The 560,672-nt window shown below is 34.1% G+C and overlaps 1 protein-coding gene, 1 long non-coding RNA gene and 1 pseudogene across 4 annotated transcripts; 2 read left to right on the forward strand and 1 right to left on the reverse strand.

Annotated features, from left to right (window-relative positions):
- Positions 1–35,425: 35,425 nt before the first annotated feature.
- Grm5 (glutamate metabotropic receptor 5) lies at positions 35,426–449,248 on the reverse strand. 3 transcript variants are annotated; one of them, XM_077797673.1, is made up of 9 exons: positions 448,588–449,248; positions 295,780–296,029; positions 153,857–154,092; positions 122,154–122,400; positions 115,288–115,456; positions 109,693–109,819; positions 82,272–83,211; positions 36,133–36,332; positions 35,426–36,024 (listed from the first exon to the last, which is right to left on the reverse strand). In XM_077797673.1, the coding sequence occupies exons 1-9, from the start codon at positions 449,246–449,248 to the stop codon at positions 35,426–35,428; spliced, it is 3,429 nt and encodes a 1,142-aa protein (XP_077653799.1). The 3 variants fall into 3 exon arrangements, with proteins under 3 accessions (XP_077653799.1, XP_077653797.1, XP_077653798.1); XM_077797671.1 differs by adding an exon at positions 50,641–50,736 and having other exon boundaries at positions 35,426–36,332; XM_077797672.1 differs by having other exon boundaries at positions 35,426–36,332.
- On the forward strand, positions 35,690–40,885 carry LOC144254473 (uncharacterized). Its single transcript, XR_013343493.1, has 3 exons — positions 35,690–35,773; positions 38,153–38,259; positions 40,665–40,885. It is a non-coding gene; the product is annotated as an uncharacterized LOC144254473 (long non-coding RNA).
- Positions 449,249–493,684: 44,436 nt separating the features above from the next.
- LOC113191692 (transmembrane protein 14A pseudogene) lies at positions 493,685–494,001 on the forward strand (annotated as a pseudogene).
- Positions 494,002–560,672: the final 66,671 nt, after the last annotated feature.

Raw genomic sequence — 560,672 nt, forward strand, 5'->3', positions numbered from 1 at the left:
TTTTAATTTGGGAAGCATCTGCTATTTCACATTGCTAAGACACTGCTGTGTGGTGCCAAGAGCATGGGCCTGGAGCCAGACAGACCTGGGCTTGTGCCTTAGTCCTCTTATTGCCAAGCAACTTTACATAGTATGTGAAACTTCCTTGACCCTCTGTTTCCTCATGTGCCCTTCAATTTCCTCAGTTCTAAAACCTGGTCCTTGTGAGGAATTATGAAGTCAACAGATGTATTTGCACAATGCTGAGCAGTGACTGGCATATTGCAAGTTCTTTACAATGTGAAGCTATAAAAGATCTCATTTAAACCCTCCACCTTTTTCTCTTAAGAGATGCCACAGTGCTCTTCCTCTGTGAAAATCATGGTTTTATTTTACAAAGTACTGCTTGAATATACCAAGTTATCACAAGAATTCTATGAGGTAATGTATACCTTATTTGACAAATGAGAACAAGAAGGTTCAAAATGTCAAGCTTCAAATTTTACTAAGTAGGACGAGGGAAGGTTAGAATTAGAACCCAGGTGTTCAGAAGTGAAAACACATTCTCTGTATTACACATCCATGATGCCTCCGTGCTTTTGAATTTCAGTTTACAGTGACAGTTACCAGTCTTGCTTGAGGTTAGCTAACAGGCGCAACTACCTACTCATATTTAGAATATAAATAAACTCAAGTCCCTACTCTATGTCAAAAATGCTGCTGGGAATTTTCTACAAATGCCATATCATGTAATATGGGTGTCTTCTCTCTGGAGTAGGTATCATATCCATTGTATGGATATGGTCAGTTGACTTGCCTGTGGTCACACAACTGACAAGGATTAGATGAAAAAGTGAAAACTATTGGATAAAATGGTCCAGAAACACTAATCAGTTCTGAATGTTTAGGCTTCTTCTCTCTGAAGACATTGCTTATGTGGGAGTTTTCTAACTTTAGAAGTGAAGCATTTTCATAATTTCTGAGAGTTGAAAACTAAGCAAATCAAGAGAATGCAAAACTATACAACAAGAAGACTGATCTACAAGTGCTCCAGCAATATGGATAGGTTTTCCAAACAATATTGAGTGACAGAAAGATGCAGTACCAATCTAGGATGTTACAAGTAGGAAGTGGCTTAGTTCTGGGGGAGGCAGAGAGTGAAAGGAAGATTTACGGGACTCTTCTAGGGTGCTGGTTGTCCCAATGTTCTCCCTACATGTATGCACTCTTTTCTGTGTGAATTATACTTAATAAAAAATTTCTAGAAACTCATATGCTTGACACTTCACAAAGCTACTACCAATTGCTTATTTTTGCATTTGATTTCTTCTTTAGTGGTTCTTCTTGGTTACATATAACAACAGGATTCATTTTGACATAGTTGTAAAAGTATGGAATATAATTTATTCTAATTCATTTCCAAGTACTTCTCCCTTCCCTCCCCTTCCCCATTCTCTTCCCTCTACTTGACTGATGTTAGCTTTTGTTGCCTTTCTTGGTTTGGTCTCTGAAACAGCACAAAACCAGGAAGCAGTAAGGACATCCTAATTTGGGTGCCTGGGGATACTGGTAAGAAAGAAAGGGCTCTGAAATACACATGCGGGACACAAGGAGCAAGGATCTTCTTAGGGAGTCTCTGTGATCACAGAGTTGGTACAGGAGGAGGGATAGTGGTGCAGAGGAAAGTGAGAGTGCAATCAGCAACCTCCAGAGAGCTGCTTCTACTGATTGCACATACAGGCTGATTAAAGCCAAATAAGCAGCATCACAGAGAATGAGTTCAAGCTTTGGATAAACTTGCATTGAATCTTAGCTTTGATGTGAGAAAAAGTTCCTTTAACTCATGAGCCTCCTTCACCTCTTTTCTCAAGCAGGGATAGTCATATCAGTGTTGTGATACTGGGAAGATTAAATGGGGTCATTTTACCAAATGCATAGCATAGTGCTTAGAGGTTGTACATGCTTATTCTTCCCATCACCTCATCTCTACTCTTTGAATTAATGATTGAATGTAAATATTTAACATCAGGAAGCAAAGACTTTCACAGCAGCAAGAACATACTGAAGTGTCAGGAAGTGGTGAGACACAGTCCATGCGAAGAAGACAGTCGAGTTAAGACTTAGGTTGGTTAGGTTGTGGAATGTCTCAAATGTCAAATCTTGGGTTTTGTGCTTTAGTCTTTGGTCAAGTGGCAGGCAAGGTGCAATCAATGGGGGGCACTAAGGATAGATTATGATTATTCAACTCCTAAGAAAGAAAATAACATCATGGAGGCTCTTGTCTCTTTCCAACAATGAGGTAAACCTCAGTGAGTATTTGAGGTAAAATAAAAAAATGTAATCGTTCCCCAAGGTACTTTAACTTGAGAGGAATTATCCAGAAACTTGACATCAACATGAATCAATTTTCCATCTTTCAGCCAGATTTATTGTGTAACAACTGCATCTTTGATGTCATGGTTTCCCAGTTCTTCTTAAATTAAAATTATTCAATTCAAAAGGCAAAACTAAACAAAATCAAAAAGCCTGAGAATGTCCTTATGGTAAGTTTCTTGTTTTCCTCATACATTGCTTTGGGGCAATGGTTTTTTTTTTCTTTTTTTCTTTTTTTTTTTTGTGTGTGTTTGTTTTGTTTTGTTTCATTGTTTGGTTTTCTTCTTTATCTTCCTTTTTTTGGGGGGTCAGGTTCTCTGTGAATACACTCATCTTTTTCTGTTGGAAGATAAGTTTTGAAAGAGGGTATTGCAGTTTTCTATTCTGACCAACAAAGAGACCTAAGAAGCAGAACATTGCTTGAAAAAGAAATGTAGTATTTATGTAAAAAAAAATTTAAGTATAATCTGCTATAATTTGAATATAGGCTCTGATGTTCTATTATCAGAACACACTTTACCCTTCAGTGAATGAAGAAACAAACAGTTATTTCCCTGGGGGTGGAGTGAAATGAGACTGGCATTCAAGGTAGGTAACTGGTTATTATTCCCCATTCCTCTCACCTGCTCAGCCAGGGTCATTAGCTCAGTGAGGCAGCCTGTGTTGAAAGGAGTCCCGTAAGGAGAGCAAAGTGCCAATAAGAGAATCACATATTCCAGGGAAAGCTGCCAATGTTACATGCCACACAGTAATGCTTTTCAATTTCAAAATAAGCATCCTATTTTGACAATAACTTCCAACTACAGACCTGTTACCCACTAAAGATATGAGGACACCTACTATTAGACCAATTCTCTGCTGCCTCTCAAAATAAGGTGCCATAAATGAGTCAGCCAGGAAAAAAAATCTTAAAAGGACATGAAAAAAGTGCCCTGACCATATTATCAAGAGTTGCCATCGGATTTTTAAGTGTATACTGCTTGCTGTCAGATCACATTTTGTGTCCCAGTCTCTCATCTGTTTATCACCTCGCCATGACATGAAGATCAGAAGCATCACCAATTCATCCACCTTCACAACATTATTGCAATGTATTCTGAATGTGTCCTCTCAAAATTAATATTTTGAAACCTGATTCCTAATGCAATGATGTTAAGGAGGCAAGGAGTGGAGGACTGATTAGGTCATGAGGTGGAGCCCTCATGGAAGAGATTAGTGCCCTGAATTAGGTACAAGGAAGCTTGTTTGCCACTCCACCATGTAAGAATACCATAAGAAACTGCTGTTAAGCAGAAAGCAAGCCCTCATCAGAAACTGAATCTACTGGTGGCTTGCTCTTGAATTTCCTAGCCTCTTAAATCTGTAAGAAATAAATTTCTGTTACTTATAAACTACACAATCTAAAGTATTTTGTTATAGCAGTCAAAGCAGACTAAGATAATCATTCATGTCAGTCTGTTGCTCTTGAATCAGGTCCTCAATAACTTATGCCTAGTGGGTGACCATATTCTTCTGACTAGTTTCTCTGCTTCCAAGTTGTACATCTCATCTCCAGTTATCTTCCTTAAATGGCAATTTTATCATAACATTTCTTAATTTAAGTGACTGTAATAGTTATCTATTTCCTGAAAGCCCATCACCTGGCTTTCAAATCCCTCCATAAAATGATCCCATCTCAATTTTCTATCTTCCACTGTTCTCTATCAAATTCTTCCTATTTATGCACATACTTCATCCATCATTCATCAAGAACTTATGGAGCACATCCAACCACAGGATCTGCCACATAAAAGAGATTCATTTACTACTCAGTGCATCAATTAATCTATGAATATAGGAAACCTTCACGTTCCACCCTTTTGACATGTACTTATCCTACTCAGACTCAGAAATCCTTCTAGGCTCAAGGCTAGCCCAAATTCCCCTGGAAGTCTTCTCTAACTACTTGTCATTTATTTTTATTTTTCTCTGAGTCTTTATAGCACTGTTACCGCTATTACCACAAAATGTGTAGGTAGGCACTGAATTTTAGTTCTTAATATTTGTTTGTTTGAATAGTCTTATATTTCAAAGGCAAGCTCAAGTCTTATGAAGAAAAACGGCCTGCCTTAGGATGTTTTGCAACCCTATCATAAATCGACAATTGGTCAGGGATAATGCCTGGCATAGGATAGTCTGTGTGTCTACATAAGCCACACTCTCTTCTCATAAAGTTGATTTTTGCCCATAGTTTTGGCTGAGTAAACACTGTGGACACTGAATCTCTCCTTGAAAATGAACTTTTTATATCAGTGTAAACAACTAAATCAAATTTTGGCCATTCAAATTAGTGCAAAAAAATAAGCTGCAAGTTAAATTTGTTTCACATACATTGATAAAATGAATTAATTGGAAGCAGAAATGGAGGGGAGTTGTTTGTATATACCATCACTGAGTCACATTAAGAGTGGGGGCCTCCTGGCAAAGATCCTGTCCTTTTCTAAGATCACTAGCCTCAGCTCTAGGAATGCCCTGCTACAAGACACATCCTATCTTGCATTCTTTGAGATCCCACTTATTCTAACAATACATTTCTTCATTTTCTCTGAGGTAATTTGGAAGCATTCCTGTAAATAAAGATTTATTAAAGTCTGTTCCTGGAGAACTTGCTTTTTTGAGAAGTGACCAAAATTTTTCTCCCCTCCCGGAGCCTCTGAGTCTTTTGGCTCATTGTTTTTTGACCCAGCTATGCTCATCATCTTTTCTCACACTTTTTTTTCTCCCCCTGTAGGACCTTACTCTGGAACCAGAAGTGAGTAAAAGAGGTCCTGAAACATCAGTAAATTACACAAATTTTGTGAGTCACAAAAGTAAATGAACCCTCCAAGAGTACTAGTTTTGACAGAGATATCAACACATTTCTCACAAAAGCCAAAGCAAATGTTTACCAAAAGACTCCCCTGGGATAAACTTAAGCCAGAATTGAATATCTGTCTTTCTTAAAACTACTTAAATAGAGTCTTAAAATCTGGCCTATACAAAGATCCAAATATTGAGTCATTTTCGTTGGATTTCACCATCCAATTCCTTGTGTTAAATGCAGTGGTTAACAGTAATATCAACCTCTTCATACTTGATTGTGCTTTGTAGATTACTAAAAGTTTTCACATCTGTTTGGAGTGGTTAAAATGATGGACTTGAGAGTTGTGTTTCATGGCCTGTTGCTTACAGCCATGTGAGCTTGGGCAAGTTTTATTATCTTCCCTATTTCTCAGTTTCTCCACTTGTGAAATGAGAATGAATTAGAACTTATATTATGTGGTCAATGAGACAATGAATGTCAACAATAAGTCAATAATTTACAAAAAAACTTAAAATAGGGCTAATACATGATAAACACTTTATTAATCTGATCTGTGTGGAAGTTGTAATTCCATTGTCCCTTGCAACCACTTTGTGAGCGAAGTAAGGTTAGTAAAGATAATTGTGGATATTTTATTTTTGAAGAGAATAAAACCCACAGTGAACAAATGACTTGTTAATGTAGTTGTGTAATACAAACATAAATTTGGACCTCTCAACTTTTAAGTACAAAGATTTGTGTTAATAGAAAAATGGGATTGTCTATGCAATTACAGTGATTGACAAGGAATAACTTCCTCTTATATCAGAGAGGGTCCCATAAGCAGCTGTGTTAGTGAACCTCTTGGCCCACAGTGACTGGACTGAGTGGGCATGTAATCATAATTCAGTCAGATTTTTTTTTTGCTAGAAATTTGGCATTGGAAGGAGAGTATGATTGTAAATAAGAATAAAACTGAGAGAGAGGACATGTGATAGGCCATTTGGGCTCAACCATGCAGGCTCAGGAACTGAGAGGCAGTGTTCTCCTGGAATCACAGTAGTCTACCAGATGGTTAATGAGGCAGAGCTCAAAGATGAAAGCCATTTCCTGCTTTATTTTTCAATGGTTTTCTTAATTTATTTTTATTTTTTATAAGGGCTGCTATGTTGCTTTCTGTGACATAAATCTTAACCATGGTGAGGCAATAATGACTAGTGATTATGACTACTCTGGACTGGGCTATTTTGATTAAAATCTTAACTTTTACCTCTTACTAGCTATGTGACCCATGAGAGTGTTAAACATTCTGGTGTCAAATTATTTATCTGAAAATACTATTAGACATATTACGAAATGGCAAATGAGATAATGGTTGTAATGCTGTTAGAACAGTGCCTGACACTGCAAGTGCCCAGTAATTGTTAGCTGTTACTCTGTTTATAATAAATCCCCCCATTTAGGTGTATATCAAAATGGTTAGGGTGTTATTATTTTTCAATCCAGTTTTAAAAAATCATTGTTATTAGGCTTCTTTAATTACCCAAATCTAGCATTGGGATCCTCCTGCCCCTGCTATGCTCTTTGAATCCACATTTCATCACATATGGCCCACTGGTTGGCCAACATGTCTGTCCTTTACACTGGTCCAAGAGTAAATGATTCTAGGCTCAGAACCACATTGCAGAATGGAGCTGATCGGCTCTATCTGTCTATGTCCATTTTAGGTAGGATACATGCTTTCCTGTTTCCCACAATCTCCACTTAGTTAAAAATGTTCAATTTTGTTAATCCAGGTTTGAAAGTCCTCATGATACAGCACCTAAATAGGACTCAGTTCTCATTTCCAAATTTGAACCTGATATCATTTGTACTCTACCTCCACTGAACTGATTATTTACATTTTTTCCATCTACCTAGTCCTTCTATATCTTGATAACTGTATTCCCTCTTGAATTCCTGCCTACTACAATTCTACTCATTTCACAAGTCTGAATCAAGGACTTTGTCTTGCAAGAAGCCTTGCAGAATGTCCCAGTTAATTGAGGACGTCACAAAGGTGTTCCTGGCACATTCCTCTTATTTTCAGGGCTTTGCGTGCTCAGTGACAGGTAAAAAGAAAATTTTGAAGACTTTGAGTAGAAGGTAGAGTTCATGACTCAGGTAATATGAAGTGACATGTTTTTAGAAGGTTACAACTCAGGGAATTTAATTTTTTTAATCCTAAAATAATCACAAAAGAAAGTTATGAACAGGTAAAATTTTAGCTACTTTCTACTGATTTAAAAGGAGTAGGATTTATTTATGTGTCATTTTCAACTCATTGGCTAGTTCTTTGGGAAAAAATTCACAATCAAGACAAGTTGAACAATATGGTGATGTGAGGTGAAAATGTTTTCCCACAAGGCCTTAAGTGTGTCGGGTGTGAACTATGATCCATGTCCACTCCTAGGGTGTGGGTCTCCATTATTTATGAGGAACAGACAGTCAGGAAACTGGTCTTGTGTGTGCCTTGGGGAGAAACTGTTTCACGTATGTCCTGATTTTGTGCCATGCCAGCATTTCCCTGTATTACCACAAGCATCACAACAGCCCTGTAAGGAAGGCATCAGCACCATCTCCATTCTGTAGCTGAGGAAGATGAGTCTTCAGGAAGTCAAATAACTTGTTTAAGTAGCTTTCTAACTCATGGTACTACTAGTGGGTGGAAGAGGAGGGGTTTCAGAATACGTTTTGTCTTGCTCCAAAGTCTATCCCTGGCAAAGATGCCCCAAATCTTATTATTATTATTATTATTTTTCCTTTTATTGTCTTCTGGTATTTAATATTTAGGCATATGTAGGTAGATCTCATAATGGGCTAGCCAAACTGGGATACTTTTAAGAGTAAAAGTGAATGCTATGAAAAATATGCTGTTTATTTCCCAAGATACGGAAATAACCCAAAGGTTATTGACACACGAATGAACAAAGAAATTGTGACACACACGCACACACACACACACACACACACACATACACACAAACACAAGTCAGTTTTAAAAGGAAATACTGCCACTTGAAACAACATAGGTAAAACTAGAGGACATCATGCACAATAAAATTAGTATACACGGAAAGAAAAATATCATATGGTCACGCTTATATGCCAAATCTATAAATAAGTCAAATAAATAGAAATAGAATAGACTGTTGGTTACCAGTGCCAGAGGGAGAGGAAACAGGAAGAAGATGGTTGGAGGGTACAAATTTGAAGTTACATCAGTTGCATAAGTCTAAAAGTGTAATTCACGAAGAATATAGTTAATATTTTAAATAAGGATTTTGAGAGTAGAGTTTAGATGCTTTTTCCACACACACATAGTTTCAAAGGTAACTATGAAACATGGTGACTCTGTTAATTTTATTGACTATAGTAATAATTCTTCTATGTATAAATATATCAAAACAATATGTTATATATCTTAAACATGTATAATAAGAATAAAATTTCAAAATTATGCTAGGGTAACAGGTATGACTTAGAGTGTTCCAGGAAAATCATTATATGCTACTCCAGTTATATGTTTTCTTGAATAAAGAACATAGACCAAGGAACCACATCTCTAAGATTGGGATTATAATCAAGTCCTTAAATGGGACACTGGTAGATCATGCAGAGTCATTGGAACTCAATAGTTAAATAATATTAAACTGTTTCTGTCATTTCCTTTCCCCTCATATGTAGTTTTGTCAATATTTTTTGTATAAGTATCCACATCACTGTTTAAATATTCCAAGGACAAGGTACATATCTTATAAAATCAGATTAAGCATTCCCAGTATCTACAGTATTCTGCACTGGCACTCAAATGTATACTTGATGGTTTGACTATTGGAAAAATAAATTGCATGCAGTTTAATAATAACTATCTTTCTGTTTTTAAAAAATGAAGTATAGCAAGCAAGCTTTTTTTGTGAATGAAGATTCTATTTATTCCTTATGTATTTCTGAATGTTCACATACAGGAACTTTTCTATTTTGTTATATAATCAGTGCCATATTTTATATTATCTCATCAATTTTCTCAGTATCAAGTTTATTTTTCTAGGGTCTAGCTCAGTGGTACCTACCTAGCATGTACAAGGCTCTGGTTTCAATCCCTAGGACATGTGCACGCACACACACACACAAAAAAAAAAAAAGGAAGATGAGAAATATGTAGCCTTCTTTAGCTCATCTAAACTAATCATCTTAGCAGTTCAATCAATACAGAAGTAGATGTGAGGAATCTACTATGTGGCAGGTACTAGGTACAGACAAAACGGCTATAAATAAATCAATTCCTGATTTTATGGCAATTAAAGGTAGTGGGTTCTTTAATGCCTTCATTTCCACATATATCAGTCTCAGGAGAAATACTGATCATAATACAAACCCCTGTGATTCATAAGGGATGAGTTCAGAGATTTTTCACAAATTTTCAAAGTTTTGGAGAAAAAACAGCAAAACCAAGGTGAGTAGGGTTCATTCATTAGCCATGTATCAGAGGCCTTCATATTTACCCTAGAATAGTTAAAATCAAGACCATCTAATTTCTAAGTATGAAGTTTCTACTTTGCTCACAATTAAAGTTTTCCACGTCTCTCTCCTATCTTATGTACTATGATGGCCATCTAACTTTAACTAAGGCATACATCTCTACATCTCTATGGTTGCAATTTTCCTATTTAATTGTTTAATTAATTTTTTTATCTTTGTCAATAGATCAAATGGCATAAGAAGGTGACAATTGCATTGATTTCTACATCTTTAGTGTCTAACACAGTCCTTCACACCTAGTAGACAATCAAAAAGGATTTATTGAATCAGTGAGTGAATGAATGAATTAATGAAATACTTGTCATAGCCATTAGATGAGAACCTTCACATTCTAAAAACACTTTAAATTATTTTTAGGTAGTCTCCTTGAGTAATTTTATTTTTATTCTGATAATTCTAATAGTACTGAATCATTTCTGAATGTTTATAAAGCATGCCAGGTAGTTTGTTAAATGAATATTTTCAATGGAAGTTAATCCTTATAATTTAATAGTAGCTTTTATTCCAAGAAAATTAGATTATACTTCATAAGTAATAATACTATCAAATTTTTATACATAAATTTTGGTGTGAATTTTTAGGTAAATAGTCACTGCCAAAATTCTTTCTAGAGAAACTGTATATAATTCTCCCCCAATCATCAGTGTTTGAAGATATCTGTTTAATCATCTTTTGCTCAACATTGAGTCTTATCAGTTAAACTTATTTGTTAATTTCTTGGAAATTATTATCCTTATAATATGTAGTTCATTTATTTCTCATGAAGTTGAGCTTTTTCCTATATATCACTTGTATTTCTTCTAATTTTTATTATCAAATCTATTCTTTTTCTTCTTCTGTTATCTATTATTTGCTTCTGTTTAGAACATTGTTTTTATCCTGACATTAAATAATGCAATAATTCCAAAATGTTTCATATTTTTCTAGTTTTCATTTATTAATACCCAACACTTTAATTGTACTCAAAGAGTGCTACACTCTGTTTTCAGAATTCATTAACTTCAGTTTTTATTTGCTCTGTGTGTGTGCATGAACCCATGTTTCTTTTTTATTCATCCATGCAAAATGAAGTTGCTGATTTGGAAAATGGATCCTCCTTATTTTCCCATTTCTCTCCTCTGGAAGGAGAACTATTTACTTGTTTTCTTTTGTCCTGCTTCTAATAGATCTTAAGGTTTTATTTTAATACTACTTCTAGGGTGTGTGAACAACTGAATGGAAAGCAGAAGACAAGATCAAATTTGGTTTTCATTTGCTTGAATCTGTGGAGTTCTTTCTTTTTTAAACTTGTTCTTTTTAGATATACATAACAGTAGAGTATATTTTGACGTATTATATATACATGGAGTATAACTTACTCTAGTTAAGATCCCATTCTTGTGGTTGTACAAGATGTGGAGATTGTTTTGATAAGAGATGAAGAGATCATTTCCTCTGCTGAAGCTGGCTTGTCTTGGAGAGAAGACCTTAGTCAACCTTAATAACAGATTGACACATATTCCCTGTAAGATTAAAGGAACACTTTTGATTTGTTGTTTTGTGTTTGAAGATATTAATAAATGATGTATCAATAGCACTTAATTTGTAAATGCAAGGAAACCTGAGCTTAAAGTATTAAGAAGGCAATACATGCAAGAATACCAAGCACAATACCTGGCACATAAAAAGCACACCAGCAGGTATAATCTTGCCTCTTCTGCATCAAACATGAAAGCAAATATCTTTTTTGAAGGTCATAAAACATGATAGTTTAAAGAACTGTCCTTGGAATCAAATTACCAAGACAAATATTTCTGCTCAGTATTTACTGCCTGTGTGATCTCAAATAGTTACATAGTCCCTCTACCCTTTGTTTCTTCAATCTAAAATGAGAATCCAGTTCTATAGCAGTTTGGATTTTCTGTCATCATATAAAGAAAGCTCCAAATAACAGTGCTTTATTTCTTTTTCATGTAAAAGAATTTCAGAGACCATAAAGTCAGGGAAGGTATAGTGGCTTCTAATATTACCAAGAATCTAGGTTATTTCTATTTTCTCCATATTTATTTTATTAGTGCATTATAATTATGCATAATGGCGGGATTCAGTGTTACATATTCATACATGCATACAATATAACAATATAATTTGGTTAATATCATTCTCCAGTATTTCCCCTTTCCCTCACTTCCTCCCTCCCCCTGGTCCCTTCTTGCCTCTATTGATATCCCTTCAATATTCATGAGATCCATCCCAAGCCCCACCTTTTTCTTATTCCTCTCTAGCTTCCACATGAGTGAAAATACATAACCCTTAATTTTCTGAGTTGGACCTATTTCGTTTAACGTAAATGTTATGGTTTGGATGTGAGGTGTTCCCCCAAAACTCACCTGTGAAACAATGCAAGAGCGATCAGAGGGGAAGTGATTGGGTTTTGAGAGCCTTAACCCAGTCAGTGAATTATTCTCCTAATGGGATGAACTGAATGGTAACTGGAGGCAAGTGGAGTGTTGCTGGAGGAAGTGGGGCATTGGGGTGTGGCTTTGGGGCATATATTTGTATATTAGTAAGTGAATATCTTTCTCTCTGTTTCCTGATCATTATGTGAGCTGCTTGCCTCTGCCACACTATTCTGCCATGAGGTCCTGCCTCACCTTGAGCCCCAAGAAATGGAGCCAGCTCTCAATGGACTGAGACCCAAATAAAATTTTCTTCATGTACGAGTGTTCCTGTCAGAACATTTTGTCACAGAAGCAAACGAGCTGACTAAAACAATAATATTATCAAGTTCTATCTATTTCCTTACAAATGATGTCATTTGATTTTTCTTTGTGGCTCAGTAAAACTCCATTGTGTGTGTGTATATTACATTTTGTTTATCCATTCATCAATTGATGGACACCTCGATTGTTTCTATAGTTTGACTATTGTGAATCGTGCTGCTATAAACATGGGTGTGCATGTATCACTATAGTATGACTTTAATTCTTTAGGATAAATATTGAGGAGTAGTATACTAGGATGGTTCCATTCCCAGGTTTTTCTTTTTTCCACATTTTTAAACTGGTGCATTACAGTTGTACATAGTGATTGGAATTTGTTGTTACATATTCACACATGTACACAATATAATTTGCTAATATCACTCCCAAGCACTTAACCCCTCTTTCCTCACTTTTCATCCCTTGGTCCCTTTCCTCTACTGATCTCCCATTGATCTCCACAAAATGTGCCCCCAACTTTCTTTTCCTTTTTCTTCTCTAGCTTCCTCATGAGAGAAACATACAACCCTGGACCTTTTGAGCTTGATTTATTGTGCTTACCATATGGTCTCTATTTCCAACCATTTCCCTGCAAATATCATAATTTCATTTTTATTTATGACTGAATAAAACTCCATTGTGTATATACACCACATTTTCTTTACCCATTCTCTATTGATGGACACCTAGACTGCTTATTCTTTAAAAGACTAAGCATGGAACCATCATATGGCCAGCTTTACCACTCCTTGGAATTTATCCTAAAGAATTAAAGTCATCATACTACAGAGATATATTCATACCCATGTTTATAACAGCACAAATTCACAATAACAAATCCTATTCTTTTGAAAAATTTCTTCAATGATTTCCATAATGGTTATACCAATTTACAATCCCACCAACAGTGTAAAAGTGTTCCTTTTTCTCCACATCCTTTCTAGTATTTATTATTGTTTGTATTTTTAATGAATAAAAATATAGGTTATTTCTATTTCACATATTTATCAAGCAAATATCATCCTTAAAATCACCCTAGAGCTTAAGACAGCAGCAAAGGGCTACAGTTATTTTGTGTACATTCTATGCATCAAGAACTTCTAATCAAATTGGAGTTCTCTTTCTAAGTGTGAAGGAGAGAATTCCTAATGTACCGAAATCTAGAAATATCTGCCACAATGTATTTGTCAACTTGTTGCCTCTGTGATTAAAAAAAAAAACAACTTTGAAAATCAATGCAAGGGAGAAAAGATTTATTTTGTCTCGTGATTTCAGTCCATGCTCAGTGGCTCCAGAATATGTTGGAACAGCATGGCAGAGGAAGGTTGTGTATCTCATTGCAGCCAGGAAATATGGCAGAGAGGAAGGGGCCAGAGGGAATATATACTCCCCAAGAGCATACACACAAGCACCTACTCCTTCAGTAGATTCCATCTCCTGCAGTTTCTACCACATTCCATTAATCTATTCAGATTATGAATTCATCTGAGGATTAAGCCACTAATGTCTTTAATGCACTTGTGATTCAATCATTTCTCAGAACATTGCTGGCACTGGGACAAAACCTTCAACATATGAACCTTTGGGGGACATTGCAGATGACACAAACATAACTTCCCTTTTGTAGTTTTGGTGGGATAATTAAACAGGATCATGAACGTATGGTGTCAAAATACAATGCCTGGGGCTGGGGATGTGGCTCAAGCGGTAGCGCGCTCGCCTGGCATGCGTGCGGCCCAGGTTCTATCCTCAGCACCACATACAAACAGTGCGGCCCAGGTTCGATCCTCAGCACCACATACAAACAAAGATGTTGTGTCTGCCGAGAACTAAAAAATAAATATTAAAAAAAAAATTCTCTCTCTCTCTCTCTCTCTCTCTCTCTCTCTCTCTCTCTCCTCTCTCACTCTCTCTTTAAAAAAAAATACAATGCCTGGGACATATGAATAAAACATAAATACTACCTACTGTGTGTGTGTGTTTAGGTGTGTATTTTATTTTTTTTTGGTTGCTGATGGACCTTTATTTTATTTATTTATATGCGATGCTGAGAATCAAACCCAGTTCCTCACACATTCGAGGAGAGCGCTTTACTACTGAGCCACAACACTAGCCCTCTACCTACTATTGATCAATATTAACCTGCAAGTCAGTCAAAGTCAAGTCTTAAATCATGATCTCCAGACCTCCCTTATTGTTTTTCATTAATAAGTTAATAAGTAAAAGGTTGTGGAATGCTTACCAGAACTTATACTAATGTATGATTTTTTTTAAGTGGGAAAAACCACTCAAGATCTGGAGGCTCACAGGTTCAGAAACCTGGTTTTATTGATATAATAGTAGAACCAACTCACACAAAATAAACAAGCACACAGAGACTAATGTATAGTTACGAAACTGTTAATGTATTAATTTATATTGTGAAATACAATTTTTAAAGGAGAGAACACCATAATCTTTAGTCCACATATTCATTCCCTGAGAGTAACTTAAGCTTAAATCAAATTTCAAGAGTTATTAGTGAATATAATGGCAGAACAAAGAAGAAAGCATGATGAAAATTATGTAAATTGGAAAACTGCATTCTCTACAAAGATCACTTTCTATCTTGTGCTATGCTGGGATAAGACTTTTTACATCTCCTTTTATTTTTTTTCCTTTATTATTTGAACTCTAATCTTCTCTTGAAATCAATAAAAATTAACCTCTAAGCTAGTTATTACAAAATTTGCTGATCACTTGATGCTACATTTTATGTCCAAGTACTTTGATGAGTATAGAATCTAAGTTGTTTCTTTCCCACATAACTTAGCAAGTGACTTTCATCCTTCAAATCAACCTAGAGTTTAAAACAGCAGCTAAGACTCTACTTATTTTGTGTACATTTTATGCATCAAGAACTTTTAATCACTTGGAGCTCTCTTTCTAAGGGTAAAGGAGAGAAATCGTAATGTACAGGAATCTAGAAATATCTGCCAAAATGTATCCATGAATTTCTAGAGTTTTCCAGAGACAAAACTTAATAATTCATGTATTTAAACTTCCCCCAGATGATTCTTCTGTAGTTATTGCCCTCGACCTCTGGTTTAGTCTATGATCCTGATGCTGTCAGCATATTGAAGTGAGAAGCAGGACAAGGGAGGTGGGGAAGGGGGAGAGACCAGATCTCTCTGAAAATATATTTTACCATGCATGGAATGCTGCTTTCTTCCTTTTCCTTTTATTCCCTAAAATTCTGAAGCACCTACTTTTTACTTGCTGGGAGACAATGTTATATTGAGCAACTGTTATTGTGTCTTAAGAAAGTGATAATCTATGAATACTAAACAGACACAGGCAAGGAGTTTAGGTAAGAAAAAAGAAAAGATAAGGATAAGAAGATAACTAATAAGAAATTTCTAATAAGAAAAAGAAACAACCTCTGTTGATTGGATGAACTTTAGTTAAGGATTCAGGAAGCTGGAGGCATCTAACTTTACCTTTAAATAGTATATGGGTTGTTGAGAAGTGACAAAAAATAAATGGCAATCCTGGCAAGACCTAAGATAGGAAAATAGTCTTTTTCAGTCTTAGACCAGAGGTCAAGTCTGACTCTCCATTGACTTTACTGTGAAATTCCTGTTTTGGAAAATTGCACCCCGGTGTCAATGCTGCATATGTTGGAAGGTTGTTTGTTAAAGCTTTGAGAACATGGTCCAAAGCCACATTCCATAAAGAAGAAAATGCAATAAAAATGGAGAACTGGTTGGGATTGGTTCACAACCTGGGGATGGACAAAGGTGGGGGTGAATGGTTTCATTGTTTCTTAGGTCATCTTCAGAGACTAAGGAGTTGTGTTGAAATTTATGTTCTCATTCATTAGCAAGATAGCCTTAAAGAAATAAAAAGATCTTGAAAGAAATGGTAAGAATTTTGGCATTTATTGTCACTAGAATCCTCAATGCTTTTGAGCAAAGAGGAGCATGATTTGATTCATATTTCAAAGGAATCATCCTGGAAATTGTGTTGAAAATATACTTGGTCAGGGTGAGCATAACTAAAGTTAGAAGCAAAGAGTCCTTTTAAATAGATATTGCTGAAATCCATGGAGGAGACAAAGCATCTTGAACCAGGTCATGGTAGTTTGGTCTGAAGCATTCTGATTTTGGATATATGTTGCATGCATTTTGAAGGTAGATTGAGAATTATAAAGATATGAAAAGGGAAAGAAGGACAAAGAGTAGCCAAGGGTTTAGTTTAACAGAGCAACTAGAGAAATGTGGTGGGTAGGAGACCAAATAGAAATGTTTTAGTATTTTAGTGGCTAAAATTGCAGCCAGTTGATAGTATATTTTATAGTTCTTCATAATTAAAACAGTGTTTATACATATTATTACATTATTTTGTCCTCTAAGCAACCCTGATATAGGCTGTGTGTAATTGTCATCTCTGTTTTACAGAAAATGGAACTATGGCTCAGGGAAATTAAATTATTTGGCTTAAGAAACCACAGTTAGTTGGTGATGGGATGTGAATTTTAACCCAAGTCTGTTGGACTCCAATCTAGGTCACGGTCTGTTTGCCTTTTCATTTGCTATTGATACAATATTTACTCAGACTTAAAGTACATCTGCTACCACACTATTTTCTCATGCTCCAACCTATGTAAGTGAAGCAGTTGTTCTTTAATCCTGCTCTGTGGACATATAGACACAAGGGTAAGGGCAAGAATCCGATTTAACTTGATGACTGTTTCTCTAAGAAAACGACACACTTACCCATGCACACTTGTGACCTGACAGTGGCAGCTTTTAATGCAAATACTTTGTTTTAAAAGGGAGAAGAAACTGTGTATCATGGATGTAGGACTTGCATTGGAACCAGAAGTTAAGAAGATGTAGTTCAAGTTGTAGCATTTCTACCATCTTTTTTTTAATTTTTAAAATTTTATTTATTCTAATTTGTTATATATGACAGCAGAATGTGACTCAATTCATATTACACATATAAAGCACAGTTTTTCATGTCTCTGGTTGTACACAAAAGTCACTCCATTCGTATCTTCATACATGTACTTAGGGTAATGATGTCAATCTCATTCCTTTCCTTACCCCCATGGTCCCACCCTCCACTTCCCTCCCTTTTGCCCTATCTAAAGTTCTTTTATTCCTCCCATGTTCCCCTCCCCCATCCTCACTATGAATCAGCATCCTTATTAGAGAAAACATAAAACATTTGCTTTTGGGGTTTGGCTAACTTCACTTAGCATTATATTCTCCAACTCCATCCATTTACCTGCAAATATTATGAATTTATTCTCTTTTAATGCTGAGTAATATTCCATTGTGTATATATACCACCTTTTCTTTATCCATTCATCTTCTGAAGGGCATCTAGGTTGGTTCCACAATTTGGCTATTGTGAATTGTGCTGCTATAAACATTGATGTGGCTGTGTCCCTGTAGTATGTATTTTTAAATACTTTGGGTATAAGCCAAGGAGTGTGATAGCTAGGTCAAAGGGTGGTTCCAGTCCCAGTTTTCCACAGATTCTCTATAGTGCTTTCCATATTGGTTGTACCAATTTGCAGTCCCACCAGCAATGCATGAGTGTACCTTTTTCCCTACATGCTTGTCAACACTTATTGTTGTTTGTATTCTTAATAGCTGCCATTCTGACTGGAGTGAGATGAAATCTTAGAATGGTTTTGATTGTGTTTCTCTAATCTCTACAGATGTTGAAAATTTTTTATATAGTTGTTGACTGATTGTATATCATCTTCTGAGAAGTGTCTGTTCAGTTCCCTGGCCCACTTTTTGATTGTGTTATTTGTTTTTTTGGTGTTAAGATTTTTGAGTTCTTTATGTACCCTAGAGATTAGTGCTCTATCTGATATGAGAATAGTAAAAATTTGCAGTAAAAATATAGGCTCTCTATTCACCTCAGTGATTGTTTATTTTTATGAGAAGAAGCTTTTTAGTTTGAATAAGTCCCATTTATTGGTTCTTGGTTTTAATTCTTGTGATATAGGAGTCATATTAAGGAAGTTGGGGGCCTAATTCAACATGATGGAGATTTGGACCTACTTTTTCTTCTAATAGGTGCAGTGTCTCTGGTTTACTTCCTAGGTCCTTGATACACTTTGAGTTGAGTTTTGTGCATGGTGAGAGACAGGAGTTTAATTTCATTTTGTTGCATATGGATTTCCAGTTTTCTCACCACCATTTGTTGAAAAGACTATGTTTTCTCCAATATATGTTTTTGGCAACTTTGTCTAATATAAGTCAACTGTAATTATGTGGGTTTGTCTCTGTGGCCTCTATTCTGAACCATTACTCTACAAGTCTGTTTTGGTGCCAATAGCATGCTGTTTTTGTTACTAGAGCTCTGTAGTATAGTTTAAGGTTTCATATAGTGATGCCACCTGCTTTACTCTTCTTGCTAAGGATTGCTTTGGTATTCTGGGTCTCTTATTTTTCCAGATGAATTTCATGACTGTTTTTCCTATTTCTATGAGGAATGTCATTGGGATTTTGATAGGAATTGCATTAAATCTATATAGTGATTTTGGTAGAATGGTCATTTTAACAATATTAATTCTGCCTATCCAAGAACAAGGGAGATCTTTCCATCATCTAAGGTCTTCTTTAATATCTTTAGTGTTCTGTACTTTTCATTGTAAAGGTCTTTCACCTCTTTCATTAAGTATTTTACTATTATTTTTCGAGGCTACTGTAAGTGGGGTCATTTTCCTCTTTTCTCTTTTAGAGAATTTATCACTGATATACAGAAATGCATTTGATTTATGGGTGTTGATTTTATATCCTGCTACTTTGCTAAATTCATTTATTAGTTCTATAAGTTTTCTGGTGAATTTTTTTAAAGAGAGAGAGAGAGAGAGAGAGAGAGAGAGAGAGAGAGAGAGAGAGAGAGAGAGAATTCTTTAATATTTATTTTTTAGTTTTTGGCAGACACAACATCTTTGTTTGTATGTGGTGCTAAGTATCGAACCCGGGCCGCACGCATGCCAGGCGAGCACGATACCGCTTGAGCCACATCCCCAGCCCTCTCGTGAAATTTTTTGATCTTCTATGTATAGAATCATATCATCAGCAAATAGTGCTAATTTGAGTTCTTCTTTTCCTATCCTTAACCCTTTAATTTATTTTGCCTGTCTAATTGCTCTGGCTAGAGTTTAAAGAACTATGTTAAATAGAAGGGGTGAAAGAGGGCATCCGTGTATTGTTCCAGTTTTTAGAGAGAATGCTTTCAATTTTTCTTCATTTAGAATGATGTTGGTGCAGGACTTAGCATAGATAGCTTTTGCAATGTTGAGATATTTTCCTGTTATCCCTAGTTTTTCTAGTGTTTTGATATTTCCAACATCTTAACTGCCCTGATCATATTAGTGTCAAACAGCTCATATAAATATAATTTAGAATGAAACTTATTATTGTTAAAATTAACAATAATAATGAACTTGCACAAGGCATGGATCATAAACATCATTTTGCTTCAGCATTAATAATCCTGCAAAGGAGAACTGCTAACTGATGAGCATTCTCAGATTGTTAGAAATGGGGATATGTTAAGAAGTCATCCTTTGGAAAACTCATGCAAACCTTCTATTTCATTCATTTGTCAATAATTTTGGTTAACATTCATGAACCCTTGTTCTAACTGAAATAATAACAAGTTAGCTAAAATCTTCCTAAGCCTCTTTCTTTTCCTCTTCTCTCTCACTGTGCATTTTCTGGCCAGCTACAATTGCTATCTCAAAGTTAGACACATGATAAGGAATATATACTGTTTTGTTTGTCTGGTTCAGATAGGTGCATGTTTCTTTGGATGTTTTATATGTCCTTTCTGAGCAGCAGAATAATGTAATGGTAAAATTGAGTTAAAATAAATTAATCAACATAGCCCTAGGTAGGACAAGATGGTTATAATCTTGAATCTGTTTTCCTCTAGGCACTATACCATGCAGCCTTGCCAATCCTTTGATAGAATGGATTTTTAGCATATTGTCCACACATATGGATGATGTTAGCAGTGGATGCATTCCCTGGGACAGGGCTTCTGAGCCAGAAGTGTGTCAGACTCATTTCTGAAGAATGCTGGGAGAAATGGTGATATATACCATGTCTCACTCCTTTGCTGAAAGCATTTCCAAGTTGGCTTTTGCATAAGTAGCATATGATATTCTTTTTTTTTTTTTAAGCGAGAAGTCATTTGGGACCATTCTGAATTACTTTGTCCAGGAAAGAGTTGGGATGGAGAGAGAGAAAACCATTTCTGATCTAATCTTCTAAACCATTTGGATGTTGATATCATCGTGACTTTGACCAGAGCAGTTGCTCTGTTCTACCTCTCTAGAATTTCATCTATTTATGATTTTTAAGCCACCTGTCCACATGGTGAGCAGAGGCTATAGCAAAAGAGTAAATTAGATCTGAATGTATCTGTGGTTTTCTCTGCCATTGGAAACTAATGCAATTATATATTGAGCAAGCAAAGGATTCAAACAAGAGAGAAGCAGCATGCTGGAGCAAAAAGCTGGCCTTATTTGTTTTCTATGTCCAATTGCAAGCACATAGCATATACTCAACTCTTCCTTTTCATAGTCCTGACGTGTTCATGAACTAACTGTGGCACTGGACTGATCAATGAGACTCTCTGAAATTTCATCTTTAGAGGGAGAGAAAGAGAGAGAGAGAGAGAGAGAGAGAGAGAGAGAGAGAGAGAGAGAGAGAATGTGTGCTAAGAATGAAGCTAACATATGTGGACACTATATTGCCAAGCCTTGGACAGGCTTCCTCAGTTCACCATTTCTTCACCATCTTCACAGCTCTCACTCTCATTATTTCTCAAGGGGATTACCATTTGTCTTGGCCTGATATCTCCTCCCCTTTTCCACTGTTTTCACTTCAATCATATATTTTAGGAACAAATATCTGTTTATGCCAATCTATTCTATATAACTCCTCACTGACTCCTTTTCTAAACATCTTAGCATAGCATAGAAGCCTTTTCCCCCTCTCTTTTTTACTTCTTAGCCATTTTCCTGACACTTCCTCATGTAAGAATCTTACACTTCAGTTCTACCAAACCCCTTGATGACTGAACATCACACTTTTACTTTTATACATGCTACTTCCTCTGCCAATAATGTCTTATGGATAGTGCTCCTTCAATTCCTAATCTCCAGTATTACCTTCTCTAGGAATATTTCCCTGACAATCCCACTACCAGTTTGGGCAACTCTTAAGTGTTCCAGTGGCCCCCTATTCTTCAAGTGATGGCTTATCCCAGGGCAGATGATCTGTTTTGTGTTGGATGAAATACTACCACTTTGTCCTACTGGATGCCAAGTCAACATCCAAACTCATGCTTGCATTCTCTTCCAAGTGTTCTCTTTTGTCTAGGCATGGAAAGAGGCATGAAATTGAAGTGTGGGATGATCCAAAAGGAAGCATCTTGTCAAGCACCATGAGATAAGATATGTTGAAATAACTGATGGAGAGTTTTGAATATCAGGTCTTCTGCCAACTAGCTGTATTGCTTCTGAGGCAGAAAAGTCCAGAGTGTAGTTATACCAATGAATTTGTTGCTTACTAGCAATGTTGACCTTCAAGTGCCAGAGGGTATCTTGCAGCAAGAGTATTAGTGAAATTGAGTAGAGACTTTGCCTTTGAGCCAGAGTAAGGACTAAGGTTTTTGTTTGTTTGTTTGTTTTGTAGTTTTTTGTTTGGTGTTTGAGATGGAGTCTCAATATGTTTGTTGCCTAGGATGAGCCTGAACTCCCAGCCTTCTGAGTAGCTGGGCTATACAGGTACATGTCACTTTCTTCAGCCAGGACTGAGAGACTTATTACTCAGGTTTATCTCATTTACCACACAAACGTCCCTTTCACTTTTAAAACATTTGCTTAGGTGTACCCTTATCATAAACTTTAGCGATTTTAAGCTAAAAGTAATTTTAAGCTAAAAGTAATGCAGAGAAGTATTTTTCAATCTTTGATTAGTGAACCCCTTTCATATTATATAATCTCACAACAATCCCTTAGGTTTGAACAAATCATAATTTTAAGAGGTATTGGTTAAGAAGTAATTTTGAGTTAAAATAAATTGATTGATTGATTGATTGATTGATGGGGTATTGGGGATTGAACTCAGGGGCACTTGACCACTGAGCCACATCCCCAGACCTATTTTGTATTTTATTTAGAGATAGGGATTCACTGAGTTGCTTAGTGCCTTGGTTTTGCTGAGGCTGGCTTTGAACTCTTGATCCTCCTGCCTCAGCCTCCTGAGCCACTGGAATTACAGGCATGTGCCACTGTTCCTGGCAAAAATTATCTTTGATTGATATATACTATGTAATAATTATACATGTACAATAAGATATTCTCTTACATTATTTTTCATAATCAACATGTTTTATAGTTATATTCACCCTAATATGATATCCACCCTAATAGAAATCTTGAATCTAACATGTCCTGATCCCTGTAAGATGTGATCCAACTGCAGTCTTTCACAATTCAGTTAAGGGCAACTCTGCCCAGGCCAATACCCCTGGAATCATTCTCAGCTCTCCTTTCTTTAACACTCACATCCAACCCATTAACAAATCATGATAACTTTATTACACACACACACACACACACACACACACACACACACACTCGTGTATAAAATGACTGCTTCTCAATGTCTCCAATACAACCGCCAGCCTTCCTGCTTTTAATTTTGCTTCCTAACAATTTTAGGGCTTTTAGACTAATTGTATCAAAATAAATCAGATAATGTATGCTTCTGCCCAAAACTCTCAGAGTAAAAGGCATCTTCCTTATAATAGCTCACAGGCTGTCCATGAGTTGAGTCTGGGCTTTCTCTCTGATGTCAGCCCTGGCACTTTACCCTAGATTCAGTCTCTTTAGTCCCATGAGATTTCTTGTTATTCATGACATTTCTAGACTCACTCCTTCCTCAGGATCTTTACTCTTCCTGTTTCCTCTATTTGAAATATCTTTCTTCTCCTTCTCTTTCTTCTTCTTTTTTAACACAGGATGTCATGCTTCTCTGTAACTGGAATTTCCTTTCCCCAGATATTTTCATGACTTGCTTTTGTACCTCCCTCAAGTTATTGCTTCATGTCATCTAAATGTAAAAATATTTCCTGATGAGCCTATCTAAAATTACTCCCCTTTTCTGAGTTTATATCTCCTTTACTGATAACTTTTTGATAGCATGTATTTTCTGATATATACTATGCTTTGCTTTTCAATTTCTGTTTCTCGAATTTTCCACCAACACGCTGTATTTATTATGTATTTATATACATAATTAAAAAATATGGTCCTTGAGGATAATAATTTTTATTTCTTTTGCTTATTGCTGGACAACAGGTCCTAGAAAACAGCCCTGGAAAATAGCAGATATTCATTAAGTTTTTATGATTTGAATGAATTATATATAAAGGCAAATTACTATTCTTTTCTATTTACCAAAAAGCTTTATAAAATTTACTCTAATTATATTTGAAAGAAAACTGAGTTCAAATGACAAATAAAATCATACTTGAGACTATTTCATATTTAGATACTGAGTGTAATTTAAGTGTAATTGAAATGACACTACATAGTATGCAAGAACCGCTTGCGTCCATGATCTGATATTAGGGAGTATATCTGAAATGCAAAAATCAAGTTGATTATTTTATTTTATAGTATTCATAATTTATTTCCAAATTAAGCAATATGTTGTTATTTTAGATATGAGGTGTTCCCTCATAAGCTCATGTGTGAGACAATGCAAGAATGTTCATGGATGAAATGATCAGATAGTGAGTTGTAACCTAATCAGTGGATTAATGCACTGATATGGATTAACTGAGTGATAACTAGAGGCAGGTGATAACTAGTAGCTGGAGGAGGTGGGTCACTGGTGTTCTGGCTTGGGGTTGATATTCAGTCCTGGTGAGCAGAACTCTCTCTACTTCCTTGTTGCCTTGTCCTGAGCTGCTTTCTTCTACCAATGCCGTTTTGTCATGATGTTCTGCTATCCTCTGAAAGTGAAAGGCAAATAAACTTCCTCCTCTAATTGTTCTTGTCAAGCCTTTTGGTCACAGTGGCAAAATAGCTCAGTAAAACATGTTTATGTTAATACGTTGAAAGTTAGTCAAAAACAATTCAATGCTGGGAGCAATGGTGCATGTGGCTTGGGAGGCTAAGGTAGGAAGACCACAGGATTGAGGCCAGCCAGGCGAACTTAGAAAGACTCCATCTCAAATGTAACTCAGTGATTGAACACCCCTGGGTTCAAGGGTTTAATTCCCAGCACCAAAAGAAAGGAGAAAAGAAAGAAAGAATGGACATATGGAAGGAAGGAAGGATGGAAGGAAGGAAAGAGGAAAAGAAAGAAACAAAGCAATCCAATGCCTAATAGTATTTAGCAGACTGAATGAAATATTATGAACCCACCATTTTCATGCCATTGTACTGCTTACTTTATATTTTCTCAAAGGGTCTTAGGAAGCATGCATTTAACAAAAACGATATTTTTTTCTTTTAATTATTCCCATACTAGTTAAGATAAGGAAGCAACCTAAATGTCCATTGATGGATGAATAGTAAAAAAGGAGTATATACATATAATAGAATATTGATATTATTGATTTATTATTATAATTGGATAAGACAACTAAAAAGAAGGAAATGTGTCATATGTGACAGTATGGATGAAGTTTGAGGGTATCATGCTAAGTGAAATAAACTAGTCACAGGAGGACAAATGCTGCAATGAGTGTACTTACATGAAGTATCTAAAATGGTCAAACTTGTAAAAGCAGAGTGGAATGATGGTTTTTAAGACAAAAGCTAGGGGGAAATGAGGAACTGCTATTCAGTGGGTGTCCAGTTTCAGTTTTCCAGATGAACAAGTTCTAGAGGTCTGCTGTACATCACTGTGTTCTAGTTAACAAAACTGATAACAATAAACTCATGGTACTTTTCTGAGCACTCCATATACTTTCATATGCCCATGCCTGTGCTGTTCCTGTGTTCCCCTCATGTGATCTAGCTAGTCAGCTCCTAAGAATCCCTTAACATTTTGTTTTTCAGAAATCACTTTGGGAAGCATTCTAAAATGTTGTCCTCACCAACACTTTTTCCCTGTACTAAGATTTTTATCAAGGTGATAGTTTGTTTCATAATTTAAAAATTATTGCGTTTATGTCTTTAACTGTCCCTACTGGTTCAGCAGGTCTTAAACTCCTAGCACTGACAAGAAATTACTTGCCCAGAGTCATGTGGCTCATAACTAGTGATTTCCTTTCTTTGTTTTTTCATGTCTTTGAATTTAACATTTTATTTCTAGATTGCCCTAGATTTTACAGGTAGCTGAATCTTTAGGTGGATTTGTCTTTTTAAACATTTTATCTGCTTTATTTTATCTGTGAAGTCAAATATCATATGTGGTAGCAGGTTGATTAAGTGGGCTCATGCTGGAGTTTGCTCAGAAAAGTTTAGGTATGAACAGTTGTCCCAAGTAAAGCCATTGATCTAGTATCACTAACACTTTTTATTTACCTCTCAGAAATGCCCCACGTAGGGCAAAAATTTCATTATTGCTTCAGAAATTGTGCACATAATGCATACTTCCTGCACTGCTGACTCAATGGGAATTCTTCTAATAATTTGTTATTAGTGTCATATTTGCTATAGATTACCAATAGCTTTTTCTATCTGAAGACACTTCCCTTTTATTTTTAGCTGATGATTTGCTTTATGTTAATTAGGAGTTGGTGGTGTTAATTATTTTTAAGTGTGCTCTTATCCTATTCTTTCACAGATGACATTTTTCTCCTTAATACACTCATGGTGTGAACTCTACCACTCAATTTTCTAATATTGAGTACTCATAATCCTACTGTAATAATACTTGTTCATGAAGTATTATTAGTTTATTGAGTTTCACAATTCAATATTTAAGTACTTTATTAGGAATTATTTAAAAAATCTTTGTTTTTAATGTTAGCCTATCATTTTCTTTCACTTCCTTCTTGTTTGATTTCTCTACCAAAATTACCGTGTCAGAAAAATGCTATCAATATTTCCATGTTTTTCCATGTTTATTTCTCATGGTAAAGTTTATCATTAAAATATTTTGGATTATGCTTTTTAAAATAAGATAATTTTAAGTGACATTTTACCACCAAAGTCCAAGTTTTCTATTTACTTTTATTTCATTTAGTTAATGTATATTTTCCCAGAATAATTTTCAGTTTATCTGTATTTTCAAATTTATTGATGTAAAATTTATCTTGTAGTTTTATATAGCTTTTTTTTAATATTTATTTTTTAGTTCTCGGCGGACACAACATCTTTGTTTGTATGTGGTCCTGAGGATCGAACCCGGGCCGCACGCATGCCAGGCAAGCGCGCTACCGCTTGAGCCACATCCCCAGCCCCAGTTTTATATAGCTTTATCTGTGTATCTCCTTTCTCATTACTAATTGCTGTTTATTCCCTTTTCCTTGATTAGATTTGATGGATGTTTGTCTATATATTGTTCTCCTCAAACGAAAAGCCTCCAGTGAATTTTTTTAATCATTGAATAATTACTTTTTTTTTTTTTGGCTCTTAATTTTTTTTTTACATTTTTGCTTTTCTAAATTAATTTTGAGTTAATCAACATTAATTGTATTGTTTTTATGGATTATTTTTCAACATCTTCAATTGAATGTTTAATTTTATTTTTAATAAATCAAAACATTTCGGATAAAACATTTTTGAGTACTCATTGGCTCTTCTACAAATTTTAATACACATAGTTCTCTATAACATTCATTTTTTAGTAGATTGTGACTTAGTTAAGATTTTCTTCTAGTTACAGAAGCTATCTTAGAAGATAAATCCCAAGTGAATGTATTTCGTTTGGATGTTTTTTTTTTCTTTTAAGATTTCATATATTTTTGTTAATGAATGTAGACTGTATGATTTTTTGCTTTATGGAATTTGTTAACATTCTCTCTGTGTCCTGATCTAGGTTGTATATTTACAAATGTTAAAAGGTTGATGAAAAGAATGTTTGTTTGTGTTAACTCTAAGTAGATTTGCTTGACTCTTCTTGCCACTTATGTTACTTGATTTTTGTAAATTTTATTTCATTTTATTTTTTTGGCTTCTTGCTCTTTGTGTTAGTAAAATATAATAAAGATTATAATTGTAGAATTTTTAATTCTGTTTTTGTTTTATAAAACTTTGAAGCCATATTTTTTTTATAAATATTGAAGCACATATCAGTTTATTGCTGTTTTAACTTCTAAGTATTTTATCACTTTAAGCTATCTCTTTTGAGCCTTTCAGTGAGTTTCATTTTTAATGATTTCTTGCCAGATGTTCACTTTCCTGTACTTGCCTTTGTATATTTATCATTTGCCCTTCCCCTGGGGCTTTGCATGATCAGGCCTGGGTTGACAGTCATGCGGGTATAGTGAATAGCACCACTTGATGAGACAATTCATTACTCTTTCTTTTGTGCTTCCTGTTTGTTGGTCTTGTTATCATCAGTCACATTTTTCTTGGACTCCTGATCCCTGCTTTGTCAATGAGGAATAGGGTTTTATCTCAGCCCCCTCATATTTCTTACAAATTCAATTTGGTGCTCTTCAATTTCCACACAACAAAGTATTCCTACTCTCTTCTTTGATTTTGCCTAGATAGAACTAGTCAGTATATTCCCATAATGCTGTTGTTGATTTTTTCCTATTTTATTCAAGTGAGTAGTTGTCTTCCCAGAGTAAGAACTTTTTCTCTCTGTATACATTTAGATTTTTTTCATGCCTCATTGGAGACCAGGGTAAAGGCACCTGAGCTAGTTATGTGATTTAAGCTCTTCAGAGAGATTAAGTATGTGACTAAGTGCCACAACACGTATGCAAGTAAATGGCAGGGCTGAAACACATCTTGAATACGCAGGAATAGAAATGCAGTGATATGGAATATGCTATCCATGTGTGTATGTAATTTTGCTCATCTAAGGACATTAGTAAAAATCTGAAAACAGTTACCATAATTCCTTTCTGTTCTAATAGCCTGCTGCTGCCCTTGGAAGACACTCCCTTGCTAGTCAACATCTACTAATGCTGTCTCTCATATGTTCCTTCCTCTGAGACTATGACAGTTAAGGGAACCATTTAATACTTCTAATAAAAAATGATTACATAAAATAAAAAGTAAAAGAAAACTCTCAGCTTGAACCAAGAAAATAAAAAAGTACTAGTACAAGTCTGAGAAATCATAAAATGAGAGGAAAATGAATAATAAAAATGAGTAAGATTTCCCATAGTTCAGTAAAGCAGCTCCTGAAGATGATGCTAACCTGTTTGAATCCACATTTTCTGCTTGAAAAGTCTTATGAGAACCTCATGGAAATGACAATATATTTTGAAGTCTGAATAAAAATGTCTACACATTATAAATTTTATATGATAGCATTTCCAAAATGTGTTCCATGAAATTCCTCAGAAGATACAGCTTTATGGAAAAAAAAGAGCAAGGAAGAAAATATTAGTATATTGAAATATTGAAGAAATAAGTTCTAAGGGGAAGAAAGTAATTTATTTGAAATTATTATGCTTTTCAAATTTTTAAAACTCTACAACTTTTGCTAGTTGTGATGGCACATGCCTATAATTCCAGTGACTGTGGAAATTGAGGCAGCAGGATCACAAGTTCAAGGCCAGCCTAGTCAATTTAGCGATATCCTGTCTCAAAATTTAAAAAAAAAAAAACAAATAAAAAGACCTGGGGATGTATCTCAGGGGTAAAGTGGCCCTTTGTTCAACACCCAGTACCAATAATAAATAATATTTTTTTCTGCATTGTCAATTGCTCTTTAACAGATCAGAAGAGCAAATTTAATATGTTATTTAAATTTTCATGGATATGTGATTCATTTAATTTGTAATACTTATTCAATTATTGGAATATGATAGTATGTAAAGTTTATTTTTTAAAGTGAGTGAGTAGGAATGTAAGATACTTATAAATAAGCCAAGTGTGTTTGAAATGTATATCACATAGCTAGACTGTCTATAGGTTATATATAACTGAAAAAGACATCTGTCCTGGCAAAAATAAATGCCCTTGCCCTGAAATAAAAGCTATTTTAAAATATTCTTGTGAAAGTTAAGTTTTTCTGTAATACTTTTGGACTAGAATACTAAGAATGGCCTTTGAAGCTAAGTTTAAACATTTTCTTTGTAGAGTTTATTCAATACATTAACAACTAAAAAATAATAACCAGTGTAAAATGTAGTAATTGGTCCTGAATTTCAAAGGATCTTGTGATAAACAAAATATAGATTTATAAATATAATTCTTTCTATATTCCCACTTAACTACCTAGTTAGCTACCATAAAAAGTTAATGAGAACTGTTCATTTTCTAGTATTTTTCATCCATGGACAGCATAATTAAAACACTGGCCACAGCATTCAGCAGAGATTTTAACATAAGAAAAATATTCTTTCAGTGGTATTCAATATCAATTTACTAAGATGTCCTAAATAGACACTTCCAAGGTTGCATATGAGTTCAAATCTCAATAGCTTTCCTCTTGAAATATGCTTAGGTTTGGACAAACTTTGTTCTATCTCCACAAGTATTATTGAACATGATATATTTTATGTACCTGCTGAATATCAACTGTATATACTACATGCTATAGTGCCATTAATTTTGCCTTCTTTGTATTAAACACTTATAATGTATCAGGAATGTTGGAAATGAAAGAGACCAGAGGTTTTTTTTTCTTACCTCTGCATTTAAAGAAAGAGGAATTGAGCTGTGGAGATATCAAGGTAATTTACCTGAGGTTAGGTGGTTAGTATTAGATCCTTGCTTTTAATTTAATGTTATTTTTATTGGTTCAGCTGGATTTGAATGACCTTTCATTTTTCTATTCTTACAAGATTGTTGATATTTAGAAGAAAATTTTCTATATGGTTTTTTATAGATCTCTCTCCTTTAGCTCAATTTTATATGAACATCTGCCCATTGAAATTATCTCAGATTACTCTGAAGGGCAGAGTGTCAAGAAGCAGAGAAAATAGTTTTGTTTTTAAAGATTGAACATAATTTGTTCAATAATATATGTAGATATGTGTGTATACATCATGTGTGAGTATAAATAATACAATGTTTAGAAGCATAGAGATGATTTATTTTAAAATCCATATTGTCTTTCTTTTTTATACATAAATTATCTACTCTATATTCTGCATTTAGGTCTTCTGATTTGTGTTCAGATATGTAAATTTATGTTAGAATCAAAGTACTATGTAATTTAACAATAATTTTTTCTGGGTAAATTATATAGATATGCACATACACACAAACACACATTTACAAACAAGCACATACGTAGATGAACCCAAAATTAAAATCTCTCTTTTCATATATGTGTGTGTATATATACATATATTATATATAATATATGTATATATAATCGTATATATATATATGATTGTTTATAATATACATAGACACATAGACATACACACAATAATCTATTTTATCCTTGTGATGTTACCTCTATCCACTTGGAAAATTATGGAACTATTTCTATAACTTGTATACCTAGACAAAAAAGAATTATTTGCCCCACATTTCTTTAAAAAATGTATTTTTAAATTCACATCTTAAAAGGTGTTTGTAGATGTCTTTGGGGACAGCATATCTGGTTGATTTGTATTTTAATTTTAATATATTGTCCACTGCTTACTTCATAAACCCTCTAATTCAAAATGTGTATATCAATCAAAATTTTAAATTAATAGTGTGGCTCTTTTCATCTTAGAAAATACTATTAGGTTAATATTCTAAACATTTTAGGGGAATAATCTTAAGTCATACCATAGTTTCTTTTTTAATATTTTTCAAAACATAACTGACTTCACAAACACCAACTATAACATGATTTAGACAACTGAGAAACAGGCAAGTATATTTTAAAATGCTAAAATAAAACACATTTATACAAGTACAAAGCAAAACTGCTGATAAAAATGTTAAACTTTATGAAAAAAATCATTTGCAATTCACATCAAAATAATTTAACATTCTCTACCATTTTAATAGTATAAGCTGCAACAACAGAAAAAACAGATACGCGCACACAATTTTAAAACCAAATCAGTTATAAGTGCAGAAAAAGTAGGTACAAGCACTTGTAGCCCACACAAATTTTTTAGGATTGGCACCATCTCTCTAAAACATCTATATTCTATATAGATTTCTAATTACAACACCACCAGCAGCTGCCATTGAATTCTAGAAATACACACAATATACATAGTATATTTGTTCACATTGGGAAGATCAGTGAAATTCAACCAACTATTTTATACATGCCTCATTTTTCAATAGACAATAGAGAATCTTCCAGGCCTCAAACTTTTTCAAAGCAAATTCTAATTTATCTTTACACATTCACTGATCTGTATATTTTTTCACAGTATAAAATTGTAAATGGTAACTATAGAGATTCTGACAGCTTGAGGGTTATTAATAAGCTGTTGCTAAATGTGAACTCATATAATACCTTTGAAGTCTCCAAAACATGTACATTTTGCTGGGAGACTAGTATAGGAAAAGTTTTTTTTTCTTTTTTTCTTTTTTCTTCTTTTTTTGTTTGTTTGTTTGTTTTTATTAAAAAAATTGTTTAATTCCTGGTTTGGAAGTCACAGAACTGCAAAAAAGCCATTATACAATTCAGTTACAGTCAGAAATAACTCCTAGTCTTCCTGATCACTTGCTGGTAATATCAATAGTTTGGAAAAGACAATTACTTTCAAGGATTAGCACATTTGGGGATTTGCTTTTTTCTCTTGCTTCAAATTTCTGATGATTTTCCTTTCCATACTCCCTTTCTGTTTTCCACTCCTAGCCTAAAAATAACTTTCCCCCCCAATCCAGATATGTTCTTCTCAGGCTGCCCCCACTCTTCTCCCACAGAAGACGAGGGGATTGCTTAATCAGTACAACTTGATCAACCCAGGTCTTCTCTTTTTCTTTCCAGGACCAGACTCTCCTGTTGTGTCACTTTGCTGATCCTTAGTATTTTCCTGTACTTTCCCTTTCCTTTTAGACATACAGATCCCTACTGAATTATATTGGGCACCAGTAACAGATTGTTTCCAAGGAAATAAAAATAGGTACCCCGTATCTAGCCCTGGAGTACATGTCAGTTCTCTCTGTATTGTAGAGTTATTACTTGGAACCTGGTATTAGAATTGGCAAAGAGACAATTAGCATCATTCCAAAATAAAACATCTCAAGAATGTATCACTAATAATTTTATGTCCAATATACAATGTATTTAATGATGTGTCAAAGGTCATAGAAATATAGAGAAAAATACATCTTGTTCTCTATTTTTTTATTATTATAGTTGATAATGACATGTGAAATAATCAGGTGAAAATTTATTTGCATTAAATTTTAATTTCTAATGAAGTTTTCCAAGGTGATGTACTTTTTAAGGAAATGTTACTGACAAATAAAAACAAAGAATTTAGTCATGGAGAAAGTTTTTAAAATGTTTTTTTTTTTTTTTTTTTTGGTCAGTAGAGTGAAACTTATTGTACTTGAGAATAAAATAGAAATCAATGTAAGGATTTAATGACACAAATTGTAAAACTTAGAGAATAGAGCATATTTAGAAATATACCTAGGAAATCAAGACAGTAATCCCCAGATGAGTATCACCTTTCTGATGGGGATCCAGGAGTGTTAATATTTCCAAATATTTACATTAGTTTTTCAGGTGGAGGCAGACATTTTCTTTCAATGAAATCAGGAGAATTAGCTTCATGAATGAAATAGGATTTCATTTCTGTTTCAAGAGTCTCACTCATATTTGGGATCAGGGTGCTCTGATGATGTTATTTTCAAATCTGGCATAGGAGGTTTGATTACTGTTAAGAATATTTTAGAAAATTAACATTAGCTTTAAATGTTTTATATTGGGAGAACTGACTTCAAATTTCAAGTAAGAACATATCAGAAAAGGAAAATCCACAAGCAGTATATTCATTGTAACTTTTTAAAGAGAAGATGGTAAGTTATGCCGATGAATAGTCTTCAATTTCTCATTTTTTTAAGTAGATGAGAGATTTAAAATAAGGATATTTAGCTAAAAGGAAAAATTCTATTTATTTTTCTCTCTGCCAAAAATAGACTTCTGCCTCACAGCAAATCTTTTTCATAAGGCTATCTTTAGTATAAGGCTGGGTCAACTGAACTTTAAATTTATAGGACACCTCCTCCTTTTATTACTATCTTTATTTAGAAATCAAAAACATTTGGTACCTGAGGATAGCTGCAATGGGATGAATAAAGAGATGACAGTGAATTCAGGTCTTGAGCTATGATTTTTACCTTATATGATCCTATCAAAGCACATATTTTTATTATAACTCTAAATCTCTTTTCTGCAGTATTTAAAAAGTGACAGTATGAAGTGCACAAAATCATATTAATACTTATTTTTAAAACGAAAATATTAATAGTTGCTTTGCCTTTTTTTCTTTTTCTTTTTGGAATGGCTAAGAAAGACTTGTTAATATTCATTAAGGTTCCTCTGTTTCAGTATTCTGTATTGCTTTGAAAAATCTACGCTTGTCATAGTTCATAGCTGCCCTGTGTAAGCAGCCAGGAAAAGATAAAATCACTGCTCATGGGCACAGCAAAATCTTTGCTAAGCCTACTTGACACAGTTTAAAATTTTCAGTGTATTAATATTGTATTAATTTTTTCAACAATAGTCCCTCCAATAGTGACAACGTCTTCGTTAGGTCTACGGACCACTCTTCCAGTGGTGGGACTCAAAAAGAACAGAGGAGCTCTTGTGCATCAGGTTCTCAAAAGAAAGGAATGAAGAAGCCCAAATGCATATTTTAATATTTTAGCTGGCAACACTAACGGAACAGCATTCATAAGGAGTGGCTGTGTATCATGAAACAGATCGCCAGGCTGGAGCTCAAGAATTATTATTATAAAGAGAAATTCCAGCTACACAATGCACCCCAATGAGGGAATTACAAAATGGTATTCCAGAAAATATTATTATTATTTTTTTGCTACTCCAGTATTGATTGGCAACATGGTGAAATAGTCAAGAAATCTTCCACTGGTTTTTCTTGGTTAATGGAGGTGAATCTGAAATAACTAGGTGGAATTCCAGATGCAGGCTTTTGGAAGAGTATTTCACAACCAAATTGGAGAGGAAAGTCTCAGGTAGAAGCTCTAGGTGCATTAGCACAGCACTCACTATCCAGTTGTGTGTTATGCATGGGACATACTCACAACAACTCCCACCTCTAAGTACTGGGCCCAAGGTACTGCTTTCCAAGGTCTTTAAAGGAAGGAAAAAAATAAATAAATAAAAAAGTAACCAGAAAGGTTGACGTTTTGGTCCCAGATGTAAGAGTTTGTTAGAAAATGTACATTCATGTTTGGTGAATCAAAGACTCTTCTGGGAAAAGAATTAAAGTAAACAAATAAAACTTTTTACAGTTGCTTATTAACTACTCTTTCACCTTCCATTATGCTTTTTCACTCTCTCTGCTTTCCCTAGAGCAAAGCACTTGGTATGTAACTGTTTTAACAGACTCCTTGTCAGCCCTCAAAAATATAAGCAATGTTTCTTAAAAGCCCATGTTTTCTAAGGCCACTAGAAGAAAATCTGCCAAAAAATTTGTAGTTGATGTCTTCGTCGGTTGTTGTGAAATAGCACTATAATCTCGTGTTTCCATCAAGGCTGAAATTGGCATCTTCTACCTCAGGTCCTAACAAGATGAGAACGCGTGTCACTGCGTCCCTCCATGTGAACACGGAGATCTCTGCTCTGCATGCGGATCCCAGCATGGTTTCCAGTGACGTTCACAACGACGAGGAACTCTGAGTGTAATCTCTTATGATAAGAGTGTCATATTTGGGAGACGATGGTATACAGAGGGCTGATTCAGACACTGGCGAGTTGGGGGTCGTACTCCCCGAGTCCACTGAGTCTCTGAAAGGGGACGGCGGGGTGAGAGCCACCAGCTCCTCCAGGTCTGGCTTGCCGGCCGCCGCCTCGGGACCTGCCGCTGGGGTCTCCGGAGTAGCGCCCCCTGCCGGTGAGGCTCCCCCTGCGGGCTGCGTGCCACCAGTGACCTCTATAGCGGGCAGAGGCTGGATTTCGGCGAACGTGGTCATGGTCGTGGGCAGTTGGATCTCTTTGGGGATCAGGTAGGACGAGCAGAGAGGAGCGCCCACTCCGGGGCCAGGAGCAGCGGTGGACAGCATCATGGAATTGAGCTCACTGATATTGGCGGTGAAGCGAGTCACCACGCTGCTGATCTGCTCCATGAGCGAGCCCTGCGAGGAGCTGCTGCGCGCTGCGGGCTCCGAATGCAGCGAGGGCACGTCGTCTTCCGTGCGGCTGGCCGAGCCCGCGCGGTGGCTCAGCGTGCTGATGGGCGACGGCGAGCGCGGCCGCGCTGGCGCAGGGAACTGCTCTTCCGCCTCCGCCACGTCGTACAGCGCCTTGGCACCCGCGTCTGGGGGCTCAGCCCCTGCAGGGCTAGCGCTAGCACAGCTCGAGCCACCCACGCCCCCAGACGCCCCTGGGCCCGCGCTGCCCGCGCCGGTGCCCAGCCCGCGGCTCTCCGTGCTCTTGGGGAAGGGCTTGATGACGGCCGTTTGGTTGGGGTTCTCTTTCTTGTTGATGTGGACCGACAGCCGCTGCCATAGGTGCTGTCCCCTACTCTTCTCGTTCTGGGCCCATGTGACAGATTTTCCATTAGAGCTGTTGAGAGAAAGAGAAGAGAGATGACTCAGCGAGGTCTGAAGGGGTCTTCCAGGTGGCTTCCCCAATGGTGGGTGATTGTGGGGACTGAGAAGGAAGGGCTTTTCCTATTCTTTCAAGAAATGACACATCAAAGGACATCATGGAAAGAGGCCTTTGAAAGTGTCCTTGGTTTTCTTCTGGGTTAAAGGCTGCTTTATTTTATCTGGCCTTTAGCTGTATCACTATCATGAACATGTGTCAGATGGGATAGAAAGCTGCAGGAGCATTTTTCAGGATTCTCTGCCCACCCTTGAATACAACAGTTGTTTATGCTGCAAATCCAGAAACCAGGGTTTGTAGTATTGTAGTTGTGTGCAGGAGTGCCTGTTACAGGGTAAGGTTTCCCTAGAGTTAGATGGAGGGGACATTATAACTACAATCTAAACTCACAGTCTCAAGAGGGGAGAAGGGTAGTGAGAGAATCAGGGTTTACCAGGAAGTAGTATGGTTCAAATTCAAATTTTATAGTGCAGTTTTATATTTATAACAAGGTATTTCTATCTGAACTTAAGATTTTGAACTTGGTTTTATTTAGGTTGGCTTATTTGCTGGAAAATAATTAATTAGAAATTCTCTACTTCACATAAATTCTCACATTCTTTTTAAGCTTAAAACTTGAATTCCACGTGGAAGAGTGAAATGCATCGCTATGGCACCTATGATAGAGATTTCCAGTTTTGACCTTGATGAGTGTCATCTGACAAGGCCTTTCTCCCTGTATTCTTTCCCAAATAGTCCTTTTTGTTCTCCAACCTTGGCTGTGAAAGTTACTCTGATGAAGGTGTAGTTGGTTCCCATTCTCAAAGTCTGCACCCTTACCACCCCAACCTGACACAACCACCTCAAAAACTGTTCTTCATCAGGAATATCATGTCCCTGACCTGCAGGGACATCACATGGAAAAAGCTTGATGTGAATCCATGTCATGAATTACATGCAAGATTTCTGTGACTAGGGGATCTGTTACCTTTAATGCAGACATCTATATTTTAGGAGTTGTGACCAAGAGATAGCCTGGGGCAGTTTGAGAAGAATGGTGAAAAATGTAGTTTTATTGTATTAATTATACATAAGACTCACCTAGGGTGTTTTTCAAAATTGCCAGATCAGCCATGCCCCTGCCAAGAGATTCTGATTGTCTGAATTGGGTTTTAAGCATCTATGCTTTTTATCAGAACTCTTGTTCTGTGCCCCCTTCCCCAAGGTGACTGATGCTGGTGTTTCCCTGAGGAACTCTGACAGAAAGCTATCCTTTGTTCTAGGCTGTCATCTCTCCATTGCCAAGCAGGGGTCTAAACCCTGTTTGGAGCCCACTTGCTTTGAGGTTGCCTGATTGCACCTGCCAGATCCACTCTGCCTGAGACACTTGCTCCTTTTGATACAGACCACTGTCTCTATAGCCCTTTTAACAACATTCTTCTTGACTTTCCTATACTGCTTGCTTCTTCATCTGTCCCTTTTTACTTTGTGGTATTCCTTTTTCTACTACTTCCTGTGAAATCTCATTTCATTTAATTTGCTCTATATATTACAACCTAATGTCCTTCAGAATTCTGGAATGTGAGATGTTTCTCACCACCCCCACTCACTTTTCTGGAAAGGATGAATGAAATCATTTCCAGGTTTGGAGGTTGCTATGCATCTATAGTAGCCGAAAGGGTACTGCCAAATGCTTGACTTTCCTTTCTAGCACTGTCTCAGGATTTGTTTTTTCCATTTTGTATTAACCTGACCTGCTACCTTTTAAGTTTTCAATTCATTACTTTTCTTTTTCCCAGGTGACCACTAACTTCTGCATCATGGCACAGAAGAAATGGGCCAAATTATTCATGGGATTTGATTGAGAGGATGGTTGCCAACTACTCACTTTCTCTGCTACCTGCAGGTAAGAAACAGCCATTTTGGGAAGAGCAATTAGTCTTTCAGGTCACTGAGGCCTCTTTTAATACAAAGCATAGGCTAGAAACCAGAAGCATAACTGGATTTATTCAAGCAAGCTTTACCCTAGAGATGCTTTTGCTTTCAGCAGAGCAGTTTTGTAACATTTACTTTTAAAAGTCTTTCTCTTTCATTCTCTCTTGAATGCTTTTAGATTACTATGATGGAACATAACTTTGGATGTTAACAGTGACAGTCTTTGGACTCACACATAGTCATGCCTCAAACTATAACAGTATACAGAAAAACTTTTTGGTGAATAAGTGAAAAGAGAACCATCCTCACAAGTTTTGAACAAAATAGTTACATCTAATTTTCTGGTTGTGCCTCTGCACACAGTGCCCATGGCCTTGAGGGAGAAAGAGCACAAGAGCATCTGAATAGACATAGAAGACATCAGAGAAATGGACTCCAAATCAGAGCACTTCATTTCATTCTGTAGAACATTATAGATTTTTTCCCCAAAGCAAACAAGAATTCATAAGAAAAAGAAAAACCTACTCATGATGTTAGTTAGCTCTTTATTAGTGAAATGTAGGTTTTATGAAGTCAGTTCTTATCTTATTCAATGACAACAAAATCTTACTAAGACTTTTATAGATGAGTAGGATTTTTCAGCTAACAGGGCCATGTGTGGTGCTGTGGAAAGTGTAATGGACAAGAGATACTGGATTCTAATTCTGGATCTGCCATCCTGGGTGTTTGAAAAGAATAATCTCTAAGCTTCAGCAAGGAGCAGACAATGATTCAATTGGCAAAAGTTATTTTAAGGATTCAGTGAAACAACTCAGGGATATAGTAAGGAGAATGTGTCTAAGAATGTTCAGTTTTTGTGTTCAATGTGAATACAACATGTCAGTAAATAAAAGCAATATACTCAATGCCATTTTGAGCCCCAGTAAAAGAGAAAGAATTAATGGAAAAATAAAATACATGGTAAAGCTATAAAATCTTTCCAGTTGTTTCTCCTTACTTAACCAATTTTAACAAATATTTGAATCCCTGGTCTTTCATCCTCTTTTTCTTACGTTTCTGATTGGTTCCATCTGTTCCCACTAAATTCCATGTTATTCTCTTCTTGAAATGCTTTTTCATTGTGCTCCCTTTTCTCTTCTACTTTCTTTTTTGCTTAGACACAGAATATTTATTTACTTTCACATTTCACTTTAATTTTCTTGAAGAAAGCTCTCCTTAACTGAGACCTTGATTAGGCTGACTTCCATTTCTATAGCCATTTAGGCATTTGATAACTCTGGGTCATATGTGTGTCGCATCTGCCAGATGGGCATCACAAAGGCACAGGTTTGTTATGTCCATAAAACCCAATGTGTGTGTTGCCTAGAACACTGCACACACTCAAAACTATATTGGGGCCAATAATTGAATGGATAAATGCATTTCATTTTTAAAATTTCATATTTTTTCTGTTAGAAATGAAGTTTCAAAGATGATTTAATATTAATTTTGTTTTATGGGTTTATTTACTTTGTATATCACTTTCTTTAAATCAGTAGTACTCAGTGTATCCAGATAAAAGATATTTCATCAATTAAATATGGTCTTGATATCTACAATGAAAATCATGAATACTTTTTTCATTCATCGCTGTGTGTGTGTGTGTGTGCGCGCACACACGTGAGTGAAATTTCTCAGTGATGAAGCTTAATGAAGCAATATGGATAGTAAAAGGGAAATACAACCTAAATGGTGGGTCTAAGAGCAGACCCTGATTAATGCTGGGCAAATCATTTAGCACTTTTGAGATTCCTTATGGCTAAAAGTGGAAGAAATGAATATCCATTGCCCAACTCACATGATTTTTTGGAGGCTCTACTAGATACATACATAAGAGGGTTCTCAATAAAGTATAGCAGTTCTGCAAGCTCAAGAAATTATTCATTATTGTGAAATCTTCCACTCAGTGGAGATGAGATATTGAGTTTATTATTTAGGCTGAGGATTTTTTTTTTTTTCAGCAGCAGGATTACATGTTTATTCTAGTGGCTTCAGGAAAACAAAAGAAAGGAAATTTTTCTTTACCTCTCCATAGATTTTACCTTTCTCCACTGCATATATTGGTTGTTAGAAAATCAGTGGAGGAAAGAGGAGTGGAAGAGAGAAGGACAAGACAAAATGGTTTGCTACATATAGGAAGAAACCCCAAAATGCTTCCACTATTTTCCAGGTACCATTAACCCTTTCTCAGACATAATAATACTGTGCAATGTGATGTCTTCTCTTTTGTGATAATTTGCTCCTTACTTTTGAATAAAAAAATAAGCAGTGTATCAATAATGTTGAGTGTTTATCAACTTTTTTGTTTTCTTGGTTTTTTTTTTGTTTACATTTCAGGTCTGCAAAAATGACAACTTCTACCTTGAGAAGTTTCCACTTCTTCTTTCCTTCAGTATAGGCACTTAAATAATTTATTAATTTCCAGCAGGCTCTAAATGTCAGCTTAATGGTTTCTCTACTTATTGCCCCAATATGAAGAAATTAGAGCATTTTGCCACAACATGACATCATTAGAGGCAAACATTAATAGAGAGAGAAGTTGACCGTCAAAAAACTTTGTGGAATTTATAATTATTTTATTCAAATGATTATTGAATAAACTGTGTAGTGTTTATTCTTCAGAACATGTTTAGGGTTGTATGAACAGTATATAAGCAATTAAAATTCTTCTATGTTACTGAATTTTATAAAAAGATAAAGCTAAACAACACTTTTTTTATTTTTTGTTGCATGGTCTAAGTTATGAAGTTCCTTCATAACTTAAATAGTTGCAGGGCATCAGAAAACTCTGAGTAATCAAACATGCCCTCCAAAAGTTAATAAGTATTTTTTATTAAAAATGGTCTTCATTACTGAGCCTCTCTTGTTTGGGTATTTTGATTTGAAGGGTAGCCAGGAGGGAGATGTATGATTATGAGTTTTCTAAGATTAAAATATTTGATAAATAAAAAAACTTGAAATGTTGTTAGAACATAGCAACTGCTGCCTGCAAAATGACATAGGAAAAAATTAAGTGAATGAAAGAACTTCATAATTTAAGAATATTATAAACTGAAATTTTTCAGTGGTGATTCCATTTTTTTGGTTAGTTTTCTTAGAGTTTTGTATACATATATTTTACTTTATAATTTGACTTGAATTACAAAGTATGGTGATACATTTTTTAAAGAACACTAAAGAATTTGATAGCGTTTATTTTCAGACATTTTAAAGTAGGTGAACAAATTTCTTTGTAACCTTTGCCCAAAACCTGACATCTAGGGGCTGGGGTTGTGTGGCTCAATGGTACAGCGCTTGCCTAGCACGGGTGAGGCAATGGGTTTGAACTTCAGCACCACATAAAAATAAATAAAATAAAACCTGATATCTTGATTTTGAAAATTATACTGAGAAACACACTATAACATGTAAGAAAGTAGCAGAATTATCTATATAAATTTCCTCAGTTACACTATATAAAGAGCTGTCTGTTGACAGAAACAAGTTAAATGGCCATGGCGATGTATGCATTAGAAATGTTTGCATAGAGAAAAACACTTAGGTGAAAGGAAATGAAATCAAGGACTAATTACCTAATACAGATAGAGGAATCCAAGCAATCCACCTTGTGTTTACACAGTGCTTTATAAAGTGTGTTTGGGAATGCTCTGATTGTAAAAGATAGGTAGGAACAACATCTTTATCAACCTTTTTAAGGATGAGAAAACCAAAGCACAGTGAGATTGGGCAATTTGCCCGAAACAGTTACAGAGTTAACAAATGGCAAAGTGAGACTAATGCCATCTCCTGATTTAAAATTACAATTTACACTGTCCATACTTTCTTTTTGAAGTTAGACCTCCTTAATCCACAGAAGAAAAACCTCAGATGATATCTGGAGATGATATGTGTTTAAACTAGGTAAGCCAGTCATTTTATTTATAGTTCTCTTGCCCGATGTTTCTGGACTTCTTAATCATACGCTTACTCATATGCTTAAGAAAGCACTCTACATCTTTTTGTGGCCATTAAATCAAATAGCACAAGTTCATTAGGTAACAGTGTTTGTCAGAGATAATGATTGGATGTCTCAATGATGGAGGCACTTGAAGCCTACAACCATATAAATTAATATTATTTGACAGTTCTCAGCCTTTTTTTCTCTTTCATGCTGTAATACAATAAAAAACACTTTTTCCCCTGGATGGTTCTAATTCTCTCATTTTGTCTCTGATTCATTTTAGAATTCCAATAATATGTTTTTTGGATAACTTTATATCTGTACTATTTTGAAAATTTTGTCATTTAAACTAATGTTAACAACAAATAATATGTGATAGCTTTGCAAACGATTTTTATTCATCAATGCTTTTTAATACTGTGAATGAAAATTACTGATGTATGAGACAGCTCTCAAGGAGGGTAAGATGAAGTTAAAGAGAGAAGACAGGTGCGGAAGGCTAACATTATTAGGTGTTCACAGTATTTTGACGGAGAGGTTGTTTCTCCTTTCCTTATGACATTGAAAGGAGGAAGCAGATGGACAGGTGGAAGAATGATAAAAACAGGGAAATTGAAGGATGGCAGTGAAGCATGCAAACAAGGAATCAGTTCATTGGGCTCTAACAGGGGACAGATCAGGAGGGAGTCAAAATTTCATAAGAGGGGAAAACCATTTCTAGCAGGAGTGGTCAGAGAAAGGTACCTTCCAACAGGGGACAGCATGCATCCAGGCTTTGAATAATTGATAGATGATGGTGATGTACAAAAAGAGTGATAGACATCGCCCTCCATGAAGGATAGCAATGACAGTGACAAAAATCCACAAGGAATGTTCAAGAGAGAAAACCCACTAGGTTCAAGAAGATAACCATGGGCCTGGTTTGATTATGGGTATATAGTAGATGCTAAAGTATTGGAAGGTACAGGATAGACTATGTTGTCTTCTATAAAAATTCTTGCTATTACACTACTCCCAATCTATAAAGATCTACTTTTCCCTTGTCTCTTTCTCTATTTGAATAATCCCTTAATAATAACCCTGTGTTTCTCCTCAGTGTCTGGAATGCATACATGGTTGAATATATTAGACCACAAAAGTAGGCTGATTATTAGATATGAATAAAACCTACATTCTTGATAAATAAATGAAGAAATAACCATGTCTTCTTTTTGTTATTCCTCAGCCATTGAAATTCTGTTATTTAATGTTTATATTTTTGATCATTAGCTCAGCAGACAATTAGGATGCAGGCACAATGCCATCATCTTTGTAAACATTCAACTAGCTTCATCCATGGATGCTATTTCCCATCTAACTCTAGTCCTGATCCTCCTTCAGGAAAATGTTAAGGCCAAATTTATATATATATATTTAAGTTAATTAGTTCTTTGGAGATTGAGGAATAGGGAAAATTATCTTAGGCAAAATAGTGCAATCTAGGGAAGATTAAAGAGGTTGTTCTGATAATATAGGGATACAATGTTAAGATGCTAATGAGTGTGCCAAAAATGAGGATGGAAAGAATGAACCAATAGGAAAACTACTGTGAAAGAAAAGACATTTGTTTTTGACCATTGGGTTTTTATTGTTGATATTAGAGGAATCCAGAGAAACTTGCCACTGGGGAAAGAAGTTTCAAGGAAAGATTTCCAAATAAAGTGGGGCTTAATGAGGTGTATATACTGGGGATGTTAAAATAATACAGAATAACAAAATTCATTTAATTTATTATGCATTGAAAATATGACAAAGTCATTAATTCTGTATGCCAAATCCCATGAAGCCCTTCCCTCAGCCCTATGAGATGGATTTTCATCTTTGTCTTAGTAGCAGTGGCTGCACACTTTTAAAATTGCCCCAGAAAATAATTCTTACCAGACCTTTAATCACCAATAAAATGATTGTGCAAGGAGGATCACTCACCCCTGTGGTAACTCATTTTTGGTTTAAAAGCCTTTTGGAAATGTTACATGTCCATCCTGGGTGGGTTATTAAAGTGCCTAATGGCACGAGTACTGGGCTACCTCCTCCAAGAGTGCTCATAAAGAGAACTCATTTTAACAAAGAAGAATGTGACATAGGAGCAGGTGTTAAGCTTGGGCATTTTGTTGAGTCATTGCAGCATTTTCTTTCCTAAATTAAGCTCTTTCCTTTAATTCATAATTCAGTTATCTGAACTCAAAGCTTAAAACTAAGCTACCCCTTATCCTAAATTTTGAGTTCTAGTCTTTAGTATAAGTGTTCCAATTAAGACTAGAAGGAGTTTTAGTTTATTTGTGTTTTTCCCAAAACAGAAATGATCGTTTTCCAGCCATCGTTATAAAGTCTCAGATTACAATTTACTGAGAAAGAACAAGATACAGATGTTTTATATCTGTGGGCCTGTGCAGCCAGGAAAACTATGTGGAGGAATTCAGCTCCATTTAAACCTTGCATAAAAGATGGAAATGAATTGGTGGCAAAGAAGGGTCCCAAAAGAATAATAGCTCCCATTTGAATAAAACTTTGTTGCTCATAAGGTGTATTTACCTATATTATCATATTTGACATTTACAACAGCTTTCTGATATGGCACTTTTCAAATTGAATTATGTATTTAAAAATCAACTCTGCACCATATCTGGAGCACCCTAAAGATGGCAGCTTTGAGTATCTTCTGTACTCAGTGTGGGGCCAGGTGCAGAGCAGTTGGGCAGGGAGTTTCAGTGAATGAAGTTAATTCTACCATCTTGAATGTTTGGTATAGACAGGCATTAACTGATAGGTCATAGACAAATGTGAGTGGTGGGAACATGAAGTTTAGGGAATAATCCTATGGCAAAGGCCCACTGTGCTTACCCTCATGTTTTCACTTTTAAAAAGCAATTTACCTGCAGCACTGCCTGGCTTAAGTCCACAGGATATGTTACATTGCTCTGCAAACAACCTATTATCTGTAGGAGAACTGAAGGTCTGAAATGCTGATAAGAACAAAAGTTACCCTGAAGTGGGGAGGGGGGGGACTTTTGTGACACAGATAAGCGATCCCAGAACTCAGGGAAATAAGGATAATTGCCCCGAACTACAAAATTCCTAAGAACAGGTACAAATTAGAACCAGTCAGCATGAGTCAAAGTGATCTAGAGTTGTGATGGCAGTGGGGATTTGAAAGTCTGATGTTATCCTGATGTTGGTCAAAAGTTAAGAGATGGATCTGGGCAACTCAGGAAACTTCCCAGGGACTCTCAATAAAACTGCATGGCAGGAGAGCCACACTATTCCTCTCTTTTCTAAGAAAACCTACTCTCTTCCTTGAGCGTGTCCTCTTTCTCCCTTTCCTATCCCTTCTCATCAACTCATGCCTGTTATTCTGAACAACATGTATGAAATCTTCCCAGTGTGATAGCAAGAATCAGAGGTTGGCGGGGTTCATTACTACCTCAGTATCATGGAAGCCACAGCCCTATAAAACTAACCTGCATTATAGATGTGAAAACTTAGGTTATGGAACTAAACCAAGTTACCCAAGTCAAAATAAATGACAGAGCAGTGCTCCAAAATGAATCCAAGGAATATGAAGTACAACAGTAAAAAAAAAAGGTTAGGTATAGAAAGCCTATTTCATCTCTCCTTGAATTTCCAGTATGAGACACACTGACTTAGGCATAAGTGATGAATAAATGTTTTAAAAATAAATAAACTTGAGTTGAATCAGTTCAAAATGACTCATGACACATGGAAGTAGATGAAATGATCAATTTAAATTTTTAGAGCACTCCGTTTTGTTACATTGACTTTTGCCTATATTTTAGATTACGCACCTAATATGAATACAACAATGGGAATAAGTGGACCCAACTGCAAGATATTATCTATATCTTGAGGTGAGACTAAAAGTAGAAAGCATCCTTCAAAATTCACACATTCTTCTCTTAATGCAGACAAGTTTGAACTTGCTGATTATTTGGCAGGCTGCTTGCTCCCTTTTTGGCTTGGCACTTGTTATATCAGAAATTATTTTGATTTTCTTCTTCCTCTTCACAGGAAATCAGAAGCTATAATCTATTGTGTCAAATAAAGTATATTTTCTCTTTTTTAAAACAGGAAATCATAAGATATAAATTTGTTGTTTCAAATAAAGCAAAAGTATATTTTCTCTTTTTTAAAACAGGAAATCATAAGATATTAATCTGTTGTTTCAAATAAAGCAAATACAAATATACAAATAGTCATATATATATATATATATATGACTACTGAGTTATTTACAAAAACTCTGTGTGTGTATGCACATGTGTTTGTGTGTGTGAAATATTTGCCAAATACATATTTGACAGTGGAGGGAAGCAGCCTCAAGAAGGTTTTGATCAGCTCTTCTGTTTCTCAATTTAAAGGGTGCTAGGCAAGAAGATGCTTGAACAGAGATTGAGACAGAGGGTCATTTGCTTTTCATAGGCTGAAGAGATGATTGCCAAATTTAATAACACATGAATGCAATATACTCTCAGTAATTAGTGATTCTTTTAGAAAAATAAGCAAAGGGAATTAGGGACTTGGTTTATGTTTGTGACACTTGGTAAAGTCAATGATTTCTAACTTCAGCTAGACTGAGATTTTGCCATCTTGTGAAAGATTTCTTTGGGAAATTGCTTTAATATTTCAAGGATTTATTATAAGATATATATATATATATATATATATATACATATATATATATGTATATATATATATATATATATATATATGAATGACAACAGATGACTTGAATAAATGGCTACAGGATCAATTAGGTTAAACAAAATAAAATTAATTTCTCAAGACTTATTATGTAAGAATTCACTGAGAGTCTCTTAAGGGCAGATAGCATGTGGTGTGGGCTCTGCTATTGTCATCCCTACTGGCTTCCCTGCTTCCCACCCACCCTGCACCTTGTCTAGTGTTCCTTAGAATAGTTTGTGAAATTTTCTTCTTGGAATTCTTGAAATGTGATCTTGTAACTGTGTGTCATGTTACTTCTCCTTTTCTCTCCTCTCCAAATCTAGCCTATATTATCCAGATCACAGATTGAATATCTCAATGTAACCATTTCTCCTACAGTCTCTATTAGACTTTTTTTTCTTTATTAAGAAAATAAGTATCTTTAGGATGGAGATTATCATTATCGTGTCCTTCTCTGAATATACCATGGTCCTTAAAACATTGCTGCCTACCTACAGAAAGGTTCTTGTTCTTTTATTGACTGGTTGATTGACTGAAAGAATGGACCCAGAGCAGTTTTGAATTCAGAAAACATAAGTGAACAAGATTAATTTTTTTTTTTGCCTGAAAAATCTCAAGGTTAGTGAGAAGATACAGGCAACTACACAGTATGAGACAAAAATACAAAATACTTCATAATTATGAAACCGGACAGAGATAAGATACAGTATAAGACTTCTAGGAAGGTTTTACTAGTACTAGCCAACTTGACTCTGGGACAGTTACACCACACCTGAATTCACAGAGTCCTGTTTGTTCCACAGTTTCATCATAGTAAACTTAAGGCCCATGAGATACAGAGCAACATTCCAGGTGTACTGTGATTACTTGAGGTTCACTTTGTCCCTCCCTGGAACTGGATGTTCAGGGAAGGCAATTAGCAAAGGTGTGGGGACGTATAAGAAAGAAAGAATTGTCACATAATACTAAAAGCATCTATAAACATCTCATATGCATACAGTTATCCTTGTTCCCTCTCTTCAATTCCAGAGTAAGTAAATTAGGATTAACTTCTGCAACTCTGTAATACACTTTTTTTTTTCATAAAAGTTGTCTCCTTCACATATATTCTTTTAATCTTTAATTTAAACTTATTTCTCTTGTTTAAATGTCATTGTGTGTATATATGTGAACAAATTCATGTGTATTATATGAATAAATATGAAGCTAGAAAAAGTAAAAATGCAAAGGTCTTGTGAATTTTGGTCTATTTGTATGTCTCCAGGCCTTCTCTCTTCTTTAAGGGGAAAGTTGATTTAGAGTACTGAATGACTTCTCTTCCTCTCTCTCTCTCTCTCTCTCTCTCTCTCTCTCTGTGTGGGGGGGTATGTGTATGTGGTTTTATTGATTGCTAAGGACATGAGAAATTAGAAAGAAAGGATCATCTGTTCCCAATTAGCTTTGCTTATTCGTGGGATTGAAGTCATTACTTCAACAAAATGTTTTTAATTACAGCACACACCATTCCCTTCTTTCCTACCAGGATATATCAATGTAGTAAGTCTTGCCTTTACCTTTGCTTTATCCCCAAAATGTGAGGAAACAAAAGTTAAATGATGTCTTGCTATTAGAAAAGAAATTGGACCATTTCTGGAGTAGATATATTGAATTGGCTACCTTTGTAGATCTGAACCTGAGTCAAAGAAGCTTGGTCTGTTTGATCTGGGGTTCCTTTCACTTTGTATACCACTCTCTCTGTACCCCTACCCCCATTCTCAGTTAAGACAACCTTGAGCAAATCCAATCTCTGGAAGTTCAGATGTGAGCATTCTAAGCATTAACTAAACACTCCTAAGAACATTGCATGGTATAATCAAGACCTAATGCTTGCCACAAACAGCCCATGTTGTTTCCCAGATAAATGGATTGTTTTTAAATATCAGTTTATTGCTCTGACTAAATTGAAATGATCTAGGAAACTTGTTGAGGACAGATGCCTAGCTTACATCACTCATGATTTTTTCCTAGTATGTTTGATTGGCAGCCAGGTGTGCTAGGTTCAGAAACTCTAGTTTTAATCTTCAAATCAGAAGTTACTCTGCACAGAGCCCTGGAACTCTCACTTGATGCAATCTCTTTCACTTTGTCCACTTTACATCAATGCTGTCTGCCTGATTTTTCTGTCAGTTTTTCATACTTAAATTAACAGGAGTCCTTGCTAAGTTAGTCCCACAAACTGGTCCATTGAGGCCCATCTTCCAGATATTTTGACATCCTAAGACAGCTGTATAAAGGGACTGTTGCAGAAGGCCAATAGTATCCCAATGTGCACACATATGTGCTTGCAAGGGTACACACTCTCTCAGTGCTTTGTCTCTTCAAGCCATGAACAAAGTTGGCTAAATTTAGCCAGGGCTGTGATGAATGATCATTCAAATTATGTACGTTGCACTGTTCTGAGAACCATTTTCACAAGACTGTCTTGTGAATAGTTCCACAGCAGCTGTGCAATGCAGAGTTTCTTGGAAAAAATGAGTCATTATTTTGAAAAAAGGAAGGAGCCCACCACTGAGGAAGCAAACACATGTTTGGGGGTAAAATTTGAACAGGATTCAAATATTTTCTTGTTTTGCGGCTTGATGCTCTCAGCACATGCAAACAGCACATGTACACACTCTCTCCTGGCCTTCCTCTTTTCTCTAATCCAGGTTAATTTGCAACATTTTCCCTTCATACCTCTGTACCACAGCTGGATTGGGAAATACCACAACAAATTAGAAGTGGAGGCTTGATTTCTGGTGAGTGACTTCTCAATTTAAGTCTCCTTTAGCATTCTGGAACTGTTTGTTTAATGACAACCTTGATGGCCTTTGTCTTCAGAGCCCTTTCCTTGAAACCCAGTCCCATGCAAAAAAAGCACGTTCACTTCATGCAACACAGCTCAGTTGATGCTTACAGTTCCAAATACCCCACTTCACTGGGAACAACACAGTTGGAAGTGCCTGGTATGAAAGAACATGCACAGCACAGCAACAGGGAGTGTTTACCACCAACACAAAGAAGTCAAGGAGCAGCAAAGCTACAGTAGTTAGAGGAGGATTAGCTTTCCTGATTTCATTTCAATAAAACTCTCTTGCCCCTACAGTCCACTGGTTTGGCATGGTATTTGCCCTTGGCTCTGAGATGTTGTTATATTCAACATAGATTAATTTCCAGGCTTGTTTAGGATCAGGGGCTGGCATGGTCCTTTAATTGCAGTCCTTCCCTCACAACCAGTTCTAAACTTTTTCATTTGTTTTCTTAAGTGGTATAGTCCTGGAATGTAAATTTCCTCCAATTTCTTCCACTTTGCAAACTCCAGAACCATTTGACCAATAAGTTAAAGCCCAAGAGAGAACTGACTGTTAGCTAAGGCTTCAGACATGCAAAGCGCACAGCCCTGAGAAACAGCAGCACCTGGGACAAGAGGCTCCCATTCCTTTACATTAGGATGGCCTGGGTTTTGCCAATCAAACAACACAGAAACCCAATGGCGGCCCAGTTTGGACACACATTATGGGATGTTCAGCAAGACACAGTCCAGGGAGCCACTTGTTCCTCTAGCTTGCATACATTTATTTCACACCACCTCAGGCCACTCACAATTTTGCTTACCTGCTCATTGTTGCTCTCCCACCATTCCCCATACTCCCTTTGGGGGTGAAACACTCTATTTCCGACTTGTGCTGGGCCAGTCTCCTGTCTTTGTACCTGGTGAGCATGAACAAGGACAGGAGCAAACAGAAAGACGTGATTTTGTGCTTAACTACTAGGCTGAGGAAGAGCCATGACCACAAAGAGGGGCACCCCATGCCAAAGCAGGGAATCCTGCTTCTCAGTGCAATGGCTGAACTGCAATCCTTATTACGTTACTATGAAGGGAGATGGAAAACATTGGAGATGATTTTGTTACTTCTTGGTTAAACCATATGCAATCCACCCTTTAGCATTGCATATTAATCAGTGAATTCATCACATCTAATAGTCAATAGTGAAAGGAATGCAGTTCCTAGCATCTGAAAAAAGATGACTACCAATCAATAAATCAGAATTTATTTATTGCATACATGTATCAGCCACTGTACTAGAACTTTACTTAAATTTAATCTGATGAATAGCTCTATGGCAGAGTCTCTATTAAATATTTTCATTTCCATGTTACTAATGAAGAAACCTAAAATTATAAAATTAAGTAAACTGATCAAGACAGTTAAATAGTTGGGGTGGGTTTTGAAAAAAGAGTGTAAAAGTTTAGAACCCACACTTTAGCCATTATAATGTGCTGATTCTATTGTCATTTTTTTTTTAAATTAAATCTTGTCACTAGCCCACCTTCACAGAGTGATACTATATCTGAATATTTATTAGACACTGGCAAACCAAAAGAAAGAAGCTATGTTCCTTTTGTAAGAGAGTCTTCCATAATCATTAAACTGAAGTTTGAGAGTCAGTGTTGAATTGAGTATGTCTTGGAATATGGCTCAAAAGGCCTTGGTATCAGAATTGACACTTCCCGGAGCATATTAGATATTTCATGTAAATTAGTAATGAGATTCTCAACATCTGTCTGCTACAAAGTGCCTCAAGACGAATCCTTATACTTCCATGAGTTTTTGAGACAAAATGCTTTTGCAGAAATACTCTTTACTTTTCATGTTTAATCTGTGGAGTAGGTTAAGAAGTCTTGCTATTTCCATTTGCCAAATGAGGAACTTACTTAACTGACTTCACCAAAGTTACAAAACTGCTTGTAGAGTTTTCAGGAACCTAAGACCTGATGTTTTCTCTTATAAAACTGGACCCTGAGATGATTCTACTTCTTCCATGTTCTTAGTATTTGACAGGCAATGATAAAATGAGCTACTGTCATAAGACTTGCTAACACCAATATATTCACATTCTTTTTAGTTTCTTTTCCTGCTGTTTCAAAAGTTATATAAAACAAAATATGATAAAATCAAAATAATTATGAATCCCAAAATGTTAAAATACTTGCTAAAATAGACAGTGTTGTCCTTCTTTCACTTATTCTTTATCCCATTTAAATAAAGATGGTTCATTACATTAGGGCCAATGAACATAATGGGTTAGCTTGTACAGTGGACATTAGTTGAGCATCTAATAAATTCTAGGCAATGGACTTTGTACTTCAGCTATAGACATTACATAATCTGCAGGTCCTTCCTTGTAGAGCTCATAGAATATTGGGAGAAAGCAGAAAAAAAAAAAGGCATGTGCCCAGGTGACTTTAGATATAGGTTATAAAGAGAGGAAAAGAACATTTAAGTCTTTGTTAAAGAAGCTAAAGCATCAGACAAAGCCAGACTGAGAAGTCTTTATTTTACCAAAGAAAAATTCCTCAGAAGAGAATCCTTCTGAAGTATCCGTCATTGAATGACACTCCACAGGTCAATGCAAAATATTTTGTGCTTGTTTGTGAACTGAATTGCATAACCAAAATACTGCTGTGCAGCTTAAATTAAAATAGTATTAATAGAATAATAAATTATTGATGATTATTCAGTTGCTTACAAAAGGATCCTTGACATATTTTTAAAGGTCTTCTGTTAGCCTGATTGCCAATTCATCATTTAAATCCTTCATAAAACTGACTTAAAATAGCTATATTTTTCATGTTCATAAGCTTTTATCCCTAACCCTCTTTTGCATGCCCCTCTAAATACTGCCTAATAACCTCCATTTATTAAAAATAAAACAAACCTCTTTTGGTAAGAGCTTTTACACACGCAAATGCACAAAACAAAAACAAAAGAAACAACAATAAAATTCATTCCAATAATGCAAGAGATGCCTTAGAATTTTTGTAGTTTTCAGGTAGTTTTGTATTTAGCATGGAGTAAAAATGGCATTAACACAGCTTGGGAAGCTCATTTTTGCTTTTGGAGGTGACCCTTCTTAACTACCTGTAACTGTAATTACAGCTTTATTATGTTTACTACATGCTAAAATAGACAATGTTGTCCTTCTTTCACTTATTCATTATCCCATTCACCAATAATGTGTTGCTCAAAGTAACTAATAATGTTTCAATAGTCTTCACTGAAGATTTATAATTCTTTCCAGTTGAGTTTATTTCAGATATGTAGAACTGCTATGCTAAACATAATTTAAGACTTAGAGTTTATGGCCTATAAAATTTCTTCAAGAAACTCACAGGGTAATTATTATCCCCATTTTTAAATAAGGCACCCATGACTCAAAAAGTTTTCTATGCTGGTCAAAGCCCCATAGGTAGTAAGTCACAGAAGTGGAACTTGAAATCAGCTGTTTTATTTCCAAATCCCGTGCTCTTTATTAACATCTTACTCCCTGCCCCTCATTTTATGCTTAAAAAAAAAACCCTCTTTATTTAAATAGTCTGATATCACATTGGAGAGACCAAAAAGGTCATATATGAAGGTAATAGTGTGTACTTAGTGGAGCTAGGTTTTGAGCACAATGTAAACTTATTTTTTAAAAGGTCAAATTTCACTACATAATGGCCAAGTAGAATAAATCACTCTCCAGGCTCCCTGCTAACATGCAAACAGAATGCCATTCCACTGCCTGGAATTTACCTAGACAGGAATACACCAGCAAGCAGAGGGCTGGGAAAGGGATCTTGCTGAGATGAGCTCACCACCAGTGTGATACATGAGATGTGGTGTAAATCAGATGATGGACAGGCAGTAGACTTCAAGAGCTGAGATGTGTCACCAAAAGAGGTGAAAGACAGCCCAAGTCAACCCTCTAGTAAAACTGATCAAAACACTCCAGATGAAGGCAGAAGAAAAGTCATTATGGATCTTCAGTTTACAAAGAAAGAATAAAACCAAATTTTAAAACTTCACTATTATAATGTGATATTGCCAAGTAATACCCTACTTCAGTCCCATTACTCAAGCTTCTATTCATAAGTAAATAAATTGTAATGGTTTACTAAATATGCCAACAGATCTTGTAGCATCCATACACACACTGAAACACATCCTTTGCCCAGACTTGAAATGCCACATTGATTCATTTAAAGGTTTCAGATTAAAAACAAAATTGAGCATGATTAATAGTCCCATAAAACAATGTCAGAAGTGAACATAAGTTTGAAACTATTTGAGAAGCTGCCAAGAAACATATTAAGCTGTGCTCTATAAAAACAAAAGGAAGGCAGAAATTGACAGGTGGGGAAGCAATGCAAATAAGCAATTAAAATGTAAAGAATCAGCTATATTGACCCAGTAATTCTATTCATAGGAATTCATTCTAAGAAAATAATTCAACAGAAGCTCGAAGGTTTTTGCACAAAGATTTTCCCTTCAGTATTATAGAGAATGTCAGAAGCAAAACAAGAACAAACAAACCACTGGAGAATAGTTTAATAAATTAGAGTGTAGAATATAATGAAATGTGTTAAATTTTGTATTGAATAAAGCCTTTCATTTAGCTTCCAGAGAATTCCCAAAGGATGAATCTTAATCCCGCTTATGAGGAGAGTTGTTTTCAGAGATGAATCATCTTAAGTCATTGCCTTTTTGCTGTGTACTTTCCCTCAACATTTCTACTTGTTTCACAATCAATAGAAACCCAGGAAGATACAGATTTTGAAAGCAGTCCTAAGGTGCTTTACAAGCTTACACAACATTCTTAAAGGAAAAGATTTTTCAGGGAGGAACTAAAGGTCAACTAGAGGGAAGGTCTCCATAGGAGAATAGTACCGGCCTCAAAAATCATTTGAGAAAGCATTAACTAAAAGTTGCTGGCATCTTAGGACTTATTTCAGAAATGAGGAATTTTCAGGCAAATCATTTATTCTAAGATAAACGAGCTGTTTTCCAACAGAGATATCTCCTTACATTTTTTTTGTACCTGAACAACTGTATTAACGTCTTTGCAGACAGAAGAAACTGCATAATAATAACAGAAAGAGCTGTTATTTCCTGAACCCTGGGAATATATCAGACACCATTTAAGTGAATTTCCTCATTTAATCATTGCCATAGTCTGATTAACTAGATACTGTTATCATCCCTATTTTATACACCAAGAAGAAATAGAGCACAGGAAAATTAAGTAACTTGCCCAAGGTCACCAGTTTGCTTAATGATGATGTGTATTACATCTCATTAAAATGCCAGATACAGTAGCATTGCTATTTGTTGGGCTTGGTTTTGTCTTTAAATGGCAACTGTGCTATTTTTTCAAACCTTTCATTCTTTTTGATTTTTACCACAATCTCCATGGCTTCAGCCCCTGCCTCTGCTCTTTCCCGAGCCTTTTCTGCCCTTTTAGAGAGGAAACCTGATTCCTCCTGGGTGCAAACCTTGGTTACAATTTGCACTAGCAACTTGATTTTCTTAGTCTGGGGACAGATGGAGCTCAAACTTCAGAATTCCTCAAAGGAAGCAGATTTTTTTCCTGAAGCTGGTGGATTACCATAACCTCTCGCAACAGACCCTTGCAAGATTCCATTTCTATTTTTGTGTATATATTTTGAGATCATTTTATTTTTAAATAAAGTTCACCAAATCATATGAATGTTAGGTCATACAGGCTGATATACAATAGATTATTATTCAGCCATAAAAAAAGAATGTAATTGCTAGGCATGGTGGCACAAGACTGCAATCCTAGCCACTTGGGAGGCTGAGGCAAGAGGATTACAAATTCAAGGCCAGCAGGTAAATTTAGCAAGGTCTGTTACAAAATGAAATAGTAGAAAGGTTGGGGATACACTCTATAGTGGAGCACTTGCCTAGTGTGCATAGGGCTTGGGGTTCAATCTAAAGTCTCTCTCTCTCTCTCTCTCTCTCTCTCTCTCTCTCTATCACACACACACACACACACACACACACACACACACATACACACAGAATAAAATCCTATTGTTTGATACAACATGGATGAGCCTTGAGGACATTATGTTGTGACATAAGCTATGTATAGAAAGACAGGTACTATATGTTCCCATTCTCTTATTTGTAGAAGCTTTAAGTGCATCTTATACAAATTAAGAGTAGAAAAGTGACTACTAGAGCCTGGCAAAGGTATGGTGGAGGGAGAGATGGGCCTGGTTAATAGCAGCAATTCTACAGATGTGTTTTGCATTGCTGCAACTGAGAACGTGGTAAAAACAAGATTGATCACAGGCCAGTCCTACTACTTACCCAAATCTAACTCCATCTAATCTGGTCCCTTCTTTGGTGCACAGAAGTTCACTGTCTGGTTCTCCTATCTCATCAAGGTTCTTCTGTTTGACACCCTCCTTCCCCGTCACCTTCAACTTCCTGTCCTAATGCAACACATAAAGCCACTTTTCTTCCTTTTTTAAAAATTTCCTCTGTCTCTGACTGCTTACAAACAAATAAAATGTGTTTAAAAATTTTGCAAAGAAGGTTAGTTCTCATTTTCTCAGATTTTAAAATCACTGGATTTTGACAAAAACAAGGTGAGGGAGGGGTTGGGGGAGGAAGTTTGGGTGTCCTGTCAACATGTGTGAGGAGTGAAGAGCAAAGGAGAGGAGGCATGCTTAGTGGTAAGGTGGCCAAGCCTGGGAACGATGCCTGTCAGAGAGAGGCCATCTGGCAAGTCCTGGCCCACCAGGCTGTGTGCTTCCACTGGATCCAAAAGACTCATCTCTACTTCACTGGACTAGAAGGAGGGGGCTAAAATCACAACTCTATGATGAGAGACTCCTTACCACTTCATTATATTCTTGAACTCATTGTTTCAAGAGTACCGTTATAATAAAGGGGATTATATTTTTTCCTGGCTTTAGGATAATGTTTTATGCTGTCATCACACATAGTTACAACAGATGGATTTACTAATTTTGTTACTTCTAAGCAAACATCTGTCACAATAAATGACACATTCATCACAGTAAATGGGAGTGAGATGATTTTAAGTTCAAAATGGGAGATTCCTAAAGCAACCTCTAATAATGTTTCTTAAGTACTTATGTGCCATGCACTGAACTAGGATTTGAAATGTGATCTACAGGAGTTCATCATGGATGAGTGTGAGAGGCCAATATATGTATGTGGTCATACCTTGGTATTTGCAAGAGAATGTTTCCAAGATCCCTTGTAGAAAACAGAATCATAAGGTGCTTAAGTTTCTCATATAAAAGGATGTGGTATTTGCAAATAAACTATGTATATTCTTCCATATACTTCAAATCTGTAGATGACTTATAATACCTGATAAAATTTAAATTCTGTGTAATTGTTTTGCTATATTGTTTATGGAATGATTATAAGAAAAAGACGTCCATATATATTTGCAATAGATAGTTTTCATTCAAATATTTTCAAACTATAGTTGGTTATAGATGCAGTACCTATAAATATGGAGGGTTCTCTCTGTATCACTCACATCCACACACACACACAACAACAACAACACTTGTATCTCCATATAATTATACACAAATGCACACATATAGATACATATACAATAACTCCAAATTTTTCTAAATTGAGTGGATTTTAATTCACTCAAGTTAGGCAATGATATATCATGGAAAAATGTTCTGACTTTGGAGTTAATTAAAATGGATTTGATTCCCAGCAATACCCCTTATTAGTTGCATGATTTTGAGCAACTAATAAAACTTTCCTAAAATCCAATTGGACAATGGAAACAATAGCACTTATCTCATACAGTTGGTGTTTTATACAGATTTTCACTTGTAATCTCACAAGTATATTGTGATATAGTTGCTATTATCATCCCAATGTTTCAGATAAAGAAACTGAGGCAAAGATTGGTTAGTTAGCTTGCTCAAAGTCAGATGGTTAAATGGAGCAAAGATAGTACACATATTTGAATTGTGGAAGTCTAATTAAGGTTTGTATTCTAAAATACTAGATTAAAGAAAATAACCAAAATTACCAAATGGATGACTATTAGGAAAATAAAACTCAATTAAACAAATAAAATGGAAGTTGGGAATGTAGCTCAGTGGTTAAGTGCTTGCTCAGCATGTTCCAGATCCTGGGTTCAATTTCCAGTACTGAAAAATAAATAAAATAAAATCCAATAAATCAAGTAGAAGGCAATGAATAAAGAAGAGAAGGAAGAAGAGCAAGCATACATTATAGGTGCTACACTTGGAGCTTCTGTTACATTGTATCAACTATCCTTGGAAACCTGAGATTATCATTATGACCTTATTTAAAGGAGAACTATAATTGACATAGTTGATGAGTATTGGTGTGGGAATTCAAAATGAAGTGCTTATGACAATAAGGAATATACTTAGATACACATTGTGCTCCTTCTAGACACCTGGCATAGAGAATATTCTTCACAACCTCACAATACAAGAAGTTCAGAATCTAATTAAGATGGCAAGCATGACCACCACAGTCAGTTACACAGCACTGAATCAATCCACTGTGAAGGTAACAACACTTACATGTAGCTAGAAAGAAAAAATCAGACTAGGACTAAAATGGAAAAGGTCATGGTAGAACTAGAACTTACCCTGGTCTAATAATATGCCATGCACAATTATTATGTGCTAAATGCGTAAGTGGTATGAACAGCTAACTGAAAAAATAATGTGTTCTTTTTCTGTTATCTTTCTTTCTAGGGCCTAAGAGAAGTGAAAGTCTTAGCTTTCTCCTTCATGCCTAGAAAGAAGGCAGGGTTACTCTTGACAATACCTAAAGTATGAGAAATCAGCCTACATGCATATATTGGAGTTTTACTTTGCCATAGTGAAGAATGGCAGTTGCTGGTAAATGGATGGAAATAAAGAACATCAAGCTACGTGAATTATGCCAGAATCAGGAAATCAAAGGTGGAGTGTTTTCTCTCATATGTGGAAACTTAAGCAAAACCAAAGAAAAAAGGTGGGAGGATCAGATATCATAAAGGCATAAGTTTTAGAATATAAAACAAACAAAAATAAAACCACTTGTAATTTTATCAAATACTTTATTTCGATATCTATTTGTAAAAAATAGAATTATTGTATAATATGATTTGGAAATTTGCCTTGTGTCACGCAAATTTGGTATAAATCATTTTCTATAAAATTTAACCCTTGAAACAACAAAAGAAGATGTAGGGAAGATTATTAGAGTAGAAGAAGGATAGCAGGAGAGGAGAGACAGAAAAGAGGAAGAAATGAGGAATTAATTTTGAAAAATCACACTATGTGCACATATGGATATACCACAGGGAATTTCACCTTTAAGCATAAGTAGAAAGAAACAAACAAAAATAAACAAACAGAATGGGTAAAAGGAAGATCAGTAGAATAAAGAAGGAGAATAGGAGAAGGGTGAAGGAGAGAGAAAAGGAAGAATAATATAGTGAAATTGAATTCTATGTACATATGATTTGGGGGGGATGAACTCAACTACCATGTATAATTATAATGCTCTAAAAATAATGAAACAGGGTCAGGAGATGATGAGAAAACAGGAGCGTATAGGAGAAGGGAGGGTGGACATGATCAAAACTAGATTATACATGTATGGAAACGCCACAGTGAAATCCATTAATTTGTAAAATTGATATGTATGTATAATTATAAAAATTTACAAAGAAAGAAAGAAGACAGATGTAGAAAGAGGAGATGGAGGAAAACACTGGAGAAAACTCACTGCCTTGTTCAATGTTATGTTCATCAAAAATAAAATACAGGATTGTAGCTTCCTGAAGTCACAGACCTCATAGGTATCCTAGTGCACAAAACAGCAACTGGATTTGTTAAAAATATGTTCTTGCCCAGTGTGGTTGTGCATGCCTGTAATACCAGTGTCTCAGAAGGCCCAGGCAGGAGGATTGCAAGTTCAAAGCCAGCCTCAGCAACTTAGTGAGGCCCTAAGCAATTCAGCAAGACCCTGTCTCTGAATAAAAATATAAGACGAAAGGGCTGGGAATATGGTTCAGTAGTCAAGTACCCCCTGAGTTCAAACCCAGGTACCAGGAAAAAAAGGGGAGGGGGTGTGAACATTCTCAGTGAAAGAATGAATTAATCAGAAGGAATAAAAAAGATGGATTATTTCAGGGAAGAACTATAGAAAACAGGGGGAGAGAGGAAACACCACAATCAGGATCCATATCATCTGGTTTTCTTTCTTTGAGGCTTTTGTTATCCCTTCTCAACAATGAGAGTGCTGTAATTGACCAATGAATGCTGATTTCCATATAATTACTTCTTTTTTTTTGTGTGTGTGTACCTCTAGTGTCCCCTCCATAGACTTAAATACTTACAACTCTTTACTGACATTTGTTTATATCTCTACTATGAGAAGAGGAGTTATGTGTGGGAAGGACAGTATTTTATTTATTTTTATATATCCCTTTCTTAAAATGTCATCAAGCCATGATAGACAATGTGGGAAATAATGGTCCTCAACAGATGCTACCTGTTCATTATTGCTGGGGTAATAACCATCACTGAGCAGGGAATCCTGCTTTCTTTGACATCTGGCCAACTATTCTCCTTCCAGCCCACATGGTTTTGATGCCTGGTGCACAATATAGGCCTTTCTACTCCTAATAATGTTGACTACCTTTAACTCACTAAGTTTAACTTCTGTTTCATTCTCCATGAATGTGTGCATTGCCCCCTTGTGTTTCCTTTTGTCAAGCTCCTCAAGAGCCCCTGCTCTGGCATTTCTCCCCCTCCTGTGAGGCTCTGCTGCCCTCTAGGGGGCCTTGTATCATATACATCTCAGGACCCAGGGGACCTGCACTTGAGAGCACAGCCCTGGTAGCAGTGTCACGCCCCAGCAGTGCAGCCAAATGCTAGGAATCTTTAACCTACTCCTACATGCCCTAGTTTAGAAACCTGTGGCTGTATAGCCTATTCAGTTCAGGAACACAGACCAAGCATAAGCAAGTAAGTGGGGTGCCAAGAACTGCCCATCACAAATAAAGCCTTGTTGGAGGCTTGCATGGGGTTTCAGTGCTCTTAGTACCAACAGCGTGCCTAGCTATGAGTGTCCCACCTGCATCTGGTATCTTGAATATGATAACAAAGTTTATGCAATGGAATCCAGCAGCCAATAATGAGAGTGCTATAAATGACCAATGAATGCTGATTTCCATCCTTGCTTGGTCTAGGGAGACAAAGAACTTCCTCAAAGAGATGGAGCCTGCCAAGCACAGTGCATATACCTGTAATCTCTGTAGCTCAGGAGGCTGAGGTAGGAGGACTTCAAGTTCAAAGTCAGCCTCAGCAATGGTGAAGCACTAAGTAACTTAGTGAGACCCTATCTCTAAATAAAATACAAAATAGGGCTGGGGATATGGCTCAGTGGTCAACTGCCCCTAAGTTCAATCCCTAGTAGTCCCCCAAAAGAAAAGAGATGGAACCTGTGAGCACTTTTCATTAATTCCCAGCAAAAATTGGTTGCTTGTCTGATGTTGACTCCTTGGCATCTCTGTAACTATTGGCCACTCCTTCATTTTTGAAGTATTCTTTTTTTACTTTCATGGGACCATTGATCATCTGGGTCTCAGATGATTCAGGTGATACTAACCAAAAAATTCTTTGTCCAGCTCTCAGATTTTATTTACCTCGTCTCTGGGCTCTTTCCTCTATTCTCCCAAATTGTGCTTCAAATCCCAAACTCTAATTCTTCACAGGTTTCCAAGAAGCTTCTTGGATTTCTCCACTTAAATGACTCTCAGAAGTCTGAAATTTAACAATTGCCAAACCAAATACATCTTTCTTCAAACCTGTTCTCTTTTATTCTTACCACCCCATCTCAATTTTTTTCTCATTGAATCATATCATCATCAAATACAGATGCTCCCCTAATTCTACTCTTTACATTTTAGACTTCAGTCAGGACTTCTCCAAGCTCATAGGACAAATTATTTCAAACTTAATTCTTAGACATATATATTCAAATTTAATTATTGATTATCCCCTTAAAATATCTCCTCCCCAAGACTGAATTGCACTGGTTCAAATACTATTAAATAGAAAAAAAAACTATCAATCATCTTTAATTTTTTAAATTTACTTTATACATAACATCAAATCAATCATTAAGACACATCATTGTAATTTCTAGTTGAAGTCATCAGCCTCTTAAATCAGATGATTTTCTCACTTCTCTTCTCCTTGTTCTGCCTTCTATTCTATCTATAGAAACCAGAAGTCTCTCTTTCACATACTAGTCTTATCATGTAATTTCTCTTCTCAAACATTCTGACATTTCCTGTCACGCTCAGAACAAAACAAAATCTGTACCTCACCTGGTCTGATCCCCGAAGACCACTCTACATTTTCCTCCTTCCATCATTTCCTTTTCTAGCGATATTCCAACCACAAGGACTTTTCTGCTCACCCTCTAAAATGCCAGTTTGGTTCCTGCCTTAAGGTCTTTTCCTTTGCTCTTCTCTCTCCTTCTACCACCCAGATCTCTGTGTTCTTATTTCACTCTTCTCTATCTTCAGTGTATTCAGAGGGGCTGCTTGGGATACTATTTCTTTTTAAAATTTACCCTTTTTAGTTATATACAACACAAGGTTACACCCTGACATTATCACAAAAGCATGGAACACAACCTGCTCCAATTAAGTCCCAGCACTACCCCACCACCCTCACACCACTGCTAGCTCCCTCTATTTCAGGATACCATTTCTAAAAATATATGAAATCACTCCCAATTCACCTCACTCTAGTATCTGATCTTGCTTCATTTTTCTTTACAGCAATTAACATTATGCATCTGTTTATAGTTTATTGTCATTGTCTCTATTGTTGAAGTTCCGTGAGGGTTGAGATTTTGTTTTGTTCACCACTTTATTTTTAAAACTTAAAACATTTCCTGGTAAACAGCACATTATCAGGAATAATTGCCAGTGTACTAGTGAATAAAATCAGTATTATGGTTCGGATGAAGAGTCCCCCCAAAGCTCCTGTTTAATGTAGGAATAGTCATCTTTTAGATGATTAGCTTATGAGAGCTGAAACTAATAAGTTCATCCTACTTTGAAGGGACTGACTGACTGGTGGTAATTGCAGGCAGGTGAAGCATAGCTGGAAGAGGTAGATAACTAAGTGCTTTCCCAGGAAGCATGCATCTTCCCTGTGACCCCTTCTCACTCCTGCTACTTCCTGACTTCACTGATCTGAGTACAGGGCCCTTCCCCCATGATGTGTTCCCTTACCTTGGGCCCAGAGCAAGAGAGCCAGCCGTCTATGGACTGAGACCTTTGAAACTGTGAGCCCAATAAACTTTTCCTTCTCTAAGTTGTTGTTGGGTATTTTGGCCAAAGCAATAGGACAGTTGACTAAAACAAGATATTAAAATATAGTGCAAATTCTTTAGAATTTTCCTATGATCTGTTTCTAAGACATTTGCTTTATCTTCAATAAGATGAATGTGTGTGTGTGTGTGTTAATAGTAATAGCTATTTAAGTGAATGATCATCTTTAATATGTTTAGTATTTCTGTGGACTACCTAGTGAATGGTATAAGCTGGAATGGGTAAGATGAATGAGAATGAGTTTCATGTACAATTAATACTCTGTAGAAACAGCAATGTACAAGCACTGATTTAGGTCCATGTGTGCAGCAGCTTGAATTTTGAAGAAAATTTAGGCTTAAAAGAAACATAAGATAAAGCTGAAAAGGTAAGAAAGGTGATTCCATAAAGACCCTTGAGTTGCCAGACATATATTTTTTAACAGAAGAGAAGAGAGACTAGAGAGTTTGGAGTTGGTCAGATGTTTGGATTTTTCACTCTTGTGTTAGTTCAGACATGTAGAGATAAGCTATTCTAATTTGTACAGCAGTTGTGGGAATAAAAATGAACATAAAAAGCAAACCATTTAAAAATAACCTGCTATAGCACCTTTGTTTTTTTTTAAAAATATTTTTAGTTGTCAATGGATCCATCCATTTATTTATTTATTTATTTATTTATTTATTTATTTATTTATATGCAGTACTGAGGACCAAACCTAGGGACTCATACATGCTAGGCAAATGCTCTACCACTGAGCCACAACTCCAGTCCCTCACTGTAGCATCTTTTTATCTTTTATTTTTTTAGTCGTTGATAGGCTTTTTAATTTTATTTATTTAAATGTAGTGCTGAGAATCAAACCCAGTGCCTCACACATGCCAGGCAAGTGTGCTACCACTGAGCCAAAGCCCCAGCCCCACCATAACATCTGATACATGATTAAATATTAGTTAATTTAAAGACAAGGAAAAATAAGCATGGCTACTTTTTGAAAGTGGGAGGTAGGAGAGTTTGATACATTTAACAAAAACATGGAAAGAAGAAATCATTGAAGAAGAATTTACTGATATAAAAGAGGATGTTATACTGTAGTTATGAAATAAAGCAATGAAATCATGCCTATTGCATATGTTTTGTTGTCTTTGGAAGGGGCCTGATTACTAATCAAGGAAAATAAATGCAGATTTAGGACCAATAAAAAAGAAAATAAAAGAGAATGTTAGTCAACTTTGCATCACTGTGACCATTACACCCAACAAGAACAATTTAGAGGAGGAATATTTTCAGTTTTATAGGTTCAGTCCATGGTGAGCTGACTCCATTGTTCTGTGCTTGAGGTGAAGCAGAAAATCATGGCATAAGGACATGGCAGAGGAAAGTTTCTCTGCTCAAGCAACTGGGGAATAGAGAGAGCTTCAGTGCCAAGAGCAAGGGATAATATAATCCATAAAGGCAAACCCCTAGTGACTTACTTCCTCCAGCCATGCCCTACCTGCTTACAGTCACCACCCATTAATCCATTAAAATTGTTAATCCATCAGGTGGATTAATCCACTGATTAGGTTATAGTTCTCACAATCAAATCACTTCATGTCTGAATATTCCTACACATGAGCTTTTGGGAAACACCTCATATCCAAACCATAACAATGAGTTTGGGGTGTATTGAGGTTGAGGTTATCATAGGTATGAAAACACAACTGCCCCCTTGTCATTTTCAGATGCACAACTAGGGCTCCAGGAAGGACAATACATGAGAACTGAGAATGTAATGATGGTTGTGTGTTCCAAAAGGAAGTGAAGTAAAAAGTAGCCAAGGACCATGGATTGGCTGCAGGTAATACCTACAGTTAGGAGACAGGGGGCAGCCTCACAGGGCTTCAAATTCTATTTTGGTAACCCCTGTTACCTCTTCCTGAAATGCTTATGTGCTCAGCTTAAATACTTTGACTTAGCCTTCTTTTCCATGCTAGGTCCTCTGCGAGTTTCTTTAATATATCACTGAGAGTTGAACTCTATACCTGATTCCCTCTTTTGAGATCAACAGGAACATACATTCAGTTAAGGAGTAATGATGGATACAAGGAGGTGCAGTGGGAAGAGCACAAGGAGTAGGCTGTCAGTCATAAGCTCAAACTGGCTTAATTACAATCCAAGTGTACAATCTTAGAACACATGTTCCTTCTCTCTCAGTTTCAGTTTTTGCAGCTATAAGTAACAGTAGAGAGCTTATTTTAGCCCAACAGCTAGAGAAAATGATAGCCTTATTTTCCTTGTTTATTTCTTCCATCTTCTATACCTAAGGAATGGAGCTTGAGGGAAGATTCATTAACTCACAGAATTATGCCTCAGGCATACTTTTCTCTGATATGAAATTTTATGTTCTGAAAGAGATATGACTTGCATGCCCCAGATATGTTGCAGCTAGACCACTTCCAAGCAGGGCTAATTCAAAGAAAGGAAATATTTCTTAAAATGGTATTTCAAACACTTGCTGGTTTACCTCACTACCTAATTTTTATCAGTTAATCAAAAATATTTTAATGAGATTCAAGTAGTAACAAATGTGACCACTAGTATCACATACAAATTAAAATTCACTGTAATCACAGCATTCCAGAATACCAATTCATTATACAGAGGGAGAGTTTTATATGCAATTCATCATAATCATCCAGACATAGTCTTTTATAGCTCCACAAAGATATTTCAATTATTGCAGAGCCAAACCATTTAATTAATCATTTGAAAGCATTTCTTTCTCCAAAGTAAAATATCTTAAATATATCATCCATAGCATTGTAACCCACCCACAACCCTGGTATATCACCAGGCAGTGGTATGGGAGACTGGAACAGTTGACTTATCTCCTTGGAAAATGAACTATTGAGTACAGATTCGTCATGAGGGGTTAAATATTCTCTAGAGAGCCTAGAAAAGTAAATTTTTGTTGTTCACTGAATACAAATTTCTTAGAGAATTTTCTAAAAAAAAGACACTGTTAGTTGCTAGTGAGCTAGAAGACAATGCTAGGAATTAGTTGCTAGGAGATAGAAGGCAATGCTTACAAGAAGCTTACAACTTGGGCAGGGGAAAGGGTTAGAATGGGCAGGCAGGAAACTTGGGATCCTTTGAGGACAGTTCTGGTTTGCAAGGCTAAGAAATTATAGACACAAACCAGGCCGCAAAAAGATCAGGCTGACTCCTGTGTAAGCAGAAAAAACAGATAGTTGAGATATCTACTTTCTGGCACCCAGACCCGTCTCTAAAAAGGGGCCAAAGTAACCTGATTGTACCAAAAAGCATGTTACGCACTGTGGACATGATTACCTTATCCAGAATTGAGTCAGGAGCTAGCTTCTTTAACCCTGCAAATCTATATAAACCCCTAGTCACTTTCCAGTATCCATCCATCTTTTGGGACCCCCACTCCCCTTTGAGAACTCTATTACTCTAATAAATCCTTTTACGTTGCTCTCACCCTTGTGTCCATGAATTTCATTCTTTATATATGTGAGACAAAGAACACAACCCCATGTTCTGTGCTAAAAAATGCAGAAAAACACAAACCAATATTAATTATCCCAATTTTATCATGACACATTGTATACATGTATTAATTTGTCCTACTGTACCAACAATTATGTACAGTATTATATCAATTTTTTTTTTCTCTGAGATGGGGATCCCACTATATTGTCCAGGCTGGTCTCAAACTCTTTAACTCAACTGATTCTTCTGCTTAGCCACCTATGTAACTGGTATGACAGGTATTGAACACTATGCTTGGCCATCATAAAATAAAAGGAAACACAATATGTACAACCTGATGAGTTCTAGGAAATTCAGAAAGTCCAATAAATATAGTTTATAAAAGAGTTGTTATATTTGGGTTACGAAATAGAAGGTTATACGGTGTTTTCTAGGTAAAAGAAATAAATAAATACAGGCATTAAAAGAGGCAGGAAGTACACTATTTACATAGGCTGGAAGCACACTGTGTACCTAGGCCTACCAACTAATGAAATGGCGGAGGCATGATGCACAGGGGAGACTGTTGCAGCTTGGCTCTGTAGAACTGTGTTTTCAGGCTATTAGAGGAAGACTGGTGGGACATTAAGGGTTTGGTGAGGCAGGTTAGCAGCTCTATCCAAGGTTTTTCAGGTCAAATCATGAAGGAACCAGGTCATCAAAGTTTTGAGCCTTGGGAAGAAATTTTAGATTTTACAAAGGAATCTATACACACTGAAATCAATTTGTAGATTGAGTAATTTGTTCTTTTAGGAAGATCACTCTGGCAGCTATGAAGACAGGGTGGCATAATATTTGGGACATCATGTCAATAATTCATAGATTAGGCAATGAGGACCTAACACATAGTGGTATTGGTGAGAATGCAAAAGATAATATAAAACATGTTCAGGAAATGACTGCTAAGGTGTGAAAGGTCAGGAAAAGTAAAATAATTGCAACTTTTTTTTCCCCCAAAGAGAACATATAAGAAGAAACTTCAATGATAAGGTGTGGAGAAGTGACAATGAAGTAATTTAATTTCCAGGTCAAAATAGTATTTTCTTTTGATGACCTGTCTTATATACACAAAATATCTTATTATGAAATAAAGTTGGTTCTGATAATGGACTTAAATATTTGCATGAAATAGGTGCTTAAGAAATATCTGTTGACTTGAACTGTACCTGATCAATTATAAAAATATATCTCTCAGTATCACACACCTTTTTAAAGAGAACAATGTAGAAATAGTGTTTATTTGTCAAAAGGAAATGAAAATATGTCATAAGTGATAACAATGAAACCATATACTTAATTTGTGTCTGTTCTTAGGATATGTGTCCCATTCTACCAATTTTGTTAGAATCAGTGCTGTCTGCATTACTCACACATTTCAGCAAGAAATTAAAATATTCTTCATGTATATACTTGCTTTCATGACCAAGCCTATTCTGTGGGACTTAGCTGAGTCATAATGCAAAAGAGTTCTCTAGACAGGCTTTAAGTTAACCTGGAAGGAGAACGTGGTAAGGAAAGGGGCTAGCAGAAGAAAACCGGTCAGTGAGCGATCCTTTACTTTTACAAGGAGTTAACAGAAAGATGCCTGGCCAAAATCAAATTACAGCAATGACAGTTTCTCAAACATATGTATCAAGTCTCACCTCTCATTGATTCCTATGAAGGATTTACTACCCTCTTAAATACAATGTTAGTGTTTATTTAATGTTAATGTTAAGGTAGTTGAAATCATGAATTCTAGAGCCAAACTACTTACTTGGGATATAATGCTTTTTACCTGTAGGTATCTGGGCAATTTGCTTAAATTCACTATCTTTCAATTTCCTTATTTATAAAATGGCCATATTTATGTTATCTACCTCCTGGAGTTGTTTTAATAATTCAAAAGTATCAGATCCTAAACACTGACAATATTACTGGACACATCACAAATGTTCAGTAAAAGCTAGCTTTCAGAGTCAACATCCTCCTCCTCACCGTCCCCATTCTACGTCCTGCTGCCCTCCACCTTTCCTCCTACAGGTTCTATCTATTTAAACTTTGGCTGGTGTGCCTAGGAGTCTTATTTTAAAATCAGGAACTGCTTGATTCCATTCCCATTATCCTTTCTCCCTTCATTCCCATTAGCAGACCCCCAACATCTTCTAGTGCATCAAGATCTTAGGGATGAAGAGTTGTACACTAACTCATTAAAATTCATGGATTGCAAAAAGTTAATTGCTCTTTTACCATGTTTTGTTCCCCTCCAGAAATGGAGTGACAAAACATGTGACAGGAGCTTTCCCTTTTGAAGGCCAAACTTCAGAAAGAGCCATGAATTCTAGAGCTAAAGATCTTAACCTCATCAGCTGAGTTCAAAACCTGGTTTAGCCCTTCAACACCTCAGTTCTTCGTCTCTTTCATCTGTGGTGTACTCATCATGACAAGGGGCATAACACACCTTCCTTGCAAAGTTGTTGTAAGATATGAATTATATTAAGAATATGGTATACATAGGCACATGGTACAGTGACAATTAATAGAAGATCTTAGTAGTAGTAGTAAGTTTGACTCTGAAGAAGCAGCACTGGAAGTGAGAGGCATTTCTGGTTTCAAAACTGAAAGGTAGGAGAATATTTAGGCAAGATTCCTTTATGGTGTGTGAAACAAATATATATGTTTTCAGAATCTGATATCAACATTCTAGAATATGATATTGATTTTTTCCAACTGCTATATGCCACATCATTTTTACAGGTATGGAAATGTGGTATCTGTGTTGATGAGAAAGCCAACTGATAAAATTGGGAAGTTTGTGTTAGGAACCTTCTTCAGCTGGTACAACTTGGAATACACACATCTACTATTAGCACTGCTCCTGCAAAGGTGTGTCTCTGGGTCCTCACATGAAGCTCTCAGTACAAGCTTACAGGGGCAGTCCTCGACCACTGCTACACAAGCATAGATGCTCTTTCTCACTGGATCTGCCCAGATAACCTGTCTGCCACCTAGTGGACAGGAAAGGGACATGGTCTGCAGACCGCTAGGGGCTGAGGTGAGGGTGGTTGGGGGAAGGAAACAAGGACAGTAGGAGAAAGTCTGTAAACATTTGACACATAAGGTCTGGCTCTTCACTAGCACCGCTAAGGATGGTCAGAAATGCCCTGGAGTTTAAAGGCTGTCTGCTCCTTTCAGCCTAGAGCTCGCCGTCTGTCTGGCACTATTCTCCCTGGAGATGCAGTCACAAAGCAGTGTCTGCACAGTGAATACAATTAAATGAAAGGCTCTGGAAATGTCCAAGGGGAAATTAGATAACATGTGCTTTGATGCAGGGATTTGGAGTTTGAAGGTGAAAAAGAAAGGCAAGACATCAGAAGGCTGCATCTGCTTAGCTCCAGTTCAGCACATTAGCATTCTGCTAATGGGCCTGTAAATTCTTTGCTGAAGTCAATTTGCTCAGTTTTTTCGCAAGTACCATCAGAAAATTTCAAACATCCTTTAGATTAAAACAAGTCCTAAAGTTAGAATTCTGTTGTTACTGAATGTTGAAATCATATATTTTATTGTATTTTCATTAGTAAATCAACCAAAGTGGAAAGTGTTTACTAGTCCATTTGGGATAAAGCATTTGGTTCTAATTTTGCTGTCCTGGAAGGCATGACTAGCTCTGTGCATGAAGGACAAAAACTGACTTTTGCCCTAGTCCATTCTCAGCAACAGGCTGCACACCCAATGGCTGGTGGTTCCTAAGAGACTTGTCCACAGTTCACTCTGAATTCAAGTTTCTTTCATTTCTGTGCATTTTTGTGTAATGTCATAATGCTTTTGCCTGGATCAGAGCATACCTGATTCTCACCAACAGGTCAACTGTGACCCTGTTCTTTTCAGCTTCTGACCAAGACATTGGTGGGCTCCAAAGTGAAGAGGACAGGACACAGCATAGGAGAGAGTTAATGTGGATAGTTTACTACAATGCAGATTTGTTTCCCCTTGAGGAACATGAGGAGGAGTATTCAGGAGAACTTGGCCTCCTTTGAACCTCCTGACTTACTACAACAGCATCTACTCAGAGCCAACTCAGAGATCAGTTAGGAGAATGTTCTTTCCCTCAGTGGCCTCTGATAGAGTAATTGTGTTGAAGCTGTGACATGAAGACAGCGACCTTTGTGATACACACTCAGAAATTTTGGGTGAGGAAGACAAAATATTCTCTCCCTTTACCTGATCCAGTAGTCTGTTTTTAGTGAGTTTTATAGTCAAGATAGAATCATTCACGTGGGATCCAGGTTTTACAAACATATACCAGTTGCTTATTGTTTTTGTAACAAGTGACCACAAACTTAGAGTCATAAAATATTATCTTATAGTTCTGGAGATCAGGAATATGAAGTGGCTTTCATGAGCTACAGTCATAACGACAGTGGGGCTGTGTTCCTCCTGGAAGCTCCAGGGACAACTCATTTCCTTGTGTTTTCCAGCTTCTAGAGGCTGCCTGCATTCCTTGGCTTCTAGACTCTTCCTTCATTTTCAAAGCCAGGAAAGGAATATTTTCAAATCTCTGACTCTAATACTCCTTCTTATAAGGGCTTCTTATAAGGGAGAATTTGGATGAATGTTTTAGAGACATCTTTGAGTCTGCTGTAGAATTTACTTGGTGAATTGAGTGGAAAGTATACTTAATAACTCAACCAGCAAAAAGCCTCTTTTGATAGCAATGTTATTATTTACCCTCAGGTAGCCAGGCAATACCTAGAGTTTAATGAGTTTGCAAAGCAAAAAGCATAATATCAAGCAAACAAGAATGAGGGAACAATTACCCACTTGATATATTCTCTTGAAAGCTTATCAGTCCTGCTATTATAGAAAGAATATGGCAGTTAGATTCGGACAATCTTGGGTTTGAATCTTATTTGTGCCCCTTACCAGGAATGTAATCTTGGACAGATCACTTAACCATCTTAGCTTTGACTTTCTCACTTTTAAAACAGACATACTAATAATAGCTGATTCATGTGGTTGTTGTGAGCTTAGTATATATGAGACCATGGTTTTCAAAGGAAACCTATAGTGTGATTCCTATACCAGCAACATCGGTCTTACTTGGGAGTTTGTTAAACATGCAAACTCTCTGGTCCCACCCTAGATACATTGAACTAGAAACTGTGGTTCGAGGAGCTTGAGTCCATAAAAATAATGATATGCCAAACACATGGAGTAATGTTCCACCCATGATTTGGACTCTCTTAACAAATACCGGCTGTAATTATTTTTTTCACTGGGTGCTTTGTTATAATTATTCACCACACATTGCTTTTCAGTTATTGCTTGTTTTGGAAGAGTAAGGTCAGTGACTGATTGATGTTTGATGTTTGTTCACCAAGTCATGGTCTCCTTTTTTTTTTCTCAAACTAAAAATGTCACATAAATAAATAGGGAAGATGCCTTATTTGTTTGAATTTTTGGCTATGCCATTTTAACTCAGCAGAGGGGAAGCCATGCTCTCTCTGGTAGCTTTAACTATCTGGAGTATGCTGTCATGATATCAGAAAGCAAGACCAAGAAGCAAGTTTGTGCATATGAGAGGTGTTGTGAATATTTTATTCAATTAAAAAAAAACTAAGTGAACAATAAATGCACAAACTTGCCACACCAAAGACAATTGCATATTATGTAATGCATAAAATTTACCACAGTGCTTCATCATTTAATTTCTGCATAATTAAGATGAAGCCACATGTTCTGGACCAAGTTAAAAATTATGTTTTTTTAAATAAAAAATATCAATCCATGGAAAAAACCACAATATGAATAAAAAAAAAACAGCAAAATCCCCCAAGTCACTTTTAAACTCTGAAGAAAGCATTACTGGGAGAAAAAAATAAAGCACTTACACAGAACTTTATAAAAACCTACCACCTAAGAATATAATGAAAAATTTGAGGGTCATGTCCCTGTAGGATATAGCAATGATTCACTAGTAATTCTAGCAAATTTACAAAGTCAAATATTTCCGTTTCAGTAACTTTCTTAAAGAATGAAGTCATGGAACCTATTCTTCCATTATGTCACCAGAGTTGTGTAGTTGGTGGAATTGAACTGAGATGACCCCATGATTAGGAGAAAGGAAATGGACATCTCCTAGATCTGGACTGTGAGATATACTCTGTATCATGCTCCCAGAGACCCCATGAGATGAATATTATTATCCCTGTTTAGAGGCTCAGAGAGTTCAAGTGCTTTGTCTGGGGTCTGGCTTATAAGTGGCAGAGCCAAGAATGGAATTCGTGTCTCTTAGGCAAGGCTGAATTCCCTGTACACACTACTTTCATGATGCCATCTTGCCAAAGCTGCATCTTGTTTACCAAATAAGAAAAGTTTTTGGTATAGATACCAAAACAGGTCACCCGTAGGACCCTTTCTCTGGGATTAATATCAGTATCAAAATATGGCAGAAATACAGTTTTGATGACCTTATTTAACAACAGCAGCAGCAAAATGGGGTATGTAGTTGAGAAAATGGGTTCATCAGAAAGGCAATATCTGAATGGCAAAGAGCTTTGAAGACCTGGGGGTTTGAATCCAAAATTTTAGTTACATCATTCATCAGTTCACCAACTAAAGCTGCTTTGTCTCTAATGTGCCTGCTATTATTTTTTCTTATTTGTATACAAAGGACAGTACTTTCTATTGTCAAATATTATACAAAATTGTATGTATCGATTAAGAATAAATTTTAAAATAACATTATATGAAGAGCCAATGGGATCCAATATTTAGCATAGAGCTTTTCCTAAAATAGTTGCCTAATAAATGTTTACTGAATATAGGATGATGCAAGCCATTGACAATCGTGATGATAAAACAGGGGAGGACGCATATGTTTTCATTGGGAACGAAGCAGGAAGGCATAGTTGGTATTGGAAAAGTGGTTGTGAGTATGAGGGATCTGGATTTCTAAAGTGGGTGAGTGCTAAATGAAAGAGGCTATCAAGAGGAAATAAGGAAGGTTGGAATGTAGCTAGCTGGCTCCTGAGGCTAAAGCAATTAGGGACACAGTAGATAAGCCTCCTTTGCTCCTTTCAGGCAGCCTCTTCTCCTGTTACCTGCTGGCATATATTTTATATGCTTTTAATGCCCTACATGCATTATCATGTTCCATTTGCTGGGCTGGTGTTCATGATTTTCCCTAGTGAGTCCATCCATTCCATCGTTTTCACTTGAATCATTTAATCATTCTTTAAGATCCAACTCAGGTGACATCCTCCCAGGAACTTTGGAATTGGACTCAGTTCTCTCCTCAGTGACTTTTCACTTCCCTGTGCATCTATCTCCCTCATCACTTATACACTACAATATAATGTGTATGGGGCGGTCTCCCCACTATTCTGTGAGCTTCTTCAAAGGGCAAGACTTTTATCTTATGTAATACATAAAATTTACCACAGTGCTTCATCATTTAATTTCTGCATAATTAAGATGAAGCCACATGTACCCAGGACATAATTATTGCCCTGAAAGCACAGGTTGAGTTAAAGTGAACTAAACCAACCTGTAAACTAAACCTGGCCTATTTTATGAGATTTCAATTGAGATTAAGCATTCCACCCTTCAAAAAGAATTATACAAAAAAGCAGTATAAATTCTTATAATTCATGTGAATAAATAGTAAATACTGATGAGATTTTATTCTTATAAACAAAAGTTGTATAGGTATTTCAAAGTCACCATTAAATTTCTAGATGCCAGCAGCTTTACATTTTCAGATTTTATCTCAGAGACTTTTATATACTTTATAGAAGACACCAACACAAATCAAATCAGGTTGAGTTGAAGGTATGACTAAGTCAGAAAAGGACAAACAAATAAAGATCCAGGGAGTAGTTTTCCAGCATACTCCTTGAGGAAGAGTTACAATTTTCACTCATTCAATCCCTGTTTTCCTGAGTTCAGGCTACCAAATATTAAGGGATGAAGTGGGAAACAATTTAAGGGTCACTTCATGGGCTTGGAAGCCAGCCTTCTCTTATTCTAATTCTGCCTCATCTATTTATTCTCTGAATGCACCGAGAAAATAAATTAGCCTCTGTTCATGTCAGTTTCCTCAACTTTAAAATAGAAAGACTCATAATGCATGCTCTATAGGTTGTTTGGGAACAAGTTTCAATACTTTTAGAGCACTACCTGCCTCATGGCAAGTACTCACCAAATATTGTTTCCTATCTTCAGCCTTTTTCACTGGCAAAAATCAATGCAGCTCAGACATCATTATTCATCCATCCATCTATCATCCATCCATCCACTTAACAAACATCACTGAGTATTGACTATGTGCTGCATGGCCAATGACACAGAAAATGAGTAAGACATGCTCTTCGTTCTTAGTGAGTTCATGATAGAGTGTGTGAGTATTTGCATGTGTGTGTATGCATATGGGCATATGTCCAGGAGTCTTATAACATTGGGTAAAGCATACTCTATAACAAGAAGCACCTGTTTCATCTCAATCATAAGATGGGGAACCTAAAGCAGTCACAGAGGTCAGGACGGGTTTTTCAACAGAAGTGTTATTTAAGATGAGGATGAGTTGATCAAGTTTGAGTTGGAATAAGGAAGGGAAGAGCGAATTTCATATCAATGTGGTTTTCCTGCCAGAGGCCATATAATTTATATCTGAAGCATCCCCAGAGGTTCATGTTTTGGTCCCCTAGGCAACAACATCCAGAAGTTTGGCTACTGGGCAATGATTGTATCATGAGGCAGATTATCAGTGGATTAATCCATTCATGGCTGAATGGATTACAGAGAGGTGGTGGAGACTGTGGGAGGCAGAGCCTTGTTGAAGGACTGGGTCCTTGAGAGCACGTGTTGGGGAATTTCTTGTCCCTGGCCCCTTCTTCTTCCTCTCTCTTTGCCATGAGCTGAGCAGATTTCTTGTGCCATAACCTTTTGCCATGATGTTCCGCCTTGGACCCAGAGATAGCCAATCATGGACTGAGACCTATGAAACCATGAGCCCAAATAAGTCTTTCTCTAAGCTATTTTCCTCAGGTATTTGTGCCAGTGATGAAAAGCTAACACAAGGCCTGAAAACAAAACTGAGGGCGGGAGTCAATGGAAAGTCATGCAGGAAGTGGTCAGAAGCAAGGCTGGTTGGTGGTAAATCAGATCATAAGGGTGTTTCTTAAGAGGGAGTAGAGTTAGGCTTTGCTCTATCCTATTCAGTGGAGAGGCTGATAGGGAATCAAATGTTTAGAGAGTTTTTCTTGTTTGAACTGAATCTTTTATAGCTTATTTTTAATTCCTGACAGAATTTACTACTTCTACATTTGGGTCCCTCTATTTCCCCCATAGACTCCTGTCATAGAACAATATCACTTTATTTAACTTACCTGTTTCCAATTCAGTTTTCTTTGAGAGGCTGAAAGTGCCTCAAAAGCTGTTGTTCATTTATCTTTGTCCCCAGGATGGGAAAAGTGATTGACATAGAGCAGACACTCAATGGAAGCTTGATTTAAAAAGTCTGGAGTTAGGCAAAAAGAATCTTATATTTTTATAACAAAGTATTATCAGATAAAATATGGCCAATCAAATCAACAAAGTTATTCTTCATTGTGATGGTTGTGTGAATCTTGTGAGCTGTGGCTCAATAGATTTGAAAGCTATATGTCCTACTATATGTGCTATCATTGAGCACTGGTGTTAGGCAAATAAGGGAGACATAAACACATTTACAACAGCATTAGACAGTTGTAAAAATACTATATATATATATATATATATATGTATATGTGTGTATATATATATATATATATATATATATATATATGTAAAATTTTGAAACAATACCTACATCTCTAAGGCCTAGAAGAGTGCCCAGAAATGCTCATCTCTCAGCAAATTTCTATGAATAAATAATATATAAAGAAGATACAAGGAATGTGTGCTGAATGTATACCATACCCAATAAATGCTCTTAGAGGCTGGATGAGTTAAACACTGCAAAATTAATTAATCTGATTGGGTTTCATTGAGGACTCTTGGCTTTGGAAGATAAATAGGATCTAGAAAAACAGAAGGAAGAGGCCAAGGATTCTGGAGAAAGAAACAGCACAAATATCACTTTATGAAGACTAATAACCTTTTAATGAAATCTAAGAGATTGAAATCATTAAAGCTCTGATAATGGTTGAGGCATACTGAAATTCACACACGAGACCCAATTTCCCAGGCATATTGTAATTTGGTCACTGGATATGGAAAGGCTAGCAGTTGCTTCAGTAGACAGCCTAAGTGAGCCCTCATGACAATGTTAATTAAAGCAAAGTTAATTACTTAATTAAAACAAAAGTGGCAAATGATAGTTTCTAAAATTAAGTTAAAGTGGAGGCAACAACACTAATGATTCTTACACCTGACTAGAATTCCAAGAGAGGGTTTCACCTTTTGAGAAAATTTGTTATTTAGAGCTTTAGGCCTCTGTCATTAATTTAGTCATAAAAGGCCCACTATATTTTAAAGCTCCAGCCCCATGTCGCTGGAAATTCTGCATCTTGTAGAACCAGAACTTTGGACTCATCAGATTAAATGCTTTGTTTAGGTCAGAAAAGGCTTTGTGTTCATTTGTCAATTTGCCTCTGAAGTGAATGCCTTAAACAGAAGCCTGGCATTATCTGCTTGACAATGATTTGATGCTGCTCCATGTCATGCTGGAAATTAGTGACTAGAACCAGAATGTTAATCACAGGGACCTCTATACATTGATGGCATAAATAGCATGCTTGTGTATAAAAAATCTATAGTGACTCATTCCTATTTAAATAAAAATCTCTCTTTGCTATTTCAGTGAACCAAATGACTGACTCTGGGCACTTTTCTGTGTGCTCTAGGGTGAGCCCATTTAACCTCACAAAAACTGCTAGATCTGTTAGAATTAGCTCTGTTATTTCCTTAGGCTCTCAGAGATCTCAAAGTGATTCTGTCCCCATGACCAGAGATAGATATTGGTTCCTCCAGCTACTGACTCAGTAAATATGAACTACTCTTCAAGGCACCATAAACATGTCATCTTCTTAGGTGTGATGATGTTTTTCAAACAGAGCCCCTAGGAGCATCAATTCTTCATAATAACATTATGAAAAACATGGTCCTATGTACAATAAGTGTAGAAAATGATTGGAGATTGTTAATAAATTAGTGGTTTCTGATCTGTAAAACTCTTCAGTCTTCCTATCTAATAAAATAATTGTGTTTTTTATCCAGATGATTTCACAAACTATTCTGTTTCATGGAGTAATCTGTGAGATATTTTCTAAAGAATATATTGTGGGAAATGTTCAACTTTAGTGACCATATGCTAAGACTTGAGTTAAAAACTGCTCCATCACCTACCAATCATGAGATGACAGGCAGGTTGATCTATGCTGGACCTCAAATTCCTCATCTGAAAAATGAGAAGGATGATGCTTCCTCTTGAAATAGTTTGTGATAATTATAAATGTTAGGGTAATAAATATTTTTCAAGGTGGCAGAATATGGTCAGTGGATAATAAACTACTTTGGGAGACTATTCTAATTTTTACTTTTTCTTAATAGTCTTTGTGTTACTTCTTTACTTCCTTTTCTTTCCTGTATTCCTGACTTTTATTACTATGGCCACTATTACTAGTAGGTACTACCAGTTTCTGTGGCAGACATAATTCATTGGCTTCTCCAGTGAGTAATGTCATCCCTTTTCCCATGTGGTTTCCATTGAAGAGGCTGACAAGGCTAAGTGCACACTTTCCTGTGGTCCTATTGCAGCTCTTTAACACACTCTCAAACAATGAGATACAAGGGCAATTCTTATAAGACTTGAAAAGATATGCACTCCTCCTAATAAAAAGGATGCATTTCATAGTCATGACAGCTATATTGCAGCCGTCGGCCAAGAGAATGGCAGAGGTGCTGGCACTGACATCTCTAAGCCAACATCACATGCTGGGCCTCCATGCTTCTTGTACCATAAAGAATATGAAACTCAAACAAATAATATCTTAAAATAGGTTTTCTTAAAATAGATTCAATAGCCTCTTAAAATAGGTTTTCTCTTCCTCACAGTCAAATCTGATTTTAAAGGTTTAGCTATAATATATTAAGTAATTTTTATGTGGTGGTACTAAGCACTTAGTGCATACTACCTCTTTTAATGCTCAAAACAGGAATGATGTGCAGTTATTACTAACACTCACATTCATTTATTCCCCATTATTTAAGCTCCAGTGCGACAGATAATGTGATACACACAGACCTATGTGCAATTGCAAATTTGAAGGGGAGGTAAAATTCTAGCATAACTAGTGGTATCCTACAATGTGATAAATGCTAGATTAGCACTTTGAACATACTGATTTTGTGTCATAGAAAAGAAATATTAGATTAGGGGCTGATGGAAACCATAGAGGAAAGGATGTTTAGTTTCATCTCTCTCTGAGGACTGCAGCTTAAGAGAGTAACAGGAATGTATGTGATGCAAGAGGATGATCTCTTTCTCTGCCCTATCTCTTCTCCATATCAATAGCAGGTTCCAGCCTACATATCTTAATTAATGGCCAAAAAAAATCTCTACATAATTAGATTGTAATGTCTCTCAGTTATAATCATGTAGATGGGCTGAGGTTTATTCAAGATCATAAAAAAGAAAACCCATAAACTATCAAAAGTCCCTCCTTGCCCTTTTTGAGATTTTAATACCCAAATGTACTGATTACAATATCTGATCATCAGGAACTACAGGGCAAGGTGAAACATTGTCACAAAATCCTCAAAAATTTTGTTTCTATTAGCACTATCAGTAAAATCTCTTGTTTTTTGTTTGTGCTTTTGTTTACCAACATAGAAACAAAATAGTTGAAAATATTGATCAAGTGTTACTAGGGGAATATGATATCTAACATGATCAGTGACCCAATTCTTGAGCAGAGACTAATGACTACAAAAACATGAGGGATATTGCAATACAGTACAGTGCAGACTTAACCTAATAAAAGTTAATAGAATCACTGAGGAGTAGTATGCACACTTAGAGACAAGCAAAATAAAAAATACCTATTATATAACCCTTTCTGAAATTCATTCATTCATCAAACATACCAACGAATCATTATTGAGTATCTTCTATGTATGATGCACCCTTCTAGGTATAGGTAGGCATTGAGGACACAGTGATGAGTACTGTGGACAAGATCCCACTTCCAAGGAGCTAACACTGCTTAAGCTGAAACACAAGTGTGCTAGGCATTTTGGCAAGGAATAGACCTTGCAAAGATGGAGATGCCGTGAGAAATTCAGACTGAATAGGCAAAGCCTCTACAGATATGTATTGCCTTTATGAGGGTCTTTTAATTATTAATATCATCTTGCTTACATTTCTGACACCGTGACTTTCAGGTATGAAGGAATGCTGACAACTGTCAACTGTCAAGTTAAAATAACATACTTAAGAATTACTATGTGGCAGATATTACATGTTTTAGTTTTAGTCCTCACAAACACTCTACAAAGTATGTATTTCATGATCCTCCTTTAACAGAGGTGAGGATTGAAACAGAGAGAGAGGTTATGTGAAGTTGCCTAAGATAACACTGATGGTAGTTGAGTTTGCCAGGATACAAGTCCAGTGCTTTCTAGCATAGCATTCTGCTACCTTGAGTAAAGTTATCTATTAGTGTCAAATCTTTACAGACATTTATCTCCTTCATTCTTTATAGTCCTCTGAAGTCAGTGATCCCAATTTATCAGATGAAAAAATTAAGGTGCAGAGAGAGGAAATGCCATTGCCAGTGTTCAAACTAAGGACAACACGTTACACAACCAGTGTTGTTTGCCATTACTTCAGGCTGTCTCTCTAAGGAGCCTTCCCTGATGAGTTCTTGGGAGTGCTGAGAAAGAGACTCACAATTCCTCCCTATGCCAAATTGTCTGTTTTCGATATCTCCTAGACTTCTCTGGAAGATTTTGTTTGAATAAAGGGTGATAAAATAAAAGTTTTGTAAAAAATTTTCTTGGCCAAAAATGAAAAGCTGATCCTGCAGAAGTTTAGGAAAAGAATGTTTCATAGAGGAGTCAGGAAGATGGATAGAAAATGTGCTGGAAGGTGAGGTATATGGAAGGTCTTCTGTGTACAAACCACAGCATTGCTGGGATTTATTGAAGAAAGGAAAGATACAATTTATGATTTGATGGATATCTTGCACAATGTGCAAGGAAAGAGATGAGAAGCAGAAAGAGGAAGGAATGGAATGAGGTATGGGTAAAAGTTTATAATACAAATAACTGGGCCTCATGGATAAACTTCTTCAAGTATCCTGTGAATCGTTTCCAAAACTTGATGGAGGCAGTATCTTTACCATCACATAATTCATGCTTTGAAAAAGTAGGGCAACTGAAAAGTAGGATTTTCATGCAGGAAAAATGATGGTATAGGAGACTAGTTCAAGCAATATTGTTTAGAGATCTATCTTCCATTCAAAAGATATTTATCTTCTGTTATATTTATCCAGCTTTTAGAAATACTGTTAAATCCCTAGTAGATTTTTTGGGACTGATGCCCTGACTAGCTTTTTTGATGTGGTGCTTCTTAAATAGAGGAAATCTTTATTCCCAATCTATGGATCTGTGGAATAAGAAGTTCCTTGTCAACAATCTATGTAGCCTTTTTAATACCTTGAAATTTTTCTCAAGCCACTGATAATATGATCTCAATGTTATTTAAAGTGTCGGGTCAGTTATAACATAAGAAAGACCCTAACAGTGTGGAAATTATTTATTGGCTATTGCATCTAGATTGCTTTCAGACAGAAATCACCTAATAGCTGCTGTTCATGATAGTGAACTTAGGGTGTGATGGGACAACAGGTAAAAGAGAATTGGGAAATTGATGAGTTAAAAGAGTTACATGCAAAGTTATTTGGTTATTTTTGCTATTTTCAGCTATTCAGACATTTTTCAAAGAGTGCAACTTACCTATTATAAACTAAAATGTAATTACATCTTCAAGTCTTTATGTGATGAGCAGTTGAGAGCTCCTCTCAGTTTCAATAAAGGTTCAGGCACATTCAAGTGCTGTCAGATGCATAAGACTCTTGGCACTTTGCTCTTAGGATAATATTTATTCACAATAATCTTCTCTAGTCTTGTGAGCTAAAATTTAGTTCTTAATATATCTTTGTGCCCTCAGGACCTGGAGATCTTTGTCTTGGCCCAGTGATTTTACTCCGCTTTCCCTGAACTCACTCTGCTTTGGCTATACCTTTTTGCTTTATCTGCAATCTCAACTTCCATATGTTTTATCTTTGGCCCAAATAAGTGGACTTGCATTTTATTAACCTCACAAAAAACATTCAAAGAATAGGTCCCAAGCCTTAAGGCACTCTTCCCCCCATTGCTTCATTCACTCGGGTGTCTCCATATTAAGATGGCAAATGCCCCTGCTTCTGGTGTAGCAGCGCACCCCACTATGCCCCCACACATTTTACCTTAGGGTTTCCCCAGAGGAGCCCCTCCTCTTCCACAGGTTGACTAGGCTGCTGGATCTGCTGGCTGCGGAGGACGACTTGCCATCCCCTACGTGCATGCGCACCACGGTAGACGTGGTGAAGGCGCTGCGCACGTTTCTCTCCGGTTTGGCCAGAATGATATACACCTTCGGCACAAACATGCAGCCTAGAGCCACTGTGGCACTGAGGCTAACTGAGAAACACATGGTGATGATTTTGTAGTTGCTGCCAAAGTAGATTGGCACAAAGGCCAGCCATATAATGCAGGTGGTGTACATTGTGAAGGCGATATACTTGGCCTCGTTGAAGTTAGCCGGAACATTCCTGGTCTTGAATGCATAGAAGGTACAGCTCAGAATCAACAATCCATTGTATCCAAGAGGAGTGACAACTCCCAGGTTGGTGGTGTTACAAATCAGATAGACTTCTCGAATGCTTGGATAGTCATGCATTATATCAGGAGGCTCCATTATAAAAAGGGCCACAATAATGCCCAACTGGATACATATGAGAATGAAAGCAATCACCAGCTGGGCACAGGCACTCATGAATCTGGGCTTTTTGGTACAGATCTTCTTCTTGCTGCCAGCCAGGATCCTCGCGATGCGGTTGGTCTTGGTTACTAGGGCTGAGTAGCTCATGGCTGGAGACAGACCAATGCCAATTCTCTGAAGATAGCAATAAATCTGTTTGGGCTTCGCAATGAGGCAGAAGGTACATAAATAGCCCAGGCAGATACCAGCAAGAATAATGTAGCAGAGTTCCCTGCTGGAGGACTTGACTACTGGAGTATCACGATAAATGATGAAGACTACAGTAACAAACAGGGTGGCCAGCAGGCCGAGGCAGGCAAACACCACAGCTGCAATGGGCTCAGGGTCACCCCACCGAAGATACTGTACTGGGATCAAATCACAACCTGCAGAGACACAGACACATGTTGAAAAAAGGGAGAGAATTTTACTTGGTTTGCAAATCCTTAAGGTAAAAGCAGCTGCTAATGAATATTTCAGTGTATCTCTCATCTACCTTTCTAACTTCAGTGTTTTTAAATTCATTTAAAAATTCAATCAGAAAATCTTTCTATTATTGACTACATACTGGGTGTTAAGAACTGTTCTAGGTTGTGAAACAAAATAATGATAAACATATTCCTTGCCCTCATACAAATATTCGAGACCCTTTTAGCAGTGTCCAACAGAGAGTAGGTACCTGAATAGTATTTTTTTGAATGAACAGATGAATATTTCGACCTCTTTTTTTTCTCACTTGCAACATCCTTGCTGAGAATAATATGACCCGAGGGAGGGTTGCATTGATACAGAATGACTTAGTTTATCAGTTTAGAGACTGACAATTGACTCTCCAGAACAGAAAACTCTAGAACAGAAAGGTAAACAACTCACAACCATGAGAATTGTCTCCACTCACAAACCTTTTTGTGTACTCAAGGCATGCAGTTTTTTTATATTACTTCATTATGTAGAAGAAAAATATGATAGAATATGGCATCATTTGGGTTATCTGTCATCTTTTAAAATTTCTTTAGGACAGTGGTTCTCAAACCTGGATGCATTCAGGAATCACCTAGAGATTTAAAAAAAAAAATACTGAGGTCTGTTTCATTGCTGAAGTTTCTGACTTAATTGGGTTGGGAATTGCCTGGGCATTGTAATTTTTGAAATACACTCCAAGAGCTGTTAGTGTGCATCACTAACCCTATTTTTATGTCAGTTGAGAACCATTGCTCTAGGACAATTATTACCATAATATAAAGGTTTTTTTTTTTAATTGAATTGAGATAATAGCTTCATTGAGTAGAAAAGGAGGCAAGAAACCAGGACCATGAACATTGAGGGAATATGGCAGAGATTACTAATTGACTGTAAGGATCCATTTTTCCCTTTTCCCACAGCAACAGATACACAATTTTATTTTGGATGATAAAAGATGCAACTCAAATACAATGTTTTCCAGCAACCATTGCTGTCAAATGTGGCAGATGTATAGGTTTTAGCAAATAAGTTGTAAAGAGAGGATTCCTTAAAGGAAAATGATTCATCTTGGAGAGGACACACTTCACATTTTCTTGTTTCTTTCATCTTCTTCCTAGAACATAAAGGCTATGTCTGGACCTCCAGCAATTACCTTACTCTTTGAAGTAATGTTAAGGATAAAAAAATATTTTCTGGGTTTGAAAGAGAAACTCCGGGGGGGGGGCAAATTCCTGATAACCATGAAACCGGTTATTAGCTCTGGATTATGTATGTGCATATCTCCTTTGCCTAAAGCTACTTCACTTATTTTGTGATATATATGCAGCCAAACAAAATATTAATTGATATAAAGTAGGGTTTTCCTATCACCTTGCCATTTCCCCTGATTGGGGTATTGCCATGTCTTCGAATATCAATGTAACTGGGAGTTAGGGAAGACAACACCACCTACTGATGATCAAGAAGAATGTGATTCTTCCAAAATATGCCCGTGGGCAGCTCTGTTGCAGAAAGGAAATAAAGGAAATGTTTTTTTCTTCTTCCTATTATTTCCGTCCCTTTGGTCTCCTACCTCAAGACCTCATGTTCCAGATAATAGCATTGGTATTATAGTTAAGTATTATGGTTAAATTCATTAAGGATTCAATAAGAGTTGTGAGTTAGCTTGAGCTCCTCAACACATTTTGAAAAATTGGTCCTAAAGAAAAATGTATTCTTATTCTAATTAAGTGTGCATTTAGTATTGAAACAAAGTTCTCTTAGCTTTTAAAATTTTGAGGATATCCCAGACAAAACACAAGAAAATTATTAAGTATAACATAATTAATTATAAATAAATGCATATGTTACTGCTAATGAATATATCAGTATCTGTATTTTAAGATATCCATGTCCATATGTGATGCTTATATGCTAAAATACAGTCTCTGATGCCTTAGTAGGCTATAGAGCTTAGTTTTATATTTAAAAATTTGTTCCTTATAGAAAATATTTTATAAAGAGAAAAATTAATCATTCTTTATTCTTGTACAAAAGATTATTTATAGCATTATTTGACAATCAAATTTATTATCTACTGCAGTTAATTATGTAGAGACTTGTTTCCACTGGTAAGTCATAAACTACTAATATCCACAAGAATTTACTGGTATAGGAAACATCATGGGTAGAAGTGGTGTGAGGCAGGAATACTTTCATTAGCTAAAATAATCTACTAAAAAACATCAATATTTACTTTAAGGACTTTACTTTTTCCCCTTTGTTCTGCTAAATTTTAATTGCTTACATCTAAATACAATTAGCATCTCAATTTCTAAATGTTTTGTACAGGATATTTTTATGTCAGATATATTCTTGAACTCTTCACGTGCAACCAATTAACATTACGTGTGAAACTAAAGAAAGCTCATTAGATGTATGTGTTGGGAAAAATATGCATGAGACATGCTTCTAATGTGATGCTATTATTTTCACAAGTTTACCAGAATTTATTCATTCAAATGAATTTTTTTCATTTAATGCAAAACACTGAGAAAGATTTATGTTTGGTTTTCACAAAGCTAAACTGCTATTGCACAAAATACTTTTTATAATTATTCCCTGTGAATAGCAAATTAGACTCTTACTAGTATGCTATAATCACTGAATCTTATAATTGAATGATATCTTAGAGTTTCCAAAAAATAGATATGTATCACATACACTTGCAGGAGATCACAAAAATAAAATTCTGGGGTCTAAACTCAGGAGATTCTGAGTCAGTATTTTGTGGTGGGGCAAAGGAATCGTCTTTTGAATAAGCAACCTCAGTGTCAGTAGAGGTAGTCCTGAGTCCTTGATTGGCAACTCAATCTTAGAGATTATTAAATTGACCTCATTCAGTATGTGAATGTATTATGGGCTACCTTTGAGAGGTGGTAAACCTGGCCTCACTTAAGGCTTTTCATGAGTTAAGACTAATAGCAGTGATGGAAATACAGGAGTCCACAGTGGCAGCAAGAGACTGAAGAAAGCCTATTCTGAAAGCTATCACAACAAGGCAGTCAAAGATGATTAAGATGGAAACTTAGTCACTGTTCTGGGGAAATTAACTGTAAAGAAATTTCAGAAGCAGGATTGAAAGAAATTATAAAGTACACAGGAGATTCAAGGAGAATGGTTTCAAACTGAGTTGATGGTAATGTTATTAATTAAGATGAGGACCACAGAAAGAAAATTGCTCTGGTTTGGATTTGTTATGTTTGAAGTGTCTATGACCAAGTGAGCATATGGAAACAGAGGCTTAGGTAAGACATTAGGGTAGAAGTTATAGCTTTAGGAACCATCTGTTTAAACATAGAAATAGAAGACATGGCCAGGCTTGGTGGCACATGCCGATAATCCCAGAGGCTCAGAAGGTCGAGGCAGGAAGATCACAAGTTCAAAGCCAACCTCTGCAATTTAGTGAGACCCGGAGCAAGTTAACAAGCAAGACCCTGTTTCAAAACCATAAATAAATAAATAAATAAGTTGGGGATGTGACTCAGTGGTTAAGTATCCATGTTTAATCCTTAGTACCAAAAACAAATAAACAAACAAACAAAAACAGATCGTTTAATAGGTTAACTTTAACAATGAAGTTTCAGTTTTTCTTTTCTTTATCCTCACCCAAATATCATGTATGAAGCATCAATTGTTAGCTTTACCAATATCTTCCCAAGGAGTATATCATTATGTTTTCCTCTCAACTCTGATATCTATTTGTTTTGAATGAGGAGTAGTGTTTCTCCTAAGTTGGAACATGTTGTACCAAAGCTCAGAATCTTGAGATAATGATGATTTATTATGATACAAATTTAAATGCCATTTATATCCCACTTTCTATAGCACTGGTCAGCAAACATCTGAATACCTAGTTATTCTTTTTCAGTTTCTTCTTTATTTTCTTCTAATTACTGGACATTTTTCATTAATAGTTTTTTTTAATCCCTTGCTTTATTCTTGGTATAATGGTAAATTTCTAGAAGTATATTTAGAGGCTAGGAATCTTAATTGTATACATTTTATAGTTTTCTTATGTATTTAATTAATATAGCATATGTTATTGTAGTTTATGCTAAATAATCTTGAACATGGTAATGAAGTTTCATCTAACAAATATTTTGTGATCATCAGAAGATATGCATTGACATTCTTTTCTAGAAATGTATTTGAACCACAGACTAGAAAGCCAAATCCTTCATTCTGATAGCATTCATTTAAGTAGATGTTCATATCTCACTTTCTCTCCCTTTCATGCTTGATTCATAATTTTATGGTTCTTTAGAATTATCCATCATTTCATAGTGTGATGTGAGTGACATCACATATATAAATGCTTATTTTATATTTGGGGGAACGTGGGCTGCCAAAACTACTGTCCGTATTCATCACATGATTCCACCAATCTGTTCCCCATACCTCTAATAACAGAATAGACAACTCACTGATTTTCTGAACCCCTGAAAACAATGTGACTGCTCACTTACAGCTGGTACTCATGCTTAGTGTTTTGGTATTAGTCCTACACAATGAATATTTCTCTAGTCAATAGTTCTGAGATGCTGCATTTTCAAATCCTGTTCTAAGTGTCTGTTCAGGCAGAGGGAATGAAGGACAGATGCCTGACATTCTACAAGTCAGGCTGAGCAGGAACTCTTTTACAAGCTCTGTAACATCTATGTATTTTGGGGTAAAGGAAGTTGCTGCTGAGAATCTCTGAGAATAAGATGTATGTGTTCTCAGATGCTGATCAGACCATTTCAGGGGTACAACTGATAAGGGACTATGGAGACTACCCCAATACACGAGCAGTGGAACTGCCCAAAGCACAGGACTGGTGACTTAGAAACAGCATGCTTGCTTTCAAACTGCTCTACCAGTAACCATTTGTCTGCCTTTCCTCCTTTCTTTACCTCTCTGGATCTGGATCTCTAGGATGTTGTGCTTGGATTTCAGGAATGTGCAGACTTAATTCTTTCTGAATTAAACACATCCCCAATCTTTTCATATTTTCTATTTATTGAGCTTCAGCTATAATTTTTCATCATTTCCACAGTTGAGAGGTATTGGAAGTGGCATGTGTGTATGTGAGAGATGATAGATAGATGATAGATAGATAGATAGATAGATAGATAGATAGATAGATATTTGTGGGCTTTATTCTTTACTGCAGCACTCACTATAATCTATTTTGTGTATGTGTAGGGAGGTCTGCTTGGTTACACTGGTAAGGTCTGTCTTCCTTACTTAGCCACAGTTTTTCTCTATGGTTCCTCAGTAATGAGAATCACTTATATGATTGGTACAGCAATTCACAAATTAATATATTTCCTATATAATCAAGTATATAATTCTCATTCTGGTGAACAAACTCAAGTCATTTGCAACAATTTTTTTTGCTTCTTTTAAGAAGCCTCAAGTTATAAACTATTATGTATCGCTACAGACAGAATTCTAAACTCAGCACACCATATTTGAATTTCAGAGTCAAGATTCTGGTACCAAGAAAGGGCAAAACTAGGCAAGCAGTTCAAAGGCTTACTTCTATGTAGAGTTGTGATATGTTTAACATTAAAGATTCCTTATACTGAGTAATCATTTAATAGATGCTTCATGATTGATTAATCTCATTTTGAGTAATTCATTCTATATGGGTAATTCATTTCTTCTGTGAGGAAAGAGAGAGACAATAAAGAGAAATCACTTTTTAGCAAGTGCTATTTAATTATAAAATTCAGATTAATTTCTTCTAAGAAAGCTGTTAATTTCAACATTCTTTTTTTTTTTTTTTGGTATTGGGGGTTAAACCCAGGGATTGAACTCAGGGGCACTTGACCACTGAGCCACATCCCCAGCCCTATTTTATATTTTACTTAGAGACAGGGTCTCACTGAGTTGCTTAGTGCCTCACTTTTGCTGAGGATGGCTTTGAATTTGGGATCCTACTCCCTCAGCCTCCCCATCCCCAGCTGTTTTTATTTTCATTTTTAGACAGGGTCTCACTACATTGCTGAGGTTGCTTTGAACTTGCAATCTTCCTGCCTCAGCCTCCTGAGCCCTTGGGAATACAGCCATGCACCATCATGCCCAGTTTGTATTTTACTGTTTACAACAACAAACTCCCTAAGTCCTCTGCATAAAAAGAACATTCTAGAGTGAAGTGATTTTTACTGTTACCTTAGCTTGAAATAAAACATGCCATGATCATTCCATGAAATTAAAATTCAGCCTCTTTCCAAAATGTTAGACAAGATTCATCAGTAACTCATTTAGACACTGCTTTTGTACCATTAATGTTAGTGTGAACAAAAGGAAAAAAACTAACATTTCCTGAGTGCCTCCTACATGCCAGGTGATGCACCAGAAACTTTATGTCTTCTTCATAGTAAATAAATAAGTGCAATTATTTTTATTTTGCAGAGAGGAACAATATGAGCTTTAATAAGATGCATTTACTTGCTGGGACTAAGATTGAAACCTCAAGGTTATTTATTTACTTATTTATGCTTTTTTGCTACTCCATGGAGGAATTATCATCAACTGGTCCTCTGAAAGGGGTTCTCAGGCTACTTAGTAGGAAATAGAATCCCGATTGATTAGTCACGTCTACCATGGGCATGGCTAATGATGGCAAATGCATTTGATAGTTGTTATTCTAACATAAATCCAAGCTTTCTTCTAAGAAATTCCATTGTTTTCAGCTTTGCTGCAAGCTTCTCAGTCTAGTCTATGTGTCCTGGAAATCTCTGGCCAAAGACATATAATGGTGTTGCTGCTCTTATGTCCTTAAAGTTATCTAGCATAGACCATTTTCTGTGTTTCCAATAGGCACAGAGAAGCACAGCACAAGGGAACAAAGAATTAATTGTGAACAATCCCCATTTTGCTGGAGTGGACTCATAACTCTCCAGTCATCCTTGGACCCAGTCTATTATATACCCTTCATGGTTTATTACATATTTTTTGGTTTAGATTCCCTTAATAAAATCCCTCAAAGAGCTGGAAATTCAGAAGTATATTTTTATTTAGTTTTTTTATTTTTGTTCTTCTTTATTGGTTATATTTTATTGGAGGATCTGAAATTGTATGCCAAGATTTATTTCATAATTAAGACATAAAGAATGATTTAATAGTACTACGGAGTGCTAAAGGGAAGGATTATCACAGATGCACATTTGTAGGAACAGCTTTGAAAAATATGACTTCTGGTCATACTGCAGATGAATAAGAGTGGAAAAACACAGCATATGGATTTCAATAATAAAATGTGCTGACTGAAATGCTTGCCTCTTGTCTACTTTCCCTCTATCTCTCATCACTAGCTAACTTCTCATTATTCTTCTATTTTGTAGATCCTCTTTGAGGATGATTATTCCAATTCCCTGAGTCTGAATGACAGGTTCCTCCCATTTAGTCAAAGGGCTCTCTGGCTTGTGTCTATGTTTGCTTGTCTGTTTCATGTGGTAGACTGAGCAATATGAGAGCAGGAAACTGTTTCTTTGTTTATTGCTGTATTTCTAGTGCCAAGAACAGTGCCTGGCACACAGTCAGCAGTTAAGTAGGTTGCATGAATGGATGATTACGTTAATGAAGAGGACAAGTGGGGAATAAGAAGACATACACTTCCTTTTCAGCTTGCAAATGCACACTTCCTGGGGATATGAGCCTTTTATTCTATTGATGTGTGTCTCAGTGTTTCCATAACATAGAGATAATACAGAATTCCCTTACCTATAATAACAGTTCTAATTTTAAGAAATCCTTGTAGAAGAATTCACAGATAAGAAATTAAACACCAATGACCGGAAAAAGGTCAATAAAGAAATTGCTTGTGACTGCAGATGTAAAATGCTTCAAACTAATTTTTGTATTTTAGTAAAATCAAGCATTGAAGTCATCACTTTAAAATCAACACACTCTCAGTGGAGTTTCACATATTTAATAATAATAACTGTATTAATAGTTTACTATTACATTCTATTTGCCTAGTTTGCTGGATTCTTTGTTATTGTTGCTTGTTTGCTTATTTTTTCAAATAAGTTATATAAAGAAAAGCATTTTTTACTCCTGGTTTTTTGTTCAGATATTCAAAGGGTTTCTGATTTTTATGACTCAATTTTTGCAACCTCTTTCTAAATCCTTCTGTATTTCCATAAATCCTTGATTTTCTTCTTTTTTGAGATAGGCCAGGATGGTTGTAAGGCTTGGGCTTATATTACCTTTCCTATGGCTTTTTGCAAAACTATATTCATATTCTGATATAAATTTTACTTTCTGTTTCTTTCCCCAAGCCTGTAAGATTCTAAAACTTAAGTGACACAATATTATAAATATTTTCCCAACTGAGCTACTGGTATATACTTGATGAATTTAAAATGCTTGTTTCTATTCTAGAGAGAAAATAAGAGAACAAAACCTACATGTAGAAGAAAGGTACATAAGAAGAAAAATTAATGCATTAACCTACCCATTAAAAAGATAGAAAATTATTCACATAGCACAACTAGAGCACATTGCTCAGTTCTTAGTTGCGTATAGGTTGTTGAGCATCTTATTGTATTTATGGTGCTGGGTCAGCACCATGGTGACAGAAAGGCAGTCTCCGTTCCTTTAAAATAGAGTACTGTCCCAACACTCAGGGTCTGTGACTACACCACTGGCACTGTGCCAAGCACTTTATGCTTAAAACCTTCTTTAATGCCTCAACATTCTGATGAGGTAAGGACTGCTGTTTCATCTCTTTTTGGTTAAGGAAGTATAGAGGTAGGGTTGGAACTAAAAAGTATTTGAAAGGAATCATAGAAGAAGAAATAAAGACATGGGAAAAGAGAAGAATGTAAAGGAAACAACCCCAATACAGGTCAAATATGCAAAAGGATAACTCTGCAACATAGCAATATAGTGTCATAAGAAAATTAGAAAGTTCCAGGGAATTACTGCTGAGAGTTCAGATGGGAAACCAGTAAAAACTTCAGGAGGAAAGATGAAAATACCTGCCTGCCTGCCTGTTAAAGATTAGTACAAGGACCATATAAGAAAGTCTGTAACTTGAAAAGTGGCATAATAATTATGAAGTAAGGAAAAGGAGAAAAATAGAAGCATATATGTAAAACAGAAGTGACTCAACATCTGCTAAATTGCCTGTGCGTTTTAATAGATTGTTTCCAATGTTCTTCAGGGGAATAACCAGACTGTTTTATTTTTCTAGCCTCTTCGTAGATAAACAGCCCTGAGTAAATGGTATTATATTGTCAGAAATTGTCTGTAAGTAGAAGGCAGAGTGCAATGCTCTATGAATTTTTCACTCGTCTAATGCAGTATTTAACAGGTGTCAGGACAGTAGACATTTATCTGTTTCATATTGCTCATGTAATATACCAATGCTTAACGAATCATTTTCCAAGTAGGGTAGATATTATAGTGGTAAACACTACATTAAAATGTTTTATGTTCTTGGGGAGAAATGTGCTCATTTATTTTGGGTAAGCTATATCTATCAAAAACGGAAATCAATGAAACCACATACTTTTCTGTAGTCTGGGCATGCCAGTGCGGTTTTGACCATGCTTATATTGTTTTGGCCAGACCACAAACTTATCACTGTGAGGAAGAGCACAGTGCACATTTTTCATTGCATGGTTTCTGGCAGGATAAATACTGGTTTTTGTTTTCTTTCAGGACTTGTTTTGAGAGGTTCCATTGAGATGGGTTTTCAGCACTTTTTTTATTTTTTTGGTCCTGGAGTAAGTGGTGTTTACATCTATAAATACACCATACAATTTATATATCTGATAGGAAAGCACATTTATATGTTGATAAGAATTTATAAATTGGAAAAGAAAAAAGGCTTTTTACAATTGATCAGTGTATGACCCATGGCATATTATTTTTTTAAAAAAAATCATTACTTATTTCAGTATTAATCAAAACATCTTCTTCGAGCTCATTATTTGAAAAGAATCAATGAATAGATTTTTTTTCACTACAATTAGAGATCCTTTAACAAAGAATGCAGAGAGTCACAGGAAAAATGACAGATTTTATATGAAGACAGGACAGGGCTTCAGCCCTGATTTCTGCTTACTGTGTTGTCAAGCAAAGCTATTTTCTGTTTTTAATCCATTTCCTGTAAAATAAGGATCATGATTCTAACCTTTTTGAGATTTCAAGTGGATTAGCAGGCAGAATACAAAGTTCCTATTAAGATAGGTAACAGGCACTTAATATATGGGGATTTGTGTCTTGGCTTCCATTGCCAAATTCAGGGTCTACTATAGCTAGGAGCTTAGTAATCCAAGTTAACAAAAAATACATAAAAAATTTCCCAGCCTTTTAGTTTATTTTCCAACTGGGAAGACTGACAAAAATAAATTAATACATAAACTATATAAAATATTAAATACACAAACTATATAAAATATTGAAGCATATGAAACAGATAAGAAAAGGTAGAACTGGGTAAGAAGTGGATAATTTTCAGTATTTAGTTGGTTGCTTTTGATAGACATTTGAGCAAGGACTTGGGAGAAAGGATATTAAACATGTGTGGATCATTTCCCTAGCTGTTTCCTTTGCTTGGGAATTTTTCATTCACCAAACTTAAAAAGTAAAGAAACTTCAGATGTAATGGAGGAACAAAAGGACCTATGTGTTGGGATGGGGGACCAGTTGAGGTGAAGCATAAACAGGAAGATATGTAACAAAGGGCTAGGTCATACAGAAGTAGAATTTGTAAGGAGTTTGATTTTTGAATGAGATAGCTACCAACTAAATACTGAAAACTATCCCTTTCTCACCCAGTTCTACCTTTTCTTCTCTGTTTCATGTGCTTTCTTTTAATATTTTATATAGTTTGTGTATTTAATATTTTATATAGTTTGTGTATTAATTTTTTTCAGTCTTTCCAGTTGGAAAATTCTTACATTTTTGCATGTCTGTGCTTGAGTATTGGAAAGAGGCTATAAATAGGGTCAAGGGTCCAATAAGGGAGACTAGCCCAGAAATTATTGCATCAGTAAACATGATTAATGATAATTGCTAGTCCATATAATGGGACCTATAGTGGAGGTAGTGGGAAGTGGTAGAACTATGGAAGTGAAGAAGGAGTCACTGGGATTTCCTGACTGATAAAAGGTATGAGAAAAGTCTAAAGGTAATTCCAAAGTTACTGTCCTAAGCTACTGAAAGAATAGACTTAATATCAAGTGAAATATAGAAAATTAAGGATGGAGCAGCCTGGGGATTCAAAGAAGGCAAAGACCTGGACTTTGAGCTTTGTAATATACAATGTGAGATACCTATTGGTCAAATAAATATGTCAAGTAGGGAGTTGAATATTAATGTCTGTAGATTAGATTAGAGGTCTGGGCTAAAACATTAAATTCAGAAATATTCAGTGTATAGATGATGTTTAATAACAAAAGCCTTGGTGTGATCACCAGTCACTGTTGTAAAAAGAAAAGCAGATCAAGACTGAGATCTGGAGACCCTAAAACTGTGTTCTTAGTTTGACTTGAAACTTATAGTTGTGTATAAATGGAAAAATATTGAGGGGACTAGATCCATTTTGGTAAGGTTAAAATATGTAAGTATGTATGCATGCATATATATATATATGTATATATATATATATATATATATATATATATATATATATATATATACTACATTTGTCATATATATATATATATGTCTTGCCAGTGAGGAAAATATCAGCAGTCTGTAATGAAGTCATCAATGAAGCTATAAATCTTTTAATAAGGGACAGTGATAAAATTTTTAAAAATATGTCATGGTTCAAGGCTATGTTACCAGACTTGGGGTCACCATTAAACTGGAATAATTTATTCACTTTGAATTATAAACCCTAAGAAGATAGCCTGAGTGAAGTTAGAATAGATGTCTATGATAGTAAGCTTAGTTTAACAAATACAAAACCATTGCCTACTGTGCCATCCATTTAACTGGATAGTCATTGACTTAAAATACTTTTCTTCTAAATGTAAAAGATATTTAACAGAGTCATGTTAAAACTTTTCCCAAATTTTCTCACTTTTTCCATTTCTAAATAAGTCCATTTGCCTGTATTCATTAAGCTATTAAAACTTTAGTAACAAAGGTGATAATAGTTAAGATATTTGAACATTTAATGTGTTCTAAACTGTTTGTATGCTATTTAAAGTCCTCAACAATCCTAAGAAATAGTTGCTGCAATTATTTCCGTTTCATGGAAAGAAAGCTGAAGCTCAGAGAAGGAAATTTATTTGCTTGATGTCATGCAATGAGTCATTGGTGGAACACAGGTTTGAACATGACTATGCCTGACTCTAAAGCCTTTTGATCTAAACCCCATGCTATCGGGAGATAATAAAAATAAGTTGTTGCAGACACATCTTTAAATCCTCAGCTATATTTTTGGGTACTACATTTGTCAAAAATTCAACTTCCTTAAATTGTATTGATGAGTGTGCAGCAAACTTAAAAGGAGAAATCTAGAAGGTGGTAAGGGAACAGAAATCCTATTGTTAAATAAAGCAGTCACTTTCTTTCATAGCTGATCATCATTATGATGTTTGCTGTTTAGAAAAGGCTGACTCCCATAATACAGGCTTCGATGGAAAAAGGTAAATGAGAAATAGTGATGTATTTGCTCCTGAAGAGATTTGCTATGTTGGAAAAACTATTTTTCAGACGTATACACATTTCTTATATAAGACATGTATCATTCTTTTTAGTTCTTTCTGTCTGAAAATTTCTCAATGATGTACTTAACTTTTGATTCTCACATGCAGTGATTTCCTTTCTGCCTGGAAATTACCTCTAAATTTTCAAGATCTCATTAATTTTCTCTCATCAAAGTTCTTGTATTAATCAATGCTTCCTCTCATAGTAGCATTTTGTTTTTCCCCTCATTCCTTTCTTTACTTCTTCCTCCCTTTTTTATGTTTTCATTAGACAAACATTAACTTGTTCCTACTTAATCCCAGACATACTTAACATACAGAAGTTGCATTCATCTCTGGCTAGGCTCTGGGATACTCAAGAGTAGGAATTGTGGCTCCATCATGACTGCATACCCCGTAACAAATGCTAGTTTACCATCTAGCTGGAACTCACTAAATATTTACAAATAAATTATTCTATCTTTTGTACCACCATTGCATCTGGTAATGGTTCCATTATTGTATGTTTCACATCTCTACTCTAAATGCAATTACATAAATCAGCCTTCTTCCACTGTGGACATGTGATTCCATATAAATAGAAGGTCAGGCACTTTCCATTTCAATCTGTATTGATAGACCTTAGCATTCTGTTGAAAACACTTGAAACTTGATCACATAATCTTTTGCTGGTTGAATGAATGAATGAATGATAGGATAACCATCTGTACAGCATATGTCCCATTCAGATTATTGCCTACTCTAGAAGCCAAAAAGCTAGATAGCACTGTTCTGAAAACCTGTTCCATTTTTTTTATTTCAACAGAAAAAGTATTATAATTTTAGCAATAAAAATAAACATATTTCAGAATGGGGTTATGGCTCAGAGGTTAGAGTGCTCTCCTAGCATGCATGAGGCACTGGGTTCGATCCTCAGCACCACATGAAAATAAAATAAAGGTATTGTGTCCACCTACAACTAAAAAATAAATATTTTAAAAAATAAATAAATAAACATATTTCTCATCTAAAATTTTAACAAATAGCCCCCAAAGAATCAGAAATACACAATATATAATAAATGGCAAGGATTCCTCCATTTCCTAAGTCCAACTGTTATAATCAAAAAGCCAGAATATTTTCAACATATTTAGAATGAAAAATATGAGAAAAGTCTGAGATAATTAATATTTGACAAGTTTGAAGCTGAAATTTTTCTTTCTATAATTTCCTGAAAATACATGACTCTGAAATGTGATTGTAGAGAAAGGAGGTGGTATAGCATAAACCCACAGGCTTGATTTTTCCATTAGTTTTGTGATCTTGAGCAATTCACAGAGTCTGACTGAGTTACTTTCATTGTAAAATAATAACATCTGCCTCACGGAATTCAAAAGGGCCATGCTTAAAATAGTTATAATTATTGGTAATGAAAAGAATTCCCCCCATGTTTTTGTTTAATGTGCTGACTTATTAAAAGGCAAATAGAAAAAGTTCTGCGGAAGTAGGACAAGCTAAGAAACATAAATGAAATTGATATTTGTAAGAATGGAGCTCGAAAGCTGGGGTTATAAGGCCTGTCAATGCTTCCACCCTCTTGGAGCTCTTCCTCTATTCCCTCACTTTCCCATCCACTCCTTTGTGTTTGACTGTGTTCACTTCCCCCCCTTAAGTGAAGATACAAAGGTTTCAATCTCCAAAGCAATTAGGTAACTCAGGGAACCAAAGGAGCTTCCTAGAGAATGTCCCAGTTGGCATTAAAATGCCGATATGTACTGCCTTCCTTCCATTTCACAGCTTTGCACTTAATAAATAAAGATATATTTCCTTATGAGTAAAAAAGCAGGAAATCATTCTAACTCCCATCATAACGCTTCCCACGGAGTTATTTCTGGAAAGTCACGTTGTTTTTATCCTTGGATTTGGGTTTATTGGAAGGTTGCCGGAGGCTGGCAAACCCACCTGGAAGTGCTTCTGTGGTTTTGGATGAGGGAGCTAAAGATCTCTGAGCTGTTGCTACTTATATTCCCATTCTGAAATTCTTTGACAGAAAACAAATTAAAGATTTTATTCTAGGACAGTTTTTGCAGATACATGGCAGGGAATGGTGTGCAATGAAATGTAGCCTGGCTGAGGCTTTTAGAGAATTCTGAGTGCCTTGCCCAAATTGCTGCCTTTGGCCACTTTTTTCCTTCCTCTCTCAAACCAGACCATACTGTAGTTAACTTCTTCTCAGAGAATCAATTACCTAGTAATATTGATTTTAATTTCTAATCAATCTCTTCATTGCTTTTTATTCCCACTACATTATCCTTGTCCAAACTACCATTAGATTCACATTGATTTTTGCTGAATTTCTTTACTGTGTTTTTCTCTTACTCTCCTTTTGGAATCTCCAATTTTGTAACATTTAAGTAGTTCTAATAGTATGAAATATTTTAAATCATAAACATTTTAAATATTCAAGAAATATAGTACAAATTTTTAAAAATTCAGATTTAACGAATGTTAACATTGTCATATTTGTTTCAAAGTCACACGCACAGACACAAATACACATTACTGATATAATTGTAACCCCTTCTGTTATTTCCATCTGACTGCTTCCTCTCCCTCTTTGAAAATGATGTCTCTTCTGAAGCCAGTATCCTTCTATTTCATGATTTAAAACAATATTCACTGTCTGCAACATGACCATGTAAATAATATTTATAAAGTTGGCCACCAGAATTGCTTTTCTTTTCTCATTCACTTTTTGGATATGCCCCGAGATAATTGCCATGTTGAAAATTATTTTCTCTGCTAGAATGTAAACATCATAGGGGAAGAAAATTTTATCTGTTTTGTTCATAAAAATATTTTCAGCACTTAGAATATTGCCTGTGATAGGGTTCATGATATGCTATCCCCGAACATGGCACATTGGCATTCTGAATATTTTAATGGAATGATGGAATTTAGGGAGCAACATGTATAGGAAGTACTTCCTAACCTTAACTCACCCTTCTTCCCTGAGAAGGTCATAAGACCATTAGGTGAGAGGTACCCTCCCTGTACTTGAGGAAGGTAGCATTTTATACCATCATCCTTATCACCAAAGATAAAGCGACACAGGTAGGAAACTAAATGAACAGGCCTTGGTAATTTTTCTCACTTCACCTGTATCATTTTCCTAACACAGTTCTCTACAGCTCTTAATTTTCCATCCAGACTTGCATACAAACACCCAGGTTTAACTGCTTTGTCAAGTCCTCACTTTCTTATGAGAATTCTCATGTTACCAAGACACTTAAATTAGCTGAGTGTAGTGATGCATATATGTAGTCCTAGCTTACTCAGGATACTGAGGCAGGAGGATCACTTGAGCCCAGGTATTTGAGAACAGCCTGGGAAACATAGAAAGCTCTCCCTCAAAAACAAATAAGCACTTCACAGATCTTGAGAGCAAATCTTTACCCTCACACATCAGAGAGAGCACTAATCTCTAGGGTATATAAAGAACTCAAAAAGCTAAGCACCAAAAAAACCCAAATAACCCAATCAATAAATGGGCCAAGGATCTGAAAAGACACTTCTCAGAAGAGGATATACAATCAATCAACAAATATGTGAAAAAAATGTTCATTATCTCTAGCAATTAGAGAAATGCAAATCAAAACTACTCTAAGATTTCATCTCACTCAGTCAGAATGGCAGCTATTACAAGTACAAACACCAATAAGTGTTGACAAAGATGTTGGGAAAGGGCTGGGGTTATAGCTCAGTGGTATAGCACCTGCCTCATATATGTGAGGCACTGGGTTCAATCCTCAGCATCACATATAAATAAATAAATAAAAATATTTTTAAAAAAAATGTTGGGAAAAAGGTACACTCATACACTGCTGCTGGGACTGCAAATTGGTGCAGCCAATATGGAAAGCAGTATGGAGATTGCTTGGAAAACTGGGAATGGAACCACCATTTGACCCAGCTATCCCTCTCCTCAGTCTATACCCAAAGGACTTAAAAACAGCATACTACAAGGACACAGCCCCATCACTGTTTATAGCAGCACAATTCACAATAGCTAAACTGTGGAACCAGCCTACATGCCCTTCAATAGATGAATGGATAAAGAAAAATGTGGCATATAAATACAAAGAAATATACTCAGCATTTGCAGGTAAATGGATGGAATTAGAGAAGATGATGCTAAGTGAAGTTAGCCAATCCCAAACAACCAAATGCCAAATGTTTTCTTTGATATAAGGAGGCTCTTCATAGTGGGATATGAAGAGGGAGCATGGGAGGAATAGACAAACTCTAGATAGGGCACAGGGGTTGGACGGGAAGGGAGCGGGGCATGGGGTTAGAAATGATGGTGGAATGTGATGATCATTATTATCCACAGTACATGTATGAAGACACAAATTGGTGTGAATATACTTTGTATATAACCAGAGATATGAAGCATTGTGCTCTGTATATGCAATAAGAATTGTAATGCATTCTGCTGTCATACATAAGTAAAAAATTAATTAAAAAACAAGCAAACAAGACCCTAACAACAAACAAGAACCTTATAGTAAACAAATGCATATATTTTTCTTATTAATATGTCTTTTACTATAGAGGCTTCAGCCAATGAACGCAGGGTGGGCAGAGGAGAAGAGATTTTTTTCTTTCATATACCTGAAGCAGAAAAGACACTAGATATATGTTTATTGAATGAATGGCTAGGTGGCTAAGTGAATAAATACTTGGTTTTAAATTTCCCTTTGGATAAACTTTAAAGTATTTATAATGGCTTACAAAGTCTTCCAATGGTTGGTCTTTGTCTAGATTTCCTGTCTCATTTTTCCCTTACACTCTGTTTCTCCTCAGTTATAGATTCTGTGTCTGAAACACTTTCAATGTAGTTGGCCAGCTACTATGTTCACTTGAATTTTTCTATGTATACAAGTCATTGAAAAGGCAATTTTATTTATTTATTTGTTTTCCTTTCCACAATAATGATGGGATTTGTTCTTACATATTTATACATGCACACAATACAACAATAATCTTTGGCCAGTATCACTCCCCAGTTAAAGAGGCAATTTTTTCCATTTTATCTAAATTAACTACCACAGATAAAGACTCCTACCTCTCTCTGGTCTTTGTTTTTAATACTCAATGTCTTATTACTATTTGTAATGTTTAGTAAGCTTCTCTCTTTCAGAGAAGAGGTCCTGTTTATCCTACTCACTGCTATCACAGGTACTTGATGACAATAAATGACTGTTAGATTGTTTACTGTTCTCAAAGAAAGGAAGTTGAATTGGCAACATTGTCTATAGTCTGCTCTCAACTTTCACTTTTAATCTTATTTCTTTCTTGTCTTCCTAGTTTTCATACCTGACTCTCTTTCTCACTCATTTTAATTCCTAGATACTGGTTCCTGACAATTTATGATTGCTACTGAGAATATGCCTAGCTTCATGACAAAAATATATTTTCATAATATAATCCAATAATATATACATTTGTTCATAGACACATACAAATGCATTTATGGGTACAAAAAGTAATACATTTGTTCATAGACACATACAAATGCATTTATGGGTACAAAAAGTAATCCATACTCCTACCACTCATAAAAATCTTTTCTTAATATAATAACTTTTATTTCAGTTTTTTATCTATGTAAAATAAATGCACACACTCCCAAATGTAAGGGTAAATATATACATAAATATTAGTATTGATTGATTGAAATTTCTAGTTATTCTGAACAATTATTTAACTCTGGGTAAACTCATATCTCTTAGTCATGTTTGTGGGAGGCCATCCTTGCAGTGATTTTGAGTCACCTCCACGGTGGGGTGAGAGGCGCTTAGACACATTTTTGTGTTCAGAGCTTTCCCCATCCTTCTAGGGTCCAAGGGCTTGTTCTGTGGAGGCGGGACTGACCACAACCCCTGAAGACCCAATTGTCTCACCTGACCTTGGGACACTGCCTCCCTTAATCTTCATTGGGTGTGATTTTCTCCAGAATTTTTTGTTCCGCAATAGAAGTCCACTCCTTTGTGTGTTCTCTCATTCTCTCTAGTCTCTTCAGTAAACCTCACTACTCTAATAGGTAGCTTGAGGCTGGAGGTACGAGAAGCCATCCTGGAGGTGGTTTAAAGGTAATTAGAGTCTATCTCTTTAATTTAAACTCCCTTTGGATTTCTCAAGTAGCACAACCTTTACCTATGAAGCTTGTGCTGGCCACAGGCTAAAATGTTAATGATTTTACAGGGTTAGATCTGGATTAAATGAAATGACATTTCAAACAGTGTCTGGCATATAGGAACCATATAAGTTTTAGTTCTTCTTGTCATGATGACAGCATTTACCCAAAGTTGACCTGAGCTGTCATGTTATAGACTGAAGTGGGGCAACTGAAGCCAAGTGGGAAGAATAAAGGCTAATAATGTTCCCTAAAGCTAACTCCAGGCCTCTGTGACAGACTTTGGCATAGCTGAAATGGTCAGAATGATCTTCCAGGGAGAAGTTCCAAGTGAGCTGTTACTTTGAATCAGTCAGTGATCTAGGCCTGCAAATAGCTATAGGCTCTTTAGAAAAGTCCTGTAGATTCCAACAAAAGATTGAACATGTGGAGAACTTTCTAGGTTTGGCATTTATCAATCCTGTAAAATGTGCATACGCACACACACACACACACACAGAGAGACACACATATACATCTGTGCAGGTATCCAAAGTCCAATTATTTCATTTTTAAAAAAAAATCTCCATTGGTCCCACTGTGTCTAGAGGATAGACTACAAACTCCTTAGTTAAGGGCTGTCTTCTTAGGCTGGCCTTAAAATTTATTTTGCTTTTCATCTACCACTCTCCATGCCATTTTACTGCAGGTTGACTTATATTTGCTGAGCGACTACTTTATGTTGGGCATTGTATGAAGTATTGGGATTACAAATATAGAAAGAAGACAGTTGTGTCCTTAAGAAAACATCAATTCAGTAAGAGACATGGTGGATAAGTATATAGGTAATTAAAATCTAGGTTGAAAACAAATGGTGCAAAGAGGGAAGCAACATTTCCTTATAAATACAGAAAAAACTGAGCAGGTTGAACATGTTAAGGAGGGTTTTGTGGAGAAGGTGACACCCATGCAGGGTAGGGAAGGTAGAGGGGGAGTTACTTCAATTAGAAAGAGGGGTAAACACATTCTGGGCAGACAGACAATAAATGTCCAGACATGGAGGAATAAAAGAACATGGTGTGTAGATAAGGATTGTAAGCAGTGTTTGACACTAGAATAAAATGAGAGGTAAAAAGCTATGACTACTGAACCTAGAATGACTATAGAAGGGTGGAGGAGAGAGGAAGTTTTGTGTGCCACATTGAAAACCTGGAGTATATCCTCAGAGATACAAAACCACTGTTAAGTGTTGAGTGATGGATTCAGGATACACTATCTGAAAATATGTCACTTTAGCATATAAATATTAGCAGAAGCAGAAAGCTCACCCTCAGCTTCTTTATGGCCTTTTCCCCAAAAGCATGCCATTAAACCCTCATTTTTCAGAAAACTTTTTCATACCCAGAGGAAAGGAAGATCTTTATCTCTAGAAACAGGATCACTGAGAGTGACTGACTTTCCTCTAGTTTATAATAATTAGGTTCCATGTTTTTCTTAAAAAATGTAATCATATTTCTATCTGATGGGTCACTTCTCCATTAAACCTAGCATATAAAATATAGAGGTTTACCCTACTTTTAGGGTCTTTATTTCTTTATAAAACATACCACATCATGTAAAATTTATCTTAAAAAATTGCATGGTTTTCTTTTGTTAAAATGGCCTCAACCATAGATTTTAGGTAGGAAAAAAAAAGATATTTATTTCCCTCTACAGGAGCAATTAAATGGAAGGAAGAGAACTATATTTTGAATGTATTCTCTGGAAGCAAGATGAAAAGTAGACTTTGAGGCATGAAGCATAAAATATGCAAAAAGGGAAATGAGCAATTTGCAATTATCAAATGTGAAAAGTTATACAAATGGAGAAGAGAGGAAGTTAAGAATATTTAGCAATTCAAATAATCAGGCCTGATAATCAGGCTTGGATATGGGTGGCCAAAAGGAGAGAAGAGTCTGAGATAACCCATTTCTTCTTGGTTGGAACAATTAAGGTAATGATGGTGTCATTGACTGAGATAGGAGACATAATGGGAAAAGCAAGTGTATCATGGTGAAATGATGAGGTATAGACATCTTGGACTAAAATATCTGTGGACTAAACAAATGGACACATTCAGCAAGTAGTAAGATTTGTGTGCTTGAAACTCAGGATAAAAATGCAGGCTAAGCTGGACTGTTGGAAGTCATGTAGGGAAGATTTAAACTATCAGAATAGATAAATTCATGTGGAGAGACTGTGCAGAAGAAAAAAACACAATGAACTAATGATGGAGCCAGCAATACATCAAATTCGAATGATACAGATGAAGTGGAATGAAAAACAATAAATCCCAGGGAGAAAACCCCCAGAAATAGTGTTTAGATAGGTCAGAGAAAGTTGTTTTGTGATATGGCTGGCAGAGACAGAGAGCATGCAGCATCAAAGTTATAAGCTGAGCAGAAATATTTGTAAAATAATGACTTTGTTCAAGTTTGTGGTAAACTTAAGTTACCATAAGGTCTGGCAATGCAGGAGTCCCCAATATTATTTGTCAGGTTGGTAAACCAATTGCTTTGATGAACTCAATGTGAGGAAACTCTGTACAAAAGTCTGTACAAGAGTCAATTCAAAGTGGATCAAATCCTACCAATTAGACCAAAACTTTGCAACTGCCACAAGAAAGCATAGTCTCAACACTCCAACATATTGGTGCAGGTATCCACTTCTTAAATAAGTTTCCTAAAGCTCAAGAAATAAAAACAATAATCAATATGGGAGTCATGTAGGGAAGAATTAAAACTATCAGAATAGATGGAGAGACTGCACAGAAGAAAAAAACACAATGAACTAATGAAATAAAGTAGGACAGGATCAAATTTAAAGGCTTCTGCACAGCAAAGGAAAAAAGAGCATGAAGAGAAAGCTTACAGAATGGGAGAAAAATCTTTGCCAGTTATTCTTCTAACAGAGGATTAATACACAGAATACATAATGAATTCAAAATAATATCAAAAAACTTCAACTCAGTCAACAAATAAGCAAAAAAATTAAATAGATATTTCTCAAAAGAATAAATAAAAATGACCAATAAATATGGAAAAAATTTTCATCATCCTTAACAATTAGAGAAATGCAAATCAAAATGACATTGGGATTTCATCTCACTCCAGTTAGAAGGATAATCATCCAGAATACAAATAATAATACATGCAGGTGCGGATGTGGAAAAAATGTATACTCATAGATTTTTGGTGAAACTGATAATTAGTACAACCACTTTGAAAAGCTGAATGGAGATTCTTCTAAACACTAGGAATAGGACCACCATATGACCTGGTTGTTGCATTCCTTGGTGTTTATCCAAAAGATCTAAAATTAGAATAATATGGTGATATAGACACAGGAAAGAGCAACAGGAGTGCAATTCATAATAGCCAAGTTATGGAACAATCCAGGTGCCTATCAACAGATAAATGGATAAAGAAAATGTAGTATATAAACATAATGGGGTATTGCTTAGTCATAGAGAAGAATGAAGTTATGGCATTTGCTGGTAAATGGACGGAACTGGAAAATGTCATGCTAAGTGAAATGAGCCAGACTCAGAAAATCCACGGTCAAATGTTTTCTCTCATATGCAAAAACTAGATTTAACAAAATGTAAAAAAAAAAGGGGATGAAAATAGAAGAGAGATCAGTGGAGCAGAGGAAGAAAATTGAGGGGGAAAGAAAGTGGGATTGGAAAATGGAGGAACTGCAGAGTGAATTGATCAAATTTTTCTATGTACTTCTATGACTATACCACAGTGAATGCCACCTTTATGTATATCTATAATGCACCAGATAAAAATAACAAATAAATGGAAGGAAGACCATTAGAATAGAGGAAGGTGAAGACGGGGAGAGAGAAAGGAAGGGAAAGAAGAAGCATTGAGGACTGAAATGGAGCAAACTATATTCCCAGGAATGTATGATTATATCAAAATGAGACCCACTATTATGTATAACTATAATGCACTAATAAAAAAACACTAACCAAAAGAATATTTGTTAGAAAGATGATTAGAAAGGGGGATAAAATAGAATTAGTGGGAAGAATAGTCTTTACAGAAAGTCTCTTAGATAACAGACAACAAATAAAACGTGCACACATATTATACTGAGGAAAAAAAGAAAGAAAAAAAAAACAACAGCCCTTCCTTGATCTTTAGATTATGGTGTTAATTATTCTGAAAGAGCAGCTTTGTCATATATTCATGGTCACTTTGTTAAAGTGAGCTTCCACTTATGCCTTAAGAGTAAAGCTTCCCAAATTCTGCAAAGTTTACAATGCTGTCTTCAATACCCATTTCTTGCTCACCTCTAGTGCTAACTTCACTGTGATGTTATATGTTTACATGCTTTTCTCCCACTAGACTCTGAGTTTTTTAAAAACTTAGAGCATATCTATGTAATTCCAGAAACTGTTATATTTTTTGGCACAAACTAATGACTGAATTTATTAAATGAATTAATTCCCATTTAATAATCTCAAAAGCACCTCAAACCTATCTGATAAAAATTTAAACTCTTAGTTTTTATGAAAGGATGTATCTCTTTCTCCAATCTTTAAGACATTAAGCTTGACATCTTTTTAAATAACTTATCAATTCTATACCAAAGTATGTCTCATATACTTCCAAATCACTCTTGTGTTCAGGAGACTGAGAACTCAGTAGTGACAACCATCCAATTTGTCTACCCGTTCCTACCTTCCACCTCTACCCATTTTTTTCTCCTTCACAGCAATCAGAATGCTATTTTTAAAAGTATACCTTGAGTAGTAATGTTTTTGCATCCATTGAGACCTTATAATGGGTTTTCATTACAGTTAAATCATGTAAACCCTGAGCATGTTCTTAGGCTGTACAAGATTTTGCCCCTGTTATTCTTCTTTATCTCTTCTGATATCATTCTCCAAACTGCTTTTCCATAAACAGACCTGTATGAATGCTGTTTTCTTGGTACAAAATGCCCTTCTCCCCATCACATGTTAGTTATTTCTATTATTATATTGGTATCAGCTAATTTTCACTTCTCCAGAGAAACCTTTTCTGACTACAATGTATTCTCTAATATTTTCATTTTTAATTCCTTTTCTTTTACTTCATACTTAACACAATTTGTCAATGTGTGCACATGTGTGTCTGCTCCCCCAATATGGTAAGATATATAAGGACACTACTTGGGGACCAAGAGATGTAGGAACCATGAATGGTTTTCAATTCAGTTTCTCTATTACCCATTACTGTAATGAAAATAGTAATAATAAGAAACATACTTATTAAATTAATAAAATAACAGGTTATGCTCAATTTCATTTTCAGCAGCAAAGTCTCATATAGGACAAAATATACATTTATATATAGTCTGATGCTTTATTCATGGGTACTATATTTGTGGACTCAACCAAATGCATGTGGATCAAGGTATTTGAAAAAAAACCTGCATGTGTACTAAACAAGTATAGACTTTTTTTTACTTGTCATTATTTCCTAAAAAATCCTTTTTAACAGCTATTTACATAGCCTTTTACATTTTTTTGGTCTTACAAATTATCCAGAAAAGACTTTAAGTATACAGATGATGTGCCTGTTATATGCAAATAGTACACGATTTTATGTATTGGACTTGAGCATCAGGAGATTGTTGTATATGTGGGAGGTCCTGAAATAAATCCCCCACAGACTCCAAGGAACAACTGTATTTGCCCACAAGTTTCTTCCCTATGAAAGATAGTTGAACATGCAAAAAATTTTAAAATTTAGCAATAATTCAGGTTGAAATTAGAAAAAATATAAAAAAAATCTAAAGGAAGTGTCACCAATATTGTTCCTTGTTTCACTTCCAAGAAATCCAATCATAATACCTTTTTCCCCAGCATTTAAATTTTGTGAACATATGTGTATACATGTAAATGTTCATGCATGCATACACACATACACAGTAGTTCATCTGTTTCATAAAATTTCTTAAAGGCTTTAAATTCAACATTGAGTCAAGCTCTGGGTATACCAAGATGAATAAGAACATCAGAAAACTTGCCTGTCAGAAAAAATAGGACTCAAGTGTTATCACAAAGTACTTGGATGTTTTCTTAAATCAAATTTTAATGGAAGGAGGAAGGGAAAGAATAAGTACTAGGGGCTGAAGGGGAGCAAATTATGTTCCATGCAGATATGATTTTACCTAAATGAATCCCACTACTTTGTGTAATGATAATGCACTAATGAAAACATAAAAAATTATTCAGTATGAATACCAATTGCTAAAAAACTGTAATGTAAGCAAGTTTCAAAAGGTCCAGGATCACAGGATTTGTATACCCAGGATTTTGAAGTAAGCTAATAAAACTAGCATGAACAATCTCTCATCCTGTGAGGGATGGAGTCTAACACTGATGACCTTATGATCTTCCAGCATTAAAATCCATCTCAATACTGAAGGTTAAGCTGGCCACTAGATGGCCTGACATACCACATGGTGAGCCCTCTGCCTAGAGTGCTCCTTTGTACCCCATGGGTGCCCTCCCCATTCTCTCCTGCACAGAAGTCTATGCCCACATTATATTGTAATAAATTTTACTTTTTACCATTCCACATTAAAACTGTGAGTTTCTTAAAGGTAAGTACAGTATTTTAATTTCTATATCTTTACTTCATTAGTAGGCAAAAAGGACACTATGAGTATATTGATGAAAAGTTGGAAGCAAGGTTGGGAGGAGACATATCAGCTTTGGTATTGTGAAAATGTGAAGTGGCTTTAAAATATAGAATGAAAAAACAAGGATATAGACAATCATTCTTTGGACTGAAAACAAAAAAGCCAATCCAGAACAAAAAAAAAAAAAGCAAAAAATAAACAAGCATTGGAAAGTTTTGACCTGAGACAACATTAATTTAAAAGCTCTTATTAGTAAGAGGCTCCTGATTTCAATTAAGGAAAAGCATTAAGAACAGCAAATAATTTTAGGAGCTAGGGTTGTAGTTCAGTGGTAGAGAGCTTGCCTAGCGTGTGTGAGGCACTGGGTTCATCCTCAGCACCACATTAAAATAAATATATAAAATAAAGGTATCGTGGCCATTTACAACTAAAATAAAAAAGAGTAGCAAATAATTTTTGTCAAATTTCTACACAATTTGGCTCTACTATTTGCTCTTGAATATGTTGTAATATATTTCAGTCTTTTCTTAGGTAATACGTTCCCCTGTGCTCCTTATATGACATACTTAACTGAATCCCTGCTTATGAATCTCTAGGAACGTCTTGAGGATGGGTTGACAATCTAGGAATTTTGATCTAATTTGGGATGAGGAGAGAGGTATAGATGGATCCTCCCCAATATCTATAGATTGTCATGATTAGCTCAGCCTTTGGGAAGGCTTGTGTTCTTTAGGGAATTATTTGTCCCATAAATAAGACCACCTAACATGAGAAATACTTGAAGATGTCATCCTTTTCTACTGTGTTTGGCTGTTTTCAGTTGATTTTAGAGGAAGGGGATGAGATTGTGATACATGTACCTGTCAGGTCATCAGTGGGCCAGGAACCCAGCTGGCATGCTTTGCAGGTATACTCATCAAAGACGTACTCATTCTCCTTACAAGGCGTGCAGGTCCAACAACAGCTGACTTCTCCCTTCCGGATCACCTGAGGAAAACATTTAAATTTTGGTTAATATTTTGTATAGATAAAAATCCAACAATCATTTCTTCAAATGTACTGCTTTTCAAAGCAAAAAGGGTCTTCACATACATTCTTTCAAACATCATCAATTTGAATGAGAATCAATATTCTCATTTTATAATTAAATAAATTAAGGATGAGTTTGAACAATGATTCTAACATCCCAGGTTGGTTGTTAACGGAGTTGAGAATTAAATAATATGTAAGTCTTTGGATAATTATCTTTGGATACTTGTATTTAACTTAAATTCCTGTGTTTGTGCTCATGTATACACACAGAAACATGCAAACAATTGAATATTTCTCTTTTCCTATAAATTAAGACCTTTTGCTCTCGGAATTTATCTTGCCTTTCCTTCAATAGCTGAGTAATTGTGAGAAAAAAAAAACATTGCATGTTTCCCAATACTAAAAATCTATCTATATTGATAATTAGTAATTTATATTTGACAGAAACAGAGGCAGAAGACAAAGGATTTCTGGATGTGATCTCTTGGTCTTTTTCTACTAAAAATCTGATTTAAATTTCAGCCCACTCTTTCCTCTTTAATAAATTTACTTTTGTCAGGATGGTTGTAAAAAAAAAGGTCATTTAGATTATAATATGCTGCTTAATCTATTTGATTTTTAAGGTAATATAAAATAATTGAAATAATTTAACAGTTGAAAGAGTCCCAGACGTTATTCTTCAGAAATGGATGTGTCTTTTATTTTTTCCTGCCATCACATGCATGAATACCTTCTGTGGAATAGAGGCAGAATTCATTCAACATTCTTATAAATAATAGAAACACTTTTGCTTTTGCTTTATATTCCTTGTCTTAGATGGTAATTTTATTAATGAGCTTTGATAATACTATTTAAAACATCTATAGCCAAATATAATTGTTAAGTGGCACTTCTATTTTACATTTTGCATTGTCCCTGGTGCTGATTCTTGATACTGCAGCAATACATTGTAAGTAGGGAATGATGTAAAATGGTCCTGAAGCATCCTTTCCCTAAACTCTTCTAGATAAGGCAAAATTGCTAATTAGATCTGCTTAATCCAGCCACAAAACTCTTTACCATAATATTGACTATTTACAGACTATTTAGTGCATGCCACGTGTTCTGTTACCATTAAAACATTAGAACAGCTTGGAATGAGGTAACTGGTTTTATTTTACTCATTTTTAGAGGAGAATACTGAAGTATAGTCAGCTTATATCTTATGTTATGGTGAATGAGATATCAAATAACATTTGTTAGACATGAAGACTCATACTTACAAATATTGGGACTTATTAGAAGAAAGCTTCATGATATTATGAAAAATTTAAGAGAAAGAGGATTGGTTCTGGAATCAAGAGGTCCAGGTTCTAGTCTTGCTTAGTGTCGCTGAGCAGTTATGTGCCTTCATTATTTCTCCAGCTAATGCCAAGATGCCTCAAACAGAGCCTATGCATTGATTATAATAATTCTTACTCTGTAGGAATTCCTGAGGGTTAACACCACAAAAATGTGTAGAACTCCCTAAAATATTACTTATTCTTCACTAACAATAAGCATACAAATACTCATATAGAGGAAGGAAAATGTTATTTATAAAGAAATTTCAACTGTACTTGGTAAAGAGGAAGGAAGAATGTTATTTATAGAGTAATTTCAACTATACTTGGTAAAACTACTATTGGAAAATTTGTAGATTACATAATATAGATAGGTGTATTTAAAATTATGAAAGATTCTCTTTATAGACCTTAGTAAGGATTGGTGAATAAAAGCTGCTTTTTCCTCCCAAGAAATACACTGAATTCCTATGGTTTATTTTTTGTTGGTTGTAAATTTCAGTATCTTGCCAAAATAAGTTTATGTACCTTTCCTAGAATAATCCCACTGTTGCAATGTCTTCAAATCAATCATGGCAACTGAGTATGTCTTCTTATCATTCAAAACCATTTTTTTTTGTTCTGTTTTACATTTGGTTTGAATAAAAGACATAGTGAAAATTCTCTTTCCCAGCACTGAAAGTAGTGGCACTTTATTTATAACTAACAATTTGTAACTCATTCAAATTTTTTCTAGACTAAATGCTTTCATGGAAACTAAGTTACAAATCTCTGAACAACCCCATGAGGTGCTACCATTAATAAATTTGCTCAGTAATAACTTTAAACTATATTAAAAGAATATTGTCAACTGTATACTTAATGGAATGAAAATGAGATATGACTAGAAAGTCAGAGAAAAAATTATCTTCTAAAACTTTATTAGAAGATAATCAGCATTAAAAATATGATAATAGGGAATCAAATTCTTCCAATGTGTAAAGTTCTTTATGAATATTTTCTTTTTTGCAGTGCTAGGGATTGAACCTAGGACCTTGCACATATTAAGTAAGTGATTACTACTAAGTTACCTTTCAGTTCCTGTTGTATAATTGGGTAGAAAAAATATGTGAAGAAGTCTCTCAACAAAGACATTCAGCATTTTGAAGTTACAGGCTCAAAATGTATTGCTGCAAAGAGTCAAAAAATCAACATTCTCTATGTTTATTTACAATGTGTAAGTGTTTTTCAGGAAGTAGTGGAGAGCATGAATAATTGATATCTTGGTTGGGTCTATACTGGATTTCACATGAAGAGCTTAGTTGTAAGATGGGCCAAAGTTCAGAACTCTTTTATCACTGTATATAAACATTTAGTAAATGTTTTTTTGAAAAGGATCAAAAGGAAGAAAGGGGCTGGGGCCTGTAGGGAAAAATGGTGGAAGGAAAGAAGGAACACAGGAAGATAGCTTGGCTGTAGTTTTATAAAAGTTTATATTCAAAGGCAGGTAGCAGATCAGATTTAGCCTCTAGGCTTTGGTTCACAATTCTTCCTATGTAACATAATAAGATATCCAAAAATTTTTATGTTTTGTAAGCCAGTGAGTAATTTAGCCACTATTAAGAAATTTGTTTTCTATTTTCTTTGACTTTGGCTTTCTTCTTTCAAGTCTTATGCTTTTCGAATCTTCAGAACTACCTATTGAGGAACTTTTAATTATAAATCCCATAGTAAAACATTTCATTTAAAAAAAAATTGCTACTAAGGATAAACCAAGAGGTTCTTTACCACTGAGCCACTTCCCCAGTACTTTCTAAGTTTTATCTTATATTTTTAATTTTTTATTTGTTATTATTAGTTATATATGACACTAGAATGCATTTTGACATATTATACTTATATGGTATGTAACATCTCATTCTGTGGTTGAGTATGAAGTAGAATTACACTGGTCGTATAATCATAAATACATATAGGAAAGGAATGTCTGATTCATTCTACTATCTTTCCTCTTCCATTTTCCCTCCCTTCCCTTCATTCTCCTTTGTCTAATCCAAAGTACAAATGTTCTTCCCAACCTCCCAACTCCCTGCTCCCATAGTGATTTAGCATCTGCATATCAAAGAGAATAGGCCTTTGGTTTTTTAGGAATGGCTTATTTCACTTAGCATGATAGTCTCCAGCTCTGAACATGGCAATCAGGAAACAGAGAGAGAAAGAGGGAGCACCACTCACCAGAGTCAAAATATAAATCCCAAAGGTAGGTTTCTGGTGGTCTACTTCTTCCAGCTACACCCTTCCTGTCTATAGTTACCATATCAGTAGATTAATCCACCTATTAAGTTTCAGCTCTCATAATGTAATCATTTCACCTTGGAACATTCTTGCATTGTCTTACACATGAGTGTTTGGGGGAACAACTCATATTTAACCAAAACACAACAATAACTAACTTATTTCTGCTTTTTAATTATATATCCATATTCTTCTTCATTGGCTTTTTATTTCCTATCAGCTAGGACATACCAGTGTAAAAGCACCTTTCCTGTACCCTGAAATTACCAAACTGCTACCTATTTTTCACCATATACTTTTGGATGCTCAGTTACCATTATATGTTGCTCCATCTGGAAAACTTCTATCTCTAGAGGAACAATCTCATCTTCCACTGAAAACTGTCTTATCTAACAGCAAATTCTGATGGAGCTCTCTGAATCTGAACTTTCTCAGCCTCTATTTCTTCTTCTTCCTTTAAACTTCAAAAGAAGACATTCTTCAAGACTCTTCTAGATCTGTATTATTTTTTATAGAAACTTCTAGGTTGAGCAATTTTATCTACTTAACAACTTCAACTTGAACTCCATTTAATAAATGTCTAAATCTGAATCATTAGTCTTATTTCTCACTGTTCTGGACCAATCATCACAGGGTGGCTATCTCTAAACCAACAAACTACCCCAAAACTCATCACCTTTTCTCTAAAAGCATTCTCATTTGTTATTCCTGACGATGGCACTTTTTAGTTACTAAGACTTGTAATTACAGGTGATTGTCTTGTACTCCTTTTTCTTCTCCAACCTTGTATCTAATCAGTAATCAGGATTGATTGAGTCTCTTTGTAAGGTTTCTCCCAATGTACACCCTGTCCACTTTATCATTCTCACTGTTTCTTCCTCAATTCAAACCTTTGTCACCATGATCACAGTGTCCATTTACTTATTTCTTCCATCTTTTTTCATGATTCATAAGTCTGCTCATCAATCTTCACCTATGATAGTTCAATTTATGCCAACACCTCAAAGTTTTTCTTTGTCTCCTGTTTAATAAGAAGTAGCTTCAATTTATTTAGTATAACATTGAAAGCTTTCCACAAATCTGGACACAACCTATCATAACTTTTTCTTTTATAATAACCATTTAGAGCAACCATTTACATAATCAAGATTATTCACTACTATTGAGAAACTATGTATCCCCTTGATCACTTCTGCATCTTTCCAGTGACTGTTCCCTCTACACTAATGATGTCTCCCTGGAGTCACACTCATTTTTATGGTCCAATGTTTTACATTTTATTCAGAAAAAAGTTCTCTTTCACCCTCCCCACCAAGAACTTATGTAGTCTATTTTTTCTTTCTTGAGGAAGTCATCACATTTTCATGATACTGCTGTCTCATGATCTATATAGTTTTCTCATCTATATGAAATCCAATAATAAAGGATGTCTCACTCATTTCCCCCCACGGATATTGACTACTACTATTACATTAAGAGGCATTTGATAAATACTTGTTACATTAATGAGAATTAGCATGTTTTCCAATTCTAAGTCATTCACTTACAGGAATCAGTCTTTAAAGTCTTGGATAAGCAGAAAGTGTGGGGTAGAACATAATGCCTCAATTAGTTTTATCCTCTCAGACCAACTACTAAGACTATTGTTGGTTGCATTAGACATAAAGAATTAACAAGAGTAAAGAAGAAAAATAACCCTCACAGTTTCTAATGCTAAAAGCCTACAATGTAAAAATGAAAGAAAATCTCAATTTAGAAAAATAGCCAATGGTAGCCAACATTGTTGAATTTACAACAAAAATGAATGAAGTGTGTCCTCTACTTTACCTTTATCTGGCCTTTCTCACATGGCTCACTGCACACAGATCTGATGATGTTATTTTTCTTGGTCCATACTTCATCATCATCCATTTTTAGTTCTCCATTGTCCCAACTTCCAACATTGATATAATCAAAGTAATCTTTTCCCATTTCCTTGAAATTCATTATTTCATACCTGAGAAATAAGAAAATAATTATTAAGCTACAAATATAAATAATCCTCTATAAAAAGGAAAATGACTTCATTCCCTTAAATATAACTCCTATCAGGTAAGTAGTGCTGGAATTTCACAAGACAGAATCCTTAGATAACCAAAACCTATCTGCCATTTCATTTTCTCTTCAGAGATCATTATTCTGTTTTAATTATTCATGTATTTATTTATTTACATTTAAATTTATACCTGAAATAGAAAATAATCCCATGTGAGAAACTGACTTAACCTCAAAAGGATGGAGCAGTTTTTAAATAACTTCAAGAAATTTAAGCAAGGACTACTGTTGGGCTTGTGAAAAAAAAAAAAAAAGAGTTTTGTCTCCATTCAACTATGATCAAATTTTCCTTTACTAGCCCCATGAGAATTTGGTAAATCTTTGATCTTGTTTTCAGTGTTAGGGTGTGTGGGAGTAAGTTGGATAAGGCCTGATTTTGCCTTTATTATTTTACCCTTTGTCAACTGTTAAGTTCATTGTATAAAGACAATTTCCAGAATGTTTTTTTTTAAGCCTGAACATAGTTACTAAAGAATCTTATGCAAAGTAAAAATACTGGAAGAGAGGAGTACTTGGTGAGTTCTCAGGCTTTATTTGTTGTTACTCTTATTTTGAGTAAGGGATAAACATGTAAATAGGGAAAACCAACATGCTTATTTAAAAGCCTTTTCTTATATGTGAGAACATTTCCAGAGAAACACTTTTGAAATAATTTTCTCATCTGAGGACATCAGATTAGCAACAACACCACTGCATTGGTTCCTACAGGAATGTAGAACCTACAGGTTCACAATGTCTTCACATGTGTTTTTTTTTTTTTTTTTTTTTTTTTTGTTGTTGTTGTTATTGTTGTTGTTTTTAAGATTTTTTTTTTTTAGTTGTAGATGGGCATGATATCAGTATTTTATTTATTTATTTTTATGTGGTGCTGAGGATTGAACCCAGTGCCAGGTAACCACTCTACCACCAAGCTACAACCCCAGGGCCCTTCATATGCTTTTTAACACTACACACACTGTACAGGCAGGAGGACTCCTAACTCATAAAAAGCTTCTTCAGTATGTTCAGCAATCTGGAAATGGATATGGATAAAACACATTTTAGCTTTTGGGTTCCAGTAACCATATACCATAGTCACACCAATATTCTGCACAGAAATAAAAAGAACAAAACTAACCTCAGTCCTTGAATCTCCTTTGTAAGATGATGCCATGCTGTTTTTATTGCCAATCACAATTTTTTACTGTAGTAGGTTTTTTTTTTCAGAATAACAATCCATTCTTATATTTTGTTGGTTGTTAAGTAGCTTCAGGATTATCCTGTAGTGTTTTATTTGAAGTAGGTAACAAGTTGGGATAACTACCTAAATTCCATTTCTAAATAAAAATTCATAGCTCATTTTCCTTTCCACACTGTCACAGTTATCCTATGGCCACAGAGCATTCCATAAATCAAGATTTTAGAACACAAAGCACTAAAGTAAAAAGACCTCATGTGTTATGTCATGGGCTCCTTCAAATACACACGCTGCTAAGTCTTAAAAGGTGAATTTCTGTGAGCAAATAACCTTTGAACATTGTAGTCTTGGAGAAAGAAATAAATGTCAATGTCAGGAGGCTTCTTTTGCTGCTGATTTGAGAAGATATGAGGGTATCTTTGCTCACTCAAAAACAAGACATCAACCCCATTTCTACTGATTCTTAAGTCTGACAAAGTCTGACCAAGATGTTTATTTCACAGCTAATAGAACTGGAGCCACCTGAGGTCAATCTGTATGACCAACTTGCAGAGAAAGTGTCAGAGCCAGGACCTAAACTAAACCTTAATACTTTAAGTCAGCTCTCATTTTTTCTCCATTAGATTACTCCCAATCTATTGCTATAGCTAAGAGATCAATTTTCTGTTGTTTAAATAATGTAAAAATGTAACCACTTTACATTATAAGGTTTTAACTTTACACCCATGGCTGCTACTTGTATGTATGAGAATTTTTAAAAAGTAAATGGATTCAGTTTTTGAAAAATAATTAGGAAACCCTATAGAATAAAAAATGTCATATTTGATAGGAAAATTATTTAAAGAAAAGTTAAATCATTATTTTAGCTTAACCTATCACACTTGTATAACTATACTGGAGACAATAAATCTTCCTTTCAGAATTAATCTTCTTTTTTTCCTGGTAATTGTTTCTTACCTACCAGACACAGAGAAAGATATTATCAATAATAACTAAAGCTGTGAATATATCCCATTCCTTTAAAAACCTTCAGTAGCAGTATACTGAGAAAGAACTTCATAAGGATACTTCTCCATAACAAAGATTTTCTCCTTTTTTTGAGTTGATATGAGATATTTTTATTTTTTTATTTTTCAGAGAAAGGATACAGAATTTATTATCCATCAAAAGTGAAAAGAATGAGTGATTCAAAAAAGAACAAATAAAAAATGCTCAAAAGACTAAGGTAAATTCTCATTTGATAATTGTAACGGAGAACTGCATATTATCCTTCCACTGTTACTAGTTAGTTGGCTGTGCAAACTTGGATGTGTCTCTTTCTTTCTCTGAGACTCAGATTTCTCTCCAGGAAAAGTAGGACATTGACACAGATCATCTGTTTCTCTATGGTCCTTTTAGGAGCACAGTGGTGTATTCAGAATCTATGTGTGGGCTGGGGTCATGGCTCAGTGGTAGAACACTCATCTGACATGTATAAGACACTGGGTTCAATCCTCAGCACCCCATTAAAAAATAAATAAAATAAAGGTATTGTATCCATCTAGAACTAAAAAAAAATAAAATAAAAAAATCTAAAGAAAAAAAAAGAATCCATGTGCATTCAAGGCCAGGATCTGAAATTTCTACTATTCAGGCTTCATATTTTCTATGTGCCCCATTGGTTTTTGCCCTTCCATTCCTCTTTTTCTGCAATATTTTCAAGTTAATCTTTTTTCCTTAATCCCTTTACTGGTCTTCCTTTTTTCTGATATGAAAATTTTAGAGGTTGCTTAAGGGATTACAAATATGAGTTCTTACTCTACTAAGAATTAAGAATTCAAATATGAATTCTTACTTACTGTCAAGTTACCTAATGTAAAATGTAAGAATCTTTCCTTGTATAATTTCATTTCCCTTTCCCTTATACCATTCTTTTCAAATATTTTACAACTCTACACTTATCCACTCTACAATACAGTATCTTAATTTTTGCTTTAAATGGGCAGTTGTATTGAGTTTGACATTTTCTCTCCATGTTCCTTCTGCCTAATTAAGGTTATTCCTGGGCAGCAGCTAGACCACTTAAAACTTAGGTCCTGAAGGAGTCTCTAAACTAGGGCTTAGCAAACTTTCACTGTTAAAGCACAGATAATAAGTATTTTTGACTTGTGGATGGTCTCTAACTACTCGGCTCCACTATTATAGTACAAAAGCAGCCACAGTGCCTAACTAAATGACTGTCACTGTGCTCTAAAAATCCTTCTTTACAGCAAACTCAATTTGGCTTGCAGACCCTAGTTTGCTGACATATGATCTACATCACTGGTGGTAAATACCATAGGTCCATATTTCACATCTGTAATTATGAAACACTTAGAGCTCTGAAAACTGTTTTTTCACAACTCTACTGGCAGCAAAACATGAATCTATCTGCAGTTACCAGTGAAAAAACCTGACCTGAACCTGAGGCTATTTATAGTCTCTATATAACACCTAGTATGAATATTCATGTTTTATGTCAGAAATATCCATTTATTGATTAAGGAGTGCTGTTCCACAGCATGTTGGGGCATTATATTAGTGTGTAAACATTTTTAAATTCAAAAGTTCTGGATTCTGTAACACACATGGCACCATGGTTTTAATTACAAAATTATGGGGTGATAGTACCCTACTCAGAGGTGAGGTTTAAAAACAATGATCCAAATATGCTTGAGAACAATCTGCAAATGCATGTAAAAGAAACGGTTTCTATCTCTCCCGGCTCCCTTTGTTCAGGATCTTCCTCTTATACATCTGGCAATTTAGGAGAATCCCTCATACGCCTTGCTCCTCTAGTTCCTTGTCCATTTGAGAATCTCTTTGATCCAACCCAACAGTTACTTTTACTACACAAAAATAACAATTCATTTTCCTCAAATAAGTTTCTAAAAATGTTTTTATAATTTGATTGTGTTTGATTATAAGACAAGCAGCTAAAGTCTAAAAGACAGAGTTACAATCAACTCGTATCACTTAAGAGACTGTCTTTGGATGAGTACTTTAACCTTTGTAGGCCTCAGTTTCTTCAGCTGAAAAAAAAAGAATAATAATATTACTTACCTCATATGATTAAAAAGTAGAGCACTCAGCTTGGTGTTTGGATAATAGCATACAATAAATATTAGCTATAATTTTCTTTTGAAACAGATTCTCACTGTTGTGAAGGCTTGTTGTGAACAGTTGTAATTTTCTTTAAAAATATAAGTAAATTAGTTGGAAAAACAAAAGGTTGCAAACAAACCTTTCTTTGATCTGGTTCATGCCCTCAGAGGCCAACTCTGATAATTTATTAATGCATTAATGTAATATTAAAATTTTGGGGGGGCACCAGGGATTGAACTCAGGGACACTTGACCACTGAGCCACATCCCCAGCCCTATTTTTATTTAGATATAGGGTCTCACTGAATTGCTTAGGCTGGCTTTGAACTCAGGATCCTCCTGCCTTAGCCTCCAGAGCCACTGGGATAACATGTGTGCAGCACCATGCTCAGCTTGTAATATTCAAACTTAGTAGAGCATGGATAGACTCAAACCAGCATGCACTCCCAGATATTGTTTGCAAAATGTTATGTATATTGTTCCTGAAAGAACATCTAGAATTTTACCAGAGTCCGGAAGGGATTAAAATTCCAAAAAAGGTTAAGAACCAGTGTCCTAAAAGTACCCTATTATAGTGTATGTGGAGTATGAGTGAGAAAGTAATGTTCTGCCTAATCTATTAAAGTTTCCCACTGGAACAGAACTGAACCATCTGAAACATTTCCTCAATGTCTCATTTGTGAAACTGTTTTGGGGACATGATATCAAAACTCTTGAACTGAGATAGCTATATTCATTAGTCTGTTAGCAGGTCCCAAGCTAATGTCACTGCTCCAGAGATGCACAAAGGAACAATAAATCCATGCATAGATATCAGAGAACCTAAAGACTGAGCTAATGGGTCAACCTGTCCTAAAAGGAATTATAACACACATGAAGTAACTTTTGGCCCAGTGGATATAGCAAACAGAGAAAAAAAGTAGAAAACAATATTGTGTAAAGTCAGTTTATCTTGGCAAACAGTCTTGGAGCAATAATCTTCAAACTTCTGGAATAGAAAAACTATATTTTTTTAGTCTGGCTATGTGACCTGGCAATGTCACTTAGCAGTTCAGCATGTGAGATGGCAACAGCTACATCCAGGACAATCTCCAGCTTATCTTACAATATGGAAATGTGCTAAACCAAGATTGTTGGCAGAAAGTATGGGCACATGGGATGTGAGCTGTGGAGGATCTCATGAGATCTTCTCTTGGCAGGGTCAACTGCAAATAGAGTGCACTGACACTTCTTCAGGAACAGCTGCTAAGCACAAGGTGCTATTGGAAGAGCATTTGGAATTTTGCAATAGGAGACCAAAGGGTCCTGATTGTTCTGATGCAAAGCATAGGCTATTACAACTCAGAATATAATTTCAATGACACCATCCCTCATGGATTAAATCCCTCATGGATTAAAAACATACTGTGTAGAGTTAAGAATCCGGGTATAAAATACATGTGAATTCTGGTAAATTTTGGATACCTAGTGATTGTTGACCTATAATTATAAGTAATTATAATTATATTTCTCAGGCACTTCCCTAGAAATAATAAAGGTGAAATATCAGAGAAAAGGGCAATTCAATCCTCAAAAAGGGAGAAAGTGCTCCAACTGGAGAATAACAAAGTAAAATATGACATAAATCACTGTACCTCAACCCTATTTCTGGATTGCCAGAAATTGAATAATTCCTATTTCAGAATAGTTCCATGACCCAAGAGGATAACAGAGTGATGCAGCAGGAATGGGAGCCATTTATTGTAGGAAAACAGAGGTATTTATACATTTTGCACAGCTTATCTTAATTAGCATAAACTAGATACATCAATCAACCAATAAGGAATCTCCACACTTAATGGCTCACTTTTGTTACTTCTCAAACCACTCCCTCTGAGATTTTGCCAGGCACCATCCAGACTTGTCCACGAACTCCAACATCTCTCTGGCAAAATACCAGGTGTTATTTTTGACTTATTTACAGACCTTAACAACAGAGTATAGGGAATAACATGACATAACATGCACTGAGAAACCATTGAGATGGCTTTGGTTACCTATGTTAAAGTGAGGCTCCTGCTCTAACTTTAGGTCTCTGAAATGTGATGATTTCAAAAGCACATTGTGGACATGGGCATCATTTTTTTTCTTTGGCCACAGGGTATAAAGTTTTGTCTCTATTTTGCTCACTTTGGGATATTGGGGCTTGACAAACATGGCCAGGCAGCCTAAATATCCACAAGGGAGGGAGACAAGCATCTCAGCATCTACAATTGGCTCTTGTTTAGGCTCTGTTGTTTAGAGGAGAAATCTAACAATACCTTCCTGGAGAGTCTCCATTTTCATCAAATAGGATCATATCTCCAGAAACCCCAGTAAAATTGGTTTTCATCAGGGAGTCCAAAAGTTTTCGCCCGTCAATTGGCTTCATTGCATCACAGAGTCCTGCGTAGCCTGGGCAGAGGGACATCTGCATGTTGTGTAGTCCATAGGCCATGGAATAGATGGCATTGATCACAAATCCCATTTTGGAATCTTGAACATGATGTGTTCTCAGGGTCAGAGAACCTATTGAGAAACAAATTAAGAGTTAATTTTGGAATTTAATTCTATCATACGTGAATGTACGGATCCCAAATAATTGGAATGCCCAGGAGCAACTTGTCAGAATTTGAACTGGGGGCAATGCTAGAAACAGATGCCAACATACTGTCCCAAACTTTGTCTTCTCTATTTGGGCTTTTTTTCCAAAACCTTGAAGACAGATCTCAGCTCCCAACAACAGAAAGATTCACTTCCTCCAGTAACTGAACTCTGAGGATAGGGGAAGGATAGCATTGCATTGCTGTATACAAAACTTATCTTAAGGACAGATTAATTTCCCTTGTGTCAGCTGTGATAATGTACCTCTTAGTTTAGAAATCCACAACAAATCTCCAGCCTCCAAACTATTTAGTCTTCTTAATTGAGAAAATAAGATCCTCTACCATCTGGCCTCAACTTACCTAGTTGATGATTTATCACCTACCACCTCCAGTCTCAAAGCATATTCTCTAATAAATGAGCCTATTTTAAAATTATAAAACATAGCAATTAAATGCCATTAAGTCACTAATCAATTCAATATGTGTAAAATCAGAGTATATATAAAGCATGTGATTGGTGATCTAGGGGAAAAATAAAAATGATGAATTAGACATGGATTCTACACTAAAGAAATCTGTCCAATAACAGTCCTTTCTGATGATTTGTTTTATTTCTTTACTTGAAAGACTAATGCATGGTGAATAAGGAGAAGAGAACTAAAATGAGAGGTAAGAGAGAGAAACAGGACTAGTGGAGCGTAGGTCTTTGGAATGTTTTCCAAGTTTCATTAAAAATTATTTTGCTGTATGGAAAATGGAAAGAAATTGGTAAAAGAGGAGGGGAAAACATTTGGGATACTGTGGTAGAATGCTGAGAGATGATGGTGGTTTAGTCCAGGATAAGATTCTGAGTCTATTTTGAAAAAGGAAACAACAGGAAGTGCTAATGGATTGGATATGGTCTATTAGGGAAACAGAAGAATCAAAGGATGAATCCAGGTTTTTAGTTTGAGCAATGATGGATTAAAGTGCCATTAACTGAGAAGTGAGAGACAGATTGGTGGGGATGGGGAATCCGAGGTGCTGTTTAGATTGTAAAGAAGGGAGATAAGTTGTTTGGCCAGTGTTATAGACCCAGGCAACAGATATTTGTGGGTTTTTGTTTTGTTTTACATGGTGATAGCACTAGAGAAGTTGGGGGGTGTTCACATTTAGGAAACATTGGAAAATAGAACAAACATGATTGATTGATTGTATCTATCTCAGATATCAGACTCCTGTTGAATTCTTTATCATGCCTTTAAAGTTTTATTGTTCTCTATAGTTCTACATTTTGTCATCTTCTAATTCTATACTCTTTCCATGTTTTCAATGCTAGGTAAGTGAGGATTGCCTATAGGGAATGTTTTTAGTGCTACACAAACATTCACTCAATTCTTATAACAACCCAATGGAATATGTAGTATTTTTATGAGAGAATTGGCATAGAATGGTGAACTAACCCAATGCCACATGGTTATTCTGAGAAGAAGCAGGATTTAGAACAATACAGTTTAGCTCTAGAGTGCATGGCTCTTACTTAGATACCCAACAGCTTCTTTTAAATCTAAATCCAACTGAACTCCCAGACAGTCCCTAAGGCACATCAAGCTTAACATTTGATTAAAAAAAAAAAGTTGGATTCATTCTATATCTCAACTAATTTTGCACACACTTCTATATTCCCTGTATCCATTTCTTTTCTTCCAGACCCATCCATTCCTAACACCTTTATTTGCGTTTTCAGAACTTCCTAATTATATGTGTACTTGTGTATTAATATTTCTAGATTCAATATCAAGGTCAAACATGAAAATGTTATAAAATAAAAATGTTCTCTTTGATCTGCCTTTAGCCACTCATTATTTATCACTAAGGGTAAACATTCTTAGGAGGGATATTCAATATCCTAACTTTATTATTCCTTCAAGACATTATTATTTTCATTGATAAATATTTACACAAGCCTGAAGATGTCATTTCATAATGGAAGTATGCACACATGCTCTTCTATATCTGGGTTTCTATGCATTACCCTCTCAATACCTAAAACACACATTCCCTCAGATTTTCTACTTAAATTTTCAATTCATGTGAGTTCACTTGCACTCAGAAATTTTTTAAAACCCTCCCCACTCCAGAATTAAGTCCCTGCTTTTTTTCTTACAGTATGAGAGCGGGTTTTCATTATGATGATGAACAACCATATTGGCACATATTCTCCCTGGTTGTCCATATTACTTCAGTATATTCATGGGAATTTCATGGGCTCTTTTGTGTTTTATATGTGGTGTCCTGTTTGCATATTATATACTTCACTGTAATCCAGTTGCTGTTAAGAATGATTTACTTTAATAGGAAAAGAAAAAAACTGCACCCCAGGCCCATTCCTGAGTGTCCATACAATGAATTGCTAACCATTTTGGAAACAGCACTAAGTATGTAATGGGCATGATATGTGTGGAACTGTGGGTCTGTGATATAAATGCACATTTAATCATTGTGTGGGGTGACTCTTGATTGCTTCTAAATATGTAGCATTATGGTGGATTAATTTGTGCAATTCTACTAACTTTGAGACTGTAACAGTTGTGAAGGAAACAATGGTTTTCAAATGAAGGGGCTTACAGAATGGTACAATGTTACTAATATAGTTTGGCCTTTGTTATACAAATTGTTAACACCAGCTATTAAAATATAATAGAAAAAAGAAAAAAGAAATTCCCTGCGTGTAGTTTTGCCTTTAGCCTGGATTTAAGATTTAAGGTCCTGCTCTCTCCTCTTCATAGCTCTGGTGGTGATCTCTCACTGGCTTCCAGTACACTGTGAACTATCTGAGGTTGTCACAGATGTAGTCCTTGTACTAGCACAGCATATGACATATGACTGGCATCACTAAAATATTCTGTGTGCATGAATAAGGCCATATGGGTGAGAGACAGCCTCCAAGAGTGTCACCAATTAACAGGTCTGGACCTCAGATTGTGAAATCAGTTAATCAGAGAAATTATTTCTTTGTAGAATAGTACTTGTTTAAACAAAACTAAATATCAACACCAATTTGCAATAGGATCTGTCAGGCAGACCAGTTGATCTCTTTTAGCTATCTCATGGATTTTCACCATCTAATACAAATACATGGAAATAGCAATAAGAACTAATTATTTGAAAAAAAATACATGGTGAAAATTCTGGTCCCATTAAAATGAAATAAGCACACTCTATTTTTTCTTACACTGAACACAACTAAACACTCTGGGCAGAATGATTAGAATTAGATGAGCTAAAAAAATATATATGGAAAGAAGTAGATTGACAAAACTCAAAATGTCAGTGAAGTAGGCATGAATTTCTTAGTTTTTCCTCTAATATCTTTAAATGTGAAGTTGAAAGCAGCTTAAGACATGGATCTTGTGCACCAGGTGCAATCAGAAAGAACTATAAGACAAGTCCTCTATTTCTAGACTAAGAAGCAGAAAGGGGATACCTACAGGTTGGAAGGAATTAAAGAATTTGTATTTCTGGGCTGGGGATGTGGCTCAGCGGTAGCGCGCTCGCCTGGCATGCGTGCGGCCCAGGTTCGATCCTCAGCACCATATACCAACAAAGATGTTGTGTCTGCCGAGAACTAAAAAATAAATATTGAAAATTCTCTCTCTCTCTCTCTCTCCTCTCTCACTCTCTCTTAAAAAAAAAAAAAAGAATTTGTATTTCTGTGTGTTTGATTTTTGCTATCTTACCCCCTAGGTGTTCTTGCTAAGGAGATGGTGGTAGGTAGTAATGGTGGAGCCCATAGTCCTAGGAAGGTACTTATAACCCTGAGGGTGGGACCCCTTCTTTTTTAACCAAAGGAACCATGCCCCAAGCATGTGAGAAAATCCTTTGCTACATTTCCCTTTCTTTAGCTTCATCTTACTTGTGTCCCATGGTAATTCAGTAGCAGGAACAGAAAGAATGAGGAAGAGGTAAAAACTAAAGTCTTAGCCAAAGGATCAGGAAATAGGTCAAAGAGGCTAGAAGATGGAAAGGTCAAGAAGATAATGGACAGTGGAGAGATCCTATATCATTGAATAGACTACTGGGATACTTCTGAGTTGTACAGACATGGATTTGACCTTAGCATACCAAATTCTGAGAACTGAACTATATGACAGAATGCTGCATAGGTCCAAGACTAGCCACTTGATGAGGCACTGTGTGACAAACCCTGATAGCACTGAAAAGCTTTGGAAACTGAACTGAGAATGGCACAGCAGCCCAAAGAAGGCAGATACAAACTTACAGATAGAAGTTAACCAAGTTTTTTGCTTGTATTTTTCTTTTTCTTTTCAAAACTCAATATTCTCCATAAGATTGAAACAGCATGAAAAATAATATAACATTGTATTTTAAATTTCCAGAACCGAGAGATGATATTGAGAGTAAGAGAAGTGTGCATGATCAGGTGGCAATAATGTTAGATGCCAACCAACTTTCGCTGATATTCTGTTTACATTTCTAAATTCCCTGCTCTTGTTTGGCTGACATACTATTTGTTTACTGCCTAAATAAAACTCAGAGAGTTATATTCATTTCCTTTGTTCTTGTTGCTTTGGCCTCAGAGAGAAAAACTGGCTCATTGGTTAATTTATTCAGTGACTCATTCAAAGATTAAGTTATTGATTAAAAGATATTTATTGAGTCCCTACTGTATGTCAGACTCTGCTGGATGCTGGTGGTATAAACCTAAGCAAGATCGAATCTCAGTCCTCAATACAAAATCAACTCAGCGAATCACCATCGCTAGCAGTCAGAGAAATGCAAATCAAAACTACCCTAAGATACCATCTCACTCCAGTAAGACTGGCAGCCATTAGGAAGTCAAACAACAATAAGTGCTGGAGAGGATGCGGGGAAAAGGGCACTCTTGTTCATTGCTGGTGGGACTGCAAATTGGTGCAGCCAATTTGGAAAGCAGTATGGAGATTTCTCGGAAAGCTGGGAATGGAACCACCATTTGACCCAGCTATTCCCCTTCTGGGTCTATTCCCTAAAGCCCTAACAAGAGCATGCTACAGGGACACTGCTACATCGATGTTCATAGCAGCTCAATTCACGATAGCAAGACTGTGGAACCAGCCTAGATGCCCTTCAATAGATGAATGGATAAAAAAAATGTGGCATTTATACACTATGGAGTATTACTCTGCATTAAAAAATGACAAAATTATAGAATTTGGAGGGAAATGGATGGCATTAGAGCAGATTATGCTAAGTGAAGCTAGTCAATCTTTAAAAAACAAATACCAAATGACTCCTTTGATATAAGGGGTGTAAACAAGGACAGGGTAGGGACGAAGAGCTTGAGAAGAATATTTACAGTAAACAGGGATGAGAGGTGGGAGGGAAAGGGAGTGAGAAGGGAAATTGCATGGAAATGGAAGGCGATTCTCAGGGTTATACAAAATGTCATATAAGAGGTAAGGAGGGGTAAGTCAAGAGAATACAAATGGAAGACATGATTTACAGTAGAAGGGGTAGAGAGAGAAAAGGGGAGGGGAGGGGAGGGGAGGGGAGGGGGGATAGTAGACAATAGGACAGACAGCAGAATACATCAGACACTAGAAAGGCAATATGTCAATCAATGGAAGGGTAACTGATGTGATACAGCAATTTGTATACGGGGTAAAAGCGGGAGTTCATAATCCACTTGAATCAAACCGTGTAATATGATGTATTAAGAACTATGTAATGTTATGAACGACCAATAAAAAAAAAAAAAGAAATAAAAAAAAAAAAAATATTTGAACAACCCAGAAAAAAAAAAAAAAAAAAAAAAAAAACAAAATCAACTCAGCATGTAAGTTTAAGGTTTAGTGATAGAAGCTCATTAGGGTCCAAGGAACTTTATCTTGTCAGGTAAATTTTAAAGGCCTGAATGTGTATCATAAGATGATTCATTTTATTTAGGCTTCTAATCTGCTAAGCTATAGGAAAGATCAGATGTTAACTACTTCATGCTTCTAAGAATGAATGTTTCCTTCAGGAACATTAACTTTGCTCAAAGATGATTTTTTAAAGTCTTCCTGTACCAGACCCAACCTAACCATGACATTCTGTGCCAACCCAAATTTGCCAGCTGTTTCAGCTGTTTAAAGCAGTTTGCAGAGCAGAGAGGAAAGCAATGAAGCTGCTCTTCCTTCTTCTTTTTTTTCCTTTTGTTCGAATTGGGATACTTGATTTACAGCATTTAATATTCAGGCCTGATTTTAGTATTGTTTAATCAAATCAGAAACCTCCAAAAGGATTATCAGAAACTGAAACCCTCCAATCTGTGATTACAATTTAATTTTGTAGTCTGCAAAACATGTTCTTTGATTTATCTGGGGAACTAAAACTTTGAAGCTTAGTAGATGTTAAACAAAGGGAAATAATGCTGTTAGCAAATCAGAGTCAAAGAATGTCTGTGATACAAAGGATTTTAGAAGGTATTTAGTGTAGAGGCTGAAAAAAGAAAGCCCTTAGGCTTAACTCGGTCCTTGGATATTATTATTATTATTTTTGCTTAAATGCTATTTTATTGAAATTTCATATAACCAGCTTTGTAGATTCTTGAAAAATCAGAAGATGTAACAACACTGGCACCACAGTCTCACATGGCAAATACTGACTTTCTTCTCTTTTATATCACCTCTCTGACCACTGTACTCATCTGAAATTGTGACCTAGTTTGGTTCAATAAAGCAATTTTACAAATGAGGAAAATAAGGCCAAGAGGGACAAAGAACTTCTCTAAAATCATACTTTTATCTAGTGGCAGCTGCCTAGACCCCTTGTCTCCTAACTCCTTATGTAGTGCTATTTGTATTATGAAAGGGAAATTAATCATGATTTTAAAATGTTTTCAGCAAATTAACTCATTATTGTGGAATGAAATAGGCAACAGATTATTTAAGGAAAAAAAAAGAACCAAGTTAATTCTTTGTTTATCCCTGGTATTAGGCACTAAAACATTTTCAGGTTGTCTTCAGTACATCCTGTGTACCCATTAATAAGGAAAAAAACATTAATAAATGAAGGAAGTAAAGGGGAAGAGATTCCAGCATTTTCTAAGAAAGTGATTACAAATCTGGAAGATGCTGTTCAATAATGAACTGTAATATTTCAATAAAAACTTCAGTGAAACAAATTCTCCCTACCCTCATTTATTTTATGAATCCACTCATTCTTTATGCATATGGCAAATGGATTCCAGTTGCACACAGTAGATGACACAATAATTTGTTTCCTGCTGTGACAAAAGGGCAGAACATCCCCTCAAACCAGAATTAATCTTTTGCCATTATGTGCCCCACAGAAATGTGCTTATACCTCTATTACATCAAGCAATACTTTCTGCCAAACACTACAATTATCTGCATGCCTGACTGCGCACCCTACAGAGTACGAACTTCATATAGGCTAAAGCCATCATGCTCACCTGATATCCTCCATATTTCATAATACTGAGCCTCAGAGTGGATAATCCATTCCTTCATTTAATATTTACTAAGTACTTTTTTTAAAAAAGCTTCTACATATATAATGATGTCCAGAGATTAGTTTAGAATAGACAATCAGTTTCTGTGGATGGGGTACACATTGATCTTGTTTGTCATTTTGTTTCCAGCACCTAGAACAGTGCTCAACATTATCTATTGTACATCAGGGATCCTTTGGATGATGGGTGAATACATGAATGTGAAGTAGACTTGCTGTATAGAACATACCATAAAATGGGACAGACAGAGGAATGAATCTTATAAAAAATGTAGGTAGTGCCTTAGGAGAATAGATTCAGATTAGTGAAATAAAAGATTGGTTTTGTGATACAGGGCTTGGACAGAGTTAGTGATGTAAAGAATCATCTATGAAAAGGCTGGGGTAACTGCTGACATCTCGTAGGTCTTTTGTCCCCTTGTCTAACACTGAAGTGTCAGGTGGCTTGGAAACACTGGGAATTAGAGCTGTACCCAAATGCCTGTAGAGACACCAGTTTCTAATGTCCACAGTGTCTTTAATTTATAACTGTGCCTGAAATGCAGGCAGTTGCCTCTAAATGCTCATACTGAAATGCAAATGAACACAGCAACTGCAGAAAGAAAAGTTTCCCTCAGGGAACTTCGAAAACTCTCCAGGGAATACTATGTTTCTATATACAGAACACCAAATTTTAAATTTAAATGGTGAGCACCATGAAAAGGGCAGTTTTCTGGTGGATATGTTATTTTAGATAGCATAGTTTTTTCATTCACATCACAGTATTTTTTTTTTTTTTTGGAGGGGGTACTGGGGATTAAACCCAGGAGCACTCAACTACTAAGCCACATCCTCAGCTCTTTTTATATTTTATTTAGAGACAGGGTCTTGCTAAGTTGCTTAAGGCCTTGCTAAATTGCTGAGGCTGGCTTTGAACTTGTGATTCTCCTGCCTCAACATCTCTAGCCACTGGGATTATAGGTATGTACCATTGTGCCCAGTCACGTTACAATATTTTGAGGAACTTCCATATGGAGTGTAAATGAAGGAAGAATTCCACAGGGATGTGAAAGCTAGTGGTTATGATATTAATTGAAAGAATGTATAGCAAAAGTCATGGCCTTACAATGTTTTTACTGTCCCAAGACCCAACTCCTGGACCAGACCTTCCCACTTGACCTTCTCCATTCATGTCACTGCAACCATTCTTTCCCAAAAGTTTTATTTTAACTGTATTTCATGCTATTTTCCAAATAAATGACTTTCCCATCTCCATGTGATTATTTTCTTATCATACTTTAAAATATAGTCTAATGGTCACTTTACTGTGATACTTTAACAGTTTTCCAGGTAGAATTGAATATTTTTTTCAACACTACCTCATTTTGAAAACAAGAAAAGTAATACTTTTTGTAAAGTTATGAGAATTGGGGATAATACAGACAGAAGTTATAGACTTGAAATAGGTAATAAATAACTGAAAGCTTGCTATTGTTATTGTACATTTAGCACAATTTGCATACAAGATTGCTAGATTAATCTGAGATATTCAAACTCCTTGCTTTTGAAAGTTTGAGAATTACTGTACTTGTCAATTCATGAAATATTTTGAACTTTAGATTTCTTACAATAAGGGATGAAAAATAATTAGGTGCCATTAAGATTTTTACTTCTAATTAAAAGTAACAAGCATGCTAAATGAGAACTCCATCTTTTATAATAAGCAGTATAATGGCAATCAGGTAGAAAATTGCAAAAAATGAATTACATTGCCATATATGAACCTACTGCAAAGGCTTTAACCACAAAATGCAGAGTCCACAAATTGTACACATGAAAGACCATCTTCTCTGTTACAAGGGATTTGGTTAGCGTATAAAGTAGATTCATGGAAGAAGACAGGTATTAGATCATTTCCATCAAAAAGTACTTACTGAGTGTGATACTTACTGTATCAAGAACACTAAATTCTTTATTGTACATATTACTTTCAAATCAGTACAGTGTTATTTTCAGCCATGACAATGATCATTTTCTATAAGCCATTTTATTCTGAAATATTTCAAAGGCAATCATTACAGGAAGAGATGGGAGAATATACCCCAGAGATGCAAAATACTAGGTGCTTTACATTCATTACCTATTTATCCCTCACAAACTTGCCATTATTTACTACCCAGGTTTAGCTGAGGAAATTTAGTTAGAATGTGATATTCAATTTTAGAAAGTTACTAAAGTAGAATTTCAAACCTAGTTTAATCTAACTCCACAGATTAAACTTTCTGAAGCATACTAGCACATCTTCTAATTCATATAAACATAACTAGGTCACTCTTGTAAATGTCATTTTCCTCCACCTGAAAATGGGAATAATCATCTAGACTAACTTTTGAGAGGAGCATTCAGGAACAAATTTTTTATGTGGAAAATATTTTGACTAATGGTAATGGGTAATATTTATTGAGAAAGCATTGTTTTTCAGAGTTAACTATAGAAAATCCCTATAGGCAGATACTATCACTAGCCTCATTTTTTTAGTATAAGAAAGCTGAGGTTCATATATGTAGAGCAACTTTTCAAAGGACAAACAGATTGAAAACACCCAATTTTAAAGCATTGCTAACACAGAGAATCATGGAGGTATGTAATCTAAGAAACTGTGCTCTGACACATTAACTCCTAGGCTTGGCTCCAGCTCCACTCCAATCCAACATTTATGTCATTAGTGTTCTTAACGCTGCACCCTTTTCAATGCATTGGCATTTATTAATGTGTGTTGAAGTCAAGATCCAGTAACATGTAAACCAGAAAACTAAATCTCCTAGAGGTTAGTCAGTGAGAAAATGATTTTTAGTTCTGCAAAACTCCAAATTGGGGTCAGTGGCAGGCATTTTCTCAACCTAATGTTTTGCATTTATAGCAGACAGCACAACATAATAAAGACATGATTTTAGAGGCTTGGATTCAAATTATAATTCTTTATTTGCCAGTTGTATATTCTTGGTTGGCAAGGCAATGCATTTGTTTCAGCTTTAGTTTGTAAAATAACAACCACAATAATATTTCAGGATGTAGAGAGAACAAGTGAATTAAAAAGCAAGAGGAAGCATGAACCATTTTATAATAGACTAATATTGATTTGTAATCTATAAATTGGCTACAGTGAGATATTCAATGGCATAAAGGTAGTAAAGAGTCTACTAGTTCTCCAAAGAACAGTTCTCCAAAGAACTGAGCTAGTTCATTCTAGCCCAATATCGATCTATGATTAAGCAATTCAGAATTGAGCCATTATTGTCTTTGGAAAGAATTACTGCATTTTAGCCTTCAGGTTATTGTGGGAGGTCAAGGTAGGATCCAGCTGTTAGGTATATTAACTCTGGTCACTCTCCACATGTTTCTATTCTATGTCTGAAATACTTCTCTTCCCAGATTAGTTTCTAGGATTATTCCAGTTTAAAAAAAAATCAGAGTGGAAATTTGTGGAGTCAAAGAAAATAAATGATTCAAAGACTTTTCACCTATAAATAATCTTATCCAAAATTATAAAATATTTTCATGTTTGAGAACAAGTAACAAAAATAAGCTGTCATTTAAATCTAATATCCACTTTATCACTCTGAATACACTGATTTCATTATAAGCCAGAGCTCAGCACAAGGCTTAGATAGAGGGGAGGACACCTGCCTCTTGACAACTTGTCTTTAAAATAAAAATGTGGTATATATTCATTTACTAGTTCTTTAAGTATTTATTGAATATCAACTTTATACCAAAGCAATTCTGCACAGTAGTTTTCAGTAAGTGTATGTTAAGCAGGTAGTATATTCTAAAATCAATAAAAGTATCTAAGAGTGGCAGAGAGATCAATCCATGTATATGCACAAGGTTTAGATTCTTTAGAATCAGATAGCCTAAGGTTTGAGATTGCTTTGCAAACATACTAGCTTTGTAATCTTGAGCAAGTCATTTACACTCTCTAAGCATTATTTCTTCTATTTTTAATAAAAAGGACATTAATAGTAACTATCTCATAAGACTTATAGAGAATAAAATATGATAGGGTAAGGGAAAGTAACCAGCCTAGCAAGCAAGTAATTGCTTATTAAGAGTTTATTATGATGATGATGGTAATGAGACCACTTACTTACATTGTAGCAAAGTGTTAAATTAAGCTTAAGTAATCTCTGTAACCTGGGTGCATATAATGCAAATTCCCACTTGAATTTTGATTAACTCTTTGTTTTACCTAGATTATGGAAGGCTGTATAATTCTATGATTAGAGAAGTTGAAGTAGCCTTATCCTCCTGTGTTCTCCATTTTTCCTTACTGTCAAACAATGGAAATGTAACTCAGGCTAAGTAAATTGGAAGCTCCTTTCCAGTCATCCAGAGAAAGAGGAGTAAAGCAAAAGAATGGCCAGTATTTATTTGCAATGAAATTTGAGATGGGGTCCAAAATGCACTTACATACTTGCAGATTGCTAACAGCCGAGTTTCCTGTTTCCTGGAAGTCTGGGGAGCTGGTCCAGGTTCCCAAACATGGTTCTTTAGCTACCAGTGTATACTGGGAAGTCTTGACATTCTTCCAAATAGTAATATTTATTTATATTTATTTAGTTTATTTAATGAAATCAAGATGAATTTGGTTTCCAGTGATTGCAACTGAAATCCATGACAATAGTCAAACTGTCAGCAATGTTATCAGCTGAATAAACTATTTACTAATTATCTAAGTTCCAACTCAACTATTAATTTTTTAATAGTTTTTGGCTCTATTTAGTGTTCTGCAGGTTTGTATACATGGCTGTAGTCCAACAGAGGCAAATTAATTAATTTTATATTAAAGTAGAGCCATGGACCAAAAGATTTCCTTTGCCAAACCATATGAGAAATAAAATAAAGTTGTCAAATTTAATTCAGTGCTGTTGCAGTTCCTCATATGGGATAGCAGGTACCTTGTAACTTGCAGGCTGATTTCACAGGGGAAAACACTCTCCAATTACCTGTGACTATTTGAATTTGGTAATTCAGTTGAGAGGAAGAACCTCCAGATGAATATCCTTTTCTCTCTTGTCTGCTGAATGAATTTAATTAAATATTGCCTGGGAGCAAAAAAGGAAGCCCTAGTCCAGGTCTGCTTCTATACCTCCTTTGAGGGGACTGAGAAACACAGGAGGAAGGAAGAATGGCAACAGGGTAACCACAATAAGACACTGAAAATTTCAGGCATCAAGGGAGCCCTTACTGCAGAAAACTTGCTGCATGCACCTGAAATCATTAATTAAATTAGCAGTTTTGTTTTCTTTCCACATGATGTCTAATAATTGCTAGTTTCCTAGGATTTTAAAATGTCCCCCTTTTCCATTTCCCTTTAGAGACAGAGGTGAGGTCTTGTGATAAGCAAGTGGTATTATTGCTAGAGGATCTAAGAATATAGAATCCTAGAAATCTTGAGCCACTCCTCTGCATGAGGTTCACCAATAAGACACGGTCTTGTTAAACTTATCATACTTATTCAAATCATTCCAATGATTTTGGCATAAGGCAAACTTAAATTCAATCAAAGGGACTGATTTCCCCAACCTAGATTCCTTCCTATATCAGTAAGACTTAGCATCTCTACCAGGGACAGATTAAAGGTTTCCATCCAGAGAGCCAGGCTTTTTAATATGCAGGCCATTTGGTTTATTATTCTGAATTCACTTAAATAAAAGCAATAAAATGGTCAGACCTGCTCTCAGATGAGAATGTGCCCCACTTTAGTTTACTTTTATAGGAAGAATGCAAAGGGGAAAAAAGAAAAGGCTGCACCTGTGTCCCTGATGCTTTAATCCACAGTGACTCTGTATTCTATCCAAAGCGGCACAGTCATTATCCTGGAAACTAGCCCCATTATTATCTTTTTCCTTAGAAAATGAGTTATGGGGTGTATACCTGTCTCTGGGGGCCACACTTTGATATTAATGTTTAAAATTACTAAGCACTAGCAATGTGCTAACATTAAACTATAGAATTGTCGGCATAAACTGGCTATGCTCTTAACTCCTGCGGTGCTAAAATCTGGAGGGAAGTTGAGTTGGTGTTATTAAAAACATCAAATGAGCAAAGAAAAAAAATCCAGAAAAGAAGAGATAATTTTTAACTCAGAACAAAGAAAGCTGTAATTACTACTCCAGTGCCACAGTCTAGGCAAAATACAAAAATGCCAGGTGGAACTCACAGGAAACAGGAAGCAATTAGAGAACCAAGACAGGTCACAAAAACAGAGCCGTGTTAAGTAGCTGCTCCTTTTCAATTTCTTGGCTGATAGTTCTAACAATTCTGTGTCCCGAAAGCAGTTTTTATAGGTTGAACTAGATGTAGAGATACTCACTGATTTTCCCAAGATTAAAGAGAAAGAAAATTACAAGAAGCAATGCTGTAAACAAAGCTTTTACTATGTCACAGGCTACTCAGCATAGATAAGTTTTTCTAGATTACGTGACAATCTTGAATGTTGTTTTTATATTTTGCTGATATTTCTCAGATGCAACATATGCCGATTAAAGTAGTATTTGCAAGACATTCTAACCTGAAGACTTTGTGGTGATTAAGAGTTTGGAAATAATCTACTCACCCCCAAAATTATTGTATCTCTTTCTACCATGACTAATAGAGATTTGGGTATAAGTTTCATTTCTTCATAAAATGTAATTTTTAATCAAATTATTTTTTAGAATTACATTTTTTATTCTGAAGTTGTGGGAGCTCAGTAAAATTGATAGAGAAAATATTATGTTAAAAAATATTTCTAACAATGACATGATTTATTGAATTTTACTAAATGTTAGAAACTATGTGGTATGAACTGAATTGTGTTCTCCCTTCAAATTCATATAGTGAAGCCCCAATCTCAATTTGATTGGATTTGGAGATGAAGCTTTCAGAAGATGGTTAGGTTTGAATAAGATCATGAGGGCAGGTCCTCAGGACAGGATTAACACTCATATAAGAAGAGACACCAGTCTCTGTATTCTACAAACCAGAAAATGGAAAAGAGCCCTTGCCAGAAACTAATCAAGCTGGTACAGTGATCTTGAACTTCTACCCTCCAGAACTTGAGAATTGTAATAAATTTCAGTTGTTTAAGCTCCATAGTTTATGGTACTTTGCAGCTTGAGCTGACTGAGGCAATGTTAAGAGATTCAAAAATATTATTCCATGATCTCATAAGATCCTTATCAGGCATATATTTCATATAATCCTGAATTTACTGCTGAATGAAGAAGAAAGAGAGTTTAAGCAATTTGTCCCTTGTCACAGAGCTATTAAGTTGCACAGCTACGAAATAAATCTAGCCTGTCAAATGCCAAAGCCTATCCAAAACCCTTCAGCATGTGGCCTTCAATGTATCTTAACTTTTCATTTCTACAAACCCACCACTCATGAATCAGTTTAATTACATTGGTCGCATTAATTAATATGAGTTTACCTTATATTTCTTTGAGAAACTTTTTTTTTAGGTCTCATGGACTTTCAAAAGATGCACAGTAGGGACAGTTTTCATTAATTTCTAGCTTTGAGCTCTTCATGCTTCCATCCAGGCTTCTAGTCTACTTCCTGGGAGTAATTTTGCACCAGGGACTCTACCTCACCATTGCATGTCACAAGATGCCTGTCACATTTTTCCTAAGTGTCTATTCTATTAAGTAGAATTTATCTTCCCTATGAATATTTATCCTAATTAGCTCATTTCTTTACTTTCAGTCTTTCTCTATTAACATATATTGTTTTCAATCACCTGAGGAAGAAACATTGAAGTTACTCTTGCCTTCTCCCTTTCCTTCAACCCTGCAGAGGATCTCTAACTTTACACTACTCTTCAGTCTTACAACAGAAGCTTCAGTGACACTCTCAAACTCCTGGAAGCTTACACACCATAAGATTATTTCTTTCTCCTATCCAGTGCTAATTTCTCACTCATGCAATAAACTGTAATATTGTCAAGTGAAATTCTTAAAATATGTTTTTTCATTATATCATTTTCTTTCTCAAAAATATTCAACAATTACTTGCTTTACAGAAGAAAATTTACCAAATCACAGTCTAATATGATAATCTTTAAAAAGCCTTTCTCTACCTTTATTCCCAGTCATTTCTGTTATTACATGTACACTTTTACACTGGTTGGGCTTATTTACCCCCATCATCTGACCAGACCTTGTGTTTTCTCAGTGTCATTCTTCAGTGTGGCTAGTCTTTTAAGCTTAGAATACTCTGCCACCAGCTCTTCCTCTAACTGTCCAACCAAAATAAGCACTCAGCTTAAATGCTAACTAAATCTTTAAGTCCTGATCTCCCCATCAACAGAATTTTCTATCTTCTCTAATGCTTAGAGCCTCTAGGTCACATTTCAATCTCCTTCTGCTTATCAGGTATAACCTTGTATTAAAAGATGTTTCAGGATAAATGGTAAAATGCCTGAAGGCAGAGATTAACTACTAAGTAATCTATGCATCTTGTTTTATGTTCCTCAAACGCAGCTCAAAATTTTGCTTAATGATGTTTTAAAGGGTGATAATTTGATAAAGAAGAAATAATAGAAATTTAATAAATGTCCTAAGTTTGTATCAGTACATCACTTTTTGAAACAATATCACATACCATTTATTTAGTATCTTCTCTGATAATCATGAATCCTCAAGCTAAATCAGTAAAATGTTTTGAAAGAAACAGCTCAAATATCCTAGATACATTCCGAAAGAAATAGAAGAGGGTCAGTGGGAATCACCATGGTAACAGATAGATCCTGCAATTCTTGCAGTCACTTTGGTGTAGACTGGCGTTTACACATCATGACAAAAGTCTGAGAATTGCTGTCCATCAGGAACAGTAGGAAGATATTGCAAATCAGGGTAATTAACAGTAGCTGCTATGACAACCCTCAAATATCCAGTCGTTTAACATAATAGAGGTTAATTTCTTACTCACATAAAGTCTGAGGTAGATGATGAAGCTCTCCTGAGTCTTCTAAGTGATTCAGGGAACCCAGCTCTTTCTATCACATTACTTTTCCATCCCTGAATATTTGTTTCTGGTTGCATGGATGTAGGAAGGAGAGTGAGCCTAGAATCTTCTATGATTGTTACACAGCAGGCCTATTTGTGGCACACGGTATTTCACCTCATGTTCTGCTGGCCAATACTAGTCCAATACTGTAAGGTAGATTTGCAAATGATGGTTTCCCATGCTCAGGAAAAGTGTGTGAATTTGCTGAGCATATAACATATCTTGGCCACAACAAACTCAAGCATTTAAACAAATTTGGATCTGAGGGCTGTTCTTAAGGACAATTATAAGAGAGGGTGTGGATGTGATGTGGGAAAATGGGAAGGAGAGGCTAAGAAAAGAACATAGCTTGAGTGAATAGGAAAGTAGAGTTGAAATTGAAGAGTCAATTATGAATAGGTCTTCTATTTGTCCATGGTCAGTAATGATGGCCTTTTAAGTTATTCCTTTTAAGGAATAACTCTGAAAAGGCATTTGTACTGGAGCTATTGGTAGTGGCAAAATTGCTATGAGATTTCTCCCAATGATGATCAGACCTTCTTTAGTAGTATTCCATAGCAGGTTCCTGATTAATGACACCCACCAACTTCATACTGCTATTCATTCTCAAACTCAAATATTTCATCTGTGTATTAACCTAATCTATACCTGGCTGCACTTCATGTCTTGCAGCTTTATTACTTTCCAGTGCCTTTCCTCCTTATTTTATTCAGTCCCATCCATTCAGGTCTATGAACATGCCAGACAGGTTTCAAGCTCCATCAGAGGTTGGGTGGCTTTCAACTTAAAAGGCCATCATTACTGACCATGGACAAATAGAAGACCTATTCATAATTGACTCTTCAATTTCAACTCTACTTTCCTATTCACTCAAGCTATGTTCTTTTCTTAGCCTCTCATTCCCATTTTCCCACATTACATCCACACCCTCTCTTACAATTGTCCTTAGATACTCTGACATTCACTGATTTTTCTTGTTTGTAGACTTCTGTGACTCTGACTTCTAGAGTCACACTTCTAGCAATGCTTTGTAACCCAACTGATTCCGTAGTGGAGTGATGTGACAGCCAAAGTGATCTCAAAACAATAAGAAGCCAAGCCAAACCATGACAAAGCAAAATGCCAATTTAAGCCTGTTTGCCCAAATATGCTAACTGCTTCTTACTCCATTGTAGTGAAAACCCAACTCAATACAATGGCCAACAACACTGCACAATCTCAACTTCTTGCTGTTATCTACTATTACTCCCTCAACCCCCAATTTGCTCTGCTCCTCACACTGGTTTACCAACTGTTGTCAAAATGAGATGCTGCTATACTTCTTTAGACTTTAAACCTGTGACTTCCTGCTTCTGGAATCATCTCTCCCCACATCCACCTGTGCCACATCCCCTTCTTTTTCTGGACTTCATACAAAGCCACTTTCTCAAGAAGGTTATCCCTGACCATCATTTTAAAACTGTATCTTTTCAACATTCTAAATCTCCCTTCTTTATTTTTCTCATAGTAATGATGATTATCTAATATATAAATTTTTATTTTTATTTTGTTTTGATCCATCTCCTCCTAACAATAATGTATGCTCTGCAAAGGTTTATTTTGTTTATTGCTATAGCTCCAGCATCTTGAAAAAAATAGCAGTAAGCATTAGATATTAGATATTCAATTCATGTTTGCTGAAGGGATAAATCTTTTTTATTTCAGCTTTAATAGCATATATTTTGCTCTTGTGCAGAATGTAGAACCCTGAAGTCAGGTATCAGATCATAATTTCCCCTGTATCCCACCTCTGCATTGAACCAATATTGCAACGGATTAGTAACAATTTATTATTACAAATAATCTTTTAAATCAAGTTCCTTTACAATATTTTCTCAGTGACCCTAGTTTTGGTAGCAACCTGTCTTGTTACTTCAGTGCCACATCACAGCTGTGGGGGGCAACAGCGTCTTTATTTAGTAGTCATCTGGCCTGGATGTGTTATTTCTCTACCATTTTTAAAGGTTGTGACACTGGTAATTATGGAAATGTCAAAACACTAGGCCAACCATGAGGGCTGTGGCAACAACCATCCCACAGTGTTGCCATGGAAATGTGGGTAAACTCATATATAGCATCTGGTACCAGCCAGAAATTGAAATTAAAAGTAGCTCTCTCTATTGGCTTGGGGAATGGCACCTGTTATGAAACAGGTATATTGTACCAAAACACTAATATGAAGACTAAAGTAGAGGGCACAGGAAAATTCTTTTTGAGTTTTTCTACTGTCATATTCTAATCCTATGCTTTTTAACAATCATTTCTAGCCTGGTGATTATTGGGAAATATATTCACTAATATCACATTTGCATATTTTTACATTTATTTAGTATAATGAATATATAAATCATATTTATGAATTATACATATTTATGAGATATCATATTGTTTTGTATCCATTGCATAATGCATATGTCTATTGCATAATGTTCAAATCATGGGTAAACATATCTATCTCTCTATGTCTTTTGCTTTTCTTTTTCATGATAATGTAAATACAAATATCTTCTAGAGCACAATTTCTTGTGGTAACTTTGTAAGTGTGAAGTTTTAATATAATATTTCTAGAGATCCTTTGATAAGAGTTTTACATATATCATGCTACTTTATCCTCAGAATGTAAGTATTGCCCCAGTTGTATAAATGAAGAAGACAAGACTAAGTAACTAGGCCAAGGCTGCTGAGAGGTGAGTGGTGGAGCTGAATTTAACACAGGCTGTCACAGTAAAGCTCTTCCTGCTGCTCACTACATGGTAGAGCTTAGCTAAGCCATATGAGAGACCAGCAGAGGAGGCTGTCTGGGACAGCTCAAAAGGATGAGCACAGGGATTAAATTAAAGCATGAGGGAAAAAATCCTTCCATAAAATATATTTCTATTTGGTTAAAACACAAGAGATATAAGAGATCAGGGATTTGGTTATGTGTATGAGTTCTTTGAAGCATAAGAAAAAGTCTGTAATTAGAGGATTGTTTTAGATGTTTGTGTATGTGTGTAAGTGTATGTGTATGTATATATATTATGTATGTCTAAATATGTGTACATATCACATATGTGTGTGTAAGAGCATATTGTGTGTGTATGTGTGTGTATACATACATATGTATCTCCCCACCACTCACCCTTTTGCAGCCATGGCCTAGTTATTTAGTCTTATCTTTTTTGTTTATACAATTGGGGCAATACTTATATTTTAGGGTCATTTTGTGTGTATGTATATAATATATATGTATTATATATATAATTTTAATTTAAATGTATATAAATATATATATTTATATATGTTCTTTTTACTTTAAAAAAGCTGTTCAGAAATGTTTAAGGAAGAAGTATATACATATATTATATATATATAGATTTTTATATTTAAGGAAGAAGAATATATATATATATATATATATATATATATATATATATATACAGCTTTTTTAAAGTAAAAAGTATAACTGACATTCAATAAACTGCACAAATTGCTTTTACATATGTATGTTCCTATGGAATAATCATAACAATCAAAATAACAATAACAATCAAAATAACATATTCATTACCTCTACATGTTTCCTGCTACACATTGGATCCTTTACTCCCCTGTTCCCATTCCTGGGAAACTACTGATCTGACTTCTGTCACCATAGATTATTTTACATTTTCTAAAGTTTCATAGAAATCAAATCACACAATATGTGTATGCCTTCTTTCCTTGATTACTTGACATTGCATAATTATTTTGACTTTTGCCATGTTGTTAGGTATATTAATTTGTCAATCCTTCTTCTTCAATAACCTTTCATAGTCTGCATGCTCTTTCCCCAGTTGATGGATATTTAGGTTGTTTTTAATTTCAGGCTATTTTGAGTGACATCACTATGACCATTCTTGACCCAATACTTAGCAGTGCAACGGATATACCACAGGGTAGAAATATGTTTATTTTTTTTTTAAGAAACAACTAAGCTGCCTTCCCAAATGGTTGGATTATTTCACATTTCCAGCAGCAGTGTATGAGAATATTTGTTCTTTCACATTCTAGCCAACACTTGCTATTGCTGGGCTTTATAATTTAGTCATTCTAATAAGTGTATGATGGCATCTTACAGTCACACAAATCTTCATTTCTGTTATGAATAATGATGTTGACATCTTCTCATATCTTCCATCCTTGAATCTTCATTGATAAAATGACTCTTTAAATAAATATCATGTTCATTTCTTTGAACTATATAAAAAATATATGTTCTAGAAACAGGTCTCCCAGTGTATGTGTTTTATTTTTATTCTCTCTGTGGAGTCCTTTGAAAAGTTAATTGTTATGGCTTAGGTATGAGGTATCCCCCAAAAGCTCATGTGTGAGACAATGCAAGAAGAACTTCCCCTATGATATTCTGCCTCATCTTGAGCCCTGAGGAATGGAGCCAGCCATTTATGGACTGAGACCTCTGAAACCACGAGACCCAAATAAACTTTCCTCCTCTAATTGTTCTAGTCAGGCTTTTTGGTCACATCAATAAAAAAGTTGAATAAAACAGCAGCATGTTTTTTTTAATTTTGAATAAGTCCTGAGCCTTTTATTTTCTGTTGATTGTGTTTTTGGTATCACATCTAAGAAATCTTTCCTAACATAAGATCCCAAAAGATTTTTCATACAGGCTTATAGATGTTTTATAGGGCTAAAGTTTACATTTAGAGCTAAAATTGATTTCAAGTTAATTTTCATGTGTGATGTATGGTATAGATTGAGATTTTTTAGAGAGTAGGTTCTTATGAATATAGAAATCTTCCTGTACCATTTGTTAAAAACACTCTTGTTTCTCCATTGAATCACTTGTGCCTTTTTTTAAATATCAAATCCAGCATTTCAAGCAAATGTTGGTTTGTTTCAGAGCTAACTACTCTGGTCTATTGATCTGTTTATCTCTATGTTGATATTATATTGTTTTGATTTTTGCACCTTAAACTGAATTTTGACATTGGGTAATTTTAATCCTTTAACTTTATTTTTTTTTTCAAAGTTTTTTTTTTTTTTTTTTTTTTTTTTTTTTGTACTGTGGATTGAACTCAGGGGCACTCAACCACTGAGCCATATCCCCAGCCCTATTTTGTATTTTATTTAGAGACAGGGTCTCACTGAGTTGCTTAGCACCTCGCTTTTGCTGAGGCTGGTTTTGAACTCATCATCCTCCTGTCTCAGCCTCTCAAGCTGTTGGAATTACAGGAGTGAGCCACCATGCCAGGCTCAAAGTAGTTTTGAGTTTTCTAGCTCCTTTGCATTTCCAGACACATTTTTAATCATCTTGTTAATTCTATTAAAAAAAATGAGACCACTGTATTTACATTACTAGTTCACATATGGTAAGAAAAAGAAGACTCCTAAGATTTTAATTGATATTCTTTGCATTTATAGATCAATTCTGGCCAAATTGCTATCTCAAGATTGAGTCTTCCTAATTATATATACAGTTTATCTCTCCACTTAACTTAAATCTTTAATTTTCTGAACAAAGTAGTTTTTAAGGCACAAGTCCACAAATCTTGTCAGATTTACTCTCAGTATTTAATATTTTAAGTATTATAAATGGAATTAATTTTCTCTAGACTTCCTTGTACTTGACAAATAAAAATTGTTTAAAGTAGGCAAAATGATGTTTTGATATAATATACAAAGTTTTATGATTACCACAATGAAGCCAGTTTAATCTATGTATTACCTTACACAGTGTAGCAAGAATAATTTAGAGTAATTCTCTCAGCAAATTTCAAGTATATAATATTATTTTAAATTATAGTAACCACTTAGTCTTTGGAATTTATTCGTTCCTCAAAATTGATCAGTTGTACCCTTTTACCAATATCTCTCCATTTATCCCATTGCCCAGCCCTTGCAATCACCCATCCATCCTCTGCTTTTATGAAGTCAAGATTTTAAGAGTCTACCTGTAAGGGAGAGCAGGTAGTATTTGTCTTCCTAGACATGTTTACTTTGCTTAACATAATGGATTCCAGGTTTATCCACACTGGCAGCATTTACTTTCATTTTAAATGCTAACATTGCTTTATGCATATATTCATATATCCATATGTATGATACACATGTATCATGTTGTCTTTTTCCATTTATCTGTTCACCAGACACTTAATTTGTTTCCGTATCTTGGCTAGTATGAAATAAGCAAATGAACATTGGGATGCAGATATCATTCAGATACTGATTTCATTTTCTTCACATATATACCCAGAACTAGATTTGCTGTATCATAAAATAGTTCTATTTTTAATTTTTAAAGAAATGTCCATAACTATTTTATGTAATGCCTATACTAATTTACATTTCCTCCAATAGTATACAGAGTTCCATTTTCTGTGCATCCTTGCCAATAATCACCTTTTGTCTTTTTCATAGTACCATTCTAACAGGTATGAGGTGACATTTTGTTTTTGATTTACATTTTCTTGATGATTAGTGGTAGTGAGTGGTATTTTGTATACCCATTGGACACCTTCTCTTCTTCTCTTGAGAAACATCTATTCAGGTCTTTAGATAATTTTTAAATCAGGTTATTTACTTATTTTGCTATGTTCAAGAATCTTATATATTTCAGAAATTGACTCTATGTCCAAATATAAATATATGGTTGCAAATATCTTCTTCCATTCTATGAATTGCCTTTTTATTCTACAAATTATTTGCTATGCAGAAACTTTTAGTGATGCAATTCCATTTGTTTTTGCTTGATAGCCTGTGATTTTGGTGTCATATAAAAAAAATCATTGCCTAGAACAATGTCCAGAAACTTTTTCTTTATATTCTTTTCTGATAGTTTTGTGTTTTTAGGTCTTTCATGAAGGTCTTTTGACTTATTTTGAGTTGTTTCTCATATGTAATGTAAGATGAGTCCAATTTCACTCTTCTGCATATGAGTACCAGTGAATGGTACTAATTTTGTTCTATATGTCTATTATATAGAAATACAAATGATTTTTGTAAATATGCGAACACACTAGAAAAATTTTTTGAGGTTCCATTGAATTTTCTAGCTCAGTAATCATGCTGTCTATTAGTAAAGACAGTTCTACTTCATCCTTTTAAATTAAGAATCTGGAATGATTACAGATTTTTTATTTTTATTTTTTGTAAGTTTCCTGTATCTAAGTCCAATCCTTTTAACAATGTGCCTACTTCCCTCAGGCAATGGATTCAACCAGATTCGAAGCAATCTCTTTAGTTGACTTTAAATATATTTAATACATCTTAGGTTTAACTTCCAGTCCTTAGGTATTTGGGAGAAAACACTAATTCTAAATCAATGCCTTTCTTCTGGGATTTCTTTGAGAATTTTTGATGATGGATAGTCACCATAGAAAATTCCATGTATCAACCTCTAGGATGGATGGATAATCTCCCCCTTTTCTTAGACTCTGGAATTCAAATGAGAAATGCATCTGATTTTTTTTTTGAACTTTTTATCTAGGACATTGATCTGTCTCTATATTCCATTTTCTTAAAACAGATTCCAAGATGGAGAATCATATTTTTTTTTCTGGCAATGAGAAGTATCAAGATATAAGTAACCTAATGCTATCACATAAAATTCTGATTATCTTAATCCTTTCATTGACATAGACTTTTGCTCCAGAGACTTTACCACATGCACTAAGACAATGTGATCAGATTTCTTCTTCAATATGTGTTACTGGTGGTGTTCTAGCACAGACTTTCCTACATTATGGCTCTAATCAATGTTGTATAAGAAGATGAATTCAGGGTAAAACAGAAAAAGGTGATGCTGGCTTAAAGAAAGTTATTTATATTTTTTTCACAGTGGAATTTGTTATTTTCCAACACGATGAACTACATCAAGTTTCTAAAACATGGTTAAGGAATAATCCCCAACAAATTTAACTACAGAATCCTTTTCATACTGATTAATTTTCTTTCTCTATGCAATCTTGGAAATGTTTATGTAATGCAAGGATGAGGAAGCTCTCACCTGGCATTATCTGTGGCATTTGACTTTTTAAATTTGGTCCTTACAATACCATTCCTGTATCCCAGCAACTCTCACCTAAGCCAATATTTTCTCTCAGTGATTTGTTTTTGATTTTTCCACTTACATTTTCAGTTTGAGAGCTGCTCATATTTTCTGAACAATGGCTAAGCATCTAATGCACATTTTAAAGGGCAAAAAATGGTGACAGAACATAAATTTCTGATGGACAAATAGCGGAATATCCTCTAACTAACCCATCTCAAATCCTACTGAGACATGTTCACCAGAGAAAATGTGAACAACTCTAGATGGAAACATTATAACAGAAAGGGAAACACTTCCAAGCTAGCAGATTCAATTTTTGGAATACAGGAAATTATTTAAATGTCAAGAAGTCTTCATATGCTGTACAATTACTATTTGTACTTTTAGTGCTTTTGACTTAGAAAATACATAACAACATTAAACTACTGTGATTCCAGTTCTTCACATTAGAACTTCACATTGACCACACAGCTTATGCATATTCACTAGAATATACAAAGCATAGCTCAGTCAACCAATAATTCCATAAGGTTTGTAGACCCAGGCTGGAAATCAACAGTGACCCAGTGGGTCACTACAGCCCTCAGATTGGGAACTGTCCTCAGTTCTCTAACCATTGTAACATCACCTGGGTCTGAGAAATAAAGGCATATTTATCTAATAACATTTATCAAATGTTTACTACAGATTCTACAGATTGAAAGCATTATAGTAGAAAATTGGAAAACAGAGATAAGTAAGGCTGGTCCTCTTATGACAAAATATATAATTTAATGAGGAAAGAGAACTATAAAATGTTTTTATACTGGTGTAGTGATATGAAAAGTCCTATTTCTATGTTGTTGCCATACTGTGGGAAAAAATTGTATTAACTCTGGCTGTTTCAGATTCTGAAGGGACAGGGTCATTTTTGTTGTTGTTGTTGTTTGTTTGTTTTGGCTCAGTGGTAGAGTGCTCACCTAGCATGGGCGGGACCCGGGTTCGATCCTCAGCACCACATAAAAATAAAATAAAGATGTTGTGTCCACCGAAAACTAAAAAATAAATATTAAAAAATTCTCTCTCTCTCTCTTTAAAAAAAATAAAGACATTGTGATGTATCCATCTACAAAAAAAGATTCATTCTCTCTCTCTCGAAGAAAAAGAATAAATTACTTTGTGTGAAGCAAAGTAACTATATTAGCAGCTTTAGGTTCAAAGGACGAATGCTCTGTCTTAAGAATAGAGAAAACAAAATAGTTAAAAAGCTCTGCAAATGAAATGAAGAGTTATTTATTTTTGTAGGTGCACGAAATTCTGAGAAGAGAAGAAGTAAATGTTAAAAAGAAGAAAAGGGGGAGAAATAAAAACAACACAGTGTCAAGAAGTTGTGAGTGGGAGTATGTGGGGCAGAGTACTATAGAGAAATGTTAGAGCAGGAGAGACTGTTTTTGCATATCATGGCCAAAGGACACAAAGGACATGGTTATTTTCGTAAGTTCTTACTAAAGTAAAATGTCAACAAAGAGAAGTTAAAAAATCAGACCTGTAGGTGATTTTTTTTCTCTCAAACCACCACTGGATCAAAAAAAATATAATATTATAAAATCCCCATAAAAGTTCTCCTGGTTAAAGTACTATTTTGTTGTTCTATTATTTCATGCTTGTTTTATTGAGAATAGTTTGGAACACCTACAAATGCATGTATCAGTAATTACATTAAGCATTACAAAAAGGGGGGCAAATCTGTGTTCAATTTCTGGATTGGTATATAATAAAAAGAAGACAAAGAATAAAGGAAGAGTAACACGAAGGAAGTAGAGTTTCAGTGACAACAGGAAAGATATGTACATTCCATGTATGTATTATATGTCAAAATACATTCTTCTGTCATGTATGAATAAAAAAATTAAAATTAAAATAAAAGAACATGAGAACATAAGCTCTCTGGAATGGAAATATCCTGAGGTGGGTTTTTCCTGAAGTAAAACTCAGTAACATGAAAAAGCACAGGCACTTAAATAGGCATGCCACTTTACATGGGAGGTCACAATCTGTGAAGTGGATGGAGCACAGGCTCCATGGATTTAGGGAATACAAGATGAGACTTGAAGGCTGGGTTTGTGGCTCAGCAGTAGACCTCTTGTCTGACATGTGTGAGGTACTGGGTTCAAGCCTCAGCTGCACATATAAATAAAATAAAGGTACGGTGTCCATCTACAACTTTATATATATATATATAATGAGACCTGAAAAACATAATTAACTATTTGGAAATGTTTTGACTAGAGCAAAAGAGTTCTGGGATATTTTTGTAGATATCAGAAAACCAAGATCTTATAGAATGGGAGGGTCATGGTGAGATATTTTTTCCTTCCATGAACATCCTTGGGACTAATTTTCAGCATTAGCACAGGAAAAAGAAGCTGGTATGGATATGGTTAGGTAGGGAGATTCTAATACTTGAAGTGAGGGAGAATGATGGATATTTAGACCATGGTGGGATTCACATTATTAGGTCACCACTCAGCTCCAAGGGTAGAGTAGGTGAGTATTACTCACTCATGTGTCTTGGGAGACAGGGAGGGGGATGAGTATGTCATTGACTTCAGCTGTGAAAACAAAAAGGAGAAACTGAAAGTTTGGAGTGGTTAATATGGAAGTTATAATGAGGTTAATTTTAGATATATAAGTTTGAGCAGCCCTTAGGACATCTAGGTGAAAATATCTGTGTGTTAATGTCATAAATGACACTTCTGGAAACTATTGGAGGCAAAGGGGAGAAATCATAGATAGGAGATGGCAAATGAATATCAGCAGTTGACAGAGAATGAATATAAAGGTAATGGTCCTTGAACCAGCTGAAATGGGATATGCTTATTAGAAAACAGTCTTGATTTAATTCTCTAAACTTTGCTACTAGGTTAAATACACAATAAGAGAAGAGAAATTATATTATCGGTATGTTAAATTTACTGTCATCATTAATTTACTTTATAATTTAAATCTTCCATAATGGTGCAATTTAAATAAAACTTACTAAAACCATCAAGTTGGTCAATACTGTTTAGGGAAACCATCATATTGAAGCCCTAGAGTATATATTTATATAAAAGTAAAATATGTGTTAATAACAAAACAAAGTGCTGGGTATAGAGTTAAAAATTTATAAGATTTTTAAATGGAAATAAGAACCAACTTTAAAATAGTGTATATTAAATTGAGGAGTCATTTGGTAACTTCTATCTAAAAACTCTAAAGGACTTATTCTAACAAATGAAACAAATGTCTCAAGAGAAGTAAGATAATAGAATAATTAAAATCATTGATTGATATAAAAGAAGGCAGGAAAGAATAGAAGATTAAGAATTAAAAAGTGAATTGGCCAGGCTGGGGCTGTAGCTCAGTGGTAGAGCACTTGCCTCACATGTGTGAAGCACTGGGTTCAATACTCAGCATCACATAAAAATAAATAAATAAAATACAGATATTGTATTCATCTACAACCAAAAAATATTTAAAAATGAATTGGCCAAATATAAAACAAATGATTAATGAGAGGAATAGAAGATTAAAAAAATAAGCCTCTGATTAAACAATTCATCAGTACATTTATCTGACAAAGGACTCAGATCCATAGTATATGAGGGATTTTTAAAAGAAATATTAAAAAGATAATAAACTCAAAATCATGTTTGAAAGAATACTTTACAAAAGAGAAGGCCTATTTTTCAATAAGCGTATGAAATGCTTAATAGTATAATACATCATAGAACTGCCAAATGCCACAGAATAATAGAACCACACACTCAGAGAATGTCTCAAATTCAAGAAATAAAATCAGGTTCAACAGGAGCATAGAACAACTTAAATTCCCTTAGGTGATAAAGATGAGATGCCAAAATGACATTTGAGTAGATAAGGAACTAGGGTCAAAACTAGGTGGTAATGAATGTTTGGCTTTGTATAGTTACCTTCTATAGCTATACATAAATCATTTAAAAATATATATTTTGAGGCAAGTTTTCACTGTGTTGCCCAGGTTGGACCTATACTTGGATCAAGTGATCCTACTGCTTAGCCTCCTAGCAGCAGGAACTACAGGTATGTGCCACTACTTCTGGTTCAAGAATTATTTTCCTTATATTTGTTTGATACATATTGACTATCATATAATGCAATGGGCTGAGGGGCAACCAGGAATGAACCCAGGGGCACTTAGCCACTAAGCCACATCCCAGCCCTATTCTGTATTTTATTTAGATACAGGGTCTCACTGAGTTGCTTAGTGCCTTGCTTTTGCTAAGAATAGCTTTGAACTCTGGATCCTCCTGCCTGAGCCTTCAGACCGCTGGGATTACAGGCATGGCTTAATGCAAATTTGATGATTATGATTTTTAATCTATTCTATTCTGTTTCTATAGTAAATTTCACTAGTTAAACTCTAGACAAATCTGAGTTTAATTCTAAGTTCAAGCACTTAATGGACATATGACTTTGAGGAAGTACTTTTGTCTCCCTAAATCATGTTTACTTTTGATCATTAAGATGAAGACAATAATCTTCCCAGGATGAGAAGAAAAACAGAGGTATTACTTATTGAATGTCCAAGTTTATGCACCAAACATTGGTTGTCAATTAAGATTCCAATGGTGGGGCTGGGGATATAGCTCAATTAGTAGAGTGCTTACCTTGTATGCACAAGGCCCTGGGTTTGAACCTCAGCATTGCAAAAAAAAAAAAAAAAAAAAAAAATAGAATAAAAAAAATCCAATGGGGGCCTAGGAGAGTACCTTTCATTAGGACAGTGAGGAGCAGATTCTGAGCAGTAAGATCACATCTCACTGTGCCCAAAGGCTCAGTGCCAAAGGGAAGATTTTACCAAACTTCTTTCAAGAATATATCTAAATATGGCCTCCAACAAAGGGAGAGAGAAAAAAGTAACTATTTGTAAGAGGTAGCATTTCAGACAAAAAGGAGTCTGAAAAGAACATTAAGAAGGTACATTCCAACTGAAACAATTCCCTTCGACACACTGGTGGGGAGTTGTCATCAACTCCTGAGTACTGAAGAACAGGAGATGAGAACAGAGCTATTGCTTATTATTGATAATGTCTCCAGAATAGCTATGTACAGTAATCTGTGCAGAAACATAGAGTAGGAACATGAGAGAAGTATATGCTCCCCAAATTTCAAAAGAGGAAATAAGTGTGTTCTTCCAAAATTGGATAGAAATGTGACAACTACAAAATTAGCTACAAAATTGAAATTGTGAAATTTAAGTGAGAATGCTATTTATTCTCACACATTTTAAAAAGAAAATAAAAAAAAAATAAAAAGGAAACAAATAAGTATTGAAAATTTGGAGAGGAGTTAGCAGGAAATCAAGTAGAAGAAAGGCAGACATACTCATACCATACTTCTGTGGTTTCTGGATTTCACTGACCAGTAAGGCAATTTTGGGGGGTGGGGTGAGGCACATATCTCCCTTTCTAGACACTAAACCTTTGAAGGAAGAAACTAAATCTCCTAAAATCCCCCTTTCCAACATTCCTCCTCTCCATACTACCTAAACAGGAACTGACACAGTTTTGCCAAGTTCTTATTTTACCAAATAATGGCATTTAGAAACAATCACAAATTGCCACTTACAATCTCCATCATTTCATAAAAAAATGAATTGATACCAATGCATAGAACAGACATGAGCTTAGAGAGAGAATGCGTTAAGAGTTCCTGATTTTCCTTATTTTGATGCCAACATCAATAAACTCTCCATGAATATAATTGGTACTATAAATAGGATTACAAACCCTCTACATCAAATTGTTCTAGGGTTCCATCAACATGGGTGCAAGTAATTATTCTAACAACTAGAATATTTCACACCTTGGAAAATGCATGGGGGTTCTTATTACACAGTATGGGATAAATCAGTCTCAACAAATCCCTTGTCAATTTTAACAAGCCTTAACCTTTTCAGAAATTGCCATATATGTCAATATTGGCTCTACCTGGTGATTAGAGCCAAGACTTAGGATGTGCAACAAATGATCCTAACCAAATACTTTGTTTATTCCTCATTGCAATACTTGCAACACAGAACAGCAATTTTTTTGGGGGGAAGGGGGCACATATCTTCCATTCTAGACACTAAACCTTTGAAGGAAGAAACTAATTTCTCCTATCATAGTACCCCTATTAAGGCAATATTTGACATATTGTGGATCTCTATAAGCATTTACCAAATGTTTGAATATCTTAAGAGTGTTTATTGAAACAACATAATTGTACATAGCAAAATCTCAGTGATTATTTTATGTTTCATTAATGGAAGTAAGAATTGGATTTGTGGTCAATATTCACTCATTAACTCTTCAGATCTATATAAAACCCTTAATATGTGCTTCTACTGTACTGAGATAATAAAAATGGTCCTCCATCTGCTCAGTATCATAGAAATGAGCAGAATGCAGTCCTTGCCTTCAAGGGTGTCAAGAATAGGTGCATTCTAGAGCCCATATGATCTTTTAGTACTGTGTCTCACAAAAACATGTCCAATTATTTGAATGATATAAATATAAATAATTTAATCATTTTAAATCTCAATAGAGATTTACACTTGCTGAGCTATGTTTTTCTTAGCAAGAATAAAACCTGTTTATCACAATTAAGTGGTAATACCTACTCTATTTGAGAGTCCTCCTTGCTAACAAATTACAGCCACTATCCTCATGACATAGTTCACTTAGATTGGAGTCTTAGCCTTGTTCACTTTAAATGATACAATAAATCTGCTTACTATTGCAAGTCTTGTTGTATTTGCTGTTCTCCTGTGCAAATCCTTCCAGTCGGCACTGAAAACGATGCTGCCAAAATTCTTGAAACCAAGGGTTTCGGAGGTTTGTTTCTGGCCGGAGCTTCAGATAGTAATCATCAAACCACTTGACATCAGGAGATTGGAGCTTGATTGTGATTCCACCAACAGCTTCTCGCTGATATCCATCTGTCACATCATACCTATCAGCCCAGCCATCACTGTGGGAACACACACACAAACACACACAGACCAAAAAAAAAAAAAAAAAACAGAACAGAAATCTTCTGAGTAAATGATTTCTTTTTATTATTATTTTTTGGTTTACTATGTCAATCATGAAATGGTACCTCAGGCCACAGGATAGTCATGCATTATACCTAGGTGATTGTTAAGATAACAGTTTGTTAAAATAAAAAAAATTTGCAGTAACACCAAGAAAACTTTAGGTTTCAGAATGCTAACCTCTCTTATCTTGAGTTGCAAAAAATTACCTAATACTTTTGGCAGAATTTTACTTCTTGTAAAATTCAATATATGCATTTACATTGCATAACAGAACAGAACCATTCACACCTTTTTTTCCTCTTTCTCAGTGATACTGATGATTGAACCTGGGGGATGGGCACTCCTCTTTTGATCTATATCCTCAGCCCTCTTTATTTTTTTATTTTGAACCAGGCTTTCACTAAGCTGCTGAGGCAGGCCATGAACGTGTAATCCTCCTGCCTCAACCTTCTGAGTCACTGGGATTATAGTTGTGCACCACAGTGTCAGTGTACCATTTATTGATACTGGATATGTCAAGTTAACTTTCAATATACTCATTTCTTTTACTTTATGATAAACATTAAAATAATCATAAGAATAAAAATATTTCCAGTACATGCCTAACATTAATTTAACCACCCTATAACGTGATATTAATTTTTGTTAACATTATACAAGTGAATTATAGAGAATAAAAAAAAAACTTTCTAATTATACTCATTCTATTATTTCAGTCTCAAACTTAAATCTTGGTAGTCCATCACCCATATACTCTTTGCTATCCTAGAGAACTTTTCAATTATATTTAAAATATGTATTTAAAATCATGTTTTAAAGTGATTGAAAGAACTTCTTAACAATGGGCCATCAAGGTTCAGGACAGGGATCACACTCCTCAACCTACTATTATTATATATACTAATCACTCAAATTAGTAACCTAGGAATTTTAAAATAAAAGAGGTTGGAATCAGAGAGTCCATGTTATAAAGCTACAAGACAGTATAACAATAACAAAAGAGTATTCTAAGCTTATTTGGAAAATACATGGGACACAACACTGGAAACAAAACACAAGAAAAAATGTTTAAATCAAACTTGGATACTCCCAGGGGGCCCAGGGAGAAGGCACCTTTGACTCCTCCTCCCTCTCTCTCAATGGAACACACACAGCTAGGGCTGCATGTTGGCTGGGACATGGTGCTTCTGCCTTTCTCCTGTAGAGGTTCTAACTGCTCTTTAAGCAAATAAAAAGGAAAAGGAAAATCTGACAGTTTAAAAAAGCAACACCAAAAATGTAAGGGAAGAGATATAGAGGAAGTAGAGAGGAAGAATAGAGAAGAGCCCCCGGAATGGAAAGCAGGAGGTGTTTGAACCTGTGCTCCAGGAAGAAGGCAGTGGGCACTGGGGGAGGATAAGGGAAGGGACTTCTATTATCAAGTACTGTTTACCTCAGTGATCCCATTTTCTTTTGAATGCATTTTTGTTCTTAGATTTTTTTTTTCTTTGAGACAAAGAACATGATCCAATGAGTGGCACAGAAAACCAATATGTAGGTATGCAAGTTAATAAATAAAATAACACAAAAAGAATGCACTTTTTTTCATTATGATCTATTATACCAAGTCTGATTAAAAAATTAATAATTAAGAGTTGCTCCAGAAGTCACATTGGTGTTATGGGAATTTGCAATGACTTGAGGTATTTCCTATAGCATCAATAAGTAGAAGAAGAGAAAATAAATAAATAAACAAAAGGAACCATTTCTTTCTCTAAGTCTCCTTGACAAGAAGATATCTCATTAAAAGTTATCTATGGTAAAATCTGAAAAACTTTTGTGGCAGATTAGGGAAAAAAAAAGTGTAATGCAATATGTTTTGTCCCAGTGTTGAATTTGGTTACTTCACACATTGTCTTTCCTCAAGTTTCTCATTTTCAGCTCCAGAAGATTTTATTTAAAGCTGACAAGTTGAAATGAAGTGGGCTTGTTTGCCTCACTTTCTCTCTGTGTTGTGGAGGGTTGATTATATCACTGATATGGGAGTGTGGGTCTCATTGCCACTCCAGGAGCTGCATGGGCGTGCTGCAAGTGGGACAGGAAGCTCTGTTTGTCAAGCAGAGTCCCATTCTCCAAGGAAGTGGCAATTTAAATTGTTCCTTTTGTTAACATTAGCTCACTCTTATGTAACACTATGATTATGAATATTACATAAGAAATGTAAGATTATAATGGGTCCAATTTACCCTTCACAATTCATTCATTGAATTTAATGGGAATTGTAAAAAAGCTTGTCTTGAAAAAGTTACTTGCAGGCAATGTTTTCATAAAGGAAAACCGTCAGGACCAAAGATTGTTAATTTACTTATCTCTCATCATGTTCATTTCTCTTTGTTTTTTTTTTTTTTCAGATAGAAACCTCTAAGCTTAAGCTTGTTAAAAAAAAAAAAAGATGATGCTTTACTATTAGCCTTAAAGGTTCAGTTGTTTAGTTTAAAATGATTTTTGTTCCAGATATTTCTAATCAAGAGCAAAATAAAAATCATAAAGAGGATAGTGCAGAAAAAGAAAATCCTAACACCGGTGTGCAAAACAGGGTCATTCTATTCAAACTGAATGAGAATATGTGCTGGGTAAGTCACAAGAAAAGACATTTGATGATGTGAAATTAAAGGATGCTTTAGATTATAAAATGTTAACATCTTTCTTAACAAGTGCTTTTGAGATTTAAGATGTAATAAATCCCAAAATAAAATGAAATGCTAAGAAATCCTGAACATACCTTTCTACCACCTAATGCTTTCTATTACTTCCACAGAGTAGTCCTTCAAAATGTTGGCATCAATTTAATGCTTTGGGTGGCATGTTTTTCCCCAAAGCAAGGGGAAAAGGTCAAGAACTAACATTTATTGAAAAGCAACTCTATGTAAAGCATTGATTTAGCTTTACTTTTTTACCTATCTGCGATCCATCCATTCATCTAATTTCTCTTTCATCTCACTAGTGGACATGCTACCTATCTCCTTATCATCTATTTCATTCCTTCCTTTCTAATTTTTTTATATAAAGTATTTTCAATATTTATAAATTCTATATTTGCAAATTTAGAGCTGGAGTTATAGCTCAGTTCTAAAGCACTTGCCTAGCCCAGACAAGGCCCTGGTTTCAATTCCCAGAACAGCAAAAATATGTATTTGAAAATTCACTTACTTCCAAAAATTTATTTGCAACAACCAAATCAATACTGGTGGTATTTTTGCAGTTGTTCACAGGTATGCATGCAGAAACAAAAAGCCAGCATGCATATTCCCAAATGAGGTTGAAAAGGATGCCCCTAGGCCTTTACATCAGTTCTCATACAATAAAAATGTGTGTTTTTCATATTCTATTTGGTGCCAGGTCTTTCATAGTTTTGTGTTTTGTGCTGGTGATTTTGCTGGCTCACATGGCACCCAGCCTTAGTGAGGCTATGTTGTTCAGTGTAAGCACAAGAAAGCTGAATATAAAACTATTCATAAAGAATGGATAAAACAGTGTTTGCTTCAAGTTCAATGTTAATGAATTAATACTATTAAGTAAGTGAGAATATCTTCAAAAAGGAACACATAAAATAAAGTTGCATATGACTAGCAAGTGAAAATATTGTGACTAGAGACTCACAGAACCTAAGTGTGTATTTCCTTTAGGAGCAACTGACAGTATTCACTAATTTAATGTTTATTTCATGTTTGTACAATCATGGAGTGAATGGAGCATTGACTGTATACATAGGTTTAATCAGGATGTTGTTTTAGTCAGTCTTGTAGTTTTTATTTGGCTGCACAAACAGAGTAATATGGACATTTGAAATAGGAATAAGTGTTCTTAACTTAGAACTTGGCTCAAGTCAAGGAAGAATCTCCGTACCTCTTAACCTGTTCTCAAAACCACTCCCAGCAGAAACTTAGAGCCCTTTAAATTTTCCCTGAAGATGTCTTTAAAGACATGCTCATATAGCAAGGATTTACCTTCATTTTCTTCCTAGAATTACATTATCAAAAATATACTCCTTTCTACAATTTACCTTTCCCCTTCCAACTCAATTTCCCATTATTTCTCAAAATTAGTAACTCAAGAAAGGGTAATTTTTTTTCTTTTCAATAGGTTATGTTTAAAACAAAATTGCCTCCACCTAAAAACTTATTTCTATATCTTAATAACCTTTCTTCTTTACTTCAATATTTATTGCGTATCATGTCTTAGACTAAATTATTTGTTTGCAATGATAGTTCCAATATCTCAATGGCATAGAACAAAGGCTTGTTTGTTCCTCAGCCTTTACATTCACTGTGAGTGGGCTGTGACTTTGCTCTATTTTGTTGAAGGGAAATATAGTATAAGGGAACCATATGATGGTTCTTAAAGATTCTGCTTAGAAATGGCATACATTATTTCTACCATTGACCACAAGGAGTCATATGACTAAACATAACCTGATGGGCCAGGCAGCTACAATTTCTTCCAGAAAGGAGTAGTCACTATTCTAAAGAAAATGCAATTTATTATATATTGAAATTGTATTGGAACTGGAAAAAAGATCAGTTGAATAGGTTTTAGACATATTTCAAAAGCTCAGTCTAGCCTACAGAGCTATATAAATCACCTATGAATGAATATCATTATAGGTATGAATTAAATGCAATGGGAGATTATATCAGTAAATAATTGATTAACTATCCATAGGATAATAAGATATAAATTGCATTTGAAAAATGTGGATAATATTATTTTGAAATATTATTTTCTATATAGTGAGAGAATATTTGTGAGTCAAGGAACAGTCTTAATTGAGCATTGCAGCTAGGTGTTCATCACCATTTTATTGCTGTGACCAAAACCCCTTCAGGACCAACTTAGAGGAGGAAAAGTTTATTTTGGGCTCATGGTTTCAAAGTTTCAGTCTACTGATGGCTGAATTCATTATTCTGGGCCTGAGGTGAGGCAGAATATTATGGAAGAGTGTGGTAGATGTACCTTCTTAGCTCTTGACAGCCCAGAAACAGAGCACAAGGAGCCAGGGACAAGTCTTATAAACCCCAAGGGCATGCACCCAATAACTTACTTCCTACAGCAATACCTACCTGCCTATAGGTACTACCAGGTAATCTGTTCAAATTGCTAATCCATCAAATGGATTAACCCACTGATTGGGTTACAGCTGTCGTAGTCTAATCATTTCACCTCTGAACATTTCTGCTTTTTGGGGTGACACCTTACATCCAAACCATAACAAGCTATATAGGATGCACAAGGTAGTGAGTTAATGAAAAGTGAGCTGAGAGGACAATTGTAAATTCTTCTTCTTCTTTTATTTTTTATTTATTTATTCATTTTTTGGCAAACCCTAATGCTTTTTTGAAAGTACTGGGGAGCCAGTGGTGGCTTTTAAGGGGGAAATGATATGAAGAGATGCTGAGAACTAGATGAATTCTGAAAGCTGTGTGGGTGACAGTTCAGAGCAGTTGGATTTGAATGTTAGAGGATCAAGTTCGAAAATGTGTTGCAATGGCCAAGAAAACAGAGTTGAATTAAAGAGCAACAGTAATAAAGAGCAATGAATTGTGTTTGCAAGGAAACCTGATTTAGAATCCCTAGTATATGTGTAAAAAATATAGGGTAAAGAATTTTTTGTGGTTTGCAGAAAAAGAATAACAATATTGTACTTCCATACCCTTGTTTGGAAAATATAGGAAGAGAACAGGTTTGTTATGAAAAAGGAATAACTAAGTATATGAGTTGGGGTCCCTGATTGTCATATTTTTCTTCATATGCTGTGTAATATTTCTTTTACTTTGATTTTTATGCATTGTCTATATATACAATTGGTTTAAATGTTAAAAAGAAATGCTAACAATTTTCTTATTTGTGGTCCAATATCTTATCAATCTATTCTTTTCTATTATGTATATGTTTTTGTAGAAGTATAATAATTGTTGGAGCTTAAATACATAGTGAGGGATAATGCTAAATAGAGAAAGATAAAAATTTGGTATTTCATTATTTCCTTATAAAATAAATATTTTAACTTTATAGTTATTTTTATCATATATTGTATTAAATCAATTATTATCATAGGGTGGCCAGCACCTTACCAGGGAACTCTTGCCTGCTAAGAAGGATAAGCCTTATAAGAATTTAAAATCAGAAATAACAGAAGAACAAAAGACTAAGTTAGAATTAATTTTAAAGGATGGGGCCTCTGATGATAGGTGCAGTCCACATAGGATCTGGAGCTAGACAATTAGAAAATGGCTCCCATGGTTTATTTAAGGGGGTTCATCAAGAGCAGGGATAGGTTTCAGTGGTGGAGTTTTGCTTCATGGTGTCATGCAGTCAGCAGGTTGATTTGCATCTTGGCAGGTCACATCCATCTCTGAGAGGCTGTGTGGCCACAATAGATCACCCCATCTCTGGTGCTGTGTGGGACCAGGCAGAGCTTAATAGGACTCACGATGTGTCTGGGTAGTCAGCCAGAGGATATATCCACTGGAAGTTCCCACACATCAGATTCTCTTATTCATTAGGCTGTGATGCCAGTATAGTCCACACACAGCCCATGGATGGCTCTTGACAAATGATATATAAAACAAGCCAATAGTTGTAAAATAATCACTGCAGTATTTACCACCAATGACATGAATGCATTTTTTAAAATTTTGCTAGATGTAGAGATGCCTCTGATATATACATGCTAACAAAAATAAGCAAAAATAATACTTATGAAAATTATGAAAAAAACCCAAAATTAACAATTATCTAATGCTGACTGGAGAAGCTAAATAATTTTAAAATGTGTCTCTTTTATAAAAGCATAAATCTATAAAGGCAGAATATATAATTTTCCTTCCTTTCTAATTTATAAAATCAATAATTGTTTTGAGTGATTGTTATGCAAAAATACATGTACTATTGAAAAATGTATTGGATCATTCTTCAGTGACAGTGTCAATGTTGTATTCACTCTAGTACATTAATTTGGTAAGGATTTTGGATGCTTCTTCTGTACAAGAAAGTAGTGGGGTGAGTCTACACCCTCAATGGGTCAACAGTCTGTTAGGCATGACCTGCCTAAACAAGCATTGCCAACTTCCATCCCCCTGAGTATTTCTCATTCATCCTTCATACTGGGTATCCTTCCACTGTATCTTTCAGTCAGTCTTTTCAGAATCAGCATAGCTCACTGGATTTCCGGTCACTGGATTATCATTAACTGAAAAATCACATTCCTGTCCTGCTTTCCTAAGACTATTACACAATCACTTCAATTAATATTCTGGATGTTTCCAAACTCCTAGTTCTTACATTTACAATCTCTTCATTTATTTACCTGGAAGGCTAATCACATACAATAATTTTAAAATGTTCAGTTGTTGAACTCTCAAATGACAGCATGATTATTTACTATAACTCAATAGAATTCTTGAAAAGGCATCTGCTATCTGTCATGGGCAAATAACATAAATGAGAGTCTTTCTAAAAGGTACAATGCCAGACTAAAAAATGTATATATCTAAATGACTATTTCTAGAAGTTACAGTTGTTAAAACTGGGTCTTGGAGATGCGAGTTTGGTAGGTGGCAATGGAGAAGTGCTGGCATATGCAGTTATTCTTGCTTACCAAAAGCTTTAGTTCTGCCTATTGCCAAGATACAGAAACTTCTAAGACTAACCACACACATGCTGTCTATTGGAGACACAGCACATTGATTCTTGTTTCTCAACTATGCTACACTTTCACGCATTCCCCCTGCATAGAATGCCATCTCTTCAACTCCTCATGTTCCCCAAGTTGATCAATCTAGTCATCCATCAACTAGATAGGTTTAACTTGAATGCAACTGAGCAAAATCTTTCCAGAGCTCCTGTGGGCTTATTGGTTTCCTCCTCTTTGCTTCTAAAGTACCATGCCATTCATTTATTTACTGAACAAGTGTTTTGTAACTAATATCCCAAATGTGCAAATACAGTGGTAAACAAGAAAGACAAGATTTCTGCTCTCCTAGGAGTCACATGATGAAGTTTTTAGTTTTGAAATCGTCATGGCATTAAATTTAGCTACATTTATTTCTGTCCCTCAAGTTGACTATATATTTTGTGCTCTGGAAATGTTTGTATTCTAATGTTTATTGCAATGGTTGGCACATACTAAGCATTCAAGAAGTGATATTAGAAAATTAGACTTTAAATGATGAAATTCAAATTATACAGAATTCTTTTCAGATACAACATCCAGTCATTTTTAATTAAGAAAACAACACGACTTGAACGTACCTTATAAAATAACTGAAAGCTGAGTGAATTCCTCCTCCAAAATGGTCCTCTCCATTATCTACCTGATGCTATTAAGGTTAATGAGTATATTCATTAGGCCTCAACCCAGCATTTTTTTTCAAAATCTGTTCACAACCCACATAATTATTATGGAAACTGCTGTTCTACCCACATGTAATCATCATCCTGCCAAATCTCTTACCAATAGCATTTTAAAAGATATTCTGAGATTTTAAAAATTCTAATAGTGGGAGTTTACTGGCTTTTTGGCTACTTTCATATAATCCTGTCTTCACCCTGGGGGAGTGGGACATTTCAGATTCTCTAAATAATAGTGAAAAGCAGGCAAGGATATTGAGACTTTAAATAAAATTTCTTATGTATACTAAACATTAATGAATTACTTAATTATAAATGAAGCAAAATGTATACTTGCTGAGAAAAAAGGTGTGGTTATGGACTGAAAGTCCATTTTCCGAGATTTATAAAGGATGAGTGGAGGTGGATTGGATGAGCTATATCAGAACATTCAACAGAAGGGAGGAAAGTCAGGGACATGAAATTTGCTATATGTCTAACATAAGGTGCTTTCCATTGTATGACTGCCTATTGCTCTGCAGGATTTGTAGGTAATTCTTAGTAACCTTAAATTTTTATAGCTGAAGAAATGAGGCTTTTAGGCATTAATTAGTGTACTCCAAATTCTACAAAGCTCTAGCTCTTTCCATACATACGTAATGACACACGTAATGACACACTACTTGGCGACAGTACGAAGAGGTGTTTCTTAATGGACGTATTTGAGAGCACATATTGGAGAACAAAAAGCAGAATGCTGGTCTGAGAGCATGCATGCTGAGTCCTAGAACAGCTTCCAGGACTCCTAATCATTGGTTCATACATACCTCTTCTGGTTATTCAAACACTAAACTAGAAAGGCACTGCTTAGAAGGGATTTTCAAGATGTACTTAAGGTCCTAAATAAATCAATCTAAAATAGGAAAATTATTTTAGGTGACTGATCTAATCAGGCGAATCCTGAAAAGGAGATGGCTCTTCCTAGCCAACGAGTTTCAAACACAAAAGGGATTTGACCTTAGAGAGGCAGAGAACATCTCTGTGGTTGCCTTTGAAGACAGAGAGAGCCACATGGAAAGGAATGCAGTGGCCTGTAGGAACTGAGAATGATCCCTACCTACAACCAGAAAAGAAATGAGGACTCAGGCCTACATTCAAAAAAACTGAATTCAGTAAAAAAAATCTTGAATGTGCTTGGAGGTAGATATTAAGGTCTGTAAACAAGTCAGGATGGCGCCTGGCATTTTGCCAGAGAAATGTTAAGAGTCTGTAAACAAGTCTGGATGGTGCCTGGCAAAATGCCAGAGGGAGTGGTTTGTGAAGTAACGCCAGTGAGCCATTAAGTGTGGAGATTCCTTATTGGTTGACAGATGTATCTATTTTATGTTAATTAGATAAGCTTTGTGGAATGTATAAATACCTCTGTTGTCCTACAATAAACGGCTCCCACTCCTGCTGTATCAATCTACACAAGTTGCTCATCACCCCCCCCCCCCCCCCCGGGTTATTTTGCCCAGCCAGCCAGGCTGCGGCAGGTAGATTCTTCCACAAAGCCTTGCCTAGGACCATTACCTGAGCCTGTTTGGTCCTGAGCAGAGAACCTAATTTTCCATAATCCCTCCAGCAATTATCAGGTAATAAATGCATATTTCTTTATGCTTCTAAATTTACGGTAATTTTTTACACAATAATAGAAATTTCTTCTTCACTGCCTCCCTCTTTTCTATACTTCCTCTGTTGGAAGACTGATACCATTAATATTGGAAATATTAATACAGTAAATCAAAACAATTAAAATCTCTAGAGCATGCATCCTGCCTTGATTTTGGCTCTAGGGCACCAGGCATTCTCCTCTGATTTAACATTTCATCCTTCCAAGGGTGCTTCCTCACTATGCACATTCTTTATAGAGAAGATGAGAAATATCTTTGTAAATAGATTGATTACTTTGTGTATTTCATAATCTGTTTCTTTTGTCATATTGTAGCCATTTGGAGAAGTGCAAAAATTGAGGGTATTGTATAAAATGTGCAACAATTTAGTAAGCAGAATGATTCAGTGAAATAGAGGAAACACTTTGAGTAAGTAATTGTATCTGCAGCTTTATATAACCATTTCTATGTTTTCCTATCAATTTTCCTTTTTTAGGATAACCTTCTTATTTTCAGTCTACATTTTTTTCCCACCAAATCGACTAACTTCTTCAGATAAACTGGTAAACTCTCATCATTGAACTAATGCTTGGATTTATCTGTTAACATGTCTGTGCTAGGACAATAATAACATTTCAACAAATATATTTTTCTCTTTGTTTTTTCTTCTTCTGTGAAGGCCAAGCAGACTCTCAGAGACTGATCTGGTATATTTAATGCTATAAAACACAACATTCATGCAATTAATCAATAATTGTTTATCAAATGCCTATTAAATTCTAAACAATAAGGTGGACTTGCTAAGTATATTGATGAATAGAATCTCCAACCTCCAACTTATTTTCTTCCCTTATCTCTCATTTCATAATTTCAGACCTAATATATTTTCATGATACTTTTTTTACATATTTCTGCAGAATTTAGTATCATTCTTTCATCTAATAAACTCTAATGAGTTACAGTGTGCCTACCCCAGTTTTCTACAGAGTGCTAAAAATATGGAATACAGAGAAGTAAATTATCATTCTCTACCAACTCTTCCACATTAGAGTCAGGCAAATGAAAACTTACTAGAAAGATAACAGCATCCATGTGTTTGTTCTCTGTTTATCTATCTATCTATCTATCCATCCATCCATCCTTCCATCCATCCATCCATCCATCTATCCATCCATCCATACTTCCAGGTTTCATATCAGTTGTACAAGCCTGAGTCTGTGAAGTAGTAATTTTTATATCTTCAAATTTCATGTGAGGAGGAAACTGCAGCTGAAAAAGTAGTAAATTGCATAAGGTTATATATGATTTAAACTCAGTCACTTAAATATAGAGACTAAAACTGAAAGAGTAAAACTTCTTAAAGGTGATACTTGATCCAATTTGTGTGCAAAATGAATGCATGAAACTGTAGAGAGAAGAGTTAATTTCTATCAAGACACACACACTTTCAAAATGTTGTTTTTCCTTTTCTGAGACATAATTATCTTAAACTATTGCATATTCTCACAGCGAGCCAGCTGTATACCATTAGAATACACTGGCATAGTTATTTAGAATCTCTCTAATCAGAGGGAAAAGAGCAATTATATGATGCTCAAGACACTTTGAATTCTGTTCATAAACACAGAATGGACTCTTTTTTTTCAATTTAAATTTCACTGGTAGGCTATATATTTCTTTCTTGATAAAGTATAACCATGACACCTACTGAAACCAAGTCTATTGTTAATGTCTCACATCTATTTGATATGTTTTACAAACAAACACATCTGTAGAAGACTAACAAATAATCAAAACCTGTACTGAGTTTGAGACAAAGTTTCAGAAATAGCCATTATACAAAAAGGAAGAAAAACTACATATCTAATAGTATGAAAAGTTTAGATGTCATATGCCCAATAATTAATCCAAGTAGAATGAAAATGTTAAGACACATATTAGAAACTGAACAACTACTTTCATTTAGAGCCATGATAAATTTGATAAAGCTTCCTCAAAAGACAATTAGAAAGGCTAAGTTTTTAAAAAAATTTATTTAAAATTTCAGAAAGTATCGATTCAGCCAGAACTACAGGGACAAAGATTAGAGAGAGAGAAAGAAAATGTGCTGGGTACAAATGTCCCTTTGGGGTATGTTATAATTCATTGACATTGAATTTGTTAAAGAGAAGCTAAGATGTGGGAGACAAAAGCACTAAGTGAGTTTCAATAGTTGTTGTTACTTTATGTTCCAGGCTAACATTATATGCAAAATATGATCAGCAAATATCTGGAAAGCAAGACAAGCACATATATTTGAAGCAGATGTTTGAGGCTATTTTACTCCTTGAACTAATTTCTAGGTCATAGTTATAGAGTTCAGAAAATGAGCATTAAACAGTGACTAAGAGGCTGAAAAGACAAATGGAGTGTTAGGTTATCATACTAAATTAAGGAAAAAGAACTGATTTTCTCCAAGGAAAAAACGATGCCTGTGAACACTTTTGGTTTTCTTTTTTAAAGTTTGTTTTATTGATACATTATAATTATACATAATGGTGGTCTTCATTGTTACATATTCCTACATGTGCATAATGTAACTATAATTTGGCCAATATCATTCCTCAGCATTTCCCCTTTTCCTCATCTTCTCCCTCTCCTCATCTCTTTTCTCCACTCTACTGATGTCCCTTCCATTTTGTTCCTTCTCTTCCATATCCCTTTGTGGGATGGGTAGGAAAGGTATCAGGGATTGAACTCAGGGGCACTCAACTACTGAGCCACATCCCTACCCTATTTTGTGTTTTATTTAGAGACAGGGTTTCACTGAGTTGCTTAGCATCTCACTTTTGCTGAGGCTGGCTTTGAACTTCTGATCCTCCTGCCTCAGCCTCCCAAGCCCCTGGGATTATGGGTGTACATCACCTCATCTGGCTCCATTTTCACAAGATCCATCTTCATCTCCACCTTTTTCTTTTTCTACTCTAGCTTCCACAAATGAAAGAAAATATATGACCCTTAACTTTCTGAGTTTGGCTTATTTTGCTGAACATAGCACTCTCAAGTTCAACCATTTTTCCTGCAAATGATGAAATTTCATTCATCTTTATAACGGAATAAAACTCCACTATATATATATATATATATATATATATATATATATATATATATATATATCTCACATTTTCTTTATCTATTCATCCACTGATAGACACCTAGGGATAGACACCTAGGCTGGTTCCATAGTTTGGTTATTGTAAATTTTGTTGCTATGAACATGGGTATGCATATATTAATCTATCATGCTGACTTCAATTCTTTAGGATAAGTACCAAGGAGTGATACAGTTGGATAACGTGGTAGTTCCATGCCTTGTCTTGAGGAAACTCCATACTGATTTCCACAGTGGCTGAGCTAATTTAAGTTCCCACCTACAGTGTAAAATGTTACTTTTTCTTCACATCCTCTCCAGTATTTATTATCATATTATTGTATTGTTATTGTGTTATTGATGGCTGCCTTTCTAACTGTAAATGAAATCTAAGTGTAGTTTTGATTTGCATATCCCTAATTGCTAAAGATGTACAACTTTTTTCATATGCTTTTTGGCCATTTGTATTTCGTTTTTTTTTTTTTTTTTTTTTTTTTTTTTTTTTACTTTTTGGAGAAATGTCTGTTTAGTTCATTTTCCCTTTTATTAATTGGGTTATTTTATTTTTGGTGTTAAGCTTTTATTGTTTTTATATATTCCCTATATTAATCCTTGTCAAAAAATGGATAGCAAAATTTTTCTTCCATTCTGTAAGTTCTCTATTCACATTCTTAATAGTTTTCTTTTTTTGTATAGAATCTTTTAAATTTAATACCACCCCATTTATTAAATCTTGGCATTATTTCCTGAGCTTTAGGGGTCTTATGCCTATACACTAGAGTGTTGACCCTACATTTTTTTTCTTGGAGTTATATAATTTCCGATCTAATTCCTAGGACTTTGATTTGTTTTTGAGTGGATTTTTAAACAGGGTGAGATAAGGGTTTTGTTTTATTTTTCTATGTATGCATAACCAGTTTACCCAGCACCATTTAAAAAAAATTCTATCTTTTCTCCACTGTATGTTTTTGGCACCTTTGTTAGAATCAGATGACTGCAGATGTGTGGGTTTGTCTCTGTGTCTTCTTTCTGTACCATTGTCTATGTGTCTGTTTTTATTCCAGTACCATGCAGTTTTGTTTTGTTTTATTTTTATTTGTCAATGGACCTTTATTTTATTTATTTATATGTGGTGTTAAGAATCAAACCCAGTGCTTCACATATGCTAGGCAAGCACTCTACCACTGAGCTACAACCCCAGCTCCAATGCAGTCCTTGGTACTGTAGATCTGCAGTATGATTTGAAGTCAGGTATTGTGATTCTAATTTTGCTTTTTTTGGCTTAGAATAGCTTTAGCTATTATGGGTATTTTATTCTTCAAAATGAATTGAAGGACAATTTGTGTAGTTCTCAAAATGAAGAGTGTCATTGATATTTTGATGAGGATTTCATTAGATCTGTATAACACTTTTGGTAATATGGCCATTTTGACAACATTAATTCTGCCTAATAAACAATGAACATGGAAGATCTTTCCACATTTTTGTATCTTATTCAATCTATTTGTTCATTGTTCTATAATTTTAATTGTAGAGGACTTTCCACTTGTATTAGTCAGGGTTCTCTAGAGGAACAAAATCAATAGGAAGTATGTTTATAAAAAAGGGATTTATGAGGTTGGCTTACTCAACCAGAAGCTAGAGAGTCCACCATGGCTGTCTGCAGGCTAAAGAGCTGGAAGAACAAGTAGCAGTGCAGTTCAAGAGGCTGAAACCTCAGAATAAGAGGTGCTACTTCTAATCTGAGATTGAAAGCTTCTGGAAGCTCCCTGAAGAATCACTGGCAGAGTCCCCTTTGGAAGAGTGAAGAAGCAAGAGTCTGATAGCCTCAAGAAGAATCCAGCTTGCATCTGCTGCTGCTGCTGCTTTGTTCCTTACATCTTTTATTCCATCCAACCCACCCTATTGGATGGTGCTGCTCCCACTTAGGGAGGGTCTCCACTTCAGTTACTCTATCCCACATGCCAATTATTCCTAGACACACCCAGAAGCCTATTAATCTAATTAAGTTGACAATTCAAATTATCTGTCACACACCTCTTTGGTTAGATTTATTCCTAAGTTTTCTTTTTTCTTTTTTGAGGCCATAGCGAATGGAATCATTGTCATAATTTCTTTCTAGGCACAGTTATTATGATGTAAAGGAAAGCTACTGATTTTCATATAATCATTTTGTAACCCACTTGTTTGCTGAATTTATTAGATCTAGAACTCTTTGTTTTGTTTTTTTTTTTTAATTTTCTAAGTATGGGATCATATCATCCACAAACACTAATATTTTGACTTTTTTCTTTCCTATTTTTATTCCTTGTATTTCCTTGTCTTGTGCTGGCTGGAATTTCTAGTATTATATTGAAGTAGAGTGGTAAAAGTGGACATCTTTGTCTTGTTATGGATTTTAAATAAGATGCTTTCAGTTTTTTCCCATTTACTATGATGGTGACTTTGAGTTTGTTATATATGCCTTTTATGATGTTGAGGTAATTCCCTTCTATTTCTCATTTCTTCAGTTTTTAATCATGAATGGGTGCTGAATTTTATTGAAGGTTTCCTCTGCATATATTGAGATGATTCTGTGATTTTACTCTTAATTTTATTTATGTGATGAATTATATTTATTGATTTATATATGTTTGAACCATCCTTACAATCCTGGAATAAAACCATCTTGGTTATGATGTACAATCTACTTAATATTTCTTGAAAATTTTTGCATCTAAGTTCATTGAAGATTTTGCATCTAAGTTTATCTAAGTTCATCTATAATTTTCTTTCCTTAATGCGTCCTTATCTGGTTTTGGAAGGACCATGATACTGGTTTCACAGAATGAATTTGGAAGCATTTCATCCATCTGTTTCATGGAATAATTTGAAGAGTATTGTCATTAGTTCTTCTTTAAAAGTCTGTTAGAATTTCAGTTGAGAATCCATCTGATTCTAGGCATTTCTTATTTGGAAGACTTTTTATTACTCCTGATATCTCATTGCTTGATATTGGTCTGTTTAGGTTTTCTATATCCTCTTGATTCACTTTTGGCAAGTCATATGTGTCCAGAATTGCATCCATTTCTTCTAGGTTTTCTAATTTATTGGAGTATAAATTTTCAAAATATTCACTAATGATTCTATGGATTTCAGAAATGCCTATGGTGATATATCCTATTTCATTTCTAATTTTGTTCAGTTGGGTATTCTCTCTTTTGGTTAGTTTGGCTAAAGGTTTATCAATCTTGTTTATATTTTCAAAGAAACAATTCCTTATTTTATTGATCTTTACTATATTTCTATTCCATATTTCATTAATTTTAACTCTGATATTAATTATGTCCTTATTTCTACTGGTTTTGGAATCAGTTTGTTATTTTCTTCAAAGATCCTTCAGGTATATTATTGGGATGTTTATTTCAGACCTTTCTGATTTTCTCATGTAAATGCTAAATTATAGATGTTCCTCTTAGAACCGCCTTAGAGCTGTCCCATAGGTTCTAGTATATTGCATCACTGTTCTTGTTTGATTCTAAGAATTTAAAAAAAAATTTCCCTGATATTTCTCTTTCACCCACTCATCATTCAAAAGTGTTTTGTTGGGGTTGGGGTTGTGACTCGGTGTTAGAGAGCTCACCTAGCACATAGGAGGGGCTGGGTTCCATCCTCAGCACCACATTAAAATAAATAAATGAAATAAAGATATTGTGTCAAACTACAACCAAAAAAATTATAAAAAGTGTAGTGTTCCATTTACATGTATTTATGTGTTTTTTGTGTTGATTTCTAATTGCATTCCATTATGATCAGAGAAAGTGTAAAAAAATTCTATCAATTTTTTGATTGGTTAAGAGTTGCTTTGTGGTCTAAAATATGATGCAGTTTGGAGATGGTGTTCTGAGTAGCTGAGAAGAAAGTGAATTTGGCTGCTGTTGGATGAAATATTCTGTAGATGTTAATTAAGTCCATTTGACTCATATTTTTCAGGTCTAAAGAGTCTTTACTGAGTTTATATCTCAAAGAATTATCTATTGGTAAGAAAGAAATTCAATAAAATGGCCTCCTCTCATTTAACTGCTTGAAAGCCACAGCATATTTTCTCTGGAGGAATACAACTTCACACATAGTCTCAGATTACACTAAAATTGTTCATATCCATTGTCCATTATTCAATAATAGTAAACGGAGAGGTATAAAAAAAAGAACTAAATGATTAAAAAACAAGGAAATAAGGCAATGAAATTAATCTCATCACACACATTAAAATTATTAGAAAGAGAATTCAAAAATAGCTGTGATTAATATGTTCAAGATTAGAAGATGAGTCAGAATTTAGGTGGCAGCAGTAATTTATGAAAAAGAAAAGAGAAATAAAGAAAACTAAATATTTTAGGATCAAAATAAAAAAAACTCAGGAAATGTGTTAGTTTATTTTAGCAATATAAAGGAAACCAAATTTAAGTTTAGAAAACTTGAACATAGAATAGTAGAAACTAACCATAATAAAACAAGGAGAAATACAATTTTGAAGACAGAAAAAGGTAAAACCTATGAAAAATATTCTGAAAACGTTTATTGTATATACTTGATTTCCCAGGGCAAAAACAAAATAGTGGGGAAGAAACAGAAAATAATGGCAGAGAAAATTCCAGTCAAAACAGTAAGCCATAGATAAATAAGTCTGTTGAATTCAAATAAAATTATTAATTTATATCAAGGGATATTGCAGTAAATTGTTCAAAATGAAAGGAAATTACAGGAAGCTAGAAAAAAAATAACAAAACAAGAAAAAAATTTCAAAAGAATAAAGATATGTAAAGAATGAATGCAAAATCTATACAGTAGAAAATTTAAGTCAAAGTTGCTTTTTGAAAAGACTAATAAAACTGATGAACCACAGAAATCAAGAAAAATGCTGGGTATGGTGGTACACATATGTAATCCCAGTGATTCAGGAGACCGAGGCAGAAGGATTGCAGATTCAAAGCTAGCCTTAGCAACTTAACAAGAACCTGTCTCAAAATTTAAAATAAATAATAGGGCCTAGCTATGTGGCACAGTGGTTGAACATCCTTGGGTTCAATCCTCAGTATTTAAAACTTCCCCAGACATGCACACATATACACACAGGCACACACACAAATATACCCCTAGTTTACCAACTTTATTGACAAATCATTCCCTACCTTCAGAAGAGAAACAATACCAGTACTCTGCAAGTTTTTCAGAGCAAAGCAAAGTGTTTACTTCCTGATTCAGAAAAACTGTGATACTAAAATATGAAAAGGATTTTATGAAAAAATAAAATAAAGTGTAATATCTCACAAATATCAATATAAGAGCCTAAATAAAATGTAAGTAAACCGTATACAGCAATATATAAAAATGTGAATATATCATAACCAATTTGAGTTTATCCCATGAATGTAAAGTTAGTTATCATTATTATTGTGGTGAAAAAAAGAAAACATGAGAGCCTACCTTCCTAACAAAATATTTCAGTTTTTAATAAAATTATGTTGACTATACACACAATGCTATACAGCATTCTTAGAATTCATTAGTCTTGGATAACTGAAACTTTATACCCATTGAACAGCAGCTCCCCACGTCCTTCAGTCCTCTCCAGACTCAGGCTACTACCATTTTATTTTTGCCTCTGTGAGTTTGACTTCTTTGCATACCTCATGTAAGTCCAACTATGTAGCCTTTCTCCTTCTAGGATTGGCTTACTTCACTTAGCATAATGTATTTAAGTTTCATCCACATGTCAATATGATACAACCATCACAGAAAACATTATATAGTTTCTCCAAAAGATAAAAATGTAATTACCATATGATCTGGCAATCCAATTTTTGGATATTTATCCAAAGTAAATGGAACCAGGTTCATAATAACTAAAATCAGGATGAATGCATTCCCACATTCACTGTAGCATCATTTACAAGAGCTGAGATTTGGAAACAACCTAAGTGCCTATCGGTGAACGGAGAGAAAAAGGTGATATACACACATACAGCTGACTGAATATTCTAAAATCAGCTAGTTTTGGTACCACATTTAAAATGATGGAGAATCAAAAAACTAAAGAAAATGTGACAAATTCAACAACATTCTGATAAAAAATGTCCTTAGCAACTCCACTGACAGCACTTCCTTTATATGTGCCAAGGTCTTCAAAGTAAAGATCACACACATTCCTCGAAATGAACCCCTATCTTAACTTCTAATATTATAGGTTAATTTTGTATATTTTAAATTTTTCATATAATTGGGATAATATAATTATATTTGCTCTTTATTCTATGTATCTTTCTTTTATTTGCACTCCTAGGTTTTGAATCCTGGGACACTTTACCACTAAGCTACATCCCTAGTCTTTTTATTTTTTTATTTTTAGACAAGATCTTGCTAAGTTACTGGGGGTTTCCCTACATCATGGTTGACACTGAACTTGTAATCCTTCTTCCTCAGCCTCCAAAATTGCTAGAATTACAGGCTTATACCATTATGCCTCGCTTATTCAGTATATATTTCACAGAATCATATTTATAACATTTATTTTACTTCATGTGGCGGTAATGTGTTTATTTTAATTACTGCCTAGTATTGTAGGATGTGAACAAATGACAATTTATTTTCTAATGGTCATCAGCATTTTAGTTATTTATAATATGGAGCTAATGCACTAGTGGCATTATTGTGAACATTCTCTGTGTGACTTTGCTGTGAATGCGATAGCATTTTTATTAGAGACATTATTGCAGGTAGAATTGCTGGGTCAGAGCATATGCTTTTATTCAGTTAGAGTAGACACTGCCAAGTAGTTTTTCAAAGTAGCTTTAGCAACCTATGCTTCCACCATAATGACTGAGAATTATAGTTGCTCCACATTTTATCTTGAACTATGTCAATCTTTTTTTTTAATCTTAGCCATTCTGATTGGTGTATACTAATATTCATAGTGAATTTTATTTGTATTACCCTATTTATTGGGCAGTTTTAGACATTTATTGATCATTTAAAATCTTATTTTGTGAAATGAGTGGTATTCAAGTTTCTTAACACTCATCTCACAAACTGAGATTTTCTATTTTTACAATAATACATAGAAATTCTTTATATATTTTGAATATCAGTCCTTTTCAGACTGTCACCTTTGTATCTGCTATCTGTGCATACTTATGACAAGATACATTATAAAATTGACTTGAAAGATCTGTGCCCTATTTGAGAAATATGTTTTATCCTAAGATGTTAACTATATAAATATATCCTTCTGTTATCATCTAGAAGCTTTGTTGTGTCATCATTCATAATTAGATTTATAACCTATTGGGAATTGATTTTCATGAATGGTGTGGCTTAATTATTAAGATTCCCCCATATTATATGCAATTTACCCATAATCATTCTTTTAAATGAATATTTTTCCCTACTTCTTTGCAGTGTTGAATTTGTCAGTTGTCAGGAACTAAGATTTTCTGTGCATGTGAGATTCTTTCATTGATTGATTTATCTATCTCTAAAATTATATATAATTATAACTTTATGATAAATTTTAATATCTAATAGTGCACTTCTCTTAGTTTCTTTAATTTTTTTTTACATATTTATTTTTATATCATGGTTTGAACCCTGTGGTGCTTAACCACGGACACACATCCCCAGCTATTTTAATTAATTTATTTATCTTTATTTTGATACAGGGTCTAGCTACATAGCTTAGGGCCTCAAAATTTGCCAAGGCTGGCCTTGAACTTGCATACTCTTGCATCAGCCTCCCAAGTCACCGGGATTATAGGCATGCACCACTGTGCTTGGATCCAGTTTCCTTATTCTTTTTCAAGATAATGATCTTGGCTATTCTTGGCCTTTTTCATTTTTATGTTTACTTCAGAATTTGTTTATAAATATCTTCCATGTCTCACCCTTACCCAAGAAAAGCCCACTGGAAATTTTGTCCATGATGAGATATAAAAAAAGTGGATCTGTATCTGAGGAAAATGTATTTTTAATAGATTGACCTCTGGTCTTAAAAATGAAGTGACGAAGAGCTGATAATTGGAAAACTGTCTAAGAAAGCAAATAATTTGAAAACAAAACAAAACTCTCCTAGGCATGTAGCACAAAAACGCTTACTTAAATGCAATAGAAGCCAAAGCGTCAGACAAAGCTTTTTTGTTGTTGTTGTTTTTAGGCAAAAAGCATATTAAAAATAAAATATATAAAATATAGGTTGTATTTGTGTAATATATGAACATATATATTTGTGTAATACACGAACTACTGTTTTAAAAAGAAGAAATTGTCCATAACCTGAAAAACTGAGAGTTGCTAAAAAGTAAAATGCACATGGCTTTATTAGAATAAATTAGCTAACAAGTACATATTTGCATGTGAAACAATAAAGTAGATACAAAACAAGAAGAGAAATCACTGTATTGTGCCTTTCAGCAGAATCTGTCATGCTGAAGAGTGGGGATGACATTTGAATCACTGCAAATACCACAGATAAGGGCCCACAGGTGAGAATTCACATGATTTATGCAGGAGAAAAACCCCAGAAGTTTAGTTTTCATGGTAACTTAAAACATGAATCTTATACAGTTCAATTTAGATTTTTAATAGATAATCTTTTCTACAAGTGGATTTAAAGCACTTCCTTCTTCAGATATTTATTAGGTTACATCAAGAAGTCAGGTGAAGAATGATGGAACTTGAAACAGGAAAGCAATTGTAGTATGTGAAGTGAGGGATCAAAGTAAGTAGCACTATACTTATGAGGTCAAAGACACATAATTTTGTGATTAATATTTTATGGATAGTAAGGAAGAAGAATGAGCACATAGAACTCCAACTTTTCTGATTTGAGTGATCAGTACCATCTACTAAAGAGAAAATATATTTGTTGGGAAAATTTAGTTGTAAATATGTCAACTCTGAAAGCCTCAGGAGACATTCAAGTCAATGTGTCAAGAATGCAGCTATGCATGTAATCGGAAACTTAGAGGAGTTTGGTCTGTGATATTTAATTCAGATGCTATCAATAGATCATTATTTGGTAGAATTCTTGGAGTGCAATAACACAGTGAAAGTATTTTGACTATTATAAGCAATAAAAATAGGTAGGAAGTCAGATAACACTGATAGTTAAAGAATATGTGAAAGATAAATTATTCTGTTAGGAGTTTGATAGGAAAAATGTAGAGAAAAGAGGTAAATAATGGGAGTGGTAATGGAGGGATGGGATATGAATACAAAGGTTGAATATTTTCTCAGATATGTGGAAGCTAGCCCACAATAAGAGAAAGGGATAGATGTTCAGTAGTTTAGACAATGGAGAATGGAGATAAGGGAGGGCGGTAGGTAAGGGAAAGACAATGGAATGAATCTGATATAATTTTCCTATGTACATATATGAAAACATCACAGTGAATCCTACCATCATGTGCCTCCACAAGAATTGGGTCCTAACTTGAATAAGATATATTTCATGCTTGTTTAATTATATCAAAGTGGATTCTGCTGTTATACATATCTGAAGGAAAGGGTAAATTTAAAAAGAGAAAGATAAGAAGCTGCATAAGGAAAAATAGAGCCAATAGTGTCAGATACTACAGAGAACAGAGGACTTAAAACTGTTGCTGGATCAGGCAACCTGATTCGGGTATAGTGGTTAGATTTCAGTGGGGTTAAGATTAAAGAGGAAAGAAAGGATTGAGATGATGAGGCTTATGATAGAATTGAATATAAGTTATTTTTCCAGTAATTCTCAACAGTTTAGGAATAGGGCTGCAGAAAGTGGATTATAGAGTATATTTTGCTAAATGCAGAAATTAACAGGTTTGCAAAAGATTACAGTGTTTAGATTAAAAAGAAGTTAGGATAATCAACTATGGCATAGCATGGTTACGAAAGCCAGGCTGGCATGGGAGGAGCTGGGATATTGGGGGAGGAGAATGGACATGTCTTAAAACAAGGCCACTCCACCAGGGCAGGTCAGGATACCCAAAAGGGGAATAAAATTAAGAGAAAGTGAAGAGTGCTCATGCAGAGAGTGAGATAGTGAGATAGATCTCTAGGTGTTAGAAAAACTAAGGATGTGGCACTAGACATGTGCTGACACAGATTGGACATTTAGTTTTCTTATTCATCACACAATACTGTTCTTTTCAATTGTATTTCACTTTAACAAACTGTTTTAAGGCCCCATATCATGTTAAATTACAATGCAGAAATTTTGCAACATTTTAACAACAAGGGGGTTGCTCTCTTTGTTCCTGTAATTTGTGGGTTTTTTTAACTCAATAATTTGATGTTCATCTGCTAAACAGAATGTTCTTATCCAACTGGGTACTTAATCCTCTGGCTGTTTCCACTAATGAGGAAAGTACTGATTATTTTATCCTCCTGAGCAGTTAGGGTTTTATACACAGTCATGGATATGCACAGATTACACATGAACAAGAATCTGCTATTTTCTGTGTAAGCCTCACTTCATCTAAGCCAATTTTCTTTGTGTGATATTTTGGACTTTTTGTTTTTTTATAGGGTGCTCTTGAAACAATTATTTGTATTATGTCCTGGTTTCCTTTTTTTAGAAATTTTATTTTAAAATATTTAATTGGCAAAGAATGTATATGTGCATGATACACAATGGGAAGATTTGATATGTTATATTTGTAGTGGTTGCCACCATCAAATTATTTCACATAGTTATCACCACTATGATAGAGCCACTGAATTTGTTTACCTTATAAATTCAAGTTTCATATCCTTTGACCAACGTCTCCCCACTTCCCAGGCAATCATCATTCTACTCCGTGAATCTTTGAATTTGAAGTATTTTAGATTCCACCTACTGTAAAATCATCCAGTATTTGGCTTTCTGTGTTTGTCTTATTTCACTTAGCACAATGAAAGGGATGAGCAGAACGCATTTATTCATAAGAATGAAGACACTCTGGAGAGCTACAGTTGTGAAATCATCAGTAATGGGGAACACAGGATTTAAGTCACAATTCAATGCAGAGGAACCAAAAAATAAACCCAAAGAACACTGTGAATTGAGGATTTTAGCCATTCTGATATGAATCCATTTCTAATTATTGAAGTTAGCTCAGAGAAGGAGCCTGGTGAATTAAGAATAATTTATTTCTAAGAAGTAGACTCATTTGTTCTGCATTTTATCAAATTCATTTTATCATAGTTTTTAATTTTGTTTGGAAAAAAATCCCTTTTGTCATTTCCTAACTGGTTTAAAGTATTGGCTATTCATGTCTAAATATCCAGTTGGAGCAAAAGCCATGTTTCAGTGGCAGAAAGGTAAAATAAGGATTAGGGAAATGTATTTTATACTTAGCAGAAAACACAAACCTGACTTTGAGAGGAGAATAGAGAAGAAGGGTAGTGGCTAATGAATGGCTCAATATTAACCAGAGATTTCAGACCATAGGATGCCACATTCTTTGGGGGAAAATAATAGAGCATAATTATCAGATACTTATTTGCTTCAGGTTATGGAACTGTATTTGGAACCAGCAGATGTGAGACTAAGAGATGGACCCCTGGATAGGAGCACAAAGAGTGTTCAAAGAAATATGAGGGAAGAATCAGCACATCTTATTAATGTGCTGGATTGAAGAAATCCCAAGATAAAGTGGGGAAACACTCAGTTATATTTGGCTGTGGGAGAAGTGTTGACATCATTGACTTCTGTGGAATGTTAGATGTTTGAACACTGAAAACTCTCCTGTGATGGCTTCTAAGCAAACAGTGTTAGTTATAACATAAACCTGAAGAGACGTTGAACAGTAGCGGTGTTATAATCTTCCTGGGACTTCTTTCACAACCCTGACTACTCTTCTCCAGCAGTGAAACTTTCTTCCTCCCATGGGCTGTGGATGTGAGACTTGAGTTTGATATATTTTCCTGCACTTTTAAACAGCATCCCATTTGGACTTTATCCTATGACTTTGATTGCCCTCTTTAAGTGATTCTTAGATAAAAACTCCCCTCAACCTTGTCATTCTTCTAGAGCTCTAGATCAGAATATTCAACATCTACTTAAAAGCCTGACATAGGGGTATCACCAAAAGAAGAGTACTTCACAGTTCCTCAACAGAAACTATTACCCTGTCTGCTATACATCTCTAGATGCATGCTATTGTTATTCCTCCCATTGTTCAAGCCAGGATTGTGGGGCTAGGGCAGTGTCACTCTTTTCCAACAAGTAATTCCATTAACCTTTCATCTTGGGAAACCAATCCTTCTTCAGTGACCACCCCAATGGTGACTTTATTTAGAATTTCATCTCTCACTTGGACTAGGTGCTACGAGTTTCCCTTTGGTGTTATCAGTGAGATTTCTAAACACAAAAAGTTTCTCTGCTGAAACTTTTTCTTTGCCTATTTTGGCCTCTAAAAATGTACAGACTCCTTCATAAGGCACACAGCATCCTCCATGACATTGTACTTGTTCAATATACTCCCTTTTCATGGCTGCATTTTTTTTCTTAGTGTGCTTAGAAAATACCTTGTTTTCTTAACTCTTTCTAATCAACTCTTTCTAATTAACTCTTTTAAATCAATGTTTCTTGCTTGCTTAGTCACACCCTTCTTCTCTTCATTTTATTCTCATCTATCCATTCTTCTGAACTCATTTCAGATGTCTTCTCTTCTGTTTTCGGTAATCCTACCAGTTTGAAAGAGATATGCATTTTGGCACCTTAAATACCACGTATTTTATTCCACCTTGGCATTCACCAAATTACATTTCAATTGTGTATATGTTTCTCTTTTCCATGAAGCTGGTTTCATACCATGGTCTCAACACTATTTACCAATAAAACAGATATTACTTATTATTGCACAAATTGGAGGATTATGATAACTGTTAAGAAAGAGAACTGTCATGAGGATGAAAAGAGAGATGCTGGCAATGTAAGTAGATAAGCATATTTGGAGGATGTGCTAAAATATGCTTGTGGGGAATTTAAGGTGGGAAACAATATTTTCTATTTTCAAGAAGATTAAAGTAATTTGTATTGGCAAATTTTGGGTACATGAGAATTTAGCATAACCTAAAGCTGTACAGGAGCAAATACCAAGGATTATAATGCACAGTGAAGAGAATTTCAGCATCAAGGATTTTATGGGAATAAAGATAGCCTGAACAAACTTAAAAGAAGAACTTATTCTGAGTTTTGATGTCTCTATATGGATTTTATAGACTCATAAAAATGATATTTTTCATATAAAATGATCATCAGGCCCAAGAATGTTGATTTTCATGGCATATGTTAGTGGCAGTAAGAATTCTGTCTTGCTGACATAATGATGCTCACCTATAACCCCAGCTACTCTGAAAGCTGAAACAGGAGGATCACAAATTTGAGCCTGTAAAACTTAGAGATGCCTTGTCTCAAAAAAAAAAAAAATTAGAAAGTAACAGAAATGTAGCTCAATGTTGGAGCACTTGCCTACCATGCCCAAGGCCCTGGATTTAATCCCTAGTACTGAAAAAAAAAATTATCTTAATCATTGCCTCTAGGAAGATCCAATCTTTCCAAAGATTCTGTCACACAATTACAACTCTTTGCCTGAAAGTTCTGTCTGGGTGTCCTGCACTCATCTGAAACTCAATACTTAAAATCAAACACCATCTTCTTTCCCAAACCTCAGTCAGTTGCCTTATCTGGGCTTTTATCAAGTCATCCAGACTTGAATGCTAGGATTCTTTCTCCTACATTTATACCATATAGAACCAGTTAAAGGTCTTGACATATAATAAGCATTTTACAGATGTTTGTTCAATCAACAAAAAGGAAGAATTAGGAGTCCAATATTGCCACATAAAAGGTTAAACAGGGATGGAGGTACTGAGTGTGGAAATAAAGAAAAAATAGATCGCCATAATTGAGGGTTAGGTCAGTCTCACATGTAAGAAAATCAAACACAATATTTGGAGAGTTAGAAACACTAGATGCTGGCAACTGTAGCTCTGATTTCATAAACTCTTGGATGAAATCCCTGAGGTTAATTATAACAAAGAACTCAGCAATAAGGATCATTAGGAAAGTCAAAGTATTTAATCCTTGAAGAAGTTACCAGCATTGCACAACAATTAATTTAATGTCTTGGTTTTTATTATAGCCCTCCCATAAAATTCAGTCAATCTAATTCAGTTTTTATTTCCCCAATTGATTGATTTTATAACCAGGATTGACTGGTGCCCCACTCCCAACCTTTCCAGAGCACTGAACAAGCTGTAAAATTCTCTAAAGCACAGTATTAATTGAGTCTACAAAGCATTATTTAGATATATGCAATTTTTAGGCCTATGCTTTACTCTAAGATACAAAATTAAGACATTCTTTTTTAGTGATTTTCTTTAACTTAGAGCATTATAGTTCTACATACAAGTAGAATTCATACTGAACTACGCACATAGCATAGTTCAGTCAATTTCATTCTGCTGTTTCAACCCTTTCACATCTCTCCTCCTTCCTCCTGTTTCCCTTCCTTAACTCAACTTCTCCGTTCCTCCCTTTATTTTCATGAGATCCTTCCTCCATTTTTAATTCATTATTTCTCTCTAGGTTTCACATATAAGAGAAACATTTGACTTCTGACTTTCTGAGTCTGGGTTTTTTCACTCAACATGATGGTTTTCAATTCCATCCTTTTACTGGCAAGTGGCATAATTTCATTCTTCTTTATGACTGAGTAAAACTCCTTTATGGATATACCACATTTTCTTTCTTTATTCATCTGTTGGTGGACAACTATGCCAGTTCCATAACTTGGATATTGTGAATTATGCTTCTATAAACATTGCTATGCATGTGTCACTTTAGTATGCTGATTTTACTTCTTTTGGATAAATAACAAGGAATATTATAGCTGAGTCCATTCCTAGGCTTTTGAAGAAACTCCATGCTTCTGTCAAAAGTGCAGTCCCACACCAACAACATATAAATGGACTTTCCCCCCATATCCTCACCAGCATTTATTACTGTTTTTATTTTTGATAATTATTGTTCTAACTAAAGTGAGATAAAATTGTAAAAAAGGAGACATTTTATTGAACACTAGAAATTGGCAAGATTTTGGCTTAAAGTTGTATAATATTATAGTACATGAAATGTTGTTACTATTTCCCTGTAACCAATTACCACTAATCATGCTCTATACATTTCAAAATGTTGGAATTGATAGTATTGATAATATATTTGTTGTTCTTTTTTATTTTATTATTTTTAAAATTTATATATAACAGTGGAATGCATTACAATTCTTATTACATATATAGAGCACATTTTTTTCATATCTCTGGTTGTATACCAAGTATATTCACACCAATTTGTGTCTTCATAGATGTACTTTGGATAATAATGATCATCATATTCAACCATCATTAATTACCCCATGTGTTGTTCTTTACAAGCTAAACATTATAATATACAACATATTGTGACCCTAAGCTTACAAACATGGTGAATCTCCATTGGTCTAGCCCATCCTGAGCTTTTTTACTTATTCCTTTTCTGAACCACACCATCCAAATGGTTGCTTCTTTAGTTTACTGACCATCATTATGCATTTTCAGTTTTTCAGCATAGCTCAATAATTGGCCCGTTCATTTTCCTCTATAAATTTCTCACTTATTTATTCATTCATTTAGTGAACAGACATGTACCCAGTACTTTCTTAAAGCCAAATATTAAACGTAGGGACAAAACATCAAAAAGACCAAAAAATATGCATATTTAATGATATAAAACTTAAGAAAAATATTAATGTCAAGATTGTATAATGATTCTTAATTACAAATTGATTACATCAAGGAGAATAATTATAACAATGATGAACTATAAGAAGTTAATATAACTAGTTTAGGGCAAGGAAGAATTCCATCTGAGCTCTAAGGATGAGTGCTAACTGATCAGGTAAAGAAGTATGTTAGTAAAAATTAAGCAGAAAAATCATTGTTCCAGGAAGAAATGTCCTACTTGAAGCTCCTAAGATAAGAAGTTCAAACAGGACAGGGAGAATAGTCCCCCAAGCCAAAGCTCAGATCCTGAACTTCACAGGCCACTTTAAAAATTTTAGTTTTTGTCCTGAGAACAATGAAAGTCATTGAAGACTTAAATACCCAATGACAGGATCAGATTTTTAGAATGGAGAAATTTGAGAAATGCTGAGGAAGGGTACTATGGGATTTTCAGACATGTGATCTGAAGAAAAAGCCATTGGGGAAGATACAGAGAATAACCAGTTTGGGAGAAAAGTTTTTGAGTTCTATTTTTGGTAAGGTGATGTACTAATATTCAAGTAGAGATTATAAACATACTAGTTTGGAATTACAAAGGTCTTGCATTGTAGACATGAATCTGAGTATGATAAATTAGGCATTTTATCACAAATACCAAAAAAAAAAAAACAGACTAGTTTTGTGTGTGTGTATCCATCCATCCAGACTTCATTGCCTTATATTATTGGGAAGTCAGCCACAGAGTTGTATTTATATATCACAATATCATGGAGCTCAACAATTTCATTAGCCACTTTAATTTAGAAGTTGAGAGGATGCTATATGAAGTTAGTTTGGAAACTGTGGATGGTGTATAAGTTGAACAGCATGTGTTTATCTCTGACGATGGAACTTAGTTAACCACACTTAACTTGTACTAACTAAATTCAGAATAAAGTGAATTAATATTAAGGGACTGTTTCACTTAGGAGATAAAGAATGTGAGACTCACTCCCTACAATATATGCTTTTGATAGCTTCCTCACTCTTCATTTTTCTCATCTGTTGTACCAACATGAGTGTTGGTACAACTTTGTTAACTCGATAATTTTCTTACACTGAACCCAGTGTAGTACTCTTTTCCTGACACTGTGCTGGTTTCTGGTTTTCTGTGAATAGAAACTTCAGTGCTACTACCAACATTAGACCTAAGGATCACATCTTGATCTTTCATCATGTTCATATCTCATCTTTCATGTCACCTTTACCCCTTTCCTTTGAGGGTCTTCCTGATGATTGGAAAAGCACTGAGAGAGAACTACATAAAAGAAGATTACAACAGAGAAATGATGATATGGGATATCTGGGGTACTGCATGATAAAAATATATAAATTTCCCATTTGACTCTTAGGGGATTTTTGAGGTGATTACTTCTTATATACATATTCCACATATATGTACATATATATTTATATACATACACACATATGTGTATAGAAGAGAGAAAATTACAAGAGCTATTCAACACTCTGGTTTGTATTTATTTATTTATTTTATTTATGTTTGATGCTGAGGATTTATCCCAGTGTCACTTTATGACCAAGCAACATCCCTAGCCTTTGAATTAATTAATTAATTTTTTATTTTGAGACAAGTTCTCACTAATTTGCTTAGGGTTTTGTTACCTTGCTGAGGCTGGCCTCAAACTTTTGATCCTCCTACTTCAGCCTCCCATTTCATGGAGATTGTAGGCATGCATCACTTTGCCCAGTTAGCCTGTGGCTTTATATAATATTCCCATGACTGATCCTATTTGTAGAGTCAATGTTATTTATTATCTTAGACCACAGATTCTCCTTTTTGGTTCACTTGAGTGGAATTGCTCTCAAAAGCTTCCTTCATTCCTTCCTCTCTTTTTTTTTTTTTTTGCGGGTTTTTTTTGGGGGGGGGCGGGGGGTTGAACTCAGGGGCACTCAACCACTGAATAATATTATTTAGAGCCACCAACTCTATATTACATATTTACCTATGAAAAATGTAGTGTTCACATAGATCAGCAAAATTGTCAAGGATTGTTATTTTACAACTTAAAATATCTATGATAACTATTTGATTTGCTCTTTGATTTCAACCCAATAAGCTGACTTCATTAATCTGAGAGTCAGGGCATAGAAAACTTACTTCCCCGTATGTCTATACGTGTGTATGGGGCTACTAGGAAACTGCTGAAGTAAGAGGTAGAGCTAGAGGTGTCAACTGTATCATGCAGCTTTCTTATAACATTAAAATTCAGTGACAACAATCTATCCTTTGACACTGATTTAAATGAAATACTAAACCTATGCTTCAAATTTTAAAAAGTGAAATTGTCTATAATTGGGTATATTGATGAATATAAGCATATGTGTTAGCAATACACAGGACAATGAGCTGTCTAGGTACTTAGGTTTATGGTGGTCATTACTAGAATATTAGCAACTCAATAAATGAAACATGAACTAAAGAATTGTGGATTTGCCTTCCTTCCTTGGCTGCTTCTTCCTTTCTCTCTCACGCTCTTCCTTTAATATTCTTTTATTCTTTGTGTTTTCCGTAATGCCTGTCTCATGATAGCTGCTTTATAGTTCGATGGCGTTAAACTGAATAGGTTTTTAATCTACTGACACTTTAGGCAACCATTTGATATTGAATGTTTTCAATGATGTCAATTTCATTACTACCTTAAATGGTTAATTTTGTAACTCATAAAGAAATACAATATACTTTCTCCCCAGCACATATCAGCCTTGTGTTATTAATAAAGATTCTACTCTAATTTCAAGGCACTTTTCCTTCTAACAATTGCTGACAATGAGTCATAGTTACAATGCCACCACAGGCGGGTCTCAGGGGATCATTGTCCCCACAAGGCACTGCATTAATTTTGCAACTGTGGTTCATTAAGGGTATTGCCAATGCCCCAGTGAGGTATGGATGTTTATGAATCCCTGATGTTTTCTGATTATTGGCTTGTACTCTATTCCCCCACTAAGAAGTCATTCCCACTATGCTGTCACTAGGGAAAGCAGTGCTTGATGGCACATCGTGTAAACTATGCATGCAGCCAATTTCTAGTACTTTTGCACCTTTATTTATTTACTTACTTACTTTTCTTTCACTAGGTTAAAGTGTGTTAATGATTTCCTGGGTATTATGGAATAAACTGTGCTCAGATTTATCAGATGAGTCTGTCGGTATTGTCCTCAAATTCACTAATACTCAAACTACCTTAAAAAGTTTAATTTGGAAAATAATTTATTCTATAAGTTAATTTATAGTTAGTAGTAAAAAAAAATAACTCTAGCTGAATAACATAGTATACCGCTATGTTAGATTCGACCTCTACTTTGGAGAAATTAAAATGGATTATACAGTGCAAAATCATTCAGCAGCTAAAACTTTACTTAATAACCACTACTAAGAACCAAATTCTTGTCCATATATTGGTGGTACAGTGGTTAAAGGAGATAAATGGGTGTTGATTCTTCTGGGGCTTTATTCAAAGGGTTGGTAGAAAAAACAAATTCACATGTACACACGGACATGACAAATGTAGATAGCAATATATTGGAATAAGACAGAAAATTTTAAGGGTTTGATGATGCTGTAGCTGTAGTGCAGTGTTAAGCAAAGAACATTCAGAGTTGGTGGCATTTGAATTGACACCTGAAAAATGAGAAAGAAGCAGTAATACAGAGGTCTTAAAGAAGACTATTTTAGGCAGAGGAAACAGCAAATGCAAGGGCTCTGATAAAGAAGTAATCTTTGATGTTATATAAAATGGAAAGATAAACAATGGGGCTGAAATTTAATGAACTAAATAGAGAGTGATAAGAAATGATTTTGAAGAGGTGGAAAGGGGCCAGATCATATTTGATGTATAAGCCATTTTATTCAAAATGTGATAGGAAACCATTCCAATATTTTAGGTGAGTTATACAATTGATTTATATTAAAGGTTATTCCAGCTACTATGGAAAATGTACTATAGAGGAGCATGAGTAAAATTAAAGGATCAATTGGGAACCTAATATAATAATCCATGTGAGAAATAATGATGCTTGGGATTGAGAGGCAAATGGTGGTGAAACTAATTAGCTGCACTAGAGATATATGTTGAAGGTAAACACAATATACTTTGTTATTGGTTGGATGTGAGGAGTTATAAATAGAGATGAATATATGGTAAGCCCAGAGTTTTTGCCTTGAATAATGAGTGGTAGGAACATAAATGGGGTGGGGGTACCTCATTGTAAAACAAGGTTTAAAGGTACAGATTAATTTATGTAAAACAATATGTTAAATTCAAATACTTATTAGACCTCCAATTTGAGATCGTAAAGAGGTACCGAATAGATAATTCTGAATCTCTAGGAGAGGTCTGAAGTTCAGAATACATTTGAGAATCAACATCAATAGAGATGAGCTTCAGATTCAAATATAGATACAAAGCAAAGAGCGTAGGAGTACAATGCTTCACATAAAGCCTCCCTCCTCTTTCCTACACCCTTTCTTCTCCTCCTCCCCTCTCCCCAAGTATTTCCAATTATCCCTTCCTGCCTGTTTGGCTGGAAGAGGTCTTTCTCTAAATTCCCCTCAAATTGTCCCATGGCACTCTCACAATACTGGTTAGATTTTGTCTTCTCTTACAATTTTTCATTAAGCTTTATTTTCTCTACTAGACATTCACACAAGAGTCCTAAGAGTTTCTATGCTTTCTATGAAGCTGACTAGAAATGCTGTTTCTTTTGTGAGCTTGTGCCACACCGCCAGCATTTAATCTGGCCTTGTTTATTTATTTTGAGGAACAGTTCCTTACTGAGGTCTTCCTGTTCCATACTCCCAATCCCCGATCTATGTTAGGTTCTGGGACTGGGGATGTAGTCCAGTGGCAGAGATTTCCTACCATGCTCCAGGGCCTGGGTTCAAACTCAGCACCACCAAACAAATAAATAAATAAATAAATAAGGCTTTGGTATATCTTTAACATCAAGATTTCCAATATGTGTTCTTCACCTGTCTACATTTAATGGTATAAAATGAATTATGCATGTTATGCATCTAAATGTATTTCTATATAGCTTCATTTGGAAAAATAGTAGTTTTGTATTTAACATACATACATACCAACATCTACATGGAGCTTTAAATTCACAAAAGCTCCTTGACCAACATTATTTTATTACCTCATCAGAGTTCTGCTAGTTAACTATTAGTATTACTGTATTCTATGTGAAAAAATAAGGGTCAAGATTGTTTAAAAATTTATCCAAGTTTTAAAATAATGATAGTACTGAGAGTGAAATTCAAAATTTTGCCAAAAATATAATCTTTTACTCTAACACTGCTTTTTCAGAAATTCTAAATATTTCATTTTAGCTTTGGTTTAATTATTAATATTTTCTTCCCTTCATTACTTCTATTCACATGTATACACTAATAGACTTTTACACACACATATATATACACACAGACCCACTCTCTCGCTCTCATTCACATTAGGAGATCTAATAGCATAGATGAGTTGGAAAGATCTTGTATGAACAGACAAGAGTAATGTGGCAAGTATGATTATAGACCTATATAATTAAACTCTTATAATTAGATTCTTGCATATGTAAATAAATGTCCTGAAAGTTCTAAATACTGTTATATGTTAATATCCAGTTTTTATGTCAACTCTTTTAATTTAACTTTGTTTTAAATTATTTTTTCCCTCAATACTGGTATATATTAATAAGTACAACTGTGGAGCAAATGGAAATGAGTAACTTATTTTCTGATTCTCGTATGCTAGGAGGCCCAGACAAAAACTCAGAAAATATTCTGCAGATTTCAGTGAAACACTGAAAATCTATTTAATTTTATAATTAAATATAGCCCAATGAAAAATAATTATTAAGGAACATAGAGAAATTCAGCTAGAAAACTTTTCAGTCATATTGACCAGTTCCAAAGTAAGCAAAATTATTCATATGTTTCATTCACTATTATCAAAGTCAACAAAGAGAAACACAAGCTTTTGTATTTCATTTATTAACCAAGTGAGAAAACTGTATTAATTTAAGCTAAATATTCCTGGAGACACAGTAGAAAAAGAAGACAGATCTGGGTTTGATCCCTGCTCTTCACTTCATTTGAAGACTAGTGCTTCTGCAGGTAGTTAATTCCTGAGATAGTTCATTATCTATAAAATGTTAGACCAAAGCACTATGTGCAGTTACTATTAAAATCAATGTTAAAGTGTAAAAATCACTCATCAAAAAACAAACAAACAAAAAATCACTGAATGACATGGTCATTAGAAAGATGGGGTAGAGAGAGAAGATGGGAGGGGCGGGGAGGGGGGATAGTAGAGGATAGGAAAGGTAGCAGAATACAACAGTCACTAGTATGGCAATATGTAAAAACATGGATGTGTACCTGATGTGATTCTGCAATCTGTATACGGGGTAAAAATGGGAGTTCATAACCCACTTGAATCAAATGTATGAAATATGATATGTCAAGAGCTTTGTAATGTTTTGAACAACCAATAATAAAAAAAGGAAGAAAAGAAAAAAACTCCTGCAGAGCTCCTAGCACAGAGCCTAATACTTCAGAGGCAATTGAGGAATTTTCTTTGATTAAATAAATACTCAAAAGGACTGTGACAAGGAAAAGACCACTCAGCATCCCAATAGTTCTCTCGTATGTAAAATGAAAACTTTCATCTTTTTTCATTAAACAAATATATATATATATTTTTTTTTTTTTCAAATTCTAGCCTGTGTTAGATACTGTGTTAGCTTCTGGATGTGAGGAATAAATGTTTGTTTCAAACAAGTTAATAAAACAGACCCCTGGATAGGGTGGCACCATATATTATGATGGGGGACATGGCAGCACAAAGAACAATATCTATTTTTACCATAAAGGGACCCAACCTGGTTTTGAGGAATTCAAGATTTCTCTGAGTTACTGGGATGCATGAGCTCTACCAAATGGCCAGAGAACTTGATGTGGGGAAGCAGGGTAGAGCATGGGAAAAATGGAGGAACTTTAGATAGGGCAAAGGAAAGGGAGGGAAAGGGAGGGAGCATGGGGTAGGAAAGACAGTGGGATGAGATAGGTATCATTGCCCTAAGTACAGGAGAACAGACACCAATTGTGCGAAAGTACTTTGTGTACAACCAGAGACTTGAGAAATCATGCTCTATATGTGTAATATGAAATGAATTGCATTCTGCTGCCATATATAACACATTATAATAAATAATTTAATTAAAAATAGTCAGCGAACTGAGTTGATACATGCATGTGGAGGAACAGTATAAAGACTAAAGAAAGCATGCTTCATTAAGACTACAGTGTAAGGAACTTGTGCACTGCAGATATGCTTATTAATTTCTTATCTATCACTCACTGTCCTCTCTTGGTGCTGAACTTGGTCCTTTGGGCACCACTGTTTTCACTTTCATCTGAGTTCAGGTTTAGCCAGTCACCTTCTGGTCCCCAGCTTTGTTTTTTTTCTGCCGGCCCAGCTTTGAGGTCTTGCCTAAGCCTCCTAGTGTCTGACAGATTTATGTCCTTCCCTGGCTTACTTCCTGTGCACTTATCTTGGCACTAAGACAGAAGCTTGACTGTGGAGCACAAAGATACAAATAACCAACAGACACATCTAAGACTAAGCCAGGCAGGTATTAGCTCATTTTAAAGTAACACATTTCTTGTTTTTTTTTTTTGTTGTTTTGTTTTGCCCTTTAATAAGGATACACTTTAAAAGTTTATTTTTTATGCCAGATATCATCGTATGTACTGGGGAATCAAAATAAACTGTCCTTCAGGAGCTCATTATCCAACTGGATAAATAACACAAAAACAAATGCCTAACACAGCTAGAGAGATGCTGATAAAAATCTGCACAAAAGTCTAGTAACAGAGATGATTCTTATCTCTGAGTCAATTTATTAGTGCAAATATATATTTGTATGTATAGAATGCAACTGAGCATATAGAGCACAAATATATGTATATATGGTGTCATTATTGTTATCATAATTTTATGCTGTGTTTATTATTAAATCAACCCATTTATATGATGGAAATAGTTTTATAATATGAGAAGCTTTCTTGACCCTGAATTTTAGATCTATATCTCAGAATATTTGATTCTAACTTAACTGTCCATATTTCATTTTTAAACAGAACTCAATCTGTTTTTTAGAAGAAAAACTTCATCATTAGGGGAAGACATAATATAAACCTTGAACAGAGACAGTGATTTAATGCAATAGATTAATTCATAAAAATAGGATATGTACAACTCTTCAGTGACATTTTATAATGATGCTTTATGTTTTTAAAAAGATGAAATTTTTGAATAAATTGCTATACGTTTAAAAGGAATAGTTCTGAATTCATAAAAATTGCCATGGCTTGGCTTTGATAGAAAAATAATTGAATTCAGAAAACTTTTGAGAGTACCTGTTTTCAATTTGATGCCAACTAAGTGCTGAGTGACTTAAATGATGTTATACTGGGTACTGAGGCAATTTAAGTGAATGACATGGTACCTGCCCTCAAGGGGCTGTCACTCTAGTCAGAGGTAAGTGTTGTTCTAATGTTCTCTGGTGAAGTGCTGCTGTATATCAGTCTGGAGTTGGAGGTAAGGGGATAATAGATGATTTCCAGGTCAGGTGTACAATCTGAACTGAACCTTGAAAGCAAAATTTTACTATCAATGAATCCAAATTTTGTTTCGATCTCAGGTCTCCATTAATCTCTCTGCTGTGGTTTGGGTTAGCTTTATAGACAGAATCTAAACAAGTAGAGTTTGGAAGATAATCAATTTAAAGCCGGCCTGCAGATAGTTTCCTTGATATGTGAAGGTCATAGAGCACAAAGAATGCTTCTCCCTTTTGGTGCCTCTTTTGATAACTTGCCAGTGACATTGAAGAGAGGGTAAAAACTGCTGTGCCCTCCTTCAGTGTAGGGGGAAGCAGGCCGAAGGGAGGAGGTCGGAGCAGCTCAAAAGAGCGAAGGAGTGGACAGTGTGTTTCTATTAAAGAAAAATAGAGCCCTGTGTCAAATGCACTTTCCACCATAACCCTGGTTTAATTTTTCTCTATTACCGTAAAACAGATTACTTTCTAACATGTTTTAATTATTGTACTTATTCATGTCATTCTTTTTCCATATTCTTGAAAGTAATGTGTAGATGTATTATAAATCTAGTTTTTTCAAAAAATACTTTGCTTAGCCATGAAGGAAGAAAATCTGAAATGACCTTATTAGAAGAAGAAAACAAAGAACTAATAGAATTATCTTTCTGCTAGACCAATTTCAAATAGTTGCATATATAAAAGTTTTCATAGTTTGAACCAATATTTCTACCTTGATTAGTGCCATATATGTCTTGACCATGTCCCTTATTTGCTTTCCACAGTGTCCACTTACCCCGACTCCAATTTGGATATTCCATAGACACTTTAATCTCAACCTCTGACTCTGTCATTAATTTACCAATATTTATTAAATAATCTTGCATTTTTAATACAGTAATAGATATTATCATCCATCTAGGTGTTTATACTGGAAATTTAGCAAGTACCCCGAGTTTCCTTATTTGTCTTGTATATTCTTTTCCCTATGACCTTATACACACCCCACCACAAAGACATTTTATTAAGACCATGTCCTGTCATCATTCTATCATCAATGCCTATCCCAGAAATCTCTTCTTTTCCATTGACCCTTATTAGACCAGGTATGCTACAACAGATTGCCATCAATTCCTTATTCCCAGAATGAAACTATAATATAAACTTTATGACTCCATCTTTCTGCTTGAGATATTTACTTATGAGAGGCAGGATAAATCCCAACTTAACTATTTCATGGAGTATGGGGATCTTCACAACCTGGCCCCAGCTCTTACTCAGTTCTACTTGTCTGCTGTAACTATCTTCAGAGAAATACCCTGCTCTGGAAATACTGAAATCTCTATACCATGTTCTTTTGCCCCTGGAGAACTTATGCTGAAGTCTTAATGTTTAGCTCACTCCTGATCTCCTTTAGGAAATATCGTATTTCAAGGTGGTTAGAATCACTCATTCTGACCTCAGAGCTTTTATCACAGGGTTCTCAAATAATTTGTTTTCTGATCTGCCATTCCCTATGAGCTCCTTAAGGGCAGGAATAATTTGTTGATCTAGGTCTCTGGCAGCTTCTGTAGAGTTTTGCCTGACTTTAAGTGCTCAATGTGAGCATTTTGATACGTGAAGGCATGGAGGCATGAAGGGATCAATGAGTGAGTATATGAATAATCTGGATTATTATTAGCTGTAGAATAAGCTTCAAATAAAGAAAAATTCTTAATGAACAGCACCCGACCTTCACACAGGCCCTTAAGACATCAAACAGCCCTGTCAAGGATTTTTTCTGTCACCTATAATGAGTCATTTAGTTTTTCATCTCTAAAGCTTACTTAGTGCTTCAGTAATAAGTGCAAGCTCTTAACATGCTAGGTGTTAAATTCATTGCTTCAAAAACACTGTCACATTCGTATTAGTTTGGAATAAAACTGTAAGACATGGAACAATACTCCATTTTCAATTTAAAAAAAAATGCTCGTTTCCCTCTTGCCTAAAATAAACTATTGGCAGCAAATTCTCAGTTCTTCCAAAGATGCTTCAGCTTCAAACAGGGAGTTTTACCACATCTGTAATTTGAAATTCCTTCTCTCACTCCAGGGCAACCCTGCATGATGTCTCCATCATGGGGTCTAGCTCAGGGTGAATAATCAAAGTAAATGAGAGGAGAAACTAACGGGGGGGGGGGGGATTCTCCTAATGGACCAGTTAACTGGCTTTCTGTCAGTTAGAAGGCAGCAACATCGTAGCTTCTCCACTGGGCCTTAATCCCTGCAATGAGAGGTCTGCTGCAGAGAAAAGAGAATGGAGTTTGTACCTCTTACAGCTTTCAACCAACTGCAGAATTGAGGGAAAATGTTTAGATTACACATGTTAGATTCAATGGGGAGTATTCTGATAAATGGGTGAGAAATAGTTCTGAGCTTCTGCAGTGCCACATAGGTTATAGTAGGATTTTCTGCTATTGCAAATAAACTTATTATAAAGACTGGCATGGAAATAAAAATATTGAGGAGGTAGGCAAAAGAAAAGTGATTTCTGACTTGGGGTTTTGAAAAATTTATCAGAGGAAGTAGAATTTGAGGGTTTGAGTGGGCTCTGAACCGGCATCTTTCACCCCTGTTTGATTCTAAAATGGTTAAAAATAAAAAGTAAAGGCAGAGGGCCCAAATATCACTGTAAATACTGATAACAGTAGGCTAGTAGTCTGAATATCTGAAAATGATCCCTGGAGTGAGGCAGGCTTTCCCACTGAGATAAACTCAAAGACACCCCTCGCCATGTGAACAGCTGTCCAGGTTAGACTCAGGAACCTAGACCAGCTCATGCTCTAAAAGAAGGATCATTTTACCAAGAAGATAGTCCTTTTAGATAGTCCTCTAAAAGACCCACCGAGTAGAGAAGTTACTGTATCTCCTCAGAGAAAAGCTCAGAGCCACATTCATTGACCTCATTCTGAGGAAGAAAGCAATAAGAGTGAAGTAAAACATACCCCACCATAGGAGAGCATCCAAGTGGTGACAGAGAGGGAAAGACAGGCAGGAGAAGAGCTGAATAGGAAACTGTGCAAGCAAACACTTAGCAGTGGAATGTCATCATGAAAAACATTCTCTTTGGAGCATAACAGATATAAGTTTACTAACTCTTGATTTGAACAAGTCACCTGAATTGTCTGACCCTTGGTTTACTTATCTGCAAGCTGTGTATAATAATACCCATCTCATAGAACTGAATAAAATAGATACCATGATGTCTATTTCCAGAGTGAGTGGACAAGGGGTTATGCCGTATAATCAGACAACATCCTTCATAAAGTGACTGTGAAATTATGAGTTTTATTAAGTGGTCTATTTTTTCTAATAATCACCATTGTGAAATAAAGTTCATGTTTTGGGGCTTGTGTACTGTACATGTCATATATAGTTAAGTCCACCATATTTCTGTAGTCATTCGGTATAGGGCAATTGGATTTGATTGTGCCATTTGATGTTTGATAATGAAGGCCTGCTGGGAAAAGCATAGACCTTTTGTGAATGTCAGTTTATTTTTTTAGAAAATGTATTTATAATGGCCTTTATCTCTTAGAAGGATTATAAAGATTAAAGCAGACAATATGCATCAAGTACAGTATTTTGTGTGCAGTGAACACTCAGCATGTGTTTGGAGTTATTGTTACTTTTGAAAAGAGAAATAGAAGAAATCTTTAAAACTAACCAAACTAGTCACTAAACTCCTAAAGTGACTGCAGTTAAATTTTGTATCAAATGATTGTGTAATGTAAAATGAATTTTTGGAGAAGGTGACATTGTATCTCCTTGTATGTGCTTTTCTTTTAAAACATTTTTTCCTCCTAAGTTGGTCAGCTGCCATTTAAGCACATATCTCTTTTCATTGTATCTGGATTCTCACAGGAGCTGATTTGGCATATAATTTATGTCTCATGTATATACAGTGTGTAGTCTATATAATTTCTATATATAGGATTTTTATAAAATGTTCATTGTAGAATCAGATCCTAAGTCAGCAATTCTCTTTCAAATGCAGCTGCATCCCAATGACTGTTTCCCTGAGGAAGGAAATATTTTATTTCCCCCTAAGGCCACATGAAGCCATAAGTGTGAAGAGCAGCTGGCAGAAGGCAGTTTTGCTCTGAGGGACAGCCACTTTTTCCTGACAGTATTGCCACAGACACCCTTGTGTTGGGTTCTGTCATTAAGGATTGATGTGCTTGTCCCAGAGGAACAGTGCATCTTGTGATTCCCTGTGAGGATTAAAATGGTACTTTGCCCACCTAATACTCATTTGCTACCTAGCAGTAACATACAATACATGAATAACTGTAGCAGCTCTGTGAAGTCTTCTTCCCTGTTTTCCAGTGTAGTGCAGTGCAGATGCAAGTGACACAACAGAGAACACATTAGAGAATAGACATTTTCTTAGCCTCAGAATCAGGGATTTCATAAATGCTGTATTATGTAAAATTTACTCGGATGAAGTTGGACCATAAAATACATGCAAAATTTTGAGTGAGAAAGTCCTTTGGTCAGGATAGAACTTTTATAAGTTTCACCAGTTTCTTAAAGGATTCACAAAAACAAAGGATCATATTTCTGATGTAAGCTCTAAAATAATAAAATAAATATTTAATAAAATTTTGCCTGGTACTGTTTATGTATATATATTTTGGCACTAGTTCTATTTGATTGTGCTGACCAAAAACCTACAAAGTCACCCTGAACATCTTCTGTTTCATATGTAATCCAGCATCAAGTGCTGTCGTTTCTTTGACTAAACACTGTTCAAATCCATCCACTTTCCTCCAGCTCTGTGAGCCTAGTCTAATCCATGGTGTCATCATCTTTCATCAAGACAACTGCAACAAACTTGTGACTCCATATGTCATACAGTCTTATTCCCTATCAAGCCCTTCTGCAGAGGACAGTAAGGAAGCTTTTAAAAATGCAAATCTGAGTATAACTCCCCCCCTCAAAAAAAGCATTTCCCTTCCTAAATATGACCCTGCATAGTCTTGTCCTTGCATATCTCTGCAGCTCCTCCATGTCCCATGCCCCTGTTGGCTCTCTCCACTCCAGCAAGAATAATGTTATTTTAACCCTTCATGTGTATTATACTTCTCTCCCTGAGCAAGTCAGCATGTGTTATTCCCTCTGACTTGACTACTCCTTTTTATATTAGAAAAATCTTCCATTTCCTCCATGATTAAGTTTTCTCCACTGTAATATACATTCCTAGAACATACACATTTCCTCCACATCCCCATTTAAGAGCATTTGTTACAATTTTGTTTTTATTTACTTCATGATTATTTGATGGATGTGAATATCTCAATTAGACTACAGGCTCTATGAAAGTAAATTCTTTTAACTATTGAATTTAGAGGGCTCTAGATTGTGCTTGCTACAGAGTGGGCATGGATAAATATTTACTGAATTATAAGGTTTGTAGAAGTTGAACTTATGGACATATGGTGGGCTGATCAAAGTGAAGAACTTATAGCCATCTGCCCCAGGATCCAATGCCCTTTCTACCCACCTCCTACATAGCTGTATCATCTTGGGTTTTACAAGTGGTTCCAACCTGTGAGTAGGAACAATTGTTACTTCAAATTTATAGGTGCAGAAAATGTAGGCTTAGCAATCACAAATAGATAGGCTATTCCTATCCTTCTGAAAATGAAAGAGTTGAATAAATTATTGCCTATTGGTCATTCTTGCTTATGACATCCAAATATTTTGGGATGACAGTTTGTGCAGTTGGACACATTCTGTATTTACATTCATCATGTCAACTGTGAGAGAGACTTAGACATGTAGACAGAGATGGAGGCTGCGAGCCAGACTTTTAAATGCAGCATTCTTTTTCCTGTGTATAAATAAAATGCTCATGGAATCAGAGTCGAAGCAGGGTTAAAAATTACCAAACTTTCTCCACTCTTTAGGCTTTTTTTTCCTATATTCATCTAACAGATGCAGTGGAAGCTGAGAGGTACCATAAAGAGAACTCTTCAGGACCAAGACATTCTTTCTCTCAGTTGCCAGGAGTGTTGACTGTTGATCACTAATAAGAATCCCTCTCCAGGAATCTCCCTCATCCAAAAGCCAGGAAGCTGCCTCAGTCTACAGGTTCCTCATTCACAGGGGAAGTCTCTTCCCAAGGCAAGTGAGTGCTTTTACTATATTGCATGAGCGGACAGCCCAGATCTGATATCATGTATCACTGTTAAGTTAGTAATATTTTTAGTGCTAATATGTATGCTGCATGAGGAATCTCTTATGACCCAATAACAAAGGAGAAAAAAAATTACATGCAATTAATTTATCAGCCAGTTCAGTGTATGGGTACACACTCAAAAAATAGGATACATAGTAGAATATATATAAATTATTGAGCAATGAGGAATGGCTTTTCTGATTTATCAGGAAGGGGTCTGCAAAGAAAAAAATGAAACTAAAGAAATCATGAGCACCAAGAAAGTTTTGGGGAAAGCCATGTGTCTGACCTACAGGAGTGGCAAAAATGTGAAGGTTTTTCTATTGAGTGTAAAAGTCCATCAGAGAGCATGCACAACATAGGAAACATCTGATCTGATTAAACCATTCTCTGTTTTCAGTCACTCAATTGCTAGCATGATAGACTCAAGAACAGAATAGCTATTGGATATGCATAGTTCTAAAAGCCTGAGATCTCATTCTCCAAGTTTCATTTGGCTGCTTTCACTGTCAAAGATTCAACTAGAAATAGCAGAGACCATGGCTTAGTCCCCCATATGGCACTATCACTCAAGGAGACTAAGCATTTGGTGGAATGTTGTCTGATTTTTACTACTTCTACTTTGCAAGAAGAAAATTTTAATTTTGACTGAAATCAACACATATTCCATTCACTATTCCTGGCTGCAGTACTTTAGCCAGCATCACCATGGCTGCTCATAGTTATCCAGCAACATGACATCTGGAATAATGTTGCTATAGGCCAGGAGACCCACTGAACAGCTAAGGAGGTGTAGTAGTGGTTACACATACTCGGGACTCACTGATCCTATCACATGTTGCACTTCCCAGAAGCTGTCAGATATATATAGCAATGGAAAAGTCTCTTGAAGAGACAACTGAAAATATTGATTTGGGTACAATGGCCTGCAAGTATGGAGTACATTCTCTAAGTGCTATAGGTGACTTTAATCAATGAAATGGTACTATGTCCTTACTGGGTAGAATATATTAGTCCAACAATAGGCAATAAAAGTATGTGGTCCCACTGATCATCATGTCCTTCATGTCCTTCTTGGGGTACTTGTGTTTCCTATCCCCACAAATCTCAGTTTCATGGCTGTATAGGATTGGTTCCCAAGGGGAATGCTTCCAGCAGGAGACACACTGAATGTCCCAATAAATTGCTATCTTCAGCTGCTACAGTCATTTTAAGCTTCTTGAGTGAAGAAGTCAGCAAGGAAGAATGATAGGGGACCATTCTGGTAGAGAGATAAGTTGGGTTGCCAATATACACTTCAGTGAATCACTAAAGATTTTTTTTTTGGTACTGCCTTACTTAATGTATCTTAATGAAAAATAGACACATGTAGTAGCCATGACCTAAGAAGGACATGGTGAGAGGCGCTCAGATCCTTTAGGTTTGCAATTCGGGATCATAACCAGTAGGCAACTCATCAATGAAAGCATATTCAAAAGTGCCCCCTATGGGTGAGGGAGCCCCAGAATGTATTGGGAGGGTGACAGTAATATTAATAAGGACTCAAGATAACTTCAAAGACGGGACCTATCATTTGTTCCACATTTCATCTTTGTTTTTCCTGAAAAACAGATCAATCAGAATCTTCAGGCAGCTATTTCTAGTAGAGTACACTCATTATATGAAGGAATTAGGTGTAACCAGAGACTGTGGCCAATGCAAGGAATTTACCTTGTCTAAGCTCTTCTCCTCTCCATCCATAGGAACAATCTTCTATGGCAGAGGGACACCAGTGGATAAGCAACTTGCCTTAAATAGGGATGACTCTGAAAGGCTATATAGCTCAAAACCCCTAAAGGATCAGTGAGAAATCTTTGCTGCAAATGCCTGACAGTTCAGCTTCTCATTCTATCTGATCCCAATTGCTCATCCTTCACAGGCATTATTATCAATCATATTCTAAAGTAAAGTTCCTGTATGGAAATATCACACTCTAAAAGTGTCTATTTCTTGGAAGCCCAGCCTATGACACGTGTGTTATGATCTCAAAAGAAAATTCACCTCTCCCCCCCCCTTTTTTTCCTCTCTTTTTGGTGGTATTGGGGATTAAACCCAGGGTTTCATGCATGACAGGCTATATTCCAAGTCTTTTTTCTGTTGTTTTATTTTGAAATAGGGTCTTGTTAAGTTGCCTAGGATGACCTAAAATTTGTGATCCTCCTGTCTCAATCTCCTGAGTAGCTGAGGTTACAGGTTTGTACTACCATTCCTGGTCAGCTCCTCTTAAATGTTTGATGTTTACTTGACTTTATGGGGAGGTAATATGGACTTGATGGTAATTGACAGTAATGAACAAAGATGTTTTAGAATCATTTCTTAGGGTTATAATCATACAATTTATTGTATTAAGACTTATTGACAAAGTATTATAGGCTGAATGGTGTCACTTCACATTTATTTGTCGAAGTCTTAACACACTGTATCACAGAATGTAATCATATTTGGAGATGAGGTCTTTAAAAGAGGTGATTGAGTCAAAAGTAGGCTATTTGAGTTTGCACCCTAAGCCACTATAACTAGGGTCCTTACAAGAAGAAGACAGACAAGCAGCTTCACGCTGAAGTACATGCATATAAAGAGTCAGCAACAAGGTGACCATCTGTAAGACAAGGATAGAGGCCTCGGAGGAAACCAGCCTTGAACTTGTATTTTCAGCCTTCAGAATTGAGGGAAAATTAATTTCTGTTGTTCAAGTACCCACTGATATCTAAGGATGTTTTAAATAGGAGGGTATCCTCTTATTTAGTTACCAAGTATTCTCTCTTTTCTCAAAATGGCCATTCCAAAATGGAGATTTCATTCTAAAATCTTGCTTTATGTAAACTCCAAATTAGTAGTGGATGTCTGTAAGCAGGAAAAAGATTGGGGTCCTGACCTGTGTTATAATCCCATATGGAATAACTGAAATATCCAAGGCAAATGTTAAGAGAAAAAAATACTTCTTTCAGTAACAATGATCTCTATTTATTTTATTATACACTAAATACTAAGAACTTCAATATTTTTTCAAGAAACTTGTCACTTTGAGATAAATCTGGACTCTGAAGAGATGAAATAGGATGCCTCCTATAATCTGCAACTGCCTAATCCTCAATCTGTGATCACAGTGGGACTCTAAGCCATGTCAAATCAATCCCAGTTAGGAATTTTAGTTAAAAATAAATGGTTGGGCAAAGAACAAGTAAAGTCAAATCTACCTTTTCTAGCTTCTTATAATTCTGTGATTTCTTATATCCTACTTCTTTGCTCTCAGCAGTGAAAAGTGGGGTGGGTTAAATTATAAAAAGAATGATACAATAATTATAACACAAGAATACAACATCTAACATTTATGAGCACAGATCGTGTGCTGACTAAGGTTCTAAGAACTTTACATATATTACCTTATCAACTATTTAAACATCTGAAATATACTTGTCAGTATGTTTGGTCTGCTATTACAAATATAGCATGGGAGGATTAAGCAACCAACACATATTTCTACAGTTTGGGTGGCTGGAAGCCACTTATTTTAATTAGGATCCTATTCTTTTGTTTGTACATGATATGGAGTTATGTATTCTTACATGATCATAGGCAAGTTATGTCTAATTCATTCTATTGTCTTTCCTATTCTCATCTCCCTCCCTTCCCTTCATTCCCCTTTGTCTAATCCAATAAATTTCTCTTCGTCCTTTCCCCTAACCCTTCTTATTGTATGTTAGTATCCGCATATCAGAGAGAATATCTAGCCTTTGGTTTTTGGGAATTGGCTTATTTAACTTAGCATGATAGTCTCCAGTTCTATCCATTTACTGCCAAATGCCATAATTTCATTCTTCCTTATGGCTGAGTGATATTCTATTGTGTATATGTACCACATTTTCTTTATCCATTCATCTGCTGACTGGCACCTAGGTTGGTTTCCTAGGTTATCTATTGTGAATTGAGCCTCTATAAACATTGGCATAGCTACATCAATATAGTGTGCTGATTTTAAGTCTTTGGGTACATGCTAAGGAATGGGATAAGTTAATAAAATAGTGGTTCCATTCCAAGTTTTCTGAGGATTGGTTGCATCAATTTGCAATCCCACCAGCAATGTATGAGTGAACTTTTCCCTCACATCCTCTCCAACAATTATTGTTAGTTGTATTCTTGATAATTGCCATTCTAACTAGAGTAAGATGGAATCTTAGTATAGTTTTAATTTGTATTTCTCTAATTTCTAGAAGTGTTGAACATATTTTTATATATTTTTTTGCCATTCAAATTTTTTTCCTTCTTTAAAGTGCCTGATCAGTACTTTCGTCCATTTATTGATAGGGTTACTTTTTTCTTTTGGTGTCAATTTTTTTTAGTTCTTTGTACATCCTGGAGATTAATGCTTTATATGAGGTGCAGGTGGCAAAGATTTTCTCTCATTTTGTAGGCTCTCTCTTCATATTCTTGATTGTTTCCTTGACTGTGAAAAAGTTTTTTAGTTTGATGTCATCCTATTTATTGATTCTTGATTTTATTTCTTATGCTTTAGGAGTCTTGTTGAGGAATTTGGTTCCTAAGCCATCATGATGGAGAGTTGGGCCTACATTTTCTTCTAGCAGGTACAGGGGCCCTAGTCTAATGCCTAGGTCCTTGATACACATTTGGTTCAAAATGACCAATCATATTTCCTCTGTGAAGTACCTGTTCAGCTCCTTTGCCTATTTATTGATTGAAACCTGTGCTTCTTGGCCATTATATTCTACCTACCTCAAATGTTGTCCTTGTGTTTTGAGTGTTCATTTTCTAACCGATCTTCAAATGCTTGAGAAACATCTGGAGTTTTAAGATTCAGAAGTGCTGCCTCTGTAGGAAGTCCTAAGCCTTTGCCCTTCCTCATGCTAGATTTAGGGCTTCTTGGCCACTAGGCAGGCTCAATGTTTTAACATTTCTATTCAGGCATTTAATGCATCATATTGTCGTTTTCTTTTTATATTGCTCCTTCAAAATGAAGTGGGATCCAATCTGTAAAATCCTTGAGGCAGGGATGTGTCTTTCATCTTTATGACTGTGCTCTGTGACAATGCAGAGCCAAGTACTTGCCATGGAATGCTCTTTTATTAGGGTTGCCATGTAATTTATCACTCAGAAACTTTCTGTGAGTAAAGTGGGATGCTTCCAAATATTACACTGATATAATAGGCATAAATCTAGATGCATGATTATCTTTAAAAAAAATGCTTCCTCAGGTGATTTTCCACAAGTCACAATAACCAAGTTCTTTCAGGATAAATACTGGTCTGCCTTCATGTAAATTACTTTATTTTGTAAGTCAAATTGTACAAATTCTCCAAGAAATGACTGCTTACAATTCCATAATATCTATACCATTTCTTGTAGCTTAGTTCAAGAATTGCTAGTTGTGTGTAGAATTGGCATCTCATTAAAGGAGATGGCATTTATTTAATAACTATAAATCACCATTTTAATGTAGAGTTAGGTAGTGTGCTTGAATGTCTCCTGCTTAGAACACGAGGCTCACAAAGTTAGAGATCATATTTTAAGTTCTATTGCTAATTTGCATATGATACAGACTGCAGTGCTCATGGATCATTGAGATAGAGCCTTCTCTTTCTCTTAGTCCTGCCAGGTGTGGTCCAAGGAATGACTCTGCATCTCTATGCACATTTTCTTCCTGAGTTCCTCCAGGGCAATACCAATTCATGATCGGATTCATCCTGGTTTAGTAAGTAGGAGTGTGGTCTCTGGTGCTTGTATGATTGGGGTTTCCTCCCATTAGCTATATGATCTTGGGAAAGATTTTTAACTATGCTTTAGTTTCCTAATCTGTAAAGACTTAAATACCTACCTCATAAAATTATTGTGTAGACTAAGTTAATACTTAACAATAACTAGATCTGTGCCTGGGATTTGTTGGGGTCTATGGGAGTACCTGCTAGTTAAATAGTGGACTGTTTCACTGTGAATGCAAAGGTATTCTTTCCTTCTCTGTCACATGAAGAGCAAAAGAGAGTCTCCTCACCTAGTGCTAGTCTGCTTCTCCCAGGTGTGACAACTGACCACATGCTTACTCTTTGTATATAACAAGTGTGTTACTCATTTCTTCAAGTTTCCCTATTATGGAGCCTACAGCAAGGATGACCATTCTGAGGTTTTTATTAAAGCTGAGGAAGAAGACAGTTTTAAATCTTGAGCTTCTGTCATATACCAATGATGATATGGGAAGTTACTGAACTATTATAAAATGCTATTTTCATCTTTGTGTGAACGTTCTATGTGATTTTTTTTTTTTGGAAAGGAAGAATATTTGGCAGTGTGGGATTTGAACCTTCTTTGTGCCTTTAAGCAGCCTCCTAATGTATTATTAAAATCAACTCTCCTTTATTGAGCTGATAAGATAGGCCAGAGAGCATCAAGCAATGGTAGATTACTGTTAGAGAAAGTAGCCTCCAAACACAATCACTCTTTTGCCATCACAGTAAATCATTCATGATTTTCCAAATTTTAGACTTGTTTCATAACCTTCAGGCTTTTGCCTTATTTGAGAATCACATACACTAAGATTTATCTCATAGTTTTCTTCCTATTTAGTCTATATTTTAAAACTCAAATATTTCAATTAGAAAGAAAATTCTATGCTATTATTTTAAATGTAAAAAGCAAAACTGCCTTTTAGCTTACCATTAATAGAAGATAGTTTAATAACTCTCCTTGTGGTATGTTTATTTTTAGACTAAGTGGAGAGACTTGCTTGCCAACATGTGGAGCCCCAGGCTCACCTTCCCACTGGTGCAAAAGCAGCTTAGTAGGCTTAAGTAAATACACATTAGCACCAGAGGGAGAGTGTCTCCTCAATTTGATCTAAAAAGTCTACAAGAAAGTGAAAACTTCGTCGGCTTGAGATTCAGTAGTATTTAGTGCTTTTGATTTCTACCAATCTCTTTTAGACATCTCATTTTGGGAGAAACAGTGGAAGGAAGAGGGAAGAGGCAATGAAACATAAAGACTAAAGTCTTTAAGATGAATACTGGGTTTGAAACCTGGCTCTGCCACTTAACATGAAGTTTGTCCTTACTCCACTACCACACAAAGGATTCAGTGATGATCACATTAGACAACGTATGAGAAAGCATAGCATCCCACATTGAAAATGTTCAGGTTTAGAAATTTTGTCTAAAGGTTTTTAAAAAATTTATGGGAAATTTATCTATGTTTAACTCCCAAACTTTAGAAGTGATAATGATTGGCTTTCCTAGCTTCATTGTAAATTGTTCTTGGAGTCTCTGGAGGCATCGCCTCGCTTGCCACCCATAAAATCTGTTTTCCTTATTGGAATAAAAGTTGCTAAGATTTTAATATGAAATAGACACATGGAGAGAGTTGAGCTTCAGAGGGAAGTATAGAATATTTCTCAACATAAGGTCAAACAAGACAGGAAAGTAAACAAAGTCCATATTTTATCACTTCTAGCATGCACAATTTTTAAAATTTTCACATTTCTGTAAAATATTTTTTTATGTTTGATGTCATCTTATACATTACAAAAATAGTGAGTTCTCTTTTGGAAAGAAGTATAAATGCTCTGAAGAGGACAGCAGAGATAAGGCTTCAAAGAGTTTCTCAAAGGAAAAGATGCTCAGTGACTTGGAGGGGCCAGCAAGTGGACCAAGGCAGGAGGACAGTGACAAGGAAGCAAGTGTCCTGTACAAAAACATAGTCATACAAGTGACATGTTTGGAGCTCATTAATTATTCTGTGCAGCAGCAGGTTGAGGATAAAATAAAGTGGGGAAGGACCAGGAGACTGAAAGTTTAGTTAGGAGTCTGGTTATGTAGAGCATGTTATATAGTTGGACTTTGAAGAACAGTAAAAAATCCTTCAAGCAGGGGTCTGGCATGACTGAATTTGCAATGTTGATAGATTCACTGGATCACTGCCATGGAAGAAACCACTGGTAATGACAGTAAAGAGCAGAATGAGAAAGGAACTTCTTGGAAACAGAGCCCAAACCCGCCTGTCTGTAGTGAAGTAGCCAAACCAATGCTCTGGAGAGGAGAGAACTTCAGCAAGCTCTGAGCATGAGTTCATGGCCCTGGGTGACTGGGCCGTTTGCCTAAACTCACCCTAAGTCAACCCAGTCTGTATTGCCATTACCATTTCCAGGCGTTTGTGTTCCTGGCATCTTCCCCGTGTGCCCTGGGGGCAAATTTAACTGGGTTTTGAATGTGTGAATGCCCCATTATATCTGAGTGTCTGAAAATCTCTATCTTCACAAACATGCACTGAACAAGCAGAATCTGTTCTCAAAAGAAAACAACTGTGCCGCTGGAGTTGGCAGGCGAAGTTGGAAAGAAAGCAAGTTACAGCTCTGCTGCCTACCAAGATGCCTCTTCCAGTTTTCTGTTAAAGGCCCCTTTGGTTCTTTCTCCCCCACAAACCAAAGGAAAATGCTAGGTATTTGCATTCATGATTCCAATTGTTTCAAATTAAATTTCCCCAGGAGCCGAATTACCTTAGCGAATGTTTCTCCATATTGTGCCACTCTGCAATCTAAGAGGTTTCAAATAAGATTCCCCAAAGGCAGGCATTGTTCCTTCATCTGTTCAAAAATCAGGCATTTGCAAAGCTGCAATCCCGTTCACCATGGAAAGTGTTGCTTTCTTTGGTTTCATAAAAATGGTGGGTGGGAGCAACATATTGGCAACAAAATAGAAAAGAAAAAGGTCTAGATAAAAGTAGTTCATAGCATATCACTAAGAAAGTTTTATCAAGCTCTTTGCATTTTTAGGACCTGACAGGTGGCCATTGTTGAGTGGCATGTGGAACTGGTGACCATGTTGCCAGGGGCTGGCTTGCTGGAGAAGCAGTAGTAGCAGGGCATGAATTCCAGGGGCCCTGGGATTAACTCATGTTTCTATCACACACTACTTGTGGCATTTTAGACAAGCTAATTAAGTTCCTGAGAACTCAGTTTCACCTCAAACCCCAGAAAAAAATGTTAAGGATATATAATGTGTCATTATAATTGGATATATAAAATATGACTCTAAAGAAACCAAAATATATGACGAAAAATTTAAAGAATCAGTCAATCTCTGGCTCCTATTTCCATTAATTATTTCAAAAAATCACTGAAACCCATTAAAATGACAGATATATTTGCTGAGTGTGTGTGTGTGTGTGTGTGTGTGTGTGTGTGTGTTGAAGTGAGGTGGAGATATTCCAGGTAGATTGAACAGATATTTTTGAGGATTTGAAAAGGGTTATATGGTGGGAGCACTGAAAATAAAATAGGAGAATTAGACTATTGAGGCTCAGTTGGAATCAGAAATGATTATCATGCAGTACCTTATAAGCTTAGTATATTGTCTGAGTCCCTGGAAGGACACTTACATTAGGATAATTAGGAAAATCTGAAGAAGAGGAATAAAGGGACTACTTATAAAGGTGCAGGAACTATACACTATTCAAATCCCAGTAATATTGGGATCTGGTTATGAACCCTACAACAGAGGAACAAGGAGAAGGAGCAGTGACCTTATACAGATCCAGGGACAGAGAAGATTAATGAAGACGGAATGAAACAGAAGACCTTGGGAAAGGAAGGTGGGCCACAATATCCAGCAGGAAGAAAGGCCACCAAAGGAACAAGTAGTCTGCCCTCATTCTCCTTCATCCTTTCAGCCTCTTGCTGATGCTTCCCTCTGAATCTGCTTGAAAGCAATGGCAACATACCTATTTGATGCAAGATTCTATGTGTGCCTTTTTCCAGGGCACCAGTCAAGGCAGAGTGGAGGGTGGAATGGACCTGGAGTGGCAAACGCAAGGGGCTTTCTCTGTAAAGGAAGGACCCTTTTACTCTAATGCCAAAGAAATCTCTGACCATTGGGACCCTTTGCTTTCCAGCACCAATAGTTCTCATGCTGATATGCACTACTCCAGTTCACAGACTTAGAGTTCTGATTGCTTGGTTTCAGCTGGTCCTGCCACTTGTTAGCAAAATGACCATGAGGAAATTATTTCATCTCTCAATTTCCTTAGCTACAAAATGGGAATAATTATATAACTTTTAGTTAGGACTATTGATAGGATTACAAATTGATAGGATTACATATGCTGAAAGCACATTGCATCTTGTCTGTCAAATAGTAGGCACTAAGCAAATGCTTACTCTCCTTATTACTGACATTTCAAAGTGTAAGGAGTTGAAGTTGAGAGATTTTTGTTGGAACTGAGTGGGGGAGAAATTCCACTATGCTCAGCAACTTTAATAATGACAATGTACACTTCCTCTGACTGCCCTCTGAGATTGGGAATTCCTTCAAGGCAAGGATTATGTTGTTTTTGTTACACATCTCAAGAATATATCATGACACAAATTGTTGCTCAACAAATTTTTGATGAATGAGTATATAAAGCATAGTGACAGAAGGTATAGATGTAATTACTATAGAACAGAGACATCCCTTGCAAGCCTCAAATCCTTCTCTCTGGTTCTGTACACATAATTATATAAATAACAAAATATTGACTTCAACAAGATACTGAAATTCAAGAATAAATCATAAACAGATGTCATACTCTATGACTGCTCTGAGGTTCACCACATTGGTTTGAATGTTTGAGTCACCATTTCTAACATTCCCTCCCACCTAATCCCATGTACCTATTGGAAGCAAAGATGCTATATGACTTGTAGGAACTCATTACAACCCATATTCTCTAAAGTCTAGTGTTGTGTTATTGTTTGGTAGAGGAATGATGTATTATTCAATATATGCTGTTAATGGTCTTTTTGGAGGTTTATGTCTTTTATCTTGCATTCAAAGTCTGAGGACAGCTTAGGGCTTCTCTGGGCAAATTGAGGCTGTAAGTTTATAACCAGAATTGTAATCTTACAGTGGTAACTCGCATAAAAGTAAGTAGGAATCTTAAATGACAACAGAGATAAACTCAGCCAACTTCAAGTTAGAGTAATCTTAGAATGAATAAAGTTGATAGTTTGATGGCAATAAATCCATAAGGAAAACTATACCAGGAGTCAGAAGACCTTGGCCATATCATTGACAGTTGAACAAGGCACTTTTGTTAGTTGTGAAATAAAAATAATAATTCTTTTGCCACCATCTTTAATGCCATTAAAATTCATGCAAGAATATGGTCTCAGTGACAAAGGAGGCTGAGGCAGGATGGTTGCAGCTTGAAGTTTAGCCTCAGTAATTTACTGAGTCCCTAAACAACTAAGCAAGAGCTGATCTCAAAATTTTTAAAAAGGGGGCATGCTGGAGATGTAGCTCAGCGTTAACCCCTATGTTCAGGTTCAATCCCCAGTACCATAAATAAATAAGTAAATTAATTAAAAAGAATCAGATAAAATTTTATCTGTGCAAAAGTCCTGACCCATATAAAGACTAATGTAAATTCCAAAGCTTTCCTCGTCTCTTTACATATCTCGGACATTCATACATTGTTTTTCCTCTTTGGCACATTTGGTATTTATTGAGGTTTGTTTTTTTTTCATTTGGTTAAGGTTTGTGTCCTGTCCATAACCATACTGTTCTAGGGCAGTGGGGTACATTTAAAGGATACCAAAGAAAACACCTTTGGGCAGTGTATGAGACACAGTGTTTATTTAAACTTACTGACTTACTAACTGGGAGAGTCTAGTGGAGGCTGGTTGGAAGGTAACACTCTGTAGCTTGTTCCTACAGGGGAAAGTTTCATAGCTTAAGCTACATAAGCATTGACTTTATTTGTTTCCTTTGCTTCTCTGTATGATCAGTATTCCCAGGAACATCTGCCTTTAGTGTAGGTGAAGGAGAGAACACTTCTTACAGGTACCTCTAATTATATAGTTCCGAGTAGACATGTGAAGGAGTCAGAGCTCCTTCTGACAATACTCATCCAGATGTTCCAGACTGGGCTAGCTTTCATTATCCCCCTAACTTGACTAGAACCTTGGGAAATTAAAGGGGCATCTCAGGGACAGGGCATTTGATATCCCTCTTTCTTTTACAAGGAATATATGGCCTAAATATAAAAGACCATGGTATAGAAAGAAGAATGTCTGCCTTCCATTGCTTTCTAGATGTGGGAAGATCTTAGCAGATTATAGCAAAAGTTGAGAACATTTACAGCTTTCCATTGGATTTCATAAGGTATAGTGTAATATCATACTTCTTATTTACTTTTTTGAAAGATTTAGTTGAAATAGCAAACATTTGTTAAGTATTAAGTGAAAAGTGCTATACTATACAAGAGGTCTCTAAATAATTATTTGTAAAAATGCCCTCTTTCCCCAAGAAGTTCATGGGTTTATTACAGTGCCGAACAGCAACTGAATAATAACTTTGGGAAAATAATTGAATCATTCTCTCCAATCCTCCTTTTCTGTCATGTATACAATAGAGATAATAGTTATATCTGTCATTTAAAGTTAGTATGAAGATGAAACAGGTTGATAATTATAAAGCTTTTAGCACTATGTCCATCACATAATAAATGTTCAATTAATGATGGATATTTTTATTATGATTGGGAAAGACATACACTAATACAGATCGCACTGTGACACATGCTACACAGGACAAAGAGATAGTATGGTTATACAAGGAATTCTAATTATCTTTTTTTTTTTACCTTTTTGAACTATAAACACATTTTGCTATATACCCAAAGACTAGAATATTAGACATGGATATGTTACAGACAAGCTATGGGAAGAAGAACCATAATATTTTCCTCCAGTGGAAAATTTGCATGTTTCTATTGGTCCCTGCAGGCATGGTTAGTTTGGTATAGGCATTCTCTAATGAAGGGACATTTTAGGAGAGTTATGTTCATTTTAGGGCCTCAATGCTATAGGTAAAAAAAACAACAAAAACAAAGAAACAAACACAACAGCCAGGTGCAGTGGCACATGCCTGTAATCTCAGCAGTGACAGAGGCTGAGGCAGAAGGATCACAAATTCAAAGTCAGCTGCCACAACTTAGCAAGGCTCAAAGACCCTGTCTCGAAATAAAATACAAAAAAAGGTTTGGAGATGTGGTTCGATATTAAAGCACCTGTGGGTTCAATCCCTGGTATAAAAAAAAACTAAAAAATAAAAAACCCAGTAATTTCCAGTTATCTCTAGAAATCTCAAACATTTTTGATATTTCTCCATGAAGCTTAAAAAATAGTACTTTCCCCCCCCATTCTTTTGAAAGCACAATGTTTTTCAAAGACAATACAGGAACAAGATTGACACTCTGTGAAAGTTTAGAATTTATAAATCTTATGGGCTATAATTAACTTATCAAAGATTTTTTTTAAGATTTCAAATAGGTAGATACTTTGTGCAAAAGAATGGATTTTAGTTTTCATGTCTTTCAATCATGATTCATAATTTGATACATACTCAAGAGTTTTGGAGATTTAGTTAACTATTGATCGAATGGCACAGGATAGAAATTTTGGAGAAACTTAGAGGTGAAGAACCAACCCATGGTGGGTGACAGGAGGCTATAGAAGTCTTTCTAATGAATGCAGGCAACGACCTAGGTTTTAAAGACCTATTAAAAGAGTGGAGGAGCATAAAGGTATCTCAAAGTGCAGGAAAGCCATCCCAACATTAGAAATACATGGAAGGGGGGTTTACCAGCAAGCAGGTCACCTACAAAATATGGCATCAACAGTTCATTCAGGGTAAAAATGGGGAGGCAGAAATTATTGTGATGGAGACATTCTGGGAAATACTGACGGAAATCTAGGACATATAGTTCACGGGGTCTGACTACAGAGCATTAATTATCTAGGCAGTTATATAAATCACTGTGCTCCCTTCTTTGGGATATGGTGGCAGTATGATCATTGCATAGATGGTAATAAATCTGTTTCTGCTGCTTGGAAGCACATCTAGTCAATTCATAAATCCCTTAAATAAACTTCTGAAATGGAGCTTCATGCTCATCAAAATGAGTCTGGACTTGTATTTCCTGTTGTGCACATTAAATTTATCTATAGTACAGCTGCATCCAGAGCTTCTGTAACGATGAAGATTGCTTGCTCTTGCTCAGAAACAGTCAAGGTGAAAACTCCAAATGAAACTAAATTCCATTTTTTTTTTTTTTTGCTTGAAAAGAAAAGGAGGGGCTTAAATTCAGGTCAAGGGATTATTTTGGACCTTAGTCTTTGCTTTATTTTTCTTCAGACTTATAAACTTAAAAAAAAAAAAAGATTATTGAAAGAATTCTTTTTTTTTTTTTGCAGGTGGTATTGTCTTTTTAATCTCCCTAGTGTATTTGTTAAGTTTATTTATAAGCAGATCACTTCACTATTTACAGTACATGAGCATAGAGATTCTATAGTTTTTGTGATGTAAACAATAACTCCACCTTTTGAGCCTGAGAAAAGAAGCCAGTTCTGAAGTATTTACAGATGTTAAAATAGAACTTCATACTAACAGAATAATAATACATAGAGCAATTTGGTTAAATTATGTATGAAACTATATAATCTAACAATGTACAAATACAGGAAAACATTTTCTCATTTAGGAGGTAAGACAGATAGATCATACCAGAAATAAAATAGGGACGATGACAACTACAGTAATTAAAAGGAAAGGTTTCTTCCTTGATTCTTTTTTTTTTTTGAGAGAGAGAGAGAGAGAGAGAGAGAGAGAGAGAGAGAGAGAGAGAGAAGAGAAGAGAGAATTTTTAATATTTATTTTTTAGTTTTCGGCAGACACACATCTTTGTTTTGTATGTGGTGCTGAGGATAGAACCCGGGTCGCACACATGCCAGGCGAGTGCGCTACAGCTTGAGCCGCATCCCCAGCCCAATCTTCCTTGATTCTTACAGATAAAGTATTTATATAAATAAGGACACAACCCAACAAAATGGAAAAAGTATATAAAAATCCTCTACCAATTAAAAAAAAATAGCAAAACTAAAAACTCGATTCTCAATCATTAGCAGTGTGCTTTAAGAAAATTAAAATTTAGCTTTCTGCTATAAATAACAAAGCAGATGTGTCCCTCTGTGTAGGTGAAATAATTTCATCTTTCTCAAGAAATGCATCAATGCAATTTCCACACACACACAGGCACAGATGTGTGTCCATGTGCCTATGCAAGCACACATGCGCGCACACACACTTCAGAAACACAGCCTTATACTCACACACTCCAGACTTTAGTTACTTTTGTTGAGCTTCCTAATAAATAATGCCCCCTACAGTAGTACCCCTGGGGATGATAAAACCTCACAAGTTTAACCACTCCCTGGTTTGACCCTGTGGCAGAGCCAGGGAAAGCCCTGGCTCCCTATTGCTCAGAATTCTCTAGGCTGCATTGTCACACCAAGAGAAGAAGATTTTGGTCCAAGATTTGGAAATTCTGGAAGGGACCATAGGGAACACCTTGCCTCATTGATTAAGGTTAGCTACAGACAATTTCTCTAGACACCTTGGGGTGGGGAGAGGGAGCTTGTGTTGATTTCAACTTTAGCAGCTGCCTCTGGAAGAAGCAGACTTGCCAAACCAAAGTTTTTTTGGGGTATGTATAATACTTGAAGAGAATCAAAGTTTGAGGAAGGCACTAATATTTAATTAATGCTTCAAATATTCAAGACTTTTAGGTACATTCCTTTTACCTTAAAATCATCCTATAAAATAGGCATAATTATGACTCAGAATGAAAATATCATGGGGGGAGTTATTCTTGTCTGTTTTGCACCACATATTAAATGCTTAAGAAGTGTTTGTGAAATTCAAATTAATTGGATTAAATCTTTAGTAGGTATAACAGCAGTAAAGAACATCTAGGTGTATTTTTCAGGGACTGCAGCAATACTGTTAACTGGGCATGAAGAATATTAGAAGTGACAGAACTTAGATTTGAATGCAGGTTTAGGTTTATCTGACTAGAAAACATATGATTTTTAAAGTACATCAAATGCCTCCCTACGATGGTAATTTTCATGAGAAAAAACAAAAAGCTATACAACTCCCAGTAAGGCAGATATTTCTGATTTACAATTAAAATTTATCTAGGAAGCAGACAGAGTTGTTGATCCCTATTGAATTATTCTACAATCAAATTCTTTCCTGATCAGTGCCATGGGGAGAGATTTTATATGTATCTTTTTATGCTGCCTTGGGTCCTTTTTGGGAACAAGAATAAGTAACACACTCAAAAACACAACTAAGTGATGCTGAGAATGTACTGTGATTTCATTTTCATTTCAACAGGAATTTACTGTGTGTCAAGTCTGTTTTTCTGGTGTTTGTATGCAGTATTAGAGACTAGGGATATAATGGAGCAAAGAACTATTCCTGCCTGAATTAGCTCACAGTTTTATTTTAGGCAGTAAGAAGAATCAAATCAGTGATTTCTAAACCTGGTTGTATATAAGAATAACCTATGATATTTGCTAAAAATGCAGAATGAAGCTATCTAGGGATCATTCTGAGAATATCCATTTTTATCAAAAGCCCAGATCATTCTGATGCATAGCCATAGTCAGGGAACACGGACTTGGATGCATGTTAGAATTCCTTCCAGCTTTTGAATTGGATGATGTTATATCATTCTAAAACGTTTTCACAAATACAGTAAGAAAAAAGAATTGTAGGTTTCTGCCGGAAGAACACAACTTTGAGAGAGAACACTAAGGCAAAAAGGGTGGCAGTGGTAGAGAGAAGAATTTAGTCTAGAAGGCCATGGGCAGCCTAGGCTAAAACCAGCCCAAATCCAGAGAGGCTTAGGCCACATATGGATTTCCTATGTTGGTTGACAGCAAATAGCAAGAATATTCCTGGAGAACTGGTGAAGAGCATAAAAGAGTGGGTTACAAAAGTTTAAACATGGGCATTGATCAGTGTCTTGCACATAGTGAACTCTGAGCATTGGCTTAAAACATAATTATTATTGGTATGGTGGTTGTTGGTGGGTGATTACACTGAAGACTAAGAATGGAAAGCACCACATTTCACCAGTGTCACTAAAAGTGATGGACTTGACATCAATGAGGACTCTCCAAAGGAGGATTTTTCAATAAGACAAATGAAGCTGCTTTCTCTTGACATCCTGTGCAATGAGTGAACGAATTTTGTTGACTGTTTACTATATTTAGAGTTCTGACCAGCTACTTTAAAGTACAAATATAATAAAGAAATTCATAAGAGAGCTAGTATTTCTCAAGTACCTATACTGTACCAAGAGGTTTGCCTATTAAACTTAATATTCAGATTTATTCACTAAGCTAGGTGACATCAGCCACATTTTTCAGGTAGAGGAAATGATTATTATTACATGGAAGTCATGGTACAATCTCCAAACTGAGTTGAAACCTACTTACTAGATTTTTTACTGCCACTCTTAGAAAAACTGCCCTAATGGTTCTTATTCTGCCTCTGCTTTAGTGGCCATACATTCATCATTTGATTACGGCCCACATAGCCCATTGTTTTGGTTTGGTTTGCTTTACTTTGCTTTGGGATCCCAGTTTGGCTAACTTGGATTGACTTAGATTACAAAAAATAAGATAGCCCAGTTGCTTTTATTTCCAATGTCTTTCTTATTTATAAAAATAGTAAGTCAACATGTATGTCTGTACCTTATGAGTAAAGCTACAGAATACTCTAAAGTTTCCTTTCTTTAGAGGAAAGGTACTCAGTATACTTTTTATAAAATATATACTTAGTATATATTTTATACTATAAAATAGCCTTCTATAGACCAACCTTCCTATAAAGGGCTTTATTCTCTTCATTAGAAAACTAGTACAGTGGCTTTTGAGGGTTATATAGTGATAAAAGCCACCTCTTAGTCTGTGTTAGTATTATTTTATAAACCCTGAAAAGTTAGGAAAACAATTGGTAATATTTTATTACATAATAATTTCGTTTTTAATGTTATTAACTATTACAGTGACTTATTTATAATGACTAATATTTATTGAATGTTTAATGTGTCCAGGTATTATGCCTTCACCACTGTCTTCACAAAAAGAATAAGTTAGGTCCCTTTTTCATCTTCAATTTACTGATGAAGAAATTGAGCTCCATAGAGACTCTCCTTAGGATATCCAGCTCATATGTTTAGTGGAAGGATTAGAATCTAATTCTATTTGAATCTTCAGTCCATCTTTTAAAACACAGCACTAAACTAGCTCCAAGTAAATAAATTTTTTGTCTCCTCAAAACATTATCTAGTCACTAACTTATCTTTTGTAGAATATTTAAAGGCATGGGGAAGATTCAATGGTCTAATAATAAGTCTCCACAACATATATAAAGGAAATATATATATATATGCTTTGGAAAATGCTTGGAGGAAATACAGCAAATGTTAATGTTTTTCTTTGGGTGGTTAAATTACATGTGCATTCTTGTGTTCTTTCCAAAGCTTTTCTGTTTTCTATATTTTCTGTAATAATCATTTATAGTTATAATATTTACATGCTATTAATTAAAATAGACTCTATTAATGTATTAGAAAGATTATAAGGAAATACAGCAAAACTGAAGAGGTTTTTACTTAGACAGCAGAGCTATAAAGATGCAATAATATTCTTTTGCTGATAATTTCTAAGTACTTTTCATAGAAAATGTAAAAAAGATACAAATGCTTCAGTTAACATACAAGATATTCTAGTTAATCTAGTTCCTCTCTACTCTTTTCAGGCTTAATTCTTCAAACTCTGCAAAATGTATTCAACTGATTGGTTTTACCAAACCACTTGAAGGTGCTGAATTCTTTCGGGAGTCAATAGCTATACATCTGGTTCCATTTGTCTGAAATCACTGGATTGTAAGATTTTTGAGGTCAAGGTTCTTATTACCATAGTTCTGGTATTCAGTTTACCTGATACAATGATTACACCATAAATCAAAATACATATTTGTGTAGTAAATGAATGGCCATTTTTTAACTTAAATCACTCTCCATTTTCAGCATGGCAACATGGTTATATATTCAGGCTTTAGAGCTAGTAGAAATGAAGATTAGTGTAGAACTTTCACATTTACTTTCTCTTTGACAGTTTAACAGTGAAAATGCATTCATATACCACTTATGTAATTTGAATAGAAAAAGTAGAAGACATGTTTTATTAAATTTTTCTCTGAGAGAAAGGAAAAGGTTAGCTATCATTATTAGCTATTATTATCTTTTAAATCTCTGCTCAAATATCACATTCTTTTCCAAAGACATCCTTTATTCCTCCTATGTTCAATTAATTTTTCTATCTTGCTAGTTCCCATTTCTCTTTTTAAAACTCTGTAGCTGAATTCATTGCATTGTGATTGTTTATTTATGAATGTTTCCCTTACTGGGATGTAAGCAAGAACACAAGTTCTAATTTGTTTTTGTATACCAATGGCATGGCCCATAGTCCATATTGGATAAAAATAAAACATGAATGTTGACTTTTTTCTCAAATAAGTCACAGAATGGTAAAATATTTCAATGAGGTGACATTTGTGGAAATGCTCCATCTGCTTCTGATTGCTATTCCAATGTCTGCATCTCAGCAAAGCATGCTTGACCAACCTCTCTAAAATTGCCCCATTTGTCCATCACTATTCCTCTTCCTTGTTACATCTTTATCATTAGTATTTATAGTCATCATCTACCATAGTACACGTTTTACACATTTTTTTTATTACTTGCGTCCCCTCACTATAGTAAGACCTTTATAAAGATTGAAAGTTTTCCCCTCTGTTATCTCCCCAAGCCTCTTGCACACCTTGACATATAAGAGATATCCAATTGACATTTTTTGAATAGAGGAATGTGATGTACAAAATGTAGTAATATATAAAAAAGGAAAATTCAGTTCAGTGGCTCTATCATATACCATCTAAGCTCTGTTACCGAATATCTTTTTGAAAAGTGGGTGTCACTGAACTCAAGGCAATACTCAGAAAAGAACTTTGAGTTGAAATCTTTTTACCATACAAATAATAGTTGTATATATTTATGGGATACAAAGTGAAGTTATTTTTATGATAATGTAGAATGATTAAATCAAACTAATCAACACACCTATTACCGTAAATATAGAACCTGTTTTATGATGAAAACATTTTAACCCGAGTTTTTTTCTCTTTTTATTTTTTTGTCTTGGTAGGTCCATCTAAAATTTGAGGATTTTATTTATATTTCCATAAACATGTTTAGTTTTGTCTTTTGTATTGTTTGTCTAGCATCTCTCTCATTTATTTTCAACTTATTGAAAATTTATTCATTCCTGCTCACATCTATTTCCTTTGACTGTAATGTTGAGTTATTCACTTGCAACATTCTTCTGTTTTGAAACAGGTGTTTATTGCTATGAACTCTTAGCTTACTTCTACATCGTGTGAGTTTAGTATACTCTGCTTCCATTTTGAAGTCTTTTACATTTATTTCTGAGTACAGATACTTTTCCCTCCTAGAAAATTAAGTGAAGGTGAGGGTGAGTGTGCTTTCATTAAGTTTAAATAATCCATAAAGGTCACTGTCACCTCTGCATCATGCTAAACTGAAGGAGCATCTGTCTGCAAGTCTGTCATTTACTTTAAAAATCTCTTTAGTATCCCGCCTCTCTCAAACTTAACTGGATGAATAGAGCCATAAACTTCTCTACAAATCATGGTCAAATAATTTAATTATGAAAGTATTTTGTAAAGGAAAACCAAATGCTCTTTTGGACAAAATGCAATCTGAATAAATTCCATTTAGATCACCATGCCTCTTCCCTGTTATCCACGTGGACAGACTGAAGAGAATCAACTGAAGAAAATCACTGATAACTTGAGGAAAAAAATGAAAGCAAAACATTAATTTTGTGATAACAAAAAAATTGTTTCAGATCATACAATTTCCTCCTTTTCCTTTAGTAATTTTAAAGTAAGTACCCTGACCTATCGTTTGCTCAGATTCTCTCTATATTTAGTGAAATGGACAAGACTGTTTCCAATAAAAGACCTTTTTTTTCTCTTTATAATAAAGAGACATATCCAACTTACTCAAAATGAAGTCAATACATACATTTTGTAAAATAAAAAAATAATGTTGCAGAACACCCCTCTGATTAATTCCTATAAAAATAATTGTAGGAATGTCAAAAATCATTTCTGTGGACTCTTGTATACAAATTCTATAGGACCATTATTACCAGATGTGTTTGTGTGTGAATCATGTAAAATTATTATGCTTGACTCAGAGCCAGTCCCTATGGAATGCAAAACAATGTTCACCAGTGTTGAGAAAACCTCAGATCAATTTTTCAGAGTGGTAAAAACAACAATACAATGTTTACTCTGGATTAATTAGAATGTAACAAATTTGATATATGGGTTCAAAGTCTGGTTCTGCCACCTTCCCATTGGTGTGACTGTTAAACATTATTGAGCTTTCTGAAACTTATTGTCCTAAGCTATAAATTTTGGTACAATAGAACTTTAATATGGGATTTGGGGGATATTAAATGAGAGATTATGAGAGCATAATATAAACATTTAGCACCATGCCTAAACACATTTAGTGACAGCAATAACTGAATATTTTCATCATGGAAAGAAAAGCTACTTTTTTTCTAGGAACTCAGTATATTTTTTTTTTGGTGTGAATACAGAATTTTAAGAAAAGTCCATGGAAGATGTAGCATCTGGTTGGAAAGGCATTGTTTTCAAGATTGTATAAACTGAAGAATATAGAAGTAGGAATTGTTAAAAATAAGGCCTAATGTGGACAAATATGCTTAGTACATGTTTAGAAACAACAAAAAATTTTAAATTTGTTTATGACTTTTTTATCATAAGCATGGTCTTATATCATTAATTATGCATGCACATACTGTTAATTTAAATATTATCAATTATTCCTAACAAGAAAATACACCTCACAACTTGATCTTGTGCCACCAAAGTTATTCTCCACATAGTCACTGACAAAATTGTTTTCATTTATTTCCTACAAGCTATCCATGAACTCTCTTCCATAGTGAAGTTTCTATACTTCCATGATGAATATAGATGAGAATGTCCTATTGTACCAAGAAAAGAATTTAACAAAGGAAAAGATAGCCTTTTTTTCTCAATAATACTGGACACAAATTTGAAAGACTGTTCACTTTTATGAAGATACACTTCATTATTTCTGAATTTCTTCCCAGAAGAATAGACTGAGTATGTAAGGTGTGACTGAATGACTAGTGATATCTAATTATCACCCACTGAACACATGGCCCATAAGTGGGTCTTTGGTCAATTCACATTTCTAAATTAATTAGCAAAGCAGTGAGAAGGAAACATCTAATGACTGACTATTCTCTTGGTCCACATTTAGTCAAGATTTCATTACCTGGCAGAGAATCACTAACAATTAACACCTGCACATTTAGCCTCCAACCATATTTGGTATTACATTTCTACCTTTCTCTGGTTTTAGTCTTTCCTTGTGGGGAGGAAGTATGGGATTACAGAATTAATTCTGATAAACAGCTCCTCAGTTATTTTGAAAATTTGAGCTGGTATCACTGTACAGATGCCTTGATGACCTGATGTGCCATCTGCTTCCAAGCATTTGTGGCTTCTTGGGGAATCTGCTGCATTTTTTTTTTTTTGACACTGCTCCATGTAGCTCCAGAGCCCTTGCTGTGATCGTATTTTGGACACATTTCTAAGTGTTGAGCACAGGGGAAAGTCAGAGGTGAAAGGAATTACTTCATGGTAGCTTTTGTATTTTGCAGTATGCAGAATTCTCAGTGCAGATGCTTCTACTTACTAAATCTCTTCATTTTTTTTCCCCCTGAGGTACTAGCACAATAAATTTATCTATGCTAAGACAAGGGAAACCCCTGGGCAAAAAGCCAGAAATATCCCATTGTTTACTGTATAACAAATTAGCCTGTTAGTTTGGGTTTTCTAGCAATTCTTGGGTAGGCTGTGATTTATTTATTTATTAAATGAGTAGACTTTAATTCTTTTTTTTTAAATATGTTTTTAGTTGTCAATGGACCTTTATTTTATTTATTGATATGTGGTACTCACAATCGAACCCAGTGCCTCATACATGCTAGGCAAGTGCTCTGCCACTGAGCCACCCTAGCCCTAGACTTTAATTCTTATAAGTTTACAGAAAACTTTGTCAGAAAGTACATGGTTACCATATGCCACCCAACCTCCACTCTTTGTTTTTCCTCATATTAATATTACAGCTGATGAACCAATGTTGACATATCATTGACTAATGCCCATAGATTATGTTAGTGCTCATTTTTGGTGTTGTATATACTGTGGCTTTTGACAAATGTATAATGACATGCAGCCACTGTTAAATTATCATAGAGAATAGTTGTGTTGCCCTAAATATCCCCTGTGCTTTTCCTAGTCATTTTCTCTCTCTCCTCTTTGAAATCCCTGACAATGAACCACTAATATTTTTACTACTTTCATACTTTTGCCTTTTTTCAAAATGTCACATAGTTAGTATCACACAGTAATAGAGCTTTCTCAGATTGTTTTTTTTGTCTTAGCAATGTACTTTTAAAGTTCCTCCTTATTTTGTTTTTAGATAGCTCATTTTACTCTATCACTGAAAAATATTGAATAATATTCTGTTTTATGAAGGTAACACTTTGTTTATCTATTTACCCATAGAAAGACACCTCAGGTACATCCAGGTTTTGGCACTTAGAAATAAAGTTGCCATAAGCATTCATGCACAGGTTTTTGTGTGGACCTATGTTATTAGCCCATAGGTATAGATGTTTGATCTTATGGTAAGTGCAGCAGGCTGTCTTTCAAAATGGCTTTACCATTTCTCATTTCCACCATCAATGGATGAGAGTTTCTATTGTTCCTTGCTGTTTTCTCTTTTGTCTTTTCAATCAAATGGTTATTAATATTAATACTTAATGTTACACATTAAGATAAAAGGGTTATAAAACAGATTGAACAATCAAGCAACTAAACATCAAACAACCTTTTTGTTTTTTCAGTAGATCATCCCTTTCCCATCTCTTTGAAGTTTTGAACTGCAGAGATAATCTTTTGCAGTCACTCTGAAAGCTCTCTGTAGCTCCTCCCATGACCCCCATTTTAGCTTGCAACAGGAAATCTTACCCTATCTTTGTGCCTGCTCTTCTAGCTCCTATTAAAACTTTTCTCTTAGCAGGCAGCATGAACGTTTTAAAGATGGAAATTCCAACCCTAAACACTCTTATGAGAGGACTGAAAACCTTAATATAATCTATGAGATATTGCATGAGCTGTTAACTACCTGTCCCTCCAGAACTATCTCTGGCCATTTACTTTCCTGCTTAGTTGTTCTCATTTCTATTGGATTCCTTCCACTTCCATGTGCATGTCAAGCTCCTACTCTGCTAGAGAGCCTAAAAACATACCATTCCTTCCAGGAGAAATTGTCTTCTCTCCTATCTCCTATGCTGAAATCGTATTCATTTTACAGCCTCTTTTGAGCTTTCAAGACTTCAGGAGGCCTGCCCTGACATGCTTCTCACCTTAAACCTAAAAATTAACTGTCTTACCAATACTTCATATTTATTCTTCAATTTCCTTCATGATTGTTATTGCATAGTTATCCAATATCACTATATCTGATAGTCATCTTTTTCTCCAGACAGCATGCTTTATGAAGGTAAAGCTACATCTATTTTAGCCTGCTTTATTCTCAGAACTCATAATAATGATGGCAGTGTATTAATATTTAGCAAGTGAGTTAATAATACCAAATATGTATGTATTAAAAGTGTAGACAGTAATTGCTATGAATTAAGAAAATCAATGCACTATTGAAAATAGAAACTTATATTATTCAGAAAAATTGCAGTTTCTTTTAATGGCTAACAAAGCTGATAAAGTCCTTTATCACGCACACAGAGCCATAAGTAAAAAATCCTTCATGATTTCACTCTGCCTGCTTCTCCTTTCTAGTTACCTACCACTTCTCCCTTATTCATTATATTCTAGAGACATTGAGCTGCTACTGCTCTTCACAGGCTTTGCTATTTTATCACCTGTGGCATTGCTCAGTCTTCCTCCATTGGTGGGAAGATCCATTCTTGCTTCCTAATAAGCAACCACTGAATCTTCTTGATATAGCTTCCATGTGACCTCCTCCAGGAACACCTCACTAAACTGCAGCCCAAGACAAATGTATCTCTGAGCTTCCTCATCACTCTGTAGTCTTACACCATGGTGCACATGTTTAAGAAATATTTAATTAATGAAATTGAGTGTCATTTACCAAGATTAGATCAAAATTATTATTGAATATTAGTGAATATTTCCATTCATGCACATCTATCTCCCTTGAGACTAAGGGTAAAATCTTAATGGGACTGTTTGTCTTTTTTTGCTGCAATATCCCTGGTGTCCCTGGTGACTAATGATGCCTGAGAAGAGTCACCTGACCTGTGTTTGCCAAAATTAACTGTATGATCAATACCAAACAGTATTAAGCTGGGACAGATTTGCTCAAGAGTAGGTTACTAAAATAATCAAATCATATTTTTTTGTTTATATTAGATACCTTAATAGTTTATAAAAAACACGAATTCTCTGACTTTCTAAATAGATGTCAGAATCTATTTCTTCTATACTATAAAAAGAATCATTGTGTCTTGCTGCAGTCTAAGCTGACCCAAGATCAGAGAATTAAGGCTCTTATTTTTAGAGATGTCTTGCAAAAATGAGTCCAAATCAAGATTTTTCCAGGATCTTTTGGATCACATTCTAGTTTCTCTATCACTCACTGAGATGATAATTATCCATCCATTTCCTCATTGAATCTTTGCTCATTGAGTACCCTGTCAAGTCTTCCTATCATATCAATTACCAATCTCTATTAAAACGTGTTGTTGATATGTGTGTCTCCTCTGTTTGAAATCTTGCTGAAGGCAGAACTAATGCTTCATTAATTTCTACATTCAAAAAATCGAATCCAGTGACTATCCCATAGGTGCATCAGAAAGCAATGATCTATATACAATAGGAAACGTAGAGAATAGAATAACTCAGAGATGTGAAAAATATACAAAAATACAAGAAATCTGATATTTGAAATACAAAGCACAATCTCCAACATTGGCTCTGTGGAGGAAACTGACACTACCTAGGATGTGCCAAACACTGTGCTGGGTTCTGGGTATTTTGTCAGTGTTGTTTTGTTTCAATTTCACACCAACTAAAGTTCCGTATCCTGCTATTCATACACTATCATTTAAAGAGAACAATATTCAGGTTGTAGAAAATACATGGAGAAAGAAGCTGAAGGGATTTCTGGTTAAGGGAGTGAAACAGTGGAGTAAGAAAATAATCCATCTCATGCAAACCTTTGTTGGCTCAGAGCACAAGGTCTCCTTCATGGCCTCATCTATCTTAGACCTACCCCCTGTGTCTAAGTGTATAGAATGTACTCTTCCCCATGCCTTATGGACAAACGATCATTTTCTAGGACTGGGTGGCTTCAGAAGATGCCTAAAGTAAGATCCTTGCCAAAGCATCATTTTGAAGCTATGTTTGCTTTAGTGCATCTTCCATTCCCCCCCCCCGAATTTCTTTAGTGCTTTTATTAAAGTAAACTTTATTGATCATACTAAATGCACTTACATAGAGGTAGCCTATAAAAACTAAAAAAAGCTGAAAAATTTTGACTTTCTGTAGGGTTGAGTAATACCTTGTATTATAGTATATAGTTTGTCAGTATTTATACACTGCCTTCCCCATTAGCTTGTCAGTGCTACATAGGATCTACACTCAGCTGGGTATCCCCAGCATCTAGGATAATATCTTAAATGTTCTAGAAAATCTGAAAATAATATACACTTTGAGATGATAAATAATTTCCCTCATCATATATATTTATAATATGAGACACAGTGAAAGCAAATACTTTTCTTAGACCATGCATTGTGAGGGATGGGACCCAGATTCTCTAACTCTGAAACATCTCTTCACAATTTAAGTATCTTAGAGGTTAGGGGTTGTCTTGACACAGCATGGCTTGAAACCCCAGCGAGTTTCCAACCATGAGGTTTTATAATTAGGGAAATTACATGCTATCATTTATGCTATGATAGGTTTAGAGATATTAACAAGTAAAAAATGAGATGCTAGAAATAGCAGTGTTTGTGGTTACATGTTAAGATATTTGGAAGTTGACTCCCAGGACTATTCTCTGCTTGTCTGTGTTACATAATGGCAGGAAACCTTCTCAGTAACCTGAGAAAACTTTGTTCTTGCAATCATTTTTTCATCCTGGGGTGGCTCAAGAGAATTAATAAGCTTTAGAAAAGGCAATCTGTTTCCACAGAACAAAATGCAATAGTGAAATAGTGGAGAAAAAAAAACAACAGGGCTTCTGACCAATCCATCCTTACCTTAAAAAATTCCTGCACATTCTGAAAGCAGTCTCCTGTTGCCTGCTTGTTATGCATTTCTAAGACCATAAACAGTATTTATCAAAATGTAGCATGAGCATATCTGGGAATTCAGATAATTTTAAATATTTACTGATTATTATTTTTATTTTCGTAATCATCTGTGTATTATGGTTAACTTACATTTATTAAATTACTCCATTTTTCTACTTAGAGAGGGACTTAACAAACCAATAGCAAAAAATAAAATAGCCTGAGTAAAAAAAATGGGCAAATAAACATTTTTGCCAGAGAAGGTACTCAAAATTGCCAATAAAAATATGAAAATATGCTCAACATCATAAGTTCAGAGAAATGCAAATCAAAACTTCAATGACATACTTTACAACTATTAAGATGTTTACTATCAGAGAAACCAAAGACATATAAGTATTGGTAAAAAAAAATTGAGAAATTACAGCACTTTTGGACGCTATTGATAGTATAGTAAAATGCTAAAATATGTATGGGAAACAGTATGAAGGTTCTTCAAAAGAAGAAAAAATAGATTTATAATAATTTTGCAGCAACCCCACTTTTGAGTATATATCCCCAAACATTGAAATCTGGGTCTCAAAGAGATACTTGTACCTATATATACCTATATAAAGCAGGATATTTTGAATTTTTTAAAATATATTTTGTCCCAGATGCTAGTTACTTTAAAAATTATGTGTATTATTTTTCTACCAAGCATAATTAGCATAGTAAGTGCTAATTAAAGACAAGTAGTTATGTACTTATTAAGACTTTATTACTGGGAAAAATGGAGGAACTTTGATTGGGCAAAGGGGAGGGTTGGGAGAGGAAGGGAGATGGTGGAAGGAGAAATGGTGGAATAAGTTGGACATCATTACCCTAGAAACATGTATGACTGCACATATGGTAGGATGCTACATCATGTACTACAGAGAAATGAAAAGTTGTGCTGCAATTGTGTACAATGAATCAAAATGCATTCTGCTGTCATATATACCTAATTAAACTTTAAAAAGAAAAAGAATCTATAACTGACAATGATCATGAAAAATGGGAAATAAAAGCCAGAGATGGAATCATTGACGTTTGGAATCAGGTGGTTGTCTAGTTGACCGTTGAGAGACAGCATAGATAGAGTCTCCATTTGCTTAATTAACAATTTGATAGATAACAATACATTAAAATACATGATAGAGTCTATTCATAAATGCATATCATAAGAGTCCACATTTGATGTGTACATTAAAAATACTGTAAACCTAATTCTAACTCTGCTTTTGTTAAGTTATTCATTCTTAATGAAATCATCTTATTATATAACCCTAAGAAATACATTAAATTTAGCTTTGTTTTTGAAAATGTTGATGTTCACCACATTCTCACTATTGTCTCAGGAGATTTTCCTTCATTTGCCCAAAGATAACTGTTACTTTAACAGTAAAGTGAAATCTCTCAGCTTTCCCAGCACTCTATGGTCAGTAAGCTGTCTAAAAATATAGCTTTCCCAGGATTCATTTTGCTAGAAAATGAAACAAAATAAGTTCTCAGGATACACATTTTCTGTGCCCATTACCTTGTTCAGTTTCACACTGGCAAAACTTTCAGTTGGTTCCTGTTGCTATCGTCTCTGTCAACCTGCCATGCACACAGCATTCTAAAATAATAATGTGTCTAGGGAGGGGTTAGCCTATTTCCCCAGTCCCTGAGCTCAGGAGTACCTGGGGGCAGATCCCATTCTTCCTTTCCTCTCACTAGTAAACAGATTCTAAAGTGGGTCTGCTGCATCCTTATCCAATATCCTGGGCATGTAGGAAGACTCTGGTGTCCCAGAGAACAGTGAACTACAGCTGCACATTTGCATGGACACTCATTTGTGTGTTCTGTCTTTCCAGTATTTCTTAGCTGGAAAAAAAAATCACCTTTTCATCATGTTCTTCAATCTAGGAAGGCATAATGTGGAAAGGTCAGACTCTTCAGAAGTCATCAGGTGGGGGTGACACTGTTCTCCACAAGACCATACATGGCATGCATCTCTAGCTGCAGGCTCTTTTCCAAAGCCAGAAGGCTGTACTTGTGAAATTGTTTGATACCCAAATTCAAAAGGCACAATTATGAATCATTTTGTCTAGAGTGACCATATGGGCCAGTTTTCTTGTGCTCATTCCCTTTATGCTTGTTTTCTCAGAGTGACAACACTCCTGAGAACTCTCAGATTTGTCTGGCTTAGACAATCAATTGTGGTAATCCTAGTTGTGTCCTTAGGAAAACTTGTTCACCTCTTTAGTGTCAGTTTAGAGGACCATACACTACAATTTCTATAGATTCTTCTAATACTAACATTCTATGAAAAATACCTCCCACATCAAGTACACAGTATATCTAAGTAGATCTAAGTAGACATCTCTCAAAAGAAGACATATAAATGACCAACAGGTACATGAAAAATGAAAAAAAAATGTTCAATCTTGAAATACAAACCAAAACAAAAATGAGATATCACCTCACTGCAGTAAGAGTGGTTATTATCAACAAAACTGAAGATAACAAGCACCAGTAAAGATGTGGGAAAAAGGGACCCTTACTTAATAACTGTTGGTTGGAATGAAAATTAATACAGCCACTATGAAAAACAGTATGGTGATTCCTCAAAAAATTAAAGATAGATCTAGCACATGACCCAACAATCTTGCTATATATCCAAAGGAAATGAAATCAGTAAATTGAAGAGAAATCTGCAAATATCTGCCTCCTATGTTCACTGTTCACATTAGCACTATTCACATTAGCCAATAAATGGAAAGAGTCTAAGTGTTCATCAGTTGATTAATGAATAATGAAAATGTGGTACATGTGTGCAATGGAATACTATTCAGCTACAAAAAGAATAAAATTTGGTCATTGTGGCTACATGGATGAAGCTAGGAGATCAGTATATTAAATGAAATAAAACAGGCACAGAAAGACAATTACTGCATGACCTTTCTCATATGTGGAATCTAAAATGTTGAAAATAAGATAGTAGTTACTAGAGGTCAGGAAAGGATATTGTGGGGAGGGATGAGGAAAGTTGATCAGTGGGTCCTATGTTACAGAGGAACAGTGGTTCTGTTGTGCTGTGGCAGAGTAGGATAATTGTAGATAATGACATTGTACCATGCATCTCAAAAAGCTAAAAAAAAAGCATTTGGGTAGTTTTTACTATAAAGCAACAAAAAATGTTTAAGAAGGTAACTTTTAAATATTGTTTAAATTTTAATGTACATATACTGGAAATTGCAGGGTCCCCCAGGATTCTGTATGCTTTTTATGTCCTTAGGTTTCAATTAAAAATAAATTCATAAGAAATAATCATTATTAGGTGTTACTCTAGTATGTTCTCCTTGTGGAACTCACCACCATAAACATGGAAGCTCCTATCCATTTTTCCCTTTAGACTAAAATCTACTTGAGGGTAAGAACTAAGATCTATTCACCTTAGTATCCAAGACACCACAGTGGTGAGTTGGTCCATGGGAGGAGACACTCAACAAATGTTTTGAAAGAAAGAGTATATAAAACTTGGGAACTCTAGTTGATTTTTGTATTTTTATATGAACTTTATATAGACACATTTTTGGAAACAATAAATATGAAAATTATATAACTCTAAAAATATGTTAAATTAATAAAAATTGGGAAATAAAATTCATGATTATCATACTTTTGAAGGATCCATATGAAAATGAGTAAATATGGATGAAGAAAGTTGGGATATTTTTCCAAATGAAAATAAATTTTAAACTGAGTTATTCAATGAGCATTTTTGAAGGAACACATTTTGAATCTTGCTCATATATTTAAAAGCATAGGGAGCTTCTGAGATATTTAAATTTGTGTTTCTCCATTTTTATATTGTTATCATTTTATTGATATTTGTACCTTCAAATAATTATGAAGGCTTTTTTAAACATAGAACATGGCAGAACAGAGTGTCAAAAATATTTATAATGTCAAGCTGGTAACCCAAGAATTGTGTTGCAACATTTGGGTAATAAAGAGATATATCAGAAACATTATGGAGAAATCACTGGTTAGAACTTCTGTGAAATGTCCTCAGGTTCCTGAGTTGCACTTGACCTGCTGCATTATCTGAATTCGTATTATAATAAAATATTCATCCATGTATAAGCCTTTATTTAAAACCACCCAATCTATTGTTCAGAACATCTGGGTAGCAAATGTATTAAGAAGATGTTTTTCAATTCCACCATCTGCCTCTGCAACTGTGAAGATCTATGAGTTCATGATTCTCATTTAGTTCACTTAAACATCAACAACTACTTCACAACAATGCACAGACCTGCAGACTACATTTCTTTCTCTTAATGATGAATGTTTAAAAAACAGAGTAGTCTGTGGTTTGTGCCTTGATTTTCACTTTCTACTATTTCTATACAGTCATCCTTGCACAACTCTGTATTTACTAACCTTGATATGATCTTGTCCAAAAAGCTTTCATGGTTCCTTATTGATTACTGGATGAAATCATGACATTTTGTCACCACTTTCACAACCCTCTACAGAGGGTTAATGAAGTCTCAATACACATGTCCAACTAACTTTCTACAAATTCCCCATACTCAGACTGCACCTCTAAATTGAAATTTAGTGCTCTTGAATCTTTTGCAATACCTTTTGTACACCTAGACTTCCCTTCTCCCCCTAACTCTACATGCTCCAACTCCAGATACCATTCAAGGTGCAGGAAAAATACTACCATGTTCATAGAGTATATTTTATATTTTCCATGCAAAAGGATTTTCCCATTTCCAACATAGTATTAAAGCTAAATATTTCATAGCACTCAGCTCTTTTTACTTTGTCATTGTATGTCCTTTACTAGATAGTAAGCTCTTGGAATATCAACTCTGTTTGTTTTCCATAGTATTCTTAGAACTAGAATTATTACTCTTAGGCATCAGGTACTTTCAGACTTCAAAAATTCTCACTAAAAGTACCAAGAATGCTGACATTTTCACTGAGTGTCCTAGTCTACTTTTCTAGTGACAGAGTCGGGTTTAGAACCCCAGCAATCTGACTCCAGAGTCCTGCTTTAACCAAAATAATACATTTTAACTTAATAAGGCTTGTGAGAATCCGGGGTAGTTTTTCTCTTTTTTTTATTCAAATGTCAACAACCAAGATTAATAAATACCCAAGGAACGCTTGGATCTCATCATCATTGGACCAATAGATGACAAAGGAAGCTGGAATTAAGCAAAATCTGCTTACAAGAGTAAAGAACTTGGCACATTGTAGGAGGGCAATCAAAGTAGATAATTTTCTCCATGAAAAGTTCTCTTTACCCTCCCACCAGGGATGGGGGCGGGGATGATACAGTTACTGAAGATTTATGAGAGAATAGTTTCAATATATCCAAAATAAAGCAATTGGTAGTATTTTTCTTCTGTGTCATCTTCATGTTCATTGTTGTAGCTGACCTGGAATATATGCCATGGGTACAAGACAGGAGAATGGCTATCCCCATGGCAGTTAGTTAGTCAAATCTAGATGGCAGAATAAGAGTTTGGAAATGCTACAGCAACCACTGCTTAAGAGGAATTTAGTGCTAGGTAATTAAGTGATATTTATGATGAAAAGAACCAACATCATTATGGTTAATGAGACCTGGGTGACATGATTGGCCTGGAATACCAGAGAAATAATCAGTCAAGCTATAGAGCAGAAACTTGAAGCAAATTTCAATTTTGCAACTGGATCAAAATAAGAGGGAAAAGAGAAATATGGTGTCTTGAAAACCATACAAACTTCAAAGCATCTGGCCAGTGTAGCAGCCCAGTTATCTCCTTTCTAGGGTTAGACATACCATGGTTAGGCTTCCCACTAAATTTTCTTTGGTGGTTCCAAGACTTCTGATATTCTTATAGGCTATGCCAAGAAACAGTTCAAGAACTGAAAATTCTCGAGCCTACAGATGGGGCTCTTTTGTTCATATCTCCATAACTTCTGGCATTCGCTCCTTATAAAGTACCTTCAGGGTGCCACACATATATGCAGGAGACAGACCATGATCAGTGCAATGTTGTGAGCCTTGAGCAATATCTGTTCTAGTGAAGTAGTTCTCTAATAAGAATGACACATAGAAAAATACAGCAGCTCATATTTGCAATGGTGGTGGACTGTTCTGGTGAGTGTGGAGGATTAAGAGAAGGTTTTATGGTGGAAATGATCCAGCTGTGAGGATAATGGAGGCAGGGAGAATGTGATAAGGGCCAACAGGAACAAATACCTCTTCTAAATGAAAACACATTTAAAACAATACAGAGTGGCCAGACAAGCAAGATGACTGTTCCAGTAAAAGAACATTGTCAAATCCACACCCACTGCCATTTCTGATTAGCATGTTCATTTATTGTGCAGCACAGGAAGGTCAGGCTGTGCCACAGATATTTATAGACTCTTAAGCAGCTGTAAAAGCATGACATTGAATGACAGTTGGGTGACCTTTCTCCTAATAATAGGGATCAGAACTGTATAAGATCCAGGCACTCGTAGAATTCAATTTCTGATTAGTTCTAATTCTAGAAAGGTATAATAATCATTATTTGTATTTGCACAATACTTAAAAAGCTCTTTCATAATCATTATTGTGTTTGAGCCTCACAATATTTTTCTGAGATAAATGGGAACAACATTATTAAAATCTTCATTTCTTATTTTCCAAAAGAAACTAAAGAAGCTAGAGAATTTAAGTTACTAGCTGGAGGAGACTAAGCTAGGAAGTATATACAGATGAGGAATCCAGGTTTCTGATTTCAAATCCAGTGTTCTGTCCTCAAGAGAGAACAACTGACAGTTACTCAAGGGGTTGCTCATAATTTGAAATAAAAGTTTGATATCCTCTTTTTGAGACTCCCTATCTGTCATTTTTTTTTCTATAAAGAAGATAGTTCATAACCCACTTGAATCAAATGTGTGAAATATGATATGTCAAGAACTATGTAATGTTTTGAACAACCAATAATAAAATTTTAAAAAAGAATAACATAGAGGGAGAAGGAAAAATAATGTTAAGTAGAGAAAGTCATCCAAAGTATGACCCTCCCACACCAGACTTCTGTCTTATTCTTTCTTTGGAAGTGTGCGGAAATGGCATTATAATTGAGTTTATGGTACAAGATTCTGATTGGGAAAGGGGAATGATGAGCACATATTATTGAGATAATCTGAAAGTGTTGGAACTTTACCCACACCTCCTTCCTAAACATCTGGGATCTATACTTTACCTCCCCATACCAAACAGTTTGCCTTTCCATGCTGGATGATTGTACATGACAGAGCCTGGGCCTTTTCCCAAACCACCCCCAGTGTTGACTTAGAGGGCACATCTCTTTTATTTTTTGGACTCCCACTGGCTGAGTTGGCTTGTAGGATTCAGTTCCAGTGAAAGTGAAATGACTACAAAGCCTCAGGACAGAACCTTGGGCCATTTTACTAGGATACAAATTATCAGTGAACTAAACAGCCTGTCAGAATGAGAACTGAAGCAAATAAAATCACATTGTATCATATCAGAAACCTAACAACACTTAACCATAATTAAGCACTAACCAAAAATGGCAGATTGTAGCCCCAGAAGCAGCAGATACTTCTAATTAGTTCTAGATGATTAATCACACACATAGCTTTGACTGTACAAGCTAGAAGGAATTGTAGTTACTTGCCAATAGTAATGAAGCCTATTTTGACAAAGTAGAGTCAAACTTCAAAAGCACAAATCAAAGCTGTTTCAAGAAAATATTGAAATGATACTAAAAGTTGTTGAACAAGATAGTCATTCATGTCAGTCAAATGAATATTAATATATGAAATATGATAACAAGTTTTTTGTCTATAGCATCATTTTGAAAAGAGATTAAAACATACCTCTTATTTTCTAATGTCTGAATTTATAAATCTAGAACCACAGTTAAAGAAATCTGTACCTTATGTCAGTCGAAACTCAAATGAGAGTAACTTGGTTTGCATTTTACAGTTAAAGAAATTTGTACCTTATGTCAGCAGAAACTCAAATGAGAGTAACTTGGTTTGCATTTTACATTTTTGAGTGAACTATAGTAATAAAAAATCAGAGGAAAAAATTCAGGATGAGAAAAAAATGACACAGACGTTTAACAACAATGCATTATGGAGAAAGGGACATTAATAGCCAGACATTCTGTTCAGCAAACCATTATTTATGACAAGGTCACCTTTGCTATAAGTAGATATTGAGCAATAATTGAGTTATAGGCTGGTGAGGATTTTAGAAATCACAAAATCCATCTCCTTCATTTAAAGCTTTTGCAACTGAATCCCAGGAATGGAGAATGGAAGAGAAGCAAATAAACTAATGATTATTAAACCCTTATGTTAAAAAATACATATTTTTATATTTTTACAAACCCTACACAGTCATTTCTTATATGAATATTAAAAGTCAGGTGTCCCTGGTTTCAGGACATGCTTGAGGAAACTGAGAAGAATAGCTTGTCACCATGCTGCCTTTCTGGAAAGGAGCCATTGCTAGCTGATTTGGAAATCCAACACTGCTCTGGGACAGGGCACCTATTTTTAGAGTTTATCCTTGATTCAGGAATTAATTCCTAACAATTCTACTAGATAAAATTTCTAGAATATAAAAAAATATTTGGGAAGCATTCAGAAAATGAAAATATTTGGCAAGCATTCAGTTTAAAGGTAAGGGCAGTCCTCGTTACTTTAGAATGTGAATCTGCGTATCTACTTCGGGAAAAAAAGTCTAATAGAATATGTTGATTAATAATGATGACTACCATCTATTAAAAATTGACTATATGCCTAGCTTTATACTAGATCACTTATTTTTGTTATTAAGCTTTATACTAGATCACTTATTTTTGTTAATACTGATAATGTAATTGTTCTACCTTACCAATAAAAAGTTCACACAGTATAGAATGGCCAAGCAACTTCTACAAGTTTACATAAGCAAGGAGTAGCAAAACTAGATTTTTAAAACTAGCTTTGTGGGCCCCCAAATACCTTCTTTTACTTACTATCAGCTTTTCTGATATTTTCTAATTCTCTCCTGAGTTCCTTATCTTCAAGTTGAAGTTCATTTCAACTTTGTTGTCTTTGCAAACCTTGTATTTCTCACATCTATGGTTCTTTTATGTGCCAGGTTTGGATCTTCATTAAGGTACTTCTTCATACCCTTCAAATCTACTAACTCAACACGTCCTAATAGCAGTGTCTGGTAAAGGAGCTCAGCTCTGGGGAGAGGGAACCCAGCAGCCACTCCTTACCTCAGAATTTTTATTTAGTCAGTTTCAGTCTAAGATGAGTAATCCCTTAGGCATTTAAGGAGTAGGCATTCCCAAAAGGCACCAATTATTGTCTGTGTAACATTGGCCACATTATTTAATCACTCTGCTTCTCAGTTTTCTCATGTGTGAAAAGAACATAAGACCACATAGTTCAAATAGTTGTGTGAAAACTGTAAGCAATAATTACATGCTAATTCCCTTGCATATAGTAACTGATCTTTGAATGTTGATCATTATGGTCCTCTTTGGATCCAGCTTGTGCTAGTAACATTTGGATGGACATTCCCTGGATTCCCTCTGCTCCTCCTTGACCTCTTTAGCATGGCCCAACATACTACCTTAACTCATGTATCTCCTCTTTGGAGATACACATCCTCATTACTCTTTTTCACTTTCCTTGTTGTTTTCCCATTTTCTTTTGTTCTCCCTGTTAAATATGTATGGACTTCCATAATTACTTCTATAACATGATACGGTAAGTTTTTTCTTTCTTTTTCACTACCAATGTTTTATACTGCTTACCAATTATGATCCTTAGTAAATAGCTAGGACTGTTTTCATAATAATCTTGATGATAGAATGTTTACTTCCATCATTAAATATGTTTCTAAAACAGATATGTCACAAAATTCCCCAAAGTAGAAAATATGATAACTTCTTATTGCCCTCCTTACACTAAAAAGGGATATCCTGGTTTAATTTCATGGTATTTTACTGGATTCTCTGATTCTTAATCTAATGCTCTAGTACATGATGAATCACAGGGTCAATGGCCTAGATTAAAAACTTAGTTTCCTCACTTGCTAGCTACATAAAGTTGGACAAGTTATTTAACCTCACTGAGCTTCATTTTAAATATCAGTAAATGGGGCAAGAACATTATCAGAGTATTATGGAATTCATTGAGACAGTAGTACATGATAAGGATACAATGTAATAAAACATTTCAGAGAAAGAATTTTGAAAGCAGAAAGAAAAATGTACTCTTTACATACAAGGGATGCTTAATGGGAACATGGGCATTTTTTTCCATCACAAATTTTAGAGGTCAGATAGCAATGGATACATATATTCAAAGTGCTAAATAAAAAAAAGAAAAGAAAAGAAAGAAAGGGAAAAAAGTCAAATAAAAATTCTATATCCAGCAAAACAGTTCACCAAAGGCTGTGGAGCCAAAATAGTTGCCCTTCATCAGATGAATGGATAAAGGAAATGGGTTATATGAGCACAATGGAGTATTACTCAGTCATAAATAAGAATGATTTTATGCCATTTGATTGTAAATGAGTGGACCTGGAGACTATCATGCTAAGTAAAAGTAGCCACTCTCCAAAAGTCAAAGTTGAATGTTTTCTCTGATATGAGGAAGCTAATCCAAAATAAGTGTTGGGGGAGAATAGATGTAAGAGCAGTGAACAAAGGGAGATGAAGGAAAGTGGGGAAGGATGGAATAAGGAAAAATAGTGGAATGGATCTGACATAAAATTTCTGTGTAGACATATGAATATAGCCTAGTGAAGCTCACCATTGTTGACATCCCCCAAGAAACAATTATAAAATAATGATGGGTAAATGGCAGAAAGATTGGGAGAGTAGAGGGAAAGGACCAGTGGGCAGAAGAAAAGGAGGGGAAAGAAAGGTACTGGGAACTTAATTAGCACAAGATAAAATCTATGCTTTTATAATTATGTCAAAATGGGCTCTACTATCATATATCAAGTGAAAAGAACCAATTAAAAAAACTAGAGGGAGAGAGAAAAAAAAGTGATGGAGACACTAAGACATTCCCAAATAAACAAGAGAAATCAAGGCATTCTCAGATAAACAAAACCTGAAGGAATTTATTACTATTGGAGCTACCCTACAAAAATTGCTTAAATGCATCCTATAGGGTTAAAAAATAGAACATGAGATGGTAAATGGAAGCCATAAGAAATAAACATCTCAGTAGAAGTAAATACATGGGAATTTATAAAAGCTACTATTATTGTAACATCAACTTACTCATGAGAGAAATATCAGGAAAGTCTCATTTGGGGAGCATTCTATAAATTATCTGACTTGTATTTACAAAAACTTTCAGGACAATGAAAAAAAATTACAAGAAAGTTTCACTAAATGTAATATGTGATGTGATATCCTGAATTGTATCCCCAAATAGAAAAGAAACATTATGTAAAAACTGAGAACATCCAAATAAACTATGGATTGTATTTAATAGTTATACACAATATTGTTTTATTATTTTTAAACCAATGTGCTATACTCATGTAAGATGTTAACATATGATAAAGTATATGTTCAGAGCAAATGTATAATATGGAAACTGTTTTATAAACTCAATTGTTCACTAAATGTAAAACCATTCTAAAAACTAAAGTCTATTTATATAAAATAAATTGAGAAAATGTTGCTTCTAATTTGATGTAAGAAAAGAGTTTTGGTTTTAATTTTATGGGAAACAGATACTGTATTGGCTGAATTATATGTTTATCTTATTGTTTTGTGATTGATGCTATATGTCATTAAAGCTGAACAAAATTTTATTACATGAAAGAAGTAATGGTAATATGCTTTCGGCAAAGAATGTATTCTTGACAGAAACTGATATGGGTTATAATTGGGGGCATCTAATGATTTGAATCTTTTATGGCACACATATTAGTAGAATTTGTTAGAATGTTAATTTAAATGTAATCATGTGATAATGTATTCAGTTTTGGAAAGAATAACAAAGGGACATTTGTCACTTATCCTCAGAATGGATTTCCAAACAGATATGACCATATTGTCACTCAGCAGTAGCCAAACAATTTAAATGCCTTTTCTACTTTTTAATTCAGTTTCAAATTAGAAACCCATCCCTCACTGCATGGTAAACCCATTTGCTGATGAAAAATGACATTCAGTAAAACCAGAAAAAATGAATGGCTTAATATGCAGTTAATATGAAAGTTAGACATGGAAAATTTTTTAGGGATCATACAGTTCCAGACCATCCAATATGGCAGCCAAAAGTCATTTGACACATGGATAGTATGAATTAAAACATGTTGTAAGTTTAAAATATACTCCTGACTTTGTAGACCTAACAAAAAAGACAAAGTAAAGTAGCTCAATTTTTGTTGTTGGTTTTACATTGAAGTGGTAATATTTTAAATTTGTTAGAAAAAATTAATAGTGGATATTTCATCTGTTGGTTTTCAGTTTTATAATGTTATACTTAAACTCATACATGTGGTTCACAATCTTTCTCTCACCTTACATTTCTATTAGATAATATTGGTATAGTCCAATTTGTTTTCTATATAAAGAAACATATTATGGCCCCAAACAATGAAAGGTCCCGTTTTTAGTTGACTTTTAAAATAGAATATTTCTCTATCAAACTGGAGAGAGGGGTTATTTCTATTTTTGTATCACTAAGGTTTAAACATATTTTACATAATACTCTCATTTGGCTCTACTGAAGCAAGGCCTTGGCCTGCTGCTCTTCTGGGTTTAGGAAAATAAACTACCATTTATTTAGTGCTTACTCTATACCAATATTTCACTGTGTATATAACTTATACAGTAGTCTCACAGAACTCTTATAGATGAAGAATCTTATAATGAAACAGCAATTTGCTAAGGTCAGCTGACTAGTCAGAAAGTAATAGATATGGAATTCACAAGCCTGTGCTCTATCCAATATTCCCAATTTCTTCCAGAGTGTATCAAGAATGGTTTATCTAAGATGCTGAAGCTGTAAATAGGAATCCTATTATTATTAATAATCCTAGGATTATTCAGCCTTTCACATTTATTGGGGTTTAGCTGCACATTGAAATCCCTTCAATTCTTCATGTGGTGGAACATGGCCATAGTAGTGCCTGCTCTAAAGAAAACATGTGTCTATCACATTTTGTTCTCTGATGCTTGAAAGGCACCAGGCTCTGTTGAGTACAGGATAACAGTGCAACAGGGGCTAATGCAAAAGAATACAATTTTTACTCTGGATAAGTGATCAGTTTCCCTGCTATTTAGCAAACCCTTAATTATCTAAAGATTTCAGTAATAAGATTTTATTCTGTACTCTTTCAGCAGGAAGAGGAAATGACATCAGAGGTTTCTAATTTCAGAATTAAAGAAATTACTATCTTCACCCATCCACCCTCACACCCACCCACTCATAGGGCTCTAGAAAAGATTCTTCTCCCTTGAAATTTATCTTCTTCTATTTTTCAGTTATTTTTTTCTTATTTGGGTTCCTTGTCACTGAAAAGCAAATACCACAAATAATTTATTTCAAACAATTTTTTTTTAACTTGCACAGCAACATCGTTGCTAAGGTGCATAAATTCCAAATCCATGGTGTCTTCGGCATCCTCCCTCTGTTCTTTCTCATGGCAACCGCCCTCTTCATGGACACCATCCGCTCCTGTACCACTGCTATATTTCCCTTTTGCACTCCATGTTCCAGTCACTGGTGTTCTTTCATCTCCTTGGAAATGTGGTGTTGTGCTGTGTGCCCGGAAATGCCTTCCTTTTTCTTAGCCAAGTCTCATTCTGTTTTTTTTTTTTTTTGGGGGGGGTGGGTAGGGGAGGGCTGTGGGGAGGATTGAACCCAGAGTTGTTTAATTCCCAGGCTGCATTCCTAGTACTTTTTATTTTTTCTTTTGAGACAGGGTCTCCCTAAGTTGCTGAGGGTCTTGCTAATTTAGTCAGAATTTATGCTTCTCCAGAACCCTTATGGGACTTCTACAGATGAGGAGGTTTTCTTTCAGTAACTGCTTATGGCACCTGTTTTCCTGTAGCACTTACAATGACAACAATTAATTGTTTTCTTAATACCCATTTTCCCTGCTGAGATGCTCTTAAATATGCTAGGCTGTTTTCCACTACTAGATGTTGCTTTTTCTAATCAAGGTTTTCCTCTTGTATTTCCAATGGGCCATTGAAAATTTACAAAATGCAAATAAAAGAAACAAGTCTTTGTTAATTTTTAACTCCAATTGCCAGTGGTGTAGAGCATAGTTGGTTTAGAATCTTTTTTTTATCCTCTCTATATAAGGTTGATCAATACGCTTTACAGTTTTATGGTATTGGGGAAGTACCTTAAATTCTCAATGAATCTGTTTTCTTATCTGAAATATAGGGATGATAATCTCTCTGAATCTCTTTGAGTATTATGATATGAATTAATTTAGGTAATAGGTTTTATTTCAGGTAATTATATTGAAGGTTATATATGTGAATATATGACATTTGTTTTAATATATATTTCAGGTATGAGGTATATACATAATACACATGAATGCTGACAACTAATAATTTCATTTTAGAAATATCTACATATTTTGTAAACAGAGAAAGTGTTCAAAACAAATTTTCTGAAACAAACTCCCATTGCCAAAGGGAGCAGTTCTCAAGAGTGAGACAAATTTGCATCCTCCTTTGATGTGCTCACACATTTCATTTTGGTAGTCATTAAACATTTTTTCTTCAACTAGGAAATCTTGCAACTTATTGAAAATAACTTCAGGTTAGTCCAAATCTTTCTGAATAGCTGTATATATAGTATTCTGGGTAGGTACACAAATAATTAGAACAGTAAAAAGACAAACAAGCTCCTGTTATATATTTTCTTTTGATGCATCTTTTGCACAGAGATTTATTTTAAAGTCCACATGGGTATGGAAGGACCATAAAGTTCAACATTTATAAGATACATGTCTCTGATTATCAGCATAGGTGGTGTCTAACTGCAAAGAGTACCAGAATATGCTCTGAGCATCAGCAACACAGAAATGAAAATACTCTATAAACAAATATGCAAGAATCTATATTATATAGATTATATGTATTATATATTATACATACCTCGCATAATGTTCATAGATATATGCAAAACCCAAACTACTCTTGTCAGATTTATAAGCCTGTATAATATCTAAATATACAGTTAAGTGAAGGAAAGGCATTGTGTCCTTTGTTTAGAATTTCCAAGCAAGCTGGAATTTCCTGGCTGTAATTTCAGCCATCATGGCGGTATTTGACTCTCACAAGTTCCCTACTTCCTTCCAAACAGGTTCATTTGTCAGGAAAGTAGAGAGCATGTATTGTTGCTCTGGGACTTTCAGAGGGGCTGGTAGGTAGGTTCCTGCTAAGCATGAGCAAAGAAAAGAACCTTTAAGGTTCTGGCCACCCAACTCCTCAGGCATGGTGTTCTGAGATCACAGGAAAACTAGCATCCTGAATTTAATCCTTTCTTAGCTAAGTGATATCTGTTGAAATTGACAAGCCAACAAATCTGAAAACCCATGCTGAGCAGAAGAATTAGGGACATTTGAGGCTGCTAATATCTCTGCTGCACAGTAGGAAACTGAGAATCATGTTATGGTATTGTATTTAAGCACAAGATTTTCAAACCTTCCTCATACACTAGACTTCTTTGATAAAATTTTGCTTTTATATATTGAAAAACATTGTGATACAAAAATTTATAATTTTTTATTAATTTAATTTTTGTTTTACAGATCTTTTATGTCAAAGTTGTTTTTTTTCTTTTGAAATCTGTATTACTGGGTCCTATTTAAATTTTTTAAATTGAATGTCTAATAATGGATTGACTACCAAAGTGACAATTCTTCCTGTAGTAGTAGTAATAATAATAACAATAATAACAATGATGGCTTACTTTTACTACTTACATGTTTTTTTTTGGTAGATGTTTCCATATAACTTTATGTATACAGTGAATCTTTAAGATTGTCCCTATTGTAAATGGTGTGGTTTTACTCCATGATTTGAAAACTGGAAAGCTTTCAGTTTTTGCTTTAGGTTATAGAGGACAAATTATCTTCATTAGCATAATGGTCAAATAATTAAAATGCCAATTCCTATGTCCAGTAGAGACCAGCTGTTTCCAGCAGTATTCAGAGGAAATATCAATAGAAACAATGGCTGAACTCCTTCTTGGTTTATTTACTGTCTATGACAAACAAAACTTTTTCATCTATAAAAGTTTTTTTGTTTTTATCTTCTAACATACTTATTAGTTTTAAAAAATTAGTATTGTTTCCACTTGCCAGATGATAGCTGAGGTTTGGAGATTAAATCATTTTCCCAGGATCATTTACTAGCCTGGCAAAGATAAGGCTGAAACTACAATTGGCCTGACTCCAAAGTCTGGGCTGTAAATTACAACACTAACTGGTGATATCCAAATTATTTTTAAATATTATGTTTGTTTTCACACTTTGAAAATGAATTGAAAACATGTTTACATAAGTAAGAGATGTGGATATCATGTTAGATTTAGTGGTTTAACATTCTTTCTTTAAGTAATTTATGGACATTTGCAAATTAAACACAACATAATGGATTTATGTTCAAGTGATTAGTTCATTAGGGTCAGCCTTGAGTTTTTAGAATCCTGTCAACAATCCAGCATTAAATTTTTGTTGTTTACATCATTGTTCATGTATATTATGACTGTGCAGCCATGAAGTGGTATTTTGTCACCTTAGAAGTTCTTTATTTTTTACATAACAGTTCACAATTAAAATTTTGCAGATTCTAGAACACGACTTCATTAGGGGAAAAGCAATTCTGATGGGTAGGTAAGTTTGAGAAGAGACTGGGATAAATGCAAAGGGAAGGAGAAAGTGAGGTAGTGACAATAGCTTGAGCAGCATGTGTATCTTGTGGTTAGGTTCAGTAGACAATAACATTCCAGAAGCCTGATTTCTAATTCTACTCTTTTCTTCTCTTTCCCTTTTAGCATTCTGTATGCTAAAACATCTATGTGATTGAGGCTGCAGATGGCATATGACCAAATCTAAGAAGTACTTCTAATTCTTCCCCCTTATAATATATCCTGACATTAGTTCTTCTTTTTCTTCTTTAAATCACTAAAACAGATAAAAATATCCACCTTTAAAAGTCTTAAGAGGATGTTGTATATTAGTCCTTGCAAAGCAACTTACACTCAGGCACATAGGAAATACTAGTGATTATTTTTACATTCCAACTTTTGATCCCATAAATCTGGTAGCAGTGAGTTTTAGACACAGAAGAAAAAATAATTCCCCATTATCACAGGAGTGCTGGTGACAGCCTCATGGCAGCTTACAGGAATCAATTATGCACATTTCTTCCTAACTTCTCATAATGGTACAAATCAAGATCCTCCTTGTCCTTATTTTCTCCCTGAGATTTAATTGTTATAATTCAACAGTATACCATCATGGACATAATATACCTTCCATAGTCTTCCTTCTAATAAATTTGTAGCATCAGGCAGAGTGGAAAGCAACTACAGAAAGCAAACAAGCACATCTCTTCTTAGTATAGCAGCAACTTTTTGCTCTGCTCAGGTGTCAAAAATAATGTGATGTCACCTAATCATATGCTGATCCATTAGGTGGGATGCAGAATTTTTTAGTGTAAAATTGTCAGTTCAGAACTGTCAGTAGGAGGTACACTTTTTATATTCTCTACTTTCATGCTCCCTGTAGGACTATCCAAGTTATCAGCCACATATTTTAGGTGCCACATGTTTTACTAAATGCTTTAAATACAAATAATTTAATCATGGATATGGTTCTGTATGGTATACATTATCTGCCAAATAATATAGAGGAAGAAAATGAGGCTCAGAGAGACTAAGTGAATAACCTAACCCAGTATCACAGAGCTGTTAAAACTTGTTTGGCTGGAACGTAGTCAGACTGCTCAGCCTGTGCACTTGAGCACTGTGTTCTCTCACCTCCCATTCTGTTGAAGAAAAACTGCTGCTGTGGGCAGAAGTTACACATTTTATGCGTGAAGTAACTGAAGCATTGGGAAATGAAAACATTTTTAAAAATGATTCCATAAATGCAGAATTTCATTTCTCCATACAGAATTATCCAAAATAAAAGGCAAGTGCATAAAACCGATTAGCAGATAAAGGGCTGTCCATCTTTGGGAATGTTAATCTCTGGTCACATGTAGCAAACATTTAACTGTTATCTCCATCACATAATCTCTTCTGGCAAATTTATCTTGAAATATGTGTACAGTTCTCTCTATGACCTATAATTCAGAGAAGAAGACCTAATCTAAGGCAATATTTTTAAATCATTCTCAATATCTTGCAATATAAAATTCTACATTCAGTTGAGAACACAGTTAAAACTAACACTAAAAAAGCAGGACATTTAGATTACTAGAATTAAATAGAGCTCTTAAAAGATTCCAAATGTATTCTGCAGAGGATTGTCAGTGGAGGTGGAGTATACAGGATTATCTTTCTATTTCAACTGAAATGATTCTATGGTAAACATTTGGTTACTTAGTAACATTAAAATTGCAATTAAGTTCCCTTATAATTAACAACCTTCAAATAAACAGTTTTGTGAACAAATTACATACTTCACCAGAATTTTATTCCTTCTATCTTGGTAATTATTTCACTCAACTTCTAAATGTAGAGAGCATGATCTTACTTCTCTAAATGCTTTCCTGCATTCTAAGGAAGAAAGCTAGCTAACACTGAAACTTGATTTGGAGGTAAAAAGAGAAAAAGGAAATCCACTTAAGTTTTTAGAAATGAATTGAGAAGGATGGAATGAAGAGTTTTTTTGTTGTGTTCCTTGTGACCCTAAACATCTTCAGTTAAAGTAAAATAATAAAGCAAAAGTCATGAATAGTCACATCTAGAAATGTTTGTGTAGCTGTATTGTTAAGAACATTGTGGCAAGTGATATATTATTCTTAGATATACAGCATTATGTAGTCAAAGCATTAGGTTGCTTAGCCCAATTAGTCATTTTTACTATCAGTTGCTTCACCCAATTACTCTTGGTATTTGAAAATAATAAGATTTTAGGAAAGGTTGCTATGATGAATGGAGTGAAATCTCAAAATTTTATTGCAAATTCTATATTAAAGAAATTCATAAGAAAAAAAATGATATCCACCTTTTGTCATTTTTGACATGCTAACAACAATGAAAGTGGTCAGGAGCCATTTAGTTTTGGTAGGATGAAGAGAAACTATGGGAAAGAAAACAAGGTGGTATTATGCTTGTGTCAGCAGCATTCTCATGCTTTGCTCTAGTGCCAAAGATAATGCCATGCCTTCCAATCATATGTTAAGACATTAGCTCAGATAATCACTTAATTTAAGAAGCTGCTGGTTGAGAACCACAAGCAAGGAATCACACATTTTCTGTTGTCTGCATTTATGCCCATTTATCCAATAGATATTAAATGCTTTTTATACATTTTGTCAGGTTCATGAATATTACATAGTGCCTGGCAGTAGGAAGGCTGTGATCTAAGAAACAGATGGTAAACATACAGCGTAATGAAACGGGAGTATGCATAAGATGCTGTGGCAGCATGGCAGAAGTGACACTAGAGATAGATAGGTTCTTTTGATAAGAAAACAAGAATCCTCCTGGCTCAATTTCTCAAAGAAGTCTTTGCTAACATTGCCCCCCAACCCCCGTACCACCTACAGTGACTTTAAGGTGGTACCTTTGAGCACACACAATACTCAGTGCATCACACTGTCATGATTGGATATAAGTAGTTAACACCCACAAATTCTCTAATGACTTTCAATCTTGTAAAAGTTAAAAGCAGAGGGCTTTTAGCTCTACATTGTTCAGCACACTCTCTTTGGCTTTTGGATTTCATCTCCTTCAATTCCCCTTCTCACTTACAGTATGTTAACCACACTAGACTTTGCCCCTCCTGAGGGATATTGCCCCACATTCTACTCGCCTTTGTCGTTGCTATGCTTTCATCCTGCAAAGGTCTTCCCACTAATGCCAACTTGTTTTGCTCCCTCCTTAAGTTCTCTCAAATATGACCTTCTTCTTAGGTCACTCCTGACCACCTTCTTTGAAAATAGCACCCCTACAATCTTCTAAAGTCCCTTTCCAGCTTTCTTTTTCTTACATCACATAGTTTTCTTTTTATGTGTAGTTTCCTTCCCTCTCCTGCTGGAACATAAGTTCCATAAAAGAAGGGATTTTTTTATTATTTCGTGCAATGTTGTATTATATGGACCAAGAAGAATTCTTTCCATAAAGGAAGTAATCTACAAATGTTTATAGGGTAAATTAAAATTGGAAAAATTTACAGATTGTAACTAACACAAAGAAATAGATTTTTACTTAAAAATTGGTGTGTGTCTATGCACATGTTGTTTGTGTGTGGGGAAGTGTGTGTGTGTGTGTGTGTGTGTGTGTGTGTGTGTGTGCATGTCTTTTAAATCAGGACACTCAGGAAAGATTTCTCATAGAAGATATTTTAGTATAGACATGATGTCTAAGAAGCACAAATTTGTTAAGATGTTGAGCAGGGTTATTAGTCCTCAAATCAGGGAGTAACTCAAGTATTACACTTTTCCTACCTGTCCAGGGCAGGAAAGAACTGGATATAATATATGGATTTAGGAGTCATGATAAGACAGTTGGTCATTTTTGAAGAGTTTTCAGATAGTCCCAAATGGTTTCAGTGAGGGAAATGGCATGATCTCTTATTGATTTTGAAGTATCTTTTGGATCCTGTGTGGTAAAAGAATGGGACTGTGGCCAGAATGGAGTGGAATATAGTTAAAAGGTGTCACTGATAGTCTGGATCTGATCCAGAACCTTGAGCTAGAAAAAAAAAAACAGAAATGATGGAGGGAAGTGAATATATATAAGATCTGCTTTTAGGATAGATCAAAAAGCATTTTAATAAACCGAACCTGGAAGTTGAAGAAAAGAAAGTGATAAATACTCTTCATTTGCCAACTTTGGCAATCATTTACTGAAGCAAGAGATGAAAGGAAATTACTTGGTTAAGGGGAAAAGGTTCTCTCTAGACATTTCAAGTTTGAGAAGCCTGTGATTTCCATGTGGAGAAGTCAAGAGGCATGTGGCCACATCAGCTGGATCTGTACCTGCGCTCACCAACACACTATGAATTTTTCAAGGGAGAATATTTTACTTTACTCATCTCCATGTTAATAGTTGGCAAAGTAGGGGTTTTTTAAAAGTTTCTACAGAAGACTGCTCTTTTGTGTCCTGCTAATGTACTATCTAGGCCTGCTAAGCCCTGTCTGTGGGTTGGGAAAAAAAAAATTACTCCTTAGGTCAAAATAGGGCATTATGTATAAATGGTTTGCTTTGGAATATCTTTTAAAATTTGTTTTTCTCTGCTTTGTAAAATAACCCTTTTTGTATGATACAATAAACCTGATAGTATGTTGTTAGAAGAAACAAAGCAGATCAAACATAATGGCAGCATTGTTTTTATAAGGAAATATGCATTTTAGAATGGGTGATCTCAAGAGGCATGGAGAAAGAATGACAATGGAGTGGGGATAAGCCAGGGGCACAAGGAGGTGGCAAAGCACATGGAAAACACTATTTGGTCAGTTGCTAGGGAAACTGCAGAGGGAGATATAAAATTATATGGAGGAAGCTATATTGCAAAATACATCAAGTGAAAGATATAAGCAGCTAGATATAACTTTTCTCTGACAAAAAAAATGTGAGAAAACCTAAGAGAAGGATGACAGCCTTTGCAATTGATATTTTGAAAGAGATTTGGTGCTTTCTTTACTAAAATTGATCGTTATTTTTGTGGGCATCTATCTTCTTCCTGGCTTCTACGGGACTGAACTGGTAAGAAGTGTGAGTGAATGTGGAAAAAAAGTCAAGATTTACTTGGATCAATAACACAATTAAAGCTTACTTGGCTAAGAATTAAGAAAGTCAGATTCCCAACAAGGTACAGATATGAAATTAGGAAAGTTACCTTCCCTTCTTGGTTTTTAGTTCCAAAATCTGGAGAATAAGGGACATGAAAATAATATCTGTTAAAGTTCCTTCTGACTATAACAATCTATTCTATGAGTGACAGATGAATGGGAACCCTAGAAGTGGAAAAGAATAGTACCTTTAATAAGAAGGAAATTATGGGTAGTGTGATATACTGTCAAGGTCGGGAGGCCAAGTTCAATCTAAGTAGCATAGAAAAGCATATATCTATATATATGTTTATATATGTGTATCTCTCTCTCTCTCTCTCTCTCTCTCTCTATATATATATATATATATATATATATATATATATATATATTTAAATATAAATATTTATGGAGTGAAATATAGTTAAAAGGTGCCACTGGTAGTCTGGATCTGAAATATTATATATATATATATATATATATATATATATATATATGAGAAAAGAATATATTATTTAGGTTAAAATTATCTATGAATTAAGATCCATGCCAGTACATAATGTTTCAATTTCTCGTCATAAATTTAAACACTTTTTTGGTTCAATTTCATCATGTTTTCATTTAAATTCATTTTTAAGACACAAAGGACATTGTAAGCATTTCTAAAATCTTGTTATGAATCTTACTGTTTGAAATGAGAAAAAATTTCTCACTCTGTTGTGATAACATATGAAAAATGCAAGAGAAAATTTCTAACTCTTCAAATCACAAAGCAGAGACAATCCACAGCGTACAGAATAGCTATTGAAGTATAAAGTTAACCAGTTCCTATGACTCTTCCACTCCTTACCCCTATAGTAAATTCTATGCTGAAGCAAAATAAAAGTATTTGCTACTTCTCAAATGTACAATGTTCTTTTGTACTTTCATGTTACATACATGTTTACATTACATACTATCCTCTTGACCTACAATGTATTTCCTTTCATTGCATTTCCCCCCAGATTTTACATATCCTTTTAAAATTTAGCTAGTGCCACGTATTGAATAAAGTTTTTCTTTAATCTATTAAAATCAGTAGCTAATATTTAAAATTGATTTTCAACAAAAATTTATTGACCATTTACTACGTGCCAGGTATCTTCCATGTATTTTTCCAGATTGTCTGGGCTGTTTTGTACTATATCCATTTTTTCCACTAATTGACTTAAAATATACAATTCATGTTTCTTATAAACATAAAATACCACATCACACTGAATTTATCAATATTTCTGGACATTTGTCTTATCAAACTCAGAATTATTTGAGTAAATAGGATTTATTCATATTAATTGAATAAGTACATCTGTGGGCTGGGGTTGTGGCTCAGTGGTAGAGCACTTTCCTAGCATGTGTGAGGCACTGGGTTCAATTCTCAGTACCACATGTAAATAAATAAATAAAATAAAGTTCCATAAACAACTAATATAATTTTTTTTTTAAAAAATACCACCTGTCAGCAATGTGGATAATGAATTGCAAGGGTGGGAGTGAGAATGTAGAAGGAACATAAGAAACAATGACAATGGTAAGGGCTGACAAGTATCCAAAAGAAGCATCTGTGTTAATGCACAGGAACAAACAAAAGCAAAAGAAAGTAATCCTCTAGCATCAACAGGATTTCATCATCAGCTGGATTTGAGGGTTGGGTTTTTAGGGAAAGCTCTTATAATGGCTTTCATTCTGCAAGCCTGAAACCAGGTCAGGAGGACAGAAGGGCGTTTCCATGTTAAGATAACCTCACTTCATTCTGGATGAGCCTGAGGTACCTATTAAAAATTCATATAAGTATCTGAATCTGTGGGTGAAGAAATTAAACCCAAAAGAATTTGGGTTTTCAGGCACAAATTTGGGGAACTGTAATACAATAGTTGAGGAAAATAACTTTGTCTTATTGACTCTTTGTTCTCAGTTCTATACATGAAGTCTGGGTCCTCAACAAAAGCTGATATCATCATGAGCCTCCAAGGTTCTTTCATTAGAGAACTAATAATGTAGCAAGGGCTCAATGAATAGAAATTCCATGGATGACTTGGATAGATACAGTGTTTTTGTTTTTTGGTTTTGGTATATGTCTGAGAATTATAAAATATTAAGACATAATAAATAACTAAGATTACATTATACACTGAAGTATATGGGGTACAGAACTAATAAATAAAGGAGATTTAAATAATTTTAATATTTTAGAAGCTTACCATTTTGTGGAATAATCAGAATTGAAAGGAAACCTATGATAATTCCTATTTGCCTTCTACCAGAAGTTTGTATTCCTTTGTCTAATCAGTGTTTTTCTTGTGATCTGTGAATTCATTTGTCTTTCTCTGGATATTTATATCAACTATTTCCTATTGAATTATTTGTAGCCTACTATTATAGCTTAGTTTAAAGAAGAACATAATGGCAATAGTAGTATTGATCAGTGTATGACCTAGCCCCCTAAGAAAGATGGACAGTAGTATCTTTGTTTGCAGTTTGTTTGTGATTTTTGAAAATCTCTTATTGATTTTATCTTTTTAATACACAAAAGCAGTGGAATGCTTTACAATTCTTATTACACATATAGAGCACAATTTTTCATATATCTGTAGATAAAGTATGTTCATACCAATTTATGCCTTTTTACATGTGCTTTGTTTTTTGCATTATGATTCTTAATACACATATACCACAGTTTTTCATATCTCTGTTTGTGTATAAAGTATGTTGACATCCAATTCAAGTCTTCATACATGTACTTTGTATAATGATGTCCATCACATTCCACCATCCTTCCTAATCCCCTGCCCCCTCCTTTTCCCTCCCATCCCTCTTCCCTATCTAGAATTCATCTAATCCTCCCAGGTTCTCCCTCCCTACCCCACTATGAGTCACCCTCCTTATATCAGAGAAAACATTTGGCATTTTTTTCGAGGGATTGGCTAACTTCACTTAGCATTATCTTCTCCAATGCCATCCATTTATCTGCAAATGCCATGATTTTATTCTTTTTTAATGCTGAGTAAAATTCCATTGTGTATATATGCCATATTTTTTTATCCATTCATCCACTGAAGGTTGGCTCCACAGTTTGGCTATTGTGAATTGTGCAGCTATAAAAATTGATGTGGCTGTGTCCCTGTAGTATGCTGTTTTTCAGTCCTTTGGGTATAGTCTGAGGAGAAGAATAGGTGGGTCAAATGGTGGTTCCAGTCCCAGATTTCCAAGGAATTCCATACTGCTTTCCAAATTGACTGCACCAATTTGCAGTCCCACCAGCAATATATGAGTGTATCTTTTCCCCCACATCCTTGCCAACACTTATTGTTGTTTGACCTCATAATAGCTGCCATTCTGACTGGAGTGAGATGATATCTTAGAGTAGTTTTGATTTGCATTTCTCTGATTGCTAGAGATGATGAACATTTTTTCATATATTTGTTGACTGATTGTATATCATCTTCTGAGAAGTGTCTGTTCAGGTCCTTGTCCCATTTGTTGATTTGGGTTATTTGTTTTTTCAATGTTTAACAAAACTTAACTCAAAATGGATAAAGGACCTAGGAATTAAACCAGAGACTCTGCATCTAATAGAAGAAAAAGTAGGCCCTAATCTTCATCATGTGGGATTAGGCCCAACTTCCTTAATAAGACTCCTATAGCGCAAGAATTAAAATCAAGAATCAATAAATAGGATGGAATCAAACTAAAAAGTTTCTTCTCAGAGAAAGAAACAATCTGTGAGGTAAACAGAGAGCCTACATCCTGGGAGCAAATTTTTACCCTTCACACATCAGATAGACCACTAAACTCTACAGAGTAGTTGGTTGGAAACAAAAGCAAGTTGGTTGATACACTGGGCTAAGTGAGGATCAGCAGGAATAAGATTTTCAGTGTATTGGATTTTTAAAATATTCTTGTGGAGGCTTTAGAAGATTGAGCCTCACCAAAACCAACATCACTGTTTCCTTAGCAGGATTCTGACAAATTCTCAGGTATTTTTGCTCTAAAAAAATACAGTCCATTCATAGTTACATCTACATGTATGAATCTTACTGGGCAAAGTCAATCATGGGAAACCTGAGGTATTTATTTTGTTACTCTTTGTATGTGGTGCTGAGGATCGAACCTGGGCTGCACACATGTCAGGCGGGCGCGCTACCACTTGAGCCACATCCCCAGCCCCTATTTTGTTACTCTTATTTGGCCTATTTATGGTTCCGAATTAGCACAATTGATGCCAAATCTTCAAATGGAGAGGTACTAAACACACATGCTAATGTTGTGGCCAAAGAAACTACTCTTTATAGGTTTCCCTTAATGAACTGTGTTCATAAAACAAACATATACAGCAGGATTTCCATGCTTTCTGGCACCGAGCCAATGAAAGTAACATTGCCAATAGAGAAGAATTTCTAGAAATACGACTGATAAGACTCCAATTTACTCTCAATATAAAGGAGGGAATTTAAGGAAGAGAATTCCATCAATATTTAATCTGATTCGGTACATACTGTATGTCCATACCAATAGTGGTATTTCTCAAACAGGTAAGAAAATTACAAGACATAATTTTGCTTATAAAATTGTCACTGGAATTGTCTTTCTTTTAAAAAAAAACCAATGGTCTTATTGGAAATCTACCATATTCATTTTATTGTCATACACTTAAAAATATGTGTATATATTTGTAAATAGTCAAAAGTAGCAGAGGCAGTGGTGCAGGCTGGTAATCCCAGTGACTCTGAAAGCTGAGGCAAGAGAACCACAAGCTCGAGGCTAGCCTCAGCAAATTAGTGAGAACCTGTCTCAAAATTGAAATATGATATGTCAAAGAGCTCTGTAATGTTTTGAACAACCAATAAAAAAATTTTAAAAAATAAAAATAAAATTAAAAAAAAGTAAAAACAGGACTGAAGGACTGAGGATATACCTTAGCATTAAATTTCCCCTGTGTTCGATCCTCAGTAGAAAGAAAAGAAATAAAGAAAGAAAAGAGTAGAGAGAAAGGGAGGGAGGAAGGAAGGAGGAATGAAGAGCTTTAACAATTATAAAGTTATCAGTCATGTAAAACAGCCTCAAACATTTCTGTCATAATCTTTCTTTTTCTTTTTTAACAATTTTTATTAGTATATTTATTTATACATGATTGTAAGTTTCATTTTGACATAGTTTTACTAATATGGAAATCAAAGTTAGAATATGTTTCTGAGTAAGGCCTAGGATCTCTGTTATGCAATTGTTTTCTAATTTTTCAGAATTAGGGCAAGGAGGGGTGACAATTTGCTCACACTGGAGTAAGGATAAACTCACTAAGTATGGTAAGAAGGAAGAAACCGAAGGTAGCAGAGACAGATTGGAAAACAATATGACTGGCAAACACTCATTTTTATGTAATTCCTTCTACTCTCCCTTAGGGCACCAGTATCTGTCACCTGTGTTAATGTAACAACTTTTTGAATGGCCAACCTGCCTCCAGTCTTATCTCACATTCAAGCAATTCTTTGCTATGAAGATAACATTTCTAATAACATAAGTTATTTTATGTTCCTATATATATAAAAAAACACTTTTTGTGGGCCCATTTTTCTCTTATCAAGTTGAATTATTTACTATAGCTTAAAATTCCCTGACAGATTTGGAAAAGAGTAGTGAGCCTGAAATTGAGTTGGGATCAGATAACAGACTTTTGAATGAACATTTTAAGAGGAACATTCTGTCAGATCTTTAGAGGATCCCCAGTAGAGAAGCATGGGAATGTGTTGAAAGGGATCAAGATCCCCATCTCTAAAATTTCACAAGAGAGACTATGACATATTAAAACAGAAAGGGCCATTATTTCACAAGAGAAAAAGTAGAGTCCCAATGAGAAGCAAGTGACCTGGCCAAGTTGCACAGCTGGTTATAGATTCTGATCCAATTTCAGGATCAAAGCCTTGTGTTCTCCATACTACATAACAGTGGCTCACCAAGTACAGCAGCGTGTGACTCCCTCTGGAACACACAGGGACTAGGGAAGTTGACCATGAGAACAGACAGGCTATTAGAATATATAGGGAAAGACAAGACAAGTGAAGGGATGCTTCTCACTGAAGACAGCTATGAAATAATTAAGAATAGCTAATTATTGTTAACCAAACAATAACAAACACAGTATCAAATAGTGAGTTTGTACAAAGTTCCATGACAGGTGTGCAATCTGGATATTATTATATTTTTACAACAACTCTGTTAATTAGATATTCTGATTTCCCTCCACCTTACACATGAGAAAGGAAAGGATTTTAAGGAGTTTATGCAAGTTATCTACAGTTATCTCTCTAGTAAATGGATGAACCAGGTCTTGGAATTTAGCCATGTTCTTTATCATTTTTCTCTCTTGAAAATGTGGTTACTATAGTGGGTCCATTAGCCCAAGGAAATAAAAAAATTTAGTAGTTACACATGTCCTTACTGCATAGAAGAGCCTAGGGAGACATTTCAGAAGCCTTCTTGGTGAAAACAAAAACAATTAGCTAATCTTCTGGATTGTTACTTATTTAATGAAATGTATTAGTAATTTGAAATGGACTACAATGAATTACTCAGAGAAAATGGGTTCAACTAATTGGTCCAGAAAATCATCTCAAGGATATAATTAAATTGCCTAGTGTACTATTACTGCAAGCATAAACACTATTAGTGATCTTCTGGACTGCTTGCATTTAGAGCATAATTAAAAATAAGTGGTGGGGAAGACAAGTTCCACGAACACAGTGTGGTTCAAGGAATCAGTCATGTGGTTTGCTAATGAAAGTGAAGTAAGGTCAGCATTTGAATTGTTTCCAGCCATTGTGTTTCTGTTATTTTTTGTTGTTTGTTTTTAATCCATTTAAAATAACCAGTGAATGTATATTTTAGGGAAATTACAATCTCTTTGAAGAGCAACTTCTGGATACTAATTGCTTAGCACAAAAGAAACTTAATAAATATATTTTAAGCAAATTAATTCAGATTTTGTAAAACTAGCATTTTCCCCCCATATTTTGTTGAAGAAGCAATTAAACACACACATTACACTCACTATCTTAGTGAAGTTAAGTTATATCATACATGTGACAGAGGATTGGACCACAACACCATGTCTAGCTTCAATTATGCTACTTCTGTAGAAATTTATGATAATAGAAAAAGTGATGAACAAATACTAAGGAATGGAATTGTTTTTGAAGTACAAGGATATTTCTATCACTGATACCTACTATGCATGAAAAATCACAAAGGAGGGATCAATCACTCTACAATGGGATTATTTTTGCCTTATTCATAGTCTAAACATAAAAACAATTTGAACTTGATCAATGGGTAGTACTGTTGTTGAGATTGTTAAGGTTTTCATGTGTTTGTCATTTTCCACAAGTTACTTTCTGTGAGGGCCAAAGAGTCATTGTGCTTCCCACGTAAAATGCAAAATAAATAGATGCCTGTATTTCTTTTCATGGTGACAAAAGTGGAGAAAGAGATAGGACCTGGATAGTTTTCTTGGTATACAATAGGAACCAAGAGATGATTGCTATTGAACTAATGTTGTCCAATTACTTTCAAGGATCACGCAGACATGAACATTATCCTTGCAAATTTTAGGTGTTCAATATGAGAACATGAACGCTTTAAATTCAGGTTTTTTTTTTTTGTCAAAAAGAAATCCTGAGAAAATGTCAAATAAAATAGTCATATTTTAAATGACATTAGCTTAAAGCATCTTGTTAAATTTTTCCAAAGTTTTCTTGAGACCATAACAAAGACTCTGTGAGTGGTTGAAACTATAGTAGAGGTAGTCTAGCAATACTAATTTCACAGTGTGATAATGGCCTCCATCTTTTGTTTTTAAAAGTAGGTTCTATTACTGGATTTTTATTGGATTTTCTTACATGTCACAATATAAAAGCCTACAATTGAGATAGGTTTTTTGTAAATCTATATGTCTATCTTGATTTTAAAAATATAATTCAGCATATGAACTTACAGCACTTTCATGAATCGCTGCTACCACAAACAATCATTTAGGATCTCCTCTCTCTCTCTCTCTCTCTCTCTCTCTCTCTCTCTCTCTCCCCTCACCTCACCTTTAATTTAATTGCACAGCCAAGAATAAGAATTGGAAAAAATAGCTCTTAATACATAATGACATAACTGTGAACTTAGTCAACATAATGATATTACCGTGAACTTAGTCAATCATGTTATTGAATATGACAGCATTATGTTATAATTTTTTTCTCCTTTCTTCTTCATTTGTCTGAAAAATTCCTTGAGGGTTCACATTTTATTTTATTAATCTTTCATCTACTCAATTCAATAACTTTTATTGAACATTTATTATGTGCAAGGCATTTTACTCATAGCAATGAATTCTTAACACTAAATTCAAAAATTGCTTTGTGGAATGAATGAGTGGGAACGTACAACAATCCAAGGAAATTTTATAAGGCAATTCTTTATAAAGAAAGCTCTAAAATGGAAATTTAATTATTGTGTAGTGGTGTTCCAGTCAGGGAAGAGAACAAATCTTCACCTCACATCACTAAATTTATAATTCTCTGCTTAATGTTACTTTAATTCTCTAAATATTAGGTCTTTCCTATCACTTTAACCACATTGGCATGGAAAATAAAGAGAAGATAAACATGGAAGATTTCAAGAAGCAGGTTTTGCTTTTAAAGTGTTTTAAAATATTATTATTGTCTTAACTGTTTTATATAAAGAGATGTTTGGGAGAAATTTGGGTTCCAAAATATTGACTTTTGGTCAGAGTCATGAATACTTCTGTGTTTTTTAATTATCTTATGAAAGCATAAAAAAGTGTGCACTGGGGGAAACTATTTTTCATGACAAGCCAGAGGAGACTCAGAAAGGTCATCCGTACATTGGCATTTGAACTGATAGCTCTGTGTGTGCATTAAATAAGAAAGTACAATGTTAAACAAAGCTTCTGTTTTCCTAAAATTAATCTCTTGTTTATTTGGAAAGATATAAAAAAACAGGACTCATCCTTTTTTGAAGTAAAATTGATAATATGCCTAAAGAGTTCTGAAAAGTGCATGACCTTTCACTGACAAAGTTTACTTTTATAAATTGCTTTTTAAAGTTATTAAGAAAGTGTTCACATCTTTTCAAATAAAAATTTTATTGCACTGTTGCCCAACACAGTAAAAATTAGATTCAACCAGAACTTTTATTATTTATTTTCTAAATAACTTATGTGAAGATTAAAAAATCACAATAAAATATTAAAAGCTAACTATTTAATATGAAATATATTAATAATAATTAAGTTAGGGAATATAAAATATTGTCTAGTGTTATTTTGTTTTTTATAAAAGTCTATATTAATGTGTATTTCAAGATTCATACATATATATATGAAATACTATGATCTACAATTGTATATGTATAGAAATTTTTGAAGAATATGCATAATAATGTTAATCCTACTTTATTTTGAGTGTAGTGAGGTTACAGATAATATGAAAATAAATAATATAAGGAAGTACAATTGCATACAGCAAAGCTAATACAAACCTAAAACTCCAAGCTCATCACTTATAATGAAAAGCAGATATGATTCAGTCCTGGTTTGTATGTTTCTGTATGGTTTTTGCAGAGCAATATTAGCTTTGTTAATATTGTGTATGTACAATCACAGATAATAAAGATAATAAGATAATAAAGGCTGAAATATATCTCCATTTTCTTATCCAGGACTTATAGAAACAAGAATGGCAGCTCAAACTAAATGCTGTATAACTCATCAAAGCACATAATCCCAATTGAAAGGGTGTGGGCTTTGCAACTTCCTTAATAAGGCTCCTATAACACAAGAATTAAAATCAAGAATTAATATTAATAAATGGGGCAGATTCAAACTTCTTCTCAGCAAATGAAAAAAATCAGTGAGGTGAATAGAGAACCTACATTCCTACATTTTGGGAGCACATTTTTACCACTTGCACATCAGAGCACTAATCTCCAGGAGATATGTATATATATATATATATATATATATATATATATAGAGAGAGAGAGAGAGAGAGAGAGAGAGAGAGAGAGAGAGAGAGAAGAAGAAGAAGAAGAAGAAGAAGAAGAAGAAGAAGAAGAAGAAGAAGAAGAAGAAGAAGAGAAGAGAAAGGGAAAGAGAGAGAACTCAAAAAGATAAACAATAAAAGAACAAATAGCCCGATCAATAAATGGGCCAAGGAACTGAACAGACATCTCTCAGAAGATGATATACAATCAATCAACAAATATATGAAAAAAAATGTTGAACATCTCTAGCAATTAGAGAAATGTGAATGAAAATTACGCTAAGATTTCATCTTATTCTAGTCAGAATGGCAGCTATTAAGAACACAAACAACAATAAGTGTTGGTGAGGATGTGGGGTAAAAGGTACACTTTATACATTGCTGGTGGGACTGCAAATTGGTGCAACCAATCTGGAAAGCAGTATAAAGATTCCTTGGAAAATTGGAAATGGAACCACCATTTGACCCAGCTATTCCACTCTTTGGTCTATACCCAAAGGACTTAAAAACAGCATACAACAGGGACATAGCCACATCAATGTTTATAGCAGCACAATTCTCAATAACTAAATTGTGGACCCAACCTAGATGCTCTTCAGTAGATGAATGGATAAAGAAACTGTGGTATATATACACAAGGAAATATTATTCAGCATTAATAGAGAATAAAATCATGGGATTTGCAGGTAAATGGATGGAGTTGGAGAATATAATGCCAAGTGAAGAAACCAATCACAAAAAAACAAATTCTGATTTGTTTTCTCTGATGTAAGGATGATGATTCATAATGGGAATGGTGGGAGCATGGGATAAATAGATGAACTCTAGATAAGGCAAAGAGGAGGGAGGGGAAGGGAGGGAGCATGGGGATAAAAAATGATGGTGGAATGAGATGTATGTTATTACTGTAAGTACATGTATGAAGACACAAATAGTGAATATACTTTATAAACAACTAGTGAAATGAAAAATTATGCTCTACATATATCATATGAATTGTAATTCATTCTGCTGCCATATATAACCAAATAGAATTTAAGAAAGAAAGAAAGAAAAAGAAAGAAAGAAAGAAAGAAAGAAAGAAAGAAAGAAAGAAAGAAAGAAAGAAAGAAAGAAAGAAAGAAAGAAATTATCTGGGCTTTGGTCTTAGTCTTGCTGGCAAACAATAGACTCTAGGCTGATGGACAATAGCAAATAGAACCAACTTCCTAGTAGGGATGGGGGAAATTGACATCACAAATTAGTTCCTAACTCGAAGAAAATCTAAGAAGCATTTTCCGAAATAGCACCACAGGGATTTTATGCACATCTGTGAGAAAGTCAAAAGGTAAACAAATAAAACCTTAGAATTGGGAGGGAATTTAGCTATCATTTAGAGTTATGCTTTTACTTCAAAGATGAAGGAATCGATGGTCCACAGGGGAGCAAATTACTGAGGTAACTCTGAAAACTAGTTATGTAAAAGGAAGTTTCCTGATTTCCACCCTGGTGCAGTTCTCAGCTAGCATTCCTAATCAAAGAACACTACTGTTTTTGTAGGTTATATATTTTTCTGTACAAAAGAAGATTATATCATATGAAATGTTTTTCTGATCATCACAGGCAGAGTTATACAATGCTTTTGTGGCTCTACAACACTCTTTATAAAACCTCTGTTATATTACTTGTAAAACAATATCAAAATTTTTGCTTATTTATTTACTATAGAAAATTACATGTTCCTGAAGAACAAGAATCAGATTTTGGTTATTTTGAATCTCCAATGCCAATTGCATTACCCAGGATACATCAGAAACTCAGCAAATATTTCAAAAATGAATGAACTAGTGCATTTATTTTCTATTGTAAATAGTGACCAAAGGCAAGCCTTATGAACTAGACTGAGGACATCATGTACAGTGAAAAGAGCCAGATCTGGCAGGCAAATGAGCTGGAATTCATTCCTATGTCTCTATTGGTTTTTAGTTGCAAGGGAAGGACCTTTAAATTCCCTGAGCAACAGATTCCTTATCCATAAATCAGAAGAATACCTGCTAGCCTACCTCCCATTGTGATCATGAGGATCCTGTGTGATATGTGTGAAAGTTAAAAAATTTAATTATTAGCAAAATTGTTATATGGAAGAAAGGAACCTCTAAGCAGGGCTTTTAATCACAGTCTATTAAAACAGACCACAGCATTCATATTGAATGTCCACTATAATAAAAGAAAGTCCATAGAGCTATTTTTACTGGTATATGTCATGTGCTTCAGGTATGTTATGATGAGAAACAGAGGCTTGATAGGTATATAGTAATGAGAGAATAAAATTTTAGGGGCATATCAGTAGATCTTTGACATTTAAGAATGATACATCCACAGATTTGGAGATTCCAAGACTTCTGAAGACTTTAAATTCTAAATTCTTCTCCTAGAATGTACAAATAATCGCAAGTGGAGGAATAAAAGCTATGTTACTATGAAGTCATCAGGTAATTGGCCAAAGGATTTATTCCTATTTATCTCTTGAAGTGAGATTCCTGTTTGTTCTCAATAATTCAGTAAATTACTATATGGGGCAGGCTGCTTGCTGGGTTCCCTTTTGCATACGACACGACACAATGTAACTGTTAAATTCAAGAATGGCAACAGTCTGCTGTACCTGCACAGGACAATGTAGTTCTTCAAGACAAATAAATCTATTTGTAAATAATCATCCATCCAAGTCCTATTAGAACTACATTTTGGGGAAAAAAATCTTGATTTTCTTAAAAATTCTGTAAGCTGATCTCTAAAGCTTCATTGGCTCTCTTTTTTTAAGTTTTTCTACTAACTTATAAGCTCTTTGTCTTTTTTAAAAAAATGTTCTAATTACTTATACATGACAGTAGACTGCAGTTTGACACATCATACATAAATGGACTATAACTTCTTATTCTTCTGGTTATACATGATGTTAAATCTCACCAGTCGTGTAGTCATATAGGCACATAGGGTAAAAATGCTCGATTCATTCTACTATCCTACTATCCCTATACCCCCTCCTCTCTGTCTAATTCAAAGTATCCTTAGCATCTCCCTCCCACCTGCAACACACACACACACACACACACACACACACACACACACACACACTGTCCTGGCACTGTGAATAGCATCTGCATTGGTTCTTTTCTTAAGCAGTAAATGAATATTACAAGAAGATTAGGTGGTAAAGTTGGGAAAATAGGCAAGAAACCCATATGAAGGAGAATTAGATTTCTCATATACAAACAGTAAGTGCAATAGAATAGAAGATGCAGTTTCTTTGAATGAAAACATTCTTTCACTTAAGTGTGGAATTAAATAGTAGTCAAAATATTTATTATATCTACATTCTCAAATTTTATGAGCTCTATGAGGAAGAAAGCTTATTTAGGGTATCGTGCCATGAGCCAGAGAAATGAATATGGTGAGCAGAGGTTAAACATTTCCTGGTTACATTAGGTTGCATTAGGATGATGCAATAAGAAGCTTCAGGAAACCCTTTCTCTTGTCCGCACAGGGTCAAGTGTGGGGAAAGGAGATGTGGAGGCATGCCTTAAGGCCAATCTTCCTGGTTTCAGGGAGACAGATTCTTCTTCTGGTTTTTTTTTTTCTTTTTTTTTTTTTCTGTGTTTCCTTGATTTTATGCTCACTTTTTACTTTTACAATGACAGCAATAAAACTCATGGATCAAAATTTAAGAGTAGAGATATAAAGAAAAATAACCAGCTGGGCACGGTACACACGCCTATAACCCCTGCCCCAGCCACTTGAGAGGCTGAGGCATAAAAATGGTGAGTTCATAGCCAGCCTTAGCAACATAGGCCCTAAGCAACTCAACAAGGCCCTGTCTCTAAATAAAATATTTTAAAACAAAAAAAAATACAACCAAAAAATAATATTTTGTCTGCATATGATCTAGATATTAAGGTTCTTGAGGGTCTAGCTTATCTCATAAAAATCAGGAAATATAAATAAAAGTTTGATGCTGAAAACTTAGTTGTAATAAATCCAGTGACTTTTGTCCTGACTCTTCCCTGTAAATGCATGACTTAGAGACCTAATGGAGATTGTCCTATCTTATGAATCTTAAATAGCTAGAGCTAGGATTCTGCTTCATGAGTGCTGGTATCCCACACCTTCCACGTGCTTTACATCATGAATGCTAGTATTTATGTGTAAAATTATTAATAATAGAAAATGATTCTCAATAAACTCAGTGTTGGTTTCTAGAAAAATTAACAGGTTAGCTATCTGAATAGTTTACTACTAAAGAAGTGAGAAACTTCAAGACAAATAAAGTATTAGTGATCTATGAATCTTTGTTATTCTAGTCAAATACCCTTCTCAAAAATTCTAAATACAAGAGAGTAAAATTTATGGTTCATCTTTCATCTTCTTTCTCTTGTTCTTTTTGATTAGTAGATAAAGTTCTCAATCATGTTTTTATCCCTGAGAGAATCTATGCCATCAATATCATAAAAATATATTTCTCTTCTTTTTCCTAGTTGAAGATTATTTAATCTTTTGGGAATAATCTTTTTATTCATTTTCGTCCTTCATTGATGCTGTCATTTTCATTTCTAATTGGGGCTTCTCTTCTGCAACTAACTTTGACTTGCTTCTCTGCCTCAGCTCTGCAGAGGTCAGGCCCTTGGGGGCAGCTGTCAAGTATCACCAGAAGCAATGAAAAGGAAGATCATTCAAATCCCAGCTCTGTCATTTACTAGCTATAGGGCCTTGAGCATGGTACTTAATCTCTCTGGATCTCAATTTTTTCATCCATGCAATGCAATGAAAGAAGTTTAACTATGGTTCTTAAACAGGAATGCACATCAAAGTCATCTGTGGAACTCCACTAAACATACCCAAGCCAAAATTTATTCACAGAAAATGTGATGTAGTAGGTCTGGGGGAGGAAAAAAGGCTATAAACATCTACATTTCTAAGATGATCAATATGGTTTATTCATTATTTGAAGTTTCAGAACTTTCAGAATTCTTAATCATCTATTCAACAAGAACTATTTAAACAGATATACTGCATTCTTTAGTATCCTAAATGTACTAGAGGAAAGATATTTTGTATTTCAACATTAACCTAACCATTAATTTTAATTATGCCATTAATCATCAAGTTTAATGATCAAGTTAATTATTAAAATTGAGCTCTAACTCCTTTGATTTCTGCCTACAGAAGTGATAGGTAAAATTGCTCTCCATTCCAGAGAGCTGATCTCCACTGTGGACTGTAACCCGCTCCCAGGGATTGTGGTCACTTCAGATGGGGCTCAATTTATACAATTTATACCAAGTTGTGGAGATAGCCAAGCTCAGCAACTCTGGTGCCCTATATTTCCATGAATGCCTGCATCCTGCAATTTACTCATAAATACAATATCTTAGGATGCTTTCCTCCTGTCCTATGAAGCTTTCCCTATCCTCTCATGCCTGTGTTGATTTATGTGTTATGTTTCTAATGCATTTATGGATTCCCAGCTAGTACCATTACCTCTTCATTCTTCATTTCTTTAACTCAATATCCAAATTATCAGACATTGCTTAAATTTTTAAAAGGACAAGAAAATAATTGTCTTTTCTTACCTTCTCTCTCTCTTTCTCTCCCCCCCCTCCCCACGGTTGAAGAGGGTGCTGAGGATTGAACCCAAAGGCCTTTACCACTGAACTACATTCCTAGCCATGTTTATTCTTTATTTTGTGTTAAGTTTTCTCTAAGTTGCTGAGGGTCTCACTAGGTTGCTGAGGCTCGTCTCAAACATGTGATCCTTCTGTCCTCAGCCTCCTGGGTACTGGGACTGCAGACATGCACCACAGTTCCTGGCATCATTGTCTATCTTTTTTTTTATTTATATATAACAGTGGAATACATTATAATTTTTATTACATATATAGAGCACAGTTTTTCATATCTCTGGTTGTATACATAGTATATTCACATCGATTATTGTCTTCATACATGTACTTTGGATAATAATGATCATCATATTCAACCATCATTAATTACCCCATGCCCCCTCCCTTCCCCTCCCACCTCTGTGCCCTATCTAGAGTTAGTCTAATGCTAAGTGAAGTTGGCCAATCCCCCCAAACCAAATGCCGAATGTTTTCTTTGATATAAGGAGGCTGATTCATAGTTGGATAGGGAGAGGGAGCATTGAAGGAATAGACAAAATCATTGTCTTTCTTTAAGACTTCGTTCCAATCTCACTTCTTTGGTGAAGTCTCCTCTGATTTGATCAGAAAAGCCAAGGTTCCACCCTTCCTGGGTGTCTTCTAGACTTTATATGTTGCACAAATCCTTGTTACAAGTTTCTCTGGACTATAAGTCTCTTGATAGTGAGGACATGGACTTTTCATCTCAGTGTCTGTAATGCCTGTCATCATTCCTGACATATATAGTGTTCAAAAAAAATTAGTTGAACAAGTGAATGAATGGAAAATGTAAAAATTTTGTCTTAAAACTTCAAGCATTTTTTAAATTTTTAATTATTTAACTTTGAAAAAGATCCTAATTGGTACTTAATAATTACATATAATTATGAGGTGCACTGCAATAGATCAGTACATGTATGTAATATGCAATGATCAGAGTAAATGGCATATTCGTCACCTCAAACATTTATTATTTCTTTCAAGTTGGAACATTCAAAATCCTCTCTACTAGCTCTTTTCATATATACAATTGTTGTCAACCATAGTTATCCATCCTCTTAGGCTATGGAAATTTAGAAGTTATTTCTTCTACCCAACTACATCCCTGTGCCATTTAACTACCCTCTCTCTGTCACTCCTTCCTCCACCCTTCACAGGCTCTGGAAACTATCATTCCACTTCTTCAAAGAGATTACATATTTTTAGCTTCCACATGTAACTATGAACATTATGAATATGTGGTACTTGTCTTTCTGTGCTAGGTTTATTTCACTTTTTATAATGTCCTCCAGGTTCACCTAAGTTGTCAAAAAAAAAAAAAAGAGTTGTATTTCTAGTGACTGAATAGTTTTTCTTTCTTTCTATATAATATATTTTCTTTATTCATTCATCAGTCATCAATGGACAGGTTAATTGATTTCATATCTCAAATATTGTGAATCAGAGCTGCCATAAACATGAAAGTGTAAACATATTTTTGACCTACTGGTTTCTTTTCAGGAACCGTTGAAAATAATTTTTTACAACCCCCTTAAAACTAAGCATATTGTTGAATTTGTGCTCTGGCCTTTCTAAAAAAAATGTGTTGTGAAATGATTATACTGCTTAGCAAATGATGTTGCATTTGTGGATTTATTTATGTATTTATGTATTTACGTGTATTTATGTATTTATTTACTCAGGCAGGTTATGGCTGCAATCCCATTCAAAATAGGCACTAGGAGAGGTAGAGATGAAACTGAAATGGAACTGCCTTCAGGAAATTTTCAGTCTAGTATAAATTTTAAACCACATAAATGAATACTTACAATAAAATGCTATAAATCAGATACAAAGAAAGTCTTATAAAAATTTGGAGAACATGAGCAAAGAATGAGTTATAGGAATAGTACATTTTGAATTGGATTTGAAAAAATATAATACCTGAATATGCAGAGAATTTGAAATGTTATTCCAACACAGAGGATACATATGCAAGGCAATGGCATAAGGAAAACATGTATGAGGTGCATAAATATTTCAGCTGGTTGAGACAAAATTTGAAAAAAGTGTGTAGGATACAGGAGATCATAGATGTCTTCAAGTATGTGCAACTGATAAATCTGTCCTGTGCACCAGTGGGATTTTTCATCAGGGGAAATAAATATTCTCAGAAAGATAAAGTCCTCTCACATAAGACAAATCTAAGTTTAGATATCAATTGTGCCAATTATATCACCTATGCACATTACTTAAACACTTTACCACCTGGTTCATAATCTGCTTTTCTAGTTGTTTTACAATTACCAACAGCAATCCCTTGAAAAGCACTGAACTTTGTTTCTAATCCATAATATTCACTCAATAAAATATTGTCAGTGTATTTTATTTCAGAGTGCTTATGCTATATTTAGTGAGAATGCTACTTTTGAATATGAATAAAGGGGAAACCAGCAGTGGAGTGTGTTCAAATGAGAGACATCTGAATATAGGCTAGTGTGGTGGAAAGACAAGAAGGGACCTGCATTTCACAGCTACTAAGTATATAATAAAATAATTATGATACCGCTCTTTTATGTTTATGAGAAGCAACTCCTTGCTCAGCTAATAGCCAATGTGGCATTTACCATTGATCATATTTACAACTATACATACCAGCACTCCTAACCACTCATTGGTGGCCCTTAGTGTCAGGAGTGATTGATGGTCTGTCATCATTTTTAGTAAAGTACAACTACAAATCATCATCTGCCATCAGATTTTAAGTACTTCTGTCACCAAAGCAGAGAGCTGATAAGCAAATTGTGTTTAGAGTTTCACAAAATAAGTAGCAAAGATTCTATTTATATATACTTATTTTTTCAGCATCAGAAATTCAGACAATGCAAATTTCCAATAAAACATTTTACACCATTTTTTAACACACAGTGCTAAGAAGAAATTGAGTTGTACCTACAATTCAATTAACAAACCATTTCTCACTTGCCACAAATTTTTATAGCACTTTAGAACATTTGTTTCTCAATGTGTTATCATTTATAAAATGCAAATTTTATCCAAAAATAGGCATGTTGGACAATTTTTGGTGTATGCTTTGTTGAAATGTTCTATTAAAATATCTAAATTTGGTTAGTCTCTAATATGATATATAAATAATACTGTATAATATATATTATTTAATCCTAGTGTATGTGGTGGTACATATGCAATGTACTGGCAATTTATAGCACAGCCATATTTTACATAATGTATGTATGGAATTCATGAACATGTATGTTGAAGTCTTGCTACCTAATATCATATCGGTGAATTTTGTACTAGAACATAAATTTTAAAATGAGTTTGTTTTATAATTTCTAAGTGTCAAACATTAAATGATATATAAAATATCTGATATTTCTTAAACACTGTCACAGAATTTTAGACAGGGTGTATTCTTCATGCAAATTGCATATCTGAAAAAAATCTGCTGGCAGACAAAAATAGAAATAATACTAAATTTGTGTGTTGGGTTTAGATTATTATTTTTTAATTTCTCCCCTCTAAAGAAGAAATAAAAGCAGAGAATGGCATGGATATTTATAGTTAAGAATCACAGTTTTATGAAAAACAGTTTTTGTGAAGAATAAGTTTCCATAGACATAATTAAGAGGAGGTCAATTTTCAAAAATGGATTTCAACATAGTGCCGATGCCTTCTGATATTCCTAGGCATTAACTTGGTATACTGGAATATAAAATGTCACTGCAAAAGAGAGCACAGTAACAGCACTAAATGAGTGGCATTAAGAGCGGCTCTTTTTCAGTCTCACAGTCTTCCTACATGGCCTGCTGCTTTGGCAGAAATCTCCAAATTCTGCTCATTCCATGTTCATGAATACTAATCGTGTACCTTAAAATATGATTCCTGAACATGAATTTATTTTGCTCCCCAGGACATATTTTTATTTTTCACATCTCACAAGGATTTATGAAAGACAGTTCTCTGGCATTTATTGGCATCTTTGTTTTACTAATTAACATTCTTGCACATCCATGGAGGAAAAGAGACATAGTCTTACAATCAACTTCCTTTATCTTTGAATAGTGTGTCTTTTCTAGTGTGGAGACTGTTAATTAGTTTAACCCTAGACACTTAAAAAACATTTTATTTTTTTAAAATTCCAAGTCACTGAGAAAAACACAGAGCAATTGATTCAAGTTAACAACAAGGCATATCTCATCTATTTCTTGAAATCAGTGAAAACAGTGTCACCATGGAGATGGAATGTCCAAGTGAAGGGAAAGGAAGGCTGAGCAAATCTCTTTTCTTAACTTTCATGTCAAACTTCCTTCCTCTCTAAAGGAATATTAGAAAAGGTGTTTTTTTTTGTTTGTTTGTCTATTTGTTTGCTTTATTTTGGTACCAGTGATTGAGCCTAGGGGAACTTAGCCACTGAGCTACATCCCCAGGATTTTTGTGATTTTATGTTGAGACAGGGTCTTGCTAAATTGTCTATGGCCTTGCTAATTTGTTGAGGCTGTCTGAACCGCAGTCCTCTTGCCTCAGCCTCCTAAGTTGCTGGGGTTACAGGAGAGAGGACACTGCACCACTACACTCAGCTAGAATGTTATTTAACTGTAGCCATTCCTGGCTGATTCACTATAATCTTTCCTATGTCATTGAGGATAGTGGCAGAGAAGCACAGTTTTGTAAGTTCACTGAGCTATTTGCTTTTGTTTGTGATCCGCTGTATATTTTGCTTTGTGTTGTTCATCCTATTTAATCTCTACAAGGATTACATTTGCCATTCAATAAAAACAATGTGATTATGTTGAAAACTGAAACCCAGAGATGTTAATCAAAACAAGCCAATAACTGGTAAAGATAATAACAATATATTTGGGAAATTTTGAGAAAGAAATAAGATAATAAATATGCTTTGCAACAAATACAGTGTTACACTCATGTAAGACAAGCAAACATACAGGGATACTAATCAAGACTGATTGAGACCAGGTATCAAAAAAAAAAAAAATAGAAAGATTTCTCAGGGATTTGGATGCAAGATTAATAAATTAATATATAATGACACTTTAAATCTGATTCTATAAAGATAATAATTTTCTTTGTATATTTTCCATGTAATATTTGAAATAGCTTATATTGAACGAATGTATTATAATTATATATTCAAACTTAAGTGACTTGTATTTTATCTGACCAACTTACTCAGAATTTTTTCTACTAGAAATTAAAACAAAATAGGTCTTTATTACTTAGGATTAAAACTGGGAGAGATGGCACAAGAGAACTTTTCTAAAAAAATCTATACTAATTTGTTATATATGACAGCAGAATGCATTTCAATTCATAGTACACATATAGAGCACAATTTTTCATGTCTCTGGTTGTACACAAAGTAGAGTCACACCATTCATGTCTTCATCCATGTACTTCGGGTAATAATGTATATGTTACATTATGTATACGTTACATTATGTATATGGTAGAATGCCACCATCTTTCCTACGCCCCTATCCCTCCCTACACCTCCCTCCCCTTTGCCCTATCTAAAGTTCCTCCATTTCTCCCATGCTCCCCTCATCCCCATTGTGTATCAGCATCTTCATAAAAAAAAAAAAAAAAAAAAAAAAAAAAAAAAACATTTGGCACTTGGTTTTGGGGGGATTGACTTACTTCACTTAGCATTATATTTTCCAAATGCATCCATTTACTTGCACATGTCATAATTTTATTATCTTTTAATGCTGAGTAATATTCCATTGTGTATATATACCATAGTTTCTTTATCCATTCATCTACTGAAGAGCATTTAGTTTGGTTCCACAATTTAGCTTTTGTGAATTATGCTGCTACAAACATTGATGTGGCTGTGTCCCTGTAGTATGCTGTTTTTAAGTCCTTTGGGTATTAACTGAGGAGTGGGAAACCTGAGTCAAATGGTGGTTCCATTCCCTGTTCTTCAGTGAATCTCCATACTGCTTTCCAGATTGGTTGCACCAATTTTCAGTCCCACCAGCAATATATAGTTATGCTTTTCTTCTGCATCCTCACCAATACTTATTGTTTGTATTCTGAATAGCTGCCATTCTGAATGGAGTAAGAAGAAATCTTAGAGTAGTTTTGATTTGCATTTCTCTAATTGCTAGAGATGTTCAACATTTTTTTCATATATTTGTTGATTTATTCTATTTCATCTTCTGAGAAGTGTCTGTTCGGTTCCTTGCCCATTTATTGGTTGGGTTATTTGCTTTTTGGGTGTTAAGATTTTTGCATTCCTTATATATCTTAAAGATTAGTGCTCTATCTGATGTGCGAATGGTGAAAATTTGCTCCCAAAATGTAGGCTCTCTATTCATCTCACTGATTTTTTTTTTTCTGAGAAGAACCTTTTTAGTTTGAATCCATCTCATTTATCGATTTTAATTATTGTGCTATAGGAGTCTTATTAAGGAAGTCAGGTCTTAATCTGACATGATAAATATTTGGGCCTACTTTTTCTTCTATTAGGCATGGGGTCTCTGATTTGATTCCTAGGTCTTTAATCCACTTTGAGTTGAATTTTCTGCATGGTGAGAGATGGGAGTTTAATTTAATTTTGTTGCAGATGAATTCCAGTTTCCACAGCACCATTTGTTAAAGAGGCTATATTTTCTCCAGTAGATGTTTTTGGAACCTTTATTATAAATACAATTATATGAGATAACTGTATTCATGTGGGCTTGTCTCTGTGTTCTCTATTCTGTACCATTGGTCTACAAGTGTATTTTGGTATCAATACCATTTAATTTTTGTTACTATTGCCCTGTAGTATAGTTTAAGCTCTGGTACAGTGATGCCACCTGCTTCACTCTTCTTGCTAAGGATTGCTTTAGTTATTCTGGGTCTCTTATTTTTACACATGAATTTCATGACTGCTTTTTCTATTTCTAGGAGGAATGTTATTGGGATTTTGATTGAAACAATAGAACTTTTATCCTTTCATTAAACATCTGCTATGATGACCATCTTGAGATGGAAACCCCAAGTATTAAAAAGATTGTAGAGAAAATAGTTGGTAAAAACCTGAAATCCAGATCAGCAGGCTTGAAGAAGACTACATGTGGCAGTTGTATGGAGATCCAGGAAAGCCAATAACTATTAGGCTAGGATAGTTTAGTAAAGCTTTGATGAAAATAACTTGGGCAGGCTCTTGAAAGGTGAGACTTGATAATATAAATATTAAATGATAAGTAGTCTCACTATTGTGAATTAAGAGAGGGTAAGGGTAAGTACTGGAAACTCAATTGGGGCAAATTATACTCCATGCATTTATAATTATGTCAGAATAAATCCCAATGTTATGTATAACTATTATGAACCAATAATTTTTTAAAAAAAAATAAGTAAATACACAAAAGGTTAATTTCTCTTTAGAAACATTAGTAAAAATAAAAACAGAAGAATGGATGTTTATCAAATATCAATTCTGCGTCAATATCCACATCTACATGAACATTATATAAAGAATCAGATAAGATAAAAATAGATGCCCATGAATAAGATAAGCATGGAAGCATGCTGCACAAGTCATCATTTGTCAGAAAAATCTTTCCCAGTGCTCAAACAAAGAGAAAGAACAAGGAGGAACAACTTTCATTGAGAACTTATACTTTTGTCAGTCATTGCTATACTATTGAATTAAATCCTCACACTTAAATTCATTATGAAGTATAAAAATAATTTTCAATATAGAGACAGTCAATGTCAATCAGAATCATTGAGTGTGGGAAAAATCATGAAGAATAAATTATATAAGGTTTGGTCAAAAATGATCTCAGCTGTAATATTCTAGGGTGCCTGGGTTAGAAAATCCATTGGTCTAGTAACAATTGTGTTGTCTTTTTCATTCTCAAGAGGCTGTGACTTCACTATAGATTGGAGGTAGATCATTTGGAAGGATAGCAATTAAATTATGCATATGTGGGCCTACAGGAGAACATGGAACAACTAGTGTAATTGAGCACAAATAATAAAAGATCCTTTGTGAAAAACATTCTTAATACATTTAATAGATTTTGTTGCAGACTGTAGAAAGGGGATGTAGCATAATAATGTAATAAGGGAGCGGGGGACAGGAATAGGAAAGACAGTGAAATTAACCTGACATAACTTTCCTGTGTATATATATGAATACCTCACAGTGAATCTCAACATCATGTACATCCTCAAGACTGGGATCCTAATTAGAATAAGATCTATTCCATACTCAAATAAATATATCAAAAATAGATTTTATTGTCATGTCTAACTAGAAAGAACAAATAATTTAAAAAAAATTAAAAATCTAATACATAATAAAAGGACTTTGGAAAACTAAGTATGAAATCATAAACTCAGTTTGAATGCTGTGTAATATAAAGACCTTTGGTGGAATCTACAGTATTTTCTAGTGTCCTATACATTAAAAAACATTCTGACTTTTGGCACTTTTGACACAGAGGGAAGAAAGTTTCAAGAAACCTCTCACAGAATTGAATAGGAATATGGTTCTATTTGATCCTAGCCCTAGTGCATTTTTTCCAGATTAAATGGGCTTATTCTGCATTTACTCGTGAACATAGTACAATTTTGCAGAATTAGAGAACTGCCTGTCTAGAGGACAAACTATATGTTTGAAGAGATGGGATATAATAATATAAAATGGGTGTATTAAATGTGCTTTTAGATCTAAAGCATATCACAGGCACACAACAAATGGTGGTTTCCTTCCTTCTTCTTGCTTTCTCTGTCCTAGCAGACCCAATCCCTGTCCCTTTTGTGGTACAATGTGCTAAAATACCCAATTCCCATTTGTACAAATTTAGCATGTATTAGGGATAATGACCAGGAATGACATGACCCTTTCCCTGAAGAAAGTCTTTTGTTAAGAGTGTGGAGCAAAGAATTAGGTCAGTTACATAAGCCAAACAGTAAATGAGTACACTTGGGGCCACTTTATTGATACTGTTCCTGCTACTGCCTTCAAGTGGTAACAAGAGAAAGGAGAAGTTAATTTCCCTTGTTTCAAAAGTTACATGTTTTATATGTCTGAAGGGTGCAATATTGTAATGATAGCCTACATACACTATTAACCATTTCCTGCCAAAAAACACTATATTTCAACAGTCCATAAATATCCAAAAGAGATTGTCCCATTATATGTATATGATATATACAGTATAGAGATTGCCTCAGTGTGTATGTGTGTATGTCTTGCAGCTGGCAAAGCAGGCAAAGCCATTTCAGTGATGAGGTGCTGCAGAGACTCAACAAACTTAGATAATTACATGTGTTACATTAACAACCAAAACCTGTTCATGAGTGCTGCTCAATTAGGTGTGAATAAGAATCTTAGAATTATACAGCATTTCAGGTTTAGAGGATGTTTTCTAATATATTCAGTGCACACACAAGGGAACTGAGACTTGGAAATGTTAAATTGTTCACTTACATACTTATAGTGGACCAGTAAATGAAAGAGATAGTCTTCAAACAGTTTTTTCCCCTATTTTTTTTCTCCTCCTCCTCCCCCCCTCCTCCTCCCTCTTCCTCTTCTTCTTTCTCTCCTTTCTCTTTTCTCCTTCTCCTTTTCATACTGGGGATTGAAACCAGGGACACTCTACCACTGGGCTACACCTCCAGCCCTTTTCATTATTTATTTTGAGACAAGGTCTTGCTAAATTGTCCAGGCTGATCTCAGACTTGGGATTCTCCTGCCTCAGCCTCCTAAGTCACTGGAATTTGTAGGTGTGCACCACTGCACCCAGATGAAACAGGTTTTTTGATCTGTCCAACTGAAAAACTCCTATTTTTGGTACAAATACAACTGACACTGTGTCTCTGCTTTTGAAAGTCCTTGTAAGGCAATGCAAAAACCTGGGAAAACCTTTGAGTAATGAAAGAAAAAGTTCCAATGTTATTTCTAAATCCTAGGCTTTTAATACATTAAAAATAAATTGAGCTTCAAGAATCAGAATACTCCTTTTGAACTAGAATAGAATAATTAATATTTAAATTACATTTGGAAAATTAAAACATTAATATTTTCATATTTTACATGTTTTATGATAACAAAAATGTGACTTGAGACTTGTGAATTTCTGTGCTATTTCTATTCATTTTTTAAATCCATTCTTACCTAAAGCTGGCAAAGCCTGACCTTCCTGCTTTACCTTGCCTCACTATAGTTCCATGTGCTTATATTTGATCTTTTGTTTTAACTCTGGGCTACAGCTTTGTTTTTATCTCATTTTAATATTCTTTTGTTGTTGTTGTTGTTATTGTTTTAATATATTGCTTTAGTATACTAGTGTCTTCCAGTACTCTGAATTTATTGTCCAAGTAATTGGTGATTTTTATCAGATTTGCATCACAAATAAATCTGTTATAAGTCATCTTTCAGTCTCCTAACAAGTTGCTGACATTTTATTCATGTTTATATCTTTGTAACTTGCAGGTAGGGGAAACTGTCTGCTAAAGGCATGAATGATTAATGGGACAGTGCCAAAGACAGCGCCCCAAGCTGGGCATTTCTTAGTTCTCTCACCAGGCTTCCCAAGATGTTTTAAATAGTAGATGTCAGGTACCATTTAGAGCTTTCTCAATTTCAACCTATCATTTCAATATACAATGGTTCATTAAAAATTTCAATGAAATAACAATATTTTGAGACTTATATGGATAGTATGTCTTTTGGTTTCCTCATCACTTTCCAGTATTATTTTTCTGAATCTGTTTTTGAATATCTTATGTATCACAATTAGTTCACAAGAAGTAAAATAGACTAAAAACCTTTTGAATTAAGCCATGGTATCCTTAAAATTTAGCCATGTACAAGTACAGATTTGTGCATACATGCTTCTACATACAACCCATAAGGACTCATGTAAAACCTAGGTTACTTAATTCTAGGTGTGGGCAGAGCTATTTAGTGTTGAATACAGTAGCTAATTTTTTTTTTTTAGGAAAGAAATATGCAATCTTATTCTACCTCAATTTTCCTCACCTGTACATTTTATAGTGAATTTCTACAATAGCATTCACTTTCTCATTTAGCTATTAATACAAAAAATTAAGAAAATCATAACTTTTTTTTCTAAATTCCAGTTGGTTCTAGGATGGTATAGTAGTTTCATCTGCTATACGATTCAGAAATTAGTTTCATTGGACTCTGGATTTAGATCAAAATGTTTTAACAAAAATTTGAAAAACCATCCCATTACATACAAACAAACAAACAAAACTCAACAAAATATATCAAGCAATAGTTTTCAAGAAATCCCATACTAAACAATGAAGGAACATGATCTCTGAGAAATGGGAGAAGAGGAATATGAACCCTATAATATCCCAGCTTACTTCCTTTAGTAAATCTTCAGGCCATTGTACAAGGAGTCTGGGGATACAAAATTACTATTATTTAAAAACAGAGAATTGGAGAAGAGGATCTGGGAGATCTATAAACAGCCTCTCCCTTGTGTATTTAGCATTGAATTGGTCAGTGTTTGCATGTGAGTTAATTATTAGAGGTGTAGAATGTATTTCTTAAAGTATTGCATCGAACCCAGTGCACAGAGCCTGGATCAGTACCTGTTTCCATAAGACAAAGTGGAAAATCTTATTCACAGATATTCAATGAAACTGAATACAGCACTCAGAAGGCTGTTCCTCCGTATTAGAGAATATTTATATTTTTACTACCGTAATTGTATCCTTAACTACCATATTTTTTTGAGAGAGAGAGAGAGAGAGAGAATTTTTTAATATTTATTTTTTACTTTTCGGTGGACACACATCTTTATTTAATTTTTATGTGGTGCTGAGGATCAAACCTAGCGCCCCACGCATACCAGGTGAGCGCTACCGCTTGAGCCACATTCCCAGCCCCACTACCAATTTTTTTTTTTTATTGGTTGTTCAAAACATTACAAAGCTCATGACATAACATCTTTCATACTTTTGACTCAAGTGGGTTATGAACCCCATTTTTACCCCAAATACAAATTGCAGAATCACATCGGTTACACATTCACATTTTTACATAATGGCATATTAGTGACTGTTGTATTCTGCTACCCCCACTACCAAATTTTAAAGTAGGATCACTAAGGAACAAGTTGCTGCCAACTAACTGAATGACATTCCAGAACAAAGCTGAGGGTATTTATATAAATACACAGCAACCCCCAAACCACAATATCTAGATTCTAATGCAGATGTTACCAGATAAGCAGAATAGGAAGGAAACACAACACATAGTAAAAATAATCAATTGAAACAGACCTAGGATTTAAAAAAAAAATGTTATTATAGGTCAAAGTGTCAATTCATCAAGTCGTAAACATAAAAACACCTACTAATAGCTTCAAAATACATGAAGCAAAAGAGATAGAGCTGCCAAAAATATAAAAGAATTAAAAATCATAGTCAAAATTTCAATTCCCCTCTCTTAATAATAAATAAAACATATCGTTTGAAAGGTAATAAAGATGTAGAAGACATGAGCAACCAAGTCAATGGATGTGAACTCATTGCAATTAATAGATATTCCACCAAGTGATGGTGACATACACATTATTGGAAAGAATACACAGATAATTTACCAAGATGGATTATATTACAGGCTATAAAACAAATCTCACTAAATTAAAATAATTTAAGCCATGCATGCCAGGTATATTTTTTATTACAAAAGAATTAAATTATAAATGAGTACCAGAAAAACAAATCTCCCATAACCCATATGTCAAAGAAGAATTAAGAAGCAAAATTTAAATAATTTTGAAATAAATAAAGAGGAAACAAAACATATCAAAATCTATAAGATGTCAATAGATCACTAGTTAGAGAGGACTTTAGGGCACTATATGTTTGTATTAGAAAATAAGAAAGGTCACAAATCAAAGGGCCTATTTTTACCTGAAGAAATTAGAAATAGAAGAACAAATGAAATTAAAAATAAAAAGGAAAAAGAAAATACAGATTAAGTAAAAAAATCAATGAGAGACAGAATATAAAAAAACAAGGAAGTCAATGAACAAAAGCTGTCATTTAAGAGGACCAATGAAACCCATCTCTATCCAGACTGCTGATCAAAAAGAGAGAAAATATGCAAATTACCTCTATGAGTTATAAAATCAGTGACAGTACTATGAATTATACAGTATTAAAAGGATCATAGAGGAGTACTGTAAATAATCTTATGCCTGTAATTTTGACATCGTGGATGAAATAGAAATGTTTCCACAACTCATTCAGAAAGAAATGGATATCTCAAATATAATATTTATTTTAAAAGTGGATTTATAATTAAGTACCTTTCTATCAAACAGACAAATGAACAAACATAAAGGGCTAATGAATTATTGTTTGCCTTATTTCAATAGTTTGGTACAAAAAACAATCAACTTGTTACTCTATTTTACCACAAAGGAAAAGAAAAACAATATGAATATTTAAATAGACCAAAAAAGCATTTGATGAAATCCAGCATTCATTTCTCATTAAAACTCTCAGTAAGCTTGGAATAGAAGTTATCCTAACCTGAAGATGGGCATCTGTAAGAAAGACAGACCTAGTATACACTTGGTGGTGAGAGAAAGAATATTTGCCCTCCAGGATCAGAAAGTAAAACAATGTTTACTCTCAGCGTAGTAATTCAACAACGTGGTAGAAATAAAATAAAACCAAATAAATAAATAAATAAATAAAACAAACATTAATTAAAAGCATTTTAGAATGAAGGAAATATTCATTTGCAGATGTAATTATGTGCCGTTAATTATATTTCAACTATATCCAAGTAAAATTGTCAACACAATATTAACAGGAAGTATTCACATATACATATACAAACACACATACAAAAAAACTAATGCTATTAACTATATCAATAACCAAATTGCCACTCCTTTAAGAGGACAAATTTTGGCTGTAAATTCCTGTAGTTGTGGCTCTCACAATTATTGGTCCATTGTCTTTGAACTGGGTGAGAAGTCTGTAGTAGGAATATATAGGATGCTTTTTTAAAATAAATTTTGTATGTTTGTTTGTTTTTGTCATGTGAACAGTATATAAAATGCCCCTTAGGCAGAATTAATATTATCAGAATGTTCATACTACCAAAAGCATTATTTAGATTCTACAGAATCTTTATCAAAATATCAATGAAATTCTTCACAGAAGTAGGAAAAGCAGTTATAAAATTCATTTGGAAATATAAGAGACTGAGAATAGCCAAGGCAGTCTGACCAGGAAGAGTGATTCTGGAGGCAATGCAATACAGGACCTCAATTTATACTGGAGAGCAATTGTACAAAAACAGTGGATTATTGGCACCAAAACAGACCTGAATACCAGTGGAATAGAATAGAAGAAACAGAGACAAACCGACATACAGTTATCTGTTACTAGACAAAGGTGCCAAAAACACATAGAAGGAAAAGATAAGCTTTTAAACAAATGGTCTTATAAAAACTGAATATCCATGTGTAGAAGAATAAAATATAACCCCTATCTTTCACCCTATACAAAAGCCAACTCAAAGTGGATTGAAGATCTAAGAATTAGACCACAAACTCTGAAAGTGCTAGAAGAAAATGTAGGCTCAGCATTCCAACATTTTAGACAGAATCTACTTCCTTAACAAGTCTCCTGAAGCACAGAAATAAAATGAAAAAAAAAAATCAATGGGTGGGGTAGTATCAAAAGGCTTCTGAACAGCAAAGGAAACGAGAGCATGAAAGAAGAGCCTACAGAGTGGAGAAGATATTTGCTGCCTGTTCTTCAAGGAATTAATATCCAGAATATATGAAGAACTAAAAAGAAAAATTAAAAACCCAACAAACAAAAAGAAATAACCCAACTAATAGTAATAGATAGGAAAAATAACTAAACTGCTTTCAAAAGCCACCAAATACAAGAAAAAAAAAGTTCAACATCTCTAAAAATTAGTTAGATGAAATTTCATCACACTCCAGTCAGAAAGGCAATAATCAAGAAAATAAATAATAACAAGTATTGGTGAGGATTTGGGAGCAAAAGTACACTCACACATTGCTGGTGGGACTGAAAATTAGTGCACCTACTATGGATAGCTTTATGAGATTCCTCATAAATCTAGGATTGGAACCACTATATGACTCAGCCATCCTACTCCTTGGTATATATCCAAAAGATCTAAAATCAGTATACTACAATGACACAGCCACATCAATATTTATAGCAGCACAATTCACAATAGCTAAGCTATGGAATCAACCTAGGTTCTCTTCCATAAATTAATGGTAAAGAAAATGTGGCCTACATTCACCATGGCTTATTATCCAGTCATCAAAAAGAATGAAACTATGATATTTTCCAGTAAACTGATGGAATTGGAGATTATCATGCTCAGTGAAATAAGCCAGACCCAGAGAGTCAAATGTCAAAAGTTGTCTTTGATATGTGGAAGTTAGTACAAAATAAGGGGAAAAGAAAAGTGTGGGGGGATTCCATCAAAACAGAAGAAAGTTTAGTGGAGTAGAGGAAGGGGACTGATATGAAAGGAGGAGGGACAAGAAAAGGACATAACAGTAGAATGACTCTGACCTAACTTTCCTATGTACATATGTAAATATACTATAGAGAATCTCACCATCATGTACATCCACAAGGCACTAATTAAAAAAAAAAAAAACTATAAGTAAATAACAGAAAAATCAGTAGAGGGAAGGAAAGAGGGGGAGTGAAGAAGCAAGGAAATAGGAAGTACTGGAGAGTAAATTAGAACAAATTATGTTTCATACTTTTATAATTATGTACAAATGAATCCTAATGTATGTATAACTAAAAAGAATTTAAAATCTAAAATAATAGAATTCCCCTTAAAAGTGAATAAGAGACACTACTAAACTTAATTTTTTTCCTACTTTTGTCATACTTTTTCTGCAAGAATTTTTTACTTTGTGACCTTAACTTGTGACCTGCCTAATTTTTAGGTGTATTTGAAAAAATTCCAAACCCCAAACAGTGAATTTTTAGTTTATTGTCATCATGTGATATCAACTCAAAAAACTACTAAACTTTTATCAAATTTCAATTTCTACATTGAGTTCTAATTTCTTTGACTAATGTTTTTAAAAATAACATGAGTTAATTAAAGGTATTTTCATTATCCACAAATCAACCAAGCAAGCAAACAAGCAACTACCACCACCACCAACAACAACAACAACAAAAATCACTTTGTGATAAAATGTATTAGGAAACAAATTGCAAGCTCCTTGAGGGAGAGACAATAATACTGAAATATTTATCAAGTTATTGAGTGCCTACTTTGTGATGTCTATTTAAGTCTTTATATTTTGTCTCTATTCCTCCCATGAGACATTAGTTGATAACCATTATTATGTGCAAGTAAAATGATGTTCAAATAAGTAACTTTCCTGAGATCGAAAACCCATAATCCAAGTGCTAAGAACCAAACTCAGCTGTGTTGGACTCTGAAGTCTCTCCTTTACCAACCAGCCATATTGATTTCTTAAGTCTGCTTGTTTGACTCCTATAGTCATGGTCATTCACAAGTTAGTGAGAACTCACAGAACACTTATAAGATACTGAGAAAGTTGTTGGCTGGCATTTCAGTTACCTAAACTAACCCAAATCTCACTTTCTTTCTAGTTTGAAAAGTAAGATAATTTTGAAATAAAAACATAACCAATAACAAAGCAATCTATCTGCATTATAAAAATGATCACTGGCCTTATTCAGCAGTAGGTTGTATCAAGATTAGGACAGAAAAGTTATGAGCTTCTGAACATTCTGCAAATGCTTCAGGTATGTGTATACAGCTAACATATATTTAGAAAGTTTATAAATGATATACTCTCTGTTAGCTCAGTGTAAATAATGAGTTATTGGGCCATCTTGGAGAAATAGAATGATGCATGCTTCTTTCAAATGTTAATAAGGCATGCCCTTTCTGGTGGTAAGACTAGACTTATAAATGTAGGGCTACTTGATATTTGTGTACTTTTCTCTTGTTGTTTAACATCTATTACAATGGCATTATTGTTCTGCAAGGTATAGAACAATATACCTATACAGTATGTATATAGTAGACATTATTCAAACCTAAATTATTCTATTTTCAGTTTCTGTGATGAAATACTTGAGACTGGATAACAATAAAGGAAAGAGGTTTATTTAGTTAATTCACAGATCTGGAGATTCCAAGGGCATGGTGGCAGCTTCAGCCTGGTTCTGGTGCAGCTCTTGTTGTGATTGGCATCACGGTGGAGTGAGTGCATGTGAGAACAAGCAACCATCAGGGACAGATAGGAAGCCAGAGAGAAGGGGCTGCTAATAAAAAACTACCATTCTCAAGAACTGACTCAGGGTTCCATGAAAAGTACCTCAGTTGCTTCACGGGCAGCACCCCAATGCCTAGGCCACCTCCAATTAGGCCCCACTTCTTTCATGTCCCTCTACCTCCCAAACCTGTCACATTAGGAAGTAAGTTTCCACTACAAGGACCCTTGTGAAACACACTTAAAAACACAGCTAGCTCATTAGAGCAAAACCTAAGTCACTCTTCATCAAGCTGATTATTCTCAAAAGTGTTCTAATAAATCAGTTCACTTGAAGAATAAAGCTGATTCATAATCATGTTACATGTCTCTCAATCAAGGTTTCTTATATATAGATTCAATAAAATCAGCACAAAATTTCAAAGGTAAATGTAGTTTCATGTTTACACAAAGGGAAAGGAAATTTTAAAATGACATGCATTATTTTGAAAACTTGAAAGCATCTTACAGTTAGAAAGAAAGTCCAAAGTCATTGAATGTATTGATTAGGCCTATTCATGTGATTTATATCTATCTCAACCAAATTGCAACTTTCTACTTATGCTTAACTTTTTAGTCAAGTCATTATTTTTGTTTCTTTTAAATTTTGATTCTGTTATATGAGTCACGGAGTGAAACTTCTGGCTCTGTGTGAAGGACAAATTTGAAAATTAACACTTCCATGATTTCCTACAAATCACTGAATAAATGTTTCCAAGGACAGATAGACAGTCCTGGTAGAGTGGAAAGAGCATAGATCTCAGAATCAAAATAACAAGTTTTGCGGCTTGATGCCTCCATTTCTGAGCTCATGACCTTGGATAAATCTCTTAACAACATGAGCCCTAGTTTTCTCCTCTGGAGCACAGATAATGCATCAAAATTTGACAAACTACTTTGTCAACTGCAAATGACTACATAAGTTTACAGATGCACCAGATTGTGCTGTAGATATGCCTCTGAAAACATCTTTTAAAATTTATATTCATGTTTACACATTATTTAAGTATAGAATTGATCTAAATTCACATTAAGCTGTCAATTCATCTAAACTCACATTTTTATGTCACCCTAAAAGAAAATTGCAGAGATTTTTGCCATAATTTTGCTAAATTTGGTATCTCAATAGTCATTTTTTTAAAGAAAGAATGAAGGAATTCATTTTGATAATGGAATTTTATGATTTGCCATTCATTCTGATTAAAATAGAAAGAAGTTTATTTTATGTAAGTCATTCTTAGTGAATCCATTGAATTCTTGTAAATGACATAATTCCTTCCTAATACCCCCAAACAATTTTTTTAAAGAGAGAGAGAGAGAGAGAGAGAGAGAATTTTTTAATATTTATTTTTCAGTTTTCGGTGGACACAACATCTTTATTTTTATGTGGTGCTGAGGATCGAACCCAGCACTCTGCACATGCCAGGTGAGCACATTAACGCTTGAGCCACATCCCCAGCCCCCAAACAAATTTTTTAAAATAAGATAATATAACCAGCAAAACTTATTTTTCTATTATTTTTATCCTTGCCTCTCCATAACCTTGCCCTTTGAAAATTAGGCATTCACTGGTCAATAGATTCCTTTGCATGGAAATATTAGGGAAAAAAAAAAAAAACTTTGGGGTTTGAAAAACTGTCATTTTTAAACTTGCTCTTACCTTGAAATATTGGACAAATAACCTGGCCTTCTGAGTATTGACTTGTTCATTCATAAAAGTGTAGAAAATAAACTTTAATTTTCTATTTGTTAAGGAAAGTTAAAGGAAATAACATGCGCATGTTTGAACCGTAACAAATTCTATTCCCACTACATACTGTTCCCTCACTATCTGACTCTCCTTGCTGAACAGAATGAAGCTTTTCCATATATATTCTTTGGAGGCATGTATTCCTAAGGATTTACTCTTACTAGAAAATACAGTAAACCCTAAGAAAATTACTTTTCTGCAATATGAAGAAGCCAAAAGACACAAAATTGGTCCTATCGTCTTTTTTCCTTTAAACCCTAGAATATTTAGATTTGTAAGGAAGGAAAAGGTATCTTTAATTCAGACATGTAAGATCTCATTTTGAGAAAAAATATACTGCCTGCAAACATGCAGCACAAAAGTCAGGAAGTTTGTCAGTAAAAGTAATGATCCGATGACTTCAGCTGAGCTTCCAAAAGGTCACTACATCAGTGTTAAAGTGGCCAGAAGTAATGAGATAATTAAGCATCTGTCTCTAGAATCCATCTGTAAATAGGTGCTCTAAGTTTCTGAAAGCAAGTCATCAAATAGAAGCGAAAGCATAGAATTTGGGCTTCTTTTATCTATCCACTGACCTCCTGTTTCTTATTTAAAAGTGGTTCATAACTTCTCTTGAGTTCTTTGCATCTTTTGTTATTACACATACAGAACACAGTTTTTCTTATCTCTGTATAAAAAGTATGTTCACACCAATTCATGTCTTCATACATGTACTTGGATATGATGTCCATCACATTCCACCATCATTGCTACCCCCCAGACCCCTCCCTTCCCCTCCTCTTGTAGTTAATTAAGGTATTTGAGTTCAAAACTAAGAATATTTCAGAACCACACTAAGCTTAGTTACACCCAATTATTAAGTTTAGTGTTAACAGCTAATGAAATATCATGGATAGATATGGTCCACAAATAATCCTAAAACTTGTCTTTATCTGTTATTTAAACCTGTTTCTTTATCAGAAGCTACATTCTAGAAGAAAAAGGGACTAATTTTACTTTTCATTTTATCTCACTATGTCATCCCACTTTAACTAACTCATATTAATTACCCTTTATTCCAATCAGTCTCAGGTTTTCGTTTGCCTTATGTTTTACTTCCAGTAAAATATCACAGTCCTCTATGCAAGCATGAGATACATTTGATATATATCTTATTCTGTATTGTCTAGTAATTTACAAAGTTCTGTACAGGGTAGATGCGTAGGAACCATTTGTTTAGCTGTATACCTTCTCATGAGTGTAACTACATTTTTAAAAAAATAAATGACAGAAGAAAGCATTGCTTTTTATTTTTATTACCTGCCTGTTGGCTATTAAATTTACCTTCAGGGTCATCAGAGTTGTTTCAGTTAACAAGATAAAGATCAAGTAAGATGAGTCTTGAATCCTTTGCTTAAGATTTCTTCTTATTTATTGCTGAGTGTTCCTCCTTGCATGTCTGCCAGTTGATAACAAGGTAAACACCACCCAAATAAGGCTGAAAAAAATTTGCTGTTTTCACCCATATTATCAGTTACTTTCCTATTTTTTTTTCCTCCAGAGGCACTGTATTCTTACTAGCACAGTTCATTCAGGAAGACCAGAAGCAGTCTTGTTTCCCTGTTTATACTCTGTCATCTTAATTATATTAATTGAGAAATGAATGTTGCCTTAAATTAGCAAGTCAACATTTTCTATGACATTTATCAAGATGAAGGAATGGATATCATTCAAAATACAGTTGTGGGTCTCTCTCATAATATTCTAATGATGTTGGCAAATGAAATTGACAATATGAATCACAAGTTGGTACAATTACAATGAATACTGGACACATACAAAAGCTGCCTTGTGCTTTAAGTATGAGTAAGTCACTCAAAATACGAAAGAGGAGAGACAAGTTGGTTTCAAAAAATTACAGGTTTTGGAATTAAGATAAATTTAGGCAAATACTGGCTCTCCTCATAAAAAGGATTACCACTGTATATTTCTGAAGGAATATTGAGAGAATATAAGATGACTTGGATTGTAGTACAAATGACCCTGTTTTCTTTGAAATTTTCTGTCATTCTTATTTTATTTCACCTGCTAACACACTGCATGCTTAAGCACTAATGTAATACTTTAACAAAACTGTACATTTTTATTTACAAATAAAATACATTGTATCTGTTGAACAGTTACTTTGCTCTGTAGGAAGATGTTATTACTTTCATGTAGAGGAGAAAGAGGAGTCTCACTGTAGGTGTTAAGCTGGTCTTCAAATTCATCACTTCTCCCTTTGAAATAGCATCCTTAAAAGTATACATACAAATAAGGGAAGGCTTGCATGGTGGATCACTAAAACTATTACAGTTACAAAGTAATTTTAAGGCCAACAGAGCACTGGTGATTCAATTTCTTATTCTGCCCATTTTATTGTATTTTTTTAACAAAGCAAGTCACCATAAATTGCTATCATTTAATATCAGAAAGTATTTTACCTTCAAAAAATAGCTTCTTCATTATACTTATTTATCAAGCTTTAGAACTAAATATTTGACACCTATTTATCATTTTATTTAGACCTTACTAAATTAGTGTTTTTTACCATATTGTATTCAGTGTAAAGGGCCTGCAACAGAGTAACCAAATTGATACTTGTTAAAGGAATAAATAAATGAGAAAATCCTTATCTAAATAAACCCATTCAACAACTACTACAAACACATAGACTCATAAGTATTGTAAATAATTACTTATACAAATAATTGTATGGCTTGTTTATTTATTTTTACTTCTTTCATTAACCCTTCCAAGGGCCTACAGACCTGCATTTGGTAGCCACTAGTCTAACTATTTGGATGGCTAATGTCCATTTCAGCCATCTGGACTGTCATGCATTTGCTGGTCAAGGAGGATTAAATACCATAATGCCCATAAAAGCATTCTATAATCTTTAAAGCACTAACTAGATATAATATACTAGTACTGTTATAGTTGTGACATTGATTCAGAATGCACAGAAATAAATCCTAAAGTAAACTTTAAAAACACAAACAATAAAATAACCTTGTCTACTTGGAAATAATAAGATTCTACTTAGTTTTAAAAGTAAAATTTTTTCCCAGAAGAGTGTTAACCATTGACCTTTTGGTTATTTGGCTACATCATTCAGCCTACTATAAAAACTGTAAATAATGTAAAAATGAAATTGTCAGGCTATCACAATCTCTTAGGACTACTGTGTTAAATGCAAATACATTTAAAATTTCTTTTTGATGTATCATTAGAGCTAAGATTCTATTGTAGGGAGTAAAAGTCTATTTGTAATGGATTTAAAAAAATAACAATCTCTCCTCAGGCTGAATGAAAGACTTGTAGAAATAACAAATGTTTATTTGTTTGTTTGTTTAAAGAGTGAGGACATATGACCATTAAAAACACAGAAACTCCTATGTACCTTCAAATTCAATGTCTGTTGTGGCATTGTCCTCTGTTTTACTGGATCCCCCTCCCTGGCCAACTCCTGGTTTCTCACTTGGCACTCCTCCAGTCAGTCTTCATTTTCATAGTCTGAACCTCATTTATGTCTCAAATAACTCACGTTACATGGTGCTCATGTTTCATAGAAGTCTCTAGAACTTTCACCTTTTAATTTTCTTCAAATCTATTATATCTGTCTTCCTATGCAAGGCTTTGTTTTGGGACAATGAAGAATCAGCTACTCAAAGTGGATGAGATGAGATTGAACCCATGGACTTGTTGTTAAGTGTTTTAAATATTTCACCTCTAAGTTTAACAGGAAATTATTGGCAGATTCAAGCCATATGTTAAAGGACACTGAATGACAAATTATGGAGTTGAATACAACAGCAAAGAAAGTCAGCTAAAATTATTTTTCAGAAGGACAATACAATTAAATATGTGTTTTAGAAAAAATGTCTCTCATGAAAACAGGGGAGATGGATAGAGGAGAAAAAACATGAAGTATTTTTAATCCATGTCATCAGTCCACTTTAACAAATGAGAGGAATAAAAATAACTTTATTAGAAAGACTAATATATATACCCAAAGAGTACATTCCTTATTATACTTAGCACATTCTTTTATTTTAGATAAAATTAAATCACTTGGGGATGAATAAGGAGATATTTCAAAATGCATCTTCTCTCCCAATTGCTTTGAACATTATGTTCCAGGATGATGAATTAAAAAAAAAAAAAGTCCTCCTTTGTTCTTCATTTCTTCTGCACTGACAAACTCAGCATTCAAACCTGTACTCCTCATTCCCAACCAACTCTCCTCTCACTGAGCCTGTGATGCTCACGAGCCCCTAAACTTCAAGAATTAAAACTAGAGTTTATGTACAAACCACCACTAATTCTGCATAAATGTTGAAATCCTAAGTCTTAACATAGCTGTATAAGCAGGCAGAGCCATATTCAGAGATGAAAGACATCTGGATCAGTAGTAAGTAAAGTTTTTAGTAAAGTCAGATTAAATATCTTAGTCTTCAGAGGATATATGGTCTCTGTTACAGATATTCAATATGGCCATTGTAGTCCCAAAGCAGCCAAGGACATTATGTAAATGAGCGTGACTGTGCCCAGTAAAACTTTATCACATTTTCTATGAATGCCACCAGAGAACTTATCAATTCTTTGCAAAACAAGGGAAGAGCTGGCTGTGACCTGCTTTAGTAAAGAATAACATTCTGTATTTGCCCTTGGTTATCCCTGGGTATTTTCAACTTCAAGCTTTTTAATTTATTAAACCTAAATTGTATTGTGATTATTTCATGCAAAAACAGTAATATCTTTTGAACACTTCATATATTCTCACTAAATTTTTGGTTTATAGAAAGTTAGATTGTTCCATATTGCTTATTTAAAAATAAAAAATAAAATAACCCTCTCTTTTCAGAATAACCTTGAATTATTAAATATCTCTTTGTTAAAGAATATCTACTTGAACAACAGTAAAAAAAAATATTTTAATATTTTATACTGTAAGAGTCAAATTTATTTCTGAATTTAAGGATGGCCAATAATTCACAGATGGTTTACCATAGTGGTTCAGAGTACAAGCTACTAGCCAGTATCCTCTCTGGTACCTACTGTCTGTGGGATCTTGAGCACATTAGTTGTCTCTTGATTGTCATTAGTTGCCGAGTTTCCTCAGCCAGAAAATGAAGTGAATAATAATTTCCAAATATGATTGCTATAAAAAAAATCAGTAAAAATGTAAAGAAAAATCACATAGAACAATGTTTGCTAAACAAAGAACACTCTACAAATAACTATTATCATCCAATTATTTAAACAGGTCATCTACCCTAAGCTACCAGAACTTTTTGAGATGCAGAAGTCTTCAAAGTGATACAGGTCTGAGGTCTTCCAGGAAAATTGGGCAGCATGAAGACTCCCTTTAATCCCAGATTTTTTTCCAACAAATCAGAAAGATTTCAGACACATCACTCAGAATAACAGGCATGAGTTTATTAGAAGGGATGGAAAAACGGGAAAGAGAATACTCTCAAGGGAGAGATTGGGTCTCCTCACAGAGGAGAGGTACAACATGGCTCTCCTGTCCTCCAGTTTTATTTGGGTTCCAAGGAAATTTCCAAAGAGTCCTGTCCATGTTCATATCTTAAATTTTGACCAACAGTAGGATGATCTCAGAGTTTGAAGTCCATACTGCTATGACAACTCTAGTTTACTTTGGCCCATACTGGCCAGTTCTAGCCAGAACTTGTTCCTACAGATTTGCTTAGGGGAAATTACCCTTATCTCCTGGAGTTCTGGGATCTGTTTTCTCTGAGGGTCATGGAAATCTCCTCTTTTAGGGAAACTTGTGTTCTTGTTAGCATTTGGGGGCCTGCAGATAACAGGTAGTTTCCTGACAAATGTAACATATCCATGGATTTTAAACAGGCAGAACTTCAAGTAAAATGTTTTTTTGTTTGTTTGTTTGTTTGTTTGTTTTCTTGTGGTGCTGGGGATTGAACCCAGGGCCTTGTGCATGTGAGGCAAGCACAACTGAGCTATATCCCCAGCCTAGTAAATTGCTTTTTAATAGTGAAAGCATGTGGAGGTCCGCATATAGGGCCCATTTTATAGAATTATTTCCTTAACCTGATGTTCCCATCACTCATGTCTGTCTGTCCCTTATCGAAAGCACCAGTGTTAGGTACAAAAGGTTAGTACAATATCATAGGTTGTTCACATCTTACACATAGAAATCCTTCTGGGTCTGATAACATCAGAACCTCTGTTCTCTTATTCTCCTTTTAGACATTTATGTTTGTTTGTTTGTTTTCTTTTTGGAGTAATAGCACCTTCCAAGGTAAACAGTATCATTTAAGATTCAGCTGCACAACTAGAGATCTTGGTAGCCTTTGATAAAATAAGTAATGTCTCTGAGTTTCAGTTCTTCATCTCTACATTCAAGTTAATTTTTGCTTTGAGATATGAAAGAAATATATCTTACTCTTCAAACTTCAATAGGAGTGTTTTCAATTTCCAGGAGTGGAAAAACATGGAATGAAAGCTCATAGCTTCTCTCTACCACCTCTTTCTTTCTTACCTTGAGACAGACTGGCTGACATGGTGAGACTAGGGAAGAGGTTAAGCAAGCGTGATTTGCCTCTTCTTTTGGAGGAATGATCTGTTTCCTCTACTTAAGAGTTCTGTTGTTTTTCTGTGAACCATCTGTCTAATCCAGGAAACTACTCCAAGGCTTTTGGCCCTGCACACCCATGGCTTGGGATTTAGAGACAGCATTAAGAAGTCCATTTGGTTACAAATCAGATAATTGGTTTCTAATTAGTTAATATACATAAATTTTCATGACTCATTCTTTATTTTTTAAGTTTTTAATTTGAAGCCTGTACTTCTGTTTCATCAATGTTTAAACCCCTAATTGTGATAATTTTTTTCAGCACTTAATGGGTTAGTATGTGCACAGTTGTTAAATTTGATTTTTTTGAGAATATTTTTAATATAGTGTAGTCAAGTCTTTCTCTCCTCATTGTTTATAACACATGAAGTGATATTTAAAATGTAATACAGAAAAGCATTTATTAGCAGCATTAGTCTTCTTGTTTTCTCATCTCCACTGATAACTTCTCATCCCAGGGTCAACACCTGCACACACTAATATTGACTGCTACTTTTCATTAACTTAATCCTTTATCTTACCTGCATCCCAAAATTCAATGACCACTTAAGTAAACAAACCTCCCTTGCTGTGAATGAAGTATACAAATGTACAATTCCAGTGAATTACTGAAAAAGACATCCAAAAAGTAGAGTATGGTATTTCTCAAATCACCATAAGCAAGATCAAAATTAAATGAAAAGAGAAAGAACATGTTAAAGATATGTCAATGGATGAGTTTCTTTAATTTATAATGAGCTTTTTAATAAATTAATCAGGAAAATAAACAGAAAAAGTGGACTAAGTATATGAGTAATGAATGCATAGATTTTAGGAAAAATATATATGCATTAATTATTACATTGAAAAAGATTATAATGTCACCCACTTATAAAACTGTTAAAATATTATGTTGATATTTTACTTATAAGATTATCAAATCATTTAATAATATGCTGTGTTGATAAAGATACAGAAATATAATGGCTATTCAGTGAGTAATTTGGTTCACCATTTAAATTATTTTTCATGATCATAAATTACATATTTGGAAATAAATAAAATACAATTAAAATACTTTTCTCTTGGCTAGGCATGGTGGTACATGCTTATAATCCTAGAAGCTTGGGAGACTAATGCAAGTGCAAAGAGAACCTCAGCAAGTAGAGGCCCTAAGCAATTTGGCAAGACTGTCTGTCAATAAAATATAAAAAAGAGTTGGGGATGTGGCTTAGTGGTTAAGCACCCCTGGGTCAATCCCTGGTTAACCACCCCCTCCACAGTACTTTTATCTTGACAGCATTTTTCCTTCAAGATATAGTTCATAATTTTCCATTCCTTATTGGTTAAACTTTCCAAAACCCTTATGTATATGCCATGGGTTCATTTTCTCACTTCCTACTTCTCAGCCATTTCATTCTTAATCTGTTATTTCTGCATTCAGTCATGTCTTACTAAATCACCAACTTTCTCTACCTCAATAAATCTAAAAGGCTGTCTCACTATCATTTACTGTTGATCTTCCAAAGTCAGCTGACCGCTGCTTTCTCTCTTCCATTGGCTCAGTTGACACAACACTCTTGGTTCTCCTCCTACATCTCTGGATTTGCCTTTTCACAGTTCATCTATTTTCCACAATCAATAAATGCCAAGGACCCCCAAAGTAAGTTCTTAAACTTCCTTTCTTTTAATTTTATGTAACCATGTCTTTAGTTAATAAAAAAGATATTCTGTTCATTTACTCAGTTCTATTCATTGATTACTTCTGTCTTTGAGCTCCAGATTCATGTATAGTTACTTCCTGATTATCATTTTTTTTTGTTTGAAAAGCACAACTTGGGACACTGATACAAGTGCAAAACTTATCTGAAACTCAACTCATTTTCTGCCCTCCAGTTTTTACTTGATTCTTTTTCAATGACCTTCTTCTCCATAAAATAGCTATCATTCGCATTTTACATAACACAAAACCATAGGCATCATTCTGGACATACTTTCCACACTCTCTCACAATATCCAACGCATTGTCAGCTCCCATGTATTTTCTACTCAGTAAATAAGTCTTAGATTTCCACCTTTTCACCATCCTTAGTCTACAGGAGTTCCATTTATGTTGGCACACTGGTTCCCCTGCATCCACCTTACCTCTTCTAGTTCATATTTTATGTTCTACCATTATATTTTGGAAAATTGTATTTATCATATTCACATTCCTACAAAAAGTCTTTGCTAACAAAATAATAAATATCAAAATACCAATATGGTGTCCCACTCTCTTCTTTAAACTTCTTTTACACAAACTCCTCATATTCTCTGGACTCAACTTCATTGTTTAGAGAGCTTTGCATGTGGTCTGAGGCAGATGCTTCTAAAAGTAACCAGCTACTCAGACACTGAACATTATATGATTAATACATTCTCCTTACCATAAATGTAGATGAGCAGATAAACAAAATCTACTCCAATTGGGATATAGTTGGCTTTTTGTATTATAAAATTATCATGAACATATCCAAAATTATCAAAGCATTTTACTAGTGTCTTTAATTTAAAAGGATAATGAAATAACCCAAAAATGAAACTGAGCTGATCATAGTATTGAAATGTTTATGCAGCTAAAAGGCTTCTTGGTGATTGTTTAAATGGGTGAGTGCAATATTAATCTTATCTACTCACTTAATCTCTTTGTATCTCTGTTTCCTCCCCTATGAAATAGGGCATTTAAGTTTGACATGTCCAACACTTCAAAGCATTAAATGAGACATTGTCTGTCTCTGTCATTCCCTTCTGACCGCCTTCTCCATCACCCCACTTGAAACTTAATGAAAATAATTTTTCCCACCCTGCATTTTCATGACACTGAATAGTCTAGCAGACTATTTTGTTTTCAACTATACTTGTTTTCAAATGGTTTAATTTAGAATAGATAGATATTCTAGTGGTTCAAGGATAAATAATAATATCTACTTCTGGACAATAACTTCCATGACAGTTTTAACAGAACAATTATTTCTAACTCCATAGGTAAAATATCTATTAGTGTAAACTCTTAATTTTTCCTATTTTGAAAAATATTGAGATTTTACTCTAAATTCCAGAAAACTTTTGAAATTTAAGTACATTTCCTTTTGTGGCTTGGTAATAATCTTATTGACAACAGAGACTCTTAATTCAGACTTATATTGTAGTTAACCATAGACAAACAAACCTACCTTTTAATGGTTAAATTAATAAGTTCCAAGTTCATGCTTGGAAACAAGCATAAATTATAAACAATGTATCTCACATGATATTTTCCCATGTCTAGAATGACGGCAGTGTATTCTTTCAGATTATTGATCTCATCCTGCTTTAAGGGCCAAATTGTTTAACAAGACCATTCAGGGACCTGAATAAGGCATTTTTATTGGTAATGAGACGACAGAATACCCAGACCTTAAATGGGAAGACCCAGTGTCCAGGTCCACATCACTCTAATGTTCTATTGATGTGGAGCACAGATGGTTGGATGTGATGATGGATGAAGTTGTCTTAGCAGCAGAGTTGTCTTAGTCCTGCCAAATACTTTAGCTGAATGACTTATTAAACATGGCTGATCCAAGGCAGCTGGAGAAATTTATAAGTAACTACATCAATAGAATATGGAAACTTCTAGAGAAGTCTGAAGTGGCCTTTTTTATTATACCATTGATTCAGAATTCAAATGGTTCATCAGAACCATTCATACAAGAGTTGGGAGAGAAAAGGGGTAACAAGAGATACTGGGAGAATATATGTAAACAAAATGACCTTAAAGAACTAAGAGGAGTTACAGAGTAAAATGACAATTTTTTGAAGGGAAGTTTGATATTAAAATACTTACTTAAATTAAAGTTATCTAGGATTGCTACTTCAAAGACCCAGGGGCTAATATGGAACCAGGAATTTGCTATCAAATTATAACTCCTGACATGTTCTATTCTACAGGAGACCAGTAGTAAAGAAAATCACAGGGGCATACTTTATATACAAACAGAGATGCAAAAATTGTGGTATATATGTGTATTAAGAATTGTAATGCAAAAAAAAAACCCACAAAGTACATGTATAAAAGCAAATAAAATAAAATAAAATTCACATGTCAAAAAAAAAGAAAATCACTTGGTTATGAGGCATGGAATTTAAATTATGTGACTAGGTATGCCATCCGAATTTTGAGGGTTTAAGTCTTCTCATTTGTACAGTGAAAGAGGGTAGATGTTCTAACTTTTTTCTTACGACTATTAAATTTTGCTTTTCTGTTCCATAGCACTATTATTTAATATTTATTGAGATTTAGAATCTTTTTCTATAAAATGAAACATCATGCAGATTTTTCTTGGATGTATTTTTTCATAGCATTTGTTACCTCCTACCTGCAAGCTCCATAAAAGTAATAATTATTGTCTGTTTCATTCATTGATTACATAAGCAGTGTAACACATGGGAGACACTCAATACTTTTCAAATGAATGATTAAATGAGATGATGCATGTAAAGTGCTCAACATAGTAATTGGCACAAAACATTTGATAAGTAGTCCTATTTGATAAGTGGTTATGAAAAATATTTTCATTAACAACCATGATACCATCTCTCTAAGATGGTTGTAGTAAGTAGGAATGTTTGAGAAAGAAGTTGAATGGAACTTAGAACCATACTCTGGTTTCCAGATATCTGAAAGAGTAAAACATGCTACTTTTAAAGAAAAGAACATGAGCCAAGAGTTGAAAATAGCAGTGACATATCTTTAAAATTCAGAGTAAAGAAGACTTTTCTAACAAAAATATTCAAAAATGAAATGAACTAGTGCACATGCAAATGTAAACTATGATGTAACCAATCAATGAAGGGAATGAAAAATATAACTAAAAGTTATATTTTTTATTTTATCATTGCAGGAATTAAATAATTTGGAGATAATTTCCCATTATTAGTATATTAAGAATAAATTTTAAAATATGTTAAATATATAATTTTAAATTTATGGTATAGCCAGCAATAAAATCATAGATGGAAAATTGAAAATATAGTAAAGACCAATTTTTTTTGGTAAATACTATCAATTTTGTCATTTAATACTGACAGTAGCAGTAGATTGGAGCTGCAGAATTCTTGCTATCATAAAATACTTAAAACCAGTATCTTTCCTATTGTTTAAACCCTAGTGGTAACACTGGATTTGGAAATGAGAATATTGTCACTGAGTATATCCTTGGGGTGTATGAAACTAACTGGTGCTTCACCTGCCAGCTAGGGAAAATTTTAGACAAAATGTATAATATCGATGAAAAAGAAACCTCACTCAATACCATTTTTATGAAGGATGTATGACCTCATACCAAAATATCCTCATCAATCATATCAGACAGAAAAGAATTAGTTACAAAAAATGACTGTCAGAAAATGTCTCAAGCAGGAGCTGAGTTTGACCACAGAAGGTCAGTTAAACATTTGGAAAATAAAGAATGTTCTCTTTAACAAGACATCAAAAGTCAACAGCAAATAAGATGTGCTTTTACTGTGGACAGAAATATTAAGAAAGGCAGTGGTTTCTAAGGCTTTTGCTATTCATTAAAGTGGCTGCTTCTTAATACATGATATGATACGTGGTAACCTCTTAAAACAGTGTGGAATCCTAGAAACTTACACATTGTTGACAAACCATGATGTTGCATCTCAAGGGTGAATGTTTCATTCACACATTCAGACTATAGATTCCACTTAAGTATTATAACAGTTAGTTTTGTGCAGCAATTGGGCCACAGGTGCTCAGATATTTGGCCAAATATTATCATCCCTGTGTTTGTGAAAGTGTTTTGGTTAAAACCATTTGAATCAGTAGATTGAGAATATACTTTTTCATGTGGATGTGCTTCATCTGAGCAACTGGAAACCTCAACAGAAGGAAGGGGTTGGGTAAGAGGAAACCGTTTTTGTGTAACTGCATCAGCTGGGACATTGGTCCTTCCCAGGCTTTGGATTTGGGGTCAAACTTTGGTTCTTCTGGAGTCTGGAGGTTGGTGGCTTTCAGACTGGAACTTAACACTGCCAGCTCTTGGAGTCCTCAACCTGTACTCAGACTTGAACTACATGTCAACTTTCCCAGATTTCTAGATTGCCAATTGCAGTTCTTATGAACTCACAGCCTCCTTAAACACATGACCTAATTCCTTACAAAAAAACCCTTATACGTATATTATAAAGTGTGTATACATTCACTTTTGATTGTTTCTCTGGAGAACTTGATTAATACACTGATTCAGCAATATTAGCAGGTAAGGGTCTGACCTGTGCCAATCAAGTAAACTTTCTGGATATTAATATCAATCCTTGTAAAAGTTAATGTTTTAGAACACTGTCCTAGTAACAATGCAGACAAGGCAATCTAAAAAGGTAAAAACATGTTTGGAATATGGAAATTTTGAGCTAATTTACCAATGTTTTAAAAATTAGTTCTAAATAATTTCTTATTTTTAACCCCAAATCCTATTATTCTATTTTATATATTAAACCTATATAGTCCTCACAATCAACCTCAAAAGGAACAGAAACAAGTTTGATATGTGTTTATTTCTCAAGATATTAACCCAGGCACTTAAGACTCCATCTCATTTAGTTATATTTTTGAGGAGGTAACAACTCATCTCTCTGTGTTCATTCCTCTTATCTTTATTAATCTGTACAAGGCCTATCTATTTATTTACCATGATTTTCTTCAGTACTGGTACTTTATGATATTTAAGCTCTACTTCCACTGAACAGCTTAAAATTCTAAAGCATCTGTCCTCATGCATCAAAAGATACCTTTGAATGCTGCCAAAGCCATGGCACTAACTGTATGTGGATTTTCTCATTGTTACTCACCTGCCCAGAAGCAGAAATTCTCCTGCAAGACCCAGGCGTCTCATAGCCATCAGCAGACCTCTCACTGTCATGCCCTCACAGAAGCAGGCCACCACCCGTGCCTTGGGCAAGTGACTTCTGAGCTTTTTCAGCAACTTGTCGAAGCTCTGCTCCCCTGCGTTGCTGTAGATTTTGTAAGAGTGGGCAATGCAAATCCCTTCCTTGGCTGACATATCTTTGAAAGCCTCCATTCCACTTTCACCATAGTTGCCTGGGTGAAAACATAGATAAGCAAAGGGAAAATGAAATGAGAGAATCACATTAATTGGATACATTTAGGATGCAAAAGAGTTAAGAGTGTGCAGGTCTCTTGATGTTGGACTTGGAACTTGAGAATCTGAATTTGAGGTTTTATTCTTTAACTGACTTATTTGTGTTAGACAAGTTAAAAATCAAATTACATTACAAATACATTCATTGATCTTTTATATTTTTACTGAGACAAAGAATATTATAAAAGTACAAGCAATTAAGCTTCCCTTTTGATTCAAAATAGTTCATTTTAAAAATAATAATCAAGTATTATTAATTTGTTTGCCATTTTTAAATTGAATTTACTTAGCAAATAGATAAAAAGCAATATTATGCATACTAATGGGTAACATGGGTAACATGTAATGCTTTGATACATCCATACATTGCTTAATGCTTAGATCAGGTTAAACATATCTACCTCCTCAAATTTTTATGATTTATTTATGAAAAAATTTTAAAAAATTCTTCTAGCTTTTGAACTGTATAATCATTATTGCTTTCCTTGGTGACTCTGCTGTATAATAGTAGAAAACAACTTTTTACTCCTAATTGTAACTTATCATGCATTGTTTGGTCTTTTCCAAACATTACATACATTTCATGCATGATCTATATCTATATCTATATCTATATCTATATCTATATCTATATATATCTATAAATAATGGAATATATGCAATATATCTTTATATACTGCATTTTCCTTATTCATCAGTTTATGGACACTTGTGTTCTTTCCAATTCTTAGTTATTGTGAATAGTAGTATGATCAACATAGGTGAGCAGATGTCTCATCAACATACTGATTTGATTTCCCATAGATTCATTCTTGTATTCAACTGCAAGATCATGTATGGTTTATCGCTACATTTTTGTCTCCATTGTATTGAACTTCTCATTGCTTTTCTCTTTATGATAATTTTACCCCACTGCTTTTGTTTGGATATGCTTTATAACCCAAAGATTCATATGCTAGAAGTTTGGTCCCAGAGTGACAATGTGGAGGTGGTAGAACCTTTAAGAGGAGGGGCTTGGTAATAAGGTTGGTGGGGAGGTATACACTCTTGAGTTCATTAATCCTGTCTTCTGGAAATAGTAATGTCTGGTAGGAGTAGATTTTTCTCACTGGTTGTTATGAAAGGCTCTTACCCAGTCTCTTGCTACCTTGCTGACATACATGCTTTTCCTGTTATAGTGCATTCCCTTTTTGTTTCCCCATCACGTTGTATTATAACTGGACCCAGAAATATGATGTATGGACTTTCTAGTCACCATTATCATGAACTAAATAAGCCTTTTTCCTTTATACATTATCTAGCATCAGTTATTCTGTTATGGAAACACACATTCATTAATATTTTTGTGTTAAAAGACACAGTGTATACATGTAATACTTATACTTTATATTGTATAAATGTTGTCATACAAATATTTTTATAGAGTATTACATTGTATAAAATATTACATCTACTAAATTATGTTAATAGCCATTAGAATTTATAGTTTTCTCTTAACTAAAAATCCCAGATGGTTTATTTAGATTAAGTTTTATCATAAATAATTGTATAAGCTCATGAAAAACATTTTCAGTTTTATGCTATGTAACCATAGCCAAGTTGGTGGTAAATACATTCAAAGTCCTTTCCAAAATCCAGGCGTTAATGAATAATGGCTCTCTTTTAAATTTAATGAAAAACAGAAATTAATATTTACAATCAACTCTACAGAAAGCACATCAGGACCTTTATAGATGTGATCCCATTTGACTCCTGCAATAATATTTTGAGGTAAGTAATTCAACCCTCATTCCATAGATAAAGCTGATAAGTTAGGTCTACATTGACCCTGTATTTTATATGCATGAGCAGCAAATGAAGGCTGAACTTCACCCGGAGAGCTGAGAGTACAGGTTCTGCTCCCTCCACTCTTCTGAGGCTCTCAGAAGTCTCAAAAGTTCAAATGGTATCTGCTTTCTCTTTCCTACATGAATATGCTTTCAATTTTAGATACATTTTGAGCATGTTTAAAGCTTTATAAATCACATTAGGCTCATTTTCTGCATTTTTGAAAGATTAGTTGGGCAAGGGAGTTTGATTTGAAGTATGCAGGAGCATATTACAAGTCAGTCAAGCTATAGAATTTAAAAATAGGTAACTGGTCTAAAAATCAACTAGACCTAGGAACTAGAACTTCATCAGAAGAAGTAGACATCAAATGAACAAGGAGCAATGGGCACTGGGCATTCAGTTGCACAGGTTCCCATGACTGGAAGAGAGATGATTTATTTATAAATAACTACATGGTATAACAGTTTAATTTGGAAAAGTCAGTTCAGTTCATATATATTAGCTCAGTGCTCCTTACAAAAACTGTGTAAAGGTAAATATCATGTTCTTCTCATAGCTGATGAAATTAAAATCCAGTCGTAGCAAATAGGTGTCTGAGTGTTGCCTTGAACATGTATCTTCTGATTCCTGCAACTGTGTGTGCTCCACCATGACATAGGTGCCTTGCTGCAAATGTGACCTTCAGACACAGACGGTTGTTTTTCTTTTTGTGTGTGTGTCGGGGGAACATTTACCAGAGAATGAACTCAGGGGAACTTGGCCATTAGGCCATGTCCCCAGCCCTATTTTGCATTTAATTTATAGAGAGGGTCTCACTGAGTTGCTTAGTGCCTTGCTGTTGCCTTGAATTCATGGTCCTCCTCTGGAACTGCTGGGATAACAAGCATGTGCCATGGTGCCTGGCTGAGGGTAGATTTTTGCATATTTCTGTCTTCATGGACAAATTGCAAAAGGGCAAAGCAGAGTAGGCCTGCTTGAGTCCCAGCCAAACTCAGTGGTGGACCAGCTGCAACTTTTTTCCTTTTCCAGAATTGAAAGCAACAAGAAGCCTCTGTGATGATGGCAGGTGGGCAATCCAGTTATTTTGCAATTAGTAATGTTTAAAGGGTGCTTTCTGAAACGTGCCAAGGGGCCTAAATTACTGGTTTTACACTAATCTGACTAATCTATTATTCTTTGATTTATTTTTAGCCATCTCCATTTTTCAACTACCTTCCACTCAGTGCTTTGATTTAATGCTGAGGCAATTACATAAATAATTTGAAGTGAGGTATAGTGATTATGATGAAAATAATAAAATTTTCAAAATATTCATAAACAAGAAAAACATTGAGAAATTCATAGTCTTTAGCATCTCTCCAAAAACCTTTGTTTTAACATTGTTTTTATTTATACAACATGCTGTATAAAAGCAGCTTAGAACAGCTCATGTATTGGGGAAAATTATCACAAGACTCAAAATTAGACTAATTAGAATCATAATAAAAGACACAAATAAGTTTTATTTCTCTGATACATTTTCTTTGTTCCATTTACTCCTACATCCTCCACAGAAGGCAAATAAAAATCTTGAAATGATATGTATATTTGTTCAAATAAGATCATCAAGTAGACACTAAATGAATATGGAGTACTCTTTCAGAAATCCTTCATTATAGGAAACAGTCCCTTTAAAGAAAGTATTGGGCTCCATCTTCCAAATTAGGACTTTTAGTCTTAGTTGGTCCAAGTTATCATTCACCAAAAAGGTGAAATTAAAATTCCCATATAAGTGATTACTTAAAAATACATTCTAGAAGGCATTTAATGATAATCCCTTGTTGCTGCTATGGCCGTGCTGCATCTTACTGACATCAGTTAGTAAAGAAAATCAAAGCTTTTTCTCATGGGAGTTGCTAAAAAATGTCCTTCCCTAAAAAATACTCATGAGCAGCTTCAATCGGTCACTAAATTCTGCCCTTTGACAGGGTCAGATGTTCATCAAGCAATATTACCCCAAACTAACATATTGCGGGGACTATGGCTTAAACTAGTGGGTAACTAAAATAGACAGGAATGAGGAATGTGAGGAATGCCTGAGAGTGAAACATCTTCTCATTTTATTGATCTCTTTTATAAACATGATATTCCTTTATTTTTAAAAATATATACCTTTTCACCCATAAAGGCCACATGTGCAATGAGTATAGCATTTTTAAGGCTATAATGCAATCATGTTTATCTTCCCATATTATACAAGTTCTTCAAGGCAGATGTTTCTATCCTCACAACAAATTAATGTGTATATATTGAATGGAAGGAGAAAAAGAAGTTAAATGGTACAAGAAATATTTTAAAATCAGATCAAATAACTAAGACTTAGGTGGTTTCCATTCATATCCTGAGATATGAATGGAAATTTTTTGTAAAGACTTTTTTGAAAGTCAGCATCAACTACCATGTATTGTCATCAAGGTTCCATGACTTATAATAATTTTATGGCTTAGAAAACCCTTTCTAGCAAATTTCCATGTTTTCATCAATGGCCCAATTAGTTCAAACCCTCTGCTGTAGTTTCTCTAAAACATGACCCATAAGATACAGTATTCCACATGAAGCTGGGCATTATTGGCTCACATCCAGGATTTTTTTAATTGGAGTTATTATTATTGGTACTAGAACGATCCCATTTAGCAAATTCACTTTAGGTAGTTCTTTAAGAATGTATTATGTCAGCAACATTTCATTAATACTCCCATAATGAACTCAGCAGAAAAAAATATTTGTGAAGAACTATATTATATGCTATAAATGTGTATAACTACAACTATGGGTTTTTAACCACACAAATATAAAATATTATTTATGAAAATACAAACCAGGGCTATTGATTTTTGTCATAAAAGTATATGACAAGTAGTTTGCTAAGTGATATGGGGTATAAGGATACCAGGTATGAGTCTAGAAAAAGAAGTTTAATTTGAAGAACAAGGGTAAAAATTGACCATACAAAGTCATATTGGCAGAGGACAGGACACTCATTCAATGAAAGAATACCTGACAGTTATAACTGCAACACATCAGGATAATAAGTTTAAATGCCATTTTGGTATGGGTTGTAGGACCAGGAATCAAAAGTGTTACTATTCCCTCCAGTAACTCTAGTTTATATAATTGGGTTGAATGAACTGAGAGAAACAAATCAGAAAAGAATTAGATGTGGAGACAATTCAAGTTTTGGAAATGTTTAAGCTTCTGTGAAATATCCAAGTAGAGATGTCAGGTAGGAAATGAATCAGGACATTCTGGCTCAGAGAACAGAATTTTTTATTTGAGGATCCTCAGAATATGGATAACAACAGTAATAGATGAAAGTAAAGGGTGTGAGAGGAAGATAGTTCTGAATTATACACTAAGATACTCAAATATTCACACATTAATTGAGAAGGAAACATTCACAAAGGCAACATATTCACAAAGGTTAAAAACATATGGTTTATCCCTAACTGATCCAACCCATTCCATTTCTGAGAACACCAGAAAACAAGGAAATGTATTTTCTTATGGAAACCAAGAGACAATGATGATTTTATTTTCTCCTTTCTACTAACTAGGTTGAATACTAAATGTACAGTGAAAATATCTGCTGATTTGGGCAACATTCTAGAAGTCACACAGAATAGTTTAGTCCTGTGTGCTGGGCACAATGGTACATATCTGTAATTCCAGTCACACAGGAGGCTGAGACAGGAGAATTGCAAGTTTGAGACTAGTGGCAGCAACATACTGAGTGAGGCCTCAGCAATTATGAGAGACCCTGTGTCAAAATAAAATGGACAGGGGTGCAACTCAGTGGGAAACATATCCCTGGATTCAACACCGAGTATCAGAAAACAAACAAACAAACAAACAAAAAGAAATAATAGGCTTTGGCTTGTGTTAATGAGAATATAAAATGAAGACCATTGAATTGTTTGACTTCTTTGAAACACTTGGGGTTGAAGAAGAGTAAGAAGTATGGTGGTGGGCTTGGGTTGTGGCTCAGTAGTAGAGCACTTGTCTAGCACATGTGAGACATTGAGTTCAATTCTCAGCACCAGATAAAAATAAATAAAATAAAGGCACATTGACAACTAAGTATTTTTTTAAAAAAAAAGTTAATAGATCAGAATATGAAAATCAAAATAAAGGGTTTTTTTGTTCATTTTTTAGATAGGGGAAACTTAAGTACTAAGTGCTTATCGCAGGACATGGTTCAGAGTAAGAACTCAATAGATTGTGGATTTTATTTTCTTCATCATTATCATCATCATCATCATCGTCATCATTATCATGTGTATCCTGAACAATATTTACCTAGTACTTGCCAAATTATTTGGTAAGAAGTTAATGATAAATACCAAGAACTGCACTAGTCACTTCAAATATATTGTATTATTAAAATGAACTAAACATCTGAGGTAGATATTATTTCTCACATTTGTAAATAAGTTGGGAATGCTGAAAGAATTTGCCAAAGTATTTACAGAGAGGCAATGGAAAGGATGGAATTTCAAACACTATTCATCAAATTTCAAAGCCCATGCTATCTTCCTACAGTATATTGCTACTCTTAAGCCAGTATGGAAAGGATTGCTCAGCTTAGCTCAGTGGTTTATCCAAAGACACTTCTTCTACCCACCACTGCTTTCTTTGAAACTAATTTCAGATACTATTGAATTGAACACATCTCAGCAAACTATGCATTATTTAACAAGTTTTTTGCCCCCTCCAAACTTCTAGATAGGTTAAAAACATATGGTTTATCCCTAACTGATCCAACCCATTCCATTTCTGAGAATTGGTGTTTGAATATCAGGGTTTTCTTTAAAATATGTTATGCTTAATTATGGTGTTTCTTTAGATAAAGGCCTATAAAATAAGAAGGGGCTCTTGGAAAGAGACATACCACCAATCTTGTATTATTTTCATAACAGCATCATTGCTGGGGACGAGGAATCTCAGAGGAGAACAGGGAAAAGACAAAGAAATTGATTCTGATATAAAAAATTCTGTAGGATTTTAAATTTTTTTATTATTTGGTAATATAGCTTAAATTGAGATTTGCAAAATTAAAAAAGAAAACTTTCTCATTTTCATAAAAATACTGCAGTCTTTGACTCATTTCTTTCTCTGGCTATTCTTCCCAGAAGAAAATAAAAGTTGAGACAGAAGCTATGACCCAGATTCCCACTCTAACTCTCAAGAATTCTACTTCTTTCTGCTTTCTCCCTAAGTTGTCAGCTTCACAGCTGACGCCTGCAGTGCCCATCTCATTAACAGTGATTCCATTTGCAGAGAAAGGACAGCATCTATATGGAACTGTGTGTCAATGGGCCGAGTGGGCTGGCAAGTTATTCATTTGCCTCTGTTTTAGCTCGCTGGTCACCTCTGATCCTTGATTCTAACAGGATCTAATGACAATGCAGAAATTCTCCCATACCACTGAAAGCAGAAAATCCTCTGCAGCGCAGCCAAAGTTGTTCATGCTTGACAGCCTTTGCTGAAATGAAGTAGCTTCTTTGACAGCAACTCCCTGGCCTGCCACCCTGTTCTCTAGTTTAAATTTGCACTATCTGGGTCCTGTGCTTGCCAGATTCCCTCTGAAAGAATACAATACTGAGAGGAAGGACTCAGTGTGGATTCAAAAAGAGTAGTAAGAGTTGAAATGAAGTGCAAAGTCTATGCTCCTGTTGCTATCAAATTCTGAGATTCATTTAAGATGAGTAACCATGCTAGATTCTTGCATTATGGTCTTGGTATTTCTCATCTAGAGTTTTGATCTGTCCTGTCTAACATGGTAGCTTCTGGCTACATGCGGCTCTAAGTATCTGTCATTTGGCTAGTTTTTAAGTTATTATGTGAGTGTAAAACACAAAATTGATTTTAAAGACTTAGCATTTTCTTAGTAGAAAAATACAAGGTATTTCACTAATATTTTATCATGTGGACTACATGTTTAAATGATACAATTTTGGATATACTGTTAAAAATATAATCTTTAAATTAATCCCACCTGTTTATTTTCAACTTTCTTGAACTGTACATAGGACTAGCATTAGATTTTTACCAATGTACTGTTTTATACGAAGTGGGGGTTTACATCCTGTTCTCTCAGGGTGAAAACTAAACTCCCTGACGAGTTTATAGAATGTAGGGCTTCTTATGCTCCAGTGCCTAAACTTTTTCCTCCTGTCTTACTGCTGCCTTTTCCTTATGACAGTCATCTTCCACCCCTGCCAGATAGTGCACAGATCAACAAATACACCATGCTTTTGTACATCTCTAAATTTTGCACAATCTCTTTATTCTAAGATAATCTTCTATTCAGTGAATCCCTATGCATCCTTTAAGATTCAGCTGAAGGGGATATAATTCTACAGTTTTTCATTTTTAAACAGGTATCTTCTACTATTTTATCATGCCCACCCCACTCTAATATTCTAGGATTTTCATGTTATATTGTAATTATCGATTTGACTCCCTTAGAGACTGTGAGCTAATTATAAAAGGGGTTACCTCTTAATTACTAGTTTATCTCAAGAGTCTAGAAAGCCTAAGCATATTTTGAGTAAATTAATTTTTAGAAAATGAACATCAAATTTTCATTAGCAAATTACTATTAAGCATCTACTATAGATAGCTCTGTATAGCAGTTCTGGTATTGAACCTACTCAGGATTAATTGTGATTAAAAGGACTGAGCTAGGCTAAGATAAAATATGCTATGATGAAGAGCAAAACTCAGTCACAAGCACTTGGATAGAGTGAGTTGACAGTGCTTTAAATGAGTCCTTTTGACTTATTATTTACATGGACTTTGAGAAATCATTTAGGATTTTTTGTGAATTTGTCTTCTCAAATATGAATGATATGTATTCTAAAAATTCTTAGAATGAGATCTTATATTTTTCTCCTAGGTCCTTTTATTATATTGTAATACTGACAAAGAATATTTTAGCCTGATTTATTCTCATTTCTTCTACATGTTCTTGCTTCAAATTCTAGTTTCCATTTCTCAACACCTTCTGAACGTAGTGAATAATTCCTAAGCTAAGTTTATCTTGTATTTAGGGAATCAGATATTCTACTTAGTACAGACTTTATTGGAAGGATATCTAATAATGTGGCTATGGTAACATGAAAAAGATTCTCCAATGAAGGGCACTACCTTGCGATTTATCTCACTACTCATTGTTTATTCATCTGCTCCACCAGGATTTGCCAGAGTTTATGTCAAGCATTATTTGTTCTTTTGAGTTATTTCAGCCTTTTCAAGAACTGCTTAGTTTATGTTATTTGTAATGTACTCATGCCAATTTGAATAAAGATCTCAACAATAGCAATCAAGTGATATATTTTTTTCCATATGTATAAAGTCAAGGGAGAACAAAACTCACTAAATAAATATCAAAATGATTTAAAAGTGTTTGCTGATAATCACTGGAAACCCTGTGCATTTGGAAACATGTACAACTCCAGTGTTTATCTTTTTTTTTTTTTTAATTAACAAAAAATTGCCCAGGAGAATCTGTTCTAAAGCAAAGGAAATAGACCCTGGCCTGGGACCAAAAGAATTGTGATTTTAGCTTTCCTCTGGAAGGAGTCCCAATGATAAGCATTGGTGTCTTGACTACAAGTTTCATATACTCATAAATGCCACTAAAATTCTCACTTAATGTGAGAAAAAGAAGTGAGTGGGTGGAGAAAGTCTGACGCAGATCACACGTTTCTTAATCTTGGGTAGTTTCCATGGATTCCAGATTCAGTACCTTTAAGTACATCACAACCAATGTACAGACATTCATCAAAATTAATTTTAAAAAATACAAAAACGTAAAGACAGGGGAGTAGACAACAATCTATAAGCCAAGGAAAGTGGTCCTCAGGAGGAGCAAACACCACTGATATCTTGATTTTGGGCTTTCATGTACTAGAAATGTGAGGAAAAAATTTCTATCATTTAAGTCAACTGTTTGTGGTTCTTTGTTGTGGCTGCTCAACCCAACAACTATGATCCTCTGTGGGTGACCAAAGCTTCTAGTCACAAAAGATTCTCAAATCCTTAGGCAATATGAAACTCTCATAATTTTGTAGTTAGAAGGATGATAATTTTTGGAAAGGGCATTGGCATTTGTGATATATATATATATATATATATATATATATATATATATATATAGTGAATTTGATACTTGCATCTCCAATTATCAAATGTTGATAAGGTGAATATAAGGATCAATTTGATTTTGAATGGGAAATGCTTAGAATAGAGCCTGACACATTAGGAAAAGGGCTCAACAAGGGTTACTGTTCTTACACACATAAGTTTATTTTTCTATAAAATTCTTAGATGTTGGTGTTCACTGTGACTATCTATGACCCATTCCTCTTAATAGAAACCTTCTTTATGCTGTTGTGTCTATCAAGGCTCCAGCTAACACCTATGGCTCCCAATTCATATCTGCAGTTAGATACCTGGCAAATGTTTATTCCACTGCTGCCAGCCTTCTTCCCAGAATTTTAAACTAACACTGCTCATTAGATAAGGTGGTGAACTGAGTATCCAGTTGAGCTGCTGCACAGTAACACCATTTCAGTGTTTATTAAAAACATGATCCCTACCCCTGTTGCCCATGTAGGCACTGCACAAAGCAAATTAAAACAGGCATATCCTCTGTCATCAGGGATCTTAATGGCTAAATCTTGATTGGATTCACCCAGTGTTTTAATAAAATCACTCATGGTCCAATTCTCTTGCCTCGTTTTGCTACTGATAAAATCCCAGGACAGTACCAACATGTTGGCTTTTCACTCTGTTGCACTAACGCATGCTGTTTCTCCACTCTGTAATTCATTAATATTACCTTTGGGATGCTGGAATGTAGTAAACCATTTGGGATTACCTAATACACAGGATAGCAAGTTATTCTCTGAAGCGTACAGTGGCTGCCAAGGTGGTTTACTTTCTCACTTTAACTCCAGATATCTTTGATACCAAGCCTCCAGGGGGCACTTGTGAGAAATTTCTAAACAGTCCTATCTGTTCTTAACTTTGAACTGAGAAGGGCGATTCAGCTTTAGGAAGATTCCATGGATTTGGGACCATGTTGGATCATGAGCTCATGGAACTGTAGGTCAGCTATGAAGAAAGGAAATGACCATGATTATGCTTTAAGTTTAATAAAAACTCATTCTTTCTAGGCATGATGGCACACATCTGTAATCTCAGCTGTGCTGAGGGCTAAGGCCCGGGGATAAGAGGATTGCAAGTTTGAGGCTGGCCTCAGAAATGTAACAATATGCTATCTCAAAAGAAAAAGATTCATAGTGGGGTAGGGAGGGGGAGCATGGGAGGAATAGACCAACTCTATCTAGGGCAGAGGGGTGGGAGGGTAAGGGAGGGAGCATGGGGTTAGAAATGATGGTGAAATGTGATGGTCATCATCATCCAAAGTACATCTATCAAGACACAAAATTTGTGTGAATATAAGTTGTATACAACCAGAGATATAAATAAATTGTGTTCTATATATGTAATATGAATTGTAAAGCATTCCACTGTCATAAATTTAAAAAAAATTAATTATAAAAAACACTTAGGAATCCCATAAAAATAAATAAATAAAAAGGGCTGGTGATGTAGAGCACCTATAAGATCAGTACCCAAAGGTTAAAAAACAAGGAACTCATTCATCCTTATTGATGCAAACATAGTACCTATCTAGTTTCTGCGAAACCCATCTGTGGGGTTTGTGTATAACTCCGTTCTCTGGCAATACACATCTCTCTGTTTATTTATTTGTTGAGTACACTTAACAAATTGTAAAATGTTGATATTTTAAAAGTGTAATACACAATGATTTATACTTAATGAGGTGTAAATTTATATACTTAGAGTTCTTCACCCCCTGGCCTCAGTGGTTGACTTTAAAGGAAGAGATGTTACTTAAGCTGCTCATCAGTTTTTTTGCTTGGGTTTTCAAATTCAAAGAAATGTGGAGAATTATTTTGTTCTCTGGAATTTCTATTTATTCTCTGTAAAAATGTGAGCCAAGCACGGCCATCCGCCGTGGTTCTAGACTCCTGCTGAAATGACGAGAGAAATGGTGTCGCCTGAGAAGGAGAAGTGTGAGGTGAAGGCACTGGATCTGTCACTCTGGAACAGGGCTGCATTTTTATCTGTACACCCTGCATGCTAGCATTCATGAGTAAAGAAATTTCCCTTTGTTTTTGATTTTGGTTTCTATCATTTACAATGACAGTGTCCTGTTACTCTGTGGATGAACCAAGATAGGAAATATTTCCATAAGGAAGTTAGAACAAGTTAGGCCACAAAACACAGAAAAGAAGAAATGCTTTAGTAGGTAAGTTTTGGTACAGAAATTTTACATAGGTGGAGGGAATGGAAAATGAATATGAACTACAGTTGTGGTTACTTTTAGTTTTTGAAATCATAGGACCATGTGGTGAGCAGTGGGGGAAAGCACTAAAATGTAGAGAGCTTTCAAACACAGGCAGTGAAAGCTAGTGATAAGGCAGGCCAAAAAAAAAAAAAAAAAAAAAAAACAGTAACAAGTAAACTACAGAGTACCAATAGTACTTAATTTGAAAAATAGTATTCTAGGTCTGGCGATATAGCTTAGTGGTAGAGAACTTGCTAGCATGCACAAGGTCCTGGGTTTGACTTCTAGCGCTACAAAAAACAAGCAAACAAACAAACACAAAATCAAAAAGAAACTATTTCTGGCAGATATTTGTAAGGATGAATGGAAGAAAGAATGGAGAGACAGATATCCCATGAGAAGCTACTGAGAAAAATAATTTGTGAGATGACAAGAACTTTTTTTCCCCTTTCTTTCTTTTTGCAGTGCTAGGGTTGTTGGGCAATCACTTTATCACTGAGTTATACCCCTAGTATCCAAGATCTTTAAATAGGACACAGATGGCAGAAATACAGAAGAGTTTCTAAGAAGGAAACATGACTTTCATCATCCTATGTTATCTAGGGTTAGGTAATATACCAAAAGAGCGAGGGAAGGATGATTCCATGGTTTCCAGTTTGACAGACCAACTAACAGATGGGATAGTTGGGCAATGGAACTGGTGTTTGGCAGGGAAGATGATGTGTTTCACTGTGGACACATGGTTAGCAAAAGGAATCCATATAAAGATGTTTTCCATTCAAATGTAAATCTAATGTTGGAGTTTTCATGAGAGGTCTGGGCCAGAGGGAATGATATGGTTATTATATGGAGATAAGAAGTAAATTCTTGAAACTGGAGAAAAAGAAGAGTAGAGAGCTTATGTCAGAGTTTTGCTCAGAGAGAAACAAATTATTAAAGGGCATAAAGGTTTATTACAAATGATAATTAGTGTAGAATAATATTTCCAGTAAACATATTGATAATATCTAACATTATTGAAAATTAGACACTAGTCATTTTTATACACATAGTCTCAATGAATGCTAGAAAAAACCTAGTGATGTAGCTATCAATTTTTCCCATTTCCCAGATAAGAAAACTGAAGCAGAAATTAAACACCTTTCTCAATTCTACTACCAAAGCTTAAGTGGTTATCTATGAGCCTGTGATGCCTACTGAATGAGAAAGCATCATCACTAGATTTCAGAGACCCACAAATGGTCTTTGACATGAATCTATAAAAGGAAAAAACTTCAGGTTGAATGGTGTGTCTGGCATTAAATGCCTCATGAAAAGAAAGATGGCTCAGGACCAAGGTGGTAACTGACTTGAAGCAGAATCTTCTCAATGGAGCAGTGGTGCTTAGATCCAACTGCAGAGTGCCAAGGTAAGGGGAAGAATAGGTCAAGAGAATTCATGAGTGTAAATTCCAATCCAAATCAAGCAAATCTACACTAGTAAGGGAGGTATTATCATACTGGAGCAGCTTTTATCTATGTGATATTTTCACCCTCCAAGGATATACAAAATGCTGTTTACTAAAAACAAACTTATGGATGCTAAACTAATGGCTCTAATTTTGAATTAAATAACTTCAATGGCATTTTAATTAACTGTTAAATTATGTTGTATTTAAGATAATAACCATAAAGGAACATGTTACAGAAGAATATACCCTACATAAAAATGAAGAAAATGAAGTTCAGAAGACTTTAGTAACTTGTTAATTATCATCAAAGCAATAAAAGTTAGGAAAAGAAATGTTGTCAGTTCTCAAGCAGTCATTCCATTATATCACACAGAAACTTATAAATCCAACTATTATTTTTCTACTAAGAAAATCTATATTTCTTTTAGAAGAAAAAATGAGAGATGCAGAAAAAAAGAGATTATTTAGGATTGTCAAGGTATTCCTGGAAATCTTTGTAAGACTAATGAGAGCTACATGTTCTGGAAGATATCATATTATCATATATGCAAAAAGTAACGAGAAATTAAATTAATAGCCAAAGAAGAAAAGTGTCTTAAGATACCAGAAACATGCACTAACAGAAATTGATGATGTAAATCCAATAATTAAAATAGAGGGGAGTAATGAAAATCATAGATGATTTAAAATTTATATTTTATTAGTGAATCTTCTAATTATAAATGCATAATAATATGAGGCAAAATGGAAATTTTTTCTCCTTTAAGACTTTTACATTTTAAATGAGGAATCTTTAAGAATAGGTCAAAATAATTTCATATATTAATTACATTATAAATATTAATGAAAATAAAATGGATACTGTAAAGTATTTTAAGCAAATCAATCCTATCTTTATAGGAAAAGAATGCTATTACACAGATTTAATACTAAAGACTGCATTAAAGATGATCTCTTACTCTAATATGTAAAAGGCTTAATGGAGGACAGAGAGATTCTTTAGAACATTAAAATAGGGAAGGAGAATGGAATAATTCACTTTACATTTCATAGGAGTTCTCAATCATTTTTGTCATGGATTCATTTGGCGGTTTGATAAAACTTAAAAATTTTGGAATAATTTTATTTTAAAAGTATGAAATCAAATACACGTAACTATATCTATATATAATTATACTTATATATTTTATTTATATAATATATTGAGATATAATAATTAAAATAATTTTAAAACAAATTCTAGATATATTACTGCATGCATTCTTCATTAAGCCCCTAAATATGAAGAGATAGTAACAGGCTTACTAAATGCTCATGTGTTTGATAGTAATAAAAACAATATTTCAAGATATCTGCAGTAGTTATAATATCATATGATAATATCTTTGAATTCTTTTTGTGAAAAAGTCAAAATTTCTGTTATTATTTGTGATTTTTTGATTGTATTAATAATTGGAGGAACTGCTACATTTACTTCAGAATTCAGTGAATGTAAAAATGAAAGTCATAAATTCCATCCATAGGAATTTTAAGGCCATGAAGATTCAAAAAACCCTGCAAATAAAAATCTCTCTTCCTTCTAAATGATCACTATGAAAATAAATGGCAGGTGGCTCAGAGGGGATAGGATCTTGAGATAATTAGTTTTAGGTCAATTACTCAACACATACTCAACCTGACAGTATAACTTGCCTTGGAGATGTGTTTTCAGCTCAGTGTACTGTCATAGCATGGGATTATTTTACTCCAGATCAAGATAGATTAGACACCATTAACATAAATAAAACAATGACCTTATTCTCTTTCATCTCTCTGTCTTCTTCCATTCACTTGAAATACCTTTCAAGTATTTCAAGAATTTAGGAGATACATATTTCAGAATGAAAATGAAATAAAAGTATCATCAGATAAATTAAAATTAGGAGAATTAATTGCAAATAGCCCTGTGGCCAGAAGAAATGCTAAAGAAAGTTCTCAGGTTAATGGGAAATCTGTAAGGGAATTTTGGAACTTCAGGAATGAATAAAAATCAAGAAGAATGCTAAATATCTGACTAAATGTAACACTAGTTTGTCTTTTTTCTCTCTTCAAGGGTGAAGTAGGCACATGTGTGGATGGATAGGTAAAATATATGTTATTATCTGATGGAGTTTTCAATATAAGTAAATTTAGTATGCATTAAAACTGAAACATGCAAGCAGGAGAGTAAGGAAAAACATATGGATATAAGGGTCTACATTTTACTTAAAATGATGCATTATTATTATAAATACACTACAAACGATATACATAGGATTAACTTCTAAAATAATATAAAATAACAATACAATTCAACACATATGTTGAAACTGAATACTAAAAAATCATAATGCAGAAAAACATCTAGAAAGGGGGAACATAGGGATAATGATAACAACAACATCTGGGAATGAAGAGAAAGACAATAACATAATGATATGTGTAAAATGATCACTTCATTAACTACATATTAATTACATTAAATGGGCAAATACACCATTTAAAAGATAAGAGATTTCAAGATTGCATTGAAAAAATAATCTCTACAATAAGGATCCCACTGTGAAATAACATAAATAGAACACAAGTAAAAAGAGGGAAAAGATGTAAATACTAATCAAAATAAAGCTATAGTGACTGCATTAATATCAAAGTATGTATATTCCAATTAAAAAAATTATCAGTCTTCATCATAAGAGAATTCATTAAAAATACCAATTCTACCTGAGTATATCCCTAAGACAGATTCAAAACACGAAGGGAAAGCTCATAGAACTGCATGAAAGAAAAGAAAAATTTGCCATCATAACAGGAGATTTTTAATAATCATCTCCCATCAATAGAATGAGTAGACAGGGAATCAGCCAGGGTATACAGTACTTGAGAAAAACTTTCAACCAATTTGACGTCATTGACAATTTAAATAATGCCATTCAACCAGAGCAGAATACACCTGCTTTTCATCATCACTTAAATCATTCACAAGATGGATGATAATACATAACACAAACTTTAGCATATTTGGAAGAATATAAATCATGTAAAATATGTTCTGTGAAATAATTGAGTTTAAGTATACATCAACCAAATGACATATGAAAAAATCTCCAAACATTTGGATATTAAAAAACACTTTTCTAAGTAAACTATGGAGATTGTTAGTGGAAATTAGAAAATAGTTTGTATAAAAGGAAAATTAAATGGAAAACATAAAATTATGGTATGCAGTAGCCAGGGCTTGGAAATGAATTGATAATGTTGAAAGCTTAAATTTGAAAAGAGGGGTCTTAAATAAACAGTCTTAGCTTTAATCTTAAAAAAATAAGAAAGACAATGAAACACAAAAGCAAGCAGAAGGGAGAAAATAATATACAAAACAGAAAACCAATTAAGAACAATATTTACATCAAAAGCTGGACCACTGGCCAGACTGATTAAGATATAAAGGCAGGTATTATCAATGTCATGAGGGAAAGAGGACCATCACTATACTACCTTAATACACCATGAAAAAACATTTTAAGGAAATATTGCAAATAATTATGACCACACCCTTGAAAGCAGATGAAATGGACACATTCACTAAGCACCATGTGAAAGATAGTGTATTCCTTCTAAGTTAGGCACAAAGAAAATTGTGTCCTCTCTTGTCACTCTGATTCAACATTACATTGGAAAGTTCTAACCTGTGTAATCAATAGGAAAAAGAAGCAAGATAAAACCTGATTGGAAATTAAAAATAATATAGTCCCTTTCCATGGGCAATTTAATTAGTAAAATATCCCAAGGAATCTACAAAAAAATAAGTGTGTTTACTGAGATCCCCCTACCAGCATCATTACACAAAAGCATTCTTACACTTAAGAATTAGAATTGTATAAATAGATTTCAAAGGTTAAATAACAGTAGCACTTATAATAACATCAAATAAATGATTGTATAAAATATAACCTAACAAAATAATGCTGGGTTTGTATACTAAAAATTATAGAACATGGTTGAAATAATTCAGTAAAATCTAAGTGAGTGTATAGATTATATACTATTCATAGATAAGAAAATTCAATATGGTTAATATTTAATTTTCCCCAAATTTTAGATTCTTCACAATTTCAATCAAAATCCCAGGAAAAGTTTTAGGGATAGTGACAAATTGACTCTAAAATTTATATGGAAAGGCAGAGGAACCACAATAATCAAAACCATAAAAGAGGAAGAATAAGACTATGGAGAGCTCATGTGGCCTGATTTCGAGGTTTGTTAAACATTTACATTAATCAAAAGAGCACTGGTGAAACCTCAGACACATAAGCCAAGAGAAGAGAAAATTTAGCCAAGAAGTAGATACATAGAGAAATAGTAAATAGATGTTTTACATAGGTACAATGGCAACTTAAATAAGAGATGATTGAAATTTAACAAATTTTGCTGAAACAAGTGGGCATCCAATAGGCAAACAAATGGGCCTCTACCCCAAACTCATCAGTTAATAAGAATTGTCATAGATGTAAGTATAATACCTAAAATTGTAAATCTTACAATTTTCTGACCATTGGCAGAAAAATAATTATTTGATGTCATATCAAGGCATGATTCATAAAATGAAAACAACAATAATTTATAGGACTTCATCAAAGTTAACACTTTTGTTTTGTGAAAGATATTTTCAGAATTTGAAGGCAAGTAGCAGATCAGAAAAAAGTTATTTTTTAGTTTTAAATTTGCCATAGGACTTGAACTGGAATATGGATTTTACAGTCAAGATTCAACAATAAGAAAAATAATAAATTGATCTTTAAAAAATAGGCAAAACAATTTAATCAATGTTTTACCAAAGCAGATATAAGAATTGTAAACCATGACACCAAAAGATGTTCAACATCATTTCTAAAAATGTCATTTTTCTAATCTACTCCAAATCTATATCTATCTATATATCTATATCTATATCTATATCTATCTATCTATATATCACCTTGGTTTCTTCAAGTATGGTTATCAACAAGAGATGTGTTTGTTTAATGAATGTAATATCTGAACGAAGTTACCTGGCAGAAGACAAATGTTTTCAACATACATAGCAATCTATCAAAGAAGTTGGAAATTTAAAGCCCAAAGTGAATTGGTTTGGGTTATATTGAATAGCAAGCCAGCAAGCATAGTGAATTCTCCCCCACTTGGAAAAGCAGAAATTCTCCAGACACAAAAATTTAGTTGTTGCTGGGAGACTTCAGTATCAAAGAATGGAAGCCTGTGTGATCCTGTCCTTTTGGATTTTTTTCCGATTCTCATGTAAATACTTTTAACTTGCTTTGCTCTCATAAGTTTTAGCTTTATAAGAGTTTCTAATAGACCTTCCAGGATTTATGAAATACAAAACAGAAAAAAAAATAAGAATACTTACTGTTCTGTGAAAGCTACAAAGTATTTTTTTTATTTTAAATTCACATCCTATCCTACTCAAGAATGAATCAAATGTCATAAAAATTATTAACATAAAACTTTGCTTAGAGCTATTTGGACTAGTTCTTAGAAATTCATCATAACTATTTAAAAAATCAGAATTGATGAAGTGAACTCTGCCTTTTATCTAACTTCTAATATCCATGTAAAATAAAAATGTAGTTTATTCATTATATTTTTAAATACAGGAAATGTGGATTTCTAAGGATTTAAAAAATACAGTTGCCATTGAATTTGTGATGAAATACTTGGCATTGTGTTTATTACACACATACTTCATTTTATCACACTTCACTGCACTTAGACTAAGATACTGTGGGTTTTTTTTTTTTTCAAATTGAATGTTTATGGCAACATCATATTGAGCAAGTCTATGAGGAGCATTTTCCAATAGCATGTGCTTACTTTGTATATCCACATTTTGGTGGTTCTCACAATGTCAATGTTTTCATTTATTTTATGTTTATAGTGACTTGTGATCAGTGATCTTTGCTATTTTCATAATCATTTGCAGGTCCCATAAACCATGCCCAAATAACACAGAAAACTCGATTGTTAAATGTTGTCTGTGCTCTAATTGCTCCACCACCCAGCTGTTCAATCCTGTTTTTCTCCCTCTTCTTGGGTTTCCCTATTGCTTGAGAAACAGTAATAGTGAAATTAGGCTCATTAACAACTATGCGGTGGCCTCACAGTAGTCAAGTGAAAGGAAAAGTTGTGTGTCTCTCATTTTAAATAAAAAACTGGACATGATTAATTTAGTGAAGAAGGTATTTTGAAAGCTGAGATAAGCTATAAGCTAGGCCTTTACAGAGCTAACCAAGATGTCAATACAAAGGAAAACCCTTTAAAGTATTAAAATTGCTACACCAGTGAACACATAAATGGTTAGAAAGCAAAACAATCTTATTGCTGAGGCAGAAAAAAGGTTAGTGTTGTGGATAGAAGATCAAACCAGCCACAACATTTCATTCAGCCAATACCTAATCTAGAGCAAAACTTTAGTATTTTAACTCTAAAGGACTAAAAGAGATAAGGAAGCTGCTGAAGAAAATGTTGAACCTGACAGAGGTGTTGGTTCAAGAGATTTAAGGGAAGACTCCATCTCCATTAGATAAAGGTGCAGGTGAAGCAATAAGTGTTGATGTGGAAGCTGCAGTAGTTATCCAGAAGATCTAACTAAGATGAGTTATGAAAGTGGCTACAGTAAACAATAGATTTTCAATGTAGATGAAATGGCTTTATATTATAAGAAGAAGTAGGATATCTAGGACTTTCACAGCTAGAGAGAAGTCAATTTCTGGCGTCCAAGCTTCAAAGTATAGGCTTAGTCTCTTGTGAGGGACTACTGCGGTTGGTGACTTTGATATCAATGCTCACTTTACCATTCCAAAAGTCCTAAGTATTATACTAAATTGACTCTTCCTGTTCTTTATACATGAAATAGCATAACCTGGATGACAGTCCCTCTGTTCAACACATGGTTTACTGACTAAAGTTCACTGTTGCAATATCCTATTCAGAAAGTAAACTACTTTTCAAAGTACTCCTACTTATTAACATTGTGCCTGATCCCTCAAGAGCTCTGATGAGGAGGTACAACAAGATTAATGTGTTTATACAAGTGCAACATCCAATCTACTGCCCACAGATTAAGGAGCAATTTCAACCTTAAAATCTTACCTTTATCAAACAACATTCTGAAATTATACCTTCCATTCCTCTGATAGACCTAAGCAAAGTAAACTGAAAACTTCTGGAAATGATTCACCATCCTAGATGCTGTTAAATCATTTTGATTCACAGGAACAGGTAAAAATATCAACATTAACAGGATTTGGAAGAAGCTGAATTCAGCCCTCATGGACAATTTTGAGGAATTCAAGATTTCAGTGGGAAATGTATATGGCAATAGCTAGAGGACTGGAAGTGGAGCCGAAAATGTGATGGAACTGCTGCAATCTCACAAAAAAGTTAATGGATGAACGAGAAAGTGCTTCTTCCATATGAGTAAAGAAAGGGGTTTCTTGAGATGAAATCTATTCCAGGGGAAGATGCTAGCAATATTGGTGAACTTATAATATTACATAAACAAAATTGATAAAGCAACAACCATTTGAGAAGCTTTTCTTTAATTTTCAAGTTCTACTGTGGGTAAATAACATTGTTTCCTATAGAGAAATCTTTTGTAAGAGGGAGAGTCAATCTATGTTGCAAACTTTATTATTGTTTTGTTTTGAATTCCCACAGCCATATCAAGCTTCAGCAATCATCACCCTGATCAGTTAGGAGACATCAACATCAAGGCAAGATCCTCCATCAGCAAAATACTATGATTCACTGAAAGCTTAAATGGTCATTAGCATTTTTAGTGACAAAGCATTTTCTAGTTAAACCATATGCATGGCTTTTTAATTATACTTGTTTTTGTCAGTTTTTTTTTTCTGCTGTGACTAAAAGATCTGACCAGAACAACTGTAGAGGGGGAAAAGTTTATTGGGGGGCTCATGGCTTCAGAGGTCTCAATCCACAGACAGGGATTCCTCAGAGCTCCAATCCTCGTGGCTCAAGGTCAGTCAGGATATTATGGCAGAAGAGTGTGGTGGAAGGATGGCGCTCATATGATGATCAGAAAGCAGAAAGAGAACAACTCCACATACAAAATGTATACCTCATGTCCCCACCCCCCAGAAACCTCTCCTGGAGCCACACCCCACCTGCCTCCACTTACCACTCGCTAATCCCATCAGGGTTTAATTTGATGATTATGTTAAGGATATAACCCAATCGTTTCTCCTCCAAATCTTATTTCATTATTTCACATGTGAGATTTTGGGGAACACCACATCTAACCATAACAATATTGATATTACACACTTAGTAGGCTTGAGTGTAGAGTAAGTGTACCAAAAACTTTGCTTTTTGTGATATTCACTTAATTGCAGTGGTCTGGTACTGAACCGTCTATATCTCCAACATATTCATGCATTACTATTAAGAATTCTCTAGTTTCATTTTGGTGTTTAAACTTTTAAATGTCCACATTTTAAAATTTCCATACTAATTCTTTATTTGACTTAAATCAGTTATTCCTATGACATGCAAAGAATCTACCTTTAGAATATTATTTTATTTCTATAATTTTTTTATGTTTTGAGAATTCCTTTTTTTGTCCTGTGCCTGTCTATCTGTATCCAAATTTCTCCCATTTGTAAGAGCATCTGTCATATTGAATTAGGGACCAAACTAATAGTCTACTTTTAACATAATGCTTCTGTAAATATCTTATATCCAAATAAGATTACTTTCTGAGGAACTGGGAATGAAGGCTTCAGGGGACACAATTCAGCTCAAACACTGATTGAATTATTTTTCCTAAGTTTCAGTTTCCTCAACTGTAAAATGCAAATGATATTGTCTGCAATGTTATTGAGATTAAAAGAAACTATAAAAAATCAATTATCATAGCAGCTGATATACCACAGGTGTTCAAAGTATATATATGATTTTCCTTTCACATTTATATTTTTGAAGTATATTTATCTCTGTGTACACATAAATCATGATCATTTTACATTCTACTTATTACATTCTATTTGAACTATATACCCATTTGTCTATCTGGCTTGCTAATGTTTTGAGATCAGAAACTGCTGCAGTGATTTTTAGGTGCCCAATATATAACTTAGTTTATTCATTATGGATTCTTGGTTAAATGGAATGATGAGTGGACAAATGAATGGATAGATGTAAATTGCCCAGCCTTTGCCAAAAATATGCCCATCAAATATCAATTTCTCTTAATGGTTGAGAGTTTAGATAGTATCTGAAACAATATACAGAATATATATATATGTTTTACACTTCTTATTTGTTTGTGTTTATTCTTATTCTCGTTACTTAACAGTTTCCTAGTTACTTTTGTGATCTTTAAATTTTTTCAACCACTTAGCCAACTTGGATTTTTCAAAATCCTAATGGTATCTACTACAGTCTCTCAGCAGATTCCTTTTTGAAAATCTGCCCAAATAACTCACTGCTCTCTCAAGTTATTTCTTCTTCACAGACATCCAAATTTTTCCAGGGAGGAGAATGAGAGAAATCTCATCATTAAGGATGCTGGATATAATTCAGACAACCTTCAATCATAGTTAAATTTTATCTCACTCTTCTAGAAATGGCAAAGATATAGAACAGATTTACATTTTGCAGTAAAAATTATTTCTTGCTCATTTACTGTCATTGGGAGGAAAATTGAGTGCATTCACTATTTATGAGGAAAAGAACGAAGAGCAGTATTCTAATGAAATTTTAAAACACACTCATATTCTTAAATACTTCAACTCTCAATAGATTACAGAGGAAGTCAACTGATTTATAACCAAAGCTTACTTTACAATAATGACCTGTGGTATGAAATCCATGCTCAATTTAGGAACCTGAGCTAATTATTCAGAATGCTGAAATGACCTGAAATAATCTTTTATAATTTTGAATATGAATCTGAAGTTAAGGGAGAATAAGACTCCACCTCTTTATGTGGATAAAACAATCTCAGCCATATGTTTTCCAGCACAATCTAAATAAGTGCTTTAATTCTATTCTATCTGAATAAATAAAGCAAAGGGTTTATCAGCTAATTAAATTTATATAAACTTTTAGCAATATCATGTTTTCCTAATTTTAAAATGTGGTTTGCATCAAGTTCACTGAACTTTGAATTAGATCCACTCATATTTAATAAAAACAATTTTTTTGAAACTTTATGTTAAGAAGAAAAGTGCTTTAAATATGGACACTATTTCTCCACATTAATTATTTGTTTATTTTATGGATCTATTCTATATGCAAGTAACACAGCTGGTAAATATTTATGGGCACCTAGATGTTGTAAAGAATGAAGTAGAGTTAGAAGATATAGTACCAATATTTATTTATTTCAGTACTGAGTATTGAATCCTGAAACTCTTTACCACTGAGATACATCCCCAGACTTTTTTACTTTTTAAATTTTCAGACAATGTCTGTGTAAGTTACTGGAGGGGGGGTATTGTTAAGCTTATGAGGTTGACATCAATGTTTATAGCACCACAATTCACAATAGCTAAATTGTGGAATCAACCCAGATGCCCTTCAGTAGATGAATGGATAGGGCAACTTTGTTGTATATACACAATGGAATATTACTCAGCATTAAAAAAGAATAAAATCATGACATTTGCAGGTAAATGGATGGAGTTGGATAATATAATACTATATGAAATAAGCCAATTCTCCAAATCCAAAGGCCGAATGTTTTCTTTGATATGAGGATGCTGACTTATAAGGGCAATGGGGGGCATGGAAGGAATGGAGGAATTTTAGATAGGACAAAGGGGAGGGAGGGTAAGGGAGGGGACATAGGGGTAGGAAGGATGGTGGAATGAGTTAGACATCATTACCATAAGTACATTATGAAGAAAAAATGGTGTGAAAATACTTTGTATACAACCAGTGACTTGAAAAATTGTACTCTATATGTATAATGAAATGAATTGCATTCTGCTGTCATATATAACAATTTAGTATAAATAAATAATTTAATAAAATGTGTATAATCTATGATTGTTAAGTAAGAATAAAATAATAAAAGCTAGATAATGAAATAAAAAAAAAAAGATTATGAGCCTGGCCCCAAATTTGTGATCCTCCTGCCTTAGTCTCCAGAGTTTCTGGGATTACAGTGTCATGGCACCTGGCATAGTTTCTATCTTAGACTGATCCAGTCTTGAATGCAGAAATACACGGAGTAGAGTCCATTGTATTAAGAACCTAGATATAGTGGTATGCTGGTAGATATACAAAGACTTGCTTTCTGGAGGGAAAAAAAAAAGTTCTGACTTGTAGCATTAATTGATTTCCATGATATAAATTAAATTTTCAGACAATGTGTGTGACCAATTTCAAACTACCTATGTAAAGTCACTAAACATAAAGTTGAAGAGGTAAGCACACAATTGGCTTTTTCAATTCAATGTGACAATTAGCAAAGCAACACTGTAAAGATAGATAGAAATATGTATAGTGATTATTTTTTCAGGCAGGATCCTAAAGAATACGTGAATGCTTACTAATATAATAAATCCTATACATTGTGAAATAATATTGGCCAAAATTGCTATTTTGAATATCTAATTCTGCTCATTCATTCTAGTAATACAGATGCTACTGAAATATAACTTCAATATTATACATAAAAGATTATATTAAATTTTCTAGATCACCTCTTGTGGATATTAGAAACTGTTATGAACAAGAGATGCAAAGATGGATAGGGTATAGCCTTAATCTGTACATTCTGGAGAAGGTCACTAAAAATATAATTCCAGTATACAATTCCAAGTAGTAAGATGGAGATAAGCATCTTTCCAACAGCACACGTGTGGATATTTATCCTACTCTGATACAGGATGGCTTCCTGGGAAATGGTGCTGTTAAAACCACTTTAGGAAACATGCTCTGCCACTTTAGAGCCATCCCTATGTAGTCAGCAACAACCTGGTCCCCATAGTTGAAATAGTCTCGGTATACTTCATTGAAGATGAAATATGTCCTTGATTTTGTGGACATTGTAAATAGGGGCTAAACTCAGATAGAACTCTTAAGTGATAACGTGAGAACTTTCATGGAACTTACAGGCATTTCTTCACAATGGTGACAAATTGGGAAAGCCCTGATGGTAGGCTGATGGACCAAGGTATTCATTTATTTATCATGGTACTGGGGGATGGAACCAAAACTTTGTGCATACTTTGCAAGCACTATACCACTGAGTTATAGCCCTATAAATTCCAACTGTGAGCTTAGTCAAGTCATTTTCCTGGAAGACTTGTTTCCTTTATTTGTGAAATAAATGAGTTGAGGTGGGTAATAAAGACAGAATGATTGCTACTGTTTATTGTGTGAATTCAGTGTTGTTACATCTTTCACACACATAATGAATTCTCACAACAATCATAGGAGTGAATATCTGTCTTTATCTATTTACATTTGAGAAATATGAAATTCTTCAGTTAGGAAAGGCCAGAGGAAGAAATCCCACCCTGTTCTTTCTGACTCTGATATTTTAGACATCTCTTGAGATAGATCTCAGGATTAATGTTCTTGATCTCAGAAATATCTTTGGATCTTCCCTTAATTGCTGTGAAAACAACACAGCAGAGCTGTACAGACTGGGGATTCCAGCTATGTCCATTCACTTATATGCAGCTTTGTAAATGAGCTCTGGAAATGCTAGGAAAACCTGCCACCAAGGCTTCACATTAACTTTTCAGCAATATTCCCCAGTATACTAATTAGGAGGGAGGCCCATCTTCTCTTTGGCCTTTGAAAAGTGATCATTTGTTTGATTGCTCTCAACAGAAATCTTCTCATAGCCTCTGATATTTTCTTTCATCTCTTCTGGGTTGTTTATTGTTAATTACTTAACATTTTTTTAAAATGCCTCTTCTGAATGCATCTCTAACATAGAGCAGAAAAGCCAAGTAATTTAATTTTTTTTCGCATCCCCTATGAAAATAACCAAGTGGAATTTCATAATTTAACCATAGTTTTCCACAACTCTGGAATTTTATAAGCAATTCCCACTTCTGGGAGTGGTATCCACCCCATATTTCTTTCTCTGGCTAAATTCTCCTTTTCCTTTGTCACTGAAGTAAACCTCTGACACAAAGTCCCAAATTGTCCTCCACATTGTCTGTATTGTGTTTCATGCTGATTTTTTCCTTCTGTTATGTAAAAGTTGTTAACTGCTTGAGGCTAGAGAATGGATTTTATAAACCAGTTAATCTACACTTAGTGCAATGATGGTATGGGTTAGTGTGGAAGATTTTGGGGGTTTATAGTTCAAATATTTAGAGTTAAATTTATAGTTACTTTCCCAGGAGACCTTTGGAGAATTTTAAAAATTATCTGACTTACAAATTACAAGTTAGACAATATTACAACTCACCTCAAAGGGTTTTGTGAAAATTAAATAGAAATGGTTTATGTAGAGGGCTTGGCACAGTGTCTAGCACAAACTAATCATTTAACAAAGGTTATTATTAGGTTTGCAAATATTAAGTTAAGAATGAGTAAATATATATATATATATATATATATATATATATATTTCAGAAAATATCGATGATTGCATGATGCTATGCATATATCTAAGACTCTGGAATGCAGGAGTGACTGCATTGAGTTGCCCCCCAATTTCTCTAGAGCTTATATTCTCTTAAAGGGATACAGATATCAAATATATGAACTATCAAATACACTATGATACATAGGAAAACAAAGCAGAGCAAGTGGATAGGTAGCCACAAGGAAAGTGACATCTTATATAAAAGAGAGACTCCAGAATATGTTTAGATTTATTCATGTACCTGAATGAGAAAGGGACACATCTGCATCACTATCTGGAGGAAAACAAATGCAAAGGCCCTGAGGCTAGAGTTACTTAGGCTTCAAAGAAAAGCAAGCCAAATGGCTGGCTGGTGAAAAGCGAGAGACATGAGGGAAATGTTAGGAGGTAAGAGTTTTTTATTTTTTTAAATTTGTTTATGATTATGCTGCTCCATCATTGGTTCACTTTGAGGCATGAATGTGCCATTCATCTGCATATAATAAGAAGATACAGTCCACTAGTGTTGTATAATTTATTTGTTGATCTTTAAAAAACTTTGTGGGGAAAAAGGAAAGGTCACTGTTTCAGATAAATGACTCTCTCTAAGGGGAAGATTAGAAGGTAGGAAAGAATGGGGTAATATTTATGTGGGCCTGAAAGCAGGAACCTGCCACAGAGCAGGAGATATGCCCACAAAACCTAAGAGGTTAATTTATTCTAGAGGGTGTATCTCCTGTTAAATCAGTTCTCCTGAAAGATTTAGTATATCTTGCTTACTTTGAGTTTCCTTCCAGTATCTTTTCAAAGCTCATTCTAAAAGACATTTATAAATCACTTACTAAATTCCAGAGACTGAAATGAGCAAATTATCAGATTTCCTGTCTCCAGTCAGTAGCAACCCTGGAGTAGGGCAAGGCTGGCAGGGTGGTAGGGCCTCATCAAAGAGACATATATATTGTCTAAATTCAAATATTATAATAGTCTAGATTATTCAAATAATAAAAGAAAATAAGAAGAACAGACAGAGTCAGGAATTTATTCTCTTTTATTGCTGAGTAAAATTCCATTGTGTATAAATGCCACATTTCTTTTTATCCATTCATCCACTGAAGGGCATCTAGGTTGGCTCTACAGTTCAGCTATTGTGAATTGTGCTGCTATAAACATTGATGTGGCTGTGTCCCTGTAGTATGCTGTTTTTAAGTCTTTGGGGTATAAACCAAGGAGAGCGATAGCTGGGTCAAATGGTGGTTCCATTCCCAGTCTTCTGAGGACTCTTCATACTGTTTTCCATATTGGCTGCACCAATTTCCAGTCCCACCAGCAATGTATGAGTGTAACTTTTCTTCCACATCCTCGCCAACACTTATTGTTGTTTGTCTTCATAATAGCTGCCATTCTGACTGGAGTGAGATGATGTCTTAGAGTGTTTTTGATTTGCATTCTCTAATTGCTAGAGATGATAAACATTTTTCATATACTTGTTGATTGATTGTATATCATCTTCTGAGAACTGTCTGTTCAGGTCCTTGGCCCATTTGTTGATTGGGTTATTTGGTGTTTTTTTTTGGTATTTAGGTTTTTGAGTTCTTTATATACCCTAGAGATTAGTGCTCTATCTGATGTGTGAGGGGTAAAAATTTGCTCCCAGGATGTAGGCTCTCTGTTCACCTCACAGATTGCAGGTAAATGGATGGTGTTGGAGAAGATAATGCTAAGTTAGCCAATCCCCCCCAAAAAATACAGAATGTTTTCTCTGATATGAGGAGGCTGATCATAGTGAGGTAGGGAGAGGAAGCATGGGAGGAAGAAATAAATTCTAGATAGGGAAGAGGGGAGGGAGGGAAAGGGAGGAGACAGGGACTTAGCAAGGATGGTGGATGGAATGTGATAGATATCATTATACAAAGTACATATATGAAGACACGAATTGATGTCAGCATACTTTATATACAACCAAAGATATGAAAAATTTTGCTGTATATGTGTAATAAGAATTGTACGCATTCTAATGTCATTTATTTTTTAAAAAAATCAATAGGAAAAAAAGAAAATTGTCAGGAGCACTGCAAATGAACTAAAAAATGTGAAGCACCTTTAATTCTACTTAGTACATGCAAAGCAGATGGTTGAATTTTATTGGTCCGCATGATTTTTAAGCATTAATTAATTTTATAGCATCTCCTAAAGGCAGATAAAACTAACTGGTATGTATTGATAGGCAAATAAAGGTATTTGTGTTTATTGGCTTATTAATTTCAGTTACTCTTGCCTTTGTCATTGAAGAGTTTCCAGCATTTACATTGTTCTACTTTATGGTAAGACTCACATTTGGCAGTTAAATAAGCATGATTTTAAGTGATTTTCTAGGTGATAAGACATACATTATTACTTTATTATCTATCCCAATTTGAGGACGTTTATACATAAATCTGAGTCATTCTCAAGAGATTATCTCATGTGACAACTTACTTGGATATAAGTGTGATTATAGAAGTGATTCTTTTCACTTGAGAGAAAAAAATTAAAAGCTCTGCATTATTTTGATCTGTTTTTATTTCTATTTCTTGTCTACATAGTAGCAAAATTATATATAGACAGATGAAAAGATAACATCACCTTTGAAAGTAGAAAAGAATCTGAATTTGATCAGTCTGACATGGATTATCAGTTCCAATTATTAATGAAATAAGGTTATTGAACACTTATTGCTGCTCATAATAACCTGTATTTTGTCTAGGTATTTTAGCAACTTAAGAGAGTTTCTCTTAAGAGTTTGAGGAAATTTAGATAATGGGTAAAAAATGCTGTCTTGGAGAGACCCTGTGCCTACTAGAAGAAAACATAAGCCCTACTCTCCATCATATTGGATTAGGAACCAACTTTCTCAAAAAGACTCTTAAAGTGCAAGAAGTAAAATCAAGAATCAATAAAAGGGATGGTACCAAACTATAAAACGTCTTCACATCAAAAGAAATAATCAAGAATGTGGAGAGGGAGCCTATAGAGTAGGAGAAAATCTTTGCCACCTGTATCTCAGATAGAGTTTTAATCTCTAGGATATATAAAGAACTCAAAAATCTTAACACCAAAAAAAATTTAAAAACAAATAACTCAATAATAGGCAAAGGAACTGATTATGCACTTCACTGACAAAGAAATACAAATGGTCAAAAAAATATATGTAAAAAGTTCAACATCTCTAGCAGTTACAGAAATGCAACTTAAAACTACACTGAAATTCCTTCTCACTCCAGTCAGAATAGCAATTATCAAGAATACAAGTAACAATAAATTCTGGTGAGGATGTAGGGAAAAGGTACACTCATACAATGCTGGTGAGACTGAAAATTGGTGCAACTACTCTGAAAAACAGTACGGAGATTTTTCAGAAAAATTGGAAAAGAACCACAATTTGACCCAGTTATCTCACTTTCTGGTATATACCCAAAGGACTTAAAATCAGTATACTACAGTGATGCAGTCACATCAATGTCCATAGCAGTCCAATTTACAATAGCTAAACTATGGAACCAACATAGATTTCCTTCAGTAGATGAATGGATAAAGAAAATGTGGTATATAAACACAATGGAATATTACTCAGCCATAAACAAAAATAAAAATGTGGCATTTGCAGGTAAATGGATGGAACCAGAGACTATCACGCTAAGTAAAATAAGTCGATTCCAAAAAACCAAAGGTCAAACGTTCTCTCTGATATGTGGATGCTGACACACAATAAGGGGGCAGGAAAGAATAAAAGTTCTTTGGATTAGATAAAGAGAATGAAGGGAAAGGAGGGAGGATGGGAACAGGCAAGACAGTAGAATGAATCAGACATAACTTCCCTATGTTCATGTATGGTACACAACAAGTGTAACTCCACATCATGTTCAATCACACAATGGGATCCTAATTAAAATTAGTTATACTACATGTATCTTTATCAAAATATATTCTACTTATGTGTATCTAAAAAGAACAAATTTTAAAAAAATACTAGCTTGGAAGCAAATGCCAAAGTTCAATTTCTGCTCTTCTGTTTTTGGCTGTAAGACTTGGGATAGGCTATTGGGTTTCCATGTGACACATGTCCTCATCAATAAAAGAAGGTAATTATGAGAAATATGTTGCTACATGTATGTGCCTACAGCATCACCTGGCATATAGAGCCAGTCTGCTAGTTTTAGCTAGCTAGCAGTTCTCATTGCTGATTTATACTGGAAACTTCCTAACAGCCTGGGAACCACACCGGTCAGGCTCTCCCCACATCCCACAGGGCACCACAGGAGCCCCTTCCTCTGGCCTTCTGTATTCCACTCTATCCAGCCCTGCTAATAGTGCCATGTGCAGCCAGAGACTTGAGAGCAAGACTGAGAATGAAAGACTAAAAATGAAAGAGAAAGATGGAAATCAAAGAAAATGTTGTTTTATCATAACAGGAGGCTTCTAGTGCTCCATCAATTATATAGAAAGATAAATAACTAAATGTCAGTATGATGTAAAATGTTACAAATTTCAGCTGCATTTCTCATCTAGATATTTGAAATTATTATAATTTCACTGCATAATTGTATAGAGTTTTAATATACACAAGGTAAAAGGTAAATGCGATTAACTTGTGAAGATCTAGAGCTTTGAAATTAAGCATCTATGAATTAAATCCCAGCTCTGTCACTAACTGTGCAATCTTGGGAAGATCACTTAACTTCTCTCTGCCCTCAGTGTTTTAATTTTAAGAGAAACATTGCTGAGAATTATTAAGGATTTTAATCAAATTGTATAAGGACATATACACAACTATAGAATCCCATTGGAGAAAATCAGTAAGATTTATAAATAGTACCTTGAAAAACACATTCTTTCTCTATTTTCTGTAATTGTTGCCATCTATTCATTTTCTACCATCAATAGAAGCAATATTATTCAAGAGGACTAGAAACAAAGTAAGACACTACTGGTAAAAATGATTATAAAATAATCCCACAAAAGTAGAAAGAATATGTGTTAATATACTATGGTTATTAAAGTGCAATAAACCATGTGGCTATATATCTTATTGATATTTTTCCATGTTTTAACATTTTTATAGAAATAACATACTTTCCACCTTTGGGCAAATTACTCATGCAAAAAAAATTTTTTTGACCATCGCCTGACTTGTAGTGCTATTCAGAGTAAACCTGCTGCTCCCTGCTGTCTCTCTGGTAGCTACAATAGGAAGCTTTGCTCCTGAAAAGCCAATAATTGCTTAATAGGTTGTTAAAAATAATTGTCATGATTCATCATCTCTCCTGAAACGATGAAAGAGAAAGCAAATTCTTAGGCTGTTTTCTAGATATAAGAGTAAAATTGTCATCTGGGTCTGTCATCCATCAGTCCTGGATGCTTAGGGCCATCCTTGCTCTTCTTTCCTCTGTAGCACATCTTTCACACACAGCCCCTGGAACTGACCTTCCGAAGCCCAGATCAGGTAACTATCTTTCTGTGGACTTGAAAACAAGAGCCCAAAGCATGAAAATAAAATGATAATTTTCCCTCTGTTTTTCAAAAGTAACATGACCTTAAATTCCATTCACATCTTTTTATCATATTATCCCTGTTTTACCATGGTAGTTCATATTCTGAGTATATTAAAATACAGTCCCCAAATCTTTGATTACATTTTTTTTCCTTCTAATGGATATGCATTGTTAGCTTTCCATTATTTGCAAGTCAAAATTTCTTTTATATCTCAATGTAGCCTAACATTCCACCAGAGTAGGTTTTAAACTTTTTGGTTAGATTTCATAGGCTACATTTGGATGAGGTTAAATTATGCATGTGACTCTGTATTACCTCTAAGCTAAAAGAAAACCCATCAACTTTGCTTTATTAGTTGCCTTGCATTCATATTTTGTTCCTCAGTAATTCTAATTACTTCAAACTTGGAAGTCAGCTAGTCGTAAAATTGAGACTTTGAGGAGAGACCTTACTTGGAGATGCTGAGTCTAATGCATACACTCCAATCCAGCTTTTGCAAAATGTTTCATTGGCAGTTGTAGGTACTAGACCAACTAAAATGAAAGTGGCACTTTGATTCCTCATTTGTCTTATTCATTGAGTTTATAATTGCCTTGGAAACCTCATGGGAAATGGATGATTTATAAGGCAGGGTACTATTAATTCTGGGTTCCCCTAGCCAAACAATGTATAATAGCAATCTAAAATCCATCTTACACTTAATACACTTAATATATTAGCAAAATTGGCATCTTGTTCCTGCTATTTCACTTTCTTCCTCACTGTGACACGTATAAAAAGTGAAATGTGTCCCCAAAACTGCTCATATTGTTCTTTCTCCATTGCTTTCCACTACCATGTAGCTGAGTAGCTAGATTGACCTACCATCCCATCTCTTCTGACTTTGTGTCTACTTTATTTGTTCTTTATTTTGAATTACCTGCTTTTTTTTTCTTGTAAAGAGAAACCTCTTCAGTACACACACACACACACACACACACACACACACACACACACTTTTTATGGCTCTTTCTTGTTTCTACACTACAACTTAAATTCTTCTCTTTTTGCAGGCTGGCTTGTTGCTTCCTAGTGTTCCTCACTGACACAAGCTCCATGAGGGCAGGGGGTGTGCCTAGTTATCAATTTCTATATGCAGAGTCCTCATGTTTTGCTTAGTATGGATGACAAACACAGTAACCATAAATGCATTTTCATTTAATATGAAGTGCCCAAGCTTGGTAGTGAGCAGCCCAAGTCATTTTGCACACAAACAAGGTCTTTCCTGGTGTTTTTTCTTTATTTCCCCCCTAAAGTTGGTGGATATACTTAATTTATTTAAAAATTATGGCAAGCATATATAAAATTTTGCAATTGCAACCATTTTAGGGCGAAATTCAGTGATATTAAGTGCATTCACAATATCATGCAATCATCACTATTTCCAAATCCTTTTACCTCCAAAGGAAACTCTTGACCAGTTAAACAATATCTACCCAAATACCCCATTTTCTAGTCTGTAGTGTCTGCTTTCTCTCTCTATTGATAAACCTATTCTATGTCTTTTATATAATTGAAATCATATACTTGTATTTTTTGTCTTGTATACTTTTATTTAATCATATAATATAATATCACATAACTGTATAAATCATATAATACTTGCATTTTTGTTTATTTCATTAAGCACAATATTTTCAAGGTTTATCCATATTGCAGCAAATATCAGTTCATTCTTTCTTATTGCTAGATGGTATTTCACTGTATGAATATTTTACTTTTTTGTGCATTCATTTGTTGGTAGACAGCTAGACCATTTACACCAATAATATTTTTATGAACATTGATAAACAAGAGTCCCTGTTTTAAGTGTATTTGACTATATACTTAGGAGTGAAATTTTGTATGGTAACTCTTAACTCTTTGGGGAATCTCCAAATTTCTTCATTGTTTTATAGCAGAGGGCGTGGTTTCAATTGGCTTATCCTTGAGCTGAGATTGGGAGGAAGGAGTGAATGAACAAAAGCCTAAAAATATTTTTTAATGCACATGTCCAAAATTATCAAATGACTAGACAAAGAAATAGCACCATTCAAATTAGTGGCAATTATAAGCAAACACACTGAAAAATATCAGCAAAACTTAAACCATATTTCAAGCAAGAAAAACTAGTTGAAATATCTATCCACATCAATAGAGAACCCTATAAAGGAACTCAACAATTTAAATAAATAAAATGCAGATTATATTTTATTTAGTTTTCAAATAAGTTCTAAAATCACTTGCAGCCTGAAATCTAAGAAATATTTTGGAATTCTTGCTCTTTATTCTTTTTTGATAGTTAGAGATTAGGGAGAGAAAAGGAAATATTTCTCCTTATTTTTAAAGTTTAACTCTCCTTTTTGAGTGTGTAAAACAACTTTTTTCCCACAGGCAAAAAAAAAAAATATTTTGCTTGGGGGAAAAAAGTCTGCTTTAAAAATAAGAACCTGTCCTTATTCCCTGTAATTTCTTGATTTTTCAATGTGACTCCCCTGTTCCAAAGAGATGAAAAAGTTTTAAAATTCATCATAAATATTATAAAAACAGCAAAACAAGACTAGTCCTTACTGTGTACAAAGCTCCACTCCAGGCACAGGTATAACTGGCTGAATCTTCTAGGGAGTTATAAGAAAACAGATTTCATTTTTTACAAGATGGTCTCCTACAAAAAGTTGTAATTATACTACTTCTGTAGTATAACTTTGTGGTATATGTGGTGTCTGTATCTATGTATTTTTCTATTTATTCATCTATCTTGTGTTCCTGTTCATTTTTTACTGAACAATATTAATAAAATATGTCAGATGAAATTAAAACAAGGCAATGAAAAAGCTTTCCCTCACCATTGGAATACTTGAAACTGTTTTACCCAGAGGAGGCTCAATGTGAACAGGTAGTTGATTCCTGTACTACCATGACTTTAGCCTACGTAGAACAAGGTACTCAAATATCATTGGGGTCCTTTCTGTTTTTATTCTGTACCATTTATAATAAAAGTTTGGAGTTTGAATATGTCACTAAACCTCCAAAGGCTGTTTTCTTTTTTGTAAATTGAGGGGTTTACTAGATTATTGGTTTATATATTATATTATTTTAAAAGTTATAAGTGAAGATAATGGATAAATAAGTCAGTGGAACTTGGGATTTGCTACCTTATTTCAAGCATAGTGTTTTTACTTTAATTTATCTATGCATTTAGAATCTGTTAACAATTCTGTTTGGGGAGAAGAAGAAAATTCCTATATTAGAACATGCAAATATGAACTATTCAGTAACAATAAATTATTGTTATGTCAGAATGAACTTCACTTATTTTCTTGACATAGAGCCAGTAAAATGACAGCATTCAATTAGTTTGCATGGTAATGAGCAACAATAAATCAGTACTGTATCATACTTTAAGTATTGGTAAAGTTCAGAGCAATCTGTTTACAGTTCCCAAAATGATTAAAACAAAGAATAGTAAAACATTGTGCAGCATGAGTCACAGCTTATTATTCAATGGATACTGGCATAACAATTATATATATATAATTATATATATATATACACACATTATATACTGGCATAACAATTATATATATATTATTATATATACACACACACACACACATATACATACACACACATCTATATGTAGTCTTTCATTAAAATATCTTTATTTGAACCACATGGGATAAATTCTGTATGCAGTCTTGACTCTAAATGAGGAGCCACTCAGCATGAAGATGTCATATATCTATTGGTAGAATCAGTTCTTTCATGATTTATGGAAATTTTTCTGGAAGGTTAAAGTTGACTTACTTTGCTTCAATCTGTGACCAATTTGTCTCTTTCTATGTTTGCAAACACCATCTACCATCTTTGGGTCAACTTTCTTTTAGAATGCCACTCATTCAAATGAATATGAATAAAAGTCACTACACATCAAGCATTTTTTAAAAAGCTGAGAATTCAGTAGTTGCCAATCATATAAAACCACCCATCCTACTGGGACTTATATTTTGTGAGGAGTCAGAGATAATAAACTAACGGACACATGACTGACATAATTAAGAAGAATCACTCTGGCTTTTGTATTGAGAATAGTCTGACAGATGCCAGGGACAGAATCAAGAAGAAGAGTTACAATGAGACAGGGGAAATGATAAAGCTTGGACAAAGGTTTTGCAAGTGAGGTTCTTAGGTTAGATCTGTACACTCGCATTCATCCTACTTCCCCATTTCCCTATAACACTAACCCCCAAAGTTGCAGACAACCTCATGTATACTTTACCAGTTTATTATGAAGAAGAAGTTGATAATCACACAGTAATAAAGGTCAATAATATCAGCCTGTGAGTCAAGAAAAATCATTTTTTATTTTTCTTGGAAGTAGTTATTAGTATATTTTATACCCTGAAACATAAAGAAAATATAACAAGATGCCAAGGGACCGTGATAAAACTAAAAATAAAAATCAAATGAGAAGTTTTTATTGAATTGTTCAGATGAAATTGTTCTGAATGAAATAACAAAGTGATTGCCATATTTAATTGGTTTCAGTATTCATGTATGGGTGAGACAATTAAGGTTTCCATAATAAGATTAATAATAGCTTTGTTATCTACTCCTAAAAAATAGGAAGGTTAATTTTTTTCCCAAACATAGACCAGTAATGATAATATTTGGAGCACTATATATGAATGCCACCATTTCATCTTGGTAGAATAAAAATAGTACGCTTTTACTGTGTTTAAGCACTGGGGAATCCAATGGAAGGTTAGAAGGAGGAGAGGGAGGAGGAAATGGTAAGGAAAGGAAACCTTGACTATTCTTTGAAGTGTTTCTAAGATAATTTAAGGTTGTGAGTCCATAAAACAAAAGCAACCAACTCCTGTTCTTGAATTTTAAGATATGATTCTTTTTAGTTGCAATATGAATTTGATCCACAAAGAGGTGATTTTGGATGGAAAAGAGTCTCTACTGGAGATCTGAAATGCAATAAAAGCAAGGAGGAGAGGAACAGTTTTTTATTCACTTATAGGGAGTAGCTCTTCCTATTATAGCCATGGCAGCTATCCCTGGCTAACTTCAAGGCTATTGCAAAAGTCTTAGATTCTCCTCATTATCTAATCAGAGGTATATTGATAATTTATAAAGCATTAATTAATATAAAATTCCACTCATTTAATATTTATGTATGAGGCTCTTGGTCCTGGATCTTGAACAAGTATTTGACAACCCATTTTCTAGTTCTTAGGGAATACCTGATCATATATAAGGTTATGAGCAGAATTCATTAGAGGATCTTCAAGGGACTACTACCAAAATCTTCTAACTTCAGATTGACAGGAAAAAATGATGGGTTTGAAGACTGTGCAGAATCCATACCACTTAACATACAATAATTTTATCAACTCAATTTTACATAAAATTAAAGGTGAAATAGTACTTTCTGTTTTGAAGACTATGAAGTGTTTACTGAAATAAAGAAGACAGAAACTGCTACAAAATAGTCCAAAGATTCTGAAAGGTCGTGGTCATAATGAATTAATTCGATGGATTGGAATATTACCTAAATAATGGCTGTGCCATTTATTTATATTAAAATTTCATTCTTCAGGTCATTGAAATTCCTACAGATGTTACTACCTCAGGGGAAAAAATCCTGAAGAGTACCATGTGGTTAAAATTATGTCATTGTGTGTAACTACAAAGGCTGTTGAGAGATATAAAAGCAAATAACTGATCAGATAGCCTGAAAATATTCAGGAAAAAAATTAACTCAACAGTACCATATTTTAAGTAAGGATAGTGACAATAAGAATGCTGCCATCCACTGAATGGTAACTGTGTCTCACAGTGGCTTGGTGCCTCCAACTTCAAGGCAGCTCTGGTATCACTATTTCAAAATTGAGGAAATGAGCAGCAACACTAAGTACTTTTTACTGTTTCTTTTTCTTTGGTTAAAACCATTTTCACTTCAGTAAAGTCCTACCTCATCCTACACATTCACTTTTTTACTATTCTCAGCCCCATTAGCAACATAATTTCTGACCTATCAAGACTGTTTTTCTCTCTCAGTAGATTTGACATATCACACCCCTGCAACATAACCTTACACACCCTCAAGTGTTCCTGATCCAAATTTCAAAGCATGGCAAGAAGCTAACAGAGTTAATTGCAATGCATTACAGGGGTTTAAATACTAATCCCCAAACCAGAAAATATTTGAAGAGTGTTAAGATGCAGTATATTTCCTTCTTTCTGTCCACTAAATCCTTCCTCCTTACTTATGACCAATCTACATCTGGAGAAGAAGCATAAGACCAACAAACAATATGAATATGAACTCTGGTCTTACAAAAACAAATGACCAGCCACTGATTGAACAGTGAATATAAACATCACTATTAGGTGCTTTCTGCATCTTTTTGTCATTGAATTTTCCTGAATCCTTAACATATGCATTGTTTTTGCATCTTACTCTTACAGATTAGGTCTCATGGAATTTAGTCAGCAGAGCAAGTATTCAAAAACAAATCCCTCTAGTGTCAAAATCCAGACTAGTTTCCTTGGGTGCTATTTTACTGTCAAATTTCAACACAATTATCCTCTATCTTCCATGGAATGAACTGAGAAAAGTAGTACAAACTCACCATGTTTACCACAAACAAGTCAAAAGATTGCATTTCATGAATAAAATAATGCTTATTATTATTTTAATATGCTAGTCACAAATATTCAGGCCTTGAGTTCATATCTATTGCTGATGTTAATAATATAAAACTAGACCTCTCAATCCTTTCATTATCACTTAGCATATAACACCTTTGTGTTCACTTAATGATTTCTGTTCATTTAGCAAGCTAACTTTGGTTTAGTTGGAGCTAGAATTTTTCACATTTATCTGTACAAAACAGTTTTTTATCTGTTTCACATTGTACTGAATCAACCTTGTACTCATTTTTGTCACCATTGATCTGATCCTCAAATAAGTTCCCGGTGCACAAATTATTTTCTACATCACAGAGTATTCACTCCCTAAAGAACCTCAATCTAAGGAACACCATAATGTAAACCCATAAGGGCAGCTCCGTGCTCTGTTGTTCATAGTTGACCCCATGGTTAGGACAGCTCTTTACACAGGATGGCCAATCAGGAAATAACTCTTCAGTGAGCAAAGAATATAGCCTCTCTCTTAGCAATTATGTCCAGCAATTATATTTATCTAGCAAAATATTTACCAATTATATTTCAATAATTTAATATTTAAGAATAGTTAAATGTTCATGTTTCAATTATCTACATATTCAAATCATTAAAATTTTTCATCTAGTCTTTCTTTTCCCTTTCTTTAAGTCTTTTTTCGTTGAAGACTAAAATTTTAAGCATGCAATACTAATTTGTCATCCTCATGGCATCTTGAATAAAGAAAATCTGTTTATCCCACAGTGGTTGGATAAACTTAGCTGATTGCTCCAGAACTAAAGGTGTACCCAAAACAAGGAAGGCAGTAGAGTTGTCCAGGAAGTGCCCTCCTCCTCTTGGCCCTCTCTCAGTTCTTCTAGTGCTATTTGGACATAGCCAAATGCCCTGAAATGAAAATTAAAGGCTTTGGAATATTTGGCAGAAAAAAAAATATTCTAGAAGTAAACCCTCAGTCTGAGTCTCAGATTGTCTGTCTGTGAGAAAGCATCATTATTTAGAATTTGCAATGTGAAAGAGAAACCAAAGAAAAAATGAAGAAATCCCTCATTTTCAAAGGTACATAAATTTGTGATTATTTAAAAATAAGAGTACATTTTAAAAGGCCTAAACATTTTAAATAGAACTTTTTCCTACTACAAGAGACGTAGCATTTTATCTTAACTTTGGCACTTGTCAAACCATGGAATTTAATGTAAATGGGCTAAACTTTGTCTCTTGGCAACCACAAGCCACAGGAATTGGTAGCACTCTCTCTGGAGGAAGAACATGCTTCTCAATATTTATGAGTTACATTATTAACTCTTCTGTCTTCTCTCCAGCTAAATGCTGGCCTTTCTATTGAAAAACCACAAAGTTAAGCACCCCACACAGTCAGAAAGGATTTTCACTGTTTTCTCCTGGTATATTTGTGTTCAATTAATTCACATTGAAGAAAAGATTTATATTTTAATAAAACATTCAAAAAATAAACATTATTTATAGGTCAAATGAAGCTTTTAATAAATGCACACTATGTCAATCAAATGCTCCCTGATAAAACGGAGAGGAAAATACACTTTAAATATATGATCTACAAGATTTCCTTAATCACTGAATTTCAGAACAAGGTTCTGGAGGCCCATTTACCTTCCTCCCCAGAGCACTAGGTTCTTATCATAGACATAAAGATGGCACTTTGGGAGCTGTTATAAGTATGTCTTTCTGGACTAACAGTCTCTGAGATTCTCAAAGTAGACATGAAAAATAATGAGAAATTTTGGTGTAGGGAAAAGCATATAAGTCCATAGTTTATAATATTTACTTATTCATAATACTTAATTCCTTATTATAATTACCAGGAATTATGAATTTTAATTCCAGTAAGGTATTCACAAGCACCTTAATAAATTACATAATTGTGGACAGATATCATGCATCTCACCTCTGATGGGACTTGGTTCTGGCTTAGTGCCAGTTTCTACTTCAATGGGTTTATGTACTCAACTAAGACTGAAGGAAGCTCTTGTGCTCACTTATCCCTTTAAAACAAAACTATTAAACTAGTTAATTTAGTCATATTCATAAAGCCAATAATGAAAAAAATTCTTTGTAAAGCAAGATTTAAATTAAACAAGTAATTGCACATTTTTTTCCATTTATGGTTAACTATTATTAAACATAAATTAAATGCATATAAATATTTAATTTAATAAGTTAAATTAGAAAATGCATTTCTTTAGATTAAAATTGTCCTACATATATTCAAAAACAAGACAAATATATAGAGATTATTCTAACTTATTATAATGTTTTGTTTAGAATAATGACATACTTAAAAATGATAGAGTCTGAAAATAAATTTGAGTTTATTAATGTTTCTTCTCATAATGGTAGGATTGTGTAATAATCCACAGGTGTTATGTAACATGGTAGTCAGTATATATTTCCAGTGAGGCCTCACAGGTTTTTTAAAATAGGCTGCAACTTATATTATCAAATATATTTATCAAAAATACATTTATAATTTGTTGGTGAAGCTCTATAAATATCTTCTAATTATTAACTAATAATTTGGTAAAGGAAGCACCTAAAAATAAATAAAAAAGAGCAAATTTTACTAGTTCATCTGAATCAATCACTGTATACATACATGACACATGCTTTATTCCAATCCACTATGTTATTGTAAAATACACTGAGAATCCTAGCTTGTTTTATTTCTCATTTTCCTTAAGCTAAGATTATTGGGTCAAACTGTTATTTCAGAGAAAAAAATAAAAAATATGCCAGTTGATTAAAATTGCACGATACAGAGTAGAAATTATCATTTTATTTCTCTAAACTTTCTTTGTGTCTATGTCTCTCAAACCCAAAGAAAATAAGACATTCCAAAAACAAAAAGCTCCTGTTAATTCAGGCAAACAGAAATGATGGATTAAATAATAATGTGATGTATTATTCAAAGAAAAAATAAAAGGGATTTCCACCAGGTGGCCCTCAAGTATGACTTCACCTCATAATGCTTATTAAAGATGGAGAAACAAAAGCAAATAAACATAACAACCATTTTTTTCCTAGGTGAAGAAAAATGCCAGTAGGTTTTTCTTTTTAAGAAGTAGGGCTGGGCACGTTGGCACATGCCTGCAATCCCAGCAACTCAGGAGACAGATGAAGGAGGATCACAAATTCAAAGGCAGCCTCAGCAGTTTAGTGAGGCCTTAAGCAACAGACTTAGAGACACCCTGTCTCAAAATAAAAAATAAAAAAGGCTGAGGATGTGGCTTAATGGTTGAAAGGCTGGGTTCACTCCCCCATTCAAAAAAAAAAAAATGTGGTGCTTGTGGTTTCTGATTTTATAATCTCTAGACCTGAACATTTAGACAATATATATTAAAATGGAGGATAATATTCTAATGACAGGATGGAAAAAATGTTCATCTATATGCTACAGATACATAACTACTTTAAAAGTAAAAAAATAAAATTTAACTAAAATTTTAAAAATTCTCCTAAAAAGAATTCAGTGTTAATTTTAAGAATCCCTCAAAGACTTTAGAATATTATAGACTATACAAATAAGCATAAAATAAAACACTTTATTTTATTCATTCAACAAGTAAAAGAGTCTCTAAGAGTGTTGAGTACTGGTTACACCACCAAGGTTAATAAAATATATACTAGCTCAAGAAATATACATCAAAATGAGAGAAACTATCTATTTGAAAATTAGCCATGCAAAATTAAAACAAAAACAAAATTAAAGAAAGGATATATTTAAAAAGCCAAAGGAAAACAGGTCAATCCTAATTTGGGAGATCAAATAGGCTCCACAACAGACATTAAGAGTTCATCTGAGTACTAATGATAAGCAGAATGCAAACAGGTAAAGAAGAAACATAGAACAGACATGAAAACCGAGCTGAAGAAGTAACATAGCACAGCCATGCGAATTGTGAGATCGAACAAAATTGCTGTTACTGCATCCCCTTGAACTGGCTCTATTAACTTGATGTTTTTATTGTGAATGATCCCAAATACCACTTGGGTAAAAAAAAAAATGACTTTTAATTTTATTTATACTGTCATTTGCTTTTTTTTGTATGTGTGGAAAATGAGCTAAAATATTTTAGAAACTTTAATTGCTTCACATTTGAACTAAAGCAATGATACTTTTTAAATTTTCTGTCTACAGATAGCAACATATTATATTCACCATGAGAACACATGACATTAATACATTAATATGTCCTTATATCTGAACCCATCTCTTAAAAGAAAAAATAGTAATTATGTGACTCCACAAATAAACCCACCTTCAAAGCTGAGCAGTTCCACCAAAGATTGGAAAAATCTAAGTGTCAGCAAGGACGTAGGGAAAAACGTTTCATGAGATGTTAATGTATGCATAAACTGGCATGAGATTATTGAGTGACAATTCATCAAGTGACTTGTCAAAAACTTCCATGTCTTTTGTACTTTGTTATGCAACAGCAAAATTGTGATGTTTCAAAGGAATATGTAAATGTTCTGATTCAGCAATTATGTTTCTAATAATTTATTCCAAAATAATGTCTATTTAAAAATCATCTTGTGTTTATATGTATAATATAGAATATTTGTAATAACACATATGCCTAACAATAAAATATCAGCTAAACATAATCATGATTACATACTATGCAGCTATGAAGGCTTACAATGTAGTATGTGTAGCACACATAGGTAGTTCATGGAAACTTTATCATATATTTTAAGTGATGTTTATCACAAATTCTTGCATATACTGAGTGCTCACTCAGCTTATCTATTGTTATTTTTGTTGTCTGTTAGTAATAAAATGTATATAAATGCAAAGAATAAACAAGTTTTATATCTGTATATATAAAATAATCATAGATAAATAGTTATACATGTATAACACTATCTCAAGATTTGTCATATTTAGGACATTATAGTAATTTATACATCATTATTTATTTTGTCAATAAGCTCTATAGATATTTCATGAGATTACCAATGTTTTAAAATCATATTTGCTAAGAGCCACAGCCAAGTAATATGATGCATGGCATTTTTGGTTGAAAGGTGATGCCAGCTAGCCATTGAGATGATATGATTATGTTAAGATTTGCATTCATATGGATATTGGACTCCTGCTGTTCACCTTGGCCTGCTAGGGAGTCCTGGAGAGTTCCCATTGGTTGGGGAAGTACAGTAGGAGGGAATTCCAGGGGAGGAACTTGTTCTGGGGTTCTGGGAGAACACCTAGTGTGGGGATCAGCTTCTTCCCAGGCCTGTACCGGGCATTGGCAGCAGTTTCAAAAATAAAGTTTGTTCCTGCTTGAGTGGCTCCTGATTTTGTGCCCAGCCAGACTGCAGCACTTATCCATTAGATACAAATCATGAAAACTTGGAAATCACACATTTGAAAATATTGATTTATTCATTTGCTTATACATAGTTTAAAGTGCTCCAGGGAGATAAAAATAAAGCCTCTTTTAAATTATCCTTCAGATTCAAATCATTCCTTACTTCAGTAAATGGCCTGGAACTTCTATTATATGTGCTAGGCATTAAAGGGGATGTAAAATTGAAGCAGAGATATATGCATTAAAATAAAAATGTGCCCCTAATAAAAAGTAAAAGAGGAAAGGGTTATGGAACCAGAATAGTAAGATCTGTTTTTTGTTAAATGTATGTACATATATAGATTTTTTAAGAGAGATATTAACATTATATACTAGCCATGCATTCCTGCCATGACTAAGAAACTAAACTGGAAAACAGCAAACAAACAACAACAAAAATTCTTCATTGCACTTCCCTGTAGTTTGCTGCCTCTCTAATTTCCCTACTTTCATAATGTCACAAATATCAATATAACTACTAAAGGCTTTATTCTTTGTTTTAGTCTTTGAATATGAAATATTTTCAAAATGCAATCTCCATTCTTGGACAACAGAGTTCACAATAAACTTTAGGAATTTGTCCAACTGTCAATCAATTTCAAAGATAACCCAACAACATTTACAGTGCTTATCAGCTTATCATCTGCATGATAATATAATAGCTACATATTGATTCACATTTCAGTGTACAAAGCTGCATCTACTTTATTTGCCACGTATTGTTCATCAAAAACAGTGTCACATTTAATGTAGATGATACATTTATACCATGGCAAGCTTAAATTCCATGAGGACTTGACACCAAAATAAATAATCTGAATAAATGAACTAGACATGAGTGAAAGGGAACTCAGGTTATCACATAGCACAATGAAACAGAAGCATGATGAATTCAAAAGCAGATGCACTACTAGATGCAGGATGCATAGCATCATTTAATGTTTAAAAGAGCATCATCAATCATATGAGATTATCTAAATGGTACTGCATTGTAACTTACTTTATCTCTAATCTTACAATTGAATAGGAAATATAACCATTGGTGTCAAATTAATAATGTACAAATATTTAATTTTAATATTATAATAAAATGTGTTTACAGTAAGAGTCCAGGTAAATATTTTCATATAGGCAGTTAAAAGTTAAGACTGAAAAAATTGGACAACAATATCTCATGTATGGAAAGAATTCATATTGTTCAAATACTCAAACTATGGAAAGTAATCTACAGATTCAGCACAATCCTTACCAAAATAACAATGGCATTCTTCACAGAAATAGAAAAGCATTGTAGAATTTGTATGGAACCACAAATCCTCCCAAACAGCCAAAGCACTGTGAAACACAAAGAATGAAGTGGGAGGTACCATACAGCCTAACTTTGAAATATATTTTGAAGCTATAGGTACCAAAACAGCATAGTCTTGGTGCAAAAATAGATATATAGATCAATGGAACAGAACCGAGAGTCCAGAAATAAATCTACACATTTGTAGTTAACTGACCCCTACCTGAAACTATGAAATGAGTATAAGATAACTTTGGCAAAATTCTTTAAGGCACTTTAATGGGCAATGAATTTTATTTTGTTTATGATCCTAAAAATATAAACAACAAAAACAAAAATAGGCAAATAGAATGATATCCAACTAGAAATCTTTGCACAGCAAATAAAATAATCAATAAAGTAAAGAGAAAAGTTGCAGAATGGAATAAAATGTTCTAAAACTATACATCTGGCAAGGGGTAAATATTCAGAATATATAAGGAACTTAAACAATTCAAAACCAACCAAATAGATAATCCAATTAAAATGAACAAAAGATTTAAATAAACATTTCTGAAAAGAAGAAATACAAATGGACAACATAGGAAAAATAACTTAACATCACTAATCCTCAGGGAAATTAAAATCAAAATCACAGTGAAATATTACCTTACTCTTGTAAGAATGCCTATTATCAAAAGAGAAAAGACAAGTGTTGAAGTGTTGGCAAGGACTTGCAGAAAAGGGAGTCCTTACAAAAGGTTGGTGGAAATGCAAATTAGTACAGCCTTTGTAGATAACAGTATGGAGGACCTTAAAATTTTCAGAAATAGAACAATGGTATGATCTAGCATTTCCACTACTGAATGTATATCCAAAGGAAATGAAATCGATATGTCAAAAAAAACCCAACATATGCATACTGATGCTGAGAGCCACAGCCGAGTCTGTATGGCCCCTGGCATTTTGCCAACAGTATTGATTGACAGGCAAGGCGTTAATATCCGCCTCTGCCGCTACTTTTGAGTTCTAGCGCTATTTTTAGTTCTCACGGGATTCCCCGGGAGTTCCCATTGGTTGGCGAAGTGCAGGAGGAGGGATTTCCCAGGGGAGATATTTCCGGCTGGGGGTTCCTGCAGGAGCCTCGTGGCTTTCGGGAGGATTCCCCAGGAGCGTGTGTGAGGTTTTTTCTTGCAGTAAAAAAAAAATAAAGTTTGTTCCTGCTTCAGTGGCTCGTGATTTGTGCCCAGCCAGACTGCGGCACATACTCATGCTTATTACAGCATTATTCACAATAACAACAACAACAAAAATGCAATCAACCTAAATATCTATTAAGATGTGACTGTATTAAAAAAAAAAAGGTATATTCCAAAAACAATGGAATACTATTCAGCCATAAAAGGATGAAGTTCTGGCATTTCTGAAAACATGAATTAACTGGGAGAAACATGCTAAGTGAAGCAAAGTCAGTCCCAGAAAGACAAGTATTGTACTCTCTTATATTTCTCATATTTGAGATCTAGAGAAGTTGTTCTCATAGAAAGTTAAATAGTAGTTACCAGAGATTAGGGACTGTAGGAGGTATGGGAAAAAGTTGTTTAATGAGTACAATGATACAATTAGATAGCAGGAATAAATTCTGATATTTTATTAGGTAATGGAGTTACTATGTTTAACAATCATGTATTTTGTATTTCAATATAACTAGAAGAGAGAATCTTGAATTCTTGAATATTTTTTTTCTTTGTACTGGAAACTGAACCCAGGGGCACTCAACCACTGAGCCACATTGTGGCATTTTTATTTTTATTTGAGATAGAATCTCACCAAGTTGCTGAGTGCCTTGCTAAATTACTGAGGATGAACTTGCAATCCTCCTGACTCAGTCCCCCAAGCCACTAGGAGTACAGGTGTGTGCCACTGGTGCCCCATGGATCTTGAATATTCTGACCACAACAAAGTAATAAATGTTTGAGATGATGGGTATGCTAATTGCCCTTACATGTTTATAAAACAACATATGCATGTATCAAAATAATATATTATGCCCCATTAATGTAAACAATTGTGATGTGTCAATTTGAAATAAAAGTAAAAAAGAGATAGGTTAACAATAGGCAGAATGGTTTGTCAAATTCTATGATTTAAAAGTCTGGTAAAGGACAGGAAAGTAACAAATTAAAATCTGTCAATTTACCTACTGAGCCTCTCATGTGCTAATCACTCTGCTAGGTATTGTTGTGATTAGTAATTTTATGTAATATTCACATCAACAGTATACATCTGCAAGAAACTATTAACACCCCTACATGGAAGAACAAAAATTGAAACTTTAAAATTAAATTTAGATGCTGTTACCAAAGTCTTAAACTCATAAATGACAGAGCTTGGGTTTTTAAGCTCTGACTTTCTTCTATTCTGAAATAATCACATGTTCTCCTTCAAAATGATTGTGTTGCTGTCAATTATCAGGGCCAAGATACCAAAGAAAGAAAATAAAAGAAAACAAAGCAAAATGAACAAGATGAGAAGGGTTAAACAAATAATAAAGAGAAACGTTGTCATGGATGATGACAAAAACAATATATGTGAAGCAAACATATATATTAATTATAATTATTAACATTATATATATATATATATATATATATATATATATATATATATATATATAAAATGAACAGCATCCAATTCTTTCAATGGCCTCTCTTTTTGCAAATATGAAAAAAACAGGATGAGCTACTTACATTCTTCAGAAGACATAGAAGAGGAACTATCAATAATGCTTGACTAGCTCCAAAAGTGGCATTCTGGTTAATATCAGTAAATAAAGAGAGATTCTTGCCCTAAAGCAACATGGTGTAGGTGTTAAGCTTTCCCATTATGTAGGGTGTGAAGGCAAAAGCATCCTGGCACACAATGAATCTCCTGGCCCAGCCTTGCACCTTCATTGGATCAATGGAAAGGGAAATACTCTTGTTAAAGACACATAAGGAAATAAAAACTATAAGCTGAGTAACCTCTCTATATAAACTATTCAATTATTTTCTACATAATTTTCTGTTGATTCTTTAATCTAATTTTAAAGAAGTCTTTAAAATATACATTTCAAGACTTCTAAAAAGAGAGAGTTGACTAATTAACTATAGTATGTACTTGGGATAGAGATAATAAGAAATGAAACTAAATACAAGTCCAATAAATCCTAGCTTTCTTTTTTGGACAACATTTAAGTGATGAAAGAAATGTAACTAATTTAGTATTTTGTTAGATATTCTTCAATAAAGTAAATCCCACAGACCTCTTCCTATTCATTAATTGGCAGTTAAAAGTGCTATTATTAATGGAGACAAATATTAAGACTAAAGCAGTTGTGCAAAAGTGTCATAAATTTCTCTGTTAGAATTCCATCTCAGTCACTCCAAGCTTCATGACTTGGTCAAATTACCTAAATTTCTTAAGATTTAGGGTGGCAATCTGAATAATACTTTCCTTGTAGAGTGGTTCTGAAAGATTAAAAATATTTTGTAAAATACTTAACTGGAATGAGCAAGAAGTCGGTGTATAGTGACTATTATTACTAGCTAGAAGACCATTGTTTTAAGCAAAAGTCAAAACAAGGAAAACACCTGTGGAAAGAAACAGATGCTTGTTTAGGAAGCTAGCAGTTGCATTACAATACATCTGAGTCTTTTGGCTCTTTCTCACTATAATCTCTCATGCTTTATTCTGTGTACTATCAAGTCAAATAAAGAAAGAAAATCAGGGAAACAATGTGAAATACAGTGGCATTTAACATGTAACTAAGAAAACCTAATATAAGCAAATGAGACATATGATAAGAACAAAACTTTTATACAAAATATGTAAATATTGATGTTCAGTTTCTTTGGATGCAAAAGATGTAATAAATTCCCCTCTGCAACATTCCTCCCCTCCCCCCCCCACTTGTACTGGGGGATAAATTCAGGAGCACTTTTCTACTGAGCTACATCCCTCATTCTTTATTATTACTTTCTTTTTCCTTTCCTTTTTTTTCCTAATTTTGAGACAGGGTCTTGTTAAATTGCTGAGTCTAGCCTCAGACTTATAATCCTCTTGCTTTAGCTTCACAAGTCACTGAAGTTAGAGGCTTGCATCACTGTACCTTGTCCCACCTTTAATATTTTTAATATGCTAACACTAACCCACCATTTTGACTATTAATAAAAATAGCATTATCCCATTTATTCATAATCAATTACCAAAATATATAGGGACCAAAGGAACCTAATCACTTTGTTCTGTCAATTAGTTTTATTTGAATCAATTGACTATTAATATTGAAACATGACAATGAGAGATGGGTATAGCCTGAGTACATCTTGTTAATTATTAAATATTTGAGTACTAATGATACATTAGCTATTCTAGGTTTTGAGGTATAGAAGTGGAGGATAGAGATATTAGAATTTGAACAACTACTAAGAAAAGAAATTCTAATATTGACCATGCTATAATCTGCAATTTATTATAGAGGAAACTGAATAAATGTCATTGGTGAGAGTGGCAAAAACAAACAAAAAAATCAATCCTCCAATTGATTGATAAACAATTGAATTTAAAAGTAGTAGCAACCCAGTTGAAAAACAAGTCAAAGGACATGTCAAACAATGAATAAAAGAAAAGAAGGTTTACATGGATTTTTGGATTTCTAAAAAAGAAGGTTAAGTCTTGAGATTAACTTGAGCACAGAGGGACCCATTTCCCTTGATCTTCACATGTGGGGTCATTCTTATCATTTCTTGTGTAAACATGCTTGCTTTCATGATTCTTCAATTAATAAATAATAAGAGGCAATACTAGAAATAGTCTCAGAGTAGGAAAAAAATACATGAAAGCATTTGGAGAACTTTTGCTCTTCTTAAAATTCTCTCCTTTATAATGACTTTGAAGTCTGCTTTCTCATTTCCAAGAGAATAGCAACATAGCTTTTTTTTTTCTGGTAAGAATCTATATGTATAACTCCATTTGCAAGTAGTAGTATAAGAAATGAATCAAATGAAAATAATTACAGTAATACTTTCTTATCTGGTATTTGCATGCCTGGGTATTTGTATAAAACATACCCTCAGTAACTAGAAGGGAAAAAATATTTCCAAATGAACTCTGTGTCACAAAGTCCTAGGACTCTGCAGTCTTTTTCAAGGCAATTATAGGCAGTATGTGGCCTTTTGTTTCATAGTCAGAGTTTAAGGCAAATCCAATCATCTGGTTTCCTGGTTTACAGTAGAACAGAAGCAAAGGTTAGAAGAAATGACGATCAGAATGACACAGTGATGTCTATGAGCAAAGTCAGGGAATACATGAGCAAATGGTGATGTATTGAATTAATCTGTATCACACAATCGGGATTAAAAGATCAAAAATTATAATGATTCAATAACTTTAAAACTAAAACGAAATGGTTACTAACAGTCATAATGAGGATGGTGACTATAGTAAAAAATATGAAGAAGCAGATCTTAAATATTCACATCACTAAAAGTGAGTATGTGAAGTAATGGATGTTAATTAGCTTGATATATTTTCATAAGATATACTTGAATGAAAATATCGCATTGTATGTAAATATGCATAACTTTTATTTTTAAATTATATCTCATTAAAGCTGGGGAACAAATGTTCAAAGTGAGAACCCACTACATCAAAAGATGAAAGCCTTTGTGCATTTTATCTCTTTTAGGAGATCAATAAATTATGCAATATGTTTTTGGGTTCTATGTGGTTGATCATTTGTTATTTTAAATGAGAAAATATTTTTATATTTGAATGACTGAATATCTATTATTGAGAAAATATACTTAGGATAAAAAGCATGGTTACTAACAAAAAGGAAAGAAAAAGATAGTTATTTGGCAGGAATTATGGGCCAAACATTGTACTAGTATATTTCACTTAATTTCCAATATAATTCATACAATAGTCTTATAAGGTAATTATTCTTTTTAAAAGCTATGCTTCAGAGAAGTCAAGAAATTTGAAGTTATACATTCAATAAGTGGTAGAACCACAACCAACACTTATGATTCTCCAATTTTCCTGTACAGAACATCCTGTAATTATTCACTGTCTTCTCAGCCTACCTGCACCATAACAGAGTTCAATAAATGCAGGTCAATCATATAAATGTCTTCTGTTAATCAACATGGAAATTTATGTTTTTATGTCTCTGTGTTGGCATAAAATGCATAGTTTAAATTCATATTGAATTTCCTGAGTTATATTAGGTTTGCTTCTTGAAAACAAATCATTTCTAATATCATGTACAGGATGTATTGTAGTCCATAGACTCCTCTCTCCACAACTGTGAATTTGTGCTGTGTTTGCTACCCTACTGACATTTGCCTAAAGAGTTCTTGATTGCAGTATATTTAAAATTCACAATTGCTCTATTTTTCATCTTCTGCAATAATTTCCTCCTTTTTTCTTGCATATTCTGTATTTTTAGTTTATGACTAATTCATCTGTGGATGACTCAAGAATTCCTTTTTATTCTGGAACATCTGAAATAATCTCTCTTCTCTTGAGATCACCATAGTATATATTCAAATTTCAGTTCCAAATGTCACTGTTGAAGACCTGAATTGTTTACTCAATTTTGTTTTATTTTTACCCACCAGATCTTTGGATATATTCAGGTATATTCACTTGGAATATAATTGCATAATATTTATACAATGTAAACTAATGTGTAATCAAATAGCCAAGGTTGCACATATTTATTGTATTTTTGTGAAACCCAAACAAACAAGATGTCCCAATATTATCCTATCATGATTCCCGAGGATAGCATTAGAGAAAAATAGGTCAAATGATAAAAAGAACAAAGGAAACTATGGATTTTTAAAGTTGTAATCTCTGAGTGTTTTTTTTTTTTAATTTCCAAATGCAAGTTACAAAAGAAGAAGTCATCATTTCTCTTTTAGTAATTCTTGAATGTTATTTATTGAACCTTCATGGAGTAGGTAGTATGCTAAGCCTTGGGGTCCTGTCCTCACGTAGTTCACAGTTTAAAAAAGACAAATAAACACAAAACTCGGTTATAAATAAGTATTTGATGTGTTGTCTGCATGTGTATTTAAATAATCTGAGCACACCTGGTGTTTAGTAAACCATGGGTAAATAAATGTTAAGAAATATGAAAGGAAAAGAAAGATGATATCTAAATAAACAATTGTCTTTAAATGTAATAACAACCCAGTTGAAAAACAAGTCAAAGGGACATGTCAAACAATGGATAAAAGTACTGAGTGTGTCCAGACACTGGCACTTAGGTTGGGGTGACAGAGGAGAAAGACAGATTAAATAACATGAGAAGTAGAGAAAGCAGTAATAAAAGGAACCAGGATAGAGTATGTGTTATGGGTGCTGTCTTGGTCAAATGTCATCCTATGAAGCTTAAGATCTCTCAAACCTTAGTGCATGAGTTTTAAACTTCAAGCTTCTTAAGGCAAAATTAAAGAAGCCTGTCTGGATACACCAGAGCAGTTCCTATTAGTGGCCCAGACCTTAGTTGACACTTCCCAATTCTCCAAAATAAACCAATCACAATTTTATTTTTGTGCTCTAGCTTCAATTTTCAACATTGTTTAAGTGGCCCATTTTTTTCCTGATCTGAAATCACCCCACATACTGTGATCTCATCCCAGGTTCATGGGGTTTTTTGGACGGATTTTTAAAAACATTTCAGCTTGCAGTGACAATCAAGAAATTTTTAAACTTAATTTGTTTGGAGAAAAGGAGACCTTTTGAGAGGAACAAGGATAGGAGAAAGAGTTCCCTGAGGTTGTCATTATATATAGTTTTTACTTTTGAACAATAGAAATGGCTTGCTTAATCAACAATAAAATAAATAAAAATGAGAAAGTAGATCTCTGAAAGTAATAAAATGGAAAAATCCTAATTTTATGTAAAATTGATAAAGTATTCACAGAAAAAAATTAATTCAAGAAATTTCTAGATACAGTATTTTGATTATAAATCTATGGGAAATATTGCATAGGAATAAAAAGAACTCAAAAAGGTCCTGAACTTTCATTTGTTGAATTTTAAATGGTCTTCTTGGTGCAATCTTGAGAGTATTTTGTTCTGAAACTTTCAGGTGCATGGTAGGACTGAGAAAATATGTAAACATAATATTTTGTAGAATAACAATATACACTTTCTATAGGAGAAGAGAAATACAAATATCAAGTGAAAGAAGATGGGAAACAATGCAGTGGTATTGAATTTCTATATGAGGTTATCACTATGAATTTACTTAAATTCCACTCATGACTACCCAGGGTGCATACACAGGGGAGTTTTTCCAAAGTTCATCTCCTAAAAGGCCAAAAAGCAACAACACAGGAGACAATAAAATTCTAGAACCTAGACTGTTGTTTATAGATAATATTTGCTACTAATAAAAACCAAAGTTTTGGAGAAATGGCTGATTTGAGTCTGGGGGAAAAAAAGTACAAAGTGAGCCTGGAAAACCTTGTCATGCCAGAAAATGTGGAAATGTTCAAAGTTCAATGGGGACATGAAAAAAGAACATAGGAATCAGTTTAAAGGACATCCCACTTCTGAAGCTGGAATACCCCAAACACTGAAAAGAATAATGAAAATAATGGCATATAACACACTTGAGGTTAGAAAAGAGAAAGAACATGTGTGTACTTACTAATGAGAGAGAGAAAAAGAGTACAAAAAATAGGAAAACAGGGGGTGGGGAAAGAGAAAGGAGAAGAAACAGGAGGATGAAAAGAAGCTCCTTTATTAAAAACAAAACAAAATAAAATACCAACTGTAAATGTAGAACCACTACAGCAATAATTGATTTAGATAAGATCATTAAACTGCTGGCTGAAATCTTGCTGGGAATACAATATCAATTTCATCTTTATGAAGCATAAAAACACCTTCTATAATAGAGATATCTGAAGATCTTTTTTTTATTTGTTCTTCTTAGTCGAATGCATTTTGACAGTAGAATGCATTTTGACCTATTATACATAAATGGGGTGTAACTTCTCATTCTTCTTTTTGCACATGAAGTTAACCAAATTATAATCTATCATGTGATCACTGATTCCAGTCTATGAGAGAGACATACATCACCCACAGGATGCTCTTACTTAAACCAATCACAATTACTGATTAACTCAAGAGAGGTAGTATTCTCCAGACTATGAGATATTTGGTGGGATAACTTATGTGGAATTTCCAAGTAACCTAACATTAAGAAAAGCAATGAATGCAAGAAATGAAGACTTGCTTTATGAGAGAGACTCAGGAAAAATAATGTGAATTTAAGCATCTTGATTAGATCTTCATTACAAAACACACTAACCCAAAAAACTAAGCAAATAAAACAAAACCATGCAGTGAATGTCCTTAGATAATTGGAGATTTGGGGGAATTAGTGTGAGCTGTTCACTTGATGATGATCTTGCATTAATGTCTACTTTCCTAAGTGTAAACATAGGTGCTGCAGCTATGTTAGAAGTGGTATTCATTCTTTTTTTTTTTTTTTAAAGAGAGAGTGAGAGAGGAGAGAGAGAGTGAGAGAGAGAGAATTTTTAATATTTATTTTTTAGTTCTCGGTGGACACAACATCTTTGTTGGTATGTGGTGCTGAGGATCGAACCCGGGCCGCACGCATGCCAGGCGAGCGCACTACCGCTTGAGCCACATCCCCAGCCCTGTATTCATTCTTGAAAGAAGTGTATTAATGTATTTATTGATGAAATGTCATGATAGCAGCAGTCTACTTTCAAGTGTTTTGGCAAAAAAAGAAGTATCTAGTAAGATGTTAGCAGATGATGCATTTGGTGAGTTATATATAAATATATGCTACATCATTCTTTAACTCCCTTTTTAGTATGACATTTAAAAAATTAAAACAAATAAGCAAGAAATGCTGAACCATCTCTGTCATTTATAAATCCTAGGCAAATGCTTTCAGTATCTATTTCCTTTTTCTTAATGAGAATTATCATAAGGAACAGCTTTCTTTTCTATTGCCAGATGCTAGTCTTGTGCCCCTCAAAGTCTCTCTCAGAAATATATTTTCTTAATTAAATCTAAGTCTGCAACTAAACTACCTTTTCAAGGTTTATGTTACCCTTTTAAGCTTAGCACAACATATAAGATCCTCTATTTGATGATCTGATGACCTAGATTTCTCACTTTCTCTTTGAAATGACAGCACTAATATTCAGTAACATAATGTGACATTACTGATCTTTGAAATTACTTTGACGTTTTGAGCTTAATTGATTCTAATAATATTTCATTTGATATTATAGTACCTCAACAAATAGATTTCAACATCATTGTTAACCTAGATTTCCCTCTCTGTCTCTGCCCCACCCCATTCTAATAAACTATAGGATATAAAATAGAGACCCAAGATAAAAAAAAAAAAATTAGAGCAATACAACCACCAAGCAAGCAACTCTAATGGTTCTTTTAGTACATTACCATTTCATGAATCTTTATAACACCCTAGGAGGCCAAGGGCAAGTGGCCCCATATGAGCACATTATTGCTGTTTTTATTAATAAGTGTTATTACTCCAAGGTTTAGAGAGATTAACTGATACACTCAAACAGGGCTTCTCATAGGTGTTATTAGTAAAGAACTCCTGAACTCTAAGACCAATATTGTCTCCTTTCATGTACCAGAGAGTACCTTTCAAAGTTTATGCAGTTTTTAAATTTATAGCACTCATTTAATCAAACCTCACTTCCATTTGTAAAAGTTATATGCTCTTTACATTTCTCTAGAAAACTAAAAATTGTCATAAAATGGATCTGAGTTTCTCCTGCACACATCAGCTGCACAGTTACCAGAAGTAAGATAATCTATTTCTACCATTTCTTCTATCCCATAGATACTACTATTTTGGTAACTTGAAATCATTATTCTGACTGTACAAGACTAATCCTCAACTGTATATATCCATTGCAAAATTTAGTTGTTCACTGATAATATTTTAAAAATCAAAATAGATTTTCCTGCTGTGGAGATTTGCTTTCTCCTATGATTTCTATAGTTCACGATATATACCACTACACATCCCAGTGGAAACTGTTGGTACCCTGGAGTGCTTTCTCCTTCTCCATCTTGTCCACCTCTGAAAATAACTTAATAGAGGAGAAACAGAATCAGGAACTGATTTTAGTAATAATGCATTTGCTAGTATAGTACCTCAAAAAAAAAAAAAACAGTTTTCAAGACTATTTTCATCCTGTATCTCTCATTTTCAAGTGTTTTTACTAGTGCATTATAGTTATACACAATAGTGAGATTCATTTTGACCTAAACATATGTACATGGAATGCAATTTGCTCCATTTTGGTCCCAAGATCTTTTCTCTCCCCTCCTCCTTCTCCCTGTTCCCCTTTCTCTACTCTACTGGTCTTTCTTTTATTTATTTATTGCTTTTTTTTTAAAAAAAGAAATAGTGCTTTATAGAGCCAAATAAAGGTGAAATTCATTGTGATATATTCATATATGTATGTAGCATAATTTGGTCAATTAAATAGCACATTTCATGCCCTTTCCCATCCCTCTTCAATCCCCTTCCTCTACTGCACTGATCTCCCTTGTATTTTCATGGGATCCCCTGATCTTTTCACCTTATTCTGTTCTGTTCTAGGTTTTGTGTATGAGAAAAAACATTCAACCATTGAATGAGTCTAGTTTATTTCACATAGCATGAGAAATAAATCCTGTGTCTTATATGACACAGGATTCTGGATGCTGGGCAATCAAATAAGCTTTCTCTCTCTCTCTCTCTCTCTCTCTCTCTCTCTCTCTCTCTGTCTGTCTCTCCTCTCTCTCTCTCTTTTCCTAGTAAATGATAGGATGCAAAATAGAGGCCCAATAGACATGGGCCTTAGTATCAATAAAGGTAGATTTATATTCTGACTGCATCTTCAACCAACTGAACAAAGACCACCACTTGTTCAGAGCCTAAAGTTTTTTTTTTCTCTCTCTCATGTAAAATGGAGATGACAAACCTTACTTCAAGAAGTTGTAAATAATAAATAAGGATAATCAATGTAAATTGCTTGGCACTTAATTGTGTACATCAGAGAACAGATGATCCTAAAGTTGTGTTGCTTAAAGCAGGATACATTTGAGTTGCATTTTGAAGAACAAGTTGATTACTGTGGACTTACGAAAGAGCTTATTTGGGAGGGGATTGTTCCATCTCTACAGGCAGATCTTGTGAAGGGGATGAATGAGAAGTTTACTTTGATGGAAGCAAAGGATAATGGGATCAAGGGGCTGCATGTGAAGCTGGAAAGATAAGGAGAGGCCAGATAACAAAAGATGTTATATGACACAGGATTCTGGATGCTAGAGAATCAAAGAAGCTTTGTAAGCAAAAGAGAAACATGATAGTATGTGTGTTGTGTGTGCATGTGTTTGGGCTACAGTAAGAGAAGAAAATAGTTAATCGTTTCTGTAATTTTTATCACAAATACTAAAGTATAATATTATGTGTGTATGTGTTTTTGTATATATATGTATACATATAATAGTTCACCATATAATCATCACCGATTTTATGCAAAGCAATTTTCCCCAAAATGAAATGTGAACATTATGTGAAGCTTTTTCTAAAAAAATTGTTAGTACATTACATGCAGACATAATAGTGAGGTTTACTTTCACATGTTCCTACATGCATGTAATAATTTAATTTGCTCCATTTCAATGCCCAGTACTTCCACATTTCCTCCCCTCCTCCCTGCTATTGCTCCTATTCTTCAAGTCTACTGGCCTTCATTTTATCTATCTATCTATCTATCTATCTATCTATCTATCTATCTAGTTGTGCTAATATTACTCAAAAATCATTTATTATTAAACTGCCTATGATTCAAGATTAGAATGCATGAAACATTCACAGATATATGTTACTATTGTGACAATGATCATGCAGTGAAATACAGTATATACTTTCAGTATGTAAGCAACTATATATGTATATGTGTATGTGTGTGTGTATGAGCAAATTAACATATCTCACTACCTTTAGTTTTGTATAAAGTACTTGAAAATTACTCTCAGTAATCTCCAGTGTGCAATACAATATCACTTAGTATTGTCCTCATGCTATACATTATTTTAGGGATAAAATAGTGTGTTTTTGACATTTTCACAGTCTATACCCCCTCTTTTGGTTAGTTATTCAGTTTGGCCTTCCTACAGGGCCCCAGGGAAAAATGAGAACAAGCAGCTTCATATCTTGATGAGAATCCAGCCAATAAAACATTATCACTTGGAACCTTTTTAATCAAACTGCTTCATTACTTATTGTGGTTTAACTGGACTGATAATGTTTACTTGCAGTGAAAGACTTTGCACAGTTAGACTCATTGAGCAAGTTTATCAGAAAAGAGTTCTTTAAAAATGGACTGGCCACTGGGTACAGTAGTGCATTCCTATAATCCTAGGGACCCAGGAAGCTGAGGTAGGAGGATTGCAAGTTCAGGGTCAGCCTCGAAACTTAGTGAGACCCTGTTTTCAAATTAAAAAAAAAAAATAAAATTGGTTAGGGATGTAGCTCAGTGGTAAAAAGCACCTTAGGGTTTAATACCCAGTACTCTCCTCTAAAATAGATTGGCCATATTGAATTATTTAGATGAAGAAATAGAAACCAAGATAGAGCACATATTTGATAGGATGACCATATGAGAGACAGAAAAATGAATTATGAGAGAAGACTATTACATTTTAGTATCACTTGTGAAGGCTCACATGACTTATAATAATTTTCTAATTTTATCATACCTCCTACATTAATTAACATTTTGATTTGGATAACATAAGTTCCTCTCAACCAGAGATGTACCACTTCATCTGTTTTATATATTTGCCTCTAATAAGATTCTTTTTCTAAAAATAATTAAGAAAATGGCTGCTTTCAATATTTTTATAACTTTTTGAAAAGCACTAGTATAAACATTCTGACTGCCCATATTAGTAATTAAAAGCAGTAAGAATTTTATTCCCCAATTAATGAATCAGAAATTGGTATTGAAAGCAGTTTGAAAAAGCCAGGTACAGGCTTCTTTAATTAAGCTCCCAGTGTGGTTCACAAAGGACAGGTGGCTACAGTTTCAGTGCTTCAGTTAAGGCTAGCACACTGCTTTCAGTTTACATAGCTTCCCAATAACTAGAGATAAAATTTTACAAATGAAATATTAATAATTCTATCTTTTATGACTTCAGAATAATCACCTGGTAAACTTCAGTATAAACCAATGGGATGAAAGTATACAACTCTAGGTAATCTCAGAAAGTTCCTAGAGTGTAGTAGTCTCTAATGTATGGAGCATATGGAACAACTCATTTTCTACGATGCCCTCTCAAAATACATACATATATATATATATATATATATATATATATATATATATAATCATTGTTAGTAATAGGATGATTCCCAAAAGAAAACACAAAAATCAAGAAATTTCATACTTTTTCATGATGTGAAAATTATCTGATCCCCAAAAGAAAAAGAATGAAAAGCATTTAAACCACAAAATTAAAGGGGAAATGAAATATGAACCTATGCAAAACAGTATCAAGAAACTAGCAATAAAATCAAGTATAAATAAAGTGATTTGCTATAGTTCCATAACTTGGCTATTATAAAGTGTGCTGCAATAAACATTGGTGTTTTAGTCAGATTTTTCACTGTTGTGACCAAAAGATCTGACAAGAATGATTTTAAGGAAGAAACGCTTATTTGGGGATTCATGGTTTCAGAAGGCTCAGTCCATCGACAGCTGACTCCATTCCTTGGGTCCTGACATTAGGCAGAACATCATGATGGAAGTGTTTTGCAGAGGAAAGTAGTTGGGGACATGGCACTATGACATGGCACTAAGACACCATGATACAGAGAGAGAAGGAGGGAAGGAGGGATGAGGAAGGGAAGGAGAGAGAAGAGAAAGACAGAGAGAGAGAGAGAGAGAGAGAGAGAGAGAGAGAGAGAGAAATTCTCCTTTCTTTAAGGACAAATATATGCCCCAAAGACATACCCTCAGGTACCCACCTTCTCCAGTCACAATTTACCTGCCCAGAGTTACCATTCATTTAATCCCTGTCAAGGATTAATGCACTGATTAGGCTAAAACTAATGCCAATCATGTCACCTCTAAACTTTCTTGCATTACTTTATACAGGAGCTTTTGGGGAACAGATAATATCTAAATTATAACCACTGTTATGCATATAACAAATGAGAAATTAAAAAACACTTCCTAATATTTCATTGAAATGACACTATTGTGTAACCAACTTAACACAAAGCCCAGAATTAAACTGTCTTTGCATCCTCTTTACTATTAAGACTGATTATTGTAGATACCTTATTTCCTCACTGTCCCCTGAAATCACCCTTCTAGAAGCACAAAGCACTCTCTGATCACTAAAATTAAGGTTTTTAACAACAAAAATAAAATATGGTGGCTCAAGCATCACAGCTTAATTTATGTCTCAGTGTTTCCTAGAGAGAATTCACTTTGTTTCCACCAGGAGCTGGCATTCTTCCAGTTCTCTCATCTTTAATGTTTTGCTTTTCTTCCTTCTCCCTCCTACATCTCTGAATTTCTTCCATCAATATACTAACCACATTGTATTGTAACTGTTGGTTTATGATGTCTCTTCCCTTACCATAAACTCTTATGAAGGAGACACTTTGTTCTACCTGATTTCCATTACATCCCCAGTGTGTGTTCCAGTTTTTGAAATATAGTGGGTACACTAAATAAAAATTTGTTGAGTGAAGAAATTTTAGCATAGAACTTACAACTCTAAATTATTGTTTCAGTTGATGAAATACTTCACATAAATAAGCAGCTTTGTGCTTGTGTCAGAGGCACTACAACATGGGCAATTTATGAAGTAAGAGTTGTTACAAGATATCAAATATAAAATAAGGCATAGACATTCAGTTTAAAGAAAGTTAAAAAATCTTAAGAAAAACTTTGAAATGTATTATTTTTAAGAGTATAATAGAGATCTTAAGGAAATGATTTACAAACATATTCATGGTAATATTTCTCAAATTAAAATCCAATATAAGAAACCATACAATAAGTAAAAAATCATCAGAACCAATACTTTAGAAGATGAAAATAATGTATGTTTCATTATGATCAATATTTAATATGGCTGTTAGCTATTAGACTCCATAAGGGACTTATACACTTTCTCATTTACAATTCTACATCTGCATTTAGTTAAATCCTGGCACATGACAATAACTCAGTTGAATCTATGCTGTAATGACAACTAACCAAATAGGTAACTGAAAGTATTATAAAAAATACCCATTAAGAGATTTGTGTGAGCTTTGCTTGTGCATCTTTGTATGTGTGTATGTGATTATATATACATGCACCTCAAATGGAAAAAAGTCAAAGAGAGTGAAAGAGACAGAATACCAATGGTGGGCTCTGGAGCAAGTTAGGTATTTTTTCCCTTTCTTTCCTTCCTTCCTCCCTCCTTCTCTCTCCCTCCCTCCCTCCCTGCCCTTCTTTCTCTTTCTCCCCACAACCCTCTCTCTCTTTCCTTATAAATAACCTCTAATTTTTTTGCAGTAAATACATTCATGGTAAGAAAAAAATCAGTGCTACAAAATAAGTTAACATTTATTGAAATAAATGTAAGTATTTGATCTTTTGACAATGAACATTCCATTGTAAGAGTGTGAGAGAGAAACAAGAAGACTAAGAAACAAGAAAAGTCCTATGAAAAGCAATCAAGGACTCCACCTAGACAAGCCAAAATGCTATGTCCTTCATATTTCAAGAAAATCCTACTTCTGCCATTATTTTCTAATAATGTTGATCTTTGAACAGAATGCTCACCTCTTAAGTCTGAACCAACTTCAATTGTGATTCTAATTCACAGGATTACTGTTAGTATCAAAGGATATGCTACTGGTAAGAGAACACAGAAATGTATAAATGAATGATATGTCTGGAATTTTGATACCATCAATTTTGGCAAAGATCAGGACTAAAAGTTGGAAGATAATTTATTTAATAGAGAAAAATTAATCTAGGAATTTCTGCTTCACAATTTCTTTTCCTCAAACAGCAGGGTTTGTGTATGTGTGTGTTTATTTTTTAAGTCACTGAGTAGAAAGTTATGTCTATTTTATTTCACCTGGTAGAGAAAACTGAGCTGCATCCAAACCATAAAGAGAGTGGGTACCATTTCCAGAATCCATTTCATTTCCAAAAGAGTTTCAGCTTCTGCTATGTTTTATTGAAAAACTATGGGGAAAGAACTTTCCACCTTGGGGCATTCCACACCTTCCTGTAGGAGAATAGATTAGAAGGTAGCTGTGTGTCACTTGGCTTGTTCTTACCTGACTCATGTTGTGTTTGCTTTCTGCACCTTTCAGACATCAGTAATGTTTCATTTTAGTTCTCTTGGGTTAATACTGAAATAGAGTGGTGCATAGTATGGCACATGCTATATAGATTTTAGGTAAAATGAATCCTGTCTTCTTTCACAGCATCCCTGGCAACTTGCTCACATTATATGTGAGCAATTTCAATTTTTCTCTATTATAAATTAGAAATAATAGTAACTACAGCACAGGGATGATGTGAAACTAAAGATATTTTTATTATGTTTGTTGGTACATATTAAATGCCTGATAAATAAGACCATTATAATATTGATTACTGATTCTTGTAGACCTATGTGTAAATGTATATGCATATAAGCAGCATGCATTTTTACATTGTTAAACTATGTATTATGTCATTTCTCAAGTTAGGGTTCAAAAATCAGTTCATTTAGTTGTTACTTCCTTATATTAACTATTTCTGTCACTGTTAAAAAAAAAAACTCAGGTGATACTTTAAACAGAGTGACCTTTCTAAAATGCAATTCTATTTCTACAAATTACTCTTCTTCTAACTCATTTCACTTTCTCAACTTCCTTTGGTTAACTCATTAAAACGATAGTATAGGTTGCTTGTGGAGAAATTTGTAGTCATGCCCTTACCAACTGTTAAAGTGCTAGTTCACAGCAAAATCTTCCTCTCCTCATCAAACACACAAAAGCACATCAACACACACACACACACACACACACACACATATACTTCCTAGAAAAATTCCTATTCTTCTTTTAGGTAATTTCACTAAATAATTTATTATTATTATTATTATTATTATTATTTTACTTCTCAGACACTTTTAATATGCTCATATGGCTCTATATGCTCCTACTGACATTGTAGCAGCACTGGTTGCACTGGACTGTAATTGCCTGTTCATTTGTATGTCTCAGAAACTAGCCTGGAGGTAACCAAAGGGCAGAAGCCTTCTCCAACACTCACTGATTTATTGCCAATGAATTACACTGTAGATGGTACATGGTATAAATTCAATAGACACTGGCTTAGTGGATATGTTAAAGTTCTAATACAAAATTCTTACCCCAAATCTGGAGTAAACTTTTCTCATAAACTTATCAATCAACTAATTCCTCTAAATTTCATAATAAGTAGGAAAGAAGCCATTGGGAAAAGAATTCTTTCATCACCAACAATTCTAATGTGGAAAGTCACAGGGGTTCAGATGCTATCATAACTTCTACTTGCCTGTCAATCTGTATGTCTAGGGGGACAGAAAAAGGGGATCTTAAAAATATCAGAATAATTTATCTTCAGCCTTGGAAAATCATTTTCATTTCTTGCATGAGAAAAAAAGAGAGAGAGAGATCTGTTTCCATCTGTTATCTCATAACTATTTTACCTGAAAATATCTTCTAACATAAATACAGAGAAAACTAAAATATAAGAATGACTATATTTGAGTGTGTGAATTATAGATGACTTTTCCCTATATTTCCCAAACTTTCTGTAATGTTAAATTGTCTTTATAGGAGCAGACAAAATGAACATAGAAGAAAAAAAATCAGATTTTAAAATAACTTCATTTGTCCTGCTGTAGAGATTAGAAAATAAAATCCCTGGATAATATTAATAAAATTTACTGTAGCCCAATATAGGACCTTGCAGTTTGTAAGACTCATGAGTTTAGTGCCTAGACTTGTGTGTGTGTGCGCACACGTGCAGGTGTCTCTACCAATAGATCAAAAGCTTGCAGCAGAAAATATGGGAATGATTAACTTATCTCTTTAAGTTGCAAGCCCTTCTTTATAATATGTTTTTCATTATGATAGTACCTCCAGAGAAGTATAAGGTGAGTTTAGCTCAAGATACCCTGAATATATGACCTCTTACAGATGCATATACTGACCTCTTATTAGCCATAAAACCATAGGAGCCTATACCCTCATTACTCTTCCTTTATCTGGTTTGTGTCTCTCTCTGTGTATGTGGGTGTGGCCCCTGAATAAATATTTAACAGTCAGCATATTTATTCAGCTTCTATGATACCAAAATTGCAGAGTTTGGAAATTCGATCTCACTATCTATGCTGCTGAATCACATAGCTCATGGAATAAGAATTTAAATGGCATTTTATGAGGAAGGAAAAGGTATGAATTCACTGCTAGGCAGAAAATTATATAATTGAATGTTTTATGCTGCTAAAAATATTTTAGCAATCATTTGCATATGACCTTTGTAGTGTAGCATCTGCCTTACAAGATTTTAAGGGAAGCTTTTTAGTTAAATGTGCATGTCCTCTGACCACATCACATAGTAAAGGCTTCTGTACCCACCACTATATGAACACATTATGCTTTATGTTACTTCAGTCTTTTGGATCATAAATGGTGTAGACAAAGCTACTATTCAAAGAATGATTATCAGCATGACTTTCACCTTTTGTTATGTAGTTAGGTATATTCTAGCCAGTTCTCAGTGGTTTTATTCAGTGTTACGTTTACATGCATAATTTAGCTAAAATGTCTCTTCCCAATTGAAGACTTAAGAAACTAGAATGTTGATCATGTTGGTCCCCTCCATACTAACATTAAAAAAAAATTCCATTTAAGATGGAGATAATGCAGACCTATGAGGGAGTTAGTGCACTTCCAACTTCATTAGCTTCCCAAAATTATATAGCAACTCTTGACATTTTAATATTCTTTAATGCAATGTTATAAGTGTTTTTTTTGCTTAACATTTCCTTGTATACTTCCTAAGATAGGTAAATTGAGGATCACTGATTTTATCACAATGTTTTTGAGGAACAATTAAATAATAATTTACTAACAGAATCAGTTCTACTAACATTTCAGTCCAATATTATTCAATAGAACTTTCTGCAGTGAAGGAAATGATATACAAATCTAGGCCATCTGATACCTGTGAATATTGAGCATTTGAAATGTGTGGCTAATACATCTAAGAAACTAAATTTTAAGTTCATATTAGCTATTTATGTGGGTAATAACTGTTACACTGGCCAGCACATCTCTGGTCTGTCCCCTTTGCTGTGTCCTGTAATTCCAGGTTGGTTCTGTCACATTGTGGACAAACTCAGTCAGTTGGCTATAATGGCTCTTCAGACCCCCAAGCCTAGTGTCAGAGGGGTGGTGTATGGTGAAAAAGATGGTGGTGATGGGTGAATGCAGGAACGATGCACTGGCAATGGTAGTATGATCAAAATTTAGCAAAAGGGAAGTTTTAATTTGTTTTCATAAAAATACAAATTATTAAGTTCCTAAGAAATTATGTGGACAATTTATAGTGACTAATGGCTTCCCCAACTCTTTCACCCTTCATCTCACTGTATATTAACAACAATTGTAATAAGTCTACAATAAAGTAACTTTGTATGTTTTTTTATAAAGATATACACAAAAGCTAAGATAAGGTAAGTCACTTTCTGGTTTCACAACCAAAAGGTGTAAAGTATTATCATTCTTCAAAAACAAAAAGGATGGAGAAAATCCTTTTTAATATGCTATGCAAAGTATTTTGAAAAGTGCAATTTATGTTTTATATTTGTATATTGATAACTACTAATGCATGACACTGAAAATTTGGTGCTAAATCCTAAGCTTTAACTCTAATAAAGGTTAATGTTGATTATGTATGTTTTATTGTACTATCTTGAAAATCAGTAAATTTGTAAGCCATTTGTATTACCTCTTGATAAATATGCATACATGATAAAATATATGCATAATTTAAAAATCAACAAAAATTTTCATTTCCTCAATATGTTAAAATACTTTGTCACATTTTTTTCTACCTTTAACTTCTTCATTTGCTTAAATATATAATTTTTTCTCATCAAATACCTTCATACTTCACTTACACTTGAATCATGGCAATTTCCCCTCCATGTTACAAATTTACCCTGAATTTTCTTGCCCTTTTGTCATAGTGTGTGGAGTTATTCCAGTTTAAAATGTTCTTCCCACTGGTCCACCTACTAAATCTTAAATTTTTTAGTACCTAGATCAGATACCTCCCACTACAGAAAATCTTTTCTCATATATAAAATTCATCACTTCATCTTCAGTATTTCTTAGCAATTCTGATCTTGATATCATGTTTTACTCAATAAACATTTACCTGAAAACATGAGGTACTAGTTAGTAGTATGAGAAAACATGAGGTGAGAACCATTTGAGTCTCTCCCATTCCTAGTTTTTTGAGGAATCTCCATACTGCTTTTCAGAGTGGTTGCACTAATTTGCAGTCCCACCAAGAATGTGTGAGAGTACCCTTTTTTCACATCTTCACCAATACTTATAATTATTTACATTCTTAAAAATTGCCATTCTGACTGGAGTGAGAGGAAATCTCAATGTAGTTTTGATTTACATTTCCCTAAGTGCTAGAGATGTTGAACACTTTTCCAATATTCGTGTGTTTCTCTTTAAAGAAGTGTCTGTTTAGTTCTTTTGCTCATTTATTAATTGAAATAATAGCTTTTTGGTATTGTTTTGAGTTCTTTTTTTATTCCGGATATTAATGCCCTGAGTAGCAGGTGGACAAGGTCACTTGTCCAAAAAAAGTGAAAGGTTGAATGTTTCCTCTGATATGTGGAAACTAATCCAAAATAAGGGAGCAGGGGAATAAAATAATGGGGGCAGAAAGGGGAAAAAAAGAGAGGGAATTTCATCAAAATAGCAGAAAGTTCAGTAGAGTAGACTAAAGGATTGAGGGGGAGGAAGGAGAAATGGGAAAAGAGAAAAATAGTGAAATGAGTCTGACTGAACTCTGTAAGTACATACATGAATATAAGTGAATTCCAACATCAAGTCTATCCACAAGACACCAATTAAAAAAACATGAATAAATTACAGAAAGAGCAGTAGAGCAGAGGGAGGGGAGCAGAGGGAGGTGCAGGTGGGTAGGGAAGTTCCAGGGACCAAGGTGACTCCAGGCTTGTCCACTTCTTCTCTGGGAAGCATGGAGAGTCCAATCACAGTGTCTGTACATGAAGATGCACCCTATGCCATCCCACACAGGTGGTACATAGGAGCCTTGAACCAGGGCCTCCCAAGACACCCTCCTCCAAGGACTGATGCTTCAAGGGGCCAATCCTGTCTGCACAGGTAATAAAGGCTAATTTCTAAGTGGGGGAAAAAAACTCTCCTAAATTTCTGCTTAAAAAGTAGATTTTTGTATAGTGCTTATTGAAGAGCATTTTTGAAATCTCATTGTGAAATACCACTTGTGTTTTAATTAATTTTGTCTTGGTGACTCTAGATCATTGGTCTTACATAACAGAATCAGAAACTCAAACATCTATTCCAGGATTCCTGATACTACAGAAAAATAAGAATATGACAGTGTAAAACCTAGAGAGAGGTTGGCAGAGGAAGCTCTCAGCTTGGTAACTGTCAGCATAAATAATAACCTAACACTTTACCTTCACAGTCTTTGCATTTGAAAATGAGTGTTTAAAATGCAACTCCCTTAAAAAATTTCTCAATTAAAACAGAATAAAATTAAAATTTTAGTGATAGGTGGTTTTTATCACAGTAAAGCTCTTCTAATTAGTGAATTATTTTGTAATCCAGAGTTATTATTCCAAACATATATTGAGTATAGCTAAAATTTTTTAAAATTTATTCCCTTATTTAAAACTCTTTATTAGGCACACATTATATCTAGACACTCTGTTACTGCACAGGTTGATATAAATATCACATTGTCCCTAGACAGAATTACATGATATTTAGAAACAGAACCTTTGAGTGACAAACTTTCATTTCTTTCCCAGCTTGATCAACTAATTATTTGATTTTTTCCTTAATTAATTTAGCATTTCCTGAACATATGTATTCATCTATAAGATGGGGATGTATTTTAAAAGTATATACCTTACTATGAGAATCAAATAATTTAATATATGAAAATATATAAAATACTGGCACCAATTTTTGTAGTTTAGCAAATATTCTCTAACTGTTGATAATAACTGCAATTCAGGGTGGAAAGTACTATGACTACAGAGTATCAAATATAATATGCAAATATGAAGAGACAGGGCCTTATTTCATTAAAGTGAGTGGGAGAAAGCTTCTCAGAAGGAAAACAGTTGAAAGTGGGATTTGAAAGATGAATAGGAATTTTCAGGTGGCATTACTAAGAAAAAGACAGGTGTTTGAGATGAAGGAAACAATCTCAGAAAATATATTCAAGTGATATGTATGTAACACATTATAGTTAGAGGAGACACATGGAGAAACAGCCATGGAATATGGCAGAAGAATCAAAGGAACATTTAGAACATGAGGGCTGTGGATGAATTCCCATTTTACAAAGATCAGTATATCTACAGTTTACAAAATACACATCAAAGAGCTGAAATAATAAGTGAGAAAGTATATTGTGAAGTTACTTTAATAGTTCTAACCCTTAGATGGCAATACCTTGAATTTAGTTATAAATTATAGAAATTAAGAGAAAAGATTGATGAGAAAGAATAATATATATAACATGTGATATAAAATGATATAATGTTTGATCTTGGTGAATAGAACACCAACATAATGTCACAGAAGAACAAAATAAGTGATTCAAATGAGCTATGTTTACCCACTTGCCATAATAAAAATCTACATTCAAATGCTTGCATCACCACTATTAATAGGCAAATCCAAGAATGAGCTAGATCATATTAGAAAAAATGAAGATAATTTAATTCAAAAAGATGAAAGCTATCCTGATTAGGTTTTTGTATCTATTGCTCCATGAGAATTTTTTTCAAACTATGTTTGAATAAAAAAAATAAGATCTGTTCTTGGATGGCCAGGAATTTAACATTTAAAAAGAGTTAAATATTTACTAAGACTACTCAAAGCAAAGAGTTAGAGTTATTTTTGTCCCCATGGGGTATGATACTTTTTAAAGCATGAACTCATCCTATAATACTCTCCAGTTTTCTGTTAATCACTCAGGGCCAATTTGTTAATTGAGAAAATTTGATTTATTAGAAAAAGCTTGATTGGATGATTGTGGCAGTAATGACAAAAAATGTAGATGCATGTTTAATGAAAAGTTAAATACTAACCCTTTACTTATACATAAAATTGGTGAATAATAAAAATTACACGATTTTCTTTTACATTTACCTTCTATTGTAGAGATCACAGTCATATCATTGACCATGTAAAAATTTAATGTCAAAATATGCAAAAGAAATTAATACCTATTTCAAGTTAGTCATTAGCCTAACACTGTCCTGGAGGTAAAAACTTAAACCACACATAAATGCAGAAAGTTCATGACTTAATTTAGATTAAATAATTAAATTCTCTGTTAATTTTTGTTTATTTTTACTTCAAGTTGTTTTATAGGAAGAAAAAGTAAATGGATAGTGCTTAAATAGATTAACCTGCAATACATAAGTAATAATAGAATTTATAGTAGAAACTTTAGTGCTTTCTATTGTTTTATCAACATTATAAAATAAACTTCCACTGAAAACTTTTCATTACACTGTAGGCGAAATATGTAACAGTTCTGTAAATGTGCTTATAAATTGGTTAAAAAGATGAACTCTGAAAGTAAAATTGTTTTTATGAGGTTATTGAAAGCTCAAATTGTGGTGGAGTTCATACCATAGAAAAACAATGGTTTTACTATGACAGGAAGTTTTGATATAGAAATATACTTGTAATTTCTTATGGTATATATGTAATTCATGAGAACATCAAAAAAGCTGTTATATTCTACCAATTCAAGTAGAAGCTACAGTGATCAGAAGTACAAATATATTCAAAGGGCAATTTAATTTCAAAATACTCATGATATAAGTGGTATTAAATTCAAAGAAAGTAGGAAAACTTAAGCTTATGGCAATATGTCCTTGTCTCTTTGCCGTCAATAATTTAGAAATATCTCAGTTTTTGAAAAACTACTTTTACATATGTATGTTGCTTTCTTGATATTAAGTTAATTTTATAAATGAGTTCTAAAAATTCTGTTTGTGTTTTGTTCAAAGTCAGTTTGGAATTTATAATGAAATTACTCAATGTTTGGAGTACCAAAAAATGTCTTCTTTTAAAAATTTTATAGAATTTCAAACAAATGATAAAAATGCTTTAAAAATAGTATTGAAATTCATCCTACAAAAATAAAAGTGCAAAACAGATATAAAGCACAAATAGGACATAATGTTCTTATTTTTTAATTTTGTAATTGTTTCGTACCATCTGAATTGGAATCTTTATATGGAATACTACATTTAATTTTGGAAATCTACATTTTATAACACAAATAACTTATTGAAATTATTTAGAATTTGCAACTGAAAATACTTTTTAGCTTTTTTTTTCATGGAAAAAACAATGTAAATTTATTTGTTTGCAATTGAGATTTGCACATGCTCAGTCACCTGTGCATCCAAAGCTTGGAATTTCAGAACATAGTAACTTCAACAAAATTTGTTAAACTTTAGACACTCAGTGCACAAACAGATTTATTTAGGAGTAATTGGTAGTTGTGGAGTTATTACTATGGTTAACAGTGTTGGGGCAGAGCTCTTGAAGTGCTAAAATTTCACTCAGGTTATTGGTAATTTATGTATTTTACACTATTACATGCACAATACAATACTGCCAGCAACAGCAGTTTAGAAAATATGCTGATAAATGTCTTGAGATAAACTTACACATTTGATATTTGACTATTTATCTGCATTGACCTCAGCTCATGTAATAGTTGGAAATACATTCATGATACCTAGAAAATCTCCACATTTTCTTTGCCTTAGATACATGTGTCTCACTTGACCCATATTTCTTTTTACTGAAGGTAATTCTGGTCATTGGGGACTTGGTCCCACATGTGGTCTTTTGCTCAAGAAAGAACTAATGCCCAGTGTAACCCAGCTTTTCCTCTTTATTGAAGGTAGATATTTTCCAAATTTTTCAATATATCTTAGTCTTTCTACTCATTTATATCTTTTAAAAGAGGTACTCATAACCTGAGTAGCTTTTTATTATGTGTACATATAGATAGAAGGAGGATCCATAATTTTAATATTCTGCGTATTTTCAACATCATTTTCCCTTAACATCTGCCCTTTTTTGTGTTGCTAAGGTTGGAATCCCGTACCCTGCACATTATGCACGCATGTTTTATCACTTAACTGTGCCTCCAGTCCCAAATTCTAACTTCAGATTGGTCCGTTTCATCCTTCATGTCTAAGATTAATTTTTATATGGTTGAATTTAGTTAGACCTTTCTGTTGCTCTTAACAATATCAAAAGTGAAAATAAATATGGATTCAGATTTTGTTCATATTATGATTCTTTAGTCTGTATTATTGTAATATAGCTTATAATATACATTAGTGTCACATAACAATCCCTACTTTATTGGTTCTTCTAAATTAAAGGTTTGGGAGTATTTTTCATATTTTACTTCCCAGATAAATTTTAGTTAAAAAAAATTTTTGTTTTCTCTCTTATTAATACAAAATCGTCCTAAAAGTTTTACGGGAAAAATTATACTTTAAATTGAAGAAAAAAAATGTTGACTTTGCAAAGATGAGGTTTATTTACACACATGGTATTTATAATTGGGTATTTTATGTGTTTCTAAAAATTTCTAGTTTTTTTTTTGTTTTTTTTTTTTAGAGAGAGTGAGAGAGGAGAGAGAGTGAGAGAGAGAGAATTTTTAATATTTATTTTTTAGTTCTCGGCGGACACAACAACTTTGTTGGTATGTGGTGCTTAGGATCGAACCCTGGCCGCACTCATGCCAGGCAAGCGCGCTACTGCTTGAGCCACATCACCAGCCACAAAATTTCTAGTTTTTAATAAGTTCTACCTAAATCTATTGAAAGCCTCTATACATATGAAACGTTACAAAGATATGACTTTTATATAATATTTATGTGATATATTGTTTGGTTAAATAAAATATAATAAAACCAAATATGTTTCTGGGCTCTAAAATTCATTTTTTTTCAAAGTTTAGTATTTGTTTCTTCTTGAACATACCTCCTCTTTTATCCCAGCCCCCATATTTCAACTGTATGAAGTAATATAGCAGTAGCCTTATGCTATCATGTAACTATATACTATAATGGCTCACTATGTTACTTATTGAAGAGTATTATGAATAACTGTAGTTTGGAACTCCATCTTTAGTTCATGAGGATTTATTTCATGTCTTCATAAATACTATGTAATTGTTTTTATCTAATGTTATTTTTTACTTCACCAATTTGTTATTTTTTTTATTTTTGAACATTTATCTTTATATAATGTCATAATTTACGTCCCTACTTGCTTTTCTCTTTTTGTGTCATTCACTTCCTTTTTTTTTTTTTTAATCAAAGTGCTTAGTTATAATAAGGTCTAGTTCTCTCACTGTCACTTTTCTTTGTACCTTTCAATGGTATAATTTATGAATAAAATTTTTAACATAATGTTTCCCAGTTTATGAATTTTTAACATTTTTGTAAGTTTTGGAGAAGAAATAACACCTTTTTCTGTGATTATTGAGATTAAAATCAAGTTTGCCATTTCACTGAACTATATTCCTAGCGTTTTTTTTAATTTAATTTGTAGATGAGATGTTAGTAAGTTGCCCAAGCTGGCCTTAAAATTTTAATAATTATGCCTTATCCTCCCAAATAGATGGTATTAAAGGCATGTATTATGATATTAACACTATACACCCCATTTCTATTTTGGTGAGACACATCTTCAACCCATATACCCAGCTTTTAATAGACTCTTTGAAGTAATCAATAATGACTTTTAAAATTTAAATTACATTTATATCACTTTTTCTAATTATTTCTAGTATTTTTAAAGCGAATTTAATGAATGACTGTGGGGTTTTTTACTTTTTTTTTTTTGTTTGATTGTTTTCCAGAGACTATTTTGTCACTTCTTTAGGGCTTGATGAAAGTTCTCCTTTTTTTTCCCCAGAATAATTATGTCTCCTAATATCAAATGGGTCCGTATTAAATGTGTTGAAAATAATGATTCTAAAAAGTTCATTCAATCCTCACATTTCCAAGGCTATTGGGGGCAGAAAAAGGACAATTTTAATAACCAAGAAATCATTACCAGTGGAAGCATAGTACCACTGTCTCATGTGAAGTGTAATATAGATGTTTCAGTGAATGGCTTTAAATCTTACTCTTTTTCAAAATAAAATCTCTACTACTTGCTTGAAAAATAAAGCACTATGTATGAGAAAGGTGAATAAGACTTAAGTTCTCTGGAGGTGCTGAGGTTGATTTTCAATTATAGTGTATAAATAGTCCAATCAGGAGGGTCTTACAATTGTCTCATCTTTTCCAACTGTATGAAATGGAACATTCAGATGTAATGACCATTTCCTTGATTTTAGGGTTTTCAGCGTTCTCCCTTTGATTTGTTTTCAGCTTCTTCCTAGCACAGAAACTTGGGCTCCTGATCCAGGACAGAAAGCTTGTTCACATTTGGATTGAACTGCATTCATCTGCAATATTTTTACTGCATGTGTTTAGCTATTAAGATTACTGAATTTCAGAGGGTGATCTGGCTGCCAAAAAAAAAAATAAAATAAATAAATAAGCACCCTGAATCTTCTTCACATGATCTCTCAGAATCAAATAAATTAAGGTGGGCTTGTTCTCATTGAGGAGTCAGTGTTCTTTTTGTGATTTTATTAGCAGGACCGTAGGGGTCAGTCGCAGAAGAGAAGGGAGGAGAGAGAGAGAGAGAGAGAGAGCACTTTTTAAGCTTTTAAAATTATTATAAGAACTTTAGGAGAATCATTAAAACAATTTGATGAATTTTGTCTTAGAAAAGTATTGTTTTGAATAGAGTTAAAGAGTACTGTAAGACTGTTTTGGCTTAAATATTTACCCATTTCAAAATAATTGAACACATTCTTCATTACATAGACTTTGTCCTGATATCTTAGTATATCAGTATTTGCAGTGAAAGTATTTTCAGAGAAAGCTTATTATGTACAGTGTGATTCTCAAACTTGCTGTTCTCCCAATACCTTTGAGCTCTTAAAAATTGCTGAATATCCTAAAGGTTCTTTTTAAATGAGTAATATGTACTAATATTTGCTATATGATTCAAATGTATGAAATGTCAAGATCATTGTACTGTTACATGTAACTAATAAAAAATAAATAAATTTGAAAAATTAAAATTCAGAAAATGTTTAATATTTTATTATTTTAAATTACCAATTACAAATTAAATCAATTATTTTTTATCTAAAAATTGTATATTTCTGTAAAAAGTTTAGTGAGAAGTTTGGCTAATTCTTACATTTAAATTTTTTTGGTAAAGTATCTGACAACTGATAGTAGTTGGATTCTTATTTCTGCTTCTGCATTCAGTCTGTTCTGGTTCCACATTTCAGAAAGGCTGAGGAAAACATTTCCATACATTCAAGAGAGAGAAGGCAAATGACATTTTAGTATCACATAAAATACAATTTAATATTGAGCTCATGTAGTCTGTGAAAGGTTTTCCGTTTGCCAGTAGTCTTTTCACAACATGTTCATGGTTATTATTCTTCAGGAATGTTAATAGAAGTTATCAACAATTTAAATTTTAGTAGCTCAAAAAAGCAAAATTTAAGATGATTGTAGCAATTTTAAAATAGTGATATAATATTATAGTAAATTTTTTCCAGGAAAATACCAGTGAATCTTTTAGAAACAGATATGTATTAAAAATTATGTAAATTTTTACCAATAATCGAGAATATTCAGATTTCCAGTTACAAAACACACACACACACACACACACACATATACAATATACATGAAAAAATACATGATTTTTTGTAAACATATGTATTTTCATAAATTATATTTTTCATGTGCATTTAAAAAATTTAACATTAAATAAAAAGTAAATACAGTTTCAGAGGTATGAATTGATAAATACATACTACTCATCTAACAAATATAGATTTTTTAAAACATATTTGACATATGTTATTTTGAAAATATGTCAGAATACTATAAACCATGTAAGTACATGCGTGCACACACACACACATACATAGACCTCTTCTAATTTCAGAGAAGGCAGAGGCCTTGACCTTGATTAATTCATCCAGAGACATAAGATTCTGAGTGACAAACACTCCTTAGCCTAGAAAACAGAAATGTGATAAGAAGTCAGTGTTTCCTTATTAATCACACTGCTGTCTGCTGTGTTTAGATTAGATGGGATGGAATAAATCATAAAGTAAACAAAGTTGTCTTGAAAGGAAATATGTTTATACAGATAGAATTTGGAAAGTTTTTTCTTGTTTTATATAACATTTTCACCTCTATTTGAAATTTTAAATGTGTTTTTCAGTAAAGGCTTCATACCTGAAACATCTGAAGAGCCATATGGGTCGGGGGAGGCAGCAACCCATGCACACTCTTGGGGTGAAATGTGTTCTAGGTAGAGGGAATTGCATTGGCAATGGATCTGAGGCAGACTTGTGTTTGGAGTATTTAAGGAAGAGCAAAGGGAATGTTGCTCACCATACCATGAGCGAAGCAGAGACTAGAAGGAAGGCAATCAGAGAGGGTAAAGGAATAAGATTATGTAGGTCAAGTTATATTTGGTGTGAATAAGTTTGGAGATGACTGAGAAAAGAGATATTGTTCAATAAATAACACATTAAAATTAGCACATACCAGGCACTATTCTAAGTACTTTCCATAGACTTATCTAACTCTCACAAAAATCCTATGAAGTAGGCAGGTTAAGAATATCACTAAACATTTTAGAAAGTCCTTACAGAGTTGTTAAGGCTGAGTTTATAAATTTCCTTTAGACAATGAAAAATATTTTTAAAGAAGGAAAATCTACCGCTAACTAAAGTTGATTTGTGGCTAATGTTGCATAAACACATTTAATTTCCAACCCAAAAGGATCACCTTGGACATAGTACTGAGAATAAGAGTAGCAGGGCAAGTGTTGGAGCAGGAAGATAATTGGGGAGACTTCCAAAATTACCCAGGAAGCTAATTTTGGGAAACTTGGGAAAATGTGAAAGATACACAGGTTTAGGTTGATTTATCCTGTTATAAATGATAATGAAGATCAAAAACTGAATGGATAAAAAATTGCAGTAAGTATAAAAAGTAGCCAAAAGTGGAGTCAGGTAAAGTTGCCCACTATGAGTCTATTAGAAAAAATATTCCAGATAAAGCACAGTAACTAAGTCCACAGATAATAGCATCCCCATGAAACTGATAAGGAAACAGGCTCAGACACCACAGAACCCAAACACTAAAGGCACATACACTAGAAAGAATACATAGCTAATACTGGTAGTTTGGATTTGAGACTAATTGCGTTAGATGTTGAGGCCTAAAGTACATGCTAAACTATGTCTCTAGCGCTTTGATTTATAGTTGCTATGGGATCTCTGTACTTTGCATAAGAGATTCTTCAAAAATAGCCTAAATAAATAATACAAGTCAAGCCAAACTAATTTAGGACCTGGAAGAATAAAAGTAAAACATTGAAACGAGGTAGCATATATAAACTCATTGTTTCAGTATATTGTTCTTAGCAGCTAGACAGGTGGGTAAATAAACTGGTACAATGTACAAGCACCTCAGTTGTTTCAGTGATGAATTTTTTATTAAAATAATTCAGCCAAGCTGTGCTCAGATACAAGAGCATTTTATTTTTGCTTGTTTTAAAAGTACTGGCAAGTCCAAAGAGATAGAACAGCCAGGAACTGAGGCTGGCATTTGCAACTGTGCCAGGGTCAAAGTCACTCTTTGTCCTTGGGACATTCATTCAAGTGTTTTGAGATCTCATTTGTCTCATGGATAAACAGAACTCTTGCTACTTATTCATTTTTCCTTTATGATCCTTCAGATAATTTGCAATTTAATGAGAAGTGTGGGCAAGATGTTATCACCTCCTTTATGCTAATTTAATCCTCCTCCTTTTTGCTTCCCAAACTCAAACATAACATTCCAAGACTTATTTGCCTATTCATGATCTTTCCCTTTTTACAGTTCTTCATAAATTTGTCATCTGGCACTGAACATACCCCTCATTTTAATGGTGATAATCCTTTTATACATAAGTCCTGTCTACCCAGATTAACTGGGGGATCCTAGAACGCCCAGCCAAGATTGCACATATATTTTCATGTATATCCAGGGATCAGTGAAATGCTGAGTGGGAAGAAATGGTTGGATAAGTATGTGATGAGGATAATGATGATTCTAATAGCAACTGCTGTTTATGGAGTACATATTTGTGCCAGTCACTTTATATAATGTCTATTTTATCCCCAGGAAAACACACAAGCTATTTATTATAATATGAATTTAGAAATGAGGAACCTGAGATGCATAGAGTTTGAGTAACCCATGAAATCCAGAGGCTTTGGCAGAAGTATGATAAAACTCCAGCCTTTTTTTTTTTTCACCTCCCAATTCCATGTATTATGGCAGAAGAGTCAATTCAAGTATTTATGTAATAGAAACCATTCACTGTGCTCTGATCAATATATTCATGCATTTGTTTACCACCAGTTTAATGATTTGTCTATTTACGCATCTTCCCTGAATCCACCCACACTTCATGCTTACAGTCATCTATTCATGTACTTATGTATATGTAGATTCTTCATTATTGCATTCATTTGTTCTGTCTTCCATCCCTTCACCCATCCAACTCTTCAGCTAACTGTTCACAGACATACTAAACAACCAGTTCATTCAATAATGCACTCACACATCCAATTATTCTCTAATTCTTATATACATTTTTTCATCTATCCTCATATTCACACTCTTACCAATTTGTCCATTTATTCCTTAAATCTTCATTTATAAACACCATCATTCCTCATTTATATATTGAAACTTACTAATATGTCCATTTATTCATTTAGACATTCATTTATTCAAGTTTTAACTCAATTATTCTGAACATGCCTAAGAATTCATTCTCTCAACACTCTTCTATTTTGAATATATTCATTCTTCACCATTATTATGTTCTTTGTTAAAGCAGATTCTTGCTAAACACATGGAATATTAAAAAAAAATAAGACATATTCTCTGCCCTAGAGTATCTCACCATCTGATTTAAAGAGTTTAGAATACACTAATGTGTTGGAAAGGAGAAAATAGCTTTGTATTATGGGGAGAGGAACTGGTTCTGTAAGAACTTCTCAAAAAAGTTTATATATGAATGCAAGGTCAAAAAAATGGACAAGTTAACAAGTTGGAAAACAAAGGACACAGTCATTTCAGACAAAGAGGTATAGCAAAGCTGATGTGAATATGCATTAAATAAGAGAATACAGATTACAAGTGGTAACATTCCTCAATATTCATTATGTCATTCTCATAGTGATGAAATTGTTGTTTAATAGCTAGTTACCAAAAATTAAGTTTATATTTTTCCAGCCTCCCTCACAAACTTATATAGTGAAGTATTGCTGCTTATACAATTCCCAGTAAGTGAATCTCAGCTGAAGTGATGCATCCAATACCTATACTGTGTTTTTAAAGAGAACCCTCATAACTTTCACTTCCCTTTAGTCTCCTGGCTGGAATACCATTATGTGATTGAACCCTTTTGGAATATACAGATCAAAGCAACTTGCTTGGAATCACAGAGGATTAGGATGAAAAGGTCATGGACCCCTGATAACTTTATGCTGGTGAGCCTCTTGAAGCTTGGGTTGTAGCTTTATATTTTGTTTTACCCACATTAAATTTATTAATATGGATTGTTTTATGGCATGTGAGCCTATATTCTAAACAATTTAAACTTTAGTACCATAAATTGGAATGTTTCACTAACAGAAATAAAATATGTAGCATTTCCTTTGAGACAGTGTGGGAGGCTGTGAAAACATAGATGCCACAATTTTTGAAAACTTATAACTCTCAATATTTTGTGGCATATATATGGTTGATCTTGCCTCAGTCTTTTCAAAGCAAACACATACTTAAGAGAGTCTCTAATCAGGAGAAAAACATTAGAAATATTCAGAATTTTGGTGTTTATTGGGTTCTTCTTTCCTCTTTCAGTAAAGGCCCAGAACAGATGGATGATGTTGGGCTACATCTAAACAGGTGATGCAGACTAAAGTCTTTGCAGATCTACAAGTGATATACTCTCTATCTGTAGTGTGTGATCCCAGTTGGCTGAGAATCTGGTAACTGGGACCAAATGGATAAGAAAGGAGAATTGATTTTATACCTCAGATAATATTAGACAATCTTGAAAAAGTACTTCAGCTAGAGGGAAGAATATGGTACCAAGCATTTTTTTTTTTTGTCAGAAATTGTTAGCCAGATACCTGGGCCACCACAGAAGCAAAGTTCAATTCAAGGTGTTTCCTTTCCACCCAAACTTTTTAAACTGATGACTTCAAAATATCTTCCCTTTCTTTGAAAGGCAGTAGAATAGATAGGAATTGTAGAGTATATTTAAAGATTATATTTTACAGGCTTACATCTATTTCAAATTCTTTATTTTGTTCAGTAATTTGGGAAGGTAGGGCAATCTCTGTTCCCAGTCCAACAGAAAGAAGACAAATTAACATCAGCTTCACAATTTTTTTTTTCAGTCCTTGCAAGTACTGTGGTCACAGGAAAACCAACTGATTGAACACTTACAAAAAGACAGGCATTTGTAGGGGAAAATGAAAAGCAATACTTTTATTTTACAAAATAATAATTTTAATTACAAAATTAGTAGACAACAATTTATCGATCTATGTGTTAGTAAGCTTTTCTTTCCTGGAACAAAATATCTGAGATAAACAATTTAAAGAGGAAAAAAATTAGCTGAGAATTTCAGAGGTTTCATGGTTAGCTAGTTTCACTGCTCTGGAACTGAATTAAGACAGAACATCAGGGCAGAAGATCATGGCAGAGGAAAGCTGCTTACCTCATGGCAGCCATGAAGCAAGAGCTACAAGAAAGGATCAGAGACACGATATATCCTTCCAGAGCATGTTCCCAAGGACCTACTTCATCCAGTTAGTTCCCACTACCTCCAAATAAGGCCATAAAATTATTAATACATTAATGAATTAATTCATTGATGAGGTCAGAGCCCTTATGATCTAATCACCTACCAAGACCACATCTTGGAATGTTGCTGCACTGTGGACCAAGACCTCAACACATGAGCCTTTAGGGGAGACATTCCAGATCCAAACCATCACAATCCAAAAAGTTGGAAACACCAAGCAGGATAAATATAAAAACACTATATCTAGAACAGCTTGCTCTAACAGCTGAGAACAAAAGAAAACAAAATTCTTGAAGGTAACAAAAGAATAAAGTCAAATTAAGTACAGTAGGATAGGAATTATAAAAGATTTCTCCTCAAAAATCACACAAACTAGAAGAAAATAGAGTGACATCTTTAAGAACTGAAAGGAAAAGAATGAAAATTACTTTAATCCATGAATAGCCAATGTATACATGGGGTTAGCTCTGTTAACCCATGTATAGCCAAAAAGCAACAACAAAGAAGTAGAAAAGTGAAACAAAAACATACTGAACAAATACAAAATACCTAGTAGATTTTAATACCAATATAACAAAATAATATTCAATGAGAATGTTCTAAACACATCAGTTAAAAGATTGACACATTGGATAAAAACTAAGGTATACAGTTATACGCTATCTTAGCCCAGGCTGCTGTAACATAGTACCATAAACCGGGTGGCTTATAAACCATAGAAATTCATTCCATGTAGTTCTGGAGTCTGGAAGTCTAAGATCTGGATGGCAGGGTGGTAGGGTTCCTGTGAGGGCCCTCTTCCTTGCAGATTTCCCATCATTTTGTCACACTTTCCAAAGAGAGCTAGCTTGGTATCTGGCTTCTTCTTATGACAGCATAAATTGAATACATGAAGGCTCCACTCTGCTTATCTAAGTACCTCCCCAGATTTCAACATATCTACTTGTGGATTCAAAAGCCATTGGTCCACCCAGAATATACAAATCTTTATAAGCAGAAGTAAATTCATGTATTATAGTTAGTAGGGTTAGTATAAGTTAACAGTTTGTTTCTGTTAGAGGTGATAAAAAGTGTTCTAAAGTTACATAATGATAATAATTACAAACTTGGTGACTACTCTAAAAACCACTGATTTACAAAATATAAAAATAAAGAATAAGGAAAAATAAATAGGCAGGAGGCAGATAATCAAGGGTTTATATATCATGTCAAGAATTTATTTATTTTTTTACGTTGTGAGTAGCCATCAGTATACTAGATGTGTTAATAATAAAATTATATTTTAAAAATAAAACTCCTGAGCTGGTCTGGAAAGCATATTGATGGAAGAAGAGGATAATCTTGAACATAAGGCAGCTGGTTAGGCTTGACAGGAGGCAGTGAGGCCTAACCTAGGGCAACAGAATGAAAGTGATGGACGTTAAGTGAGAAGGGGATCCAGACCAAAACGCATTTCAGTCATTTGCCTCTCGTCCCCCTCAACTGTGGATTTTTAGAGACAATTGAAAGTCTTTATGCTTTTAACTTTTTTATTATCTTTCTCCCACTGATTATACATTTTACTTTCTAGGAAGATAATATAATGAGCATGCAAAATACTAACAATGTTTGCAGACACCTATGTTCATAGCCCAGAGTAAAACCTCTGTAGGTACTTTTAGGTATCAAATGAACTGCCTTGGTATTACATAGTCAATAAAGCCTGACCAACTTTTCTAATTACCTTTAATTAAGGTTTGAGTACTCTTTATGGAATACAACCAGTTTTAATTTCCTCATCAAATGAATATTTTCATATCTGCAATTTTTTATTGAAACCAATCAACATTCTCCTAGAACTCCCATTAAGATAAGACTCCTGAGTACTAATACAATAAATGAGCCAAAATTAGTAACTCTTATTTATCAAAGATATGATGGAAATTGTTTCATTAAAGTTAGATATTTATAGCAGTACTAATTTTGTGAGATAATTCATATTACATTTATTTTTTCACACATGAGACCACAATAAATAGAGAAGAAATAAACTGTTGTCAAAAAGGAAATGTATGAATATATTTTGCAAAATTCTACATGACTATTGAGTTAATTCCATGTGCAGAAGGAAATTCAGCATGTGAGATATACCTGCACCCATCTTTCCATTTACTGTCTTTGTACATTTTTATTGACAGCCATATAAAAAATTTGAAATTGGGTGTGGGGGTTCACTGCTAAAATCTTAGCTACTCAGAAAGGGTCACAAGGCAGGAGGTCACAAGTTCAAGAGCAGCCTGGGAAATTGTGAGACTTACATCAAAATGAAATAAAAAATAAAAAGACTGGGGATGTAGCTAAGTAAGAGAGCACTTGCTAAGCATGCACAAGACCCTAAGTTTAATCCCATTACTGAAAGAGAGAGAGAGATTTTTTACTATCCATTTCATGAACATAATATCCTGTCTCATTCCTCTTATTTTTACAAATGCTTTTATCTCCCATGGGAACAAAACGCATTCCTTTTTTGTCTAATAAATACTTATTCTTAGAGGCTCAAGTAGGTATTGCCTACTCTAGAAAGCCTCTTCTGATTTTCTTCTACACCCAAAATGGGTTAGGTTACCCTATTCATAGGGTACATATTATACTATTGATAACTGTGTTTAAAAGTATAATATTATAAGGAAAATGTTAGTTTAAAAAGATGTATTAGTTTAAGCCAGGTTCAGTGGTGCACACCTATAAACCCAGCAGCTCAGGAGGCTGAGGCAGGAGGACCCTGAGTTCAAAGCCAGCCTTATCAAAAGTGAGGTTCTAAGCAAGTCAGTGAGACCCTACCTCTAAATAGAATACAAAATAGGGCTGGGGATATGGCTCATTTGTCAAGTGCCCGTGAATTCAATTCCCAGTACCAATTAATTAATTAATAGAAATAAAAGCTATATTAGTTTGAGTAACTTGAATTAGATCTTATAACTAATAGACCATGTAAGTAGTTTTCTCCTATCTGTGATGTACTGGATCCAGTCCCCTACAGATACTAACATCCTCAGATGCTCATGTTTCTTATACAAATGGTGTAGTATTTGTATATAACCTATGTGCAGCTTCTCATACACTTTAAATCATCTCTAGGTTACTTACCATACTTAATACAATGAAATGCTTTGTAAATTGCTTTATACTGTATTCTTTAGTGAATAATGACAAGAAAAAATGTCTGCACATGTTCAGTACAGACACAGTTTTTTCTAATATTTGTGCTTCAGTGATTGATTAAATCCATGGGTACAGAATGCATAACTAACACTCCTTTGGGTATAGACCTAGGAGTGGGATAGCTGGGTCAAATCTAACAGGTATCATTAAATGATATAATGTTAGCTTCATCATTCATGAGAGAAACCAACACTGTGCACTTTCAAATAAGTAACTTAAACATAATCCTTTCTCACTGTCCAACAGTCCAGAGGAGATGGCTCTGCTTTACATATTATAATTCAGGAGTCCTATTTTTTTATTCCTGTGTCCCTGCTTCCTCTTTGATTGGCATTTTAGAAAAATAAATAAACATAATAAAAGGGAGGTGAAGGAAGCAAAGCTTAAAAAAATCTTGTTGCAGAAATGTCACACACAACTTTTATTTGCATTCCAATGGTTAAAAGTCCGTCACTTGATCCCTTTTTGCTAATGAGAAAATTGGGAAATGAAGACCCAAACCTTGACTAATCTGCTAGTCTAATTATTTTAACTTAATGTTATTACTAGTTGATCAATAGAAATTATTATTTCTTCTTCCTATGCAAACAATAAGTCTCCATTTCCATCTATTCTGGACTATTGGGCAGATAGCACACAGAAATTTTGTGCCATTTTGAGCAGGCACAATGGTATGAGTGCAATATATCTGGAATTCTATTTCTAACTGGTGCATCCTTCTTCCTCCTTCCCTTCTTCTTTTTGAATGCCCAGCTCTCAGACTGTTCACACAACATAAAGGCAGTGGGAAATGGCAGATAGGGTTCTAGCAATAAGCCAGTGTATTGGTACAGGTGGTTAAGATTCTGGGGCTGAACTTTCTAAATGACACTTTCTTCTTTATCCTTCTTCTCACCTTCCTTCCACCTTCTTCCTTCTCCTATCTTCTTCCCTTCCTTTGTGTGAGCTTTCAGCCAGTACACCCAGTAGGGAAGACAGTCAGCTTTCTGCTGTCATGGTGAAGATTTTGATAATATACAAGCAGAATTGATCAAATGTAAAAATTCACTAAGGAAAATGAAAGACACTGATTTCATTGTTGAAAATGTGGCTTATAATTATGGAAAGGAGAGATGGTGCTTGAATAGTATTGTGAACATCTGTATGAACAATGTTCATTATGATATAGCACTAGTTATCATTAAGATGTATGAATACATAGGTTAATTCATATACATACATAGTATGGGGAATATTTATTATCTAAGTCTCTTGATAGGGTAGTAACAACCTAGTCATGAAGGGTACACACATTGTTCAAATAATTATTTTTAAATACAAAGGATTTAGGTCTTCCTGGAGAGAAATGGCTGACTTGAGGCCTAGGTAGGAATATTCTGCTGCTTTGAAAGTACTCAAAGGGCATGTCAAAATGGAGCTCCCATTGAACAAGTCTGGCAGAATTTCAAATACGTAATAATGATGATTATTTTTTAAGTAAAAAAAGAATTCATGAGACCATGCTAACACAAAAACAGAAAGACTCATATATAAATTGGGAAAAACAGTTTGTTTCCATGCTGACTAACAAATTTAATATGAATGAGAGAATTAGAAGATGACCACTTGACAGTCATCATTGTGATATTGATTCACACAAAACTCATCAATGGATGTGTGAAAAATCAATAAGAAAATTTCCAATAAGATGCACAGTGTTCCAGAGACACTGTATCTATTAGAAGAAAATGTAGGCCCAAATCTCCATCATGTCAGATTAGGCCCCAACTTCCTTAATAGGCTCCTATAGCACACGAATTAATATCAAGAATCAATAAATTGGATGGATTCAAACTGAAAAGCTTCTTGTCAGCAAAAGAAACAATCAATGAGGTGCATAGAGAGTCTAGTAATTGGGAACAAATTCTTACAAATTCACACAATTTGGATAGAAAACTAATCTCTATAATATATAAAGAACTCAAAAACCTTAACACTAAAAAAACAAATAACCCAATCAATAAAGGGCCAAGGAACTGAACAGACACTTCTCAGAAGAAGATATACAATCAATCAACAAGTACATGAAAAAATGTTCAACATCTCTAGCAATTAGAGAAATGAAAATCAAAACTACTCTAAGATTTTGTCTACTCTAGTCAGAATGGCAGCTATTAAGAATACAGACAATAATACGTGTTGGTGAGGATGTAGGGAATAAGGCACACTCACACATTGCTGTTAGGACTGCAAAATGGTGCAGCCAATATGAAAAGCAGTATGGAGAATCCTTGGAAAACTGAGAATGGAACCACCATTTGACCCAACTATCCCATTCCTAGGACTATACACAAAGAACTTAAAAACAGCATACTTCAGGGACACAGCCACATCAATGTTTATAGCAACACAATTCACAATAACTAAACTATGGAACCAACCTAGATGCCCTTCAGTAGATGAAAGGATAAAGAAAAAGTTATACACACACACACACACACACACACACACAATAGAATATTATTCAGCATTAAAAGATAATAAAATCATGGCATTTGCAGGTAAATGGATGGAGCTGGAGAGTATAATGTAACTGAAATTAGCCAATCCCCCAAAAAACAAATGCTGAATAATTTCTCTGATTTAAGGATGCTGATTTGTAATATGCTGCGGGAGGGAGGGAATGGGAGGATTTAATGAATCCAGATCGGGCAAAGGGGAAAAGGGGATAGAGGGGAAGGGAGGGGGAATGGAGGTAGGAAAGATGGTGGAATGCGATGGTCATCATTAACTTGAGTACATGTATGAAGACATGAAAGATGTGACTCTACTTTGTGTAAACCAGAGATATGAAAAATTATGCTCTATATGTGTAACATGAATTGTAATGCATTCTGTTGTCATATAGAACAAATTAAAATTTTAAAAAGTTAGTGTTTATTAATAAACAACACATATCATAAATTCACTTTCCTATAAAAAAATCTAAATGATATAATACTAGCATCACAATTTATGAGAGAAACCAACACTGTGCAACTTGTGATATGAGGATGCACTGAAAAGATTTCAGCATCATTTCTGCACTATTCTTGCTAAAAATATGCAAATTTTAAAATGTTTATTTTTCATAACAAGTATCAGACAAACTAAATGGGGGGTGTCATTCTAAAAACAACTGTAATGTGAATTAGAACCACTAAAGACAGGAAAAACCAAGGAGGTATTCCAGATTGAAAGATATTAAAAGAAGTGACAATGAATGAAACACATGAGGCTGGATTGGCTGCTACCCCTAAAATGGGTATCATAGGGATAAAGATAACTATGAAAATATGAATGAGCTCTTAGGCTGTAAAATAATTTGGATTATTTCTCCCTTTCTGTTTTGATAGACTTATTGGTCATATGTGGGAAAATGTACATAGGAAATAGAAATTGGAGAATTAGCGGATGTGGTTAGGCAGAATGGCCTTACAAAGGAATCAGGTCAACTTTTTTCTTCTATCAGATGCAGAGTCTCTGATTTGATATCAAGCTCTTTGATCCATTTTGAGTTAACTTTTGTGCATGGCGATAGAAAGGGATTCAGTTTCATTTTGTTGCATATGGATTTCCAGTTTTCCCAGCACCATTTGTTGAAGATGCTATCCTTCCTCCATTGCATGCTTTTAGCCCCTTTATCAAATATAAGAAAGTTGTAATTTTGTGGATTGGTCTCTGTGTCCTCTATTCTGTACCATTGGTCCACCCATCTGTTTTGGTACCAGTACCATGCTGTTTTTGTTACTATTGCTCTGTAACATAGTTTGAAATCTCGTATTGCTATACTGCCTGATTCACACTTCTTGCTTAGAATTGCTTTTGCTATTCTGGGTCTTTTGTTTTTCCATATGAATTTCATGATTGCTTTATCTATTTCTACAAGAAATGCCATTGGGATTTTGATTGGCATTGCATTAAACCTATAGAGAACTTTGGGTAATATTGCCATTTTGATGATGTTAGTTCTGCCTCTCCATGAACAGGGTACATTTTTCCATCTTCTAAGATCTTCTTCTATCTCTCTCTTTAGGGTTCTGTCATTTTCATTGTATAATTCTTTCACCTCTTTTGTTTAGTTGATTCCCAAGTATTTTTTTTTGAGCATATTGTGAATGGGGTGGACACATAAGTTTTGAAGATAAATCTCAGCAGATAAGTCTTGAAGATCAGCTTAATCTGTAGATCTTGAGACTTGAAGAGGATCTTGGATCATCCAAGTGTGTCCTAAAATGCCACCACAAGGGCTAAGGGAGATTGGAGGTACACAGAAGGAAAAAACATGTGGAAGTGGAGGCAGATATGGAATAACATGGAAATATGTGAGAAATAATAAAGGGAGACACAGAGACAAGGTGCAGAGGCTCCTTGTCCAAGAAAGTGGCTCCTTTTACAAGTGGCCACACTTATTTATACCAATAGGTTACATCAGGTCATTAGTACCATAACTACATTATTGTTTGGAGTATCAGTAAGGTTACTTATTCTGCAGTTACATTTCACAGTTACAATATGCAATGTCAGAAGATTTGGGCAGCTCTTAAGAAAGTCCATTGTCTAAAGTGACTGTTAAGCGAGGAGATCCACGAGCATTGGAGCTTGGTGAAACATTGTAATTATCAAGAAAGTAAGTCCCTTTATTTCCAGGAATTATGTGCCTAAGATCAAGGTCGAAACCCTCTTGAAGAACATTGCTACAGTGGCCAGGCATCCCATGTCTTTTACATGGAAGTTTCCCAGCAGCCAGGCATTCTGTACCTTTGCACAGAAACTCCCCAGCCACCAAGCATGCCACAATCATGAAGTTTATCAGAGATCCCCAGTCCCAAACACAGAACCCCTACAGAAACAAGGTAAAGAAGGACAGCAGACACCAGTAGCTGAAAGAAGCTGGAGTAAATCTGCCCTGTTTCAGTGAACTTTTTTTGCACCCGTGAACAAAAGATCTGACATGAACAATTAGAGGAGGACAAGTTTATCTGGGGGCTCATGGCTTCAGAGGTCTCAATCTATAGAAGGCCAACTCCAATTCTTGGGGCTCCAGGTGAGGCAGAACATCATGGTAGAAGAGTATAGTAGATGAAAGTTGCTTAGGACATTTCCAGAAGGTAGAAACATAGAGAGTTCCCCTCAGGAAGGATAAAATATATACCCCAAAGACATGCCTCCAATGATCCACCTCCTCCAGCCATTCCTTACCAGCCCACAGTTACCATTCAGTTAATACGTATCAGAAAATAGCTCTGTAGTATCATTTGAGATCAGGTATTGTAATGCCTCCAGCATCACTTTTCTTGTGCAGTATTCTTTTGACTATTATCCTTTTATTCTTCTAAAATAATTTTAACACTGTTTTTTCTAGTTCTATGAAGAATGTCATTGGTATTTTGATGGGATTTGGAATAAATCTGTAGATCACTTTTGATAATTTGTCCTTATGTTGTTTCTGCCTCTCTAGCACCACAGAAGTTCTTTCCCTCTTTTAAGATCTTCTTTAATTTCTCTTTTTAAATTATTTTTAGTTCAGAAAAACTAATGTTAGTTCAAAAGAACTAGCTATGTATAACATCAGATGTATTTTGACATAATTATAAAATCATAGAATATTATTTGCACTAATTCAGTCCCCAATACTTCTCTTGCCCTCCCATCCTTCCTTAACCTGTTTCTTTCCCTCAACTCTACTGAGAGTTTTGCTTTATTTAGTTTTCTATAATTTTCACTGGAGATGACATAACTTTATTTTTTATCAAGAAAATAGACATTTTCTTTGTAGCCTTCTAAAATGGCTGTTTATATCTCAATATCCAGAATTATACTAAGCTGTAAGTAAATCTATAAAGGTGAGTACTCACTTTCCTGGCTTCTTGAGTGGGCATAGAAATGGAACAAAAAGATTGAAAAACTCCCCTGAATTGGCCCAACTGTTGTATCATTCATGTAGTTGCCTATCTATCCTTCTGATGCCTTATCTCCTTGACTGTCTATAAAATATAGTGAAAGTGTTCACTACAGTCTCTAAAATGCACACTTGATAAATTATTTTAAAGTTCATAAATCCTCTCACAACTTCATTGTATTTTCTTTTCTCTCAGGAAGTGATATAAGAAAGTAGAAACATACTGAAAAGAAAATATGGGAAAGTTGAAATTTGTTAAATAAAAATGTTTAGGAGTGATTGATAAGAAGGACTTACCAAATATTTTGAAGACTCTATCCTTAGAAAGCAATATATGGGAATATCAAACATAGTAAAAGCTACTTAAAAAAAAGTTTGTGGTAAATTAATGGCTAACATTGTAGATATAAGGAATTTGATGGATCTGTCAGATGTTCCTATGCATATAAATAGCTGAAAATCAGATATGCCAGCTTTAAACTAAAGGCAGATAGGATAGGAGATATAAATTGGGTGTTCTTCAGCATGTAGATACAATTGAAGCTTACGAAGTTAAGATATTGTAAAGCAACCACATAAAATGAGAAGAAACACAATTACAGATAAATCATTGATGTTCACAAACCCTAATGGCAGGACATTTCAGCTCTGGGAGAAACAATGTGATATTCAGGAGAGAGCCAGCTCCAGGGAGTGAGGAGCCATCATTTCTTCTGACATTAACTCAGTAGGAAATCCAGTGAAGGCTTCTCAAACCCTAGTGCAAATATTAATTACCTTTGAGGTTTTCCAAAACACATTTACAGGTCCCAGGCCCAGATGTACTCATTCAGTGGGTTTCAGTTGAGGCCACATAGCCTGAGTTTATAAAAATGTCTCATACCATGCTCCTGTTGCTAGGCTAGGACCACCCTTTTTTATGTTGAAAGGTCTGAATTGTACCACAATGTTTGGCAGAACATTGGGTTTTGGTAAAACATTGGGCCAGAACATCAGCATTACCTGGGAGCCTGATGGAAATGTGGAATCTTAGGCTCAACCCAGACCTATGGAATCAGAAATTGCCTTTTATCATTATCCAAGGTGATTCATAGCATTTGTGACGCATTGCAATCTAGAATGTAGTGCTTAACATATGGCACAGTTTTCATATCTAATAAAATGACACTGTTGATCTCACTTTTATTCCAACCTACTGTGGGTGAAAAATTAGGAAGTGAAGCCTGACATCTGCGAGTGAATTGTGCCTCACCTAGCCTTCATTTCCGTATGTAACATGGGACCATTCCAGTGTTCCCACCTTGGTTACGGTTAAGAGTGAACAAACGTAACATGCTCTGCTTTTACTTGAGCAGAGCTACAGTTGCGAAACACTGGAATTTCACTTCTACATGAATATTCAGATTGCAGCTAGCACAGAGCTGTTTGTGAAACTGCTTATTTGTTATGTTAGTTCCACCTATTTGATTAGTTAATTTGGTAAATTTAATGAAGCTTTAAGTGAAATAATTCCAGTTAATGATTATTGATTTGAACCTCAAGAAGAGGGAAATAAAATTCATTCCTGGGTAATTAAAACTTAAAACACATACATTGAGTGGGTGCAGATGCTGACTGATTACAGATTATGACTATTTTAAAACTGGTGTAAAATTAAAACCAAGTTGGAAGGAGTCAGATTATGACTGTGAGAGTAATTAAAACAAAATTGAGATGACCAATCAAAAACTAAATGGATTGCCTGCCAGACAGTATGTCTTCACTACTGGAGATGCCCAAGCTGATGGTAGACACACTGAGCATGTACATAAGAAAGGTTTCTATTTTGAGAGGAAGTCCAAAACACATTTCTAATGTCCCTGAAATTCTAAATTTCAAATTTATGAATTTAGCACTTTTCTCTTCTCTTTACATTCTTTTACTTCATAACCATGGAAGTCCATTATATTTTATATGAAAGTATTTTTCTAACAGTTTCAAAAATAAGATAACTAATGATGAATACCCACCAAAGGGCTATGCCTTGCAGGTTGTGTTGTTAAGTAGTTTAGAGTACATTATTAGGAGTCCATCAGATCCAAATTAGAATCATAACTCTGCCATTATGAACTATGCAACTTGGGTAGGGATACATAATTATAACATAAATAATAGGAATAATAGGAATTTATAATTATATATACATATATGTGTGTATATACAAATATATATATATATAACATATATAAATTTATCTTCAGATTCCTCATCACTAAATGGAACCCAAACTGTTAACCACAGTTCAATCTGTACATAGCTTCATAATGTATAAAATGTCAACTGTACTTGATTATAGGATCCAGTAAAGACTAAATGACCTTGGCATGGTGACATATATCTGTAATTACAGCTACTAGGGAGACTATAGCTGGAGCATCACAAGTTCAATGGCAGTCTAGGCAACTTAGAGAGACCCTGTCTCAAAACAAAAAGTAAAATTAGCGAAGCTCGGGGTCCCCGAATTCAATCCCCAGTACTGAAAATAAATATATAAAAGTCTATATGAAATAAATAATATGAGATGTTTAAAAAATATTTCTTCCTGAAAATCTCCATGTGATGATTTAATAAATAAGTATATGTCACTCAGCTATGCTGCCCACAGATTATAGAAACTGTTATATAATAAATATTTGTTATTTAAAGTTGTTGAAACATGGGTAATTTGTCATACAACAATAGAAAACTAATACAGTTCTTTGGCAACCAAATTTATATGGAATGATCAGAGTAGAATAACTGTAACATTTTTCTGTATAAGACTATTTCTTGAAGAAGCAATTTATAGGATTTTCCCTCTCCTGCTTTTGTTTTTTCACTCTTTACATCAATTGCCTCAAAAATCAACCATGTTTTGGATGATTCAATATCTGGAAATAATGCTCCTAAGCATAACATATAATAAGTAGTTGACTTATGAAATCACACAACAAAATGAATAAATAACCATTGAGAAAAAATAAAGTCATCTCAGCTTCAAATAGCATATTCATTCTTCAATAGATGTGTAAATCCTTCCAAGATTTAAGAAATGGGCATTCACATGTAATAAAGGACCTCTTGAAATAGGCAATACAAGTAGTCAGTTAATTCTAGAGGAGTACAGACTTAAATTCAGTACTTTAAATAACAAATCATTTCTACTTTGGAAGTATGACTGAGCTTCTCTGGGGGGAGTTTAATAAATCTAAATTCAAATACTGGGCTTTGATGAACTGCAAAGTCCTGCACAGCTCTCCCATGCTACTTGCTTCTAGTGAAATGGATCTTGCACATTGGAATACATACAGTGTAACATGATTGGAATACATCTTCCTGTTAGCCTTAGTTAATCTTCTAAAGGTGTATTTTAACCTTTTATCCCTGAGGAATTAGCCAAATAAGATTGTAAGACTATTGTCTAGTGTTATCATCAACTCAAAGCCACTCATTATACAAAACACCCAATAAAATTAAACAATACTCTGATATATTAATTAACACATCAATGGCAATGAACACATTACTAGGATAAATCTGCACATTACCAGAATATTGACTCAAGAACCATATCTTGACCAACAACTGACTACTTGGTTTTTCACAAGAACAGACATGGAGAAGCACAGTTACCTAATAAAGAAAGAATGGGCATGCTCATCTGTAGACATCATGCTATTTTTGTGCATGGAAAGGAAATTTTTAGATTGGATCATTTACTACTTATGCTTGTCAAATGATCATTCAGGTTATGCTTAAATATTTTGTGTTAAATAAACCCAAATCATCTTATTCTATATCTAATCATCCTCAGCTCTTGAAAATCCTTATAATATATATTATATATTATATTTCATATACATCATATAAAATTAAACTCAGAACTTAAATAACAAACTTGCATTCCAATTCAATTTTTGAAGTCTGATTGTATATAAAATATTATATACAATATTATATATAGACATACATACACACGCACGCGCGCACACACACATACACACACAGCTTCTTATACTTCTACCAAGTGTAGAACTTGTTAGAAACCACAAAAGAGGAAGTGTGTTCTGGACAGCAAAATGCTTTTGCTATAGAGGTCTGAGGGAACGTGCAAGGTGGAGGTAAGATAGGAGGGCATCTGAGGAAGACAGATACAGCAAAGTTCTCAAGTATTGTCAAGCAGTCACATCAGACAACATACTCAAGACCCAAAGGGTCGTGTGCTGAAAAAGAGTACCCAGAAGGAAGGAAATTTGCTAAGGGCAAAGTTAACACAAGCCCATCCTGACTCGGTCAGGTCACTCTTTTACCTCACTGACCTCCTCCCTGAGGACTCTCATATTACTTAAAGGAAATATGGGATAAACATAATAAAGTCTAATAGGTGAAGGCTATGATTACTTAAAGCAAAGACAGATTATAGATTCCTCTAATCTATAGCCTCAAAGAACCAATTACAAGTCAATTCTCTTGGACCCAAGGATATTAAAACAATTGTTTAAAATCTAGAATTCTAAAAGTATTTCTGTTTTATAATAGGCAGAGTCATATTTATTGCCTATAGTATGCAGTGGCTGTTTTGTTCCAATTATAAATGCTTTTGCCTTTTTAAATAATTCATATGTAAAATATTAGGTTATCATTCTGTCAGCTGAGATCTTGAAATAGGAGGTTTAATAGGAATGCAAAGAGAATAACTTTTCGTTTTAAAGATATAGAAGATATTGCTATACAGAATTAACATTTTGATAATTAATTGCTTTCCCTTGGAAGCCTAAGCTGGTTTAATGATGAAAAATAACTTCATTATATGTAAGTATTTCTGTTATATGTGTATGTTCATGTGTACATATATATATGTGTGTGTGTGTGTGTATGTGTGTGTAAATAATAAATACACAACCACATGTATGTTTGTACATAAATGTACATAAATTCACAAATGGGAAAGTAACAAGATGTGGAAACATTTCCCAATGGTTAGTATTCTCTTTTATTTTTGTCAAAGATTCATCTGATGTCTGCTTGAATGTTTCCAGTAATGAAAATTTCATCATCTAATAACGTATTTTGTCCTAATTCCCTCAATTTTTTTCTCTAATCTGAAGCTGGTCATCCTACTTATGTTTATAGATCACTTTGTCTGGTAGCTCCATAAAAACTATCAGGACACTCATTATTCAATTCTTACTTAACACAATATCTCTAATTACTTCAACTTCACCTTAAGTGTCATAATTTTAAAACTATGCAGTCATTTTCTAGTTTGTTTGAGTCTTTCATAAGTGAAAATCCATGAATTCATAATACCACACAAATCTACTGAGTTAGGCTGCTTAGAGTAAATGAGAATAAAAAATAAATACCACCATCTATCACCTCTTTCCCATCCACCTAGAATCTACAGTTGGTTATTTTAAAAATACCAAAATCTTCTTGATTCAGCTAAATTTTCAGGAAGTCTTTATAATTTTTTTAATGAGGGATTTAGAGAGCCACACCTACATTTTGCTATTCATATTGAGGCATGGTGTATTTTATCCTAACCTAAGATAACATGTATTGTTACTGTAGAAAAATCAATATCCTCAGATGTTTAACACAAGGTAACAAATAATTTTAAGCTCTATTGTGAGATAAACCTGTATTTGATCACTAAGACTGCTACAAACTGCTATGTGAATGAAAATCAGTTCCTCTGCCTCTCTGTGCCCAAAGATTTTAATATTTAAAGGGGAAATAATAATTCTTATATTCCGGATTATTGTGATAATTATGATAACACATGAGAAGTATTTCATATATAACAGGGACTCAACAATTGGTATATTATCCTGTCATTGTTACTATTGTTATAGTTTCTAATATTTTGAACTGGCAAACTCTCAAAAATGTGAATCTTTAAGTATTTGACTGGTATCCTTTCTCTGCCAGTAGACAAGTCAGTATAGTGTCCAGGAGAACCTGTCTGAGAACAGTCACTAGACAACAATTTCCAGATAATCCTAGATTAGCTAATCCATAATAATGTCTCACATGTACTGATTATTAGTAAAATCTAGGACAAAAGCTTTACTACTGCACATTAAGGGAGGTGCTAATACAGTTTACAAAAGAATAGAGGCAATTCTTATTCAGAAAATGGAACCCAAAGTGCTAACCACAGTATAATCTGTATATAGCTTTATAATGTATAAAATGTTGTACCTTCTACATATTTCTTCCCATCAGGAGACAAATTTGGAATATACCTAAGTTTTCTACTTCATGTTTTGGCATCTTAGATGTGAGAATATTGTGAGATCTTATTAAATGTTTTGCCAAAATCCGGGACTACAATGCCCACAGACTTCCAGAACTTTGCATTTCTAACCTTCCTACTTAAAAAAGGATATGAGCTTGACTTAATCTTTCCTTTTCAAAGTTCTGAAATGCCTTTTGAATAATGAGCTCTAAACTCTTGTTGAAATGTAGTTCAGCCTTAGGAGCCTTGTAAATCTACTATTCCTCTTCAATTCTTCAATCTCATTTTTTCTTCTTAAATGGGATGATGGTAGCCTGTACCTTATCTCGCAAAGCCTTTGTTTCTTTATCTAATAAGTATAGATAATAATATCTAATAAATTGGACTGTTGTAACAAATAGATTTTAAAATTCAAGTGCTGGAAACAGGGTTTGGCACAAAACAAATCAATAATAGCTGTCATTATGTAAATTTTACCCACAATAAATTTGTGAGAAAGTTGATGATGCTGAATTTTTCAACACTGCAGTCTTCATGAATAGTAGCATTCTCTTGTATACAGAAGCAACACTCAATAATTGTTTGCTGAATTGAACATCCAGAGCAAGTTTTTATATTGCCCAAGTTGCAATTAAGCAGCAAATTCGACACATAAAACATTTTTTCAAAGATAAAAATGGAAGTTCTTTTAGATTGCTATTGGAGAATCCCAAAAGGGTTCCTATAAATACAATAAAAATACTTAGGTATGCTGATTTTTCCTGCAGGCTTAGCATATTTTCCCTAAATAACCCTGCTTGGAAAGACAGCAAATGAATAATTTCATCTCTAGTAAACTAATCAATATTGAAGCAGAAACTCTCAGTTTATTCTAATTTGCTAATAGAACGAATGCAATACTATTTCTAGCATAGGAAAGATTAGATTCCAGCAAATTTTTCAAATAATAGATTTATATGAAAAGACTTAAAAGGCCCTTTGTCTAAATGAAGGAACAGTTCTTTAAATGAATTTGAGTAACTCAACACAAGTCACATAAAATTCAAGTTCCATTCACAATGGACAATTTTAAATTTTCAAGGGATCATCTTCCTTCCATCAGATGAAGGTTTTGTCTATCTGAAGTACTGTCGTGTGTCTGAGGTTGAGACTCCGACCACAGTTACCACACGTTTGCTGCAGTTGAATGGTTAAGATTGTAATTCAGGCTTTCACACTTTCTTGTCTTCAGTGTTCAGGAAGGAGCAACTAGAGAGGAAAATCTGATCCAGAAGACAGAGTCAATATGCACAGAATTTCCTCAAAATTCCAAGGCAATTGAAGGAAGGGTACTCCTTTAATTCCCCATGGCAATTGAAGGAGTGCTACTTGGCTTCAAGATGCCCTGGTAAGGAGGTAGCATGAACTACTGTCTGCTGCACATCAACATACCTCCATTGCCAAGGCATCTAAACTCAGAAATTTTGTACAGGATTCTTTACTCCACTACCATTCAGTACTTGTGTTTATTAATCCTTAGCTATACCATCTATTTATTTGCCATCAGTTAGAAAATTCTGTACATTTTCATTTGTATTGAATCAATTTCTCTTCCACTTATAGTGATGCATTCTTCTTCATTACTAGCAAGCTCTAAAATACAAGATAAATAAGGCCTAGATATCAGTTGTCTAATACAGTGTCTATAGCTATTAATATTTGTATTGCATTATTAATAATTTAATAAGAGGACTGGTCTTATGACTTTTGCTCTTACCACAAAATAATAATCATAAATAAGGGAGAAAGATGTAACTTTTGGAGGTGATGGACAAGCTTATGGCAAAGATTGTTCTGATGGTTTCATAGTTATACACTTATCTCCAAGCTCATCAAATTATATATATTAGTTATGACAGATTTTGGTATGTCAATAATTTAAATCAAATGTAATGTTGAAAAAATAAAATGTTGATGTTGGAAAGAAGAAAAACAGCAGCTAATGCTTCAAGTGACTCATACCTGCCATCTATGATATTAGGATTATTATACCTCAATTTTTCTCTATTAGGTATGTATTTTCTCCATTTTACTGATAAGAAAATTGAGGTTCAGAAAGGATAAGTAACTTGTCAAAAACACATTCTTCATTGCAAAATCTGAGAAACAGTTCAGGATTTGTAATTGCAATTTGTATTCCTTTATGATTAAATTCTTTCCTGTGTGAGAGAAAACATAAACACTAGAAGTGTCTCAAGGTCCTTTACTTTTGTCCTAGATTCTCTAAAATAGCCTTCATGTTAATAAAACTCTGTTTTGCAAAGTCCCTTGATTCTTCAACATCTGGTTCAATAATGCAGTTTCATAATGAAAACCTAATGAATCACTTTCAATGGTTGCAGGAGCGACGGGCAGGTGAAAAAAGAATTAGCTATATCTTTAGATTGCTGTTGGAATCCTGCAGTAAGAACAGGCAGCCTTTTGAAGCCACATGCATGGCCAAGGCAGGGAGGTTAGATACCATCTCATTATCACTTTCACAGCATCTGCAGGATTTACTTAACTTTTGATTCCAGAAAGTAAACAAAATGATTTTTTTTGAGAAACTGGGACCAATAATTTACTGAAATAGGAAACTACACATTTTTTTCTACAACTTAAATATAAATGTGTATAACAAGTAACACATGTTCTGATTCTGACATAATTTTCAAACCATTCCCTTAAATATTATTAGCCCTATGTAGAAAGATATTTCTGTTTTGGTCTAGACTCTTTTGTAGAGATTTCTGATTATTGCTGCTCATCTCTTTGAATGTCTGATGAAATTTTGTTTGGCTGAGGGCCTTTCTACTATTTACAGAAAGGCCTTCAGCTCCGTGCAGAATAATTTTTTGGGCTGTTTAATATTCTGGTTCTGTGCTCTGGTCCGATGCTTCTGTGTATTCCTTCTACACTTTTAAATTCCCTTCTAAGGGAAAAGTCACTTCAGCTTGGACTAAAGTTGATGAAGAGTTGAGTAGAAACATGGAGGCTTGAAGCTGACCTAAATGTTCTGATGTTTCTACTATGGAGTCCTAGGATTTTCTCATACCTGAGGTCTTCTTGTGGAGGCCACTTTGATCTAACCATGGCAAAAATCATAGGCAACAAAGGCATTCTATCCCATTTTGACTTTACTTAATAAAGGACTATGAAATTTTTAATTCTGGATATGAAGATATTTGGGATATTCTGGAGACATAAACTTTGAGAAATAAGCAGAGAGACAGACTTTGTAGGCTGCTATTTGGATCCTAGGGACCTGTTCTTCCATCTATTGACTAAATCTACAGTGCATAATTTGGAAAATACTCAGTTTTTAATGGCTAAAATATTAAAAAAAATTACTGACAAATATGGCATCTCAAATAATCACTCATAATTCAAATTTGTAAAAATAAGGATTCAAATTTAAATAAATATGTTCTGATTAGTAAATGAAAAGAAATTATATCATACAACTTTTTTAAGCATTTAAGAGGATCCTTACTGAATTTTCTTTCTGAGCATAGAATAGGGCAGAAACCCCTCAAAAACTAAAATTCATTGGCTACCTGTTGTTTCTGAAAAACGACTTAAGAAATATTCCACCAAGAGTTATGTTGACAAATTAAAAGGGTTCTTGCCATTTCTAGTGGTTCTTCCACTATAAAAATAACATGACACATAGAAGTGGAGCTAATAGTATTGCACCAATTATTTTTGTTTGCTTTAATGAATATGCTTTGATCATCTAAGATAATGTCATCAGGAGAAACTGAGTGAGGTATATACAGAATTTATTGGCATTATCTTCACAATGTATTTTAAACTGCAAAGATTCCTAAATTCTATAAACATATAATATATATTTATATTGTGTATGTGTATATATATATATATATATATATATATAGTTAAAAAATATTCCTTACCTACATTCTGTGCTCAAACATTAAGATTTTTATCTAGATATGCAAGGCACTCTACTACCAAAATATAAAGAGGAGGCATTAAAATGATCATTAAAATTAATTTCTCATGCCCATCATATGAAATTTTAAAAATAATCCAGAAGGAGTTCAAACAATTTAGTGTTATTGCAATAGAATTTCTTCTAGCCCATCTCTTTATTTATGTGGACAGTATTACATAGACCTTACATTTATGAAAATGAAAAATAGGAAAAAAGCTAGTTCTCACTCTATTAAGCACAACTTATCAATGATTTCTGATCTTTGACTTTACCAATACATGAAAACTTTTTTCTGTTGCATGTATTTTGTTAATATTTTAAGTAAGAAATTGTGTTTAAATATTGTTTGAAACTTATTTTAGAAGTGTTTTGAAATTAAGGAAATTGAAGCTCACAGAGATTATGAACTTGCCCAGTATTGTATATACTGAATAAGGCATCAACCTCAGAAGTCTATGTGACTTCAAACCATAGACTTCAGCTGTTTCATCTGAAATATAAATGGACCAATATGCCTTAAAGTAGAATTTTAAACACAGAACTCAAATGAAATCTAATTCTAGTTAGTAAATGTATTCTTATTGTTCATCAATATAACACTGGAATGAATTTTCAAATAATTGATAAATAAACTACGAGTCAAAGAAAGACAGCTACTTGTTCTGGCTGATTTAAACATTTACCATTTTGAAATGGTATTGAGGAAAAACTATCCTTTCTCAAGCCCTTGCCACACTATAGACATTCTTGGTTCTTATTTTAAGACCATAGAATTGAATGCAGGATAGAGATTGATAACACATTTAAGTGAAATGTGTTTAAGAACCAGGAGTCATTGACCTTGAGTTCAAATTTCAGCTCTGCCCTCAATTTATAATACAAAATTTCCTTTTGTAAGCCTCAATTTCTCCATCTAGAGAATTAGGATAAATTCTTATATCACATATTGAAGAGGTTTCAATGAGATTAGGCAAGTGGATTGCCTAGGGGAGAAATTGGTTATTCAGAAGGCCGAATTAAGTTTGAAGTGAACTACATCCTGATGTTGATTAGCTGCAGTGGTTTATTCTTCCACTTTGCATTCCACCAATGCAAAATAACTTGGATTTTCTATTCTAAATATAAAATGATTCATTGACCTTCTGTGTTAAAACCTTGAAAAAGCAATGCACTTTGAAATCTTGAGTTTAGTGCTTCATTGTGTGATCAATATTTTTGATTAAAATTCTTTGCTACTACCAAAATATAAAGAGTAGGCATCAGATGATCATTAAAATTAATTTCTCATGCCCATCATGTGAATTTTTAAAAATAATCCAGAAGGAGTTCAAACAATTTAGTGTTATTGCAATAGAATTTCTTCTAGGCCATCTCTTTATTTATGTGAACAGTATTTCATAGACCTGACATTTATGAAAATGAAAAATAGGAAAAAAGTAATATATAAATCTTCTGCTCACAGAAGTCTCAATTCTACTCAGAAGTGATATTTATGCATGAATTCATGAATAATTCAAAAAAGAGGACATTCGTCTAATAGAAAATAATTTTTTTAACAAATTGTTATTTTATGTGTAATAATTATCTTTTATAATTGCAATATATCTATGATGTTTAGATCAAATTAGTACTGAAATTTTTATGAAAATAACTTAACCCAGGAAATGTCTTTCATTATAGGGAAATACACCAACAAAAAATACATAGACATATGTACATATATAATTTGTCTGTATTTCTTGTTTCAAATTCATGTCATAATTTAAATAATACAAATCACATTAGCATAATTTAAATAATACAAATCACATTAGCATAAAGTGTACTGAAGACAGTAGAATGGAAATACGAATTTTAGAAGAACTGTAAAGAATGTTAATTTCTTGACCTTTAAAACTTGTAATTTTAACTGAATGCTAAGTATCAGAGCACCAGTTTGAATTTTTCCAGTTACACTTAAGTAAATGCCTTATGTTTTTTTTTTTTTTTTTGAGAGAGAGAGAGAGAGAGAGATTTTTAATATTGTTTAGTTCGGTGGACACAACATCTTTGTTTATATGTGGTGCTGAGGATCAAACCCGGGCTGCATGCATGCCAGGAGAGCGCGATACCGCTTGAGCCACATCCCCAGCCCCCTTATGGGTTTTTTTAAATTTGTATATGTAAAACAGAATAAGTCACATTCATTTTATCTATTCAAACTTACAATAAACTCTTCTAGATAATGTAGTGTTAGCTTGGTGCTATGGAATGTCTGTAGACCTAGCTACTTGTTGGCTGAAGCAGAAGGATCTCTTGAGTCCAGAAGTTCAAAGCCACTGGATAACATAGACAGACCTCGTTGTGAATAAATAAATAAGTAAATGTAAATAAATAAAATATATATGTGTGTGCCCTGGATACGTGTAAATGTATACATACGTGTATGTTTGTGTGTGTGTGTGTGTGTGTGTGTGTGTAATTTCCAAGCTGTTTAATGTATTTTTGAGCAGAAGTGCTTACAAAAAATGAGATAAGGCCAGATTAGTGCATCAAGTAGTCAGATTCTAGGGCAATTCAGAGAAGCCAAGATTCATGAGCCACTTAAGGGAAAGATTCTGAAACTAGAGACTGAATCCAAATCCTTTGTCATTCTGTCCTTGACAAATGCCTAAGGGTATAAAAGGCCCAAAGTAGAAAGCCAATCACAGACAGAAACCTCTAAAACAAAACCTAGATGAACATTTTCTCTTCATAGATATTTATTACAGAGAAGAAAAGTTGTGGACTACACACATTGATCATATTTTCTGCTCATGATAAAACTTTGAGATTTCAGGAACTAAAAGAATTTTGGAAAATATTTATTTACTGCAATGAACTTTTCAACTTCTCAGTATTTTAAGTCAGTTTTCATGAGACCCATGGTGACATTTACAAATGTGGGTTGTTTTAAGAATATAATAAAATGTGTTCAACATGTGGAAGATCTTCATAGCTCAGTGAACTAGTAATTTCCAAGTGACCAATGGATGAAGTTACAAAATCTTGAATGGTAAAGATTCATTTAAAGTACAAAATTGGACAGTGGGTTTCAATGTAAAAATAATACAAAATTTTAATTGATGTGCATATCAGATGTTATAGTATAAGTAACTTTTAAGAAGCTACCACTTGTATGTGTTTACTGTACAACCAAGGATGAGTGCCAACAAGTACCTGAAAAACTGATTGGCATTCTTCAAAAAAAATGAATATTTACATTTATACAAAAATGTTGACCCAGATGTTTGTAGAAGATTTATTAATCATAACTGGAAACACATGTCTTGCAGTTGGAGCATGTTTAAACAAATTGTGATACATCCATCTCATAGAGTACTACTAGGCATGAAAAAGGGCAAATATAATTTATATATATTATAAAGCTTATATATATAATTTATACACATATTTATATACATATAAGCATATATTTATATAAAATTTATGTGTATATGTAAATCTATAAAATTTATGCACACACATACACACACACAAACACACACACACACATATATATATCTCCAGAGAATTAATTATGCTTAGTGAAAAAGTCAGTCTCCAAAGGTCATATATTGATGGTAGAAGAGACGCAAAAGAGAATGAATGAAGGAAGTGGATATAAACATCAAAGGGAAATACAAGGGTTCCTGGTGATGAAGGAACAAACTTGTCTTGACTGTATCACTATCAGTTTCCTGACATTGATATTGGTACTACAGTTTTACAAAATATTATCATTTGAGGAAACTGGGTGAAAGACATAGGATTTTTTATATCTTGTATCATTTCTTCAACTGTGTGCAAATCTACATTTATTCAAAATGAACAGTTTAATTTTAAAAATCAATGGGTAATTATTACTTCTTAAAATTATGACAGAGAGGATGTTGTGTTCTCACCAACAAAATGATAATGATTGAAGCAGTGTCTACATCAGTTGGCAGGATTTATTCCTCCACAATGGATATAAATTTCAAAACATCACACTGCACAAATATACACAATTTTATCTATTAAAATAAAATAAAATTTAAATAATTAAATAAATAGCTTGAAAAGAGAATTTGGGATGAGAGGTTCAACAAACTCAGCCTGAAGAAGAGAAAAATGAAGGGCCAATTTCATCTTTAAGTACCTGAAGAAAAAAGAAGGAAGATGATCAAATTCACAACAGATTATAGAGCTAGGCTTAGGTTACAGCTTCATAGACTTAGAGGAAAGTTAATACAGAACTGCCTGGTTGTATGCAGGTTCTCAGGCACAAAAGCAAGCTATGTTGAGAAAGCTGTCTTTTCTCCCCATTTACATAGAATCATTATGTGAATAATTATTCTTATAACATGTATTGAGAGTAGTGCTGTTCTATAATAAATTCATAGTAGACTAGAGGCTGGGAACTAGAAGTAAAGGAGGAGAGAAAAGAAAAGGGAAGAACTGGGGTGTGGAGTTGACCAAATTATTCCAGGTGAATGTATGAAGACATCATAGTGCATTCTGCTTTTTTTATATAATTGTAATGCACCAATTAAAAATAAATAAATAATTAGAAAGACAAATAAAATAGATAAACAGGATGGGGGGAGTCAGAAAGGGAAGAATAGGGTCATACTGGGGACTGAAGTAGAGCAAACTATGTTATATGCACTTATAAATATGTCAAAATTTACCCCACTATTATGTACTACTATAATTCACTAAAAAAATATTTTAAAAGAAAAAATATTGAATATATTCAAGGGCTATTTGCTATACATTATGTAATAAATTCCACAACAGATTGCTTAATATACATATATACATCACAAATCACATTATACATTAGATCCTAATCTTGTTCATCTTATTTCTGAAGGATTTTAGCCCTTGCTCAACATCTCCACATTTTTCCCATCTTCCAATATCTGACAACTATTTTTCCATTCTGCTTCTATAACTTTGTTTTTTTTTTTTCAGATTCTGTATAAAATTTAAATCATTCAGTATTTGTCTTCTTTTTTTCTGGCTTATTTCCTTTAGCATAATATTCTCCAAATTCATCCATGTTTTTGTAAATGGGAAGATATCCTTCCTTTCAGTTGCAGAATAATATTTCATAGTATATGGCTACCAAAATATCTTCACATACTCATTCTTTGATGGACACGTAGGCTGTTTCCTTTTCCTTACTATTTTTAACAATGCTGAAATGAAAATGGGAATGCAGATATCTTTTCAAGAATCTGATTTAATTTCCTCTGGATACAAACCAGAAGTAGGATTGATGGGTAATTAAGGTAATTCTAATTGTACTTTCCTGAGGAGACTTAATATCATTTTCAAACATGTCTGCACCAATCTGCAATTCACCAACAGTGTACAGGGTTCCCTTTCCCCACACCCTCACCAACACTAATCTCTGGTCTTTTTAATACTAGACACTCTTAACAGACGTGAGATGTTGTCTCATTATGGTTTTGATTTGTGCATCTCTAATGATTAGAACAGCTATTCACATACCTATCAGCCATCTGCATGTCTCTGGAAACAATATCTGTTCTACTTCTTTGTCCATTTTAATTGGGCTACTTATTCTTTTTTTGTTTGCTATTGAATATTTTAGTTCTGAATATGTATTTGGATATTAATTGCTTACCAGACAATGGTTTTAAAATATTTTCCTCCTAAACCACAGATTATATTTTAATTTTATTGACTGCTTCCTTTGCTATGCAGAAACTTTTAGTTTTGATACAGTCCCACTTCTTACTTTTGCTTTTGCTGCTGATGTTTTTGGTGTTGTATCAAAAAAAATCATTTCAAGAACTAATATAGATCAATTTTCCTCCTATGTTTTCTCCTAGATGTTTTATGGCTTCAGAACTTACATTCAAGTCTTGTATCCTTTTCTACCCAACTGCTATATTTTCTGGACTGTATATTTAAGGATAAATAAAATGTTTGCTGTCCAGCTGAGGGGCTCCTAACCTGTGGGGGTTATGGGCATGAGGATGCTTAGAAAAATTCTCAGAAAAGTGATGAATTTTAACAATTAGAGATTTTTTAGAATTAGCTTGGTGAAAAAAATTGAGAGCAAATAAGATTCATAGGGTACACATCATTTGGCATTTTCTAAATAATAATTTCTTATTTCTAACAATAGATTGAAAATTAGTTCATATAGGTTGTATCAAATATAGAAAGAGTACCAGGGAAGCTTAAAATGTTTAAATTCTAAGTGAAAATAGCTACAAATTAATAATGAGAATGATAATGAATTGGTTCTAGGTATGAAAGGAAGAAGAGCCATATTGCTGCTCCTCTCACCTCAATCTGTCACTGTTTTTCAAAGTAAATACATGTTAGTCAAAGTAAATATATATGTTTGTAAGCGCTTATAGCCTCACTTTTTAAGGGAAGTTTTAATTATCAGTCAATCCATTAACTTTAAAGTTCAGCTCTCACATAAAATCCTGTGGGAGAATATTACTACCAAATGGCCTATTTTCTATACACAAAATTTGATTACAGCTATATCTTCTTATCTGGAGTCCATGAGAAATGTGATTTTCCTTTCCAAAAGTATAATGTTGATAAACTTCCAAAGAAAATTTCTGAGTGGCTCTGGAGAGAAGAAATGGTGGGATATTTGGTATACTTGTGCTTCATAAAACTGTGCAGCTTCAAAAAAAGTTGAAATAATCTTTACACTCTGCATTGCTGGAATTAATTACCTACCAAATTTTAATGGTAATGCATTACAAATATAATAAACAGATGCAAATTTCCATTCCTTTTTGTGCTTATACACAAAAATTAACAGACAAAATAAAACTTCTATCTTATATTTCAAATCTGAATCCTCCCCGTTGTCTCCCTTCACCTGCTCTTCCTTTTCCACTGAAGACATCTAGGGAGTATCTGACACAATGGGAGTTATATCAGGGCAGGACCTACATGAGACATGTGGAATGTCAAAAACTGAGAGAGTGAGCACAGGATGTATAAGAAAGCAATGATGCTAGAAGCCAGAAAGAACTCCATACATAGGCATCAACCAAAAACTTCTAGAGGCAGACATTAAAGCTGGTTTCTGAAACCAGGAGTCAGTTTAAAGTAGCAAATTCTATCAAGCTGGAAGCAAATGGAAATGTGAAAGAGGGGGACTGCTGTGATCTAGATAACTGTCCAGCAGAGTTGCTATTGCTTAAATACTGCACACATGAATGTATTGGTGGTATGGTAAGTGCTTTAAAACAGTAACTTTCAAACTTTATTGAAATAAGTTTTATTTATGAGAAGAAATGAATTTTACAATTGATGTCATGTGTATGTGAAGGAGTGTGTGTATGTGTTTGTAAATCAGGAAAAATATCATGAAACAAGTTTATATTTACTACATTTAATGTACTGTAATATTATTACACTATGCATTGCTGGAATTAATTACCTACCAAATTTTAATGGTGATGCATTCCAAATATCATAAACAGATGTTATTCTGTTCTCTACTTTTTATTTCTTTAAGCATGATATTTTCAATTCACGAAATTGTTTTCACAAATCTATAATGCACCTCATTTTGCCTATTTAAGGACTAATAGAAGGAAGAACAAATTGAATATTCAAAAATGACAACAAAATTTGTTTTTTTAAAGGAAAGAAATAAATACAATAGGTGAAGAATATGTTTATTATTATAATATTCTTATAGGATGTTAGATCTAAAACTAGACTAGAGATTTTCTAGTCATCAATTTCCTTTAATTTGATAGACGAAAACAAGTTTGACCAAATGAAGTCACTAATCTAAGGTCTCACAGTAAATGGCAGAGTTAGATTTAAGACTCAAAACAATCATCTCTTAGTACTAATTTTATTATAAGTACAAATGTGTCTTCATCTAAGAGGTTTCACAAAAGAGCAAGGAAGCACATATTAAATTAGAAGACCCCATAATTCCAAGTTAAAGCATTTTAGACTTAATCTTGGGGTAATAATAAGTCATTAAAGAGATCATATCAGGAACATCAAATGAAAGGAATGCTCATTGACATACACGTGGTAGTTTTTATGAGTGGATTGGAAGTAGAAATCGAGGACAGAAAGACCAGTTAGGCAATTAGAGTATTCCAGGAATAGAAGAATAGAGAGCCAGATTACATCGATCAGCAGAGTAGAATGGTAAGGAAAAAGAATGATGACACAAAGCACCATGAAGGAGAAAGTTGGGAAATGTAGTTTAGTAAGGAGTTCTGAAAGATGAAGGAGAGTGCATTATGTACCACTAATGACTCAGCTTTCCTGGCAGGGATAAGAGTGAGATCTTGGACATTCAAATTGGAAATAGAGAGAAAAGGGGAGGGGAGGGGAGGGGAGGGGAGGGGGGATAGTAGAGAATAGGATAGACAGCAGAATACATCAGACACTAGAATGGCAATATGTAAATTAATGGAAGTGTAACTGATGTGATATAGTAATCTGTATACGGGGTAAAATTGGGAGTTCATAACCCACTTGAATCAAACTGTGAAATATGATATATTAAGAACTATGTAATGTTTTGAACGACCAACAATAAAAAAATAAATTTCCATAAATAAAAAAATTGGAAATAGATGGAAAATACTGAATTTATTAAATGAATTATTTGTCTATCTATCCATTTTGGTGTAATGGTAAAATATATAAAGATTTATGGAAAAAATTCTAGGAATGAGAGAGAAGTTAGTATGAGTGATGAGCAGACAGGAGGCATCAAATGGGCCCATATCTGATAGAAAATGTTTAAAAATATAGACACAGGCTGGACCAGAGCTGATACCTTAACTTAAGGAGCTAGAAGTTGGAATTATTTAATGAGAGAAATAGAAATTCTGATTATATAATAACCATTTCAAAGTAAATAGTGTATCAGAGACTTTATTAGACACTGGGTTAAACATAATGAAATAGAAAGTCTTGGAAATGACAGGATAATATGTTTTGTAGAGTCCCATAAAAGAAAACTTCCAAGAATATCAGATTATTACATAATTTTTAAAGTTTCTAAATGGTTAATTCATATAGATCATATTGGATCCCATTTCATGAGAACACAACTATCAATTCTCATCATAACTACATTCAAATGAAATTCGAAACTTTACATCTGACTATAGTTTGAGGGTTAGAGAGATTTAATTTTTCCAATGGTTCAAACTATCAAATTCTTTAAAAAAAAAAACAATTTTCATCTTTTGCTTCTGAAAAGATGGAAGAGATATATTTTTTTCTTATTGCTCTCAGTAAATACAGCCAAAATCCTGGGCATTATACATAAAACAAGTATAGAGAGCCTCTAAGGCAAAAAAAAAAAAAAATGGAAGATTTGTTATGAACATTGATTGCTAAGGGATAACATAATGGTGGATTTGTGGGCTTTCTTTTAGCCTCAGTATATCTCAGAGTTGGATCTGAATAAACTGGCAACCTGGAAATGCCAATGGACAAGAGACAAAGCAACCCTAGCAAAAGCATATGGTTTCTAGCCAAATGACCAGGAATGGAGTAGGTTCAGCAAGACATAAAAGTTTCGTATTATAATCCTTCTACAATAGACAAGACATTAAAGCAAACTCTGTGTCCTCTATCTATGCTAGAAAAGGCCATGAGGAGAGCCTCGCCTTCCATACATGCCCAACACCCTTATCAAGGTGGTAATAGAGTAGGCTAAGGAAGGGGTAAGGTGCAGGCCCCTCATCACTGTCAGGCAGTACTTGGAAGGCAAGATCATAGAACAAAACTTGCTCCAATTCAGACTCTGGTACTCTCCCACCCCATTTCCCTCCTTCCACTCCAGCGATGATGATCCTTCTCCCCTTTCAGTTCATTTACAGTTTACATCTCTTCCATCTTTCCAGAAGCAAAAGATGAGAATTGTTTTCTTTTAAAAATTTGATAGGTCAGATTGTTGGGGAAAAAAATGGAGATTTTGTGGGAACTCTGAACTTCCTTCTTAACTTGTCAACACTGAGACAACCTTCTCTTCTTCCTGAGTTGGTAACAGAGAAGGCCTAATGGAGAGACAGAATCTTCCCCATAATAAGGTGGTAATAAAGAGAGCATCTCCTCCCCACCTCCAGTGGTGTCAGTAGAGATCTTACAGGACTTTGTGACCCCTATACTTATAAGCCTTAATGAAGAAATTCTCCCTGATTGTCAAGGGAGACCCGTAAGGAATGTGGACTTTTGCTCCACCTGACATTAATAAGGTAATACCCCATCCTTCTTAAAATTGGAAAAAAAAATGTGTATCTTTATAAATACTAAGAAAAGTATTTTAATATTTTATAATCATGAAGTTTCTCATAACAAATTAAAAAAAAGTCTAACTAAAACAAAAATTAGAAAGTTTTACCAAAGAAGTAGAAGATATAAGGAAGAACTAAATGAAAATTTTAGAACAAATACAGTAAAAAAAAAGCAAAATCAGTTGAGAGAAATCCTTACATGGGCTCATGAAAAAAATTAGGAAACTTAAAAACAGAGGTATGGAAGAATTAATGCAATTCTTATTAAAATTCCAACGATTTTCTTAGCCAAAGCAATCCTTAGCAAGTGAGTGAAGCAGGAGGCATCACAATACCATACATCATACTATGCTACAGAGTAATAATATCAAAAACGGCATGGTATTGACACCAAGATAAACATGTAGACCAATGGGACAGAATAGAAGACACAGAGACAAACCCTCATGAATACAATTATCTCATATTAGACAAAGGCACCAAAAATATACATTGGAGAAAAGATAGCCTATTCAACAAATGGTGATGGAAAAACTGGAAAAACCATAGGTAGCAAAATGAAATAAAACCCCTATCTCTCAACCTGCACAAAAAATCAACTCAAAATGGATTAAAGAGTTAGGAACTAGAACAGAGACCCTACATCTAATACAAGAAAAAGTAGGACCAAATCTCCACCAACTTGGCTTATGAACTGACTTCCTTAACCAGACTCCTAAAGTGCAAGAAGTAAAATCAAGAATCAATAAATGGGATGGACTCAAACTAAAATCTTTCTTGTCAGCAAAGGAAATAAGCAATAAGGTGAAGAGAGAGCCTACAGAATGGGAGAATTATTTACCACAAACACTTCAGATTCAGAACTAATCTCCAGAATATATCAAGAACTCAAAAAACTTAACAACAAAAAGCAAATAATCCAATCAATATATGGGTTAGGAAATGAACAGACACTTCACAGAATAAGAAATATAATCTATCAAGAAACATGAAAAAGAACGTTCATCATCTCTACCGATTAGATAAATGCAAATCAAAAGTAATCTCAGCTTTCATCCCACTCCTGTCAGAATTGCAATTATCAACAATACAAGCAACAATGAGTGTTGGTAAGGATGTGAGGTAAAAGGTACACTCATACATTACTGGTAGGACTGCAAATTTGGTAAACCACGATGAAAAGCAGTATGAAGATTCCTCAGAAAACCTGGAATAGAACCACCATTTGACTCAGTTATCTCATTCCTTGGCTTATACTCAAAAGATTTAAAATCAGCATACCACAATGACACAGTCACAACAATGTTTACGACAGCTCAATTCATAATACCTAAACTGTGGAACCAACCTAGATGCCCTTCAACAGATGAATGGATAAAGAAAATGTGTAACATATACACAGTGGGATATTACTCAGCCTGAAAGAAGAATGAAATTATGGCATTTGCAGCTAAATGGACAGAGCTGTTGAATATCATGCTAAGCAATAATAAGCCAAACCCCCCCAAATCAAAGGCTGAACGTTTTCTCTCATACATGGATGCTATAATGGTGGTGGACGTGGGGGAAAATAAAAGGACTTTGGATTGTGCAGAGGGGAGTGTGGGAAGGGGTGTGGGTGTGTGAAGGATGGTGGAATGAGCCAGGCATTATTACTGTATGTACATATATAATTACACTACCAGTGTGACTATGCAACATGTTCAGCCAGAGGAAGGAGAAGCTATTCTCTATTTGTGTATAATGTGTCAAAATGCATTCTACTGTCATATATAACTAATTAGAACAAATTTTCAAAAAAGAAAATAAAGGTATGGAAATTACACAATCTGAACAATAAGAGAAAATGGATTAAAAATTAAAGAAATTGAGCTTCTAATTTGAAATTAAAATGAAAGATTAGAAAAATTTCTAATCTGAAATTAAAATGAAAGAGGTAACATTCATGTTACTGGATTCCTGGAGTCCTGGGAATAAAAGAGAAAAAGGGTGAAGCAGAAAGAGTATTGAAATAAATAATGGCTGAAAAATTCCTAAATTTGGCTAGAAACAAAGAGACATATGCCTACAGATTCAAAAACCTGAGCAAATGCCAAACACTATAAACATAATGAAATCACCAAAACACCTCAGTCAAACTTCTAAAAACATAATGGCAAAATCTCTAAAAAGCAATTTATCAGAAAAAATTCAAATGATGATTGATATCTTATAAAAAATTTGGAGTTCATATGAAGTAACAAAATATTTGTCAGGTGCTGAAAGAAAAGCACCATGAACCCAAAACCTATATTAAGGGAAAAAATGCCCTTAAGGAATGAATGGGTAATTAAAACATCCTTAGATCAGGTAAAAACTAAAGCAAACATCAAAGATGAAAAAATCAACAAATGAAGGCATCTTACAACATCAATAAAGAAAAAGGAACAATAGAAAAATGTAAAATGTGAGTATAGGCTGGGTGTGTGTGTGCCTTGGTGGTAAAGTACTTGTTTAGCATACAGGAGGCCCTGGGTTCAGTCCCTGGTATTGCAAATATATATATATATATACACACACACACATATAAAATCTATTTTATATTTTATATTTGTAGATATATCAAATCTTTCTCTTCTTCAATTTCCTAAGTTCTGTATGACAGATAAAGTGAAAATTATAGCATGGATCTGTGTGGTCAGAAAAATATTTAAAACAATTATAAGCAAGGGACAACAATTAGATTTTAATGTAGGCAATTTTCTGTGTTTTACTTAGCTTGAAAAATCATGATATCATAGACTGCAATAAGGTTTGTATATCTAATACCTAGAACAACCACTTAAAAATTATATAAATAGATGCATTCAAAAACAGTACAGATAAATAAAAATGGCATTCCAAAAAGTGTTTAAGTAACTGAAAAAAAGGCAGGAAGAGAAAGCAGAGAAATCAAAATTAATAGAAAAATAACAGGAAAAAAAGAGAAAATTTAACAGTAATTTATCAATAGCCCACAGAATAATCTAAACACACCAATTAAGAGACTGACTGACAGACCAAATTTAAGAAAGAATCAAGTTTCTGATGTTTAGAAAGAAACTTATTACAAGAATAATTGTATAGACATATCAAAGTACAAAGATGAGAGAATTATTTTATATAAACAATAATAAAAGTAAAATTATACAAAAGATTTAACATATTAATATCAAGTAAAGTAGATCTCAAAGTAAAGAAAGTTATCACTAATAGATCAGAGCATTATATAATGATAAAAAGGGTAATTCAATTCTAAATGGGTACACAACAAATAATAAGTCCCATAATGTGAAACAAGGGTTATACATAAGGACATATAAGAGGAAAGGAGGGGTAAGACAAGATAATACAAATGGAAGAAATGATTTACAGTAGAAGGGGTAGAGAGAGAAAAGGGGAGGGGAGGGGAGGGGAGGGGAGGGGGGATAGTAGACAATAGGACAGACAGCAGAATACATCAGACACTAGAAAGGCAATTTGTCAATCAATGGAAGGGTAACTGATGTGATTCAGCAATCTGTATATGGGGTATAATTGGGAGTTCATAACCCACTTGAATCAAATTGTGAAATATGATGTATTAAGAACTATGTAATGTTTTGAACGACCAACAATAAAAAAAAATAAAATAAAAAAAAAGAGAGAAAATTACAAAGGCAAGACTTTAATGGAAGCCTTCAACATCCCTGTCAACAACTAATAGAACAAAGAGAAAAACACCAAAAATTTGCAATGACTCCAAAGAAACATCAAACAATAGTCCCTAACTTATATAACGCTCTACTAATGATAGAAGAATGAACTTTCCTTTTGCAAATGCCCTTGGAACATATGCCAACACAGAACACACCACAAAACCTGAGATGATCTGAAATCATACTCACAGTGGAGTCAAACTAGGATCACAACAGAAAGAGAGAAGGAAAATTCCAGGAACTAACCAACACATTATTGAATGATCCATAGTTTTAAAAGGAAGTATTTAGATAAATAGAAGGGAAAAAAATCATCAAAGTGAGTTAAAAAAAAAAAACACACAAAATCTGTGGGACACAGCTAACACAGTTCTGAGAAATGTAAAGCACTATAGGATTATATGAGAAAAATAGAAAAGTCTCAAATAGATCATTTCAGCTCATACCTCAAGAAGAAAAGAAATACCAAATAAATGGCAAGCAAGCAAAAGGAAGAGAATATTAAATATAATAATGCATACAAATGAAATAGGAAATAGATAAGGAAATCAATTCAAAAAGGATCTAGTTTTTTAAAAATTCAATAAAATTTACAAGCCTCTAAGAAGACTAAAAAAAAAAAAACAGACGTCAAAAATTATCAATATCATGAATGAAATTTGGGATATCAATGTGGACTGTTCAAACTTCAAAAGAATAAAATGAAAATACTATGAAGAGCTCTACAAACATGATCAACAACACAGAAGAAATGAACCAATTCCTTGAGAAGCACAATCACAACTTACAACAAAAGGAATAAGAAAATACCAATTTGTTTTGTTTTGTTTTGTTTTGAATAGGGACATTAAATTCATAATTTAAATCTCAAAATGTAACAACAGAAATCTCCAGGATGATATACTTCTATACAAATAAATCTAACACTGGTATAAAAAGAAAAAAATAAAAGAAAGAAACTACGGATTAATACTAATGAACATGGCCATGAATTTATTTTAATATTAGTATGGAGAATTCAGCAAACATATGAGCCTACCAGTTTGAATTTAAGGGATAAAAGGCTGGAATAATATTTGATAATCAATCTATGTAATATATCATATTGCATAATCATGTTAACTAATGCAAAAATATTATTTGACAAAATTCAACATCGATTCATTAAAATAACAACAATAAAAATAACAGCTCTCAGGAATATAAGAAAGGGGAACTTCCTCACCTTGTTTAAAAAATGCACAAAAAATAGCTAATATTATACTTCATAGTAAAAGAACCAACTGTTTGCCTTTAAGGTTGTAAGAAAGGCAAGGATGTCCAATTCTCCCATTATTATCCAACAAAGCACTAGGTGTTCTAGCCAGTGCAGTAGGCAATAAAAGTAAATGAATGATATAAAGATTGAGACAAAGAAATAAAACTGTCCCTTTTGGAAATGGCATGATTGTCTCAAAAGAAAACCCCTAGGAGTCTACAAAAATACTCCTAAAACTAAATGCGTTCAGCAAGAGTTCAGAGTCCATGTAAACATATGGAAATTAATTCTATTTCTCCATATTAGCAGTGAGCACATGAATACCAAAATAGAAATTCTATACTATTTACAATCACACAAAATATCAAAGGAATAAATCGAAAACAGACTTTTTTGTAGACATAGACTATACTATTCTATAATTTATGACAAAGATAAAAGAACTAGAATACCTAATGTGATTTTGAAAAGGAAGAATTAAATCAGTGTTTGGTATCAATATTATTATATTGTACAGAAATAAACATTGTTGGATTCTGGCAGAGGAATGGACATGTACATCAATGGCACAGGACAGAGAACTCAGAAATAAACCCACATGTATATGTTCATCTTATTTTTGATGAAGATACTAAAGCTATTCAATGAGGACACAGGTTTTTAAAAATGATGCTGGAATAAGTCATTACCCAAAGACAAAGGGGGAAAAAAGAGGAAAAATAAAACCTCATGGCTCATAAGGAAATAATATAAATATATTATGAACTAAAGTTAAAACCTAAAATTATACAATTTTTTAGAAAAAAATAGAAGAAAGCTTTCATGCTCTAGAATGAGGCAAAGATTTTTTCAACTTGACACTAAAAGCAAAATTCATAAAAGGAAAAATTAATAAATGGGGTTTCATCAAAGTTAGAATATATTCTGCACAAAACACTGTTAAGAGGATTATAACAAACAAAAAGTGAGTTACATACTGGAAGAAAATATTTGCACACCATATATTCAGTAAAAGAATACTAACTAGAATATATAACAATTCTTCAAATTCTAAACTTAAAAACCATTCCCATTAGATTATAGTCAATGTCCTGGTTAGATATTTCACAGAAAAGAAGATACTGATGACAAGTACAAGAAAGTTCCAAAATTATGAGCTACCATGGAAAAGCAAATTAAACCACAACATGATTTTGCTACATACTTAACTGGATGGCTAAAATGAAAAACAAATATTAAGACAGCACCAGACGTTAATATAATTATACACTAGTGGTGGGAGTGTAAAATGGCACAGTCACTCAGTTTGAAAATTTCCCTGGGAAGACAAGTATACAAACACCAAACTCATTTTTTCACTAGTACTCAATCTACTGATTGGCCTATTGTTTATCCTAGAAAAAGTAAACTTAGGCAGCCTCACAGTAAAACCTGCACTTGATGTTTACAACAGCTTTATTTCTCATGGTCAGACACAAATCTGATCAGATGTCCTTCAATGGTGAAGAGCTAAAGTGTAATGGGTGGTGAATTCATGCCAAGGAATACTGCCTATCTATAAAAAGGAACAAGTTACGCATTCGTCCAGCAGCCTGTATAAATCTCCAGAGAATCATGCTAAGTGAAAAGGCCAGTCCCAAAACGTCATGGTTCCATTTATATAATATTCTTGATGTGTCAGAATTACAGAAATGGAGAACAGATCAGGGGTGTGGAAGTGCGGAAGGAAGTAGAAGCTGCTATAGAAAGCAAACACGAGGAAATCTTGTGGTGGATTCTCTGCATCTTGACAGGGTAATGTCACTGTTCTGATTTGTACTGCAGTTTGTAAAAGGTCACTGTTAGAGGAAACAGGAAAATGCAAAAGAGCATCTGAGGCCTCTCGATGTATTTCTCACAGCTGTATGTGAATCTACAATCATCTCAAATAAAAAAAGTTGACTAAAAAAAGCAGCATCCTGCTTCATTAAAAATAAACCAAAGAACTTAACATCACATTAATCACAATAAAGTCAATAAAATCAAAGCACATATACTTGAGACAGATTGTCATTGTTAAAACAAAAATTCTAAATCCCACATGTTCTTAATACTCTCAATACAGGGTGATTTTTACTTATATATTTTTTAAAGCACCTATATTCTTTTGAAACTGTGAGCTATTTTCATCCCCTAGAGAGTTCTGGAAATATGGTGATAACATTTTAAAAGGCATGTGGGCATAGACTGAGTGCTTAGAGCTCATATAGTCTTCTAAACCTCTTGGCTTAAATGCATTTCTATTTCAAATTTAACTATTTTTGGCTTGTTTTCCTAACTGTATCTAGGTTGAGAGAAATGTATGGTTCCAAAGCCAGGGAACAATTAAGAATCCCAAAAGAGTACACATTACATAAAGTCATAACAAGGAACTGAAAGATTTTATTAAAATGTGTAAGTGATTTGTATCAGAGAAAGGGCTAGTAGGTATATTTAGCAAACCGGATGTACATTTATCTTGCCATGCAAGAACATTAGGAAAAGTACACAGAAAAATCCTGATTAGGAAACCTTGCTTCCTAAAAAAAAACTCTTCAAAAATGAGAAGCTGCAAGTGTTAATAAGTACATTTGTTGCCCCTGATTACCACAAAAAGGCAGGCCCATTTTGTAATGAATCCTGGTAGACAACCCCCTTAGCTACATGCCATTCAAGTTTATTGGCTCCTTTGCTCATCTGGAAAATATATTATCTGGAACAAGGGCAAACTTTTCTTTGCTTGCGTCTCATACTGCTAAGATGCAAAAATCCAATAGAAATAACTATTGAATAAAATAATCCATTTCTCGTTTTATAATTAATATAATGTCTTACATTGGTACTTGTTTACACATTTTAGCATAAATCAGATAGGCTCACTCTTTTGTTCACAACTCTGCAAAGACTTGTATACCAAGAGCTCTACACTGTTCCCATCACTCAGCATGTTTTTCCCCTCAGATCATCACATATATCATTTCTTCACCTCCTTAGAATCATTCCTGGAAGCCCCCCTTTCAGTGAGACTTGCCCTGGAAAACTTATTTGACATTTGATCTAATTCCTCCTATGCTAGCATATGTCAGTATTCACTTATTTTTATTGTCCACTTCACTACTAGAATATAAGCTCCTAAAGTCGGGATTTTTGTTCTCTTTTTGTTCATGGTTATATCCTCAGCACTTTTCTCATGACTAAGAACACAATGTTAAACAAAGATGTGTTAAAAAAATGAGAGAACTATGTTTGTCTAGTTTTGCCATGTGTCTTAGTCCACTTCATGTTGTTATAACAAAAGATGTGAGACTGGGTACTTCACAAGGAAAAGAGGCTCGTTTTGGTTCATGATTTTGAAGGCTGAAATGTCCAAGCTCCGATGGCCACATCTGGCATAAGCCTCATTTTGCAACATGCCCTGGTGAATGATATATCTCAGCAGGATAACTGCAGAAGGGGACAGAAACTCATGCAGAAGAGACCAAACACATGGAGTGACCTCATTCCATACCTACTGTCACAGGAGATGGGCATTAATCCCTTCTGAAGGTTGAGTACCCATGTCCCAGTTAACACTAGACCCCATCTCTGAAAGGTTCCAGCTACTTTCATTATCATAACATTGAGGTCCAGGTTATGAATCCTTGGGTAACGAACCAAATCCAAACCACAGTACCACACTTTCAACAAATACTTGTCTATTATTTACATGTCCTGGCATCATTCTAGCACTGGAAACAACTACATGCTAGACACAATCCTTGCTCTCACAGGTATCACTGTGAAGAAATAATCTAAATTGGGGTTAGGAAAAGGTGTTTAAAGTAGACAGGTAACTACACTACTGTAGTATCTTATGGGCTACAGTGTCAGCCTTCTTTCACATATCGGGGATGTAAAATCAAACAGAATGTAAGGTAGTCCTTTTAATTGGCTTTAAAACAATCATTCTATGGATCTAACTGTCTAATGATGGAATGACATTTAGAATAGGGGGATTGGAGGAGTAATAAATTTATACAATATGGTATGCATTAAGATGACTGTAAAATATGGGGATGCAAAGAGAGAGGACTGCGTAGGTGACATGGAAGGGTCTAAGAATATCACTTGAACAGGATGTTACAGGATTAATGACAATGTTTTTAATAGTGCTTTGCAGATTATAAAGCCTAGAATCAACTTCAAAGGGAAGGAGCTCAAGCACTATCTTTGAACATTTAAACAACTTGTCATTCAAATGTATTAGTCAGGGCAGCCATAGAGTGCAAGCTGAAGTGGTGCATCCACTTAAGAATCTTTGTGAAAGTCTTCATGCTCAAATTCCACCAAATTATTGCAGTGCCCAGCTCTGCAGCTGACCAAGTAGCCCCAATTCTGCCATAGTAACACTGCTTGTCATTTTTAAATGATTTATAGTTTACAAAGCACAATTACATTTGTTATCTCTTTAAAGCCTTTTGGTTTGTGTAGTAGGTACCCTAGCTTCTATTACCTTTGAAGCTTTTATGTTGCTGTAGTATCTTACTACCTCAATGTTTAAGATTTGAGAGGTTTATTTTCACCAATTCCTAAAAGCTACATAGCTCATGAGTGACAGATGTGGACCCTCTGTCCAAATTCTCTGACCTCTAGTCATGCACAGTGATCTGTTTAATACCTATAGTCCCCATTAGCTGGTGAAGATCAGAAACATATCCCTAGCACTATAATCCCTAGGACCTTGCATACTGTTTGTCTATTATTAACAGAAGGGAAGGAAAAGCAGAAGTAGTCCTCCAGGGAATTGGATAGACCTCTGGATGAGAAAATTAAGATCTCTCCTAATTTTCCTCATTTTCTTAGAGACTTAATAATCAAGGTCATGATTCTTACGAGTCAGAGAAATATTTTAGATTTGCAGAGAAAGGGGCTGGTGTGAAATAATAACCTAGTTCAATGAGACACTGAATGGACTAACCAAAACTGGTTTTAGAAATGTCAGTCAGTGTCCTCATGAGAGCAAGGAATTATGGAGTTTAGGTTACTAGAAGATTATAATTAGAAATAGTGAAAGAAGCATAGGTGTTGGCAAATTAATAACTCCTAAATGAAAATTTATAAATGAATATACCATAGCTTTCTCCTAAGAGCGGAAGTCATACAATACAATGGAAGGTCACTGCAAGTCAAGAAAACAGCAAGTACAAAGCTACCACAATGCAAGAATCACAGCAGAGTAGAATCAAGGAAGGATAGTAGAAAGAAATTTAGAATTCAAGAACCTAGTGTCTATCACCTAAATTTGCCACATTTTTTCCATGGAATTAATTAAATTTATATAAATCCTCTAAATTTTAATTTACTAATCTGCAAATAGGTTTTTATATGATCAATCTCAGTGTTGTTGTGAGGCTTAAGTAAGACTCTCTCTCTCTCTCTCTCTCTCTCTCTCTCTCTCTCTCTCTCTCTCTCTCTCTCCCTGCTCTCTCTCTCTCTCTTTGAGATTTAAAATATATAACTTTTTGAGATATATAACTTTATAAATATTTGAGATATTTTGAGATTTATAACTTTATAAATAGATATTTTTCTATATGGTCAATCTCATTGTTGTGTCTTAAATAAGAACAGATTTTTTCCCCTAAAATATAATGCATTTTACCCCCCACTTTCTCTCTTGGGTTCTAAACTTCATCTCCAACTCTCCTCCTACATTCCCTTTGGACTTTGCCTCTAACACTTTCTCTACCACATAGGAGCAAGACTTTTTCAAAAAGCACAACAGATCAAGTCACACCTCCTCTTAAAATCCCCAGTGCCTTCACATTTTTCCTAAAGCCAATTTATCAATAATGGCTGGAAGGTCTTGCGGGACTATTCCTCTGACTATAGGGACATTTTCATAGTTGCTTTCCCTATGCGCTGTGCTTCAACAATTCTGTTGTTCTTTCAGTCCACATGTACCTATAATCCCTCCTACTCTTTACCACTCCTGCTTTTCAGACTGTAATAGAAATAAATATTTGCAATTGCTCAGGTGATCATTTTCATGCACCCAACCAGACTGCAATTTCTGCAGGAGGCTAAGAATGTCTGATTTTTCTTCACCCATATCACCAGTATTCTTTGCAAGTCAGTGGATCTCTCTGCTAAGTTTAGTGACAAGTGCACAGTAAGTGTGAAGAGTATTTTCTGCCTAAATAAATAAATGAAAACTCTAAATCCAGTGAAAATCAACCAGTGGGAGTGTCATGTTCTGCTATTGTTCTGTTGTTATTTCTTGTTCAGAGTTTTTCTCAATAGAGCATAGATGCAAGATGAGAAGGGAGGGCTTGGGCTGTAGAAAGGGACCATCTGTATAATGAAGGATTTTTAAATCTTGTCAAGTAATGTGGGGTTTGTCCAGGCATATCGAAGGAAGAATTAGAAGGGTTTAAGAGCAAGAACATGATGATCAGATCAGTGTTTAAGAAACTTCTGCTGCAAAATGCAAATTTGTAACTACAAAGGAAAGTCAGGCAAGAACACTTTAGAAAGCTTTTATGTAATTGATATGAGAAGCATAAAAAGGTACTGAACTCAGAAGATGTTGCATTTCTCTAATCTTTCTTAATTCATTGCTTTACCATTAATAACTGCTCTTAGATGGCAAAAGAGGCAATCTTTTATTCCTTTTTTGTTTCATCACTCAAGCATTTTTTACTTTAAATTAAAAGAAACATCCCCAGAAAATACTTAGAAAAGAGAACTCCAGACTTCTATGAGACCATAATGGACAAAGATAGTACCTGTCATTGTTTTAGGAAGAGAAATATGGAATGAAATTAGATTTTTATTTTTGTTCAGCCTTGATTAAAAGGAAAACTGGTGTTGTGGGGGAGGGAATGCTATTAAGTAGAGAATAAGTAATCTTTTCAAACTCAAGTTTCTTCACTGAGCAACTATTATGCAAAATAGCCTTATTCAAGGCTGATAGATAAACTGAAGGATATAGGATATTTACTAAATAAACCAATAATTTTACTAACAAAATAAGAATCATGATTAGTTGAATAATCAAGCAAATGTTATAAGTAAACTTGAATTTTTCTATGGTCAGATCACTATCATAAATAAATAACTGTATCTGTATTTCTTTTCATTATATGTAAATAGATAAAGATTATTTCCCTGAAAATCTGTTTTACTGCATGGTATTTGGAGGGGGGGTACAGGAGATTGAACTCAGGGGTACTGACCCACTAAACCACATCCCCAGCCCTATTTTGTATTTTATTTAGAGACAGGGTCTCAGTGAGTTGCTAAGTGTTTCGCCATTGCTTAGGCTGGCTTTGAATTCATGGTCCTCTGGTCTCAGCCTCCAAAATAGCTGGGATTACAGGTGTGTGCTGTCACCCAGAACTACATGGTACATTTACTTTGCAAAATGTTATTCTTTGTGATTATGTTTATGTAGATATTAAGTTTGAAAAAAATATTGTTTTAGATAAATCATTTACTCCAAACTCTGATTAGAGTGATAACTATGATAAGTGATAACTCATTAACTGCCAGTCTTTTTAGTTATAACTTAACACAATAGATTAGTTGTTGCTCTTTCCATCTTGAACTTATGTTCTTCAGTTTAACACACTGTAAGATTTCATCATATCTTCTGATTATGAAGAAAATATTCTCTTTCATTTCCTGGTTTAAAGACTTTTGTCTTTTTTTAGTTATTTTGTGTCCAAACTCAAAATATAAAACAAAACAAAAAAACTCTTCACATTATACAAATCATGATTTCCAGTTGTAATGTTGTATAGTAAGAGTAACCAAGAAAAAGCCTGGTCAGAATATAGTTGGAACGATAAATGTACATAAGTTTAAAAAATCTTTCTGCATTTTATTTACCTCTGCTACTTCTTTAGAGTTCATTTCTCAATTAAGGGAAATTTGTCATAATTTTTTAAAAATAATTGACAAGGGATACCTCTGGGCACACCATTAATGAAGAGCTTAAGTTGTCTTTACTTCTTTTATTTTAAACATTACACAAAACACCACTGATGTCTAATTCCTTTATACTTCTCTCCCTCCCTGTCTCTCCTGCCCAGAAAACAAAACTAAGATTTAGAGGATAACCCTAGGGTTTATAAGTTAATTTTAAGTGCATAAATTGATTTAATTTGTTAACACAAAGGTAAGTTGACATGTTAGAAAACACAAATGAAATGTCGCTAAATTGGAATTCAAGTAATTATAGAGGTTTTATTCATACTTTCTTCCCTCTTTGGGTATTCCTTAGACTTTTCAAGTTTAATGAACTAATTTTAATTTTGAAAAAAATTGAAGTGTTGAGAATTAGATAATTACATTCAGCTTCATTTTAATCACTAATTGACCTAGGATTCCTTGACTGACAAACAGCAACCCATTGAGAAAAACCAAAGCTCAGAGAATTAGAGGAATTAACCCAAGATCATTTAACTAATAGTTGACAAAACTAGGACTAAAGCCATGGCCAAATATTTCACCCAGCAAGTATTACAATGGAGTACATGTAAAATTATAAAGAATGCAAAAGGGTTTAAAATGTAAAGCAGCTATCCCTAAGCAATAAAATTTCAGCATCAAAATTTTTGATTTGGGGCTGGGGTTGTGGCTCAGTGGTAGAGAGCTTGCCTCACATGTGTGAGGCATGCGATTTGATTCTCAGAGGGGTTGGATGGGAAGGGAGGGGCATGGGGTAATTAATAATGGTGGAATGAGATGATCATTACTATCCAAAGTACATGTGTGAAGACACAAATTGGTGTGAATATACTATGTATACAACCAGAGATATGAAAAATTGTGCTCTATATATGTAATAAGAAGTGTAATGCATTCTGCTGTCATATATGAATAAAAAAAATTTAAAAAATAAAGTTCCATCAAAAACTGAAAAAAAATTTAAATTTCTGATTTACTAACTTTCTGAAAATTAAAATATACTTCAAGTAATTTGCTGCAACCACATATATCTATAATACTCTCATGCACATATATGCATACATGTGTTCATAAATATATATATGTGTGTGTGTGTGTGTGTGTGTGTGCACACACACATGTATATACACATATTAAGGCAAGAGGAAAACAAATTCTTAAAACCTAACATCAAATCTGTAACAGTATTTTCATATTTTTATTAGCAAAACAGTTTATGTGAAATATGAATATATTTTAACATTAATGCTATTTTGAGAACAGCAGCTATAAATGCAAGGGTGTCTAGGACTTTCAAATGTCTCAAGATGGTTTTGACTTGCATTACAACCCATTTTAACTCAGCTGCAGCATAACAACATAACAGTCCTCAGCCTGACTCACAATAGAAAGTGATGATTGGAGAGGAACATACTCCTTGAAATGGGTTGAGAGAACAACAGATTTAGCCATGCAAAGGAAGAGAAGGAAGACCAGATGAAGGGGTAAGCATCATGAGGACCCTCTTAGATTTGTGGGAGGAGCATTAAATTGGAAAGAACTTAGGTTAAATAATGAGAAAATAGTTTTTAAATGTGAATTTTTTAAAGCCTAGAACCACAAACAATTAACACAGGTTTCCATACAGTGCCAGTATACTCACCAAGTATTGTCTCTGAGAGTTACAGAGGGAATGTAAGCAGTAACCAGTATTTGGACTAATTTCTATTTTATTCCAAAATTTAAGTTTTTTTTTTTTCAGTACACTACCTGGTTAAGATTGTATAACTTGGCCAAATCTCACAGTAAATACAGATATATGGGAAGCACAAAATGGATATAACCTATGGTCCAGAATTCTGGCCCAGAAACACTTCACATATATTTTCCCATGAGAGCTCATAAAGCTTAAGTGGTTTATTATTATTATTATTTCTATTATTGTTATTATTATTGTTATCATCATCACTGAGTCACATCCCCAGACATTTTCATTTTTGATTTTGAGACAGGGTCTCACTAAGTTACTTAGGGTCTGGTTAAATAGCTGAGGCTGGCTTTGAACATGGGATCCTCCTGCATTACTCTCTCAAGCTGGGATTACAGGTGTGCACACTATGTCTGGCAAAAGTTTAATTTTTTTATTTTTTTAAAGAGTGAGAGAGAGAGGGAGAGAGAGAGAGAGAGAGAGAGAGAGAGAGAGAGAGAGAGAGAGAAAGAATTTTTTAAATATTTATTTTTCAGTTTTTGGTGGATACAACATCCTTATTATATTTTTTATGTGGTGCTGAGGATTGAACCCAGCGCCCCATGCATGCCAGGTGAACTCGTTACCACTTGAGCCACATCCCCAGCCCAAAAAGTTTAAGTTTTTTTTTTTTTAATTTAAATGCCCCAAGGATTAAAGAATTATAGAGGTAAGGCAGACAAAAGAAATCACAAGTGAGGGTTTCTCAGCTAAGATCCACACAGTTGTAAGGGTTTTACAATGGTGGTGAATAATTGAAATGCTACATAGATTTATCTTGAGAAGTTTTCATATTTCTGATGATCAAACTCATAGCATCCTGGTATTCTCAAAGGTTTTGGTTTTATGAATTTTAGGAACTTGAGCCAGGCACGACAGCACACACCTGTGAGACCTGGAGTTTGAGGTCAGCCTGGGAAACACAATGAATCCTGTGTCAATAATAATAATAAACAAAGAACTTGATATAAAACAGTGTTTTCATAGATGAGAAATGGAAATGTAGAGCGCTAACATGACCATTGGGACCGCACATCTGGGCAGTGAGGAAGGGTTTCTTGAACACTGGTTTCTTACTTGCTACTGCACCCTTTCACTCCTTCACTGATATCATGGTACTATAGGAGTTACCCACCGTATATGAGCTTGCAAAAGAAAGATGGAATTGACAGAGTGCTGTGCATCACTACAAGGAAATTGGAATTAGTCATCGTATACACTGCAGGCACCCCTCCCCCGCCCCATTTGCTTCTTAAGAGACTAATAAGAAAAGCTGTGTTTAATTTCACATAGTTCAATTTGTACAGAGAAAGAGTATTTGCTGCTCTATAAATTATGGTACAAGGCTAACTGAGGCCATTTTCTAAGAAAACTCAGTGACTTGGAACCTGCTAACCTCAGTAAACAAAACCTCAGTGAGCTGTAATTAATGTTCATAGTGCATCTGCTTAATTTTTCCAAATGTTTTAGTCCCTTTTCCTCATTTCACAATGACTATAATTTTCATTAGCTTTACATTCAGAAATTTATAGTTTTCTTATTTTATAGTTATAGTGCAATGTAAATTTGAATGTTGATTTTTCTGAGGGTAGAGTGATTGAAAACTATTTTAAAACCAATGGATCTATTTATCAAGATTTTTAGTCTAAAACAGTTGTATAAATTGCTAGAATATTTTATAAGAAAGAGGGTGTCTTCATTATAGCTCAGTATTGTCCAGCTGAATGTATATGTATTGCAGAGAAATTGGCAGAAGCTACTGACTAATGCTTCAGGTTGTTCCCATGTAAGAATTACTCCTACCTGATGACTGGAGACCAGAGTTTTGCACAAAATGGTCCTTTCAGTCATGAGCATCCCAACACTGATGATTTGAGTTTTGCAATATATTTTCAAAGGGAACAGGGTATGGTAGACTTGGTAAAGTATAATGATCCATCTCTGCCATATACATAATGCATATATTATTTTATGTAACCTTCATAAAATTGCTATACTATGGATGTTTTTACTCCTATTATACCTGAGATATAGCAATATTATTTCACAGATGTTTTTATAGGTAAGGAAATTTGTATTTAAGGAGGTTAAGTAATTTGCATATGCTCAAAGTTCACCTCAAATTAACAAAATTAGAAGGTTGCATATTGACCCAAAATTAACATTTTAAAAATCCTCAGCCTTCCAGTCAGCCCAGATGGTCAAAGAGCAATAAAGTCATGCCCAAGAAAAACACTAAGAAATCATTTGGCACTGTTTGAATAATTTCATTAAATCACTCAGTGCTTTATCTATTATTAGTAATAGCATGGAGAACTTGTTTCCCATTACAGATGGCAGACAATTTCTATTTTGCATAAAATCAACATCCTATGAGGTTCTGAAAAAAAACATATGTTTGCAGATGATTATCCAAAGATAGCAGCAGAACATTCATTATTCATTAGATGCTTCATTACAAATTTAATATGATCCATTCTCCATATTTCACTGAATCTAGGTCCCTCTGGACAAAGTCAATACACAGTCTTGTTTTTCCTTTCCATTCAGTTTAGATAAGGCTATAGGATGACATGTTGGCTTTTTTTCCCTGTAAGAGATTTATAAATATGACAAGATAAGTAACAAATTGGAAGTTGTTTTAAGTTTAGAAGACACACTATTTTTTGTCAATAACTGTTGTAAAGAGAAAATATTTAGACTCATATTCACGTCCATACCTTGGGTCCACAGAGAACAAATGTCCACAGCACTCCTGTCTTCTATGAAATATTAGAAGAAAAATAATCACTCCTTTTTTTACTTCATTTTATTTTTAATAGCACTAGGGGAGGGAGGGTATTGCTTCATTCTTCACATGACACTTGAATAAAGCTGTTATAATTTGGATCTTTAATGTTCCCTGAAAAGCTCATATATTAGGCAATGCAGGAATGATTAGAGGTGAAATGATTATATTATGAGAGTTGTAACCTCATTGGTAGATTGTCCCATTTGATGGATTAGCAATGTCAATGAATGTCGGGCAGGTGGGATATGGAAGTAGAGGTTTGCCCTTGAGCATTGTATTTTGTCTCTGGTTCCTTGCATGAGTGATCTATCTATCTCTCTCTCTCTCTCTCTCTCTCTCTCTCTCTCTCTCTCTCTCTCTCTCTCTCTTTCCCTCTCTCTCTCCATTTGGCAGCCCAGCTATGAGTGGAACAGCTTTCCTCTGCCATAACCTTCTGTCATGATGTTCTGCCTCTTCTCAGGCCCAAAGCTATGGAACCAGCCAAACACCGATTGAGACCTCTGAAACTATGAACCCAAAATAAATTCTTCCTCCTCTAAGTTGTTTTTGTAAGGTGTATTTGTCATGATGACAAAAGATGACTAATACAAAACTGAATTATAAATCTATGCATTGCAAGTCATGGACATCATATAAGGATAAAATCTTTTTGAAGAAGAGAATGAATAATACAAAACCATGCATAGAACCCCACATAACCCCTTGCTCTATATTCTGAATGACTCTGAAATCTTTGTTCCATGAGAATAGACTTTATCCAAACTACTTTCAGGTAAGAAGGTTTTTGTTGTAACTGCAATCATTGCTATAAACTGAGAAAGTTGCTTATTATCCTATATTAACATCCTTTTCGCCATTAGGGTCTGAGAGAAATGTCAATTCTGATGAGAAATGGTTTATATACCCTAATCCTAAATTCAATGCCCCTCCTCTGTGACTTTTTAGCAATTTTAACATTTTGATAGTACTCATCCTTTCAGGTGATCATTAAAATCATTTATGTATGTGCCTTGCTTATTGATTAAACTATGAATCCCTAGTAATTAGAGTTTAGATGAGAATTATTTTTGTGACCACCCAGTTCTCATAAAGCACATTATATATGAACCATATGGACAAAATTAATCTGTAAGGCTATGTGTTTTCACTCTAGTTCAGACAAGATACTATGACAAACTTCAGTAAATCAGGTTTTCCAAAGATATTGATAGTATCAACACCTATGACATCCCTGAACTCATGCTCTCACATGCATATGTATACATGTTTATGGCATGCATTACACAGAAGCTCACACAAACACATAAGCAAACACACAATACTCCAGGCATTTTCCCTTGTCTGTTCACAATTGTAACTCCTATTACTTAATTAAAAAAAAATGTTTAGGCTGCTTAAGGAAAGAAAATTGCAAAGTTCATGGAGATATAGTAAAACAATTAGTATCATAACACAGGGTACAGAAAACAGAATTTGTGTTACTGGTAAACAGTGCTGGCACATCATAAAAACACAAGGGAACTTTTCTAAGCTGACCTAAAGTTGGTGTAGGAGATGTTGTCTGAGCTCATTTTCCCTGTAAAAAGGACTACTTTCTCCTTTTGCTTTGCTTTTGCACTCCTACCTCTGACCCTGATGACTCTTTGAGCAGAGTGCCCACTGCAGGTACTCAAGTGACCTTCATAAGTATAGACAGAATCATAAGAAAGGCAGCTTTCTGCTCACATCAATCCAGGATGTGAAATAATAATGATCAAACACTTGAAATACAATGTAACAGGTTTAATTGAAAGAGAAAAGTTCTGCGTTGACTTTGTATTTATTTGAACTTGGACTGGTTACTTAGCCTGGATAAACCTCAAATCCTTTATCAGTGAAGTAGACACATTCTAATATTCCAAAAACACACTTCAGATGATTACATCATGTAATTTCTTATACTCTGACTTACACAAAACACAGTGATATCAGATCACACAACTTAAAATTATTTAACTCTCCCATTATTTTTTGTATCTCTCATTATGAGATAACTCATTGAATAACTTTGGTGCCAGATCCCAGGGTATAGGTTGTCAGTTTATTTTATTGTGTTGTTCCCTGCCACTCAGTGTCCACAACTGAGAAGAAAGCAATGGGTGTCTGTTAGCAGTGTTCTGAAAGACATTTACTCAGATAATTGAAGTAGTTATTCATGGAGAACAGAATATTTTCTGGATATGAATGAGTCTGCCCTCATGTGGATATCATAGGGCCTCTTTCTTCTTTCAGCAAATGCCAGTCCATTATTTTTCCATTGAAGCTACAAGCGGATACTTTATGTGTGTGTTTAAAAGCCCAGATAGTACTAATTGACATTTCCCAGGAAATATTTCAAGTACTTTGGAGGATTTATATTGAACTTTTCATTAGAAAACCTTCCCAAATGGATAAAGTTATTTGATTCATAAAGGACATGCGATCTGTCATTAAAACTTTGAGAGTGACCACATAAACATATTTGGAAGAGTATCAGGAAGTACCTGGCTATTCTCACTTTGATCTAAACTATTAGCCAAGATTGTAATTCAAGGGGACATGCTATTTAACCTCATCACTTTAATTTTCTTTCCTGAAATAGAAGGCATGATATCTTTGCAATAAAGGTCCTCTTATTTCTAGAAGTGATGTAATGTGGTTTGCAGAGAGGAAAAGTTTGCTGAAGGAAAAGAATCAAAATGTAGTTGGAGGTTTGGGGGCATACTCAAGTGGTAGAGTATTTGCCTAGTAGTATGCAAGGCCCTGGGTTGGATCCTCAGGACTGAAAAAAATCCAGTTAGAAGATGATGCCTTAAACATATCAATCAACTAAGGGAAAAGTAAACTGTGTTTAAATTTTGTTTTGGACCTGAGTTTCCTGGTAATGAAGGTAAAAAGAAAAAAATGCATTTATATATCAATATATCTAAATATATCTATAGAAAATCATTATTTACATATTATGTTACATATAATTATGTATATACTTATATATAGCATATGACATATATAATACATGATGCATATTTTATATTGCATATATTTATGACATATATTAATGCTATATATTATATGCATGGATAATATTTTCTTCACTGAAAATTATTTCAAAAAATGTGTTCCAAACATCATTAACCAGTTCATGTTACTTTGTATAAGACCTCTCAATAGTTATACAGCTTCTAATTATAGTCATACAGAAAGAAGTTAATAATAAATTTTCAATATTTTAAAGAGGTAGCTTTTGCTGGCCAATGTATAATGCTTTACATACTATCTATAAGCATTTAATTATCTATAGCAAGGAAATATTGTCATTTGCATTTCTAGAAAGGTGAAAATAGAATTTAAAGAAATCAACAGATTCCCTTTTTGCAAATGAGCAGGAACAACACAAAGATATTCTAATGTGGCTGCTTCTGCACATCTGGGTATGATGCAGTGGGCATAATTCTTTTTGGAGGCTGAGACAATGGAGAGCATTTTAGCTCCTGAGAGTTGGTACATGATACCAAGTTCTACTTCCAGAGAAGAGGTGTATAAAGTTGTCTTGAATATATCTTCCTAAAGTAAATATTGTTTCTGCTCATTTGTACACAGCAAAATGGATAGTATCCATCTGCTGAGAAAATTTCTGAGTGAAATATATAATAAAATTATTTTAAATTTTTGGTGGAAAGATAAGCTACAAATTTAGCTTATCTGTGTGGCTACACAGAGGCAGATAAAAGATTGAACTTGGTGAGCATAACTAATTAAAACAAAAAAAATTAACAAAAAAAAATTTGTGCAACTATTTTGTCCTTATTCTACTACTTACTGAGAATTTACCTATTTATCATATATCTTCTATGCCATGGGAGACACTGAAATCTGGTTTTAAAACACCAAATTCTTGCCCTTAGGTGCTTAGTTCAATGAAACACTGGTAATGCAACATGATATGGACAAGATGGGAGAAGCCAATCCAAACCATGAAGGTAGAGCACAGTAAAAAGACATAAGGTTATGGAAATAGACTAATGCTTAGGCCTCCTAAAGGTTTGGCCTGCATTTGGAAGGATAAGTAAGAATGATTTTTAAATGAACTTTTCCTTTTAGAATAGCTTTTGATTCACTGAGTTACTATCAAGATTGTACAGAGTCCTACACAAGCTCATAGCTAATTTCTCTTATTGTTAACATCTTGTTTCAGTATGGCTCATTTTTCACAAGTAAGAACTAATATTGACACATTATTAACTAAAACCCTTACTTTATTCAAATTTTCTCACCTAGTTTTTTTTAACCTAGTTTCCCTCTTCTAATATCACAAGCAAGATGCCACATTACATTTAATTGTCATGTTTTCCTTAAGCTCTTCAAGGATGTGACTGATTCTCAATATTGTAATTGTGTTTTTTATTACCTTGTGTTTTTAGATCTACTGAAGTATTTTATAGAATGCCCTTCCTTAGAATTTTCAAGATGATTTTCTCATGATTTTGCTAGGTTATGTATTTTGGGGAAGAAGAACACAACAAAATTACTATTCCCATCATATTACAACAAGGGTAATGCTATTAAAATTGCCTGTCACTTTTCATGGTAAACTTCATCATTTGGTGATTGTGTGTATTAGGTCTCTTCATTGTATATTTACTCTCTTTAATCATTCCATACTGTTTAAATTTAGTATAAAGCAAAATGCCTCCATAAAAATCACTCTCTTTCATCTCAAATTCTTGCCAATTTCCGAGAGAAAGAACTGTTTCCAATATGGACCCTACAAAAATTCTTCTGCTATAAAGGAGAAATGAATCAAGACTTTTGTATAAACATTCATAGAATTTAATGAAAGAAGATGAACTATTTAAAAGAAGTGACATGGCCATGGAGGACCCTCTCAGTAAAACTTTCCCCACACAGAGAGCTCTGTTTTATGGGCCACAGCTACAGCAACCTTAGAATGTGACTTACAATTTCATCAGTGCAAAGCCTGGCAGAGCCAAGGACAATGGCAGCCATGCATTGTTCATGAAAGGGAAAGGAGGGGGAAAATAGCATTAACAATTATTAATATCTGATTTTTCAAGAGTGAATATACATGACTTTATTTAATTCATAAAATAAATGTGAGATTGTCATTTCTGGCTCTATTTTATAGCAGAATATAGAAGTCCCAGATCATACCATATGGTAAGTGGCAGATATGAAATTTAAACCCAGGTGCTTAGATTTCCAATCATGTATTTATAGTACCAAAAGACATTTTAAGCAAAGATCTAACATTAATAATATATTTCTTCTTTTTTAACTACTACGGAAATTGCAGAACAGGCTTATTGGTAGAAAAAATTCTTTAGCTAAGTCATATTTCTTGAAAGTGGAAAAATAATGGAAGTCTATACAGAGAGTAAAGAATCTCAGAATTTAGTGAAAACAATTATATGAAAGATTGGTGGAGGTTGAAAGTGAACTCTATAACACCATCAGTTAGGAAAATAAAGTCAAGAGAGAGCATGGCCACGGATAATCCTCAGTTACACTATTAGGCAGGCACCATCAAGACCTCAATATAATTTGCTTTGCATGGTCTAGACAGAGAACTGCAAGGTGCATCAATCTAGCTCCAGGCCCCACCCTGTCCAGTTTTTGAAAGATTATTGATCCATTCTCCTGTTAGTTCACTCATGTTATTGTGTGCTAAAATAGTGTTGCTATATGTGGTTCTGTGTTAAAATAGTAATCCTAATGATTTGGGAGGCTGAGAAAGAAAGAATTTGAGTTCAAAGCCAGTCTCAGAAACTTAGCAAGGCCATAAGTGAGACCCTATCTCTTAATAAAATACAAAAAGGGCTGAGGATGTGGCTCAGTGAGTATGTGCCCCTAGGTTCGATCTCCAGTACCAAATAAAGAGTAGTATGTCCAACATACATTTATGCACTGCCTACTATGTGCCAAGCACTCTTCTAAGGGACCTGGCAATCATTATTTTATTTTTCTAGTATTGATGCTATCACAAGAAATTCCATTTCTCAGAAAAAATAAACTAAGTCTTGGTGAGGATAAGTACTTTCTGATAGTGGTAGAATGGTTATTCAAATACAGGATATTCTGCCTACCAAGCCAACTCCCTTTACTATTCCTTGTGATAGTCTTCAGGAAAGGGGATATATATAATCTGTTTGGCCAGAATCACCTCAGCTCATCTAGATTCCATGTCATAGTTATCACTGTAAAAATTCATAGTCTATAATAAATCTTTATCACTGTACAACCTCATAGTCTACAATAAATGAAATTTTATTGAAAACTATGATACTCTGTATTTCAAAACTTATGAGGGAAGAACAGTTTTAAATGTCTATCCTGCAAAGGCACTAAAATAAATGTAATTTAGTGCATTTTTTGGAAACCTAGTAAAAAAGAAAATTATCCCTAAATTTCTTCTTGAATCTTCTGCCTCCCTCAACCTTGTAAACAGAAACAAAATGTGGGAAAAAAAGGGAAAATTAAAATGTCACTAACAAGAAGGTCATTCCATCAACTGCACAGTCCTCTTTAAAGGCAGCCCTTGCCCAAGGTTCCTGCTGTCCGTTCACTGGACTGGCAATAAATTGGGTAACTGCTTCCTTAATCCTATCTTTCTGCTTCCTTGAATCTCAAGGAAGCTTCCACAAACAGAGATGTATAACATTTCATGGGAACAGTTATTTTGTCACTGCACCCCATTGCTCTATTAAGGGCAGGAATAAAATACATGTAAGGTGTGTGTGTGTGTGTGTGTGTGTGTGTGTGTGTGTGTGTTTGTGTTGTGTGTTTTCTGTATATATAAACTATACATTAGAAAAAATCAGATAATAAAAAATATAGAGAATGGCCCATACACAAATTCAGGAAATGTTATCCTTTCTTTTCTCTTTGCTTCTCTCGGCTTCCGACTTTACACAAGATGGCCTTGTTTATTCTTCTGCTCACTCCCTCCTATTTCCCAGATTCATACTACTATGATAACATTAAAGCAATATGGAATGTTATTAAATTGGGAGTGGGCAGTCACTAGAGTTGTAAGACTTTCCCTAGTCCCAAGGTAACATGGACTCATTTGTAACTGGTCCAGATATATCAGGGGCTTTCCTTCTCCAGCCATATGTAGCATCAATTCTTTGACGCTATTGCACCTCAGGGTGTGTTTCTTAATTTTTTTTAAACATTAAAAATTATACAAGTAAAGACTCAGTCAACTTGACCCTTCATGCCAGAATAAGAAGTATGCTGAATGGGCCCTCTACTGTGCCCTACTGACATTAAGATAAATGCAGCCTGTCTTTAATTTCAGATTCTTATGCCAGGATCTTCATATCATAAATCAGTATGATAGTACAACAATTAAAGATGCAGACTATTTTAGTATTTAATTAACATGTAATTTGTTTCAAATAATATAATTCATTTTTGTTAATTTGACTTAGACCTAATAAAACATATAGTATCAACAAAGATATTGACTCATCATCTTTTATTATAGTGATCTCAAGATCAAAATAACAGAAAATGCTTGTATTCTGTTTCAATATGTTATGGCCAACAATACTGGAAAAGCACTTTTTCCACTTTGTTAAATTTTTAATGACATATTTTCAATTACTGATTGTATAACTGCAAACAACAAATAAAATCTTGACCAAAAAGCTTTAAATGAATGGAGCAAGGCTTATAACCTAATATTGGACCCTAACATCTTGCCTGTAAATTATGTTCTACACCTTGCTGAGTCTTGCCTCATAGAAGACTTACAAAATAACAAAATTAGCTATTCTACAGAGGGATGTCTAAAATGACAAGTAATCAAAAGAGATCTACACCACTAATAGGCAAGTTTTCCACCAGGAAAGGTTAATTTCTCTCTCTCTTGATGTCTTTTTTTTTTTTTTTGACCAAAACTCTGTAAGATGTTGACAAGAGAAACTGAAAACTAAGAGAAATATAAATAGAACCTAGAATGTCTTATTAAAGTTTCAGAGACCTTATTTTCCTTCACATATATTGTGACACAAGGATGGTATGTGGATGTGGGAAAAAATATTATGAAAATTATTTTGCTGCTCTGAAGAGAAACCCTCTACCTGTGTCCCTAATCACCATTTCTGTTCATCTGGGAATGCTTGACTGCGTTTGCCCTGGTGGCTGAGGATGAATTGTGAGCTCAGTACTTGAGATGGACTTATGTGTAGAAGTTAGACAATGAAACAAAATGGAAAGGAAAACAATAGGCCATATGCAAACACTTCAAAGAGTGAAATTATGAGACAGATTAACACAGACAGAAGGAATGCAGAGCCAATAGAATTATGAGAAAGACATGCAATAATCAGTTCCAAACAATGACCTAGAAGTTGTCCAAAGAGGCATCATACTATATTGAAAAGGTGTCCATGATATTGTTTTGTTGCCTTTACTGTCAGCTGCAAAGGGAAGCCCACAATGTTGAACATTTGATTAAAAAAATCCCTTAAAAAATACTGGATAGGTAGAGAAAAAAATTGCTTTGAAGAATTCTAGAAAAATGGTTTAAAAAATCACACATGAAACTACCAATTTGAAATATTGACTATAACATGGTGCAGTGGAATCTTTGGAGACACACATATCTCTAATGAGATTTTGTTGCAAATATACTATGGCCATATAGAATTCCTATTTACCTGTACTCTTATAAAAATGACAGTATCTATGTTACAAGTCAATACAAAGAGAAAATAATATTACATGCATGAAAATACTAACAGGTTATATTCATTCAGTGAGTGTAATCTGTTATTATTTCTCGCATCCTAGCTTCTTTTGGAAAGAAGAGTAATATAGTAGACTAACCATATTTTCTCTGTGTATTGAATAAAATTTAATAAAAAGAGAAATCCACAGCCAAAATTAATTTCATTACCATGTAATTTTTCTCAATGTATATTACATACTGTTGAAACCATTCACTACAAGTAAGCCATGTGACAATGTGGAAGTGTTAAAGTGAAGAATGAACTAGTGAGTACATGGACAGAAGGAATAGGGCTTCCTCTCATCTTCTGTGGATGCAGGGCCAAGCTGACTCTCACTTCTCATCTGCCACTGCCCCTGTCATTCTAAGAGCTTACTCATTAGACAGGCCTAGTTATCCTTGACCATTCAACACTATACTCAATTGCTCACTTGACTATTTTGAAGCATGGGAGAAATTACTAACTATGCTATAGATATAAACAGGCTACAGAAATAAAGGCATCCAATTTGGTTTATTAGATAACATTAGTTTATTACAAAGTCTCAGATTTCACACTTCTGCATCAAGGAAGAAATTGTAAAGTCTGGAGTTACCATGCAAATCATGCTCTCATGAATTAGTCAGCATGGTATAGACTATAAAATAAGACAGACCTCTGTGTATGAAAAGAAAACATTTCCTCATTATTCAGCATTTTTATGCTCTTATTAGGACATATGGCCATAATTTAATTCAACTTGAAATAAATTTAATTTAGTAACTATTTATTTGACACTTATCTACTCCAAAGTATAGCAAATGCTGTAAAGGACATCAAAGAAGTTTTAAATCCCTACCATAAAAAGGATTCACTCCCATTACTTATAACAATATTCACTAATGTGGAAAATGGATATTATAAGGTCATGGGTAATTATGTTCACAAAGAATATGAATAACATAGGAAAATATATATTTTTTAAACTTGGTAAATAAAAAGAAAAAAATGCAAGCAAAGGTGAATTCCAAAAATATGTGTTACAGGTACTTCATAAAATTGTTCATAAGAAAGACAAAAAGATAATAAAACATTGAAAGTTTTATTTCTGTTGGAATAGAGTTTTAGTCAGCTTTTTCACTGTTCTGCCTAAAAAACCTGACAGGAACAATTATAGTGGAGGAAGTTTATTTGGGAGCTCACAGTTTCAGAGGTCTCAGTCCATAGATGGCCAACTTCATTGCTCTGTGCTTGAGGTAAGGCAGAACATCATGGTGGAGGATGAGGCAAAAGAAGGCAGTATAAGACATGTCAGTCAGGAAACAGAGAGAGTTGTGCTCACTAGGGACAAAATATAAACCTCCAATTCATGCCCCCAGTGACTCACCTCCTCCAGTAATACCCTACTTATCTACCTACAGTACCCATCTAGTTAGTCCATTCAAGTAGATTGATGCACTGATTGAGTTAAGGCTTTAATAATCCAATCATTTCACCTCTAAACTTTCTGTAATTGTCTTATACATGAGTTTTTGAGGGTTACCTCATATCTAAATGACAATAAATAATGGTAATACTAAGTAATGATTTTTAAAATTATTTATTTTTTCTAAATATAAAATAATATCTAAAATTGCTTTTAATTTTAGAAATAATAGCAGCTAACATTTTTGAATATATATTATCTGATAGGTTTTATATTAAATTCATGATCACAATTTCCCTATGAGCCAAATATATTGTTAATCAAGACTTTTCTGAAATATAGTAATGAGACTTGAAGAACTTGCCTCATCTCTACAACAAATAATGATGGACGTGGGATTTGAACCCAGGTCAGTCTGAATTCTGTGTATCAGCTCTTCTTGATTACTAATCAGTGATCTTACTATTAGAATTCTCAGGGCACTCCTATATCTGATACTCTAAATATTTGCTAATTACAGATAGAACATGGCTATAGTGTGGAAAAAAAAGTTCAACGCATTCCCCTAACCATGACTGCCAATCAACATCTCATTATTTTTAATGTGAAGGAGACATCATTAGTGGACTTTTTGATTAGCAACTAATTTTCACAGAAATGTACTAAGTATTTCAAAATAAAACTTTAAAGTATATAGACCTTGGCACATAGTGAATATTCATTTATATTTAATCAATTAATATATCAGGCAGCTTTAGGTTTACAAAGTGCATTAACTGATTATTCAATAGATAATCATAAAAATTAGTATAGAAAGTGTGGGTATAGCCGTCTGTCACCTTGCAAATGAGGGTATTTGTAAAGACCATCCCAAAGTGGGAAATAAAATATAGTCCCAAGAGTAAACTCAAGATGGACTCATTTATTATTGACCTCAAAACCAAATATGTTGATTTTATAAATAGTTGAGAAAGGAAGTTCCCATATTCAAGTTCAAGCACTTCAGAATAAATTTCTTCTGCTCTTTCTCTAGAATGATTAAAATTATTCCAGGTGTCTATGATTAGGGATCATGGTCAATCTAGAAACCGCCATTCATGACCACTTTAATATTTCATAGATGAAAATTTTAAAATATATTTTTATTTTTTCTATCTATATGGTATTCTTGTTTCTACTAATGGCATAGCCTTTTCAAGTATTCTAACTGTACAGAGTAATTTTCCATCTAAAGACAGAGTGAAGAAAAAACAGACAAGGAATGACATTTGAGACTTCGAAGGGAACTACCTGTCAAACATACCCTAATTACTATTCTCTAAAGTCACAAAATAATGCACTCTCCTTCAAAAAATGTGTGATTCAAATAAGTAAAACAAATTCAATAAAACCACCAATTCTAGGATTACGTAAAGGAGCTGAAAAAATTTAGAATTTATAGCTACAAAAAAAATCTTAGGAAGAGGAAGAAGATTAGGATTTCAAGATAGAGACAAGAGACCAGGAAGTGTTTGTGATTATAATATCACTCAAAGGATGTTAAATTTGTGCCAAGAAAAATTTAGAATGGTTAGATAGAATAAAAAGCATTCATGTTTTCTTAGCTTTACATACATAATCTTCAGAGTCCTAAAATTCCATAAAAATAATTTGTCTCAATTTTGTCAAACAATCCAGAGTATCTTAATTAGTTGTGATTATGTATTTTATAGTTTATTATTTAAAGTTGTTCAAAAATATTTGTTGGTGAGGATGAATAATTTTATAAAAGAATGCACATAACAACATCTAACTCAAACTTCTTATCTCAACTTTCTACTAGATCAGGGATGCTCATACAAAAGAGAAAGACAAGGCAATGCAGGGTGTTCCATAAGTTTTCTTTAATCTCAGAATTAAATCACTAAGCAGTATGCAGTGACATTGCATCAAATGAAATATGACACATTTATATTCTTGATTTTTGACTAGGGATACCAATCCCATTTTATTCTTATTAATTGTGTTATATACCATTTCCAAGGTCACATATTACATTTGTATTATTTGTATAAGTTCCATAAGTAAAGATTCTTTTCTGATAAATTTTTAAAAACACCTTTAAAATGCATAATTTTCCAAATTATACTTAGCAATAATATCTTTTCTTGCATCTAGTTCTTGAATATACTCCTCCCTTGCCACACAGCTATCTTTGTTGGTCTTCATTTATGTGTACCTATGTTCTTCCCATGAGGGTGAATTTGACATTAATATGAAATCCTCGCTTGGTGAATCTCTGAGGTAAGTCAGGTGCTAGTCAATGACTCCATCTCACATTTGTCATAATGTCTACCACAGATTAAAGCATATGGTACATAGCCAATAAGTACCTGTAAATTAATGAATACACCAATACACTTGTGTTAGTATTACATGAATCTTGAACTCTATTTAATATGCTTTCATATATTATATGTATCTGCAATGAAATATATTTTGATAAAATATATTCTGATAAAATCAGCATCGTTCAATTGTTACCACAACTTCAAAATCTTGGTAAATTGAAAGTACCATCAAATTTTCAAACGCGGGGCTGGGGATGTGGCTCAGGCGGTAGCGCGCTCGCCCTGGCAGGCATGCGACCCGGGTTCGATCCCCAGCACCACATACCAACAAAGATGTTGTGTCCGCCGAGAACTAAAAAATAAATAAAATTCTCTCTCACTCTCTCTTTAAAAAAAAAAAAAATCAAATTTTCAAACGCTTTTTAAAAAATTTCATTAGCTATAAGAAGATCTGATTTTGTCAATAATTTGTAAATACAAAGTTGTATAATTAATTTATAAACAACTTAATGTTTTCAGTTGTTATTTTTCAGCATTTATTTCCTCTAAGAAAAAACTTAGGACCAATTATGCTTACATAGCAGGGATGAATGTAATAATTTAAGAATTGAAACAAAATTGATTATAAATAAGATAGCTAAATAATGTGTCTACTTTTCTAGTGTCTTGATATAGGCTTTGCCTTTCCTTAAATTACTTTGATATAAATATTAATCACCAGTTTATTTTTGGTTTTGATTTTTCCAGTTCCAAGAAATTGAAATTAAACTTATATGACACTTCAATATGTCTCACTTGACTTTTGTTTTTCCACCTTCTCTAAAGGACAAGAATTCATAATATTGCAATATAATATAGTTTTCTTTTAAAAATATTTTTCTAGTCCTAGTAGGGAAAGAAAAACTTAAAATCCTAACCCAAATACTGTAAAATAAAGATATATGAAACAAGGATATATAACCAAATAAGACTGAAGAATGTCTGTGAGGAAATTGTCAAAGATAGAAAAAGTTATACTTTTAGAGCCCTCAAGGAAAGGAATGAAGAAATATCTATTTTTCACTGTATCTATGGTTTGGGTTATAAGATGACATTAATATTATATTAATAAGGGCTCCAAAATCTATATCTTGATATCTCTTCATAGATTACAAAAAGCTTTTATAATTTCTGAGAACACAGTAAACACTTTTAAATAGTTATTATTATTGCAGCTACAACAATTTGCAAGAGAGCATCAAACTGGTATATATACAAATGTAGCTATTTAATATAATGTATTTATTTTGTTTCCTAAGATTCATATTATTTCATTTTAGTTTTATACTCAAGGCTGTGGCATGATTCTATGTGCTATACCATATCTCCTGTTAACAAATCTTCTTGTTACAAACTACTAAATGTCCATAAGCATTTCTAATTTGAAATTTATAAAGAAGTTATATTTCTGTTGCTTGAGCTTATTTTTTTCCACTACAAAGTTGTTAATGCTTGTTGAAAATTAGAAATATTTCAGAAGTACTTAATATATAGAATTAACTTTCTATCTTGAATCACCCCTAGTTCTATACCACATCCCCTATGTACACACAGCAAGAATAACTATGCTAACAGCATGGCTGTGGGATTTTCCAGACTTTGTCAATTTGCTACCCTTAAATGGCTCTCAGAATACACCTGCAACTGGAAGAGTACAGAGTATCTCTTTCCTTACCAATTCTCTACTTCACTAGTCAATTTTATATAGGCAGAACCAAATTGAAATATCATTTATGGGCACTTTTCTCCATGGCCAATAGAAGGCAAGGCAAGTTCTTGGCAAGCAAACCTAAGAAGGTTTTATTGAATACTTGCTATGTGCCAAGCTTGATGTTAAGTGCTTTATATTCAGTTTCGCAGTAATTGTATGGGATGGTATTATGTCAATTTTATAGCAAAAAAAATAAATAAATTAAATGACCTGACCAAAGTCTCTGTACTAGCAAAATTAATCAGTATCTGCACTCAATCCTTCTGTGTTAATAGTTGAAAGTGTAAGATACTCAGTTTCCAGAGACGGCTATGCAATAAGCTTTGTGAATTTAAGGTCATGACTCCACTGCAGTTTACCCATTTGATGGAATTGCTCTTACTTCTAACATTGCTATCTCATCTTTTTATCTCACTTGATTTTGCCTTTTTTTTTTTTTTTGGCCTGAGATTCACATCTTCAAAAGATGTTGAGAAAAGAAAAAAAATCTTCTTCATTCAGCAATTTTAGTTAAACTGAATGTGCCAAAATGAGATTTCATAACTCCTGGCACCAATGAATTCCAAAGAATAGTTTTTCATACGTAAGGTTGCATCATTTAACAATATGTCCTCCTACTCTTGAAAAATGTGTACCATATTGCTCCCTCCAGTAACTCCCATCTGAAGGACAGTGTGGAGCCTGTAGGGGAAATGTGAACAGACCAGCGACAGACCAGTGACAGTCCAGCGACAGTCTGTACTCATCATCAGACTCTCAGAAAGTTCTTCTGTGAGGTCAACTTGTTGCCACACTGCCTCCTCCTTAATTTCTTTTTACTGTAATTAATCCATTCTCTGGGAACAAGAAAAGGTGCTGCCATGGAAGCTGGATAAAAAGACATATGTGACATGCTTAAAAGATTTTATCTGTGGGAAAACAAATAGTATCTTTTGTTTCCTAAGAAAGGAAAACGAATCTTGAGATGTGCACTTCACTTTTCCTTAAAGCTACAACTTCTCCAATACAAAGTAAGAAGATTTATATTTGTTTTAAAAGGGTAGACCTAGCATCTGAATCCTTATTTTGCCACTAACTAGCTGCAATATTATGGGAAAATTATTTTCTCTTTCCATATTTATTTTATAATCTGTAAAATGGCCAATTTTTAAGGCAAATTATTGAATAAAAGAGTGAACTAACAAATTTATGAAAAATGTTTAATATTTGATCACATTTTATCTGACAGAACAATAGAATCTCAAATGATAATGATGGCTATATAAAAGGGAAAATAATCCAACCCCATTTGCCAACTGAGGTTTAAATTCATTTTTCCATAGCCTCACAATGATTGCCCATTCTAGGCTTTTGCATCGGAGTTATGGACAATTGATTGACTACATCCTTCCAAATGTAGAGGCAATTCCTTTCAAAGAATAGTTCTGTTCATGTTAATGGCTCTGTTCCTGTTAATGGTTCTAATTACTGAACTAAAATTTGTTACTGTGGTATTTCAATAAACTAGATCTTTGTAAAGTTCCTGGCCATTGAGAATGAATTTAGCTCCTCTCTACCTGAACTTTACAAAGACCTAAATATACCAATACTTAAGTTTGAATCAGGGCTCTACCATGTCCTGTCTTCTCTCTGCTAAATTTGTTCTCTGAATACCTAGTTTCAAGTCTCATAAACATTCCTGCCACACTCATTTGAATATGTCATGCTTGGTTTCACTTATATTAAGTGTGATGCCCTGCATTTAATGTAGCCCATTTGTAGTCTGTAGACACTTGAGCAAAGCAAATCACAGAAGGTTAGTCTTGGAAGTGACCCATGAGAATGGCCTTTCAGCTCCAACTTCATATGACAAATGCAGGAAGGGGCTCAAGTGACTTTCTCAGAATCATAGAGTAAAAACATCTAGTCCCACCCAGCTATCTTTCTTTTAGAACAACTAGTCCTTATAATTTTATCTTTTTCCATTTCAAAGTATTAATTATATAGGCTTTAGTAATATTTTTCATATTTCATGTATCTACCCTCAAATCAATGGAATAATAAAAAAGATTATAATTCTTGACCAGACTTATGTGAACAGCCTAAATTTTTTTTAAAATTTTCTGTTGATGAAAGTAGATGAAAAAATGTAAATAAGAAAGACAGAGAGGGTGTGATGATGTAAGTCTATAATCCCAGCAACTCAGGAGGCTGAGGTACGTAGACTGCAAGTTCAAATTCAGCCTCAGCAACTTAGTGAGACCCAAACAACTTAGCAAGACCCTATCTCAAAATAAAAGTAAAAATAAAAATAAAAATGGCTGGGGATGTAGCTCAGTGGCTAAGCGCCCCTGGGTCCAATCCCTAGTAGAGAGAGAGAGAAAGAGAAACAGAATAAGGAGGAAGAAAGGGAGGGAGGGAGGAAGGGAAGGAGGAAGGAAGGAAGGAAGAAAGGAAGGAAGGAAGGAAGGAAGGAAGGAAGGAAGGAAGGAAGGAAGGAAGGAAGGAAGGAAGGAGAAAATGTTCCCTTGATAAACTCTCTATATTTTTAAGAATCCCTATCTTTGCTTTCTCTTATGTGCTTTCCTTGTGTAGTTTACATCATATGTTCTATAATTTTTGTTCTGTGTTTTGTCTTTCAAAAAGAACTTTTGAACATTATACCTCACATCATACTCTATGCTTCCCCAGCTTTCCTTACTCAGAATCAACCTCTGTGGCTCATACCTGAACATTATAAACCTTAAGTTAATAAGATTACTATAACTAAGTGAGTCACAAGGTTTCTCTTTAGTAAACAAAATGACTGAACTTTCCGAATACACAAACCCTAAAGCTCAGACAATAATATTACCTCTATGAGATCTTGGAATAATGGAGACCAAGGAAAAACATACATATGTGCAGCTCACATCCATACTATGGGTATATACAGAATAACTGACAGACATGGAAACTCAGAGGTGGTCTTTTTGTTCAAGGAAGCATCTGATTAATTGAAACTGTAGAAATATCTACATTTGCATATCACCCAAGAAATTTGTTTCTGTTTCTTGGAGGAACAGTGCAGTGACATCCTCCCAAAACAAACTGCTTTCTAAATTAGTCCTCTGGGCCCTCATATATTTTGGGGAAATTTTCTAGTATTTTCAACAATGAATGGACAGAAATGGTACCTGTGAAAGAGGAAGCAAGGATGTCATCTCATAGGTGAGTCAGAATCCAAGCCAGAAATTATATAATTTAAAGGAGTCCTGAAAGTAGGAAAGCCAGGCTACTATTAGTTATGGCCACAAATTCAATGATTTTTCCCCTGAGAAAATTTGAATAACAATTTCAACCATGATATGGAAACATAGTGAAGTGTAGATTGGGATCCTGAGTTCCAAAACTCTAACTAATTATGTGACAAAAAAGGCCACATTATCTGACCTTTCTTTCTCTGATTTTTCAACTGAAAAATAATGAAGGTAGAATAAATGCTTGCCTATCATCTTTCCAGTGTCAACGTTCTATAAAACAAACCATAGCTTGTATATGTGAATTGTTACCATCATTATTTTAAAATTTATCTCAACTTCTCAGCTCCTGGAGAAACAAAATGAAACCCTATTGCAATGTACTTTTTTTATCTTCCCAAACATAACTATGGTCTTTATAGAGTCAAAATTAGCAGAGAAGTTGAGATGGGAAAAGTGTGTCCCCACTTAAAGCTGCCTGCCTATATTTACTGTGCTAATGTTCCCAGAGCCAAGATACGGAACCAATCTTGTTAGCAACGGACAGAAGAATAGATAAAGAAAAGGGAGTATATAGAGATGATGGAATATTATTCAGTCATAAATAAGAATGAAATCCTGTAATTTGCAGCAAAATGAATGGAACTAGAGGTCATTATGAAAGGTAAAACAAGCCAGACACATAAAGACAAATATTAGGTGGTTTTCTCATACATAGAAATTCATAAAAAATTAATCTAAAAGTATAATGTAATTATTAAAGATTAGGAAGGGTGTGGGTGAGGGGGTGTGGGTGATGTGGGTGATGGGATGTATCTATAATTGATCAGTATATGCTTTATATACATACAGAAGTAATGTCCTGAGCCCCCATTAACATGTACAATTAATATGTGCTAATAAAAACACATTTTAAAAGTTGAACATTAGCATATAGACTATAAAGCAAAATAAAGCACTTTCAGCCAAAGCTTGGTTGTGATCATATATATAAGTAAATACTTGATGGAAAACCATATTATAATCAGAAACACATAGAATATTGCAATCTATAGGCTGATCTAAGACAATATTCTTCATGATGTTATGTTACCAGTACAACTTACTAGTATATTCCCTCCACCAGAGTATCATTGGAACATTTTACCCTAGGGAAAAAAAAGAGCAGTATTCTTGTTTCATTAAACAAAAATAAGAATTTCAAGTACCAGTGAAAACAAAAAAGGGAGTGAAGTGTGAACCGCATTTTACAATTAATCAAGGGAGGCATTTTGGCACCTCATTTCATAAAAAAGCAAAACTGTGAAAAATTACAAGTGCTTGCTATTTATCCACATACTATATAGTCATAAACAATGGGTTATATATTATTCTAATAGAAATTAATCAATTCAGCAAACCATCTTTAAGTACCTATAATATGCTGGATACTCCAATAGACCCTGGGGAATATACAGTAGAGTTCTAACTAAAGTCAGCAAAAATTATAAAGTGTGAAAATCCTGTGAATCATGTAGAGAGTACAGTAGGTTTGGTTTTGAATAGTAAACCAAGCCCAGTAATTACTTTTCTCAATGAAATTAAGGTAGATCTAGCAGAATAATAGAATAATGAAATACAAAAAAAAATAAAAAAAATAATGGAATACACAAAAGTGATTATAGTATTTAGGTTTCAAGGAACAACTAAATATCCAATTACAAGACTATGTATGCGTGTATTTGATCAGTATAAGCTTTGTTCATGTATAGAAATACTGCACTGATCCCCATGAATATGGGGTTGAAGCATTACTTATACAATGAAGCATTTCTTGCCTGCACATTTGTTCTCTTTAATTTAGATAAATTTAATTTAAATACATTTAATTTAAATAAACTTATTTTGTTTTGATTTCAAAGTTTAGGCATAACAATGGTACCCACTTGTGTGGAGAGGAGCTGGAATCTAAAGTCACTGGGATGAGTATGGTTCTTTTGACCTCCATCCTGAAAGCATTTATCATTGCTCACAAATGGGTCTGCAGTCAACCAGGAAACGTTTATGGTTTCAGCTGGGTCATTTATGTGATTGCAATAGGCTGTGGGTCTGCAATGTAATTGTGTTGATCTATTGTGAGATCTCACATGGTTAATGTCAACAGATTCACAATAATCTCATATGGAAAACTTGGGGATACTCCTGCCTCACATGGTAATGATCAAGTTTCAAGACAGACTAGCAAGGAAGTCCCCACTCCAACCAAATTTTATTTACTAAAGCAATGAGTAACCAGACCAAATGTACATAAAAGTGGAAAAGAACTGTCCAATTTCAAAGTGAATAATGTGGATTTAGGGACCAGTTAACTGAAGTCACCAATTAAGTAGATCTTCCCCAGCCCTGAACAGATAAACATTATTGATCCTGTACTATAATGGACATATAGGTCTAGGTTTGGAAAAGTACTGAGGGAAGTGTCCCTTTAAATTGTCTTAGAGCAGAGAGGGTGCTGACTAGACTGACTCCCTTAAAAAGGTGAAATATTTCTCCTGAGTCACTACATCTTCCCTTTGTCTACAGGGTCAAAGTGCTAGTTTATTCTGCCCTGAAAAAAACCTATTTTCTTTGTTTTGTTTTGTACTATGAATCTCTTTGCCTGGAAGTTCTAAGCATAATTTCTGTTTCATACAATAAGCCACAATAAATAGTCATTCCCTCAGACTATAAAATTCATAAATCACAGAAGTCCAAGTTTAGTGGATTAATATTAAAGCTCAAACTCAGGTCTCCAGTGTTCTCCTCTGGATTTCTGGGCTAGCATACACTTTCTTGAAGAAATATCTGTGGTAGCTGTCATGATTGAGTGACATAGTACTGTCAGGTTGAAGTAATTTGGGGTAGATGTTTTTGAAAATAGGACCATATCTTTTCATACAACTTGATGGCTCATGTGAAAGTGTTTGGAAATGTTTATACCTTTCAAAAAGGAAAAGCAAAAGAGCATAATTATAAGAACATAAAAATAAAGTACAAGGTACAGGACTGATTGTTCTGTGACTACGGAGAATTAACCTAAGCAAGCCAGAGAGAGAAGCTAAAGTAAGAACTGGCATTTTCAGTTTTTATAAGATCACACTGAGGATTTTTGAAGGGCCAAGCAACAGAAAACCAGGCATATCCTTGGAGAGCTTCCACAGAATCCAACAGGGCTGTATCTCATTTGACTCAAGGACTTTTCAGATCCTGGAGGTGAATTTTGCCTTGTGAAAATTTCTCCCATGCCATTCATATTGATAAACTACAAGTCCTAAAACCATGTAACTCCATTATCACACATTTGCTTAGAATCAAAACAAAACAAATATGTCTTAACATAATCACATAAAGCAATAATCCAGAGTGTTTCCTCTTATTTTTGAATGTTCAGTTCTAAATTTTATTCTCTCCTAAATCCTGCTGGTATGGTGTCACCATAGTAATTTTCTTGAATTTTGGCAATGCAGTTTCATTTGTCTTAATTTTACCCTCAGAGTATTTTCTTATAAGTGATATATTACAATAGGAAATTTATGCAAGTAACACACCACATCAAAAGATGGTTGGTAAAAATTATGCATGTAACACACAACTTTGAACACATGTATGTAAAAGTTATAGATGAAAAGTAAATCCCTCCCATTCTATCATATTCCCTAACTACTTATATTTCCTCTCAGAAAGACAAATAGTTGTTTTACTTATTTCTATGAGCAATTCTATGAATATGCCATTGTATGCTTTGTGTAAAAACATTTTTAAGCAAGTAGAAATACCATATGCACAGAACCACATCTAGTTGTTTTCACAAAATAATCTTGGAAATCACTAGTATTATTTAATTTTCTATAGAGCTCCCCATTCATTTTAATTGCTACATAATAATATGTTAATGTATCATAATTTATTACTATTCAATTACAATTCAATTACTATTGATGCACATTAAGATCAAGACACCAGTTTAAATAAGTAAAAGTCAATGACCCTGATTCTGAGTTTCATGGGGAGCTCTGAGTCTCACTTGGAGCACAATCTCAGATTGGCTTCTCCCATATGGTGACCAAACTTTCTCTTCTGAAGCTAGAAGAAAGTTCTCACCTTCTCATATTTCCTCATGTCCTTAGCTTAAATGCAATCCTTCTTAATTTTCAACCATTGTCAGTATCCTTCCAGTTAAGATTTAACTATCAAATTCCTCTAAGATAACCATGACCCCCATCACCACAGATAGAATGTAATTTTCCCTGTCAATTTGCTTTAGAGACTTATTTGCAATTGTCACCTTGAATTATGCTCATATAAGTATTCATGTGTGTTTCATACCCTTTGCCAGATTGAAAGCCCCTTGAAGACTGTGATATATAAAACATGGAGCTGTCCTTCACAAAACTATCAGCAGGACTTGCATATATTTGTGTTTAACAAATTTGTGTTACACAAATGTATCCTTAGAGTATGACTGTATAGAATTCTATTAAATTATGATAGTACACTGATTGAGAAGTCAGCAGCTATGACCTCTGTCCCTATCTCCAATATTACTATTAGTTATATATTGGATAAATTTTTAAACTCCTAGAATGCTTATATTTGTAAAATATATTCTATGCTTGTATGAATATGTCAAAATATATTCTAATGTCATGTATAACTAAGTAGAGCAATAAAAATAAATAAAATGGTTATAAAATTTCTGGACTCTCTATATCACCAGATGGTTGTGAAAATCAAATAAAAGAATAGTTTATAAGAAAAATCTTAGTATTAGGAAAAAAAGGAGGGGCCAAGGAGTGACTAAGAGGTAGTGTACTTTCCTACTGTCTGGGTTTGATTTTCTAAAGTAAAATGATCAGAATAAAATGAAAAAATTTTCCCAGCAAAGGAGAAATAATCCAAATTGTCCTAGTCCAAATATTCACTCTTTGCTCAAAATCTCTCTATATCAACCTCAAATTAATTCTCTATTTATATGAAAAATTCCAGAGGTAAAGTTTCAATCTGTATAGAATTCCATTGTATATTTATGCAGTTGTATATCATGAATTAAATTAATTCATGATAATATGCCACTTGATAATGAAAATCTGCTATATCTTATTGATCATTATCTCTAACCTCTAAAGTTAAACTGACTGAGATCATTTCACTAATTTGTTAATAATGTAACATCAAATTTTATAGGATTGGATGTTTGGGCCACAATAATATGTGATCACAGGAATTTTTAAAATCTTAACTAATCTTCACAATCATTTAACTATTTATAAAAATGTGCTGTACACTCTTCAAGATATTATATTGCTTAACATAGGCCTCTTTTTGTCCAGGAAAGTGTGTGAAATAACAAGTGAATCTCACCATTTCACTCACTTAACCCCAATAAGTTAAAGCAAACCTATCCAAAACAGCCTTACTGAAGGACTAATAGTATTCTAAAGCATTTTTAAATTACTATAAGCAACAACAAGCTACTTGTTATTATAAATGTAATAATATATTAATAATGTATTAATATATTATAAATATTATTAGATATTTTCCTAACTCACACTCCTTTCAATATAAAGAATAACTTTCAAAGCAAACTTGTGTTGAATTGTTAAGAATCATACTTTCCACGTATGTTCTATACAAGGATGAAATTAATTCATTCTTATCTTCATTGTAGTTTGACCGTGAATCTATTGAAAAAAATAGATGTAAGACTAAACTGTTTGGTAATTTCTATAATATGCTTGGACTGGAACTGGCTATGTTCATTCTTATATGCATTCATATCTACCTCTCTATATGAGATAAAATTGACAATTGGAGCAACTTTATATTAAATATGTGAGATGTTCAATGAAAATCTATAAAACTTAAAAACATCTAATAATATCAAATATTTTTTTATATTTTTATAGCAAATATTATTTATAGCAAAAGTAGAAATTATCATTTCTACTTTTCTAATGCAAATTCAAATAATTTATGGCCACATAACCATGTAATTTACTTAATTACATTAACTAATATGTATGTTTCTCTAGATATCTTCCATTCAGTCCCTTTGAATCATATTAGTATAATTGAAGCAACTCACAATGTCCAAAATAATAAGGAATAGTGAGCCTTCCAAAACCTGAAATTTTAATAGGGAAGTTGATGAATGCATCAGAAGACATATTTCATGCATGTAAAAGAACTTACCTTCTGTGTGTACTGCTGACACATATGTCCAGTTGTATCTCTTCACTATGTCCACCATGGCTCGTGCCTGCTGGGCATCAGAAGGCACAACCCTCATGAAGTACTTGAACAAAGTCTTATCACTCAGATCCATGCTTGTTGCTGAGTAAGCAATCTGAGGTATGTTGAAAAGCTGGAGCAAGTTCTGGACTTGAATGGCCACAGAACTAGAGCCAGGCCCAATGACCCCTACTATAGGCTTCTTGGAGCGGAAAGAAGAGGAAGAGCCATCCACACAGCGTACCAAGCCCTCCTCCTCTTCTGAAGAAATGAGGGAATCTCTTATAAACTCAATACTCTGCTCTAGGGCCACAGCTGAATGCCAGCAGGAATCCCTTATTTCACAGCCAAGAGTGATGTTGGGCAAGAGTGTGGGGTCTGAATTGATTCTTTCCAAGGTATGTAGCATGGCCTCCACTCTCTGGATGCCATACTGCTCACGGACTGCCCCACACTTCCTCTCATGAACTTTGTCCACAGTCGGCTGGTGGTGGACAGAAAAAAGAGCTCCAATAATGATGTCACCTGGCATGTGAGCCACCACCCTCCTCTCACTGGACTGTGCGCTCCCACGGACATCTTCTTTCAAAAGCAGGACTGACAGGATCAACAGAAGGACCATTTTAGGGAAGGAGTTCAAGCTAATAAAGATAGCATGGTGGAAAAAATTTGGAGATTTCTGATAGTGAAAATCAAATGATGTCCTGTGTTGAGTGGTACACCAAGGAATTAGTTAGCAATTTAGATGTGTTCTCTAAAGAACCACCATGTCCCCAGGTAGCATTTAGTTAGGTGCATCCATGTGATCATGGTCTTCAAAACCTGAAAGAAAAGAACATGGGTTTTTAACAACATAAGCACAACTAGTTTAGGGAAGTTCTAATGATGCTAGTGGAGAGAGGAAATTTGGTGATATGGATAACAACAACAAAATAATTACAAACTATTTCTGACTTGTCTGTTTCCTTTGCGATTTCATGAAATAGATGACATAGCTTCTTGGTTCTGCCTTGCTTAGATTAAAATTTTTCTTTGTTCATCTGGCACAAAAATATGACATGTGGCAGGCAAAACTTTACTCTCATGCAGAGGTGAGAAAGGTAGAGCAACCTAGTAGAAAAACTGTTTTGAACAGAAAATTCTAGAAAGAATGCATCCCGAAGTATTAAACATTGGTGATCTCTGGGTGATATAATCATGTTTTTTTTTTATTTTAATGCTTATTAAGCTTCATATTTCTTTACAATTTTTCAGCACTGAGCATAAATTAATTATCTATATTATTGTAATTATATTATTAAAAGTTATATTTAAAGAGCTGGAGATATACCTCACTGGTAGAGCACTTCCCTACCATGTGAAGGTCCTGAGTTCCATTCCTAGAACCACGGAAATTGATAAATAAATGAAATAAACCAATTAAGATAAAAACCTGATTATTCCTTGTCTAAATTCAATGGAAAATAATGGACTGATCTTTCCAGGAAAAAAATGAGTTATTTGTCTAATTCACATGTAAGATATAACAAAGATGAGTAAAGAGAGGCAGATAATTCAAGTTACATGAACTGTGGGGGAGAAAAAGAAGATTGGTATATTAAAAATCAAAATGCCCTCCAAATAGGCAGCAAATAATGGTGGCATGAGCACGAATTTTTGGAGAAAAGCATATATAGGTTCAAATCCCAGTTCTGCCATTTAAAAATAATAAGAAAATTGTTCAACTTCCCAGTACCAGAATTTCCTTATCTGAAAAATGGGGATAATATGTGCTAGACTGCCCTTATGGGGATTCACATGAGATATCAGCTATGCAAATACTTTGTAAATTGAATAGGACTATATATATTCAAGACATGATCTTTTGCTATTAAATTTCCAAGGGCATTCTGCAGCTAGGTGTTAAGGACAGAAAATTCTCTGGCAACCCAACTGGTCCTCTAGAGAATCTTCAAAGTAATTACAGAGTCTTGTAATAAAATTCACAGTAATCAGTCCTCCAGTTCTGATCCAGAAAAAAATTTCCACATTGCTAAGGCTCAAAAGGTTGGAAATGTGCACATTTGTAACTATCCTTCAAGGGTAGACAGTATATCTATGAACACAGCCATCTATTTCATTTTAAATTCTTGAAAAGAAGGAGATTTTGCCTCACGCTTCCTACAGCAAAGTCTAGCATAATTTGTAAAAGAGAACTGACAGATTAATGATTTTATTTAGTTAAAGGGTTTGGGTAAGAGACTTAGTTCGGTATGTTGTCATCTATGTTAGTCAAGGATCTTAAGTTGTTTTAAAATGACTAACTCCCTAAGCAGTATCTCTTAAAACAGGTAATAATGATTTTTCAGGAATTTTCTTTTTTAATCTTCATGCTCTACAAGAGTACTAACGGTTTCAAAATTCATCAAATCCTAAGAAATTTTAGCCAGACACAAGATGAATGTAACTTGAATCATGTTTCTAATTACTCCTACCCTCATTTTCACTGTTTCCTTCAACTGTATCCTATGGCAACAGAGAAGCGCTCCCTGAGTATTGTGCCAAATGCTAAAATAAAAAAATCTCATTAATAACTAGATGTTCCTGAATAATGAGGTGCTTGGCAATATATAGAAAAATTAATTTTTGGTATAAAAGTTGGCATTTTAGACAAGAGGAAAAGAAACAAAGAATGATGTTAATGTTCTCACTGGGAAGTTATCTGAATATTTTCAAATTTCCCTTTCACTCTCCTTGGACCAAAAACCTGAAGAACATTGCTAATTCTTGTGGTCATGTGAACTACATTGAATACAAAAAAATAAATAAATAAAGAGAACGAAAGCACAGTCTCTCATTATATTAAGAATTAGTGGACAAAATAACAAAACAGCATGAACTTCTTAAGCAAGAGTATCACAATGATATGAGACCAGAAGCAACCCATTAAACTTATGAAGCTGAAATAGGAATCCCAAGCATTTTATTAGGTACAGTTGTTTTAGGAAAACCCTATACATTGAGAAACTGTATATGTCGGTGTGTTTGTATAATATATATATATATATGTATGTCTTTCAGTGACTATGTATGTGTGTGTATATATATGTATGTCTTTCAAAAAATATATAATATATATATAATATATATATATAATATATATATATATATATATATATATATATATAGTAACTGAAAGACTGCCTTGCTTATATATGCTAAATTATTTAACTCATTCAGCAAAGATCTACTGGGTATAGATAGTAATGATCATTGCCTGGATAGTGACGGTCATTGTCTTTCATGCTCCAGCCATTTATTTATTAACTCTTTTAACAAGTATTCTTGGCACACTTATGTTGTGAATTCCTCCTGGGAATTGAATATCAAAAGTGAACAAGTTATGCATGCTCTCTATAATTATGGGCCTTATGAAGGTATTCAAAGGGATAAATTCAGCTGAAAACTGATGAGAAAAAGGAGCTAGCCCTATGAAAAAAGTAGATAAAACACAAAGAATTGGAGGGATTGTGGTATGAAGTTAGAAAGACAAGAAAGAACTAGACTGCATAGAATCTTCTAGGCTCTTATAAAGAGTTTTAATGTCAGTTGCAACGAAAAGCTATTGAAGATATGTAAGTAAATGATAAACACAATTCAATTTGAAAATTATTCTAGCTTTCTGTTATTCTGGATAATGAATTGAAGAAATCTGATTAGGAGACATTTATAATAATCTACTAAGGAATGAAAGTGAAATGACTATGATTGATGACAGTACAAATTGAGGGAACTGGATAGAGTTAAATATATTGTTCCAAGTAAAATTCACTGTACTTGCTGATGAACTAGATATGGGTAGTAAGGTTTAGAGAGGAACTAGGGTAACTCCTAGGCTTCTAGTCTACGAAACTAGTGCATTTGAGTCCATTAAAAGAGATGTGATAGACTGGCATATGAACTTGTAAGAAAGAAGAAAATTAACTGTTTTCTTTTTAACATGTTAAACTTGGCATAATTTTGAGCTATACAGGTACAGAAATCAAATAGGAAAGTTCCGTAGTCTAGCTGGGCAAAATAACCAAGAGGTGACAAGCAACTTGAAGGTTGAAGCGGGAACTACTTTATTGCGAGTGAACTCTGAGGGAACTGAGTGAGAACTCAAAGTAATGGGCACCCAAGGTAGTCGGAGCCGCTTCTCTGCTGGACAGCAGAGGTACATATACCCAATTAATTACACACAGCTTAACTTAATTAACATCATCTAGATACAGCAGTCAGTCATTAAGGAATCCTCATCATCTTAATGGCTCACTGGCATTACTTCAAAAACCACTCCTCCTGGCAAAGTGCCAGGCGCCATCTTGACTTGATTTGCATGCCCAACAGGTAAGTATTATTAAGGAGGAGACTGTACTTGCTGATGAACTAGATATGGGTAGTAAGGTTTAGAGAGGTAAGGTTTTAAGGGGGAGAGTGTTTGGTTTGAAATGTAAATCAAAAGCAAGCAATATGTAAAATCTTAGGAATGCATACAATCATCTGGAGAAAAAGGATGGGGGTGGGGAGATAGTTTTGGAAAAACCAGCTCAGGAAAATGGCATATTATATCTGGGAAGCCAGGAGAGAATGTTCTAAGCACTTCACATTCATAGACATACAGGAGGCTTCTATATTGCACAAGAAATACATCTGGATTACTTGCCAGATATATTCTAAGTGCACTGTACATCGGGACAACTGAACACAACAGCTATGTCCCTATGTCCATTTGTGTCATACAGATGTCAAAGATCCCCCAAGATGTAGGTATTGTTTTATTATGTCTATTTTGTAAATGATGCAATAGGTTTTAATAAGTTAAAAACTTGCCAATTACTTAGCAAGAAATAAAGCTAGAATTGTCTATGCCTATTGAACAAAACGATACTATTTTCACTATCTTTTGTTTTTTCACCACTCCTTCCTATAATACAGATATTAACAAAAACTTATGCAAATGTGTCCAGCATTGTGAGACACACCTGTAATCCCGGAGACTCAGGAAGCTGAGCTGGAACAATTGCAAGTTCAAGGTAACCCTGGGCAACTTCGTAAGGCCCTCTCTCAAAATAAAAAATAAAAAGAGCTAAGATTGTACCTCAGTGGTAAAGCTTCCCTGGGTTCTATCCCCAATCTATAGTACCAAAAATAAATAAATATATAAATAAAAATGAAGAGCAGGGCCAACCAATTTGAACTTCCATATAGAAGATTACAGGTGTTGCCTTGGAATCTAGAGAGTGAAGAGTATGCCAAAAAAAAAAAAAAAAAAGAAAACAGAAGATAGAAATTTGCATAGGTATTTACTAAAAGCTTATTTATATTGTCCTCTCATCCACTACCACATTATGAAATCCAGACACCTAGAAAGGGATATTTTAGAATAAATTATAATATAAAAATATGACAGAAATATGCTACAACTCAGATTATTATAAGGCTATTAGCAAATCATTCCGTGTGCTGTCAAAGTACTAAAAATTAATACAGGATAAATTTAAAATAGACAAGTAGAGGATACATGAGATCTATCAGCATCATTCATTTGTTCAATAAATGCTTACTGGGTGACTATTTTTTTTTTATTTTTGACTTAGGATTCACTTATGGACAAAGTAGACATAAGTTCATGCTCTCAAGGAGTGCACAAAAATCTAAGGGGTGTGACTGGAGAATAACAAGGTAAGCAAATAAACTACTCTATACTAAAGAATATTAATCACACGAAAGAGGGAAAAGTTAGACTGTGAAACAAGATAGAAAGTGGTAGAGATATAGAAAAACCTTAAATAGTGTGGCCAAACTATAAACTGAAAAAGTAACATTTGAATAAAGACCTAAAAGGAAAAAAGAAGCGAATCATGCAAATATCTAGGAAAGAACATTCCAGGTAATAGTAAAAGCAAAGACAAAGTCTGTAAGATTTATGCCTAGTGTGTTAAAAGAATAGCAAAGAGGCTCATGTGCTGGCAGTGACTGTAATTGTGGGGAAAAGCAGTCGTGCAGTCTGTGACATAGAGTGATGATGCTGAGACTGCTTTGACTTTAAAAGACATTGGCATTTAACATTGCATGAGAATGGTTTTTGTGAAGGGTTTTCAACAGAGGAGTGTTACACTCTGCCTAACATTTTAACAAGAACAAGAACACAAAATCAGACACTGAGGGAGCAATTAGGAATCAATGGCATTGTCAGGTGAGAGAGATGACAATGGTTGGATTGGGGAGATGGTGGTACAAGTGGAGGGGTCACTAATAGGATTCTGACTGTATTTGGAAGGCAAAGTACAAAGGTTTGCTGTCAGATCTGACTTGTAATGGGAGAGCAAGAAAAGTGTCAATAAAAATGCTGACATTTTCAGCTATGGAGGCAGGAAATGAAGAATTGTGTCACTCTGAAGTGAACAGCATGGTGGAAAAGATTTGGATGGAGACAAAGACATTCAGTTTTTATAAATTAAGCTTTAAATACTGAGTGGAAATTCAAGAAGAAATAAGGAATAATTGGTGAAATTCTGGAGAAGTTGAAATTGGAGATGAAAAATGCAGGAGACATAAGTATATAGATAGATTTTTTTTAATTATAAAAGTTGTTGAAATCACCTGGGAAGTGAAAAGAGAAAAGAAACTAGTCTCATAGACTGCATTCCAAAGAATTTCAACTTCTAAATTGCCAGAGATAAGGAGAAACTAGCAAAGGAGACTGAATAAGTTTTGAAACAGAAACTTTGTCTTGTGAAGTGTGTATGAGTGGAGTGGGCAATAAAATAAGAATTGTTCTCATTATGTTAAACAGAAGTAAAAGAAGAATAGTTCAATGTTCACAAGAAATATCATGAATGAGTATATTGGCATACATAGACTTAAGTCTGTATACTAACATTTATTTTTATTGTTTCCTTTCACTTAATCTGTGTTTCCCAAATTTTATTTTTTGGGTTTTGTTTGTTTGTTTGTTTGTTTGTTTGTTTGTTTTTTAAGTTTGAGACTTAAGGATCTGCCTTCCAAATATCTGCCCCAATCTTTCTGGTGATGCTACCTACCCTCCATCTGCTCCTGTTTAGGAGTCTACTAGTGAAGTTAAATTAGTCTCCTATAAAAAGTATATACTGCATTATTCCAACGGCTTTGTTCTTGCTTGTCCTGACCCTTGATAAGCCCTTTTATCAATGTCAGAGTTGTTGAGAGTGAAGGTTTAGAGTCTACCTGGTCTGAGTTTGAAGTTTGAATTCTGGCACTGCTTTGGCTTTGTGACATTGGGTACTCCACATCGCTGAGTCTCATGACTTTGTTAGTAATTGGAATGAGATTGATAACAACCTCAAAGAGTTTTAATGAGAATTGAATGAGATAATATTTTAAAATAGTTCTATTCTGAAATCTTCCCTGATTTCTTACCTTGCAGAATTTGCTACATTCTCTGTGCTCATACAGCATTCTTGACCCATACTTTCACACAGTAGTTATTACTAAGTTAATATTATGGTTACTTATACATATATTTTCTCCTACAATTGATTTTAAGACTTTCAAATGTTAAATGTGTGCCATACGCAGCACTTGCTATGATCCTCTCACAAAATTAAATGTTCAATAAATCTTGCTGAATGCGCAAAATAGTAAATTAATTGCCTCCAATTGGCTTTCTCTTGAACTATCTGCCTGAGGCTCCAGGATAGTACCCCTTCCCTACCTAGAAAGATGAAAAGTTTATGTAATGTAACTTCCTCTATCCAGTGGGTTCAGATGACAGCAGACCTCTAAAAGAGAAGTAGGGACTGATAAAATCAAAGAGAATAACTGCATATTCCCCACAGCTTTCCAAGATATTAGGAAAGTAATATCATTTAACTATAAAAGGCCCTGGAGTTGATTCAAGTTAACTGAGACCAATAGAGATTAAATTATTTGTAGCAGAACTGATATTAGAATCTAAAAAAATTCTCAAAATCCATTTGTAATCATATTGTACAACTTGATATCCTGTCTTATATAATATTCTAAGCTTACAATATTTTATATATTTTTATTTAAATGGAATACTAATATCAAGGTTCTCTAACAATCAATTTTGATTATTCCCTATGTAATATAAAGATCTTTCCTATAAGTTCATTTGACAATAGAGTTAATGATAACAATAATTAAACTATACAGATAGGTCTGAAGTGTATGTATCTCAGTGGTAGAGCACTTTCCCAGTAGATACTAGGTCCTAGGTTTGATATGTCTATCTATACACACACACACACACACACACACACACACACACACATATATATATATATATATATATATATAGAGAGAGAGAGAGAGAGAGAGAGAGAGATATTGCCATGTGATAGGCACTTTGCTTCACACAAAATGTTATCTAATTTTCATACAAACTACATAGTAAATATTTTATGCACATTTTACAGATGATGGATCTAAGGCTCAGAGAGAGACAGTGGTTTAGCCAAGATTCTCAAACAAGTAAGCAGCAGAATCAAGGTTCACATTTCTTTTTAAAAGTTGCATACTATTCAATTATATGAGTGTACCAAAATGCACTTAAATAACCATTATTGTTAGATATTAAGGTTGTTTGCAGATTTTCTTACTATCATAAACAATGTTGTACTTGCTTTTGAAAGTGTTTCCATAGCCCAAATATCCACACATTTATTTTGGGGGTGTACAAATGCTTTTCCATTGTATAATTTGTCCATTTCGATTTTAAAAGATAGTGTCCACAACATTCAAAGACCTTTCTCTTTAACCCCACCATTTCTAGGCACCACCAAATGTTCTTTCCATGAGAACCTGCTTTTCCTCGCTTCTATTACAAATTTATGTGTGTTATCATTTCTCCTTTCATCACAAGATTCACTTATTCTTTTAAAAGGGCTCAGGGAAAAGAAAAGAAAATGAAAAATAATACTTAATTTTCAGATACAGACCCTTTTTTCATTGTTGATCTCACTCTCAGTCCCTCCCTAACCCCTTTGGGAAAAAGAAGACACTGTGAGAAATTTTTTATACATCAGGAAATAAAATAAGTTTGAAAAAGAATAAGTAGTTTCTTTAGGTTATAGCTCTTATTGGCAAGGTGATAGGTTGGTAGAAAAAATGTAGGTTTGTGCTATAGATAATGGGAAGCAATAACTCATATAATTACTCGAAGAAAGCCTTCAATTTTGTATTGGACTTACAGTCTAATAATATGGAGACTTTTAATTCACTTGAAATTAATATCTGTATGGAAAATTCAACTTATAGGGTATGTTAGTTCAAGGAGTATTTTTAGAAGCACAAGTATTCTTCATTCAATATTATAAATGGGTTCATAGTATATTATCATTAATAACTATCTCAACAGAGAAATAAATAGGCATGTATTTAATATGCAATAAAAGTATTTTTCCTCAGGTAACCATGCGTATGAAAGTATATCCTAAATGAATATGAAAAAGGGATATTGGTGGGTAGACTTTTACTTACAGTGCAAACTACATTGTATCAGAATCATAGCTCACATTGTCTTTTATTTTCAACAGTTTTCTGAAACACTAGCCATCTTTCTAGCACAGATGCCTCTTATATAACTTAATCCTCACACAAGCAAATCACACAGCTCAGGACATCAACAGGAACATGATTCCTTCTGCATGAGGAATAGCCTTATCCCAAACAATTAGAGGTGTCAACATTGCACATGCCATGGATGCCTATGATATATTTTTCAGAAAACAAGTGCATACCACAGATAAGAAGCACTCTGAGATGCAAGGATACTGCAGCCCTTATAGTGTAAGGAAAGCTTCATTGTCATCACTATGTCAAGAACACATCTGTGATCTTGTAAACAAAGAATAGGACACATGGTATTGTGCAAAGATGAAATCTATAATTTTATGCATTAGTTAAAAAGTGCTAGCAGTAGAATAAAGCTCACTAAATCACCGTAAATCATTTAAATAGGAAGTTTAGTAGTCCATGAAGACCTGAAACAGCCTTCTGTAGAAAAGCAATAAAAATAATACCATCCAATATTTTTAACTAGTCCAATTTAATTATCAAGCTGGGATTTTAGAGTTCTATCCATTTTTCAGCTGCTCTTATTATTTATGGCATACCTCTAAAGACTGCAAAACATTATTGCTCCTATTAGATTACCAATTGCCAGGTGGTTTTACATTTCTATGACTTGATATCTATTTAATTATTATAGTTAATATTTATAAAGTGCTGGCTTTGTGCTATTTAACATAAGCCTTGCAACCTTGTAAAGCAGCCATGATTTCTACCTATATTAGTAACTCTAGAAATTAGGGTTCAGAGGTGAAAATCTTATCAAAAGTCTCACACCTATAGTAAATGAAAGGATGTAGATATTACTCCAACTGTCTCTGACTCTCAGGCCCAAACTTTACACAGTTAGAGATAATGCCTTCCAAAGGACCAAATGGATTGGTTATTTGAACTTTATGTATTGATTGCACAATATTCTGGAGATTTTACTTTCCATTAAATTTTTATGTAATGCCAACAATTAAAGTCAAACCATACAAACAAATCAAGTTAATATAGATAACTCTATTTTCTGGTATCACTGAATCAAGGTTTCTCAACCACAGCACTAATGACATTTAGGACTAGATAAATAGCTTGTGTGTGTGTGTGTGTGTGTGTGTGTGTGTGTGAAGGGCTGTTGTTCTGTCCCTTGTATGATTTTTAGCCACATCCCTGGTCTCTGTCTACTGGACCAATGGACTAGTAGCACCACCTCTTATTTATAATAAATGAAGTATGCCCTGAGATATTGCCAACTATCCTGTGCAGTTTCAAAATCACTCTCAGATGAAAGTCAGTGATTCACATGAAAATTATTCTAGAAAGGTCCACATAATCATCAAGGAGTTCAACTAAAAGCAAATTGTATCCTAATTAGAATAAGATGTACTCTGTTTGTATAAATGTGTCAAAATATACTCTAATGTTATGTATAACTAAAAAGAACAAAGAAAAATAAAAAATAAATACACAGAAGAAAAAAGAGAAAATCATTGGGATACATTCGTTCTATATAGATTTTACCTGAATCTTCAAAATAATACTAAAGAAGATAAGTTGGAATAGCCTTGCCTTCTTTATTTTGTTATTTCTATATTATCTTGTTGCAGTTTCAGTTTGAGAAACACAAACTAAGCTAACAGTAAAGGATGATATTGCCTTCCATTAAATAAACATAGTTCTAAGTATCCATAAGTTACAATAAATGAAGGTGATGAGAGTATCCTATTATGTACTTCCCAATTTTAAAGGCTGCTTTTAATATGAAATGCAAAGCGTTGTTAACTTTTCACAAGATAATAACAAAATAACCTTATATACTAATTTGCACATTTGTTTATTATTGAATTTCATTTTTGGTTTAAATGAGTATTAATATTATGTTATGTACTTCTGTGTCTTTATGGAATTCTACTACATTATGGTACATTTAAGGCAACATAGGAGTATTTTTAAAGCAAATTCATATCTTTAAAATATTTTCATTATTCCTGCAAAATAAATTAAAATGAATATTATTACTATAGTACCCACTGTGTCATTGGGATTATAAGCTTTTCTTTCCTCAGAACACTTTTGCTCAAAAGTTTAAAATCAGAGTTATTGTGACAATTAATTATCAGAGTATTCTTCTTAATTCTGATATCTTACAAGACCAACTGAATCACATATACAAAAAAATACATACTAAGATCAGCTATATACCATTTTGATTTCTAGTTGTCTCCAAATATCTGCATGCTTATTTTTAAATATGCTTAGATTTATGAGAAAAATAAATGTTCACACATTCCCTTTATGGAAGAAGAAGGTGCTGCTGACTAGAAATTGATAGAATTTTTAAAAAATGAGATACATGTCCAAGTTGCAGGTCAATATTACAGTTACGAGTTTGAGTTTGGGAATCAGATGATCCTGGATTTTAATAACTGCCTTGTCATGTTACAAGCTGCGGGACATTGGACAAGCTATTTCATCTCTCTTATCCTCACTTTTTGGTATGAAGTTCACACAATGAAAACAAAATGCAATTCCTAGGGTTGTTGTGAGGATTAAATTTGGTAATATAGTTACCCAGGAAACATTGTATCCATAGGACTGTATAGGTTTAATAGTCATAATTAGTATTTATATACTGTCCACTTCAGGTCAGGTACTTTACTTAATTTGTGTAATTAATTCATCAATGGTACTAATATAATTATAATCTGTTCCTCATTTAAAAATAAGGAAACTGAGTTATAGCCACTAAAGCACCTTGTCAAGGTCACACAGATAGCCACAAGGCTGAGATTCACATTCAGGCATTCTGGTGTGAGAGTTTGCAGTCTGCCCCTGCATTTATACCACACTCACTGAAAACCACAGTGAAAGAATTCTGTAATGTTTAGCTATATCACAGATTACAATTGTCTGATATTATGAAAACAGCATGAGTTCAAGTTCCAAACATATGATATCTAACTATTTACTTATCTGTATAAAATTTATAATATCCAGATTTATTATGCATAGAATATTTATTTATATATGTGTTTAATTATATTATTGGGTTTTCTCATTTTCTTGTTTCTGTGATGATGGAGAAAAGAAGTCAGATTTCACAACAGGAAAATAATAATAAATAATGCCATGTATTGCCATATGTGGATTAAATAAAATAATATATCTAGTACTGAACCTGGTGCCTAATGTGCTTAATAAATGGTAGTTATTACAGAAAGTATGAATTTACACCAAGATTTTGCTCAGTTCTCCTTCTGGCCAAAGGTAAATATAATTCAAACAAAATTAGGACTGCTAAAATGTGGATTTTTTTCCTCCTCTCTGTGAAATGAAATAAGAATAAGCCTGAGACATAATATTATATTAAAATACTTTTAAACAACTGAGATAATAAAACATGAAAATATATTATTTCATTTATATATAGTGGAAAATGCATAATAAAAATTCAAACTTTCTTTTCTTGGGGTATAAAAATGTGAAATAAAAATATTTCTTTGGATGCTCATATCTTATTATGTCTCCTAAACTCCACTTGCTGACTGAAATGGCAACTAAATGGTATTTGGGAACTAATTTCTGAATAGGAATAGTATCATGAATTTCTAAACTGGAATGTTTCTCCTTTATATTTTCAGAATACACAAACTTCTAGCTAAATTAATTTAGCATATGCCACATATATTCACATATATCAAAAGAAAGTTCCTGTTTTATAAATTTGTTTGACCTATCTACATGTGAATTTAAATAATACAAATAAATGTGGTACTTTACATTATAATATATATTAATCCCACAGCAAAATATATGAGGGAGTATATTTAGGTGTGTATACTTAGCCCATGAGGATACAAAGTCTGGGATAAAATAGGTATATTGTTTATTGTCATTTAATTAAGCTTTCTTATCTAAATTTTCTGACCATTCTTTTAGAGATGATATAGAAGCAATCCTATAAAATATTCAATGTTTTGAAGAAAAGCAAAATAAGAATTATAAAAATCATTTAGTCACAAAAGTGAGACCAATGATTGTATTAGAAAATGTCTTAAAAAATGTAAAACATTTCAATGTTTTCCAATCAGAGAAAAACAGAAAATGGTATTTGGTTATACAAGTATTTTCAAAGTATGGACAGTCTTTGTGGACATGTTATCTACAAGTGAACTTCTCAGCTTCCCCATGGGTATTTGCCATACTGTCCAAAATGTGTGTTACGAAATAATGGAAGAATTTTGTATCTATCTATGGAAGGAAGTGAGTTATTGGATTATTCAAATACTCTTCCTTCCCAAAACAATTTCAGCATGTCTTTTCATAAATGAACATTTAAGAGTTTGGTTTCTTCTTGAGTATATAAGCCACAGGCAAAACATGGCCTTTTGACAACACAAAACTCTAGGGGATGCAATTAAAACATCTAGATTGTATACATTCTCATGCAGAGTGTAAATAACCAAGGATTTTTTTTTTTCCTTAAGAGAGGTGGTTATTTAGAAAATGATTAAGGCACATTCTTTGCCTAAGAAACTTTAAAAGCTCTGTCCAGAGTACTGAAAATGTTTCTGCCAGAGAAGGCTGCAGATTTGATGAAGTGTACCTTACTAACCTGATGAGTAAGGCCCTTTAAAATGTATACCGACATCTGTAACATAGACACAAATGATCCTTAAATGTGTAATTACACAGAAATAACATAGAAATTAAAGGAGAAAGATGCCTGCACTTAATAAAGAAAATAGCACAAGGCACAACTAACAGGAAGTATACCTGAACACTTCAAAATTCCCAATAAAATATCAGATAACTCAGAACTTCTGCAGAAAACATTTTTATACCTCACTAGAGAAAAGGGAATGCATTTAGACCAAAGCAATGCTCCCTAGGCTGTTATAATCCCACAGCAGCCCATTGTAGGAATATAGATCATCTCTATGTCAGTCCTGAGGAACTCCAAACCATAAAATCCAATGCAGAGAATATAGAAATAGGCAGAAATGAGAAGCTGCATTCCACTGGCCTGTGTCAATTTCTTTTCAAAAAGTAAAGTGACAGCAAATCTGCCTGGCTACACAAGCTTACAGATCAGCTGAGGTGGTACCAAGATTGTGTCTAAATAAGTCCAACACTGGTTATACTCTTCTCAAATTCCCCTCCAACCCGTAGCCACTCAAGATAGAAACCTGAACAACTGAAACTCCAGCAGCAGGTGGAAGAACCCTCCAGGGTAACTTATCACTTTCTTCTGAGAGGTCCCAAGAGTAGGTTAGGCTCAGGCCAACCAGTTAGCCTTTGCACTCCTGGGCCTGCCCAGGGTTCTCTTTACAGGTCGCTGTAGTCTAGGCTCTCTTCACCACATGCTGCTTATGATGCTGAGGAATTAGTAAGCTTTGTGTCTAAAGGGAAGAGAAAGATGCATCCCTGGGAGTAGAAAGAGCTGGAGGGTTTAGAATGGTATTCAGAGCAAGGCACTCTAGCCAGAGTGAAAGAGATGTGCTTTCAGCACCACCCGCTGTCCCCCTCTTTCTGCAGCAAGCGCCACAGAGAGGCTGTGACTGGATTTATAAAGAAAGGATTCTCCTTCCTTTCCCTCTCTACCTTTGCTTTTCTCGATTTCTAGCCCTTAGGTGGTTAGGGGAGTCCATCTGCATTTTGAAACCACACGCCCCTTTCCTTGAGAGCTGGGATTCTGGTCCGAAGGCATGCAGAATCCCTGTCTCAATGTTTGCAGCTCTTCCCTCCTTTATCCCATTGCTTGCTCCCTTTCCACCAACAGGTTTACCCAGACTGTCCGCAAATGGAGCAGACATGAACCTTATGGGCTCTGGCCGTTCCCACTCCATCCATGTCCCCCTCCCCCAAACCAAACTGTGAGCTATTTAGCAAGCTAATAGCTCCTAAATCCTTCTCAGGCCAGGGGACACTTGGGAACACAGACACTTAGCAAGCTTACCCCCTGTCGGCCAGGCAGTGGACAGTGAGACGCGGTATATCTAGCCCCATGTAAAGTTGGGCGGTGGGGGTCAGCGGGGTAGAGCCGGTCTTTCCAGTGCTGGGCTCCCCCCAACCCCACCCCAAGATGATCTCAAGCTCATCCCTTGTGCTCAGCGCGCGCAGAACAGCCAAGCTGAGGGCGTTGTGTGCAGCAATCTTCCCGCTACCAAGAAAGGGGGGGAAGGGGAGAGAGCGGAGGAGGGAGGGGTGGTAGTTTGTATTTATAGAGAACAGAGTTCTCTGCGCAACTTTTTGGTGCCACCAAGTGGCACAGTGAGTTCCTTTAGGAACACAGCCTCCTGGGCGAATCTGGATGGGTAGACTAGCTCTGCAGCCAGATGCTCACATGGTGGGGGAGCTGAAGGAAACCCCCCTCCCCACCAGGAGTTGAATTTTCACATGTTCCCCTTTTCAGAAACTGGCATGCAAATTCCTAAATTCTAAGAATAAGCCCTTATTGAAGGAATAAAGATACTTGTAACCTCTTCAGTCAAGTGCAAGAAGTGTCAAGGACACTGTAGGTGTGAGATATGTCCAAGGAGTATAGAAACCCATGTCCTAGGAGGAATTTCCATGGCCCTCTCCCTTCTTAAACCCTCTTCCCAGACCAAAATATACTTGCATCCCACTTCGAACCCTTCTTCTTGCCACCCCAAATACCTAACCTTTAAACTGGGATGTCATTTTCCTTGTGTCAGAATTAATTTTAGATAATTTCCCAAATACTCAAATTCAAAATTTTTCACAGCTTGTCACCAAAGTGTCTTCTTCAACTGCCACATTTAAAAAGCATGTGACTAGGCTCTGTGGATCTGAATCTCCTCAAACAAATCTCAAAACTTCAGGTTCCTTTAGCAGCAAGCTAAGTGTCTGATTGTCCTCTCTCATTTCCGCAGATCTCTCAACATGCAACAATACAGCCAGTGTCTTGCAAATGCCTTTACTAATTTGAGGAATAACACCTTGAAGCTTTCCTTTATCCGTGTTTTCTGGATAGTCTCCCTGTTTTGTATGCAGGTCTTCAAACCCATACAATCAAAGCCATTATTACATGAGACCTCAGTGTCCAGAAATGTGGAATAACCTCTACATTTTGTAGATGGAGAAACTGACTATACGAAGGTTAAAAGATTTGCTCAAGGTCACACATTTCCCTATAGAACATCTCTGGGACTGCTGGGGGAATGGGGTCTGAATGAACACCATGATGCCAAACCTTACTGGCAGGCTTTTTCTCCTTCTACCACCCCAGCAGCCCATTCAGTCATATTCAGCTTCCTTCTCTTCCCTCTTTCTTTCAATGTCCCTCTCTGTCATTATCCTTTGCTAAAGTTCTATAAGGGAACTGAGAGTAAAGATGTCTTCCTAACCCCATAGAGGTGACATGAACTTGAGTTTAGAGGTCCAGAGTTGCAGGTGTATCCCTTAAAATGGCCCATAGTTCTAGAAAACCTCTCCCTCCTGCTATTGTAGTCATGGAAGTGTCATTTTAGAAATGTAACACTGGTATTCACATCCAACCATGTCCCTCCTTTGCTGCCTCTTTTTGGGGTGAAGCATCAGCAAGTGATTCGATTAGCCTTCAAACATCTAATGGCTTCAAAGAGAGAGAAGTCCCCTCCCTTGGTAAATGCATGCCTTCTGTGCACATGTATCGGCATGAGAGAGAGAGAGAGAGAGAGAGAGAGAGAGAGAGAGAGAGAGAGAGAGAGGGAGGGAGAAAATGTGCAAACGCCTCCTTTGGCTCAGTTCCCCCCCTTCTCTGATTTTTTTTTTTTTAGTTCATTTTCTATGGAAACGAGCCCACTTGAATCTCTCTTATGCAAATAAAAACAAAAATATTTTCATAAACCTCCCATTGGAGGGACACCGCGGTAGCCTGGGCTCCTGAGTCAAAATTCATTTCTGGTTCACAGGGCACATGTCCTTGTAGGGTGACTTTACTAAACTTACAGGACCTCACAGCGTCCCTAGCTCCGCCAGTCCTCCACCTGCCCACCACCTGCCCTTCTGGGTCCCTTTAGCCCAAGCTCCCGCCCCTTTCCTGATTGCTCTCTATCTCTGCACTGGGGGAGGGGCTCTGGCGGCATCCTACATCCCCGGTAACTCTACAGCTGAGAGAAAGAAAAATCGCGCTGTGCTTACCAGGTGCGCTCCCGGAGCCTTGCGCCCCCGGCCAACAGCTCCTTGCAAGCTTCCTGCGCTTTCATAGCGGCCTTGGCTGCTGCTGGAGCGCTAGTGGCAGCGATGGAGGCAGTGGTGGCAGCCGGCAGAAGGGATGCGGGACCCGCGGTGGTGGCGCTCGCTCTCTCGCGCCAGCGCCGGGAGCACGTGCCGCGCTCGGGCAGACGCAGCTGGAAGCGCAGCGCAGGGCTGGCTCCTACTCCTGCAGCGCGCCGCGGGGGGCGGCAGACTCGCCTGGGCTCAATTTAGTGGGTGAACTAGGATCCTCTTCTTGGTCTCAGGGTTCAGGCAAAGGTGGCTTTGGGTTCCCTTTCTAGGTCTTCAGATTCCCTCCGGAGCTGTGGAAGGAGGAGAGCTGTTCAGGGAGGCGTGGGTGGTGTGTCACTCAGAGAGATGCTGGGGGAGCAGGAAGATAATAAGCTTCTTTTTGAAGATGCCACTTAAAACTCCTGACAATGATTGGGAGAAGGGGCGTCATTGCTGGAGGGCAGACATAGGAAGTCTGGGAACCCTAAGATGATTCAGAGAAGTCAGTGGTGAGAAAGAACGGTCTCTTTAATGATATTACTTAATAATGACATTTTGCATTTGTCTGCACTTCTTAAAAACGATTCTGTACATCCATTAAAATTTCTTCCTCCGTAGCAGATAAATGCCTTTTACTTCCTCAAATGACTTTGCTTTCCTTCCCCTGCCATCCCCATAACTGTCCAGTATTGTCAAAAATGCTGAAGTTATCTTTAGATTACAAAAACAAAACAAAACAACAACAATTAAAAAAAGACTTTATTTCTATCTCTGTTAAAAAATTGTTATAAATTACTTTCCTGCAAATATTTCAGTAACGTTATTATTGCCTTTATATTTCCCTAAGTGACTTTTGGGAACCAGATCTTTGCAGCAGCTGGATTAAACATTAAAAGATAACACCAAAGTCAAGAAAACTGGTTCTCGTACATACATTATTAACACCTGGTGTTTTAAATTTTCCACTAGACCCTTGACAATAAGGAAAGTCATTCTTTGAGATCTTCAGGTATTCAAAAGAAAAAAAAAAGTATCTACCACACCTTGTTGAGTTTTATAGTGGTGTGTTTATTTTTGCATTTCCATGTTTACCAATGATGGTGACATTTATAATTTTTGAGGTTTCTTATCCAAGCAAATTTTAATACTTTCTAGGAAGTCCAACAAAGATGTGATTAATCTTCCTGAATATCAAAAATGAGGAGAATGACATAGATGAGAAAATACAAAAATGAGAGTTCTGAAGAAAATAGAGGATAACTTATGACTAGATGATTCTGGTGAAGAAATGAAGCCTAATGAACAAAAATGTGATTTTACAACCCAGTTGTCTGAGGCATTGGCAATGAGGACAAGGTCATAGATTTGGTCTTTGCATAGGACACTTTCTGATTTTGAGTGAACATAGGGCATTACAAGTTCCCCATTCTTCTTCTGTTGGTGCTGAATCTAAGCATACAAACTCCTTGCTGTACTCCTAGGCAAGGAGTTCTCCTGTTAACCACAGTCACTGAAATTCCAGATTCTTAAAATCTTTCCATCCCTACTGTCTCCCAGAGTTATACAGAGTATTGCTTGAAATATGTCATTCCCAAGCATATTAGAAATAGTAAAATAAAAGACAGCAAAAATGTACTGCATGGTTTACCAAGATATATTCACATGTTCTAAAAGCTAAAATGAAAAGGGCATTCCCCATGTTGAACAATTGTGATATTTTCAGATGAGAAGGAAAATATAATTATATAATTTTAAGTTTTCTGACATTTTAAAATATAGCTTTGTCTCATAATTATAAAGTGGTGAATTATTCAAAATTAAAATTAAAAAGAGTATAGGAACAATGTCTTCACTCCCCAAAATAAGTTGTGATTGTAATATCTCAACGGTAATACTTTTACCTTAGGATGAGTTATTAATAAAATAAAAATGTAATTCTAATGTAGAACAGTAAAAACATGAAAAAAATAATTTTACTTATAATCGATCAGACTTAAAACTTGGAAGCTTCATTGACTCCTTTCTTTCTTTCACATATGACTATTGGTCAGGACATCCTATTAGCTCTTTGACAATTATTCTAGAATCCTAGTACTTCTAACTACCTTCACAGATGGAATGTTGAATCAAACTACCATCATCTTTTACCTGACTTACAGCAAAACTTCTAAACTGCTACAATGGTCTTTCAAAGAAGTTATTTAAATCAAAACCTTTCAGTATTTTTTCTTTTCACTCAGAATACAATCCCAAGTACATATCATTGCCCTAAATAATCTGTGTCTATTCCATTTGTGACCTTTTTTGACTACTCTGTAGTATTCTTTCCTTTTGATTTTTCTATTGTAACCACTAGGCTGACTTTGCATTTTTCAAAGGTACCTGACATCTTCTTATCTACTGTCCTTTGCACTAGGTGTTTCTTTTAAATGAAAGGCTCTGTTTCAAAGTAATCAGCAGGCTAATTCTTTCCTTTTCTTCAAATCTTTGCAAAAATTTTAATTCTTAGATGAGGACTTACCAGCCTACCCTGTTTAATCCAGTAAACTATTCTCCCTTACATTCCCAGTGCTCCTGATACTCTTTGTCCAATGCCATTTTCCTCTTATAGTTCTCAAAGCAGTTCAAAATACTGTATCCTTATTCACTTGGTATATTTGTTGTTTATTGCCTGTCCCCTCCTCTTATTAGAATGCAGTCTTCTCAAGGAAAGGAATCTTTGTTTCACTGATAAATTCAAACCAGAAAAATTATGGCACATAGAAGCTACTCAATAAAAATTTGAATAAAAATTTAAGTGAGTGCTTATGGAAATAGAAGTAACCAATTACATACTGCCTTTTATTGTCCAACTTGGCAATGCTGATGATATTACTATTTACACGAAGTCTAAAAAACTGTGACAGTACTTTTTTCTAGTCTGGACACATTTACCCCTGCTTCTTGAACTGTGCTTTTTGGAAATAGCTAATTCATCGTCTGGACTCCAAAAGGGCAACTGCAATGCTGAATGTTTTACAACTATATGTTTATTTGAATCCATTCAATGAGAGGTAAGTGGCTTTTAAAATTTTCTGAGATTTTTTTTCATTAACTTAAAAAGTAAATATCTTCAACAAGAATTTCACAGTAAAAGTATAAACCTCATCATACTGTCTTATATGAAACTTCAATATAAAATCCAGGCATCACATGGAAATTTTACTCGAAGAAGTTGTTACTTACAAGTCTAGGTTAACTTATGTCTCTATACTCCAGGCAGAACAAAACTAGCATATGGCCCTGTAAATTTTTAATTTTCTCATGATACAGAGTAAAAACACACAATAATTCCATGCTCAGGGAGTACAACTACTTGGGTAAGTGTTTTCCAGGATAGAACTCAACCTAAGCAGGCTTATATGGCACACATATAGCAGAGATTGTCTTCTTTACTCTTTGACCCTCAGCCATGCTTACCACTCATCTTAAGAGGCAAAGCATTTGTCTGATAGGCCACATGAAACTATATCCAGTCATTCTCTGAGACTACCAAAGTGTATAGCAGAATACCTACTGGATTTTAGGATTAATAAACTGCCATTAGAAACTGACTCTGATTCTTATTTGCTGAGGGAACTTGGATAAACTCATGAACATTGAAACCTCATTTCCTTATCTGGAAATGAGAAAATGATAAAGATAGTTTTAAATATATCTTATTCTCTTGATTATATGTAAAGTGAGTTTGTGAACTCAGAGTGTTATAGAAGTCTCAGCAAATCATAATAATTTTTTTCTCATATTCCCTCACAATCTGGCTCTTTTGTTCCAAAATAATACTAGGTGTAGGCAAGAATTTGGATAATGGTGTGAAATTATTAGGACCATAAATAACACAAGAAAATTCTATTATGAATTCTGTTTTTATATTGACTAGAAACTTCTTGTTTTTGCTTCTTTTTAAAACATAGATAATGGCACCTCTCTAGTGAGGTTGCCACTGGGATAAGCAATAATGGTTGTGAAGAAATTGTACACTACCTGAAATGTGGCAGGTATGTGGCATTTGGTGACTAAAATGATCAAAAATTACATTAGGATAGACAAGACAATAGGCATGAGGTCTTCTGTTTTAGACACTGGGGTTTTGAGAACCACCTTTTAGTCCAGTAGAGCTTATCTCTTTGTAAATGTACTTAAGTTGTTACATGGTCAGGTCTTGTGTCAATTCTTAGTCAATACTTTTGGCAAAAGTAGTGATATTTTCATCTAATATGAAAAATAGATTAAATATAATGACAGAAGCATTTTACTTTACATTTGAATGACTGAGATTATACAGAGGATTTTATCTTTCTAATAAGTCTCAGAACCATTGTTTAATAAAATCCCTGGGAATTCTGCATTAGGTACATAAGAGACAATTATGCACTGAATGGTTTAGATAGAGCTGTTGCAGCATTCCATATTACATTCAGTCCTCAGGAGTATTAACTACCTGAAATCGAACATTATATCCAACTTTTTGTAAATACAGATTTCAGGGATTTCTATTATTTTTCAATGTTATTTTTTCTTAGAAACAATTTATTGAGTTAAAGTCAATGATTATTCAAAGTTAAATATATTAAGAAGTGAAAGCCAGACTTTTGAAAATTGTAAAGGAATATCATCTGTTATGTTACTAAATATTTGTTTATAATCTTTTGAAGATTTAGTAGGGATTTGAATGAGGCTAATCACATGGATCTATCAAAAACATTGACTAGTAGAATAAAAGCCATGTGCCACAGTGGAAGTAGCAAAGCATGCAACTTTGTCTCTCAGCTTCTTTCTCTCTAAAATGGAGGAATCACATGTTTCATAGTTAATGGTAAAAATTAAGTGAGTTATATTTGCAAAGCACATAGCATGGTACATTGTAAGCATTGAACACATTATTACTTATAATTACTATGGAGGAGAAAGTCTTCAGCATATCAATAAAAGCATTATCTCTGAGGCCAGTCTACATGTGTTTGCTTACTAGCTGTATATGGACACATTTGTTAATCTTTCTGTGCAATAATTTCTTTAAATTATTAAAGAGAGATAAATGACAACTACTTCATAAAGTCATTTTTAGCAATCTTATGATGTCATTACAACAATGTATTGCCAATAATAATCAAGCAATGTTAGTTATTGTTAGCATATAATAATTTAATAATAAAATTAGACCCATTAATCATTCAACATAAATGCTTCCTGTATTCAAACTGAACCTGACAATCCAAGGAACTATGAAATATTTGACTTTCTAAATGTTATATATGAATTCATATCTTCAGGATACTCAGAAAAAGTTGAAGGTCTCACCAATCTCATATTGGTATCTGTTGCTGCTGTGCTCATTGAAACGAGTTCTAACCCTATTACCTGGGTTAGATACCTGGGTTCCTTGATTGTCTGGTTCTACCTTTTTTTTTCTAATCTTTTCATAACTAGCTTACCTTTTACTAACACAGTATGTATGTATCTCATGATTCTTAGCTTTGTCTTTTTGAAAGGCACCTAACATTACATATGTCTTTTCATAAAGAATATGTATTTATATTTTAAGATCAGCATCACTGCTCTACCCCTTTAAGAGATTTTAATCACCATGATTTTAATCACCATTTCTTTCTATTTCTATAGAATATTGCTAGAAGCCCTAGCATAAGATGTACAATCTTAAATAAAATCACACATTTAGGTTCCTGCCATCCCTGATACAATACATATGTATCTGTGTATGTATATACATTTTATCAAATTTATGATGCTTATCCTTCTTGAGTAGGTATGATATTTTATGCATTCTCCATACCTATTATTGTGCCTAGCAAGTGATGGTTACCAAGCACATAGTCAATGAATAAATTAATGAATGCTTTATAGCAATCAATCAAAATTCTCATAAACTAGATTCTAAAGGAGCCTAAAGTAGTTCATATAGATAGACTTTTTAGTTTCATAATTATGAATGCTGAGTAATTAGAATCATTCAGGGAAGCATTGAATGCCAAAGTTATTTGATATCAGGCAGATTAATTTTTTCTTGATGGATTCACAGGTTGTTCTAATTTATCTTCAACACACAAATGAATTTCTAGCCTTTTTACCCCCTTTGTGTTTAAGTTAAAATGACATGAAAGATATAGTAAATGTGAATATAGGTGCAATTTTATTAAACAATGCACAATTTGACAACAGGAGAATAAAGAACCTCCTAAAAGATCTTGCCCTATTAGCCCCCTCTGAATGTGGTAGCCCCTTTAAAAAGTGAACACCCATATTTTACATCTGTAAATATATAAAAGCATTCATTTCTCAGAAACTCACATATCTTTTGAAGTATTCCCCATATCAATTATGGGAAATAAATGATATCTACAGAGGTGAAATTGTTAGTCCTTATCAAACCGTTTTAAAGTACTACCATATTAGGTGTAGATATGGATCAGAGGTAGAACACTTGCTTATGCAAGCACAAGGCACTGGGCTCACTGAATCAGTACTGGGGGGATGGGTGAGGGGAAGAAAGAAAGAAATAGCACCATTCTAAAGTTCAAAACTTATGCTATTTCCAGTTGTCTTATGCTTAATCTTAACCCTAAAAACACTTTTAAACTTCAACTAAAAAATTATGTATATATTGAATATTGACATGCTTGAATTTTATATTCTAGAATACAATATTTTTTGTATTTTATCATAAAATCTCATGTAGATATCACTACATTTTGAAAAACAGCAAAATAAAGTCAAATTAACCAGTAATTACATAAAAATACAGTGAAAATTATAGTGCTTAAAATATTATAAGAATATTAATTTTATATTCAATGAAAAACCAACATGACAAACATTTACTTTTACCATATGTCAATTTCAAAATTAAGTGGCTTTACATTTTTGTATTTTATCTTTACTCCTTAAAATAATATGTATATTCTTATGCATCTATATACTTATTAAGCAAATGTTAATTGAGAAGTTGTTACATGTCAAATCCTATACTGGTACAAGTTTCTAAAAGTTTAGTTGCAGTGATATTGTACACAGAATATTGCATTTTAATTTTATTATTTGAAATTGTTTTATAAATAATTTGCTGGGTTTGTACATACCCTAGCTAATGATTATTTTTAACTATATATCTTTCTACCTTATTCATACATAATTACCTAAGAATATCTTCAAGCAATGGTCAAAATTAAAGATATGTTATATATAAAAGACATCTTGTACCAATGGAATATTATTCAGCAACAAAAGAGAACCAAATTATGGCATTTTCAGGTAAATAGATGGGAGTTGGAGGAGATAATGCTAAGTGAAGTTAGCCAATCCCCAAAAAACAAATGCCTAATATTTTCTCTGATATCAGGAGTCCGATTCATAGTGTGGTAGGGAGGGGGAGCATGGGAGGAATAGATAAACTCTATATAGGGCAGAGGGGTGGGAGGGGAAGGGAGTAGCCATGGGGTAAGAAATGATGGTGGAATGTGATGGTCATCATTATCCAAAGTACAGGTATGAAGACACGAATTGGTGTGAATATACTTTGTACACAACCAGAGATATAAAAAATTGTGCTCTACATGTGTAATATGAATTGTAATGCATTATCCTGTCATATATAAATTTTTAAAAATAATAAAATAAAAAGATATCTTGTAAGATATATTTATACATATATGTGAACTAGCTATATTATTTAGTCAGAATATTTAAATGATCTATTTTCTAATTATTCTCATCTTAGATATTAATATATTGTATTATTTCCCCCTCATTTTTTAGTAATAGTCTAAGTATAGAAAATCCAAGCGAATTTTCATTTATTTCCTTTTTTTCCTCACAAATGCCATAATAGACTCTCACACCCCCAAGTGAAGAAAATCAAGATCAACAGGAAAATGGAGAATGATGAGGAAGAGCAATAAAGTTAATTTTTAAAATTGCATGGATGGTAGAAGGAGACCCTTATCATACAAAATACAGGTATGAAGATGTGAATTTGCTGTCAACCTATCTTGTATACTTAGATATGATAAATTATGGTATAAAGGTGTATTAAGAATTGTAATGCAAAAAAGAATAATAATAATAAGAGAGATCATGTAAAAATAAATAAATAAATAAAAATTATACCCCGTTTGATTAAAATGTATGATATGTCAAGATCATTGTATTATCATGAGCAACTAATAAAAAAAGAAAAATAATTAAATAAGTAATGAAAAATAAACATAAAAAAATATAAAAATAAAAAGGGAGGGAGGAAGAGAAAAAAAGAGAGGGTAAGTAAGAATGAGAGTGTGAAGAAAAGAAGAAAGGTAGAAAAAAGAAGGAGAAAAAAGCCACCACAGAATATAGAATGTTGCAAAATCCTCACATCCCACAGCTGTGTAATAAAATAATATCATAATTTATGAAGAATCTATCCTCAAGTGAGTGTTAAAAATCAATGTCAGCATTCCTAATTTAAGACTCATATTCTCAGCTCAAGACCTCTCTTCTGATCTCTTGATGTTCCATGGACTCATGTCTGGTTTCCATAGTGACTGTTTTCATGAGTCTTTTAAATAATAAGAAAAATTGATTTCTCTCACATGACTTATTTTCAGAATCTTGGAATTAGAATCTTTACTTCTTTCCTGCAGCATCTCAGGGAAGATTACCTTTAACTTAAGTGACTTTAAATTAGATAGCAATAAATTGCCACCCAATAGAATAGTGGGAGTAGGAGAAACACACAAGAGGTATTGAGCAAATGAATATTTAGATACAGGTAGATATAGAGATAGGTAGATCGTTAGATAGAATAGAAAAACAGCCTTGTGCTCCTTCCTCTGATGAAATGGATATTAACAGATTCTCTTCTTCCATGGAGTCATGGGATCTGAACACCAATAGAGAATTCATAACAAATCAAATGTATTGGGAGGATAAGATGTGATATATGAGGAATTAGTTAATAACCTTTAGCTGATTCTGATTTTTCTATTCAAATATTCAATTATCCTGCATCAACTATGCAACTAACAAAATTCCTTATAAACATTGGTATTTTCAGTTAGAAACATGGTTCTGTGTAAATTTGAATTCTAGATTTTTGTCAGATCCTTAATTATCAGTTCAAAATTTTAATCCAATTAATTTTATTTGATCATTCAATGCCTTAACAATAAATCATCAATTTTAATTGGAAACAAGTAAATAATATTCTTCATGCATATATGCATAATAGAAACACTAGAAGTTTCCTTACACTACGTCAATATCTCCATCTCAAGCATGTATCTGTATTCCCGAAGTCTGTATAAGACCTGTTTTGTTGCAGAGTTCCACAAATTTTAATAATTGTGGAATTTTACACTATATTTATTATTTATTATTTTAATGATTTAATGTTATTTGTATGAAGCTTTGGTAATTTTTGCAATATGAATACAAATAGGCCTTTATAATGCCATTTTTCATCATTATCATGTCACCATTGCTGCTAAGAACATGAATGTCACATTTTTGCAGCATAATAAATCTTTAGAGAATGGATACATGATTCGATTACCCTAAAATTGCCTTTTATTTACTTTGACAAGTATAAATTCATGAGAAACAGAGACTAAAATTAAGATATGTAAGTAAAAACAACTGAATAACAACTTATGTATCTATATTCAAATACATAAACTATATTTTATAAATATAGTTTATAAATATAGATGTAAAATATAAAATATAATACAGACTACTGTAGGCTTTGATAATATAATTCTTAAAATTCTCATTTCCAGTTATTATATCTTATTCTTTATTTTTAAATATTACTAAAATATAGAATTATAGACTCTTCAGGCTATAAGATATATTAAAGATGGGGTTTCAAGATAAAATATAGGAAGCTCAGTTAAATTAGACTTTCAATTCAGTTAATTGTTAAAGTACATAACAAAGATTTCATGAGACATACTTATAACTTTAAAAAAAGTTATTTCTTCTTCTGAAATTCAAATTTAACTGAATATCCTATATTTTTATTTGTTGAATCTGGCAACCCTATATTTAAGCCATCTACTCAAACTTCCCCATTTTCTGAGAAGTTCATAGTAGAGAAAACAATGACAGTATTTTCTGTTGAGTGTTCTAGGATGAAGCATGGCTTCCTATGTGAAGTATTTTGCAAGCACCCATAAAAACCAAATTAAGGGGCTGGGATTGAGGCTCAGTGGTAGAATGCTTGCCTAGCATGCATGATGCACTGGGTTCGATCCCCAGCACCACATAATAAACAAACAAACAAATAAATAAACAACAAACAAACTCAATATACAAAATAAAGATATCATGTCCATCTACAACTAAAAGTATATTTTTAAAAATTAAGATTCTGAGATCAAATATTAGAAAATTACAGTACACAGTTACATACTAAAGCTCAAAAATGTATAACCAGAACCAAGAGCAGGATCACAATGGAAGATCATGGCAAAACCCCTTCAGGTATTTTGCATTTCAGAGTTCATTTGGCTTGTCTGATTCTGTTTCTGTAGAAGCTTCTTTACAACTCTGAAAATTGTGGAGCACTGACAGCAATGATAAATAATTCTTGTCCATAGACATGCAAATAAGTTCTGTCCCATGGAGAAACAAGGAAAAATACTAAAAAACTGTTTTGGCACTATTTGTACATTTCTTTCATAAATCCTGATTGTTCTTAGAATTCTTCTTTGACCTGATTGTAATACTTCATTAATTTCCTCATGAATGAGTTAAATAAAATATTTTGCATGTGTTTATTCCTAAACACATTTAAATTACATTTCTCATTTTCTTCTTTTGCTTTCATGGTTTCTAATCTGTGTTCATTTTAATTTTAATTTTTGATTTATCAGAATTTTTTTCTTTATTTTGTTCCAGAAAACCATATGCAGTTGTACTACCCATAAAATTAATCTTTCTTTCTCTACTAATTCAAAGACTACCTTCATTTATAAACTAACTAGCCAATTATATTTCAATCTTTTTTATATCAATAGTTCTTAGCTAAGTGAGGTTTTCCCCCAAGGGAACAATTGAAATGTGTGGAGATATTTTTGATTGTCATAACCTGGGGGAGGTACTGGTATTTCTGATTAAGGGACATAAATTTGGTCAAACATCCCACAATGTACTGTACAGCTCCTGAGGAAAAAAAATTATCCTAAAAAAGATCACTAGTACTAAAATTTACTTGAGTTCATTAGTGTTCCTGACTTTATATTCTAGTCCATTAATATATTTGTTCATGTCATGCAGATAACTATTCATATTAGCTATTATAATTTTCTGATAAAATAGCTCAAAAGATTAATCTGTCTTTAGGATATACTCTTTTTACAGAATTTTTATGCTCATACCTGATTATTCACTTTATATAAAAAAAATAAATTGTAAAAAATGTGCCTAATTCCCCACCTCCTCACCACTAATTATATCCTAAGGCATTTTTATTACTACTATGTTAGATTTTAAGCAACTTGGGCAGAATTGGAGTCTGTATATATTAAGATTTCCTATTTCAAAGCATTGTGTGCATTTCTCAAAACTTCTTTTGGTCTCTCAGTTGTCTTCTAAAGATTTCCTTATTGAGTCTTTCTGCATTTCTCTTTAAGTTTACTGCTTTTTTTTTTTTTTGTCTTTTTCACATGAGGGTTTTAGTATCAATATATTTCCATAGTGTTCTTTGGCTGTTTAAAATGAATTTGTTTCTGTAAATGAATTACCAGCTTAAAAATTTTCTTATCCTTTGTAAATATTTTGACTCTAAGAAGATTTGAAAGAATCAATTTTGTTTTATAGGACATAATTATATATAATAATTACAATATATAATATTTAACTATAATTACTATTTGATCAGTGAATGATAATTCATATCTTTTCTAGTTTTTATAAATTCTGTTCTTTCCTTTGTCAATTGCATTGTCTGATAACCAACAAACAATATTTCAAATAATGTGAATAGGGCTTGGGTGTTGCTCAGTGGCAGAGTACTTGCACTGAGCATATCTGAGTTTTGTGCCATATGGTCACTTCAGTTTCTAGTCTTTAATAGAATCTTTGAAGTAATCCATTGCTTGTTGAGTGTTGAGGTATCAATCTCTACATTAAAATAATGAGAATTGGAAAGAAATGCTACAAACATAACAAGTTATTTGTATAGTACTTTTTCTTTTTCATCACTTTTATATTCATTTTCTTACGTGAACCTCAATCACAGACTTCAATTCAGCACTTATATGGATGTTGCTAGTTTTTTATTTCTTTTTGCTATAAACCAGGTAAATGTATAATTATGTGTAAATTTTGGTTGAAAAATCTTTGAAAATAATAAGAAAGTTAGAATTTTTATATTGTGCTCCTGCTTGGAATTCTAGTTTTCATCTTAGACTAACTTTTTAATTAAAAATCATCTCATTGGGCATGGTGGTGCACATCTATAATCCCAGTAACTCAGGAGGTTTAGGGAGGAGGATCAGAAATTTAAGGTCAGCCTAAGAATCTTAGCAAGATACTGTCTCAAAATGGAAAATAAAAAGGACTATGGATATAGCTCAGTAGTAAAAAATGCCTAGGTTTAATCTTTAGTACCACATATAAATCAATCAATCAATCAATAAAGTCATCTGATGCCCTATGTATGCTTATTAATAAATAATAATGTGAATGCCAACAGGTAAATGAAGTGACATTTAGGAATTTCATGACTAATATTGAAGTTAAGGAAAAAACTAAACAACTTATTCCTAGTCATCCTTCAGGTCTCAACTTAATCTATCATTTTACCAGGAAAAACATAACAATTCAGACCAGGTGAGGTTTCCCTGTTAATATACACTAATTAACTCTAGTCATTACTTTTGAAACTCCTCTTACACTTGACATAAAATTTAGCATTTATCTAATTATGTATTTATGTTTGTTTCTACTGCTAATCTCAAACTCACTGAGGCATATGATAAACTACACTGGTACAATTTTTACTTTCAAAATAATTGTGATCAAAAGCATAAGACATTTTTGTGATATAGATTTGAAATCATTTCACAAACATTCATTACACACTTATTCTGAACAAAATTTCATTATGAGAATTGTAAAACATGTAGAAATATCAAAATTATATAAAGGAATAAATTCCAGACCAAATTAATATATCAAAGTGACATGAAGTGTTTCAGAAAAATTCTTTCTTATCCTCTAAAAGAGCAGCAAAATGTGTGTAAAGGGCAGAGAGAGCTAATGATATGTTCACAGAGGAGAAAATAACAAATTATTTCTGGGGGATAACAACAATATTGGGTTATGTGTCCAATAAATGTAGAAGAAAAAAAATGAAGAATGGGGTTAGTCATTTTTTTCTCTTAATAGTAAAGTATGAGTTATTTTTCAATAGAATGGAGACAGAGCCCCAGACTTACATACAAGCAAATTGATATGTACAAGTGTATGTTCCCTTTCCCTCCTCCAAATATATGAATATGCATTATCTGACACTCATTCTGGTATTTTCCTGAGTGTTCCTTGATGGTATGATGTGTTCTCACAGGGAAATGTGAGTAAAAAAATTCTGTTAAATTCTTTCAATTTATATTGATCTATGTCTGGCCTCACCATACCTTGCTGCAAGGTATTGTTCAAAGGATGTATAAATGCTCAATCTATTTTCAGGAAATACATATTCAGTTTCAGATCCTAAACAACTGTAACCTCATCTTATTTGTAAATATAAACCTAATAATCTGGGTCCAAACCAAAGCATTTACTTTTGTTATCTATGGGAGAAAGCTAGAAACATTGAGCCAGTTGAACGTCCCTGCTCCAACCATCCTTTAGATGAAAACATATGCAAAGTCACTGGCCTAAAGGAGAATTTCACATAAGACTAGAAAAGATAAAGGAAAATGCACTTTCAATTAACAAGAACAATTCAGTTTTGATGGTTCAAAAAAAATCAAGAAGATAAAATTAAGGTTTGTTGTAAGGGTATTGCATCTAAAACATGCAAATATATCAAAATAAGAAAACCAAACTAATTTAAACATAATTTTACAGTTATGTAGAACTAGATTAATACTGAAAATCAGTTTAAGGGCTTTTTTAATGTGTTCTTTCATTTTATCTTTTTGAGGTGTTTTTTTTTTTCCAAAGATATTTACAGTGGAAAAAAAAAAGAAAGAAACAGGATATGATTCTTTCCAGGAGTCATCAAAGAACTTACTCTGGTTGCAGCTGTATTTTTGAGGCATGTAAATGAATCCAGAATGTTTTCAGTTTTGAAATAATAACACCATGAATCATTGTGAAATTTACTTATCAAATTGAGTTATTAACCTAGCTCTAAAATTCTTTGGTTGAAAGCAGTCCCAAAATAATTTAGATTTTTGATTTGTGTCTTTATTGCTTGGGGTATCATGTATTATTGATTCCTTTCTGTACTGATAAGCCATAGCTTAATTCATCTAAAACCTTAAAATGTTTTCACTCAAATTCTATTTAACTACTTTTTGTATTTATGGAAATGCTAAATCAAGTTCCTTTAAAAAAGAGAGAGAGAGATAAACAAAAACAAATACAAACCTCTCTATTACTGTTCAGTTGAACACTGAGAACTGACCTGAGCTGGATTTCTAGATCCTAGACTTATAAAGTCTGCTAATTTGAACTGATCATAAGAAGGGCTAGATGTTGGCAGAAGCAGGTGGAATATACCAGATCGTGTATCTCTAAGTACATGTGTCAATTTAAGTCAATAAAGGAAAACTTTGTCTTTTCTTGGTCTATCAATGTCCTACTTTCATTGATGCCTTAGGCCAAAATATAACCACTGCAGCCTATATTTTAAGACATTTTTAACACTTGGGAGCTTGTCTAAGTATTTTACACAAAAATAAAATGTTTTTAGGGAGCCAGGAAAGAACCTATCACTCTCAGCCTCACCTAGAGCCAGGCACCAGCATGACCATGCAGAGAGCAACACCCATTGGGGTTCCTTATCCACCAGTGTGTGACTGCACCCAAACCACCTCCATCTTGGGACACTATAGCCACCTCCAAGGCCCATCCTACATGGTAATCTCCACTGTGGTTTAATGGACAGAGTCAAGAGGCAGTGTCCTTTGCAGCATAACATGCCACAGTTGTGCCATAACCAAACAAGGCACCCATCCTTCCAGCTACATTTCTGAAAGTGGTTGCCTTTATCTTCTCTACTGCCATCTGGGGTTACCTCCACTGCCACCTCTGCTACCTATATTTGAAGCAGATTCCATCTTGGGACACGGACTGAGGCCTGGAAGCCTAATAGCAAGGTACCTATAGGCTTGACACTACTGCTGCCCCCAACTAGGGACATTGCCATTTCCATCTTTGGACAATAACCAGGACCTGGAAAACCACCACCAAGGTCTCCATGGACCCAATTGCCCTAGAGGTAACCTACTAGGTGTGTTAACAGTCACCATCCTGTTACAGAGGCAACAGGGAGCATCAAATAGGGTCACCTCTCTCTCTTTTTTCTCCTAAGAGCCAATTTCTGTCGATTCCTCTTTCACTCATCCTATAATCTAATACCTCTATATTCTCACATCCTACCCCATAAACATCACATCCTACACCCCCTTCTCTCTCTGTCTACCACTAGAAACTGTAAACCCTCATGCAAACCTACTGGATATATGGTAGGACATAGCCATACTTGTCATTTCTGTATATAGCAGTAAAACTGTGTCGAAATAGAAGCTAATTGATTTATGGCTGCATATTAGTTGCATCGGGTGCTGTAAACATTGATCTCCCCACTAAAGGTGAGGTATTCCTTTGTTTTTTTAGGAGAGGAAGAGAACATCAGATAGAAAGGGAGCAGAGAGGAAGAGAGCAGAAAGCAGAGAGAAAGAGAGCAGGAGATGAGGTATAGACAAGAAGAAACAAGGGAGAAAAATGCCTCAAACAAACCAAGATACTATAACAACAAAATCCATTGACAATGCAGTAGATAAAATGACAGAGAAGGAGTTCAGAATGTACATAATTAAAATGATCTGCAAATTTAAAAAATGACCAAAGTGAGCGAATATACGCAAAAATTTATCACTCCAACAAAGAGATAAGAGAGCAAATACAGGTTACAAAAGATTACTTCAAGGGGCTGGGGATGTGGCTCAAGCGGTAGCGCGCTCGCCTGGCGTGCGTTCAATCCTCAGCACCACATACAAACAAAGATGTTGTGTCCACCAAAAACTAAAAAAATAAATAAATAAATATTAAAAAATTCTCTCTCTCTCTCTCTCTCTCTCTCTCTCTCTCTCTCTCAAAATAAAAAATAAAAAAAGAGTACTTCAAGAAAGAGAAATTTTGAAAAAAAAATCCTTGAAATGAAGGAAACAATAAACCAAATAAAAATCTCAATAGAAATCATCACCAACAGACTAGATCACATGGAATACAGAAACTCAGAAAATGAAGATAAAATATACAATCCATAAAATAAAGTTGACCACACAGTGAAGATGGTAAGAAACCATGAACAGAGCATCCAAGAATTATAGAATAACATAAAAGACCAAATCTAAGATTTATCAGGATAAAGGAAGGCACAGAGTTTCAAACCAAAGAAATGCACAATTTCTTCAATGAAATAATATCAGAAGATTCCCCAAATATGAAGAATGAATTGGAAAATCAAATACAAGAAGATTACAGGACACCAAATGTACAAAATTACAACTGATCTACAACAAGGCACATTATAATGAAAATGCCTAGCATATAGAATAAGGATAGAATCTTAAAGGCTGCAAGAGAGAGGGATCAGATAACATATAGGGGAGACAAATTTGTATCTTAGTGTTTTTTCAGCCCAGACCCTCAAGGCCAGGGGATCCTGGAAGAATATATACCAAGCTCTGAAAGAAAATGGATGCCAACCAAAAATCTTATATCGAGCAAAATTAAGCTTCAGATTTGATGAAAAAATAAAAACCTTCTATATAAACAAAAGTTAAAAGAATTTAAAGCAAGAAAGCCTGCACTACAGAACATTCTTCACAAAATATTTCATGAGAAGGAAATAAAAAAGAACAATAAAAATTTGCAAATGGAGGAACTACACTAAAGGAAAATCCAATCAAAGAGAAACCAAGTCAAGTTAAAAACCAAAATTAAACAAAAATTACTGGGAATACAAAATATATTTTAACAATAACCTTTAATGTGAATGGCTTAAACTCATCAATTGAAAGACATAAACTGGAAGATTGTATTAAAAAAAAGAGCCAACAATATGCTGCCTTCAAGCCATTCATCTCACCAGAAAAGATATTCACAGACTGAAAGATGGGGAAAAAAGGTATCACTCACATGGACCAAGCAAACAAGCAAGGGTTTCCATCCACACATCAGATAGAGTGGACTTCAAACCAAGTTAGTGAAAATGGATAAAGAAGGACATTTAATACTACTTAAGGGAATTATATATCAACATGACATAACAGTCATAAATATCTATTCCCCAAACAATGGGGAATCTGTGTATGTCAAACAAACCCTTCTCAACTTCAAGAATGAAATAGACCACAAAACAATAATACTGGGTGACTTTAATATACCTCTCTCACCACTGGATATACCTTTGACATAAAAACTAAACAAAGAAACTACAGAACTCAATAAAACAATCAATAATTTAGACTTAATATATAGTCTTAATATATAGAATATTCCATCTATCAACAATTGAATACACTTTCTTCTCAGCAGTACATGGATCCTTCTCCAAAATAGACCATATGTTATGCCACAAAACAAGTATTAGCAAATGAAAATGCAAAAACATAATAATAATAGAGATACTTACCCTGCACTCTATCTGACCATAACAGAATAAAATTAGGTATCAATGATAAAATAAAAAATAGAAGCTACTCCAACACCTAAAGACTAAATAATACACTACTGAATGATGCATGGATAACAGAATACATCAGGGAGGAGATAAAAAATATTAGACATAAATGAGAACCTGACACAACATATCAAAATCTTTGGGATACTATGAAGTCAGTGCTAAGAGGAAAGTTCATTGCATTGAGCTCATTCATTAAAAAGAAGAAAAAGTCAACAAATAAATGACCTAGAAATCAATGCCCTAGAAAAAGAAGAATAAACCAACACCAAAAGTAAAAGGAGACAGGAAATCATAACTCTGGATTTTAATCATTTTAATTAAAATAATTAATTTGATTATTAAATAATTCAATTATTTTAATTAAATAATTTAAATTAAAATCAAGGCTAAAATCAATCAAATTGAAACAAAAGAAAAAATTCAAAACACTGACAAATAAATCAGCTGGTTCTTTGAAAAAATAAATAAAATTGGCAAACCCTTTGCCACCTTAATGAAAATATGGGGAGAGAAAACTCAAATTATTAAATTTGTGATCAGTTGAGGAACTTTGGATGAGGCAAATGGAGAGAGTGTGGGGGCAAGGAATAGGAAAGACCATTTGTATACAATGAATCAAAGAGCATTCTGCTGTCATGTATAGCTGATTAGAACAAATAAATAAATTTAAAAACCAATGTTTTTAGTATAATAAAAATTTAAAATGTCACTGTTTAATTAATCTATAAGAATCATGCTAAGGATTTTTCTTTAATTTGCATAATGATCCCATGGATTAGATACTCATTAGTTGATTCTTCTTCTCTCCCTCCTCTTCCCTGTCTTTCTTCCTCTCTCCCTGCCTGCCTAACTGCCTTCCTTCCTCCCTTCCCTCCTTCTTGTCTTCTCTTCATTTTCTGTCCTTACGCACTATCCCCTTTTCTATCTACCACGTAGAGTTCTCAAAGAACATCTAACCCTTTTTATGTACAAGTTAGAACTCATTCAGTTTAGTTGTCTAACTTAATCTATGCATGCAAAGGTATATTTTAGATTGTTGTTTCCCAAAAGTGCATGTGTTAAATAGTAAATATTTCAATTTTAATTTTAGAAAACCTTTGAAAGAAAACTATATGTGTTCATAAAATTGTTATTCAGAAAACAAATTATTTAATCTTACACTGGCATAGTAGTGTACGAAAGCTCTGAATCAGCCCACACCTAGCATGATATCAATATTTATGAAACTAACAAGATAGCAAGGAGCTTCTATCTTGTGGTCTACGGTGATGAAGTGTGGTCTTTTCTCTGAATTATCGGGTAGATCATAGATACATGTATACCTTTCCAAATAACTGGAGAAAATGAAAAGCTGGGTCATGGGACTAGATGAGCAGAATTTGGAAGCCAAACATATTTCTTTAAATATTCTCTTCGTCTTCTAGATAAGATGTATGGATGCAAGGAGTGAAAAAAGAGACCCAGTCTATTCAAGTAAGCTACCAAAATTTCTAAGTAAGAATTCCACTCTTGAAGTGACATATTCAGACTTTGCTGAAAAATCAGCTCTATGAAGTAAAAACGATAATCTGGGTTTATCAACCGAGGTGACTTAATAATTTATGTACTTTCATAACAAATAAGATGCAGATATAATTCGCTGAAGCAATACTGAAAGTTGAGAAGTAAATTAAAATTCTATGTCTTTTTTATGACTTAAAGGTTTAAATGAACTATGATTAGTGAATTTTTTTATGTTTAAACTACTTAATCCAGTTAATATAGATTAATTCTCTCCCAATTTCTCAGTGCCCATTGTCCAAAAGTGTAGTTTTAAGTCCATTATTTTTTTCAGAGTGCAGTACCAGAATTAAAACAAAGCAACTAGTGTTCTGAGAAGCCTCTAATATTTGGAATATAAATAAACTTTTTAAAGTACATCAATTTCCAATGTATTATGGTTAACCTTTCTTCATGGTAAGATCATGGAATCCTTCAGGGATACTTACGCTAAGTTAACAATTATTTTTCACTTATTAAAAGGAAATTAAATTCACTTCTTAAATAATTGTTTTGTTTAAAACATAGTTATGTCTGAATCAGTACACTATTCAGTTCAGAAAAGACATTAAATCTAAGGATAGGAAGGGATCTATTCTTTGGACATTTTTTCCGCACACAACCTCCTTGCCTACTGGTGTACTTTTCCTTTAAATATCATTCATGGCATCTGTTCCATCTTAGCTTCCAGTTCCTACACCATTAATTCAGGGAAGAAGAATTTAAGAGGCATGAATCTTCTTTTGCTGGTGCTGAGGAGGTAACTGTGACTTTTTTCCATGTAATTCTCAGATCCTCTAGAGATGTGTTGAAGTCCAGTTTTTTTCATGGTGGAATCAGCCTCATTCAGTGCCCTCTGTTTCTATGGACCTACCCATGGGATGAGTAGCTATTAATTCCTCCAAGGGTATAAACCGTCAATCACTTCCTTGTTGGACATTCCATTGCCTGGCCAGTCAACTTCTCTGTTAACTTTTGTGGTCTTGTATGTGAAATCATTGAGATTCAGGAATCTGTCTATTTCTAAGATTGTTAAGAGAATTGAAAGGCTTGGGTGTTACAGCCACCATGTTTCCTGGTATCACTTCCTCTTCAAGTCATGCTAGCTCAAGCCACTCCAGGGGGTTTTACTTTTCAGAACTTTCTACACCAAAAGAGGCTATATATATATATATATATATATATATATATATATATATATATATATATCAATGTGTATATCTTAACTTCAGCTCAAGATTATTCAAGAACTATGCCATATATATCAGTCTCAAAAGTATGATGCTTACTTCTCAACTATCCAGTTGAATGGAAAAGGATACAGGTATGCTCTTCTCAAAAGAAAATACATTCTTATTATAGACTCTCTTTGGATACTCTATGTGGAACTTGATGGAGGATTTCTATCCATGGCAAGGAAATAGGTTATTAGCGAAAACAAAAATTATGAGCCCTAAAAATGTGTTCTATCTTCTTACTCATTGTATATAGCATAGTGATTGGCTTGTTTTTATGAATGGAAAGGAGATGTGCTTTTGTGTAAAAGTCTATTTCTGGGATTTCTATTCAATTCAATTGATTTATATGTCTATACTTTCACCAGATTCTCTAGATTACTATAGCTTCAAAATAATTCCTGAAATATGGTATTGTGAATTTTTCCAATTTGTTTCTCCTTTAAAAATATTTAGGGAGAATGATGTCAGCAAGATAGAGGAGTAGGAAGACCCAGACCTCTTTTCTGCATAGAGAGGCTGTGAACAACATGATCCAAAAAGTCTTTAGAAGAACTCCAAAATCCAGTCATGAAATTTCGGTAATGCAAGCAAGTGCAAAGTCAAAATAGCCACTTTGAAATAGCTAAGAAAAGTTATTAAAAGCCCTTCCTCATGTCCAGCAAAATTTACTACAATTGAGGAAGAAAATGCCCAATTTGTCACTTCTCTCTTGAAAGAAAAAGAAAAGAGGAACTGTTTTGTTTGTTTGTATCACTTGACTCAGAGTGCTGATGGCATATCTGGGAGCCACTAAGACCATAATACCTTGTTAAAGCACCAAAAAAACATGTGTTACCACAGAAAGACATTGTAGGAAAGTCATTACTTTCTCCTAAAAATAAACTAGAAAATTCTTCCAGTTAGGAAACAACAGGAAAAAGACTAGAAAAAGTGCATTCTTCTCCAAATGTTTGGGAGGCTTCTAGAATCACTATTCATCCTGATTGTTTAAATTCTTCCCTAAAAGTCACTTCACAAAGATAAGGAGAGAGGCTATTTTATCAAATGCCCAAATCCCAGCAAGAAATAACAAGATTTGAGAAAAGACAAGAAAACAAAATACAACTCCAGAAACCAACTTTCAAGAAATGGAAATCTAACAAAAATTTTCAATATTTTTCTTAGAGAAACTCAGTGAGGTAAAAGAGAGTTTAGGAAAGAAATCCATAAGGAACATGAGAATGTCGCATGGGAGAGAAACACTTGGTTAATAATTGTCAGAGTTTTTGAACATTTGGAATATAGAAATCTATTTACTTCTATAGACTTGGGAAGTTCTCAGGTATTATTGATTCAAACAGGCTCTCTGACCCCTTCTGTGTCTCCTCTGGGATTCACATAATGAATATATTATTAAACACTACAGCATTCTACAATTACCCTAGGCTCTTTCCATTTCCTTCATTGTTTTTTGTTTGTTTGTTTTTCTGACACAATAATTTCAAATGACTTTATTTTTGAACTCACTGATTCTTCTGCTTGACAAAAAACTTCTGTGAAATATCTCTACATAATTTTAATATGGTTATTGTATTTTGATCTCCATAATTTTTGTCATATTGTTGTTGTTTTTAATATACATGATATTACGGTGTGTTTTGACATATTTTATGTACATGGGGTAAAACCCATTAGAGGTTTGATACCATTCTTGTGGTTGCACACAATGTGGGATTACACTGGTCATGTATTCATATGTGAGCATAGAAAAATTATGTCTGGTTTTTCTACTAACATTCCTATTCCCATCCTTTTTTTCCTTCCCTTCCTTCCCCTTTGTCTAATCCAATGAGTTTGTATAATTCATTTCCCTACCCTCCTTTTGCATGAGCTCTCTCTCCTCCAGCCAGGAGGTCCATGGAACAAGGTAGAGGAGAGTGTGGCTGCTGAGTCACTAATCAAGACCTCCAGAGACCAAGCAGGAAGCAGGTCTGACTTTATTACACAATTACCATGTATTATACTCAAGCAGTAGCTAAGCAAATTACAGGCAGCCACCAATGCAATTTCTGCTAACTGCCCTTGCAGCAACCAATGGAGGAGTGGCTGTGGAGCAGGCGCAGGGACTGCAACTCATGGCCTCACACCCAGGGCTGTGCCTATGGGGTATGCTGTTCACATTCCTAGCATGAGGGGAGTGGCCTGCTACTCAGATACCCTTAATGTATGCCATGTATGCCGTACTCCATGCACTTGTCCCCACAACCCTTGTTATAGGTTAGCATTCACATATCAGAGAGAACATGCAACCTTTGGTTTAGGGGCACTGGCTTATTTTATTTTGTATGATATTCTCCATTTCCATCCATTTACTGGCAAATACCATAATTCTATTATTATTAATGGCTGAGTAATATTCCATTGAGTAATATGCCACATTTCTTCATCCATTCATCTGTTGAAGGGAAGCTAGATTGGTTCCATAGCTCAGCTATTGTGAATTGTGCTTCAATAAACATTGGTGTGGCTTTGTCACTGAATATGCTAATTTTAAGTCCTTTATGTGTAAACAAAGGAGTGGGATAGGTGGGTCAAATAATGGTTCCATTCCAAGTTTTCTGAGAGATCTCTATACTGCTTTCCAGATTGGTTGCACCAATTTACCGTCCAACCAGCAATGTGTGAGTGAACCTTTTTATCCACATCCTCACCAACATATATTACTTGTGTTCTTGATGATTGCCATTCTGACTGAAATGAGGTAGAATCTCAGTGTAGTTTTAATTTGCATTGCTTTTTAATTGCTAGAGATGTTGAACACTTTTTCATATTTTTTTTGACCATTTGAATTTATTCTTCTGTGAAGTGCCTGGTCAGTTCCTTTGCCCATTTATTGATTGAGTTATATGTTGTTTTGATGTTTTTTTGAATTCTTTGTATACCCTGGAGATTAATGCTGTGTTTGAGGTGCAGGTGGTAAAAATTTTCTCCCATTTTATAAGCTTCTGTTCATGTTCTTAATTGTTTCCTCTGCTGCGAAGAAGCTTTTTAGTTTGATGCAATCCCATTTATTGATTCTTGATTTTACTTCTTGTACTTTAGAAGTCCTATTGAAGACACCTTTTCCTGAGCCAATAGAATGGAGAGTTGGGCCTACTTAGTTTTACCTCTTTGTTAATATTCCCATGCTGCTCATCATCCATTTTCTGATTTTTTTTTCAAGTGTCTATTTATGTTCTCTTATACCCCACTGAGATTCTTTAAGAAAAATGTTGAAAATTCTTTTTCAGGTAATTCATAGATTTCCATTTATTTAAAGTTGGTTTCTAGAGATGGAATTTATTTTTCCTTTAACTGGGTTATGTTTTCTTTTCTCATCTTAATCTTGTTATGAGAAACAAAAGACACATGATCAGACTGTCAAAAATTAAAGACATAGTGAGAAAACTGAAAGGAGCAAGAGAAAAAAAAGCTACTCATATACAGAGAAGTTTCCATGTAATTATCCATGGATTTCTAGACAAAACCTTCACAGATGAGAAGAAAAATGAATGGTATATTTAAATTTAAAGTGTTAAATCTAAGAAAGCTGCTAAGCAAAATGCTATATCTAGAAAACTGTATCTTAAAAGTGAAGAAAATACAAAGTCCTTCCTATATAATCAAATTTGAGAAGGTTCATTATCACTAGTCTTCCCCTACAGGAAGTGATAAAGGGTATGCTTCAGTTTGAATTGAGGGCAGTCAGAAAACAACACGAAAATACTTATTCACAAATACAGAATCCTGAAATACCATAATTATGTTGCATAAATCACTTTTACTTCTGATCTACAATATAAAAAACAATAGCATAAAATAACTATCAAAATACTAATTTATAAATTCATTATATTGTTAACACAATGTGAGGAAGGGCAATGTAAAGGGGTAGAATTTTGCATGAAACTGAAGCTAAGAGCTTTTTGCTTTAAAATGGCACAACCAAATTCATCAATACATTATGAAGGGCCAAGTGGGATTTAATCCTGGAATACAAGAATTGTTCAACATATAAAAATTGACTGATGTAATGTGCAACATTACTAGGATGAGAAACAAAAAACAAAAGATCATCTCAATTGATGTAAAAAAAAAGCTTTTGAAAAAATTTAACATTTTCACAATATAAACATTCAAAAATTAGTAATAGATGAAAATTGTTATCAATATTCTCATTGGTGAAAAAATTGAAAGATTTTTTTCTTTAAGACCAGAAAAAAAGCACAAACAACTTCTCTTTTGATTTCTATTCAACATACTACTGGAAATTCTAGCCAAAACAATTATATGAGAGAAAGAAAAAAGAGTCATCCAAATTGGAAAGCAGTAAGATAGATTATCTCTGTTCACAAATTATTTTTAAAGGAATTATGAAAACTACTAAATGAATTCAGAATAGTTGAAGGATACCAAATCAACCCAAATATTCATTTTTTCCTATAGATTCACAATGAACAATTCACAGAAAAGTGAGAAAACAATCTCACTTATAATAGCATTAGAAAGAATAAAATAGAAATAAATCTTACCAAGAAATTGAACTTATACCACAAACTACAAAACACTGCTCAAAGAAATCACAAGTAAATGGAAAGATTTGCCAATTTATAGATTGGAAAAAAAGTATTACTGCTAAAATATCCACACTACCCAAAGTGATCCACAATTTCAATGCAATCCCTATCAAAATTTCCATGGCACTCTTCCTTAGAAAAAGAAAAAAGTCTTAAAATATATATAAAATTTTATGGGCCCCAAATAGCCAAAATAATCTTGAGAAAGAAGAAACAAAGAGGTTTCACACTCCCTGACTTCAAACTATATTATAACATAGTAATTAAAACATTAAGGTACTTCAATGAAGAGAGATATATGGAACAATGAAACATAAAGGAGAGTCCAGAAATAAAATTCCATAAATAAAGTCAACGAACTCGTCTTTGACAAGAGTGCCAAAGTTATGCAATGGTAAAGGAATAGTTTCTTGCACAAATTGTATCAGGAAAACTGGATATCCACATATAAAAGAATAAAGTTGAACAAAATATAAAAATTTACTCAAAATTTGTTAGATAATAACACATGACCTGAAAGTATAAAACCTCTGGGAGGGAAGGGAAAACTTAGGGGAAAACGATTACATTGGAGTTTGTGATGTTATCTTACATATGACAGCAAAAACGCAAAACAAGGGGGGGGGATAGAAAAGTGTGATCACATTAAATTTAAAGACTTCTACAAAAACTAAACAATTAACAGCCTGAAAAAGTAAATTATGAAATATTGAAAAGTACTTGAGAAATATCTATTTGATAAAGGTTTGATGTCTAAAATATAATACACCTACAACTCAATGTCAGCAACGTTAAATAATTTGATTAAAAATGGGAAAATGACTAAAATAGACATTTCTGCAAAGAATAAATACAAATAGCCAATAAGTATTAAAAGACGATTTGCATTGATAATCATTACGGAAAATGAAACCAGAAACCACAATGAGATATTACCTCATAACAATTAGAATGGCAACTATCAAATAAATATGTAAATAAGGCACACAAAATAATGTGAATTGACAAAGATGTGGAGAAATGAACCCTTGTGAATTACTGTTAAAAATTTTAAATGGCTGAGGCTGTAGCTCAGTGACAGAGCACTTGCCCAGCATTCTTAAGGCACTGGGTTTGATCCTCAGCACCACATAAAAATAAATGAATAAAATAAAGGCATACTGTCACAACTACAAAAAGAAATTTAAATAAAAATGTAAAATGGTGCAGCACTTTTAAAAACAATACGGAATTTCTCCCATTCCAACAGACCCCCTAAAAAGTAAGATAGAATTACCATACAATTCAGCAATCTCAATTCTGACCATGGATCTAAAAGAAATGAAACTTGGGCTCCAAAGACATATTCCCTCTGCATGTTCTTTGCAGCTATATTCACATTAACAGAGGGAAGTCCTTGGAATGTTTATCAATGGATAAACAGGTTTTTAAAAAGTGGTATATACACAAAATGGAATATTATTCATCCTTAAGAAGGGGAAGTCCTGTGATATACTGAAAATATTGATATATCTTACTTTCCTTTTAACTAGTTTAAAAGTATTTTCTAATTTATTTTGATATAACGTTTCTATTTTTGTGCTATTTACATGTGTGTTACTTAATTTCCAAAAATTTAGGAGCTTTCCATATATTTTGTTATTTATTTCAGTTTAAATCATTGTGGTGGACATACAAACTTTGTGTGATTTTAATCATTTTATGTTTGTTGATACTTATAGGTGTAGAACCTGATCCACCTTGATGTGTTCTGTGCACAGTTAAAATAATGTAGAGGAAGAATGTTTCCAGACTTTAGCACCTACCTTGTACAATATACTTGGTGCTATGGGGATAAAGAAGTGAAACTGGGTTTACCATGAAGAAGCTTGACTGGCTTTGAAGAGAAAGGATCCCAACATAAGGAATTCTACACCAGAATTGCAAATTCACCAATGGACCTGGTTGGTTTTGGTTATGCAGCCCTTGTGACATTTGGATGCATTTTAGGATATAAGCAGAGAAGTAGTGTTCCGTCTTTGATTGTTGGTCATTGTTGAATTTTTGGCAGGCTATGGAGCTTACCAGGTCTCCATGGACAAATGAGATGTTGAACTATTGCTATTTACAGCTTTCCTCATGGCTACCATAATGGGTATGAGATTTAAACTTTCAAAAAAATATGCCTATGGGGCTGTTTGCAGGTTTAAGCCTCAGGATGATCCTGAGACTTACTTGTCTTACTGTTGCTGTGAACTTCCAGAAGGGCTGAAAACTCATTTCCTGTCATTCCACTGTAACAGGCAGAGTATATTCTTTGTATTTAAAAGATAAATTTCTGTATAGAATGTCAATTCTCTTATTTTATGTCAGAAACAAAAGTAACACTCTCCCCTCTAGTATGAACAATAATTTGAGGTAGTTTTTTTATTTAACTGCAAAAACTTGAACTGTTTCTAATTGTCAAGTACTGTTTTCAATAAAGGTGTTTAATGAATCCCAATATACTCTTTTATTTGCTTTGTCTATCTTTACCTCTGTAGCGTTGTTTTTGACATTTTCAAATACTTATGACTCAAGTAAATTTAAATTAAACTACAACTTATCCAATAAAGGAATTCCCTAAGTGGACATCACAGAATACAAAAGTATTCATTTATCACTTGTGTTATGTAAGATTTTTTTTCATTTTAATTTTATTGCTGCCAATACTAGTTTTCCTTTAAATTAATTCCGTTCTCAACATACTCTAACAGGATGGATAAGTATTCAAATAAAAACAAAAGTTTTTTTTAAAAATAAAATAATTTAGAATTTTTTGTTGTTTTTATAGTTTGCTAGAAATAACAACTAGGTCAAGTGGCTGATACTTAATGTGTATCCGTTGTATCCTTATAAATATTTTATCCACATGTTAATTTAATTATTTTAACAAGAATATATAACCCTACAAATACAATTTTTGTCTATTTTTTCTCTTTATAAGCTTTTGTGTCATGTGATTTAAATAGCTGTTATTTTTTGGTATTAATTTTTCAAGTTATTTATATATCCTGGAGATTAATGCTCTGAGATGCAGGTGGTAAAGATTTTCTCCCTTTCTGTAGGCTCCGTAATGTTCTTGATTTTCTTCCCAGTGAAGAAGCATTTTAGTTTGATACCATCTCATTTATGATTTTTGCTGATAATGGATGGATCTGGAGACTATCATGATAAGTGAAATGAACCAATCCCCCAAATCTAAAGGTAGAATGTTCTCTCTGATATTCAGATGCTAAAACCCAATAAGGGTGGGGAGGGAAGAGTAGAAATTCATTGGATTAGACAAGGGGGAATGAAGAGAAGGGAGTGATGATGGGAAGAGAAAAGACAAATTAATTAGACATAGCTTTCCTATGTTTGTCTATAAGTATACCACCAGTGAAACTCTACCTCATGTACAACCTCAAGAATAGATTCCTAATTAGAATGAGTTATACTCCATGTATGTATAATATGTCAAAATATGTTCTACTGTCATGTATACCTAAAAAAACAAATTTAAAATTTTTACAAAAATCTCTATTGTTACATGCATTTTCATTTTGGATAATTATATATTCTTTTTTTTAAGAGAGAGAGAATTTTTTAATATTTATTTTTTTAGTTTTCAGTGGACATAACATCTTTATTTTATTTTTATGTGGTGCTGAGGATCGAACCCAGCGCCACCCCGCGCATGCCAGGCAAGCGCACTACTACTTGAGCCACATCCCCAGCCCCTCACTATATATTCTTATTGAATTGACTGCTTTAAAATATATATAAGGCCCATCTTCCCCATATGTCATATAACATTGAATCCAGCAATATATTTTAAAAGTACAGCAAGCAGAGGCAAGAGAATCATGAGTTCCAATCCAGTTTCAGAACTTAGCAAGGCCCTGTCTTAAAAAAAAAAAAAAAAAATTAAAAAGGGCTGGGATGTGGCTTTGCCACTCAGTTCAATTCTCAGTACCAATAATAATAATCTATGAATATATATGTATATATAGCATATAATTATGTAGTTTTATGTTGTATATGTAGCATTATATTTGTATTAGAGTATAGTATGATAATATAATTCAGCATATGAGCAAAATATTAGCATAGATATTTTATAATCATAAATAAATGCATAAAAATATTTGACAAAAATTCAACATTTACTCATAATAAAAACTCTAAGCACAATTTGAAGGAAATAGTCTCAACCTGATAAGCAGTATCTATGAGAAAATTGTGCCCTGAGTGAAAGATTAAATTCTTTCTCCTTTAAAATTAAGGAAGAGTTTAAAATTCCTTTCTATTAAATATTTTACTGGAGGTAGATCCTAGTTAGAGCAATATGACAAGATAAACCATGCAAATGAAATGGAAAAAAAGCCATGAGTCCTCATTAACAGATGGAAGACAACCTATGCAGAAATTTCTCCAAAGTAAGTCCCCCAAAACCTGTTAGAATTAATAATCGAGCTTAACAAAATTATGCATCATAAAATCAATATGCAAAATGTGGTTGCATTTCTATATACTGTTCATAGTGAGATTAAAGTAAGGTAATAGAGGCTCCTAGGGTACAAAATTTAAGAAACACTCATTTTAAAAGTGTGAAATTAAAGTAGAAAATGTTTACAATAGCATAAAAAAATCCTAAAATCCTTAGTGACAAATCTAATAAAACGTGTTTAAGATCTTTATGCTGAAATCATCAAAAATTGCTAATAGAAATTAATGACAATTTAAGTTCATGAACAGATATACTTTTCATTAATTAAAAGACCTAAATTCTCTCAAATTGATATAAAGATTACATTCGACTACATTAATTTCTCAAGTGTACTTTTTATGATAGAAATTTACAAATTTACTTCTGAAAGTAAAAAACTAGAAGAAGCAAAACAGTTTTAAAGTAAAACAATAAAAATGGATCATATTATTTGATTTCAATATTCATTCTAAAGCTTCAATAATGAAGACAAAGAATACAACATATACTGATTGCATTTATGAGAATCTGGAAAGAGAAAAACTTAGAAGAATAGAATTGGATTTTAGTTTAGGCAAGAGCTAGTTTTGAGGGAAATAATATTTGCAAAATGGAACTAGGGAACATTTTTGGATGTTGATGATATTCTTTATCTAGTTTGGCATCCAAGTTATACAATTTGCATATTTGGCCAATTTGTAAACTATTTCTTTAAAAGAGTACACATTGTGAACATTGAGCATTAGTAAATCTGACTTCTTAAAGAAAAATGTGTCATTGGAGGAATGTGGATTCCATTAAACCTGGGATTGCCTGGTTATAATGGATGTCTCTATTAGTGATTCTCATTAACACTATAGTTCAGAACTAGCAGTTTACTCACCTTCAACTATTTTCACACTCACTCACATTGCTGCCATTTATTTATTTATCACTCACTTGACTAATAACTCACTCACCTGTTTATCCATCCAACAAATCTCCCTTATGCTTCTACTAGTGGGCAACCATTGTGCATGATAAAAAATCCTCAAGGGTGGATTCAGGACACCTTTTATCCAAGTAACAACTGACCTCTTTCCTATCAGTGTGACCTCAAGTAATTGTATGTTGTGCGATTCTAATTTTCCTCACCTGTAAAATAATGCTAACAATACTTACCTCTGGGTAAAGCTCTCTTGACACAGTATCGGGCATATGCCTTAAAAAAAATCCTCTTTCCTTCCATTTATGCCAGTTATTTCCAGAACAAGACTTAGAGTTTCTGGCATCAGAATCACCTGCTACATATTAAAATACAATCCTTAAGAAGGAAATTGCAGAAAGTACATTTTAACAAGTACTAAACTGGGCATGCCCTGATGCTCTGATGCCTACCAGCTCCACCTGTTTCCAATGTCTACCTCCATTCTTCACAGGTGAAATCTCCTCCTGAATGATCTCACTGAATATATAAGAACAATTTTATTCTTTTACTATGAAGGATCCTTTTTTTTCCCTCAAAGTGTCATCAGATGACTTTTGTATCAGAATATTTTGGATATGCTTATTCAAAATCCAAGTTTCTTAGCCTTATGCCTTTATTGGGGATGAACATCTATGAATCTTCTTTACTATTATTATCTTTTAAAAGTCTTAATTTAAGCAAGATACCTATACACAATTCATAAAAGCTGTAACATTTGAGACCTCTAGGCAAAACCCATAAATCTCATTTTCCTAAAGTCTGATAAATTTTTTTTTATCTCAGTTCATATTCACTCTCCTGTTTCACATCCTCACTCTTTAAGCAGCAGGAATGGAAAATGCAGTATATTTTTAATGGTCTGATTCTATCTCTGACCTGCAGTCCAGTGAATATAAATTAATTTTCACTGGTATTTCTTTATTCTAAAAGTGTCCATTTGTAGCTAATAGATATCAAGCCCTAATCTAAGTGTTCAGGATATAGAAGCAACAACAACAAAAACAAACTAACAACAAATAAAAACGATTTCTCTGAAGCTCATTTTCTAATGACATATTCAAAATTAATCAAAGTTAACAAAATTAATCAAATGCAGCAAGTTAGAATAAATGTATTATGGTAACAATGAAATAAGGAAGGGAATAGAAGTATAAAATTTATCATTCTAAAATAGTATAATTAGGGGAAAATGGAGTTTATCTACCTTATACTTCCTGTGATTCCAAATATAGCATAATTAAATGTAACTTTCTCATTGTTACTGCCATGTCCACCCTCTTGTTGGGAGCCCAACAATTGTGTATCACCAGCCTGATAGGAACTGTCTGGGCCATCACCTCCATAACATTTGGATGAAAAATTATGTGACAGGACCTGATTTTCCCAGAGTCCAGAGCTGAACTTGCTATTAGGTATGCCCCATATAACTTTTCCTAACTTGGCCATTATCAACCACACCTGGAGATGATATTTTCACCTAATCTGAAGGGTTAATTGCAGTGATAGATTACTACCAGAAGAGGGTAGCAGAGGGTTGCAGAGTAAGAGCTAACGCTATCATAGGTCTCCCTCTGCAGAGGTTATGTTCAAACAAAGCATTAGTATAGTTAGTCAAGAGGCAAACTCATTGGGCAAAACATTGTCCTGAGAAGAACATAGTTTATAAGAGCTGAAAATAATCTGTAACTTCACATTCCCTGGAAGAAATCGGCTCATAGAGTATCAGAGACTTTTGTATCAGAATATTTTGAATTCTAGAGCCCTGGTCTTATCATTTCTCTTAGTTAATAACAGACCTTTGATTTCTTGCTAGATAAAATAGATAAAATATTCATGCATGAATATATCCCATGACATGAATGTATACTGCCACAATGATCCCTGTGTATGTCTTTGACTTCCTCTGTTGCCACTCCTACCCACCCTACGCCTATTAAGTCCTACTGTCTTAAGAACCAATGGCCCCTAAACATGGCGGAAAATCTCAAGATTCAAGTTGTCTTTCTTCTCTCCATGGTAAGTATTTATTCATCATGAGTTCCTGGTTTAAGCTTGAGCATAGGAAGTATTAAAACTGAAGTCTTGTAGCATTCCCTTATTTGATAAAAAAGAAGATGAGATCCAAGATTACCTGAGGGTTTCATCTCTGCATTCCCAGCAACTACCATGGTACCTGGTGCTTTATAGATACTCGATCATTGTTACTGCAAGAATTCACCAGGTGACCATACAAAGCATTTAGCCCAGATGGTAAATTCTACAGTCTTTAAAAGGACAGAGTATGGCAAATTTCATTTTTATCTTATATCCTGCAGAAACCAGCTGTATCACATCCCTTCCCAGGAGTACTTTGCAGGAATCCTCCCACCTACTGAACTCTGGACAGTGCCCTGACAGTGATATCAAACAGATGAAGTTGAAAATTCAGTAGAGGATGTAACATGTCCTTAAAATCATCACCACCACGACCCTTGATACAAACCAAAGCAAAGGTCAGTACTGCCCCTGTGCTCCTCATGGCCAGGACTCTGCCACCTGTCAACTGCAACAGACTTGCCAGCAACCCTCTCTGGACAAGAACTAACAGAAATTCTGGGAAAGAAGCCAGACAATATTCTTGACTCTTAGAGCCAAATTTATGACATGGGAAAAGGAATTAGAACCCAGTTTTTTTTTTTCTTTTCAACAAAGCTGTAAAAACAAACAAGCAAATTTAAAAGTATTTTTCTCTTTTAACCTTTCTAACAGATCGGTGAAAAGGTATTATTATTTTAATTATTATTATTTTCCTCATTCTGGGAGGATGTAAAGGGAGGTAAAAAGTCTCATTCAGGACTCCAACTGAGGTCTTTTGATTTCAAAACCCATGTTAATTTTTGTATGCTGCCATGCTACCCTGATTCAATTTGATGTAACTCATATGTCATGTTTTATGATTTATAATACATGTCAATTTTTATTTTTTAATTTATATATAATTAGAACCATATTGTAAAGATAAAATATTAATTTCTCTTGGATAGATAAGGATCCGAGGTCATATGAATTTTGACTGTAAATCCAATTCTCCATGAACAAATGACTTGCCTGTGCAAATTGGTTCAGTCTGCTTAAAGTATAATCTAAGAAAAGACTTAAAACCGGTCTTTTCAGGGTAATATTTGTCCCTTTAATATCACTTGAGTGGTTGGCTGCAACTCAAACTTCTGTATACATAAGGTGATAAAAACTTACACAAAATTGCTTTTCTTTTGTTCAAAATGCTGAAACGAAAGCAAAAGTAAACCTTTTCACTTTAATGAACCATAGGAGAAAATCACAGACCTGGCTGCTTTCTAAGCTGCGTGTGTTGAGGAGGAATGTACATAGCAATGGCACAAATGTTATCCTGATAAGGAGCAAAGGAACAGAGACCATGTGGGGTTACCTAGATGTTTCCAGAGGGAATTAATAAGCTTTTGATTATTTGGTTTTAAAAGAGTAAAACCTAGGACTGGATTTGAAAGTGGAATATAATAAAAAATAAGGTTTTTTACATAAGCCAATCAGGAGAATATATTTTACTTTGCTTAAATCAATACAAGGTAACAATGAAAGGAAAACCCTGAAATTAATAGCAAAGAGCAATAATTCAACAGACCTCAACTCCATATTGAACTATGAATATAAAAAATTAACTTCAGAATTTCAGCAATATTGGAGAAAAAATAAAGATGAATAGAAAGACTCAACCTAGTGCAATCAGAAAATTAAGAAGCAAGAAAAGAGTAGCTGATGTCTGGATTGTACTTATTAATCACAATTTTACTAGATTATGTTTATTGTGTAATTACTATATTTCAACTTTGCTTAATGAATTTTGAAGATTTTATTTAACTCACATAATTCTATTAAATGAATTTAAAGGATCATCAGCATTTACTAATGTGCAATGAGGCTTAGAGATGTTATGTAATTTTGTCAAAATCCCACAGGAAATAGAATCAGGATAGGATTTGATTGGTCTGATTCAAGTGCCTGTGACCTTACAATTATTTTTCTTTATAACTATAATAACCTGAAAATACAATTTATATATAGCAGAAACTTACCCCTAAGTTATTCATTAATTTAGATTCAGCTCTGTCACAAAGTTAACAGACTTCCAAGGAATATTCTAATAAAGCCATGAATTAGGATGTTTCTTTATTAACATCACTTAAAATACAATCAAAGGGAGCTATTCCTATGAAACCCTCTCCCAATTTGCAAGCTTCTCTTCATTACACCCAGGAAATAAATATAGATGTCAAGCAAACCCCTAGGTGAGGTTTCCTATTTAACTTCTAGGTATTTGAACTTCTAAGTATAAGAATAGAATAATCTAACCCAAAGTGTGGTTTTCGAAAGTATGAAGAAGGCTCAATTTGAGAAGGGATAATTATGATTGTGTACCTAATGCTAGTTTGCATATGTTCCCTTCAGTAGGTACCTGAGTGGGCTGATTGGATGAGAGGCAGTACTGGGATAAGGGAGAAGAGTCAAAAACAGGAAATATGGGACAGAGTTGTGGCTCAGTGGTAGAGTGCTTCCCTAGCATGCGTGAGACACTGGGTTCAATCCCATGCACCACATAAAAATAAACAAATAAAGTAAAGGTATTATGTCCATCTAAAACTAAAAACAACAACAACAAAAAAACCCACAGAAAATATGGGTCTCAACTGGAATGAATTTATACTTTAAAAGACTAGTTGATTGTATATTAAATAACTGGAAATTTCCAAAAAATTCACTAGAAAAATGATAACATGGTTATGATAACATAGTTTTCAGTGAATAAGTGATTTCTACAGTTCAGGCACTGCAAAAGTAAATTTTCATACACTATTGTGTTTAATCCTCACAACAATTCTATAAAGTATTTATTCTTCATTTGCATTTTACCAATGAGAAAAGAGGCTCCCATATAGGAAAGGAGATACTGAGAATGGAAGGGATTGCTGGCCTGTGGACTGGGTCCATGAAGCTATTCAATTCCTCTGTAACACCAATCTGGAATTCAGAGAGCCTTTGTAATACATCATTTAGACCAAATGTAGAATTACTTCCTCTGGTCAAGAGCGGCATGCCTCACTCTCTTCTCATTTTCTATGCATTTGTGACATCTCTTAGGGCATCATATACTTGAATCTATTAATCGTCTGCCAAATGTCATTATTTCTTAGGTTCAGCTGTAATAATCTAGTAGACAAGATCTATGTGCATTATGAAGCTCACACATGTCACTGGTGTTCGGTAAATGTGTGCTGGGAAGTCAGCTGACCCGATTCTCCCTTGGACATGCTCATTGCCACCTCAATGAAGCCATTCTATAAAAACATGATGGAAGCTGGGATTCATTTTAGCTAAGTCCAATTGCTTAGCTTCTCTTTTATCTTTTTCATTTTTTGCATATATATATAATTTCTGGAAACATAAATAAGAACAAAGCAGCTTAATGACTCTAATACTCTACTATTTTACTCAAATTGTCCCACTAATAATCTCCAGATAGAAAATAGCTCCCTGCTGCTGAAATAAAAGCTCAATTCTGTAAAGCATCAAGTGATCTGTTCGTGTGATATATTAAATATTTACATATTTCAAGGTATGTGAATCTCACTCTCATGTACATGCATAAGACACGAATTTAATAAAAAAAACTATAAGTAAATGTCAGTAAAGGGAAAGGAACAGGGAACGGAGGAGGGAAGGGAAAGGGGGAAGTGCTGGGGACTGAATTAGAACAAACCATGCTTTTATAATTTTGTCGAAATGAACCCTATTATCATGTATATCTAAAAAGAACCAATAAAAATGAAATAAAAATTTAAGATATGACCAGGCATGGTGGTGTACGGTGTACCCCTACAATATCAGTGACTGCAGATGCTGAGATAGGAAGATTGTAAATTCAAGGTCATTCTTAGAAACTTAGCAAAACTCTGTCTCAAAGTAAAAAAATAAAAAAAGACTGAGGATGTGGGAATATGGCTCAGTGGTAATGCACCCCCGGGTTCAAAAACATCTCTTTTAAGGTATTGAAATTTTCAGAAGTATAATGATATTTATCACTATCCAGTTACAGTATCTTTTTATTCCAGATAGTCAGATTACTAAGGTTTTAGTGTGTATTTTCTACTCATCAAATATCTTCAGTGTGTTTTTTCATTTGTTCATTATTTTCTTAACACGGAAAATACTTTACTAATAATACCTAGTCTGACATGTCACTACAAAAGACACTGTCAATAGAGAGTTATTTTTGTGTAACTACTGAGATAAAGTTTTTCCAGGCATAATAACAATGAAAGTAAGGAGTCAAAATCAGACCACTATATAGAAGGCATTGCAGAAGAGGAAATATTTGAACAACATCTTGAAGAATGAGGAGTCTATTCACTGGGAAAATATAATAGGAGAAAGGAAGGATCAAAGATAAAGATGTCAAAAAATATGGCACTTCTAGAAAATATAAGTAATTGCATTTGGTGAAATGTAGGTTGCCATATAGAAGTGAGGAAAGCAAGTTGACACATTAGGTGATGTTACAGTTTGGATATAGGGTATCCCCTCAAAGATAATAATACCTAGTCTGCAGTTCAAAGCTATTCTTTTAATGCAGGAATATCCAGGTAAAGTGATTGTACTGTGGAAGCTGCAACCTACTCAGTCCATCCCAGTTTGAATGGACAGACTTGGTTTTAACTGTAGGCAGACAAGAGTATGGCAGGAAGAGGTGAGTCACTAGGGGTGTGCCTTGGAAGGGTGCGTCTTAGCTGTGGTCTTTCCCTCTTGTTTCCTGACCCTGCCATGAACTGAGTAACTTTCCTTCACTGAGTCCTTCTCCCATGACATACTGGCTTATCTTAGACCCACAGAAACAGAGTTGATTGTCTATGGACTGAGACTTCTGAAGCAGTGAGCCCCAAATGAATTTCTGCCCTTGTTGGATATTTTGACCACCGTGATGCAAAAGCCAACTAAAACAGGTAAATAATATATAATATATATTGAAATACATATAAATCATAATATATATATATTTCAAGCAACTAAAGTGTCTTTAGTCTTGTAAAAACTATAGCTCTCCAAAGCTTATCAGCTTAAATCAATACAGTACTGAATTAATCCAAAGTAAGGCATATGGTAAGGAAAATGATGATACAGTACAAATGGGACAAATAGGAACAAATAGCAAGATGGGAAATTTAATCCAAACCATATCAATCATACTGAATGTAAATGTTGTAACTAGCAATCAAAATACATAAAGAACAAGTCAAATGTTATGAAGAGACCCTTCTCTATGCATGTAAAACAAATATTTTAATAGCAGAGAGAAATTAAATGAAAGAATAGGAAATGACATGCTATGTTAACACCATCAGAAGGAAGGTAGAATAATAAATTCAGTATCAAGGTACTTTTCAGCATAAAGATATTACCAAGAATAAAAGGATTATTTCATATTGGTAAATGAGTTTATTCATTAATAAATTTTAAAATTAAAAAATATTAATGCATCCAATAAAAGAGCTTCAAAATACATAAAGCACAATCTTACAAAAAGAAAAGGATAAATAAATCCACAAATATGAAATGGTATGCCTTTTATTATTTACAAACCAAGAAGACCATTAAAGATATGGAAGTCTTTGGCTCCTACCAACTAAGGTGACCTATTAAACATTTATATAATACTTCATCCAATATCATAATTTACATATTTTTTTCAATTGCCCAAGAAACACTACAAATTCAGACAAATTCTGGTTCATAAAGCAAGTTTTATGTTAGTATGTATTCTGATTATGATGAAATTAAATAGTAATCAATAATGGAAAACTGGAAAATCACTAAATGTCTAGGAACTGAATTGCACACTTGTACATAGTTCAAAAAAGAATAAAAATGGAAGATAGAAATTATTTTGAGCTGAATGAGAATGAAATTAAGGCAAATTAAAATTTGTAGATGCAGATAAAACAGTGAAATTAGAGCCTTGAAAGCCTGTAAGGCAAGAAAAAGGTGTAGAATAATTACTCAAATTTTCCTCTTAAACACTTGGAAAGGTCAAGAAAACTAAATCCATAAGTGAAGAAAAGGAAATAATAAAAAGCAGATGATTTAAATTTAAGAATACAAAATTTCAAAGCAAAAATTTTCTTAAAAAACATTTTCAGTTTTTAAACTACTACACATTACAAATTCTATTAAACATTACATGTAATAATATTAATTATATACCAAATGTAGAAAATCAAACAGAAAGAAACTTTCCATTTTATGTGTTCAGTGTATTCCCAATGCCAATATTCAGCAGATACTACAAGGAAAGAAAGTTTTGGAGCAACAAGTTTCATAAATATGCACAAAAAAATCTTCATATACAAATTCACCAAAATATAAAAAGGAAAATACATCTTGTTTAAGGGGATTTGATCTAGAGTACAATCGCTTATTTAATATTTAAAAGCTAATGCAAACTACCATGCAAACAGAATTTTAAAATTGAATGATCATCTCAAAAAATGAAAAAAAATCATGACAAGATACAATTATCCAATAACAAAACTCTCAGAAAACTAGGTATAGAAGATATTTCCCCAAACTTTTAAAGAGATCTGTAAAAACCCTTTAATTACATATTTCACAGTAAAAGACTAGATGTTGTTCTATTAAACCAGGAATGAGAAAAGAATGTCCACTCTCAGCTGTCCATTCATTATTGCCCTGGAAGTCTAGCTAGGCAAGTGTCATCCAAACTGCAAGAAAAGAGCAAAACCACTTCTAATGGTAGACAGCAGCACTTCTAGTTATGAATTCTTTTAACTTTTGTTTTATCATGGAAGATTTTTATTTCATCTTCAATTCTGAAGTTTAATTTTTCTGGGTATAGTATCCTTGTATCTATTTTCTTACAGAGCTTGATGTATATTATTCCAAAATTTCCTAGCTTTTTGGGTTTGGGTTGAGAAATCAGCTGAGATGGGGACTAGTTTACCTCTAAATGTGAGGTTTTTATCTAGCAGCTTTCTCAATTCTATTCTTATTATTTATATTAGGCATCCTCATGATACTGTGCCTTGGTATGGGGCTATTGTAATTTTGTATATTTGTGTGCCTCTGTATTTGATTTGCCATTTCATTCTTAAGTTTTGAAATTTTTTCTTATATTATTTTATTGAAAAGATTGTTCATTCCTTTAGTTTGTATTTCAGAGCCTTCATCTATCCTGATGAATCTTAAATATTGCCTTTTAATGTTATCTCATATTTCTTGAAAATTCTTTTCATGGCCTTTTAACATGTTTTTTCCACAAACAACTTTATTTTCAAGATTTTATACTTTGACTTCATTTCCTAAAACTCTGTCTTCTGAGTAGTCTAGTCTATTGGTGATGTTTTCCATTGAATTTTTAATTTGATTTATTGACTCCTTCATTTCGAGGATTTCTGATTGATTCTTTTTCAGAATACCTATCTCATTGCTAAGTGATCTTTCACTTTTTATATTTTATCTTTGATTTCACTGCTTTTATTATCTTTTACCTTGTAGATCAGTTTAACTATGAACTTTTAAATTCCTTCTCTGACATTTTCTCCACTCTGGTAGCAATGGAGACTGTTATTGAGGCATTTGGGTTGTTTGGGATGATTTCTTCCTTAATTTTTTCATATTGTTTCAGTGTCTATCCATCTATTACTATGGATCTGAATCAGCAGAGTTTTTACCCTTTGACCATGTAGTATCCCTATAGGTTACCAGTACCTCACAGATTAGGGGGAAAAATAATACCAACACCCAATACAAACAATATACAGCATTAAACTAAATACTTAGTTTCTACTGAAACATCCACAATAAACAGAAATGGTAGGATCATCAATTGCCAACAGTAAAAACAGTAAGTAATCATGTATTTTATCTGGCATAAATTCAAACAATAGATATCATCTTTAACTTCCACAGCAATAATAATTGCTATAATATTAGTGGTGGGGGCCACTTAGTGTTAAAGGATGTTAAGAATAGAGTTTATTGAAAAGTAGGAAGAGATAGGTAGAAAGAGTTTGCTATTTTAAAAGGAGAATAGGGAGAATGCAGAAAAAAAATAAGGTGTGAAGTTTATGAGGGAGGAGGAGAAAAATAGATGTAAAAAAATTAAAGGAAGAGTGAAAAAGAGGGTAATAAAATTTAGCTATTAGGAAAAGAGAGACACAGAAATAATGGAAACAGACAACTAAAAACAATACCAAACAAATCCAAATACACTATTTAAAAACCCTAATCCTGAAATGACAGAGCAAAGCAAAATAACTACCTTCAAAAAATGCTAGAAATGAGAAAAAATATATATAAATGTCCATGAAACATTCAGCACACATAATTAATTAATTCACTTTAAAAAGGGGGAGAAAGAAAAAAAGAGAGATTCTTGATGAAAAAGTTAGGAATTGTTTCCATTGGAGTAGTCAAAACATTCAATGAGGATATATATTCAGCATGTAGGCCCACCTGTCTTTCTTTCTGTTGTTCTTGAGTTATGTACTTAGCACAAATGTAGGGGTTGCAGGCTATCAAACTCATAACCTTTTTATGTTGCTCTCCAAGTTGCCAGTTGAAGCTCAACAATTCTCAGCTTCCCTTCTGGCAGTATGAGATAAGGTGGGGTGGGAAGTACTTTCAGCTTCACTCCCAGGGTGTAATGCTCCAGAGTTTTATGGGAGGAGTTCTCAGAAGGTGAAGTTCCCAAAGGCCAAGCTTAGGTCTAGTCCTGTCCCAGGTGCTTTGTAGAGTGGTGCCTAGTATGGAGGTATTAAATCAGTGCACCTCTAAACCCCAGCAGTTGCCAATCTATGCTGGGAGACTATATTCCAGGAGTCTCTCCAGGTTTACTTGTAGGGAAGGGAAGCCAATCCTTCACCACTTCTATTGTTTGCCGATACCAACTTTCCAGTCTTCCCAGGCTTAGTTCCTGAGCATAGCTGCTAGTTTAAATTTCCAGCCTGCTTTATCTGGTCCTACAAGCAGCCACATTCAAAGCAGGGGGAGAGCCAGGCTTTCCTTTGCCTTTCTGACTTGTAAATTCTCCCAGGTAAAATACTTTCTGGTGCTTGTTTTCCTGTCAGGGACAGTCTAGATCATGCTATAGATGTCTGCCAGGTCCATGTATTGGACCCAGCTTGGATCTCTCAGAACCTGGTTCCTGGTTCTCAGTTCCTGCAACCACTACTGCTGTGTAACCTCAAAATGGCTCCTGCCTCAGCTCTATGGAGACAATTGGGAAACATAAGATGTCTTCCATGCACTAGTACATTGTGCAGTTCAGCCTCTGGATCAGCCTAGGGCAGACTGCCCATCCAATCTCAGGATTTTCCACACTAAGACTGTCCACTGTATTAGCATTTCCACTCCTTCTGTGCTAATGCCACTGCGGCTGCTAGCATGTTGTCCCTCTTCCTAATTTACTGTATCCCAAATTTCTAAGTCTCTAAGGCATTCTGGATGTCCAATATTGAGTATTCTCTCTTTTACCCACCTCACAAAGAAGCAGTATTTCAGCTGATTGAGTCCGAGGTCACCCATCTACAAAAAATACAGTTTCCTTCTAGTCCACCATCTAGTCCACCTCTCTATATAGAAATGAATTCACTGATTCTAAATTTTCTTTTTCTTATTTTTGCAATAATGGGGATTGAGTATATAGGGCAAAAGGGTGCACCTAGGGGTGTTTTACCACTAAGTTTGAACCACTTCCTGAGATGGCTTTTCTTTTCTTCTTTTATTCCTCCTTCCTTCTTTCTCTCCCTCCCTCCCTCCTTCTCTTTCTTTCCTTCCTTCCTTCCTTTATTTCCTTCTTTCTCTCTTTCTTTCTTTCTAATTTGAGACAGGAGCTATCTAAATTGCTGAGAGTCTGGCTAAATTTCCCAGGCTGACCTTGCATTTACAATAAAGTTACTATGATTACAGTTGTAGACCATTGCACTTCACTGATTCTCAATTTTCAGTGATAATTCAAAGGATCAGATAATACTCGAATGAATTTTACTACTACTTAATTTCAGAGTTTAATTTCACCAATCAAGACTGTGTGGCAGTATTTTAAATATAGATATATAGATTAATGGAAAGTAAAATACACTCCAGAAATAAATAAATATTTGTTTATTTGATATATAATATTTATTATATTATATTTATATATATATATTAATTACACTACTTTTGGTTCAAAGGTACTAGAATGATTCAATGTAGAAAGAATAAGGTTTTTAATAAAATGTCCTTAAACAAAAAGAGTAATTCTCAAACCTGTCCTCATACCATGCACACAATTACATAAATTAGAGACCTCATTATAAAAAGTAAAAACTACCAAACATGTAGAAGAAAACAGAAAATATTGATATTTCAGTAAGACTTTTAATAGGATTTTTAAAACCATGAGATACAAAGGGTAAAATTTATAAAATTTAAAAGAGTTTCTCTTTAAAATGATATTAGTCAGAAGGAAAGAACAAGTCATGGACGAGAAGAAAACAGTGGTAAATATGCATTTAATAAAGAAGCTGGGGCTGGGGCATAGCTCAGTGGTAGAGCACTTGCCTAGCATGTACTAGGTCCCGAATTCTATTTCCAGCACTGCAAAAAAATAAAAGTAAATAAATAAGCTATATTTTAAATATATATAATACACTTCATCACACTAATATATAAACAAATAAGGGCATTTAACAAGTAGGAAAATGATTTGAATAGATACTTCATGAAAGAACAATTACAGATGGCAAATAAGTATATAAAAAGATACTCAAAATATCTCTAGAAAATACAAATTAAAACCATAAATTACCAATTAGAACAAAAAAATTTAAAAAGGAGGGTAACAGTGTATCTTCCTACTTGATTTATGAAGAATCTTGTCTTCCTCTATAATAGAAATTAAAACCAACTAAGAAAACGAACCAAACTTATAACTAGATCATACAATGATTATATCCCAAAGTCTCACCAAGATTTAAAAATTTGCATAATTAATTGTATTGATTCCAAAAGGCATAAAAATGTGTAAAAGATTTTAATGACAATAAAAATTTATCATTAATAAACAAATAAATCAAAAACCCATGAGTTAGTATTTCATAGTTACTATGGTGCCTACAGTTGAATAGTGCTAAGTGTTGGCAAGCAACTAATAACATTGCTAATGGGAATGTAAATGGTATAACCACTTAGAAAAAATAGTTTAAAATTTCCAAAAAGTTAAATTATACACATTACACACACACACACACACACACACACACACACACACACACACATCATCCCAGCCACTAGGATTCAGTAAAGAAAATAAAAAGCATATGCCCAAAGATTTGTGCACTAATGTTCATAGCAAATTTATTTACAGTATCCCAAAACTTGAAAAGATCAAAATTCACCAGACTCTCTGTTTCCCATTCCTGTGTTTCATTTTTACAAATAAAGACACAGTTTGTTTTCTGGTGTCCTTTAACAAATGCCAGAGAAAAAATCCAAGTTGTTTAGATTAAGGTCTTAGGTATTTTCTCTTTTGTTGTTCAGTGCTAAGAACTCATGCATTAAATTCCTTTTGAAATTTAATTCCAGGGAAAAAAATGCATTTACTGTTTCCAAGACCAAGTACACTGTATCTACATAAATGATCACTTAAACTACACCAAACACCTTGGGATGGAGTGTATAACACAACAAGACAAATATATAATCTTGTATTCTTAAGGTAACCAGAAATAGGCACATATTCTCTCATATGACAGAACCATTGCAAGGAACGGAAGCTTGAGAAGAAAAAAAAAGGTCTTCTAAGAGTAAATTAAATGGATCTTGAAAGATAACATCAAGTAAACTGATTATTCTAACACATAAAGTCAAAAATATGTAAAAGCATGTATCCCTGTTTGGGAAAAAATTCTAAAAAATTAATAATATTTTCTTTCAGATTTAAATTCACTGGAAAAGACTTAATCAAATTGTTAAACAATAAAAGTATATCAAAGTTCTTATGTTGCTCTCTGCAATGGCAGAGGACAAATTCTAAAGTTGTCAAGCACAGCGTCAAGACTAGTGACAACAGGTAAAGTGTAAAAGGTGATTTCTGCACACTCGCTGCTTTAGGACTACACCTGTCACTTGATAATTAAAGTGTCAGTGAAGTCAGAAAGATTCATAGGCATGAGTCATGAAATTATTGCTCTGAGAACTGTGGATTTTCCATGTACAGAGAGTCTTAAAATGACATGTGTGTTTGCCATAGAGATTTCGTTTAATGATGTGTAAATATTTACACACTACTAACATTTTAAACATGAGCTTATGGGTCAAACCTTTAGAACAAAGAGGGAAAATATTGAAAGAAATTTTTTGTTCAGTTGTCAAGAACTGGAAACAAAGCTCCAAGATTCTGGAATTACTTCCAAATCTTTTCTGTATGCCCTATTTAGGAGGAAAGCTCACTCACTTAATAATTACCTTCATTCTATGTTTAGCCTGCAACTACTTCCTGAACTATCAGCACCAACTTCTTGTAGTTTATAATATATAGGCAGAAAACCTCTCAAAATCCAACAAGCCAAAAGGGAATTCATCATTTCCCCCTCTTCCATTTTTCTTGATTTAGTTAATGGCATCTTCATCCATTCAGTCCTGAAGCCTCTACAATTTAAAATGATAAGTTGTCATCTACTTTTAAACATGCTTTTTCATAAAATTTTCCTGTGAAATAGGTCCAAGTTTTCTTACCTGTGTCAGTCTGTTTTCCATTATTTAAATTCTATTTTGTTCCATTCCTCTGGTAATTTCCCTAAAGTTCAACTCTGATGGGATAATTTCCTTTCCTTCAAGTAATGTCCTTAATAGTTCATACCACACATAACTTTCCATTTGTTGGTGCCAATCTGTTTTCCTAAATTATAACCCTCCATTTTTCATTTTTCATGCCAAACCAAAGATCCTGAGTCTCTATACTCAACCTTGACATTTGTACTAAATAAAAATTTGTCTACCCTATTTTCAATTCCTGGAAAAGCATCACTTTAAAACAACAACAACAAACAAAACAAACAAACAAATACAATTGGTGGTTGAAATGCTACAGAACGTTGAAATATCTTCTTTTGTAATTCCATCTCCTCCTTGATGTTTTCTTTGCCTCACATGAAACTCATCTCTCCACCATGAGAGATTTTCCAAGATGCATATTTCCCTCTTGTTAGATGTCTTATTTTACTCAGGCTCATAATAGCATTATTTTTAAAAATTCATACAGTTTGTCCTTTCTCATTTACTCCTTAAAGGATTCAGAAGCTCAAATGGACCTTAGAAACCACTTAGTTCAACCACTTTCATTTATACAATAAAGAGCAGGAGTACAGAGAGACATATTAACATGCCCAGGCATACAGACCTATGGTATAGTATGATTAGAATATAAGACGCCAGACTTATCCTGTGTTTTTGTATTGACTTCTTCCATTATCAGTCTCTTTTTCGCTTTTCTATTACTTTGAAAACATCAATTCACATCAATGTCAATGACTTCAATCCTGACCTTCATTGACATTTCCTTTTTTCTTTTATTTTTCACATTCATTATATCTGATGTGCAATTTAAAACAAAAATAAAAAGACATTGGCTTTCTGTTATAGGGGATTAGAATAGTTAACATATTTTCATGCTTATTTAGTCATTTCAAACAGACTTATTTTCATCCTATTAGACCTTTTTAAACTAAACTCTCGATAATTACCTTATTAAAGTTTAGTCTCTTAACAAGTTTCCCTACAAATCATTGAGAAGATATTTCTGAGGTGACATAGGGAAAGATAGTGGAATTAGGAGCCAAAATAGCAGACAGCTTATTATCCAGCTCTATCATTTATAAGCCAGGTGATCTGGGACCAGTTACTTAACATATTGGTGAATCAGTGGCCTTAATACCAAACTTGGCAAGTTGTTTTGAGTAGTAAACTTCTACCATGATAAATAGTTATATTTTTGATGTTCAAAAAAATGTCTGAGTCTACTTTTTTGTAGTACACTGACATATTCGTAGAGGAGATGGTTGTATATTATAATAAGTTTTCAAAGCTGTTTATAATAATTAGCATATAGCTATAAGTTTAGTAATGAAATTTTTAAAAAATTGTTTTTCCGTCAGAAAGCTTGACATTTTAAAGATTTCTTTCCCAACTAAAGCTATGGTTCTGCATTATTTTTAAGAGTAATTATAAATATTTACCCAAAATATGGAAATAGCACAAAGCTACCATTTCATGTTTATCTATGTCACATGCAGGCACTAATAGACCTATCAAAGATTTCAAAGATATATGTGTATATATGTGTGTATATAAAGAGAGTGGGGGGGAGAAAATGTTTGCTAAATTTGACATAAAACCAAGGGTTTTCTTACTTAATAGATGATGAACATTTGACTTGCTTCTCAGTATTGATTAGGGCCCTGTACATTGATTCTGTAAAATAAGACTGTAAATTTATTATACATTTACAAGTTTGCTAAATTGCAAATATTTTGGGTTTAAAAATAAAAATTATTTTTATTTAGGAGAAAAGATAACTCCACCATTTATATTATAAATGACATGTATGATAATGTTTTGAATTTAACTCAGCAAATGTATTTACATATTTTTCTTTTGGCTGACTGCATAAATCTGCAGCAATGTTCTTTGAACAAACATTACCATCTTTCTGAATTCCTCAAAATACTAGAATTTTGAAATGTGCTTAATAACTGTTGGCATGAAATCCATCTTTTTAATATTTTAAAATTTGACAGAGTAGGACTTTATGTTGTTATTTCTATTCTAAGAAGAATCCTTTGAATATTCTCCTCTGTATAAGATTGCATGTAGTAGGAAAGGGGACCCAAACATTCTAGCAAAACAGTAAAATTGACTGCTTTTAGTGAGTTGTAGGGGTTAACTGGCAATGTGTGTCCACTTCATGTCACTGGTGAGGGAGACACAATATCTACATTGAGACAAAGGAGTCTTAAAAAGTAAATTGTAAGTTCTAGATTTCAATTTCTCTCTGAACTTGTATTTTAATAAAGTCTCTGATCCCATGGCTTAAAGTCTGTCAGGTTTCAAAATGCTGGCAAAAAGGAGATCAAGGTCATCCAAGTGAAACCAAGGTCATCCAAGTGGAATAGTCTGGGCAGATGAATCAGGCTCACTTCCAGGGCTGAATAATTATGGAGAAAGGAAGGGTCAACAACAACATAATATTGGATTATAAAGCTATCTGTTCTCCCAACTAATCTGGTCTGGAGGGAGTTCTCTGGGAATAGTCACTGTGTACACAAAATCAAATAAAAGCAGCGACCTGGGAAACCAGAGGGAGAGAGTTCTGGATGTCCTCCAACTTAGCACTGCTTCAGATTGCGAGGAGGTGAAGAACCATGTGGTCACCTTCTTCCAAAACCGAGAGTTCCTCTGTGACTCTAGAGGAGCTCCTAGAGTAGGGGACAATGAGGATCTCCAGACTATGGGGAATCTCTTTAGGACTTTGAGATTGTTACCAGTCATAGAAACAGCAGCAGCAAGAAAGAAGGACTACCACTAGACAGCTCAAATTCCCCAAATCTCATGCCCTGGGTTGTTCTCAGGCAGACTGGCCTCTATGGACTAAATAAGTTGTAGGATTTATATTTGGAGAAAGAAAACCATGTCAAAAGAGAATATTTTCTGCTAACCTGAGGTATGTGAAGGAAAGGGTATATTATCAGAAAAAAAAGTGTGAAATTTATGTATCTTTAACTGAAGTTTAAAATTGTAATTCTTCATTATAATTGTTATAGATAGAATTTTGACCACCAGATTAATTAGAATTCTCCTCCAAATTAATCTATTTAAGTCCTAGTGCCTGAGAATGTCAAAATCCTGCCCCTGTTACCTTATTTAGAGTTAAGGTCTTCACAGAAGTAATCAAATTAAAGTGAGGTTTGGGTGAATTTTATTTTAAAGATTTGGTAAAATCTGTTCTCGGACACATACACAGAAATAATATCATGTAAATATGAAGATAGCAAACACAAGCCACGGATACAGATAAGAACCAAATTCACTCACAGAATTCATAAGACAAGAACCTTGCCAACACTTCCATTTCTGACCTCTAGCATCCAGGAACCACATGATAAATATCTGTGGTATAAATCATTCACTTTCCGTGCTTTGTTACAACAGCCCTAGTAAACTAATACATGAATTTTTATTTAAGCAAGTTAGTTATCTAGACCTCTAAGGAGACATAAATTCATAAGTACTGTGAGTAATATTAATGGATTTTATAATACCATAAATATATTAAATCATATATGTACAAATGTTCACTTAAATTCCTCTTCTAAGAGGACAGAACTCATTCAAACCAATAATGTATTCACAATCAAACCATTTTAGAATCTAATTTTAGTTATTATTGGCATCAACTTTCTGCTTCTCTGGTTATACACCAGTACTTATACTGGAAGCAGCAGGGTGAACAAATGCCCAAGGTTGGCCAATTATCTTGTTCCCTGCTCTTAGCACCATGATTCATTTGTTCAAGAAATATCTTCAAAGATGTGTTTCTATTGCCTTCCAAGAAGCTTCTCCCCCATAAATTTTATTAATTTTGTTTATTTATTTGAGATGGTCTCTCATTCTGTTTCCCAGGCTGGCTGTAGATACTGGGCTCAAGATACTGCCTCAACCTTAGTAGCTGGTACTACAGGTGCATGCCACCACACCCAGTTTTATTAATTTATTTTAAATCGTGTTTCTGTAACTTGTCACTAAAATGATAAAGTCTTGATCAATACACACTTTGAAAAACTGACTTCAGATTAATACCTCTAATTAATAATCATAGGTTTTATAGCCAGAATATCTAATCTTTTCAAATTTGGAATCAGGATGACACATTCAGGATCTTACAGGACAGGAAACAGAATTAGAGTCCAGGCCTTGTCACTGATAACAGATAAATCAGCTACTGAAGCTAAAAAGAGCAATCTAACACTTAGATTCTCCTGATGATATCTCTGAGAAATAGCAAATCTATATGTCAGGTCTACTTCACATTATTTCTTCCCATCATCATTAACAATAAACAATGCTTAATTCTAAGAATTTCAAATTATAGAAATAGTATTACTATTTGACAACAGACATGTGACGTGTCTATAAAGTAATGAATCTGTTTTTGTATTAAGATTATAAATAGATTTTATTAAGATCAATACCTTCAACAATGTCCCATCTTCTTAGTTGGATGGTTGACAAATTACTAAAGGAATAATAATTAATATAAGTAATTATAATGATAAAAATACTTACATAATAACATTATTTCCTTAGAATTGATTAACAATATTGGCATACAATATTCCTGACCTGTGTCTTCAGGTGTACCAAAATATATAACTTTTGGTCTGAGAATTTTTTAAAAATGTTCAGAAACCTACCTCTTGTATTAAATAGAACAGTGTGGGTGTCACGAGATAATCACCATAGAACAATTGTTCTTTTAGTCTAAATCTAGAATATCTATTCCTGTGTAGAAAAAATAATATCCAAGACTGAAGTCTCACACCAGACGGGTGGTTGGTTTAATGAACACAAGCCAAAGTTAGCTTTCAGGAACCGGGTAAACTAACAAGTCCTTTATCATACACCCAGACATGTGAAAAAGCAGGTACGAATACCACCTTATTAGATTAGATCATTTTAATCAGATAAAATTAAAATAAATTATATATTAAAAAGAAGGCAATGATAGTTGGGGTAATTAATAATTCATAATACCTTGATTTCTCAGGTACAGCCATCATTGACCTTTACCCCCAGCTATTTTATGATAGAGATCTTTAAAATACATCCCTGGTTAAAGTAGCTATTATGAACCAGGCATATGTCAAAGTACTTTACCTGTATGTTTGTGCCAGAGACTGTTGGTTGTCCCTAAAACCTATATTTTGTTTCCTATACAGTAATGGAATTCCCAAGTTTTTGTTTGACTCATACCTGGCCATTGCAGAATGAATATTTTACTTCTAAATTCTAATTAATAAGGTGTTCATTGATACCATGGTATAATTCTCAAGCTTGCCTTTAAAGGAGAGGCATCTTTGTGTTGGCTCAAGTGCTGTTGGATTTATGTACCTGTTAGCAATAAATGTGGAAGCTGGAACAAGAGATCAAAACAACCAGGACTTATGGCCATTATTGAAAATGAGGACATCATAGTAGCTTGAAATTTCATGTGAGGAATAAATTGCTATCCATGTTGAGATGTCAGAATTTTGAGCTTCTCTTAGGTGTAGATATACTTATCTTCTCTGATCCAGTATGGTTCTGTGGACTTACAGCCCTTCTCTCCTCAAAATGCATACTTATGTGAATTTTCCTTAAATCTTAAAGCTTTCCCCTACATATCTAATTATACCATTCACACTTTGATCTGAGGTTATCATTGCTATAATGAACTTGTAGATTACTTCTTCCAAACTATGAACATGTTGATATCTTCCTACTCATTGTGTTTTTGTCAATTTTTTTATCAGTTTTTTTGTAGTTTTCAGTGTATACATCCATCATCTCCTTAATTAAATTTACTCCCAAGTCTTTTTTTTATTTTTAAATGCTACCATTTTTGTTGTTCTGGTTTTAAACTCAGAGCATAAGCTAAACAAGTGCCCTACCACTGAGCAACACTCCTAGCCTCTTGATTGTGTTCTTAATTTTATTTTCAGTCAGTTTGTTATTAGTATATGCAAAAGTTACTAACTCCTATGTGTATTATGTAACCTGTTACTTCAGTAAATTTGTTTGCCAGTTCTACAAGATTTTGGTGATATTTTTAAGAATTTCTACATATAAGATCATGTTATCAGCAAACAGACACCATTTCATCTCCTTTTTTTTTCATAGGTGCCCTTTCTTTCTTTTTCTTCCATAAGTCATATGGCTAGAATTTCAGTACTTCATTGAATAACACTGGTGAGAGTGTTAAAATATCTGTGCTACACCCAACAACATGCCAATTGACAGCAAAAATACCAATGGTATTTTTTTCGATAACTAGAAAAAAATCTTAAAATTTGCATAAAAGTATAACACACACACACACACACCAGAATAGCTGATTACTGAAGTAATCTTGAGAAGAAAAACACAACAAAAACAAAAAACAGGACTACTTAATTTCAAAATATACCATAAGGCTATAGTAAGGATATACTAGTTAGAACAACATAATATTCCCATAAAAACAGATACAGAGACAAATGGAACAAAACATGGAACCTAGAATTAAACCCATACATCTAGAGCCAAATGATATTTCAGAAAGTTCCTAATAATGCTCTTTGAAAAAAAAAAGTCTTTTCTATAAGTGGTGCTGCTAAAATGGGTCATCCACACGCAGAAGAATGAACATCTATATCATACCAGCTACAAAAATCAACTCAAAACAGATTAAAGACTTAAATGTAAGACATCAAATTACTGAAAAAAAAATGTGAGGGAAGTGCTTCAGGACATTAGAATGGGCAAGGATATTTTCGAATAAAACCCTGAAAGCATAGCAAAGTAAAGAAAAAATAGACAATGGGATTATATCAAACTAAAAAGCTTCAAAACAGAAAAAGAAGTAATCAACTGATTGAGGATATAATTTGTAGAAAGAAGAAATATTTGCAAACCATCTGTTTGACAGAAATTAAAAATCCAGAACATATAAGAAACTCAAGCAACTCAATAATAAACAAGTAAATGAATATAATTTAAAAATGGTCTATAGATCTAAATAGATATTTTTCAAAGGAAGACATACAAATGACCAATTGGTATATGAAAAAAAATGTTTAACATCATTAATCATCCAAAAATTCAAATTACAATGACATATGACCACTTTTTATTGTCAAAAAGAAAAATAATAACAAGTATTGGGGAGAATGTGGAGAAAAGGGAACACTTGCAAATAATTGATTAAAGTGTAAATTAGTATAGACCTATGGAAACTAGTATGGAGATTTATCAAATAATAAAAATAAACTACTAAATGGTCCAGCAATTGCACTATTTGTATATATCCAAAGGAAACCAAAGAAGTGTTTGGAAGAGACATCTGTACTCCCAAGGTTACAGCAACATTATTCACAATAATCAGAAAATTAAAACAAACTAATTGCCCAATAACTAATGAATAGACTAAAAAATGTAGAACACATACAAAATGAAAATTATTCATCTATAAAAAATGAAGAAATCCTATCATTTGTGAGAGCATTCATAGAATTTCATGTATTATCTTAAGCCAGGCAGAGAAAAGCAAGTACCACATAATCTTCTTTTTATGTGGAAGCTTAAAAGATTGATTTCAACAAGTTGGAACATAGAATAGTGGTTACCAGAGGCTGAGGAGAGTATCGTGGAGAGATAGATTAGATGGGAGGGAGAAAGAAAGGGAGAGACAAGAGAAAGAATTTATGGTGTATTCTTATATAGCACAATGACTATAAATAATAATGTTCTGTATATTTTTAAAAGACTAGCAAAAGTTTTTGAAAATGTTTTCACCATAAATAGTAAATTTTTGAGTTGATATATATGTTTAACCTGATTTGAACATTGAACATATATACATATATTAAAACATCACATAGAACTCCAAAACATATGTAAAATGTTTTATGTATCAGTTAAAAAAAGAGAAACTATCAAGAGAAAAAAAATTCCACTGTCATTTTTCAAGAAAACATAAAAAAGTTTCCTAAAATGTATGTAGAACCACAAAAGATCTTAAATAGCCAAAACACTCATAAGTAGAAAGAACAAAATTGGAGGCATCATACTCCCTGATTTCAAAATGTATTTAAAATTCATTGTAATCAGAACATCAAGGTACTGACATAAAGAGAGACACATCAAGCAATGGAACACAATAGAAAACCCAGAAAGAATATTTATGATGGTTTGACTTTTAAAAAAATGACAAGAACAAATAGTGGTGAAAGGACAGCATTTTCAAACAATGTTAGTGGAAATCTGACTTTCCATATGCAGAAGAATGAAATTGAATCTTCATCTCACATCATATATAAAAATCAGGTGAATATAGGGAAAAAAAGATTTAGCATAAAACTTGGAACTGTAAGCTACTAGAAGAGAACCTCAAGGAAAATCTGTATGACCTTGATCTGGGCAATAATTTCTCAAGTTTGACAATGAAAGGGTGGGATGCAAAAGTAAAAAACATGGGTTGAATCACACTGAACAACTTCTACACAGCCCAAGGAACCAATTTACTGAATAAAGATGTAAGCATGGGTTGAGAAAATGTATTTTTAAACTATATATCTAATAGGGGCTAACATCCAACATTTATGAGAAATTCAAACAACACAGTAGCATTAAAAAACACTCATTTCTAATCATTAGGAAAAAAATTAAAGCCACAATGCAAAATTAGCTTACATTTGCTAGATTGATTATTATAAAAAATACAAACATGATAACAATGTTTGCAACATTGTAGAAAAAAGGGAAGTTTTCTGTTTGTTTTTCTTTCTTTTTTTCTTTTTTGGTACCATTTATAAAACCCAAGGTCATTTTATTACTGAGCCACATCCCAGCCCTTTTGCTTTTTATTTGGAGATCGGGTCTCACTAGATTGCTTATAGCCTTGCTAAGTTGCTAAGTCTGGTTTTGAACTCATGGTTTTTCTGCCTCAGCTTCCAAAGCTGCTGGGACTACAGGCATGTCCCACCATGCCTGGTGAAAATGGAACTCTCACTGTTATTGGCAACATAAGTTTGTATAATCATTTTGGAAAATAGCATGGAGGTTTCTCAAAATGCTAAATTTATAATTACAATATGATCTGGCATTTCCACTTTTGGGTATATATCCAAAAGAAATGAAATCATATGTTATGATATTTATGTTCTCCCATATTTATTGCATTATTCACAATAGCTAAGTTGTAGAATCCACTATGTGTACATCGACAGATAAATGGGTAAACAAAAAATATCGTGTGTATATATACACATACATACACACACATATATACATATACACATATAATGGAGTATGACACATTTTTGTAAAATAAGAAAATTCTGTAATTTGTGGCAATATGGATGGAACTGGAAATATTTCACTTAGTGAAATAATTCATTACAGGCACAGAAAGATAAATGTGAGGTGATCTCATTGAGATGTAGAATTAAAAAGTATATCTTACAGAAAAAGGAAACATAATGATGGTTATGAGGGTGGAGGGAAAGGAGGAAATGATGAAAGAGGACATTCTGATCAATGAGTACAAGTTTCAGGTAGATTTAAGAATAAGTTTTAGTGGTCTACTGTACTGCATGAGGACCACAGTTAGTAATAATGCATTAAATATTTCAAAGTTAGAATATGCATTTAATTTTTTCATCTCAAAAGAATATGTTAGTGAGATGATGAATATACTAATTAGCTTGAATGAATCTTCTATAATGTATACATAGATAAAAGTTCACATTATAACCCATAAATATGCACAATTTTTGTCAATTAAAATATAAATAAATAAATCATTGACATATAGATGGCTTTTCCAATAATACAATTTTTATTTCAAAAATTAATCCTGACCACCCTTAATTTTCAATCCTTGAGAGTGGATACCACGTAAAAAAACTCACAGAAAAATAGCATATATTTATATACTAACAAAAAATTAAAAATTCTAAAAATATTATATATATATATATTAAAATGTATTTATTTATAAAGAGAATATATGCATCCTTAAATATACATGTTTCTTTTATGTAAAGCAGATATTTTCAGTTTTATATAAAGCTAATTTTTTCAGTAAATGAAATAATAAACCAAATTGCTCAGTTAATTCTAGTGTCAAGAAATAGTGCTATAGTTTGAATCTTAAGTGTCTCCCAAAGGAACATGTGTTAAGGACATGATCTCCAAGATGATACTGTTGTGAAGTGGTGAAATCCTTAAGGGGGTTCTATTGGGTGGTCTTCATGTCATTGGATGCATATCCTTGAAGGGGCATTGGAACCTTGCCTCTTCCTCCTTCTCTGCTGCTTCCCAGTTGTGATGTGAGCAATTTTTTCTCCCCCCATAATGTGCTGACTCACCACAGGCTCAGCAATGGGTCACTTGGTCATAGGCAGGAACCTCTGAAACCCATAAGCAAAGTAATTTATGATTTAATTATCTCAGGTATTTTCGTGATGGAAAGCTTCTTAGAAACAAAATATTCTATGGATAGTTTTAGCACTCATGCCACAATAATCTAAAACATCCAAGCTACCACACTAAATACAATTTTGTAAATCATTACTATTGTATTTTATAGTTAACATTTAAACTTTACATAAAACTGAAAAACCATATTTAAAAATAATTCCTTGAATTTTTTGTTCATTTATATTATATAACTTAAATAAGATCACTGTGTCTTCTGTGCACATGCAGATTTAAGATTGACTTGACACAAGCTTCCACCAGATTGCTATTCCAAAGGCCAAGCTGTACAGGAATTCTGAGCTATGCCTGAGAAAGATCTGCTAAAAATCATCAGAGAAAAGGCAAGTTGGTTGAGAAAATACAAGTCCTTGGCATCACAGCTTAGACATATGGCATGTGCATTGTATTTGTCTTTCTTTTCTGTTTTCTGTCTTCAGAACATAACAGAAAGTGACAGTATTCTGATGGCAGTGGGGGCAGAAAAGTGAATTAAAACCTTCCCTATGAGTAAGTTAGGCAATGCAGGCTGGGTAAACAGAGAGAGCCTGTGGCCATATCCAAGAATATCTGAATGCTTCAAAGATAAGTAGCTCTGGTCTTTTGATGGTCAGTAAAGACTTTCAATTCTGAAATTCTACAATGCTTTTATAAAACCAAAGGTTTAAGTCAAACCAATTGGAAGAACTCTGAACTAAGACTCAAAATAAGATGATAAATAAGAAGTGAAAATTGATAGGAATAATAAAAACCTTTAAAATAATTTCTTATTTTAAAGTATTTCTTTTAAAAGTTATCTTATGATGGTGATATTGAATTTTATAAGGTATATGTTACATATACTATAAATTAAACAGAAGAAACATAATATATTACATTATTTATTACCTAATATCTTAAGAAATTACAATGCACCTGTATGTACACATATTAATATAAATACAGATACACAATTAAGCTTGAGTTGAGAATCATGCACAAAAATGCTAAGTAAATCATTAAAAGGGCATGAATTATTATAAATTATTTCCTAAATTATAAGCTGATGATCTGATTAACACTAATTTACATATTATATATGTGAAACGTATATATGTGTCTCTGTATATGTGCTAGAGGTTATACACACACACACAAACACACACACAAGATGGTTTTTAACGAGCTACATGTGCAACAAAATTAAGGAAAATGTCACAATAGGAATATACAAAATCAATCAATTAATGCTAGAAACATTCAAATGTTAAAATGAATTATTATATTATAACTAATGTTGCTATGAAAAATTATCAGACTTATAAGTGAATTATTTCATCCAGCAATAATCTTAATAGCAATTACCATAGATAATCCTTTCACTGAGCACAAACAGACAGCAAGCCATCAACAGTTGCCATAAAATACTATGCAATCCATTTCACAGACTACATCAGCCTGAAGTGATACTTATGAGGCCATGCAATGACTGTCAGGACAACCGGGATTATGAAAATTACAGGATTAAAATCCTGAGGGGGTTGCTTATCCTGAGAAGGTGAAAAGAATTATGATCTTAGCAACTCACAACATATTTTCCTCCTAAAGAATTTGCTATGCATGTTTTCAGGAAAAACCATTTTTGAAAAGTTAGTGGGCCCAGAAAATGAAACACTGAAGGCCGTGAGTAGACAGAAAATGGCAAAGTGATAAAAGAAGATAGATAAAGTGGCCTACATTGGAATTGAACAGAAATAAGGGACAAGAGGAAAAGAGAGAGGAGAGAAAGACAAGAAAAATGCTGCAACTGACAAATGCTTTTGAGAACAAACACATTTAATATTGTATTTGGCCTGTTCACATTTGGTGTTTGAGTTAATCGTGTGGTCTTGGAGGATTAAGAGCAGCTCATATTGTCAGGCTATTATCTATTCTTCTCCTTGTCCAAACACATAGCTTCTCAGATGGTCTCTCTGTTCTTGGACTGAGTTCTTTTCCATAAGACTCTATAGTATATCTTACAAATGAATCATTGGTGGGCCAGCTATATACATACATCTATCCAAAAAGATCAGTTATTCTGAATTTCCCTACTAAACAGCATGACTATTAAAGTTTGGTTAGTTTATATCCAGTTCAAAACATTTCCTATTCTAATTCCTAGAGATAAGTGTGAGGGAAGTTGAAGAAGTTGTTTTCTGTCTTGATCATGAGTCCCCTTGAAGCAATCATTGGCAGATGAGAACTCAATTTGATATCATTACAAAATAATTGCAATGTTATTTTTGATCATTTTCACTTTTCATCTTCACACTGGACATTTGAAAGACTTACACACACCATGAAATCAATGATATATTCTGAATTAGAGTATAAATTTGTAGTGATTTTTACTTTCATTTGTTTTCATGATACTATTTTTCTTCTGCTTCCAATTGATCTGTTCAGTTAAATATTTCTTGTTAGCCTGGTCAGTAGTGATGAATTTCTTTAGTTTTTTCTTGTCTGCTAAAGAGTTTTAATGTTTCTTCTTTATTTCTAAAGGAAAGTTTTGCTTGGTATATTCTTGTCTAATTTCCTGCCTGGAAACCAAGCTTGGGGAGGGATGGGAGTTGTCTGTTAACCACAAGGAACATCAAAATAAAGGGAAAGAAGAAAGATAATTGAGGAGTCAGGAAAGGTTGTTAAAGCAGAGGGGGAACATAAATAAGATGATGAACAGATTCAGGACCAAAAGCAAAATTCAAAAGTGGCAGTTGGGAATTTGGGGAGGGGGGCGGGGGGGGGAGTAAAACAGATATAAAACTATTGGTGATAGCTTTATCTTGGATAAAACTTTGAAGATTCTGCTAGTTGCAAGTTGTTGTGTCTTGAAGAGATGGCCATTTTTTTTTCTTTTTTTTTTATTTTTATTTTTTATTTTTATTTTTTATTGTTGGTCGTTCAAAACATTACATAGTTCTTAATACATCATATTTCACAGTTTGATTCGAGTGGGTTATCAACTCCCAATTTTACCCCGTATACAGATTGCTGTATCACATCAGTTACCCTTCCATTGATTGACAAATTGCCTTTCTAGTGTCTGATGTATTCTGCTGTCTGTCCTATTCTCTACTATCCCCCCTCCCCTCCCCTCCCCTCCCCTCCCCTCCCCTCCCCTTTTCTCTCTCTACCCCTTCGAGATGGCCATTTTTAAAAGATCTCATATAGTAAAGTTAACAACACAGGAAATAATAGAACAAGATTTAAATGTTCCACAGGGCCCCAAACACAAGCCAACTACACTATGTACTATTCACTAAAGAAATAGACATCTTCTAATATTTGGTAGGGTCTGGTCTTGTTGGATTTATTGAGAGAGAGGGTAATCATCATCTCTATGTTTGTTAAGGACTTTGAAAGTTTAACTGTGCTATATTTGCCATTATAGCCTAAACATCATGTGTGAGACTCAACATGTAGAAGGAGAGACAGAGTAATAACAGAAATCACTCCAGTGCCCTTCCTGTTAAGATGCCCATGATCAGTTAGTAACTATGAAGGAAAAAAGAGAAGAGAGAGGAGAGAGAAGGAAAAAAAGAGAAAGGAGAGAGAGATTGAGGATATTTGGCCTGCTTTCAGAAGGCAATTTTAACATCTTTACCAAAGTGTTCTACCTGAAAAATAATGAAATTGGACCTATCAGACACAAAAAATCTTAACATTAGTGTTGATAATGATACTTTGGATTTCTCACCAATGACACTGATTATAAAAGCAAAAATGAAAAAAGTAGATTATAACAAACTAAATAGTTTCTGCACAGAAAGGAATTAATCAATAAAATTTTAAAAAGCAACATATAGAATGGAAGAAAATACTCAGAATTTATCTTTTTTGATAATAGAGAAATTTTAAAAGTATGTAAAGAACATATACAATATAGTAGAAAAAAATAAAATAAAATAAATTGATTTTAAAATGTGTGAAGGACCTAAACAAGAATTTTTCCAAAGAAGATATACAAATGACCAAAAAGAACATGAAAATATGTTCATCACTAATGATCAGGAAAATCCAAATAAAAACCACACAAAAAATATCACCTCAAATATATTAGGATAATTGTTATTAAAAGATGAAAGATAAATATTGGCAAAAACATGAATGAAAGGGAACCCTTGTACTCTGTTTATGGAATAAAATTAGAGTCATTAAGAAATATAATATGGAGTTTCCTAAAAAATCAAAACTTGTACAGGAATCGCACTTGTGGACATATAGCCAATGAAAATAAAATCTGTATTTCAAAGAGATATTTGCACTCCTATGTTCACTGCAGCATTCTTCACAATAGCCAAGATATGGAAATAAACTCTATGTCTATTAGCAGATGAATGGATTAAAAAATTAAAAATAATCTGATGGAATATTATTAGCCTTAAAAATGAAGAAGTCCTACAATTTGTGACAATGTGGATGAAACTGGAGTGTATTGTGCTCACTTAAATAATTCAGACACCAAAAGGAAAATCCTACATATTCCAATTTATATGTGGAATCTAAGAAATTAAACCCATAGTAAGACAGAGTAGAATGATGTTTACCAGAGGGAAATTATGCTGTGACAAAATGGGAGATCCAACTCCAAGGTACAAAGTTTCATTTACAAGTTAAGTGACTTCTGAGGAACTACTGCACAGCATGATGACTACAGTTAATAATACTGTACCTCATACTTGAACTTTGCTAAAGAATAGATATCAAGTATTTTTACCACACTCAAATCAAATGGTATATATAGGAGGTGATGTATATGTTCACTGGCTTGATCGTGGTCACCATTTCGCAGTGTATATGTCAATCAGGACATTAAGCTATACACCTTAAACACATGGAATTACATATTGTCTATGTCAATTCAAAATACCTATGATAAGTATGTTTTCTAATTCTAAATGCTATATCTTTTCTTAAAAAGTCATTTCATACATTTGCATATTAAAACACTGAACAATTCTCTTTAACTTTGTATAACCCAATGTTTTAAAAATGTATTTATCTACAACAGTTCATGGACCACTTTCAAACATGTATGCTTTGAGCACAAGGGATCCTGCTGGTTCTTAGTACTACCTATGATTGATGACAGAGTCCCATCTCTAGAGATTCTGATGAAGCCTATACATCAATATATTTTTAACTATCTAATGATTTTAATATCCAGAATGCTGATAACACTTGCTCTGAATGTTTACGGCCTTTTATTCAATGAGCACTCATTTACCATGACAGATGCCAAAAGCATGTGTTTATTTGTTTGTTTGTCTAGAAGCTTCTAGTTTCAATGAGTATAAATTACTAACATAATAAGGAAAAAAAACTTAAAATCTGGACTATAATAATATTTTCAGATTTCAGAGCAACTGCAACTTATATTTCTCAAGTTTCATTTTCTCATTTGAGAAATCATAAAATAGGCAGGAATGGATTTATAACATGATAATAATAATTTGAAAGAGAAATAGATCTTATGTTGAATGGAGCACATTTTGAAGAGGCTTTGCAAAAATCACTACAACCAAACGAGAGACATGTTCAGACATGTGTTGAAAGAATACTCCTGCAAATTAAGGGACTCAATGCAGGAAAGAGAAACTGGAAGCAGGGAGAAGAGTTGGGAACTCTTTCAAATGCACAGACAGGTGATTGTGAAGCTGCAAATTATTCAGGACACTAAGGATGAAGAAAACGAATGAAGTAGAAGTATTTCTGCGTTAGAATCTTGCTGGCCTGTGCATTGGTCCAAATGAGGAAAATAAGACCATGGGAAATTCTAGTAATAGTTCCCAAAGTTTTAGCTTGGGAAGTTAGAACACAGAAGGAGAAACAAGTTAGTAGATAAAGAAGATTCAGAAGCACAATTTTTTAAAGGGTAGATAATTGAAACTATAAATATTTAAATATTCCTTTAGGTAGAGAAAATAAATAGACTGAAGGAAAGGGCTGAGAATAGAACACTTTTATATAAGCGATGACAAGAGAAAGAAAAGCAAATGAAAGATAAGCGGAATGATCAGAGAGGAAGAAACCACAGAAAACCAAAGTGGGGAAAATTTCAATATTGAGGAAGAAAATAACAAATCTATGTATAGAGACATACTGAAGAATGAGAAATAAGGAAAGCTCATTGTTAGAGCATGAGGAACCTACTGGTGGTCTGTGAGATGAATTTCCATGGTGAAGAGGACTAAACTCTGGTCAGATTGGAGAATGGAAAATGGGGTAATTTGTGAAATGCAGGCCAAGAACCACACACTGAAATGTCAACAGAACATTTTTCCAAGGCTCGCCAGGGCTAAGTTTCGAATAGACAGCAGGGATTGCTGTAGGCTGTGATCTGAAGGTAGAAGCAGGTTTTGGGAAGAGAGATAAAGAAGCGAGTTGCAAGAGAAATCCAAAAACAAGGATAAGGGCAGAGAGACCATTATCTTTGGAAGGGTAGAAAGGCCTCTTTCTTTGAAAAAGGAGAAAAGTTATAGCTAAATGGAGAAACTACCTGTGATGGCTAATTTCATGTGACTCTGCTACTGTGCCCAGGTATTTGGTCAAATATTATTCTGAATGTTATTGTGCAGGTGTTAGGGGGATGAGATTAACATCTAAATTGTTATATTTAAAGTAAGCAGCTTACTCTCCCAAACCTCATCTATTCAATAGAAGTCCTCACTGAAAATCAGTCAGATCTTCCCATGATCAAGAAGGAGTTGCACCAGTTGATGGATTTGAGATGTAATTCTTTCTTCAGTCTTCAGCCTGTTGGTCTAATCCCATCATTCATATACATATACATATGTGTTTATATATGTAGACATATATATACATATACACATATATATGTATGTATACACACACACACATATATATATATATACACATATGTATGTATTTTATACCAATCAAGCCTCTGCAACCCCATGAGTCATACAATATTTTTTAAGTCAATCTCTCTTTCTATTTGGTTCTGTTTCTCTGGAGAAACTGAACAAATATACTAGGTCACATGCCAATAGGAAGCAGGTATGTAAAAGATAGGTATAGAATAGTTTCTTTGATTATATATTAAAAGACATGAAAAATTATTTCAGTATCTTTAAGAATTCATCCTCTTCATGTTCAAAAAACAGCTGACAAGACTTAAGCATTTTATTAGAACTATGTCATTAGTTCAGTAACCATCAGAAATTGGTACGACTGTTAAAACTTGCCAACTAAAGGGAAAAAATTCACTTCTGTCATTAACTTGTTGTAGGAGTGATTTTGACGCCTCCTCAAATATAAAAAGCAGTTTCAGGTGATTTATTACTTGTCATAACAGATTCAGGCTCAAACTCTGGATATACCTTACTCAAAATGAATCTGTTCTTTGGAAAAATGAGAGGCACTCCTGAAGTTTCGTGGACAGGGAAGAAGAAAATCAGGATAGGGTCATTTGAACTGCAAATATTTCACAATCTGTTTCTCATTGCTCCACTATCTACTGGCATAGTATGCTTGAACAGAAGTTTTTAAGGTAGTGAGGCTCAAGGAGGGAGCATGTTGGTGGACAAAATCATTACTATGCACAGGATAATTACAAAGACCTCAATGACAAATTTGGAGCATGTCAATCTTTAAACTCTTAGAGATTTCATTTTGATGTCTAAAAAAGCCTCTATTTCAATATACAATTATTTCACCTTATAAAGTTTTACTAAAAATATGGTTAAAATTTTAAAAAATTTTCACCTATACATAAAAAACAAAAAGTGTACATATTAATGGCATACCTTCTGATGTTTCAATCTATGTATAGACTATGCAGTGTTTGAATCTAGTTAAGCACATTTATTTTCTCATCTATCATTTCTTTATCTTGAAATAACTCAAAAATTTTCTTATAACTTTGCAAGATATATAGTACATAATTGTTAATCTATGGTCACCCTATTGTGCAATATCACACTAGCTATCTGCAACTTAGTATCCATTTGTCTAAAGATTTCCCACAGATTAATCATCACTGTTTTCTACTATCTAGGATTCCTTTGTATTTATGTGCTACTGACCATGCCATCACTTCTCTTTTTAGTTGATGTGTCCTTTTTGAAGGGAAGAAGAAATTCTAAAATGAAAAAATAGTATAGAAAGTAGTGGAAGTCATTTACTTGGCTGATCTAAGGAACTTTGATTTATGGTCTTAACCTGGACCAAGTCTACCTAAAAAGAAGATTTCATTGCTTAAAAAATTTATGATGTTGAAGTAATACATAATGATATATGCTAATATGGGACAATAATAAAGTTCTTCCTTTCCCCAACATCTCATGTCAGGCAAAGCATTTAGGAAAGGTCTCTAATCCTAACCTGCCCAATGATCTTCCTATATTTTTCTAAAATGTATTCTTTTTACCAAAAATTTGGGTACTGAACCTTAAAGGATTAATCTCCTATTGGTAACATTGTTTCAAATGGAATAGTGAAGGATAAAAATTTAGTAGTATAATTCTTAAAAATAAATTTTGACAAAAGAAAGAACTGATGAATATGCAGATAAAATCTAGCTCTACTAGTAATTATTCCCTTCTATTATTCTTTGGGGAGTCTTGGGAATGTTAGGGGAGAATATTAGTCAACACTAATTTAGACCATGCTTCTTTAAAGCACTTTAAAATTAGTTTTAAAATGGAGAGAAATGCACAAAAATTAAACATTTGCTATAATTGCAACATTTGCATTTGAGTCCCCCAAAGAATTTGAGTCCCCCAAAGCTCTTTTAACTGTCTGTACCCAGCGATACATACCATTAACAAAACGGTGTGCATACTCAATCATTTCTTGAATTGGCAGAGATATATTTCTATTAATAATATATTTGGTTAACCACATCATCATCAACATGGAGAGTCTATTTCTCAATTCACTTGAATCAGGAAGATGCTGTGACTTCTTTGATCTGTAGATAAATAAAGGATGCAATATTGTTCCTGTTGCAGGTCTAGTCCTTAATTACCCTGAGAGCTTCTTTTTGCTTTTCTTAACTTTTTTTTGGACACACTTTGAAAGCTTCCTGTTTAAATTCAGTTTTCATGTTGTAAGAATCATATGCCACAAGGAAAGCTCATATGTAGGCAATCTATTCTACAACTCCAGATAAGCTCTCATGCAACAGCCAGCCTAAGCTGTCATTCATGTGAAGGGGCCATTTTCACATTCCAGCGTGGCCTTTGAACTCCCATAGTCACAACTACCATGTGAATGAAATTGCTTGAAATTACTTGAGGGAAAAAAAAAAAAAAACAGGAAAGGATACCTCCATCAAGAATAATCAACCCGCAAAACCATGAAAAATACTATTCAATTTCTAAAGTAAGCCATTAAATTTTGGGCTGTGTTGTTACATAGCAATGTCTAACTAACCAGTCTTCATATTTTAGCATTTCTACTAGTAGAATTATAATAAACGTAATAGGAAGGCATCATTCTTTGCTTTTCTTTTTCCTTTTTTTTTTTTTTTTTTGCTTTTCAATTCAATTGTCTCTCTTAAAAGTACATAAATTAATAATTCAACTTATAATTAGTGCATTTGAAAGCCAATGTTATCTTAGCTTTCATAAATGTTTTTGATGATACTGCAAATAAAATAAATAAAATGTCTAATTGTTATCATGGCTGAAATATGCTCAGGTAAATTTAGATGTCTTTTAAAATAATTCATGCAGAATCTAAATATTTACAGTTTCAGGACTGGAGATAGATAGGACTCCCAAGCCACTGGGATTTTGGGTGTGGACCACCATACCCAACAAAAAAAGGAGCATGAAAAAAAAAAAAAAAACCACATACACCAGTATGCATGATGGAGTCTGAAAGTCAAAGTGTTTGTAAGAAGTTAGCAAAAGAGTTGAGAAAATTGATTTGGACCTAGAAATTTTACATTCCTATGTTAAAGCTGTAGTCCTATATTTATGAATTAATATATTGTCTATGTGCATGCTCAAACATTTCTCATTTTTCTTAAATGCAGAGTAAGATTTTATGATTATACCTTGTCTATGTACCTATCCCTTATTTATCAATCTTTTGTTTTAACTTCAATTTTTACTTCCACAGCATATTTTATTGTAAGGAAGAAATTTGTTTGTGGCTTGGGTGCAGATGCAAAGACTTCCTCCAAAGCATGAATTCTGAATCATGAACTGTGGTGGGACCCAGCATCTTCCTGTAACAAGGCATCAGGGTGACTCTGATTCATTTCCAGCTGAGAATTGATGAGTATGCTGAGTCATCTATGCCACATTTTTTAAATTGTGCCTGTCTTTCCTCATTTTTACATTTAACCTTCACTGTATTACCTTATACCATTAAATATTCTTTGACAACTTAATTATTAATTTTAGTATTATTTATTTAAATAATGTATTCATTATTAACATTCAGTAATTTCTATTTTTATTTATTATAAGGCACTCATATCAACTACTCTTGTGAAGCAACTTTAGATTCATCTTTTACTATCCTAGAACATTTTCTAAAAATGCTTCATACTATTAAAGATTCATATGACATATTAAAGAATTATTTTCCAGAAAAGTTCATGCCAATTATATATTTTCTCAGGCAGAATTTAGTACTGCCTGTTTCAGAACATTCTCACATATATTATCATCTTTTAAGATTCTTTTAGGACATATAAAAAAAATTAAAAGTGATGATACATGCTAATTTTCCATGCTTGATTATTAATAAAGTTGAAAATATAATTTTGTTTTTTAGTAAGTCAACTATTCATATCTCCCATATTACATCTTTTCTTGCTCATGGATATATTTAGTCATATTCTTCTATCATGCTGCTTTTTAGAAATTATGTTTTCATACTAATTAAATTCATTTATTCAATTTTAAAGATTTGTTGGAAATAATTTGATTAATTTCAAAATTTTTCATTTGTAGTGCAGTGCTCTGCTAACTATGTTGAACTTGTGCATATGCATATCTGTTGATTTTTTATGATTGCTTTTTATGTATTGCTTATGTGAGCACAGTTATTGCCTAAATTAGGACCAATAAAATTCATCTTTACTTGCTTTAAGCTTTTTGTAAAGTCATTTTTATGTCAAACTCTTCATGCCATCTAAATTTCTGTTTTGTATGTCACAACTGTCCCAATTTTAATGGAATTTGTTTGACTTAAGTTTCAGTGTAGGTTGTTTTCCGCCAAATAAGAACTACAAATCTAACTTTAAGTTCTAGCTCTTCTATTCTCCTAGTTAAGGGGAGCTCTCTCCACTCCACAATTTGCTTATTCCTTCATCCAGAATATTTTTATATGCTGTTAATAAACTAAATCAACTTTCATTTTCTCTATTAAACCATTTTTATATTTCCATAATTGTTAATATAATTTAATGTGCATTCATGTGAGTGTGTGTATATTCAGAACAATATTGTTGCATTAATAATAGCTATTATGATTGTATATTATTATAGTTTCTTTATATGTCTGTCCACATTTGCCATTAGTCCCTTTGGGACAGGTTCCCCTCCTTATACATTTCTTAGATCCATTAGGATAAGCATAATGTAACCCATGTATGCATTTACATATTTTGGAAGTGCTATGTGAACCCTTTTTCAGCAGCCTATATTCCTGAGCCCTAGTGTTGTGCCAACAGGCACTGCTTTTGAAATCTGGTTTTGTATCATCATTGCTTGAGAGCAATTTCTAAAACAAAGTTCCCTGACTTTACTTTGAATCTCCTTTATCTTGGAATCTCTGAAAATAAGGCCTGAGAAATTGAATTTTACTATGGATTGCAGATGATTCATATGCAGTCATCTCTGTATCCAAGTATATGTGTAAGGTCAGGGAGCAGTGACCAAAAGGAGGCAGATTTTAAAAGGCTGCTGAATGAGGGTTTATTGAAATTTTGCTCCCAGGCAAAACCCTCAACCCAACAGGATGGGTCTGAGGAGAAATTCTCTGGGGCTGGACCAGACTAGAATTTTTATTGGGCTTAGGGCAGGGAGAGCAGGCTTGGGACAGGAAAGGGGGTTTTTACAGTCCCTTGGCCTACTTGGGTTGGTAGGGTGGGTCCAGGATTGGCCAGGAGACCCAGCTGATTGACAGGTGGTTCTGTCGGCACCTGATTGGTGTTTCTGGAGCCCATGCGAATTAATTGGTGCTTTGTTCCTCAGCCACCTCCATTGACCCGACAACATGTATTACTCATCACTGAAGTAGGGTTATATTTTTCTGTTATTTCCTGTTTCCTATTTCAGGCTTCCATGCGTGCTTTCTCCCCATCAAGCACCTCTTGAGCCATGTTTCTTATTTCTTCAAGCTCTTAGCAGATACCTTTATCAAATAAATAAATGTTGATTTGAATGAAGTGTTTTCACAGTAAGCACCAGTGAAACGGTAAGGAATAAGGAGGAAGAGGCTAATTGGAGGGCCCTGGTACTCAATTTGCTTTCATCCCTTTAAAGTATATTCAGATTTTCAGTCTAGAGTCACAAACTTGTTGAGTGTGGCAATAAAATAGCCACTGCACATATCAAAAAGCTGCCCGGATAAGCACGTAGCAGTGAACAGGAATCTCTATGAAAAGGTAAACAGTACCATAGGGATGACAGTCATCCTGAATTAATCAACATTAGCAATTTAGAAGCAGAAACTCCTACACTAGGATGGCCTCTTTTACATGCATAAGAAAATTGAAAAATTGCACTTGGCTTATAGATAAGAGAGACTGACAATTTCTCAAGCATTTGTATCTTAAGTTCTTTGAAGTTTCTCATAACAGGTGGGTGATAAAGAGTTTAAAGAGCATTAAATAGGAGAACTGGCTTTGATTCTTATTCTGCTCCTATCTGACTGTGGGCTTCGCTATTTCATTATACAATTTTGGCCATATTTCTCTGATCTAAAATATGAGTGATGGAAATCAATTATTTTTAAGTTTCTTTACTGTTAAAAAAAATCTCTACATCTAAATGTTGGTGATAACATCGGAGTGACAAGAAGCTTAAATTTGGGTGATAAATGAATGTGATACTAAATTCTTAAGAATGGGAAACAAAATCTTAATGACCTATTTTTTAAACTTCAATAGACATAAACATTTCTCCATGAAAGGGAGAAAGAGATACAGAGATAGATGGATGGATAATGAACCTTTGGATAGATAGATAGGTAGATAGTTTGATGCTACATCTATGACAAAAATCATATCATGGTAAACATTGTGTCATAGTGGTGATAATCTGAACTGGGGCACTAATAAAGATATAATATAATATAAGTAAAAGTTAGAAATGCTGGCAACAGACAATGGAACAAGGAGGAGGACTGCTTCCTTTCTCTTCTACCCATCCACTGCACCCCTCACAATGTGGGAACAGGGAGGACTGGTGATCGGTAGTTCTAAATGCAGTGACGTCATTTCCTCTGTTGATCTGTAGGACATTCTCTCCAGATGTTTATTCTATTTTTTCCCATTACTTTTTTCTTGCATCTCTTCAATCTGGTAAGGTTTCTTATGACAGCCTTGTGATTTAAAATACTCAGGGGAAGGTTTTAGAAAGAGAATGAGTTAGAATATTTCCCTAAATAATGCAAGTTCAGGATGACAGGAGTAGATGCTGGCTACAATCTTAATCTGTTTCAGCTCCTTAATCCACACTACCACAGAACAAGGGGAAAGAAGCATGTGGCATCGAGGCGCATGCCATTCATTTTAATGGTTGAATAATATTTTATTATATTATTTGGATATACTACATTTTGTTTGTTCATTGGCCTGTAGATGGGCACTGGGATTGTTTCAACCATTTGATATTATGAATACCAATGCTATAAGCATTCACATATAAGTTTCCATTTGGACACGTTTTCCTTTCTATTGGATACTTACTTAAGAGTCAAATTGCTGGGCTTTATGGCAACTCTATGCGTAATAATTTATTTTGTTAAGTGAAAGAAGCCAGTCAGAGAATACTATATACTCTATGATTTCACTCATATGAAAACTTATTGTAGGGAAATCTGTAGAAAAAGTAAAGATATTAGTGGTTTCATAGAGATGGGAGTGGGTGATAACCAAAGACTAGTCATTGAAATGATAAAATGTTCTAAAGTTGGGGCTGGGGTTGTGGCTCAGGGGTAGAACACTTGCCTAGCATGTGTGAGGCTCTGGGTTCCAACCTCAGCACCACATATAAATAAATAAAATAAAGGTCCATCAACAACTGAAAAAAAAATATTTAAAAAAATTTTTCTAAAGTTGACTATGGTGATAGCTCTCTCTATATTAAATATATACTGAAAACAATCAAATCATATACTTTGTGCAAATTGTATGTGTATTCATCTTTATAAGGTTGTTAAAAATTAATAAGAAAATAAATTCTCATTAAATTAAAAAAATAAAAAACACCTAGGATTATTCACTCCAGGAATTATCCTGATTCTTTAGGCTGGCATACAAGAGGCTCCTCTGTGCATATAACTTTTTTTCACTGATAGTGAATTTATCCATTTCATAGCTGTCTTCACATCAGATTGTTATCCCTTGGGAAATGAAATAATATCATATTAATAACAATTTCCCTAGGGTCAAGCACAGAGTCTGGAAAATGATGATTAAAAAATAAATATATTATATGGACTAATACTCTAACTCATTTTTTCCCCTGGAGAGTTACAGAGTTTTAGTAAGGAAGTACACAAGAATACTTAATTCAGAATTGCCAATTCTATTGCCTGCAAATTAGGCTTCTTGTTTAAAGGAGCCCATTTTTTAAAATTTTTGTTTAGAGGAGAGGTCTAATTTTCCCTGGCTGGCCTTGAATTTATAAGCCTTCTTCCTCAGCTTCCCCAGTCACTGGGATTACAGTCATGTTTCACTGCACTTAGCTTTACTGTTTTACATTTATTGTTAACTATAATCTTTATATTATAAGCAGATTTCTAAATCATTCTCACTCTTTATCACTGAAACTTTAGAAATACAAAATGGTGTGTGTAGTCATAATGGAAAATAATGTGGAGTTTCCTTGAAATACTGAAAATGGAACTGTCAGTTGATCCAGCAATCCCACTACTGGTATACATACATAGAAATCAAATCAGTAACTTGAAGAGGTATCTGCATTTCCATATTTATTGCATCATTATTGCAATACTCACTTGGGATGATTTAGATATGTGTTGTCCCCCCAAGCTTACAATGCAAGAAGGTTTAGAGGTGATCTCAATCTGTGAATTAATCCCCTGATAGGAATTAACTGAGTAGTAACTGTAGGCAGGTAGGGTGTGGCTGAAAGAGGTAGGTCGTTGGGGGCATGCCTTTGGCTTTTATATTATTTGTTTGTTGAGCAGAGATCTCTCTCTCTGCTTCCTAATCATGTCCTGAGTGTTTTTCCCTTCACCACACTCTTCCACCAGGATGTTCTGTCTCATTTAGAGCCCTAAAGAACGGAGCCAAAGCTGTCTATGGACTGAGATCTCCAAAATCATGAGCCCCAAATAAACCTTTTGTCTCCTAAAATTGTTCTTCTCAGGTCTTTTGGTCATGTCATTGACAGCTGACTAAAACACCACTGCATGTAAATAGAACAATGTCCATCAACAGATGAATAGATAAAGAAAATGTCATATATACAGTCAGTGAAATATTAGTAAACCTTTAAAAAGAAAGGAATCACATTATGCTATGTACATATACAATATGGCATAATGAATCCTACTCTAATGTATAATTATAAGGTAAAAATAAAAGAAAAAAATCCTGGAGGCCAGTCACAGAAGGACCAATGCTGCCTGATTGCAATTATGTGAGGTATCTAAAATTGTCAAAGTAACAAAAGTAAAGGATGGAGTGATGTTTTCCAAGAGCTGGTAGAAGGGGAAATATGTGTATGTGTGTTTTCTACCAGTTACTTTTACTCACCACACCATCTTTCTGTTTTTTTTTCCTTTACAAAATGTCACACATGGCTTAGTCATTCTTTATTAAATATACCATGATGGTAAATACTCTCACCTTTCCCCCAAAGTTTTTGTTTAATTTAATTGTTAAATCATAATACACTAAACTAAACTATGAAAATTCTATGTTTTGACACTACTTTTTGTTCATATTTTGGATACATCCTTCCTTGTCTAATTATCTAATTATTTTGTGTTGACGGGGAGCAATCTGTCTTTTCTGTGCTGTCTTTTTCTAAGATTAATGCTTTGCTTTGGTTTTCTTTCATTTTCCTATAATATTTATTTTTTATATTTTTTATTTCATATTTTCTTGGCAGGGATGATGGGGATTGAACTCAGGGGCACTTTACCACTGAGCCACATCCCCAGCTATATTTTGTTTTTTATTTAGAGATAGAATCTCATTGAGTTGCTAAGTGCCTCACTTTTGCTAAAGCTGGCTTTGGACTTGCAAAATCCTCCTGCTTCAGCCTCCCAAGCTATTGGGATTACAGGCATGCACCACCATGACTCCCTAATATTTTTTTAGAAGTCTATTTTATTTACTCTGCTTGCAGGTCATTGTGCTTAAATTGAGAACTCACAAAGTCTCTTTAATTCTGTATAAGTCGTTCAGAGCTGTAGCCACATAACTTTCTGTGCTTGTGGGTATATGTTGGTCCCATCCATGATTTCCCAGAGGAGCAGCCTCTCACATTGTCAACTCCATACCAATCTTTTCACTTTAGCTTTTATTCTTTCACAGGCTCCAGGCCAAATTTCCAGTCCTACATTGGTCCTAAAACCCAATATCTGAGAATTCAGGGTATATATCTAGATTATTATATTCATGGGCAATGAATCAACTCTGATTGCAGGATTAGTGCACTGTTTTTAAATTTTTTAATCATTTCTGTAATCAAGAGCACATTTCCTTCCTTCCTTCCTTCCTTCCTTCCTTTCTTCCTTCCTTTCTTCCTTCCTCTTTCCTTCCTTCCCTCTCTCTTTTCTAATTTCTGTTAATTAATTTATTTTAAAATATTTTTTCAGAATCTAATTTTATATTACAGCAGGGTGAGAGTCTGGATTAGATTCATACTTCTATAAATATATACTCTACCTTAGGTCTATTTTTAACTTTGGGAGAAATGTTTGTACAAATTTATATTCCTACCAACAATGTGCCAATGGAAGTATTTGCTTTTGTCTGCATCTTCACCAACACCTGTTATCTTTTGTCTTTTGACAATAGTCAGTCTAACAGGAGTGAAATAATATCTCATTGTGCTTTTCATTTTTATTTTCCTGATGATGATTGCTATTGAGAATTTTTTCATATACCAATTGGCCATTCACATGACTTCTTTTGAGAAATATAGAATGAGGTCCCTTGCTCATTTTTTCTTGTTTGTGCATTGTTGAGTTTCTTAAATCCCTTATATATTTTGGATATTAACTCTTTATAGATATATAAATATTTTCTTCCATTCTGTATATTGACTCTTGACTCTGTTGATAATTTCCTTTGCTATGTAGAAGTCTTTTAGTTTGATATAATTTCGAGACCACCACTGGCATATGTTCAAGGAAATTAAATCAGTTTGTTGAAGAGGTTTCTGTACTTCAATTCTGTGGGAGCATTGATCACAATACATAATACCCAAAATATGAAGTCAATCCAAATGTCCATAAAACACACATATCTACACACACACACACACACACACACACATTAACTCCTATTCATCCATTAAAATAAGGGAGGAAATCCTGTCATTTGCAACAATATGAATGAACCTGGAAAGCATGATGTTAACTGAAATAAGTGAGGCACAGAAAAATAAGTACTGTAAAAACCTCACTCATTTGGAACTTAAAACAGATCTTTTAGATAGTAGAATGGTGTCAACTAGAGGCTAGGGGTGAATAGCTGTTAAGGAAATGTTAGTCAAAGTTGACAAAATGATGCAATAGGAAGAATAAATTCAAAAAATATATTGTAGAATATGGTGACACTAATTAATCATATGCTGTATTCTTGAAAAAATGCTGAAATAGTGTATGTGAAGGTTTTTTTTTTCAAACCACAAATATGTAACTATTTGAGGTAAAGCATAAGCTAATTAGCTAGGTTTCGTCATTCTCTAAGTATATATATTTAAAAACATCATGTTTTGAAATAAATAAATAGGATTTCTTTTTTTAATTTTAAAAGTAAATAAAAACATCCAGTCATGGTGGGGCATGTCTGTTGGTCCCAGCTCCTGGTGGGGGCTAAGTCAGGATGTGTATGATTTAGATTTGTGGTATCCCCCAAATGCTCATATGCAAGAAACTTTACAGGTGAAATGATTGGTTTATGAGATCCTTAACCCAACAAGTACATTAATCCATTTGAATGGATTAACTGGAAGGTAACTGTAGGCAGGCAGGGTATGGCTGGGAGAAGTGGGTAATCTGGCTCATGGGGCATATGCCTTTATATTTGGTGATCCAGAGTGGAGAGTGCCTTCTGCTTCCTGGTGCCATGTAGTGAAATGTTTTTCTCTACCACACTTTTCTACCATGGTCTTCTGCCTTACCTTAGTCCCAGAGCTAAGAAATTGGCTTTCTATAAAATGAGACTTCTGAAACAAGGAGTACCAAATAAAATTGTCTTCTGATAAAATTGTTCTTGTTAATTCTTTCAGTCACAGTAGTGAAAAAGCTGACTGAAACAGGAAGATTGCATAAGTAGAGGAGTTCAAGGCCAGCCAGGGCAACACAGCAAGATGTTGTCATTAATTAATTAATTAAGTCTGAAGTGGGGGATGGAAAATAATCACATTTTGTTTTTTTTTTTTTTAGTTGTGGGTGGACACAATATCTTTGTTCTATTCATTTATCTTATGTGGTGCCTCATGTATGAGAGGCAAGTGCTCAACCACTAAGCTACAACTCCAGTCCCTACTCACATTAATTTCTAGAAGCCTAATAGTTATGTAGTTGATGTATTTTCTTATGTCTTCTCAATTTAGTTACTAATGGAAGATAGTGTAGCTTTTATCAATCAATAAATTGCCAGACCAGCTATTAGATGAAAAAAATCCTAAACCATGAAATAGCAGTGCAGACAATTTAACCTAACTCTGAAGTAGGGCCCAGGCTGTCAAATAAAAGAAAAGCTTATCTTTCTTCTACCATCCTGACAGAGCCTGATGTCCTTAGCTCACTTTATGCAGATTATGGCCTTCTTTTAGCTTCTCATTTAAACATTCTACCTCACTAAAATGAAACGGAGTCATATGGTTAGCAGAAAGTATATCTGAAAGCTGTCAGTGTTCTGTATATCTCCTATTTTATTATAAAGTATCATGTCTTGACAGGGTGAAGGAGAGAAGCAGGTGGTTTTATAATCAAGTTATAAGAAGGAATAGATGATATGTATAACATGGTGTGGGTGGAAGTTTCAGCTTCTATGGAGGGGTGGACAGTGAATGTGGCAGTTGAAGACTAGATTTTTTTCAGTCTCTTCTGCCAGAACTACATCATATAGTAAATTGGATGTGGTGGCATTTGCTTCATCTCCAGCTTCTTCTATGCTGATACAAAGTCAAAAATTAACACTGCATTAGGGCTCCTTTCTTGTGGCATGAAATATGTATCTTCTCATTGCCTCAGTGCCTTTGATCATATGCTATAAATATGCCTTTCTGTAGAGTAACAATTATCACTTGTTTATATCAAAAGGCTTCAAAAATATCAAATCCTTTAGGGTAAATGATCAGAAGGAATGGGGAATTGTAGGCCTGAGAATTTAGGTGTAGCTATGAAATACTCATATGATCAAGAAAAAGTTTCTCAATCCCTTAGCTCATCTGACTTTCCATTTTATGAAATGTGTTTCGTGCAGAGAACCTTAACAGGTCAATGATATTTATTTCTAACCTTGATTATTAATAGATTAATAGAATGTAATATTGGATAGAATTTAATAATCCAAAATTTCTTATAATTTTTTTCATGTCCATTATCTAACATTTTTTTTAGAATTGCCAATATAAAAATAAAACTGGATGTATTTGGATTCCATATCTTTTTATTCTAGTTGTTCTTCCTAATTCAAGTAAAGGCATATCCTCCAGAAAGCAAAAGTGTTAAATAAAATGAAAGAGTATGAAATATTTGGGGGGCTGAAGGTTTGAAGCTTTCTGTTTAAAAGACATCATCTAATTTAATTCTTAGAGTAATTCTGTGAGCTTATTATTACTGTTTTACTAAAAAGGAAATTGATGTCACAACAAAGTTTATGGCTTGTTATCAGACAATCCTTTGTTTTTTAGGACAGTACTTCATTTCAAAGCCCATTTAGTATGTGCATGTGTGTTTATGTTTTCTGCATATCATTACTGCCTCTACATAAAAACTATGTTATTGGCTACTGAATAAAATGAAGATCTTTGACAAAAACAAACTTTATATTTAAACAGATTTGGGAACAATCTGTAACAAACACACTATTAACAGAATTTCTTTGCCAGAAGTCTTACTAATATCCTTATAGATTTAATGGTCTTGATGTTTTATACATGCAGAATTTATAATGAATTTAGGATCATGAGTCACATCAATAGCAAAAAAATTATTATATTGTGGGGAGTAATAAGACTCATAAATTTTATGATGATAAAACTAGAAAATGTTGGCCTTGTCCTTAGAAGTAATGAATACTAGGCCAGTAGTGAGAGTCAGATTTCAGACATGAATAACCATACTGTCTCTGTTCATGATTTTTTTTCTAAATCCTTTTGTCTTTTTTCACCTAAGATAATCATATTAATCTGCTTGTATGAACCTTAATTCCTATAACTATGAGACCTACCTCATATAATCTTCAGCCTACCTAAATGCCCTGAATTTGTGTTAGTTTTCACAATGCTACTACAGAAGTCATATTTTCTCATCACTCCTGTCCTCTCCACTTCAACATAACCAATTACTTGAAATCCTTACAGTTTCTTCCCATCTCTGCATATACTTCACTGCTCCCTGCACTTGGACAATACTTTCTTTCCTTCTTTCCCCCTCATCAGTTTATTTTATATCATTCTTCTTTCAAGGCTCAGCTAAGGCATCATCTTTCCTAGAAACCTTGTCTCCCAGGCCATTCAGTGATGGTGTGAGTTCCTTGCACATAAACAGCACATAGACATGGTAAGAAGAAAAGAGATGACTTGTCACACTACTGAATTCAAACTCTGAATCCATCAGTTGTTAGTTTTGTGTCTTTGATTCAATCATTGAATCCCTCTGAATCTTATTTATTTGGAAGATTAAAATAACTATTTAAGGGCAGGTTATTTATAAAGATGAATAAAATCATGTGATATTATAGGCAATTGTGTCAAATATCATTCTTTGGATCCCCAGACCCAGCTCTGCCCTTCACCATTTTCTGAGCCCCATAAGAATGATTCGAAAGAACCACATCAATAGGCTACTTGATCCTGTAACTTGAGCATAGCCTCATCCACTGAGGTGCACAGCTAGAAGGTTAGAGGGCAGGGGGGAAGTGAAGTCAGAGGTCAGTGTATTCAGCCCCCCAAATCCCCTCTGTCTTGTAGCTGTGGTTGCCTGACTCCTTTTCTAAGGCGTGAAATGCCAGCTGGCTCCATTGTACAGTGATCTTTGTTCCTGTAATTGTTCTCTGGCTTTGCCCTTCATGCTCAGGCTACTGCATAATCTCTTGTTCATTCCCTTAAACCCTACTTTCCAAATTGTAAATGATTTCTTTGTTAAACCCTCCTAAAAAAAAAACAGCTTGAGTGTGTCAGCTGTTTCCTGCCAGGGCCCTGACTGATATCACAGTCAATATTATTAATAATATGCACTTAATAAATCATCCTGAAGTTGTCTCTTTATTTTCCCAACTCCCTTGCCAGACTGTGAACCAATCTACAATAGGGCAATGGCTTGCTTGTCACTCTTATCCTCTGCTGTCATGCACTCTGCTTGGCAAAACATGAGCACTAAGTAAATGTGTCTCTGGTTTAAGGAAGGAAAGAAGGAATGCATATCATGTTGAATCCTTAAAAGCAGGATCAACTTCTTATTCTTCCTGAACTATGAATACAGTGTTTCATACTAGATAATCTAAATAAATGGTTTCTCTAATGAATGTGAATTTTTCCAGAAAGAGGAGATAAAAGGCACTGAAAGAAATGTGTCAGGACAAATTAAGCTTAGGAACAAGCCATCAGGTTCAGTGTCAAATAAAACCGGCTCAGAACAGGCCTGGCAGATGGAAGTCTAGGAAGGCCACACAAGTTCCAATTTAGTGGATGTGTTCAGAACTTCATACTTAGAAAAGAGAATTGAGGAGAGGACATTCTATAGATAATTTAGTTAAGTATTTTTTTCCCACTCACCTTTTTTTTTTTTTCTATAAGACATTATTCTGGTTCATCCATTAGAAAAGATCTAACTTGAAGCCTGATCAATGAAGTTAAATTTTTATTTCCCTAAAATATTTTTCTTACTGTGATTTGATGGGTGGGTTGAATGTTTGGTATTATTCTGTACTCTATCACAGAGGTCACTGGGGATCCAGGGATAATAGAGGTTATTGGGGAAAAACAATTTATTTCAAGTGGCAATCAGAAATTATATACTGTGATGAGGACTTGGATTTGTAAAGAAATAGAAATAGTTTAAACTTGAGACATGGAGAATGAAGTGTTTGAAAATACTTCATTTTCATAATCTATGAAAAATTTTAACATTGTTTTTTAACAACAAAAGACCCAGACCAGGAAGGATTATTATTTCCTTTCTGTAGTTGTGGAAGGTGAAAACCAGAGACATTAAGGGTTTTGCCCAAAGTCATATGGAACATGGCAGCACCAGAATTAATTTGAACTAATTTGTGACCTAGTGTTACTAAGATAAATATTATGACCCAGAGTGGCCAATTTTTTACTTGATTTTATTTTAAGTCAATTTTCTTTGCTTTTTTAAAATATTTTTATTAAGTTTTGATTAGTTACATATGACAGTAGAATACATTTATGAACTTTGATATATCATTCTTAGATGGGGTATAATTTCTCATTTTTATGATTACTCATGTTGTAGAATCACATATATATACATAGAGTAATAATGCCTGTTTCATTCTACTATCTTTTCTATACACATATCCCCTCCCCTCCCTTCATTCCTTTCTACCTAATCTAAGGTAACTCTATTCTTTCTTAGTGCCCCTACCCACACACACTGTGAATTAGCATCCACACATTAGAGAAAACATTTGTCCTTTGGTTTTGGGGGATTGGTTTATATCACTTAGCATGATAGTCTACAATTCCATCCATTTACCTGCAAATGTCATAATTTTATTCTTCTTTAAAGCTGAGTATTATTCCATTGAAAATACACACACACACACACACACACCACATTTTCTTTATCCATTCATCTATTGAAGGACACCTAGGTTGGTTTCATAGTTTAGCTATTGTGAATTGAGCTGCTATAAACATTGACGTGGCTGCATCACTGTAGTATGCTGATTTTAAATCCTTTGGGTATAAACCAAAGAGTGGGATAGGTGGGTCAAATGGTGGTTCCATTCCAAGGAATCTCCATACTGCTTCCTACAGTGGTTGCACCAATTTGCAGTCCCACCACCAATGTATGAGTGTACCTCTTCTCCTACATCCTTGCCAACATTTATTGTTGCCTGTATTCTTGATGAGTGCCATTCTGACTGGAGTGAGATGAAAATCTAAGATTAGTTTTGATTTGTATCTCTTTAATTCTAGAGATGTTGAACATTTTTTCATATATTGTTGATCAAGTGTATTTCTTCTGTGAAGTGCCTAATCAGTTCCTTTGCCTATTATTGATTGAGTTATTTGTCTTTTTAATGTTAAGGTTTTTGAGTTCTTTATGTATCCTAGAGATTAATGCTTTATCTGAGATGCATGAGGTAAAGATCTTCTCCCAATCTGTAGGCTCTCTCCACACATAATTGTTTCCTTTGCTGAGAAGAAGCTTTTTAGTTTGAATACATCCCACTTATTGTTTCCTGATTTTATTTCTTTTGCTTTAGGGGTCTTGTTAAGGAAGTCAGATCCTACTCCAACATGGTGAAGATTTGGGCCTGCTTTGTCTTCTATTAGGTGCAGGATCTCTATTCTAGTCTTGAAGTCTTTGATCTACTTTGAGTTGATTTTTGTGCAGGGTGAGAGACAGAGGTTAATTTCGTTTTGCTACATAGGGATTTCCAATTTTGTTAGGCCCATTTTCTAAAATCTTTCTTCCTTCCTAGAATAATATGTGATTTTTTTGTCAATATGATGAATTTATTTATGTTGATTTGAATACTTTTATGAAGACAGTGATAATAAGAGATTGTCCTTAATGATGAAACACTTGAGAATTCCTCATATATATTTCATTTTGGTTTCAGTCTTGACATCTTTGTTCCCTTAGAACCAGCTGTGGTCTGACAGTCCCATCCAACTATTGGCTGGTAGTGCCTATAGCAGTGTTCCTAATCCATTATCTTCAAAAACTTTAGAGAATATGGAATTATTATATAGAATCCTGAACACTCTCAAATAAGCAGTGCTATGTGTAGACAGTAACTTCTATGATTTAAACATATTCACTTAATAATTTACAAATGCATATATACACTGCTCTAAAAATGTATACAAATTCATGTAAGGTAGGGGAGAAAAAAATTATTTCATCACCTGTTGCAAAGTTTATGGCTGACACCTCTATAACAAAGGATATATTACAAGAGAAAAGTATAGCAAATTTATTTGGTATGAGTTTTATTTGACACAAACAAAGACTCCCAAATTCTGGAAAAACTTAATATTATTTTTCTGAATGGGTAACCAAAGCTGGAGACAGTCATGTAAAATTATCTTTAGATAAAAAGGGGTTCTGACCTGATTTTTATAAACTGAGGGGAGGAACCAAGACATTTTTAGAAGACTTTATTCAGATTCTTCTATGCCTGTGAGTAAGTGGCACATAGGTTTCTGTGGGGGAAAAGGGAGAAGGCTAGAGAATGACCTTTAGGTTTTATGACTTGTTCTGCAGAAGATCAATTCTAGTTTCCATGACACTGCTTTGTGATAAAATGGGGTACAAAAAGTCAAAGAGAACTTCCTGTTTCTGCAGCCACGCCCCAACTCTATCAACTGAAAACATCTGCATTCCATAATACCATAGAGTATCCTGATATGGTGCCCACATTCCAGAATTTCTAGACCAATCATTTGTATCATTATTTATGTTCAATAAATGTTGAAAATTGTGTGTTTTTTACTAGGGGATCTTTACAATTTATGAACATTGCAAAGGTTGCATATTTTAGCTCTATATTTTGATTCAATATCTAGGTTTGCTCTAATGTCCGCAGATGTTGTGCCATATCTCAGAAGCCACTCTACAATTCTACAGTTATATTTTTGTCCTGCTAGCCTACATGTTGTATAATGTGTCTTAAAGAATACCTTTGTTTCTGCAATGCAGATTTTGTTCTTTGTTACTATCATTTAACCAACTTCTAATAAAGATTTAATTATAATAGTGTTTGCATTAAGCAATAGCAGAAATTAGTTCTGCATGTTATAGAATTATATACATGGAAATTGAATCCAAGAAAATTAATACTCTGCCTCCAATATCATTTATAGACAGTTCAAGTGAAAAAAAATGAAAATATATGAGTCATTCAGGATAGTGGTGGCCTCAAATTTAATAATACTTCAATAGCCTATGATGATCCAATTTGAGGGAGTGTCAATGAATAATTGAGGCATATTATCCAACGACCACTTTTAAACTGAAGTAAGGTGTGTGTAAGATTTTCTTTTCTTTTTTAAAAAAATCTGATTCAGTACATAGCCAAGTGCCCAAACTTGACCTTCAGAACAGTTAAAAAAAATATTTGTTACAGGCAATGTATAAATCAAGTAAAAGAAGGGTTAATAGAGTAAAATGCAACCAACAGGTCAAACTAGTAAGAGAGCACAATAAAAATTATATATCTAAAAGGTTTAGAATTATGCACAAATGAAGATATGGTGGCTTCCACAATTTACTAGTAGCTTGATATTAAGAACCAACTTCAGTTTCCTTAACTATAGTTGGATATAATATGTACCATACAGGTTCCTTTTGAGGATTGAATTTTTAAAAAAACGTATGTAAAATGCCTAGTCTTAAGTAAACATCCAAGTAATAAAAAAAATTGCATGTAAATTATTGTCAAATAAATATCTAGGTAAATCTTAATCTACTCCCTTTCCTAGCTAGGCCTCCAGGAGAGCATTAACAGAATATGTCCCTCATTCTCTCATGTCCATCTGGTTTCACAGTGTGACTTCACACCATCCCCACTCTATGCTGTGTTTATTGTTAGGTTCCTTCCTCCTGACATATTGCTTGACATTACATTCAAATAACACCCAGTCCCATTCATATTTCTTGCCTTACTCCTCCACCTCTCCCTTTCCTGTGTCCACAATGATACTTAAGATCATAAATGTTCACCCACAGTTTAAAACACAAAGATATATTAAATGAGTGTGGTGGAACAAGGTTCCTCTTTTTATTATTTATGTTTTTCTGTATGCTTGAAATATTTTAAAACTTCACAATCTATATCAAAAAACAAAGAAAATAAAAGAAATTGGTCTACGTGGTCATCCATCCATCTATTATTCCCTATATAATACAGGTATTCTTCAAGTGCTGAACAGTGTGCAAGGTACTCAGGGTGAAACCACATTTTTATCCTCAAAACACATCAATAGATTATTCCAGAGCATTCTCATGAGTCTGACAATGGTGAAATAAGGTGATAGCAGAACCTACCCCAAGGAAGGTCTGCAGATCAGCAAGGTTTTACTGAAGCTACAATATTAAACAAAATATTTCAGGGTGAATAGAAATTGTGCAAGTGAATAAAGGAGAAAAGCACTCTTAGTAAGGGAAAGAATTAGTACTCATCTCTTGAGTCCTAAGGAAGCAAGACATTTCAGTGTAATTGTAGAAGTTCAATAGCCAAGGAACAAGGTTTTAATTGGAAGAAAGGGAAAATGAGAATGTGAGTTAGAGAACAAAAGGGCCAATTTTTAATAATGATATGTAATTATATCTAATAAAATAGTTATTTTCTAGCTCTTTACACTGAAAAGGGACTAAAAGTAATGAAAACTCTATAATGATTAATATCACTAGTACCAAATTTGCAGTCTTAAAAGTGAACATATCTTGAGTAGTTTAATGAGTGTCAGACCTCTTTCTGTGTTTAACATATATTATATCTTTTAAACTTTTAAACTCAAAAAGCCCTGCATGGTATAGCTGAACACACTGAGGTCATGATAAGGAATGTAATTTTTAAAAATACTGAATACATGTAAATTCTCTTTCACTTATATCTTTCTATAGGACCTAAGAACTAATAACTGGCTGGATTTGAATATAAATTCAGGGACATCAAATTCTTTGACTTCAAGTTCAGGGTACGTGACTTGTTCAACTCTGTGTCTCCTAGTTATTTATTAAATTGTCTTAGGAATTAAAGGTATTCAATGTTAATTGGATAAATAAATGAATCAAAAGTTCAACTATAGAGGATTGATGACTACATATTCTTCCCTTCAATGCTATATATGCACACACATAAATACAATCCTAATTATCATTGCCATACACATCTTATTCAATGCAGAATGAACTTAAGTGTAAATAAAACTGTGATAAGAAAAATTTATTCTTTACAAAATAATCATACTTAACAAATGCAACAGAATGATAGAATTAAAAGAACACTCATTCACATAATCTTTAATAAAATAATGTATGTTATTATCAGTTGTCCACCAAAAGCTTGTGTGTTAATGCACGGGTGAAGTGGTCAGATTATAAGTGTTACAAATTAATCAGTGGATTAATGAATTTGATGGATTAATAATTTAAATTGATTACTGGGTGGAAACTGTAAGCAGATGGGGTGTGACTAGGAAAGTGGGTCACTGGGAACTTGCCTTGAAGATTATATATTTTGTCCCTAGCTCCTCCCAATCTCTCTCTCTGCTTGTCAGCTACCATGAGGTGAGCAGGCTTTCTCTGACAGGCCCTTTTGCATGCTGTTGTCTCACACTGGGCCCAGAGCAATGGAGTCACCCCCTGAATCTGAAACTGAGAGCTCAGAATAAACTTTTTTTACTCTAAGTTGTTTAGATCAGGTATTTTAGTCACAGAGCTAAAAACATAACTAATATAAATAGAAAATATTATTAGTAAATGAAAACATAAAATTTTGTTAGAGAATTGTGTAATCAGATAATCTGATATGATATCAAGACTCAGAACAATTTTAAGAACATAAATTGGGAAAACCAAACAATATGTTAGTGTGGTGTGTTGGAATAATAATATACAAGTATGATGTAATTATTGTTAACCAAAGCAATAAGAAAATTTAACAAAAATCTCTAGATTTAACTCCCTAATTATAGACAATTCAAGTAATTATTATTCAAAATGTATATGATGTAGAAAATTTCAGATAAACAACATATTAAACCTACAAAGAAAAATTAGTCAAACCTGAAATGTGAGAAATTCTATAGGATTAAAAAAAAAGTTCTTCCATAAAAAAATTGTTTTTTATCTTTTTAATTAAAAGAAAATGTGGAAAAAATTATAAGCAAAGAATGTTCTGTATGATTTGTTGTAACATTCTCCAGAATTTCAGAGTTGGTGGGAACAGAAGAAATAATACCTACCCAAATATGCTGGTTGTTGAAGTTTGTTCACAAGTACATGCTAGTTTATTGCAGTAATTTTTTTTCTAATTTGAGCATATTTAACTGTTCATGTAGTGAAATTTATTTTTAAATGATAGCCATTGATGCTGATATTATTATCTTACTTGTACTCAACAAATGTCATCTATTATTACAATTGAAAGTGGAATTCTGATAAGCAAAGCTGGAGCAATGTATTCACACTAGCATCAAATATAGGAGGAAAAATAATCAAGATTTACCAGGTCAGCACCAAGGCATGTGTGAATTATGTTTGTAAACATCAGAAATAGAGAATGAATCATACTCTCAAACTCAACAAATTTAAAATTGAACCCATATTCAATTTCCACCAACATTGCATCTTCTATTATTCTTTATTTCAGTTAATGACACATCTATCTTAGCAACCAACTCTCTGGTCCAAGCAAGGTCATTTCTTGCTTGGTTTACTCCAATACTCCCCTAACAGGCATGTCTACATTTACTCTAGTTTCCATCTTGATCTTTATTCTGATCTCAGCAGCTTAAGCAAATTGTTTTAAATCCACATGTGATTGCTTCAAAACTTTGCTTCTGATTATTTATAGACTAAGATCTGGTCCATGTGTACACCTCCATAGTTCTAAACATGGAGCTACACCCACCTTAACTGTCCTCAGGACCCTTGAATGTGCAATGCTGCTTTCACCGTGAGCCTTTGTATATAGTAGTCCCTCAGATGTCCCTTGAAATGTCATTGAAATAATATTTCTTCTGGAAACCTTCATTGACTATCCCTCATGAGATTAGATGGGCCCCTCTGCCATCTTCTCTAATAGTCTTCTATAATTTTCATAATTTTTTCTTTTGGTACCTGGGATTAAACCCAAGGGCACCTAACCACTAAACCACAACCCCACCCTTTTTTCTTTTCTCTTCTTTCTCCTTCCTTCTTTTCTTTCTTTCTTTCTTTCTTTCTTTCTTTCTTTCTTTCTTTCTTTCTTTCTTTTCTTTTTCTTTTTTTTTTTCATTTAGAGACAGGGCTTTGCTGAGTTGCTTAGTGCTTCACTAAGTTGCTGAGGCTGGCTTTGAATTTACTATCCTCCCTCCTTAGCCTCCCAAGTCATTGAGATTACAGACCTGTTCCAAACACGCCCAGCTTCTCTATAATTTTCTTTTATAAAAATATTTAAAAAGTCATTTAATCTAGAAAAATTCATTTAAAATATGCATGTATAAATATTATTAAAATTACTAATATTAAAATACTATTTTAAAAGACTAGATCTGTCATGTTGGTAGAGACTTTTACTATTGTGCTTACCCTAGCATTCATATCTCTCAGTTGGTGCCTGAGAGTTGGTGCTCCTAGTTCTAGTTAATGGAGTTTTACATTAATTCTGTGTTAGGTAATATAAAAATTGTTCAGGATAGGATCTGACACTTTCCAATTGTGTAATCTAAAGAGATCAAAAGAATGTATATCCAGAGTGGAGGAGAAACCAATCTAAACAGGTTGTTTTTTTCTTTATTTTTTTATTTATGTTTTGTTCTTTTTATATATACATTATAGTAAAGTGTGTTTTGACATATTGTACAAAACTGAAGTATAACTTATTCTAATTAGAATTCCATTCTTGTGGTTGTACATGATGTGGAGTTATGATAGTCATGTATTCATACATAAGCATAGGAAAATAAGTCCCCATGCATTCTACTGTCTTTCCAATCCCCCATCCCCTCTCACTTCCATTCATTCCCCTTTGTGCAATACAATGAACTTCTAATTTCGCCCTCCCATCCCTCCCTTCTAATGGGTTAGCATCCACAGATCAGATAGGACATTCAGACTTTGTTTTTTTTTTTTTGGAATTGACTTATTATACTTAGCATGATAGTCTCTAGTTTCATTCAATTACCAGCAAATGCCACAACTTAATTCTTATTTATGCCTGTGTAATATTCTGTTATGTATATATACCATATTTTCTTTACCCATTCATATGTGGTAGGGAACCTAGGTTGATTCCATAGTTGGGTTATTGTGAATTTAGCTGAGGTAAACATTGTTGTGACTGTATTACTGTAAAGTATGCTGATTTAAAGTCCTTTGTGTATAAACCAAGAAGTGGGATCATTGAGTCAAATGGTAGCTCCATTCCAAACTTTCCAAGGAATTCTTTTACTGCTTTTCATAGTGGTAGCACCAGTTTACAGTCCCACCAGCAACATATGAAAGTACCTTTCTCCCCCAACCTTGCCAACATTTATTATTGCTTGTATTCTTGATAATTGTCATTCTGACTGAAGTGAGATGGAATCTCAGTGTCTTTTTGTTTTTTATTTCTCTAATTGCTAGAGATGTTGAACACTTTTTCATATATTTTGACCATTTGTATTTCTTCTGTCAAGTGCCTGTTCAGCTCCTTTCCCCATTTATTGATAGTATTATTTTGTGTGTGTGTGTGTGTGTGTGTATGTGTGTGTTAAGTTTTTTTGTTGTTGTTGGTTTTTTTTTTTTTGAGTTCTTATGTATCCTAGAAATTAATGCTCTATGTGACGTCCAGGTGGTAAAGGTTTTCTCCTATTCTGTAGGCTCTCTGTTCATGTTCTTGATTGATTCCTTTGCTTGGAAGAAGTAGTTTAATACCACCCCACTAACTGATTCTTGATTTTATTTCTTGCACTTTAGGAATCTTATTGAGCAAGTTGGTTCCTAAGCCAACGTGGTAAAGAATTAGGCCTACTTTTTCTTCTTGTAGTTGCAGGATCTCTGGTCTAAGGCCTAGGTCCTTGATCCACTTACAGTTAAGTTTTGTGCAGAGTAAGAGATAGGAGTTCAATTTTATTCTACAATATATGGATTTTTCAGTTTCTCTAGCACCATTCATTGAAGAGGCTATCTTTTCTCCAATGTATCTTTATGGTGCCTTTGTCTAGTATGAGATAACTGTATTTATGTGTATATGTCTCTGTGTCTTCTATTCTGTTCCATTGGCCTTTATCTCTGTTTTGGTGCCAATATCATGCCAATTTTTTTACTATAGTTCTATAGTATAATTTAGGTCTAGTATTGTGATGCTTTCTGCATCAGTCTACTTGCTAAGGGTTGCTTTGTCTATTCTTGGTCTCTTATTTTCCCAAATAAATCTGACTGCTTTTTCTATTTCTATGAAGAATGTTATTGGAATTTTAGAGGGAAATGTATTAAGTCTATATAGCACTTTTGGTAGTGTGGCCATTTTGACAATATTAATTGTGCATACCCAAGACCATCTTCTAAGATCTTCTTCAATTTATTTTTTTAGTGTACTCTATTTTTCATTGTAGAGGCCTTTTACCTCATTTGTCCCATTTTTCCCCCCGAGGCTATTGTGAATAGGATAGTTTTCCTGGTTTCTCTTTTAGGTTATTCATTAGTGGTGGGTAGGAATGCAATTGATTTATGGGTATTAATTTTATATCCTATTACTTTGCTGAATTCTTTTATGAGCTCTAGAAGCTGTCTGGTGGAGTTTTTTGCGGTCTTTCAAACAGAATTATGTCATCAGCAAATAGGAATAATTTGAGATCTTTTTTCCTATTTGTATCTCTTTCATTTCTTTCTTTTGTCTAATCACTTTTGCTAGTGTTTCAAGGACTGTTTTGAATAGGAGTGGTCAAAGACACATCCTTGTTTTGTTCCAGTTTTTTTTAATACTTTTATTTTATTTATTTATTTTATGTGGTGCTGAGGATCAAACATGAGTACATATTAGGTGATTGTTCTACTGCTGAGCCATAACCCCAGCCCTTTGTTCCTTTTTTCAGAGAGAATGCTTTCAATTTTTCTCCGTTTAGAATGATGTTGGCCTTGGGTTTAATATATATAGCTTTTTCAATGTTGAGTTATGTTCCTGCTATTCCAAGTTTTTCTAGTGTTTTGAGCATGAATGGATACTGAATTCTGTCAAATGCTTTTTCTGCATAGATTAAGATAATCTCATGATTCTTGTCTTCAAGTCTATTGATATGATAAATTACCTTTTTTTTTTTACTTCTGTATGTTGAACCAGCCTCACATCCCTGAAATGAACCACATTGGGTCACAGGCACTATCTTCTTAAAATGTTTTTGTATGCGATTTGCCAGTAGTCTATTAAGAATTTTTTATCTATGTTCATCAGGCATATTGGTCTAAAGTTTTCTTTCTTTTATGTGTCTTTGTCTGGTTTTGGTATCATGGTGATACTAGCTCCATAGAATGAGTTTGGAAAGCCTCACTCCTTTTCCATTTTATGGAAAATTTTGAGATGTATTGGTGTCAATTCTTCTTTGAAGGTCCAGTAGAAATTGATTGAGAATCTGTATGGGCTTTTCTTTGTTGGTAGGCTTTTATGGTGTCTTTAATTTTATTGCTTGAAAAGGATTTGTTTAAATTTTCTATGTCCTCCTGATTCAATTTGGGTAGACCATATGTCTCTAGAAATTTGTTGATGTCTTCATCATTTTCTATCTTTTGGAGTCTAGATTTTCAAAATAGTTTCTGATTATCACCTGTATTTCATTGGTATCTTTAATTGATATTTCCTTTTTCATCACAAAATTTAGTAATTTGAGTTTTTTTCTTTCTCTTTATTAGCATGGCTAAACGTTTGTCAATTTTATTTATTTTTTCAAGGAACCAACTTTTTGTCATCTATTTTTTGAATTTTGTTTTTTTTTGTTTCAATTTCATTATTTTCAGGTCTAATTCTAATTATTTCCTGTCTTCTACTGCTTTTGGTGGTGATTTGTTTTTTTTTTTTTCTTGAGGCTTAGAGATGTAAAGTTAGCTATTTATTTGGTGACTTTCTATTCTGTTAATGAATGAGCTAATTGCAATGACCTTTCTTCTTAGTACTCCCTTCAGTGTCCCAGAGAAATTGATATGTTGTGTTCTATTCTGATTTACCTCCAAACATTTTTATTTTATTTCATCCTGACTTCTTTACCTATCCATTGGGCATTCAATAGTGTATTATAGTATCTCCAGATAATACAGTAGCTTCTATTAAATTTTATTATTAATTTCTAATTTCTAATTTTATTCCATTATGATCTGATAAAATTCAAGATATTATCTCCATTTTTTTGTATTTGTATTTGTTAAGAGTTGCTTTTTGGCCTATTATATGTCCTATTTTCGAGAAAGATCTGTATGTTTCTGAGAAGAAAGTTTATTCAGTCATTGATGTATGAAATGGTCTACATATGTCTGTTAAGTCTAAATTATTAATTGTATTTTTTAGTCCCATAATTTTTTTATTTAGTTTTTGTTTGGAAGATCGATCAAGTGGTGAGACAGCCATGTTAAAGTCAGCCAGTATTATTGTGTTATTACCTATCTAATTCTTGATATTGTGGAGGGTTGTTTAATATATGTTGCTGCTTTATTTTTTAGAGCATAAATATTTAAAATTGTTATGTCTTGTTGATATATACTTCCCTTAAGCAGTATAAAATGACCTTCTTTGTCCCTTTTAATTTATTTAACAATTAAGTCCACTTTATCTGTCATGAGGATAGAAGAACCCCTGCTTGTTTATGAGATCCAAGTGAATGATAAGCTTCCCCCCATCCTTTTACCTTCAGTCTGAGGATGTCTTTGAACATAAGGTGAGTCTTTGTATATAAGGTGAGTCTCTTAGAGACAGCATATAGTTGGATCTTGTTTTTTAATCCAATTTGCCAGTCTATGTCTTTTGATTCATGAGTTTAAGCCATTTACATTCAATGTTATTATTGAGAAATGATTCTTATTTCCTGTTATTTTGAATTATTTCTGTTTTTTAATTTGAAATAGCATCTTTTTGATTGAATATTTTTCCAGTATAGTTCCCCCATTTGCTGGTTTTCATTTTTATTATTTATAAAATATTTTGTTGAGAATGTTTTGTTGTAAAATTATTTTAGTTGTGAATCTTTTAACTTTTGTTTATCATGAGAGGCTTCATTTCATCATCAAGTCTTATGCTTAATTTTGCAAAGTATGGTATCAGTTGGCATCCATTCTCTTTCAGAGCTTGGTATATTTTATTCCAAGTGTTCCTAGATTTAAGGGTCTGATTGAGAAATTAGCTGTGATCTGGCTTGGTTTCCCTCTAAATGTAATCATTCATAATAATGTGCCTTGGTATGGGTCAGTTGTAATTTTGTATATTTGGGGCCCTACACACCTCCATTATTTCATTGACATTATTTCATTGAAAAGATTGTGTATTTCTTTGGTTTGTAAACTCTGAGTCTTTGTCTCTACTGATAAATCTTAAGTTTGGTCTTTTCATGTTATCCCACATTTCTTAGAAGTTTTGTTCATGGTTTTTTATCATCTTTTGTCTATCATCAACTTTACTTTCTAGATTATATATTTTATCTTCATTGCCTGAAACTCTGTCTTCCAAGTGGTCTAGTCTGCTGGTGATGCCTTCCAATGAATCTTTCATCCAGTTTTTTGATTCCTTCATTTCACGGATTTCTGCTATTGTTTTTTCCCCAAATCTCTATCACTTATTGACGTATCTTTTGCTTCATGTATTTTCTCCCTTCCATTATATTTACCCCACAGATCAATTTAATATGAACATTTTAAAACTCTTTATCTTTTCATCCACTGTGGTATCAATGAATTCTGTTATTGAATTATATTGGTTTCTTTTTCCCTTGATTTTTCATGTTGTTTGTTTGTCTACCCATTTCACAGTGTGTTTTTGAGGTAGTAGAGTTTCTACCCTGTGGACTTACAGTGTCTGAAGTTTTCTAGTGTCTCACAGTTTAGAGGGGAGACAGGTTAAAAACAACAACCAATGCAATTGATTTACAGCATCAAACCAGATAGTTCCTGCTTTGGTCTCTACTTGTTAATTGTCACAATAAACAGAGTTCATATGACCAATGATTGTGCACAGTAAAACCAATAAGTTTACGTATGGATTTACAATTTTAAGTTGTGGACCTTTGAAACGTTAGAGAATTATTTCCATTAGAGTTCCAAAGATTCTTGTTTTCCCTTCTCAGGTGTGTTAGGTGGGGTTGATGAAGTGTGATGGGAGATCCCATAAGCAAGACACCTGGGGGTGTGGTTTAGGCTTGGTAAACCTGAAGATTTAAAAAAAAAATCAGTGTACCTCCCAGGCCAGGCAGATGTTGAACCCCACTGGGAAGCTGTCCCTCAGGAAAAACTCCTGGATCTCAGTCCTGTGGTAGAGGGGCCAATTCTTGTTCCCCTCAGATATGCATGAACTTCATGTTTTTAGGAATCTCAAATTCAGACTTAACTATCAATTATTCCCCTGTTCTGTCAAATTCTGTGTCTGGTATGAGTCACCCATGAGGGGAGACTTTCCCAGTTGAATTTTCAAGCAGCCAATCTTTGAAGTGGCCATTCTGTAGGGGCAGAAAAGAAGCAGGTGTGTTTCCTGGACAGGTTGTCTTCTATGTAAATCCCTCTCCACTTTTGATTTTCTCCTGGACTCTTAGACACACACTATACTGTGCGTTGTGAGTTTGCCAAACCTGGCTTTCGGGGTAGGCACAGTTTTCAGGATTTGGATCCCAGGAGCTATTCCTCTATACTGGAGCTGAAAATTGGTTCCTTCCTCTGATTTACCTGGTAGCTGGGAGAGATTTGGTTTCTCATAAAATATTGTTGTGCAAGACACATTTCAGTTTAGTTGGGGAATTTCTTGATCTCTGATCTCTCCATATCCATAGGTACCTCAGATCTCCTAAAACTGGGGGTTCCTTTAATTGATGTATTGCTCTACTAGTTTAGTGCAGGGGTGATTGCACCTGCCAGTGCCACCACCAGTAGAAGCAGTGCTGGGGATTTCTTCTTTATTTTGTTATATCTAGCCTCCTGAGTTCCTGATCTGCTTTGAATGTCCTGAGTTAATTCCCAGAAAAGTTTCCCTCTCTCACCTTGCTGAGAAATGGTGTGTCTGAATTCTTGCTTTTACTCCACAGAGGTAGTAGGAAAGTGACCTTCTCTAATACATCATTTAAATCAGTGCACCTCCCAGGCCAGGCAGATGTTGAACCCCACTGGGAGGCTGTCACTCAGGAAAAACTCCTCTAAACAGAGTTTAGAGTCTCCTCCAAACAGGTTTGGTATCTAAGAACCCATTACTGGTAATGACACTTTTATCTAGGTGGACTAGAGGAGATGGTAGACTACACTGTGGAGAAATATGAAGAACTGTCAATTTAAAGAAATCAAACTCAAGGGAATTATGAGGACAAAGTGTATATTAATCATTTTTCTAAGCAGCTTCTGAAGATACTGAAAAATAGACTTGGGAGAACAGATGCAAAAAAAACTTTAGAAAGCTCTGTGGAGAGGTTCTAAGTTATTTTTCAAGGGAGCCTTGGAACTAGAGCAGTTGAACTCTGTGTGCAACTAGATGGAAAGAGTTACAAAAGGTCACATGTGGTAACAAGTAATACAGAACCAAGACTCCCAGGGACAAGAAGCCCTGTGTTAATCTCTTTTTGGCTCTGAAAGGAGAGACATAAAGGACTAAGCCTCCTGGAGGAGATCATGTGATAATTTCCTGATCCCAGCCAGAGGCAGCATTTCCATGGAAACTTTTCTTCTCTTTTTCTGCTCCCACACACTGCTCCATCCACCTGCAAAGGCAGCCTTGAGACTCAGGAGAGTCATATGGAGGAGTCTTGACATTTTTTCTGAATAATGAGACAAACTCCAGCAAGAGAAGAATGCAGAGTAAACTGACATTCCAGTGGTGCTAGAAAAGCATGGCTTTTCCCAGAAACCTCAGCCAAGGTCCAGACACAGATGATTTCTTCAAATGTTCACTTTCACTTGGTTCTTTATGTTTAGAGGACTACCCAGCTTCACTGTGAAGCTAGATAAAGAAGGAAGCCTCAGAGAGGGAATGTGATTGGACAACTCTCATCTTGTCAATCTTCAACTTGAAGAAGTTCTCACCTGATTTCAAACCACTTAGTCAGTCTTCAAGACTTCCATGATCTCATTCCAGGTTTAATTATCTATCATATAAGGCACCTGTCTGAATCTAATGCTCCAACTCAGCAGATGAAACGCAGCTCCTACCTCTAAGTCTCCCTTGCTCAGGTATTGTCTCTATTGTCCTTCATTACTCCAACTTATACCCACCCTTTGAGGTTGTACTCATGGGTGCTCCCTTAATAACACTTGAATACCATGTAACATTGTCCAGTATCCTCAGTGCACCAAAATATCCCTTTTATTAAAAATTTGATGGACTTATTATCTATACTGCTTAACTTAAAACTAATATATGTAGCTAAAATGTTATTTTTGACATTCATTTCAATTT

This window comes from Urocitellus parryii, chromosome 4 (assembly GCF_045843805.1).
Source record: "Urocitellus parryii isolate mUroPar1 chromosome 4, mUroPar1.hap1, whole genome shotgun sequence".
In the NCBI taxonomy this organism is placed as follows: Eukaryota; Metazoa; Chordata; class Mammalia; order Rodentia; family Sciuridae; genus Urocitellus; species Urocitellus parryii.

Excerpts from the sequence above, each read along its gene's own strand:
- Grm5 (XM_077797671.1), bottom strand. The coding sequence starts at position 449,248 with ATGGTCCTTCTGTTGATCCTGTCAGTCCTGCTTTTGAAAGAAGATGTC. Across the intron at positions 296,030-448,587 it reads GTCAGCAGTACACACAGAAG|GCAACTATGGTGAAAGTGGA; the intron begins GTAAGTTCTTTT and ends GTTTTCACCCAG. Across the intron at positions 36,333-50,640 it reads GGGAGAGCAACAATGAGCAG|CTCTAATGGAAAATCTGTCA; the intron begins GTAAGCAAAATT and ends TTCTCTCAACAG.